Source organism: Zootermopsis nevadensis, unplaced genomic scaffold (assembly GCF_977971745.1).
Source record: "Zootermopsis nevadensis isolate Lab colony 2312 unplaced genomic scaffold, Znev_1.0 Znev_ptg000028l, whole genome shotgun sequence".
NCBI classification, from domain to species: domain Eukaryota; kingdom Metazoa; phylum Arthropoda; class Insecta; order Blattodea; family Termopsidae; genus Zootermopsis; species Zootermopsis nevadensis.
This window is the reverse complement of record NW_028259160.1, coordinates 18,699,175-19,182,047: the sequence shown is the minus strand read 5'-3', so window position 1 is coordinate 19,182,047 and position 482,873 is coordinate 18,699,175. Positions and strand designations below refer to the sequence as shown.

General features: G+C 39.6%; 23 protein-coding genes and 4 long non-coding RNA genes across 91 annotated transcripts; 13 read left to right on the top strand and 14 right to left on the bottom strand.

Moving 5' to 3' along the window:
• The first annotated feature begins 1,964 nt into the window (after positions 1-1,964).
• On the top strand, positions 1,965-6,759 carry LOC110834793 (uncharacterized). Of its 4 annotated transcripts, XM_022074307.2 has the most exons (3): positions 2,377-2,423; positions 3,931-4,271; positions 6,153-6,759. In XM_022074307.2, the coding sequence occupies exons 1-3, from the start codon at positions 2,392-2,394 to the stop codon at positions 6,170-6,172; spliced, it is 393 nt and encodes a 130-aa protein (XP_021929999.1). In that variant the 5' UTR covers positions 2,377-2,391; the 3' UTR covers positions 6,173-6,759. The 4 variants fall into 4 exon arrangements, 3 of the variants coding, with proteins under 3 accessions (XP_087213155.1, XP_021929999.1, XP_021929998.1); XM_087357029.1 differs by lacking the exons at positions 2,377-2,423; positions 6,153-6,759 and adding an exon at positions 1,965-2,347 and having other exon boundaries at positions 3,931-6,143; XM_022074306.2 differs by lacking the exon at positions 6,153-6,759 and having other exon boundaries at positions 3,931-6,143.
• Positions 6,760-16,336: 9,577 nt separating this feature from the next.
• Positions 16,337-27,116, bottom strand: LOC110834792 (uncharacterized). Of its 2 annotated transcripts, XM_022074305.2 has the most exons (4): positions 26,798-27,116; positions 21,420-21,607; positions 19,487-19,756; positions 16,337-18,734 (listed from the first exon to the last, which is right to left on the bottom strand). In XM_022074305.2, exons 3-4 carry the CDS (start codon positions 19,739-19,741, stop codon positions 18,123-18,125), a joined length of 867 nt encoding a protein of 288 aa, XP_021929997.1. In that variant the 5' UTR covers positions 19,742-19,756; positions 21,420-21,607; positions 26,798-27,116; the 3' UTR covers positions 16,337-18,122. The 2 variants fall into 2 exon arrangements, with proteins under 2 accessions (XP_021929997.1, XP_087212975.1); XM_087356849.1 differs by lacking the exon at positions 21,420-21,607 and having other exon boundaries at positions 26,798-27,115.
• A 1,237-nt stretch (positions 27,117-28,353) lies between these two features.
• On the top strand, positions 28,354-31,083 carry LOC147872395 (uncharacterized). Its single transcript, XR_015537454.1, has 2 exons — positions 28,354-28,451; positions 29,546-31,083. It is a non-coding gene; the product is annotated as an uncharacterized LOC147872395 (long non-coding RNA).
• Positions 31,084-34,574: 3,491 nt separating this feature from the next.
• Positions 34,575-37,591, bottom strand: LOC147872394 (uncharacterized). Of its 2 annotated transcripts, none has more exons than XR_015537452.1 (2): positions 37,343-37,591; positions 34,575-34,919 (listed from the first exon to the last, which is right to left on the bottom strand). It is a non-coding gene; the product is annotated as an uncharacterized LOC147872394 (long non-coding RNA). The 2 variants fall into 2 exon arrangements; XR_015537453.1 differs by lacking the exon at positions 37,343-37,591 and adding an exon at positions 35,834-36,488.
• Positions 37,585-41,467, top strand: LOC110834790 (uncharacterized). Its single transcript, XM_087357435.1, has 3 exons — positions 37,585-38,231; positions 39,160-39,382; positions 40,079-41,467. Exons 1-3 carry the CDS (start codon positions 37,688-37,690, stop codon positions 40,221-40,223), a joined length of 912 nt encoding a protein of 303 aa, XP_087213561.1. The 5' UTR covers positions 37,585-37,687; the 3' UTR covers positions 40,224-41,467.
• Positions 41,468-47,236: 5,769 nt separating this feature from the next.
• LOC110834789 (uncharacterized) lies at positions 47,237-50,649 on the top strand. The gene is made up of 2 exons (XM_022074304.2): positions 47,237-47,732; positions 49,506-50,649. The coding sequence occupies exons 1-2, from the start codon at positions 47,514-47,516 to the stop codon at positions 50,199-50,201; spliced, it is 915 nt and encodes a 304-aa protein (XP_021929996.1). The 5' UTR covers positions 47,237-47,513; the 3' UTR covers positions 50,202-50,649.
• Positions 50,650-50,752: 103 nt separating this feature from the next.
• LOC110834788 (kelch-like protein 10) lies at positions 50,753-117,259 on the bottom strand. 30 transcript variants are annotated; one of them, XM_087357425.1, is made up of 17 exons: positions 111,224-111,470; positions 110,495-110,636; positions 108,300-108,439; positions 103,168-103,267; positions 102,566-102,950; positions 94,132-96,337; positions 93,311-93,446; positions 92,187-92,628; positions 70,004-70,191; positions 69,243-69,494; positions 66,483-66,762; positions 65,357-65,590; positions 64,395-64,564; positions 63,863-64,020; positions 63,163-63,321; positions 61,586-61,790; positions 51,959-52,166 (listed from the first exon to the last, which is right to left on the bottom strand). In XM_087357425.1, exons 9-17 carry the CDS (start codon positions 70,186-70,188, stop codon positions 52,085-52,087), a joined length of 1,725 nt encoding a protein of 574 aa, XP_087213551.1. In that variant the 5' UTR covers positions 70,189-70,191; positions 92,187-92,628; positions 93,311-93,446; positions 94,132-96,337; positions 102,566-102,950; positions 103,168-103,267; positions 108,300-108,439; positions 110,495-110,636; positions 111,224-111,470; the 3' UTR covers positions 51,959-52,084. The 30 variants fall into 30 exon arrangements, with proteins under 30 accessions (XP_087213549.1, XP_087213551.1, XP_087213537.1 ...); XM_087357411.1 differs by lacking the exons at positions 51,959-52,166; positions 61,586-61,790 and adding exons at positions 53,863-54,364; positions 109,234-109,383 and having other exon boundaries at positions 111,224-111,486; XM_087357409.1 differs by lacking the exons at positions 51,959-52,166; positions 61,586-61,790 and adding exons at positions 53,863-54,364; positions 109,234-109,372 and having other exon boundaries at positions 111,224-111,486.
• Positions 75,458-85,558, top strand: LOC110837458 (uncharacterized). 3 transcript variants are annotated; one of them, XM_022079581.2, is made up of 5 exons: positions 75,458-75,691; positions 78,193-78,345; positions 83,017-83,771; positions 84,783-84,892; positions 85,087-85,558. In XM_022079581.2, exons 2-5 carry the CDS (start codon positions 78,298-78,300, stop codon positions 85,197-85,199), a joined length of 1,026 nt encoding a protein of 341 aa, XP_021935273.2. In that variant the 5' UTR covers positions 75,458-75,691; positions 78,193-78,297; the 3' UTR covers positions 85,200-85,558. The 3 variants fall into 3 exon arrangements, with proteins under 3 accessions (XP_021935273.2, XP_021935272.2, XP_021935274.2); XM_022079580.2 differs by having other exon boundaries at positions 75,463-75,691; positions 85,065-85,558; XM_022079582.2 differs by lacking the exon at positions 78,193-78,345 and having other exon boundaries at positions 75,482-75,691; positions 85,065-85,558.
• Positions 111,645-123,223, top strand: LOC110840043 (uncharacterized). 2 transcript variants are annotated; one of them, XM_087357432.1, is made up of 10 exons: positions 111,645-111,736; positions 113,548-113,609; positions 114,212-114,268; positions 114,861-114,917; positions 115,408-115,464; positions 115,927-116,089; positions 119,327-119,424; positions 120,083-120,519; positions 122,445-122,519; positions 122,736-123,220. In XM_087357432.1, exons 2-9 carry the CDS (start codon positions 113,564-113,566, stop codon positions 122,508-122,510), a joined length of 981 nt encoding a protein of 326 aa, XP_087213558.1. In that variant the 5' UTR covers positions 111,645-111,736; positions 113,548-113,563; the 3' UTR covers positions 122,511-122,519; positions 122,736-123,220. The 2 variants fall into 2 exon arrangements, with proteins under 2 accessions (XP_087213558.1, XP_087213560.1); XM_087357434.1 differs by lacking the exon at positions 111,645-111,736 and adding an exon at positions 111,783-111,906 and having other exon boundaries at positions 122,736-123,223.
• A 10,819-nt stretch (positions 123,224-134,042) lies between these two features.
• On the top strand, positions 134,043-158,831 carry LOC147872392 (histone-lysine N-methyltransferase SETMAR-like). Of its 6 annotated transcripts, XR_015537426.1 has the most exons (8): positions 134,043-134,771; positions 144,648-144,816; positions 152,513-152,796; positions 152,939-153,120; positions 154,131-154,230; positions 155,107-155,253; positions 156,751-157,003; positions 158,351-158,831. XR_015537426.1 is itself a non-coding variant. In XM_087357206.1 (2 exons), exon 1 carries the CDS (start codon positions 134,126-134,128, stop codon positions 134,753-134,755), a length of 630 nt encoding a protein of 209 aa, XP_087213332.1. In that variant the 5' UTR covers positions 134,043-134,125; the 3' UTR covers positions 134,756-134,771; positions 137,478-137,702. The 6 variants fall into 6 exon arrangements, 1 of the variants encoding a protein (XP_087213332.1); XR_015537424.1 differs by having other exon boundaries at positions 152,939-154,230; XR_015537425.1 differs by having other exon boundaries at positions 152,484-152,796; positions 152,939-154,230.
• Positions 138,432-150,414, bottom strand: LOC147872393 (ribosomal protein S6 kinase alpha-5-like). Of its 2 annotated transcripts, none has more exons than XM_087357187.1 (13): positions 150,225-150,414; positions 147,769-147,905; positions 146,331-146,399; positions 144,708-144,926; positions 144,299-144,414; positions 143,761-143,871; positions 142,969-143,046; positions 142,411-142,517; positions 141,881-142,031; positions 141,214-141,358; positions 140,330-140,525; positions 139,418-139,555; positions 138,432-138,657 (listed from the first exon to the last, which is right to left on the bottom strand). In XM_087357187.1, the coding sequence occupies exons 2-11, from the start codon at positions 147,821-147,823 to the stop codon at positions 140,338-140,340; spliced, it is 1,239 nt and encodes a 412-aa protein (XP_087213313.1). In that variant the 5' UTR covers positions 147,824-147,905; positions 150,225-150,414; the 3' UTR covers positions 138,432-138,657; positions 139,418-139,555; positions 140,330-140,337. The 2 variants fall into 2 exon arrangements, with proteins under 2 accessions (XP_087213313.1, XP_087213314.1); XM_087357188.1 differs by having other exon boundaries at positions 147,769-147,870.
• Positions 158,832-161,312: 2,481 nt separating the features above from the next.
• LOC147872391 (uncharacterized) lies at positions 161,313-173,156 on the bottom strand. Of its 6 annotated transcripts, none has more exons than XM_087357193.1 (10): positions 172,858-172,905; positions 171,360-171,452; positions 170,254-170,415; positions 169,862-170,161; positions 168,364-168,456; positions 167,127-167,165; positions 165,628-165,720; positions 164,391-164,429; positions 162,889-162,984; positions 161,313-161,690 (listed from the first exon to the last, which is right to left on the bottom strand). In XM_087357193.1, the coding sequence occupies exons 4-10, from the start codon at positions 170,087-170,089 to the stop codon at positions 161,379-161,381; spliced, it is 900 nt and encodes a 299-aa protein (XP_087213319.1). In that variant the 5' UTR covers positions 170,090-170,161; positions 170,254-170,415; positions 171,360-171,452; positions 172,858-172,905; the 3' UTR covers positions 161,313-161,378. The 6 variants fall into 6 exon arrangements, with proteins under 6 accessions (XP_087213319.1, XP_087213317.1, XP_087213315.1 ...); XM_087357191.1 differs by having other exon boundaries at positions 170,273-170,415; XM_087357189.1 differs by lacking the exon at positions 170,254-170,415 and having other exon boundaries at positions 172,858-173,141.
• Positions 173,157-175,474: 2,318 nt separating this feature from the next.
• Positions 175,475-185,148, top strand: LOC147872390 (uncharacterized). 2 transcript variants are annotated; one of them, XM_087357207.1, is made up of 5 exons: positions 175,475-177,928; positions 178,929-178,994; positions 179,436-179,694; positions 183,934-184,040; positions 184,972-185,148. In XM_087357207.1, exons 1-3 carry the CDS (start codon positions 177,614-177,616, stop codon positions 179,622-179,624), a joined length of 570 nt encoding a protein of 189 aa, XP_087213333.1. In that variant the 5' UTR covers positions 175,475-177,613; the 3' UTR covers positions 179,625-179,694; positions 183,934-184,040; positions 184,972-185,148. The 2 variants fall into 2 exon arrangements, with proteins under 2 accessions (XP_087213333.1, XP_087213334.1); XM_087357208.1 differs by lacking the exons at positions 183,934-184,040; positions 184,972-185,148 and adding an exon at positions 179,954-180,729.
• Positions 185,099-193,461, top strand: LOC147872389 (uncharacterized). Of its 3 annotated transcripts, none has more exons than XM_087357203.1 (6): positions 185,099-185,234; positions 187,262-187,437; positions 189,005-189,118; positions 189,333-189,413; positions 190,568-190,663; positions 192,215-193,461. In XM_087357203.1, the coding sequence occupies exons 1-6, from the start codon at positions 185,183-185,185 to the stop codon at positions 192,323-192,325; spliced, it is 630 nt and encodes a 209-aa protein (XP_087213329.1). In that variant the 5' UTR covers positions 185,099-185,182; the 3' UTR covers positions 192,326-193,461. The 3 variants fall into 3 exon arrangements, with proteins under 3 accessions (XP_087213329.1, XP_087213330.1, XP_087213331.1); XM_087357204.1 differs by lacking the exon at positions 185,099-185,234 and adding an exon at positions 185,639-185,767; XM_087357205.1 differs by lacking the exon at positions 185,099-185,234 and adding an exon at positions 186,831-186,933.
• Positions 185,233-209,808, bottom strand: LOC147872388 (uncharacterized). Its single transcript, XR_015537429.1, has 3 exons — positions 209,641-209,808; positions 193,659-193,827; positions 185,233-185,319 (listed from the first exon to the last, which is right to left on the bottom strand). It is a non-coding gene; the product is annotated as an uncharacterized LOC147872388 (long non-coding RNA).
• Positions 208,527-270,340, top strand: LOC147872386 (uncharacterized). 5 transcript variants are annotated; one of them, XM_087357201.1, is made up of 6 exons: positions 208,527-208,891; positions 209,202-209,305; positions 261,826-261,970; positions 264,331-264,387; positions 266,162-266,266; positions 269,372-270,340. In XM_087357201.1, exons 3-5 carry the CDS (start codon positions 261,916-261,918, stop codon positions 266,215-266,217), a joined length of 168 nt encoding a protein of 55 aa, XP_087213327.1. In that variant the 5' UTR covers positions 208,527-208,891; positions 209,202-209,305; positions 261,826-261,915; the 3' UTR covers positions 266,218-266,266; positions 269,372-270,340. The 5 variants fall into 5 exon arrangements, with proteins under 5 accessions (XP_087213327.1, XP_087213326.1, XP_087213324.1 ...); XM_087357200.1 differs by having other exon boundaries at positions 261,248-261,970; XM_087357198.1 differs by having other exon boundaries at positions 261,826-264,387.
• LOC110830888 (uncharacterized) lies at positions 227,296-241,473 on the bottom strand. Its single transcript, XM_087357196.1, has 5 exons — positions 239,640-241,473; positions 238,997-239,408; positions 228,719-229,385; positions 228,087-228,490; positions 227,296-227,509 (listed from the first exon to the last, which is right to left on the bottom strand). The coding sequence occupies exons 3-5, from the start codon at positions 228,860-228,862 to the stop codon at positions 227,341-227,343; spliced, it is 717 nt and encodes a 238-aa protein (XP_087213322.1). The 5' UTR covers positions 228,863-229,385; positions 238,997-239,408; positions 239,640-241,473; the 3' UTR covers positions 227,296-227,340.
• Positions 231,763-232,293, bottom strand: LOC147872387 (uncharacterized). The gene is made up of 2 exons (XM_087357033.1): positions 232,123-232,293; positions 231,763-232,062 (listed from the first exon to the last, which is right to left on the bottom strand). The coding sequence occupies exons 1-2, from the start codon at positions 232,291-232,293 to the stop codon at positions 231,763-231,765; spliced, it is 471 nt and encodes a 156-aa protein (XP_087213159.1).
• Positions 270,341-272,958: 2,618 nt separating the features above from the next.
• Positions 272,959-310,248, top strand: LOC147872384 (kelch-like protein 10). 3 transcript variants are annotated; one of them, XM_087356794.1, is made up of 12 exons: positions 272,959-273,132; positions 273,505-273,576; positions 273,668-273,755; positions 299,384-299,571; positions 300,356-300,607; positions 301,948-302,227; positions 304,339-304,575; positions 305,428-305,597; positions 305,889-306,058; positions 306,915-307,073; positions 308,350-308,539; positions 309,984-310,248. In XM_087356794.1, the coding sequence occupies exons 4-12, from the start codon at positions 299,387-299,389 to the stop codon at positions 310,132-310,134; spliced, it is 1,794 nt and encodes a 597-aa protein (XP_087212920.1). In that variant the 5' UTR covers positions 272,959-273,132; positions 273,505-273,576; positions 273,668-273,755; positions 299,384-299,386; the 3' UTR covers positions 310,135-310,248. The 3 variants fall into 3 exon arrangements, with proteins under 3 accessions (XP_087212920.1, XP_087212919.1, XP_087212918.1); XM_087356793.1 differs by lacking the exons at positions 273,505-273,576; positions 273,668-273,755; XM_087356792.1 differs by lacking the exons at positions 272,959-273,132; positions 273,505-273,576; positions 273,668-273,755 and adding an exon at positions 296,575-296,861.
• LOC147872385 (uncharacterized) lies at positions 279,974-286,535 on the bottom strand. The gene is made up of 6 exons (XM_087357181.1): positions 286,068-286,535; positions 285,104-285,273; positions 284,552-284,721; positions 283,852-284,010; positions 282,422-282,629; positions 279,974-281,072 (listed from the first exon to the last, which is right to left on the bottom strand). The coding sequence occupies exons 1-6, from the start codon at positions 286,245-286,247 to the stop codon at positions 280,985-280,987; spliced, it is 975 nt and encodes a 324-aa protein (XP_087213307.1). The 5' UTR covers positions 286,248-286,535; the 3' UTR covers positions 279,974-280,984.
• Positions 310,249-314,558: 4,310 nt separating the features above from the next.
• Positions 314,559-319,065, bottom strand: LOC147872383 (uncharacterized). Its single transcript, XM_087356795.1, has 5 exons — positions 318,220-319,065; positions 316,881-317,103; positions 316,335-316,491; positions 315,086-315,365; positions 314,559-314,864 (listed from the first exon to the last, which is right to left on the bottom strand). Exons 1-5 carry the CDS (start codon positions 318,770-318,772, stop codon positions 314,785-314,787), a joined length of 1,293 nt encoding a protein of 430 aa, XP_087212921.1. The 5' UTR covers positions 318,773-319,065; the 3' UTR covers positions 314,559-314,784.
• Positions 319,066-322,995: 3,930 nt separating this feature from the next.
• On the bottom strand, positions 322,996-339,905 carry LOC110836138 (kelch-like protein 10). Its single transcript, XM_087357281.1, has 10 exons — positions 339,648-339,905; positions 335,220-335,407; positions 332,083-332,334; positions 331,459-331,738; positions 330,397-330,633; positions 329,347-329,516; positions 328,778-328,947; positions 327,402-327,563; positions 326,045-326,249; positions 322,996-324,597 (listed from the first exon to the last, which is right to left on the bottom strand). The coding sequence occupies exons 2-10, from the start codon at positions 335,402-335,404 to the stop codon at positions 324,432-324,434; spliced, it is 1,827 nt and encodes a 608-aa protein (XP_087213407.1). The 5' UTR covers positions 335,405-335,407; positions 339,648-339,905; the 3' UTR covers positions 322,996-324,431.
• Positions 339,906-348,548: 8,643 nt separating this feature from the next.
• On the bottom strand, positions 348,549-363,135 carry LOC110837457 (kelch-like protein 10). Of its 2 annotated transcripts, none has more exons than XM_087357179.1 (10): positions 362,901-363,135; positions 358,304-358,491; positions 356,624-356,728; positions 355,846-356,125; positions 354,768-355,004; positions 353,669-353,838; positions 353,124-353,293; positions 351,723-351,884; positions 350,244-350,430; positions 348,549-348,820 (listed from the first exon to the last, which is right to left on the bottom strand). In XM_087357179.1, the coding sequence occupies exons 2-10, from the start codon at positions 358,486-358,488 to the stop codon at positions 348,637-348,639; spliced, it is 1,680 nt and encodes a 559-aa protein (XP_087213305.1). In that variant the 5' UTR covers positions 358,489-358,491; positions 362,901-363,135; the 3' UTR covers positions 348,549-348,636. The 2 variants fall into 2 exon arrangements, with proteins under 2 accessions (XP_087213305.1, XP_087213306.1); XM_087357180.1 differs by having other exon boundaries at positions 350,290-350,430.
• Positions 363,136-372,550: 9,415 nt separating this feature from the next.
• On the bottom strand, positions 372,551-417,677 carry LOC110840140 (uncharacterized). The gene is made up of 5 exons (XR_015537529.1): positions 417,542-417,677; positions 416,171-416,304; positions 411,966-412,052; positions 410,097-410,280; positions 372,551-396,722 (listed from the first exon to the last, which is right to left on the bottom strand). It is a non-coding gene; the product is annotated as an uncharacterized LOC110840140 (long non-coding RNA).
• Positions 417,678-428,890: 11,213 nt separating this feature from the next.
• On the bottom strand, positions 428,891-433,389 carry LOC110840142 (uncharacterized). Its single transcript, XM_087357159.1, has 5 exons — positions 433,118-433,389; positions 432,820-432,913; positions 431,966-432,103; positions 431,678-431,777; positions 428,891-431,548 (listed from the first exon to the last, which is right to left on the bottom strand). The coding sequence occupies exons 1-4, from the start codon at positions 433,130-433,132 to the stop codon at positions 431,683-431,685; spliced, it is 342 nt and encodes a 113-aa protein (XP_087213285.1). The 5' UTR covers positions 433,133-433,389; the 3' UTR covers positions 428,891-431,548; positions 431,678-431,682.
• Positions 433,390-438,504: 5,115 nt separating this feature from the next.
• Positions 438,505-450,675, top strand: LOC110840141 (eukaryotic translation initiation factor 4 gamma 1-like). 3 transcript variants are annotated; one of them, XM_087357040.1, is made up of 4 exons: positions 438,505-438,643; positions 439,441-439,568; positions 449,192-449,345; positions 450,349-450,675. In XM_087357040.1, exons 3-4 carry the CDS (start codon positions 449,220-449,222, stop codon positions 450,634-450,636), a joined length of 414 nt encoding a protein of 137 aa, XP_087213166.1. In that variant the 5' UTR covers positions 438,505-438,643; positions 439,441-439,568; positions 449,192-449,219; the 3' UTR covers positions 450,637-450,675. The 3 variants fall into 3 exon arrangements, 2 of the variants coding, with proteins under 2 accessions (XP_087213166.1, XP_087213165.1); XM_087357039.1 differs by lacking the exon at positions 438,505-438,643 and adding an exon at positions 438,982-439,174 and having other exon boundaries at positions 439,314-439,568; XR_002546779.2 differs by lacking the exons at positions 438,505-438,643; positions 449,192-449,345; positions 450,349-450,675 and adding an exon at positions 441,733-443,937 and having other exon boundaries at positions 438,977-439,568.
• Positions 450,676-459,972: 9,297 nt separating this feature from the next.
• LOC110838243 (E3 ubiquitin-protein ligase Topors) lies at positions 459,973-475,439 on the top strand. Of its 5 annotated transcripts, none has more exons than XM_022081270.2 (10): positions 459,973-460,008; positions 460,133-460,224; positions 463,066-463,275; positions 463,934-464,100; positions 464,400-464,630; positions 465,252-465,531; positions 465,900-466,088; positions 468,342-468,602; positions 473,860-474,043; positions 474,153-475,439. In XM_022081270.2, exons 3-10 carry the CDS (start codon positions 463,069-463,071, stop codon positions 474,980-474,982), a joined length of 2,349 nt encoding a protein of 782 aa, XP_021936962.1. In that variant the 5' UTR covers positions 459,973-460,008; positions 460,133-460,224; positions 463,066-463,068; the 3' UTR covers positions 474,983-475,439. The 5 variants fall into 5 exon arrangements, with proteins under 5 accessions (XP_021936962.1, XP_021936958.1, XP_021936963.1 ...); XM_022081266.2 differs by having other exon boundaries at positions 459,976-460,051; XM_022081271.2 differs by lacking the exon at positions 459,973-460,008 and having other exon boundaries at positions 460,013-460,224; positions 465,903-466,088.
• The last annotated feature ends 7,434 nt before the right edge of the window (positions 475,440-482,873 follow it).

Here is a 482,873-nt window from a genome sequence, read left to right as displayed (position 1 = left end):
ATTTGTATTCAGAGGTGTGTCGTTACCCAAAGAAAACACATTTTTACTCCTTTTTGAGTAATTTGCCCAGGTTTAAGAAGCACTGGGTTGGAGCTTACACAGACCAGGCCATGAGGACACACTGAAATTAGACCTCGTATTCTTCATATTCTGGTTTGGTTTGCTCTGAACAGTTTCGTAGATGACTATCAACGTTTCGGAGAAACCTATAAGTTCATTTTCAGAACCCAGAAGATCACAGTCTGAATTTTCATCGCTGTGAAAACCTGAAATATCATATACTTCTTCCTTTAACTGCTTCGGGAATCTTTTCCTGGGGACGATCCTATCACAACGCAGATGTCGAGGAAACGTCTAAGAACCGATCAGGATTCCTCCCGCAGTACCATTGTTATAGAGGAGTGTTATTTTATGGGGAAAATGACAGTAGGGAGGGCCGCGATTCGGATTGGCTGGCTCCGGAAAGCAACGTAATGCCTGACACGACAGAGGAAAAGGTCTTCTGGGAGGAGCTCCCGCGAGAACTTCAAATCTCAAAATTATTTTTACTTCTCTTCCTTATCAGTACAAAAGCTAACAGAAATTTCTGAAAATAACCACTTTTGTGAAATATTTGAAGCTTTCACTGCTCGTCCTCGTTGAAGTATAGTCTGTCTCCATCACCAGGGTCGAAGAATTTCTATTTTATTATTCCAGTGAAACCACTGGTAGCTTGGGTCCGCGGAACACAGTTTGCCAACCGCTGGTTCAGACAGTATGCCTGTAAGGGTCACTTTGAGACAGTAGACACATATGACTGAGCCACAGTCAACAAGAGCCTTGAAAATGAGGAAAGAGATGGTCCCCGAAACGTCGGCGATTATTCAACATCTAACACGGCTGATAGCCCGAGAAGACACTTACGTAAGAGGATGTTAAAGAAAAGGCTATAAGCATGACATTTATGGAAATGCTGTGAATTTGGCTCTTCGAAGCCGAAGCTCGTCTGGATACGATCACCTGCATAACATTTAGGAGTACAGTCCGTACCGCAAAGAAAACACATCACTCCACCATTAGAATAATATGAAACCACAAATGTAAAACGTGGAGCTAATGATCGTTGAAGCGTGCGGTACGTATAATTACCACTGGGATTTCGGGTGAAGGTGCGTTCCTTTTGTGCCAAGATGTGTTTGGGTGTTTTGATTCACGAGGATTTAGCCTCAAAGTGGGAGAATTTCTGGTTAATAGGATTTAAAGGATTCTACGTTACATGGAAAACAATCCTGCAGGTAGGATCGATAATTTGTAATTTAATTATAGATCATGCGCATTTGTTTTCTTGTGTTTCCACTTAAACGTTTATATCTTGACGAGCGGGGGGATAATATTAAAATGGACATAAGAATGTGGACTGAATTCATCTTGCTGAGGATAACGGCGCGCTTTTGTGAACACGGTAATGAAGCTTCGGGTTCAATAAAAGGCAGAGTTTTCTCGACTAGCTGAAAATACTTTCATATCCTAATGAAGGAATCTGCTCATTCGGATTAATGTTAAAATTCGAGTCTACAATTTTAATTTTCCTCTGCACTTGCCATCAGTCATAAAGCGCACATTTTGAAACGTTACTTTTCTGACAATTACTTATTTAATGACAGTCTGAACTGCAAAGCTTATTTATTTATTTGTGGTTTATTTAATGCGCTGTTAGTAATTTTTAATTTACTATTTATTATTTTTCTGTTAACCATTTTTTGAGGTTAACTCTAAATTTAGTTTGCACATTTGAGTAGTGTTTACACGGTGAAAATAAGAACTACAGCTGTGACAACTTTAAACTGACAACAATCAACTCATCAACAATCAACTAACATTTTTACGCAGTTATGTGTTGCGCCAGTAACAATGAATATCATATCAACAATGTAAACACCGTCCAAACAGATATCAACACAGAAGTAAACAACAGTATTGTTTGAAACCATGGTAACTGTCAACTGGAAGTCTGTGTAAATGCATATAGAAGTTGCAGACTAGCGACATTGTTACTTCAGAGTGTAACAAAGCTTGGCGAGCGAACGTTTCGCGTGTGTAGTGATCAGTCAGAGCAGAGAAAAGCAAGAGATCAGGATGAACAGAAGAAGCGACGAGTCGGGAAACCACACATTCTCTGAGGTGCTTCAGGCTAACGACCTGAAAAATGTACACGCCAACACTGGTGGCTCCCCTGCGACTTATTCTGTATATTATGATCATAAAGCTGGAACAGTTGACATTCGAATGAAGGTAGCTTCTCAAGAACAGACGGCTACGCGTTTGAAAGATACTTGTGATCACAAGCCGATTACTGGGCTGGGAAAATGTGAGTACTAGTGTTGTGGATGAACCTAGCAGTCAGGAGATGACATGGTTGAGGGTGGAGATGACGTCACACCGATGTAAGTTCGTTTTGCGATCGAGTTCCTGGCACATCACTAACAAATTAACTGATCAGCTGATGTGGTCAACTGGCCTCCCGATAAACTGATTAACTTTTTTGAGGGATTCAGTCTCTGATTAGGCAACGTAAGACCGGGTCAGCATAATCTAAACTTTTACAGACTAACAGACGGACTTAGGTTACTGAAATGGTTCAAAAACTAATATATGACGCAACAGATTGTCAATCAACACTCCTATTAACCCGGCTCTGAGGCTGATTTTAAATCATAGGACCCCATAAAGTTAAAGGAAAATAGACTCCCGATTGTCCATGTTGGTTTGGGAATATATGTTCCCAGATAATCGAAATCCTGGATAATCTCCAAAATTAAATAAAAACACTAAAATCTAACAAATATTTAAGTTTATTTACAGACATGAAATGTCTATATAGTTAAAGATTTACTAGCAAAAGTTTAAAGTTTAATGCTGTGTATACCAACAATTTTTAAAGGATCCCAATGGATAGCAATAACTTTCTTTTGTCGTAAACTAAACGTTTTGGCTACAACTGAATTATACTTCAAATAATGTCAGTGTTACGCTTTCTTTGGGCGAAGTCCATAGGGAGACCGTATTATAGGCTGGTCATATCTGTGCAGTTGATTCAACTCAGGAACAACTGGAGGAATTTGAACGAAACTTGATGTGGAGTTTGGAGTTCGTTTGCGCTATATACGGAAACTCACAATTATACGTTTAAATTTCTTACGAGCGGTGATAAAATGGCGGCTGAGAAAGTCGTGGGGTGGGCTCAGGAGCGGCTGCAGTGGAAATTTGTTTGTTGCAATGGCGACCACTGTTTACTGTTTATGGTGGTTACTGCGGAAACAATGATAAATACAGACGTAAGCGGCGATCGTCCAAGATGTTCGTGTTTGTTAATACTGCATTTTAATTGGAACTGCTTAGGTTAGAACAGGTCAGGATACGTTAGATTTGGCTGTGTTATGTTAAGTGAGGTTAGCTGAGTTAACACGTGTTAGGTTAGGTTTCTTTAGATTCGGTTAGGGAATTTTAAGTTAGGATAGATGTTTAAATACGAATTTTAAATGTTTGAAAGTCGAATGTGAAAATTATAAAATATTAAATTCTGGAGTTAGAAATGTCAAAATTATTTTTTAATATTTTAAATATATGGGGCTTACAACATTTAAAAATTTAGAAACTTTTAATTTTTAATTAATTTTAAGGCTAAAGTAATACCTCTAAATGCACACTGCAAAGAACGCGTGAGGGTGTTATTTCAGAGCTTCTTGCATTTATTTACTTATTTTTTTAAACGATATAAATTTTACAACGAAGTTTCTAAATTGACTTTTAATATTCGTTTAAAGCTATCCTCAACCCGGTTCATCTGCTTTCCGATGATCGGAATTCTTCTGTAAATTTGTCAAAATATGTATCTGTAACCCGTCTTAGATGCGATTTAGAAAAAACTCGGGCATTTATTCTTTCCGACAGTGGCCAGACTCTGGGAGAAGACCGACAGTCCCGCACACCTGCAGTCCAAGACCATTCGGAATGGCAGCCGAGATCAACAATTAGGAGCCTCATTTACAACAGCGCTCGCAAGGACATTGTTTATGAAGCATCTATAAGTGCAGCTCAGCGTGTTGAAAACCCCGCGACTGATATACCAGACGCGCGACCTCAAGAGCGTCCTAACCAAGTAATCCCACAGAAAAAAGTTGCTTCCACATCTGACGTAAGGCGAGTGGACGAATATTCTCAACCCATCACCAGGACGCCCACCACGTTGGAAATTGATGAAGACAGACAACAAACAAACGAAATTAATGACAGTGAGAACACAGACGGCCCTCTTAATTTAAGCAGAAGAAATTCAGAAGTTATGCGACAAAAACTAATTGAACGCGTTTCATCTCTATTTTGAGATACGTATGACAAGGACTTGATGGAAAATGCGATCAGTAATGTGACTGATATAGGACAGAGTTCTCAGGACCGCAATTCACCCTCCTTAGGAGAGCGAGAAGATGACGGTAAAAAAATCCGTCTGAGTCTCGACAACGCCGTGGGTTTTGTATGTAGAGGGTGAGAATTAATAGCCGCTGCTGAAGCCGTGCGGAACTTGCAGCAAATATAAAGGTGTTCTTGTGACAGGTCGACGATGAAATCTAAGTACTCGGTTGTGGAAAATTCTCAAGACGTTATAATTCGTATCCTCACAGCGGTGAGTACGAAGATGGCTGCCTTCTGGATTCTAGATCCTTGTGGTCTGGTAAAAGTTTACTAAAGTTTCAGAAATCCTTGCTGCCTCCATGTGTCTTCGTTTTCCAGATGGAGGAAACAGTCAGTCAAGGGAAAGACCTTAAGGTGGAGACTGACTTGTAAAATTTACTCGTAATGTAACATTCGCGGCGAGCATGTTACATTACACCACAACTGGTGAGGCGTATCGAATGTTCGTTTTGAACGCTCGGCTCGACTGTGCTCATGTGTGCTCCATTCATTTCATTCAATATGTCGGACGTGGAGGTTGTGTTATCTTTGTTTCATTTAATACGCTACTCTTATCTAAAGAACTTGTGAATGCTCGTTACGACGCCGCTCGACTGACTGACTGACTTGTAATGTAACACTCAAAGGGATTCGCGAAAAAACCGACAACACGATGGAGCGCCCGCGAGCGTGAGCAGCTCGCATCGAGCGGCTCCGTTCGCTGTCTTCACTTGTGTAATGCTCGATTTGTAACACGTTACATTACAGGCAAATGTTACAAGTCAATCGCCACCTTTAGAGCCGGGATAGCTCAGTCAGTATAGTGACTAGCTACGGGCTGGACGGCCGGGGTTCGATCCCCGACGGGGGCAGAGGATTTTTCCTCTAGCCTCTGCGTCCAGACCGGCTCTGGGGCCCACCCAGCCTCCTCTACAATGGGTACCCGGGCCCTTTCCCGGGGGTAAAGCCGGCCGGGGCGTGATGCTGACCACTCACCCCCATCTAGTGCCGAGGTCAAGGAAGAGAGGAGCTATACCTCCACTCACCCCAAACGCCTACATGGCGTATAGTGGGACAAACTTTACTTTACTTACTTTACGCTACTCTTATGTAAAGAACTCGTGAATGCTCGTTACGACGCCGCTCGACTGACTGACTGACTGACTTGTAATGTAACACTCAAAGGGATTCGCGAAAAAACCGACAACACGATGGAGCGCCCGCGAGCGTGAGCGGCTCGCATCGAGCGGCTCCGTTCGCTGTCTTCACTTGTGTAATGCTCGATTTGTAACACGTTACATTACAAGCAAATGTTACAAGTCAGTCGCCACCTTCAAGCGAACCAGTCGGTCGTGGGGTCGAGAACGGGCAGTCGCGTGGGAGATAGCGAGAGAGGGGAGGGCGTGCCTCAGCCTGGCGAGTCGGAGACTCCCAGGCACCTTCCCGATCCCAACCCTACACCCACTGATCCGGCCAAGGTTTTGCCTTGCCTGACAGGTTTCTTTATCTGAAAACGGAAGACGCGCGCGGCTTACTCAACGCCCTGATGATAGAGGCAGCAAGGACCTCTGAAACGTCGGCAAACTTCTACCAGACTGCACGGCGCAAGAAACCAAAAGACAGCCAACTTCAGTCTCACCGCCGTGAAAACCTCAACTCCTACAAATTTCAATACAGAGTTTTATTTTTTTTTTTTTTTTTTTTTTTTTTTTTGTCATCAGGGAGGAGATCCTGTGTTTAATGACGTAGAAGCAGGGGACTAAACCTGACGATGGCCATACCGGTTCCAAACATGTTCAAGTGAAATGAGAATAAACAGCGGATGTGAAAATGACGTGCGGAAAAAACCAAGAATTTAAAGTGACGAGTAGAAGAATCTAGAGGAATAGGTGTTGGGGGTATTTTTAAGGCGTCCAACAAGAGAGAGCATAAGTAAGTGAATAATTGTAAAATCTCATTCGTTCAACATTAAAATATCTGTATGATTTGAGGTTTTCGCAGCGGTGAATATGAAGATTTCTGTCTTCTGGGTTGTTGCGCTGTGTAGTCTGGTCGATGTTTACCAACGTTTCAGAGGTCATACTGCCTCCGTCATCAGGGAGATGAATGACGGACGCAGTATGACCTCTGAAACGTTGGTAAACATCGACCAGATTACACAGCGCAGGAACCCAGAAGACAGAATTCTTCAATACAATATCTGATTCCAGGTCTTCATGTTCATAAAACAGACCCTACAAGACAGGTTTTCAATTTAAGAAGAAAATGAACTTATTTTAATTGTATGTGTAAGAATAAATATGACACATTAAATGGCATGGTCCTGCATTAGACTTTATTTATAGCGAAAGGTATCAGAGATTTTTCTCGCTTGCTATGAGGAGCAGATGAGTATCTGTGTTGAACAATGTTTGTTATTGTTAAAGAATGCATCCACGAACAACGAAATCGGCCACGACACTTCACAGTGGTCGCAAGTTGAAAGAGTGGTTGTCGACACCATATTGTTCGGCACCAAAACATTTATGGCGGCGATTTTGAGTTATAAATTTAGAATGGCATGTAAGGAAGCGGTCGTGGCCTGTTTTAAGGTACTGTATTTGTGGGAACTGGTGGTCCTCTTAGTGTTGGTAGCGTGGCTTGGAATGGAGCAAGGCAAGTTCACAAGGATGCTGTCGTCAGCTTAAACTTACTCAGCTGATATGATATTTCTTCCAGGAAGCTACAACCTGTTCCCTAAGACTATACACCATTTATTTCTAAGACTAGGTACTGCATACATTTTACATCTGTGTTGAACATTTCATTCCTAACTCAGGATAGTTCACTTTACACTCTACAACAATTTGGTTACCTAAATTTTGAAAGATTTACTAAAGTACATGTACCAGTCGTCGCCTCGGCGTTTACCTGCAATCAGTAGCCCTATCAGTGTCTCGTTGGCCATGGCTTCAGTGACCTCTTTACTTCTTGAAAGTTTAAGCGGTTCTGTCTCCCACTTTCCTCCTGAACTTTTCATTCGCTTTTCCAATATTTCTGCTGACTGCCTAATGGCTACGTACGCATTTCCGTTAATTGTTTTTGACGTAAATACGTCTATATGGAAGAGTCAGTGTCATTCCGCAAAAAAGTGTGACGAAAAAGTGAAAAGAAAATGTGTAAGATGGTTACCTAGGAAACGTCATCTGTTTATCAACAAATAAACAGCAATGGTTACCTAGGAAACATCTATTTACTCGGCATTGTTATTACCTATAAAACATTACTTTACATTACATTCAGCTACCACAGACCCATCTTAAGCGTAAGTAATTCAAGTTAAATAAGCAATGTCTTAATCAAACTTATCTCAATTGTAAAGCATGTATAAAGGAAATATTTAGAATAAAGCCAATATACAAACTTCCTTTCCGTATAGAAGTATTTACGTTAAATTCTCCGGAACCTTGGTTCTACTGACAACTTTTTCTATCCCCCTTAGAGAAAGGTGAGTTAGCCTTTGCTATTTTCCTCAATGACAGAAAATGACATTTGCACATTAGCACAATTCTTACATCTGCTATACTTAATTCTATGCAACTTAAAATTCAATTCAATTAATTCAATTCAATTCAATTAATTTATTTACGTGAATGCCAACAGCAAGAAGCCAATAACAGGCAAACACTGATAATATATACAATAATAGTGAAATAAAAATTAAAAATATTACACAAACGGATTAACTAAACTTATAAATATACAGTATTAAATATAACTGCCAAGTACAGGCAAACCCAAAATAGAAACAATATTAACACAGAGCAAAAAATGAAGGAATATAAATAAAAACAAATAATCCACGTAGGGAACACTAATATAATTGTAAAACTTTAAAAAATATAAAAAGACAGATAACCAAGCTAGATCATTTCCCTTGTTGAGAACGTTCGCTCAAGGGAGACAATGTTTATGCTAAATACGTCCAAAGATTTACATACGTCATTTGCAGCGATGACGCACCTGGCTGAAGGACTATGCCTTAGTACACTGCTCACACTAAAAGTAGAAAATTCTCTTATTTGCCTCGCCGGCACACGTAAACCAACAGCGTCCATAATGGAATGGCAATTTATTTTGCCCTTAAATACATTAATAAGAAATAACGCATCGAGATGTCGTCGTCTGGAATAAAGTGTTCTAAAATTTAAAGTAGATAGGATCAGTTCATATTTTCGGGGGATATTAAACTGGAAAAATCGGTAATTGCATAAACTGGCAAATTTTCTTTGAATATTTTCTAATTTATTAGAATCTGTCTGTGTAAGATTATTCCAAACGACCGAGGCATACTCAAGCTTTGATCTAATTAAAGCATTATATAAAACAACAAGGCTGTCTAAAGAGGAAAAATTATAAGTAATAAAACGAATAAGCCCTAAGGTCCTTAGTGCCTGGGAATGAACACAATTTACATGACAGTGAAAATACAGTTTACTGTTTAACAAAACACCAAGATCTTTTATACAATTAGTACGCAAGATTAAAAAGTCACTAACAATGTAATTAAAATGGATACTGTTGGTTTTACGTGTGAACGATATAATTTTGGTTTTCTCTATGTTAAGTTCCATATTGTTATCATTACACCACTCATGTACGGAATCGATATCTGCTTGAAGAGCTCTGCAGTCATGCACAGATTTAATATCGTGATATAGTTTCAAGTCATCGGCAAATAAGAGAAATTTAGAATACTTAATTTTGTCGCAAGGGTCGTTAATGAAAATATTAAATAAGAGAGGTCCCAAGGTAGAGCCTTGTGGAACTCCAGATAACACCGCGTAGAAAGAAGAAGACTGTCCTAAAATGCGAACAAAGGCAGATCTGGATGATAAATAACTTTGGAACCACTTGACATAAGGAGAAGATAGTCCAAATTTATTTAGCTTTTTCAAAAGAATAGAATGCGGGACTGAATCAAAGGCCTGCCTAAGATCAAAATACACAGAGTCGATCTGTCCCTGTGAACAAACCGACGGCTGAACATCATTAAGGTAGGTAACTAAATTAGTTACCGTAGATTTTGATTTACAAAAACCATGCTGACTGGGGTGTAATTTGAATTTGAAATAAAAGGAAAGGTGATCATGAACAATGCTTTCAAAAATTTTGGAGAGGTTATTAAGGATCGAAATAGGCCTATAGTTAGATACTAAGGCGCTGTTGCCTTTCTTAAAAATCGGCACAACAGCCGCTCGCTTCCATAACAAAGAAAAGTTCCCACTAGATAAACTAAGGTTGAAAATATGGCGTAAAAGAGGAGTTAAAATCTCAGAACAACCTTTTATGACGAAAGTCGGGATTTCATCGGGTCCGACGCATTTCGTCGAACGGAGACGACTAATTGCCCGCGTAACGTCATCGACAGAGATACGTGGAATATTCAAAACATCAGAATAGGTGAAATCAGAACTAGTCGTAACATTAACGCAAGAAGGGGAGTTAAAAACAGAACGAAAGCGGTCAGCAAAAGCCTCAGCGATTGCCTGGGGTTCCGTGATAAAACTGTCTCCAACTTTAATTTGTGTAATCGACTGGTCTTTCTTTTTGAAATTAGAAATATATTTCCAAAAGTGCTTTGGTTGGGGTTTCAAATTATCTTCAATAGTTTTTAACCAAACCAATCTATCTGATTTAATAGTCAATTTAACTAGTTTACGATAGTGGGAAAAAACGCTATAATGATAATCAGATTTAGATTTTTTGAATTTCTTAAAAGATGCATTCTTCTTTCTAATGTAATAGACAAGAGTTTTGAAAAACCAATGAGGAAATGCAGAATTTCTGGGTTTTACAAGGGGAATAGCTAGGTTGATGGCCTTCGACACAGTAGCCGTGAGATTATTAACTGCAGCATCAACCGAGCTTTCATTAAGAACGCAAGACCAGTCAGAGTTTTCTAGGGTATGGTAAAGTAATAAGTAGTCTCCTTTCCCGTAATTGCGTCGAGGAGTAAGCGAGGTATGTTGATAGTCAAGACTTAGTTTAAGATTAAGGACAAGAGGCGGATGATAGTGGTCAGGAGGGACCAGCGAGTGAGGAGAAAGGGAAATGCTGAGATCGCTGAAGTTTGTAAAGACAAGGTCGAGCAGGGCATTGTTAGGAACGCAGTCGTTGCGCTGATTTAGACCAAGAAAGCACGAGGTGGCTTAAAGAGAATTTCCTTTAATTTTGCTATAGTAATAACAATTAGAGGAAGGGGTGCCGTTTAGCCAGTCAAAATTGGGGACATTAAAATCTCCTAACATGACCACCCGATAGAGATGCGAGTTTAGGTTTACTTCTAAAGTGTTTAGATAATTTTCAATTGCTTTTATATCACAATCCGGTGCAAAGTAATGATTCCCTATAAGTAAACTGTGGTTGTCTCTAACAGGAATTTCAATCCACACACACTCTTCAATCGTTTCCAGATCATACCTTCGTTTAACGCCACGGAAAGACTTTGAAACTGCAGTCAGCACTCCGCCTCCCCGTTTTTTATTGGAGCTTACGTAATCCCTATCGGCACGAAACACGTAATGGGATTCAGGAAAAATATTATAACTTAATATAGAGTCATTAAGCCAGGTTTCCGTAATACAGTAAATTCCGGACGTGCCAGCGAAAACATTGTCAATGAATTTACTGCATTTGGTTCTTAGACCCCTGACATTTTGATAAAATATATCAAAATCACAGTTGTCAAGAACCATACTCAGTGGGAATCCGAGCCGCCCCCAGGCACAGTAGCCACACTGGCCGTAGGCAGAGCATCTGACTCCGTTGACCTGACAGGCGCGCTCGAGGAGTAAACCTGCTCAGAAGTAAGTCTGCCGTAAAAAGGAGCAATAAGGCACCCGTTTGGCCACACACCAGTATTATTAATTAATGGAAACTCGTCCTCGTTCACAGAAACATGAAACGAAGAATAACTGCTAAATTTTGTTTTTAGCCTGGTGCACACCAAGTTCTTAAGGCGTAATTGCTCCTTTAATGAAGCCTCAATATCTGAAGTCGTGACCTCAGGACTAAACCTTGAAACGAACAGGGCCTTAGACCTCTCTTTCTTAGAGATTACGGGCAGAGAGGCAGAGTTTCGAACCCCAATTAAGGGCTGTCTACGCTGTTTTGTTGCGTGGACCACCGGGGTACCTGGGTTGGGCTTCCTTTTACGGTTCACCGTAATAAAGCCCTCGGTGTCTACCTGCGTTGGGGTCTCCGTAGTATGTAAACCCGTGAGTGCGACATCCTTGTAGGACTTAACGCCCACGTCAGCAGCACAGGCCGAAGTAGAGTTGTCGGATGGCTCAGGAACTTTGCGCGACGGAGCGGTTGAAGATCTCTGGCTTGATGATTTTCTTTCCGCAACATGTAAAGGAGCACAGGGAGTACTGCTACTCAACTGCTCCTTCAAATATTCGTTGTCCTTGCGCAGCTGCTGCACATCCTCAGAAAGCTTGAGGACCAACTGGACCAAGTTTTCCACAAGATTGTGCGTGCAAGCTCCATTGAGCCTCACCATCTCCAACTTTTCAGCGAGAGATTCGTAACCCCCAACGTCCGGCAGGATCGGTTCCTTTACAGGAGACGCTACCTTCTTTGCAATCTCCGAGGCAGAGGCAGAACGCAAGATCCTAGGCGGTGTGTTTACACCACTAACGCCTCGAAGTGCCTTTACGCACTTTCTGCACTTGTAGGTGGAAACACCATCAGAAAAGAGGAATGAGTATTCCACCTCGCTCATTTTCAAGCAATTGACATGAAAACGGGAAGCACACGGCCCACAACATCTAATATGCTTTTGCTTTCCGTAGAAAGCCTTCTTGCACACCTCGCAAGTATCCTTGCTAGCCGTCATTGCGGCGGAAGGCAGCAGGTAGTAGATTCCTGTAAAACTGCACCACGTTGTAAATACACAGCACGGAGCACTAGCAAGACACGTCCGCTCACTACGAAGGCCAACTGTATAATCTTTATATTCTTAATTTTACATTGTCTTAATTAAATTGATTCCCTACATTATTATTTATTTAAATACGCCGTCAGTCGATCGGACCTTATAGCGGTGGAATTTACTAGTACCACGAATACAGGCGTATAGACGTCAATGAGGTAAGGCTCCCAGCATTCTTGGCCACGAGTATGGGCACCCTGATGATTGAGGCAGCAAGGGCCTCTGAAACGTCGATAAACTTGTACCAGACTACATGACGCTGCAATCTAAAAGACATGTGCAAACATGCCCTCTGGTAGGGCGTGTGTAATACGAGGTGCGATCGGAAAGTTCCCAGACTGCGCCTATAAAAACCCCTACACTTATCTCAGGTATTAAATTCATCCATCACCCTCGAAGTAGTTCCCCTGGGAGTGAACACAACGATCCCAGCGCCGCTGCCAAGCCTGGAAGCATCCCTGGAAATCTTTCTTTGTCAGCCTGTCAAGCACCATCTGCGATTCTGCCTGAATCTCTTCTATCGTCTCAAATCTCCTTCCCTTTAGCTGAATTTTTATCTTGGGGAAGAGGAAGAAGTCACACGGCGAATAAGGAGGGTGCAGGATGACGGCCATGGTGTTTGAGGCCAACAACTGCCGAAATTTGAGGGCGGTGTGCGCTGGCGCGTTGTCATGATGCGTCGCATGTGGAGTTCTTCCTTTAGAATCAGCTGACAGGTCCCATAGCCTATCCCAACAATGCCGCACAAGTCGTTGATGGTACGACGTCGATCTTCGTGAATGGCCTGCCGAATCTTCGTAACATTTTCGGGCGTTGTGCTCGAAGATGGTCGTCCAGAACGCTCGTCATCATCGACAGAGGTTCGGCCATTTTCAAACGTGAATGCCACACAAACGTTTGTGCACGACCCATTGCGGACTCCCCAAATGCTTGCTTTAGCATTTCATAGGTTTCCGTAGCCGTTTTGGCGAGTCTTTGGCAAAATTTGATGCACACGCCATTCCGAAATCGCAGGAGGGTCGGTGTAATGCACTACCAAAACGCCCGTAACTAAGAAACAAATGCTAATTCGATGATGCCGGCTGGCACACTGATTCACTATGAATGTAGGCCGCACCCCCTAGCGGCAGAAGCTCGTACTACATCCGGTTCGCCCTCTATTGACACAGTCTTTAAACTTTCCGATCGCACCTCGTATATCTGAGGCGATGACAAATTAATCCAGAATATTTAGAACAGAAGGAAGGTCGTGGCGTCCCCTTTGGCGAATTTGTTTCGTCGAACGAAACAGCTGTGATTAAGCCACACATAAAGTGCACTTAAAGTCACTGGGACTATCAGTAATGACGAAGGAGACTATTTACAACAGTTTTGTAGCTCTGTTCATTACTTTAATGCAGATGTCACTTGCATAAACTCCACATTAACGGTTGCATTAAATGCTCTTCACTAATTCAAAACATAATTGTGAATCAGCCCTAGAGCATTGTGTGTTTAATTTTCAATGGACAATGAGACGTTGGAAAGGATATAACGTTCACATTACTCGTGAATCGGGCATTATATGATTTCGCCGTTTTCGAAACGCACATCCGAATGTTTGGAAAATCATAGCATACGTCCATTGTACTTAATTGTCACGTATATTTATATCGATTTGAATAAATATCGAAGTGTGTTTGTGTTAAATGCATAAAACGACATGGATGCACGCGACTTAATTCTCTCGTTTAAATTGTCGCCAGCGGCACAACCAAATATTACATTAACCAGACCTTATTTTCTGCAATTTTAGAGTTAATACTAGTGTAATTATTACGTGATCACTGACATGCCTCGTTCTGGACCATGAACCACAGCTCCACTTCTCCATTTATAAAACATAATATGTAGTATATAAAACACACGCAAGGAACACGATACATCACCGCGGGTGACCGCCAGCACTAACTACGTAGATCACGTCTGTTGACATCAAAGGCACTGCTACAGCACAGCGCGTAATTTTGAAATTAGTTCACAGAGAAAAAACAAGAGAGCGCCTTCGATTCTCTGTTCCCCTTCTCCCAAACTCGAAACTGGAATGCATTACAGTTGAATTTATTTAACAGGTTATTTAAAACCGTAAAACACTACGAAAGTTTTAAACGTTAATTTATCTGCCCTTCTGTTTCTTTAAAAAGAAACTGACTGTTGACAGAAATAATCAGTAATACAGAGCTATAAGTTATATTGCCGATTGAGGTATTCGACGTACTGATATCTCATACAGACTAGTCATGATGTTCCTTAGTATTCTGTTAAAATACACAACTTGTCATACATGGTTTCAAATGAGAGCCACTTCCTAACTTCATCAATTTGTTACTTTGATTTGAGCTTTGTGTAACAAAGGAATCGAAGCATATGTGACACATATGAACAAAAATTAAATTTATAAAAAAAAACCCTAGTGTATAAGCGCGTTAATACAAAATTTCACCAAAATCCGTGTACTGTGTTATAATCTCTTCCATTAACTCTGCCACGATCTAATCTGGATATTTTATCAGGATGATTTTGTGTTGCATGTAAACTGCACATATACAATCAGGGCCGTACTTTGGAACAGGCGCATGTGGCGACAGCCTGGGGCCCCGCAGATATAGGGGGACCCCCAATGAAGTTGATTTTGGTAAAAAGTAAAAAAAAAACACGAATTTTACTACGTAAAAATTACAATGATAAATATCTGGGTCATGCAAAGTTACTTGAGGCCCGGGTGCACGAAGAAATCTGGGTCCCTTATTTTTTTGAGATAAGAAAATATTAAACCGCTCTGCGTTGAGTATTCCAAGTCGGGAGACCGGGCCACGCTAAATATTTCCTTTCGTCTTATTGTGTGCAGGTTTCTATATTTTTGTGGCAACCAATGGCAAAATTATATTATAATTTTTGATTAAAAATATTGAACGTTTCGTGCTTTATCGATCGGGGCCCCGGTGCACCGCACTCAGCTCACCCCCCCCCCCCATTTGCACAGCCCTGATGAACACGGTATCTTTTTTAACAAAAAGAGGATGTGAAATACCAAGTCAAAGACAAATGGGTATGTTTCATAATGACAGTGTTAAACACGAGTAACTGATGCAACGACTGACTTAGTAATGTTGTTAAGAAATCTTTACCTCCTTTCACCAATTCTCCTTTTACCCTTTTGCATTCATTTATTTGTTTTATCATCATTCTTCTCATCTCTCTCCCTTTTTCTTATTTGTTTCATATTGTCCAGTCTTTCCCTCCAAAATATGGTGTTACAGAAGAACACAGAAATTTATAAGCTTCTGTGTTTGTTACTTTTTCAGATATTTTCTGAAAGATCTTCTCCCATTTAAATCGACAAAATGATTAAAGTTTATAAATCCAGACTTTCAGCTTTATCCACCAATGATACAAAACCTGGTTCCAGAGAAGAAAAATGTAATAACGGCCTCTCATAAACGGAGAAAATGTTCACAGTTAAACTTAATACACCACCTAATACAACATTTTACAAAAACATTATTTCATGTTAAAAAGTTCCCAGCATATTTCAGTGTAACAGTATGATTCATCAACAATGAACTCACAAGGATGTGGTAAGATGCCGCTGTGTGCGACATGCATGACTTTGAAGTGATGTTAGAAGTGCATGAGATACTGGACTGACTGACTGACTGACAGGTACCTCGCTGGAAGCTTCATAGTCCAACAGTAGCAAGGGAATGTCTAACAGGGCTGCCTTCGTGGTTATTAGTTACATTCACACCTGCTACTAAAATGATGTTCCTGGCTTGTCACAGAGATGAGAATTTTGTCTTTGTCACAGTGCCTTGTGTTTCGTTCTGGGCCAAAGATTATCCTTGCAATCAGAATTATTTTAACTCAAAGAAGAATAAAAGAGTAGTCTTCGTAACTTAACACCATATATTTAATTTTACAACAATTTATATATACAGGTGAGTCAGAAGTATGTTTACAAACTTCGTGTGCGTGTTCCAGGATCAAAAATAAGAAAAAATATTCCCATGAACATTTGGTCGCAGATGTTTCATTTTCGAAATAATATCCAAAAATAAGTTTCAATGAATTGATTTTATATCAAAGTGAATCCATCTTCCAGCAAAGATTTTCAATTAACGTTTGGGCAGGAATTGTTGGGGACATGCTTCCATCGCGTCTAAGAGGACCTTCATGTCAGCGATTTTTAAGAAGACACTTGTCACGTCTCCTTGAAGATGTACCACTGAATACAAGAAGACAAATATGGTTTATGCACGACAGAGCCCCAGCACACTTCTCCCATCGCGTCAGATATCATCTCAATGAACAGTACACTCAGCGATGGATTAGGCGTGGTGGCCCAGTAGCATGGCCACCGAGGTCACCGGACCTGACTCCATTGGACTTTTATCTGTGGGGTGACTTAAAGTCCGTCGTTTATGCAACACCCATAAAAAATAATGATGACCTATGGGAATGTGTGCAGTTGATTCGAGGAAACCCTGGAGTGTACGAACGAATCCGTCAGTCTTGTGTACGACGTGCTCGTGCATGTGTGGGGAATGGACGAACAACCTTTGAGCATCTGTTATAAAGAAACTTCCCTGTCCTTATACTTGGCAATAAAGGCATACATTGAAAATTATTTTTGACTATTATTTCAAAAATGAAACATTTGCGACCCCATGTTCATAGGATCATTTTTTCTGGAACACGCCCACGAAGTTTGTAAACATACTTCTGACTCACTCTGTATAAAATAACAGCACATGTATAAAATTACGAACTTCCGAGTATGTGTCTGTGAAGACAAGTTGTCAATATCATCACCATCAACATCAGCTCCTGTTGTCCCTCATGGATCATAGGGCATCAACAAAGCACCGCCACCTGGTTCTGCTGACAGCCACTTCATTCCAGCTTTTTCCTTCTTCCAGTGCCTCAGTGTGGACAGATCTTCGCCACGTCTGTCTGGGTCTCCCTCTCTTCCTTCTCCCCTGCGGATTCCAGTCCAAGACCTCTCTCTCAATGGCTTCATTTCCCTTCCTCAGCGTGTGCCCGATCCACTTCCACTTCAGCCGCTTGATCTGCACGGATCCCTCAGTTTCCTCTGTCCTTATCCAGAGTTCTTGGTTGGAAATCACTTCTGGCCAATGGATGTCTAGGATTCTTCACAAACAGCGGTTGACGAATGTCTGCAGCTTGGGGGTAATCGTTTTTATTACTTTCCACGTCTCAGATCCATATAACAGCACGAAAGATGCGGAGTTTGATTCTGGTGGATATTCTGTTGATCTTCCGTACCAGACAAAGCCGCTTTTCGAATTTCTCAGAAGAGAGAAGACAAGTTATAGCCATATAAAATTTAAGAGGATCGTGGAGAAATTTAGGTAGCAGTCATGTACAAACATAGATTATAACAGGTATCATACTTGAATCCTGTGAAGGCTAAAATCGTAAACATCCATCAATACAAATTAAAAAGTTTCTTGGTTCCCTACCAAATTTTTTAAAAGCTGCCCAATTTTCCCCGATTTGAATTTCAAAAATGTTCTGTACAGCTACAAGTAGAAAATACTGGAATCAGTACAATTTTGTGAAACAGTGGCATATGACTTCAAAAATCAAAGTTGAGAATCGATGCTCCTGTTTCAGGAAAAAAGTCCTCGTTGGAAAGCAGATCTTCTGGATCCTAATTATTTATCGAAACATCATAGTTGTCACCAAGATCCCCTGTTTCAGACAACAAATCTGCGTAGGATAACAGACCTTCTGGATCCAGATACTTTAACCAGACATCATCATCAACAAGAGCCTCTGTTTCAGACAACAAACCTGTACCAGGAAACAGATCTTTTAGATCAAGATTCTTTATCAAGAAGTTATCCTCCTCATCCTGAGTTCTAAATTCAGGCACAAATAGAGTTTTTTCAACTTCACAAGTAACTTCCTGCTTTAGCTTGATCTCGGCTTCCGCTTGCAATTTGCACTCTCGATTTAATATGCCAGTTTCTTCATCCAGGTCCTCGAGATCAACATCCCCAAGTGGCGTTCTTCGCGACTGCAGTGATTTGCGTTTTCTGCAGATATTTGTAGTATTTTGAGGTTTCGATTCCGGGTAAGATGACGAGGCTTGTAAATCACAACTAGAAGCAAGAAGTTCCTGCACGGCTTGGCCTGTCTCATCAGCACTGTCTCTGGTACACGATGTCACGCGATTTTTCTCCGGCAGTTCCCTCAACAACACGTTCAGTTGCGGATTGATCTTGAGGCTGGAGACTCCAAGGGGTGATCTTCCAAGTACCTGTAATCAGACACACCGTGGTAAGAAATATGGATTAACCACAGGAAAGCCTACAAAGAAGCGTGCACTTAAAGCTGAATGCCATAGGAACAGTCAGGGACTACGTAAGAAGACTTCACTATTTCCATACATTTCACTTATGTAACCACCAATGTTAATCGATTAGTGCAGTCTACCAGAAGGTTGGGCATGGCAATGGTATGGAAGAGTCAGGAAGTTAGGTTCTCATCTTGAAATTTCTTAGTCTGTGATGCACATAACGTTATTAGGTGGCAAGATTTACGAGAACAAAGTTGCGATCACAGTCATTTTTAGGGGAGTACCGTACTGATCTGACAGTTTTATTCACATGAAACGTGGACCCACTCTTCCTTGCATGCAAAACATTTCAAGTATCTTCCCGTTAAGTGCGGTTTCAAATTAGATTCTTGGAGCTGAATGTGAGTGTTTTCAGTCGGCTCTGCTGTTACGGATTTGGTCCACGTCTCATTACAAGTAGCAACACTATTCAGGGAGAAGATGTCACGTATCTAGACGTAAGAAAGAGATTTTCTGTTCAGTTACATAGGAGCCTGTGTGTCAATTCTACAACAAATGAAACTCATTTTCATGTTTACAACTACCATAATAGCCTGCATAAAGATGATTTAATACATTAAATAGACTTTAAGACATGTCTGTAAATTAAGGAGAATAATACAGAATGTATTTATCTCATTATAAATGTAATTTTATTATTGGAAATAATATACATCTTCATTTGAATGAACCATCTTTCTTGTCTGGGATGTCAACGAAACCGGGCAGAATAAGAATGAATGATTGGTTATCTCTGCAATATAAAGGCGTCTCTCGTTGTCCGGTAATACGTTCCAGGCTGCCAACACTGCATCATCCAACTTCCTCTTCGTTAAATCCGGGTTAAGCCAATGGTGGAGAGTACGAGATCGCTTGCAGAACAGCAATTTCGCGGCCTTCATAACGTCCTCATGCTTGTAGTCTGTCATGTTCCTCTTACAGTACTGCATATTACACACATGTTCAGTCATGTTACAATAAATTAACTGTGCACATGATCATATCTAGGAATATGACCAAACACAGGCTGCTTTAATAGTGAAGTTTATTGTTTCATAAGGAAATATTTGTTCCAAGTGACACAAAATATATTCGAACTGCAAAAATAATGACATTTTACACGATAGCAGAGTGGACTTAAGCGGCTAGTCCTTTCAGTGTCTCTGATATATGTCACTCTGAATATAATGTTGCATGTAGAAATGAGTGCTTTTGTGGGGAAAAAAACATTTTTATTGGTCAGATGTTTTCATAAGTACAGAATCTAAGTATAGCTGACCACAGGAAACCATTGATGAGTGGAATTGCTGCACACAAAATATTAAAATATCTCTGCTGTCAGAGCATAATTACTGGACACATACGTGCGGACAGACTGAAGTGCCAAACACTGCGCGAGTCAAATAAATGTTCACCTGTACACATTTTAAACAAATTAACACTGCTTTGGAAATGTTGGAGGCGACAAACAAAATCAATCATTCACTAAGCCATGCAACTACAAAAAGGCTAAATTTCAAGGAGACGAGAGAAATAAAATAGAAGTAAACACATTATTTAGCTTGTGCTTCATTTATTTATTTCGATGAATAATTGTTAAGCATATAGAATTTCTCTTATGCAGATACAGTTCACTAACATCGTTTGAATTTACCAGATATAATTTTTAAATTCACCATGTCGTTACGAGGGTCCACATAATATTAAGCCACTGTGGGTTTCAGAAAATGTAATGGCCAAACCTAAAACCAAAAACTTCTTTGTCACCAACGACATAAGGCTCTTTGACCATCTGCAAAATATTTATCAAACTGAATTTCAAATATGTCTGGTCTAAATATATATTATGTATCTGATATATAAAAAAAGCATTTCCGGGTCTTATGATCAAAAACATAATTTAACCCCCTTCACTATGAAGCCAGCAGTTATAAGACGATTTCATACTTCTCAGTTGGTTCACTATCATTTAAAACTGGAAAGCAACAAGCTACTAAGGCTACTGTTACTTACTGAAGTTCAAGGAAATCTTTTAGCTTTGACGACAAATCGAACAGACTGGTAGTACATGTACTATCGGGTTTATCAACTAGTTATCGCTACATTTTGTATTTAAGGGCTACATTGCAAACAGTGATTATTTGGAATTCTAAATATTTTTAGACCATCTTCCGGTTAAAAGAGTTACGCAATTAATTCACGAGATTTTTTCGCATTGCTGTAAAAATGGAAATATTTACCATAAATGCAGACAATATTTAAAGCACAACAAACTCTTGGTGAATAAAACGGTTCAATGACAATGCTACCTGTCAGACTCATTCAGCTATTCAAATTGTTAGTGTTCGTGACAGTACAAATAAAATAAGACAATTGAGCGCTGTCAATAACAGACACAACCAGCTGCTATCCTCCCGTAAGGACGAAGGTGGGTGCAGAATTCCTCCGGCATCCAACATTACAGAAGTAAAGTCTTCTAGATTCAACGAGATCTCTCGTATGGCATTATTATCGTGTGAATGTTTAATAATTATATACCAACCCTGACGATACCACAAAAAATTTCAAATGCAATTGCAAATAATAATATTAATATTAATTCACCACCTTGTCGAAGGCAATCTGCCGGGTGAGGAGGCTTGCGTGCTCAAATGACCCTTAGGGCTATGCCGGCCTGAGCTTCGGCTCATGGTAGGGTCACCCAAGCCGGACAGGTCTAAGGAGATGCGCTAGACTAAGAGTGATACCCTGGTCCTCCAGGTTGGGGGTTGGGTGTAGGGCTAACAACCTTTCACCTTTAAAAAAAAATATGTGTTACGAAAAAATCAACCAAGCCTCGGATCAGGACGGACTCTTTGGCACGACCACGGCAATTGAAAAAGGACATGAGATTTGGTACCTGGAACATTAGGAGCCTCTATAGGGCTGGGGCACTGAAATCAGTGTGTAGGGAATTAGGGAATTATAAGTTAGACTTAGTGGCAGTGCAGGAAGTGCGATGGGAGGGGGAGGGCACGATCCCAGTGGACAATTTTACATTTTTCTATGGAAAGGGGAATGACAATCATCAGCTAGGGACGGGTTTTTTTGTTCATAGCAGAATTAGGGCAGCAGTTAAGAGAGTAGAATTTGTTAGTGACAGGTTGTCTTACGTAATTTTGGAAGGACGTTGGTGCGACATCATTGTCCTTAATGTTCATGCCCCAACTGAAGACAAAAGCGATGATATCAAGGATAGCTTTTATGAAGAATTGGAATCAGTATTTGATACATTTGGCAAGTATCACATGAAAATTCTGCTAGGAGATTTCAATGCAAAAATTGGGAGGGAGGATGTCTTCAAACCCACAATAGGCAGCGAGAGTCTCCATGCACTTAGTAATGATAATGGCGTCAGAGCAGTGACCTTCGCTACGTCAAAAGATTTAATTGTAAAAAGTACAAAATTTCCACACCGTGATGTTCATAAATACACTTGGACTTCCCCAGATGGCAGAACACACAATCAAATAGATCATGTTTTAGTAGATAAGAGAAGGCAGACAAATGTAATTGATGTGAGATCATTCAGAGGAGCAGATTGCGACACTGATCATTATCTGGTGGTAGCAAAAGTGAGGGAGCGGCTTTCAGTAAGTAGACGAACTAAACAAAATTTTGACACAGAAAGATTTGATTTGAAAAAATTAAGTGAGGGAGAGGCAAAGGAACAATATCAAGTTGAAATTTCGAATAGGTTTCAAATTTTAGAGACAAATGAGGATAATGAAAGTGTGGACATCAACAGGGAGTGGGAAAATGTCAGAAACTGCATCAAAATTTCAGCAAAAGAGAAACTAGGATACTACAGGAGAAAGCAAAATAAACCGTGGTTTGATGAAGAATGTTCAAAATTAATAGATCGAAGGAAGCAAACAAAATTTCAATGGTTGCAGAACCCAAACAAAACAAATGCTGATAATCTATGTAACGTGAGACGTGAGGCTAGTAGAACCTTTAGGACTAAGAAAAGGGAATACCTGAAGGGCAAAATTGCTGAACTTGAGACAAATAATAAGGAAAAAAACATCAGAGACCTGTACAGAGGCATTAATAACTTTAAGAAAGGATATCAACCCCAGACTAATTTGGTAAAGGATGATAGTGGCAATTTGCTTGCAGATCCAATAAAAATTGTGAATAGGTGGAAAAATTTCTTTAGCGAGCTCTTAAATGTTCATAATACTGGTGATATTAGACAGATTAAAATGCATACAGCTGAACTGTTGGTGCCAGAACCTAGCTTAGATGAAGTGGAACTAGCCATTGGGAAGTTGAAAAGTTATAAATCTCCAGGAATTGATCAGATTCCGGCCGAATTAATTAAAGCAGGTGGCAAAGGGTTGCATATGAGGCTCCATAAGCTTATTCAGTTAATTTGGGATAAGGAAGAGATGCCACATCAATGGAAGGAATCCATAATTATTCCTATTTATAAGAAGGGGGACAAGACTGAGTGTGGTAATTACCGAGGAATATCGCTGCTATCAACCTCATACAAAATTCTATCCAACATTCTTTTGGCAAGATTAACCCCATATGCGAATGAAACTATTGGGGATCATCAGTGTGGGTTCAGACGAAACAGATCAACGATTGATCAGATCTTTTGCATTCGTCAGATACTAGAGAAAAAATGGGAGTTCGGTGGGACTGTACATCAGTTATTTATAGATTTCAAAAAAGCCTATGACTCTGTGAAGAGAGAAGTGCTATATAATATTCTTATTGAATTTGGTATACCAAAGAAGCTAGTGGGTCTAATAAAAATGTGCTTAAATGAAACCTGCAGCAAAATTCGAGTAGGTAAATATGTATCTGAGACATTCCTCATCAAGAACGGTCTAAAACAAGGAGATGCTTTGTCTCCCTTGCTCTTTAACTTTGCGCTAGAATACGCCATCAGGAAGGTCCAAGGTAGGCAGGAGGGTTTGCAATTGAACGGGACACATCAGCTATTGGCATATGCTGATGATGTTAATTTATTGGGGGACGATATAAATACAATAAAGAGGAACGCAGAAGTTTTACTAGAGGCTGGTAGACAAGTGGGGCTGGAAGTAAATTCAGAAAAAACTAAGTACATGTTAGTATCTCGTCATCAGAAGACAGGCGGGCAAAATTATCTTAGGGTAGCTAATAAATCCTTTGAAAGGGTTACAAAGTTCAAATATTTGGGAACAACAATAACAAATCAAAATGATACTTGTGAGGAAGTTAGGAGGAGACTAAATTCCGGAAATGCTTGCTACTTCTCAGTCCAAAATATTTTGTCTTCCCGTCTGATTTCTAAGAACCTGAAAATTAAAGTATACAAAACAATAATCTTGCCTGTTGTTTTGTATGGGTGCGAAACATGGTCTCTCACTCAGAGGGAGGAACACAGATTGCAGGTGTTTGAGAATCGGGTGTTGAGGAGGATATTTGGGCCTAAGAGGGAAGACGATGGGGCGTGGAGAAAACTGCACAATGACGAGCTTAAAAATCTGTACTGCTCCCCCAGTATTGTGAGGGTGATTAAGTCGAGAAGGGTGAGATGGGCGGGACATGTAGCGCGCATGGATGGGACAAGAGGTGTGCACCGGGTACTGGTTGGGAAACCTGAAGGGAAGAGACCGCTGGGGAGACCTAGACGTAGATGGGAGGATAATCTCAGGCGGGATCTATGGGAGATAGGAGTTGAAGGAAACTGGATTTTGTTGGCCCAGGACAGGGTCCGGTGGAGGGCTTTGGTTAATTCGGTGATGAACCTTCGGGTTCGGTAAGCCATTTAGTTAGTTAGTTAGTTAGTTAATAATTAATGGGAAACCCTTACCCCGACCTTTGTTCAAGGGGGAGAGAATTTGATGTCCACCCGCAATAAACAATTTAATTAACAATAAAATGCAGAGAGTGGAGGACAGTATTTAAAATGTCTTAATAATTCGTAGAAGTAATTGGGTTATTCTGGAAGATTTTTCACAGTACAAAACTATCTCGTCTACGACGTACTTCTACAAGCGATTTACAGCTAAGTTCTTTCCACACCAACAACAGCCGATTGTTGATGGCAGTAAACACTAATACAACAATGCCGACGAAAACTGTGACGTAGCAAAAATTGTTTCATCCGTAAAGGAATGGATTGTATCACATTTAATTCAGGCAATTATATTGCACACAAAGTATTATTAAAAACGTTACTTAACCAACAGACAATCCCAGGTTCGCGTTTCTGGAACTCATTCGTCTCCTTTTGTGGTCCACTCTAGTGTTATACAGGGATCTGTTTTGGGTCCTCTACTTTTCAATTTGTTTATTGATGACATATGTCAAGTAATTAATCATTCTAAATGCCTTCTTTTCGCTGATGATATCAAAATTTTTCGTGCCATTAAATCTCCCAACAACTGCAATGAACTTCAAACTGACATTGACTCTGTACAAGGTTGGTGCACTGCTAACTTCATGAAACTCAATATTAGTAAAACTACAGTAATTTCCTTCTCCAGGAAAACCACTACTTTGATCTTTGATTACAAACTTTTTCAGTCCTCTATAACACGTACCGACACCATTAAAGACCTGGGAATATTTATCGACTCCAAGCTCCGATTTCATAACCATGTTGACCACATATTTTCACATTGTATTAAGTTTCTGGGTCTTGTTCGCACATTAACCTTTTCGTTCTCTTCTCTCGATTGCCTGTATATGTTATATGTAACCTTAGTTAGATCCAAGCTCGAGTACGCCTCGGTCGTTTGGAATTCTATTACGACTACTGATGCCAACAAACTGGAACGTATCCAGCAGAAGTTTGCAGCCCTTTGCTACTATCGTTTCCTCCCCCAAGTGCATTACAGCTATGCTGATGCTTTAGAGTTTTTAAAACTCCAGACCCTGCGTAAGAGAAGGCATTCTTGTGATGCACTGTTCCTTGCGCAGGTTTACCGCGGTTTTAAATGCTGTCCTTCCCTTCTGGAAGCTGTCGGTCTCCGCATCCCTGCTCGGAATCTGAGAGATTTTTCTATGTTCAGTACTAGCCCTTTGATCAAAAACAGTCCTTCTGCTAGATGCGCATCAGCTGCTAATGTTGTCTGCAGGGATTTAGACATATTCGAGACGAAAATTGTCACACTTAATCATATTCTATAATAGCATAATTTACTTAATTTATTTAAATTATTTTTACAAATATCATAATATATTTAGCAGCAATTTTCTTGTGTATTTACGTCCTCCGTATCAATGTATTTTATATATTGCTTGTTTTACCTTTTATGCTTTTATTGTGTTTGTGAGTTTATCTCTGTGCTGTATCTGTAATTGGCCAACAGGCTGTTGATACAGCACACAAATAATAAAGAATTGAATTCTTCACAACTCGCTAAAAAGCTTCATGGATCAAGAAGTCTAACGGAGTAGAATTATTTTTCGGAAAATATACCGAATTTATTAACCATCTGATGCCGAAGATCGTCTAAATAACATTGGAGGAATTCAGTCCGTACCGCAAAGAAAACACTACACTCCACCATTGCAAAGAGCAACCGGTTAATGCATTTTAAGGAAATGATCGCTGTTTACCTTGAAAATCATACGAAACCCGAAAATATATAATGAAAATGCAGTGAAGCAAGCAGGTGGTATATATACCATCAAAATTTTAAGGATTTCAACAGTTTCATCAAGAATTTCTGCTACTAACATGACTTGTTATCATCATGATCTACAGTTTTCAATGGAATTCTTTTGTTATACATAAGGGTTCATAAATGTAAATGAGAAGGTGTAAATATCATGAGCAATAATAGTGATAATAATAATAAATAGAAAGCTCTTAACTCACTCCGTGCAAGAGGAAGGGACCTCGACGTTTACCAGCAATATAAATTTTAATCAAAAATAAAATGGATAGAGTGGAGGAGAGTATCACGAATCTAATAACAACTCATATATCTCACCTCATATTTATTCTGAAAGGTTTCTGACAGAACAAAAGTATCTCGTCTACGACGCACTTCTAAAAGCGATTCACACCTCTGTTCTTTCCACACTGACAATTAAACTGCATGTATAATGAATGAGTAGCCGGGCGTTATGGAATGCTCGGCCAATATTGTTGCAGGTGTCGTTTAGAAATTCCAATACTTTTGACGTAAATACGTCTATACGGAAGGGCTATTCGGCAAAAAAGTGAAAGGAAAACGTGTAACGAAAATGTGGAACGAAAATGTGTAAGATCCGTATCAACAACTCTATAACAATTGTTACCTATGGAACGTCGTGTTTACTTGGTATTGTTGTTACCTAGGAAACGTCATCTGTTTATCAACAAATAAACAACAATGGTTACCTTGGAAACCACAGTACATTAGATTACCTTACCTTACATTACATTACCTTACCTTACCTTACCTTACCTTACCTTACCTTACCTTACCTTACCTTACCTTAAATTACATTACATTACAGTTTATTACATTACATTACTTTACATTACATTAATTTTTGACGTAAATACGTCTATATTTTAGGGTCAGTGTCATTCGGCAAAAATGTAACGAAAAAGTGTTGCGAAAAAGGGAAACGAAAAAGTGTAACTTCATTGTTAAATTACCTAGGAAACGTCAAACTTCATTGTTATGTTACCTGGGAAACAAAAAAGTGTAACTTCATTGTTATGTTACCTTGGAAACGTCATCTGTTTATCAACAAATAAACAACAATGGTTACCTACATAGTTACCTTACATTACCTTACCTTACCTTACATTACCTTACCTTACATTACGTTACATTACATTACCTTACATTACATTACCTTACCTTACATTATATTACCTTACCTTACATTAAATTACGTTACATTACATTACGTTACATTACATTACCTTACATTACATTACCTTACCTTACATTATATTACCTTACCTTACATTACATTACCTTACCTTACATTATATTACCTTACCTTACATTACATTACCTTACCTTACATTATATTACCTTACCTTACATTGCATTACGTTACATTACATACCTTACATTACATTACCTTACCTTACATTATATTACCTTACCTTACATTACATTACCTTACCTTACATTATATTACCTTACATTACTTTACATTACATTCAGCTACCACAGACTCATCTTAAGCGTAACTATTTCAAGTTAAATAAACAATGTCTTAATCAAACTTATCTCAAATATAAAGCATGAATGAAGGAAATATTTAGAATAAAGCCAATATATAAACTTCCTTTCCGTATAGACGTATTTACGTCAAATTCTCCGGAACCGTGGTTTTTGACGTAAATACGTCTATATTTTAGGGTCAGTGTCATTTGGCAAAAATGTGTTACGAAAACGTGTTACGAAAAAGGGAAACGAAAAAGTGTAACTTAATTGTTAAGTTACCTAGGAAACGTCAAACGTCATTATTATATTACCTAGGAAACGTCAAACGTCATTGTTATGTTTACTCGGCATTGTTGTGTTACATTACAGCCATCACCAATCCTGAAAGAGATGAGCTGTGAATCGCTTGTAGAAGAAGTGCGTCGTGGAGTAGATAATTTTGTGCTGTTAAAAACGTTTTACAATATCACAGGTACTTATCTTATATAAGAATTATTAGGTAATCTGTTGTTGTGTTAGTCTGTTGCGTCATGCTATGTACAAGATGGATGACATTTAAGCTAAAAGACTCCATAAAACAGAATATATGAGACAGTACAGAAAACGTAAAAACATAGAAGTATTAAATAATGAACCTAAAGTTTCCAAAAGAAATACCAAAAACTAATGCTGAACGTAAAAGGGAATATAGAAATCGCAAGAAGCAATTAGTGCAAGTTAATGCTTCCACTTCATTAGCAAGTGCAAGCGTTCCTACAAGAATCGCACAACCAAGGTATGAAAATGCAACAGAATATTTTCATAAGCATTTTAATGAAAATAGATTTGGATACGCTTGCAATGTATGTGATCGGTTATGGTTTGAAAAAGATTTGAAACAAGTTACTGATAGCCATTTAGATGTATTGAGTATGGAGTTTGTAAATGAAAATGTATCCCAATTTAAGGTATGCACAACATGCTGGCTATCTTTAAATAAGGAGCAAATACCTAAATTGTCTAGGAGTAATGGATTTGTGTATCCACCATACCCCACTGATTTGCCTCCTCTAGATTGCATAAGCGAAAGATTAATATCTCCTAGACTTACATTTATGCAAATCAGGAGGTTAAGACATCAATTGGGTGCATTTGAGATACTGGGACAAGTAATCAATGTTCCAGTTGATGTTAATGATATGGTAACGCTACTACCTAGAGAATTGGACGATGATTACAGTTTCAACGTCCATATAAAGAGAAACTTGATTCACAAATCTACGTATCTGGAAGGAAGTATTAAGAAAGATACAATAAAACGTTGGCTTACTTATTTGATTAATACTCCATTGTACAAACATTACAAGATTACAATTAACGATGCATTTTTCGAAAAACAAGAAACTACTGAATAAGAAAATAAATGGATAGAAGACATAGAATTGTCAAGTGATGTAGAATTGCTGCTAGCTCAACAGCAAACTCTCTTGTGGAATGAGGATAAATACTTGGAAATTGCTCCTGCTCAAAATAAAACACCCTTATCCATCATATAAGATGAACACGCAGAAGAGTTGTCATTTCCAGGCATCTATTTAGGAAGATCGAGGCAATTTAAAGAGCATCATAAGGTAACACCATTCATGATGGCAACCAGCGAAATTCGCCGTAGCGACAGAAGAGATGTAACACCTCAACACATATTATTTATTTATTTATTATTGACTGCAAATGGGTTTTTACCCGGTGGCAGTGACCTACAATAAGACACAACAATACAAAACACACATCCACTAATTAATCACAATACTTTAGAGTAGAATATAAATTCCGCTCTCAGTACATGAAAATTTTATCCCAAAGAACTACAGCCCTGAATCACTTGGAGACTAAGACACTTCACTTTCCTTTTCACCATCTAATCCCCACTTAATAACCCCTTGCTTGTAACTACTTTTCTAAAGGTGCCTAATTTACAGGGGAAAGACTCTAGCACGCCTGGAGGTAATTGGTTCCAGCTTCTTATGGTCCTATTTACAAAGGAATATTTGCCTACATCCGTTCTTTGTTTCCTAGTCCTAATTTTCCGAGTATGATCGTCCCTGCCCAGGTAGCACGGCTTCAGTAATCTATCCTCTATCGTTTTCCAAGCCCGGCCCCCCGTGTATGCTTTGAAAAGGGCGCACATTCGGGCTATCAATCTACGCTGTGCCAACGTTTCCCAACCAGATTCGTTCGTGAAATTTGCAAATTTAGCCGCTCTCTTCTGCACCCGATTTAGGGCTCTTACCTGCCCTTCCCTGTAAGGGTCCCAACACACAGCTCCATATTCAAGTATCGGTCTCACTAGCGACGTATAAGCTAAACGTTTCGTATTGTTATTTCCCTTTTTTAGTATACGCATTACGAAATGGAGAGCCTTCCATGCTTTAATTAGTGTATAATTTACATGATCTGCCCAGCTCAGATCGCTGCGAATAAGTATTCCTAAGTACTTAAAGCTATTTGCCTCTGGAATTAATTGATCCCCAAAAAGTACCTCAGCCTATTATCCTTCACCCTAGAGCCTATACATGGCAATGAAAATAATGCGGTTACGAGTTAGCGAAGGCTTACACAACACTTTCAAATGTATAGGAGAAACAGATAACATTACAAGAAAGATGATTGAAGATAAGGAATTTTTAGAAATATGCGTAGAAAAAGACCTATCGTTTCTAAAGTCCATACCTAATTCTGTACACTACTGGGCTCAGAGGAAGCGAGAAGTTATGGCCACTGAAGATCCTAATTCAATGCCGATAATATTGACAGGAGATTTTAACATTGATTTAAAGAAGGAGGAACATCAAAGCTTTGTCACATTTATGGAAGAAACGTTTGGCTTAATGTTGATGTCAAATCCTCAATGTAGTACTACTAGATTAAAATCTTGTATAGATATGGTGGTTGCACGATATGTCGATACTCTAAAATGTACAAATTTTATAACATATTTCAGCTACCACAGACCCATTTTAAGCGTAACTAATTGAAGTTGAATAATCAATGTATTAATCAAACTTATCTCAATTGTAAAACATGTATAAAGAAAATATTTAGAATAAAGCCAATTTATAAACTTCCTTTCCGTATAGACGTATTTACGTCAAATTCTCCGGAACCATGGTTCCACTGACAACTTTTTCTTACAGCTCTTTTCCGACCACATCAGAGCACTGACTGAGAGATTTGACTCGAGGTTAGCTGGTGTGGGGAACCCCTTAGTCCGGTAACTCGGGAGGCACTCGTGCCGAACGAGGGCTGTCAGAGGTCACCCAAGGGCGACCGAGGGGGACTGATGTTCAAGTCGGCGCAACGACTAGTCCGACTGCTCGGCTGCCCTGACTGGGGTTTTCCGAGCTTTTCCTCAGTTGTAAGGCGATCATGAAGGCCTTCAGACGAGTTAACAGACGCCAAACATTCGCAGAAACAGCTGTTTCTTTTTGTACCAGCCACAGCTCGTTCTGTAAGGGCATTGATTGCTTAATCAATGGCAGGTGAAGGTACATTTACGTTGCCCGCAGCACCAAACACTTTTATGGCACTGGGCTAACAGTGAATAACGTACAACCTGTCTAATTTGCCTATCAGATATGAAATAGAAACAGCATTCCTGCACTGAATACAAATTCAGGCATGCCAACCAATCAATAACTCAGAGAAGCCAATTAAAATGAGTGGAAATATGATACTGACCAGAAACTAAAATCATATTGGGTCATATAAAAAATAAACATTAAAGTAGATACATTGTGTAAAGAAAATGTAAGATAAAAGAATTCATAAAATAACTTACATACACACTTCAATTCCAGTCAAGATTTTAAGTATGTCCAGAACATGACAAAAATTTTCATGGATAGCGTTAGTAACGTGTACAATTTTCAAATGTGTTCTTTGCAACTCTGTGCCCCTTTATCATCCTTGTTTGTTTATCACAAGTAGAAATCTATTATCACAACTAATCAACAGTGAAGACAGTACACTGTACCAGATTATAAATTCCTTTGCTAACAAAGTTAATAAAAAGTACAGATTTTGAACTGATGAAGAGTCTTCCTTGCTTTCCAATACGTGTTCATCAAACTGAGAAACGACTGACATAAAAGTTGTGTATTTTAATGGCATCTGTATTTTATGTCGTGCACCAGTTTTTACTTATGAGCCCTTCAGAAATGATCAAAGCTCAATTTCAGCTTCATATTATATTCAATTAATGGTCAATTCTGCAACAGGCTCAAACAACCTCGCTTGTAATGTTATGACTGGCAGGCTCTGTGAACACAACCTGTGTAAAAACCTACATTCACATCACCTATGGCTAATGACTCACCACGCAACTTACAAAATCATGAAGAGATCTGCTGCAACTACAGTCGATATTATACGCTTATCAGTTTGCAAATCACAGTGCTATTTCAAGCCCACTTAGTTTCCTGTCCATGAGGTACCAGTACAATGCAGTCCCTTCTCTGGAGACAGGAAGAAGGTGACTATTCACATTCTTTCTTTGCCATTGTCTGAGGAAATCATGAAGCCTTGCATACATGTGCTCTGTGCACCTTCATAGCAAAGGGCACAGGAAAAAATAAAACTCAATTAACACTCCTGACACGTGCACACTTCTGTTTGGGTAGAAGGGGAGGGGATAGGCCCCACCACAACCACTCCCACCTACTCCTAAAATAAATCTCTGTGACCTTTGCATTAATCTGTTATCAGTTCTACTCATTTCTAGGCTATTATTAGGGGATCAAGCTGTGAGTCACTAGATGGCGTGTACTTTTACCTTCAAATCAGTCGTGTTTCACTGCTGAGTGAAATAATGATTACATGTAAGCTGGCTATTTCATGACTTAATAATTGTAGTGACAGTCTTCTGTTAATCTAGAGGTGAGGTCATTCAAGGGCAGAGAATGTGGAAAGGAAGTGACTCGGCTCTATTTCAAGTAACTGTACCAGGATTTCCTTGGAAGGACTGAGGAAAACACAAGAACTTCACACAGGATAGTCCCACCTCCAAGATATAACCGTAAACAAACTTTTACTGTTATGGTTAGTCGTGCCAATGGAATCACTGATTTTCAGTGAAGACTCTTGGAAATAAATACAAAGTGAACAATCACATCTCAGAAACAACTCCAAGAGATTCAAATGCTGATTTAAACAAAAAAAACCTCAGTAGTTAATGTTGAAGTTGGCCACTGACATCTATTAGTGTCAAAATTAAAAATGTGTTAAGTTTTATCACCACTGATGCTGGCATGCTACTTACGAAGGGTATCTTCATCTTTTTATTTAAGATCCCACAATAGAGGCTGTATAGTTTGACCCTCAGAACAAAAGGAATTCTCTCAACAAGGTGTCATTACCTGCAGAGCCAAAGCAAAATTAAATTCTGATTCATGTGGTCTAAGCTGCTACCTGTAGAACTGATCCACTTTTTTCAGTCTTAATTCAGGAATCCTATTTTTAACATTCAGGGTCATATGAGTTCTGAATAGGCAATGTTTGTCCAATGCTCAGCTACGGTTAGTTGTGGGCTTTCTTATTCCTCCTTTACCCAGTTTACAGTTCATAAATACTAGAACAAAACTTTAGGATATGTCAAAATGTGGCTAATCCCTTTACTTATGAGCTCCATAAAGTGAAACTGAACTCATATACCAATTTTAAAGTTTCATGCCAGTAGCAAGAGGATTGTCACAAGCAAACAATTCTGTTCTGTAACTGACTGGGGGTGGAGGGAGGGGGGGAGGGGGAGAAGAAAGAAATTAGTTTTATTCAGAACAGTTCTAGACAATATTAAAAACAGAATGATTCCAATCATTCGTTATTTGTACTTTTCCACAGGCTCAGGTATCAATTCACACAGAGTGGTAAATCACACTAAAAATTATATTAACACAAATGTTAGTTCATGTTATCTCTGCTACTCTGCATGTAATAGATATGCTGCACCACAACAAAATTGGCATCAGTGAAAGGAAGGCTTACATCACATATTATACAGAGTGACTGAACATTCACGCAACCCATTCCGACATATGTTTGACTTATCAAAAAATAATACTGAAAACAATGCTGTGTTAAGTGTTGGAAATGTCCACCACATTCAGAGATGCACATATATCGTCACTGAAAACTGAGGGTCGGCAGACTGCTTTCCATCCTGCAAACTACCAGTGCCATGGAAACAGTTCACCAAATGTGATATTGTCAATTATTTTTGGCACCGGAGACTCAGAAAATTTATCCCTAAACACTAAGTTAAGTAAAAACAAGATGCCATTCAGTGTTTGACAATAAATACACATTATATTGTGAAAAACACATTCTTGCATGTCAACTGAAGAAAGAGGATGGATGGACTGGTGCCAGCATATTACAACATACGACCTGCGAGGGCTCTTGTATATTCAGAGTCATAATACACGTTGATTACTTCAGTGATTTTGTACTGAATTTCAACCATCAATAAATATTTTAATATGGCCACATGACTCTTCGATCGCTCTGTACAATCTGCACATATGAAACAAATGAATGCATGTACAAAATTTGAAAAATCCACTTACGACAAGAGGTAATTTATTTAATTCTTAATTTGAACTGCTGGTCTCTCTTATTGTGACAGCAATGACCTTGTGACACATGCCAACATTTACCATCTGTATGCATTCTATCCATCTTGAATTCTTACATTATGATTTATTCTTGTGTAAAGAATTCTCATTACAGACAAAGTAGAAATCAAAGTTGTTCTTCAGATTCTGGTGCCTTGCTGTGCCGCTGTCATGTAAGAAGCCAACTATGTCTCTCCCCATTCCAGGGTACATTTAGCTGTTGCAAAATGCCAGTCATTTTTGGCCACGAGTTCAGTGAGGTGGTGACATCTGTAGGGTGCGATGTCTATCACCTGAAAACAAGGTGACAATGATGCTGTGGATCCAAACAGGTATAAAAATGACCTGGTGGTGTTAGTACAGCAATAATAAACATAAGAAATACGCTTGGTATAAATTTGCGCATGGGGCTGGGCAGAGATTTGTGTGGTGCCAGCTGACCAGGTGCACAAACTACCCAATAACGTCTCACTCCAGCAAGCACATGAAAATATTTCCATATGGAACTAAATATTCTTCAATGCCATCTCCAAAAAACCTACAAATAACATGATTTAATAGTATTCTCATGACCCCCCAATGATGTTTTCCAACAAAAATGTCAAATTTAACTTTTGTTTCTACATTTTCAACAACTAGAATTTGCTTATTTAAAAACAATTTCCATTTTAGCCCATTCCACTACCATCATATAGAGTTGCCTTTTACTTCAGAAGAATGGAGGACATAAGTGAGTAAGCTGGCCTGACAGAGCCACTGTCAAGTTTTGCCTGCATCACTCGCATCGATGTGAGATCTGGGATCCTGATCCTTGGAGGAGGAATCACTGGCAATCTGTGGGCTAGCATCTTACACCTGAAGGGCCATCAAAGGGTAAGTCAGTAAGCCACTGGAAGCACTCAGAAAACTGCTTCAAAAGCTAGGTTTGTATGGCCAGCACTAGGAACGGTATCAGAGAGTAGGTGCAGAGTGATATGTAAGTTCTACCAGACTACAGGACACAACCCAGAAGACAGCCATCTCAGTGAAAAAATCATATCCTATTAGATATGTAAGTTACTGAATTATCTGCAGGTATATGTAGAATCAACTGAGGTTTTATGATGCCATAAATGATAAATACTTGGCACGACAAAAGAAACTGAGGAAAACCATAGTTATGTTAAATGACCAAGATAAAACCATATACTCCCCAAATATAAGTCACCTGTTTTGCTGTTGAGGTACTTTCTCTTCTTAATAGTATTTGATATATTAATAAAGAGTGACTTTGTCAAATGTAAACTGAATCATTTGTGTAAAGGTCAACCTACTTCAAAATCTATAGTGTATCTCTGCATTAAACATGTCTAAAAAGCATTGGTGTGCACTTTACAGTTACTGAGGATAGAAGAGTTAGGTTATAATTGCACATTCGCATTCGTACTACTAACAGATCTATTTGTAAGAAGCCACTCAATTTTCACACGCCCAAGTTACAATAATCCTTCAGTTGCCATCACGACACCAAAATACTGCAAATATTGTGAATTCCCATTTTCCTACTTTCATGATAGCTGCAAGTTTCAAAGACCTATCTGCATGCAAAATGTCAGCAGTCCACAGAGAATGAGGCCAGCGATGCTCCTATCTCACAGGTGTGCAAGATCCCATTTTAACTTTCTTCATGTCAGAAAAAAATGGTGAGGTCTCACAGAAAACGTGTTCATATTACTGATGTGTACAGCTTAACCAGGGGACAGACAAATTAACAGAAACATACAAGCTGCTAATAGTGATTCAAAGAAGAAAACGTTATTTAAGAATCCTAAAAATAGGCAATACATGTTAAAAAAATATGAGTAAAATAACCCAAAACAAACAGAAACCTTCTCACACAATGCACGTTCCACTGTCCACCTGATTTGCTCTCCTGTTCCACCACAATAAGTCCATATGAAATCATTCAATAAAGAATGGCAGCATTATTTGAGATTTAAGGTTGCCATGGAAACAAGCATAAAGAAAGCTGTCTTCCTTGATAGTCTGATAGATGTTGACTGGTATCTCACAGGAGCTTACTGCCTCCGTCATCAGAGTGAGTGACGGAGGCTGTAATCTCATCTGAAATATCAGTGAATATCCACCAGAGTACATAGTATTTCATCCCAGAAGACAATCATCTTCAACCGCAGCATCATTACGCCAGATTAACTTAAAATATGCCGACCAAAGGACCTCACTTGGGGTATGGAACTGGCAAATGACTTCAGTGGCTATGCCCTGCCACATCAACCCAGGAGGAAAACTGTGCATCTTTGGTGCTTCACCCCCCCAAAGAAAAATCGAGGTGCAGTATTATCATTTGATTCAGCCCCACATGCTTATCAGCCGTGAGTCTAGCATCCAGTTTGTGCAGTAATAAACTACTTTTTAGGCACGCCCAAAACAGTGCACCCATTTAGCTTTGCCCTTTCTCATCTATTTCCCTTCATGCAATGAATCTGCTGAATGGATTGTCATGAAAATTTATGTTGGGCAGTTTTAATTCAGCTGTTAACACATTTTGATTAAAATCAGGCAATTTTAATGGACACTTCACACGGAGCCTATAGAAAGAGAGACACCCAGACAACCCTGACATTTCTGGTGCCATTTAAATTCTAATAAACACATAATAAATCGTTACATTATGCATACATTTTCTAATGTGTTTTGTGCTGCAGTGTTTCCCTACCTGATTTACAAGAATGAGCTGAAAATAATTGTTGTTAAAGTCAGCCCTTAAAGATTTTCCAAGATTTTGGGGTACACTGATGCTATGGGCAAGGAACAGATTCATGAGTCCTGGCTAACACATGTGAGTTCCAAGAAACTAACCAAACTAATACCTTCTCTCGCCACCAGACGACTCAGCTTACTTCACATTGTTTAGCGGAACAACAATGTAGACTTTGTTTACATTGTTGTTGGGTGTGATACACGTAAGACGTCAGTTCAGTAGTACGGAAATTTTTTACCGTAATTGTGTTGTTCAAAATTGAAACTGAAGAAAATTGTGGAAAGTGAAACGTCGGTAGATATGTCGAGCTTCATTATTCAAGTAGATCAACAGGCTACCCCAAGAACGAAAAGGAAATTACTTGAAGAAATAGATTCAACTGATAATGCTTGCCTGAAGAGGTTAAACAATGAAGATTATTTGAGCACAGGAAACTGGAGACTTTCAACTGCAGTCGAAGTAGTGAATTTAAATGGACAAACTATCTCTTTAAACACTGCAGCATTTAAATGGATAAAAATACAGATTATTGATATGAATGAGTCTTGTACTTCCAGGAATGAAAATAATACAATAGAAATTACTCTTCAAAATACTGCCAGTATTTTCAAGAAGATTTCTGTGAGTGGTACTTGCATGGATTCTAATTTAGACTTTTCTAAATGTATTAAACTATCGGAACATTCAGTGACAGAATTTAAACATAATGACGATACCGACGACTTCTGCAATAACGATCTTTCGTGGCTTATAAATTTTAAAACTAATGCATTGCCTAACGCAGCTGAAGTCGAACACAGTCACAAAAACAAAGGAGGAAAAGAGGAAGAAACTGCATACCTAGGTATGTGCTACAAATATTTATTCATCGAGTGCGCTTTGTTCTTTGCATTCTGTATTAAATTACCCCACAGTATAATCTCCTTTGGTCAACTGAGATTTTCCTAAATTCCCCAGTTTTATGTGGACTTAATAATTACCGCCTTTCAGTTACACCCAGTGAGATCCAGTTCATAACTTCAATATATATTTCTGAAAATCAATTATGCAAAGGCAGAAACAATATTTATATTAGTTACTATTAATATATGACGGTAAATATTTAATACATTAAATAAATCTATTTTATTCTTATCATAAAATACTAAGGCTTTTGTCTGACCAAACACTTTTTCGACAGTAAGTGAACAAACGTTACGGTTTAGAGAGTAGTATTCCTGCTAAGTACTGTCGAGGTTCATTGTTCGAATCTCGATTGGCAGACTGGGTATTTGTATAAAAATTCTTCGCTGTTTCTTTCAATTTTCTGGATGATTCTTAGAAAAATTCCACTATTTATTCACGTAAATATCCATCCTTCATCTTATTACAGTAACTTGTTCATTTCTGTGAGTGCACACGACAGGTATGGTTGATATTTGTATTTACCTGTTGTTTATTTAACGACGCTGTCAATAGCTCAGAATAGTCTTATTTGTAGAATGATAATGCTAGTTTTTGAATTATTATCAGGAAGGAGAATAGAATTAAGTGGTAGTGGCGTAATTCACCCGAAACTTACCAGGAAAAACTGAGGAAAACCAAGAAAATTTCTCAAGAATCTGTCATGATATGCAGCTCGTGTAGAGAGATATGAACCGCTGACCAGCAGAATTATAACTGAGAATTGCTAACCATTTGACAGCGATATTCAGTAAGTAAGGATATTTGTTTCTATTAATATAATATTAATATAAATGCGCATGTATAAAACGACGTTTCCTTTGTTTAAGATGCTGGAAAAATCCGATACCCAGAAGTTGGCCTGGCATCTTCGTGCATTGGGGCGACAGAGACTTCACCCTCGCGTGATCGGGCGTGTCCTCCAGCTGTTGTGAACGACGAGAATTGTTACTCTGCACTTACGAGACCACCGTTCACATATGCTGAAATGATAGAAAAAGCTCTTTTGGAGAATGGAGAACTTACAGTTTCTCAAATCTACCAATGGATTTCGTAAGTAGCCTGATAGAAATTAAATATGTCTTTTGAAGCAGTTTTTCATTACGTTAGAAAATAAATGAATCCATCACAGAAAACTTCCCTTCACTGAACTGATATTTTAGCTTCATTCAAAATACGCCTTTAAGTGTTGATAGTGTCAGTGGTCCGGAATTAAACACTCCCAAATGTCTCGGTTAGAACGCATTCAAATCACCTACCATCTTTACTGTTTAACTCGTAACAAAAGCCAGACATTAAGCCATTGAGAAACCAAGCCAACAAAGTTCGTTTTGAACGCAATGGTTCTCATCCCGCAGTCTATGTGCAGTAAAATACAACTGAACACCATTCAGTGTGATAGAACATCTGGACTGGTGATTGCAGAATATTCTTCACATCCAGCAAACATTTTGAGCTAAAAATTAATGAGGTTATGGAATAAATGATCAAGGAAAACAAAGTCAGAATGGTTTATGAAAAATTAGCTCTTGTCACAGCTTTTTCCTCAGTTCCATGCTGCAGATTTTTAAATGAAAATATGTATCACACTGCCAAGAAAGTTTCGACTGTCCCTGAGTCTTAAAAATCAGTTCTGTACAAAGAAGCAGAAATATAGCCTACTTAAAGTCTTTTGTAAAACATGTTTAAATCCCTCTGACCGTTTGTGTCAACCTGTATATTAAAATTCTTTTATGCATTTTATTACAGAAAACACTTCACGTACTTCAAAGCCAATGATAACACATGGAAGAATTCGGTCCGACACAATTTAACAACCAAACCAATTTTCTCGAAAGGTGCAAAAGGACCACGTGGAGCTGGTCGCATCTGGACACTTGCGAGTAAAAATTAAAATTTCCAGTAAATCCTGGAAAGAATTTGTAAAAAATTATCTTTTCTTTTGGCATGTTTCTTGATTTTACGTATTGCTAGATAATTTTTTTAGAGGTTTCTTTCATCAACAAGGATAAATTACAACATACAGCTGGGATGAAAAACATGAACTTCGATGATTTTAAGAACTCGTCAACTTTTAAATACACCTGTGAATTGCAATACAAAGAGTTATAAACTTAACAAATAATAACATCTTGAATAAAGTCAATGATATCTCTTGTTTGACAATAATTTTGAACCTAGAGTAACAAAACTATTTGCAATTCAATTGATTTATTTTAGTGTTTGCCAACAGCAAGAAGCCAATATCAGGAAAACACTGATAATACGTACAATAATAATAAAATATTTCACAAACAGATTAACTAAACATATACATGTACAGTATTAAATATAACAGCCAAATACAGGCAAACCCAAAATAGAAACAATATTGTATACAAAGAAAAATAAATGAATATAAATAAACGCAAATAATCCACCTAGGGAACATATATATAAATGTAAAGCGTTAAAGAAATACAAAAAAGCAGATAACGAAGCTAAATCATCTATTAAGAAAACCTATCTAGATCATTTCCCTTATTTAGAACGTGCCCTCAAGGGAGACAACGTTTATGCTAAATACGTCCAAAGATTTACATACGTCATTTGCAGCGATGACGCACCTGACTGAAGGACTATGTCTTAGTGCACTGCTCACTCTAAAAGTAGAAGATTCTCACACTGTCGTATATAAACCCTCTTGCCATATATCAACCCTTCATACATGTAATTGTGTATGACTGTATGTAGTGTTTGTTATTTTTAGTTATTATTAATAGATACCTGTAATCGTCAATACATTGTAAGGGTCAGTAAGCTACAGATGTTACAAGCCAGACTGTGGGGATATTGAACCATAAAAATGATAAGAAGATTGCTATACAAAAATCAGATTATACTAATACCCCACGCGTCTTTAAGTAAGTGTGTCACCCTACGGTAAACCCCCGCACCTGTTGATGAGTATTTTCCCCTCCGGCACAGGACACACTTTTAATCCCCTTTATAAACCACTGTCTGTAAGCACCACGCGGACTACACCGGAATTCACCACCGAACGTTGCGTTCTACTCTGCATCACGCCTAATAGTTTACTGACCCGAGCTATAAACTGGTGTAACTTTGTTTCAATAAACAATTATATATATCTACTGAGTTGCTACAAGTGAGCTTGAATTTCAATTCTTAAGTGTCCAACGCACCCAATCAACAGACTCCCGCTCGGTCTACGCTCCCGTATCCCATCACCATCCTTCGGGATACAACAACACGTATACCAACAGTGTCCATAATGGAATGACAATTTATTTTTCCCTTAAAGACATTAACAAGAAATAACGCATCGAGATGACGTCATCTGGAATAGAGTGTTCTAAGATTTAAAGCAGACAAAATCAATTCATATTTGCGTGGGATATTAAACTGAAAAACCGATAATTGCACAAACTGGCAAAATTCCTTTGAATATTTTCTAATTTATTAGAATCTGTCTGTGTAAGATTATTCCATACGACCGAGGCGTACTCAAACTTTGACCTAATTACAGCATTGTATAAAACAACAAGGCCGTCTAGGGAGGAAAAATTATAAGTAATAAAACGAATAAGCCCTAAGGTCCTTAGTGCCTGGGAATGAACACAATTTACATGACAGTGAAAATATAGTTTACTGTTTAACAAAACACCAAGATCTTTTACACAATTAGTACGCAAGATTAAAAAGTCACTAACAACGTAATTAAAATGGATACTGTTGGTTTTACGTGTGAACGATATAATTTTGGTTTTCTCTATGTTAAGTTCTATATTGTTAACATCGCACCACTGATGTACAGAATCAATATCTGCTTGAAGAGCTCTGCAGTCATCCACAGATTTAATATCACGATATAGTTTCAAGTCATCAGCAAATAAGAGAAATTTAGAATACTTAATTTTGTCACAAATGTCGTTAATAAAATATTAAATAAGAGAGGTCACAAGGTAGAGCCTTGTGGAACTCCAGATAACACCGAGCAAGCAAAAGCAGACTGTCCTAATATGCGAACAAAGGCAGATCTGGATGAAAAATAAGTTTGGAACTACTTGACATAAGGAGAAGATAGTCCAAAATTATTAAGTTTTTTCAAAAGAATAGAATGCGGGACTGAATCAAAGGCCTGCCTAAGATCAAAGTACACAGAGTCGATCTGTTCCTGTGAACAAACCGACGGCTGAACATCGTTTAGGTAGGTAACTAAATTGGTTACCGTAGATTTTGATTTACAAAAACCATGCTGACTGAGGTGTAATTTGAATTTGAAATAAAAAGAAAGGTGACCATGAACAATACTTTCAAAAATTTTGGAGAGGTTATTTAAGATTGAAATAGGCCTATAGTTAGATACTAAGGCGCTGTTGCCTTTCTTAAAAATCGACACAACAGACGCTCGCTTCCATAACAAAGGAAAATTCCCACTAGATAAACTAAGGTTGAAAATATGGCGTAAAAGACGAGTTAAAATCTCAGTACAACCTTTGATAACGAAAGTCGGGATTTCATCGGGTCCGACGCATTTCGTCGAACGGAGACGACTAATTTCCCGCGTAACATAAGTGGAATATTCAAAACATTAGAACAGGCGAAGTCAGAACTAGTCGTAACTTTAACGCAAGAAGACGAGTTAAAAACAGAACGAAAGCGATCTGCAAAGGCCTCTGCGATTGACTGCGGTTCCGTGATAAAACTCTCTCCAACTTTAAATTGTGTAATAGACTGGTCTTTCTTCTTAAATTTAGAAATATATTTCCAGAAGTGCTTTGGATGGGGTTTCAAATTATCTTCAATTCAATATATCTGACTTAATGGTCATTTTAACAAGTTTACGATAATACGAAAAAAACGCTATAATGCTAATCAGACTTAGATTTTTTAAATTTCTTAAGAGACGCATTTTTCTTTCTAATGTAATAGACAAAAGTTTTGGAAAACCAACGAGGATAGATAGAATTTTTGGATTTTGCAAAGGGAACGGCTAGGTTGATAGCCTTGGACACAGTAGCCGTGAGATTATTAGCTGCAGCATCAACATAATTTTAATTAAGAACGCAAGACCAGTCCGAGTTTTCTAGGGTATAATATTAATAATAATATTATTATTATTATTATGATCAATTGTTTAATCTGGGCTGCAAGCATCCAAGTTATGACTGCAACACGCCTGAAGTTTTTGGCTGCTTGTGGACCAATTAAACAATTGATCATAATAATAATAATAATAATAATAAAGCCACTAAACCTGACATCGTTCTCATCGATGCCTCTGGATGCACCATGTATGTCATCCAGTTTTCGGCCCCGGCTGAAACCAACATAGTTGTGAAGGAGGCTGAAAAACGGACCAAGTATCAAGACCTTGTGTTTGAGCTAAGACAGCTGTACCCAGGATTCACTGTCAAATTAATCGTCCTTATAATTGGAGTTCTTGGAGGAGTCAAGTCGTCACTGCTGGCTAACATCAAGCTCATTCCGGAATGCCAGCGTAACGCTGAAGCATTACTCAGCCGGATGCAAAAGGCCGTGCTTTTTGGGTCGCTCCGACTACTACGTGCGCACGACCCCAACTCACTGTAGCCGCCTATCTCGTGGTTCGAGCCGTGACTACAGTTTCACGTGGCCTGCAAGCATCCGAGTTATGACGGCAACACGCCTGAAGTTTTTGGCTGCTTGTGGACCAATTAAACAATTCATAATAATAATAATAATAATAACTAGTCTCCTGTGCAGTAATTGCGTCGAGGCGTAAGCGAAGTTTATTGACAGTCAAGAATTGATTTAAGATTAAGGACAAGAGGCGGATGATAGTGGTCAGGAGGCACCAGCGAGTGAGTAGAAAGAGAAATGCTGAGATCGCTGATGTTAGTAAAGACAAGGTGGAGCAACGCATTCTTTGGAGGAGCGCAGCTGTTGGGCAGATTAAGGCCAAGAAAGCTCGAGGTGGCGTAAAGAGAATTACCTTTAATTTTGTTACAATAGTAAGAATTAGAAGAAGGGGTGCCGTTTAGCCAGTCGTAATCGGGAGCATTAAAATCTCCTAACATGACCACCCGATAGAAATGCGAGTTTAGATTTACTTCTAAAGAGTTTAGATAATTTTCAATTACTTTTATATCGCAATCCGGGGCAAAGTTATGATTCCACGTAAGCAGACTATGGTTTCAACCCCCACATACTCTTCAATCGTTTCCAGATCATGCCTTCGTTTAACGACGCACAACGACTTTGAGAATGCAGTCAGCGCTCCGCCTCCCCGTATTTTATTGGAGCTTAAGTAATCTCTATTGGCACGAAACACGAAATAAGATTCAGGAAAAATATTTTAACTTAATATAGAGTTATTAAGCCAGGTTTCCGTAATGCAGTAAATTCCGGACGTGATAGCGAAAACATTGTCAATGAAGTGACTGCATTTGGTTCTTAGACCCCTGACATTTTGATGAAATATATCAAAATCGCCGTAGTCGAGAGCCATAATCAGTGGGAATCGGAGCCGCCTCCAGGCACAGGAGCCCCACAGCCTGACTCTGTTGACCTGACAGGCGTGCTCGAGGAGTAGAAAGGAGCAATAATGCAACCATTTGGCCACACTCCAGTATTAATGAGTGGAAAGTCATCTTCATTGGCCGAAACGTGAAAAGAGTAATAACTGCTAAATTTTGTTTTAAGCCTGGTGCACACCAAATTCTTAAGGCGTAATTGCTCCTTTAATGAGGTTTCAATATCTAAAGTCGTGATCTCAGGACTAAACAGACACAAATTCATAATTTTCACTAAGGCAGTTCAAAGAAAGAGATGTCTAATTTAGGCCGAAACTTATTTTTCAAGATATTTCTACTGTTATGAAAGACATAATCTCACAAAGCTGTTAATAATAAATGTTTCATAATATTCATTAAAAATATCACAAATAACAATAAACTGAAACTATTTTGTGTATTTATGGCTTGAAAATAATGCTTTCAATAACACATAGTTTCTAGTGTCAAATGTTGAGGATGGTTAATGAATATTTCATTTGGAAGTATATGAACAGAAGCAGTAGTGACGTAATTAAGGAACTAACCTGGCATTTTGCTGCTAGGACTGAGGACAACCACAAGAAACACGTGTGGATAGCCAGTCTGAGGGCTAAAATTTGAAAAGACAAACTCTCAAATATGTAGCAGAAATTCCAACCACTCACCCATTGTATTTAGTATATAACATTTCCGAAGCAAGACTTCGCTAAAACGGGAATTCAATTAAGTTCAGCTAAATATCTGCTGGAGTAAAGAGAAGTTCGATCTCACAGAAGTTGACATAAGATATTTAAAGATTTCTTCCTCTCTGTCTGCACCTGCATGTCGGATACTTAATTCGCAGTTCTTCTGTGTTCGTGTGAATTGAATTGTCTTGTACATTAACTAACACGTCTCAAATTTGTAGAAAGCAAGACGTCACGAGTTCACGTCCAACATCACGACACCAGAAAATCAAGATATTCATAAGGAAGTGCTGCTTTCTATTCCTGAAGAAGGCACTTCAAACTACACATTCCCTAACTTGAGTTTTCAACAGTGGGTCAGTCTCGACCAGAAAACGGAAGACATTCTTAGTAGAATCGAGAAGAATGCAGAAACGACTTCTCCAAGTGAAACAGGTACGCACACACACAAACTCGGGCATCCATGTCCTACGCAGGAACTAGCAATAGTACGTAAGTTTTTCTGAACAGTTTTCATTGGTCGGCATTAAAACATGCTCTTAACGGTTGTAGAACGCTTTCGGAACTGCCGATGGTCATCTTCTGTGTCTACTTGCAGGGGCATGAGGACTTCCAAAATAATTCGAAAGATACATATTTTTTCAGGTTTCCTGAACCAAGTGCCAAAGGTTGTGGCTGAAGAAGAACTCGGCTCCCTTGAGAATGTGACTGGCCTGGACGACATGGACATTTCTCTAATAAGTGACCTAATCTTAGACACACCCGAGAAAACCACGCATGAAAGTAAACTCAGCATGCTTCACTTTTTACTGACGAACTAGACTTCCATCACAATTGGAAAGTGAGAAAGTGAGCAGAAAGTTCTTAAGGGCTAGAGCGCACGAGCGGTTTTTCTGCAGCAGCGGTAAAACTACCGCAAACGCATATTCTAGTTGCCTGTGCACACGGACGGTGAAATAAACGCATTTTCTTTTCAGTTAAGAGCTGTCTTTTATGGACACAGTTGGCGTGTGCTCTAGGCTGATAAGTCGAGGCATGGATCTTTTTGAGACTAGCTGTGCGCGCTTTTTACTAAGAGCAAAGTCAAAGCGTAGAAATAAATTTTGGTTCCCTCCACTTGTAAGTCAAAGATTGTTGAAAGCCGAATTTCATAAGCTGTATGAAGACCTCCGTATGTATCCAAAGATATAATTCAGATACTTCCTTTTTTTGTCAAGTTATGAAGGAACGAGAAAAACGTGGCATTCATTAATTCTTTCTAGACCACCAAGATGGCGAAAATTGTATTGTGCTGGACTGAAAACTATTTTGTAGTTAGTGTGCTTAAGCTAAAAAATTCAATTTGCAAATAAGACTTTAAACCATAACATAAGTTTCAATAATTAGAGAGTTAATCATAGTTACATAGATTTAAGTATTCTTCAGAGTTCAATATATTTTTGACACAATTAATATGCAGTAAATCACACTTGTAAAATAATTGTATAATATTGTTGACGTAAATACGTCTATACGGAAGGGTCATTCGGCAAAAATGTGTAACGAAAATGTGTAAGATCCGTGTCAACAATGTGTAAATATAGACCGACAATGGTCAGCTTGCGTGAATTGTTATGTTACCTAGGAAACGTTATCTGTTTACTCGGCATTGTTGTGTTACATTACCGCCGTCAACAATCCGCTTTCGTTATTGCAGAAAGAGCTGAGCTGAGCTGTGAATCGCTTGTAGAAGAAGTGCATCGTAGTGTAGAAAATTTTGACATTACATTACATTCAGTTACCTTCCTTTCATTGTATTTATTGCTTAAATATAATTTAAATACAGAGACGTATTTACGTCAGATTCTCCGGAACTTGGAACAAGTCTTTCCTTACGAAACAATAAACTTCACTATTAAAGCAGCCTGTGTTTGGCCATATTCCTAGATATGATCATGTGCACAGTTAATTTATTGTAACATGACTGAACATGTGTGTAATATGCAGTACTGTAAGAGGAACATGACAGACTACAAGCATGAGGACGTTATGAAGGCCGCGAAATTGCTGTTCTGCAAGCGATCTCGTACTCTCCACCATTGGCTTTACCCGGATTTAACGAAGAGTAAGTTTAATAAGGCTCTGTCGGCAGCCTGGGGCACATTACCGGACAACGAGAGACACCTTTATATTTCAGAGGTAACCAAACATTCAGTCTTATTCTGCCCGGTTTCTTTGACATCAGAGACCAGAAAGATGGTTCATTCAAATGAAGATGTTTCTTATTTCGAAATATTCATAAAATTACATAAATAATGGGATAAATGCTGGGATACTGGGGATAATGGGAACGACCCGTTCTTCAAGTGCCTGAGCACTGCGGGTCCCAACTTTTCGTTGGCTTGATCTATAGACATTCGGTAGGACTCCTTGGACGAGGGATCGGCCCGTAATGGGATAAATACATTCTGTATTATTGTGCGTTTACGAACTTCGTGTGCTTGTCCGAGGATCAAAAATAAGAAAAAATATTTCCATGAACATTTGGTGCAGATGTTTCATTTTCGAAATAATATCCAAAAATAAGTTTCAATGAATTGATTTTATATCAAAGTGAATCCAGCTTCCAGCAAAGATTTTCAATTAACGTTTGGCCAGGAATTGTTGGGGACATACTCAATGGTCCACACATGCTTCCATCGCGTCTAAGAGGACCTTGGTAACGGCGATTCTTAAGAAGACACTTGCCACGTCTCCTTGAAGATGTACCACTGAATACAAGAAGACAAATGTGGTTTATTTACGACAGAGCCCCAGCACACTTCTCCCATCGCGTCAGATATCATCTCAATGAACATTACACTCAGCGATGGATTAGGCGTGGTGGCCCAGTAGAATGGCCACCGAGGTCACCGGACCTGACTCCATTGGACTTTTATCTGTGGGGTCACTTGAAGTCCGTCGTTTATGCAACATTCATAAAAAATAATGACGACCTATGGGAACTGTGCAGAATGCATGCCAGATGATTCGAGGAAACCCTGGAGTGTACGAGCGAATTGGTCAATCTTGGGTACGTCGTGCTCGTGCATGTGTGGGGAATGGAGGAACAACCTTTGAGCATCTGTTATGAAGAAACATCCCTGTCCTTATACTTGGCAATAAAGGCATACATTGAAAATTATTTTTGACTATTATTTCAAAAATGAAACATTTGCGACCCCATGTTCATAGGAACATTTTTTCTTATTTTTGATCCGGGAACAAGCACACAAAGTATGTAAAAATACACAGAGACGTTTCTTCAATTCTGTTTCAATGTTTTACAATCTTTATGCAGGCTATTATGGTAGTTGCAAACATGAAAATGAGTTTCATTTGTTGTAGAATTGACACACAGGCTCCTATGTAACTGAACAGAAAATCTCTTTCTTACGTCTAGATACGTGACATCTTCTCCCTGAATAGTATTGCTACTTGTAATGAGACGTGGACCAAATCCGTAACAGCAGAGCCGACTGAAAACACTCACATTCAGCTCCAAGAATCTAATTTGAAACCGCACTTAACGGGAAGATACTTGAAATGTTTTGCATGCAAGGAAGAGTGGGTCCACGTTTCATGTGAATAAAACTGTCAGATCAGTACGGTACTCCCCTAAAAATGACTGTGATCGCAACTTTGTTCTCGTAAATCTTGCCACCTAATAACGTTATGTGCATCACAGACTAAGAAATTTCAAGATGAGAACCTAACTTCCTGACTCTTCCATACCATTGCCATGCCCAACCTTCTGGTAGACTGCACTAATCGATTAACATTGGTGGTTACATAAGTGAAATGTATGGAAATAGTGAAGTCTTCTTACGTAGTCCCTGACTGTTCCTATGGCATTCAGCTTTAAGTGAACGCTTCTTTGTAGGCTTTCCTGTGGTTAATCCATATTTCTTACCACGGTGTGTCTGATTACAGGTACTTGGAAGATCACCCCTTGGAGTCTCCAGCCTCAAGATCAATCCGCAGCTGAACGTGTTGTTGAGGGAACTGCCGGAGAAAAATCGCGTGACATCGTGTACCAGAGACAGTGCTGATGAGACAGGCCAAGCCGTGCAGGAACTTCTTGCTTCTAGTTGTGATTTACAAGCCTCGTCATCTTACCCGGAATCGAAACCTCAAAATACTACAAATATCTGCAGAAAACGCAAATCACTGCAGTCGCGAAGAACGCCACTTGGGGATGTTGATCTCGAGGACCAGGATAAAGAGACTGTCGTCTTAAAACGCGCGCGCAAATCGCGAGCGGAAGTCGAAATGAAGCAAAATCAGGAAGGTACTTGTGAAGATGAAAAATCTCTATCTATGACTCAATCAGGACATCAGGATAAGGAGTGTGATTTCTGGAGGAACACATCTGCCCCCGATTATCTGTTCCCTAATCTGTTGCCTGAAACAGTAGCTTCTGATGATATTGGTGAAATTTCGGGAATTGTACGGCATCCAGAAGATCTGCCTACTCACACAAAATTGTTTACTGAAACAGTGATTTTTGATGTCACTTGTGAATTTAGGGGAATACAACAGCTTCCAGAACATCTGCCATCCCACACAGATTTGTTACACGAAACAGCGGCTTTTGTTGAAATTGGTGAATTTTGGGGAATGGCATAGCATGCAGAAGATCTGCCTACTCACACAGATTTGTTTCCTGAAACAGTGACATCGATTCTCGTCTTTGATTTTCGAAGATGTGTGGTACTGTGACACAAAATTTTACTAAATCTAGTATTATCTATTTGTAGGTATACAGAATATTTGGAATTCAAATCAGTATATATTATAGGGAAAATTATACAAAATTGTAAGAAAGTTTATAGGTAACTAATATACTTTATAATTTCCATTGATTGGTGTTTATGAATTTAACCTTTACAGGATCCCAGTATGATATCTGTTTTAATCTTTGACTGTGCATCTGTGCTGTCAAAATTATTGCACGATCCACTTAAATTTTACAACTTGTCTTAATAGACACATATTTGGAAATTTGTAATTTTATCTATGTACTATTCTTGTATGTATGAATTGTTGTGAAATTAAATACATGGAGTTATAAAGACTACCCTTTTATGCATCTGCAAATTAAAATAATTCTGATTGGAAGAATTGTCTTTGGCTCAGAAGGAAACAGAAGGCATTGTGACAAAGACAAAGTTCTCATATCTGCGACAAGCCAGGAACATCATTTTATAAACATATGTAAATGTATCATAATCATAATCATAGTCATTCCCTTGGTACTGTTGGACTATGAAGCTTCCAGCAAGGTACGTGTCAGTCAGTCTGTCTTGTAGTTCATACACTTCTAAAATCACTTCAAGGGCGGATGCTGTTTTTAATACTAATTCCATGAAAAAGAGTCCTTCGTATTTTTATTATATTATTCCATCCTCAGACTCCGATAAACCGGAAGACCTGGCCGACAAGCTTGAGGTCCAGATTCAGCCGGTGGACGACCCGTTGGTCCCGGCTGTTATTGACATGGTTAACTAGGCTTACGAGCATATGAGTATGCCCCCGCAAGTGAACCGAAATTAACCAGTCCCTCGGAGGTCCTTCAGGCCATGAAGTGACTGAAGGTTACCAAGGCTCCGGGCCCCAACGGTATACCGAACAGGGTCCTGAGACATCTTCCATGGCGTGCGATAACCTTTCTCACGAAAGTGTTCAACGCGGTCCTCCGCAGGCAGCACTTCCCCTCGGCATGGAAACACTCTTGCGTGGTGTCCGTACTGAAACCGGGGAAGGACCCCACGGTGCCCTTTTCCAGCAGACCCATCAATCTTCTTGACACGGTCGGCAAGCTCTGTGAGAGGATCCTATTGACTAGGGTCCTACACGAGGTAAACGGACTTGGGCTGCTGTGTGACGAGCAGTTTGGGTTTCGACTCAGACACAGATGGCCTGCCTCGTTGGAAGGGTCAACAGGAACTTTGACGAGAGGCGGCTAACTGGCGCAGTTTTCCTGAACGTGACCAAAGCCTTCGACGCGGTTTGGATCGAAGGCCTCCTCTACAAGCTAACCGTCCTACCTGGTGAAAAACATCTCATCCTATCTTGCGTGCCGTACATTCGAAACGTCCTTCCAGTCGGCCACGTCCACACGTCGTGCCATGCGGGCCGAGTTACGCAGGGCGGACTCGTCTCCCCTGTGCTCTTCAGTCTGTATGTCAACGACATTCCCACACCGTCCCGCCAAGTCGAGTTAGCACAGTACGCGTAGTTTAATGAATAAGTGCGTACATAGGAACCTTCTATTTATTTATTTAGTGTTCTGTCTGACGACAGGTCCATATGAACAGGATCCTTCCATCCTTTTCTCTTCTCGGACTGGGACCTGTTCATATACGTTCTTGGCAGATGATCCAGAAGTGGTTTGCCATTGATTTCTTCTGTGTGTGAATGGAGTAATTGTTGGGATGCCACGGAGAAACCGGGGAAGCCCCCGGAGGAAAACCCCGTGTTGCCTAGACCACGGCCTTGCCCAACACAAGTTATAAATTCGGGCACCGCCGAGAATCGAACCCGAGACCCAATAAGAAGATGTTATATACGGTGCTTCGTGAAAACAGTGCACTGAAACAAAAGACTTCACTCGTCCACGGTCGACTATGTACATGTACTAATACACAACGCAGGAAATCACATGTTTTACTACATTAAATCGTACTATATTCTTCAATTAAGCAGATAGATAATGATTTTAATTTTTATATGAGGCTTTGTTAGACTTGAAGATTTCTGTCTTCTGGGTTATTGCGCTGTGTAGTCTGGTCGATGTTAACCAACGTTTCAGAGGTCATACTGCCTCCGTCATCAGGGCGATGTTAAACTTTTCAATAAAAATACGTTTTAAGTACTACTTAAATTTTCCCGTCATTTTTGACGGGTACTTCTCTATGATATTTTATATTAGGTATCAAACAGAGCTCGCAGAACGCGTACTAAATGTACAAAATTATGCACTATAATTGTGACAGAAATGCGAAGAACAATAGAATGTTTGAAGCACGTATTCAATTTGCACCACGAACATCGAATTAAAGGTTTATTTGCACATTTATCTAGTTCGCAAACTTGGCTTGTTTTGCGCAGACAGAAGCCTCTAGCTCCTCGGAGACTAGTCTTTCGCTGCCTTCTCAGCGCCTAGTCCACACTCTCCGCTGCAATGTACCAGTGAATACCGTGCCACTGCCAGGCGCACTGCCGTCAGATGCGTGCGCGATGGTGCAAATTTAAACTGTACATTCGAACGGATAACAGAGGAAAAGAATTGATAGACACAGACGTATTTATTTGGGACGAAACACCAATGGCACAACGGTATTGTATGGATATACTCGACAGAACTTTGCGAGACTTCACACGTCGGAGGTAAAGTTATGTTGCTCGGTGGAGACTTTAGACAGATTTTACCTGTCTTACGTAATTCAAACAAAACGTCAACATTACATTCAACAATAAAATATTCGCCTTTGTGAAAAACTTTAAGGTCACGTCATTGTCTGAAAACATGCGTGCCACACCTCAGGCTATAAAATGGACTAAGTTCTTACTTGACCTCGGCGAAGGACGCCTCAACGACCATGACGACATGGTAGAAGTGCCTGAAAACATGGTTTGTACGGACGATTTAGTCGAAAAGATTTGCGGAGATATCATAAGAAACAATGACAATTGTATATTTGTTTATCTAAAAAAGGGACGAGAAAATAATCTCATTAAAAACGTTGTCTATGCAGAAATATTGAACGAACAGAGCATGACAGACAAGAGAACAGATGACATTAAACGAAACGAACGAAAGCAACAACTTGAAATGAATCTTGACGAAATTAAAAGTGAAAGAGTAGAACATGTTAAACATGTAAAAGTAACTTATTGGACTATCAAACACAAACAGATCTGTACGGAACGTGTACGGAATGTCAACAACACTACGTATGTGGAACGAAGGAAATTGTTGTTGGTGACCGTCAAAAGTACATGATTTTGGAAATAAATAGATTGACTATAAATGGAGTACGCACATTTGAAATAATGAGAATGAGACAAGACAAACAATTTATGTAAGGAAAATATTGGAAAGTGCGGTTGGAATTTGTAGACTAAACGGTACTGGAAACGACGGACATTTTAAAGCATGGCGACGTTATAACGATGAATGGCTTATCTTCGACGATAATCACATTACGAAATCTAGAAAATTTATCGACAAATGTAAAAGTGTCACACTTTTCTTATTTGAAATCATAGAATAAAAAACGTTACGTCATTTGTTTACTCTTTATTGTTGTGTTGGTATATTGCCTTCAACAATCCCCTTTCGTTATTACTCATAGTACGAGGCGCGTCCTCAAAGTAAGTTTCCCTGGGGCCGTTTACAGAAACAAAACACAATTTCATGGAAATATTTATTGCAACAGATACAGCAAGTGTCCAGCTATTTTTCAACATATTCGCCACCGGAATTGAGACATTTGTCATACCGTGGGACCAACTTTTGAATACCTGTGTCGTAGAAGTCTGCCGCCTGGGATTGGAACCACTGTGTGACAACCATCTCCGCCTCTCTGTCATTCTCAAAACGCTGACGCTGACCGGACAGGAATTTCTTGAGGTGTAGGAAAAGATGGAACTCACTGGGAGCGAGGTCCGGGCTGTAGGGTCAATGATTAAACACCTCCCAGCTGAACTCCTGCAGGAGACTTGCTGTCCGTCGAGCCGTGTGCGGCCTAGCGTTATCACTGACCGCACTTCACAGTCGGCGGGAGCTGGAATAAGAACCTCCATCTTCAACAGCTGCAACGATGCTACTGTGAGAACGCGGGAGGTGCCGTTAGTGCATGCGCCATGCTACGTCATTGCTCTATCACGTACGCACAGTCGCTTCGCGCAATATAAGGTTTGCTAGCTGTGGGACGAGTGGGAAACTTACTTTGAGGACGCGCCTCGTATTTTAACAAAACAATACGTCTCTATCGAATCATACATCGAAGATTTGTAAGGGTGGGGTTGGATGTAGAAAGTTGACTGACCAAGAACAGTTGGCCTCTGAACAGCGACGTAAAGAACTAAAATATCAGATTAGAGAAAGCGCTCCGAAAGGAGCGCGTTGATCTAGTATTACAAAAATTATCCAGTTCATTATGGGAAAATGGAAAATACACTTCAGTGTGTGCTAGTTTCTCAATAAATACCTATTCACTGTGAATCCGTCGTCATAATTTCTTCCAAAATCGTCATTTAGGAAGGTTATAACATGCTCCATGAAAAGCATATAAGAGATTACGAGTAACCAGCTGAGAAATAAGTGAGACTCATAACAGAGAAGATGTAGTAAGGAGATTAACTGAGTTCTTTGAATCTACGTGTTTCGGTACCGCCCGGGCAACGGGTAGGCCAGCATAGGGTGACCAAACGTCCCTTTTTTAACGGGATTGTCCCGTTTTTGAGGGTGAAGTCCCGTTGTCCGGACAAAGGTAAGAAAATGGACGCCAGATAGCCCCGTTTCCTACAGTACTGTTTTGTTTATAACTGATAAAGATTTTTGATTATGGCAATCAAGCAATAGCTGGAGCTCAGATGCGTAGAATGAAAATCATCTTCCTATTTTAATGGACCGTTGCACGTGTTGCTGTCGGCTCTACTTTGATTTGTGAAATTAAATCTGAGCAATAACAGAGCGTTTTGCGTGTCATCTGTGGGAGAACGCCTGCAACTTCAATGGATTTTAACTGGTAAGCGGAAACTAGGACAGTGTGACAGATTGGATTTCAGATAGCAATAAAGGCAGCATCACGCACGCGCATTGGAAAACGCTGCTGGACACCGTTGTTGGAATTCTTTGATCTAGGATTACTGAAATCAAGGGAGCCAAAAATAATTCTGGCCAAAGTAGTTGGATAAAGAAGTAATATAATCCAATGACGTCTGTACTATCTCAAATTACAAATGCTACATTATAAATTCTCGTCTCTAACAACGACTTTCACAGCTGCAACTATTAACCTAAAGGCTAGCCTCTAACAGTGAAGAAAACTTTGACCATCCTTATATTTTAATTTAATTTAAAGAAGCAAACGGTTATTGGAGGCTACAGAAAGTAAAAAATTACAAGTTCCCAAGGGTCCTCTAATGGTTCACGTACACTTCCTTAGTATTCATTTATATATCCCAACATCTACGTCTTGATCTTCCAGGTTTTCGTTTTGCACACATTTCATATATCCCATGCCTGCTACATGCTCAGCCCATCTGACCTTCCTTCATCTGATCGCATTAATAATATTTGTGAACAGTTCAAATTATAATGACACGTTCTTTTAAAAGCAAATAAAACACTAATATGTCACAACCAATCAGCTTTAAGGCCAACAAGAACCACGGAACACAAATTTACGAAGCTTCTAAGGCGTAGACCAGACCTGCATAACTTGAAAGTGTATGTGGGCTCATCACCCTGATAACGGAGGCGGCAAGGGCCTCTGAAACGTCAGTAAACTTCTACCGCACTACGCGGCTCTACAACCCAGAAGACATTCATCTTCCGACTCACAGCCGTGAAAATCTTTAATCTGTCTTTCACCGACATTCAGCTTCGATAAATCGTGGGATGTTTTGCTTCAAAATGTGGACGAATGTTTTATTCCTTGGCTACAGAGAATGTTTCTTGGCGAACAAGGCACAGAAATTTGTCTCTCGTAAATGCAGCCTGGTATTTATTTATTCGTCCATTCTTGCCCTACTTTCAGACCCCAATTTTCCCTTTTTCATAAAATTTATAAAGACAAGGACTCAAATAATTTTTTTTCATTAATAAAACGCAAAGTAATACAAATTGCTAGCACAAAAACAAATACTGCAAACATTGAACCACTTTACGATGTTGACAACATGACATGAGGCCGGGTGGGCCCCAGAGTCGGTCTGGACGCAGAGGCTGCTGGAAGAATCCTCTGCTCCTGTCACAGATCGAACCCCGTTCGTGCAGTCCGTAGCTAATCACTATACTAACTAAGCTGAATATAAGTTACAATAAATGATTAAGAAGGCAGTGTCAAATGCAAAACCCTGCATCAGGCGACCTTCTCAGCATATAAACCGGAACGAATGTCAAATGTTCAGCTCTAGTCTGTCTGTTGGGAACTAAACTCAGGACTGGTTGTCATACCTGCACACATAACATTTGGGAAGCTGCCTTGACGTGCCTCAGACGTTTCGTACAGTGGGAGGAAACAGAAGTAAAATTTGCAGAAGTCATTTTGTGCTTCTGAGGACATCACTGCAGCGGCCGTTGGTTTCAGTGATGACATCCACAGACAAAAGCAATTGGATACATTCGTGGCATTAAACAATAACGAGGCGACGGGAGGTGGAAGGAAACTGCACATTGAGGAGCTCAACTTAATTTTCAATGTTTAATCCTTACACTTACTTTCTTATAGTATGCAACTTTGTCCTAACTTATGCCACAGAAATAGAAAATAAACATGTAGCAATGAAAGTTCTTGCACGAGATCTGTGCACCTCAACGGCACTGAAGATGTCGCCACCGGTCTTCTGGGACGTGACGTCATGTTGACTTGCATGCGTCTACCGATTTTTCGGAGGAAAACACAGTCCAGTTTTAACCCTCAAGACGGAGGCAGTTTAATCCTCCGAAACTTTCGTATTTACCCACAAGTCATCACGGCGTCACAGCTCAGAATTTTTAGACTTTTAATTTTTATTACAGAACAAAAGTTCCTTTCACTTTATTAAAATCAGCGCATTTCCTCCTCAAACAGGACATTCATTGATGACTTTATCTGGGCTGCAACGCAGTGTAGTCTGGTAGAACTTCACCAACGTTTCAGAGGTACCTGTTGTCTCCATCATCAGGACGAGGATTAGAGCCAGAAGACAAATACAACAGAAAAGAAATGCTACGGTCAGAGTCATGGGCCCCAAGAATCGTGTTGAAATGAAGGCAGAACCTTCAGTGGACCAGTGGGGAATGAATCAAACAACGGGTGACAGCAAGGCAGCCACATCCTCGCCAGATGCTGGGAAAGGACACGAAAAGAGAAAGTTGCCCTAATAAGGGTCCATTTCTGTACCATCTCTATCTTACATGTAAAAGCCTGACAATTATTCTGGCAAAGCCGTGTGAATGAACAACGTATATTTTCTGCAGAGGAAAAGATCAACAATTTGGTGAGTTGTCGATGTTGGTCTCCTGAGTAGTAACGTCGTGTGGACTTGTGGATGGATGCCTCGGTCCTGAAGATGGACACAGTATGTTTCTCCGAAACGCTGGTCACTGCCATTACGTCTGCTCTACCTGAGACCCCATGCCCTTGATCTTAACAGACCGTGAAGAACGTATAAACAAGAACTGACGTCACTGTTTGCTGCAGCTTCCGACGGCAGTGACGAAGTTGATGGTGATCTTTCGGGCTCTGACGCCGTGTGGACTGGCCGGCAGATGCCAAAGTTTCGAAGAAGCGTACTGTCTCCATCGTCAGGGCTAAAATAACAATGCTGGAAATCAGACGGATTATATATTGTGTCTATTTCAATCCCGACCGGCCCAATCATTAGGACATCCCTTGATAACTCGATGTGGAGTAACAAAACTGTGTCTTCGTCAGTTCAACCAAAGTCAATATGTTACACGAGTCAAGGTCACTCTGGTTACTTTAGAGAATTTTGATTTCTTAAAGCCCTGTAGCAATTGCATGTACTACCAGCTTTAAAAATCAGCAACTCTCATTTAATCCTCCAAGTGCATTAATGGGTTTTATACGATTCTCGGAATAAACAGGGATTGTTTAAAATATTATAATATAGTTCTAGTAAGACGTATTGCACATAAAACACTGAGGAGTAATACAGGGTGTACATAAAAAAAAATTTACAACTTCAACACTAAATAAAAAAGTTGCCAGTGGAACCACGGTTCCGGAGAATTTGACGTAAATACGTCTATACGGAAAGGAAGTTTATATATTGGCTTTATTCTAAATATTTCCTTTATACCCGCTTTACAATTGAGTAAAGTTTGATTAAGACATTGTTTATTTAACTTGAATTAGTTACGTTTAAGATGGGTCTGTGGTAGCTGAATGTAATTTGCTGTCCCACAATTGGAGGACATTCAACAACATGTCATCTTCCAGCAGGATGGAGCACCATCCCACTGGGGGTTGGCGGTTCGTGGTTACCTTAACGAACAGTTTCCTGATAGGTGGATTGGGAGAGATGGTCCAATACCGTGGCCACCTCGTTCGCCCGACATTACCCCGCTGGATTTTTTCCTTTAGGGTTATGTTAAGAAACTTGTGTACCGAACACAGGTTCCCAACATCGACAAAATGAAGCAAAGGATTGTGGAAGCCACTGCAACTATTAATGCAGAGATTCTTCAACGAACACGGAGGGAAATCGAGTACCGGCTTGATGTGCTACGTGCAACTAAAGGTGCAAATGTAGAGATGTACTGACTTATGTGCATGAAACTTTGAGAGACGCTGTTTAACAAACAACAAACCCCATCCAGTTATCTTGAATCATTAATTTTTTTATCAAGTCTTGAAGTTGTAAAGGTTTTTTATGGACATTCTGTATTTTATTCTTAGAACCATACTATATTTTATTTACAGCTTGGCGTCTTCCTCACCACTCTGCTGATGTCGCCTCACGCCCACTATAAGCTACTATCATCAATGTCATGGTGAACCTGGCTTTCGTCCTCATAAAGTTTATTTATGCCTCATTCGGGGTAATCGTCGTTGAGGTCTCGCATTTCCTCCAGCTCTTATTCTCAGTCGTCTTGTTGGTTCCCTTCAACTGTCAGAGCAGCAAACATTTTCGAAATTCTTCCTCCAGTAACAGATCTTGTGTTTTTTAGACGTAGTCGCCTGCATTCGGAAGATCCTTGACTACACAGGCTGACAGCGCTGTTCTGTGTACATTCATGTTTGAAACCCCGTACCTGAAGTTTGTGAAAAATTAACAGTTAAAATCAGCAAGCGTATACATGAAGATTTCTGTCTTCTGGGTTGTTGCGATGTGTAGTCTGGTCGATGTTAACCAACGTTTCAGAGGTCATACTGCCTCCGTCATCAGGGCGATGAGTATGAAGACTTCTGTCTTCTGGGTTGTTCCGCTGTGTAGTCTGGTCGATGTTAACCAACGTTTCAGAGGTCATACTGCCTCCATCATCAGGGCGATTCTTAGTATGAAGATTTCTGTCTTCTGGGTTGTTGCGCTGTGTAGTCTGGTCGATGTTAACCAACGTTTCGGATGTCATACTGCCTCCGTCATCAGGGTTATTCATCTACCATGCTATACAGCGCAACAACCCAGAAGACAGAAATCTTATCTTACAAGATTATACATTATTTAAAGCTCAAAAGCAATTTCGTCACACATGTAGGACAGAGCCACAGAAAATATATAGGCCCTTCATGACAAAGAAAACTTATCAAGACCTTTATATTCATCCTTAAATATTTTTGTTTTAAATTTACGTTGCCTACGTATAACGAATGCCACTGCTATTACGTACAGAAATTTAACCATTTTCTGCCAAAATATGTTTTTGCGGTTCTAAGATGTCAGCGACTGTGGTGTGGAATAATTATGAACGTGTTGTCTTTGGGACTCCTCGTCTGTGTTTACCTAAAATGTCTTCGACTTTTGATGGGGTTGCTCTGGATTTCGGTGGAAGGGAAGTCAAAGCCTGCTACTTAAACGTTCTGGGTTTTCCCCAGTTAGCCACCAACGAATGTTCCCCCAACATCCTGTACCATACTTCATGAAAACCATCCAATTTGTTCGAGAGATGAAACGAGCTGACGGAAAAATTCCCACGAGGTCCTTAGTTTACTCTCACAAACACAGGAGCCGGGCCAACAGGCAACGCATGTCTTTACATCACGATCTGAGGGATAGGCTAAGACTGTGAAATGTTATGTCCTGTCTGGGCTAGCCACGTTCGGTGTATTTCATTAAGCCGTTACCGTCGCTCACACATTCTGTTGGGGCCAGATGTGGCTCTACGCAGAGACATTCTTAAACAGCTGATAATTGTACGGCCAGCTAGTCATAAAATTACCCGCCTTTTGTGGAAAGCGTAGGTTCATTACGGTGTCACAAGGGACCGCCACCGGTCCAAATTCTGATCCAGACCGTATTTTAGTATGTGTTTTAATATTATCCTCCCACCTAAATACAGGTTACTATGAACTGTGTCGGTAGGATCTAATGGCACATATTTCCATATGTGTTCATAAAAAAATTGCCCTCATATAACAATTTAGTTTGAAAAGTAATTTTTCGTTCAATAGAAAATGTTTCTGGAGAAGAACTGTGCAACGTAACAACAACAACAACAACAACAACCTAAAGCAAGTGAACTTTGTTTGAAGATTTCTGTCTTCTGTGGTGTTGCGCCTAGTAGTGAGGGGATGCTTACTGCCTCCATCATCAGGTGTCACAGGACAACGTGGCGTAACACCACAGAAGTCAGCCATTTTCAGATGAACTCCGATCAACTATAAAGAACTCGATATGGATATGAAATGCTGTTAAATGTGAGACTGCAAGTGACCAAATATCGTGATTAGTATGACGGCATTGAAGTGTTGAGACTCCAGAGAGTATTCCTGATCAAGGAAACTTCGTCTATGAGCTTCTTATTAGTACAGTCATTTTTTACGTCTGCTTAGCATTACTCAGCCATCTGCAGCTTGGATTCAATGACTGAACTTCATCAAAACATTGTCCTGCTCGCTCTCACTGCAACACACAACTCCCATCCACTTTTTGAGTGCGGCTTACTTACAGCCGTGATGATGGAAGCAGCAATCGCCTCCGAAACGTCGAAAAATGTCTAAGAGCCTACAAGGCCAAAGACTCCATAGGACTGGTCACCTCGATCAAATCACTTATTTGTGCTTTGCAAGTTATTGTTTGTGGAAAGATACTAAACTAACAAATAAACAAACCATTCATTTCTCCTGTCGTCGAAACACTCCACGTGGCAAATGTTTTTGTCAATGGAACCACCAACGGCAAAGATGGTGTCGTCAATCACTTCAGCCGCAAAATTGCCACGTCGATTAGACATTTCGGAGATCTGGGTCCACGTGTCTGTTTCTGGGTCGTATTTCTCGCCACTGCTCGTAGGGCATAACATACTACAAAATCCTCCTGCATGTACAAATGCTCTGTATTAGGTCACAGAATATAAATTGAGCTGCCGAACGAAACGTGATCCAAGTTCATTCAGCAGGGCCCCTGCCGCTAAATTATTACTCCCTCAACTGATCAAGGATTTTCTGGCGTTCAATGGAACCAGAATGTTCATTACCATGTTCACAACATCCCATCATTCGACCGTTCTGACGTAAGTTATTATTTTCTAAAATCACTTTTAATATTATCCTCATATTTACGTAGTCTCTTCTCTTCAGGTTTTCTGGTTAAAACTTCGCATTTCTCGTATATTCCATGCGTGCTACACACTCAGCCAACGTCGTCATAAGGTTTTATGCTCCTAAAATATGAAATTCGGTCAAAGTAATGAATGAATCAACGAAACAAAAATGTGTAAAGCCACATGAGTGAAAACCGAGATAAATTCACTCGTTTTTGCAATGTTCATGTTTATAACGGCAACAAAATTAAGAATAAAATGTCTATGATGGAGCACACTTTATCTTCCTTATAGCTCGATTAGTGAACAATGGAATTTATGAAACACGCAAATCACAGTTCTGTAGTTCATTTATGCAGCACGCCATTACAACAAGACCGTCCTGTTGAAAACGTAATTTGTTATATAAAGTTTCAATTAAGGAGCAAGGAATTCTAAGAAACGGCTTAAAATCACGGGCTTTGTGGTGAGGCGGGGCCAGTGTTGCCACAGCGCACGGGATAATTGAAATTTCTCTCCCACACTTAACAAAATACGTGACTACTGAGGCACTATTATTATTATTTAGTGTTCTGTCTGACGACAGGTCCATATGAACAGGATCCTTCCATCCTTTTCTCTTCTCGGACTGGGACCTGTTCATATACGTTCTTGGCAGATGATCTAGAAGTGGCTTGCCATTGCCTTCTTCTGTGTGTGAATGGAGTAATTGTTGGGATGTCACGGAGAAACCGGGGAAGCCCCCGGAGGAAAACTCCGTGTTGCCTAGACCTCGGCCTTGCCCAACACAAGTTATAAATTCGGGAACCGCCGGGAATCGAACCTGAGACCCCAGGATTACAAGGCCAGCATTCTAACCGCTAGACCACCTTGGCGGTACAGTAAAGTACACTATAATAGAAATACAAGAAAGGATTGTGTGTTGTTTTTGTTGTTAGTGAGCTTGTGGAGACACTAACCGAAACCGCGATATATAAATCACATAAGAGGTTAAAAATTTTGACAAACTAATTCCGTAAAAACAGAAGAAAAATACTGCTCACAAAGTCGCTAGTCTTGTAAGTAAACTAGGCAAATATTACAAAACAGCAAATTGCGTAAAAGAAAGAGAAACGAGTATTACTCGACAAAGTTGCAAATTCTTACCTACGGCGTACACTCTGCCGTGGTAGGCGACGCAAGACAGGCCGCTGCGAGTTGCAGACATCGGGGAAATGTTAGTCCACAGGTTCGTCTGTGGGTCGTACACCTCTGCTGAGGCCAAATATTGTTGGCCGCTGTTTCCACCAACGACGTAGATTTTATCTGTAAAGAGAGACCAGCTATATGACACAAATGGTATCATATATTTGAGATGGGCTGAGTAAATGTACCGATCCGTACGTAGTGCAAATGTGGAACAATTTGTAGTTGTGATTGTGCAAAGATTCTGCATTTAATGTCTTAGCAACTGTAAGTAAATCGCTTCCGCTGTTCATTTGTTTCTTTTATTCTATGCTGTGTACTCTAAACATAACAATGTAATTAAAGTAATTAGCCTGTCAAAGGAAATGATTTTATTGGGTGAAAAGAGAAGGATAAAAATGCAACATAAACAACATAAAGTGTGTACGACAGTCAATTGTTCTGTGCTCCGTTCTGTCGCCAACTTCTCACTTCCGATCAGAATTATATTTGAAACGTTGTTCATTGCAGAAAATACGTTCAAGACTTCGATCTAATTCTACAAAATAGTTCCTCTTGGTCTGTTATTGGGTCTTACTGCGCTCTATCACCCGCAGGTGTAACTGGACTCTACCTCTCAGTTCTGATAGCCTCACATTCTGTTTCACGAGATTCGCTTTACCTTTGAGTGCGGTCGCACTTGCGTCGGATCGCTTCGTGTTCATAGAAGCGATCATCGACCACTGGTTCGTCCTGTGGTCGTATCGCTCGGCCGTTTTAAGTCGACAGCCGCCAGCAACGTACACCTGACCCCCGAGCACTGCCACACTGACGAGGCTTCTGAAACGAAGTAAGTGCTACACTTCATGCTCCTCTGACTTTGAAGCTCATTTATTGCTCACACAAATACATTCTCTTTCGCAGAACCTCACTCTGCACTCTTTATTGCTGAATCGTAATTCAAATGAGTTAGCAAGAAAATCTTATTTACCTAAAATCTGGAGAAACTTAGAACGAAATTAGTAACTGGCTTCTATTCGGGTTTTTACGAAGACCAACATTGGTGCAAGTGCACTTAATTGCACTGTACTAAATGCTCCTGTTTGTGAGCGGTACAGGTTATAGCCATTGCACACACATAATTCTTGACTAGCAAAACAACTATCAGCTTTTCAAGGAGGACGGAATTCGTTAGTCTCTGAGTTGTGTCTTACCTCCGGTCATTCATAGGTGCCGCCTCGTGCCATGTCTTCGTAACAGCGTTGAAGCATCGGACTGAACACAAGTTGTCGCTGCCATCAAAACCACCGATGACGTAAATGTTAAATCCGACTACCGCCGTGCCATGGGCGACTCGCGGTCCGGTCGGGTCGTTTTCCTGCATCTACAACAACGACATAATACGAGCATATAATTCTTTTGTTCGTAAGGTCCACTCTTGGTTAAGTTTTTACCTAAGATTCTGGACAACCAAGGGAGCAGAGGTAAAGCCCCCTACAGTGGACGAATATTGTTACACCGTGCTGGCTGGCCCGGCCTACGGACGCCAGAAAAGTTGTGAGAAATTAATGCAAAGCAACGGTGAAATTGTGGCTGATGTTTTCTTGAAGTCTGTGAGTAGCTGATAGCGTATACATTTGATATATGAGGCTTTCACGGTGGTGAAGACAGCGGTTGGTGACGGGGGCTTTAACAACGCGAAGCTGGAGGCAGTACGTTCCTCGGAAACAATGAAATTACGTACCAATTCACACGGCGGTACTACCCAAATAACCAGCATTCTCGCTCCTCAGTACTTACGTAATTTTTTAAAATTGAAAATAACAATGAAGGACAACAATAATTTCGTTTAAGGTCCAAACTCACCAGACAAGTTGTTATAACGTTTCATGTAGGACGATTATAGTAAATGTTGTATTTGGAGAAAAAAATTAGACTCCAAATTGAACACGTGCTTCACATACGAGAAATGTTTATTTTATTTATTTATTCAGTTTAATTCTCGTGCCTGTAACCCATTTAGAGAAACGTTTCACTGCAACGGAAATAAATAAATTAACGCAAAAAAATACTTGTGATGAAATAATAAAACGAATTAAGTGGCAGAAATAAGCAAAGAGGAAAATTTCTTTTCATTCAGACATTATTTAACAAGGATCAGTTGTGTGAAACTCACCTTAAGCCATCGGTCTGCCCGCGTGCTGTATGTTTCAATACAATTGACGATATTTTCTCCAGTGGAATCCCACCCTCCAATAACAAAGAGAATGTCATGAGGGATTCGCGGGATGGCAAACCTTGGAGTCAGAAATTCCCCGTCGTTGGCCAAGATCGTATCTGAGTCGTGCAGCATCTCGTAGATAACGGGTCTGCATGACTCATTTTCCCTCACATATGGATGATGTCTTATCTGTTTAACAGCGCAATGTAAACCTTATAAACGTTTAAGAAAAGAGAGTGTGAATCTTTAGAGATTTCATTAATGACGAACACGGTTTTGGTTGCGAAAACCCACCGAAAACGATTATGGCTTACACAGAAGAAGAAATTTCTTGTTTTAGGTAATGTCGCTCTCACTAGTGTACAGGTTACAGAGAGTAGGGAAAACAATGTTAAAATCGATCTTACGGAATTCAATTGAAAAACATTTCAATTGCAAGATACAGACAGACTTCAGTAAGATCTGTATTTTGAGTTGCATTCAAAAAAATTATATTTATTTATTTATTTATGGGAGAGACCCCATGCGAACTGCTTACTTCGATCGTCTTGAGTTGATAACTTTGATTCATCGTCAAAACTATGTAGTGTGTGACGAAAGTTATGAAAAAATATTTCTACTGTGAATAAAAGGTAAAACGATGAATAATTAGTCTTTTTGAACAATACATGCACATACACACATTAACACGTGTGCATATATATTATACATATGCATAAATGAGTAGGTAAGCAATTATATGGGCCTATTGTTTGTAAAAGAAGCGACGGTATTTAACCGATAACTAAGAAACCAAGGTAACCGAGCATGAAAGCAATTAGATCCTTATGCAAATTTCCAGTTATAGTTGTAAGATTCTAACAAAAATTCAAATGTCAACCATTCTATTAAAATTCATAGGAAACAAAGAATAGACATTCTGTTCAGATGTTCTCGAATTGTTACATGCAGAAGGACGGGCGGATTGACAGATGATGAAGCCAGCAAACGCAGTTATTAATTACGAACGCGTCTGAAAGTGGATTTGGACTTGTGTGCTTTCCCTGCATGTAATCATTTGTGTTTATTGGGTTCCACTGACTTTTTCGAGAAAGAAAGCTTTGTCGAGTAGTCCCAGCCTGACGTTCTTCATGAGCTCTGCGATGTGTCCTTTTCTGTTTTCTGTGTCGTGGTCGATCCACCGGAGTATGCAGTCCCACACAAGTTTCTCGTCCTTGACGTTCAGATTATCCGCCCCGATAATCGCCTGCAGCTCCTCTACTGACATTTCCAGCAGTTCCTCGCTCTGCTGAGACAAATGAGCGAAGTGGCGCGAAACGAAGCGGCGAGCGTGAGATTCAAGGCCGGCGCAAGAGTGACACCTGCGGCAGCGAGAATAAGAACGGGCTCATGAGTTCCTTCGAAATCTCGACTAAGTGAAACACTGCAGCTAGAACTAGATTCTGTAGTGTCTGCACACCACAGAATTTCGCCGCCATCCTTTACCAAAAACCCTTTGAAACCCAGACGAAAGAGAACGTGGAGACGAAGTAGTGACAGACCCTTCATTTAACTGGGGGGGAAGAGGGAAGTTAACGACTATGAGGGTCCCCAGGCAGAGCCGGAATTAACCTTAGGAGGTCGGCATTTGGTAAAATTTTGTTGTTCGCATGGGTAGGGGAAGAAACTTATGGCGGGAATTTGATGTATGAGAGTCATGCAGAGCCAGCCACAACGAAAGAAAGGAATTCGGGAGGAGACCGAGACAATTATAACCCTGCTGCAAGTAGTCATTAACGTTTTACTTGATGAAATCAGTCATTGCCTTGTCTCAAAGATGATGGAAACATCAGTACACAACACAGAACTTTTCACTTGTAAACACACCAACAACAATAATAATAACATGGGGCAACAATTTTTTCCGGTAACATAGACAATTTTCAGTGTGCCTTGCTAATTTTGGGGCGCTTATTTCAAATATGACCTTGAAAAAGACCTAACAAGTAAGATTTTTTTGATACGATAAATTTTACTTTTTCTAGTTTCCGTATACAGTACAAAGTTTAGCCTACTACTAATGTCACTTTTATTGGTTTATTTACAAAGTTTAATCCTTAATCTATTCATCTGGGTTGAGTAGTGAGACAATAAAAATATAGTTGAAAACAAATAATAAATTATTTTTAAAATATTTAAGTGAAATTTTATTGTTTTTCCTTCTTTTGTGCAGTGTAGTGTCTTCCTTCTGCAAAAACCAGCAATAGTCTCCCATCAGAGCTGGGTCTCACCTCCCCTGGTAGCGTTCTTCCATAGTTCGAATATCTTGGTGGAATCTCTCCGCTTGTTCATCACTTACGTCGCCCGAGTTCCTTGGGAAGAAGTCCAGGTGTGAATGAGGAAAATGTATTTTCAATTACATTCTACATCCCAAATTCTTGTAATTTTGCAAAAGATTCTCCACTAAAAGCTGGTAGTTTTCTTCCTTTCGCTTTCCAAGGAAACCTTTCATCACAGATACAAAAGATTTCCAGGCTGCGAGTTCTTTAGCAGAAAGTCTGGTTTCAAAATTTCCATCGTCCAACAGTTTTCTGATCTGAGGCCCGACAAAAATTCCTTCTTTCAATTTTGCATCACTAAGATTCGGAATAATTCCCATCAGATATTTGAATCCTTCTCCTTCCTTTTTCATTCCTTTAACAAAACTTTTGATAAGTCTTAGTTTAATATGAAGTGATAGTAAGAGAACATTTTGTGGGTCAACCAAAGGCTTGAATTTGGTATTACTTTTTCCCGGAATGAATTCATTTCTTCCCGGCCAGTCTTTCGTTTCGTAGTGCCTCTCTGTTGCTCTACAGTCCCTCATTCAGAGGAAACAGCAGTACTTTAGCCAGTAGATTCCACTCCTGTAATCGTGAAGCTAGAAGCTAAGCTTTTTCTTTGGGTAGACCAAGATCTCGGACTAGATCGTTCAGTTCATTTTGCTCAATAAGATGTGGCTCACTGTGAATCTCAGGATTGTATGTAGGATCAGAGACTACAGTTACCCTCTCATCAGAGTTCTCGTCATCGGTATCTGGTACGTTCATCCATTCAGATGGTAGCTTAGGTACTGGTAAATTTTCACCATGTGGAACCAGCCGAAGAGCTGATGGCACTTTTGGATATTCTATCTTACCTTTCTTCTTCTTGGAAAAGCCTCCAGTTTTCGTAAGACAAAAATAACAGTCTTCCAGGTGACCTGTAGGTTCGCGCCAAATCATTGGAACAATGAACTGCATGCACTGGTTGTTCCCTTTTAACCATTCAATCAGGTTATCATAAGATGTGATACAACATACGTGTGGGGCCCACTTCTTGTCCTGAATCACCGACATGACAACCAAAGTAATAATAATATGCAGTTTTGAATGTTTTTGTCATTGAACGGCACTGAGACTTGATAATAAACTGTCCACACACGTAACAAAACTTATCAGGCGCATTAACAAAAGAACGGAAGAAAACTACCAGCAGCTTTGTAAATAAACCCATAGAAATGGCATTACTAGTAGGCTAAACTTTGTACTGTATACGGAAACGAGAAAAAGTAAAAATCTTACGTGTTGGGTGTTTTAAAAGGTCATATTTGAAATCAGCGCCCCAAAATTAGTAAAGAAAACTGAAAATTGTCCATGTTACCGGAAAAAAGTGAAAAATTGTTTCCCTGTTTTATTATAATAAACCACCAACAGCCCTAACCAAGGAGCACATTATCACATTTCCAGTCCAAATTCCCATCTCTGACTCAGCAAGTGACTGGTCTCGGAATAATAAAGTTGATTTTGTAACGAAGAGTAACGTCCTAATGAACATCAATTACCTTGCGAGACGCATGATGCCGATGCAATTACCAAGATTCATCGTGTTCTGGAGGAATTGACAGCAGAGCTGAAGAACGCCTAGCACACACAAGTAGTCGGACGCTACGAGCAGCTGACGCACGTTTCCACAATTAATGTCCACCTTCCTTGTGTAAACGTAGTCCAATATCTGAGCCATGATATCCGAGCTGACTCCGTGCAGGAGAACGTCAGTCTGCTCGTGGGCATGTAGTGTCGTGGTGAAGAGGTTCCTGAAACGTCACGAAGCAGCCGTTAATATACACTCCCTTGACGCGGTCTGAGTTTTAGGAAGTGCTGACAGAAATTCGTAATAGAAAAACATTAATTTATTACTGTTAATAATTAACGTAGTCAAAAAGCAATGAATAATTTTGTTAAATTCTGTTGTGTCATTAATGTATTTCCATTTTCGGTGAATCCTTTTCATACGTTGTGTGCGCACGGACGCACGCACACATAGATCGATATATCGAAGGATTTTAGGTGAGTAGGAAGAAGGCTGTCAGACTTCACGGCGCAACAATCCATAAGCCAGCCACATTCATACTCACTGCCGTGAGAACCTGACATCTCACCACAATGAACAAATCACAACATATAAATAGCCATGTAAGAAATACAGTTTCCTGCAACAAAAGATGATGTCAAATTTCACATTCTAATTGACGTCTGCTATGTCCTGAAGTCCTCTTATGTCCTAATTTCACGCGTTAACAACTACATCGGTAATCAAACAAACCTGAAATATGCGCTACACGTCGACAGAATCACTCTGTGGACAGGAAAAACGCCGCCATCTTCCAACCTCAACACCGCGTCACATAGAACGTTCTCCTCTCTCAACTCATTCAGAGAGACCAATACTTCGGTGCATATGCACCTGCCGTCATGATGAGAACAGCTGCAATGTTTCTTTAACTCCATCTCCTGAAAAACAGTCCAGGTTTTTCTTCATACTGACACGTGTGCACATCAGCTGAGAGTGACTGAGGGGAAACACGGTACTGAGAAGAATACCGGGTCTACAATTTATGAGGCTGCGGTCGTGCTTGCATTGCGTGGTCGGCCGGCGCTGTTGACGTGGGCGGGACTTGTGCGCGTGAGTCACGGGCGAGTCAGTTTCGGTGCCGCTAGTAACAGCGAACTACGAATATTTCTCGTCACTAATACATGTTATTACATTAATTGTTTTTACCTTAAATCACAAAAGATGTTCAAAGTGACTTCCTTGTGCTCGCAGGCGACTTCACATCTCGTTGACATGTTTCGAAATACTCGACGAAGTTCTTCGTGGGAAATTGTCGAATATTTTCTTTAACTGCTTCTGCAGTGTGCGGGTAAATTGTGAACGTTGTGTAAATTTAATAGTTAGACCCTTTTTCTAAGAAATGGCCGATGAAGAAAAGACTTACGGTTTCTTCGTGCAAGACAATGCTACAGCTCACACAGCTGATCGGTCGATGTTAGCATTAAGAGAAGTGTTTGGTGAACAAGTTATCGATCAGTGGCCTCCGCGTTCCCCAGACTTACACCCGTGCGATTTTTACCTGTGGGGAATGCTGAAGAAGAAAGTTTATGTAAACAATCCGCACACTGCAGAACTTAAAGAAAATATTCGGCAATTTCTCAAGAAAGCACGTCAACAGCGCCGGCCGACAACGCAATGCAAGCACGACCGCAGCCTCATAAATTGTAGACCCGGTATTTGGTCCTACCTGAGAACACGTATAATTCCACAAAGTGGATCTTTATAATTGGCATTTTTTCTCAGGTTATAAAATCAAGGATGATGAGATGTAGTACAAACATAAGAGACAAGCAATCCAACGTTTCTGTCGGAAAACCCGAAAGGAAGAGATTATTTCGGAAACCCAAATACTGGTATGATGATAATATTAAAATTGACACTAAGTAAATGCATTTGAGGATACGGACTGACTTCATATGCTTCAAGATATGGTCCAGGTCCGGGGTCTGTAGTAATCTTGGTAATCAAATATCGGCTTCCTTAAAAGCGAAACATTTGATTAAATGCGCTGCTGTTAGATTCTCAAGCAGGACTTGGCTCCGTGGCGTCAGTTTGTTTGCTAGTCATAGAAATGCCTATCGAGATTCAATACGATTTTAGCAATCGCTAAACAGAACCGCGAAGCTCTACATGTGAAAAACAGATGCAATGTCATGTAATACGCCACGTGTTTCATTGTTCACACCAGGTGAAAATTTTGTAGAGTGTGAAGTATCGATGCGATACATTTTTATTAAGATTCTAGGCTACTGAACACGTCTTACCCTTTAAAATTTTAAATTGTTAATTATTTACTAGGACATTATTTTACTATAAATGATGCCGTAAACTAACAGAAGTCAGTCTCGTATTATTTGAAATTGTGTAAGAAGAAATACGAGGTTAATTTTCTTACAATTGTTCATAAGTATCAATGAAAGCATGTAAATATGTTCAAAAATGATAATAACAACAAAATATAGCAACTCTTTGCCTAACTCTTCGTTCAAGGGGGGAGACAACTCGATGTCCACCCGCAATAACAATTTAATTAAAAATAAAATGCATAGAGTGGAGGACAGTATTCAAAATGTCTTAATAATTCGTAAAAGATAAGTACTTGTTATTCTGAAAGATTATAAACAGCACAAAATATCTCTTCTACAGCGCACTTTATCTACAACCGATTCACAGCTCAGTTCTCTCCACACTAACGAAGGCCGATTGTTGACTACAATAAACAACAGAGTAAACAAAGCCGACCAAAACTATAACGTAACAATTATGAATGTTTCTTTGGTAATGGAATGGAGTATTTAACAGTTTATTTTTTCAATTCTACTCCGTACATACTCAGAATGAAAATCAAATGAATTCTTAACAACTCGCTACATATCTTTAACAGAGTTGATGTATGAAAAAATGTAAACTTTTAGAATTATTCTTATGTCTCACTTATAACTATTTTAAAGCCGAAGCTCGTCTAAATATTATTTAACAAATCACCACTGTAATATTCTCAGCCCGTGTACACAAACTAACAACCGCATCTTAAAATAAAAAGCACAGTTGGAAAAACCGGATATAGATGAAACATTTTAGCAAAATCACTGTTGACTAGGTCTGTTGCACACGAATAAAATCAGGAATGCTTATTATTATTATTATTATATCCCATGTATTCACCACTTTATGGGGTATGTACTCCCATGTACCCGAGACAGGCCTTGTCCGTAAGGTACATAGGGCAGCAGCTATTTCCGGGATACATATTGTTTTAGCAAGTGCCACATGTATTATTTAATTTTATTTTACGAAAGCGTCTTTCGGATGATGTATGATGTTCCACAAAATGGCGGGCTTCTGCAGTTCCCTGATGTCGTGTTTGCCCGGGATGTTAGCGAAATATTTCCCGAGTGACCTGGAGAGAGTTCCTGTTGCTCCTTTAATTACTAGGATTATTTTTGCTTGAACCTTTCACATTCTCTGTATTTCTATGAGGAGGTCCTTGTATTTCAAGATCTTCTCCGCTTTCTTCTTAATCACATTCCTGTCAGTCCTTATTGCTATGTCAGTTAAGAGGCAAGTTCCGTTTTTGTTTCTGATTATAATATATGGTTTACTATTTGTGGTGGTTCTATCTGTTCTGACTTGTTGGTTCCACAAAATAGTTATTTGGCTATCTTGACTTGTCTCCACTGTCTTCGGGATGTGTTCATAACAGTTCGTCTCTTCTAGCTTTACCCCAGCGTTCCTGCATAGGTTAAAATGTAACTGAGTACAGACACGATCATGTCGTTGTATATACTGCTCTTTTGCCAGCATGGGGCATCCGGACATAACGTGATCTGTCGTCTCATCAAATTGCTGACATAATCTGCATTTGCTGTCTGTATCTTTTTTTAATATTTTTGTTGCGTAATATTTTGTGTTTAGTGCCTGGTCTTGTGCTGCTATAATCTGGCTTTCAGTTTCCCCTTTCAGATCTCCTCTTGTTAGCCACAGAAACGTGTCTTCTTTGCTTATAAGTTGTCTGTCCAAACTTCGGAGATACTGTCCATGCATTATTTTGTTCTCCCATTTTTTCTTTATACTTTCTTGAATCAATGTCTTAATTTGTTTTCCTTCATTTGTGTCATTGATTTCATCTTCAGAATTTAGCTCTTCTTTGATTTTCGACGCTGTCTTATTTATTGAGTTCATTATTGCTTGAGACCCGTCGTGTAATTTTATGACATTAATACATGGATCCTTCAGATGCTTTATGTTCAAATACTCTGCAATATTAACTATTTCACTTTTGTCTGTTACTTCAATTTGTGCCTGTCCTCTTTACGTAAATTCTGTCTGCGTCCGCCTTCGGGTGATGCATCCCATAAATTGTCAACAGTTTCCTAGTTTTTCTGTCAATTTTCTTCAGTTCTTCCACTCTCCAGTTAATTATTCCAAAAACTGTACCTCAGTACTGGAACTGCTAACGCATTTATGGCAGTGATTTTGTTTCTGGCATTCAGTTCAGATTTCAGTGTCATCCTTAATCTTCCATTATATTCCTTCTTCAGTTTATCTTTCATTTGTTGATGTATGCCGTCTCCTTCCTCAATTCCTAAGTATTTGTATGTTTTCCCTTGTTCAAGCTGTTGTATTTCTGTGTCCATATCAATTAACAGATTTTCTGATTCAGCAAATTTTCCTTTTCTATAAACAACCTTTGCACATTTGTCCAGTCCAAATTTCATTCCAATATCCTTACTGAATATCCTAACTGTGTGGAGTTGTTTCTGAAGTTCTTTATCTGATTTTCATACCAGTTTTAAGTCATCCATGTATATCAGGTGTGAGACTTTTGTTTTAGTCTCATGTTCTTCATATCCTATATTCATTCGGTTGACCTCTTCTGTAAGAGGGAATAAAATGATACAAAATAATAATGGTGAGAGTGAATCACCTTGAAATATTCCACAATTTACTCTGATATATGTTGTTTCAGTTATTTTATCTCCCGTATTTAGTTTCATACTAATTTTCCAGCTATTCATTGCTTTCCTAGTGAAAGATATTATCTTTTCATTAACTCCAATTAGCTCTAAAGATTTAAGTATCCAGCTGTGAGGGACGCTGTCGAATGCCTTTTTGTAGTCAATCCAGGCCATGCACAAGTTCTTCTTCCTGTTTTTACAGTCTTGCAGTATTGTTTTCGATACCAGTAGTTGGTCCTTGCATCCTCTTGATCCTCGGCAGCACAATTATTGTTCCTTTGGCATTAAATTTTGATCTTCAACATACTGCTGCATTCTGCTAGCAATTATTGCTGTAAGTAATTTATATATTGTAGGGAGGCAAGTCACGGGCCTATAATTTTTTGGTAGTTCAGTAATTTCGTTTTTTGGAATAAGATATATTATTCCAAGGGTCAGCCAGTCCGGAACCTGATCTTGATCAATCAGTTCGTTGAACACTTTTGCTAAATGTTGATGTGTCCCAGTGAGGTTCTTCAGCCAAAAATTTGCTATCTGGTCTGCTCCTGGGGCCTTCAAATTCAGAGTTTGTTTCAGAACTGCTGTTACCTCCTGCTCTGTTATTGGTTCCAATTCCATTCTCTGCTTTTGGCAAACTTCATTTTTGACGTAAATACGTCTATGAGGAAGGGTCATTCGGCAAGAATGTGTTGCGAAAAAGTGTTACGAAAATGTGTTACGAAAAAGTGTTACGAAAATGTGTTACGAAAAAGTGTTACGAAAATGTGTTACGAAAAAGTGTAACTGCATTGTTATGTTACCTTGGAAACGTCAATTGTTTACTCGGCATTATTGTTACCAAGGAAACGTCATCTGTTTACTTAGCATTGTTTTTACCTATAAAATATTTCATTACATTACATTCAGCTACTACAGACCCATCTTAAGCGTAACTAATTCAACTTGAATAAGCAATGTCTTAATCAAACTTTACTCAATTGTAAAGCGGGTATAAAGGAAATATTTAGAATAAAGCCAATATATAAACTTCCTTTCCGTATAGACGTATTTACGTCTAATTCTCCGGAACCGTGGTTCCAACGCCAACTTTTTATCCACGTGGCTTCTTCGTTGTGTTTGACATTTGTTTCATATATTGCTTTCCAAAAAATTTCAATTTCTCCTTTATTAGGCGTGGATTTCATATTTATCTTCTTCTGTCTTAAAGATCTGTAGAATTTCTTGCAGTCCGTTCTAAATAGTTTGTTTTGTTGATATTGGGTTTGCGACATGCAACAATTGTAAATCAACAACCTTAGTTTCCGCAGTTAGCAAAGTGAAGCGAAGAGTGTTAGTTCGAAGCTGTTCATTTAAATAGCAAATTCAAGAAGGAATTATATTTCATCCACCCATCAAGTCAGTAGCAGTACACAGTTGTTTCAGAACACTCTCTGCAAGCTTGGTAAGTAATAAAGTACTAGCAACCATTGGTTTGGTATAATTAATAGAAACTGCAACCTGTTCAACACAAGACAAACCAGAAAGGTATAACATTCGTGTTCGGATCATGATTCCTAGTAACAAGACTGGAAGGCCTCAAATCCGTACCGAAACATATTTGCATTCTTAGCGCTCATAGTTTACCTAAAAGATGCACTGTTAAAATACTATCCACATCAGCTTATCAGTGCATAATGCATAAGATATATGGACGTAAGAGAAAATTTTCAATAAAATATTTAACAACGCACTCTAATTATTTAATTAAATTCTTTATTACTATTGTTATTCTGATTATTATTACTAGTAGAGATATTAATAGCAATAGTAAATAAATGGAATTTAACTACAGACTACGTGCATCACGAAAAAATATGCATTGTCACCTTGTACTATTTACCACGAAATAATATTGTATGTAGAATTTGTTGGCATTCTCATGCTCAAAGCAAAACTTAATACAAACGTTCATTCACGTTCCTTGTTTGCAGTAGTTTCTTAGTTATCCTATTCAGGCCGAATAGATACTTCATTATGCAGACACTATTCATTCATTCAGAATCTACAAGAAAGTTTCAAACAATTGCATATTCTTCAAACGTCTATTACGGTATACAGTAAAATCCCTCTAGTTGGACACCCCTATATCCTGGACACCCCTCTATATTGGACAATTTTAATTGGAACCGGCGAATATCCCATAATTTTACATGTCCACAACATCCTATATCTTGGACACCCCTTTTGTTGTAAGTTGGACAGGTTCATGCACTTAACTTCGAAGCTTTTATGGGAAACGTTTACAGTTAGTATTTTGTTGTTTTGAATTTCTAACTGATGAATGCCTTCTACCTGAGGATTAGCTTATGGTTGAGGGTGTGAGACTTTGAACACATCATCGGAATTCAGTGGAAGTGTATAGTTATTCCTCTGTTAAACCCCTCACTGGAGTTTTAACTTTGTCAGTACAATGCTTGCAACTGAATTAAACAGTGTTAACATAAATTGGAACGGTATGCTTTCGCTCATAACCAACAAGGAATGGTTGAAACTTGGACACTTGCGGTTCCACGTTAATGTGTCCAACTTACAGAGGTGTCCAGGAGAGAGGGAAAGGGGAAAATCATCCTTTCAAATTGTGGTGTAATGACAATGTGGTAATTATAGAGTATTATGGAGCCCTTCCCAAAAATAAAATTATTGATAAGAAAAATCAAAAGGGTAAATTAAATTTTTACAAATTTTGTTTTCAGTAAATTAAACTTGCATGGATAAGCTCAAAGGGAAGGACACCAATACTTTACGTTTACCGACAATGTAACCTAGTTAATAAATAATATAAATAATAATATACTTACATACACTAACTCTGTAGGCTTGCTTGAATTAAGAATTAATGATAATAATAATAATCTTTTGAAACCCACTCTCATGGTTGCACATTACACCCCAGCCTCAATGAAATTTTAAATATTCAGAACGTATTTTTTTTAATTGTACTTGTGGCAGTAGCTCAACATATGATGTCACTTATTTCTTGTAAAAAAGTCCGTCACAAAACATTGCTTTTTTGCCTTTATCTTGGAATTTGCCATCCTCTTTCTAATTTTCGCTGCAATCCGAATAAGGTTTCAACCATTCCTTGTTGGTTATGAGCGAAAGCATACCATTGCAATTTCTGTTAACACTGTTTAACTCAGTTGCAAGCACAGAACTGACAAAGTTAAAACTCCAGTGAGGGGTTTAACAAAAGAATAACTATTCACTTTCGCTGCATTCCAATGATGCGTTCAATGTCTCACACTCTCAGGTAGAAGGTATTCATCAGTCAGAAATTCAAAACAACAAAATATTAACTCTAAACGTTTCCCATAACAGAATTGAAACTAAGTGCATGCATGCATGCACCTGTCCAACTTACAACGAAAGGGGTTACCAAGTTCCAGGATAAAGGGGTGTCCAAGATATAGGGTTTTGCAGACATGTAAAATTATAGGATATTCGCTGGTTCCAATTAAAAGTGTCCAATATAGAGGGGTTTTACTGTATTAGGCGGTTGAAATGGGCAGTGAATGTAAGGAGATCTAGTTGAACATGAGAGATCAATGATAAAATCGAACTTAAATAAACAGAAAGTTAGGATGTGAACTGGATTCATCTGGCAAAGAGTGAAAACATTTTGCTTAATTACCTCGAAGGTTGAGACTTTACGGTAAAACAGAGTTGCGAATGAAATATTGGTTCGTTACTCAAAACAACTTTTGCTAGAAAAAATGTTTTGCTCAGATAAATATTTATGTTGTTACGATGGAGATTTTACCACAAATGCACGCGCTATATTTTAAACATGTAACAATAAAGTCTGTCTAAAGAAGCTAAAAGAGAACATATGACATATAATTGTCAACAATCGACAAGAAACGCAACTGTGTCAATAATGGAAATGTTTTTATGCTGTTTTAGTTGTAAACGAACTGCTTTAATTCCCGTGATTATTGTGGCCCGCAACGTGAAGAGTATTTGAAGTCGTTGGCTGTACGATTAAGCATTAATTATCTTCCATCCATTATGAGGAAGTTAACGTTCAGTTTGTGCGGGACATCCTTCAAGCGGCGTGTAAGTAATAAAGAGCGAGCAGCCTTCGACTGCAGTAACACATTTTGTGGAATTAACAGTTCAGGTGTTCGGATACAAACCGTAGAAGACACGGGAATCATTTTAAATGCCCCTCGCCGTGTGGTTTAATTGTCCACGGATTAACACTCGTTTGTCTACAGGTAGAGAGGGACATTTTTAAACCGCGTATTCGTAAGGAAATTCTACATAAAGTTAGTAACGATAATTTAGTCAGAGTACTAAATTCTGTAACTTTAAATACTCTAATTGTCAAAATCACAAATTCCCTCATCGTTATATTCATAAATATATTTGGACATCTGCTGATTGTGTCACACGTAATCAGATCATGTTCTGACAAAAGACAACGCGCTAGTACGTATATTAGATGTCAGATCTTTCAGAGGAGCTGACTGTGATACCGACCATCACCTGGTAGTGGCAAAATTAAGTCAGAGACTTTCAGTCAGTTAACAAGAATGGCAAACGTTTGATTTAGGAAGATCTGATTTAAAAAAAAAACTCAGTGATGCAGAACTTAAGGGAAAGTACCAGGTAGAAATCTCCAATAGATTTGCGGCGAAGTGGAGACTGCTATTGAGAAGTTGAAAAAGTATAGATTCCGGCCAAACTGATCAAGGCAGGAGGCGAAACGTTGCGTCCTGAGATACGCGAACTTATTTACTGTACGTGGATTAAGGTTGAAATGACACAGCAGTGGAAGGAATCTATTATTGTCCCAATTCATAAGAAGAGTGATAAGACTGATCGAAATAATTATCGAGAAATCACCCTCTTGTCGTCTGCCAACAAAAGCTTGTCCAATATTCTTCTGGCGAGGCTAACACCACGTGCCAATGAAAATGTAGATGATCATCACTGTGTGTTCCGTCGTAATAGATCTACAGCTAACCAGATTCCTTACATTCGCCAGATGCTAGAGAAAAGGTGGGAGTACCATTATACTGGGGTCCGCAGTGGCCGCTCGGTCTGAGGCGTGGGCCGTGTGCCGCTGGGACCGTGGGTTCGAATCCCACTCAAGCCATGGATGTCTGTCCGCGTCTTTCTGTGTTGTGCTGTCCTGTGTACAGGTAGAGGCCTTGCGACAGGCCGATCCCTCGTCCAAGGAGCCCTACCAAATGTCCATAGATCAAGCCAAATAAAAGTTCGGACCCGCAGATGCTCAAGGCACTTGAAGCACGGGTCGTTCCCCGTATCCCAGTACCATTATACTCCCACTTCTTCTCTAGTGTCTGGACAATCCAACTATTTATATATAGATTTCAAGAAAGCCTATGATTCAGTTAGAAGAGAAGATGTTTTCATCATTTTGCTTGAATTTGGTTTACCTAAGAGGCTACTCAGGCAAATTAAAACGTGTTTAAGTGCAACCACTAACAAAATTCGTGTAGGTAAACATTTGTCTGGTAAATTTTCTATTCAGAATGGCCTGAAACAGAGAGATGCTCTATCGCTGCTGCTTTTTAATTTTTCCTTAGAATATGTCATCAGGAAAGTTCAAGAATATCAGAGTGGTTTGGAATTGATTGGGACAAATAAGCTGTTGGTCTCTGCTAATGATATTAATCTGTTAGGCGATAACATAAATACTACAAAAGCGACACAGAAACACTCTCAAGGGCTAGTAGGGATCTTGGTCTAGATATAAATGCAGGAAAGACAAAGTACATGATAATGTCTCAGGCATCAGAATTCAGGGCAGAACCAGAATATAAGGACATCTAATAAATCGTTCGAAAATGTGACAAAATTTAAGCCTACTTGGGGACGACACTAACAAATCTGAATGAGATTTATGACGAAAATAACAGCAGATTAAATTCAGGGAATGCTTGCTGTCATTCAGTCTAAGATCTTTTGTCCACCAATATGACATAAAAAATCTGAAGGTTAAAATGAACTATGTCACTTGTGCTGTATGGTGCAAAACTTGGTCTCTCGCTTTCAGGGAGGAACATAGACTGAGTGTCTTTGAGAACAGAGTGTTGAGGAAGATATTTTGACTGAAACGGGAGGGAGAAAAATCACAGAGAAAAATAGCTCTCCTCACCTGATATTGTTAGGATTATTAAATCGACGAGGATGAGGTGGGCGAAACATGTGACACGCATAAGGTTGGGGCTGGGGTTTTACAAGTCATTGGTTGGGAGGCCAGAAGGGATGAGACTGGTAGGAAGACCTCGGTACAGTGGGAGAAAAACGTTAAGATAGAACTTAGGGAGATAGGAATCGATGGATCGAACTAGATGCAGCTGGCTCAGGACTGTCCCATCGCTGGCTTTTGTGAATGGAGTGGTGAACGTTCGGTTTCCTTAAAGAACGTGGGCGATTTATTCTCTGACAAGCGACTTTACAATCGACTTTTCTAAGAATATTCATTTTCGTACGCATTGGTCCACAGACATTCCAACGTTACATAGATTAGTTAGGAAATATATGCACGGCGTAACTATTGTGGCGCGTCAACTCCTATCTGCTTTGTTAGGTTAGGTTTGTTTAGCTTCGGTTGAGAGAGTTTAGTTTAGGAAAGATATTTTTGAATATTGTTTTTAAATGTTGGAACTTCAAATATGGAAATTATAAAATGTTTAATTTGGATTTTAAAATTTCGAATATTTTTGATAATGTAAAATTTTGTGGTTCAGAAAATTAGAATATTTAGGTATGTATAAGTAACTAACACAAGGCAACGAAATTTATCCTACTTCTCAGCCCCAAACGAACCTGAGGGTCATCGCAATTCAATTGACGTACTTACCACCAGTGCCACTGAAATAAACGAGCCTAAATTTTCTGCTACTAAACTATACAGTTGTTTTTACATTTTTGTATATGACGATGTAACATTTTCGATGCCGTGCCTTGTAGTTCCGTTTCAATCGTCAGCGTCAGCGTTTGCAAATGTGTTTATATTGAATTAAATTCATGTAGGGAAGTCCGGGGCAGAACAGGGTATCGGCTTTATTTCGTCTGCAATCTATCGGGACAGGATGAAAAACCATTAGCATACAGCACAGAGTCATGCCATGCCAGTCACAGCCATTTTGTGGTCACATTTTCTGAAATAATCGCCCATGCTGAAATTTGCTCCTACATTTTACAATTTTTTTCTCAACTTCCAGTGAAGGCTAAACCTATTCATTATTCATGTCCACTTTGTTGAATGATGCATGTTACAAGGTGTTTTCTTGAAAGTCTCAAACACAACATTTTTATTTATTTTCATGGTGTAATTTTTGATGGTACAATCCTAATTTGAAAGAGTATACTCGGGGCAGGATGGGGTTCCCAGAAAAGAGGATACAATGACAAGTGCCTGTAAAGTGGCGATGTTTATTCGCAGTCTATTGATTGGTGGATCCGGTATTCGTCTTGCTTGAAATCGGCCCATAACTCATGTGTGGGTGTTGATAGTCACGATGATGAAGAGGTGCGCATGTGTACCGTCTATATTAGGCCTAAGTAGATTTCAAATGTGTAAGTTTCGATATTTTGCATTGTATACTAAATCATTTTTATATCCTACGTCATAATTATTAGATAATCTGTGAAGATTTCTGTCTTCAGGGTTGTTGCGCTGTGTAGTCTAGTCGATGTTTACCAACGTTTCGGAGGTCATACTGCCTCCGTCATCAGGGCAACAACATTCTTCGCCCTGATGATGGAGGCAGTATGACCTCTGAAACGTTGGTAAACATCGACCAGACTAAACGGCGCAACAACCCAGAAGACAGAAATCTTCATGCTAACCGCTGTGAAAACCTCAAATCTTACATAGATAATGTGTGTCTTCTTAAAACTTTTCAAACATATATCAACCATACTCCGTCTTGCCCCAGGTACGGAGCAAAATGGGGCAAGTTACATTCTTGTAAAGACATTAATATTTAAAAAACTGTAACTCTTAGAACTAAACTAATAACTCATTATAAATTTGAAATAGACAATAAATCCACACAAGATTCCTCCGTGTGTTTGTCTTTGTTGTTGTCCCTTCCACATGCCTCCAAATCTAAGTTCCCCGTTCTGCCCTGGGTTCCCTATACACCCTGGCTCCTAGTCCTTGTAGGTGGTGCCTAATGTGTACGAAAGTTGTGCAGGCCTAAACATGCTTTAAGCTTTGTTTTATTTATTTTCTATCGATTTAATTCGTCTGCTGTAAATGTAATTGCTGAGAGAACATCGTCCTTCCAGAGGGCCTTGACTCACAAAAACATCTGTGAAGTTCAGCGTGTAGAGTACTATATAGAATATTAAAATATATCCTGACTCGTCAATTGCAAAGAGTAGTATTATAACAACAAAAAAGTAAACAAATCACCAGCTAATATCAGCGACGCAATATTTTTTATTCATGTGTTTATGCTGGATATCTCTTAATGTGTGATCATTAATTTCGTTAAGTTTCTCCACTTATATGCAGCGAATTTCTGTAAGTTTGCGTCTTATTAATTGCAAATTTTTAATTAATTTTAGAGCGATTTCTTCCGTAAGTTAAGGTTCTCTGTTACTTGTTGGAGAAACAATGGTTTCTTACATAATTCTCTCTGATATCCAAACGGCAGAACGTGCTAACGTAAGAAATGTTTGTGTGTTAAATATTTTTCTCGAGTAGTACAATTATCTGTGATTTGTTGTAATGTTTTGTAGGTGAAACTTGAGAAGCGTGTTCGAGAACTGCAAGAAGAATTAGCCAGGAAGGATGAGAGACTGCGACATTATGAAGAGGAACTGCTGCGTGCAAGGCGGTTTGAAGCTGAAGACGCTGGACCTAGACACAAGGCAATGGAACGAGCTGTAGATTTTAGGGCGAAGGAATGCAACGAAAGGAAACATGAAATGGAATTAGCAGAAATTGTACAGAAATTTAATAACCTGGAGACGAAAATTGATGCATTGATGAAAGCTGGGTCAGAAAGGGAAGAAGAAGTTACGTGGAAAGATCGTAAACTCCGATTATACAAACTGGAGTTGAACAGAAGGGAGAATTTGGAAACTAAAGTACAGGACGTGTTCAGACTTCTGAGGAACAAAGAAAGAGAGTTTAACGACCTGCAATCTCAAGTGACCTTGAAAAATCTATTAATAGAACGACTGGGCGCTGAGTTAAACTCAGCAGCACGTGAACTGACACGACGTAATGAGATAAACATCGAACGTGATAACAAAATTCAAGCTCTGGAGGATCAACTTCGGTATTATAGAATGAAGAGTGACAGAGCTGAAAGAGACAATCAGCCACTTCGGTGTATTACACGGATGTTGAAACAAAATGACGCTTGTAATAGTTATCTGGATTATGAAGCAAAACATCAAGATGGCACGACTAGTGACAAAGTAATATTGATGGAATCCAGTACTATAAATGACAGAAGAGCATCTTCCGCCGTCAGCGATCATATCAGGTAATTAGTTTCTTTTTTACATGATCTTTGTTTCTCCCACCTTGACAGCGCGATTTGTGGTTACTTAATACGAAACTCCGCCCCGGAATATCGCGATGCCTTGTTTCTGAAACATGTTACAAGTATCGTGATATTAGATTTTACACGCAATGGTCAAAAACAACTTAAACACTTGTGCAGAAGACCTAGGAATCCTCGGTCACTTGCCAAAGGCCAGTTAACGCGAAGTGAAGTGTATCCTTGGCATAACGCTTTCGTTCCCATTACGAAATTTTAAGTCGTGAAATATCTCTGAAAATTTGGTAAGATTCCGTTTAGTTTTCAGAGTCGAATGCTGTTGGTCTGTTCTGGTTTCATCGTTTGCATACTGACAGACAAAAGGTGGTTCAGTGAAGTCTGATACTCGGCTCGTTGATTTAAATTGCACTTCAGAGCCCTGCACATGCGGAATATAATTTATTCATCCTTTCTCACTGAGAACACCACTGCTTCGTCACAATTGGTACATTTTATGAATGAAGTAAAATGCAACAAATTAAAGTATCCTGTAACGATGCCGTGGCTACTGACATTCGAAATTTTATTACTGATATAAACATTGTAAATGATTTAAATATTAACCGAATGGAGTGAAGTCATATTTAATTTTTATTTGTTACCATCGTTGGAACTTTGTACGTTTTATCCATTTCCCAACTTCACTTATACTTACATATATGGCCGAGGTCTGTCCACTGATTTCTTATGAAATTTTAAAACTCGTAAGTGTTTCATGTTTCTTCCTGTTTCCTTATTTGTGTGAAATACGCCACACCTGTTTTATCGTTGTTGTTATTATTACATTAATGACAGTCAGCGAAGAGTAAAAATATATTCCCGCTGTGTAATGGAGTACATTCTTTTGTTACGTTATCTGTTCTTATTAGTTTTATGTAAAATGAAAAGCGGTAAACATATCTCCAGGAACTTTGAATTATTTATGTTCATTTCATTCTTCTTTCTTTTTCACAGTGACGAACCAAATGGTCCAAAAGGGGCACAACTGCAACTTAAGAAAACAGATGATAATCTGTCTACTAATACTTTTGCTGCTGGACGTGTGAAAAATTATTCCCTGGCAGGTAAGTGGTCAATTTCATAACCTATTAGTTGTAATGCATTAAACTGCTATGATATGAATTATCTCTTAAATTGTTTGATGATAAAACACAATTCCCACAAGTTAGTGTATTTTAGAATTAGTGCAACCATTACATGAACAAAGGCAATATAATGTGAAGTTGCCATTTGCAGAAACTGCCATTTCTTCTATCAGGGTGTCAAGCAAAGGAAACAGGGAAAGTAAGACAAAAGAGCCTGGAAGACCTTGTGCTGGCAAATCTATTCGCTGGAAGAAGAAAACAAAGAGATGGTTGGTCCAACAGATGAAGAGAGAGCAAAATGTGCAGTCGAAGTGCAGCCAGTCCATCCAAACCAATTAAGAAGTACCACGTGTCCCTTTTACACCATAAGTTTCGCTTTTGAGAACAATCTGCCTAGAATTTTCTGTGTTCCAATGCAAAGTTTGCAAGTACCTTTCTTGATGCCGTTCTATTTTGTAATAGGTACGTAGTTTAGTACACAAGTTTTGATAACATGCATTTCTTGTCAAATTACCTAAATCTGGCTCGCTGTGTTGTATTTATTATAAATTTACTGCTATGTTACAGGATGTTTCTAATGCCATATGTAATTATAATTATCAAGATATTTTACTCAGAATAAATTCATTACCACTAATGAGGTAATTTAATGTTTTTTTTATTAATGTTGTAAAGGCAAAATTTGTTCATATTTTATTTTGTACTCAGTTACTCTGCATATCCTCAATTGATTTGTCAAAGACTGCGCTTCTTTCTCTTTGAATCGTTATTTGAAGGTCAGTCTCTCAGCTGCCCACATAGTCTGCAGAATTATCTTTCATAAAAACCGTGTTTTGCATGCAAACATTAATCAGCCTTTTCAATAATTTATCTCTTTCCCCAATACATAACTGCTTTAATTTTTCTATTACTGTAATTTGTTAATGTTTTTTTTTAATTTAACGCTTGCCTATAATTGGCTATCTGGCACGTTAATAAATTAATTGTCATTACGCGTTCATTGCACGACGTGTAACGAGGCAACGCGTTATGGGCTGGTCGTGTCTGTCTGCAGGTGAGGTCTGGACGGGTGAGGATTGCATTTAGTATCTGAATTCTGTCATCGGGGACAACCTCATAATCATACTTTTACGTTACCGAAAGACAATATGACGGACGAAGAAATCGTACAGAGAACCGAGGGAAGGCCAGTGAAATGCTACGCTCTGGTGCAAAAGTCGGAACAACCAAGATTCAAATTTGTTTACAGTGGTTACCATAGTTCTCTAAGTTAGATTAGGTTTGGTTGATTTAGATTCTGTTAATAAAGTTCAAGTTATGATAAATATCTGAATTTGAATTATAAATAACACATTATAGCATTTGTTGTGGGTGACTTGCCTAAGAGTTTGAGCACCCCTGCTATTTAAATTGCTAATCAAAAACAATGACGCACAATGAAAAAAAAAATTAAATCAGAATCAGGTCAAAGCCCATGTATTAAACTCTCCGGCCCATCCTTCGACACTCGAAGCAAGTTCAGGCTTGTTGCTGACACCAGTCGCACAGAAGCTGTGCAGGTGCGAACTGGCGCATTCAGAAGAACGTAGATGCTTTGTCTCGATCGGTAATTCCCTGTCGAGACGAGCTTTTAAAATTGTCTCGCAAACAGCAGCGATGCCAGTAAGGTTCGAGAGAGGACAGATGATCTAATCTAGCATGCGCTGTGATCGCAACTGCACAGCGTCTGCGCGAACAGCAGCCTAGCTAATAAAATTACATTTTTTCCAGGGCCACGAGGACTGAGGGGGCCTTTATTATGACGAACCTGTTTCACCAACTTTATAGTTTCTTTTTGAAACTCTGCCTCCACTCTACAAAAACTGCCCAATAAACAATTACTGATACAGATTAACTAATATTTGCCATTAACTTCGTAGTGCACGAACACAATAACCAAGCTATGTGACGCTGTTGGACGAGTTATGGTTTGTATAAACAAACAGAAGAGCGATGCTATCGTATAACATATGTTAGGATGTCTGCTAGTTCACAAATTAAACTGAAATATAAAAATTGTAGGACCAAACGCATGAACATGATTGAAATATGTAGCAACAAAAAATGATCTCGCGTCCAGACGGCTCTGGAACCGACCCAGACAGACCACGTTTCACACGCATACAATACAAAAACTTAATTTAGTTTAGTCTTCACGCTCTTTGATTAAAGTATGGTAACATATCATATTCAGCCATTCGCCGAATTAATTCCTTCTGAGATGATTGTCTGCTTCTGATTTCTTAGACGACATTTTCAAACATCACGGCCAAAATTTAATGTCCATCAAGCCATTTAAGACGACACTGACAAATGGCTAAGCTTTCCAGCTGTGACTGCAACATCATTTATACAGCGTAACTTAGGGTTTCTCGTACGAACGATGACAATTTTTATTTTTTCCGCAGGACAGGGGATCGTTAACTCTCGAAAAAGTTTTGGAACACACAATTGGCTGAAAACATTTACATAACTTAAACGTGGATGGATACAATTTTCTGTGACTTTTACATTCTGTTCAGTCTCTCGTGGGTTAATCAAGCTCATATTTAACTTGATACACACGTCGTACATAAAGCTTTATAGACTATATAAGTTTTATAGTTTTATAAATCATGCACCATGCAGGGAATTTCCTTAATCTGTTGATTAAGTGTGCAGGTATATTGAAAACTGAACATTGACTGTCTCTCCAGCTAACTCCATGCAGCCGAGTTCTTCATGACAAATCTACTGGTTGCTCAGCTGGAAAATACATTTCCAAAACACATGGAAACCGAAGTCTCATTTCCCTTTCACAGAATCGCAAATGAATCAAATCCACAGACTCTAGCACAAAGCATCAAGGTCCATTTTCATACTATCGTCATATCAACTACCAGTTCTACTTAGTGGTCTCTTCTTTCTAAAATTTTGTGTGCATTTCTCTTATCCACATGCGCGCTACATGCCCCGTTGTAACCGCTCATCTGACTTTAGTTTAGTTTTAGCTAATTAATTCTGTGTATTTTGTCATCTCTTTAAAAGGCTTTTATATAAATTTATTAAGTTTTGTATTTTACATTAATTACCACACAATTTTTTCAATTTAACAGGTTTCTGCATCACACATCTCAAGATGTTTATTGTATTGATAACTACTTGGGATTTTAGCACCACATGCTTAAAACGGAAGTGGACATCAGCTTCTAAGTGCTAAAAGTAGCCCTTACGCTATGTGTGCAGAAAATATATTTAGGGATTTACTTTATTTTTGATCTCACATCTAAATTATCCTGCTTTTAACTAAATTCTATTTATTACCCCACAAAGAGTTAAATTTTAGAGGAAGAGAGGGAAACCAGATTGTGCGGATGTTGTAAGTCTCTCTCTATTTCATGAGAAAGGGGTGGTTCTTCACGCCAAACCTGGACCCTTAGGCTAATGGAAATTAAGGTTAGCTGATAGCACGTGGGTCAGGATGTTCGCTTCCTATTGTATGAGTACTAGTAGGATTCAACTGGCTACTCCGTGATCTATCTAACACCTCCTCTTTACCAAAAAACTGCCTATTTCTCAGGCTACTTCTACACTTACAAATACGCGCAAAATCTCCATCAATACCCTGGCATTCTCGCCGTAATTCAACTTCGTCAATATATGGGGAACTTCGCCGTAACACATTAGCATCATCAGCTATAACTAACTAGTTGGCTTACCGAACCCGAAGGTTCATCACCGAATTAACCAAAGCCCTCCACCGGACACTGTCCTGGGCCAACAAAATCCAGTCTCCTTCAACTCCTATCTCCCATAGATCACGCCTGAGATTATCCTCACATCTATGTCTAGGTCTCCCTAGAGGTCTCTTCCCTTCAGGTTTCCCAACCAGTACCCGGTGCACACCTCTTGTCCCATCCATGCGCGATACATGACCCGCCCATCTCATTCTCCTCGACTTAATCACCCTGACAATACTGGGGGAGGAGCACAGATTTTTAAGCTCATCATTATGAAATTTTCTCCATGCCCCATCGTCTTCTCTCCTAGGCCCAAATATCCTCCTCAACATCCTATTCTCAAACACCTGCAATCTGTGTTCCTCCCTCTGAGTGAGAGACCATGTTTCGCACCCATACAAAACAACAGGCAAGATTATTGTTTTGTACACTTTAATTCTCAGGTTCTTAGAAATCAGACGGAAAGACAAAATATTTTGAACTGAGAAGTAGCAAGCATTTCCAGAATTTAATCTCCTCCTAACTTCCTCATGAGTGTCATTTTCATTTGTTATTGTTGTTCCCAGATATTTGAACTTTGTAACACTTTCAAATGATTTATTCGCCATAATAAGACTATTCTGCCCTCCTGTCTGCTGACAAGATACTAACATGTAATTAGTATTTATACCGTAACCCAATAGATTAACATCTGCAAGTGCCAATAGCCGATGTGTCCCATTCAATTACAAACCCTCCTGTCTATCTTGGACTTTCCTGATGGCATATTGTAACGCAAACGTTTTAGACTGTTCTTGATGAAGAAAGACTCAGATACATATTTACCTACTCGAATTTTGCTACAGGTTTCATTTAAGCACATATCAGCTATAAAACTACTTAACTCGTCACTACATTCTAAGCTCACAGGGGTATCAGCTGTTCTACTGTTATGTTGGGATGTGCCTTAGTCGAGTGTAACGACCTTGGATGGGTCTGTCTGTGAATTACCTGATTCTGAATGGCCAATGTTATTCTGCCTGCACTGACTATTGCTACATTGCAAGTTACCCCTCACCAGTTCCATCCTCGAGGCTTCTGTCTCGACACCTTGGTTAAAACCAACAGCTCTTTTGACTCCTTGCTTTGCATATTCAATGAATCTCAAATCAAGTTTAAGAACAACACTTGTGTTCTACACAAAATTCACTACCAAATATAACTTCTGACATAAATTCAGGAGAGATGAGGAATATCTCCCCTAACTTAAACTCCAAAAAAGCCCGCTTCTTTATCCGCTTCATCTTTGATCCAAAAGCATTAATGAGCACTAAACTAGAAAGGAGTGAAATCAAGATCTCTACTCCAGCTGCTACTAGTTCATTGTAAACCCGTTAAGATAATAAACTGGCTTGAGCACCTGTATCTATAATGCAATTTCCTACTACATCCCCAAAATAAATATCTACGTGTGGGCAATTGTTCATCATTGAGTCTAAATCCAAACCGTCAGAAAAGTCTGAAAAACTTATATACTCTAACAAGTTAGAATTTTGAATGTCGCTAGGAGCATTGTGGAGACCCTTTACCGGAATACAAGCCGACAGAGGTAGGGTCGTTCTTCTGTCACCTAATGGTTTTTCAACACTGGGAGGGAGGTGACATTATTCTGTCTGTTATTGTCCTGGCTTCGATTAACAAACTCACTTGCAGAAGGGTTCAAATTGTGCTGCTGGCCTTGTTGCGATCTATGACCATGACCATGGGCTGATCTCCAACTGCAGTTGTCATTCCGATTTTAGTGTGGCCGTTGCTGAACATACACTTGCCTAACTTGTTGGCTCTGCGGCTGTGGCTTATTGTTACTGCTGCGATCATTTGCATTTCCGTACGATCTACTGTGGCCCTGATTTTGCGAGGTATCATCTGAGTTTAACCAAAGTTGTCCTTCCCGTATTTCAATCCCTTCAAGACGCTTTAGGAGATCCAAAACGTACTGAAAGCAGGTTAGGTGAATGGTAGCGAAGCTATTTTGGACGTAGATTGGGAAATGAAACTTCACCACGTCTATAAGTTCGTACATCTGGCATCTTACGTTCAAGGTAGTTTACTAAAACTCTATATTTTAGGAAGTGCTCAGACATACGCAGATTGGAGCCTTTCTGATAAATGGAACACTTAACATTGCTTTGTTTACTCGTAGACCAAAAGTTTCTTCTGAAGGCTAATTTGAATTGTTCATAATTTTGAATATGGGGAGTTACAGCAGACAACCAGTCAACTGCTAGCAGATCGGTGATAGATTTGAGCTATAGCGAGCTGGATTCAAACTGGCGCCTCTTTCAGTCTCATGAAGTCATCTAATTGCTTCAAAAAGTACACAGCGTTAACCATATAGCTGTCATGAAATCGTGGGAGGGTCAAGTCAGACGAAGCGATGAAGCTACTAGTGTTGCAGGACTTGAGCTGTTGGCATGCACACACTTGTTTCACTCTGACCCCCACAAGACACGTGGTTGTTACACGATATTGGATTATTTACATTAGCACTATCAATAATGGTACAGGGTGCTGTTTGATTAATTTCACCTTCAAGGGTGTGGGCAGAACCACAAGTAGATTGACCAGCAACTAAGTTTCCATTAGTGGGTGGCAGTAAACCAGTATTGCCAACCACTGCTCATCTCTCTGCAATTTTCACTTTCATTTTGTCCAACCTGGCTTTATATGATTCAAATTGTTTCATCTCATTATTGACATGCTCTCTTCTTTCGCTCTGCCATTTGATGACATCACCCTTTATACTCGATTATACTGCCTTAATATTAGCTTCTAGCTTAGCAAATCTCTCATCAGACCTTTCTTTGTTAATTACTACGTCACAAGTTACCTCGCTAAGTTTCTGATCCACCTCGTGCACGTGTTCTTTAGCTATCTCTTTAGTATTGCCTGTCACTTGTACAATCTGTTCATTAAACTGACTGACCAAGCTATCGAACCCATCCCTTACTCCTGAAAACTCCTTGTCAGCATTAGCTTGACCTGTTTTATATCTGCATGCAGTCTGGCAGTTTTTTACTCAACTTCTGGTTTTTGCATTCAAACTTCGCGATTAGTTTCTCATTTCCTAGCCCTATACTTTCCTTAATATTCTGAATTTTCTCACTCAACTCTCTATTGTCCTTTTCCATTTTCTCGCCCACCTTAGCTTCGCTATTGTTCAAATTACGGAACATATCAGCTATGAAATCGCGCAAGGAATCCGAGCTTTCAAGGGTCATACTTTCAGAACATACAGTCACCTGCTGAAGGTATCCCATACTTTCCATTCCCTGTGCGGTATTTAGAAATTTATTGCTCGGCACGGCAGCCATCTCCAATACTACAGAACTCCAGGCCACCGGCCTCACTAAATCTCTCTATTTGTGCATAAGGCATCTCAGTGTCCGAACCACTATCTTCAATCAATTCTCAATCGAATTCAATAGTCCTATTCCGCAGATGCCTTCCAGCCATAACTCCACGAAGTGACTGACCTGATTTGGCGTAGAAGATCCACGGTTGCGATGCTGTCAATAGGCGTGGTCGTCGTTTCGATGTCCTTGTGACCAGCGTTGGGATGCTGGGGTGCTGTGGTTTGCTCCCCTCGCCCAAGTCACTGACGGCTGCTGATGATCCGTCGGGAGTGGCCTTCCTTCAGTCTTTCGTCTTGGCTGCTGCGAGTCCAGAAGTCGTTGCTGCATCAAAATGCCGTAACCAACTACTCTCAACCTAACAAGCTGCTGCTGGTTGGAACCCCATGGAGCTGTAGTCATCTCAAGGCAGGTTCTCCGCTGCCTCTCTCTCCCAGGGGCATTGTGGGTAGCTCAGGGTGTATGATTGCTGGGTCCTAGCTCGTCAGTGGACGGACTCTGATCTCGGGTCGTGTCGCATCAGCAAATGATAACTCGGACTGATGTTCTTTTGTGGAAGTCACCACTATTTATTAACACACGTTCAACACTGAAGTTACAGATAATGATTGGTGGTAGATGATAAATTTATAAAATATCACAGTCAAGCTGTTAATTACTTGGGTGCTCTAGTGTTATGCCACCGGTTAACCCTCTTGGCAGGACTGACAGGATGGGTGCCATTGGGTGGGGGATTAATACTTCTTACCTTAATGAAACAACATTTTCTCTACTACTAATATACAGAAATACATCTGTCTGAACCAGAACTAGCTCCTTCTTACTTGTCACCACTAAACAAACATTTTGCATTGCTGGGCGCTGCTGGTAGGATATGATGGAAGGATAAGACTTGATGTCTGTAATACAATTTTGACTCTTTGAGTATATGTAAGCACCGCAAATGGCAAATTCACATCCATACATAAGTGCATAGGCACATACATACACACACCCAGACACGTGCTCGAGAATTTTGACAGTGCTACCTCATTATATTTTGTGCTGATAATACAACTACATGAGTAAATAAATAATGAGTTTAAAATCCATTTGCTCATGACCTGTACTAGTTCCACTATAAGTAAAGTGTTTCAATATCAAACACCTTACTGCCTGTCTTTCATGGGCCAGTTCATACCATAACCGTTTAATACCTTGTTTCTTAATAGCAAGCAACAATATATTATATAAGTTAAATCACATACCTGGTAGGGGTTTCAATTGTCCACGCTAATATTTGTTGAGACCCTGTTTGTCAACAGGAGCTGGCACCTCACTCACTGGTGCCATAAGCCTTTGAATCTGTGAGAAGGCCATTCCAAACTGGGGACATTGTTATTTCTGCAAAAGACATAGAAAAAATGCAGTTAACAGATGTTGAACCTCATGCCTAATCATACACCACATGTGTGTATGAACAAAAATAATTCATAATTCCTGGAGATATCCAATGCCTGATTTCATTCTCCATGCAACCTAGAACAGGCAAAAAAACAAAGGATAAAATAATTTACACAGCAAGAAGCTTCATAATTTGTACTCTTTTAAAGATATCAGAGTAATACAAACAATGATAAAACTGGTAGGGTACGCACAATGCAAGAACAGACACAAAGGGAACCATGAAACTCTATTTTATATTTCAAAATTTCATAACAGATCAGTGCAGAGATATGAGCCATATATGTGAGGTTACTGTTGAATGTTTAAAAAGACACTGCGTGATCACTTCTTAAAAGACAGAGACCAAGAACAAGAATGTACTTAGTACTGGCATACCTTCCCTCTCTAACGGCAAGTGACAAAGCAGATGGGTTTAGCTAAAGTACCTGAACTTCTTAACCTGGCATGCACTTAGACATGTAAAATCTAATATCACGCTACTTAGAATATGTTTCAGAAACTACACATCCTGACAGTCATTACGAAAATTTTATTTTCATTTATTACACAATCAGAAATCATGTCTTGTACGATGGACAGAACAAGGAATCTATAAAACTATACACAGAAAACAACTAATCACCTGTTAAGAGTCCTGTGTGTAGGGTTAGCAGGTGATGTTCTGTCCCAGTGTTCAATACATGTGCATTTGTCTGCTGTGTTGTCATCTTTAGGAGCTGCTACCAGTTTCTGGAAAGGACCCTGTGTGTTATCCTCTGTCAGACCACACGCCTACTGCTTGACACCTTTATGTTCATGTTCTGTTTTGGCTATTTCTATAAGCTGTTTCAAACCAGCCTCGCTCTTACGAGGTCTTCGAAAGTCAGGAGCAAACCATCTTTCTCCGCCATTTCAACTTCCCTCTGTAAATCAAATAACTTAATCTCCTCAGATGTAGTTTTGAGGTCATGGTGTTTCTTCACAAGGTCGTCTAATTCCGCTCTCAAATTTTCATTTGTAAGCATCATGCATCTGTTATCTTCTTCCATTTCCTTCCCCCTTTGCCTGCAAGTTCCAAATTTGTACTGTAATTCTACCATGTACAATAACTTTCTTTCGTATTGGTCCAGTGCCCCATCCTTCCTGTTTATCTCATTTTGCTGTTCTGCTACCTTTGCCTTTAAAGATTCTTTCTGTCCTGTTCTGTAATCATGCCTTCTGACTTGTGCCTGTCATTAAGAAGGACTGCCTTCACAACATGAATGGATCTTTTTCAATAGTTGGCCACCCTGATTTCAAGCTTATACAGAGTGGCGCACGAAATTTTACCCGATTGAAAGTTTAAATAAAGGCTTTAATATTTATATAATGGTACATATATATCTATGAACATAAAGAACAATTCATGGAGATTTATCCTATATGGATTACACGCTTAATATGACCACCGTTCTGTTGTGCAACTTCCGAAACACGAACGGTTACATTCATGATAATTGACGGCACATATCCTCCAAAATATCACCATACATTTAAACAATCAAAGCCCTGAGTTGCATGATTGAGGCTGGTTTTTTTGGAAACAGTTTTTCCTTAAGGTAACCCCAAAGGAAAAAGTCGCAGGGGTTTATGTCCGGACTATTGGGTGGCCAGTTCTGCCCACATCCGTGGTGAGCAGGATATCGGTGGGAAATCACACGTGTACCGAAAGTGTCGTGCAGGAAGTCCAAGACAACATTTGCTGTGTGTGGTGTAGCCCAATCTTGCATAAACCACTGAGTATTTAACGGCAAACCAGGCTTCTACTTCATGGCTACTCTGACAGCTTCAATGTTCCGTGGGCTACGCACACTTGCGGCACATCCATGTTTCTTTTCCAACACTGTACCATCCTGTTGAAACTGCTGATAAAGTCTGAATAGTTTTTGGAGCAGGGGCCCACTGCGTACCAAAATGGGCATGAAACCATCTCTGCGTTTCCACAACACTTTTTGCTTCCACAAAAAACAAAACTGAACCGTAAGTCTTCCCTTGTCTGCCACCTTCTGCATAATGGCGGGAAACCGCGACATAATCACCTCGCGTTAGCTAGGTGATGCATATACCACCTAATGGTATCTCCATGAACTACTACACTTACCAACATGACAGAAAACTTCATCCGTAACGTGGTTGCTGATTTATCGTTAAAACAAATTGGTCAGTTGGAATGCGTGGGTATACCACGCATTCCAACTGACTGTCTCTCGCCCAATGTTCTGGAGTTCACAGGTATGGACGACAAAACTACAGCTTGCCGCAGACCAGCCACGGCCACCGGACCACCAGCTAAGTGCAGCATCTATTCCTATGAATAACAACATTTGGTGCAGTGTTGCTTAAAATATTTTTCGTCAAATGTAATAATCATTATTTATTTTATAAATCAAGTTTGAGCCATTTAATTAAATGAATTGATTTCCCTGATGATGACCTTTTAAGGTTGAAATGCGTATGGCAATAGTGTCTTCTTTAGAGTGTTAATAGTTGTTTGTGTGCTTATTTATATTCTAATACACTACACGGTATGCAAAGTTTTAAGATTAAATCTTCTCCGTGCTGCCGTGGAAGACATTCCCTAGTTAAGAGTTCTGGTACTTTATGAGGAATCTGAGCCCTTAACGATTTATTCTGTAACTGGAATTCTTGAATTCTCTTTTCAAGTGTTTCAAACTCTGACTTGTGCTCCTCCTCGTTGAGGGCCATGAATTTCAAATCTTCTTTCGCCTTAAGAAGGTCTTCATGTATGGCAGTATACTCTCTTGTGCCAGTTTTTCTTGTAATTCTACTGCCTCCTTTAGTAGTCATACCTGCAAAACATCAAAACCAGACACAAAAACAAAGTTTTTATTTAAAGAAAGAAAAAAAGTACTAAACTGACTAACTTTACTCACATTACACTTAGTGGCACATAAAAACATACAAACAGCCAATGTTTCTCTAACAAATAACAGAACAATTAAACAAATAGTAACATAAGGCTTTCATATCATTTACGTGCAAAAGAAAATAATTATAATAATGGCCGGTGTCAAAAGCAGGGTATCTTGTAGAAAATTATTTCGTAAACTTAATATACTTCCACTTGCAAGTGAGTTTATACTCTCTTTGCTATCATTTGTGGTGGAAAACATGAATAAATTTAAAAGAAATACAGATGTACATAATTTAAATACAAGACATAAACATGATCTCTATGTGCCAAATAACTTTACTAAATATCAGAAAGGAGTGTACTATACAGGTATCAAGTTGTTTAATAATCTTCCACCAACAATTAAAAGTCTAAATTATGATTTAAAGGTATTCAAGCCTGCATTGAAAGATTACCTCTTCACTCACTCCTTCTATTCTGTAGATGATTTTATTTCTGCTGGAAATGTTTAAGCTTTATATCCATAATCTACGTATATGTAAATCAAGTTTTGTATTTATATTTAAAATTCTGAGGTTTATGTATATTAATTTGTAAAATTATTTTTCATACTTGTAATGCAGAATCTGAAATTTATGTACATTGATATGTGAAATACGTTCTTGTACTTGTGTTGAAAGTTCTGAAGTGTATGTACGAGGGTCGCTCATTAAATAATGCCCCACATTTTTTTCCTCAGAACATATTTATTCAAGACGGCTCAAATTTAGTGACAATATAAATCAATGTTTCCTTTACACATACTATTTTTCCACATAGTCCCCATCAACTTGTACGGTTTTACGCCAGCGTGGAACAAGTGCATGCATGCCTTGCCGGTACCAGCTCTTGTCCTGTGCACGTAGCCATGTCCTCACTGCTTGAATCACGCTCTCGTCATCTTCAAACCTTGTTCCGCGGATAGCATCTTTAAGTGGCCCAAAGAGACGGAAGTCGGAGGGTGCCAGATCTGGACTGTAGGGTGGATGGGGCAGCACCATCCAACCCAATTTGGTGATTTCTTCCCGGGTTCTCAGACTTGTGTGAGGGCGTGCATTGTCGTGCAGGAGCAAAATTTCTGCTGGATGTTTGTGAGGCCGAACTCGTCGGAAACGCTTCTTGAGGGTTTTCAGGGTCCTGATGTACGCGTCTGAATTGATGGTCGCACCTCTTGGCATCACATCCACAAGAATGACCCCATCACTGTCCCAAAAGACAGTCATCATGACTTTTCCGGCGGAGGGAGTTGACTTGAATTTCTTCTTTCTCGGTGATTGAGGATGATGCCACTCCATTGACTGCCTTTTTGTCTCCAGCCCAAAGTGGTGTATCCAGGTTTCGTCACCTGTAATGATCCGGGACAGAAAGACCTCTCCCTCAGCATCAAAACGCTCCAACAATTCAGAAGAAATCGTTTTCCTTTGAATCCTGTGGTCTGCTGTGAGACCTCGTGGAGCCCATCTTGCGCACACCTTTGAATATGCGAGAGCCCGGATAATTGCAATCACACTTCCATTGCTGACTGAAAGCTGTTGGGCCAATTGTCGAGTTGTGATGCGCCGATCCTCACGAATAATGGCATCCGCGCGGTTCAACATGTCTGGAGTGGTGGCTGTGGCAGGACGCCCAGAGCGCGGCAGATCACGGAGCTCGGTTTCTTCACTTCCTGAAGCTTTAACTCTCTTAGCCCAGCGACCAACGGTGCTCCTATCGACTGCACAGCTTCCATACACAGCACACAAACGTTTATGAATGTTCACCACCGTTTCTTTTTCAGCAACAAAGAATTCAATTACAGCTCGTTGCTTGTAACGAGAGTCGTTCACAGACGCCATTTTAACAGTTCACTACAGCTCCGCCATCGGTTGGAATCATTTGAAACTCCGTACACGAACGCGGGAAACATCAAATCTCAAGCATGTAAAAGTACACTTTTCTATCTTCATTATTGGCTGAGAAAAAAAATGTGGGGCATTATTTAATGAGCAACCCTCGTATATTGTATGAAATGACATGTTCTACATCCTTTGGTTGAGTCCTAAGAAGGATCTATGGAATGTAAATAAACTCTACTCTACAAAATAAAGATTTAGTATGGTGCAAAATTACTCATCTTCGTTGCATTACAATCTGGAGAATAAGAATTACACAGAAACCTCTTTTGCCCATTTTGGAAAAAAAATCTGTCCAAGGTCTGACACAATAAACCAATTTCATCTTCACACACTGGCAACTACACCGACTGCCTTTCACAGAATCCAGAGGTTCAATACCATGATCACATGAGCATGCCACTGGAACCCGTCGTGAACCCAATGAATGGCTTCTATATCCTCGTACATTACAATGATAAAAACAGAAATGTTCCAGTCTGAGGCCAGAGAAAGGAACAACTGTCCCCACAACTACAAGAGTAAACAGCATAAATGGCTCCACAAAGTTTGGGGGATGAATGGTTACAGGTGGTAGCCTAGTTCAAAGGAAAAATGTGACAGGGAGATTGATAGACAGGCCCATAATTTATGCACACTAAAGCATAAGGAACACCTAAAATGGCAGAAGTCCCTGTTCTGAAGTGCACCTTGAAGATCAAAGTGAGTGAAGCTGACGTGCCATATTTTCTCATTATCGGCGCTAGGCACAGATGATGTAAGCTTCATGCTCCAGCCCCATTAACCCCACGGAAAGAGACACTGCCTTTTCTAGTGTACATAGCAGACTCCTGACTTGGATCACACCAGGGATGTCAAGCTCACATACTCAAGTCATGGCCTTGCAGGTGGTTATCAATATTTCAGAGGACCACAACAACTCCAACTTCAGATCTGTACCAAGAAGATGGTGGTGATACATCTCTCTGAGATGTTGGTAAAACGTAAAAGAGTACATGACTTCACAATCCATTAGACCACAATTCACATTTCAGCCACTGTGAAAACCTAAGATCTCACAAATTCTAATTTTAAGCAGGTGTGTTAACACTGTTGTTTTAATGTGAACGACACACAAATTTTGTGCTAAGGGACACAGTCACGCACAGACGTCCACGAACATGGTCCTCGAGGATTTCACCATTATCCACACACATATACTGACACTCCTTTTTTTTCAGACTGCACTTTGGCACTTTAAATATTCTTTGTAAAGGCAGAAATGTTGTATGTGGAAGAAGAGAAAAGAGTTTGGATGAAACACTGGTTACAGGACTGTGCAAAAAAGTCACTTTAATTTATTACAAAAATTATAGCAGCATTTCTTAAAGTGTGGTATGTGTGTCACATGTGGGACACAAAATGATTTCAAAGGGTACATGCCAAATAGTAATTATAAAAAACTGTTCCAGAGTTCTGCCTGCTGTCAGATGAACTTTGAATTTCAAGAAACTACTAATAAATTGGTTAATACTCATAAAGGTCATAGGTTTCTGTACATTTTTTTGCTCACCTCATGGCCGCTTGAGAGTTAACCGACTCTGATACATAACTGGGACACGTCTGCAAAATACTTCTGAGAGTGTGCCACTTCTTGTAAGCCTCGTCTACACCTTACAACTGAACTGACAAAGAATTTATTATGGCCTTGCAGTTGGCTACAAAGCTTATCAGCTTGTATAAGTAAATTATGTTTGAAATCCATTTTCACATTCAAGAAAATGTCAAAAAGTGTCTTCAGAAGGTAGTTAAAACAAACACCTTTGTTGGTCGCCATAATATAAAACAACAAACTATAACATGTTAAACCTGACACAAACGGCTAGTTGGTTTTCGTACTGTTACTGTTAAGGTGGCGACTGACAGCATGCTACAATACCACTAACGTTGAATAGCGCCACTATCCAATCAGTGACAGCTGCGTAAGTGACGTCATGTGTGTGACCATTTTTTTTCAGAGCTCCTTGCCATGTGTTGTGTTGGTATTAAAAGTCATAGCTGTTTGTAGGTTGGTATTGAATGTGATTTGTAGGTTATGTGTGGTTCTTGCAGATTGATTTCCACTGCAAATCGCATTTGTGGAGTGACTTTTTTGTACGATATATATTATACATGCTGTATATTTGAAAGACTATTTCCTTCGAGGTATTTAAGCATGATGTAACTCAAACATCATATTCCTTTCAAAATTACGTATTAACGTTATAATTACTACTGAAGATCATTCATAAACAAATATACAGGCTAGGCGAAGAAAAGATTACTCGCACCCAGTTTGGATTTTGAAATGCACTGGGAACAAGGGAGGCACTACTTTTGATCCAAGTATTATTTCAGAGCTGCAGGGATGTTAACTGTGATGTAGATGACTACCAAAATACTTCGATAGAATTCGGCACGATAGGATGGTGGAAGTCCTGAAAAGGACTGATACTGATAGAAAAGATTTGCGTGTTATTGTTAACCTCTGTTGGAACCAAACCGCTAACATCAAGGTGGAAAGTGTCTGTTCAGAAGACATAAGAATAAGGCATGGTGTTCGGCAGGGATGCAATCTATCTCCAATTCTATTCAATCTCTTTTTGGAACACATATTCGAAGAAGCATTGGAAAATGTAAACGGAGAGCGATTAAATAACATTCGGTACGAGGACGATACTGTAGTGTTCGCCGACTCTCTTTAAGGTCTCCAAGAATTGATGGATCATATTGTGAAGGCCAGTACCAACCATGGCTTAGATCTTAACATCCAAAAAACGAAGCTCATGATCATCAGTAAAAATGCTGTATTACCCGGTCAGCTGGTAGTTAATAATACAAAAATGGAAAGATTATCGAAATATACATACTTGGGCAGCACAATTAATGACCAGTGGGATCACTCCTTGGAAATAAAGTGCTGTATCGAAAAAGCCAGAGCCACTTTCAGCAAAATGGGATCAATGTTCAGGAGTCGAGACTTAAACTTAAACACCAAGTTAAGACTACTCAGATGTTATATTCTCTCTGTGCTTTTATACGGTGCTGAATCATGGACGTTGACCGACGCTTTTTCAAAAAAGTTGGAGGCCTTCGAAATGTGGTTGTACCGACATATTCTCATAATTTTCTGAATTGACCGTGTAAGCAACAAAAAAGTTCTCGAGAAACTCTGCAAATACGTCGAGGTTGTTAACAAGATAAAAAGAGAAAGCTGGAATATTTTGGTGATATCATGAGAAATTGTGAAGGATACGGGCTGCTTCAGCTGATAATCCAGGGAAAAGTATTCGGAAAGAGGGGACCTGGCAGGCCAAGAATCTCCTGGCTTCAGAACCTAAAAACTTGGTTCTCGATGTAAACTGGAGGGCTGTTTCAAGTAGCAGCCAATAAAGCTCAAATTGCTATGCTGATCGGCAACATCCGGAACGGATAGGAACTTTAAGAAGAAGCATAATAAACTCTTCTTGGGCTATCAGCAGTGTAAGTTGGTTTAATGAATAAAGCACCAATGATTGGAGAATCAGGGTACCCTGAGGGTGAAGACAAGGAATATTCTCGAAACGCTGGGGTTTTCTTCATTAAGCCACCTTACACGGGTGGTAGCTTGAGAATAATTTATTATACCATGCCATTCAATTGCATGATTAAAACTGTGTCATCAATTTTTCTGTTAGTGTAACCCTACAAGAACCATTTCCTTGTGAATCCACACTCCTATACAAACGTCTCAATACAAAACAAAATGCAATCGGACTCTGTAGGTTTCTGATGATGATGTAATATATGTAAAATTATAATTTTCCACTTTGTTCATCATCAAATTAAAAAATAATAAAACTACAACATTTTGAAGTCTGGATCTTACTTCTGTCTTCAGGTATGAAAGGGGAAGAGGGCAGAAATCCTATCTGTTGGCCCCATAGTTGAGCTAGCCTCAGACCTGGTATATCCTCTTCTCCTTCTTTACACAGAGATGGAAGCAAAATTCAGCTCCCAAAATATTGTAGTTTTATTATATTATGAATCAGATAATAGACAAAGTGCAGCAACACCAACAACCTTCAGACTCTTATCAGATTTTATGTTTTGCATTCTAACCGTTGGATAGCCATGTCGATTCACAAGGAAAACGGTTCTTGTAACTTAAATTAACAAGATATGAAATTTAATGCAGGTGAAAGAAAAGACTGACCTGAATGAATGATACATACCTCTGTCACTCATCAGTTTAGCCACAGCCAATTGCCCTGTCTGGCCTGACATACCTACACACCCAGAGCACACGTCTGCTTCAACTGCTAACACAACACCGAATGCACGAGCCATGATGGACAAGATGACAATGACAGGGCCTGTGGTAAGCCATCCTGTGACATATAGACAATATATTTGTATTTCAGTACTTTAATTTTCCATTATATTTCAAAAGTTTTCGGTCCTCAGTCCTTTTGGTCATTTACACATCAGCTACGTGATATCCGAGGTCTCCACATCAATTAGAGATCTGGTGGTGGTCTTCTGGACTACAACAAACGTGTAGTCTTATAGGTGGTTACTACCATTTCAAAGGTATATACTGCCTCCATCTTCACATTCCTAGAAAACAATGGCAACGTGACTGCATAGTGTCATAAACCAGAAGACCACAATCTGTATATGTAATCTGTCTCCTAACGTTACCACATTTTCTCAAATACCCCATGCATTTCCTTCCAAGAGAGGGAAAATAACACCAAACTTTGCACATAAGGTTTATTTGTAAGAAATTTGGCAACAGAATTCATTAACAGTGCCATCTTAAAGTTCCACATACCCACAAGCCAAGCCAAGCACAATTTCAGTGTACACAGGTACTTTTCGCATCCCTGGAGAAATGAACATGCATGCTGCATCTATACACAAGCCACTTGAAGCTGCAATGAAAGACAGAACAAGTGATGGTTGAATTTTTGAAAGCATTCATTCACACCAACAATGAAAATCAAGTGACTCAACACTTAATCAGTTTTGCATGTTGATAAAAAGTGCATGGGTATTCATGCTGCCTGTATTAACTTGAAAAAAGACTTTTAAGAAGTTGATGGCACAGAGGATGACCACTCATGTGACAGAAACCCTGACCATGTCAAATCAGCTGATGATGGCAGTAGTGGACAACAGTAATTGTAAGTATACTACTTAAGGGGTGTTTGAGCAGCAAGACATTAACATACACCATTTTCTTATTTCAGAATAAATGCAGGAATGTGAAATGGATAGGGGTATTGTCCTCAGCGGTCTGGCTAGTAGTGTGCCACCAGTCCACTAAATTTGGAGGAATATGTGGTTTTCTCTTCTCCATTCCACACAAGCATTACTTTTTGCTTGGAGGTGGCCTTATCAGTTATGCAGCTTACCTGCTACAACATTTGATCATGTTCGCATGCAATAGAGGAGCGGGTAGTTTCATCACTGGACCAGAGTTTCCAGTCTTTTCATTCATGCATGCTTCACAGCGAAGGAAACAGAGAGAATTTGCCCTTTAAACATGGGTAGACTGTGTGGTCCTCACCAAGAAGCACCTCAGTTGAGCTGTGTAATGTGCAAGTACTTTTCCTTTCATGAAAGAGTCTTGTAAAGACAGTAAATTAGTCCCTCTGTTTTAAGAATATTATTTTTGGCATCCTAATACCCTTTGTTACTAAACAGTGAGTTTGTGGAAACTAGACAAAAATGTTATTCAATGTATTTTTTAGAAAAACTATTGTCAAGAAGAACATTCATGGAGAAACTAAAAACATTAAAATATGGGAGACACTGCCAACCTATATAAAACCCTACGAGTGAATATAAGGAAAACAAAATGTACACTGGGAACTTTTGTTTTGCAATATCACTTTTACCCATGGTTAACAGCTTGCAACAATCTAAGAAAATCTGATTTGCTGGCAATGCTTGATTTTTCAAAAAAGTTGAAATGTTTTGAATTTCAGGGGCCTTTAACAAACTTATGACTTATGTGCTTCACGAAAAGAAAAACATGAATCTTCTGCAAAACATTTACATTACACGCTGGGCATTCTTTATTTAAGTCTCCAAAGAAATTATGAGCTTCTGGAGATCCAACTTACATTTAGTAGTTCAGCATATAATAAAAGAGTTTGTAAAAATTGACAAATAATGAAACGAGTGACATGACTTGCCTGCTGCCAGATCAAGAACTACCATTTAGAGGTCATGAATAATCTGAGTTGCCCCTTGACAGAAGTAATTGTACAGAATCTTTCAAACCGCTAGAACATTATGAACCTCTGCTGAATCACCACTGTTTTCAAAGGCACTTCACTGGCCATTCAAAATGATTTGTTAAAAGCCCTCCATGAAGTGTTACTACGTGACATTTCAAGAACCACCTAATATTGGATGGAACTTCTGACTTTCATTTAGCAGCGAGGCATATTCATGACAGTAACAGGTATTAGTGCTCAAATCCTTTCTTTCTGTGTTCACAAATTCTTACATTTTGGTTCATATATTACAGACAGGAGGTCTGGGTATATATTTTATTCACAAAATAAGAGAAATTCAAAGTCACATGCAAAATGAACATGACACACTCTTCTTAATTCTCTGACAAAAACCAGGGAAATCAAGAAGGCAAAACCTGACATAGGAAATTCTGCAGAAGAGAAGTACAGAAAACTTTTCTACAAAATTATTGATAACCAAATCGGCCATCCATCAGCTTGTTTCTGAAGTACAGAAACATGAATTTTGCTGCTACTACATAAGTGAGAAATTTTACATACATAAGTTTAAGGCTACCTTTCCTGCACAGCATATACAAAAGCTGCCCGTGTATTTTTTACATTCTCTTCTTCATTAAAACCTTGAAACTAACAGTATTAACACTGATAAGTCCACAGTCTCATTACCATCATATTTATGATCACTTCACATTCAGGTATGCAAGTAACTCCAAAATTCATCTTTATGCAGGTACAACCACGTTTTCCCAAACTCGGCCATTGTCAATTAACTTCCAAATTAAAATAACTATTTCCTTCCTTTCCTACCATTTTCATAGAAATATTGGAAGCAGCACAGGTAACTTCAAGAGACAATCTGATATACCGAAACTTATCCATTGCTGATTTCAGTGATACCAGTGGTATTTGAAACACTCTTCATGTCCTGAAGAAAACAAACTTCTTGGGCGTTATCCAGAGTCCTCATTGAATTAGAAAGGACTGGAGTCTGTCTCTGTCCTCAGGTAGAACCTACTCTGCTGGAGTGTGTCTGTCTTCTGGATTGTTGCACCATATACAGTGATACAAGTTTACTTAGTTTTCAGGTGTGCTTGCTGCCTCCATCACCAGGGTGACATCTACTCAACTAAACACAGCAACAACACAGAAGAAAAGCATTCTCTTATTTGCCACCATGAGAACTTGAAATATCACTCAATGTTGTGAAAATATAACACAATTGTCTCCAGTTAGCATGATGGGTAATGTCCAAGAAGTTCCTTTATTTTAATAAAATATCATTGTTCTGTTTTCCTTATTCTTATTTGTACCATTATTGAATAAACTAAAGTTATCCTATGAACCACTGAGGAGATCAGTTATCCTGCCTGCATGGAAATCCCATTTTTCTTTTACTGACGTTAAGGACTTCCACGTTTTGGCATCTGCGATGTTAGTAACTATACCACTAGGGTCAGTACGGTGAAACCTTAAGCTGCCAGGCTAAATCCCCAGGGTTTTAAGAGAGTTTTAGACATACAAATGAACTTTTATCTCAGGCTGACAACAATGAACAAGGAATTGGGCAATTTTGTGATATAAGTCTGTGGACAGTAAACAATTTTAAATACAAAGATTGCTGTCTTCAGTGCTGTTGCGCTGTGTGGTCTGGTAGAAGTTCACTGACATTTCAGAAGTCCATGCCGTCTCCATCATCGCCTGATGATGGAGGCAGCAAGGACCTCTGAAACTGGATAAGTGATCTGATTTCCTACCTCCCGTGTGAACTTTCAAGCTACTACATATATAAGTAAGACACAATTTAACAGTCTAAAGGCAGGCCCATGCTTCCTTACAAAAGTACTTTTATGCATTACGCACGGTTTTAAATTTGTAAACATGAATAAATGCTTAAACTTGAGAACTTTCTATTACACTTCACAGAACATGTCAAATGTAGTTTGAAGGGTTGCATCCTGTTGTGTTAATATCCTAGCCCTGAAAAGTCCCATTTTTAAGGCCTCAAATCTGTAAAAGGATGCCCAGAATCTCCGAGGTTCAACACAGACAATCATCTCATCTCAATACAGATGCAATTAGCTTCTCAACTCACTACCAGAGAATGTGGATGGCCACGTGAAGTATGTTCGTCACCTCCGATCTGCTGTGGGACTTGGTCACATGTCCTAAAATAGCCATTAGTATTAATCCACATTTTCTTCAAATGAAGCGACATATTGGCCTCTTTGCTTAACAGGCATGTGGTATAAATAAACATAATTAATGGGAGATACAGACAAGCTATATACTGACAAATATTATTGGAACTTAAGGCAGCTGTATGCATTCAAGCAATAAGTGTTTGTTGCAGAGAGTGTACAAATATAATTTACATCACAGAATGTTCCATAATTTCCAGTAATAATTCCAGCCTCCAATTAACAAACTGTGGAATATATGCATACATGAAACTATCAGTAATCAAAACAATATATGAACAAATGGTACTGTTTCACGAGCCAAGACAGCTCAGTCGTTATAGAGACTGGGCTGGAGGCTGGATGGCTGGGCTAAGAAGGAATTTTTTCTCTTCACAGCAATGTCCAGTCTGGATGTGGGGCCCACCCAACCTCCAAGCCAATCCACTGAATACCAGGGTTTTCTCAGGCTTAAGGCAGCTGCGGCACGTAGTCGCCCACTCGCCTCTCTCTATTGCCAAGGTTAAGAAAGCGTGGAGCTTTACCAAAACCCCCTCCAATATGCCTACATGGCACGTTGCTTACTATAAGCACCGGCAACAACTTCACTTTCACCATTTATTTCCTACAACAATTGAAGCCAATGCAGTGACTTTGTGAGTGCAGCTTCTAGCTATTCTTGTGAATAGCAAAATCCATTCCATCCCCACATTTACCTTTTTCTGCATACCAAGAATAAATTTAGCTTCTCCAAATATTTTGTATGCTCAATGAGGAACATCCACATCAGTTCCCTAATTTACAACTACATGAGGCTGATACGAATCTCTTGTCAAGCAAAATCTCCGGTTACAAATGTCTATAATAGTACGCAGTTATTTACAGACATTTCTACGACAAACATGAATTTGAGTACTGTCTTCAAAATTACTAGGTATGTATGTTCCTGAAAACTGTTCTGAAGGAGGACAAATTTTGGAATCTCTGGTGTGCGTTTCTGACACGATAAAATGGGAATTTCATTACAGCACATGCAACCTATCAAAATCCTGGATTCTAGTTAATCCGTTGATATTCATCTTCCTTTATGTCATAGCAGACTAACGCATCTCCAGCTTTGAAACCGATGGTACCATCTGCCAGCTGAGGACTACATTCAACATCCTTCTTCATTTTTAAAGTGGCACATGGGAGCCAACAGTCATAATAAACTACTGTTCATACATTCTACTACGTATTATGCGGAAAATTTCAGAAGTGCATGAAATGGCATTCAACAGATCTGTTAGACTTTAATATACGGAATGCATGCCTTCACTGCAGAGTATCATCATCCTCTGTGTCAGGTAAAATATGTGTACTCAATTGTAGTTACATGGCACATTATATTTTGTTCTGTTTGAAATTCTCACTGAATATCTACTTACCCAACAGACAACTGAATGTCAGTGCAACAATCAGACTGGCAACCACACGTTCCTTCTTTTAAAAAGTGGCAACAGAGTGAAGTGGGTACTAACCATGATAAACACTTCCCTGTCCTCTTTGTAATTCGTATTTGCTCATTTTCTTCAGAATCCTTCCGTACCTCTGCAACCAGCCACGTGCACCTTGTTCCTTCCATCTGCGGTTTCAAAATCTTGAAGGACATTCGCTGAACCTGGGTAACACAAATGGAGAGCTCACATGAACCACGTCCAAACACACCCAATTCTTAGCTGTGCATCCCAAAAACAAATAAGACAGACTGACCGTGAAACATACTACAGTACAGTCCCTGAGTGATAAGCTTCTTAAGTTCACTCACAATCTCGTGGAGAGCCTTTATAAATACACTCCATCTATCTGTACGCATGAACAACTTAACAACAGGTAAACAGGCACAGAAGAGGAAATCATTTGAATAGTGTTACTACAAAGGAGATGATAAGATCTGCTTTGAATTTGACCAAATGCTGTCAGCCTCTCAAAGAGACTGATGGAGCAGCAGTACAAAGTTTTTGCTCATCTTCATCTCTATTTTCCAAAAGGTTTCCTTCACAAAATTCTCTGTGTATTCAGAATGTGCCAAAAGGAACCAAGCATCTCAAATGTGACTATCCTAAGGGAACACTGACTATCAAGTCCTCTATGAATTCATGCTGCCTCTTGTCCAAAACACATAACTAAGTGATCTATATCCCACCCCCTCTAAACCATTCCCAAATTTGGAATTACTGACCTGCAGCATAAAACATTCCAAGGGTTTTATAACGGGTAACAAAAAGGCCAACATTTTAATTATGACAGCTTACTCTAAGATAGAAAATTAATTCTCCTGTCAACTCACAACAGCAGAAGAATATTAAATCTAGCAAATTAAATTATAATGACTGCAAGAACTAAACTGTTTTTTCATTTAATTTTCAAACAAAACAAGAACTAATGAGTAAATTATCAACTTTTCAACTTTACCTCGTGTGGCCAAGAATTTCATTTATGAGACAGAATGCACACTCTCAAAGTGCAGAATGACAAACATTACACTGGCACAGGGCTTCTGCAATATCACACAGGCTGCAAACCACAGTGACAACCTCAATTTCAGCGCATTCTGAAAATTCACTGCAGAGTAAAATATCAGCAAACAGGACACAAACCTAGGTCCCCGTGAACAACAAAATCGTGTGTTACTGCCAGATTACAAACTTCCTACATTCACAGTGGGAAAGTATAACTTCATGTTTCCTGGTACTTTGCCATAACTTCATGTTTCCTGGTACTTTGTAACAGCAAATCTATTAGAGAACGTGCAGCTGAACTAAATTTATCATGATACCTAAAGTGCACTTTCTTCTTACTCTGCCCTACAGTGATGTAGCACAGAGTATATATGATGTATTCTGAACAAATGATTTAGACTAACCTGAATTATGTGATCCTTGATGGTGGTGGCTCCCAGGTTACACTTCGACCCGTTCCACATATTCTCCCTTCACCGTTGCCTTCTCTCTGTCAATTTCCTTATTGCCCCACGAAACCATTGTTTAGGGGGGGCTCATACCCACTCCCTGACAGCATCATGTAAGGCGTCACTAACGGGGAATCGGTGACCACGCAGGGGATCAGTTCCGACACTCTTTGAATCATTTGCGGAGTTTTTGATGTTCTGGGACGACCACTGCTGGATCCCTTTTTCACTGCTTCGTTGACACATGCGAAGCCTGGCACCCAATTGAACACAGTTGCACGTGCAGTCACTGGGGTTCACCGTGCTCCCACACCCGCCCTATTCCCCCGACCTGGCACCAAGTGACTATGCCCTCTTCCACGAGATGAAGAATCCCCTGCGTGGTCACCGATTCCCCGATAGTGACGCCTTACATCATGCTGTCAGGGAGTGGGTACGAGACACCCCCCCAAACAATGGTTTCGTGGGGCAATACAGAAATTGCCAGAGAGATGATAACGGTGCATCGACCTCCAGGGAGAATATGTGGAACGGGCCAAAGTGTAACCTGGGAGCCACCACCATCAAGGATCACATAATTCAGGTTAGTCTAAATCATTTGTATGCGCCCCTCGTATAATAGAATTAACTTTACTGTCTTACATACTCACAAGTGAGAGAATTTGTAGCCATGTAGACTGATTCCAAAACAAAAGTAGATATACCAACAAATGAAAATGTCTTCTCTCGCCATGTAAAAAAAAAGTGGGGGACTAGAATTATTACCTATGTGAAGTAACTCTGCATCACAAACTTGCCCCAGATCTGCCTTCTTCATGCCTGATGTTCCTTGTGTTGAGATAGTGTGTGTGGATGATCTACGTTCATAAACAACAGGATTCTTCTCATGGACCCTGGCTGAAACTGACTGCCAAAGATGTGATTACAAGTTTTCCATAGGATAACAAAATAAAGTTTAAGCTATGAATGCACAAAATAATGGATTCATATTATGAAGATAGCTGTCTTCTGTGTTGCCCCACCTTGTAGTCTGGTAGATGTCCGCCACCCTCAAATCCTACATAGATTCAAATTATTATTATAAACAGGTGCACTTTTATACCATTTTCTTTCGGTCTAAAGTGAAATCATGTCAAACATTTAGCGAGACACACTGTATGAGACCTAAGAGAAGATGATGTAATATTGCACCTGATAATTGCTACAATAAACAAATTACGTGTACAGCAGGTAATGGTAGTTGACATTCGCCTTGTACCACTTCAAATGGAGATTTGTATGAGAAATAACAGAATAACAACTGAATGCAAGTGAATTGGGAATTAAGTTTCCTAATCAACAAATTAATTAACTTGTAATACCCGCCTGCCAGGTCATGTTTAATTACACTAAAAATACTACAGAAGTAAATAACTTGTTAATTATGATACACCTGGTAACGAACGCGTTAATCAACAGTACTGAAACATGAAACTACAAAAACAGTGAACCAACCTGTTAGGATTCATGAAGCAAATATGATACTGGTCCATGAAATAAATGTTATCACCACTATGATTCTAATTTAGAGAGGTATCTAAAATTAATTTAAAATATATTTTATATAAATTAATTACAAAGATTGGTTTTAATCTAGTTTTTAGCAGTACTAGTGCACTTCCATTTTTACACAGACTCACGTGATGCATAAGAAGCGCTGTGATTGGTGTGATTTCAAAATTGAAGGAAAACAGATGAAAGATCTTTCTTGAAAGACTAAACACACAGATGACGTAATTGTTGTTTTAAGTTTTATCAGCAATATAATTCTAATTTAAGGAAACATATAATATTAATTGAAAATATATTTTATATAAATTACTTACGGAGATTGTTTCATATTGTGTTTTTACTCGTACTACGCACTCATTGGACACAACTCTCACGTGATGCTTTACCATCGCTGTGATTGGTTTCACGTCACAACAGAGTATAACCGCCGACGGACGAAAAATCTTTGGAAGACTCGTGAGTACTCTTTCATTTTCTGATAAATAGTTATAATTTTAAGCACAATTTCCCTTATTACGGTAACAGTAATCATTCAGTTATAAGTGGATAATAAATTAATTGTATAAAAATGGAAAGTTTCGTGTTAGATGCAAATACCAAACATTCTAAGTACTTGGACATTAAAGGTGACATAACTGTTTTAAATTTTACCATCATAATAGTTCCAATTTAAAGAGGCATCCAATATTAACTGAAAACGTGTGAAATGTACTCCGACATAAAATACGTAGAACCAATTATAAGGTATTCACATCCAACCATATCGTCTACATTCACATAAATGAACATCAAGGCCATACAATGTTAATGAAAGTATTTTAGCAGTAAATTAAATCACATTGTAGGCCTGTAAATACGTTCTAAATTTATGTAATTTATATAGTACTGAAATGGAGAAAATGTGCGAGTTTCAAGATAAATATTTTTGTGTACGTCAAAGAATGGTATAACCTCATTGACTGAATTATAATTCGAAGAGGGATTAACTTGTAGGCTTCTAGCACTGATAGTATTGTTATTTTTAAAACGGACGTCATTTCTTTTTAATTTTACATAGTCCCAGGTTTAAATATCCCCTCATACCAGTTATACTGATTGGAGATTTTTTGGTGGTTTCCCTCAGCTCCTCCAAGTAACTGCTAAGACTGTGTCATCTGTCAGAGATTTTAAAAATTTTACAATTTCTGCCCCTTGTCTCCTTATTAGTTTTATTTTCCAGCTTTCTCCTTTATTTGTGGGGCCACAGATTTCTCTAATCATCCTTCTTTCAAATATTCCAAGTGCCTTTATTTCTTCTGAAGTCATTGTCAAGTTTCTGACCCATAACTTAGAACAGATCTTATTAGGTTTTGAATATTACCAATTTAGTTCTTTGGGACAAAGTATAGACCTGAAAAATTTAGTATTTGCACAATAAGTGGTTTGTTGTCATAATTTTAAAATGAAAGTCTTTCCACATTTTATTTCTATTCTCTATGACTGATCCCAACATGTGAAACTTTCAACAACTTCAATGTAATGAGGGCATTTTCAGGTATTCAGAATTTAATTAATTAATTTGTAGATATAATTTTCTTTCCTTAGTTTCCATTGCAGATAATAATTCTTTAAATCCCAAAATATTCCTTGCAACCAGAACAATGTCATCAACATTAGCACAAGTTTGTTTGGATTTGTAAATGACAGTTCCCTATTATTTTTTCTGGTTTTCCATGATTCCAAAAGCTTGCCTGAAATCAATAAGTCACTTTTCCCACTCATCTCAAGTATTTGGTCATGATTTTTCTAATTTGTCAAAATCAACATCAGTACAACCCTCCTATCTCTTTGGTGTGTGTAATTAGTCTTTAAAGAATAATATATGATAGAATTTTGTATGGCATAATTAACAGGGTAATCCCTCTATAATTATTACATTGAAACTCATCCTCTGTCTTAAAAATTGGGCATATCAAACCCACTGTCCATTCTGATGGTATTTTTTCATGGACCCATATTGTAAATATTAATTTGTATATTCTAACAAATAACACTTGACCTCCATGTTTTAATAATTCAATAGAATAGTAATAGAACCTTCACTTCGAGAATTATTTTTAGTGTATTTACCTTCAACTTGTGGTATAATTTAATAATTCTCAGTTAATTTGGTGCCAAGTAGTTATGGTGTTGCCTAGTGAATTCACTAAACTGTCATTTGTATAGATACAGAAAAAAGAATTTAGGCTGAATTCAATCCTTGACTCTGTCCTGTTTGTGTGTTCCAGTGTACCAAGCATAACCATGGAGGAGTTTGATGCCATCATCAATAGTATCCTGGATGACAAAGGTAAGACCTCTCTCTTCCCAAGAAATTAATTTGAAGTGAGTAAGATTTTGACGCGTTTCCTCAGCTGTCATTTTCACATTTTAACTCTGCTGTCTTATAAATAGCAATTATTAAAAATGTTCTATTATTTGGACTCCTCTTTAGGACATTTTGGATTCTTTGACTAATTTGTGCCTTCAGTACAAAAGCTGATCAAAACCAATTAGTTAGTTGCTTTTGGAAAAAAAATATCAGATAATTCAGAAAAATACTGAAATATAAAAACCTTGTCAAGGTCCTTTATCATAACTGATTATTTATAAAGGTTCCTTGTCCACATACCCTTATAAATGATCTAATAGTGAAACCAGGTACTCATTACCATTAACTTATTCATTCTGAAAAATTGAACTAATGGATTACAATTTTCACTAGTTTCATTATACACAGTGTATGTACTTGCAACGTGGGGTACAAATTTAATAATTCGCAGTTAATTTGATGACAATGTGTTATAGTAGCGCCTTGTGATTTCACAAAACAATGTCTTTTTTTAGATACAGAAAAAAGAATGTAGGCTGAATATAATAATCCTTAAATCTGTTCTGTTTTTTGTGTTACAGAAACAACACTAGCAGACGAATTGGATGCATTTGTAAACTGTGTCTTAGGTGACAAAGGTAAGACCCAAAAAAGTAACTTGAAGTGAGTAAAGATTTTGCCATGTTTCCTCTGCTGTCATTTTCACATTTTAACTCAGCTGTCTTATAAACAGCAATTATTAAAAAAATTCTATTATTTGGGCTCCTCTTTAGGACATTTTGGATTCTTTGACTAATTTGTGCCTTCAGTACAAAAGCTGATCAAAACCAATTAGTTAGTTGCTTTTGGAAAAAAAATATCAGATAATTCAGAAAAATACTGAAATATAAAAACCTTGTCAAGGTCCTTTATCATAACTGATTATTTATAAAGGTTCCTTGTCCACATACCCTTATAAATGATCTAATAGTGAAACCTGGTACTCATTACCATTAACTTATTCATTCTGAAAATTTGAACTAATGGATTACCATTTTCACTAGTTTCGTTATATACAGTGTATGTACTTGCAACGTGCGGTACAAAGTTAATAAATCTCAGTTAATTTGATGACAATGTGTTATAGTAGCGCCTTGTGATATCACAAAACAATGTCTTTTTTTAGATACAGAACAGAGAATGTAGGCTGAATATAATAATCCTTAAATCTGTTCTGTTTTTGTGTTACAGAAACAACATTAGCAGATGAATTGGATGCGTTTGTAAACTGCGTCTTTGGTGACAAAGGTAAGACCCAAAGAAGTAACTTGAAGTGAGTAAAGATTTTGCCATGTTTCCTCTGCTGTCATTTTCACATTTTAACTCTGCTGTCTTATAAACAGCAATTATTAAAAATGTTCTATTATTTGGGCTCCTCTTTAGGACATTTTGGATTCTTTGACTAATTTGTGCCTTCAGTACAAAAGCTGATCAAAACCAATTAGTTAGTTGCTTTTGGAAAAAAATTATCAGATAATTCAGAAAAATACTGAAATATAAAAACCTTGTCAAGGTCCTTTATCATAACTGATTATTTATAAAGGTTCCTTGTCCACATACCCTTATAAATGATCTAATAGTGAAACCTGGTACTCATTACCATTAACTTATTCATTCTGATGACAATTTGCTATAGTAGCGCCTTGTGATATCACAAAACAATGTCTTTTTTCAGATACAGAACATAATGTAGGCTGAATATAATAATCCTTAAATCTGTTCTGTTTTTGTGTTACAGAAACAACATTAGCAGATGAATTGGATGCGTTTGTAAACTGCGTCTTTGGTGACAAAGGTAAGACCCAAAAAAGTAACTTGAAGTGAGTAAAGATTTTGCCATGTTTCCTCTGTTATCATTTTCAGAATTTGGTTTTGCTGTCTTATAAACAGCAATTAATCCAAATATTTTATTAATAAAAGGCCTCATCTTTAGCACATTTTGAATTGTTCGACAAATTTGTGCCTGCAGTATAAAAGTTGATCAAAATCAGTCCGTTGGTTTTCAAGTCATAAAATGACAGCATGAGTCAACCTTGTACTCTATTTATCTCTGCAATTTCTGCTAATGTCTACTTGGCAATTTGTGTTGAACTTACTGCCTGAGAAACACTTTTGATTCTGTAAAATATCCATTATAGTTGCTTAAGATGTCTGTAATTCTTCAGAAAAGGAAAGAGTTTGAAAACAGCCATGTTTTTTTATTCTGATTCTTATTGTTTTAAAACTGTGTTATGTATGGATTCCACTATTCTTTCAGAAAATAAAGATGACAACCTGGCAAAGCAGCCACGAAAACTTGCTGCTTTGCAAAACGAAAAAGTTAAAAGACCGCCAAATGGTTTTATAATTTACTCTAATGAATGGAGAAAGAAACTGGCTGCCCTGTTCCCTGATGAAAACAACAACCAAATCAGCGTGAGGTAGGTTGCAATACAAAATGTACTTCAAGACAATTACTTGTTAATAATTTAATGTGAACGACAAATTATCTTCGAAGCCATTCGAATTTAGCGGACCTATTTTTTGAAGTTTCTAATGTACTTTTGTGGTGACAGATGCCAACATTATTTCGCAAAATCTTTTGCTGCCACAGGTAAATTGAAAAGATAATATGAATATAAATTAGTTACATATTTTCATGATTTTATGTTCCATCCAACATGAATTCTTCTAGGGCTACCAGCCATGTAAGATGGTTTACTGGAGTAAACACCGACATTTCGAAGATGGGGAGGATGAACCTTACAAGGAACAGATTTGTATAATAACTGCAATATCGATCCTAACCATGAGTGCCACTTAATTCATTGTTACATTTGTAGTATGATTGATACGCTACAATAACATTCGATGGTGGAGAGCTGCTTCATTCACTTTTGTGAAAGGCACTAAATATTTTCATTTTTTATGAATTATCTTCACTTGCAGAGGCAGTAATGTTGTAAGAAAAAGTTATGCCACTATCAAGGTTCACTTTTCTAAATCCATATACATCAATAAAGAATTTCCTTACATTTATCCTTAAAATCTTCCTGGATATCTCCATTAGGTACTTTTACAAAAGTGTTGGCAGCATATTTGGAGATATCACATAGCCCTCTTCCAAAAAGCCCAGTCACTCACAAAATTCCAAACATTTTATAGAACCTGAAGGTTCAATACCATGTTCATAAGGGTCTGCCAATGGTCCCTGTCCTGAGCCAGATGAATCCAGTTCAAGCTATTCCAAACTCAACTAGATCTTCTGGTTGTCTTTTTCCATTTGGTTTGCCTACAAAAACCTTGTGTCTTTTAAATGGGGGCTACATGCCCTGCCCATCACTTGTGTAACTTTCTCCAGCCTAGATTAGATCCCATTTGGGACCAAATATTTTCCTCAGTCACTCTGTTCTCAAACGCTCAGTCCATGTTCCTGTCTTAGCATTATAGATCAACCTTTGCACTCATAACTACTGGGCAATATCAAGGTTTTGTATATTTTAATAGTACAATTTTAGATAGGCAAAAAGATCCTACTTTTAGGTTATGTTATGGTCCGACGGTCAGCACTGCATCGACGAGATACATTACTATGATCCGTGGCTTCAAGCAGAATGGCCAACATCTGAAATTCTTATCACAGATAAACCATGCAGGGTGTTAAAGTGTTCGGCAGATGGCGCATCTCTTTACTTTTTCAGTAGCTGTTTCACAACAGGAGGTGTGGTCGTATTTCTACGCAGTTTAGTACTTATACTGATAGCTTCGTCACTGTGTTTCCACACCACTAACACAAGACAACGAATATTAACGGGTTGTATATATCGGAAATGAAAGTAGTCAATTCTTATGTATTTTCGTCTGCTAAATTCGAAAATGAGAATAAAAAAAGCTTACTTCGCGTTTTGAAGATATTTTGTACTTTGTAAAATATCACTAATAAATTCGTCCATATGATATGGAAATGCTTAAAAATTTTCACCTAACTTATAGACATTGTCTTTTGGCCTTCTGTATTTTACCTCAGAGGCATCTCTTACCACCGACCAGCAGTAATAAGCTATCATTGATGCACTCCTTTTCCCCTGATAATTCCTTTCAAGGGTAGAAATATCTTGGTGAAATCGTTCGCCATGTTCATCACTAACCGATCAAAGATTATCAGGGGAAAGTCCAAGTGAGAGTGAAGAAAATGCATTTTAAGAGACATATTGCACCCCATTTTACAGTATGCTTTCAACAATTTGTCTACTAATTCCCTGTAGTTTGGCGCCCTGTTGTTTCCAAGAAAATTACAAACAACTGACTAACAATCAGGTTTCTTATTTGGGGACAGCCGAAAATTCCTCCTTTGATTTCAGCTTCACTTAGTTGGGGAAATTTGTGAAAGAGGTACCTAAAGGCTTCTCTATTTCGGTATTATTTTGCTTTGATCTACCAGTGGTTCACGGACAATATTTTCAGTACCTGCTTCCAAGTTGTCGAAGGGGCCACTGTTTAGTTTCACGATGTATATTCCTTGGACGACTGTCACAGAGGAAGCAACAATATTTTGTGTAACCCTGCCTGAAGGCCTAGTATGATAGCCACCACTTATATTTGTCATAATTAACTCTGTTAATTAATTGTTTAATGTTATCGTGTGTCTCTTTCATATGAACCGCCATTGTGCAATAAAACTGCTTTCAAGCTGAATTTTGAGGAATCTATAAGAAACCGCCACTCATTTGGGTTATGTTCTATAAGCAAGGAATCCATAATACCAACTACGTCAACAAAAAATACGAGATCATCTTGCATTACAATTCAGAAAATTGAGCGAAACAGCTTGATAAGAATATCTTCGAAATGCGAAATGAATGCCATCTTCGTGTTTAGCAGCTCAGAATTAGTAAAAATTGGTCAGTTTCATCTCAGATATATTTTGTCTGTTGAACAGTCTAGAATGAATTTTATGGAACTCCCAATTATCAATATATTATAGATGTTTAGGGGGGGAGGGGGCAGAATTCTATTGATATGATTTTTAACGTTGAGTATGATTTCTTTTCAATTTGGTTTAAAGGGACATTATAATAGCAGCAAATTACGTATTATCATTGTTCACAAGTTAACGTTTATAAACATGTCACCGGTGCGAACTTGTAAAATTATATGTGAGATTTCTCGTGTTCAGAAGGCGCATTTAAAAATTTGTTCTTCTCACAGAGAGGGAGGGGGGAGATATTTCGTGGTGACGCCGATAAACTACGAGCCCTAATAACTGAAAAAATATCGACTCACAAACTCGGCACATTAACTTCTATGCTAATTTGCTTTTCATTGCTGGATTAAAAAGTAAAGCTGTCCCACTATACGCCATGTAGGCGCTTGGGGGAGAGTCGGTTATTATAAACTGAACACATGATACATGTACAGAAGTCTAGCCTACAGTAGAGAAATAGAATTTAGGAATCCACCAGGAACAATTCTTTCACTGTAAGAATGCAAAAAGTCCTAAATTGGTAGAGAATTCATAAGGTGAATCTGAAATTCGATATCTCATTCCCATTTGCAGAAAATGTTCTGATCGTTGAGAACAGGCGAAACATTTCGTGCGCTCTGATATGCCACTGCCTTTGCCTTTACCCAGCTGCAACCTGCCTGTGTTCTTACAAGTTACCTTTTTCTATTTGCAGACTTGGCGGAATGTGGAGGGCGATGAAGGTAGAAGACAAAGAAGAATATTTTGCCCTCGCACGCCAGGCAGATTCACAGCACAAGTTGAAATATCCCGGTAAGTAATTAATTCTCTTTTAATGTCCACAAGCAGCAGAAAGCTTCCAAAAAGTGTACCCGAGAATTCTGAGGTACATCAGCGATTCAGATTTATTTGGAATTGACTGCAGTCTTTATTTCTTAGTGGCATATTTTAAGATTTGAGTCGATCAGAGCTGGAGTGACAGAAGTCAACAAAAGTAGAGAAGGCGTATTTTTGTTATATTTCGAGAAATACGTGGTGACTTCAGTGTCATTAGTTTTTGCTTCGTTTTAATAATCGTAATGGAAATGTTAATTCTGTATTATCAGCAGCTTTCACGGCGATTAAGTAGATGCCAACGTTTCGGAGACAGATTCTTTCTCAATCTTCAGGGCTGTAGTGGCTATGCGGGAAACTGGAGAAATTTATATTATACGACGGAAAAACCGGAGACAGTTTCTAAAAAAACGAGTCATGGCACCAGAACCCAAAATGCATCGATATTAAAATGGGAGTACATTAAACATTTAATTTTGCAATCAGATATGATCAAAATACATTGTATTGTTCCTGTCTTTCTGTGATACGTGATTTATGAATGAAACTGATTTTCCTTCTCTGATGTCAAATCACGCGATCAGAAACATCAGTTTACGGAATGCTGTAATCTGAATTTTATTCTTTCCGTGTTTAGAGTACGTCTACAACCCCGAACAGGCACGAGAACAGAAGCGCCTTCGGGACAAGGCCCGCAAAGCCAAATTACGACGGTCAAGACGCCAGTCGAAGAAGCGACGCCTCAAAACGGCGCAGACCACCAGCGCCCGTCTGCTACCTGCCCCTGAACACCAATGGGGAGGAACCACAGGCACACAAGGATTCTTGGAAACCCCTGAAGTAGCCGACATCCACAACACCACGGCGCAGACCAGCAGCGCCCGTCTGCTACCTGCCCCTGAAAACCAATGGGGAGGAACCACAGGCACACAAGGATTCTTGGAAACCCCTGAAGAAGCCGACATCCACCACACCACGGCGCAGACCAACAGCGCCCGTCTGCTACCTGCCCCTGAAAACCAATGGGGAGGAACCCCTGAAGAAGCCGACATCCACCAGTTCTTTGACGATGAGGTTAGTGTCCACTCTGCTTCGGATTACAAGTATTACGCGGGCCCAACACAGATCCCCACGTTTGAATCAATTATCATTTTGAGTTTAGTTCATTATCAAGAAACATTTTCATCCTGTTCGGATAATACATAAAACTGTGAAAAGGTTTCGTGTTGTGTTTGTTCAAAGAAGCCATATTAGTGTTGAATATCAGATTTACCATTTAAAGGCAAACTGTCATTCTAAAATGACATTAACTATCTCGTAAGCCAGTGACAGTCACCGAATGGCTTCACCCATTTGCCCCTTTAAGTTAACTGTACGCACACTTCCCTTAGGTTGCTGTAGTGTTTCGCCTTGATTCGTAAGCACTGTGATGATAAGGGCGAGATTCAGAGCCATAGTCAACATGATAGGAGTAAGACGAAGACGTAGAGATAAGGAAGGGACATTTCACAATTCAAAAAGGAACAGTTATGAAGAAGTCCATCACAAATTATCACCTTCCCATTTAAAAGAAGTGATAATCAAAGCCCAGTCATGTAACAGTTGAAAGAAACTGTATTAATTAAATACTTTTAAAGTAATATTTTTATGGACCAATTTCAAAACATTAACATTTGTAGTTGTATAATTAATAACACATAATTGTTTACAGAACTGGCTTTGAAACGCTCCTCTTGAGCTTCATTTCAATACGTACTTTCACTTTCGAAGTCCCTGTTGAAAAGATGAACTACAAATTGAAGAACTCAGATTTTGAATCGTTTGGTAGCAATCTCAAAGGACGCAAGGAACATTTATTATCCAACGGAATTATCTGGAATGTAAGATAACTAACCCTGAAAATCTAGAAAAGTAAAACTCAGAAGAAAATATTAAGGCACTGCACAGAGTTTTGAACCCCCCCGAGGAGGTGATTGCCATATTACGTTACTGAGGCCACGATCGTCCCAGGCCGGGAGGTGGTACGGCTTGGGGAGGGTAAAGCGGTGAAAAGTCAAAAGAAACTACGTCGACTAATCAAAGTATATTATTTAATGAAAAATATTTAAATATAGGATAAAAAGAATCAAGACACCTTTCAGGGCTCAAACTCCGGCTGGGTATCCAACCCCAGATGCCCAACTCAATCCCCACAAACCCTGACTTGCCTTCCGACTTTCTCCTCGAGTCGTTCTCTCTCCGGCGGACACACACAGACTGTCCTTCTGCCCTGCTGTCTCATCAGGGTCTCGAAGCCGCCGACTCCAAAGAACTTAGAGAGGGGAGATACGCCACTTCGAGCCATGAGGCATGGCTCAGTTTTGAGCAGATTCACGAAAGTGTTTTATTTCAAATATAAATTATCCAAATTAAACTCTTTTAAAGTTTCTGTATCCACATCTAGAAATCCGTATCACAGAATAGAAGAGTCTGGCACGGTGTGAGGTATAAGCTAGTACTTGCCCAATTATCACGCAGAACTAATTACACGCTCACAGTTAATTATCACCACAGGAAACGCCCACCACGAAATTACTGATTTGCCTTTCATCTAGATGTAGTGCCTGGATAGTGCCACGAAGGCATACTAAGAGTCCGAAGTTCTCTTTATAATTTTTATGTTCTTGCATCTGACCTCCGACTCGCACATTTCATGCAGTTCAAAATCGCACGACATAAAAGTTACGACACCAGGTAAGGTTATGACAGGTAGATGAAACAGACGGTCAAACAGAAGTCACACCTAAAACTGCTAAATCAGGTTTAAGCCTGTCATTTATACAAGAGTCCACGTAACTAGAATAAGTCCAGTGTCTTTCAGCATGAGCTACGTCACAAATTCCTTCAAAACGTGCAACCTTAGAGATTGCCTACCACGAGATATTCGCTGCCTGTGTTTCCATACTTGTTACCCGTTATTCCAGTTTCTGTTCTGATCCAAATGTTTATTTCCTTTCCAGATTCCAGAATTGGACGATTTTCAACGCGCATCGTTCATCGCCGAAGTCATGAAAATACCATTTTAGAACAGTGAAGTACTTAAATAGTTAAATTGTTTTCACTTAAATACTTAAATTGTTGTTAGAACATAACTTAAATAATGTATTAGTTAAATTGTTTTTAGTTGGCGTATTATACATTTAAGGATAAAAATAACAAAACATGTTCATAAACTTTCGCTGCATGTGTTTCCATACTTGTTACTTATAATTCCAGTTCCTGTTCTGATCCAATGTTTATTTCCTTTCCAGATTCCAGGGATGGACGGCATTGAACTTCCGTCATTCACTGAAGAAATCGTGATTCTACCCCTTTAGTTACGTAGACTGTAATTATATAGGTTTAGTTAAATTAGTTAAATAGGTAAATTCCTTTAGTTAAGTAGTTAAGTTGTTTTATTTAAATAGTTAAAGTGTCTTTGGTTAAATTGTTTTTAGTTCACATATTATATATTTAAGAATAAAAATTATAAAATATGTTCGTAAACTTTCGCTGCATGTAATTGCATACTTGTTAGCCGTAATTCCAGTTCTGATCTGATCCAAATGTTTATTTCTTTTGCAGACTCCAGAAATGGACGACGCGGTGTTTGCATCGGCCATTTAAGACATCGTGAATCAACCAAATTAGTATAGTTAGGGCAGTTTCAGTTAAATAGTTAAATTGTTTTTATGTAAGACTTGAGGTTCTCACAGCGGTGAGTATGAAGATTTCCGTCTTCTGGGTTGTTGCGCAACAACCCAGAAGACGGAAATCTTCAAATTGTTTTTAGTTTAGCTGTTTATATTTTATATAAATAGTTCAATTGTTTGTGAAAAAGTTAAAATGTATTAGTTTATTTGTTTATATTTTAGTTAAATATTTTAATTGTTTTAGTAAAAAAGTTAAATAGTGTTTCTAATTAAATTGTTTTAGTTTAATTGTTTTAGTAAAAACGTTAAATTGTATTAGTTAAATAGTGTTTTAATTAAATTGTTTTAGTTTAATTGTTTATATATTAGTTAAATAGTTTGTTTTTTGGTAAAAAGTTAAATTGTATTAGTTAAACAGTGTTTTTAATTAAATTGCTTTTAACTGAATTGTTTTTAGTTTAGTTGTTTATATTTTAGATAAATAGTTCAATTGTTTGTGAAAAAGTTAAATTGTATTAGTTAATTAGTGTTTTATTTAAATTGCTTTTAACTGAATTGATTTAGTTTAGTTGTTTATATTTTAGATAAATAGTTTAATTGTTTTAGTAAGAAAGTTAAATTGTAATAGTTAAACTGTGTTTTAATTAAATTGCTTTTAATTGAATTGTTTTTAGTCTAATTGTTTTAGTAATAAAGTTAAATTTTATTAGTTAAACAGTGTTTAAATTAAATTGTTTTTAGTTTAATTGTTTATATATTAGTTAAATAGTTTAATTGTTTTAGTAAGAAAGTTAAATTGTATTAGTTAAACAGTGTTTTAATTGAATTGTTTTTAGTTTAATTGTTTATATTTTAGATAAATAGTTCAATTGTTTTAGTAAAAAAGTTAAATTGTATTAGTTAAATAGTAAAGTAAAGTTAAGTTTGTCCCACTATACGCCATGTAGGCGTTTGGGGGGAGTGGTGGTATAGCTCCTCTCTTCCTTGACCTCGGCACTAGATGGGGGTGAGTGGTCAGCATCACGCCCAGGCCGGCTTTACCGCCGGGAAAGAACCCCGGTACCTATTGTAGAGGAGGCTGGGTGGGCCCCAGAGCCGGTCTGTACGCAGAGGCTAGAGGAAAAATCCTCTGCCCCCGTCGGGGATCGAACCCCGGTCGTCCAGCCCGTAGCTAGTCACTATACTGACTGAGCTATCCCGGCTCATATTAGTTAAATAGTGTTTAGATTAAATTGTTTTTGGTTTAATTTTTTATATTTTACATAAATAGTTTAATTGTTTTAGTAAAAAAGTTAAATTGTATTAGTTAAATAGTGTTTTAATTAAATTGTTTTAGTTTAATTGTTTATATATTAGTTAAATAGTTTAATTGTTTTAATAATAAAGTTAAATTGTATTAGTTAAACAGTGTTTTAATTAAATTGCTTTTAATTGAATTGTTTTTAGTTTAATTTTTTATATTTTGCATAAATAGTTCAATTGTTTTAGTAAAATGTTAAATTGTATTAGTTAAATAGTGTTTTAATTAAATTGTTTTAGTTTAATTGTTTATATATTAGTTAAATATTTTAATTGTTTTAGTAATAAAGTTAAATTGTATTAGTTAAATAGTGTTTTTAATTAAATTGCCTTTAATTAAATTGTTTTTAGTTTCATTGTTTGTATTTTAGTTAAATAGTTTAATTGTCGTAGTAAAAAAGTTAAATTGTATTAGTTGAATAGTGTTTTTCATTAAATTCCTTTTAATTGAATTATTTTTAATTTAGTTGCGTGGTTTTTTGTTCAATAGTTGAATTGTTTCCATTTAAATATGAATTATATATTTAAGAATATTAAATAAAAATCATGTTTATAAACTTTCGTTTTTGTTATTTTAGCAAAGTAATATTTGAACGTGTCGCCATCCGTGGAATAGAGAATAATGTGCTCCCCATTGGACCCAAGGTACGCGGGTTCAAACCCGGCCGAGGTCGATAAAAATCCGTAGCACAACTTCCTCCGGCGCGGAAGAAAAGCGGGCGGTCCCATGACGTAGATTTACGGCGCGGCGTTAAAGAAACTTACGAGCATGAACGAGATGTTTCTTATGCAAAATTCAGCCATTAGCAATAATATTCTGGTGAAGGGGGACATTTTTAGTTCAGACATTCTCAAGATAACAAATGATCGGTGCTACTCGTACTACATGACTGAAACTTCGGACTCTGAATGCATGTTCTTGTAGGAGTTCAAAATCACGCTAAAAGGCTCAAAATTGTGGCCATTTTTTGCTTACGTACGACATGCTTAATTTTGCCCACTTTTTAACAACACATTCTTTCACAGTTGTCTTATTACCAATCATATTTCGTTCTATGCAGGATTGGAGGTTTTGGCGTTTTCAGACAGCAAGAAGCACGAATCTAGAATTTTGTTTACACGTGTCCTGCTATTTCTTTGGATGTCGAAGGTTTTCCTAGCAGCTTAGATAGGCGTGAAGGCAGAAAACGAGTTGATGGTTAAGAAAAGATTTTGGCTGTGATGGTTGTTTGAAACGCCATATCATGCAAATATTGAATGAGAGAAACATGAATAGAACCCGGTTTTGGTACCGTGTAGCATCACGAACGTCATGTACATTTAGAAATGAGTGTATAAATGTCAGAACACATTTGTTATTAAGTTTTGTGATCCGGAATGCGAAATACACTTCTGGGGAATGTGTAACTCATGCCCGTCGTTCGAGTGTCAGTAGGTATTGACTGTTGAAACTTTGCCGACTGTCCAAATTTGTTCAAAAGTTACAATGAAATACTTACTTAGGATATTTAGACGACCCGTTCTTCAGTGCCTTGAGCATCTGCGGGTCCCAACTTTTCGTTAGCTTTGATTTATTAGACAGTTGGTAGGACTCCTTGGACGAGTGATCGGCCTGTCGCAAGGCCTCTACCTGTACACAGGCCAGCACAACACAGAGAGACGCGGACAAACATGAGTGGGATTCGAACCCACGGTCCCAGTGACCAAGTGGCTCAAGGCCCATGCCTCGGACCACGTGGCCACTTATAAATCAACTGGTACGTCTCGGGTCCACAGAGAAACAATGTTTATAGTCGTATTTTGACTAGATTCAATAAGCACTCGTGTACGGTTAGGTATGACAAGGTTGTCCGTTCATAATTGCTAGTTCAATTTTTGGCGATTTCAGAGCCTGAAATACACGAATCTGGAGTTTCTTTCATAGGGATCAAGCGACTTCGTTGTATGTTGGAGGGTTTTCATAGCAGCTTAACATGGCCTTTGGAATTGTTCCCTCCTTGAGAGCCTTAAGTGCGTCTTCATACTGGCTTAAGGAGTTTGTCTTGATGCTAAGTTTTCATAGTGCAGATGCCTTCACATGCCAGTCGATAAAATTAATTATGTGTTGTGACACAATAATATGGAGAATAAATGCAGATTAATTGCCCGACAACTCCTGCAATTCATAATATACTGGCAGGAGTTTCTTAAGTGTGTGTTCTACTCCTAAAATCAAGCCAAGATAAAGCTCCTATAATCAAATGGTCACAAGTGCCTTGTGAGAGGCTGCAGCAATGAAGCATCAGTTCAGAAGTAATATTTGGACAGGAATAACTCGTGATCACATTAAGAGTTGGTGTTTAAACTCTTAGGGTGTCTTATGTATATTTTCAGAGGAATTACCTCAAATGCTGTCGACTGTACCATTGAATATGTGACTAACCGTGAGGTTTACGAGTGGCGAAGCTCCTGTTCATTTTACCTGCAACATGAAGCAGCTTTTGGACACTCATCACACACGTTGATGGATGATATGAACAAAATTGGCTTTGTGGCCTCTGTGGCACGATTTTACACCTACCAACTCCTACCTGAAGGGCGTAATTTTCTTGGAAAGAGTTTCGGCATTTGATTCAGTGGCTGGGACGACAGTGGAACGTATGACTGGAATTTTTCATTGCACTATTCTCAGGAATTCTTGGTGCAACAGAGGTCATTTATGCACGCAATAGAAGAAGTAGCATTTTCAGAATTTTTTGGGGTGGGGGGGCTCTTTGAAAGTTAAAAGTATGCTTAAGTACAAAAATGACTGTGCGTCTAATAAGCTGTTTTACTTATCTCATTTGATTTACTGATGCTTCCAGTTCTCACTAATGAAGTGGTTGCAACCCTGTGTTTATATTAATTTTCTGGCTTCGTTTAAGAATTGAAAACAATCATTATGTTCGATGCACGCAACTAAGAAGTACCTACTATGTAGCTATTTGTAATTATCTGCATATGTATTATACAAAACATTGATCTATTATTATTTTTCAGAAGAATTACGTAATTGCTTTCTGTTACATTTGCCAATTAATTTGTGTCAAAAATGCGTTTAGTTTTTCCTCGATTCAAATATTTTTACAGTACCATTTTATGTACAAACTTTCACATAAAGTACCCGCCTTCACTTTTATGCAGTGGGGTAACTTGCATGAGGCATCTTTATAGATTACAGACTTTTAAAATACTACCTGTTAATACATCCTCTCAGCCAGTCAAGTTGCATTTGAGAAATCACAATTTCCAGACAAAGAGTGGGAGAAATATGCTTCAACTAGTGCCGACAACTAAAAACCAAAGATGTTTATAACAGGAAGAAACAATCAGTATTCTAATACACAGAGTTAAAAGTCTGTCCCTCTATAACCTTAAAATAACGTTTTGTTCTGTGATGTTTCGTTCGGCACAATGTGAGCTCTGGGAACAAATTGGTAAGCTCAAAACTCTATACAGCATCTGTGCGATTAATCATGCCGAGCTCCTACACGACTCTTGTGTCCCGCATGAAACGAGTTCTTCACTGTGTGTGTGGAACACTGCAGAAATGAAGAATTAGTGTAATTTAGTCATTAACAAGATGTGTATTTATGTAAATGTTTAGATTTTGTATGGATTAATGAGTTTTAACTCCATTTAACACATACAAGATATGAATAGCAAATGGAACGAGCTGGGACGGCTCTGTCAGTATAGAGACCAGGCCTGGCTAGACGACTGGAGTTCGATCCCTGATGGGGCCAGAGGATCAGCCATTAGTCTATTTACAAGGCGACAAGTGTCAGTCGTTTTTGTAGACAGGAGGCACCACGAGTAGGCGACTGACTTCACGCCCCCTTTTACAAACATCCATGCCTTGAGTGGGACTCGAACACACGGTCGCAGCGGCCAGGCGCGCGAGGATCATGCCTCAGACCGCGTGGCCATTGCGGCCGGCACAGTTAAAAATATAGTTTATTATTTATTTAGTGTTCTATCTGACGACATATGAACAGGATCCTTCCTTCCTTTTCTCGGACTGGGACCTGTTCATATACGTTCTTGGCAGATGATCCAGAAGTGGTTTGCCATTGCCTTCTTCTGTGTGTGAATGGAGTAATTGTTGGGATGCCACGGAAAAACCGGGGAAGCCCCCGGAGGAAAACTCCGTGTTGCCTAGACCACGGCCTTGCCCAACACAAGTTATAAATTCGGGCACCGCCGGGAATCGAACCCAAGACCAAAATATAGTAACGTAACTAAAATTCCTACACCGCTTATATCGAAGACCGCCATTGGGCACGATTCTGTAACATTTGCTGTCGACTCATATCTGCACAACCCATCGTAATGTTATTCTGTGTCTTGGTCTACCCTGTAAATATTTTCCAAACTTTAACTAATGAAAGAGATATCACAATGCAATGTTTCCCACTAAATTACCCGGTCATTAATTCGACTTTCATGCAATTGATAGAAAGATTTAAGCTCCCCCCACCTCCCGCATCTAATAACACTGAAGCAGCAACCAGAAGTATTAGTGTTAGTTTTACATCTGTCTTCTCATTAGTGAATGTGGTTACACCGAAGCAGACCCAAGTCTTTTGTAACTCGAGACGTAAGCCACGTGGGTGACGCGTGAAGGCTTTGTCCACCAGAGAACGTGAACGATGGTTTCATCGCCTCAAATTCTCACGGGCTTTAAACAAACTCAGCGTCGGTGATGATGAAATCGAGAAATGTCAAGGTCAGGCGAGTGTGAAGTCGATTATCTTCTGGGATGTTGCTCTGTGATAGACGATTGCTGACGTTTCAGGCGATGACTTGATGATGGAGCTAGCAGATATATCTGAAACGTCGGTGAACGTCGGTCAGACTGAACTGCGCATCATCCGAGAAGACAGCTAACTTCCTACGCCTCGTGTTTGGTATTTGACTAAGAGTAATTTGGTTTTTTGGTTGGAGGCTGATCGTCTCAGTTGAGGTCTTCCTCAGTTGCTGCTTCAGATGCTGGGGTAAAATTTAACGAACCTTTATCAACTGCAGTGCACCGATGAGGAATATGGATGTGTTGATGCAGGGTGACATGGAATAGAAATGGCTTGGAAGAAAAAGGTCGTGGCCTATTTTAAGGCATTTTCTCAGAACGTGAATAGCTGATCTAAGAGCTTATTTACGTACAGCCGTGGCGACTAAATAGGGCACAGTGTGTTTGTGAGATTATCCGTGTTTCCATGGTCTTCTTCAGCTGTTGGCTTCCTGATCTGGTCCATGGCAGGGGTTTCGCTGGAGCGTCGTCGACGAACGGGTGGATGAAATGAGTAGAGTTTTGCCCAAACAGGACTTTACTTTGTTTAAATACGTGTAATTAGTGGGGTATGTGCAGGATCAGTCCCCTAGTAGGGCCCGCGGTCGCTTGTGTCTGTCAGAAATGGGGTCACTTTGGCCTAATTGCCTGTTGGTTCGTAGTTGTTAGTAGTTTTATATTTCAGCGCTGTTGATTAACGCGTTTGCTACCGGGTGTCTCCAAATTAAGCTGCTAATTTTGTCTGGTTACAGTAGATAATAATTTTTCTATTTATTCATAGTCCATTAAACGACGCATTTTCAGTAGCTCAGAGTAGCACAAGAACATTCAATCCATTGGTAAATTCTTGTACGTATATTAGAAGAGGAGTGCAATACGGTTCATCCAGGATATTATACTGCGTGCATAAGAAATAAAAATGAACCTTATGGCATGCCGGCCGAGATTGTTGCACGTGACCGTCGCAGATATGCTTTACAAATTCCAATCTTTCGCGCAGGTGTTAGTATTTTATAAGAACACCTGCATTCCATATTTACACATTTTTTTAGTTACAGAAATACAAATTGTATTACTCCAAGTTATAATTTTTTGACATTCCATCATAAATATTAGAAGTCAATAATTAATATTAAATATTTTTTCTGTAAGAAGGAAATCGATTTAAAACTATTGAAAAGAGGCTTGAGGTATATTTTTAAATTTCATTTGCCCTATTTTAAAAACAACGTCGTGTTTTAAAGACGATTTTTAGGGTCCTGGGCGCTGTTGAGCCCATCGCCCTGGGCGAGAGAAAAATGTTTCCTTCCTTCGAATCCCGGCTGAGATGTTTTCTGTTGTTCGGACAGAGATGAATGGCGCTAAGGCAAATTTTGTTTGTTCCTGGGAAGGGATCTCATTGGCTAAGATCACAAACCCGAAAACTGTCCTGAGATCGAGAAGATGAATTTGTAAGAAACTGTCGTATTTGCCCTTAGTAAATACCGCAGAGTCTGCTGGTCACGTGTAAACTCGAGATTGGGGGTTGACGTGTTTCTTCACTCGTTCGCTTACGGCACGTGAAGGAATAACGTGGCGGGATTGTTCATTTTGACCAATGAGCGAACACAGGAAGGTCGGAACTCTGGGAAAAGTGTCCTGAGTTCGATTTCCTTCAAGGGCGGTTCCTTTAGCCCCGAAACTAAGCGAGACAGAACAACGGAGCCAGGATCAGAGGGTTCCCCCCCCTCTCTCTCTCTCTCACTCCCCCGAAGAGGAGATTACGGAAACGAAGGCCTCGACAGTGGGTTCGATTCCCGACAAGGATGGTTTCTGTTGACGGGAACGCAACCGAGATAGAAGAACGACGAGAGGAAATTGCAGGTTCTAAGGTCACAGACACGGATACAGTCCTCGGTTCGAGTCTTTCTCTTAAGGCGTTGGTTTCTGAGGTAATTTTTACGGGCGTATTAAACGATACACGTTTACTGATTAGGCCTATAAGCTACCAGATGCCTCAAAATTAAGGTGCTGATATTTAGTGGTTATAATAAACCATATTTCTTATTTATTCATAGTTTATTTAACTACTCATTTTCAGTAGCTCAGAGTAGCGCAGGAGCATTCAATCCATTGATAAATCCGAGTACATAAATAATGTTATTATTTCGAGAAACAAAAACCAGCTTCATTTTGCATTCCTGTTGATTTACAAGTATGCTACCGGATGTCTCAAAAGTAAAGTGCTGTTCAATTTGTATGTTTACCCTTATTTAAGAAAAGTTGTTGTGGTAATATAATTTACCGCATTCGACCAGCTGCTGAATAAAGGACGTAGTTTGGTGGATAAAAATGAATAGTGTATGAAAATGTGCTCCATTAATAAGTTTTTGTACACTTGAATGTTTTGGAAACACATGACCACCAACTCCCCACACGTGGTTGCAATTTTGTTACATTGGTGTGTACATCTTGCGGTCGGAGAGATGAAGGCGAATTTGAACAAAGTTGCATTATTTTTGTGTTTATTTTCTGATAGGCTTATATTGATGTGACGGATATTGATATATGTAGGCCTACTCAAAATTGCTTTTTGTGTTTGCAATTATCAGCAGACGTATGTGCACAGAATCCTCTCTCTTTCCGTATATTCTGTATTCTATCTTGAGATGTCAAGTGAAGCAACATGTTAAACACATTTAAAAATGAGAATATAAGGAATGCAGGAATAATTCAGATATGAGAAAGACCTGAAGGTTATAAAACAAATACTTCTACAATGGTCAGTTCTTGAGAAAATTATAATTAACATTGCTGGTTGTGTAAATATTTCTAAAAGGTATGAAGTTGAGGCACGCCTCGGTTTTTTTTAAACTGTAAAGGGAAGGCAAATTTATCCCTGGTGCTTAAATAACCACTTAAAAGTTATGATGGCGAAGTGAATGGTGTTGTTTCCACCTCACGATTGCTCAAAGAATCCATGGTGTTTAATTATAAACGTTAAGACAATAATATAAATAGGCACACATACAACTATTAATTAATAGTTGTTTATGTGCTTATTTATATTCTAATGCACTACACGGTATGCAAAATTTTAAGGTTAAGACAACTGTCCTGTGGAGTTTAGTGAAAAACACTGTTTCTTTGAAATTTCAAATGTCTGGGGTTGAGTTGTGTCTACGAAGTTTCTTCAATATGTCCGGTTAAAGAAAGTTGTTATTTGTTTCTAACTCCGTAACAGGAATGAAAAGAATCCCCGAAATAAAGATGACTGTCTTCTATGTTTTGATCTTATGTTGCTGTCCTTGTGTTGTAATGAAGATGATAGTAACATGCCGATAATTCGCGTAATGAAATGTTAGAAAAGCTTATGCCATTTGTTACTAGCATAATGCCTACAGCTTTAGTGCAGGAGCATTAGACAAATGCTTGCATTTGTTATCAACGTTCATTTCCCCCAAGGCTTACAGGCCTAATCATTGAACGTGTGTAGTTAAATACGATAGTAGAAATTATTCCTAGAACCAAAACATCTCAAAGACTCTAAACCAGGACAGAATTGGTGATCTGTGACTTTATTTTCTGTAATTTGTTCACCCAAAAGAACAAATTTGACTTGGCATCGTCCTTTTCGATTTGCCTATGTTCGAAGCTAGAGAGGACAGCCCTGTCAGGTCTCGAACCATAGACGGTTTATCGGTGTTGTGGCCTTCGTTCTGTAATCTCCTCTTCAGAGCAAACAACTTTGACCTTGGCCCCGTTCTTCAGTCGTGCTTATTGTCAGATTCGGAGACAAGTGAACCTGCCCTACCGGAAATCGAACTCCGGCCACTTTCTCTGGAGGTCCGACCTTCCTGTATTTTCTTACTGGCCTCAGAGAATACGCAAGCCACTCTAGGAACAAATCGTGTATATGTATTCTCAGACGGCAAGCGAATAAGCAGGTAAACACACCAGCCCTTTAGTTTCAAACTTACGTAAGGCCATCCGAGTGTCGGCCTCGACAGGTTATTACAATATCTGACAATGTTTATCGCCCCAAAAAATCATCATAGGACGTCGTGTGTCAGGAAGAAGACTCTGGGGCCAATATCTTCAGTGGGACTGAGATTCAGGCCATCTGTTATCTAAATCTATTTCATTCTGAGATTATAGATGCTGTATTTGAGCAGAAGACAATTAGGGCCCAACTCAGTTGCTTCGCTATGTGTTTTACGTTTCTTCAGGATAGATCCCTTCCTTGCTGTCAGTTTATTAGTTTCGTGTTTGATGCAGAGTCAGTATTTGCACGTTTCCGCTACACTTGCAATGTATGTTTTGTTGCTAGGGGCTACGTATTTCGGCAATTACGTAACCATCATCAGGTCTGTTATTGCATCATATATAATATTTGCAACTTAAAATTTTGTTGTTACAGTTATTCCGTTCAATTGAAAAATTAAATATATGTATACATGTGTGTGTGTGTGTGTTTCTTGTGGAAATGTAGGAGAATCAAACAGAAACATAATAAATCATAACGAAATTATATTCCCAGTTCTTGAGTTTTGAAAACAAGAGCGACACAAGTCTACATTGTGACAGGAAGTAGAGTAACAGAATGAGACAAAAATAGAAATTATGTTTCCCATCTCACGCTTCTCCTTTAACGAGAAGAATCAGCCAACCTCAGCTGCAAATACAATGGTTTATACTTTCCTGGCCTTAGTTGTAATATATTTGTCATATACGAGGTCTGTTCAAAATGTATCGGACCTTAATTTTTCCCACGGGAAAAAATGAAGCACGGGTAGTGTCCTTGGGGGGGGGGGGGGGGACCTTCATGCGCATGTGTGAATTTTTTCCTGCCCGCAGAGAGCGTCAGTCAGCCTGTGAGTGAGTGAGTGTAGTGAACGCCCGTCGGATTTTCATTTACCGCGAAATGACGGAACGACTTGAGCAGAGGTGTTGCATCAAATTTTGCCAAAAGCTTGGCGATACCCAAGTGGAAACCTTTCGGAAGATTCAGCAGGCTTTCGGCGACGATGCCATGAGCATCACACGAATTAAGGAGTGGTGCAACCGCTTCCAAGATGGCCGCACGTCGGTGGACAGTGAACCACGTTCCGGTAGGCCCTCAACAAGCCGAAATGACGAGGTCATTGACCAAGTGTGGACTTTGGTCATGCTGGACCGTCGTGTCACCGTCCGAGAACTTGCGGACGAGGTCACCCGTCTCCTTCGTGATGCTGTGCGGCGCAAACGACCGGACCTGTGGGCGGCGGGAACTTGTCAGCTCCATCATGACAAAGCACCCGCCCATTCTTCGCATCTGTTCAGGCTTTCTAGGCCAAACACAACATTCCTCTGGTTCGTCAGGCTCCCGACATGGCTCCTTGTGAAAATGCCGCTGAAAGGGACCCGATTTGAGTCACGAGAAGACATTTTGCAGAACGCGACGGCCCAGCTGTACTCTATTAACAAAGAGGCCTTCCACAAATTTTTCCAACAATGGAGGCACCGCTGGGAGAAGTGTGTGCAGTCCCAAGGAGAGTACTTTGAAGGGGATTAGGGTTTCAGACCTCCAGGTGAGTAATTGTATTTTTCCGGGCCAAAGGCCCGATACGTTTTGAACAGACCTCGTATTTACTGTTGAGGTAACCAATGACTAATTTGATCTTTTCGCCTCATATTATTAATGCGATATGTTGAAGGAAGGTGTAATGGGCATGTAGCACGCATGGGACAAATGAAATGCACGCAGAGTTTTAGTCTCAACGCCTGAGTGGCCCAAGGGCAGATGTTAGTGTATGAATAAGGAAGTGTGATGTAATAGTATGGCTTGGGTTCAATTGACCCTGTGCAGGGACCAGTCGCGACGCCGAGAACTTGTAATTCGTCATTCCGTGTAGCTTACAGTAACCACGAAAGAATCCGATCTGTCGGTCTGTGTCCCTCAAGCCTTGTTTCCGCTCTCCCGTTAAAAGCCCGTGAGAGAAACTGCAAACAGGCAAGTTAGTCTTTGAACGTAAGATTTTGATTCCAAATAAACCCTGCAGCAAAGGAGATAATTTCTGCACAGACTCTATTTATGTGTTTACGAGATTATTATAATGTTTTCGTACGAAAAGTTAAAGCCATCGTGGGAGTTCAAAATATTCAGAAACCGCAAACTTTTGCTTGTAGCGGGCACTGACGAGAAGTGTTGATAGACTGGCGAAGTTGAAACAAGAGTTCCATCATTTGAACTCCTCGCCCCTTGTTGACGGAGTGATGAGACGATGAGATTGGAAGCGAATGCAGAAGGCGCGGAAAACATCTTAGGCAGAAATCGGGAAGGATTGGGGACCACACGTAAGATAAAAAATTAGCAGAGGATAATAATAATATTAATAATAATAATTTAAAAAAATGGAAGTTAATGGAACAGAATGTGTGGTTGTAGACTGTGTGACCAGTGAAAAGTTCAGGATCATAAATATTTTGTTTCTGCAGAAATGCTGGAAATGTCTTGTGTCCGCTGATCGACAAAGGGATTTGTTCCATTGGAATTAGTAAGTCAGTCTGACGCTGCTGAGTGGAGAAAGTGCTCCTGGTCGTGCGAGATGTATGCAATCCGGTGTTGCAGCCACGTGAATTCTTTATACAGCATGCAATGAATTAAATTGGTCTAATCCATCAGGATCTCATAACGCACCAAACTAATGGCGTCTGGCTCAATATGAATTCAAATTTAGATCAGACAAGTAGTGATGTCGTTCCCGTAATTTAATAATTCGCCTTCTGCAATTTCTCTGACGATGCTGTAGAACGTCAGCAAACAACAGAGAATCGTAAAGTGAGTAAATAATTGACCTGTCTGTAGGAAGTAAATATTTTTACCGTAGTCCTTATACGTGACATAAAACAGTGTCGGTCTAATTTTTATTAGTCCTGTATTCTTGCGTTTGAAAAAGTTAATTTACAAGTAATCCGAGGACGAAATGAGATATAAAATACAAAATTAATTTTTGCTGACCTAGAAGTTTACTTTGCTTAAACAATTCACACACGTCGTTTATGAGTGGGCGTTAACCAGAGGCAGAAGAATTTTTAACTGAGACCTTTGTAGCGCGCAGAGCAAAACACAAATTCCGTACACCCCTAAATCTTACATCAGGGCAAACAGATTTCGTCACCAGTGCAATTATATTTGGAACTTCGTATTATTGTTAATGCTAGTAAATTGTTAGAATTATAAGACATGTCCTTACAACGTGAAAGAAATTTAAAGCTGCAGCCACTAAATATTCTGTAATATAAAGCACTGTAATTTATGGCATTTTAACAAAATTTTCGTTTGTAATATAAGTATGATAAAGATTTTAAAGATGACCTTTTTTGGAGAGTCGAAACATGTCGATCTAGATAGAGTTAGTATTGCATAGCCCGGTAATTGTTAATTTTGGTTTGTGCATTCCCGGACAATAATTACATATTCGCTTCGAAAAATAAATTTTGAATTTAAGAAATGTATTGCTCTAGACCAGTGTTGGGCAACCTTTCTTCACTCGCGGCTCCCTAAATATTGTCGAAGAGTCATGGCGGCACATCAACCCCATTTTGCAAATCGCGGGGGAGGTAGATGGTTTATGGCATTGATTGGCCACGACAATTTCTTATAAATCGATCCCAACCGAAAAATGTTCTATTTGATGTTTATAATTACCCATCTTCATTATTACGCCATTAGTTTCAAATAGATTAAAATATATATTTCCTATCGTTTGATCCAAAATGTATTAACCACGTGTAAACATTTGAACTTACAGATAGATCGCAGAAAAATACACAGTGACAATGAAAGTAAATGGGAGGTGCACGTGTTTTGCTCCAAAGTGTTTTTGTTGTTTTCCAATTCCATTTTGTAAATCTTGTCTGTCCCTTGTGTGCCCGATCATAATAAAGTAAAATAAAACTGAGAAAGGGCGGGAAACAAGATTAACAATTATGTGCCTCATTATGGTTTTAATTATAAAATGAGGTGAAAATTTCGCGGCACACAGGTTGCGCATCTCTGCTCTAGACGAGTGATCTTCTCACAGTGGCCGCTTTTAGTGTTTCCAAGATGGAGTTCTTGCCAGGGATGTCATCTGAATACTTACCTGAGAAAAGCTTACAGTTCTATTATTATTTAATACTTTGCCTGCTTTGTTTATTGCTGTTCTATCTTTCGGTGGACTTGGCAACCCTGACTTGCATGAACTTGGCGTTTTAAGGTTTGTACCATTTGTCCGAGTCTCATTTGTTTACAGGAATGCATGTCTTGTGCTGACATCTATTATCATCAGCATCAGCATCATCATTATCCTCACCTCCACTACTCGCACTGATCAACAGTATGTTATCATTTTAATTATATAAATTCTCTGATCTAGTACGTTGTATGATTTAAATTCTTCTAATTTTAATCTAAAAGACTTAATTTAATTGAACTATCATTATAAAGCCTTCATGCATAAAAATTCTCCACAATTATGTAATTTTAGATAAAATCTTTGTTGTTACCATTCTATATATTTTATTCTGTTCTTCTTGTGTGCTGCATCTGTAATTGGCCTTCCAGCTGTTGATACAGCACACCAATGATAAAGAACTTAATTGAATCATAATTACTGTCATCATCATTAATATTATTCTTGTTGCTTTTATTAAATCATCAGCAGCAGCAGCACTGCGGGATTGCATGTCCTCAGGTTGCGGACGTAGGAGAAGGCCTCTAGATAAGGAGGGTATCTCGCGAATACTTAACCTTCTACAAGGGGTGGTACCATAGCTCTTGTTTGAGCACGGGTCAGTCTTTCTCCATCTTAGAAACTCAGCTTATAGTCAAAATGTTTTCAAGGTCTCGGACTAGGAGAGATTATTTGAATTTCCTATATTGTTATCTAATTTTGTAATCCATTTTTACTTTCTTAAAATATTTAGTAGGGACTCCGTGCCACCTAACAAAGACAGTGTTTCTGCAAGTTTACATCCACTTTCTTATTTCCATTTGTGATTCAGAGGATTCAAACTTGGAAATTGACCAGCTCCCTAATAACTTGTCTGCAGATGAGTGGTAACTATTACGTGTTCATTTGACCTTGAGAAAATGACAGCTGACTGCTCTTTCTTAATACCATTCTCACCTCGTAGGAACATAAACATAATAAAAAAACACGTTTATCAAATACAAACATTTATTAACAATTTAATTATGTACACATGTTTCAGTCCCATGGGGCTGGTTTACTTTCTTTCTGTTTCTTGGAACCTTATGGTCTAAAAGACGAGGTGATTGGGGCGAAGTATTTATTCCGTTGCTCGTCTAATCTCCCTTTTGGATCTTTGCTGGAGGTCTGTTACATTTTGAATCGTGAATCTCGTTCTGTTCGAGACGACTCTCGTGTTCTGAGAGAGCTCTTTCATCTTTCTGAACCACTCAGACAGATCCTGCATATGCAAAGAAGATTCAAGTCACATTTACTGGCAACATGAACTCCTTACACTCATCAGTCTACACACAGGACTACGGAATGAACTTGAAAGAACACGTAAGAAACATGGCACTGCAGTCAGCAATGGCAGAAACAACCAAAGTTAACATCAGCGCAGATGGCATTTGAAGGGCACTGACAGGATTTACAAGAATTGACAAACCCAGGAAGAATATAAGAGGAAGACACACAGAAAATGTCACGGTTCGCTGTCCCAAACACATGCAAAAGAGAATGCAGAGAACTCCATTACCAATTTTGCACTTTAAATCGACTGGCGAAAGAAACAGCAGCAATGGGCTCGTCTGTTTTTGTATTCCTTTCTTGTTTCGAGTGGGGAAAAATAGTACAAACTGAAGTGTTATACTCTTAGGGGAAGGAGCAGAAATGCAAAGGGCGTACAACCTATTCGTTCATCCACTTTCCCAACCACCCGGTACCAAGGACTATTTTTTTTTCATGTACAATGCTCAACCACGAGGCCGCATCACTCCCTCCCCCCGTGGATACCCCCTCGCCCATTTTACAATCATCACATCTCCCACTAACCTAACCTAACCTTCTGATGCTTCCGAATCTCCCCAAAATATATTCGCCCTCAATGAAGATGGCAACAACACTGTTTGTCGAAACGTTGGGAAATATTCAACAGTCTACGCTGCTTGCTTCCGTAAACAAAAATTAAGCAATGAAACCAGTAGTCGACTTACACGTACCTGCATCGTTATTCCGTGGCCTGGTCGCGCTGTCATTTGGGAGGTCGACCTCCGGCGTTGGTGGTCGTGGTCTCTTAGTTCGCCTTTCGCTGTCTCCTGAGCTGCTCAACGTCCTCTTTCGTGGCGCAGTCTTTATACCTTTAGGGGAATGAGCAGAAATGCAAAGGTCGTACAACCTCTTCCTTCGAGAACTAGCCACGTAGAATGTTGACGGTTATCGGGCACTTGTCTTGTGAAATTATTTCGCGCGACCTCCATTCCAAGCCACGTGGTTACTAACTCACGACTGCAGCTTCATAGGTAACCACACATGGGGGCCAGAAACTATTATGAAATGCCCAAATTCTAAAGTCCTTCGACGGCAAAATGCCAGGGGTTGAGGGTCAAATGTAGGAAGTAAATTGCCCCATTTTCAATGGAAAATTCTGTGACCCGATGCTACATATCCTTCTCACAGGCCACCCCGTTCACTTAAGTCATCTGCTCTCTTATTTCGTCTTTCCTTCCTTCCAACGCCTTGATCTGTTCCGTCCTGTCCGTGGCCGCTAAACATTTCCTCGTAACCTCCTCTATTGCTTCCCTGGTCACGAAAACCTATTCCTTCATCCACTTTCCTAACCACCCGGTACCAAGGACTATTTTTTTCATGTACAATGCTCAACCACGAGGCAGCATCACTTCCCCCCCCCCCCCCCCCCGTGGATAGCCCCTCGCCCATTTTACAATCATCACATCTCCCATTAACCTAACCTAACCTTCTGATGCTTCCGAATCTCCCCAAAATATATTCGCCCTCAATGAAGATGGCAACAACACTGTTTGTCGAAACGTTGGGAAATATTCAACAGTCTACGCTGCTTGTTTCCGTAAACAAAAATTAATCAATGAAACCAGTAGTCGACTTACACGTACCTGCATCGTTATTCCGTGGCCTGGTCGCGCCTGGTCGCGCTGTCATTTGTGAGGTCGACCACCGGCGTTGGTGGTCGTGGTCTCTTACTTGGCCTCCCGCCATCTTCTGACCTGCTCAGTTTCCTCTTCTGTGACGGAGTCTTCCCGACAGCCGCAGGTGTTGTTTGCGCTGCAGGAATGTCCGTCGTTTGTGTATCTGAAGAGAAATACACGAAATATTCAGTCTGTGTTCGTGTAAGGGACACAGCGATTCTCGACACTTGAACACGTCTGCTCCAGTATATTTTCTGCTGATAAATACTCTAACATTCACTGAAGACTGCAACTACTATTCCATGTTTTAAAAATTAAAGCTGTGCATAATTCTCCCCATGAAGTCGCCTTTCTTGTTACTTCTGAGCAGTTTTATAAACTGAGTCAAGTGAATGTGGGGCAGAAAGCAGTTGTTGGACCACATTTTAACTTGCGTTGACAGAATTCAGCGTGGTACAAGCCTTTATTCTAGCAAATGCTATCACTTTCTTCATTACCCGTGTGCCCCTGAATTTTGTTTATCGTATTCAAATTCAACAAAACGTGATCCTAATTATGCGACCTGAGAGGAGATAAAGCAATTGGGTGGAAAAGGAAACTCACATCATCAGACTTGCCTCTGTACCAAAGTTTCGGAAGAATGTACTGATACCATCTTCAGCGATGGCGATGGAGGCAGTATGTTCCTCCGGAACGCAGAAATTTATTTACGTGTGCACATGGCATTACAACGCAGAGGACCAACGTCAACATGGAGTGTCCTTTTCTGGGCACATTTGAAATCAAACTCGTCTGAAGAAACACGAGTCGCAAAAAGTAGGTTTCTTCTGAAACTAAGTCACGTATCTCACCTGAGCATGAAGTGACACGATCCTGGGATCGAGCAGGGGATGGCGGGAGGTGATTATCCTTGGCGCCGAGGATCATTTCGTCATCGTAAACCGGCTCAAACGGAGCTTTCTTGGCTTTTCGAGCCATATCAGCCCAGTTGATTTTCTGTGGGATGAACACGAGTATTAATGGTGACTGCAGAGTGAAAGTCTGGCTGGCAAGGCTCAACTGGGAGCATCTCATTTGAACAGATGCTTCAGTTGTGCAGACAGAAGGAGGATTCTGAAAACAGTCTTCAGCGTGGCTACAAATTTTGGTCTCTGCTGTAAGTTATTTAGCAATAGTACAGATTGCAGGGAGGGGTGTTTGAGGATGCACCCAAGGTTCTAAGCAAGTTATTTGGAAATCTAAGGCGTGTGGCGAAAGGTTTTTTTTTAAAACGTCATCTGTCAATGATTTATGCATTCGCTTCCTAACTTGTTACTGTGAACTCATGAAGCAACTTCTGTCAGTGTTATGATATTTGTTGCAGACGATGAATTCTGCTCACTTAAGTCTTAAGATAAGTCAAGAGTCTCAAACTGTTTGGATGATACGGGAAACCTTGATTTCCTTAATACAAGTTAACGTGGCCAAGACACAGTCTAGAACTGAAACATTTAGAACAGACACGGAGACAGAACTCACGTTGAAGAACGGGTGCCTCTTAATGTCATCCACTCCGTTCTTGCCTGCACCAAGACGCTTCGTTGGATCTTTACTTAACAATCCTACGACGAAATCTTTCGCCTTAGCGGAAAACTTCGTCGGGATCACCGGATCTTGCGTCAGAATTCGGCTGTAATGGGAGAAAAGAACGCCATTCTTGTATTTGTATATAGAAAACTACATATTAAATATGCATCCATAATTAGTGTGCCTAATTCCCCTCACTTCTATCATAAGAAGCCTCATCAGTGGCTCTTTTACATGGAGATCTCTGAAGCGGGTAACACCACAGACGTTTAAGATGGATCATCTATAAGGACGCACTCAGCTTCTCAACATTTCGAACCCTTTACTGCCCTGACCCTCACAGTCAATTAGGGCCCTGTACAATCGTCAGATTTTACATGGTTTTGGTCACCAGGCGTTTTTTCTGACTGCAATTCATTCCCTGTCCTAAGGTTTATTTAGCACGTGTTTAAAGGAGCTTGGACGTCACACACTGAACTCACTCGTAAAGCTTCATGAAGTTGTCACTCTCATCATCCTCTTCTTCAAATGGTGTGGCTCCTTTTCGCATCTGATACACCATGATGCCAAGACTCCACCAATCAACCGCCTGCAACAGAAACAGGTGAAATCAGTCACTTTTCATTTATAAAGACTTCTACATGTCCACAAGAATTTAAGGGCAACAAAATTTGCGGGATCTATAAGGTGTTGTTAATTTATTGCGTTAATGTTATATATATATATATATATTAATTCTCCATTCTTCTGGCAAATGTGTGTCCGTCAGCACAAAGTTAACTGCACCAAAGACAGACGAAAGCTTCTGACACTTGTAACGTGCACTGACTATTTATCTTTAAATGATGTTATGAGCAGTTGGTAAACACACACAGATTTTGAAATATTTTTTCGTTATTGGCCCTTCCTGGAGGTAGGGGGAGGGCATTGGTTGAAGAACATCTCATCCCGCATGAAATTTGTACTTATGCATCCGTACGCTCACACTGCTACACTGCGACAGCTCCTCATTGTCAGATTGCCATTGCGTAAGAAATTACCTTGGTATGTCCTTCGCCTGTGATCATCTCAGGAGCCATGTAATGGGGAGTGCCACAGAAGGTATATGCACGTTTATTCTGTTGATAGAAACAACATTTTACATAAGTGTGACAGTAATATGAGACACAAAGCAACTAGTAACTAACTTTCTGGTAGTAAGGCTAAAAACTCTTAATATCGCTAATTCCAAAGACCACCACTGGACGCAGTTCTCATCCAGTGCCACTTTCCTCCTGCTCTCAAAATCAATTCTTTTTCTTATATTCCTCTTAACTCTGTCCCCCGATGTTCTTCCTCGTCCTTTGCCTTGGCCCTTTGTAAGGGGTTTGTCTCACCAAGACTTATCCACAAAGTTTCTCATAAAATAACATCTAAATTATTCCTCTCTTTACCTCATACAGCTTTGTTTCCATTAGAGTCTATCTTCTAACACCGGTAATTTCTGTTTATAATGTTTATATTTCTTATGGTAAAAATCCCGAAGGAATTGCGAACAGATTTGCTACAATTAAAATGGTTCTGTGCTTCTGAGTTCAGCTCCTCAATTTCTGAGTGCATCCGATGCATGTTAGTTGCACGTTCCGTTAAATATTGGTACAAGACACACAATCTGATCACGGATGAAGCGATTTTAACAACTGAAATACGTACAACCTTTATGATTCTTGTATTCTGACGTCCGTCAGACAAAGCGTACTGACAGTGGTCCACGCAGCTCCTGCATTGTCGGCCTACGTTTTCCTGTAGCTGGACTAAGCAACAAAAGGGCCTCAGGTGGAAATTAAATTTACCTTCTGACGAGGGTGGAACTTCTTACAGAGGCCGTAATCAGTGATCCTCAAGTGGCCACTGGAGTCTATGAGGATGTTCTCGGGTTTTAGATCGCGGTAGATGACGCCCATCTGGAAAAAACAAAACAAAATTAACAAATTGCTTCTGTTCTGTTGTGTTTCCGTACTTATTGTGGCTGTGAGATGCACACCCAGCAGTTTGCTTTTCTGCTACGCTGTAGCTGCTCTGACTAATTTTATTAAGTTATGACTATGCTCATGAGTCAGGAAGTTTCATGTCACTGGGTCTGAAAGCGGAGGAGGAGGAGGATTAGGGACAGGAACCCTGTGATCTTAACAAATTACCTTTTCTAACACAACTCATAAAAATAATTATTTTTCTACCTAATGATCACAATCGTAATTTCCCAAACTGTTGGCTGTCATTTTCAACCAGACACAGAAATGGGCTATTTGAACGTGCAAACAAACAAACAAACAAACAGACAAATACTGTATTTGTTAGGCAGTTCATTGGCGAGGTCTGCAGTGAGCTTACCTTGTGCAGGTGTTCGATACCGAGGACGATTTCGGCTGTATAGAATTTAACATCGCCCTCTCGAAGTTTACGTTTGTGGAACAGAAGCTTACATAAATCTCCACCTTCCATAAAGTCTGTGAACACATTGAAAATAACAATATTTCCAGACCTCCTTATTTTAACGACCATTACTCTTACTAGATGTCAGCGAATAGTAGTGTATTGCATATTAAATTCGACAAAATGTAAGTGTAAAGGTTGAAGGGTAACATAGTTTAACAAGAAGCAAGGAATTCTTCCCTAATTCGGCTGCGAATTCTGAATCTCTACTAAACGTAGTTACACACTTCAGTTCGTTGCCATTCAGGACCCAAACACCCAGTCGCGGTTCTGTCCCGAACATGAGAGCAGTTCTTCATGTACTCACCCATCACAAGGTGCAGATCAGATTTCGTCCGGAAGGTGTAGTGCGACTTAACCAGGAATGGGCTGTCGCCTACCTCCGCTGACACGCTGCACTCCGTCATCGTGTGCTGGTAAGTTTTTATGTTCTTAGTGAATTCCTTAATTTTCATTGTCTTCATAGCGTATAATTTTCTCTCATTGAATCCTCTACTCTGCTGAACCAAGTGAACCTCCCCGAAACCTGTAAAATTTCATCTGTGTTACTAATTGATGCCCTTTCAACAAACGGTTCTCACGTAAGAAAACAAACTCCTCATACAGATTAGGAGTCAGTACAATTTCTATGCAGCGTCTAAACTTCTTGAGTAAAAAAGAATTTTTCAGTATATTCTGTAGTCAGTTTAGAAAAACACTAGAATCACTTGCAGTAAGTGCGAAAGTTTTTGTAGTTTCTAATTATTGGAGCACATAATTTCAAGTAAGGGATATGAATAGCCCTACTAATTGAGAGTAACATAATAAAACTTTATTTAATCTTATTACAGGTATTCTATAATTAAACTTTTCCTGTTATAATACTTCTGTGCTAAATCTCTTCGAAGGGTTGATTGACCAAGTCACACGAGCTCAATGCCCGAATTCATTACTTTCCACCTTGTTTTGAATCTACCCACAAATAAACTTTTACAGGCCATAGGTTGAAAATTATCTACGTCAGAACAGGCTCTACATAATTCTCAGTTTGAAAATAACTAGATATGTCACTCATCCGTTAAAATGGTGGTGGCGGGACACAAATTAAAATCTCATTGACGTCAGGAACAAGGACCGCGCCACAGAAATGTCCTGTCAGCCTCTACGCGCACATTTCACTCTCGATTGAGTTGCAGTGCCCGGAGGTAGCGGTGAGATGCTCGTCTCCTCATTGTCTGCTGCTTAAGAATTGCGTTTGTGAAAGTCCACGGAGATGGCAAAAGATTCAGTGCGGTTCCGTCGACGTTAAGAATTCTTCTACCCTGTTATGAACTAGACCTAGCGTCACACAGAGGATCAGTAAGGAGACAACGACAACGAGGAAGCATTAGTAACAGCTCCGATTAGCCAATGTACTTTGCTAGGAAGGCGTTCAGTAACTTGTCAGTCATCATAGAAAAACGTAAAAATAAATCAGTTTTGTTGCTGATACATTTCCATTGTCTTACAGAAAGGATAAATAAATCCTGCGTTATTTTAAATTATCTCCCACGACTTATTCTGACTTCTAGAAACAAGGAAATATCGCAGATGATTACGATGCGTTAATTCCATGGTCCTCGGAACTTTGATAGCGACGGGGATCTGAGTGGAGGAAGAAGGTTGTGCTCAGACAGTTGTTAATAATTGCAATTTTTATATAGCGAAATAATTTGTAACTAATGTTCAGTATCTTTAAATATTCTGTAGTCACGTGCCTGTAAAAGTTGTGACTAATTCAAAACTGGGGATGGGCTCCACTTTCCTTGCTCCTGCTGATACTACTACTAATAATAACAATAATAACTTTACTGCTAGTCTCCTGCCAATCTGTCCATGAAAGTTCGGGTAATCAGGTTCGCGTTCTATAAGCAGAAAAATCGGCTCAGAATTAACAGAAACCTGCACTTACCTCCTTCTCCTATCACCTTCAGGGGTTTAAAATCGTCTACAGTGATATCGCCGGTCCGTGGTTGTTTATCTGTAACAGAGCATCAGAATTACAGGTTTAACCGTGAAGCAACTTTTTTTGCACTAATCACTATATTAATCTTACGAGTAAAATAAACCATGATCCTGAAATGTACAAGGTTTCTGTGGGCTGGACACGTAGCACTCACGAGGGTGCCTCGTTCCTCCCAAAACCCTTTAAATTCAACAAGCTATGCCCCTTTGCTGGGAAAGAAGGCGGCGCAACGATTATGTGTGCTAGGTCCGCTCATCAATAGGAGAAGTGGCCTGTCCATCAGGAACGGTGTGCTGCTCCATAAGCAGCTCATCCGTCCCATGATGGGTTACGCATGCCCGATCTGGAGGTCAGCTGCCCGCAGCCACGACCGGAAGCTGCAAGTTCTGCAATCCAAGTGTCTTCGCATTGTTACTAACGCGCCCTGGTACGTTAGTAACAGGCAAATACATGAGGATCTGGGGGTCCCTTTCTTTGCCGACCACATCAGAGCACTGACTGAGAGATTTGACTCGAGGTTAGCTGGTGTGGGGAACCCCTCAGTTCGGCAACTCGGGAGGCACTCGTGCCGAACGAGGGCTGCCAGAGGTCGCCCAAGGGCTACCGAGGGCGACCGATGTTCAGCAGGCCAGCCGAGGCTGTCCCCAAAAGACGGCCAAGTCGGCACAACGAGTGGTTAGACTACTCGGCTACCCTGCCTGAGGTTTTCCGTGCTTTTCCTCAGTTGTAAGGCGAATGCCAGGGTATAATTTAATAGGGGCACGGCACCCCCCGGCTGAAGTGATCTTCCCCCCATGCCGCAGAGGCCTTCAGCCGAAACGGCCCCTCCCTCTCTGGGTTCAAACCCCAGAGATCCAACCAACCAAATTCCTTTGGACAACTTGCCTGACGGGATGACCTCCCATCAGCAGCAACAGATCCCAGTTTGAATGGTCGAGGCTCCCGCCACGACGAAACCCCGTTAGTGTTAGCAAAAGTTCCGTTTTTTATATTAAGACCGTTTACCATTTCCAGCAATGCGCCTTGTGCACAGGAATGCTTTCACCTAGGTAGGGACGATGCTTGCGCTTGCGCAGGACTCCGCCCTTAGATAGCTTTTTGGTTGGCCTTTGCTGACCATAATGTCATTTCCTAGGTGCGCCAACGTACCTCTGGCACGGGGTAAGGATTACTCATACCCCGGGCTGAGGTCCCATTGTCAAAAGCACGTCCCAGGCTCCAGCCTGTCGCTGGCCAGACACAAGCCCGCATAGCATCTACGTTAAGCTACAATCCTAAAATATAAATCTAACAAATTTCCAATATATTATAATTATAACTTTTGATTTAGAAAGGTACTATCAAGAGCAAAACCTAACTTAAGCCCCTTTCTTTGCACACTAACCGGATTGACGGCCGGAAGTCGAGTTCCTGTCCATCTCTGGTTGCTTGTTCGTCATCGAACTCAGAACAGGTTGTCACAATGTCCTTGATGTAATTTCTTCGTCTGTTGACAAAAAAATCGGGATTATCCTCAGGCACCTGTAGTCAAAAAAGATATATCCTGTTACCTTCCATCAGCGCTCTATTAAATCCAACACGAAATTCGGAACACACGAAATACAAATTTATACTACGTACTTTACATTGTTGGAAATAACAGCACTGAAGCATTCTTTACATGCGCCATTTTTGGCGAAGGAAGCTTTATGGCCAACCCTGTGCCCTTATTTTGTAGCATATAGAAGGTAATGATTTCCCCTGGGTTGTATCTCCAGGAATAAGAAAGTTTTATGTATTATTCATCCTTGGACGCAGTAGCGTATATGAATTTTGGACAATCCTGAGCGCTATTTAAAATCTAGGCAATTTTCCGTGGTTTTGTCTCCAAGAGGAACGCTTGTGCGTTTATTTTTTTTTTTTCAGCGACGAGCGTTGCCTTGTACATCCCTTAGCCCAATTTGGGAAATAATTCGATAAACCGGCAATTCTCCCCCCATTGTTCCTCTCCAGTTAGTTATTTGTTTCGCGTTTTTCACGACTCGCTATTTGGGAGAGACGCGTGGCCGACGCTCTCCGTTGCAATGCACCGGTGAATACCGCGCCACTGCCAGGCGCGAATTTTGAATGTACATTCGAATTTTTAGAAATTTTTTTCGCACCCTTGCACAGCGAATCAGCAGCTGAAATTTTGTGTACAATCATTACTAGATGGGCTCTGCAGACGAGCAAAGTTTCAGGTGAGGTTTCGACACGACCAACCGAACCATTCCCTCGTCAGTGCGAGTAAGAGTGTAATAAATTAAGATATTGTAGGTGCGTCATATTGTGATTTATTTAAATAGTATTAAAAATATATTAAAACACAATATATAAAACACAATAAAGATAGTTCTGCATACTCTAAACACATTCTCAATACAGGACATGCTTACAACACAATTGATGAAACAATGGACATATTAAAAATAGTAAAAAAACAAAAGACACAGAGATACATTAGAAAAATATCACATATATCAAACTTATAAACAAAACATATGCCTTAATGATAATAATATTTTACTTAACAACCCCATTTTTAATGCACTCCAGTACCTTGACCTCAACCCTGACAAACCACCTTTCACCCACTAGCACCGCAGTCAATAACCAGCCACGATCCGATACAGTATAACTCCAATCTCTCCTAATACTGCTACGATATTACTTCTTGGGTAAGTTTACATGATTACTTTCAGCTATTTATTTTGTTTTCTATATTCAATTTTCATTAATAGTATTGAAACCTTTACTTCACAGTCCAATATACACAACATTGGCATCACTACGAAATACAATCATATTAGTGACATGTGACACAACAACGGATGAAGATACAATATGAAGGACCTGAACATGATAAGAAAAATGAAAACTAAAAATCATTAAAAATCAGTAAAAATCAGTAATTCAGTTAAAAAGTTAATAACATAACACCTGATGATGGCTATATATAGCCGAAACATGTCGTAAAATGTTCCACATGTAAATTGAGTACTCGATACGGAACGTAAAATGATGTTTTAATCTTTTAATTATCTTATATTGTGATTGACGGCCAATTTTAATATATTTTTAATACTATGTAATAAATTACTTGATTAAGATAAGTAATTTTGACAACAAACCCTCTTTCAGACCACAGACCAATCGTTCAGTTCACTGCTGTTTAACTGGATGGTGTATTCAGACGCCTGAACATTTTTAAACTGCACAGTCCGACTTGTGAGCCTTTACTTTGAACCTTTCGTAAGGTCGTATGATACTCTTTTCTTGGGTTATTAATCGACGGTCTGTTCCCTAGGTAGATTGACTAAACGATTATTAATATTGAATGAAAAACAAATTGAAAACATTAGTGTTCAATGACAAATGTGTAATGATTACATATTTAGTGTTAGAGACTACTATCTAATCTTATGGTAACCGCGATTAAGAATCCTCGAAACTTTTCAGTGACATTTCGGGAACCAGGGGACAAGAAACATTTTGAGAAGCGTTGTATTGCAGTACTCTGTTCCACCGATCGATTTTGTTTGCGTAGGTAATATTTCCCCAACCTGTAGCTCGCGGGCAACGCCTAAGCAATTCCACACGTTTCCTGGCAAACTACGAAAGAGACTTAAGCCACTTCTTTATTCCCAAGTGACTCTGACTTAAGTCCGGAACTCAAATAACTTTGTTGATGATGGCCGACGTGTGTGGTTGCTATCATTTGGATGCTTAAAAATTACACACAAACTCTCAAAATACCACAGACAATTACAAATGCAAAATCAAATAATAATATTAATAATAAATAGGAAACCCTTGTCTCACCCTTTGTGAATAGGAACAGAACTCGATGTCCACAGGAGCAAAATTTTAATCAGAAAATAAATATAAAGAGTGCAGGACACTGTCACGAAATTGTTGATAATTCACAGAAGATAAATACACGAGTTATTTTCAAAGGTTTTCATAAACAATGTAAGCACAAAATTATCTAGACCACAACGCACTTCATCAACAACCGATTCATAAGGCAATCCTTTCCAAAGTAACGAATCCCGATTGGTGACTGCAATATATACCAGTACAACGAAGCTGACGTAACCTATGACGCAACAGTCGGTAAAGGAGTGCAATAAGGTTCATTCAGGCTATTACACTGCGTGCGTAAGAAATAGAAAATGAACCTTATGGCATGCCGGCCGAGATTGTTGCACGTGACCGTCGCAGATATGTTTTACAAATTCCAATCTTTCGCGCAGGTGTTAGTATTTTATAAGAACACCTGCATTCCATATTTACACATTTTTTCTAGTTACACGAATACTAAGAGAATTACTCCAAGTTATAATTTGGTTACATTCCATCATAAATGTAAGAAGTCAATAATTAATATTAAAAGTTTTCTCTGTAAGAAGGAAATCGATTTAAAACTATTGAAAAGAGGCTTGGGGTAAATTTTTAAATTTCATTTGTCCTATTTTAAAAACAACGTCGTGTTTTAAAGACGATTTTTAGGACCTTGGGCGCTGTTGAGCCCATCGCCCTGGGCGAGAGAAAAATGTTTCCTTCCTTCGAATCCCGGCTGAGATGTTTTCTGTTGTTCGGACAGAGATGAATGGCGCTAAGGCAAATTTTGTTTGTTCCTGGGAAGGGATCTCATTGGCTAAGATCACAAACCCAAAAACTGTCCTGAGATAGAGAAGACGAATTTGTAAGAAACTGTCGTATTTGCCTTTAGTAAATACCGCAGAGTCTGCTGGTCACGTGTAAACTCGAGATTGGGGGTTGACGTGTTTCTTCACTCGTTCGCTTACGGCCCGTGAAGGAAAAACGTGGCGTGATTGTTCGTTTTGACCAATGAGCGAACACAGGAAGGTCGGAACTCTGGGAAAAGGGTCCTGAGTTCGATTTCCTTCAAGGGCGGTTCCTTTAGCTCCGAAACTAAGATAGACAGAACAACGGAGCCAGGATCAGAGGGTTCCCCCCCCCTCTCTCTCTCTCACTCCCCCGAAGAGGAGATTACGGAAACGAAGGCCTCGACAGTGGGTTCGATTCCCGACAAGGATGGTTTCTGTTGACGGGAACGCAACCGAGATAGAAGAACGACGAGAGGAAATTGCAGGTTCTAAGGTCACAGACACGGATACAGCCCTCGGTTCGAGCATTTCTCTTAAGGCGTTGGTTTCTGAGGTAATTTTTACGGCGTATTAAACGATACACGTTTACTGATTAGGCCTATAAGCTACCAGATGTCTCAAAATTAAGGTGCTGATATTTTGTGGTTATAATAGACCATATTTCTTATTTATTCATAGTTTATTTAACTACTCATTTTCGGTAGCTCAGAGTAGCGCAGGAGCATTCAATCCATTGATAAATCCGAGTACATAAATAATTTTATTATTTCGAGAAACAAAAACCAGCTTCATTTTGCATTCCTGTTGATTTACAAGTATGCTACCGGATGTCTCAAAAGTAAAGTGCTGTTCAATTTGTATGTTTACCCTTATTTAAGAAAAGTTGTTGTGGTAATATAATTTACCGCATTCGACCGGCGGCTGAATAAAGCATGTAGTTTGGTGGATAAAAATGAATAGTGTATGAAAATGTGCTCCATTAATAAGTTTTTGTACACACGAATGTTTTTAAAGCACTAGACTGACTACCAACTCTCGACAATTGGTTTTTCATCTCAAGCGTGAACCAAGAAACTGGGGGCAGCCGGTCCCAACCTGTTGGTCTACTACGATTGGATGAAATCGATATTTTGGGCGTGCTTTAAGAGGGCACACGAAATGGATCGAACTTTTAGATTATGTTGCGGCAGAGTTTCATTAATCTGAGAGGCGGCTTCAAATGGCGGATGCTAAGTTTGTTATGAATTGTGAATTGCAGAGGGTAAATGTGTAAATGATTTGAGGAACTGCTAAGGAATTTGCCTTCGTCAAGGTGGGGATTGTCTCGTTGCACAAGATTCGAACAGAAAATTGCTTAGATAAAATGTCAGCTTTTTCTTGAGTACTTCGTGTTTTTACTTTCGTTAAGATAGAGAATTTTCTGGTGTTGATTCCGATCTTGCCGCAGATAATTCGTTAATTTGTTCCTGTGCTCAGGCTTCATCTTCACGCTTCGGTCAGCTTGACCCTCGGTTGTCAGGGGATACCAGGCTAGGTGGGCCCCAGAAACAAGACTGGTCACAGAGAGAGGGAGGAACTTTGCCCCGTAGTTTACACAAAACCAGGATCATGATTGACTATGGCCGCCAGATACGGAGTGTTTCCAATACGCATTCGCGGACAGCCGACATGGGGTGACTCTGCGACTTGGGGGTTGGGCGTGGCCTCTAACTGGGACGGATTGTTTGCTACGACTTCAGCTGGACTAAGCGTGATCAAAGGTAAAAGACAAATAACTTTTTCTTGTTCTCATCTGCTCATTAACGTGATGCATGCGATATCATCATTTGTGTATGTTGGCTACGTGAGAATTATGATATTTCTTATGCCCACAGTTTATATGTGCACTATTTTTTTATTCAGCCACAAGAAGGAGCCTCGAGATGACATTTATTCGGTTGAGAACATGTGATTTAATTCTCTATCACTCAACGTTAACTTCTGGGTAAAAAGCAATACTTTGAGAAAGTGGTCAAAGGAACAGCAGGAAACGAGAATAGAACTGTGGGACAATCAGCAGAAGACAGGAGCTCGCCACGAAGGATGTACATGTACTTTTAGATACATTTAGAGACAGGGTTATTTCAAAGTAGAGAATGAATGTAGTGCTGAATTTTGAGTATATTTTTGCCACATGTCAACATATCTTTGGTTTAGATCAGTGGTATTTAACCTGGGGTACGGGAAGACATCTTAGGGGGTATGTGAAATTTAAAATATATATATTATTTTATGAAAAACACTGAATAATCAGTAATGTAATTTATTTTAGATGTAGATTATGTACTATGTATAACTTGAATTATACACCAACAATTTTAATTTGAAGAAAAATTACATCTGAGGGTACGCGAAGAAAAAAGGTTGAATACCGCTGGTTTAGACGACAAGTGTCTTTGAGCAAATGCGTATAAAAGCAGAAATATTTTGCAGCACAATGATATTCTGTCTTATTTTACCTCAATTATGTGACTAGTAGAACAGTTCATGTGTATTGGCCAGGATATCTGTTAACAGTCTGGCAGCCAATTTCTCTAGCTTATTTAGAGTAGGCATATTGTACAGGAATGCCACCTGAGGGCATATCCAGGGGAACATTCGGATTTCCTCCTAGCCTCTCCACCAGCACTAGAATGGATTGCCAATCTTGACCTAAAATTATAATACTGTATTCTAGTATGTTATATTTGTAATGTCCATTGTGTTCTTGTATTTCATGTGTTGTAATATAGCCATAAGATAAATAAATATCTGAGAGGTTCCCGAAGCTGCAACTTCAATATTAATACTTGCATCTGTTAACATTTCTGAGATATGTGACAACAAAAATATCAATTTTTTTTCTAGTTTATGAAAAACATTAAATTTTGTGGTGAGTTTTGATCCAAAATGTACCGTCAAATTGGCAGTAAGGCAAATTTGCTCCAGAATTGTTCTGATAGGTCTAAAGTTTGAGGGTACATTATTGCCATGTTATCTTTGTGAAAATGTGTGCCATTTTTCTTTTGTGTATACTTTCTGAAAATTGATAATATCTGTAAAATGTCGATTCCAGATTATAATGCTTTTCAGCCGAATTGGGAGCTGGATCGTGCACTAATCACATGTACTGTGCCTTGGTAGGAAGTAAAGGAGGGAGGTGGAGGGACGAGAAGGTGAGGAAACAATATACCGTGGTGCAAGATATAGCATTGTTTTCCAGTGAATGGTTATAACACTACTCAAAGTACACCTAAGAACTGGCAACACCACAGTGTGGCTGCCGATGCTTCTACTACGGGGTTTCTTAACAGACTGAGGTCTAGCTACTTATCAGCAGACCTCCTTTGCGAAGATTAATCACTCACAAAGAGCAGACCTTGGCTCAGCTGCCAGTTCCGCTGAAAAACATAATAGTAACTCAGTAGTTGTACGCTACTTTGTTAGAAGCCGCATATTAAGTCTGATAAGCATAATTAATTCTGTCACTGTTTTAACATCCATTTGTTGACAATGTAGCATAACCCAAATGCAAGAATTGGCTTCTCTTTCACAGATGTGTTCTGATTTAGACAGGAAAGATGCCATTGAAATTTTCCTTGGATGTGGCATATTTTGTCAGCACATTATTAGAGAAGGATCCCATAAAACGTATAGGTAAAGGGGAGGTTTGTGTTCTGGAGATCAAGAGGCATATTCTTCTAGTTATAATACTACAAGGTTGCTAAGTATTTTAGTTCTAAACTGAATCTTTTCCCTGTTATGTACTAAGAAAATCAAGCATAGTGAGAGTACACATTTGGAGACTTTTGACATCATTTCTGGCTTATTAAAATGTTTCTGGCATAATGATGTCTTCAAAGTTTCCTCACAGGAGATGCTGTATTGTTAAGTAACTTAAAGCACGGACCATCCAAAAGACTTCAGTTCAAAACGCTTCCACTTTCTCCACAATTGAAGAGTCTTAAACCGAGTTCTTCTCGCTTCGTCGTCCCAGAATTTACAATAAGCATTCTTGTCCATACCATTAATGTTTATGCTTCATCCTACAGGGCATCAGATGGAGAGAGATGTCATAAAACGCTGCCAGCCACCTGTTGATGATGAGGTCATCATTGACACCAGACAGGACCACTTGAGTACGGAGCTCTTCAGACATTCAGAAGTCACTCAGTTGCAGGAGTGTGAAAACTTTCAAGGTCAGAACAATTACTATCTTATGTTTCAGTTAGTTCTGCATAAGAACAGGGTTAATTTCTGGTTGTTCTGCTGTCGTTAGAACAGGAGTTGGAGGCCCAGGGCTTTATGGCCTTGAAAATGATATATTAATTTAGAATGCTGTGGTTGTTCTTACATCTGTCTACTGTTATGTTGTGACTAAGTGAGCCTACTTTTAGTCTGGGATTTTCTTAAAATAACCTGATCTGAGATAATGAAAATGTTAATTTGTTATGACGGTCATAAGAATATATTTCCATTACCAAATGAAGTTTCTGGAAGTGAGCATGATCTATGCTCCAAAAATGTTACTCATTTATTGTGGCAGTGTTACAAACATACAGAGTACAATTTTGAGCACTTTTATACAATAATTTATTTATCGTCTTTACACAAACTTAAAAATGTTGTTAAAATTACTTAAAATTATAACATTTTTCCTTAGATACTAGATCTTGTTACATTTTACATTGACGACATGTTTCGATGTTATCTCATCATCATCAGGTCAATCAATTAAAATCTGTTGCACTTCTTGCTCTGCGTATATTGAATTGTTTTATTTGTTTGATTTTTTAAGTCTCTTCCATTAAATTTGAAGGCTGTGCCCGGATGCTTTAAATCGGGTTGTATGTGATGTGTTGTGTCCGATATTACGGGCACAGCCTTCAAATTTAATGGAAGAGACTTAAAAAATCAAACAAATAAAACAATTCAATATACGCAGAGCAAGAAGTGCAACAGATTTTAATTGATTGACCTGATGATGATGAGATAACATTGAAACATGTCGTCAATGTAAAATGTAACAATATCTAGTATCTAAGAAAAAATGTTATAATTTTAAGTAATTTTAACAACATTTTTAAGTTTGTGTAAAGACGGTAAATAAATTATTGTATTAATGAACACAAACATGACGCAATTAAGATATAAATTTGAGCACTTTGTTTCTTTTTACAGCTGAAAGGGTTGGGGCAAATGTAAGAATGAGTTCTTTGCATCAAAGCAATGACAAGAGTTTACATAATGCAGGTCTGAAATTTGCCTTTCTGAGTTACAGCACCCCTTTTCCAAAATTACTGCTTGGTATGGAAATTTCATAGGAGGTTCTGCAATGACCTGTATGTTTGTGCAGGCAGTAGAATAAGCCATAGATGCCAAATTTTTATTTGTCATAAAGAGGAGGAAAACATTTTCTAGATTATACACATGTATAATATGCTCCATAGAAGACTAAAAAGTTAAGACTTAGGATTCCTATACCTGGCCCCTGCTCTAGCATGGTTCTTATGGGCAGTGATATGAATGCCTTTAACTTGCATGTTCTGATATTTTGTTTATTTATTCATTAGAGCTTTACATATAACCATAGGAACTGAATGGACTTAAGTAAACATTAGTTGATTAGGATGTTAATCTTTCATATTATTGCTTTATAGGGTGTAGGAATGTTGATTTGTCGTCTTGTCTTGCAGACTCTTCCACATGCGGAAGTTGATGCCAGTCCAGTTTGGTCCTCTACTCTTTGGCATGGCACCTGATCACCCTGAATTGACGAATGTGGTAAACGCATTTACCAGTACAGCAGAGAGTCCTCAGCTAAGATTTACAGTGAATGTGACACTGGGTCGGGACATGTAACTGCAGGAACTCAGAGATGCATGTCGTGCCTTTTGTTGGTTGGTGGAGAATCACAGGGCCAGAAAAACATTCAGCCAAAATATTTAGGTATGGCTACTGAGTTGCTGATATCTACAGAATTGTGTGACTGATGAACAGAAAGGCTTCATTTTGGGTGTCACTAGGAAAGCTGTTAGCCTTATTGGCAGGGGCAGATCATAATGGAGGAACCATAATCAGCAGAGGTCCTGGCTACTTTCATCATCTGGGAAATTTGGCATCATCACCCTCATGTTGGAGGCTGCAAGGACCTGTGAAACATTGACAAGTTCTACCAGACTACATGGCACAAGAACTCATCAGTTCATGGCTAGTTCATTAGCTGCCACATTTGGTTTCCAGGGCGTTCATTGCTGTAAATGTTGAAAGTTTTGTCACTCTTCCACTGCTCCTATGAAAAAGCGTAACTTACAAATTTCATCACTTGACCTGTTGGTCTCTCACTGGCTTGCAGCAGTTATTCCTGATAGGTTTTTTTTTTTTTTGGGGGGGGGGGGTGAAAAGTCTGAAACAGTTTACAAAAATAGTCCTCTGTTACACTTCCAACAGTACAAAGTTGTAAGTGTGAAAAAGTATGTTTGTAAAGGAATTTTTGAAAGGTGAAATCATACTAGTACAGTCTCTGGCATCTCGTCAAGTGAGACAGATACCACTAATAGAAGAACTGTTGGGCTCCAAGCATTGAGGCTATTTCGTTCTGAATTTACCAAATAAAAATATGTCTCACATAGACTTTGTAGTGCTCATTGAGTAAACAGGTGTAGTTCATTCAGGTTAGGTTATGGTTCGGTTTATGTCATATTATATTATGTTTCTCCAGTACTGAAAACTTTTGTTGCTAGAGGAGAAACTTTCTCATTGTTTTGAAGCTAGTCAGTGTATAAATTTCAGGCTTAACTGCAGTATTTTCTTCCTTTGTACCTATAAACCATTTTTAAAAATATTTCTAGTATGAATGTGTACATGATTGACGGTCGCATTGTTGGCAGGCATGTGGTGTAGAAGAGACCCACATGGAAATATGGGTGTAGATGGGAGGATAATATTAAAATGGTTCATTCATGAGGACAAAGGGTGTTAGCATTGAATTAACAACAGAAGTACATCAATTCTTGGCAAGTTCATTTTGACATTTTTCATTTATCTCAAACACTAGCAGTCTCTACTGGGAGTTTCACACCATGCAACATCGATATTGCAGGCTCAGTCAGCAGTGGGATCACTGCTTCTTTACATCAGAGAATCTAGTTTTTCTTTTTAAAAAAAGTATGCAATATTCCATGTATAAGCCACACCCCAATTTTGGATGGTTAATTTTTATCAAAAACGTTCTGCTTGTACACACACAAACACTGTATTTACTTGCACTCATTCATTGTGAAATGTCTGTTCCAGGGACATTCCAGTGGTTACGAAGTATATAGCCGACCCCACAATGCACTCAATGCCTGCAGTGACACCATCGCCAAACCAGAAGTGACTGGCTTGTCAGAGTATGGACAGCAAGATTGTCATATTCTCAGCTTGCACACTTGACTTCTCGCCTGATATGAGGTATGTCTCATTCACTACAAATGAGAACTGCATCTGATGCTGCGGTGTCATGGGCTCCTACCTAAAAGTTTTGCCATGAAAATAAGTACATAGCAGTAATGAGGATAAAAGGTCAGAGGACTAATATTCAGGAGCTGACTTAAGTGAAATTCTTATTTTATGTTTCTCTAGGGGTGGGGCAATGAATTTAATGTTAAATGGCAATAATTTAACACCGTATAATAGGGCTGGATGTCCAGAAATTGAACTGAAAATTGTGGAAAGTGTTCACACTTCTGTATTTGAAGCTTGTTTAAAATATATTACATGTTTATCCATGTTAGAGTTTGGTTGTTGTGTGCTAAATCTGCTTAATTTGATTCTGCTGAAGAAACAACTTTGACTCCTTCATACTTAAATGATTATTTTAAATTGATAGTTATTTGCTTATTCATTTATAGTTTTTGTACAATTTTATAGGCTTGATTTATACAAGAGAATTTAAATAAAATTTAAAGTTATTTATATGATGATGAAACTTGATTTTAATAATAAATTTAGTCACAGTGTGGATACATTTCAGTACTTGTTGAAATCAAATTATTTTCTAATCTTTTCCATATCGTCATTAATCCTCCTATTTCTTCTCAGCTACTTGGTGTCAGGAGACGCTGATGGCAAGTGCTACGTATGGGACTGGAATACAACAAAATTGTACAAGAAGTTTAAAAATTGAGGGGATGGAAACTGATGATATATAAACGTTTGCATTTTCAGTACGCTGCCTCTTTGAAAAATATGGATTTGAATGGCTCTGTCACAAAATATTTTGTCCAACATGCACGGAAATAACTGGTACCACTGACGGAAAAAGTCCATGTCTAGTGGTAGGATTCGTCTGTAGTACTGTACCAGTGAATACAGCACTACCGCTAGGCGCGCTGGCCGCGAACCTTTTCAGTTATGCCAATTTTACAATGTACACAGAGTATTCAGAAAACACACAGCAGTTTTGATGTACTATATATTAAATAAATTTCGTCGGGTACAGAAGCGCATGAAGCATGCACAAAAAGTCTGGATGCATAAGTTTAAATGTAATGGCAGTACGAAGGCGGATAGCTGATATTTCAGAAGACACAGAAACTCGGTAAACGTACATCGTGTCAACTGCGCGTTCTCCCTTTGCACACGGTGAAAGATTTTGATTTTGAAGAACTTTCAATGTAAGGGTAGACATGACAAAAGACGAAAGGATGGAATTTCTTGCATGTATATTACTATGTATTCTTCAGAAGCAACATTTTTAACTTTTGTGGGCATAGTAACTGATGACGCTGCTCTATGGCTGTCTGTCAGTGAGAATTGAAGATCTCTTGGCTGCGAGTGTGAAGATGGCTGTCTCATGGGTTTTTACTGGTAGACGTTCGCCGAAAACTTGTACCAGAAGACAGCCATCTTCATGGTGACATTTCTTCGGTGGTGTATGCAAGAGTCCAGCATGAATTAATGCAAAGACATGGTATTTAAAAAGTGATAGTGGAACCACGGTTCCGGAGAATTTGACGTAAATACGTCTTTACGGAAAGGAAGTTTATATATTGGCTTTATTCTAAATATTTCCTTTATACATGCTTTACAATTGAGATAATTTTGATTAAGACATTGCTTATTTAACTTGAATTACTTATGCTTAAGATGGGTCTGTGGTAGCTGAATGTAATGAAATGTAATGTAAGGTAAGGTAATGTAATGAAATGTTTTATAGGTAACAACAATGCCGAGTAAACAGATGATGTTTCCTTGGTAACAAAAATGCCGAGTAAATAGATGTTCCTTAGGTAACTATTATTGTCGATTTGTTGATAAACAGATGAAGTTTCCTAGGTAACCATTGTTGTTTATTTGTTGATAAACAGATGACATTTCCTAGGTAACAAAACAATGAAGTTACACTCTTTCGTTTCCCTTTTTCGTAACACATTTTTGCCGAATGACCCTTCCTCATAGACGTATTTACGTCAAAAAATTGTGACTGCTGTAGTCAGTGTACCTGATTTTTTTAATGCCACGTGACCTAAACCAAAGACATTAAAAGGTGTTCCTTGACTAAATTCGATGGCGGAGTTGTGCCTGCTTTGTTTCATCATTATTAGAAGAGACCAAAGTTTTCCTTATCAAAAAAGGACCAGTCAGTGGCATTGAACGTTCAAATTCATGATGCAGGCAGTTGAATCAGCTAAATACCAAACCTCAAGGGAAATTCCAATTTGTAAGTAAAATGAACAACAATGCCTTGCCCTTCTGGGGGTAATTACAGTTATTTCATTCACAGCTGATTCATAATTCTTGTCACTTTCCAAGCTGCTAGAAAATATTTTATCAATAAACACAAGACGAGTCGTGGTTGGTGTGGTGGATGAACGCACTCAACAATTCCAGCAGCCATGTGCAGTTGTCTGCGTGCGTACACTTCCGTTTCAGCAGAGCATTGTTCTCAACATTTCTGAATATCTGATAGTCATTCAGGAGCATCAAAACAAGATGCTGAACCCATTCTGCAGTTTATACGAAAGGATCTAGGCCCATATCTAAAAATGTGACTGTGGCTTCTTCCTAAAGACAAATATCCGAATCTGTGGCAGGGGGCAGCCAATTGAAAAAGATATATTTGGAAGCACGTTTTTTAACTGGCTGTCTCTCATAAAGCTGAATAAATGTACACGAGGAAACAGCTGACAGAGAAGAAGCGTCAAACCAGAAGTGCAACACTTGGTAGCGGCAATGATGGCACTTTGGGTTTTCATTACAAATAAACACCCCATTTTTATAAAAATAACAATTTTATTAAACATGTTTTAACATACATTAAAAATATTTTAAAAGTAGCTCATTTTCCTTGAAAAGTCTGCTGAACCAAATAACAAAACCATACATAACGTTTTTTTTTGTCTAACACCGCTTGTTGAAACGTCGGCAGGTCCAGCACTGGCTGGTACTTTCGAAGGATCATGCCGCCTGACTCACGGGTCTCATAAGTAAAAGACGGTCGTGGCTCAGTCTGCGGAATCTGTCGTGGCTCAGTCTGCGGAATCTGTCGTGCCTGTTGCAACCCTCGCTTGATATGCATGGTCCGCCAAACATTGTGGTAGATCTCGTCCGACGTCGCATATTCTTCTTCATCCGGCGGGGCTGGCCTTCCCTGTTAAAAGAAAACAATAATTAAAGACTATGGCGAAAGTTAAGTCCTTGTCAGATTTACAAAGTAAATGTTTTATTTAATGCATAATTTACTCAGACATTAAGACGTTACTCTTGGTGGTCCGTGGCCCAGTGGTTAGTGTCCTTGCCACTGGACCTGGACCCACAGTTTGTGGGTTCAAACCTGGTCGAGGGTGATAAAAATCCATAGTACAACATCCTTCGCCCCATGTCTTAGATTTACCAAAGGTAAACCTGCAAGCATGAGAGAATTAATGCTGTTCAGCAAAACTCAGCGGCTGTGTTTCTCACTCACGTGTATCCTGATCCCTATTACATGGCTCTAGCAGACAAAAATCAAGATTGACTAGAAATTGTGCGGAGGCAGTTGGCTGGTCACTCACTACTCACAAATGCACCCTACAAGACTAACAGGGACAAGTTGCCCGAGAATCTGTCCTGGAACGGGTCAATAGGCCCAATCCTTGTAATAGATGATTATTATTATTAAGACATCTGTAGAAAATGCTTGTATTAAAGGTTTTAAAACAGAGTCAACACCCTGTATTTGGTAAGGTGTCGTGACAAAGGAACGCAACAGAAAGCGAGCATTAAAACCGTATGTATTCTGACTGACATACCATTCATTGACTTTATATTGGGTTCACAGCCAAACTTCTGGCACCAAGGTTACCTTGACGTTTTGGGTCACAAGACTCGCATAAAACTAAGCATTTTGAAATTACAGAAGACCCAGTCACACAAGGAAATGTTAATATGCGACGCACATAAGATTTTGAATGTGTTGATGGAAATTTTTGGTGGGCGGGGAGCTTTGGTTCATCCCTACCCCTGCTAGAAAGCTAGGTGTCTTTGAAGTTTTCTGAATGTGCTGTTGACTGCTCTCATACTCCACTCTAACAAAATGTTGACCAACCAGTGGAAGGTGATTGTTGTAGCTTGAACTGGTTTTGAACACATTGGCTAATCATAACCTGTGAAATCGAAAATGGTATGTTTCATCTCCACAAATTGAAACCTTTTCCTAGAGTGGGTGAAGTTACACGCACGAGGGGACTGGTGTTAATTGGCGAACTTCCATGTCGCTCTGCAGCACGGATCACTAAAGACAGAAAGACATGGCCAACACTTAATCGGCTCACTGTCATTATATAATATACTGTGAAATTAATACATACCGACAGCCTGCTGGAATTGACGTCATATGGCCAGATAATGTACCGTAGGATTCCCCACACCACCCGCAATGCGACGAAGACAATTATGGATGTGATCTAGAAACAAAAATAGTTGTGTCACCATGTGCAAATCAAGGAGAACAAAGATACATACTCTTTACCACAATAAGCTCAACATTCACATGGCCAGATAGATGGCCGCACAAATAATTGATAGATGCTTTTCAGCTGACAATGCTGACGGATGGACTGGACGTCTCCGTGAGTTGATTTCTTTATTCTGAGTGGAAAGAATTCCTCATAGGAACTATGGCATAAATGATAATAAGAAGATTGGAAAGGTTTACTCTTTGGAGTACACACAAGTTCTAAAGCCATTTATGCTGTTGGGAACAACATCAAAAAGTTCATATGGACACTAATATATTGTTGCATGAGCAGTTCACATTGACATTTACAAATGGCAGCTAATAATTACTAGCTAAAAGGAGCAACAGACATGACAGATGGCCAAAACATGCCTATGAGGAATTTTCGCTTACACCAAAGAACAAAGAACGCTTTATATACTGAAATAAGTATCAATCTACATAAGCTAGTTTAACATTTAACAAAATGATTTCTTCTTCGCATAATAAAACAAGAATGCATGCAATTGTTTAAAAAGTCAATGTAGAGTGATGAAATACCCTGATAAGAGAGCAATTTTATATCCTTATTGCATTACATGAACTTTCTAATATTGATAGAAGCATTTCAGGGCCTTCATCTATTAAATCTTTGTTCAGGAGAATGAGTCACAGTTGTTTATTTACTAATAACATGTTGAATATCAGCGAACATTCATAAGGGAACACACATCCAGTGCTTCTTTTCCAAGTGACAGAAGTCTGATCGGCTTATACGACAATGTCTTCAAATGTGCCCACAAATTTTGAAGGATGTGGAAGCAAACTCAGTATCATAACAAAGTGTAAAACGGGGAAAATATGCATAACATATTTATTACTACAAACAAGCTGGTTGTGAGACCAGTAAAAGATGTGCATGTAATATCAAACTGATTTATGAAAATTACAGTGAGGAAAAGAATTGGACCGAACAGATTTAGGGTTGTACCCACTAGCAGATATTAGTTTCTGTAATACATAAGGCTTTAGGCGACTTTTTTGAGATCCATTTTGAAATGTTTTTGTAAATTCTTATTATAGATTTCTTTAAATTTCTGTTTTGAAATAAGCTACAATAGAAAATAAGTATATGAAGAATGTGTAAGCCATATTACAAGCACAGGAAAAAGTGTTTCATTCAAATTCATACTTAAAGAGAACCATTTCTTAAGGTAAAGAAAATGAATATGGCCAACTGCTGTACGAAATCCTTGCATATGCTTTTAATAAATCTTTAAAAAAAAATGCAAAAAAATCACCAATTTAAAAAGGACTACGTTATACCGGGTCTCATTAAAACGAAAATTCAGTGGAGGGCAAAATTTTACTTACCTTAACAGCAAACTGCAAACTCCTGATGATTATCCTTCCCTGTGAAAAGAAAACAATAATTAAAGACTATGGCGAAAGTTAAGTCCTTGTCAGATTTACAAAGTAAATGTTTTATTTAATGCATAATTTACTCAGACATTAAGACGTTACCCTTGGTGGTCCGTGGCCCAGTGGTTAGTGTCCTTGCCACTGGACCTGGACCCACAGTTTGCAGGTTCAAACCTGGTCGAGGGTGATAAAAATCCATAGTACAACATCCTTTGCCCCATGTCTTAGATTTACCAAAGGTAAACCTGCAAGCATGAGAGAATTAATGCTGTTCAGCAAAACTCAGCGGCTGTGTTTCTCACTCACGTGTATCCTGATCCCTATTACATGGCTCTAGCAGACAAAAATCAGGATTGACTAGAAATTGTGCGGAGGCAGTTGGCTGGTCACTCACTACTCACAAATGCACCCTACAAGACTAACAGGGACAAGTTGCCCGAGAATCTGTCCTGGAACGGGTCAATAGGCCCAATCCTTGTAATAGATGATTATTATTATTAAGACATCTGTAGAAAATGCTTGTATTAAAGGTTTTAAAACAGAGTCTACACCCGGTATTTGGTAAGGTGTCGTGACAAAGGAACGCAACAGAAAGCGAGCATTAAAACCGTATGTATTCTGACTGACATACCATTCATTGACTTTATATTGGGTTCACAGCCAAACTTCTGGAACCAAGGTTACCTTGATGTTTTGGGTCACAAGACTCGCATAAAACTAAGCATTTTGAAATTACAGAAGACCCAGTCACACAAGGAAATATTAATATGCGACGCACATAAGATTTTTAATGTGTTCATGGAAATTTTTGGTGGGCGGGGAGCTTTGGTTCATCCCTACCCCTGCTAGAAAGCTAGGTGTCTTTGAAGTTTTCTGAATGTGCTGTTGACTGCTCTCATACTCCACTCTAACAAAATGTTGACCAACCAGTGGAAGGTGATTGTTGTAGCTTGAACTGGTTTTGAACACATTGGCTAATCATAACCTGTGAAATCGAAAATGGTATGTTTCATCTCCACAAATTGAAACCTTTTCCTAGAGTGGGTGAAGTTACACGCACGAGGGGACTGGTGTTAATTGGCGAACTTCCATGTCGCTCTGCAGCACGGATCACTAAAGACAGAAAGACATGGCCAACACTTAATCGGCTCACTGTCATTATATAATATACTGTGAAATTAATACTTACCGACAGCCTGCTGGAATTGACATATGGCCAGATAATGTACCGTAGGATTCCCCACACCACCCGCAATGCGACGACGACAATTATGGATGTGATCTAGAAACAAAAATAGTTGTGTCACCATGTGCAAATCAAGGAGAACAAAGATACATACTCTTTACCACAATAAGCTCAACATTCACATGGCCAGATAGATGGCCGCACAAATAATTGATAGATGCTTTTCAGCTGACAATGCTGATGGATGGACTGGACGTCTCCGTGAGTTGATTTCTTTATTCTGAGTGGAAAGAATTCCTCATAGGAACTATGGCATAAATGATAATAGGAAGATTGGAAAGGTTTACTCTTTGGAGTACACACAAGTTCTAAAGCCATTTATGCTGTTGGGAACAACATCAAAAAGTTCATATGGACACTAATATATTGTTGCATGAGCAGTTCACATTGACATTTACAAATGGCAGCTAATAATTACTGGCTAAAAGGAGCAACAGACATGACAGATGGCCAAAACATGCCTATGAGGAATTTTCGCTTACACCAAAGAACAAAGAACGCTTTATATACTGAAATAAGTATCAATCTACATAAGCTAGTTTAACATTTAACAAAATGATTTCTTCTTCGCATAATAAAACAAGAATGCATGCAATTGTTTAAAAATTCAATGTAGAGTGATGAAATACCCTGATAAGAGAGCAATTTTATATCCTTATTGCATTACATGAACTTTCTAATATTGATAGAAGCATTTCAGGGCCTTCATCTATTAAATCTTTGTTCAGGAGAATGAGTCACAGTTGTTTATTTACTAATAACATGTTGAATATCAGCGAACATTCATAAGGGAACACACATCCAGTGCTTCTTTTCCAAGTGACAGAAGTCTGATCGGCTTATACGACAATGTCTTCAAATGTACCCACAAATTGTGAAGGATGTGGAAGCAAACTCAGTATCATAACAAAGTGTAAAACGGGGAAAATATGCATAACATATTTATTACTACAAACAAGCTGGTTGTGAGACCAGTAAAAGATGTGCATGTAATATCAAACTGATTTATGAAAATTACAGTGAGGAAAAGAATTGGACCGAACAGGTTTAGGGTTGTACCCACTAGCAGATATTAGTTTCTGTAATACATAAGGCTTTAGGCGACTTTTTTGAGATCCATTTTGAAATGTTTTTGTAAATTCTTATTATAGATTTCTTTAAATTTCTGTTTTGAAATAAGCTACAATAGAAAATAAGTATATGAAGAATGTGTAAGCCATATTACAAGCACAGGAAAAAGTGTTTCATCCAAATTCATACTTAAAGAGAACCATTTCTTAAGGTAAAGAAAATGAATATGGCCAACTGCTGTACGAAATCCTTGCATATGCTTTTAATAAATCTTTAAAAAAAAATGCAAAAAAATCACCAATTTAAAAAGGACTACGTTATACCGGGTCTCATTAAAACGAAAATTCAGTGGAGGGCAAAATTTTACTTACCTTAACAGCAAACTGCAAACTCCTGACGATTATCCTTCCCTGTGAAAAGAAAACAATAATTAAAGACTATGGCGAAAGTTAAGTCCTTGTCAGATTTACAAAGTAAATGTTTTATTTAATGCATAATTTACTCAGACATTAAGACGTTACTCTTGGTGGTCCGTGGCCCAGTGGTTAGTGTCCTTGCCACTGGACCTGGACCCACAGTTTGCGGGTTCAAACCTGGTCGAGGGTGATAAAAATCCATAGTACAACATCCTTCGCCCCATGTCTTAGATTTACCAAAGGTAAACCTGCAAGCATGAGAGAATTAATGCTGTTCAGCAAAACTCAGCGGCTGTGTTTCTCACTCACGTGTATCCTGATCCCTATTACATGGCTCTAGCAGACAAAAATCAGGATTGACTAGAAATTGTGCGGAGGCAGTTGGCTGGTCACTCACTACTCACAAATGCACCCTACAAGACTAACAGGGACAAGTTGCCCGAGAATCTGTCCTGGAACGGGTCAATAGGCCCAATCCTTGTAATAGATGATTATCATTATTAAGACATCTGTAGAAAATGCTTGTATTAAAGGTTTTAAAACAGAGTCTACACCCTGTATTTGGTAAGGTGTCGTGACAAAGGAACGCAACAGAAAGCGAGCATTAAAACCGTATGTATTCTGACTGACATACCATTCATTGACTTTATATTGGGTTCACAGCCAAACTTCTGGCACCAAGGTTACCTTGACGTTTTGGGTCACAAGACTCGCATAAAACTAAGCATTTTGAAATTACAGAAGACCCAGTCACACAAGGAAATGTTAATATGCGACACACATAAGATTTTGAATGTGTTGATGGAAATTTTTGGTGGGCGGGGAGCTTTGGTTCATCCCTACCCCTGCTAGAAAGCTAGGTGTCTTTGAAGTTTTCTGAATGTGCTGTTGACTGCTCTCATACTCCACTCTAACAAAATGTTGACCAACCAGTGGAAGGTGATTGTTGTAGCTTGAACTGGTTTTGAACACATTGGCTAATCATAACCTGTGAAATCGAAAATGGTATGTTTCATCTCCACAAATTGAAACCTTTTCCTAGAGTGGGTGAAGTTACACGCACGAGGGGACTGGTGTTAATTGGCGAACTTCCATGTCGCTCTGCAGCACGGATCACTAAAGACAGAAAGACATGGCCAACACTTAATCGGCTCACTGTCATTATATAATATACTGTGAAATTAATACATACCGACAGCCTGCTGGAATTGACATATGGCCAGATAATGTACCGTAGGATTCCCCACACCACCCGCAATGCGACGACGACAATTATGGATGTGATCTAGAAACAAAAATAGTTGTGTCACCATGTGCAAATCAAGGAGAACAAAGATACATACTCTTTACCACAATAAGCTCAACGTTCACATGGCCAGATAGATGGCCGCACAAATAATTGATAGATGCTTTTCAGCTGACAATGCTGACGGATGGACTGGACGTCTCTGTGAGTTGATTTCTTTATTCTGAGTGGAAAGAATTCCTCATAGGAACTATGGCATAAATGATAATAGGAAGATTGGAAAGATTTACTCTTTGGAGTACACACAAGTTCTAAAGCCATTTATGCTGTTGGGAACAACATCAAAAAGTTCATATGGACACTAATATATTGTTGCATGAGCAGTTCACATTGACATTTACAAATGGCAGCTAATAATTACTGGCTAAAAGGAGCAACAGACATGACAGATGGCCAAAACATGCCTATGAGGAATTTTCGCTTACACCAAAGAACAAAGAACGCTTTATATACTGAAATAAGTATCAATCTACATAAGCTAGTTTAACATTTAACAAAATGATTTCTTCTTCGCATAATAAAACAAGAATGCATGCAATTGTTTAAAAATTCAATGTAGAGTGATGAAATACCCTGATAAGAGAGCAATTTTATATCCTTATTGCATTACATGAACTTTCTAATATTGATAGAAGCATTTCAGGGCCTTCATCTATTAAATCTTTGTTCAGGAGAATGAGTCACAGTTGTTTATTTACTAATAACATGTTGAATATCAGCGAACATTCATAAGGGAACACACATCCAGTGCTTCTTTTCCAAGTGACAGAAGTCTGATCGGCTTATACGACAATGTCTTCAAATGTACCCACAAATTTTGAAGGATGTGGAAGCAAACTCAGTATCATAACAAAGTGTAAAACGGGGAAAATATGCATAACATATTTATTACTACAAACAAGCTGGTTGTGAGACCAGTAAAAGATGTGCATGTAATATCAAACTGATTTATGAAAATTACAGTGAGGAAAAGAATTGGACCGAACAGGTTTAGGGTTGTACCCACTAGCAGATATTAGTTTCTGTAATACATAAGGCTTTAGGCGACTTTTTTGAGATCCATTTTGAAATGTTTTTGTAAATTCTTATTATAGATTTCTTTAAATTTCTGTTTTGAAATAAGCTACAATAGAAAATAAGTATATGAAGAATGTGTAAGCCATATTACAAGCACAGGAAAAAGTGTTTCATTCAAATTCATACTTAAAGAGAACCATTTCTTAAGGTAAAGAAAATGAATATGGCCAACTGCTGTACGAAATCCTTGCATATGCTTTTAATAAATCTTTAAAAAAAATGCAAAAAAATCACCAATTTAAAAAGGACTACGTTATACCGGGTCTCATTAAAACGAAAATTCAGTGGAGGGCAAAATTTTACTTACCTTAATAGCAAACTGCAAATTCCTGACGATTATCCTTCCATAGTCTTTTGGTATAACCCTGAGCGGGCGGACAGTACTCATTCTGCTGTATGTCGCCTGCAGGCCCAGCACTGGCTGGTACTTTCGAAGGATCATGCCGCCTGACTCACGGGTCTCATAAGTAAAAGACGGTCGTGGCTCAGTCTGCGGTATCTGTCGTGCCTGTTGCAACCCTCGCTTGATATGCATGGTCCGCCAAACATTGTGGTAGATCTCGTCCGACGTCGCATATTCTTCTTCATCCGGCGGGGCTGGCCTTCCCTGTTAAAAGAAAACAATAATTAAAGACTATGGCGAAAGTTAAGTCCTTGTCAGATTTACAAAGTAAATGTTTTATTTAATGCATAATTTACTCAGACATTTAGACGTTACCCTTGGTGGTCCGTGGCCTAGTGGTTAGTGTCCTTGCCACTGGACCTGGACCCACAGTTTGCGGGTTCAAACCTGGTCGAGGGTGATAAAAATCCATAGTACAACATCCTTCGCCCCATGTCTTAGATTTACCAAAGGTAAACCTGCAAGCATGAGAGAATTAATGCTGTTCAGCAAAACTCAGCGGCTGTGTTTCTCACTCACGTGTATCCTGATCCCTATTACATGGCTCTAGCAGACAAAAAACAGGATTGACTAGAAATTGTGCGGAGGCAGTTGGCTGGTCACTCACTACTCACAAATGCACCCTACAAGACTAACAGGGACAAGTTGCCCGAGAATCTGTCCTGGAACGGGTCAATAGGCCCAATCCTTGTAATAGATTATTATTATTATTAAGACATCTGTAGAAAATGCTTGTATTAATGGTTTTAAAACAGAGTCTACAACCTGTATTTGGTAAGGTGTCGTGTCAAAGGAACGCAACAGAAACCGAGCATTAAAACCGTATGTATTCTGACTGACATACCATTCATTGACTTTATATTGGGTTCACAGCCAAACTTCTGGCACCAAGGTTACCTTGATGTTTTGGGTCACAAGACTCGCATAAAACTAAGCATTTTGAAATTACAGAAGACCCAGTCACACAAGGAAATGTTAATATGCGACGCACATAAGATTTTGAATGTGTTGATGGAAATTTTTGGTGGGCGGGGAGCTTTGGTTCATCCCTACCCCTGCTAGAAAGCTAGGTGTCTTTGAAGTTTTCTGAATGTGCTGTTGACTTCTCTCATACTCCACTCTAACAAAATGTTGACCAACCAGTGGAAGGTGATTGTTGTAGCTTGAACTGGTTTTGAACACATTGGCTAATCATATCCTGTGAAATCGAAAATGGTATGTTTCATCTCCACAAATTGAAACCTTTTCCTAGAGTGGGTGAAGTTACACGCACGAGGGGACTGGTGTTAATTGGCGAACTTCCATGTCGCTCTGCAGCACGGATCACTAAAGACAGAAAGACATGGCCAACACTTAATCGGCTCACTGTCATTATATAATATACTGTGAAATTAATACATACCGACAGCCTGCTGGAATTGACATATGGCCAGATAATGTACCGTAGGATTCCCCACACCACCCGCAATGCGACGACGACAATTATGGATGTGATCTAGAAACAAAAATAGTTGTGTCACCATGTGCAAATCAAGGAGAACAAAGATACATACTCTTAACCACAATAAGCTCAACGTTCACATGGCCAGATAGATGGCCGCACAAATAATTGATAGATGCTTTTCAGCTGACAATGCTGACGGATGGACTGGACGTCTCCGTGAGTTGATTTCTTTATTCTGAGTGGAAAGAATTCCTCATAGGAACTATGGCATAAATGATAATAGGAAGATTGGAAAGGTTTACTCTTTGGAGTACACACAAGTTCTAAAGCCATTTATGCTGTTGGGAACAACATCAAAAAGTTCATATGGACACTAATATATTGTTGCATGAGCAGTTCACATTGACATTTACAAATGGCAGCTAATAATTACTGGCTAAAAGGAGCAACAGACATGACAGATGGCCAAAACATGCCTATGAGGAATTTTCGCTTACACCAAAGAACAAAGAACGCTTAATATACTGAAATAAGTATCAATCTACATAAGCTAGTTTAACATTTAACAAAATGATTTCTTCTTCGCATAATAAAACAAGAATGCATGCAATTGTTTAAAAAGTCAATGTAGAGTGATGAAATACCCTGATAAGAGAGCAATTTTATATCCTTATTGCATTACATGAACTTTCTAATATTGATAGAAGCATTTCAGGGCCTTCATCTATTAAATCTTTGTTCAGGAGAATGAGTCACAGTTGTTTATTTACTAATAACATGTTGAATATCAGCGAACATTCATAAGGAAACACACATCCAGTGCTTCTTTTCCAAGTGACAGAAGTCTGATCGGCTTATACGACAATGTCTTCAAATGTACCCACAAATTGTGAAGGATGTGGAAGCAAACTCAGTATCATAACAAAGTGTAAAACGGGGAAAATATGCATAACATATTTATTACTACAAACAAGCTGGTTGTGAGACCAGTAAAAGATGTGCATGTAATATCAAACTGATTTATGAAAATTACAGTGAGGAAAAGAATTGGACCGAACAGGTTTAGGGTTGTACCCACTAGCAGATATTAGTTTCTGTAATACATAAGGCTTTAGGCGACTTTTTTGAGATCCATTTTGAAATGTTTTTGTAAATTCTTATTATAGATTTCTTTAAATTTCTGTTTTGAAATAAGCTACAATAGAAAATAAGTATATGAAGAATGTGTAAGCCATATTACAAGCACAGGAAAAAGTGTTTCATTCAAATTCATACTTAAAGAGAACCATTTCTTAAGGTAAAGAAAATGAATATGGCCAACTGCTGTACGAAATCCTTGCATATGCTTTTAATAAATCTTTAAAAAAAATGCAAAAAAACAACCAATTTAAAAAGGACTACGTTATACCGGGTCTCATTAAAACGAAAATTCAGTGGAGGGCAAAATTTTACTTACCTTAATAGCAAACTGCAAACTCCTGACGATTATCCTTCTATAGTCCCGTGACGGCATAATAATATGGAAAATTGGAACTGTGGATCTTAAGACACAACTGACTTGTCGCTGAGATTAAAATGAAATGACCTGACGTTAACGAACCAAACTTTCGTTCTCATTTGTTATGATTCCAGCGTCAGTGTGCCACATCTTAGAAAATAAAATCACGAACGGCCGAAGATGATAGAATGGTTAACGGTGTGTGCTTATAGTCTTTCACATATTTCGACCTGTTTCAACAGAGTGTTATGTGGTATCTACACCAAACATTATCACACTATTTATATGAATCGTTGTGTGGTTTTTTCAGTATACCGGACGATGGGTAAATTTGTAATTCAGTAATATTTGCGCAGGGTGAGAAAGTTGAGCTGTTGGTAGCTCCGAATTCTCCCTGCTTCAGATCAGCTACCCACGTCCTGACATGTGTTTGGTCATATGTCGCCAATCATGGAAATTTTGTTTTAAACTATACGTCAGTAAATCTCATCGAATAAAAGTGACTGTTATTCTCAGTGCGAGTCTTGTGCATTTAAGTGCGTAGTATTTTGTTATTCGATAAATACTTTTTGAAAAAATTATGTGATTAGTCTATGCATCTTCAAATCTTTGGAGTACAGTTGTACAAGTAATTCATTACGGAATTATCAGTAATTATAAATAAATTCTGTGGTTTCTTCATTTACTTTAGAACAGTGTTTGTACCAACGACAGCGTTCAGTGGGACTTTAGTGAAAGTTAAAGTGCAACCAGTAGATAGTCATTATTCATGAGAATGAAGAAGACTTGTTCCAGATAAGAATTCAAACATGACATTTATAATTCCTGAGACAGACATTTAGTAATATGTGTGGGATAGTTCTGAAATAAATGAATGAGTGATGGTGCATAAAGAAAGACATAATTGGAGAAATAGAAAAACCAGAGTATTGCCCAAAAGCAAGGATGAAGATCTGCCAGGTACCCAACAGTATTGGCATGATCCGAAATGTGCAGGTTATCTACTCTCACTATTGAATTATTTTAGAAAGTTCATTGTAAAGGTGCTTTGGATGCTGATTGTAAGTGAAACCAACAAATATGCTATTCAGAGTAATCTGAATAAACCACTGGATGTCAAGAGTTTCAGAACTTGAGCAGTGGCTGGGAATTATTCTTTGCATGAAAATTGCAAATCTGCCAGATACCAGATTGCATTGGAGCAAGTCATTTAGAATTCCTCTTATGGTGGACTGCGTGTCATGCAACAAAGTTGAAGCAATAAAATGTAATGCGAGTCTGTAGCAGTGTGGCACAAGGGACGTAGCCTACTGGTGATTGCCTATATGAAGTGAGACTTGTTTTGGGTCGTGTGAAATGTAATTTAGTCTGAAATACATATCAACATGTACAGATTTTGGGCTGCTGGATTATGACACTGTGCAGTCTCATAAGTACTATTTGGAGAAACCTGAAGATGGAGGCAGTATGTACTTATGAACTGGTGCTAATGACTTATAAGACTACATAGTTTCATAGTTCAGAAGACCACCATCTGATCTCTCATTGCTGTGAAATTCTCAGGCAGACATGTAGATTACTGAATGGATTAAGAAGCCAAAACAGATTTTAAAAAATCCTTTTGAAATGATGATATGTTGTCTGTATGTCGCAGGATGTCTTGCCATAGACCCTGGCCCTGTCACCTTGTCTACCAGTGTTGCATTAGCAGTCGAATGAAATGGGTGTGAGGGTGTGTCACATGCCATACGGGGCTCGAAGAGAACTAATACAGACTTTTGTAGTTGATCAGGTAATACTTTACATTTTGTTGTTATGAGTGACTGCACGGATTTGTGAAAGAAAGTTAAACTTCTGATGTTTGGAAAATAGTATGATTCAACTTGTTGTAAATCATGATGACAGTAAATATTTTTATCAGCTGCACAAGTAACTGGTCATGGAGGATTGTACTACAGAGTGAATTGGGTACAGTTTCCAGGTTTTGTAACATTTGTATTTCTTTTAAAAGTTCACTTGAAATTTCATCCTCTGATTTATAGACTTTGTTCATAACAAATGTATCGTTATGTACAGCTTCAATCTTTTATGTATGGCATTTATATCTGATTATAGGAAAAATTGTTCCTAAAATGTATTTGTTACTAATCATGGCACACAAAAAATCTTTTGCACTTGGGAGAAAAAGTAAGTATCATGTAATTTTTTCTTCTCTTCTCACAGTCTTCCTCTTGGATGTTTTCCTGTCAGTTTTATGTTGTTTTTATTCCGTTTCAGAAAAACAGACGCAAAGATTACATACTTCTGCCTCATTTACCTGTGATGCTGATTTCATATTAAATGTTTCTTCGTTATTATGAGGACATCTCTGAGATTCAATTTGATCTTCTCATTTGTAATGAAGGTCACAGATTGAAGAATACCACAATCAGAACCTATGTAGTAAGAGATTCACACGCCTTTACTTATTGTGTTCTAATGCCAGCTTCTTCTTTTCTTCCTCAGCCCACATTCTGCTCATTTGGAAGGGTGCTTAGGTGCACACTCTATTCATAGGTAAAAGTTTACTGTATGTTTATATTTTAAATTGGTATTTCCTGTATTTAATTACCACTTTGGGTTACAGTTCAACCAAGTTTTGAATTTTCTGGAATTATAAAGCATATAAAGTCATATCTTTTTAGATACCAATTGGAAATTACTTTAAATTACACAATTTGTAATTATCTGATACTGAATTAATAAGAATTTACTTCATAATAATTCTGATATTTTTGACATTTCCACTTGCTGAATCAGATAGACTGCAAACGTAGAATCCTAACAAAATGATCTACAAGAATTCTATGCCCCTGTCAACCTCACCAATCCTGGTGTGCTTGGTTCAAACACAGGCATGTGTCGTTTTGGCAATGCAAAGTAGACAGGTGAGGAAGGGAGGATTATTTATATACTACAATAAGAATGAGTCATGTTACCTGTGGATAAAGTTACTGGCTTAGAGCCAAATAACCAGGAGGGGAAAAACTTTTTTTCTTCACATTTGTGTCCAAAGTATTTCTTGGATCCATCCAACCTCCAGTTCTATGTGTTACTGGAATATTTTGCTTTGTGATTTTTTGATGCCATCTTTTATTTATTTTGTTTTCTAGAATAATGAAAAGAACCCTTCCTTCTCTGAACTTACATGTGATATCAAAAAATTACAGAATTACAATTGTTATAGTAAGAATGCTGTGATACTTTTAACATGTTCAAAAAGAGCAACACATAAATTTTTGGATAAGTGATTAAGTTACTGATCTTTAATTTAAAGAATTTTGGAATTATTTGAAGAGACCTTATTGTCATCAAGACAGATATTCATCTGCTGATGAAGACAATACAGCTGGGTGAACACAGAGCAACGGAGCTGAACCACTGCACCACTTAGTTTATTCTTTTTCTTCTTTTGGTTTGACATTTTTCTTCTCTGCATTTACAATGTACATAATGGTCTTCTCAGCTGTTGCACCACGTATTCTGGCAGATGTTGACCATTTCCATCATAGAGGTGACAAGACCAATCATCACTCTGATCATGGAGGCTACTCCAAAATGCTGAAGCATCAATATGTACCATTCTGCACAATGCAACATCCTAGATGAAGGCCATCTTCATACGTGCAATTTCATCTTGCCTAAAATTTAAACACCTAGCCTATAATGTGGCCTTAACTTACAGACACAGTTTTTAAAAATGAAATAATAAACAAATCCTTTAACAATATTTACAGAATTTATAGATCAGTTTAGTTGTGCTAAAAGTCTGACTTTCATACTATTCTAAAGACGAAGGTTTGACTCCTGGCAGAGGCAGAGAATTATCCTTTTGTCGTTACATCCAGGCTGACCCTGGATATCATTTAGCCTCCTATAGAATCGATCAGTATCTTATGCTCTTTCCCATGTGGTCAGAGCATAAAGCTGTACCTCCATCCCCTATACGTCACCGTGTGGTGATTAACCTTTTATGTGTCATTCTGGAAAAGGGGTTTAAACCCTGTACATGAGGGCTGCTGGACAGTCTCTAACTCTGGGATTTATGATTTAGTAGTGTTTTATTGCAATACATGGTCAGCTGGGCAGAACGTAAGCCTGGACACAATTCATGAAGGTTACTTAAGAATGAGGACAGCTTTGCTGTTTACTTACATTAACATTACTTTGTGCAGCCACAGCTAGGAAATTGGGGACTGTTAGGATCTACAATGTTTTTTTCTCTTTCTTGTATCATTTCCCAGAAAGTCTGTTTATGCTTTGTCTTTTTTAAGAAATTGATGTTTCTTACACTTTAGGAGATACAAAATGTAGTGTATCTTCTGATTATCTTGAATTCCTTTAACTCCTGTATTCCACAATCTGAATAATTTTGATTTTAGCAGAATTTATATTCTCGGTTCTTTCCCCTGTCCCATAAATTGCATTCCCTTTAACCATCAAGGGATTGTTATCCTTTAATTTCTTGTTTCCATGTAGCATAATCCAGTCAGGAAGGCTAGCAATAGCTGGGGGTTCGTCGTGCTGACCACACGTTGGATGATCGTTCACCTCTGCTTAGGCACATGGACGTGAGGCCAGCAGTCAAGTTAGTCGGCTTTGGCTCTCTGGAGCTGTTACGCCACAGATTTAATTTTTTTTATAAGTGTTTGTTAACTTCCGTCTTGCTAGCTTAATGATGTATCTTGTCTTTTACTATTTATCCTGCTGTTACATTTTCTCTCTCTTCTGTTTCAAATTATGTCGCCTTAACAAACATTTTACTTCACACACTGAGAAATATTCATTATTTATTTCAGGTTTACTTGAAGACACTTTCAGTTGCTCAAACTATACAGCATCAAATGCTACTACGGTTTCTGAAATGGGAAGGATAAATAAGGAAGTCGTCGTGGCTTACTTCAAATACTATCCTGACATACGCCCAGAGGGACTGAACACAACCATAAAGAACTTCAAGATTGTAACTCAGAACTCCCCAAACATAATGGTAACCACTCAACAGCGACAAAAAGTAAAGAATAAAAGGATAAAACTGGAGGAGTTAGCATTTTACAATTATAGATGCACAGAAAAGTGCATTGAGTTTCCCTTTAACATTATATCCATGATTTGTGTTATTTCTCCATACTTATTCATAGCCGAGGGTTCACGTTTTGTTTTGCATATATGCTGATGAAGCAACCATGTAACTAACTGACTAACTTGATGGCTTAGGGAACACGATTCATGACTGTATCAAGGAAAGTCTCCCCCTGTCCTTGTCCTTGGCCATGAAAATCCAATCGTCTTCATCTCCTGTCTCCCATGGATCCTGCCTGATATTATCCTTCCAAGTACGTATCATCGTCACAAACAGTTTCTGCATGTGAACTTTGAAGTCTGCAGCAGCACTGTATGGGTCCATTCACAACCCAAGTGTAAATTTGCTTTGCTGTTCTGATAGCTTTGTTCGTTATTGTACCGTTTAATGGTGACAAAGACATTTTGACTGTAGTCATTTGTCACTCTAGTATGTGAACTGAGGACGCTTCTAGGTTTTCACTTGCTAAAGTTGGTAACTGCCTTTGTCTTGTATTCAGGTGAACAGAGTATTGTGGTTTCTAAAACATGAAGTGTGCAGTTGAGTTTAAGAATTTTTCTCTGTTATTTAATACAGTTTAAGTACTGAATTAAAAGTGTGTTACATATTTATATACTGGTGACATTTCAGGTTTTCATGGCAGCAGGTAAGGAGATTAGTGTCCTCTGATGTTGCACCATGTATTCTGTTCGAAGTTTGACAACATTTCAGATGCACATTCAGCCTCCATCGCTCTGATGATGAAGGCAGCAAGCACCTTTGAAACGTCTATGTACTTGTACCAGGCTACTTGCACAGTGCCCCAGAAGACAGTTATCTTCATATTGTATATTGTTCTCTTAATTAGTTTAGAAAATGTGGTTAAAAGAATTATGAGATTTTACTGACATCTTTTCCTTACTTGCAGTCAGGCGATCGCTTTATTCCGCTGCGTGCTGGCAACAGATGGCGCATGAAGTTTCTCATGAACACAGTAAGTGTTTTTCATTAAGTTATGATTTTTGTGACTTTATAAAAGCAGGTAATTGATGAAGTGAGTATGCTGTGCTGAGGATGAGATCAATTTATGTTCATGACTGTACTTTATCAGATTTGTAAAGGAACCCTTATCCACAGAAATTGGTTTCTTCTTAATTGACTACAATTGCACTGTACAAGAACAAAATCAGATTATCAAATTGAGGACATAAGCAGGGCTGTATGTCCCTCTAATTAATTTACTTTTTCTTCTCTTTGCACATGGAGTGAGTGTATCATACCGTCATTTAAAATTTCTATTTGTGATGTACTTGAATAGCTCACTTCCCATCAGGTCTTTTGTCAATTCCCCATTGTCTATAAGCTTTATGAATTTCTCTTAATGTAAGCAAGTTGTAGAAATGTCAATGAAATTTGTGTCTGTTTTTAAATATAGGAGTATGGCCAGAATGGATTAACTACAAAAGAGGCTCGTGAAAATGGTGAAGGAGGGAGTGAGAGATTGGCATTCTCATGTTTGCTGAAAAACGAAGTTCTTGGCACCAACATTAAAGATGTTAGAGGCCAATGTGATGAGAGAAGTGTTCATTCCAGGATCAAATATCTTTTCCTTGTCACCACTTAGTGCACAAAGCCAAAAGTTGCTTAGGACAGCAATAAAAGCAACACATGAAATATCACACAGACCCTTCAAGGTTAGTCATATTTTGTATTAGTTTTAATGTTCTAAAATCCACAAATGAAGTGTCTGTGCTCACTCCACATCCTGTCTCAGTGTCTGATTCTCCCCTGGTCTCTGATGAAATCTGATTTGGCTGACGTGGCTGTTGTGACTTTGTGATCAGCTGTTCTGCCAACACAAGCCATGAGACGATGATAGTGTTTATTATGAAATAGTTAATTTTCTTCTTTGTATTAAGCACTGGGAGTTTCATGTGCTTATTTTTCTTTAAGGTGTCGGATGCCCCTGACCTCCAAGATGACTTCTACCTCAATCTTATTGACTGGTCTTTAAAACAATCAGTTCTTAATATTTTTCATTATCCGTTAATTTCAACCGCCTGTGTAACCACTTACAGTTATGCCGACAAACACAGTTGCAATACTTATGGTTTCAACAGTTTGAGATCATATTTTTGTTCTCATCTTAGTATCGGTTGGTGAATATAGTGACTCAAAACACAACGTTCATGCCGTCGTGTGTCATGCATTGGAATGACAGAGAAGATTGGGCTGTTTATTTCTCAGTGCTCTGAGTTTTTACCCAGCAATGATATTTTGTGTTGTCTGCTCTTCTGTTGGTTTGCCCCATTCAGTGTTATGGCTTATTTTCAACAATATCAGTAGCTCGGACTACTGTTAGTTTCAAGGTTTTAATGAAGAAGAGGATATAAAAAATACACGGGCATCATTTGTATATGCTGTGCAGGAAAGGTAGCCTTAAACTTATGTATGTGAAATTTCTCACTTATGTAGTAGCAGCAAAATTCATGTTTCTATACTTCAGAAAGAAGCTGATGGATGACCGATTTGGTTATCAATAATTTTGTAGAAAAGTTTTCTGTACTTCTCTTTTGCATAATTTCCTATGTCAGGTTTTGCCTTCTTGATTTCCCTGGTTTTTGTCAGAGAATTAAGAACAGTGTGTCATGTTCATTTTGCATGTGACTTTGAATTTCTCTTATTTTGTGAATAAAATCTATACCCAGTCTGTAATATATGAACCAAAATGTAAGAATTTGTGAACACAGAAGGAAAGGATTCTAACAGTAAGACCTGTTACTATCATGAATGTACCTCTCGACAAAATGAAAGTCAGAAGTTTCATCCAATATTAGGCGGTGCTTGAATTTGTCTTGAAATGTCACCTAGCAACACTTCATGGAGGGCTTTCAAGAAATCATTTTGACTGGCCAGTGAAGTGCCTTTGAAAACAGTGGTGATTCAGCAGAGGATCATAATGTTCTAGCAGTTTGAAAGATTCTGTACAATTATTTCTGTCAAGGGGCAACTCAGATTATTCATGACCTCTAAATGTTAGTTCTTGATCTGGCAGCAGGCAAGTCGTGTCACCCGTTTCAATATCTCTCAGATTTTACAAACTTTTATTAAATGCTGAACTACTAAATGTAAGTTGAATCTCCAGAAGCTCATAATTTCTTTGGAGACTTAAATAAAGAATGACCAGCGTGTAATGTAAATGTTTTGCGGAAGATTCATGTTTTTTTTATTTTCTTTTCTTATCGTGAAGCACATAAGTCATAAGTTTGTTAAAGGACCCTGATATTAAAAACATTTCAACTTTTTTGAAACATCAAGCATTGCCAGCAAATCAGCTTTTCTCAGATTGTTGCAAGCTGGAAACCATGGGTAAAAATGGTATTGCAAAACAAAAGTTCCCAGTGAACATTTTGCTTTCTTTATATTCACTCTTAGGGTTTTATATAGGTTGGTAGTGTCGCCCATATTTTAATGTTTTTAGTTTCTGCATGAATGTTGTTCTTGACAATACTTTTTCTAAAAGATATTGAATAACATTTATATCTAGTTTCCACAAACTCACAAACTTCAAATGGTCTTACACCGTTATAAACATGTAAACTTACATCACTGCATTTGTGTTTATGAAAATTCCAGTTTGTGAGTGATTTTGGTACAATTCACCTCTTCTTCAGTTCATGTTGAGGTCAACCATTTTTATATTTAATAGAAGGGTAAAGACCTTTCTTTTTCTTATATTCACAATATTTTAATATTTTTATTTGCATTATGCAATGCCAGAGCATGTTAATTTGATTTTGTGTATTCAAATAACTTGTGCCTTTAATGTCAGCACGGAATAATTAGTTTGTAGTACCATGATGATGCTGTAAGTGTAAGTGAAATATTTATTAGTGTTGTGATTTTAGATCTTGCGTTTCAAAGTGGCAAGCCAGATAATCATTATTTTATTACGGTCATTAAATTGGACTAATTGTTTATATTTATACACATGCAAGCTGACTCCAGTGAGAATTTGGCAGAACACTGAGCTAGGTTTTGATACTTGTATGATAAAATAAAAAGTAAAAATTGTTTGCATCATCAGAACCTCAAATCCTACATAGAACGAAATATGACTGGTAATAAGACAAACGTGGAGGGGTGTGTTGTTAAACTGTGGGCCGAATTAAGCATGTTGTACATAAGCGAAAAGTGATTAAAATTTTGAGCCTTTTGGGTTGTTTTCAATCTCCTACAAGAACATGTGTTCATAGGCCGAAGTTTCAGTCATGTAGCGTGAGTAGCAGCGATCATTTGTTATCTTGAGAGTGTTGTAACAGGTCCTTCCACACTCGACTCTATGTTTGTTTATTGTAGTCAAACCCAGTGACGTGCGTGGCACTCGGCACTCATACGGTTACAACTTTTAGTACTTATGATAAGTGTGAAAGGTATTTAAGGAATTTCTGATAATGGTTGTGGGTTTAGTCGGTGAGCAAAGGCCTCCGATTCTCAGGCAGTGGTGAGGTAGATGTTTCGCGAAGGATGCAAAATCTTTTGCCTTGGGCACCCAAAGACGACACTGATGAGCTGGGAGATATTCACTTTATTTCCTCTTGAGACACTTTGAAGTATAACCAGTTACAGTTAATGCAAGGCAGCGCGATGATTCACCTGTTTGTATAATAAATTAAAGTACGTGTAGATCGGGTCTGCACGACTTGAAGATCAAAACCTAAGAGAGCCCCATAACTATGCAAACGCTCTATAAATACCCCGGCAATTCATAACTAAACCCACCGAAGGGGGGGTTAGTTTAGTGTCTTACTCAAGATATTAAAATGCAACCAATCCCCCCAAAGGTGGGGTTGGTTGCATTTTAAACACTTAAACAACCCCCCTATGGGGGTTGGTCAAGTGTTTTAACCCCCCATGCTGGGGGAGGGGTTTAGTTTAGTTTCTTACTCAAGATTTTCAAATTATACAGGTATCAAGTTATTTAATAATCTTCCAACAACAATTAAAAGTCTAAATTATGATATAAAGGTATTTAAGCCTGCATTGAAAGATTACCTCTTCACTCACTCTTTCTATTCTGTAGATGCTTTCATCTCTGCTGAAAATTTTAAGCTTTATGTATATCTGTAATCTATATGTAAAGCAAGTTTTGTATTTCTATTTAAAATTTAAAATTCTGAGGTTTGTGTATATTAATTTGTAAAATTATTTTTCATACTTGTATTGCAGAATCTGAAGTTTATGTACACTGATATGTGAAATACGTTCTTGTACTTGTGTTGAAGTTCTGAAGTTTATGTATAATAGAGCGGAGCGCTCCTTTCGGAGCTCCTCGGGTAGTTGGTCAAGTTTTTAAAACGCAACCAAGGGGGTTAGTCAAGTGTTCAAAAAGCTGGTTGTGTAAGAAACTAAACTAACCCTCCTGAATGGAGGGTTAAAACACTTGACCAACCCCTCCTTCGGGAGGGTTGGTCAAGTGTTTAAAAAGCAACCAACCCCCTTTGGGGGGGGGGGGGGGTTAGTTTAGTGTCTCATTCAAGTGTTTTAACCCTTGAGTAAGAAACTAAACTTTACAGGTCTGTTGTGACGAAATGTTATAGTAAAGTGTTTGGCACTCCTGTTTCAAATTGAGGAAGTTCTGTGCTGAAATCTCAGCCTGCATATTTTTGTTTTGCCAAATTCATTGAAGACCTTTCCATAAAAGTCACGAGTTGCCAATAGTACTGGCTGAGCACTCAACTGTACAGGTCTGTTGTGACGAAATGTTATAGTAAAGTGTTTGGCACTCCTGTTTGATATTGAGGAAGTTCTGTGCTGAAATCTCAGCCTGCAAATTTTTGTTTTGCCAAATTCATTGAAGACCTTTCCATAAATAACAGATTACTGTGACATAAATAAATACAAGTGTAAATGTTATTTTCTCTTGGTGGCAGACCATCATATGAAAGCGATGTACCATGTGATTGTCGCGGACATAAATGAATTTCTTGAGGCAGTGAGATGGAGGCTCCCTAAAGAAGATGCAGTGGATATGGGGTTGGTAAGTGTGGAGCTCTTTGCTATCATCATTTGTCAGGGTGTATGGAATAAATATCAAACTTAGTCAAAATTAATACTTTTGAAACAATCAGATGCATACAGCAAGCAATATTTAAATTGCCGTCCTTTTTTATGAGTGCTGTAATTATCAGATTTATTGAAGATTTTTACACCGGTAACAGAGTATTGTCACACAAGCCTGTAAATGTTATTTTCTCCTGGTACTACGGCTCCAAATAATTTGCAATGAATATTAAGGGGCCGAATCATGTGTGATATTTACACCTGCACTTAATTAGACACAAAAGATGTTCTTGAGTACTAGGGAATGATGGAATTGACTGTTGCTTTGGTTATGTGACCTTTTCAAAATCCTTACTTTTGAAATATTTTAATGTAATTATAAAAACAGTAGATAGAAGTAATTGTAACAATTAAAATAAATATTAATATTCAGAGTAAAGAAGCGGCTGTAGGCTAGGTCACAGAAAGGTCTTGGATTCCCATTCATGTGGAAATGGAGAACAGAGAAACATGTCAAGACTGCAATGCAAATCTGTATGTACTTTTGAACTGCTGAACATTAATGTGATATCTGGTACTCGTTGCGGTTCATGAGGTCAGAGGCTACTGTTATTCACTTTGCATATGTTTGTACATAAGTTTCCAACTTAACGTTTCTTTGGGATGCATCTTTTTTTAAAACAGTTGGCGACAAATGCAGGAGCTTTCAAATAATTAATTTATAGTACGAGGCGCGTCCCAAAAGTAAGTTTCGCACTCGTCCCACAGCTAGCAAACCTTATATTGCACGAAGCGACTGTGCGTACGTGATAGAGCAATGACGTAGCATGGCGCATGCACTAACGGCACTTGCCGCGTTCTCACAGTAGCATCGTTGCAGCTGTTGAAGATGGAGTTTCTTATTCCAGCTCCCGCCGACTGTGAAGTGCGGTCAGTGATAACGCTAGGCCGCACACGGCTCGACGGACAGCAAGTCTCCTGCAGGAGTTCAGCTGGGAGGTGTTTAATCATCCACCCTACAGCCCGGACCTCGCTCCCAGTGATTTCCATCTTTTCCTACACCTCAAGAAATTCCTGTCCGGTCAGCATCAGCGTTTTGAGAATGACAGAGAGGCGGAGATGGTTGTCACACAGTGGTTCCAATCCCAGGCGGCAGACTTCTACGACACAGGTATTCAAAAGTTGGTCCCACGGTATGACAAATGTCTCAATTCCGGTGGCGAATATGTTGAAAAATAGCTGGACACTTGCTGTATCTGTTGCAATAAATATTTCCATGAAATTGTGTTTTGTTTCTGTAAACGGAACGGGCCTATTGACCCGTTCCGGGACAGCTATTCAAGCCATGTAAAAGAACCTAACGAGCATGATACGAGATGTTTCATAAGCAAACATTCAGCGGCCATTTCTCATCCAGGTCTCTCCAGATTCCCTACTAGATGGCTCTAGTAGACAAATCAGGATTGAGTAAAAGTTGTGCAGAGGCAGTGGGCTTGTCACTCACTGCTCAATTCCACCCTACAAGACTTGTTCTAAGGACAACTTCGATTTTATTGTTGTAAATGAAGTAACAATAACATTGTTGGCTGTGAATAAATCTCTTGTTTGGATACATTGTCGCTGTTTCCATGGAAAAATATTAGTTTATTGTGTATGAAGTGTATTTGAGAATTTCGTGGTAAATAATGGAGGACTTGGACGTAGGTAAGTGAAATACTTAATTTATAACATTATTTTCAATTTGTCTATTTGTAACCGAGTTCTAAAAACGTTTATTCTGATATAATTGCCTCTGCTAGAAAGTTTATAATCCCTCCTCACGTTAATAATACGTCATATCACTGTTGTGTCTACGCTCATTGTAAAATAATCTCGTGTTTGGAAATATTGTAGCTGAGTTTCCACGAAAATGTGTGTGTTTTATATGTATGATGCTTATGGTTTGTTATTAGATCATTTCGTTTTGTGAATAATGGAGGACTTAGAAATGAGTAGGTGAAAAATGTAATGTTTAAAATTATTTTTAATTTGTTTGTGTGAAACCGAGTTCTAAAAACGTTTATCGGAACGTAAATGTGAAATGAGAAAAACGTGATGAATGTCACTGCAACTGTCTACGAAAATGTCAGAGCTACCTTTAAAAAACCATGAAATTTCGGAATTTAACTTATGACTATCTAGAAACATATGATGCAGACAGTCAATCATTCATTTCTTTCCTTCTGTCTCCAGGCATTATAAACTCTGCTTGAGGATCGTGGATTCAAAGTTATAGGCTAGACTGCAACGATATTGAATGTGACAAAATGCAATACGTTAAAAGTTAATTTCGGAGAATGCTTTCTGTCGTGCATTTCAGGATCTTCTGAGCCCCCACTATGTATGTACAAAAGTAGAAAAAATTACAAAAAGAAATTTAAATCATGAAAGTCAAGAGACCAAGGTATCAAAGAACAGTATGCTGTTTATGTTCAGTGATCCATCAATGGTTAAAGTGAGTGGAAGTTGGAAGAGTTCCTTAAGCGTCACTTTATATCGAAGCATTTTCTTGTGTATTTCAGTGTTTGCTATTCTCCGAAGATTATTAAGGCAGTAAAGTTGAGAGGGGGATGGGCAGGAAATTTATTGGAAGAAGAGAAGTGCGCACGAAATTTTTTGACGTAAATACGTCTATATTTTAGGGTCAGTGTCATTCTGCAAAAAAGTGTGTCGAAAATGTGTAAGATGGTTACCTAGGAAACGTCATCTGTTTATCAACAAATAAACAGCAATGGTTACCTAGGAAACATCTATTTACTCGGCATTGTTGTTACCTATAAAACATTTCATTTCATTACATTACATTCATCTTCCACAGACCCATCTTAAGCGTAAGTAATTCAAGTTGAATAAGCAATGTCTTAATCAAACTTTACTCAATTGTAAAGAATGTATAAAGGAAATATTTAGAATAAAACCAATATATAAACTTCCTTTCCGTATAGGCGTATTTACGTCAAATTCTCCGGATCCGTGGTTCCACTGACAACTTTTTTGGAAATCATGGAGAAAAGAGACAATTTAAGATGGCAGTGTTTTGCGAATACAGTAATGACATGAACGGAATTTCTTGAGCAGACGAGTGTCGGTTTGTCAAGGGAGACCACAATATGAAGTGCGCTTAGATGATCGTATTAATAGTCTAATATTCTGTTGCAGTTATCTTGTTGTTACGAGGCCCAGCACCTGCGATCATTGCGCACAAGGACAAATATGTGGCCTGGCTAATAAACGTTGTGGAGCGAGAATGCACTGCATACCTCCCGAGATGCTTCTGCTCCACTAAAGTAGTTTGGTTCCTGGTCATGATGTTTGTCATCTTATTTGTTTCCAAGGTAGGTACAAGAAGGAACAGATACACAGAAACGGAGGACTTAGTACACTTATGTGGATTTAGGTTGATATGGATATAAAAATTGAAGACTATGTACGTAAGAATGTGAAGTAGACTGATATGACTTCTTAAGATACATTCAGGAGTGAAGCTGACAATCTTCTGGTATTAGTGCCCTCTAACTGACATTTCAGGGGTGCTTACAGCCCTTGTCAACAGGTAGATGGATCAAAATTGATATGTCCATTAACTTCTACCATGTAGGATTTGAGGTTTTTATGGCAGTGGGTCTGAAGATGGCTTTCTTCTGGGGTGTTGCACCTTGTTTTCTGGTAGAAGTTTGCCAACATTTCAGAGATTCTTGCTGTCTCCATCTGAGTGATGATGGTGGTAGGAAGGATCTCTGAAACCTCGGTAAAGTTCTACAATCCAGAAGGCAGCCATCTTCAACTTTTACCACACTACACGTCTGAACAAAACTATCAGGAGTGACAGTGCACTAGACAATTAAGCAATTTGTTAGAGAGTAGATATGTACTATTCTAACCAGAGTGTGACAGTCTGTATATCAAAATAAATAGCACACATATTTTGATGGGGAATATTAATTTTTGTACCACTGATCCGAAATAACGTATGTGCTTAAAGGTGGTGTAGTTTATATGGACTGGTATAAACACATTCTTTAAATATTCTTGATCAATAAATATGTTAAATAAAACAAAATAAATGCTTCAGATACAAATACAAATGTGTACACACACAGTGATCAACAAACCAGCCAATTGCGATTCACCATTTCATTCTGTTTATAAGTATGTGAATGCCCTGTTCTGACACGTTAAGATGCCAGGAGTTGCCAACAGTACTGGCTCACATCTCAACCGTACAAATGTTGTAGTGAAGAGGTTGGCACTCCTGCTTCATATTCAGGAGGTTGTGTGTTCAGATCTCGGCCCAGAGGCTTTTTGTGAGTTTCCTGAGTCCCCCAGGGAAATTTGGGATCGTATGTTACATTATGGAATGACCACTTCCTTCCTTCTACGTCCTTTGTAATTCAGTATTCGGTACCATAGTGTCTTTTGGTGTTATGGAGTCTGATTTGCTGAAAACATCTTTAAGTAATCTATAAGTATATAATAGGTTTGTAATCAGTTGTTTCAAACCATTTTTGTTGAGAAGGGGAGGTCAGGCAAGTGGAGTTTTCATTAGACTGAGTTGACAACATTTGCTGACCTATGTTTATGCTTACTTGCATAATGAATAAAGCAACGTAAGATTTTGTATTATGTTGTTTAGGTAATTCAAATGTATATTTAACAATCTTATTTTAATTTGTTTCTCTCAAAAGGTAATTGTTCCACATAATATGTTTGTGGTTGTAGGGAATAGATACCATATTTTGTCAAATTTAATCCATTCAGAACAGAATGAGATGAATAGTGCAATGCGCACATGGACTTATATTTTTTGTTAGAAATGTAAATGCCAAATTTAATGATGACCTTTCCATAAATAACAGAATACTGTGACGCACAAGTGTAAATGTTATTTTTTCTTGGTGGCAGTTCGTTATACCAGAGATGAACGCGATGTCCCGTATGATTGTCGGGGACATAACTGAGTGTCGTGAAGCAGTGAGATGGAGACCCACTTTAGGAGATCCATTTAATTTGGGATGGGTAAGTGTGGAACTCTTTACTATAATATTTTTGGAGTTATATGAACTAAATATCTTACTTAATCTAAATTAATCCATTCACAGCATAATCAGATGACTAGAGCAAGCAATATTTAAATTGCCTTACATTTTTTGAGCATTGCAAACGTACAATTTAATGAAGATCTTTACACCAGTAACACAAGTCTTTAATTGTAATTTTCTTGTGGTGCTAGGACCTCAACCAGGAAAGTGGCAAAGAAGATGACCTAGGAGAGAGGTTGGAAGGGGATGACCCTTCTGTCGAGGAGGAGTTGGTGAGTTTGTATCCCTCACTGCAGAGATGTACAAACTTTTAAAGTGAGGGCCATATTGAAAAATTAGATGCTCATTGCTGGCAAAATAGAAGCTTTACTAGCCAATTATGTACTAAATATAATTATGTCATTTGCAGTGAAATAACTGTGACATTTATACCAATACTTCTTTAGACACAAGGAATGTGTTCTTGAGTACTGAATAATCGTGACATTCACCATTCATTTATTTAGTTTTGCTTTGATTATGTGAGCCATTCAAAATTCTATCCTTTCGAATACATTAATATAATTATAAAAACAGTAGATAGAATTGATTGTAACAGTCAAAAGAAATGTTAATCCTCAGGAAAAAGAAGAGACTTTAACATTATAATATCAACCAACATGCCCCTCAGTTTCAGTCGCAGACAGATCTTGGATTCAAATTTATGAGGAAATGGAGAATACAGAAACATGTCATGAGTGTAATGTAATTTTATATGGAGTGTGGGCAGTTTTGAACTGCTGACCTTTAATGCGATATTTGGTACTGCTTGTGGTTCACCAGGTCAGAAATATCCACTCTGATATTAGAGGGGGCAGTAGTTTATTCACATTCACGTGTTTGTCCTTATCTTTTCTCCGTAACGTTTGTTTAGAATGCGTTATTCTTTAAAACAGTTGGTCACAAATGTAGGAGAATACAAATAATTCAGTTACATTTATATTTACAGAACTTAGATTATTTTTAGGAAGAGTTTTTAAAATTTCGGAAGAGATTTTAATTTCATTTCTTCCACGCTTTGCAATTCTCCGAGCTCTACTTGAACATTTCTTGACACTGCCTCAAAATCTACTTCAAAGTGTTATGCAAATATCCAAAAAGTGTTTTGTGCTTTCTGAAGTCCTGGAACCTCTTCTCTCAAAGCATCAAATTCACCTCGTACTCACTGGCTAGAACATCCTTGATATCATTATCATATAGGTTTTAGTTACCAAATACCAAATTTCATCAAATTTAATTCACTTGCAACAGAATCAAATGAATAGAGCAAAGCGTACATGTCCTTATGTTTGAAAGTACTGTAAATATCAAATTTAATTAAGATCTTATAAGTCATGTCAGAGTATAGTAACACACGTGTGTAAATGTTGTTTTCTTCTGTTCCTAGCCTTACGTCCAAAAGAAGGAAATGGATGACACGAGACATCGAATCGAATTACAGAAGTCGGCACTTAAAGACAAACGAACAGTAAATCAGTACTTGGTATGTGTAGAACCTTTGCTGGCTACGATGTCCATACTATAACATAAATGACTTATAACTCTTTCACTCCTAGTGACAATGACACCGGTGTTATTTTCTTCAGAACTGTCATAGTTGAAAAATTGTGGATTTTCAAGTACTATTTTAGGAATTCTCTTACTACATAGTAATTTTAACATGGAATGAAATATCTTTTGTTAGATACAGCGCTGTTTTTATAAGTGGCCACAGTGAGATGAATGTGCACTGATGACAGTAGTTAGTTCCTTGTAGTCTGTTTATTAAAGACCATTTGGCAATAGAAAGGAATGAACCGTGGCCAGTATTTGCCAAAGAGTTGTCAGATTTAGGCTGGAGTGAACGCTACTTTCATGGGTTTGAATTCCACTCAGTTTATGCATAATTATGTGTGTGCTTATTTAACAGTGATGAATCTTACTCATTGCCATATACCTCTCAGTGTGTTAATGAGTTAATTCTTTTCTTGACAGTTGAGTCTTAAAACTATTGCAGGTGATTGCAAAGACTCGTCAAAGCCAAGATACTCGTAGGGATTGGTCAGATGAAAAAGAGAGAAAGAAAGTCTGAAATTATTACTAAGTTTTATACTTTTTCTCTGGTTATGTTCACAATCGGTAGCTCTAAGAGTTATGCCTATTAGTTTTACCTTGTCTGTCTTTCTGCATGTAAAAACTCAAGAGCCTCTGAACAGATATTCATAAGATTAAGAGTTTTATTGAAATGTGTCTGCACATTCCAATTTTGTTTGAATGTAGAAAATAACAGAGACTTAACATGACTACTTACGTGTTTCCTGAGTGGAAATTTATGCAGCTTAGAGAAACATTGGGGAATCCTGTGTTATGATATCAACTAACCAACATAACCCTATGCAAAGGTTAATATCCCAAACAGTAGTCTACCAACACTGATGCCACTTGCAAAGTTCACGTTCTGCGGTGCAAATAGAATTGTTCTATGCATACATTTTCTAACTTGTTAATTTCTTCGAGCAGAATATAACAAGATTTCGGTATTCTGCATGCATGATCAAGTGGTTCCACCCATAACAATGTTTGGTAAAGAGTTTAAGAGCTGTGTGAAATGTCCGTTAATCCATCTCTCCAACTTTAAAATGCATTAATCAATCTTATAAATTTTAATTTAAGTTTGAGAAATTGTTATAAATACTCTCATACTCTCTAGTGCTGCAGTCCATCAGAACAAAAAAGCTCTAAATTTCTGAGGTGGGAGCATCTATACCAAAATTCAGTTTTTACGTATGTTTGAAAATATAAGCAACTTTTGTTGTGCCTGTATGGTTATATACACATTTACTATTTGTATTGATACTTACGTACAATTTCTGTCTATTGCATAAGAAATGTGTCATGTGAACAGCAAATTCTTTCTGTATGTCGATTCTCCCAGACAACTCTGTCGTCACTGAACATAGTTGCTAATGTGACATTTTAGAATTGCGTGCATACAGTTCATAACTTGCTAACTTATAGAAACAGAAAAGAACTGTTATGATATTTAATGTTCCAGGCGTTTGCCCAGTTGTCAACAATAATAGAGGAGGATGAATCTTGTGAATCCTCCACGTCAACAATTATCCAGGAGGATGAAAAAGAACATGATGCATATTCTTCTGAATGATCCATGCCAGCAGTGATGCAGAAGGAGCAGGAAGGAGAAAAATAAGAGGATGATCTTGTGAATTCTCTGTGCCAACAATGAATCAGGAGGAGAGGAGGATAAAGTAGAGGAGAATTCATCAGCTTACAAATTCTCCGTATCAGCAATAATAGAGTGTCATTTTGCCTCACCTGATTATCATGCTTGCCAGATCGATTGAGAATGGTAATATAAGGAAGGCTGCTTTCTTCTACACAAATCATTTAAGTATTTCATTTTCCGTGTCCGGCAATTCCCGTTTGGGCATTCCGGTGCTAGCGAGAGTAGTAAGTGACCCCACTAACTCTGCACAATTTATACTCTATCCTGATTTGACAGCCAGAGCCATATAGGAGTGAAACAGGAGACTTGGGTGAGAAATGGCCACTGAATTTTGCTGATGAAACATGAAACATATCATGCTAGCAAGGTTCATTTACATGCCGTAAGTCTACAACATGGGACCACCGGCTTTACTTCCCCTCCAAACGAAGTTGTGCTACAGATTTTTATCATCCTTTAAATCCATCGACCTTGGCCGGGTATGAACCCGCGAACCTTGGGTCCAGTGTCAAGCATGCTAACAACTAGTCCACTGAGGGTAACATTTATGTATTGTAGAGTGAAAATGCCACTTCCTAGGATGTTGTACTGTACAGTCTGATAGATATCTACTGATGTTTCAGAGGTATTGTCTGCCTCAATCCTCAGGCATGTTTCTCTTCAGTGACTCTATCATAAGTGCTAAGGTGGTGAAGAAGATGACTGTCTTTTGGGTTGTAGCACCTTGCAGTCTGGTAGAAGTTTACTAAATTTTCAGAGTTCCCTGCTGCCTGCATAATTAGGGCGATGAGTACACGTCCCCTGATGACAGAGGCAGCAGGAAACCCTGAAACTTTAGTAAACTTCTACCAGACTGCAAGGTGCTACAGCCCAAAAGACAGTCATCTTCGTACTTACTGCCATGAGAACATCAAATCCTGGATGGTGGTAGCCAATTGGTAAATGTTACTGTCCTTATATATTTTTACATCATTTAACTGGTGCTATTAAATTTGTATGAGTTTTTATGTTTTTAAAAGGATTATTTTTTTGGTTTGATGACCTATGTGAAAGGATATCGACTCTTGTTATTGGCGAGGAACTGTTATACAATACTGATTCCATAATATAATAAGTCTTTTGCCATATTTACATCCATTTATTCGCGTTTCAAATAAATTTATCAGTCTTATAAATTTTAATATATATTTGTGAAATTGGTATAAAAATTAGAAGGGATTTGAATAAAATCACCTCCTCCCCATATACTTACATCTGCCACCGAATTGGCACAGCTGATTAGTGAAGTCTCCTGTTGGGTTACAACACTTGTGGGACGTGCAGTTTTGTCAGTTGAGTGAAAACTGTATAGAGAAGCATTTCTCAACCTATGGTACGCGTACCACTGGTGGTACACGAGCCAATGTTGAGTGGTACGTGAACTAAGAAAGAAAATCAAAAGATAATATTAACATAAATAAATTTTGCATGAACGAAATTGGTTAGTGGTACATTTAATGCGTTAAATTAGAATTAGTGGTACGCCAGTGAAAAAGTATGAGAACTCCTCATATAGAGATTATGTTTGTAACATTTTTGCAAGGCGAAAGCTAATTACAAAGATCCATTTCGGCTATGTAAACGTTTTACATTTTATGTAATTTTAATGACAAGGTGTTAATTGAAAGCGGGTGTAATTTACTTGTGACAATCAGTTGCATTTGTTTTAGAAGTGGATGATATTAAGCACTTGCAATTGAATGGGACACATCAGCTATTGGCATATGCTGATGATGTTAATTTATTGGGGGACGATATAAATACAATAAAGAGGAACGCAGAAGTTTTACTAGAGGCTAGTAGACAGGTGGGGCTGGAAGTAAATTCAGAAAAAACTAAGTACATGTTAGTATCTCGTCATCAGAAGACAGGCGGGCAAAATTATCTTAGGGTGGCTAATAAATCCTTTGAAAGGGTTACAAAGTTCAAATATTTGGGAACAACAATAACAAATCAAAATGATACTCATGAGGATGTTAGGAGGAGACTAAATTCCAGAAATGCTTGCTACTTCTCAGTTCAAAATATTTTGTCTTCCCGTCTGATTTCTAAGAACCTGAAAATTAAAGTATACAAAACAATAATCTTGCCTGTTGTTTTGTATGGGTGCGAAACATGGTCTCTCACTCAGAGGGAGGAACACAGATTGCAGGTGTTTGAGAATCGGGTGTTGAGAAGGATATTTGGGCCTAAGAGGGAAGACGATGGGGCGTGGAGAAAACTGCACAATGACGAGCTTAAAAATCTGTACTGCTCTCCCAGTATTGTGAGGGTGATTAAGTCGAGAAGAATGAGATGGGCTGGGCATGTAGCGCGCATGGATGGGACAAGAGGTGTGCACCGGGTACTGGTTGGGAAACCTGAAGGGAAGAGACCGCTGGGGAGACCTAGACGTAGATGGGAGGATAATCTCAGGCGGGATCTATGGGAGATAGGAGTTGAAGGAAACTGGATTTTGTTGGCCCAGGACAGGGTCCGGTGGAGGGCTTTGGTTAATTCGGTGATGAACCTTCGGGTTCGGTAAGCCATCTAGTTAGTTAGTTAGTTGATATTAAGCACACAGATCTCAGATATTCTATTGACTTTTGGGTTGCTATTAGAGCTGCAAGGAGTAAGCATAAGAGATTGATACAATCCTAAAAAAAAGTGTTTGAATTAGCAACGTCAGCTTTGGAAAATAAATTGAATGCTAGGGAGGCACAACCAATATCTTGAAGAGTTATCCAGTTACTATCCTAAGATGTAAAGCAAATTTTTTGGACCCACACTGAAAGATATCAAGAGAATGGCCTTTGATCTCGCCACATAAAATAATATTTCTTATCCATTTTACGTACAACAAGGTAAGGAGTACTGGAAATGGCTGCGAAGATTTATCAGTTGATACCAAAACCAGAGTTCACAGAAGTTTCAAGGCATATTGGCAGCAAGAGTTACTCCAGAGGCTCTAGCAAGTTTTTCCTCTGGTGCTGTGCATAAACTTTAATTCACGTTGTGTATTTAACTGCGATGAGTTGGCCTGACTGGTTCAGCATAAGTTGCCTAAATTCATCTTAGAGAAGGGCATCATCAGCAGAAATGTCTTCTCTTGTTTCTTCCGTCTGTTCTGATATTTCCTAGAAGCAACATGAGATTCAAGCTACTTGATGGTGGTCCTCCAGACTCGATAGCAGTTTGTCACAAGTACGGGTTGATCCAGGTTGGGGGTTGGGGCGTTAGGCTGATGACCTGATACCCGGAAAATATTTCGTTGTCCAGAAACCCGATAATTGGCCTCGGAATAGGTATGAAAGACTACGACGAACTAAGCTACGGAAGAAGGTAGCTCAAGGTAGGAAGAGATGAGGACATATTATTCGGGATGCCAGAGCCTACCAAGTGTGATGTTGATCAGAGTTATTTAAGAACTTGGTAAAATATTTAGATACAGATGACAATAAGATCATTCTAAAAACTACAAGCAAAAACTAACAATACAGTATTTTAAAACAATGAAGTACGTATTTTATAGACAGGCATTGTTCAGGCATCAAGAATGTTACACCTTTACATTGTTAGAAATAACGGCATTGAAGCATTCTTTACATGCGCCATTTTTCGGCGAAGGAAACCTTATGGCCAACCCTGTGCCCCTATTTTGTAGCATATAGAAGGTAATAATTTCTCCTGGGTTGTCTCCCCAGGGATAAGATATTTTTATGTATCCTTGGACGCAGTAGCATATATGAATTTTGGACAATCCTGAGGGCTATTTAAAAACTAGGGAATTTCCCGTGTTATCATTAAGGTAAAGCGAGTAGAGATTGCGCACAATTCGGGAAAAAATCACTAAAAATCGAATGTTTATCTATTTTCGTAAATAAGTGTACACATGTGTTCTTTGGTATGTTAGGCATATTTAATGAACAATATTCCGATTGTTTTTTTCAATTTTTGATAAGATAATGCAGTTTTTTCAGACATTCGATTTTACGCAATCTCTCCTAACCGGGTAGGTGAGATTGCGCAAATGGGTAGGAAAGATGGTTTATGGTTTGAATTACTTATTTCGATCAAACTTTATTAGAAATTGTTATTATAAAATGAATTAGAAGCTTTATTATTACAGAAAATGAATAGTAATGTTATTAAGAAAAGAAATTGTTTTATTATTGCAAAAAATAAATAGATAATTGTATCCGACTGTTTATACTCAAAAGCACACATATTATTCTTCGTAATTTTAGGAAAGTTAAGTCGGCCTATTGTAAGTCAGGAGAAGAAACACACTTAATCAAACAAAAAACTGAATCAAACAACAAACGTACTTAATTACTAATATTAACCCTTTGCGGTCCCTTTTAAATACTACTACAGCTCTCTGCAAGTCTATTTAAATACCACTAAGCTGTATAAATTCAACTACTATTATGAACTGTTTTGATTTTTTTTAACTTGCATAAAACGGAAGACACTTTGCTAAATATGGCAAAATATGTTCTGAGAGGATCACAGTTCCTCTTATTTGAATTCTGACCGTGTGAAACATTTTTCAAGGACTGTACCACTATCGCTAGTGAAATGCGTAATAAGCCGTGCCTATCTGCTCCCTGTCGTTCGGTAGAGAATTAAGCAAATCCAAGTCGGTAGATATGACTTTGGCGACGTCTAAACATCTCTTATTGCATGCAGATATACGATGTCTAAGCATTGGATTTCATAATCTCAGAGCTGTGCTTCGTGTTGCGCCGATTGTGTTCGCAAGATCAAGACCAGTTCAGCACCATAAAAGTGTAACAGAATGCAAAGTGTGAACGATGAAGTCACTACACATGAAGAATGCTTGATAAGAAGACGAAACAATATGCACATGTCAGTGGTGGATTGCTCTATGCGCCAAAAATAATTAAAAAATAGAATGTCTTACTGGGAAAATGGGATAACTGTTTTATAACTTTATCAGATATGAAATACTTTTGTTCTAAGTAAATATGACAGCAACACACCCGATGGTATTCCTTTACTATAAGATGTATGGCAAAACACTTGGTGTGGAATCCTGGCTTCCTTTAGACATGTGTCAGAATAAAATGACTTTTCTCTTCTGCCTCCTTTCACTGTTATCAGGTACACAAAGTCTTACCAGAAAAACTAGCATAGAACTAGTGCAAAGAAGAAATCTTGAATGATAGGCTGACACTGTTTGCCAGCCTCAGTTTGACTCCAGATCACGTAAAATATGCGTAAAGTACGTGGTGGACTAAGTTGGACAGAGATCCCGAAAAGGGTTATATACTCCGGATACCATTCTAATACAAATTCTTGCTACTTATTTCGTCTCTTCTGCCGGATTTCTTTCGACCACAATCAATACACTGTTGGTCACACATGAAGCCATCTACCGCATGAGATGCATTTTATCCAGTCCGATTTTGAAGTCGTAACGGAGTAATGTTCTAAACACACTACGCATTCGTCGCTTCTGTTTTCTCTGACGTGGACTGACAGAAGTTCCATTCCATCGCTGGCTTCGCCAGATGTGGTCGATGGTGTAGGAGAATCATGTTCCAACCTTCTACGGCCTGTACTTTGTTTCTTTCTTGTTAATTTAGATTGCCGAGACCTCACAGTCACTCCTTGTTTCGTCTTATCTTTTGCTGTTTTCTTCTTTTTTAAAGCTGCTTCGTTCTTCTTTCTTTTACGTTCTTGTACTTCTTTCTGAGTGTTCATGTACTCAGGACCAGTAACGTTTGTCGCACTCCGCTTCCTTTTTGCTGTAAACTGTGAGGAAAAGGTGAAATTTGTTTTAAAACTTTTGTTGGTGTCACCTTAGCTTGCGTAGATGTTGACGGCTGACAATTGGGTAAAACGTCTGAGGAGGGAACCGTTGATGTGGTCGGTGTGCATTCAGGAGAGACAGGAATTTGAGCGGATGGAGAAGTCGGAGTTGTGACCGAAGGTCTGCTCGGAGTATGAGGTTGTTCAGTGTTTCCTTGTTGGGCATCTACATCACAGGGTAACAAATAGGCGTGTTCGGGAATTGCATCTATGTTTAGAGGATAAATGCCAGTGGCACGGAAGGCAGAAGCTGCGAGTTGAACGTTAGCGGCGCGAGACCATGCTGAATTTAAAAGTTCGCCGAAATCCTCTCTTGTAGTTCTTCCTATTTCTTTGAAATAGGTTTTGAAGGCTTAAATACAACCCGATACAAAGGCTGTAGATAATGGGTTGTGTGACTTGGCAAGCAAAGGATGATAACATCATTATCTGCGGCGACTTGCAGCATGTCTGGGCTGTTCATATGAGAACTATGGCCATCAAGTATCAGCAAATTTTTACCTAGCGGTTTTCGTGGAATGAAATGTTGAGTCATCCAATCCATAAATAATTTACTACTGATATAAGCGCTCTCTCTCCTCATCTTTATTACTGAACCTGGTGGTGCGCCCCTTTCATATTGAGGTTTTGCGTAAACGCCTTTGAAAATACAGAAAGGGGGTAAAAATTGCCTCTCCGCATTGCAACAAGCCAGAATAGTGATTCGTTATTCAATTGTTGCCCAATCTCGTCGCAGTTCCAGATGCAGCCTGGTTTCCGCAGAAAATCATTTTCGGTCAAAATAGATGTCATAAGACTGAAATAATTCTTAACTTCCTCACGATTCATGCCTTCTGTTCTTGCTCGACTGTTTCTGATGCTTAAATCACGATTTCTCCGCATAAACGATGCGAACCAAACTTTCCCGGCCATCTTCTGTTCGGTATTGAAAGTATCTTTAATATCCAGTTTTTCTGCTAAAGAGTATGCCATAATTCTTATATCGCGTTGTGTTGGCGCGAACCCAAATGCCTGAAGTTTTTTGATGTGATCGGCTAATTTCTTTTCCGAATCGACACATATTTGCGAATCTGAACCCAATGCATGCTTTTCAAAAACATTTCCCTTTAGCCTATTTCTCAAGGTGGATTCAGGAATATTGAATTTTCTATGGTGAAAGAGTCATTTTTATAGCTTCTATAGCTCGTCGCAAATCCTCCTCTGACCAAGATCCTTTATTCGACTTTCTCACATAAACGTTTGGCATTGTGACCTATAAGGAGAAATACCAAAAGAATAATTAGTAATACTCTGCACTAGAAAAACAGCTCCGAAAACAAACTAGGAATTGCATGTATCATTTTATGCTATTTTATTCCTTAACTTATGTAAAATACAGGTAAACGCAGTAGATAAGATGAAAAACACAAAGAACATACTTCATTTTTGTTTGGTTTTGCAATTAATTGGGTGAACAAGTTTATTTTAATCTCTCCTCCCATTGAAACAAATGAAAATCCTGCGCAAACCCAATGGGAAATGCTTTGTGAACAAAGAATTGAGTGACTGGGACGAGTGGGTGAGATAGGCCGCTTTTGTTCATAACACTGCGCCTCATAGTTCTACAAACTTCACAGCCTTTGAGCTCATGTTTGGACGATTAGGAAATTTACCAGGATACGGGTTTTACGCGTGCGAGAATTGAAGGCTAGGTTCCAGAGCGGTTACACATTGGCAAGAAACAAATTGGAGTCATCAAAACTTAGGAGTGAGGAGTCTTACGACAAAACTGTTCACACTCCACAATTTAAGGTTCACGATCTTGTTCTAATGAAGGATTTTTCGGTTAGAGGTGGACGCAGCCGCAAGTTAGAGGCAGCAAGCTCTGGGCCATACAAAATCAAGAGGATAGAGAAGGAAAAGGGCCAAAGGAAATTGGGATGCATACAAATTTACTGAAAACTTTTTATGCGTAATTGCAGATGTGGGCACTTTTAGCAGTTTCCGCACTAAGTGCGATACCGGGACCTGACTCTTGATATTCGAGTAGAGGATATTCCGAGCGCTCCAGGGTTGTACTTTGAACATCAGGCAGAAGCAAGTCTTTACAGCAGCGAATGGAAAGTGGTGACGTATGTAGACACTCGCCAAGAAAGTGAGAATTTGGACATGAGAGAAAAATACATAGCATTAACTTTGGGATTTTGTAAGAAACATGATAGCACCCTTGGGGATGAATGTAACTAGCTGCCGAATGATGATCAATGAAGCAGATAGGAAATTAAGCAAGTATAAGCATTTGCGTGATCTCGTGAACCAGATAACCAGATCAGATAATGTAAATCATAGGCGAAAACGAGGGATAGTAAATTTGATAGGAAGAGCTTCGCACGTCATCTTTGGAGTTTTAGACGACGAAAATGAAGCTTCTTACAATATTAAGATAAGACAACTGGAGATTGAACAGATGGACCTATTAAATTATCCAAGGAACAGATGACTGTAGCGAAGTCTACGCTGAGGTCAGTTAACTACGCGTTACAAGACGTAGCTAGAAATGAAGCTGTATTAGCAAAGGGTCTTATGGCAGTCAGTAACCAGATTGACAAGGAGAAAGGGTGGATCATACACAAGTACACGTGCACATCGCTGCTAGTGGCCTTGAACAAGCACGCCATACCAATAGGGCGTGAATATGACGTCATTATACAAGCGGTCTGAAGGGCATTATTCAACCACATGTCTTGTCGCCTGCTCGGTTGTTAGGGATTTTTAAATCCAGTCAGAGTAACTTGCGGAGGGATTTGCATGTCCCTGTACCCTTGAGCGACGCCCAAACATACCAATTAATTACGATATTAGACACCGAAGTATATTTGATAGTCAGTAAGTTAGTATATGTTGTAAGAGTAACTTTAGTAAGTCGTTGCACGTATAATATCTATAGAGTGTTATCATTTCCCGTCAGGATGAATAAGAACAGTAACAAGTACATATTCATGCAACCAGACAAAGAAGTGCTTGTGGTAGATACCACCAAATAATACGCTGTTAGATTAAGCAAGGAAGAATGATCACATTGTAAAATCATGCAGGAAGTAGAACTTTTCTCTTCAATGAATTCAGTCATCCACAGAAAGTGAAGTGCAAATGTTACAATCTATTCGAGACATTCCAAAGAGTTGCTCACAGCGGATTATTGAACTTACGGAAACATTGTGGATTCCGTTAAAGGGTAACGTGTGGACATTTGTCGCACCCGAGCCAGATCATTGAACTATAATTTGCCGGGATCAGGAGCCGTACGACGTGAAAATCAAGGAGAATGGTAAAATCACATTCTACAAGGACTGTACTGGTTATGAATAGCAAATCTTAACCAGATCTTTCACAGAAGGTTATGCAAATAACACAGATAAAGACGTAATACCACCTTTGACTCTAACCATGGACTGTTGTGAGACCGAAAGCAACAAGCTTATAGATTCCACTTCTATAAGAACGCCCATAAAGAACATACTCGCACACACGGATGAATTAAAGTTAGCCAGCCATAAAGTAGATGAGTTGATACAGGAACAAGAATGGAAACCCACCAATTAAGCATAATCGCGAATGCTGGATCAGTAACGTTAGGCCTACTTATTTGTATATTGCTTCGTTGTTGCTGTGAATCTGTAGGAATTGTTGACTTAGAACTCTTAGAGCATGCAAGGAATATAACCGCGTCACAGCCATAGTTCCAAGCCAAGAATAATGTTCATGCCTCAGGTGATGACTTAAGCAATAAAGATACACGACTAAAATTGGTAACCAGCAGAACAAGTAGGGGGGCTTAAACGTTCCAGGAAATCAGGGTCAGATACGTGCAGCCGTAGAGCAAAGCCCACTAGGAACTAGGAGTAGCAGTCGGGGTACACCTGTAGGGAGGAGATGAGAGGTAACTACGATTGGGCAACAAAATAATAAAATTGTTGCCTCAATCTCCCATACGGAGGGAAGGTACTTGGATATCGGGAACATCGCTTTAAAAATAGGTTAGGTTAGGTTAGGTTAGGATTGTTGTTATCTGTTAGTTCGTTCAGTTATTTATTGCTGTCCACAAGTTAGGTTAATGTGTGTGTGGATAACAATAAATAACTGAACGAACTAACAGATAACAACCCTAACCTAACCTAACCCAACCTAACCTAACCTAACCTGATCTAATCTAACCTAACCTAAACTAATCTAACCTAACCTAACCTAACCTAACCTGATCTAATCTAACCTAACCTAAACTAATGTAACCTAACCTAACCTAACCTAAACTGATCTAATCTAACCTAACCTAACCTGATCTAACCCAACCTAACCTAACCTGATCTAACCTAACGTAACGTAACCTAACCTAACCTGATCTAATCTAACCTAACCTAAACTAATCTGACCTAACCTAACCTGATCTAATCTAACCTAAACTAATCTAATCTAACCTAAACTAATCTAATCTAACCTAACCTAACCTAACTTAACATGACCTGAAGATTTCTGTCTTCTGGGTTGTTGCGCTGTGTAGTCTGGTCGATGTTAACCAACGTTTTAGAGGTCATACTGCCTCCGTCATCAGGGTAAACATCTACCATACTACACAGTGCAACAACCCAGAAGACAGAAATCTTCATACTCACCGCTGTGAAAACCTCAAATCTTACACTAACCTAACCTAACCTATTTTTAAAGCGATGTGTCCCGATAACCCACAAGTACCGGAGGGAAAAAATCTTTATGTTCTATCCCTTATCCCAAGGTTCGCGGCTCGTGTTTCAGCTTAAGCTCCTCCTATGTTGCTTGCAGCATCCCTTACACTCTCAGAACACATGGGTACAAGGGGCGAGAGGGGCTAGTAAATCTGGCAACCTGTCTGGGACTGAAGTTCATTCAGGGTGAACCCCGGACCGCGCTGACTCAGTGTCACCAGTTTCTTAGTAAGTTGACCACCTCCGGCCACGTACATATTTTGATAACCGGGGATGAGACATCGTCATGAGTCTCTCCCAATCTGAACTGAACATCAGATATTTCGAAACTCCCATTATGCTTTCAGCGGATATTGCAATGAAAGTGTCCTCACTTTCGTTAACATAAAGAAATTCTCTGCAGTTTTACTCCATTTGTAATTTATGCATAATTTAGGCTGTTAACCAGGTGCATGCATTTCGTGTACACCCAGTTCTTCTGAGAACTGGATCTTCGTTGGCCTCCTACTTCAGTGGCTGGCTTCGAGCCTATAGCTTCTCACTGTGACAGCTCCTCATATCCTGCGCCTGCGTAGCTGTTTATTTGTTCCTTTGCTGTGCAGTGCGTGTCGGAGCGTCAGCTCCTGGAAGATGTCCGCTCTTTCATCTTTGGAACCTCCTGTTTTCATAAAGTCTGGTATATTCCGTTGCTACATTGGGCCACATTTCCAAAATTTTATTTTCTTGTATTTTGTTGGCTTTCTCCTCCTGAGGCGTCTCTTCGTCGCTTTATTTCTTGTTTCAGCTGAATGTCATTTGTATTGTTTTCTAGTGAAGTTGCTTCGAGTAAAGGTTTCTCGGAATTTCGATGGGTGCTCTCTGGGTAGGATTTTTACATTTCTTAGGACGGTTGATCTTACGTGATAACCGCGTGCATATTTTTGGTTTTCCGTAACAAATTATTGTGGTGAAAAGGATACAAAAATCTGAAGGGATTGCTATGTACCAGGTTGTATGACGTATGTTCTGTTCTTGTGCACGATTTTCATGTGATTGTATCTTCATGTTGATGTCCCGGTGAAGGCGTTCTTTCTAGCCTCGGATGCTGAATGATCTAACTGCGTGACATCTGTGTTGGTTTCTGAACTTCCTCTGAGGTCAATGGATCGATGTGCCGCAGTACCTTAACTGCCATGTTGGTGTGGCCTTGTAGTGCAGGATACAGTTAGAACTCGCTTCCAACTATGGCAAACAGTGGAATTGTGCAACACTCCATTTCCTCGTAATATTTGGCTGCTTGTTTCCCACGTGTTTTTTTCCAAACATTTGAAGTTCACGTGTTGCCCTTGATCACCTAGGCCAGTGGTATTCAACCTGGAGTACGCGTACCCCGGGGGTACCCGAAGACATCTCAGGGGGTACGTGAAATTTAAAAAAATATATTATTTTATGATAAATACTGAATAATCAGTAATGTAATTTATTTAATTTATTTTAGATGTAAATTATGAACTATGTATAACTTGAATTATACACCAACAAATTTGGGAGTACAAAGTTGAAGAATAATTATATCTGGGGGTACGCGAACAAAAAAGTTTGAATACCACTGACCTAGGCTATGTATCCAATCTCGCTGATTTCTGATTAGAACGGGGGAGAAGTGTGAAGGCATTTTTCGACGTCGACACAGAATTCTGGCTTCGTCTTTCTGAAAGAACATGCTGGATTCACAAGTTAAAATCGTGGTACTGAGTACCGCTGAATTTGCGGGGCATATAGCGAAATTATTCCGGCTACACCGCAAGATCAGCTGTAGTCTAGCGCGGATTCTCGTAACTGGGGGTCCTTGCGGTGTGGCCTCTAGTTCGCGTCACGAGCGAGGCGAACTAGAAGGTTCATAGTTTGGATCCCGCATAGTTGTGGTGCTCTGCGTGTGGCTGGGGTCCCCGTCCACTGAGGCTGTGCTGGCCTGAGAATCACTGGCTGACGTGCGTCATCGGTACCCTGAGGTTCCGGTGGTTCGCCGAATTTATTTTTCTTTTGGACAGATTTGGTTCAATGGGTCCCATGACAAATACACCTCATCACCAATTTCAAAGTTAAGCTTTTTGTTATAGTTTCTTTATTTTTTTCATGAGACTTCCGGTTATTTTCCTTCACGACTTCTTCTAAACTAAATTTTAAGTTCTCTAACCTTGTCGCGTGCTCAGAGTTTTGTAATTTCTCTGTCAATTTGGCTTGCAGATCGTTCTGAGTGGCAGATTAGTTTCCCTACCGCGCATCAGATAGAAGTGGCTGTAGCTGGTGGTACTATGGGGCGAGGCTCTAAATACCATCAAGAAAAATGGTACTACTATGTCTCAATTGGTACTTGTTGCATCTATATAGTGTGAAAGACCATCATGGAGGGAACTATGAAAACGTTCCACCATTTCGTTTCCCATTGCATTATACGCTGACGTCTGCACTTTTCTGACTCTCAAAATTTTGCAAGTTTCCTTAAAGGAATTAGATGCAAAGGCACGTCCTTGATCTGTGATTAGGATTGAAATTCATTTCCTCCCTGAGGTTTGTCTGTTCTTCGACCACCGTGGCCATCATTTATTTATTTAGTGTTCTGTCTGACGACAGGTCCATTTGAACAGGATCCTTCCATCCTTTTCTCGGACTGGGACCTGTTCATATACGTTCTTGGCAGATGATTAGATGTGGTTTGCCATTGCCTTCTTCTGTGTGTGAACGGAGTAATTGTTGAGATGCCACGGAGAAACCGGGGAAGTCCCCGGAGGAAAACTCCGTGTTGCCTAGACCACGGCCTTGCCCAACACAAGTTATAAATTCGGGCACCGCCGGGAATTGAACCCGGGGCCCCAGGATTACAAGGCTAGTGCTCTGACCACTAGACTACCGTGGCGGTCACCAGTGGTTAAGACCGATTAATTCCGTGCTGGATGAATAGCGAAGATAGTTTCCGGGATTAACAACAAGGCTTGCCTACCAACCTGACGACGATACACGACTCCGTCCCAGTCTAGAAAGAATTCGCTTTTGTTTGTGAAATGACTTCTTTTCTGTCGTCCACAAAACGGGTCACTGAACTGTGCTTTGAGCACTTCCTGCTTCCTGGGCACGACTTTTGAGCCTGGGGTATGCTCATCAGTAAAATCAAAATCCGCCAACCGCAGACGGCAAAATTATGCAAGAACGTCGGAGCAGCATGGCCTGTTCTTACCAAAAATGTTCGTCTGTTTAGATAGCATCGAAAACACTTGGTGGCCCAGACAAGAGCCGAATATGCTCTCTCAGTCTTATTTAGGCGAACTCTCTGCTAGCGAAGGAAATAGGCTTCTATTCCGCCCTGAATTGCAGCTCCCGCCATCTTGGATGCATCAGTTATAAGTAAGAATGGCAACCGAAAATCTGGGTACGCCAGTACTGGATTTGTACTTAGCTTAAATTTGAGTTCATCGAATGTACTTTGGCATTGGGACTTCCACTCAAATCTTTCTTCTTTCTTAGTTAATTGTGTCAATGGCTTTGCTATCTGAGCAAAATTTGGAATTAACCTCCCGTGAAAAAATGCCATGCCCAGGAATGTTCTAACGCCCTCCACCGTTTTGGGGACTGGATACTCTTTAATTGCCTACTAGCCTTCACCTTGAATATTCCACCGGCCCAAATCTCCTGCGACCACTTTGCCTTCATGCCGTGTAGAAAGACTGCTTCACTGTGTGTACAGTCCACAGATCAGGAGATAAGCCCTGGTAGGAATGCGATATACGCGCATGCGCAAGATTTTGCGGTGAGTGACCTGCTGCTACTAGCCAACCTAAAAGCATTCGTTCCACAACCACTGAAGGAACAACAGACAAAAGGCTTTCATAAGTTCCAATCAGTATAGCTTTAAAATTACCTCGCAGTGCTCGGAGTTAGAAAAGTCAGTTGCTACTTCAGACTCAATATCTTCACGAGAAGTCTCTTCGTCATCGCTACTGTCATTTGGATTGGAAATAATAATTGAGTCTATCACGTCAGCAACAACCCCGTCCCGTTCCCAGTATTTTTGTTCCACATGTTGGCAGTATCCTTCCCAATCCTTTGCAGTCTGTTGTTAAATCCAGCAGCCGCTTCAAAGACAGATCTCCTCTCACGTTGTTCTCGCGAACGTAGTTTTTTACCTTAGACCATGCTAGTTCTATTGCGCTAAGGTCACACATGTATGGAGGCAACCTAACTACAATGTGACCATGGGCGTTTAGTAGCTGATCAATTTTGAAAAAAAAAATCTTTTGATTTCCTTGTCAGTATTAGGTCATACAGTTGGCCCTTTCTCATAGCTGGATCACAGAAAACTCCGTGCCGCTGTAACCATTAGATCATTTCAGATTTAACCGAATATTTTGATGGGGCTTTATCTGCTTGTACACTGTGGTATGGAGCGTTATCAAGTACTGCCACTGAATTGGGGGGCAAATTCTGTAATATTTTCTCCCTAACCCACTTTTCAAAATTTGTACTGCTCATCTGACCATGGTAGTCGCCACGTGCCGAGCCAGCTTTATATATCAGTCCCGCACCTTGAAAGAAACCAGCACGCGATCCAGCGTGAACCATAATCAGTCTTTTTCCAGCATTTCCATCAGAGCATACCCCTTTAACTTTTTGAAAGTTAAATTGCTGTCTACCCAGCTTTCATCTAGGTAGAATATTTGTCTTCCTTCATTGCGAAGCGTCTTAATATTCACTAAATACCTCCCTCGCCAGTTTACTATGTCCGGCCTTTCAATCAAGGTCTTGCGCTTACTTAGACATTTCTTCCACTTAAACCCTAAGTTATGTAAAATATTCCGTAGAGAATCAACACCCCATGGAAAGTCAATTTTTTGTTTAATTATGGGCAGTAGCTTGGGGCAGCTTGGTACTCTCTTCTGCATTGCGTAAAATTCTTGCACAGTCCGCCTTATCACTGACATTCCTATCAGTAGGTCTAGGCCGGTGTTTCCCTGGCGTGTGCAAAGGTGACAGTGTGCCCTTCTCGTCTCTATCTTTTGACTCTCGCCGTACCTTCTTAATTAAAACCTTAGATACACCCGTGTATTTGGCTGCCCTGTCTGTTGCACGGGTCTTGCTTCCTCATCACACAGCTTCACTACGCTGGATATTATTTCTCGCGCTTCCCTGTGAATAGTTTTCCCCTGTTTACGTACACTCGACATGTTTAAATCACCTGTGATTATCATAGAATATTATCACAACACCCACAGGACACAGTACAGATGCTCTCACTACAGGCTAATCTCAACTGCCTGATGTTTTCAGTCTGTGTTGTAGTAGCATAACTCTCTGGCGTGTCACACTTCCCACCAATAGCAGCCCTCTAGTCCATCAGACAGTAAACATTCCCCCCGCACCGCACCAGAAACGACTTCCTTTCTCGTGATCTATGGACAGTAGAATATGTAATGTGTTCGGCAATAGTCGTTCGATTTCGGAATATTTCGTGAGTCGACTTCTCCCCCCCCCCCTTTTCCCCGATCCCAAAAGTGGAATATTCCACTATCGCTTCCGCTGGACTGAGCCTGTCGGTTGGTATATTCAGCGGTGCACGGTTCAGTTCGAAGTTTTCTGTTTCCCATCTGACTCGTGTATTTGTCTTTGCATGTGATTTCTGTTGTCTGATCGATAACATTTTTGGAAGAGCCTAGATGCTTTGAAAAACGTGCCGCAAGTGTTATATAAGCAAGCGATTTAATGTTTCTTGGTGTTAAAAGAAGTCTTTCAGTGTGTTGGCAGCTACAGATTTTTTAACGTTTTTACTTTTGTTGGAAAAAGTTGGAACATTTTGTGGGTGACGTGTTCCTGATACTGCATTTGTGTCATCTCCTTCTATGGTCGGCGGATGCATTTGGAGTATCACACAAAGAAGCAGGTGAGTGACGTAAAACGTAAATTTGTTTAAACCAAGACCGATATGAGCTGCCTCACAAAATGGCTGTTGGTAGTTAGTTTCACGCTGCATCCGTTTAACCTTGAATTTTCTCCTGTACTCACTGCACGCGAGTCCGAGTGTGTAAAAGAACTTGTCTGAACAGGACGGCTGACGGAAAAAAAAATCACTGCTGGAATACGAAAACCGGTCGTCGTAGCTGACTACTGTGCTCCATACTATTATTTGATCGACTCTACACGTTTGACCTTTCACTGCTTTGTACTTATGGGCGCGTTCTTTGTCTGTCTAGAACTGCTCCCTTGGATGTATTCTGAGCCCCTGCTGTGAGAGTTTAACGTAGCGCAGTGACGCACTCATCCATGATTCGACACGAGAAGCAGCGCTGAAGTCTCGGTGAGATCAATAAACACATTTACTTATAAAGACAGTGCATTAGAAAGAGGTGAATTTAGTCATCGCACGAAGAGCTATGTGCATTTGGTTTTGTTTGTGTTGTGAACCGAGGTCAACTTGAGAGCAGTGCATAACGGAGACAGTAGTTATTAAAGTATAATATCCCTTATCACGAACCCTGGGTCCTTTGACCCGGGAGTCGAAATGGCACGATGTAGATGGCCGAGCGGACTGCTATTTATGTTGTTGGTTGAGGGAGGGTAAGGCGTCGTTAAAGAGTGAAAGTTCGAAAAGTAAGTTTAATGAATAAGAGTATAGCTACAGATGATAAGTACCTGTATGGATCAGAAGACGACAGAAGTTGTGGAAAATGTCCCCCGACTCACTCGGCATCAAACACCGAGCTTATGAGGTAAAACTGCGAAGGGAGGGGGGAACTAAATCACCCCCTCATGTGGGTTCTGACCCTTACATTCACAATGGTCTCTTCGTACATGCCAGACACTGCTTTATCTTACTGTTTGGGCAGAAATCGCAACTCTCCCAGGGATAACTTATTATTTGTTGTGTTTGGAAGTGACCACCGGGCGCCAGTCTGTCGCCTGGTGGGATGCCAATACTTGGAGCGGGATCCATAAGCATCTGGGATGCTACAAATAACACAGGGCAACAATTTTTCACTTTTTCCCGGTAACATGGACAATTTTCAGTTTTCTTTACTAATTTTGGGGCGCTCATTTCAAATATGACCTTGAAAAACACCCAACACGTAAGATTTTTACTTTTTCTCGTTTCCGAATACAGTACAAAGTTTAGCCCACTACTAATGTCATGTTTATGGGTTTATTTACAAAGCTGCTGGTAGTTTTCTTCCTTTCGCTTTCCAAGGAAACCTTTCACCACACATACAAAGGATTTCCACGCTGCGAGTTCTTTAGCAGAAAGTCTGGTTTCAAAATTTCCATCGTCCAACAGTTTTCTGATCTGAGGCCCGACAAAAATTCCTTCTTTCAATTTGGCATCACGGCCTTCAAGCTGAACTTTGACGAATCTGTAAATAGTAGACATTCTTATGGATCATAAATGACTCCTATTTCTTTCATAAGACCATTAATGTCATTACAATAGCATGTGCTTAAACGTCAAAACTCACACTTAAAGTGAGGTTATGGGAGACTGCCAGTGTAGCCAACCAGCAAAAAATATCCCTATGGAATCAAGAAATTCACTCATTTGGTAGAAGTTAAGACAAAATAACACAAAAATGGTACGTAATGGAAACTTTTTAAGGTCATATTTGAATTTAGCGCAAAAATACAATATGAAACAAATATTTTCATCCATGTTACTGAAACATTGTTGACAAGTGTAATCAGACTTAGATTTTGTAAATTTCTTAAGAGACGCATTCTTCTTTCTAATGTAATAGACAAAAGTTTTGGAAAACCAACGAGGATAGGTAGAATTTTTGGGTTTTGCAAAGGGAACGGCTAGGTTGATAGCCTTGGACACAGTAGCCGTGAGATTATTAACTGCAGCATCAACAGAATTTTCATTGAGAACGCAAGACCAGTCCTTGTTTACTAGGGCATCATAAGGTAATAAATAGTCTCCTTTGCCGTAATTGCGTCGAGGCGTAAGCGAAGTTTATTGACAGTCAAGAATTGATTTAAGATTAAGGACAAGAGGCGAATGATAGTGGTCAGGAGGCACCAGCGAGTGAGTAGAAAGAGAAATGCTGAGATCGCTGATGTTAGTAAAGACAAGGTCGAGCAATGCATTCTTTGGAGGAGCGCGGCTGTTGGGCAGATTAAGGCCAAGAAAGCTCGAGGTGGCGTAAAGAGAATTACCTTTAATTTTGTTACAATAGTAAGAATTAGAAGAAGGGGTGCCGTTTAGCCAGTCGTAATCGGGAGCATTAAAATCTCCTAACATGACCACCCGATAGAAATGCGAGTTTAGATTTACTTCTAAAGAGTTTAGATAATTTTCAATTACTTTTATATCGCAATCCTGGGCAAAGTTATGATTCCACGTAAGCAGACTATGGTTTCAACCCCCACATACTCTTCAATCGTTTCCAGATCATGCCTTCGTTTAACGACGCACAACGACTTTGAGAATGCAATCAGCGCTCCGCCTCCCCGTTTTTTATTGGAGTTTAAGTAATCTCTATTGGCACGAAACACGAAATAAGATTCAGGAAAAATATTTTAACTTAATATAGAGTCATTAAGCCAGGTTTCCGTAATGCAGTAAATTCCGGACGTTATAGCGAAAACATTGTCAATGAAGTGACTGCATTTGGTTCTTAGACCCCTGACATTTTGATGAAATATATCAAAATCGCAGTAGTCGAGAGCCATAATCAGTGGGAATCTGAGCCGCCTCCAGGCACAGGAGCCCCACAGCCTGACTCTGTTGACCTGACAGGCGTGCTCGAGGAGTAGAATGGAGCAATAAGGCAACCATTTGGCCACACACCAGTATTAATTAGTGGAAAATCATATTCATTGACCGAAACGTGAAAAGAGTAATAACTACTGAATTTTGTTTTAAGCCTGGTGCACACCAAATTCTTAAGGCGTAATTGCTCCTTTAATGAGGTTTCAATATCTAAAGTCGTGATCTCAGGACTAAACCGTGAAACGAACAGGGCCATAGACCTCTCTTTCTTAGAGATTACAGGCAGAGAGGCAGAGTTTCGGACCCCAATTAAGGGCTGCTTAGTCGTTTTGACCGCCGGGGTTCCTTTTGCTGTTCACCGTTATAAAGCCTTCAGAGCCAACCTGCGTTGAAGACTCCTTGGGTTGTAAACCCGTGTCCTTGTAGGATTCAAAGCCCGCTACATCCACCGGTAGGAGTCTGGACAATTGTTCCGCCCGTTTCCGTTCGTCCAATATGGCAACTTTACCCTCCACATAGCCAACCAACTTCCGAAGCTCCTTGTAGGATCGTGGGCGTTCCAAAAATGCCGACTGCGCCAAGATGTTCGGGTGCATGTTCATTACAACACGATCCACTACTTGTTCGGTGGCGGCATACCTCAAAAATTCCGCCGCTTTAATGATCTCATCAATAAATGTTCGTAAAGGGTCGTTGCGCCCTTGGAATCTGCCGACAATTAATTCCCTGACTAACCTCTCCCTAATCACAAATGGGAAGTATTCATCTAGTACCTCAAGCTTGCATTGCTCCCATGAATCTCCTCGCCCGATACACTCCCCCAAAAAGGTCAACATGTTCCCTTTTACTCGGGGCAACAGGCGGACCATAAATGCCCTAACCGAAAGCAGGTGAAGATCGTACACAGCTTTCACCTCTGAAAAAAATTTCCAAATGGCTTTCGGATCGTCAGACTCTAAACACTCCACATTTTTCAATAGTTCTGACAGTATGGAAGAATCATTTTCCGGCAGAGCCACACGAGAGCCCGATTCCTCACCCCGACTAAAAGAACCCTGTCGAGATACCTCATCTTCCACCGAAATGCGTCCGTGTTTCACGAAGTCCTATGCTTGCCCTGTTTAACAAAGACTGACACGCGCTCACGTAACTCACGAATGCCCCATTCGTTACACTGCTGCACCAAAACAGGTCGCGACCAGTGGTAGATCTCCGAGGCAGTACAACGTCTGAAGTACACTGCAATCAAACGCGGTCGTCAAGCGAACCCACGCTCAGAACTGAGATCGTTCCAAGATGGAAAATAATGAACCACGCTCTGCTACCATTTGATCCGCCCTCCACAACCTCTGGGTTCTGGGCCCAGCACGCTTCCACTGCGCTGCTACTTTGCGCGACGAAAGGGTTTAAGATAGAAAGTGCATGAGCACTGGCAGCGATGCTACTCAAATACTGCTTCAAGTATTCGTTGTACATTCAGAGGCCGAATGTTCAGTCGTGTAGTGGAAGTAGCAGCGATCGTTTGTTGTATTGAGAATGTTGAAACGAAAAATGTCCCCCTACACCGGAATATTATTGCTAAAGGTTTCAGTACACACTCGTATATTGTGGTACCAATTTTAAATATTCTCTCTTCCTGGTCTTTTAGAAATGTGTATTTGTGAGTAGTGGGTGACCAGCCCAGTGCCTCCACACAATTTCTGCTCAATCGTGATATTTGACTGCTAGAGCCATCTAGTAGGAATCAGGAGATATGTGGGTGAAAAATGGCCGCTGAATTTTGCTGACGAAACATCCCGTTCATGCTTTTTCGTGCCGTAAATCTACGTAATTGGACCGCCAGCTTTACTTCCCCTCCGAAAGAGAACATGCTCAAGGAAGCCTTCCTCGACGTCAATTCGAGCCGGCATGTCGACGGCGTGGCCCATCATCTGGCTCAAGAGCTTGCACCGCCTGCACTTTGTATGCGTACAGTCTCAGATTTTGTGGATGGTCCAATTGTCTGGCGGCGGTGCGAATGGACTCTCCAGGGCTACGGACAAATGCACCACGCACACGTTCAATGTGCTTTGTGGGCGACTGCCAGCCGCCATAAATTTCCTGTGCCACTCACGAATTGTGGGTCTTGATGGCGGTTCCCTTCCATATTTGGTCCTGAACTTGCGCTGCACCTGCGTATCTGATCTTGTCTCGATAAACCAGGATACACATTGTGCCTCCTCCTCTGGAGTAGCCGTTTCCTGTAATGTTAGATGTCAGTCGAAGTGCAGACACCTGCAATTAACAAAAGTTATGTTATCAATCCGGTGTTTTGCACGTTTTCTCTCGTGGCAAGATTCACCTTTCAATGCAAGCGTTGTTATGCCACCGATCAACCCTCTCGGCAGGACTGATAGGACGGGCGTCACTGGGTGGGGGAGTCGTACATCTGACCCAATAATAAAACACCCATCACTAATCTACTAATATAATTGCATAATAATTAAAATACAACGTCCGAACCAGGACCAACTAGTGCACGTCACCAACCAACGGACAATAATAGGTTCCACTCACCCCAGCTGCAAATCACCGCAGTTTCCTCATTTTTGGCCACCAGTGACACAGATTCCTCCTTCAGTTGTTGCACCAAACAAGAGAAACGACGCGAGATAATCTCGCGCTTATATAGAAATTTTAGGGACGCTTATGATGGTGTGCGCCCTAGGAACCGCCCTGAAATTATCGCCTCTGATTAGCCAAAATTACTCCATGTCCATATATGGAAGACTGTTCCACACGCCATGTCCATATATGGGAGGCACGTGCGTGCGTTGTTTAGTTTACATGGAGACCCTTTTTTTAAAGCTAACGCAGCACGCAGCTGTGGAGTGAACCTTACCACTGCATCGCCATTAAAATTCCGATGGCTACCCCAGCCTTCACACCAAACGTGGGGTAACTACAGTCCAAATTAACCAGTTCAAAAACATGGGGTTCAAGTAAGGGTGAAAAGGGGTTCAGGCACAACAGCGTCCTATCCGGGAGGGCGTTGTAGAAAAGTCCCGTCCCATCCGCATTATAAATGCCCCGCGGCTCATATCCCTCCAGCAGTCTCTCGAGCACAGCTCCGTTCTTTCCATATCCACAGCAGCACTTTCGCCGGCTAACTTCTTGTAAACCATACCATTCCAGTTCTCTTGCAATCCTGAGCCCAATGGCCACGAGACTCGCAGACAGAACACGCAGGGGTCTGGTTCATCTCTAGTGTTCCTTGTTACTTTTCCCGGCTTGTCGTGTACGTGAGAGTTTCTGCGGTAGGCGTGAAGTTAGCTGAACTGACGAATTCACCACGTATCTTTTGTGTGGTAAGGGCAGCCTCCACTTCTTCGCCTAGGAATTCCATTAGCCCGAAAATATCGGCTTCCCTTTTCACTTGAATGATCCAACGTCACCAATTTCGTCGGAGAAGGCGCGGAATATCTTCGGAGCCAACACTCGACCATGTCCGTTAACGTCTTCTCCAAGAGAACGAAGGGCGTGGATGCTGCGATTGCATTCAATGTACGTAGTGTTCAGCGCTCCGTAGTGGCGTGCTGGATGGGCCTTATGTCTTCCAGGTAGTCTAAGTGAGCCTGTATTATTCTGCTCTTGTCACCGTAGCGGGCTATGAGTATTTTCTTCCTTTCTTCATAAGTTTCGCGACTACCAGGTGTTTTGGTTCGTCCTCCAAGTATCCGCGCAGAAGTACGTGTTTATTTATTGTTGATAGTGTGGGATCGATATCGATCGAAGGCTCGAACTGTACCCAGAATCGGGAACATTTTTCAACGTTTCCAGAAAATGGCTCAAGTTTAATTGGCGGTAGTCTGACTTAGCTCGTCGCTGGGATTGGAGCTGTCGCCCTGAGAGATTGCGAATCCGTGAATCCAACACTCGCTGTTGACGATGCAAATTTCCTCTCAGTTGCCCTTGAGGCCTTTCGAATCGCACGTTTGGCTTAGTCGATATATTCCTCACATCTTTCCGCGTCAGCCGTGTACTCACTATCGGATAGTAGGTCGTCAATAGCGTCATCTAAACTGATTAGACGAGTCTGTCCCGTTAATGCTCTCGCAGACGTCAAATGATGTGTCGTACATGTCCGCCTGAATTCGAATGGCTTTGAAGACAATTCGTCGTTCACGAATTCTCTGCACATTAAATTATTAATAAGTAATTGTCCTGAAGTAGATTTTGTAATGCAACTTACCTCACGCTGATCTGTTTGTTACTCTCTTCTGGATGTTTGATAGCCATCATCTTCCTCCATTCATTCGAGAAGACCATGAATTCGTTTGGCGGTCTAGTTACTCTCTGATTCCGCACAACAGCAAGATGCCACTTTGGTGTTTGTTTGCCATGTTTTCCTTTCCTGTTCTGTTGACACTGTTTCTTTGGCTGCACTGGTATTTTCTGCTGGTGGTAAGCCTGGTGCATGTTGAAATCTTGCTGTTGCTGACTATTGCCAATAATGTGGTCTATATTTCCTTTAAGATTAAGCAGCATAAGTACATTGCTTATGAAATTAAATAAATAATTGTTCAGGAAAATGAAAGGTGCGTTTTGTGTGGACGTGGAGTAGTACTGTCACTTTGTTCATGTCGTCTCTTCTGCGCCACTCTCTGCAACAAAACAAATGTCAGTTCCCTGCGATAGTTTGTTCAATTTATACCTTCACTTTTCTTAACGCTTAAATTCATAACTGTCAGGAGTGATTTACAAAGAAAGAAATGGAAGCACACCACACAAATTTAACATACAGGGCAAAAAGCTGTTTTCATCCTTGATGTACATGTACAAGGAATTCCTAAAAAAGAAAAAACAAATCACTCTACCCTTTTGCTACTGACTTGTAAACTAAAATAACAGACACTAATAATAACTGCATCTGTTACTTTCATGCCATTCTTGCATTCTGTGAGCCACCTATTAGGGCACGCCGTAGATTGTGTACCAAATTGTTACCACGAGGGGCGTATATAACCTGAATTATGTGATCCTTGATGTTGGTGGCTCCAAGGTTACACTTCGGCCCGTTCCTAATATTCTCCCTGGAGGTCGATGCACCATTGTCATCTCTCTGGCAATTTCCGTATTGCCTCACGAAACCATTGTTTGGGGGTGTCTCGTACCCACTAATTGTAAGATTTGACTTGTTGTCAAGTTCTGCATTGAGCCAAGTTTCGCTGCGCTTTGACATGAAAGGAAACTGCTATTACCCTTAAGATTTGTCTGACCCTGCTTGTCCCTGGGTTCTATAACCGACATTTATGACTGGTTTCTAAGCTCTCCATATTCTCTATGCGGGGTTCTGGTTGTTTCCTTTACAATACACGATGAATTTGCGAATGGTGTATCGACGACTTACGTTAGGATCTCCCATTCGTATTTTTTCTTTAATGCGTGAATGGCCGTATCTTGGCTCTGGTAGTCGATGTTTTTCAATTCCCGTTTTAGGGACTGGTCTGCACGGAGATTTAGTGGCGGGACCATCAAATCATTTGGCCTTGTTATTTCCTTGATCTCCTGCTTTGGCAGACCTGCTGGGTGTCGACTTAATGCATCTGGGAAATGGTTTTTGGATCCCTTAATATAGCAGATATCCAATTCATATTCCTGCAGTTCCAGGGTCCATCGGGATATCCTATTAGATGTCAGCATACATCTTTGTAGGAATGACAGGGCTTTGTTGTAATAATAATAATACTTTATTTCCTGTAGATCAAAAATACATTGATATAGGATATGTCAATCTATATTATACATTATCAAAATACAATAATGATTATAATATAATCCCATTGGAGATATAGCATTATACACATTAGATTATCCGTAGCCAATATTCGAAAATTCTTCATTAAGATAGTCTTCTAGAGAATAGTAACACCCCTTAATAAGAAAGTTCTTCAATTCCTTCTTAAACTGATTGTTATTTCTTATTTGTTTTATTATGGTAGGCAGTTTGTTATAGAAGAAACAACCTGCTACAGACGGTTTGCTATTATAAAGTTCTAACTCATGTACATATTTATGATAGTCATTATTATTTTTTGTGTTATATGTATGTACTTGTTTGTTTACAGTGCAGACACACTTTTCTTTTGCATATAAAATGGTTTCTTGAATGTATAACGAGTATACTGTTAATATCTTTAAATGCCTAAAACTATCTCTGCACGATTCAATTGGTTTTAAACCTGCTGTGTACCTTACTGCCCTTTTTTGAAGAGTAAAAATTCGTCGAGTGAGTACTTTAGCACTCTGTCCCCATACGACGATTCCGTAAGACAAAAAGGGATAAATCAAACCATAATACAACACTCTTCTTTCATTTAGACTAAGTATTTTAGAGAGTCTATTAATTATAAATAGGTTACTACCACTTATATCTTAATTGCATCATGCTTGTGTTTCAATACAATACTTTTATTTTCCGTCGTTTACACAAGCTTATTGTTAAAATCATATAAAATCATATAAAATTTCACATAAAATTGTTACATTTTAAAATTGACGACATGTTTCGATATACAATCTTATCATCGTCAGGTCTATCAAAATTAAAATTAAAATCTGGTGTATCTGTTGCTCTGCTTATATTGTTTTTGTTTTTACTCGTTTTTACTACATCTCCAGGCTTCTTCGATTTTATTTTTGGAGACGCGCCTGGGTGCCTATATCGGGTTGTGTATGAGGTGCGTGTCCGTTGTTATTGAATGGCAGACAGTAACTCTGCCATTCAATAACAACGGACACGCACCTCATACACAACCCGATATAGGCACCCAGGCGCGTCTCCAAAAATAAAATCGAAGAAGCCTGGAGATGTAGTAAAAACGAGTAAAAACAAAAACAATATAAGCAGAGCAACAGATACACCAGATTTTAATTTTAATTTTGATAGACCTGACGATGATAAGATTGTATATCGAAACATGTCGTCAATTTTAAAATGTAACAATTTTATGTGAAATTTTATATGATTTTATATGATTTTAACAATAAGCTTGTGTAAACGACGGAAAATAAAAGTATTGTAGGTTACTACCAATTCTACTACATATTCTTTCAATGTGTACTTCCCAACTCAGGGTGCAATCAATCACAACTCCCAGGAAGTTGGTATTTTTTACTTTAACTATTTCATATTCTTTATTAAAAAATTTTGATTACTTTCCTCCCTACACTGTTTTGTCCGGAAAAAATATAATGTGTTTTAGTTGTGTTTATAAATAAATTGTTTATCTCAAAATACTGCTCTACCAAGTCCGTATTGAATAAGGTTACCTTATGGAGTTCATTCATATCCCGATCCATATTCAATATTGATGTGTCATCAGCAAACATTAATGTTCTGCCTTGTGTTAGGTGTGCAATATCATTTACATATAAAATAAAAAGTAATGGACCTAGGACAGAACCTTGAGGATCTCCATATCTAACTGGAAGGCTACTTGACAAATATTCTTTCATTTGATTGTTTGCTACATGTGAGACTTTTACTTGTTGAGTTCTATTTGTGAGATAGGATTTAATTAGCTTTGTGGTGTGCCACGAACTCCATATTTGTATAATTTATCCATGAGGATGTTATGTTCAATATAATCAAATGCTTTTGATAAATCTAATATTAAACAATTGCACTTTATTTTATTATTTAGATTTTAAATTATATTTTCAATAATTGCGGCAATTGCATCATTTGAAAATTTATTTTTCCTAAATCCAAACTGAGATTTATTAAGTATATTGTGTTTATCTAAGAAACAAATTAGCTGATTAGCTATTACCTTTTCCAGAACTTTTGAAAGAGCTGGAACAAGAGTAATTGGACGATAATTATTTGCATTTTCTTTCGCCCCTTTTTAGTAAATTGGTTTAACAACTGATGTTTTTAATGTAGATGGGAAGATGCCTTCTCTAATTGATGCATTGATCAGTTCTAGTAGTGGTCTTATCATGTAAGGTACGCATTTATTTAATAAATAGGGAGAGATATCATCAAGTCCTGCTGATTTTTTATTCTCAAAACCCTGAATTAATTTAATCAATTCAGTCTCAGTTATTTCTAATAAGACCAATGAATCTTTTATACTTAGTATATATACTATTACTAGTTTGTGGAGGCATCAAATTTTTATCAAGTATGAGTTTACTAACAGTTTCTAAGAAAGTACTATTAAAAATATTACATATTCTGCTCGGACTTGTAACTGTTTCATTTCCTGCTTGAAGGTTAATATTACAAGTCAATGTATTATTTAAAGAACCTCTTTCTCTATTTACAAATTTCCACAATACTCTAGGAGTGTTGTTTACACTAGTTATAATGTGCTGGATGTAGTTTGCTTTTGCATTTTTTATTACTACATTATATTCCTTTTTATATATTTTATACTTGTCTCTATGTTCCTTAATCTTACTTTGCATGTAAAGATCATATAATTTTTTTAATTTTGTTATAGCTGTAATAACATCATTATTTATCCAAGGAACATTTAAAGTACTTACAATATTTCTTCTAACTTTTGGACAGACTGTATTAAAATAATAGTTAAAAATACTAGGGAAAGAATCCCATTTTTCTCTACATCATTATCACAGAACACTTCAGTCCAAGTTTCATTTTTTATTAAAGACCAAAGGCCTATTACATTGGCTTCTGATACATTCCTGCCCTCTCTATAGCATCTAATTTGTTGTGGTACAGTCATATTAATAGTTACACATTGAGCATAGTGATCTGAGAGTAGGCTGTTTATTACATCAGTGAAATAGCCGTGTGAAGGCAAGTTAGTAATGATTTGGTCTATAATTGTTGCCGTACTTATAGTTACTCGAGTGGGTATATTAATTGTCATAGTCAGATTAAAAGCATTTATAACATCTAGTAACTGTTTGTGGTCAAACCCATCTTCTTGAGTATTTATGTTAAAATCACCTACTATTATAATTTAACAATCTTTCTGTACTAATTGCTCAAGAATACCTGTTAACTGAATGAAAAATTCATGTAATACACCACCTGGTGATCGATATAATGCAATAATTTTTTTTCTCTTTCACCTGTTTGTTCTATACCAGCAGCTTCAAATGTTTTTTCTGTAATCCATTTCACTGTTTTATATTGTAATAAATTCTTAGAGCTATAAATAGCTATCCCACCGCCTTTATGTTCTTTTCTACAGAAGTTGTAGGCTACAGTGTAACCTTCTAATGTACATTGAATTATTTCATCATCTTTAAGACCCTGTTCAGAAATGGCCAGGATGTCTGGTGTGGAAGTTAGGAGGAATGCTGTAAATAGTTCAGTTTTATTTCTGAGATACTGTGCATTTTGATGTATTATTTTAAATTGTTGACTGGATTGAGTTTTTTTAATTTGTAATGACTGCAACCATTGTGGTCCAGTCTTCTTTATTAGTTTCCCTTACTTAAAAAACCTAAGGCTATCACTTCAGAGTTGATTTCTCTATTATTACCTATTATTTTACTTATTTCTTGAGTGACATACTCTTTACCTACTCTATTTAAATGCTGTCCATGCCTTGTATGATAAGCTATAATTATATTGCTGAAGTCCAGCACTTTTATATTTCTAAATCTTTTACATAGCTTGTTTATGTCCATATTTGCTTTTATAATTTCCTTATTGACTACTGATTCTTTTATTAAATCATGCCTAATTGGTATATTAAAAACCACAACATTCGTACTGGTCAGTGCAGCAAGTGTTCTCTCTATAGAATTTATACAATTCTTTGTCTCATTTCTAGCAATGTCATTGGCACCTCCCATAATTACTACATAGTCCTGATGAGAGCCTAATGATGAACAATCTCTTAAACAATTCTTAAATACACCTTTTATCTTAGCACTAGGCCTCACTTCACCATACACCTGAGACATCAACATTGTTTTTACAGAGCGACGTAGATATATCACGACCGTAGCTATCACTGTAGAACATCAGTTTATTTTTATTTTTCAAAGCATTTACCTTTGGGCAAATTGATGCTTTCCTTGATTGCGTGTCGTCAACAACTTCATTTAGTGCACTAAACTTGTTTCTCGTTGGAACTAGAAACGGTTGAGTAGCCTGTTTCCTTCTTTTCTCATTTCCTTTAGCTGCATAACGCAAGCCAATTTCATTCACTTGCTTTACTTGAAAACGCGTATCTTGTATTCTTTCATTCTGTAGAACAGATATTATTTCACGCAAAGACGATATTTCCTCGAACAACTAACTTACGAGGAACGTCGCTATTAAAGAGCTGTGTGGTTAAGTTCTCATTTGTCAAGTCATCGTGTGTTGAACAAAAAACACAGAACCATTCATTATTAGGTATCTTTTCCTCACATACGTTGCTACATTTATCGCAATTGTCACATAATATTCCATTTCTAACTACTTTTTTACACTTGCCACACTTATTACCTATTAAAATGTTACAGCATAATGCATCCATACGCCCACTTTCCGCCATGTGGTCTCTGTCCTATGTGATAACGTTTGTGCACAACCAGAGTTGGTCGTTGATTATACCCAGGTTCTGATAACCAAAATCCAAGTATATCTTCTTCACTAATTTATTCTACTTTTGAAGAAAAGTCAAAGTAGTTTCTTGAATGGAAACACAACGTCGTCAGAGGCCGCTTCACTAGTTGAACACCAAATATCAGCTACAGTTGCAGGTCAAGGATGATAAATTGAAGAGAAATGAAATTCAGTTGCTGCATCCATCAGAACTTCTACTTGTCTGTGTGAACTGTATGCTTCGAACTCTCCAGGGAAAAGTGCGTGGAGCCTTGTCCAAGCGAAATTCGGGAAAGTCAAGAAAGCCTGACCTACTCTATACTTAAACTTCGGACGTGTTGTAGGTGCAGTTAGCTCAATCTTCCTGAGAACCAACAAAAAGCTTATCGACAATATATTTGGAAGCTACGTGCTTGGCCTCCTCCTCTGACGATCCACACCCCATGCCAGTTTCTTGATGTTTCAAGACTTCGTCTTCATCTTGCTTACAGACAACATAGGAAAACGTCAATTGAATAAAAATTTCCTTGGATATTATCCATCGTCTAGTAAATATAAAACGTAAAACGACGTTTCGGAGATGGTACTCTATCTCCGTCTTCAGGTTCCTACACAGTTGGGCCCACTAGATAGAGCTAATCCCTATCTCCGGACAAAGTAAAAAAGTGAAAGTCCCGGAATAAAAAGACATCACCACACCATCCATCCGTGGGACGTAAAAGAATAGAAAGTAGAAATCAAAATTCATTAAACACGATTAAGCGGGGAAAAAAAGAAGAAAAAACCTCACAAAAGGTGGGAATAAATACGCATGAATATTAATTCGAAAATCGATGCACAACTTGGACTTCTTCAGAGATGACAGGTGTCCAAATAGGAGATAAATCCAAACTAGGCTGGCTGATAGGATTGGCAAGTAGTGCCATGTGTGCCGCCTCCTTGTATTTTCTGTAGACGGTATTGGGTTCTATTAATAACACCCTGGCTCCATCCCAACAGACATGATCTTCTTCGTACGCATGTTAGGCCAATCTGGATTTCTCCAGCAGGCCCTGTCTGAAAATATATTTGTGTTCCTTTAAGCGTACCTTCAGAGTTCTGATGGTTTCGCCGATATACCATCTACCGCAATCACACGGGATTCCATACACACACTGCCTAGTCTGTCTCTCGACTGTTCTGGGTCTCATGGACATCAATAAACCACGGAGAGTGTGTCCGGTTTTAAAGATTGTCCTGATATTGTAACGGTTCCCAATTTCTGAGACACCTCTGACATATGGGATAACCGCCGTACCCAGAGGCGTTCTGTCAGGAGAAGGCCGGATGTTTTTTTCTTCGGACTTAATAACAGATTCAATTAACTGTCGGGGATACCCATTCAGAGATAAATCATGTTTGATGTTCTGGATTTCTCTGTTAAAATTGTTTTTATCTGGACATGCTCTATTGACCAGACTGTAAACCACTCCCCTTTTAACGTGGAGTGGGTGATTAGATTTGAAATTTAAATATCGACCAGTATGTGTGGGTTTCCTATAAACATCCGTAAGTAAACTAAAACCATTTTTCATGACTAAAACATCCAGGAACGGAATAGTACCATTGTTTTCCATCTCTATGGTGAATTGTATTGACGATCTGAGACTGTTAAGATGGTGAAAGAATTCCTGCAATCTCGCTGGACCATGCGGCCAAACCACAAATGTATCATCCACATATCTCAACCAAGTGGCTGGTTTGTGATCAGTTGTGTCTAAAGCCAAAGTTTCAAAATACTCCATATAAATATTACTAACGACTGGCGACAACGAATTCCCCATCGCCATTCCCTCCTTTTGTTGATAGAATTTTTCTTCAAATTGAAAGTAGGTAGTGGTCAAACATATCTCTAACAGTTCCTATCAGCCAGCCTAGTTTGGATTTATCTCCTATTTGGATACCTGTCATCTCTGAAGAAGTCGGGTTGGGCATCGAGTTTCGAATTAATATTCATGTGTATTTATTCCCACCTTTTGTGAGTTTTTGATTTTTTTGGCTTTATCGTGTTTAATGAATTTTGATTTCTACATACCATTCTTTTACGTCCCACGGATGGATGGTGTGGTGATGTCTTTTTATTCCGGGACTTTCACTTTTTTACTTTGTTCGGAGATAGGGATTAGCTCTATCTAGTGGGCCCAACTGTGTAGGAACCTGAGGACGGAGATAGAGTCCCATCTCCGAAACGTCGTTTTACGTTTTATATTTACTAGACGATGGATAATATCCAAGGAAATTTTTATTCAATTGACTCTTCACCATCGTCAAGAAGTTTTAGATTTGATATAGGAAAACGTGTAAGAACGTTCATGAGTAAGTCCACCCACATAGGCTGGAGCGGGCCACAGTCGTTACTTAGACGACTCCAGTGCCATACTGGCGTAGTTTGCGCTTTTGTCAGGCTTCTCGTGGGAACCAACACACAGCTTCCGTTCTACCACTAATACTTGCACTTCCTTCTTAGTTTCAAGGCTCTAGATCCACCAGATGCCTTTCAGTTGTTCAGAGTTTGTTGTCCATTTTCCCATGGGTAGCCTAATTTGCGTCATCATCGCGGTAAGTTCATGAAAGAGCATAATGGCCCCATTGTCGTCCTCGGCACCCGCTGCGAAGTTGTCCCTGAACGTGCTACTGTCTACGAGGACCGCAACCCTGGGGAACGTGGTCTTGTGCATGTTGGGGAGTTCCCTCAGCGGCGCTGACAGTATAAAGGGGCTTGAGGTCAAACCAAACGGGAGACGACTGAAAAGATACGTCGCTACTTCATCAGTCGTGTTGTGGTTTCCCTCAGTGTCTAGTGTTACATTGTACCAGAAGAATCTTGTCAGATCCCTGTCCTTGGTGTCTAAGACCTGGTTGATATTGCCGATAAGTGCCACTGGATATAGCTAGAATCGTAGGAGGAGTTTTGGTCCCATCTCCAGCACCTCATTGAGTGAGGGTTCGTTGTCTTCGTGCGAGGACGCGTCGAACACAATTCTCTATTTAATGTTCCCATGTTTCTCCTTGTCCACAGCTTGATGAGGCAGGTAAAATGTATCTGGATTCCCTTCCGTTAAGGCTATTTCCACTTGCCCCTTCTGGACGTAGTCCAGCATCTGAGCGTAATATAGCTTCTGCAAAGACCCATTCTTTTGTAATCTCTTTTGCAACGAAGCGAACCGCTTCTCGGCGATTATTGGACAAAATGATGTTCTGTTTCTTGGGGAGGGAGACTACTCTTCGGTGATCTTCTGTGCGATACGAGTCGTGGAATTCTTGCAGAAGTGCAAAGTTCTTAGCGCACAGCCTTCTCTTCTGGTTAGCTGTTATGCCTATAGCCTCAAGCTCCCAGAAGTATCTAAAGGCGTCATCAGGGGTGTAAGAATGTCTGGTCCAAGTTGATGTAGATCACCGCCGTTGAATTCACTGTGGTGCCCGATAGGTTACCACTCAAAATCCAACCCAACTTAGACGGGAGTAGTACCATTGAAGTGGATATTTGTATCGGTAAACTGTCCTTCACAATTTTCCAATAATGATCACCTCCGATCAGAATCTTGATTGGCAGGTCTTCTTCCGGATCCGCTAATTGTACCTTAAGCGTGTGCGCCAGCATCTTGACGTCATGAGGGACAGCTCGTTGAGTGGTAAACGAGTGAGGGCTCCCTATGGTTTATACAAAATCCGACTTTTGAGAAAACCGGTTTTCGAATTGCAGTATTTCCAAAAAAAACGGTTTTAGAATGTTTACATAAAAATTAAAACAGTAAGAAATATTTATATTTATTTTGAAATTGTTCAGTTTGTTTAATTTGTATGGAACTACAAAAATATGACAAAATAAAATATACTCCGTACAAAACCAAATAAAAACTAAAATCCGCACAAAATATAAATTTTTATTTCATTTAGTATTTTTTTTTCAGGAAATATGATTTCAAAAAACATAAAATGTCCACTGAACGATTACTTAATCTTGTTCTTATTCTAGATACAAAATTGCCTGAAATAGAAAATACTCTCTCACTGGCTACTGAACTTGGTGTTATCGTTTTCAGAGCATCAAATAATAAATCTATTTTCTTTGTTCTTTTATTGGTTGCCTCAAATACCGAAAACTTGACCTTCAGTGTCTTCCGATTTGAAATTAATTCTTCAGGTTCCTCAAGAAACGTATGAATTGATTTTTCCATGGCTTCTTTTAGAGCATTGCCCTGATTAATAGTCTCTCAGTCTCCGATATATTCATCATCGGAATCTGTTTCCATAAAGAAATTGGATATATTCTAGACAATATTTTTCCAGATAACTTAATAATATCGAGTTTCGAAGCTAGTGGAGATACACTAGTTTTCTTTGTTGAAATGTTTTGTGGATTTTGCAAATATAGCAAATGGGATACCAATCCAAGTTGTCTTCTTCCTTGAATTCGTACTTCTAAAACATTTAATAATTTGGAACTAATTTCAATCTTTAAATTTTTTAGTTCATTTAACAGAAATCTTTAAATATTAATTCTAGTATCTAAAACCGGTTTTTTTAAAATTTAAAAAGCGGTTTTCGAATTTTACAAATTTATCAAAAAACCCGGTTTTTAAAAACTGACAAACCCTAGTGCTTTCGAACGCGATAACACATGTAGTGGAATTCGTCCAAATTCCTCGTAGGTCGAGTCGAACAAGTCTGCGCTGGCTCGGGATGGCAGTAGATTCAAATGCACAAATCGCCATGTCTCTGTGATGTACAGTGAAACCTCGATGCATCGTTTTTGGTGGGGGTGGGAAATAAAAACGATGAATACGGGAAAACGATAGTTGCGGGAAAGCATTAGAAATTTAAAAGAAACTGGATGTTGGCCTTTGCTCCCTGGACTGACAGTGCTACCAACAATGAAGTAGAAAAGAAAAAACTCATCTTGCCCATCCCCCCCCCCCCCCCAGAGGACTATGTTGGCAAACCTCACGGGGATCGAATGTAGATCAAAGAAGTAATGATTGCCTTGAACTCAAAGTCTACCTTTATTATGTATTTTTACATGTAACTCCTAAAGAATAGCAATGTCCTTGGCTGTGTGCGCACGGTCTTGCGTCTCTCGGATACCGATGGTCTCTAGGTCCCAGAAACGTCGTAGGGTGTCGTCGGACATCTCGATGTCGTTGAGTGAAATGTGATGTACCATGGTCTGGTTGACAGTATTTCCAGGTCGGATCCCACTAAGGATCCAACAGAAAAGTGTTTGAAGCAGTACAAGCGAAGGTGACACTCTGATTGGCTGATCTAATTTTGCTACCTTCCAATAGTGGTCCGTGCCTAGGCAGATTCTCTGATCTGTCCTTCCCAGCTTGCGAGTGTAGGCCAAAATAATAACATCTGCTGCGACAGTCGAATGAGATGAGTAAGTGTTATTGCTCTCGAAGGCGGTGACTGAAATGTTTGCCTCTGTTGGGAGTCTCGTGACGTCACTGGGCCCGGATTTAGTGGACGTTGATTCAAACGTCGTGACTGCCAAATTTCTGGTATCAGTGACGTTCAGCTGCAGTAACTCCACCAAAGACTCGTTGATAAAACTAGACTGGCTTCAGGTTTTAGTTCAGGGATGGCGTGCGTTGGTCTTTTAGCTTTGAATCCTCAACACCGGTGCTATGTTTATAATCATTGACTTGCGTACATTGATCATACATGTCCGCTGAATTGAAATGGCTTTGAAGACAATTTGTCGTTCACGAATGCTCTGCACATTAAATTATTAACAAGTAATTGTCCTGACGTAGATTTTGTAATGCAACTTACCTCACGCTGATTTGAGTGTTGCTGTCTGCAGGGTACAGGGCAGCCAGTTTATTTCTCCATTCATTTGAGAAGACCATGAATGCGTTTGGCGGTCTAGGGACTCTCTGATTCCGCACAACAGCAAGATGACACTTTGGTGTTTGTTTGCCATGTTTTCCTTTCCTGTTCTGTTGACACTGTTTCTTTGGCTGCACTGGTATTTTCTGCTGGTGGTAAGCCTGGTGCATGTTGGAATCTTGCTGTTGCCGACTATTGCCAATAATGAGGTCTATATTTTCTTTAAGATTAAGCAGCATAAGTACATTGCTTATGAAATTAAATAAATAATTGTTCAGGAAAATGAAAGGTGTACGTGGAGTAGTACTGTCACTTTGTTCATGTCGTCTCTTCTGCGCCACTCTCTGCTACAAAACAAATATCGGTTCCTTGCGATAGTTTGTTCAATCTATACCTTCACTTTTCTTAACGCTTAAATTCATAACTGTCAGGACTGATTTACAAAGGTCTGAGCGTTATCCGTGTAGATGGTGTGCGGGAGGCAAGAAGGTCTATGCCACCACGCACCAAGTGATTCCAACTGGTCCGCTGAGACACCTCTCGACAAATGATCTAGATTTTGTAATGCAACTTACCTCACGCTGATTTGATTGTTGCTGTCTGCAGGGCAACCAGTTTATTTCTCCATTCGTTTGAGAAGACCATGAATGCGTTTGGCGGTCTAGGGACTCTCTGATTCCACACAACAGCAAGATGACACTTTGGTGTTTGTTTGCCATGTTTTCCTTTCCTGTTCTGTTGACAATGTTTCTTTGGCTGCACTGGTATTTTCTGCTGGTGGTAAGCCTGGTGCATGTTGGAATCTTGCTTTTGCTGACTATTACCAATAATGTGGTCTATATTTCCTGGAAGAATATTGGAATCCATACATAGCACAGTTTTAAAACTATAGGAATCAGAATATGGTCAACAGTACATGGCTATTTCCAAACGTTTTTCTTTTCTGAAGAATTACAGACATCTTTAGCAACTATAATGGATATTTTACAGGATCGAAAGCGTTACTCAGGCAGCAAGTTGAACATAAATTGCAAAGTAGACATTATTATGTTTGAACTTTACTTAACGTCATCTAAACTGATTAGGCGACCCAAGGTAGCTTGGAGTCTGTCCCGGTAGTGCTCTCGCAGACGTCAAATGATGTGTCGTCCGTGAAACTCCATTTCTTTGACAAAGCGCGTGGTGTTCGTCCTTTCTCTTGTACGTTTAGGCCTCAAGCCTGGTAGAGTTTCTACAGCATTACTGTGGGAAAATTCGAAAAATGCTGGACACTGCAGTCACTGGCATCATGGGGCTAGTTCAGCGGGAAAATTTTCATATCCAGCATATTGGTTGAATCACTGGGGGACCTTGAAAATGGGCCTGTTAAATAGTAAGAAATAGTATATAAACAGAGCCAATGAGATGGACCCAAAATGTTTGGGAATTTAGTAATAAAAATAAGGTTTTAGAAGGTGAAGTAATGAAGAAAATGGCGCAATGAACATGAGTTGTCTGTGTCTAAGTACCATAACATGAAGGCATATTGTTGACCACAGTGCAAGGTGGATGTGAGTGGTCAGCCTTTTTACCCCCAGGTAAAAAACTGTTATGAAACCCAGAATGTTACGTCTTATAGTTATGTTCGTACCAGTAGAGTTTCCACAGTATTACTGTGAGAGAATTCGACAAATGCTTGTATTCATTATCAATAATTTTTGCCTAAAATTTATCACAGGCCTTCATTCGATGCGTAACATTATACATAATTGAAAACATTATTCATAAAACCAACATCTTCACTGAGACTCGAACCCTGGATAGTTTTTCTCGGTTCTATTCTTTGTGTTCGTAATCTCCTCTTCTGAGCTACAGGAAACGTCCTCAACGGGACTCAAACTCAGGACACTTTCTCCAGAATTTTGATCGTCCTGTGTCCTCGTCCTGGTCTCAAGAAACAAGCATTCAAGTTTGGCAAAAATAGGTTTTTCTCTTCTTAAGCAAAAAGCGAACATGTGACTCATAAAATGTTTTGGCTAGGTTAGCCTGTTTGAAAACCGATATGGAAATGAGCGAATAACGTTAAAACGGATCTTGGAAAAGCATTTTGTGAGTATGGGTGGTGGCTGGAACTGGCGAAAGATCGTGTCCAATAGCAGGCTTTGACATTAACGATGCCGATCCTTCGCATTTTGCTACCAGAGTTGAAAGCAATAAGAAAGTGTCCCAAGAATGCACACACTCTGTTCCGCCACGTTATTTTGTTACACTTGATACTGGCATCTAATGGAATGCACTAATACAAAGTGACGCATGTGTGTCATAATTGTAATATATCAGTGCAAAATGCCGTTACAATTCTTTGTGTCATTTCTAGCAATGTCATTGGCAACTCCCATAATTACTACATAGTCCTGATGAGAGCCTAATGATGAACAATCTCTTAAACAATTCTTAAATACACCTTTTATCTTAGCACTATGCCTCACTTCACCATACACTGAGACATCAATATTGTTTTTACAGAGCGACGTAGATATATCACGACCGTAGCTATCACTGTTGAACATCAGTTTATTTTTATTTTTCAAAGCATTTACCTTTGGGCAAATTGATGCTTTCCTTGATTGCGTGTCGTCAACAACTTCATTTAGTGCACTAAACTTGTTTCTCGTTGGAACTAGAAACGGTTGAGTAGCCTGTTTTCTTCTTTTCTCATTTCCTTTAGCTGCGTAACGCAAGCCAATTTCATTCACTTGCTTTACTTGAAAACGCGTATCTTGTATTCTTTCATTCTGTAGAACAGATATTATTTCACGCAAAGACGAAATTTCCTCGAAAAACTAACTTACGAGGATCATCGCTATTAAAGAGCTGTGTGGTTAAGTTTTCATTTACCAAGTCGTCGTGTGATGGGCAAAAACACAGAACCATTCATTATTAGGTATCTTTTCCTCACATACATTTATTAAAATGATACCATTTATCGCAATTGTCACATAATATTCCATTTCTAACTACTTTTTTACACTTGCCACACTTATTACCTATTAAAATGTTCCAGCATAATGCATCCATACGCCCACTTTCCGCCATGTGGTCTCTGTCCTATGTGATAACGTTTGTGCACAACCAGAGTTGGTCGTTGATTATACCCAGGTTCTGATAACCAAAATCCAAGTATATCTTCTTCACTAATTTATTCTACTTTTGAAGAAAAGTCAAAGTAGTTTCTTGAATAGAAACACAACGTCGTCAGAGGCCGCTTCACTAGTTGAACACCAAAGATCAGCTACAGTTGCAAGACAAGGATGATAAATTGAAGAGAAATGAAATTCAGTTGCTGCATCCATCAGAACTTCTACTTGTCTGTGTGAACTGTATGCTTCGAACTCTCCAGGGAAGAGTGCGTGGAGCCTTGTCCAAGCGAAATTCGGGAAAGTCAAGAAAGCCTGACCTACTCTATACTTAAACTTCGGACGTGTTGTAGGTGCAGTTAGCTCAATCTTCCTGAGAACCAACAAAAAGCTTATCGACAATAGTTTCAAGGCACTAGATCCAACAGATGCCTTTCAGTTGTTGAGAGTTTGTTGCCCATTTTCCCATGGGTAGCCTAATTTGTCTCATCATCGCGGTAAGTTCATGAAAGAGCGTTATTACCCCATTGTCGTCCTCGGCCCCCGCTGTCTACGAGGGCCGCAGGCCTGGGGAACGTGGTCTTGTTCATGTTGGCGAGTTCCCTCAGCGGCGCTGACAGTAGAATGATGCTTGAGGTCAAACCAAACGGGAGACGACTGAAAAGATACGTCGCTACTTCATCAGTCGTGTTGTGGTTTCCCTCAGTGTCTAGTGTTACATTGTACCAGAAGAATCTTGTCAGATCCCTGTCCTTGGTGTCTAAGACCTGGTTGATATCGCCGATAAGTGCCACTGGATATAGCTAGAATCGTAGGAGGACTGCAAATATCTCAGGGAGGAGGTTTTGTCCCATCTCCAGCACCTCATTGAGGGAGTGTTCGTTGTCTTCGTGCGAGGACGCGTCGAACACAATTCTCCATTTAATGTTCCCATGTTTCTCCTTGTCCACAGCTTGATGAGCCAGATAAAATGTATCTGGATTCCCTTCCGTTAAGGCTATTTCCACTTGCCCCTTCTGGACGTCGTCCAGCATCTGAGCGTAATATAGCTTCTGCAAAGACTCATTCTTTTGTTATCTCTTTTGTAACGAAGCGAACCGCTTCTCGGCGATTATTGGACAAAATGATGTTCTGTTTCTTGGGGAGGGAGACTACTCTTCGGTGATCTTCTGTGCGATACGAGTCGTGAAATTCTGTTTAGCTGTTTTGCCTATATTATCAAGTGCCCAAAAGTATCTAAACGCGTCATCAGGGGGGTAAGAATGTTTGGTCCAAGTTGATGTAGTTCACCACCGTTGAATTCACTGTGATGCCCGATCGGTTACCGCTCAATATCCAACCCAACCTAGACGGGAGTAGTACCGTTGAAGTGGATATTTGTATCGGTGAACTGTCCTTCACAATTTTATAACATTAATCACCTCTGATCAGAACCTGAATTGGCAGGTCTTCTTCCGGATCTGCTAATTATAACTTACGCGTATGCACCAGCATCTTGACGTCATGAGGGACAGCTGGTTGTCGGTTAAACGAGTGAGTGCTCTCGAGCGCGGTAATTCATGTAGTGGAATTCGTCCAAATTCCTCGTAGGTCGAGTCGAACAAGTCTGCGCTGGCTCGGGATGGCAGTAGATTCAAATGCACTAATCGCCATGTCTCTGTGATGTACAGTGAAACCTCGATGCGTCGTTTTTGGTGGGGGTGGAAAATAAAAACGATGAATACTGGAAAGCGTTAAAAATTAAAAAAAACACGAATGTTTCACTGTTAAAGTTACTTCTTTTTACCATAAGATATTGTAAATGCGTCATATTGTGATTATATATTATTAAAATATTTATTAAAACCTTTTGCCGTCAATCACAAATATAATATTGTTAAAAGATTAAAACATCATTTAACGTTTCCTATCGAGTACTCGATTACATTGGAAACTTACACGACTAGTTTCGGCTATAATTTAGCCATCAACGGGTGTTATGTAGTTTAAACTTATTACATGAATTACTGATTGTTATTGTTTTTTATGATTTATATTCTTCATTTTTCTGATGATGTTCTGGTCCTTTGTATTTTTCTTCGTTGGTTGTATTATCACAGGTCACTATTAGGTTTCTATTTCTTATTTGTAGTGACGTCAATATTTTGTGTATGACTGTGAAGTAAAGTTTCAATTTTATCAATGACAATTGAAAATAGAAATATAGAAAACAAAATAAATAAATAGTAAAAATAAATCATGTTAACTTACCCAAGAAGTAATATCGTTTTCTTATGTAAGAGAACGGAGATGTACAGGACTGAATTGGATCGTGGCTGGTTACCGACTGCGGTGCTAGTGGGTGAAAGGTGGTTTGTCAGGGTTGAGGTCAAGGTACTGAAGTGCTTTAAATATGGGGTTGTTAAGTTCAATACTATTATCATTAAGGCATAGTTTTTGTTTATAATTTTGATATATGTAATATTTTTCTATTGTGTCCCTGTGTGTTTTGTTTTTTATTATTTTCAGTATGTCCATTGTTTCATTGATTGTGTTATAAGCATGTCCTGTATTGAGAATATGTTTAGAGTATGCGGAACTATCTTTATTGTGTTTTATGGCTGCTATGTGTTCTTTGTATCTTTGTGTGAAGGTGCGACCTGTTTGACCTATGTATATTAGGGGGCAAATAAGTCTTTAATGGACAAGTGGATTGTCGAAACTTTACGTATTAGGCCAAACAGAGCCCTTTCCACGTTCAAAATATTTTCCTCGTCACGTTCACTAATATGCCAATGCAGCATGTGCTTCGGCGAAACTCGGCACTGCTTCGGGCTCGCATTCGTCCTCTTCCTCACCGCTCCCCCCCAACCCTTCACGATCATCAAACAACTCATCAATCGGGTCGACTCCACATGTGGCAAGCTCGCTGTCTACTGCCGCGTAATCACCAAATTTAACCACGTCTTTCAAGGCGCCAAATCGATTCCAGTCTTCGTGAAAGCCATCATGCTCATCCACACTGACGTTAGAGTCTGCTTCTGCGCGAAGTTCACACCCGTAGCCACCTTTGCGAAAACAATTCAGAACAGTTGGTTGGGAGACATGCCGCCAAGCTGCCACTGTGAAATGAATTGCTTGTAGCACGTCAATTTTCATGTTGACATCCTTCCCAGCATCCATTGCACATACAGCTGTTTGAAAAAGGCGCTTTCTATACAACTGCTTAAAAGGCTTGATGATGCCCAAATCAAGCGGTTGCAAGACGCTCGTGCAATTTGCACGACTTTCACATTTCGTAGAATGTCGTGTCCTTCGGATGAGCGACACAATTATCTACAAACAGCAAAATCTTTCTGCGTTGTGCGCCCATGGAGGCATCCACAGAACTTAAAAACGCCGTAAAGATGTCTGTGGTCATCCATGCCTTTTTGTTGGCGTGATATTTCATCGGAAGTTTTTTTATGTTCTCGAAACAACGCGGTTTTAGTGATTTTCCAACTACAATCGGACCCCGTTTGCCACTACCGTCACTGTTAACAAACAGAAGACCTGTAATCCGGTGTTTTGCACGTTTTCCCCCTTGGCAAGATTCACCTTTCAATGCCAGCGTCCTATCCGGGAAGGCGTTGTAGAAAAGTCCCGTCCAATCCGCATTATAAATGCCCCGCGGCTCATATCCCTCCAGCAGTCTCTCGAGCACAGCTCCGTTCTTTCCATATCTACAGCAGCACTTTCGCCGGCTAACTTCTTGTAAACCATACCATACCAGTTCTCTTGCAATCCTGAGCCCAATGGCCACGAGACTCGCAGAACACGCAGCAGGGGTCTGGTTCATTTCTAGTGTTCCTTGTTACTTTTCCCGGCTTGTCGTGTACGTGAGAGTTTCTGCGGTAGGCGTGAAGTTAGCTGAACTGACAAACTCACCACGTATCTTTTGTGTGATAAGGGCAGCCTCCACTTCTTCGAGAAGGAATTCCATTAACCTGAAAATATCGGCTTCGGACTGGCCTTAACTTTTCACTTGAATGATCCAACGTCGAGAAGTTTCGTCCGGGAAGGCGCGGAGTATCTTCGGAGCCAACACTCGACCATGTCCGTTAACGTCTTCTCCAAGTGAACGAAGGGCGTGGATGCTGCGATTGCATTCAATGTACGTAGTGTTCAGCGCTCCGTAGTGGCGTACTGGATGGGCCTTATGTCTTCCAGGTAGTCTAAGTGAGCCTGTATTATTCTGTTCTTGTCACCGTAGTGGGCTATGAGTATTTTCTTCCTTTCTTCATAAGTTTCGCGACTACCAGCTGTTTTGGTTCGTCCTCCAAGTATCCGCGCAGAAATACGTGTTTATTTATTGTTGATAGTGTGGGATCGATGTCGATCGAAGACACGAACTGTTCCCAGAATCGGGAACATTTTTCAACGTTTCCAGAAAATGGCTCAAGTTTAATTGGCGGTAGTCTGACTTAGCTCGTCGCTGGGATTGAAGGTGTCGCCCTGAGAGAATGCGAATCCGTGAATCCAACACTCGCTGTTGGCGATGCAAAAGTTTCCTCTCAGTTGCCCTTGAGGTCTTTCGAATCGCACGTTTGGCTTAGTCGATATATTCCTCATATCTTTCCGCGTCAGCCGGGTACTCACTATCGGATAGTAGGTCGTGAATATCGTCATCTAAACTGATTAGACGAGTCTGTCCCGTTAATGCTCTCGCAGACGTCAAATGATGTGTCGTACATGTCCGCCTGAATTCGAATGGCTTTGAAGACAATTTGTCGTTCAGGAATTCTCTGCACATTAAATTATTAACAAGTAATTGGCCTGAAGTAGATTTTGTAATGCAACTTACCTCACGCTGATCTGTTTGTTACTCTCTTCTGGATGTTTGATATCCATCTTCTTCCTCCATTCATTCGAGAAGACCATGAATGCGTTTGGCGGTCTAGGGACTCTCTGATTCCGCACAACAGCAAGATGACACTTTGGTGTTTGTTTGCCATGTTTTCCTTTCCTGTTCTGTTGACACTGTTTCTTTGGCTGCACTGGTATTTTGTGCTTGTGGTAATCCTGGTGCATGTTGCAATCTTGCTGTTGCCGACTATTTCCAATAATGTAGTCTATATTTCCTTTACGATTAAGCAGCATAAGTACATTGCTTATGAAATTAAATAAATAATTGTTCAGGGAAATGAAAGGTGCGTTTTGTGTGGACGTGGAGTAGTACTGTCACTTTGTTCATGTCGTCTCTTCTGCGCTACTCTCTGCAACAAAACAAATGTCAGTTCCCTGCGATAGTTTTTTCAATCTATACGTTCACTTTTCTTAACGCTTAAATTCATAACTGTCAGGAGTGATTTACAAAGGTCTGAGCGTTATCCGTGTAGATGGTGTGCGGGAGGCAAGAAGGTCCATGCCACCACGCACCAAGTGATTCCAACTGGTCCGCTAAGACACCTCTCGACAAATGATCTGCTGGGTTGTCCTGTCCGGGACAATGTTTTCATTGGCTTGGAATGGTGTACGTTTGTATTTCTGGCCACGATTACAGACGAAGGTCTTCCATTTATTTGCCTTGCTGTGGATCCAGCCTAATGCTACCATAGCATCAGTTCATACGATTTCTAGAAGCTCCAGACGTGGAAGACTTACTTCCTTAACGGGTGCTAATCTGTTCTTACTGCAGACCAAACGACCATGACGTTATTTTTTTCCGGAAGATATAGGGTACAGTACCGCTCCGTAGGCTCTCTCAGATGCATCACAAAATATGTGAACTTGGACGTTGCTCTTCCCTGAAGTCGCAACCCGTCGTGGGATCTGTATGCTTGATAGGTGTAGTAAGGTGGATATCTAAGAGTGCCATCGCGCTCCAAGTTCGTGGGGAAAATCCCGTCCCATCCTATTCCTCTGCACCACGTGTCCTGGAATAGTAGTTTTCCAATGATGGATGCCGGTGACAGCAAACCAAGTGGGTCATAGAATCTCAGTGGCTCGAAGGAGTTGTCTCTTTGTTGCTGGTCCGTCCAGCAGCTTATCAGTGATGTCTCGAGGATCCACCTCCGTGATGCCACCGACGATGACCTGTTGAGGTCGAAACGCGTACGGCAACAGTACCTTATTATAGTGTTAATAGCCGTTGGCCAACCTACCAACTCAACTTCATCGTCCAAGTCTGCAGTCCGGTTGGCCGAGTAGGTGTTGATAATATTAAGGACAGGCGCCTGACTCTTGCAGGATCTCACCCATCCCTGGAAGGCTTTCAAACTGTCATGTCCTCCACTTCGGATCAGTAACTCCTTAGCAGCATAGGCAAGATTTATATAATGACGTGATGCTGCGGACTTCATATCACGGATATAACCGAAGTAGGGTTTACCGTGAACAAGTCTCGTGGCTGCGCGGTATGCTTCGAACTTTCCAGGGAAAAGTGCGTAGAGCCTTGTCCAAGCGAAATTCGGGAAAGTCAAGAAAGCCTGACCTACTCTATACTTAAACTTCGGACGTGTTGTAGGTGCAGTTAGCTCAATCTTCCTGAGAACCAACAAAACGCTTATCGACAATAGTTTCAAGGCTCTAGGTCCACCAGATGCCTTTCAGTTGTTCAGAGTTTGTTGCCCATTTTCCCATGGTTAGCCTAATTTGTCTCATCATCGCGGTAAGTTCATGAATGAGCGTAATTGCCCCATTGTCGTCCTCGGCCCCCGCTGTCTACGAGAGCCGCAGCCTTGGGGAACGTGGTCTTGTGCATGTTGTCGAGTTCCCTCAGCGGCGCTGACAGTATAAAGGGGCTTGAGGTCAAACCAAACGGGAGACTACTGAAACGATACGTCGCTACTTCATCAGTCGTGTTGTGGTTTCCCTCATTGTCTAGTGTTACATTGTATCAGAAGAATCTTGTCAGATCCCTGTCCTTGGTGTCTAAGACCTGGTTGATATTGCCGATAAGTGCCACTGGATATAGCCAGAATCGTAGGAGGAGTTTTGGTCCCATCTCCAGCACCTCATTGAGTGAGGGTTCGTTGTCTTCGTGCGAGGACGCGTCGAACACAATTCTCCATGTAATGTTCCCATGTTTCTCCTTGTCCACAGCTTGATGAGGCAGGTAAAATGTATCTGGATTCCCTTCCGTTTGAGTTTTTCGCTGTTCTCGGTCATACTGAGGAGTCGTTGGAAGAATATATGAATCCTTCGTTAAATCGTCGTTAGATGGTGCTATAAATCTGATGGTGATGGAGTTTTCCCTTTGGCTAATACTAGATGGCTACGTGTAAAGAAGGAACGAGATCGAATGGCTGTTTATAACACAACCAGTCTTGTAGATTCAAGGCCGAGATGCGGCAATTCAATCCTTGTTTCTTTCATTGGAACCACATTCATAGTCGAATGTACTATCCCATATTTCACTTTTCTAACAATGCCACGTTGCCGCACAATCGTAAAATGTCCCGGGTTTCGGCAGCAAAATGTCGTGGATTGAAGTGACGTCGCCATTTTGTCATTAAACAGACACGTTTTATTAAACAGAATCATGGGTTGAGAAAAGAAAGATGGATCAGGTTTTAGTTCAGAGATGACGTGCGTTGGTCTTTTAGCTTTGAATCCTCAACACCGGTGCTATGTTTATAATCATTGACTTGCGTACATTGATCATACATGTCCGCTGAATTGAAATGGCTTTGAAGACAATTTGTCGTTCACGAATGCTCTGCACATTAAATTATTAACAAGTAATTGTCCTGAAGTAGATTTTGTAATGCAACTTACCTCACGCTGATTTGAGTGTTGCTGTCTGCAGGGTACAGGGCAGCCAGTTTATTTCTCCATTCATTTGAGAAGACCATGAATGCGTTTGGCGGTCTAGGGACTCTCTGATTCCGCACAACAGCAAGATGACACTTTGGTGTTTGTTTGCCATGTTTTCCTTTCCTGTTCTGTTGACACTGTTTCTTTGGCTGCACTGGTATTTTGTGCTTCTGGTAATCCTGGTGCATGTTGCAATCTTGCTGTTGCCGACTATTTCCAATAATGTAGTCTATATTTCCTTTACGATTAAGCAGCATAAGTACATTGCTTATGAAATTAAATAAATAATTGTTCAGGAAAATGAAAGGTGCGTTTTGTGTGGACGTGGAGTAGTACTGTCACTTTGTTCTTATCGTCTCTTCTGCGCCACTCTCTGCAACAAAACAAATGTCAGTTCCCTGCGATAGTTTGTTCAATCTATACCTTCACTTTTCTTAACGCTTAAATTCATAACTGTCAGGAGTGATTTACAAAGGTCTGAGCGTTATCCGTGTAGATGGGGTGCGGGAGGCAAGAAGGTCCATGCCACCACGCACCAAGTGATTCCAACTGGTCCGCTAAGACACCTCTCGACAAATGATCTAGATTTTGTAGTGCAACTTACCACACGCTGATTTGAGTGTTGCTGTCTGCAGGGTACAGGGCAGCCAGTTTATTTCTCCATTCGTTTGAGAAGACCATGAATGCGTTTGGCGGTCTAGGGACTCTCTGATTCCACACAACAGCAAGATGACACTTTGGTGTTTGTTTGCCATGTTTTCCTTTTCTGTTCTGTTGACAATGTTTCTTTGGCTGCACTGGTATTTCTGCTGGTGGTAAGCCTGGTGCATGTTGGAATCTTGCTGTTGCTGACTATTACCAATAATGTGGTCTATATTTCCTGGAAGAATATTGGAATCCATACATAGCACAGTTTTAAAACTATAGGAATCAGAATATGGTCAACAGTACATGGCTATTTCCAAACGTTTTTCTTTTCTGAAGAATTACAGACATCTTTAGCAACTATAATGGATATTTTACAGGATCGAAAGCGTTACTCAGGCAGCAAGTTGAACATAAATTTCAAAGTAGACATTATTATGTTTGAACTTTACTTAACGTCATCTAAACTGATTAGACGACCCAAGGTAGCTTGGAGTCTGTCCCGGTAGTGCTCTCGCAGACGTCAAATGATGTGTCGTCCGTGAAACTCCATTTCTTTGACAAAGCGCGTGGTGTTCGTCCTTTCTCTTGTACGTTTAGGCCTCAAGCCTGGTAGAGTTTCCACAGCATTACTGTGGGAAAATTCGAAAAATGCTGGACACTGCAGTCACTGGCATCATGGGGCTAGTTCAGCGGGAAAATTTTCATATCCAGCATATTGGTTGAATCACTGGGGGACCTTGAAAATGGGCCTGTTAAATAGTAAGAAATAGTATATAAACAGAGCCAATGAGATGGACCCAAAATGTTTGGGAATTTAGTAATAAAAATAAGGTTTTAGAAGGTGAAGTAATGAAGAAAATGGCGCAATGAACATGAGTTGTCTGTGTCTAAGTACCATAACATGAAGGCATATTGTTGACCACAGTGCAAGGTGGATGTGAGTGGTCAGCCTTTTTACCCCCAGGTAAAAAACTGTTATGAAACCCAGAATGTTACGTCTTATAGTTATGTTCGTACCAGTAGAGTTTCCACAGTATTACTGTGAGAGAATTCGACAAATGCTTGTATTCATTATCAATAATTTTTGCTGAAAATTTATCACAGGCCTTCATTCGATGCGTAACATTATACATAATTGAAAACATTATTCATAAAACCAACATCTTCACTGAGACTCGAACCCTGGATAGTTTTTCTCGGTTCTATTCTTTGTGTTCGTAATCTCCTCTTCTGAGCTACAGGAAACGTCCTCAACGGGACTCAAACTCAGGACACTTTCTCCAGAATTTTGATCGTCCTGTGTCCTCGTCCTGGTCTCAAGAAACAAGCATTCAAGTTTGGCAAAAATAGGTTTTTCTCTTCTTAAGCAAAAAGCGAACATGTGACTCATAAAATGTTTTGGCTAGGTTAGCCTGTTTGAAAACCGATATGGAAATGAGCGAATAACGTTAAAACGGATCTTAGAAAAGCATTTTGTGAGTATGGGTGGTGGCTGGAACTGGCGAAAGATCGTGTCCAATAGCAGGCTTTGACATTAACCATGCCGATCCTTCGCATTTTGCTACCAGAGTTGAACGCAATAAGAAAGTGTCCCAAGAATGCACACACACTGTTCCGCCACGTTATTTTGTTACACTTGATACTGGCATCTAATGGAATGCACTAATACAAAGTGACGCATGTGTGTCATAATTGTAATATATCAGTGCAAAATGCCGTTACAATTCTTTGTGTCATTTCTAGCAATGTCATTGGCAACTCCCATAATTACTACATAGTCCTGATGAGAGCCTAATGATGAATAATCTCTTAAACAATTCTTAAATACACCTTTTATCTTAGCACTATGCCTCACTTCACCATACACTGAGACATCAATATTGTTTTTACAGAGCGACGTAGATATATCACGACCGTAGCTATCACTGTTGAACATCAGTTTATTTTTATTTTTCAAAGCATTTACCTTTGGGCAAATTGATGCTTTCCTTGATTGCGTGTCGTCAACAACTTCATTTAGTGCACTAAACTTGTTTCTCGTTGGAACTAGAAACGGTTGAGTAGCCTGTTTTCTTCTTTTCTCATTTCCTTTAGCTGCATAACGCAAGCCAATTTCATTCACTTGCTTTACTTGAAAACGCGTATCTTGTATTATTTCATTCTGTAGAACAGATATTATTTCACGCAAAGACGATATTTCCTCGAACAACTAACTTAACAAGGAACGTCGCTATTAAAGAGCTGTGTGGTTAAGTTCTCATTTATCAAGTCGTCGTGTGATGGGCAAAAACACAGAACCATTCATTATTAGGTATCTTTTCCTCACATACGTTGCTACATTTATCGCAATTGTCACATAATATTCCATTTCTAACTACTTTTTTACACCTGCCACACTTATTACCTATTAAAATGTTACAGCATAATGCATCCATACGCCCACTTTCCGCCATGTGGTCTCTGTCCTATGTGATAACGTTTGTGCACAACCAGAGTTGGTCATTGATTATACCCAGGTTCTGATAACCAAAATCCAAGTATATCTTCTTCACTAATTTATTCTACTTTTGAAGAAAAGTCAAAGTAGTTTCTTGAATGGAAACACAACGTCGTCAGAGGCCGCTTCACTAGTTGAACACCAAAGATCAGCTACAGTTGCAAGACAAGGATGATAAATTGAAGAGAAATGAAATTCAGTTGCTGCATTCATCAGAACTTCTACTTGTCTGTGTGAACTGTATGCTTCGAACTCTCCAGGGAAAAGAGCGTGGAGCCTTGTCCAAGCGAAATTCGGGAAAGTCAAGAAAGCCTGACCTACTCTATACTTAAACTTCGGACGTGTTGTAGGTGCAGTTAGCTCAATCTTCCTGAGAACCAACAAAAAGCTTATCGACAATAGTTTCAAGGCACTAGATCCAACAGATGCCTTTCAGTTGTTGAGAATTTGTTGCCCATTTTCCCATGGGTAGCCCAATTTGTCTCATCATCGCGGTAAGTTCATGAAAGAGCGTTATTGCCCCATTGTCGTCCTCGGCCCCCGCTGTCTAGGAGGGCCGCAGGCCTGGGGAACGTGGTCTTGTTCATGTTGGCGAGTTCCCTCAGCGGCGCTGACAGTAGAATGATGCTTGAGGTCAAACCAAACGGGAGACGACTGAAAAGATACGTCGCTACTTCATCAGTCGTGTTGTGGTTTCCCTCATTGTGTAGTGTTACATTGTACCAGAAGAATCTAGTCAGATCCCTGTCCTTGGTGTCTAAGACCTGGTTGATATCGCCGATAAGTGCCACTGGATATAGCTAGAATCGTAGGAGAACTGCAAATATCTCAGGGAGGAAGTTTTGTCCCATCTCCAGCACCTCATTGAGAGAGGGTTCGTTGTCTTCGTGCGAGGACGCGTCGAACACAATTCTCCATTTAATGTTCCCATGTTTCTCCTTGTCCACAGCTTGATGAGCCAGATAAAATGTATCTGGATTCCCTTCCGTTAAGGCTATTTCCACTTGCCCCTTCTGGACGTCGTCCAGCATCTGAGCGTAATATAGCTTCTGCAAAGACTCATTCTTTTGTAATCTCTTTTGTAACGAAGCGAACCGCTTCTCGGCGATTATTGGACAAAATGATGTTCTGTTTCTTGGGGAGGGAGGCTACTCTTCGGTGATCTTCTGTGCGATACGAGTTGTGGAATTCTTGCAGAAGTGCAAAGTTCTTAGCGCACAGCCTTCTCTTCTGGTTAGCTGTTATGCCTATAGCCTCAAGCTCCCAGATGTATCTAAAGGCGTCATCAGGGGTGTAAGAATGTTTGGTCCAAGTTGATGTAGTTCACCACCGTTGAATTCACTGTGATGCCCGATCGGTTACCGCTCAATATCCAACCCAACTTAGACGGGAGTAGTACCACTGAAGCGGATGTTCGTATCGGTGAACTGTCCTTCACAATTTTCCAATAATGATCACCTCCGATCAGAATCTTGATTGGCAGGTCTTCTTGCGGATCTGCTAATTGTAACTTACGCGTATGCACCAGCATCTTGACGTCATGAGGGACAGCTGGTTGTCGGTTAAAAGAGTGAGTGCTCTCGAGCGCGGTAACACATGTAGTGGAATTCGTCCAAATTCCTCGTAGGTCGAGTCGAACAAGTCTGCGCTGGCTCGGGATGGCAGTAGATTCAAATGCACTAATCGCCATGTCTCTGTGATGTACAGTGAAACCTCGATGCGTCGTTTTTGGTGGGGGTGGAAAATAAAAACGATGAATACTGGAAAGCGTTAAAAATTAAAAAAAAACACGAATGTTTCTCTGTTAAAGTTACTTCTTTTTACCATAAGATATTGTAAATGCGTCATATTGTGATTATATATTATTAAAATATTTATTAAAAACTTTTGCCGTCAATCACAAATATAATATTGTTAAAAGATTAAAACATCATTTAACGTTTCCTATCGAGTACTCGATTACATTGGAAACTTACACGACTAGTTTCGGCTATAATTTAGCCATCAACGGGTGTTATGTAGTTTAAACTTATTACATGAATTACTGATTGTTATTGTTTTTTATGATTTATATTCTTCATTTTTCTGATGATGTTCTGGTCCTTTGTATTTTTCTTCGTTGGTTGTATTATCACAGGTCACTATTAGGTTTCTATTTCTTATTTGTAGTGACGTCAATATTTTGTGTATGACTGTGAAGTAAAGTTTCAATTTTATCAATGACAATTGAAAATAGAAATATAGAAAACAAAATAAATAAATAGTAAAAATAAATCATGTTAACTTACCCAAGAAGTAATATCGTATTCGTATGTAAGAGAACGGAGATGTACAGGACTGAATTGGATCGTGGCTGGTTACCGACTGCGGTGCTAGTGGGTGAAAGGTGGTTTGTCAGGGTTGAGGTCAAGGTACTGAAGTGCTTTAAATATGGGGTTGTTAAGTTCAATACTATTATCATTAAGGCATAATTTTTGTTTATAATTTTGATATATGTAATATTTTTCTATTGTGTCCCTGTGTCTTTTGTTTTTTATTATTTTCAGTATGTCCATTGTTTCATTGATTGTGTTATAAGCATGTCCTGTATTGAGAATATGTTTAGAGTATGCGGAACTATCTTTATTGTGTTTTATGGCTGCTATGTGTTCTTTGTATCTTTGTGTGAAGGTGCGACCTGTTTGACCTATGTATATTAGGGGGCAAATAAGTCTTTAATGGACAAGTGGATTGTCGAAACTTTACGTTTTAGGCCAAACAGAGCCCTTTCCACGTTCAAAATATTTTCCTCGTCACGTTCACTAATATGCCAATGCAGCATGTGCTTCGGCGAAACTCGGCACTGCTTCGGGCTCGCATTCGTCTTCTTCCTCCCCGCTCCCCCCCAACCCTTCGCGATCTTCAAACAACTCATCTATCGGGTCGACTCCACATGTGGCAAGCTCGCTGTCTACTGCCGCGTAATCACCAAATTTAACCACGTCTTTCAAGGCGCCAAATCGATTCCAGTCTTCGTGAAAGCCATCATGCTCATCCACACTGACGTTAGAGTCTGCTTCTGCGCGAAGTTCACACCCGTAGCCACCTTTGCGAAAACAATTCAGAACAGTTGGTTGGGAGACATGCCGCCAAGCTGCCACTGTGAAATGAATTGCTTGTAGCACGTCAATTTTCATGTTGACATCCTTCCCAGCATCCATTGCACATACAGCTGTTTGCAAAAGGCGCTTTCTATACAACTGCTTAAAAGGCTTGATGATGCCCAAATCAAGCGGTTGCAAGACGCTCGTGCAATTTGCACGACTTTCACATTTCGTAGAATGTCGTGTCCTTCGGATGAGCGACACAATTATCTACAAACAGCAAAATCTTTCTGCCTTGTGCGCCCATGGAGGCATCCAGAGAACTTAAAAACGCCGTAAAGATGTCTGTGGTCATCCATGCCTTTTTGTTGGCGTGATATTTCACTGGAAGTTTTTTTATGTTTTTGAAACAACGCGGTTTTAGTGATTTTCCAACTACAATCGAACCCCGTTTGCCACTACCGTCACTGTTAACAAACAGAAGACCTGTAATCCGGTGTTTTGCACGTTTTCCCCCGTGGCAAGATTCACCTTTCAATGCCAGCGTCCTATCCAGGAGGGCGTTGTAGAAAAGTCCCGTCCCATCCGCATTATACGTAAGTGTCCTGCGGCTCATATCCCCACTGCAGTGTTGGCAGTCTCTCGAGCCACAGCTCCGTTCTCTCCATATCTACAGCAGCACTTTCGCCGGCTAACTTCTTGTAAACCATACCATATCAGTTCTCTTGCAATCCTGAGCCCAATGGCCACGAGACTCGCAGACAGAACACGCAGCAGGGGTCTGGTTCATTTCTAGTGTTCCTTGTTACTTTTCCCGGCTTGTCGTGTACGTGATAGTTTCTGCGGTAGGCTGAACTGACGAACTCACCACGTATATTTAGTGTGATAAGGGCAGCCTCCACTTCTTCGAGAAGGAATTCCATTAACCTGAAAATATCGGCTTCGGACTGGCCTTAACTTTTCACTTGAATGATCCAACGTCGACCAGTTTCGTCGGGGAAGGCGCGGAGTATCTTCGGAATACACACTCGACCATATCCGTTAACGTCTTCTCCAAGTGAACGAAGGGCGTGAATGCGGCGATTGCATTCAATGTACGTAGTGTTCGGCGCTTACGTAGCGGCGTACTGGATGGGCCTCATGTCTTCCAGGTAGTCTAAGTGAGCCTGTATTATTCTGTTCTTGTCACCGTAGTGGGCTATGAGTATTTTCTTCGTTTCTTCATTTGTTTTTGCGACTACCAGGTGTTTTGGTTCGTCCTCCAAGTATCCGCGCAGAAATACGTGTTTATTTATTGTTGATAGTGTGGGATCGATGTCGATCGAAGACTCGAACTGTTCCCAGAATCGGGAACATTTTTCAACGTTTCCAGAAAATGGCTCGAGTTTAATTGGCGGTAGTCTGACTTAGCTCGTCGCTGGGATTGGAGCTGTCGCCCTGAGAGATTGCGAATCCGTGAATCCAACACTCGCTGTTGGCGATGCAAGTTTCCTCTCAGTTGCCCTTGAGGTCTTTCGAATCGCACGTTTGGCTTAGTCGATATATTCCTCACATCTTTCCACGTCGGCCGGGTACTCACTATCGGATAGTAGGTCGTGAATATCGTCATCTAAACTGATTAGACGAGTCTGTCCCGTTAATGCTCTCGCAGACGTCAAATGATGTGTCGAACATGTCCGCCTGAATTCGAATGGCTTTGAAGACAATTTGTCGTTCACGAATTTTCTGCACATTAAATTATTAACAAGTAATTGTCCCGAAGCAGATTTTGTAATGCAACTTACCTCACGCTGATTTGATTGTTGCTGTCTGCATGTTACAGGGCAGCCAGTTTATTTCTCCATTCATTGGAGAAGAGCATGAATGCGTTTGGCGGTCTAGGGACTCTCTGATTCCGCACAACAGCAAGATGACACTCTGGTGTTTGTTTGCCATGTTTTCCTCTCCTGTTCTGTTGACAATGTTTGTTTGGCTGCACTGGTATTTTCTGCTGGTGGTAAGCCTGGTGCATGTTGGAATGTTGCTGTTGCTGACTATTGCCAATAATGAGGTCTATATTTCCTGGAAGATTGAGCAGCATAGGTACATTGCTTATGAAAATAAATAAATAATTGTTCAGGAAAATGAAAGGTGCGTTTTGTGTGGACGTGGAGTAGTACCGTCACTTTGTTCATGTCGTCTCTTCTGCGCCACTCTCTGCAACAAAACAAATGTCAGTTCCCTGCGATAGTTTGTTCAATCTATACCTTCACTTTTCTTAACGCTTAAATTCATAACTGTCAGGAGTGATTTACAAAGGTCTGAGCGTTATCCGTGTAGATGGTTTGCGGGAGGCAAGAAGGTCCATGCCACCACGCACCAAGTGATTCCAACTGGTCCGCTGAGACACCTCTCGACAAATGATCTTCTGGGTTATCCCGTCCGGGTCAATGTCTTCATTGGCTTGCAGTGGTGTACGTTTGTATTTCTGGCCACGATTACAGACGAAGGTCTTCCATTTATTTGCCTTGCTGTGGATCCAGCCTAATGCTACCATAGCATCAGTTCATACGATTGCTAGAAGCTGCAGCCGTGGAAGACTTACTTCCTTAACGGGTGCTAATCTGTTCGTACTGCAGACCAAACGACCATGACGTTATTATTTTTCGGAGGATATAAGGTACAGTACCGCTCCGTAGGCTCTCTCAGATGCATCACAAGATATGTGAACTTAGACGTTGCTCTTCCCTGAAGTCGCAACCCGTCGTGGGATCTGTATGCTTGATAGGTGTAGTAAGGTGGATATCTAAGAGTGCCATCGCTCTCCAAGTTCGTGGGGAAAATCCCGTCCCATCCTATTCCTCTGCACCACGTGTCCTGGAACAGTAAGTTTTCCAATGATGGATGCCGGTGACAGCAAACCAAGTGGGTCATAGAATCTCAGTGGCTCGAAGGAGTTGTCTCTTTGTTGCTGGTCCGTCCAGCAGCTTATCAGTGATGTCTCGAGGATCCACCTCCCTGATGCCACCGACGATGACCTGTTGAGGTCGAAACGCGTACGGCAACAGTGCCTTATTATAGTGTTAATAGCTGTTGGCTAACCTACCAACTCAACTTCATCGTCCAAGTCTGCAGTCCGGTTGGCCAAGTAGGTGTTGATCATATTAAGGACAGCCGCCTGACACTTGCAGGATCTCACCCATCCCTGGAAGGCTTTCAAACTGTCATGTCCTCCACTTCGGATCAGTAACTCCTTAGCAGCATAGGCAAGATTTATATAATGACGTGATGCTGCGGACTTCATATCACGGATATAACCGAAGTAGGGTTTACCGTCAACAAGTCTCGTGGCTGCGCGGTATGCTTCGAACTCTCGAAGGAAAAGTGCGTGGAGCCTTGTCCAAGCGAAATTCTGAAAAGGCAAGAAAGCCTGACCTACTCTATACTTAAACTTCGGACGTGTTGTAGGTGCAGTTAGCTCAATCTTCCTGAGAACCAACAAAAAGCTTATCGACAATAGATTTGGCAGCTACGTGCTTGGCCTCCTCCTCTGACGATCCACACTCCATGCCAGTTTCTTGATGTTTTAAGCCTTCGTCTTCATCTTGCTTACAGACAACAAAGGAAAACGTGTAAGAACGTTCATGAGTAAGTCCACCCTCATAGGCTGGAGCGGGCCACAGTCGATACTTAGACGACTCCAGTACCATACTGGCGTTGTTTGCGCTTTTGTCAGGCTTCTCGTGGGAACGAACACACAGCTTCCATTCTACCACTAATACTTGCACTTCCTTCTTAGTTTCAAGGCTCTAGATCCACCAGATGCCTTTCAGTTGTTCAGAGTTTGTTGTCCATTTTCCCATGGGTAGCCTAATTTGTCTCATCATCGCGGTAAGTTCCTGAAAGAGCGTAATTGCCGCATTGTCGTCCCCGGCCCCAGCTGCGAAGTTTTCCCTGAACGTGCTACTGTGTACGAGGGCCGCAGCCCTGGGGAACGTGGTCTTGTTTATGTTGGCGAGTTCCCTCAGCGGCGCTGACAGTAGAAAGGGGAATGAGGTCAAAGCAAACGGGAGACGACTGAAAAGATACGTCGCTACTTCATCAGTCGTGTTGTGGTTTCCCTCATTGTCTAGTGTTACATTGTACCAGAAGAATCTTGTCAGATCCCTGTCCTTGGTGTCTAAGACCTGGTTGATATTGCCGATAAGTGCCACTAGATATAGCCAGAATCGTAGGAGGAGTTTTGGTCCCATCTCCAGCACCTCATTGAGTGAGGGTTCGTTGTCTTCGTGCGAGGACGCGTCGAACACAATTCTCCATTTAATGTTCCCATGTTTCTCCTTGTCCACAGCTTGATGAGGCAGGTAAAATGTATCTGGATTCCCTTCCGTTTGAGTTGTTCGCTGTTCTCGGTCATACTGATGGAGTCGTTGGAAGAAAATCTGAATCCTTCGTTAAATCGTCGTTTGATGGTGCTATAAATCTGATGGTGATGGAGTATTCCCTTTGGCTAATACTAGATGGCTGCGTGTAAAGAAGGAACGAGATCGAATGGCTGTTATAACACAACCAGTCTTGTAGGTTCAAGGCCGAGATACGGCAATTCAATCCTTGTTTCTTTCATTTGAGCCACATTCATAGTCGAATGTACTATCCCATATTTCACTTTTCTAACAATGCCACGTTGCCGCACAATCGTAAAATGTCCCGGGTTTCGGCAGCAAAATGTCGTGGATTGAAGTGACGTCGCCATTTTGTCATTAAACAGACACGTTTTATTAAACAGAATCATGGGTATAGAAAAGAAAGATGGATCAGGTTTTAGTTCAGAGATGACGTGCGTTGGTCTTTTAGCTTTGAATCCTCAACACCGGTGCTATGTTTATAATCATTGACTTGCGTACATTGATCATACATGTCCGCTGAATTCGAATGGCTTTGAAGACAATTCGTCGTTCACGAATTCTCTGCACATTAAATTATTAATAAGTAATTGTCCTGAAGTAGATTTTGTAATGCAACTTACCTCACGCTGATCTGTTTGTTACTCTCTTCTGGATGTTTGATAGCCATCTTCTTCCTCCATTCATTCGAGAAGAGCATGAATGCGTTTGGCGGTCTAGGGATTCTCTGATTCCGCACAACAGCAAGATGACACTCTGGTGTTTGTTTGCCATGTTTCCTTTCCTCTCCTCTCCTCTTCTGTTGACAATGTTTCTTTGGCTGCACTGGTATTTTCTGCTGGTGGTAATCCTGGTGCATGTTGGAATCTTGCTGTTGCTGACTATTGCCAGTAATGTGGTCTATATTTCCTGGAAGAATATTGGAATCCATAAATAACACAGTTTTTAAACTATAAGAATCACTACAGATTTGCGACGATCTAATCTTTGCAGCGTGTTGCCAAGGTGGGATCAGGTACGATGAAGAAATCTCGTTGGATAGGACGAGCCATGAGACTCTTATCACGGGATTACTGGTTTTAATTAAGGGTCGCCTCAGCTGTGTCACTTTAGGTATTTATTTTCAGGTGTTTGTTGTGGATTCGCTCCTTCACAGGATACTGATGGATGATATAGATACCAAATTGTTTACTACGATGGGCGTATATAAATGATTTAGACTAACCTGAATTATGTGATCCTTGATGTTGGTGGCTCCAAGGTTACACTTCGGCCCGTTCCACATATTGTCCCTGGAGTTCGATGCTCCGTTGCCATCTATCTGGCAATTTTCTTATTGCCTCACTAAACCATTGTTTGAATCATGTAAGGCGTCACTATCGGGGAATTGAACACAGTTGCACGTGCAGCCACTGGGGTTCACCGTGCTTTCACACCTGCCCAATTCCCCCGAACTGGCACCAAGTTACTATGCCCTCTTCCGTGAGATGAAGGATCCCCTGCGTGTCCACCGATTACCCGATAGTGTGTATATCCGGAAATATTTAGGCGGTTCCCGCATGCATCTTTCCGACGGGTTTGACGCCGAGTGCTTAATGCATCGCTAACTTCAGGATGCGAACCGTGACTGGATTTCAGAATCGCCGAGCTACTCCCCACTATCTCACTATCATTGCAATGCTGGGCTAGAGCATGCGATCCATCCTCTGGATCTCCAAAAATCCAGACGTTGATATAAACAGCATCAATGTACCGAATCCTGAATTTCCGGTTAGCCGAGTGGATCTGAGCTACGACGACGTAAGAGTAAATAAAGAAGTATGTGATAGGCAGGGGGAGAAAGCCCCTTTTATTGATGAAGTTCTTGGCGACTATGTTTGTATTAAAAATGACAGGGCAGTGTACCCCGACATATTAAGTTGTAATATGATTTTTAATCTAGGCAGCGCGTTGAATCGGCTGTTGTGTATAGAAAATGAGTAAGTGGTGCACGGTCTGCAGGACCTGCAGATCAGAACTTTGCTACCAGAAAGAACGCAATAGAAAGTGTCCCAAGAATGCATACACTTTGTTCCGCCATGTTATTTTGTTTCACTTCATAGTGGCATCTAATAGAATGCACTAATACAAAGCAACGCATGTGAGTCATAATTGTAATATATCACTGCAAAATGCCGTTACTCTGCCTGTATTTTTATATCGCCTTATTAACTGCCAAAGTATGCACGCATTTCTTTTTCGGGACACTCGGTATGCAATGGGTGAGACGTTGTCTCCGATACAACGCCATATTACCCAAAATATTAAAGAATTTCCCCTCCTCCAATCATTACGAGGTTCTTCAATTTAGTCTCACCGTCCTTGTCCACAACAATTAATTCCCAAGAACCCTGGAACTCCGGCAAAAACGTACCTGGGGTGTTGAATGTAGACGGTGGAGCTGGGTTACAGTCTGCAGGGAACAGTCTCTTCACGCAGCCAATCTGGGTGCACAGCTTCTATATCAAAGCCCGAGAAGTGGCTATGGTTTGGATTTCGCTCCTGGCGTTGAACGTGATAAACTGTATTCAAATTTGATCTAACTCTGCCTTCTAAACTACCTCTAAATTCACGCGGATAATAATTATTACACAAATCGTCACAACTTTCAAACTCTGGGTCCATAAAGCTACAGATTCTGCGTCTGTTTTCCATTGGTATATGAAGATTATTTGCGTATATTATTTCAGACTAATTATATTATCCAAATACATAAAAATAAAGAAGTTGCTCGCAATATAAGTAAATACGAAGCACAATATACGAATGTATTTATAAAGCCCAATTAAGTCTCCCACTCGGAGGCGCTAAACAACCGGAACAACTCCAGGCCAGTACGCAGAGCACCTTGCTCTCAAGCTATGTCGGAACAGACTTCCCACTTTCCAATACGCCAAGACGGCAGAGTTCTTCCCAGGATTTTGTTTTCTCTGTCCTGTTGCTGAATAATTCAGACCGCATATCCCAGATAGCTGGACGGGCCTCAATTCAGTATCGAATGTCTCCATAGCGTACATACACTCCGGTAACGCGCAGTACAGCAACTGACCTGACCTGACTGGTCTGCCGGCTGCGGTGAGGTAGTGGGTGGGGGGCTAGGATTGGCGTGGCGGACGCGAGTGGCTGCGTTTCCGCGGGATAAACGGTGGTCGAACGCAGCCACAAGCAGCGAGACACGGCCACTACCGTAGCGTGTGGCCCGGAAGGGCTGTGTCTGCGCTGAGTCTATTAAAACTGCATACAAAATACATACCGCAGCTTGTGGCAGCCACCGGTGGCGGTGGCTAGTGGCTCCGTTTGCGTCCCACCTTAGTGTCAAAACCAAGACTTCCGGGAACCGAAGGTCCTCGCACGCCTATATCTTAAACAGTCAGGTAGATGCCATGAAATGGAAGTATCCATCCGCATTGTTTCGTGGTTGGTGGAATAATTTAAATTTAAGTGAGAATAACTTTTCTCTGATTGGCCGGTTCGATACCCGAGGTCAACTGTGACAGTTTACGTCGCGTCACTTATGACTACTTTTGCATAAATTCGATTAATAGTGGTCCGACCTCCTGAGGATGAAATACTGCAATGGTCTGTCCAAGTATCAAGTAACAAGAAGTTTGTGCTGCCTCGGCATCTGCTGACTCAGGAACCAAAATCTATAGAGAGGCACTTTCTACTGGTATGAAATCAAAGGTTTGCGCTGCTGATTCTAATGATTTCACCACAGTTACTTACAAAAAGAAGCTTGCTTCTGGAACTCCTTTGATCAATGCTGTGAACCAACGGCGCCAGCCTCTGATTGGTGTGAGAACGTCTGCTTCTCTCCCTGTTGGTTCTCGCTTCAGTCCTGAGGTTTCGGCTGTTGGTATTGAGAAATCTTTAAAGGATCAGTTAAGTCTTAAAGGATTGGTTTGTACCAGACTGAAAAACAAATTCAATGCAAATGCATCCTTTCATGTATCAGTTAATGAAGATTAATTTCCTCTCATTAACAATACTGGGGTATGGCCTAATGGATGCCTTATTACTACGTTTTATGGCAGACTTACTGCAGAACAAGTGTTCTCCTCCAGTACACCTATCTCTTCAGAGATGACAGTACCTCCAACTGCTTCAACGTCCAACAGCAATATTTTGGCGAATGACGTCAGTATTTGTGAGTCGCATGGGGGAAGCGCTAATAGATCTTGACTTTTAACCAATCCGCATCGTTTGCCATGTCCTTTGACAGGTGCACCGATTCCTTTGGAATTTTTTATCAAAATGCCAGGGGTTTGCGTACTAAATGTACCAGTCTTTTCGGCAATGTTTGTCTCCAAAATTATATGTCTTACTGAGACATGGCTTAACGATTCTTATTGTAATCGCAATGTTTCCCGATAATTATTTTGTTTTCCGTGCAGACAGAGCTTACGCGGATTCAAATTTAACTGGTGGTGGTGGTGTTTTGATTGCAGTTCGCCGTTATTTTTCTGGTTGTAAACGTAGGTACGACCTTGAACTTACGTATCAATGTGTTTGGATAGAAATTTCTATTCCCGATGGTTTTAATTTACTTGTTGGTAAACATTATTTTCCGCCCAATATGGATATCAAAATTATTGAAAATTACTATAGTTCTTTGGAAGCTAAGCTTAACACTCAAAACTTCCGCGTAATTCTATTTGGTGACTTTAATGTACCTGGCTATGACTGGGTTCGTGGGTGTCACCATGGTAACTCACATTATTATACCAAATTTAGAGGTGAGGTAATTTATAATGCTGCAAGTTATTTTGGACTTTCTCAGTACAATCTTACCGTACAAAACAAGAATTTACGTGATCTTATATTTACTAATTTTACTGATATTAATGTTTCTTACTCTGATTATGACTGGGTTGAACCTGATACCTTCCATCCTTCCGTGGTTGTTGATCTTAGTATATATTTTTCTTCTTATTCGCAGCCTCCACGTTCATTTCGTAATTATGCTCGTGGGGATTATGTATTGTTATATAATTTCTTATTTTCCTATGGCTGGACTTGTGTTTATAATCAGACTTCTGTTGACTGTGCCGTTAATAAGCTCAACTCAGTTGTTACTGAAGCTTTAAATCTTGCTATACCCTATAAGTGTTCTAGGAAGTCCAAGTTTCCATGTTGGTTTTCTAGTAGTACTTTAAAATACTATACTCGTAAAAAGTATGTATTTTCGTCGGCACAGATATCCATTATTCTTATTTTTCATTTTTTCGAAAACTTGTTAAAGTTATTATTAAGTCTGATAGACAGCGGTGGTTAAAATCTGTTGATAACAGTTTAAAAACTCATCCCCATCATTTTTGGAAACACGTTTCTAATTTTGAAAGGAAGGATAACTCTTTTATCCAACTTAAAGTTGATAATCAGTTTATCACTGATTCTAAACTAATTGCAGATTCCTTTGCTTATCATTTTAAATAAGTTTTTAATGCTAATTGTCCTTCTGTTTCGACTACATCTGGCTTTTTACCCACCGTTTCTATTTCTGCCTTAGAAGTATGTATGGCTATTAAGCGCCTTAGACCTTCCAAGTGTGTTGGACTGGATGAAATTCCATCATTTATTATTAAGGGTTGTTCGGATATATTTATTCCTTTATTAACACATATTTTTAATCTAGGCGTATCTTCTGCGACTTTTCCATCATTGTGGAAACAAACTGCTGTTGTACATATATTTAAAAAAAAGGAGACAGCACTTGTGTTAGCAATTATAGACCCATTTCTATTCTTAACAATTTTTCCAAAATATTTGAATTTGTTATTTATGATCACTTATCTTATTTTTTTTTAAATACAGACTTAATCCTGCCCAGCATGGGTCTAGATAATTTAATTCTACTTCAACTAATTTGGTTACTTACTTAAACTCTATTATGCCCATTGTTAGCACACAAGGTCAAATTGATTCTATATACTTTGACTTTAGTAGTGCCTTTGACATGGTTCCCCATAACATTCTTCTTCACAAGCTCGCCAACTTATTTTGTTGATTGGATTTGTAGTTATCTTACCAAGAGACATTCCTTTGTACGTATATCGGAAAGCTTTCGTTTCTATGTTAAGTTAGGACTGCCTCAAGGTTCCACCTTAGGCCCCTTACTTTTTAACATATTTATTAATGATATTTCCGACTCTCTTTCCAATTCCAGTTATCTGTTGTTTGCTGACGATTTAAAGATATATCGTAATATTAGAAACGTTGTTGATTGTAAGCTGTTACAGCATGATGTTCATTCTGTGAAAAATTGCTGGCATAAAAATGGTATGAAGCTTAATTTAGGTAAAACCACGATTATATCTTTTACTCGTAAAACAAACAGCTTATATTTCAATTACAAATTATTATTACTTAGGCATATTTTTAGCTCATTTACTTGTTAATTACTATGCAATAATTGAATTGAATTGAAATATTATTATTATTATTATTGTACATTTATATATTTAGTTGATTTGTTTCTTTTTGTATCTGTAACGTTTTACTTTTATTATTATTATATTTTATTCTGTACTTTTGTCAATGTTTGGCTGTTATTGGCCTTAGTTGGCTGTTGTCAAGCACTTAAATAAATGAATTGAATTATTTTTTAAGAGTTACAGATATACGAAGCTTAAGTAATAAGATATGATGTGTTGATGTATCTGAAAATGGTTGTGTAGAAGGAGTGAGGTTCCGGTAACATCAGTGTAACAGAGAATATGCGAATTGTGAATAACAGACAGTGTTGTGTTTCAAGTGACACTAAAAATAAAAATGTCTAATACTACGGAACAGCATTAGATGCGTGCTAATGAGTGGTTGGTTTATGGATCGGATTTTCTGTCAGAGTCTAAAGTAAGTCGTAAAAGGTACTTCTATTACACTAATGTAATGTCAAATAATTTTAATTTAAGGTCACATTATGGAGGCAAGAGCCCCAAAAATATTTTGGGAATTGGCTTATGTATATAGGATAAGAAACAAATCTTCAATATACAGGATACACCGAAATGCCCGTAATTTGAAATTATCGCGGTTTTTATGTTTGGTTTGGACAATAAATGTTTTCATTTGATTCTCTGTACTGTTTTTACATAACGGCTGTAAATTTGTTCAAAAACAATATCGAAGATGGCCAAAACGACACTTTCAACCGTCTAAGATGCGATAAAACGTTACAAGGAAAATGGGAACAATGAGAGTAGGGCAGGACGAGGACGAAAACCTTCCGCAGTTACAAAGAGGAACATCCAGGAGGTACGATCTCAATCCGGTACAGTCAATGCGAAAGATGGCAAAGAACCTTGGTATTAGCGAACAATCAGTTCGAAGAATCACAAAAAAGAAGCTTAAACTCCGTTCTTACAAACTCGGAATTGGTCATCACCTCACGAATGCAATGGCGACGAATCGACTCAAAAAGCCAAGAAACCTCGCAGGTTGCTCGTAAGTTCTCGCTATCGCTCGGTTCTTTTTACGAGCAAAAAGATTTTCATCATCCAGTCGCTCCACAATCGACAACACCATCGTCAGTTGGTGCCAGTAGGCTCAGGCAACTCGCCGAAATGTGTTTTGAGGTATCGCGACCATTTTCCGGCCTCTGTGATGGCCTGGGCCGGCATCAGATCCTCTGGTAAGACGCCGATGGTCTTTGTGGACAGCGGCGTCAAAATCAACGCCGCCGTGTACCAACAACGAATCTTAAGAGATGAATTGGAGCCGTGGGCACGCAGGCATTTCGGAAACAAACACCGGATCCTTCAACAGGACTGGGCTTCCGCAAGCAGCGAAATCTTCAATCAGACTCTGCAAAGAGCTGTTTCCGCAGATTTTGGACAAAGACGTTTCGCCCTCTAACTCTCCTGATCTGAACGCTATGGACATCGCAGTTTGGTCAATTCTGGAGCAAAATCTCCTCTTCAGGATACGCTACCGTGGATCAGCTGAAACGGGCGCTGCACAAAGCCCGGGGCTGAAATAACCGCCGAAGAGTGTGCGAGCCTCGTCGATCATTTCATGAAACGTCTTGATGCTTGTATTAAATTTGAAGGTGGCCATTTTGAACATGTTTTGCAACCGTTTGTTTAAATAAAAAAGTTTGGTTTGAATTCGTTGCTTATTCGTGGAGTTATGATCTCGTAACTATTCCGGGTATTTTTTGGCGCACCTGTATTTGTAGCTCTGTAAAATGGTCTTATTTACACATGGTCTGTTTTATGAAATATCTGCATAGGGGTGACTGATTTTGAGGAAATAAATTGTAATAAGTACACTGAATTTTGCAGAATCCAAGACACAGTGGTCATCTCAAGTCATAAAGTTGTATCAAGATTGAAGGTGGCCATTTTGAATATTTAAGTAAAAACATAGTTTATTTATGTATGTGCTCATGAAGATATATGTAAGGACAGACATGAAAAGTAATTAATTTAAATAAATTGTAAAAAAAAACATTGGTATGCATTTTCATGTCAACATCTTGTCAGTGCACCTGCAATGACCCTTTCTACTGATCCGTACGTGATTTACAACATATTTCATACACGTACTAGTCACATTCCTTGCATAAATGAAACCATTTTAATCCAACCTCCTTTTGAGTAATTCTGCCATATTGTTTACAGTATTATTAGGTCTTCCAGTGAAAGAGACCAAATTTGGTAGATTTTTTTTAAAAATTGTCATTAGAGTGCTCAAACTAACAGTAATATTTGAATGAAATCTGAAGCTGATCACACAAAGCTTGTTTGAATTGTAAATAGGCTTGAAGAATAACATAACATGTAGCCTAATTTAGGAAGAGGCCATACACAAGTTCACTTTATTGTAAAATTGCCTTCCTAGTATTGTGATGTCCTGGTGTTCTGGGTATTGTGGCTGCCATGAATTCACCGATTCTCTGAGCACCACAGAGTTTACAGCGACAACAACTGCACGTTTAATGAACACTGGATGAGAAAGGATGTAGAAGGAAGCGGTCGTGTCCTAATTTAAGGAAACGTCTCCTCAGTTACTTGGAGGATCTGAGGGAAACCACAAAAACTCTTCAATCAGTAGAACTGGTATCGGGGGATATTTAAACCTGGGAACATGTAAAATGTAAAAGGAGTGACTTTCGTTTTACAATTAACAACACTATTAGCGCTAGAAGTCTACAAGTTAATCCCTCTTCAAATAATGATTCAATAATTGGGGTTATACCATTCTTTGATGTAAATAAAAAAATATTTCTCTTAAAAACTCGCACGTTTTTTCCATTTCAGTACTATATAAGTGACATTAATTTAGAATGTATTTTACAGGCCTACAATATGTTTTAATTTACTGCTAAAATACTTTCAATAACATTGTATGGCCTTGGTATTTATTTATATTCATGTAGACGGTATGATTGGATGTGAATACTTTATATATTTGGTTCTGCGTATTTTATGTTGGAGTACATTTCAAAGGTTTTCAGTTAATATTAGATGCCTCTTTAAATTAGAATTACTGTGATGATAAAATTAAAACAACAGTTACGTCATCTCCATGTACAGACTTTCAAGAAAGATCTTTCATCTGTTTTCCTTCAAATTTGACATCACGCCGATAAAAATTATATGTTCAATTAATTTTATATGTCACTTTAAATTAAAATCATTGTGGTGTTAAAATTTATTTCATGGACCATTACCATATTTGCTTCATGAAGATGAGCACGTAATGCTGTTAGTTCAGTGTTTTTGTAGTTTCATATTTAAGTACTGTTGATTAACACGTTTGCTACCAGATGTCTCTTAATTAAGCTGCCGATTTTGTGTGGTCATAGTAGACCATGATTTTTTTATTTATTCATAGTTTATTTAAAGACGCATTGTAGTAGCTCAGAGTAGCAAACGAACATTCAATTCATTGATAAATTCTTGTAGGCAAATAATTTTATTTTTTGAAAGCACGTGACTGGCTTCATATTACATTATTAATTAACACGTATGCCACCAGATGTCGCCAAAGTAAATAACCAAATTCAAGAAAAGTTTTGTGGTAATAAAATTTACTGCATTCAACCGGCGGCTGAATAAAGCACGTTGTTTGGTAGATAAAAATAAATTGTGTATGAAAATGTTCCTCTTTGACAAGGTCTTGTACACATGAATTTACCCGCAGGTCATTTTTCTATGCAAACATTAAGTATTGTATAGATATATAAAAAATCGAATCGGTAATCTGTTTGGTGGTCATTCTGTTGGGGTTTATATTAGCGCTTTGAAGCCTGTGCCTAGCCGCTGGTCAAATGGACCGCAGCGTGAGAGAGGGGCTGCAAGTATGACAAAACGCCGAAATAAAGCCGCCACATATGAAATAAAGGTAAGGGGTCGGGACATGAGGCTGACTGGCTGAGACGACGTGACCCTATAGAGGACCCGTTTTTTTCCTGTGATTTATGGTGAGAAGTAAATTTGTTTATTGGTGTTTGCATTTGAGCCAATGTAAAGTCTGGAATTCCACATTCACTTTGGCGCCAGAGACACATGCACGTCTTTGTGTCAGCTGCCCCTTAGTCTTGTAAATAAAACTGTAATAATTCTCTCCAATATCAAATTTCGCGATAATGTGTTCAGCCGTTACAGGTGTAAAGACGAGCGGAGCGATTTTAATAGGCGTTCTGCAGAGATGCGAACTCACCAAATGTTCGCTCAGAGGTAAGTCACAATACTTTGTAGACTGGATTTCGATTTTAGTTTTCCTTGAACAGTGAAAGAGACGCAGTTGTTCTCAGAAAATAGGAGGTCGGGGTCTTGGTTTATCTTCTTCCACAGTTTTATACTGCACAGTGGAATTCAGAGACCTTGAACTGTAGTATCTTGACTGCAGTTGTCTGTGAAGTAAAGTGAGGTTATGTGTTGTTACAGATTCCTGAAGCTAATTTTCATAATGCCCTTTGGAATAAAATCACAATGCCTTCAGTGCCAAGAAACTTGTTGTTTGTGAAAAATTAATTAGGAATGTAATCTGTGCAATAACTGTTGTAATCTGAATGAGATGAATGACAGTAATAGGAGCCAGTGAACTCTTGTGAAATTGACACTAAGTATAATTGCAGACCAAAAATTTCTACCAGGAAGAGTGCAAATAATACAAGAAACTACAGAATGAAATCAAATCCCTTTGCTTTACCAAAACCCGTTTACTGTAAACGAGAGGAAATAAGTTATTTTCAAGAGAACTGCCAGTTATGCACTTCTGTAGTACTGTTGGAGGTCCGCAGTGGCCGCGCGGTCTGAGGTGTGGGCCTTGTGCCGCTTGGTCGCTAAGACCGTGGGTTCGAATCCCACTCAAGCCATGGATGTCTGTCTGCCTTTTTCTGTGTCGTTCTGTCCTGTGTACAGGCAGAGGCCTTGCGACTGGCCGATCCCTCGTCCAAGGAGTCGTACCAAATATCCATAGATCAAGCCAACCAAAAGTAGTTCCCAGTACCCAGTAGTACTGTTAGTGTAATTAAGCAAGTCCTGGCAGCCAGGTATTATAAGTTAATTAATTTATGTATTAGTAAACTTACTTCCCACGTTTCTGGAGTTCACAGGTACGGACAACGCAGCCACAGTTCGCCGCAGACCATCTACGGCTACCGAACCATCCGATCAATAGCTAAATGCATAGTTCTACTCTGTGAATAACAACATCTAGTGCAGTAACGTTTGAAATAACTTTTGTAAAACACCTTATTTATTTCTAAATCCAGTTTTAACCATTTGGTTAAATGAATTGATTTCCCAGATGCCACTGATGATGATCACTTGAGGTCGAAATGCTTATGGCAATAGTGTCTTTTTTATAGTGTTAATAGTTGTTTGTTACTTATTTGATATTACTTACCAATTCACTTGAGTTCTGTTATTATTCTGTTAAATGTTACGTTGTGAATATTGTATTGCTGTGAGTGTTCCTCACAAAACACATTAGCAGGCCACAGACTGCGAATCCCTGGACTTTGATTTCATTCAAAGTTGCTTTAATCAAAATTAGAGTAAGAAATGAAATATAACTTACATGAAACCAATATCGATATGTTCATGTCCCGTTGTTTCCATTGTGTTATTCACATATTATAAGGTTTATTCTGTTATCCTATGGGAAACTTGTAATCATATTTTTTGGCAGTTACTTTGAGCCAGAGTCCATGAGAAGAATCCTGTTGTTTATGAACGTAGATCATCCGCACACATTATCTCAGCACAAGGAACATCAGCCATGAAGAAGGCAGCAGATCTGGGGCAATTTGGTGATGCGGAGTTGCTTCACATGGGTAATAATTCCAATCCTTCTCTTTTTTACGTGGTTTGTTTATGTACAGCCAGCAGACATGCTACTGAGCAATAACACCGTATCACTTGTCTTGTATTCCAACTTCTCACTCATTTGACATTGTCATTCCTCTGTGATTGATGAGAGTGTGATGTGTTGATGTGTGGCAAGGTCTGATCTAACAGTGAAATGATCCATTGTCATTTAAGATGCCACCAATTTAGTCTAAAATACATTCACATGTCAGAGATTGGACATTGTTAAAAACTTTTATGAATTTAAGATGAGAGAAGCAGAAACGAAAATTAATTAAGTGACTGTCAAAATTCTATAATTAATTACAGGAAATACAAACAAGTGTCCTAGCAATGGAGATATCCAGAAGGTTCCTTAGAAGGATTATAAAATGAGCAGAACATAAGGAAGAAAGGAAAATCATTTGTTTCTTATAGTCCACTTCATAAACACAGTGTAAGATTGACATTATTATGAGATTTATTTTTTATTGTACTGTTATTTATTGTAATTTTGGTTCTAAGAAGTGGGCCAGCATTTCTTAAAAATAAATAAGGAACCTGCCCACTATTAACGTGACAAAATAGTTCTAACAGTTCTTTTTATTTTAACACTTTCATTCACAATAGACTGTTTTGTACACCTTGTAAGAGGATAAGAGAAGAAGAAGAAGAAGAAGAATAGAAATGAAAATTAAGAAAGTGATAATGAGAGTCGAGCTTCAGCTTCAGCCATATCAATTAACTTGGTTCATGCATATAATAAAAGGTGACCAATGTGAACTTCAGACGCTGATAATGGTTATACAGTGTGTTATTAGCACCTTGAAGTACAATGTTTTCTAGAAGCTGAGAGTATGCACAAATATTCATGGAATTAACCTTATGCTTTTAGATTAAGGAGCTTATATGACCCTTCCCATTCCCCAGTATATTTGTAGCTACTCTTCATGTCTTACCACATAGGATGGGCCATGCCATGGTGACAAGGGATTCAACTCATATGTGGAAAATACCTTTTAAGTAGCAAGCTATCTTCTGCGTTGTAATGCCACATAATCTGGCAGAAGATTAGAGACGTCTGAGAGGTGATCACTGCCTCCATCATCATGGAGATTATAATGGAGGCAGCACGCACCTCTGAAACATCAGTAAACTTTTACCAGACTGCATGGCAAAGGCAACCAGAAGACACCATCCTCATACTCATAGCTGTGAGAACCTGAAATCATGCCTTAGTAAATCTGTGCCTGTAATGTGAATTGCAGTGTGTCAGGTCCGCTGATGGACTCTAACTTAGGCTCTGCTGAATATTCACACTCCATTACAACAGAGACAGTTGCTTAATTTTCACGAGCCTAGTCTATTTTTGACGTGAAAACGTCTTTAAAATCGATGCCGGGTGTGGGGAGGCAATCGCGCCCAAATGAGCGACAGTTTCTGTCGAAGTAATTTCAAACTTCAATAACTCGGCTAAAAATAGACATAACGTCGCCATCTTAGTCTCGTTTTAAAGAGAAAGGATGCACGTTTGTGCCAGTACCGCTCCGATATTCGTGGCGGCCGGACGTGGCGACCTGCGCACGCGCAAAATGAACCCACGATTTTCGACTTTCCGGATTCGACACGTGTCCATAAACGGGATCATATCTCAGAGACTAATTATCCAATCCCAGTGAACCAAGTGTTGTTTTGAAGAGGAGTGTATATGTAACAACACTTCCTGACCCCCAAGTGTGTATCTCAAAAACTCAAAAAGATATGAGGCTGTGAATTTGAAAAAGTTTCAAAATTTCCCGATTTTCTTAAAATGTCGCGATATATGAGGGAAAAGTACAACCAGAATTACAAAAATCGGGCACGAATGTGTGGAGCACAAAATTCCAAAGAAAATGACACCGAAAACGCCGGTCCCGGACCCAAAACCAACGCGCAGTACTGCCGCGAATATAGGCAACGTAAGCGCGCTCGGACAACTCAGGCGGCATATGGGTCAAGTATTGATGTGGATTTCGTTGCTGATGAGATGGAGAGTGCAATGGAGGTCGACCCAGACCCATCGGACCCACTTGGCATACCCAATATGTCGACGGGGGCCAAAAATTGGACTTGTACCGGGGCCGACAACTACTTTAAAAAAACATTCTTAGACAACGACTTTGGCCATAAATGTGACATTTGTTTAATTTCAATATACTACACACGATTGACGTTTTTTACAGCGAAGATATGATTTTATCAGCTTGTTTCCAGAGATATATAATTTCTTTACAAACACAGCAGTAAAGGCGTTTCAGTGCAAATGAATGTGCTTGCTTACATGTGACTTTCATAATTGGTTTCACAGAATATTTCTTTCGAGTCACCTCCTCTGGAAGAAATCCACCAGGAGCGCCCAATCACAGTAAGTGACAACATGAAAGCTACATGAATTTCTCAGTAGTTTGTATCTGATATATTCATTGCAAATTATAAAGTTAAGGAAGAGCTTTTTAATTTTTGCCTTGCACAATAAGTGATAGCTTGTTACTTATCCTTGAAATGGGCCAATGTCACTCAAATACAAAAATACATCGGAATCTGTCTGCGTAGACTACATTTTTTTTTGTAAATGTATATAAAAATGCTAACTGCTTGATCATAATATTTGGTAACAGAGCTTTTGAATAACTAAATGCTAGAATTCATTCTTCTACTGCACAGATGTCAGATCGATTCAGCAGCATGCAAATGTTTCAAATATCATTATTTCGTTCCAACCATAATGATACAGAAAAATACAGTTCAAAAGTTTTGTTAAATGTCGCTCATATTTTAGTACCAGTGCAGTGCTACCATAAATGCAGTATTTGTGCTGTCCCTCGATGTGAAATAAAGTCACTCTCCAGCACGTGTTCATCAAGAAACAGCCCTTTCTGCAGTTGATATTGTAATGTCTCGTAATACTTTTCTATGAAGTGGACGACTGGAAACTACTGCAGTGACACAATAGAGAATCTTAACTAGTTAGTTCCTCAGGAGATTGAATATTTTGTAATGACTAATAAGTTCGTAGCAACTAAATTAGATGCGTAGTTTCGACAGTAGGGCAATACGAAGTACAACTGTGTTAGCTTTGAACCGTGAAGAATCATCCCATCTTACGAAATTATAATTTTTAGTTTACCATTTAGTATTCTCTATCAAAATTTTTTGAGGTTAATTTAAAATTTAGTTCATACAATAAGAAGTACAGCTGTGACAACTCTAAACTGACAACAATCAACTCATCAACAATCAACTAACATTTTTACGCAGTTATGTGTTGCGCCAGTAACAATGAATATCATATCAACAATATAAACACCGTCCAAATAGATATCATCACAGAAGTAAGCAACAGTATTGTTTGAAACCATTGTAACTGTCAACTGGAAATCTGTGTAAATGCATATAGAAGTTGCAGACTAGCGACATTGTTACTTCAGAGTGTAACAAAGCTTGGCGAGCGAACGTTTCGCGTGTGTAGTGATCAGTCAGAGCAGAGAAAAGCAAGAGATCAGGATGAACAGAAGATGCGGTCTGGTGCACCGATCCCATTTCTCATCTCTGCCAAGCGTGCTACAAGAGCCATTCATGCCACCTTTGATTTCTTCAAAGTAAGAGAGGGTCTGCATTATCTAAACGTTTACAGACTAACAGACGTACTGATGTAAAAAGAGAAGCTTTCGCGGCAACTGAAGTTGATGAAAGACTCTCGAATTACAAGCCACGTCAGGTGATTGAATGGTGAATGAACCACATCTTCTGCTCTCATCCTCAGGCCCTGAGGATGAGAGCAGAGAATTCGATCGAAACGTTGGCAGAAGATATTGTTTATTCTCCATTCAGCCACCTGACGCTGATTGTAACCCGATAGTCTTTTATTAACGAACTTACTGTTTATGGTGGTTACTACGGAACTTCAAATACAAATTTCAAAATTTAGAAATCGTTAAATTTTAATTGTGTTTCGTGAGTAAATGCTGATGTATTACCTGTAAACATGCGCTGCAAGGAACGCTCGAGGGCGTTATTTATGAGATCCTTGTATATATTACTTTCTTTCTAAACATTCTAAATTTACAACGCAGTTTCTAAATCGATTTTTAGTATTCCACAATTACCACTCACGACCGATTTGATCCTCTTGTCAACAGATCACTCAATTGGTCCTTTCCTGAAGACCCGACACAAAGATCAGACGAGACCTTGAAATTTAAGTATGGTGGCGTGGTTGAGGGTGGATATGACGTCACAACGAGGTAAGTTCATTTTGCGATCATGTGCCTGGCACATCTCTGACAAATTAAGTGACCAGCTCATGTGGATATTTGGCTACCGATAAACGGGTTAACTGACTTGTTGGGCGATTCATTTTCTCATTAGACAACGAAGTCACTCATTTAATGACGCTCTAAGAATTAATTGATTAGCCGTTTCTTGGGTAATGCTGATATGCTGAGACAGCTTAGGATAGAACAGGTCAGGACACGTTAGTTTTGGCTGTGTTATTTTAAGTGAGGTTCGTTGTGCTTAAATGAAACCTGCAGCAAAATTCGAGTAGGTAAATATGTATCTGAGACATTCCTCATCAAGAACGGTCTAAAACAAGGAGATGCTTTGTCTCCCTTGCTCTTTAACTTTGCGCTAGAATACGCCATCAGGAAGGTCCAAGGTAGGCAGGAGGGTTTGCAATTGAACGGGACACATCAGCTATTGGCATATGCTGATGATGTTAATTTATTGGGGGACGATATAAATACAATAAAGAGGAACGCAGAAGTTTTACTAGAGGCTGGTAGACAAGTGGGGCTGGAAGTAAATTCAGAAAAAACTAAGTACATGTTAGTATCTCGTCATCAGAAGACAGGCGGGCAAAATTATCTTAGGGTAGCTAATAAATCCTTTGAAAGGGTTACAAAGTTCAAATATTTGGGAACAACAATAACAAATCAAAATGATACTTGTGAGGAAGTTAGGAGGAGACTAAATTCCGGAAATGCTTGCTACTTCTCAGTCCAAAATATTTTGTCTTCCCGTCTGATTTCTAAGAACCTGAAAATTAAAGTATACAAAACAATAATCTTGCCTGTTGTTTTGTATGGGTGCGAAACATGGTCTCTCACTCAGAGGGAGGAACACAGATTGCAGGTGTTTGAGAATCGGGTGTTGAGGAGGATATTTGGGCCTAAGAGGGAAGACGATGGGGCGTGGAGAAAACTGCACAATGACGAGCTTAAAAATCTGTACTGCTCCCCCAGTATTGTGAGGGTGATTAAGTCGAGAAGAGTGAGATGGGCGGGGCATGTAGCGCGCATGGATGGGACAAGAGGTGTGCACCGGGTACTGGTTGGGAAACCTGAAGGGAAGAGACCGCTGGGGAGACCTAGACGTAGATGGGAGGATAATCTCAGGCGGGATCTATGGGAGATAGGAGTTGAAGGAAACTGGATTTTGTTGGCCCAGGACAGGGTCCGGTGGAGGGCTTTGGTTAATTCGGTGATGAACCTTCGGGTTCGGTAAGCCATCTAGTTAGTTAGTTAGTTCGTTGGGTTAAGACGTGTTAGGTTAGGTTTATTAGGATTCGGATGTGGAATTTAAAGGAAGGATAAGTAAAGTAAAGTAAAGAATCCCTCTACATGCCTATGCAGGCACTTGTGGGGAGCGGATGTATAGCTCCTCTCTTCCTTGACCTCGGCACTAGATAGGGTGAGTGGTCAGCATCACGCCCCGGCTGTGCTTTATCCCCGGGAAAGAACCCCGGTACCCATTGGACAGGAGGCTGTGTGGGCCCCATTGCCGGTCCGGACTCAGAGGCCCCCGACGGGGATCGAACCCCAATCGCCCAGCCCATAGCTAGTCACTATACTAACTGAGCTATCCCGGCTAATTTAAAGGAAGGATAGATAATTTGAATACAAATTCTAAATTTTAGGAACTTGATTGTGGGAGTTATAAAATGTTAAAATCTGGTGTTTGAAATTTCGATAGTATTTTTAAACAATTTAAATCTGTGGGTGTTTAAAAATTTAGAAATTGTTAAATTTTAATTAATTATAATTTTGTTTCGTAGGAAAAGGCTTATGTAATACCAGTAAATGCACGCTGCAAGGAATGCGCGAGGGCGTTAATTATGAGATCCTTGTATATACAGTAAAACACCTCTAGTTGGACACCCCTCTATATTGGACACTTTTAATTGGAACCGGCGTATATCCTATAATTTTACATGTCCACAACACCCTATATCCTGGAACTTGTTCACCCCTTTTGTTGTAAGTTGGACAGGTGCATGCACGCACTTACCTTCAAAGCTTTTATGGGAAACATTTACAGTTAGTATTTTGTTGTTTTGAATTTCCGACTGATGAATGCCTTCTACCTGAGGATTAGCTTATGGTTGAGGGTGTGAGACTTTGAACATATCATTGGAATGCAGTGAAAGTGTATAGTTATTTCTCTGTTAAACCCTTCACTGGACTACAGTACGTATTGCTGGTACAGTTTTAACTTAGTCAGTACAGTATAATCCCACTATAACGCGGGTCGCGGGGGATAGGGGTAAACCCGCGTTATTGATAGACTATCGCCATTTAAGAGTATACATACTTATTTGACTATGCTAGGATTGATTTTTACGGAAAAAGTAATAAATAATTAATTTGGCTTACGTTTTAATATAATTTTGAGTTCTGTGTGAAGGATAATTGATGAACTTTTTCTTCTTTTTTTGCTGCACTGTGGGGGACATGAGGTACCCCCGTTATATCTGGAACCGCGGTATAGCAAAATGCGTTATAGAGGGGTTGTACTGTACTGTGCTTGCAACTGAGTTAAACAGTGTTAACAGAAATTACAGTAGTTAGATTATGTAAGTAAATAGATTACATTGTCGGTAAACGTAAAGTATCAGTGCCCTTCCCTTTGAGCTTATCCTTGCAAGTTTAATTTACTCAAAACAAAATTTGTAAAAATTTAATTTACCCTTTTGATTTTTCTTATCAATAATTTCCTTTTTTGGAAGGGTTCCATAATACTCAACAATTACCACATTGTCATTACACCACAATTTAAAAGCATGAGTTTCTCCTTTCTCTCTATCCTGGACATCTCTGTAAGTTGGACACATTATCGTGGAACCGCAAGTGTCCAAGTTAGAGAGGTTTTACTGTATTAATTTTCTTCTAAACGTTCTAACTTTTAAAATGCAGTTTCTAAATCGGTTTGAAGCTGATTGACCCGGTTCACCCGCCTTCGGATGATCGGTAGTCTGCTCTAATGTGTCAAATTATTCATCTTTAACCCGTCTTAGATGCGAGTTCAAAAAGAAAGAAAAAAGACACTTTAGCATTTATCCTTTCGGACAGGGGCCCTACTCTGGGAGAAGACCGACAGTCTCGCACAACGGCAGTCAGCGACGCTTCGGAATGGCAGACGAGCGCAGATAATGCGACTCGCAGCAGCACCCGAGAGGAGATTCCAAGCTGCGACGAGATCACTCCGCTAGAATGTGAGACAACTAGGTCTACACGCACTGAACCTGAGTCACGCGAGAACTCCGATATCAGGGAAACTGGAAAAACCGTGGACGATTCCCATGTCACTTCAGAGGAAATAGAATATCAGCTATCAGACCATACCGAAGTTCTTATTCTGGAACTCAGTAATGCATTGCTAGCACACTGCGAGGATATACAATTGTGCCCCAGACTGAAAAATCTGTTTACTTTGCCGTCTGCAACACGGTTCCTTTACGAAAGAAAACAAGAACATTTCGAACAAAAAGAAACACAGTCATAAATGTTCACATGAAAAATGCTCACACAAAAAATACGCACATACAAAAGTTCTCACATTCACAATACTAGCAAGTAATACACGCTTAATAAAGCGTTGTGTGCGTGCTAGGGAAGTGAATTTCAAACATACTATACATACTGACCTAACCCACCATTGGCTCTCGTTGGCCAATTTTTTTTTTAAACTAAAATTAATGTGGGAATTATACTATGTGCGTATTTCTCTGCGTGAGCATTTTTCCGTGTGGGTATTTTTCATGTGAGCATTAATGACAGTGGGTGTTTTTGAGCGGAATTTTAGTGTGGGCTTACTTCATTTGAGCACGTATGTGGTCACCGTTAAATACACCAAGGCCTTATAATACATTACAAAATTTAATTAAAGGTATTGTCAGAAAACCAATTTCTTATTATAGCATGGTATTAAATTTGAATTATTGCAGCAGTACAGTAAAATCAAGAAGTATGAAGTGTAATCAAAAATTTTGTTCAAGTGTATTGTGCATATGTGTAAATATAACTTATGAGAAAAAGGAATTAGCGTTCTTAAATCAAATCTAAATCACTACAATAAACGCAGTTCTAACATCAATTAAAGTGCTTATAATATTGGCAACTTCTGCTCTATTTTTGGAAATGAAAATCATGCTGTTATAAACGTAATGACTTTGCACGTAGAGTGGAACGCCCATTTTAAAATCAAGTATGAACAACACAATAAAGTGTTTTTTACCCACTGACATATTTATGATAACCCGTTTTAAAACAGTTTAGATTCGAATGGCAGAGGCGGTTCGGAATTTTGGACAAAAAATAACTTTTATTAAAATTTTATAAGTTCTTATGGTGGCAACTATGAAGTTATTTTCCGTTCTTGCGCCGTGTATTCTGTTATAAAGTCAGTGACGGTTCGGAGATGCTAATCTATCTCAATCTTTCCTAACCTAACCTAAACTAAGAAAATATAACACAACATACATAATCTAACCCAAATTAACCCAACCCACGCCAGCCTAGCTTCCGCACAAGCGCATCACTAAAGTCACCTCTCCCAGCAATACCTAAAACAATAAAAATAACTGAAAATAATAATTTACTTCTGCGCATGCTTACACGTTCCACTGCACATGCGCGTCACTAACCTCACCTGACCTGACCTAACCTAACTTAATCCTACATAATCAAATTCCACTCAATTTGCTCCATAGCAGTTGATCATTGAGCATGGAGGCAGGAAGTACCGGTAAAACGTCGGTGAACTTCAACCAGGCCTCAAGACCTCATTATTGTCACTGGTTTTGTTGTTATCCTAAGCGAATTATTATGGCTAATGGGCCCACTGCCCGAGCCCAGATGATACGTGAGTGAATGAGTGGATTTGGAGCAAAGGTGGAATGATACTGACCACGGAAAAGCTGTCCCAGTCACAGCCACATATAATTTTACAATTAAATTTAAGCACAGTTTAGACAGACAACTCCTCTCAGAAAAAGGAACAGGTTACAAGGATTTAATTAAACTACACTCGTAATTGAAATATTTCTGGATATAAAAAAACAATTAACAGAAGTGTAGTGTAATACCTCTTCTGTTAATAGCTGTCAACAACAGAGGTTGACTATGCGTTATGGAATCTGTTATTCATTAGATCTGCAAATAACATGTTTGCATCAAGAATATATTGACGTGTGTCAACAACAAGGGCTGTGGCCTGAGAAAACAAATTTAAACCCCATATGTTCCATAGTAGAGCTCACTATTTGTCATACTGTACGTTTTGTGCAGCATTAACATATTAAGACACGAAGTAGGACCATGTTCTGTGCAGAAGTTGGTAGTACGTTGCACCTCTTGCTACAGACCAGCCGTACCGATGTTTTAAATATAGAGGTTAGAGCGTGATCCTTCTGACGGACGTGTATGTGGACTCTCGTTGCCTCCTTCAAGCACAAGACTATAAAATATATAACTTTATTACAGGTTTTACAACCTTGCACAGCAAAATTTGAAGATACGTAATTTTGTACGAACGTAATAGTATGAACAACTTTAGTAAGTATGATAGATAAATTTACTTGCAGAACTACGAGTTTCGGCCTTAAGTTATGTATATTACGTAGTTAGTCTATGCTTTAAATTAAACGAGAAAGAGAAACACGCTCCCCAGTGCAAAGTCCGATTTAAACGATGCCAAAACAACAGAAAGAAAAATAGTTCAATCCTGAACGATACATCACATGCATCTTTCGGTAAGTTACAAAGAAATTATTGTGGCCCAGAGCCACTTCTTTACAAGGAACTATTATTATTATTATTAGCAGCTTGTGTCTTGCACAATTTGATAATTGAAAAAGAGGGAGTGGAACGCCATTTGAAAGATATGACTTTCTTCCCAGCTAAGCTGGACTAAACGCTATCAAATATGAAAGACAAATAACTTGTTCTTACGCTCATCTGCATTTTAACGTGATGCATGCAATATTAACATTTGTGTATGTTGGCTAATATGATCCGTGAGAATTATATTTTTCATAATATCATTTTTTTAATTAACCAGAAGAAGGGGCCTACAGATGACATTAGTTCGGATGGGAACATGTGATTTAATGCTCTTTTACTAAACTTCTGGGTCGAAATAATACTGGGGGATATTGGGAGCGACCCGTTCTTCAAGTGCCTGAGCACTGCGGGTCCCAACTTTTCGTTAGCTTTGATTTGTTAGACAGTTGGTAAGACTCCTTGGACGAGGGATCGGCCCTTCGCTAGGCCTCTACCTGCACACAAGACAGCACAACACGGAAAAATGCGGACAAACATCCATGGCTTGAGTGGGATTCAAACCCACGGTCCCAGCGACCAAGCGGCACAAGGCGCACGCCTCAGACTACTTTGAGAAAGTGGCCAAAGGAACAGCAGGGAACGAGAATTGAACGGCTGGACCAGCTGCAGAGACAATCAGCTGGCGATAGGAGCTCGCCACGAAGCTACTATCCGCCTTAAAAATATTAGTTTTAATAAATCGGTGTAGCAGTGTGCATTCTCCTACCCGGCAGTCAGTTTATTGGTCAATTCTTTCTTTCTTTCTGCGCAGTCGCAGGCACCCCCCCTGCTCCCCCCTTTAATAGTGACGTAACTTCTTCATTTCTTCAAGGGATTCTGAGCTTCGAGTGTTGTGTTGTTGTCAGTTGTGACTTGCCTGTTTATTGTCGTGTGAGGAAAAGTGAATTTGCGGTTCGATCCGTCTCTCTCTGTGAGTCCGCTGTTTCGTGAAATGCTGGGTTTTAATTGTCTGCATATACAAGTAACTTGTTCAAAGAATTGATGCTTACGTGAGTAAGACACATTTTTCATTAATGCTTAAATTTTTCTGGAATACCGTAAGGTATATGTATTGAACCTGGTCGCCTTTTAACAGTTGTGACATTTTAATTGTCTGAAACGCACTTGTTCATTGGTGGGAATCGGAAGATGATGATTTTGTGACGATTTTTAAACTTACTGATTTCCAACCGATCTTATATTGGCGTCCCAAGACAGGAAACATACCACGAGGAAGACGTCAGAGGGTTAATTACACTTTTAAATTGTCGTCTGTGTGTCCTTCATCATCTGCATTACAGCTAAATTTATTGTTTTATAGCATAGAAAAACATTACCCAAATTAATTTCCTTTTGAATAAAATGTTTTTTCATACGCGCAGCAGGTGATAAGTATCTTCTATACAGCCTGCCACGTGTAACGTATTCTTTTCAACAGAACCAGTTACTGAAATGTAAGTTCTAAGGTCAAGAATTTCTTCTTTCACGATTGAAACTGTTATTTAAAAGTTTCCTAGTGAAAATATAGAGGATCTTATATTTCAGATAAAACATATGGATCCGTCCGCTTTACCCCCGTCACACGCCCTATTTGATCAAACGCCCCATTTTCCAAGTTGATTTAATCGAACCGGTAAGTCAAAGTCAGTGACGCAACTTCTGTTCACACCAGTTTCGTATTTATAAAGATCGCTTAATAACTGATGATAGTAATTTACGTTAATAAGCTAATTTGGCCGCCATGTTTTCCAAATAATTTGAATTTGGCGGAAATAAGAACTAGACAAACGCGGATGGGGAGAAGTTCTTAAACGCTTTACTCATTCTGTGGCGACTATAATTCTTATAATAAACAGGTTGATTACATTTAGCGCCAAATTTATCTACACATTTTAATATTTAATTAATGGAGAATTTTGGTGATTACAATCGCAGTTTTTATACGATGTTATGACGACTCTGTTTGAATTGGTTAAAGTAAGTGTCGAGGGACACACATAAAAAGATTAGTTCTTACGAAAAGTTGCAAATGCGCCGAACAGCTCTTTAATGTCTGTCCCTCTTTATCAATTGTGAGATTTGGCCATTTTCATTAAAACGTGTCCCCACATTTCAGTTGTGGTTAAGTGCGGACAATTATATCAGGTCCCTTGCTTTTCTCCGCGCATTTTCAACGCAACTTGAATAATATTTCTCGAAGCGAAAGTTGTCTCGGACAACGAAGGCAGAAGAGACTGGAATGTACGAGTCTCGTGGTTTTAGAGGCAATTGAGCTAAATTTATTAACTTGCTTTACTTTATGCTAACCGACCGTTGTCTGACAGCGAAGTTTGGTAGATAGTTGGTTCAATTTCAGGTAGTCGTGGGAATTGCGAATTCCACTGTTTTAAACAGAGTCCTGAGTGACGAGCCATCCCGTTCTTCATCATGAGTCAGATTTAGTTTCTCAGCTAATTTAACTGCGTAGAAAATCAAAATTTGTTGAGACACGTATTTTCCTCCTGTATTTCAGAAAACAAAAGAACTTCATTTGAGAGACGTATTAAGAATCTACCACCAAGAATAGGAACATTGTTGCTTTCAGTTTGAATAGTTCTTCCATTCTGTAGTCCGTTTCATATAACGTCCAGGCTTGCATATAAAATCGATTGTAACTATCGATAGAAAGTGGAAATGTAATAGGCACAAGAGGCCAATGCAAACATCGTCGATGATAGTCGCAAGGCGCATGAGTAATCAGGGTTTCGACACACGGACGGACGAACGAACACGAAAAATCCATTAGTCTGTGGCTTTTAGATTATGCCCTTCTTGCAAGGGAATTCGAAGTTACACGTCATCACCCAAAGGGAGAAAGCAAGGGAAGGCAGGAGACAAATGGAGAAAAAGTCACAATGAGGAACTTATTATATATATTTTAATTTTAAAAATAGTTGTATTAAGACGATTAAGTCAATGCTGCTGAAATGGTTAGGTCATCTAGCATGCATGAGCAAGGAGAGATATTTGTACAGCGTTTTGGTGTGAAAACTGAAGGGGCGAGGTAACTCGGAAGCCTTGGAATATATATGAATATAATATTAAAATGGATCTTACAGGAATAGAATGTGGACTGGATTTATCCGGCTGAAAACTATAATCCAATTGGGGTTTTTACGTATAAGGAGTTATATTTGACCAGCTGAGCGATCATTTGCTTGTTAAGATCCCTGATGCATGTAATTAGTTTACATGATCACCACCACCATCATCATCATCAGTGTCGCGGATTAAGACTGTTCCTTCGTTTTGTCTGACGTCCTTTGACTTTTCCCTCCCTTCGGCTTGCGCTGACAGAAGATCCTGGGTGTCGCGTTCTCAGGCGTTCTTTGCGAGCGTACGACCCACTTCTTTTGTGAGGCTTTTAACGTAGTATTTATATAGGCATACCTCGCTTTATTGCGCTTCGCAGATATTGCGTTTTTACAAACTGATGGTTTGTGGCAACCCTGCGTCGAGCAAGTCTATCGGCGCCATTTTTCCAACAGCGTGTGCCCACTTCGTGTCTCTGTCACATTTTGGTAATTCTCGCATTGTTTTTTAAGACATAATGCTATTGCACGCTTAATAGACTACAGTATAGTGCAAACACAACTTTTATATGCACTGGGAAACCAAAAAATTTGTGACTCGCTTTATTGCGGTGGTCTGGAACCGAACCCGCAATATCTCCGAGGTATGCCTGTCTTCCTAATTCTCGTTTCTCCTCTTTCGTCTTTAAATACTCGCGTGCAGTTACTTACAACAGATGTAATCATGTCATGATTAAACATTAATGATCTTTTTCCTTCAATCATGATATCAGCTTCTGATTTAAGCCTCGTAACTTAGAACTCGTACAATGAAAACGGATAGAACAGGAGGCGGAAGGAATTTTTGAGTAGGCCTTGGCTTCCGAAATAAGAGATGTAATACCTAATGGAGGACGTAAGCCATCGTTTATTTATGCCATAAATAAGGCAGTCATAATTTTTGGCGCCTGCCGGCTTTTTCGTTTTATTCCCATGTAATTTTTCTTTGGCCGAAATCCAAGGAGCGAAGTCCTTGAGAATCTAACAGTGCGCTCCACTAGTGAAAAACAGTTCCCTGCATCTTATGGAATGCGACGTTTCGTTACCATGTTCGCTGCATCCTGCCGTCGTCCAATTCTTGAGCCACATCGATTTAGTCAACGTACTCACACATTATTTGATGCTGTTAATATTATTCTGCCATCTACCCCTTGGTCTTTCTACTGTTCTCTTACCACATTGCTTTTCTTATACAGACAAAGAAGCTTGTAATTAATGGATGTGTCCGTGTTGGCACATCCGCCCCGCATTCAGAATGTTTGAACCAATTAATCGACTTTCGTGAAACTTACGCGCGTCTGTGTGTGCCTTGGAAGGTGTGCCGCTGGTCCCAACATAGAATGGACAGAGTATAATCTCGCGGCTATTGAATTGCCTCGCATTCTCTTATTTATTCGGCTCATTTTGGCTGACGAGGTGGACGATTGTCGGTCGTTTCTGCGAGCAGGTGAGGAAAATTGTAAGCCAGAATGTCACGTCGATCAGCAGTCGAAAGGTCCGATAAGTTTTTACAGGGAACGAACCTCGGCCGTGTGCCACGTCCGCTATTCTTGTATCCCTTATCCCAGGTTTCGCGGCTCGTGTTTGCCTTCGGTCTGGAACACGGGTGGCAGAGCGGTTTGCCTCAAGGTTGGCGATGCGTCGATATCTCGCAGTGCGTGGGAGGGTTGATCGTGCAAACCTCGAACAGACTGACAACTGACTCACATCTGAACGTAGAATGTTTGTTACAGGAGATGTAGGATGCTGGGGGCAGCGATTCGGACAAAGTTGACAACTAATTAGATTCTGTTCAATGCAAAAATTGAATCCGCCAGATGTCAGTCAAGACCTGCTTATATACATCGTTAAACACAAGCTCCTCCGCCTTCAGCATCCCTCACAAATCATGAATCTCGTGTGCATATGGAAGGGTTTTGTGTAGCTGGCAACGCTGCCGGTGGCACACCTTCATGAGCTTTGCTTAAACTTTAGCTCTTTCCACATTTTATCGCTTTAACTCGTCCTTAACCTCCAGAAACATTTCCCTTCGTATGGGAGATTGACGGAATGGTTTTATTATCTTGTTGCCCAATCGTAGCTCCTTCTCGTCTCTTTTCTGCTGAGGCTTCTAGTCGCTCGTGGGCTCAGCTCTGTGGCTGTTGGTGGCCGGATGACCTTAATTCTCTGGATCTAACTGTCCAACTGGTGACCAGTTTTAATCGAAAACCCCTGCTGCTTATGCCATCATCTGAAGTATGAACATTGATTACTATCTTGGGTTTATAAATTATGGCTGTGCACCAGATTCAACTCCATAATTCTGCAACATTTACAGCAACAACAAACCAATACACAAATAAGGATTCCTAATATTAATGCCAGTATGCTTAATTGGTAAGTTTTATCAGCTTTCCTAACTCGTCTTCTTTATGGCTAGCTAGCTTGAATTCGTCGGTGTGTGTTAAGTACTTTCTCTATGTGCGTTGCTATGGGAATTGCATCTGCTCTAAGCTCGTCGCAGAATTCCGTTGTTAAAGTTTAAGGCTGCATTAACCTCCTTGTGTGTGTTTTGACATTCCATTCTGTAGAAGACCTGATCAACACTTGTGATCCATAACCTGTATAGTATTTGTGAAATTAATTTTGCCATTGTCTTTAATTTTCAAGGCAAAAGGCTTTTGGTTCTGATATATTGTAGTTAAGTGGTCAAGTTAAGGGGCAACTTAGTCCACGCGTTACCCTTGGATGGAAACCACAATGTTTCTCCAAGTTCGATGCCTCATTAGTTGAATGACTTATGTGAAGTGGAAAGTTCTGTTTACATACCCAGCTGGTTTCCCGTGCCATTTTACGATGCACCAAAAATCTTCTTTACTTAATCTAACATCACAAGCACTTCTTTATCTGGTTGGATGGATTTATGTTTGCTAATCTCTTAATCACTCAGACTGGAAATGGTAAAACTCTACGTACGTTACAGGTGTAACGGCTTACTAATGGTACTCTCACAACATATACTTGCTTACGTGCTATCAGATACAACTCTGTATCTTGTACTTTAATTAATTGACATGGATAAGCGTCGATCAGTGGTACTGGGACATGCAAATCTCGCGGAAGGTCTCTCAGGTCTCAATTAAACGGACAGGTGACAAGACACGTGGCTGGATGATGTCCTTCTGAGCATTTACATCGTATTCCTCTCTTACTTCTGTCAGTGTGCGTTCCAACTGAATGGTACGTTCATTCAAAACAACTAACAGTGAAACGTACGTATACTTCTGTTTGATTACTCCATTCTCCTCAACATGAATACTAATCGGTTCCAAACCCTTTCGCTAACACAGCTTCGTTCGTGGCGGCAACATGGAATGTGTAATTAACTGACCTCAACGTAGATTTGACTACAGGCATCTGCTCCTTAGACAGCTTAATAAGATCTGCCTGTTCTAACACTAGCTGACTAATTTTATCATTGTAAAAATCTCTGATTGTCATCGTCGAAAACTCCAACCAATGCATGGGATACCTTTCGTATCAGATTTAGTATTTCTCACCTCTGCCTGTGGATTGTCTCATCTGCTCTAGTTATCTGATTTACAAGATCACGCTTATGCTTCAGCATGGTCATTTTCGTGTCTGCCTCATTAATCGTTGTTCGATAATCAGTCACATTCACCCAAAGCTTACCATCACACCTATCACAATATCCCAGAGTTAATTCAGTGTCCTTATCTGTCAATTGAAATTCTCGCTCGCGCTCTTGCTGTATATTTACATACGTCATCACCTTCCATTTGCTGCTGTCTTGCGTCTTGCATCTGCCCGATGTTCAGAGTAAAGTTCTGGAGCCTTCGGAACATTCTGTACGCCAGTGACGCGCAACCGATGTGCCGCGAAATGCTCACCTCATATTGCCTCGTCTTCAGTTTCACCGCGTATCGAACTTATTTGCTCAACAGAGCAGGCACAAGTGTCACACTGACTATCAAGTGAATGTAAACGTCCTACTTATTCACACTTATTACCTTTTTGAAGTTAAATTATTACCATATAATATACAAATAATTCTTTGCTCTCCTCTCTAAGATTTAAATACTCAACAAAGTTCATTGTGATTTGAGCTCGTAAAACGTTTTAAGGCTTTTATAGACAATAGTGTAATTTATCCCCAAATTTTTATAAATGTAATGTCTTGTATCTGCGGTCGCATTCCTCAATACTTCAGTTAAATACTGTTACACTATGTAGATGTTCTCTTAATTTTATTTCGACTGTAAATGGAAACCACATAGCTATTAAATGGATTATTGATTTTCATAATAGTTAATTATTTATGTCTAGGTTTATTTTACTGGATTACTGGGAACTACCAATTCTTCAAGTGCATGAGCAATGCGGGTCCCAACTTTTCGTTGGCTTGATCTATGGACATTCCGTAGGACTCCTTGGACGAGGGATCGGCCCTTCGCTAGGCCTCTACTGTACACAGGAAAGCACAACACAGAAAAACGCTGACAAACATCCATGGCTTGAGTGGGATTCGAACCCACGGTCCCAGCGACCAAGCGGCAGAAGGCCCACGCGGCCACTGCGGTCCCCCAGTTTTATTTTAGATTAATATTTTCTCTTCTTACATCCGCTGTTTGTAAATGACGGTCACATTCCATAAAAATATTCCACATGCAGTGGGATCTTTGGGTCGAAGGACAATGATTTGAATACTGTGAAATAATTACACATAATCTATACGTAAAAATATGAATGACTATCTTTAATTTTAAATGACTACACATACATAGGAAATATTATATTTTAATTTATTCAAATAATGAATATATTTAAAACAAACAACATAATAATAAGTATGGATAATCATGAACTTGAAATGGAAAAGTTTTCGGTTGGGTTGTCATAAACCATCTATCACCCCCCACAACATACAAAATGGGGTTGGTGTGCCGCCATGACTCTTCGAAAATTTTCAGTGTGCCGCGAGTGTAGAAAGGTTGCGCTACGATGTCGAGGCAATCGTAACCCGGTATTGCACACAGAGCAGTAAACGCCAGAGCCCATATCTGCAGTTGCACATGAAAAGGTTGCAATAAGTTGGCTTGCACCTTCATTTCTTTTAATCGTTTTGCTTCCAGTATTACATTAGGGTCGTCTATTCTCTTAATTCTATCTTTTCATTACCCTGAGACAGTTTGTTCTGCTGGCATTTCGCCCTATTACAGTCTTCTGTGTCGTTCTTTATTCCCTCCCAGGAGACCGACTACCGTATTCTACGACAGGTCCGATTCATGCATTTCTTGTATAATGTAAATCCGAAACGTGGGCAACTGCACAGATTCCAACTTCAATGTGCGTCTGCATCGGAGCTGCTGCAGTAGCGACTGTACCCGCCGAGTGGCCACGAGGGAGAGCGACTTTTTAAATACACGTCGGTAAGGACGCGAGGTGCCTCGAGAAGACTGAATTGTCTCCTTCAGGCTATTCTAATCTACCGCCGGGAACTTACTTCAGATTCAGTGGCAAGCCCTCAGGTGTCAACGTACAAATGACACACCGAAACAATTAGCCATCGCACAGGATGAAGTGAACTTCAGTGAAGTTCCTTTTGTCTTGAACACGTAAGAAGGCGCTTCCTCAATGGTAATCGTCGGCGATGTCATAGTTTTTCTGTCTTCCCAGTCGTCTTCGACTGTCAGAGCATCCAACAACGTCCAGCACTCTGCCATTCCTTATACAGCAACCGATCCCTGTGTTTTTAAATGTAGTCGCAGGCATTGGGAAGTCCCTTGACCACACAGGCCGACATCCCATTTCTATATGTAGTCATGTTCGCAACCTCGCACCTGCAGTTTGAGAAAAATTAAGAGTGAAAAGAAGCAAGGTTATACGTCATGTAAACCCGAAAATAATTAAGCCCCTCATGGGAAAAAGAATTATTGAGACCTTCATATTCACCCTTAATTATTTTTCTTTTAAATTACTCTTACGTATAATAACAACCATTTTCTTCAGAAATGTGTTTTTGTGGTTCTAAGATGTCTTTGAAATGTGGTGTTGCAGAAGATTACTATCAATACACTGAACTGCCCGTCAAACTAACATCTCTATATTGAATGAGCTTAGAATAGCGTATCGCTGGTCTTCCAAGATCTATGACCGAATCCTGCGATATTTTAGGTGCATTATGCGAAGAGAAAGTGGCCTAGAAGAACTGGTCGTGGAAGGCAAAGTCCAGGGTTAAAGGTCACGAGGAAGATTCCCGGCAAGATGGATCGATCAAGTGAGCGTGCTCACTGGAAATCCGCTCAGAGACGCCACTACAAAAGCACTGGACAGGGAAGAATGGCGGATCCCGCAATTCGAGGTCACGACGAATAATTCCGAAGCCATTATCTTTGGATTGCGGCAGAAGGGACATGGAAGCCCGACACTTAAACCTTCTAGATTTTTCCCAGTCAACCTCCAACTGAAATTCCCCCAGCACGACTTTTGTGTCTACTTCCCGTACTCGTATCGCCACCGGCCCAGATTCTGATCCAGACCGCATTTCATGATCCGTTTTAATAGTATCCTCCCATCGAAACATACCTTAGTACCAATTGCGTCGGTGGGTTCTAATCTGTATGATCATAACAAATTGCCCTCTTTTAACAATTAAATTAGAAAATTAATTGTTCGTCCAACAGAAAACATTCCTGGAGAGGGACTTTCGGCGTAACAAGAGTAAGAAAAGGGATTAAAACAAATACAAAGAACTTGGGATGGATGCAAAATGTCGCTAAATCTCAGGCCTGCAAGTGGCCAAATACCGAGATTATTACGGCGGCGTCGATGTGCCGAGCGCCGAAAGTGTGTCCATGATCAAAGAAACTTCGTCTGTGGTCTTATTATCGACACAGTTATTGTTTACGTCCGCTTAGCATTACTCAGCCATCTGCAGCTTGGATTTAATGACCGAACGCGATCGAAACATTGTTCTGCCCGCTCTCACTGCAACACACAACCCCCGAGCACGTTTCGCGGGCGACTTATAAAGCCGAGATGATTCAAGCAGCAAGCGCCTCTGAAACGTCGGAAAATTTCTAAGAGCCCACAAGGCCAAAACAATCCATAGGACTGGACACCTTGATCGAAACTCATTCATGCTTCACAAGTTATAGTTTGTGAAAAGATCCTAAATAAACAAACAAACCATTCATTTCTGCTGACGTCGAAACACTCCACTCGGCAAGTGCTGATTTCGTTAATGAAACCACCGATGGCGTAGATGGTGTCGTCAATCACTTGAAGCGCGAAGTCACGACGTGGAATAAGCAGGTGGGAGATCTCGGTCCACGTGTCCGTTTCTGGGTCGTAATACTCGCCACTGCTCGTAGCGCGAGAACCTTGGATATATCCTCCTGCGGGTACAAATGTTCTGTGTTAAGTCTGCCGAACGAAACGTGTTCCAAGTCCTTGACGATAATTATGACTCCCTCAAATGTTGAAGAAATTTCTAGCCTTTAATGGAACCAGAATGTTCATTACCATGTTCGCAAAATCCCATCATTCGACCGTTCTGACGTACGTTATTATTTTCTAAAATCACTTTTAATATTATCCTCATATTTACGTAGTCTCTTCTCTTCAGGTTTTCTGGTTAAAACTTCGCATTTCTTGTATATTCCATGCGTGCTACACACTCAGCCAACGTCGTCATATGGTTTTATGCTCCCAAAATATGAAATTCGGTCAAAGTAATGAATGAATCAACGAAACAAAAATGTGTAAAGCCACATGAGTGAGAACCGAGATAAATTCACTCGTTTTTGCAATGTTCATGTTTATAACGGCTACAAAATGAAGAATAAAATGTCTATGATGGAGCACACTTTATCTTCCTTATAGCTCGATTAGTGAACAATGGAATTTATGAAACACGCAAATCACAGTTCTGTAGTTCATTTATGCAGCACGCCATTACAAGAAGATTGTCCTGAACTATGCAGTGTCTCGGAAGTCACCGAACTCAAGTTTAATGCCATGTTCAATGTGCATATTGGATTATAGTTACGTATTAAGCTTATAATTACACAGTCGAAACATGCGTTGAAAGAATTCCGAACACACGCGTAAACAACGGAATCCGTTTCAACACGTTCCCAGGCAATCTGACGACTGACGAGTGACTCCGTCGAATTTCCAAAATTATTTTGTACCTCAGCCATTGCCACGCCCGTTAACTGCTACATACGACTATGTCCGAAAACACTGTTCAACAATAAACACCTTGCATTGTTGAAAACGTAATTTGTTGCACAAACCGCCGAATAAATAGCACGGAATTCAAAGAAACCGCTTCAAACAACGCGGGCTCTGTAGGGAGACGAGGAGACGAGGCCAGTGTTGCCACGCACGGCAAAATGAAATTTACCTCCCACGCTTAACAAAATACGTGACTATTGAGGCACACTATAATAGAAATACAAGAAAAGATTGTGTGTTGCTGTATTTAGTGGTCTTTGTGGAGAAAGTTGTCGAAACCGCGATACACAAATCATATAATAAGAGGTTAAAATTGTTGACAAATTAATTCCGTAAATGAAGGAGAAAGATATTGCTTGCAAAGTCGAAAATTCTTACCTACGGCGTACACACGGCCGTGGTAGGCGACGCAAGACAGGCCGCTGCGTGTGGCAGACATCGGGGAAATGTTAGTCCACAGGTTCGTCTGTGGGTCGTACACCTCTGCTGAGGCCAAATATTGTTGGCCGCTGTTTCCACCAACGACGTAGATTTTATCTGTAAAGAGAGACCAGCTATATGACACAAATGGTATCATATATTTGAGATGGGCTGAGTAAATGTACCGATCCGTACGTAGTGCAAATGTGGGACAATTTGTAGTTGTGATTGCGCAAAGATTCTGCATTTAATGTCTTAGCAACTGTAAGTAAATCGCTTCCGGTGTTCATTTGTTTCTTTTATTCTATGCTGTGTGCTCTAAACATAACGATGTAATTAAAGTAATTAGCCTGTCGAAGGAAATGATTTTATTCGGTGAAAAGAGAAGGATAAGAATGCAACATAAACAACATGAAGTGTGTACGACAGGCAATTGTTCTGTGCTCCGTTCTGTCGCCAACTTCTCACTTCCGATCAGAATTATATTTGAAACGTTGTTCATTGCAGAAAATACGTTCAAGACTTCGATCTAATTCTATAAAATAGTTCCTCTTGGTCCGTTATTGGGTCTTACTGCGCTCTATCACCCGCAGGTGTAACTGGACTCTACCTCTCAGTTCTGATAGCCTCGCATTCTGTTTCACGAGATTCGCGTTACCTTTGAGTGCGGTCGCACTTGCGTCGGATCGATTCGTGTTCATAGAAGCGATCATCGACCACTGGTTCGTCCTGTAGTCGTATCGCTCGGCCGTTTTAAGTCGACCCTTGTCAGTGTAGCCACCAGCAACGTACACCTGACCCCCGAGCACTGCCACACTGAGGTAGCCTCTGAAACCAAAGAGTACAGACGTTGATATGCTTCACTCTCCTCTGACTTTGAAGCTCATTTATTGCTCACACAAATACATTCTCTTTCGCAGAACCTCACTCTGCACTCTTTATTGCTGAATCGTAATTCAAATGAGTTAGCAAGAAAATCTTATTTATCTAAAACCTGGAGAAACTAAGAACGAAATTAGTAACTGGCTTCTATTCGGGTTTTTACGAAGACCAACATTGGTGCAAGTGTACTTAATTGCACTGTACCGAATGCTCCTGTTTGTGAGCGGTACAGGTTATAGCCATTGCACACACATAATTCTTGACTAGCAGAACAACTATCAGCTTTTCAAGGAGGACGGAATTCGTTAGTCTCTGAGTTGTGTCTTACCTCCGGTCATTCATCGGCCCCACCTCGTGCCATGTCTTCGTAACTGCGTTGAAACGGCGGACTGAGCTCAAGAATTGCACGCCGTCAGAACCACCGATGACGTAAATGTTAAATCCGACTACCGCCGTGCCATGTTTGCCTCGCGGTCCGGTCGGGTCGTTTTCCTGCATCTACAACAACGACATAATACGGGCATATAATTCTTTTGTTCGTGAGGTCCACTCTTGGTTAAGTTTTTACCTACGATTCTGGACAACCAAGGGAGCAGAGGTAAAGCCCCCTACAGTGGACGAATATTGTTACACCGTGCTGGCTGCCCCGGCCTACGGACGCCAGAAACGTCGTGAGAAATTAATGCAAAGCAACGGTGAAATTGTGGCTAATGTTTTCTTGAAGTCTGTGAGTAGCTGATAGCGTATACATTTGATACATGAGGCTTTCACGGTGGTGAAGACAGCGGTTGGTGACGAGGGCTTTAACAACACGAAGCTAAAGGCAGTACGTTCCTCGGAAACAATGAAATTACGTACCAATTCACACGGCGGTACTACCCAAAAAACCAGCATTCTCGGTCCTCAGTACTTACGTAATTTTTTAAAATTGAAAATAACAATGATGGACAACAATAATTTCGTTTAAGGTCCAAACTCACCAGACAAGTTGTTATAACGTTTCATGTAGGACGATTGTAGTAAATGTTGTATTTGGAGAAACAAAATTTATTTCGTGGACTCCAATTTGAAAACATTTCACATACGAGAAACTTTTATTTAATTTATTTATTCGATTTAATTCCCGTGCCTGTAACTTATTTAAAAAAAATTCCAATGAAATGGAAATAAATTAAGGCGAAAAAATTGGCAAAGAGAGTTCGAATACTTGTAATGAAATAAGAAAAAACAATTAAGTGGCGGAAATAAGCAAAGAGACATTATTCAACAAGGAGCAGTTGTGTGGAGCTCACCTTAATCCATCGGTCTGCCCGCGTGTCGTATGTTTCCATGGTATCAGCGGTCCACCCTCCAATAACAAAGAGAATGTCATGAGGGATTCGCGGGATGGCAAACCTTGGAGTCAGATATTCCCTGTCGTTCGCCAAGTTCGTTTCTAAGTCGTGCAAAAACTTCTGCATCTCTTCGATCATGGGTCTGCATGACTCATTTTCCCTCACATATGGATGATGTCTTACCTGTTTAACAGCGCAATGTAAACCTTATAAACGTTTAAGAAAAGAGAGTGTGAATCTTTAGAGATTTCATTAATGACGAAAACGGTTTTGGTTGCGAAAACCCACCGAAAACGATTATGGCTTACACAGAAGAAGAAATTTCTTGTTTTACGTAATGTCGCTCTCACTAGTGTACAGGTTACAGAGAGTAGGGAAAACAATGTTAAAATCGATCTTACGGAATTCAATTGAAAAACATTTCAATTGCAAAATACAAACAGACTTTAGTAAGATCTGTATTTTGAGTTGCATTCAAAAAAATTATATTTATTTATTTATTTATGGGGGAGACCCCATGCGAACTGCTTACTTCGATCGTCTTTAGTTGATAACTTTGATTCAACGTCAAAATGGTGTAGCGTGGAACGAAATTTATAAAAACTTAGTTCTACAGTGAATAAAAGGTAAAAGGATGAATAAATAGTTCTTTGGAATAATACATGCACACACACTAACACGTGTGCATATATATATATATATATATATATATATATATATATATATATATATGGATGCTACCCAAACGTTCAGGGAATTAGCCCATAAAGAAAATTGCTTATCATAACTCCAAGTTTCCACCGACTCCTTCGAAGTAGTCTCCTTGTGCATAAATGCAGCAATCCCAGCGTTTTGTCCATGATTCCATGCATCCCTGGAAGTCTTCAAGTGTGAGCGTTTTAAACACCTAATGCGATTCTGCCTGGATCTCCTCAGTTGTGTCAAAACGACGGCCTTTCAATCAAAATTTAATTTTGGGGAACAGGAAAAAATCGCAGGAGCGAGGTCAGGCGAATAGGGTGGGTGGGAAATCACTGACGTGTTTTTGGAAGCCAAAAACTGCCGAACAACGAGCGATGTGTGGGCGGGCGCGTTGTCGTGGTGGAGAACCCAGCTGTTATTCTCCAACTTTTCCAGACGTTTGCGCCTAATGCTCTCCCGTAGCCGCTTCAAATCTTCACAATAAAACTTCCCGTTGACAGTTTGACCTGGGGGGACAAATTCCTTGTGGACAATGCCTTGGATGTCAAAGAAAAAGATCAACATGGACTTCACATTTTTGCGAACTTGACGTGCTTTTTGGCCGCGGTGAATTGGGCGACGACTGCTGCGTAGTCTCAGGGTCATGACTCATCACCGGTTATGACCTTGGAGATGAAGTTGGGGTCATCTCTGGCTTCATCTTTGAGTTCAGTGCGGACATCGACGCGATGCTCTTTTTGGTCGTTGCTCAGCAGTCTCGGCACAAATTTTGCATCAGTGCGTCTCATGTTCAAATCGTCTGACAAGATGCGTTGCACGGACCCGTATGATATTCCTACGATCGCACAAACATCACGGATTGTTCGTCCACGATCTGCAACCATAGCCTCTCGCACTTTCCCGTTGTTTTCCGGTGTTGTGCTTGTCGATGGTCGTCCTGAACGCTCATCGTCGTCGACAGGGAGTGATTTTTTCTGTCAGGTTTGTCTCCCTTAGCTGGCCAGTCCCAATTTGTAAGCGTCGGGAACTCGCTTGTTTGTCCTTGCAACACAGCCGTAAAAACGTTGCCTGGGATTCATGACTTGGACGTGCATGCATCGGACTTGGTAGGAATGAATGGCATTTCCCGAGTTTTAATGGTACATATCTGCCAGAAGGATATGTACTCTCGAGGCCACATACTAACCCTTTGGCTCCCACAAAAGTATTACTCTGTTATCATTTGGTCCCATTCCATCCTAAATGTAAAAAGTCAATTTTTAGTATTAAATGTTTTCTCTATAAGGAAATTTAAAAATAATGAGAAGAGGTTTGAAAAAAAATTGTAATTTTATTTTCCTTTATTTAAAAATAACGTCGTGTTTTTATGCTTGATTAATTTTAAAGACCAATTTTTAGGGGCCCGGGCGCTGTTCATCCCACCTCACCTGCGCAAGGGAAAATGTTTCCGGGGGGGGGGGGGGGGGCATGTGGCCAGCGGGACTAATGTTGTGCAGTCTGGTATAGACAATGGCAGTGTATTTGCCTCTGAACTTGGCCGATCTCTCTTTTCAAGGAAGGTTTGTGCGTCTGAAATCCTAATCTCATTTTCTTTCTAATTCCTGTCACAACTGAAACTTAAATCGCTCCTTATTTTTAAATTGTAACAAACCGAGTCATGGCGGTATAACCATCCATGGAGGGTGGGGAAAATGCCACATCTTAACGCCTGTCTAGGGGCTATAGGGCAGCAACCCTGCTACTGGACTTGCCCTGCGACTGGCTGGTAACCAATGCAGGGGACTTCCAATTGATTGCTCGAAAATCTCATGAAGAAATGCGGACGGATTTTACTTACGACGACGGTGATTAAGGGCTGAAAAGTTGCAATGTGGAATGTTCGGGGTGTTACTAACAAAGAAGATAATTTAGAATTGGAAATGGAAAGTAGCAAAATAGATATCGCAAAAAGATATATAAAGGCCCAAAAGAATTAAGAAAGTTTATAATGATTAACTCGGGGGTGCCAGAGGAAAACTGGGTATCATCAAGAGTTGCAATATTTGTTAGAAAAGATCTGAAAAATTGAGTGCTGAATTACGAATGGTTTTCCCCAAGAATTGTAGAAATCGGAATAAAATTTTGACATAAACTGTGTCAGTTATTTGTATTTCATGCGGCATTGGAAGGAAAAGATTTAGAAACAGCAGAATTTTACACCGAAATTCAAGAAGTGATTAAAGGCGATTTTAATGAAATATTTGCAAACCAATCTGTTTGTGGATGCACTGGCACAGAAGGAGAACCAATCATAAATAATAAGAGGAGATTACTAATGGACTTCTGTCTCTTCAACAATTTGAAGACAACAAATTCCTTCTTCAGACACAAGAAAAGAACACAATATACGTGGGAAGCAAGAGGGCTAAAGTCTGTAATAGATTATAGTACGGTTAATGAAAAACTGAAACGAAACAGAACAGACTGTGGAGTTTTCAGAGGAAGTGAAATTGACGGTGACCACTCTTTGGTTTAAGGTAGATTTAAATTCTGTCGATACTCTCAATCATCGTAAATTTACAATTCAGATGCTCATATAATACCATTTATTTTGTACCAGAAAATAAGCCATCAAGAATGCAGCGTAGAGCAGCAAACAGTGAATATTTGTTCTATAGAATGGTTATCTAATTCTTTACAAACCTTTCAATCCTTCAAGAGTTATCTGAGGTTATAAAAACCAAAAACAGTAATTTTAAAGCCAACCAGCAAATTAAAACAAATATCTCAACATACATCACAGGTTGTACATTGCACTGATTGACAAGTTCGTATTTTGAAATCAGAGCCTCCAAAATCTATTTGTTCTGCCAACAATCAGTTCCCGATAAACAACTTAAAAAATAAGCCGACGTTTCTACTTTTTGTCGAAATAGTGGCAGGGGGGCTTGCTTGTAACAAGACTGTTGGAAAACATTAAAATTGGATCAAGGTTTTAATACATTTCTTGTTTTCAAGAACACATCGCATCTTTATTTAAATCACAAACACAATTAACGGATGCAGAAATTCTTCGTTGAGATGTTGTGTGACCCCACTGAGAATTTTTGCCTGCTGTCCTTTATCACGAAGAAAGTATGTCATTATACACCGTGTTTCAAAAGTAGCTTTACAACTTTGAAGGAGAATATAAATTTATTTAACGGACGTGCGTAATATTTTTAAATGCACAAATTTAGCCAAACTCATCGAGTTTCATGCACATAAACTGTACCCCCTCATTACCTGGGACCAACCAACCAACCAACCAAAAAGCTAACTGAGGGCGGAGTCCTGTGCAAGCGCAAGCGTCGTCCCTTCCTAGGTGACACCATTCCTGCGCACGAGGCGCATTGCTGGAAATGATACACGGTCTTAAACTAAAATACGGAAATTATGCTAACGCTAACGGGGTTTCGTCGTGGCGGGAGCCTCGACCATTCAAACTGGGATCTGTTGCTGCTGATGGGAGGTTATCCTGTCAGGCAAGTTGTCGAAGGAATTTGGTTGGTTGGGTCTCTGGGGTATGAACCCAGAGAGGGAGGGGCCGTTTCGGCTGAAGGCCTCTGCGGCATGGGGGGAAGATCACTTCAGCTGATGGCCTCCATGATCGGGGGGAAGGGTGGCGGGCCGTGCCCCTATTAAGTTATACCCTGGCATTCGACTTACAACTGAGGAAAGCACGGAAAACCTCAGTCAGGGTAGCCGAGTAGTCTAACCACTCGTTGTGCTGACTTGGCCGTCTTTTGGGGATGGCTTCGGCTGGCCTGCTGAACATCAGTCGCCCTCGGTTGCCCTTGGGTGAACTCTGGCAGCCCTCATTCGGCACGAGTGTCTTCCGAGTTGCCGAACTAAGGGGTTCCCCACACCAGCTAACCTCGAGTCAAACCTCTCAGTTAGTGCTCTGATGTGGTCGGCAAAGAAAGGGACCCCCAGATCCTCATGTATTTGCCTGTTACTAACGTACCAGGGCGCGTTAGTAACAATTCGAAGACACTTGGATTGCAGAACTTGCAGCTTCTGGACGTGGCTGTGGGCAGCTGACCTCCAGATCGGGCATGCGTAATCCATTATGGGACGGATGAGCTGCTTATAGAGTAGTACACCGTTCCTGATTGACAGGCCACTTCTCCTATTGATAAGCGGGCCTAGCACACCTAATCGTTGCGCTGCCTTCTTTCCCACTTGGTTGACGTGCGCCGACCAAGTAAGCCCGGCGTCAAGGGTGACCCCCAGATACTGCGCTGTTTTGACCCATTGGATCGGCTGTCCGAGGAACTGCACTGCTCGGGGCTGTTGGATGTGTCTTCTCGCGGAAATGAAGAGAACCGCGGTGCTCTTCGAGACGTTGATAGCAATCCTCCAGGCCCTGAGCCAGAGCTCAAGTCTACTGAGGTAGGTCTCCAGATACCTGACGAGAAGCGTTGGGCTACGGGACGTGACTACTAGAGCCGTGTCGTCCGCGTATTGTGCTAACTCGACGTGGCGGGACGGTGTGGGTATGTCGTTGACATACAGACTGAAGAGCACAGGGGAGAGAAGTCCGCCCTGCACGACTCCAGCCCGCATGGCACGACACGTGGACGTGGCCGACTGGAACGACGTCTGGAATGTCCGGTCAGCGAGGTAGGAAGAGATGGTTTTCACCAAGTACGACGGGAAGTTGAGGACGGTCAGTTTGTATAGGAGGCCTTGGACCCAGACTGTGTCGAAGGCTTTGGCTACGTCCAGGAAAACCGCGCCGGTTAGCCGCTTCTCATCAAGGTTTCTGTTAACCCTTTCGGCGAGGCGAGCCAGCTGTAACGACGTGCTGTGTCTGCGTCGAAACCCAAACTGCTCGTCGCGCAGCAGCCCGCGTTCGCCGACCTCGTGTAGGACCCTCGTTAGGAGGATCTTCTCGCAGAGCTTGCCGAACGTGTCGAGAAGACTGATGGGTCTATAGGAAGAAGGTAGCGTGGGGTCCTTCCCCGGTTTCAGTATGGACACCACACGAGCGTGTTTCCATGCCGAGGGGAAGTGCTGCCTGCGGAGGACCGCGTTGAACACTTTCGTGAGAAAGGTTATCGCACGCCGTGGGAGATGTCTCAGGACCCTGTTCGGTATACCGTTGGGGCCCGGAGCCTTGCCAACCTTGAGTCCCTTGATGGCCTGGGCGCCCTCCGAGGGACTGGTTAATTTCGGTTCACTTGCGGGGGCATACTCGTATGTTCGCATGGCCTCGTTAATCATGTCAATTGCAGCCGGGTCCGACGGGTTGTCTACCGGCTGGAACTGGACCTCAAGGTTGTCGACCAGGGCTTCTGCCTTCTCGGGGTTGGAGAGAGCCAGTCCTCCCGGCACTAGCAAGGGGGCCGACGGAGTGGGGACTCGCATCACCCGCTTGGTCATCTTCCAAAGCGACTGGTCCTCACAGTCCAAGGATTCGAGCGTATCGCTCCACTGTTCGTTCCGCTACTCGTTGAGACGATAGGTCACCGACCTCTGGAGTCGATTGACCTGGGTCTTAAGAGCGGGGTCCCTCCTGACCTGCCACCGCCTCCTCAGCCGGTTCTTCAGGCGTATTTCATCCCGAATACTAGCGGGCAGAAGCGGTCGCCTGTCAACGCGGGGTCGAAGCTTGGGAGCGGACGCTGCTGTGGCTTCCAGGATAGCACTGGTCAGCTCCTCGACGCACTTGTCGATTGCCTCCTCGTCGTTTACCACGGGGTTCCCCGGGAGTCTGCTTTCGAGGCAAGCCTGGAATGCCGCCCAGTCCATTCTCGCGAAGTCCGGGCGATCAGGCAGGTTTTGAAAGGACGATCGGCACGTGGTGCGATGAGGACGGGCAGGTGATCTGACCTGAGTGCGGAGCAGACAGTCAGGTGCACCGGTAGGACGAAGTCCTTGATGAGGACAATATCAAGGACGTCGGGGGTTGCGTTGTGTGTGTAAGGAGCCGTGGTTGGGGAGTCCGGCCCGTAGATCAAGCAGGAATTTCTGTTGGCGTAATCACGCAGGAGCGAGCCCCTAGCAGAGATCAGCCTAGAATTCCAGTCCGTGTGCTTCGCGTTGAGGTCACCAGGCAATAGGACAGGTCCGACTCAATCCAGGGCCGGGTGGGTGCGAGGTATGCCGCCACGAGCTTGACTTTCCTGGTTGCCAGCACCAGGTGAATGGCGGTTGCTTCCAGTTGCTGCAGACCCGAGACCGGCACAGGGTAATACCCCTGCGGACAAGGATCGCTGTGCCGCCCCCAGCGTCGGGCGGTCCGTACGGTGGCAAACGTAGTTCGCAAACCTCTAGGTCCGACCCGACGTGAGGTGCGTCTCGTTCAGGAGGCAAACATCGACTCCGTAGTCACCGAGGAACTGCTCCAGCTCCAGCTTCCTGCCGCGAACACCGTCGGCATTCCACTAAGCCAGCCGCAAGGCCTTACCACCGTGACCTCTAGGCCGTGCAGTCATTGTCGGCCATGAAGAGGAGAACGGTTTGGAGGAGGGCTCGCGGACGAGACCCCCCGGGTGGGAGGGAGTGGATCGCGGCGAGGAGACGGCGTGTCAACTCGATGCAGACCCGTGGCGAGAGGGTCTCCAGGACATCTGAGATGTCCTGGAGCGGTGACTGACCCTTGGGTGGGGTGGGGTCAGTCTTCTTGGGAGCAGGTGCAGGTGCAGTGGAATTTGCCACCGGCACCACAGGACGAGCGGGCTTGGCACGGCCGCTCTTGGGGACAGCCTGCCGGTCAGTCCGTGCAGTGGCGCCAGATGGCGTTGGGGCGGGGTTATTCATAGCCGCAGCCTTGACGACGCGGCTACCACGGACCACGTGGTTCCACCCAGGGCCCAATTTCTCCTGTTCGAGAGAAGGCTTAGCTGGCGCCGATTTGGGTGCTGGCAGGCGCGTGGAGACGCCGCCCTTTCGGCCGCGATCTCCTTTCGCACGCTGTGCAGCGGCCGCCTTGGCTTCCTTCCACTTACTGCAACCTCTATAGTTCGCAGTGTGGTTGCCCCCGCAGCTGCAGCACTTAAGCTGCTGCTTGGGGGTGGCACACGACCCGGATGGGTGAGCGTCCCCGCAGGCCACGCACCTGGGTGCATAACCGCAGTTCCGCTGCGTGTGCCCGAAGCGTTGGCACCGCTTACGCTGCATGGGCCCCTTCGGTGCGACGTACGTTTCCACCGTGACCCGCAAACCGCAGATCTCGGTAAGGGAACGCACTTTCGCCACGTCGGGGTCCCGTGCTACCGACACAATGAAGTGTGGCGTAAGGGGACGGTCACCGTCCTGGTCCATGGCCCGGCGCCTCGATCGCAGTTGCAGGACACCCTGCACAGCAATGTGCATGGCGGCCAGCTCCCAGCGTATCTCGGCCTCGGGCATGCGCACGCCCAGGTTTTTTTTATCACCAGGCGCACGCACCGATCCTCGGGGAGGGAGAATGTGTGAAAACTCACACCCTCGCCCTCACCGAGGGACTGCAGGACCCTGACGGTGGCCCGGAACGCGTCGGCGGTCTCAGGCACAAGAGTCACGAGGTCTCCCTTCATCTGTGCCACGATCCCGCAGGCCGACTCCGCGCGAATCCTATGCAGGAAGCCGCGTACGTCCTTCACCCCAGAGACGTACACCGGGGTTTTGTTACAGCGCTCCCTCGGAGCCGTTTTGTCCACTTGAGCGTGGGAAGAAGCGGCGTCAGATGACACGCCAGTGAGCGGCCCGGATAGGTCCCCGGAAGCCCGGGGAGACCTGCGCCCAAGTGCCTCCTCCATCGAGGAAGCGGGTCCCGGCTGGGAGTCGGGTCCCTTGGCTGAGGGCTTCACTGTCCCGCTTGGCGGTTTAAGCGCGGCAGGGTGAGCGGGGAGAGGTCCGCGGGACGACTTCACGTCCCTCACTTCTTTAACCTCTTGCGAGGCCCCGGCTTCAGTGGGGAGCGGTGCCGAGGAATCCACCCCAGCAGTCGCCCCTTTAACCGGTCGCCCGGCCACTACCCCGGTGTACGCCGCGCTGACCTCAGCATAGCTGCCGAGTTGCCGGCCACACGAGGTGGCTTGTTCGCCCGTGGAAGCGGTGGTGGAGGTTGCTGCCGCCGCCGGGCCATCGGGCCGATGAACTTTTGCCGGTGCCGGCAGAGGAGTGGACCCGGCTCCGGACAGTGGCCCGGGCACCGGGCGCCTAGATGCGGGTTCCGACCAACCGCCCGAGTTGGACAAGTCCAACTCGTTGGCTTTGCTCTTGCCGGCGTTGGCTCGAGTAGGCCCTCCGGCCACGGCTGTTGCTGCTGTAGTTGCTGCTGCTGCTGCTGACCGCTGCCTCTTCTTTTCCGCGGCGATGGCGTCCATGAGCTGCTTCCGGACCTGCTGGAGCAGCTCAGGGAGGTGGGCCTTTAGAAAGGCCAGCTCGTTTCCTTCCATGAAGAGTAGAGATCAGTCAATCCGAGAGCAGAGATCAGTTCGCTATCGCCAATCTCCTATCTCTCTGCATTACCTGGGAGAAACGCGCGAGTACCTCAACAACCGTTTCCTAGGTCGGTGGATTGGTCCGGCCGCACCAATAGCATGGCCACCTCGTTCCCCGGATCTAACACCTAATACGGGGTTCGGTCGTGGCAGGAGCCTTGACCATTGAAACTAGGGTTTTTGCTGCTGATTGGAGGTTATGTCGTCAGGCAACTTGTCCAGAAAATTTTAGTTGGTTCGTTCCCTGGGGTTTGAACCCAGAGAGGGAGTGGCCGTTTCGGCTGAACGCCTCTGCAGCTTGGGGGGGGAGGAATCACTTCAGCTGAAGGCCTCCATGATTGCCTTACAACTGAGGAGAAGTACGGTAAACACCAGTCAGTGTAGCCGAGGAGTCAGACTACTCGTTGCGCTGACTTGGGCGTCTTTTGGGGACAGCCTCGGCTGGCCTGCTGAACATCGGTCCCCCTCGGCTGGCCTGCTGAACATCGGTCCCCCTCGGTTGGCCTTGGGTGACCTTTGACAGCCATCGTTCGGCACGAGTGCCTCCCGAGTTGCCGGACTAAGGGGTTCTCCACACCAGCTAACTTCAAGTCAAATCTCTCAGTCAGTGCTCTGATGTGGTCGGCAAAGAAAGGGATCCCCAAATCCTCGTGAATTTGCCTGTTACTAACGTACCAGGGCGCGTTAGTAGCAATGCGAAGGCACTTGGATTGTAACACTTGCAGCTTCCAGACGTGGCTGCGGGCAGCTGACCTCCAGATCGGGCATGCGTAACCCATCATGGGACGGATGAGCTGCTTGTAGCGTAGCACACCGTTCCCGATGAACAGGCCACTTTTCCTATTAAGGAGCGGGCCTAGCACGCTCAATCGTTTCACCGCCCTCTTTCCCACCTTGTTGACGTGCGTCGACCAGGTAAGCCCATTATCAAGTGTAACCCCCAGATACTGCGTTGTTTTGACCCATTGTATAGCTTGTCTGAGAAACTGCACAACAATGCCGAGTAAACAAATGTATTTAAATTATATTTAGGCAATAAATACAATGCAAGGAAGGGGGTTAAAACACTTGAGTAAGATTTTGAAACGCAATCAACCCCCCCAGAAGGGGGGTTGGTCAAGTGTTTTAACCCCCTTCCTTTCATTGTATGCCGCGTAAACAGATGACGTTTCCTAGGTAACATCAATGCCGAGTAAACCCGTCTTCTTTACACTTTTTTGCCGAATGACCTTGATAAAAGAAAGGAGCGCTTTGCTCTAGTGCCTGGATGAACCGTATTGCACTCCATTCCGTTACCTAAGAAACTAATTGTTATGTCATCTGTTTATTCGGCGTTGTTATGGTTCGCTATTGCCGTAAACAATCCGCTTTCGACAGTGCGGAAAGAGCTGAGCTGTGCATCGCTTGTAGAAGAAGTGTGTTTTGACTAGATAATTTTGTGCTGTTAAAAACTTTTTAGAATAACACAATTAATTATCTTACATAAGAATTATTAAAAATTCTGTGATACTGCCCTCCAATCTCTCCTTTTTATTTCTGATTCAATTTATCATTGCTGTTGGACATTGAGGTCTCTTACAGTTGAACAAAGTTTCAGGTGAGGGATTCCTATTTATTATTGTTGTTTATCGCATTTAATATTTTTATATGCATTTGTGAACTCTTGTAAGAGAATTAGGTTTGTCTTCTTTCTAACAAAATTTCAAGTAATATTACATTGACTTCTGTTTGTTCACGGCATCATTGATAGTAAAATAATATTCCGGTAGGCATTTAACATTTTACAATTTTACAGGAATAAAACGTGTTTCGTAGCCCAGAATCTTAATAAAAATATGTGGATGTTCAGAAGTGGGATATATATTCTGAGTAATAATTCTAACACTTTACATCTCTGGATACATCGACAATATTAAAGCGTTTTAGGGAATTGCGAAGAATTTTTATTTCGGTTTTATAAGCCTAATTATCGATTACTCTCCCTCTCATTATCTTCCTAAAACAGCGGATTAAATCCGGGGAACTCTTGCTATCATTGAGTGCAAATTCTTTTGTCCTCACGCCTGATATCAAAAGAAAATTAAGATTAAAATAAACCAGAGTATAATTTTGCCAGTTATGATATATGGGTGCGAAACTTGGTCTTCACTTTGATGGAGGAACATAGATTGAGGGTCTTTGAGAGCAGAGTATTAAGGAAGATATTTGGACCTAAAAGAGATGGAGCCAGATCATTAAGAAAATATCATAATGATGAGCATCACGGCCTGTAATCCTATGCTGATATTGTTAGGATGATTAAATCGAAGGAGGATAATTTGGGCAGGTCATGCAGCACGCATGGGGGAAGGGAAGCGTGTTTACAAGGTATTAGTCGGTAGGCCTGAAGGGAGGAGACCGCTGGGAATACCTAGGCATAGGTGAGAAGATAACATTAAGATATACCTTAGGGAGACAGGAATCGATGGATCGAACTTGATGCAGCTTGCTCAAGATAGAGTCCGGTGGCGGACTTTTTTGAACACTGTGATGAACCCTCTAGTTCAGTAAGGAAAATGGACTATTTTTTGACAAGCCGAGTACCACTCGACTTTCCATAGAATATCTTGCACTTTCCAGTATGTGGGTGGCGTGATGTAGGCCTCATCCACGCATTCGGTAGAACAGTGCTTCTCAAACTCGGGTAAATTACCCAAAAAAAGTAAAAGTGGTTTTTCTTTGGGTAACGACACACGTCGGAATACACATTAAAATTTACCGTAAAAGTGTAGAAGAATTACTCTGAAGAAAGCCATCAGTCATTGTGCTCCGATGCTCTAAAACAGTCTAACAAGTATTTATTTGCTACTTACATCCATTTCCTCCCAATTTTGCAGACGTAGAATATAAGATGAAGCAGTGGCTTTGTATTCATTAGCTGGGATCTGGGTGATACAATATTTTCATGGTGAATAATTACCAAATTTTTATGGCTGCTAAAATATTTAAAGATGTTTAAAATAAAGACATTGCAGCAAACATATTGCTTGCTTCCTATTTTTTACCGAACTCTCTTCACGTGTCACATGTTTTCTGTGCAGTTAGTGTTTTGCCTACATTAGGTAAAAAGGACTTTCAGATAAGCGGTTTTGGGTACTGAAGGAAAAAGTTTGGGAAGCAGTGCGGTAGAACAATGTACAGCTTTTGTGACTGTTCACAACTGTAATTCTCGCGTTCATTTGATAATTTTAAATGACGTATTGTGCTTGTAGTGTATATGAATGTGTAACATAGGAAGGAAATCATCAATCATATAAGCTCTTAAGCACTTTTAGTTCCACAGAGAGAGAAGAACTCGAAAATTTTTATGTCTATGAAAAGGCGTTGTCTTCTTTTCCAAAATTTATTTGTTAACTGTCTGTTTCTACATCAAACATCACATAATTTCTATGGCATATCTTTTTCGTAATTTCTTAAATCGGTTCATCGGAAATGGAGCATCTGAAGTTTTAGAGATTACATTGCTATTTTATACTTAACGTCTACGTAATTTACTTATAAGAAGAATTAACCTGCTGTCAGCAATGAAAAACACGCGGCATGACTTAATATTGCCTATGTAAGTCACATTTAGAGCGCTGTCATTTTGTATTGAATCTCAACAGAAATTTCTATAACTAAGAATCAAACTGATTCTGTGGGCTTAAGTCCTGCTTGAGAATGTAATAGTATCCCAAATGATCAAATGTCTCGCCTTTCATGAAAAATGAAGTTTCATTCCCGTGTTTACAAGACGACGCCTCTAAACCAAATCCTCAAGCCACATCTTCATTCCCCACGTCTCAAAGATCCATTTTAATAATATCCGAGCAATACATAGGACTATCAAGTGGCCTCTTCCTTTCAAGTTTTCCGATTAAAATGTCGTATTTCTTTTCTCTGCCACGTGTACTACATGCCCCGCCCATCTCATCACCCTTTATCTGATCAGCCTACAATTAATTATTTAGTTAATAGAACTATAAAGCTCTGTATTATACATTTTTCACCATTATATTGTCAGTACCGTGTTCCACCTCAGTCACTCTCAGTTGATGTGCACACGTGTCAGTATGAAGAAAAACCTGGACTGTTTTTCAGGAGATGGAGTTAAATGAACATTGCAGCTGTTCTCATCATGACGGCAGGTGCATATGCACCGAAGTATTGGTCTCTCTGAATGAGTTGAGAGAGGAGAACGAATTATGTGACGCGGTGTTGAGGTTGGAAGATGGCGGCGTTTTTCCTGTCCACAGAGTGATTCTCTCGATTTGTAGCAGATATTTCAGGTTTGTTTATTTACCGATGTGGTTGATTATCATGTGAAATAAGGACATGACAGACGTCAGTTAGTATGTAAAATGTTATATCGTCTTTGTTGCAGAAAACTGTATTTTTACCTTTTGTAATTTCTTTATGGTCATGAAATCTCACGGCGGTGAGTAAGAAGACTAATGTCTTCTGGACGTTGCGTCGTAGAAACTGAGTGATATTTCAGACGTATTTACCGTCTTTTTTGTTGATGATGGAGGCAGGAAACTTCTCTGAAACGTCCAATAATTTCTACGAGACAACACGACGCAACTTACAAGAAGACGGGTGTGCTTTTTGTATTAATTTGTAAGTGTGGTTGTACCAAGGTGACAGTCAATCAAACTGGAGGGAGAAATAGAATCCATTTAAAAAAGGTCTTGGTTTTAATACATAAAGACGATCGACAACGTCCAGAAGCAAGTTGGTAATGCACCTTCGTCACGTCATTGTCCGGAACACTGAAAGCTGCTGTGTGTTGCTCTGTCTGAAATGTAATAAATTGTAACAAAAAAACTTCGCGAGAAATGTTTCATTGTTAAGAGAGAATCGTTCGTGGGCTCATTACGAAAAGATTTGGTGTTGGCCTCAATTTTCTGGTGGGATTTCTTAATTTTCATTGCCAAGTGGCGCTAGAACGTTGACAAAATTATACTTTTTCTATTAACTACGTTAGTTGTAAAATCCTAAAATTTACATGCGTGACTTGTAATTTTCTGCTCGCCGTTTCTCCAAATCGCCGACTGCTTCGTGACGTTTCAGGAAACTTTTCACGACAACATTGCACACCAGTGAGGAGACTGATATTCTCCTGCACGGAATTAGCTCGGACGTGATGACCCAGATACTGGAATGTGTTTATTTGCGGGAGGTGAGCATCCACTGCGACAACGTGTGGCAGCTGCTCGCTGCGTCTGAATACTTGTGTATTCCGTACGTTACTGAACTCTGCTGCGACTTCCTCAAGAACACCATGGACCTCGACAACTGTATCGGCATCTTGCGATTCGCAAGGTAATTGACGTTCATTTGTCATTTGCTGTGACGCGAGTCTTCGTTGCTGCAGCGAAGAGCTCCACTCAGAGAGCAGCCAAGTGCCAGGTCAGAGATTAAAGCCTCTGGCTGAGTACTGGTCAAATTATAAAGGGTTGTAGGTCAGAGCTGTTGGCTGGTTATTATTATGCTTCTGATTTAAGCATTCCTATTTAACTGCATATGTTTTGATCGTCATTATGACTAGCAGATGACTAATTCCATCATGTAGAACGTGAATCACGACCTATTCCTCTCGAATTCCTTTCCTTCTATCTATCTTTCTCTGCGGCATTTCTTAATTCTTACATAATCCTCCCAATATAAAAACCAACATTCAACCCACATCTTTCTGCATACAGTAAAACTTCTTGTAACCGAGCCTCGATTATCCGATTCCCACATTAAGCGACAGAATTTCAACCAGGTCGGTTTTGATCGGTTTCCACCGGCGGAATTCTTTAAAGCGATGTCCATTTGATACAGTTCGTTGATCTAACCTCAAACCCAGATTTTGCTGATTATTATGAACACTTCAAGGCATTTAGAGAATTGGTTATTATAGGGCAAAGTCAAAAAAACCCAGCTGGTTCCCATGGAAGCCGAACTCCTACTCCTTCTTGTTCAGGACAACACAGCAAGCAAATGAACTGACATCGGCAGAATCACACCAGAACCGCCACTTCATGCGATGGACAGAATGACTAATACATTCCCTATTTCAATACAGAAACTTCCTCTAACAGCGCTCACGAGTGACTTTTGCCGTCGGCTTGTGCGTGCGAAACTCCCGCGTTACCCGCTGACGAGGAAAATCTGTATTGAATCTCTACTTATTTTTTTAAATCCATGACCACGTTCCCCTCTCCCTCGCTCATTCGACTTATCGGCTTATCCGACCGATGGTCCCCCCATATAATCCGGTTAAACGAGGTTTCACTGGATTAACACAACGTCGTATCGCGAAGGTTAATGCCAGAATTCTAAATTCTACACTTCTCTTCTCACTGCCTTATTTACTTGTGTACACCGTGCTTTTGTTTCAACCTTAAACTTTATCACGAAGACGAGCGGACATTGCCTGGGAACATTCAGAGCCGAAAACTTCCCATTTTGCCCCGGTTAAACGAAGCGTCTCTCGTTCTTGCCTCTCCATTTGTCTCTTCTCAGTCTCACTCAATCTAGCTTCAAAGGGCTGAGATAAAACTCCAGGCGAAATACTGTGGTGTGCAAATGCTTGAGAATTCAGTTCTTGCTGCAGTGTTTCAATGTGTCAGAGTTCGAAGGAGATCGATTATGAACCGGCTCTTATGCTGTCGCAGGTTACACTCCTTCGCCGACCTCGAGAATCACTCTCGTCGCTTCGTTCTGCGCCACTTCGTGAAAGTGTCTCAGCAGAGCGAAGAACTTTTGGAACTGCCTGTAGAGGAACTACAAGCGATAATCGAGTCCGAGGAACTGAACGTGAAGAACGAGGAAGTTGTGTGGGAGTGCATTCTCTGGTGGATTAACCATGACGTGGACAACAGGAAAGGCCACATCGTGGGCCTTTTGAAGGGCGTCAGACTGGGATTACTTGACGCAAAGTTTTTCAAGGAGGAGGTCAGTATGCCCCTGAAATCTTGGATGTTTATGGGAAGTGAAACCCGCATTTAAATTCCCTTTTCACACGTGTTCGTAAGTAAATAATTAATGCAAATCGTGAGCCTTTTCCTTCGTCACATGAAAGCCGGTCTGTCTGTCCGCAGTTCCAGCTCGAGAACGTCTAAATGGATGTTCATTGAATTTAATACTGATGGGCTTTAACAGAATCTGTTGACACATTCCTATTCTGGTTAAAACCTTACAATAACAACGTGAAAATTACATAATGATTTGAATGCCTTATTCCGCGCAAAATTTGCTGCTTAAGAAATCCCCAGATTACCTTAGATTCCATGGTTACAGTAACTACCTGTGAAATACAGCTTGTAACACGCTGGCATAGTATGTGTGTATGTGTAAAATAAATATTTGATTCGTCCTTTTATGCAGGTTTGTGGTTGGAGTCAATAATCGTATTTTATTCATCTTTTGTAAGTGTCCGTTAGTTTGACAGTCCGTCTGCCCCACAATCTTTGAATAAAGTCTCAGCGTTTATTAGGATCCATTACGTGTTTCAGTTCAACTACAGAATTCCACCGTTAACTACATTCAAATGTCCACTCAGCTCGAATAGAAAAATCCTCCAACAGATAAATCACGTCTTCTGGCGTAGCGTTCTACTTAACCAAAGATCCTACTGCCATAAGAAGCGTGTCTTAGCTGCTATAATAATTTCACGCATCTCCGACGATATATATAGTCAACCCGAGATCACTTAGGAGAATAATCTTCAGCTGATTGACCACATAGGGACAATAGATATCCGAACAGTGCAGCAAGAAAGCTTCGTTCTACATCCAAGAGTAAATTACTCGAAGGGTTTCAAACTCATAGACAGTTTTAACATTCTAATATTTTAACCGTCATATCACGAAGCAACCATACAACTTAAGATATTCTTTCTTCCATTTCAGCACGTGCTTTAAGAAGAGAGAAAAAATGTTTCTACTCTAGGTCAAATGTCCTGTGTTTCAGCCACTCACCTTTTACGTGAAATAATCGCACGGATCCATGAAAATGTTACCTGCTTCAAATGTCTTTACAATTTAGCATTATATCTACTAGTTTCGAACACTTAAAGAAAACCACCTGATGACGACCAATTAAGGTCGAAACATGCAATGGATCTTAATAGACATTGAGCCCATATTCACACGCTGTTGTGTTGACGGACCTTCAACACAAATATCAACATGCAGCAGGTTGCCTCCCTCGAAACTCGAAGCAATTATTTGTCATAATTTTCTTTCGATGCTACGTAATTTTGACGATTGAAAGTTATCGAATCAAAAAGAATGTGGTGTTCGCAGCGTGCGTCTCGTACTGGATAGACGAGAAATAAATTACAATTTTTGAATCTATCTCAAAATGCAACACTTACTGCAGTAATTAACTTTGTTGAAACACATTTCAGTACATTTCTGTAGGGTCGATTTAACTTTGTTTTCGCTTCTCTCCACAACCTGTGCATTTGCTAAGAGCGTCGTTACATAAATCAAATAAGTGATAGTGGAACCACGGTTCCGAAGAATTTGACGTAAATACGTCTATACGGAAAGGAAGTTTATATATTGGCTTTATTCTAAATATTTCCTTTATACCCGCTTTACAATTGAGTAAAGTTTGATTAAGACATTGCTTATTCAACTTGAATTAGTTACGCTTAAAATGGGTCTGTGTTAGCTGAATGTAATGTAATGTAAAGTAAGGTAAGGTAAGGTAAGGTAATGTAAGGTAATATAATGAAATGTTTTACAGGTAAAAACAATGCTAAGTAAACAGATGACGTTTCCTTGGTAACAATAATGCTTAGTAAACAATTGACGTTTCCAAGGTAACATAACAATGCAGTTACACTTTTTCGTTCCACTTTTTGCCGAATGACACTGACACTAAAATATAGACGTATTTACGTCAAAAACATATTATCCTTTATATACCTTAGTCTATTATGTGAGTTTCCAATCAAATTATGCGTAAATTTCTTGTCTCCTCTGCAATGGAACATGCTATGATTCATGCCATTCCTTCGTAAATGTTCATAAGGTCCACATTGAACTGTTCGACAGGTATCGAAGCACCCGTACGTGACAGAAAATGAGGCGTGCAGACCCGTAATCTTGGAGACGAACGCGTTTCTGCACGACTCAGAAATGATGACGAAGGAAGACAAAGAATCAATGACAAGAACAATTGCCAAACCACGAATCCCACAGGACATTCTGTTTGCTATTGGTGGGCTTCGTGAAGATAGGCGGACAGATTTTATTGAAACTTACGACATACGAGCAAACCGGTGGAGTGTGGTGAGTTTCACGCATCCCTGCTTTTATCGTGCCTTGTTAAATGACGCCTCCAAGATATAACTAACTTTTCTATTTTTTTGCTTATTTCTACCAAGTAATTGCTTATTTACGCTAACTCACAAACCTCTTTTATTTCCATGGCAGTGAACACATTTTTTACGAGAAGCTCCAATTAAATTAATTAAAAAGAATAAATGAATAGATTAAATGTCGTGTCTTATGTAAAATGTAACTTCTAATAGGAATCCACGAAAGGTATGAAGTTTGCCTTAAATACAATTTAAAATTGGCGTCCTACATCAACTGTCATGGCAAACTGTCTGCTGATTTTACACATGAAACCAAATCATCATTGATGATCAGTGTGGATTTCAACGTAATAAATGAAGTACTGATCACTGACGATGTTTGCCATCTGCGTGGTAACGCCGCATGAATAGAAGTCACACTGATTGGTGTTGGTTGGGGATCTTACTGCCTACAGCTTTGCGTCGAAAACCCAAAACAACAACATCTGGCTTTACCATCATACAAACCTGAAATGTCAGCTGTTGATCACAAATCTTACATTTGTCTATCGTACTTGACGAGAGCACTGGTAATGTTGAAGTTTCTATTCGTGTCTTCCTCTTTCCTCCGCCCCCCATAATTCGACCATTGCTCCGAGTTCACTTCTCACGGTCTTTGTCGAGCGCGGTAGGCCCGGTCACCGTTCACGGTGTAGCAATTTCGGTCCGCTGTTGTGGGTTGTACCTCTGCTCCGGTGGTTGCTTGGACTCTAATGTAAGGACTTCATATTAGTAGACCTTGTGACCCAAAGAAACATAAAGCCATGACCTGTCGTTCTTGCAGATGGAGCAGGTCGACTCGATCGGTCCGCGAGGCTTCCATGGCACGGTGGTAGTCGGTTTCGACATTTACGTCATCGGTGGTTATGACGGCGAGGAAGTCTTAAGCTCATGTCGCTGCTTCAACGCTGTTACGAAGACGTGGCGCGAGGTGGCGCCTATGCATAAACAAAGGTAAGATGCAGTTCGCTAACTAACGAATTCCTTCGAGCAGAGTATTTCTACAAAAGCTGATAGTCGCTCTGTTAGTCAAGATATAAATGTGGGCAGTGGATTTAAAATTGTACCACTCACATACAGGAGCATCGTACAAGGTGTGAATTGGTTTTAGGACTTTTGTGACAATGTTGGTCTAACGAATACGATTTGCTTGTTAATTCATTTGAATTATGATTTATGCGAGAGGAATTGCATCTGAATCAGCAATAAATGAGCATAGCAAAGCGTGTATTTTTATCGTTTCAGAAGCAATTTAAGTGTGGCTGTTCTGCGAGGTGAAGTGTACGCCATGGGCGGTTGCGATGGTCGTCTAGATCACAAAACGGCGGAACGATACGAATGCAAGACAAACCAGTGGTCGTGGATCGCTTCTATGAACTCGCAGCGATGCAATGCAAGTGCGGCTGTACTGAATGGTACATAAATGCTGTGAAACACTAATGTGTGAATCAGTGCAAAAGGCGAGGCGTCTGTCTGTCTGTCTGCATGTAACAACGCAAGAAAGTTTAAAGGAATCGTAGGATTTGAGGTTCTCACGGTGGCTGTCGTTTGACTTCTACCGACGTTTCAGAGGAACGTTTTGCTTTCATCATAAAGACATTCCTCTTCGCTCTTGAACTTAGTTTCCTTCACTCCATTGTCCCATACTCTTCTAATATCCGTTTCTTTTATTCGTGCTACGTACTACGTTATTTCACAGACTGCAACGGCTTGAAGTTCTGAGTGCGTGATTTTTCTTCTGATCTTGTAAGCTGTCACTTTGCATCGTCTTCTGTCTTTTTATTGTACACTAGGAGTGAATGCAAACAACTATCAAACTATCAAACTGACTCTTATGTAATACAGATTTAATATATTTTTGAGACAGTTTATAATCTCATGTAAATAGCACATTATATTATAAATGTAGAGCACCGCTTGGCAGCTTCTACCGTACATCTCTTGTACCAAATTTAATAAAATTCGTTTCACAGAAGATGTAACATACCATCATTTACATTATGCATTAATTTAGGCACTTTATGCTGTTTGTATTAAATATTTATCAGTTAAACTCGTTTTCTTTGACACGCTGACTGTCTGCATTCGAAACAAAGAAACAGATGAACAGAGACAGCCGTGTTCATTCAGTTCCTGTGACACGAAGAGGGACATTAAATACAATATCATTAAGAGATTTACAAATTTAAGTATGGATTGTCTCGGTGTAATGGCTTTGCCTATATCAAATATATGTACATTTTATGTCATATAGCTTATTTGTTTCTACAGACAAAATATACATCGCTGGTGCATCTAATGGTTACGATTCTCTTATCTCGGTGGAAGTTTATGACCCGGACACCAACCGATGGACGTATGTCGCCCCAATGCATTCTGAACGTGCCGGCCATTCTTGTATCGTCTTCCGCGGCAGTTTGTACGTCCTAGGTGAGAACTCTCGACATTCTGTGATGCTCCTCTATCCTTCAAACAGAACTTGCTGTTGTGAAATGTTTTCCTGGTTTCCTTTGAGTGACTGAGATTTTATGAACAGAATTTTTCTCCGGTCATTACAGAGTTAGTATGTCAGTATTTTTAACCCCGATTCGTGGTTTCGGTTACATTCTCCCGAAATACCACTAACTAACTAGTAACAGATAATCTCTCGTGGTATCTCAACTAATGCATGCCCCATTGGTCACAAAGTCCAAATTTTAAAGGTAAATATTTTGTTCTTGTAGCAAGGATATTTCAGTTTGCCATGCTGTTATCCACAGCAAGCCGGTGGTTTAAACCGGCTTCTTCATACTCTTTGCTTTTCGTCAATTGCTTGTGTAATGCCGTTTTGAACAGTGCAGCTTATTGTAATTGTTGAACTCCATTTTCGTACGCAGTTGCATGAAGCAGTAAACAGACGTCAGGTGCATTTTCCTGTTCCTACTGGGAAAATTAATGGCGTCTCTCTACACAGAGTGCCTACGAATGTAGTGAGACTGGTTACGTTGTGTTTACATCAGGGTTCAGGGCGCTTAAATCATAAGTTTCAGCTGCGTAATTACAACCTTAATATTAATTACGATCTAATATGTAAATCAGACGTGACATTAAGCTTTTGTTTGTGCGAATTTTGGGACGCTGTAGTTTAGAACAATTCTGTTTCTACTGTACCGTGAATAAACTCCAGGAGACATGTGAAGTAAATGCTTCATAAATTCCCTTGTTCACTAATCGAGCTACAAGTTAGAAAATAATATTGTAGATATTTGATCCTTAACTTCGTTCCTGGTACTAATACAAACACTGCAAAAGGGAATAAATTTACTTTTCTGTATTTCATCCATTCCTTACCTTTATTAAATTACAAATTTTAAGAGCATAAATTCCGTTGGGTAAGACGGGTGGAGTGTGAAGCATTGAAGTTACGAGAAATACATACATCTAGAAATTTCTAATTGGTAATCTTGAAGGTAAGATACCACTTGTGATACATAGGCGTAAAAGGAAGGATAATATTAAAACGTATTTGAGGAAGTACAGTATGTATGTATGTACCGACTTTTGTGAATAAGGTAATGAATATTAAGACACCATAAAGGCCAAATACTTAGTGGTCAGGTGACAGAGTAATAAATATCAAGAAGGGCCTGCTGAATGGGGTTAGAGTAAGTTTCGTTTGGCAGATTTGTTTGTATATAATGTGACATATTACGGAATATGTGTGCAGGAGGACACAACAGAACATCATGCCAGCTCAGTACCGAAAAGTATGACCCTGCAGAAGACACGTGGACCGAGATCCGTGACATGAACGTCCCAGGCACAAACTTCAACGCAGAAGTGATCGACGACATGCTATTTTTCATTGGTGGTTGTTATGACGGTGTCGAAATTTACAATGACGTAAAAAATAAATGGTTTGTTTCTTGGTTTGTTTCTTCAGGACTATATAATCACAAACTCTTACTTTCTAAAAGCACTAGGATGTGAATCATTTTCGGTCAACATGACCGCGATCTTGCGGGTGCTGCACCGTGTAGTGTCGTGGAAACTGACCGACGTTTCAGAGGTTCTAACTGCTTATTCAGGGCATTGAATGCAGCACGCGGAAAAGGTGTTGAATGAAAACAGGCTGGGCAATGTTACGGTCAAGTTGGATCGTTAAAGCAGAGAGCAAATGACTAGGTAATGCTAATTAGACATCAACTGTAAATGTATTATTTAGAGCTCTTATTAGAGCAAGTGTCTTTCATCATTGTTACTCTCTTTGGGAGGACGTTTCTGGTGTTGAGCTCATCATCATAGCCATAATCATCAAAATATTAGGCCGGTTTGAGATCTAATGGCACATATCCATCTCACATTCCCATTTTTTGATGGAAGTTTCTTTGAAAATGTCTGTCTCTTGGCGTGTTTCTCAATGCAGTCTTGTGCCATCTCATGATGGAGTCAGTAAGCATCTCCACAAACATTCCAGAAGACAGCTTTCTTCATACTTGTCTGTGCAACAGAGAAATCGCACAGATATTCATTTGTTTTTGGTTTTTGCCTCTTTTACGTCCAACAGAACCTCTCCAGAACTATTGTTGACAGGACAGACAAAGAAAAACTAAATTTTGAAAACAAATTGCTAAAAGGGGAAAATACTGATATGGCCGCAATTCTCAAACAAAACACGCGTCTCTCTCCAAATAATGTGAGATTGAAGTGTTATTCTGACCGGGGGTAATAGCTTAATTAAGTATACCAAGCATAGCTAGCGCAGAACATAATTCATTTGACAACATTTTAAAATATTCATAATCTGTCCCTCCATTTCGATGTAATAAAATGTATTATGTTATAATAGCATGTTGGCCGGTGTTCTATGTGTATATGAGTAAAAGAAAGATCACGTGGGAATCGTGCACTAAAGTGTCATTGGGGGAATTTTTCTTAATGTTGTCTGGAAACAAAATAAAAGCTACGAAATTTCGGTGGAAGCCTGTGCTCTTAGCTTTAAGCAGTTTTCCATTCTACCCAAAGACAGAGTCAGCTCATCAGGCATGGACTTTCTTACGTCAACACATTTCAGTTTAGAACCTCAAAAGAAAAGTATATACATTTTTAAGAAAATATTTAATTTCTTTAAATAATTGCACTGACATTCAAATTACATTTCTTTTAAATTTATATTAAGTAAATTATTTGTTGTAGAAGACGCATCTCTTCATGAGTTACCTCATCTAATGTAGAGCTACATATTTTCTATAACTGTTTTCGCGAAATGAGATAAAAATTGTCTGGAGTGCAGGTAATACTGATGGATGATGATGATGATGATGATGGGTTTGTTTTCACTTTTAATATTTAAAATTGCAGGTACATGGCGGCGGACATGAATGTTTATAGATTCGGGATGTCGACTTGTGTCATCATGAACCTACCGAATGCAAGCGATTATGCCTACAAACACGAGGAGAAATTGATGGAGGAGAATAGTGAAAAAGTTTTGGATTGGGAAAATCAGTAGTTTACAGTTGATTACAACCACGACAAACACATTTATTATAATTACTTTCCTTAAAAAATAATGAAGATAACTGGGATTTTATGGAGGAAAATAAAGAGTAAAAAGGAAAAATTATTTCTCTTCGTTATTTTCTGCTCAATAAGTTTTATTGAAATTAATTATTTTAATGACGTTTAATTTTATCCAAAATATTTCTCTCCATTAACACATAGCCGTTTCTCCTCTTGCGTCTATAAATACTCGCGTGCAGTTAATTACAACAGATGTAATCATTTCATGATTAAACATTAATGATCTTTTTCCTTCAATCATGATATCAGCTTCTGATTTAAGCCTCGTAACTGAGAACTCGTGAAATGAAAACGGATAGAACAGGAGGCGGAAGGAATTTTTGAGTAGGCCTTGGCTTCCGAAATAAGAGATGTAATACCTAATGGAGGACGTAAGCCATCGTTTATTTATGCCATAAATAAGGCAGTCATAATTTTTGGCGCCTGCCGGCTTTTTCGTTTTATTCCCATGTAATTTTTCTTTGGCCGAAATCCAAGGAGCAGAGTCCTTGAGAATCTAACAGTGCGCTCCACTACTGAAAAACAGTTCCCTGCATCTTATGGAACGCGACGTTTCGTTACCGTGTTCGCTGCATCCTGCCGTCGTCCAATTCTTGAGTCACATCGATTTAGTCAACGTACTCACACATTATTTGATGCTGTTAATATTATTCTGCCATCTACCCCTTGGTCTTTCTACTGTTCTCTTACCACATTGCTTTTCTTATACAGACAAAGAAGCTTGTAATTAATGGATGTGTCCGTGTTGGCACATCCGCCCCGCATTCAGAATGTTTGAACCAATTAATCGACTTTCGTGAAACTTACGTGCGTCTGTGTGTGCCTTGGAAGGTGTGCCGCTGGTCCCAACATAGAATGGACAGAGTATAATCTCGCGGCTATTGAATTGCTTCGCATTCTCTTATTTATTCGGCTCATTTTGGCTGACGAGGTGGACGATTGTCGGTCGTTTCTGCGAGCAGGTGAGGAAAATTGTAAACCAGAACGTCGCGTCGATCAGCAGTCGAAAGGTCCGATAAGTTTTTACAGGGAACGAATCTCGGCCTTGTGCCACGCCCCCAATTAACAAGCGTGACAATTTATTTCATCCGCATTAAGTTCGCTCGACTCACGTCTTCAGGCGATTGGCTGACGGCATTATACTCGCAATGAGAGCCAGTGGTCTGATACGGCTAGAAGCAGATTGCGGTATAATATTAAAATGGACCGTAAATAAATATGAAGTCTTCCGTGGAATCATCTGGCACAGAACTTGGCGTGTGGCGGGCGTTAGCGAACACGATAACGAGACTTCGATTCGGTAATAGATGGGAAATTGTTTGACAAGAACGGCGAAACAGTAGACCTGATTACTTGCTGCAATACCGATGGAGGAAACGTGGCACCGCACTGCACTTCCTTAAAAGCAAAGAGGAGAAGATTGAGTCTGCCGATTGACGCCGACAGGTTCCAACGTGACAGTGGCCGGCCTCTTCGTACGAAGATTTGATCTTGCATAAGGAACATTTTAAAAAGTTGTCAGTGGAACCATGGTTCCGGAGAATTTGACGTAAATACGTCTATACGGAAAGGAAGTTTATATATTGGCTTTATTCCAAATATTTCCTTTATACATGCTTTAAAATTGAGTAACGTTTGATTAAGACATTGCTTATTTAACTTGAATTAGTAAGGCTTCAGATGGGTCTGTGATAGATGAATGTAATGTAAAGTAATGTAAGGTAAGGTAAGGTAAGGTAAGGTAATATAATGTAATGTAAGGTAATGTAAGGTAAGGTAATGTAAGGTAAGGTAATGTAATGTAGTCTTATGACGTATCTGTGCACGTATAAACACCAAGGTAATGTAAGGTAAGGTAAGGTAATGTAATGTAAGGTAAGGTAAGGTAATGTAATGTAAGGTAAGGTAATGTAAGGTAACTAGGTAACTATATAACTCAGAAATCTTCAAACTAATGCATCGCCCTGATGATGGAGTCAGTATGACCTCTGAGACGTTGGTTAACATCCACCAGACTACACAGCGCAACAACCCAGAAGAGAGAAATCTTCATCACCCTGATGATGGAGGCAGTATGACCTCTGAAACGTTGGTAAACATCTACCATACTATACAGCACAACAACCCAGAAGACAGAAATCTTCAAACTAATGCATCGCCCTGATGATGGAGGCAGTATGACCTCTGAGACGTTGGTTAACATAGACCAGACTACACAGCGCAACAACCCAGAAGACAGAAATCTTCATACCCATCGCCCTGATGATGGAGGCAGTATGACCTCTGAAACGTTGGTTAACATCCACCAGACTACACAGCGCAACAACCCAGAAGAGAGAAATCTTCATCGCCCTGATGATGGAGGCAGTATGACCTCTGAAACGTTGGTAAACATCTACCATACTATACAGCACAACAACCCAGAAGACAGAAATCTTCAAACTAATGCATCGCCCTGATGATGGAGGCAGTATGACCTCTGAGACGTTGGTTAACATCGACCAGACTACACAGCGCAACAACCCAGAAGACAGAAATCTTCATACCCATCGCCCTGATGATGGAGGCAGTATGACCTCTGAAACGTTGGTAAACATCTACCAGACTACACAGCGCAACAACCCAGAAGACAGAAATCTTCATACTCACCGCTGTGTAAACCTCAAATCTTACAATAGCCGTTTAGTTTCGGAATATTTCGTGAGTTGACCATCAAGAATGAAAGTCGAACTTTCCTCTCGCATCGACTGGGTTATGCCAGTTCGTGGGTTCGACGCTTGGGACTGTTGCCCTGTTTTAGTGCAATGTTTTGTCATTTCCCATCTGACAGAGCTCGTGTCCGTGTTTACATGTGCGAAGTGTTTCAACGAGTGGTTTCTCTTGTCTGATCATTAATATTTCTGGAGGATCTCTGATGCTTTATTAAACGTGCCCCAGGTGTTACATAAGCAAGCGATTTTAAATTTCTTGGTGTCAAAAATGTCTTTCAGTGTGTTCGCTGCTACAGATTTTTAACGTCTTCACTTTTTATTTGGGAAAAGTTGGACTCTGGAATTATTTGGAATATCACGCGACGAAAAATGTAAGTGACATAAATCTCTACCTGTACCTGAACCATCAACTCAAAACAGCCGCACCAAAATACCGTTACTACTGTCCACAGACCAGGAGAAAAGTCGTTTCTGGTGCGGTGCAGGGGGAATGTTACTTATCAGCTAGACTAGAGGGCTGCTATTGGTGGAAAGTGTGACACGTCAGAGTTTTACGCTACTACACGCAGACTGAAAACATCAAGCAGTTGAGAGTAGCGTGTAGTGAGTATTGTATTCTGTGGGTGTTGCGATAATATTCTAGATTAAATCGCTGTGCTGCTGTGAGGTAATTAAAGCTGTACCCATTTGAACACATGAAAACCTGTTGTCTGGTGTTCGTTCAGTGGTTGTGGAAAGAATGCTTTTAGGATGGGTCGTCACTCGCCGCGAAATTTTGCGCATGCGCGTATATCGCATTCCTAGTAGGGCTTTTCTCCTGGTCTGTGGACTGTAGTAAGTTTCACGCTTTGTCCGCTTAACCCTGAATATTCTCCTGAAATCTCTGTTCGCGAGTCTGAGTGACTCCAAGAGCTGCTCCGTTCTTGACGGAGAACAGAGAAACCAGTTTTTTTCCGGATTAGAAACGCCGGTCGTCCAATCCGTAGCCGGTCACTGCGCCGACTACTAGGCTTCTAAGCGGTACATACTATTAATAATATATGATAAGATGTAAATTTTAAAATTAGTTTCATACTTAGAAGGAAAGAAAACTTGTAATTCATTTCGATTTTACATATTTATCATGTGGTTTGGATTGCATAGCTTTTGCTGCATTTCATCTGAAATCTTCCTCAAGTGCACGACGTAGGGTGTATGGATTAAATTCAGCCTCCAGCAGGTTCTATAAAAACAGAATCCTGACTTCGATTCTCTCTACACCGACATTTTAAATTTAACTGTATCCCTGGCAACGACGCGGTTGAACTTCGAAGTAAATTTCACTCGTTTTCTGGCAAAGTATGAGAGAAAACTGCCAAATGACCGTATCGTAAATCCTTGTAGTCAGGGTAGGTTGTTCTTTGCCTGTATTAAAATACGTTTTTCGACGATTGTGGACGTGTCTTATAACGAGGATATTTTCTAGTTACATACTACATTTTGTTGTATGTAATGTCTTGAAAATACGCAGGTGTATATATACAGGGTGAGTCAAAAGTATGTTTACAATTTTCGTGTGCGTCTTACAGGATCAAAAATAAGAAAAAATGTTCCTATGAACATGGGGTCGCAAATGTTTCATTTTTGAAATAATAGCCAAAAATAAGTTTCAATGTATGCCTTTATTGCCAAGTATAAGGACAGGGAAGTTTCTTTATAACAGATGCTCAAGGGTTGTTCCTCCATTCTCCACACATGCACGAGCACGACGTACATACACAAGGCTGACGGATTCGCTCGTACACTCCAGGGTTTCCTCGAATCATCTGGCTTGCATTCTGCACAGTTGCCATAGGTTACTTTCATCCGTGGTTTTCTTAGGTTGCTTATCAGAGAACTGTCCATGTCATGTCCTCAAGCGGCCTGAGTTCTTCTTCAGCCACTTCCATCGGCACTGGTTTCAGGGAATCTGAAACAAATTTTCTCCTTGGAATCATTTCGTAAGTTCTCATACTCCAAAAAGTAGACACAGAAGATGACCATCGGCAGTTCCTATAGTGTTCTAGAACCATTAAGATCATGTGTTAATGGTGACCAATAAAAACTGTTGAGAAATGTAAGAACACTTCCTAGTCCCTACGTAGGACATTTTGTCAAAGTTTCGGCGTGTGCGTGCGTGTGCATTCGTACCTATTTCAATTGGAAATGTCGTCTCTGCTTGAGGCGTCAGGTCTTGTACCTCAGCATTCTTCTTGATTCGACTTAGAATCTCTTCCGTTGACTGCTCGAGACTGACCAACTGCTCATAATTGAAGTCAGGGAAAGGGTAGCTTGAAGTGCCTTCTTCAGGAATAGAAAGCAGCACTTCCCTAGGAAGATCTTCATTTTCCTCTTTTTCTATATTACCTGTGACTCTGTCCACTTCATCTGGTGTCGTGATGTTGGACATGAAACTTTGACGTCTTGTTTCCTATATATTTTAGAAGTGTCAGTTAATGTACAAGACATTTCAATTCACGTGAACACACAAGAAATGCGAATTAAGTATCCGACATGCAGGTGAAGACAGAGAGGAAGAAATCTTTAAATATCTTGTGTCAAATTCTGTGAGATCGAACTTCTCTTTACTGCAGCAGATATTTAGCTGAACTTAATTGAATTCCCGTTTTAGCGAAGTCTTGCTTCGGAAATGATATACACTAAATACAATGGGAGAGTGGTTGGAATTTCTGCTACATATTTGAGAGTTTCTCCTTTCAAATTTTAGCCCTCAGACTTGCTATCCACACGTGTTTCTTGTGGTTGTCGTCAGTTCTACTGTCAATACTGCTGCTGTTCATATACTTCCAAATGAAATATTCATTAACCATCCCCAACATTTGACACTACAAACTACGTGTTATTGAAAGCATTATTTTCAAGCCATAAATACACAAAATAGTTTCAGTTTATTGTTATTTGTGATATTTTTAATGAATCTTATGAAACATTTATTATTAACAGCCTTGTGAGATGTATGTGCTTTCGTAACAGTAGAAATATCTGGAAAAATAAGTTTCGGCCTAAATTAGATATCTCTTTCTTTGAACTGCCTTAGTGAAAATTATGAATTTGTTCTTGTGTGACTTATTAATCTGATATTAAAAACAATTTTGTTACTCTAGGTTCTGATAACGCAAAATCAAAAAATTATTATCAAACAAGAGATATCATTAACATTATTTAAGATGTTATTATGTGTTACGTTTATAACTCTTTGTATTGCAATTCACAGGTGTATTTAAAAGTTGACGAGTTCTTAAAATCATCGAAGTTCATGTTTTTCATCCCAGCTGTATGTTGTAATTTATCCTTGTTGATGAAAGAAACCTTAAAGAAGTTTGTTATCTGCCCACATGCAACACGTTAAAACAAAAGATAATTTTTGATAAATTCTTACCAGGGTTGACTGGAAATTTTCATTTTTACTCGCAAGTGTCCAGAGGCGACTACGTGGTCCTTTTGCACCCTTCAAGAAACGTGGGTTGGTTGTTAAGGTGTGTCGGACAGAATTCTTCCATGTGTTATCATTTGGTTTGTAAAACGGGAAATTGTCTCTGTAACAAAATGCATAAAACAATTCTAAATACATGTTGACACAAATTGTCGGAGGGATTTTAAAATATTTAAAAAACAAATGGTACTTTTCTGCTTCTTGCTACGGAACTGATTTTCAAGACTCGGAGACAGTCGAAACTTCCTCGGCTCTGTGATAGATATTTTCACTTAAATATCTACAGCATGAACTGAAGGTAAATCTGTGATAAGAACTCAGTAGTCATGAGACATTGCGCCAGCTGAAACCGACAACACTTAATGAATTATTAAGAATGAAGCTTAAATAATCAGTTAAGTGATGGGAAGTGTTCTGTGATGCATGCGTGTATTTTCTAGCGTAATGCAAACTGCGTCAAAAGAGACATTTAATTTCCATCAGGCTACTTACGATATCCATTGGTAGATTCCAGATACTGTGAGTTCTCCCTTCTTCAGAATAGCTTGTTTTATCATTTCGGCGTATGTGAACGGTGGACTCGTAAGCTCAGAGTATCGATTCTCGCGGCTTACAACAGCTGAAGATAGCGTCCGACCACGCCAGGCTGAAGTCTCTGTCTTTTCAGTGCAAGACGGTGCCAAGCCGACGTCTGGGCGTTCGATTTTGCCAGCACCTTAAAACAAAGAAACGTCATTATACTCTAGCTGCATATCTTGACAGTTTCATGAGAAATGTTCATAGTTTTCCTCAGTTCTCTCTGGCAAATTCCAGTTGAATTACGCCACTACCACTTAATTCTATGCCCTTTCCTAATCATCATTGAAAAACCACCATTATCATTCTACAGCATAGACTCTTCTAAGCTACTGACAGCGTCGTTAAATAAACAACAGGTAAATACAAATAGCAACCATACCTGTCGTGTGCACTCACAGAAATGAACAAGTTACGGTAATCAGACAAAGGAAGGATATTTACGTAAATCGATAGCGGAATTTTGCTAACAATCATCCGAAAAACCGAAAGAAACAACGAAGAATATTCATACAAATACACAGTCTGCCAGTTGAGATTCAAACACTGAACCTCAAGAGGACTTAGAAGGAATACCAACCCTCTCCGAAGTAACGTTTCTACACTTCCTGTCGGAAAGTGTTTGCTCAGACGAAAGCCTTAGTATTTTACGATAAGTATTAAATATTTTATTTCATGTACAACACATGTAGTGCCACGGTGGTCTAGCGGTTAGAACGCTGGCCTTGTAATCCTGGGGTCTCGGGTTGGATTCCCAGCGGTGCCCGAATTTATAACTTGTGTTGGGCAAGGCCGTGGTCTAGGCAACACGGAGTTTTCTTCCGGGGGCTTCCCCGGTTTCTCCGTGGCATCCCAACAATTACTCCATTCACACACAGAAGAAGGCAATGGCAAACCACTTCTGGATCATCTGCCAAGAACGTATATGAACAGGTCCCAGTCCGAGAAAAGGATGGAAGGATCCTGTTCATATAGACCTGTCGTCAGACAGAACACTAAAAAAAAAAATGTTGCACTTCTTCCGTTATATATTATTAATAACTAATATTAATACTGTTTCTGTCTTTGCGTAAAGAATTTGCAGAAATGTATAATGAAGTTATGAGCTGGTCCTCACTGGGTGCAATCGGAAGGCGGTAATTATTTTGCCGTCATAAAACCGGGAAATATAGGAAAATCTTATTTGAACAAAGGAGACTCTGCCCTATAGGAAAACTTAACACAGAACGCAAAGAACAAATCGCACTCCACATACCTGTACCTGCAGTTTCGTCCTCTTTTCCTCCTCCGCTTTTGTGGCCGCCCACGACTTCAGCTGCGTTAGACGATGCGTCATTTTTAAAATTTATAAGCCACGAAAGATCATTATCACTGAAGTCACCGGTGTCATTTTTGTGTTGAAATTCTGCCACTGAATGTTGCGTTAGTGCAATGGATTCAGGAAAGTCTAAATTGGAATCTATGCAAGTATCAGAAAGCTGCTTTAAAATACTGTCGATATCCAGAAGAGAAATTTCAATTCCTCCATTTTCATTTCTGAGAGTACAAGACTCGTTGGTGTCAATGTCCTGTGTTGCCACCCATTGCAAATCTGCAGTGTTCAAAAGAAAAGTTTGTCCATTTGAAGCCACTACTTCGATTGTGGTTGGAAGGCCACAGTTTTCTGTGCTCACACAATCTTCGTTCTTCGACTTCTTCGCAAGCGTTGAATTCATTTCTTCAAATAATTTCCTTTTCGTCCCTGGGCCAGTCAGTTGATTTGCTTGAGTACTGAAGCTCGATGTATTTACCGACGTTTTGGTGATCATTATTTTCTTCAGTAACACGTTCGATCAACACAATTACTATAAAAATCTTCTGTACTTCTGAACCTTTTTTCAAGATTAAGTGACCTCGATGTCCGCCGGCAATAAACAGTTCAATCAAAATTAAAATGGTGAGAGTGGAGGGCAATATCACAAATTGCTTTATAATTCTTATGTACGATAAGTACTTGAGTAATTTTGAAATGTTTTTAACAGCACAAAATTATCTAGTTCACGAAGCACTTCATCCACAAGCGATTCACAGCTCTGTTCTTTACACACTAACAAAAGCCGATTGTTGACGGCAATATATACTATTGAAATACAACAATGACGAGTAAACAGATTACGAAACAATTAGTTTCTTAGGTAACGGAATGGAGTTCAATGCGGTTCATTCAGGCTATTATACTGCATGCGTAAGGCATTCAAACTATCCATCAATCAGAGACCAATATTCAGATTTCACGCTGTCCCTCCCCGGCAGTTGTACTACTTTTATTAGTATAAAGTAAGGCTTATATCAAGCAGTATTCGTCGAGACGAGTATCTGTGATGCCAACACTAACAAGCAAGCTGTGCACTGTGTTCATCGTATGTGGATATTGTCTGTGTTTCTGTCACTAAAAGTTACGAAAGTCACTAAAAAGCATTAATACGAAGTCAGTAAAGTACTTCTGAGAATTGTAAAAGAGTATCAGATTAGGTACTGGTTCTAGTTGAATATTTTTGACGTAAATACATCTATATTTTAGGGTCAGTGTCATTCGGCAAAAATGTGTTACGAAAAGTGTTACGAAAAAGTGTTACGATAAAGTGTTACGAAAAGTGTTACGAAAAAGTGTTACGATAAAGTGTTACAAAAAAGGGAAACGAAAAAGTGTAACTTCATTGTTATGTTACCTAGGAAACGTAAAACTTCATTGTTATGTTACCTGGGAAACGTCATCTGTTTATCAACAAATAAACAACAATGGTTACTTCGGAAACCACAGTACATTAGATTACCTTACATTACATTACATTACTTTACATTACATTCAGCTACCACAGACCCATCTTAAGCGTAACTAATTAAAGTTGAATAAGCAATGTCTTAATCAAACTTTACTCAATTGTAAAACATGTATAAAGGAAATATTTAGAATAAAGCCAATATATAAACTTCCTTTCCGTAAAGACGTATTTACGTCAAATTCTCCGGAACCGTGGTTCCACTGACAACTTTTTCGGGCAACTTGACATCAGGGCCTTTTCATAAAGGTGTGCTTTATGCTACTACGAAATTTTGCAGACTGGAGGAACAAAATGCCTGGCCATGTCATAAATATGCCCTGTACGATATTCTACGCACCTAAATTGGACAAATCATATTGATAAACTGATAAGGAAAATTTCATCTGACGCAGATTGTCAGTTGTCAAATTGCAATACAGATCACACGCGTTCAAGGTTCAGAAACCTACATTTAAATAAGAGTCTTCTGGTAGCAACCAAAAAGAAATCAACACTTGTACGTGAATACGTGCTGGACATAACCTCATTTTAATGCACTGTCTTTATAAGAAAGTGTCTATATTGATCTCATCGAGACTTCAGCGCTGCTTCTCGTATCGAATCATGTTTGTTTGCATCACAGCGTTAAGTCAAATCGTGCTCCTAACCCAACTCTCACAGCAGGGGCTCAGAATACATCCAACGGAGCAGTTCTTCTAGACAGACATAACGATCCCAAAAGCACAAAGCATTAAACAATAATGACGAACGTGTAGAGCAGCCTGTCCAGACTTTTTGTTGTGCGGACAACTTTGGCAAAATTTGATCTGCACGCCGGCAACATGAACTCTAGTATATAAAACGTGGAAAGTATAAGTGTATATATATATATATATATATATATATATATATATATATATATATATATATATATATACTTTTATCTGCGTATTTTCAAGACATTGTGTACAATAAAAATATACTGACAATAATGTGAAAAATTTAGTAAAAAAATTCAATTCTCAACCTAGGCTAAGGTGTGTTAATTTTTAGCACATTTCTACTAACTCAATTAGCAATGTTATATAAGTCTTGTGACCGCTCATCAATCCCTTTATTGGTTTAGGTTAAACCTGTACTCGTAATGAATCCAACTTTTCGTGCTAGGTCACAAAGCTTGTTATTATCCACTCATTGTCGTGTTTTTGTCGGACTGAACGTGGACCCGCGCCAAGTGGGAGTTGTTATTACATTTCCTTTTGCGGCAGATATTGAAATATTGATTGTCCGACCGTAAGCATGTTTACGGTGTAAAAGGAGTTTTGCCGACTGTTGAAACACAACAATTTGTGAGCTTGGGAGAGGTGCAGTGATTTGTAAGAAGATTGTGAATTAATAAAGTGGATGATTTATTTGCTACGAACTGGGCGTAAACTCAACTGAGATGAGTCGTTGCCTACCGACAAACTGAGCTAATCAAATATCCCTGACAAATCCCGAAGACCCAACTTATCCCACCAGGTATACACGGTCCGGGATGGAATGCAGTGTGTGACCAACCAAAACTTAGCGGACGCTGTGATCTACCGGTCCGTGGAAGCGATCGGTTACAGTGTTTTTTGGCGCGACAACGAGGGGCACGACTTCGGGACTCGTAGCAGCCGATAGGAAGAATTGAAGGAAGGCCACTTCGGACGGATCGACAGCAGTCGTGAGTGACTTGGGCGAGGGGAGCAAACCACAGCGTCCCAGCATCCCGACGCTGGTCACAAGGACATCGAAACGACGACCACGCCTATTGACAGCATCGCAGCTGTGGATCATCTTCTACGCCGAATCAGGTCAGTCACATCGTGAAGTTATGGCTGGAAGGCAGCTGCGGAATAGGACTGTTGAATTCGATTGAGAATTGATTGAAGATAGTGGTTCGGACACTGAGATCAATAAATTTGTAAATAACGCACAGGAGATGGAAAGTATGGGAGGCCTTCAGCAGGTGACTGTGTGTGGGTTGTATCAATGTTTTTAAATATTTCAATTTAAAATTCATGATCATTTGTACAATTTATACTTGTCTGTGTAAATCTGTCCTACATACGAGTGTACGGGTTTTTATAGGCGCAGTGTGGAAATTTTCCGATCGCACCTCGTATAACAACTTGTTTGTGTCTTCCACTTTGGCCAAGACGAGGACCTATAGATTGACAACGTGAGACTGTTTACTCTAGATTTTCTGGTTATTAAAGATAGCAAAACTTCATTGCCATATTAACAAAGTAATATCTTCATATATAATCACCAAAGTTTATGAAGACATTATAATATACAGATACAATATAAGCCCTCTGAAAATGTGGTAAAAATTAAATGTTTCAAAATAACAAAAACAAATTAAAATCACATCCATGAATAAATTAAGAGAAACTTACATCTGTTCAAAATTATTTTCTTTTATTTTCTACTGTCTGGAGACAAAAAATACAAGTATCTATAATTTTATTTGTCAATGTCAGTCTCCCAGGCAGAAATGCCGCAAGTGTTCCTTTGAAACATTGGTAACCATCTACAAGACCACAAGTTATAAATATCTGGAAGATCACTTTTGACATCTTGACCGCCATCACAACTTAAGATCTCAGTTTTACCCGTTTCCTTCCAAGGGTGTGAAATCTGATATTTGAGAACAAGGTTCTGTAGTAAATCTTTGGATCTAAGAGAGGGACAGCAACAGGATTCTGGAGAAAACTGAATTGTGAAAATTTTCATAATTTCTAATCTCCATCAGTTGTTATTTGGATGATCAAATCAATGAGGATACGATGGCTGGAGTGTGTAAAATACACGGAGTATATGAGAAATGCATGACGTCGAGGGTGGGAATGTCATTGAATTTAGACTTGTACCTCAGCCCTTCGCACAAATCAACCACAAATTTTGTCTCTCCACCTTAAGCAAGTAACATCTAAAGCACTTAGAGAGCATTTGACGCAAGCAAAGACATTTCCAGTACAAACGTGTGATTAAAACTGATTCTTACATCTTGATAGTTGTAAAACATAACTGTAATTACCTCCGCCGAGAGTATTTAATCTTGTTTTGAACTTGTAATGAGACTTGATGTGATGTCGCAATAATGTATTATTGTTAGAAAACAAAAGTCAGTATTTTTATAAATATAAATGTATGTCATATTGTACTTTATTAATAAGTTTTGAAATTCCTTTGGAAAATGTAACGAAATTCATGGAGCAAATTTATTCTTGATTAACCAGTACTATGGTCAGACAAATATAAAACTCTGTAATATAATAAGTTAGGGAGTTGTTAGCCCTTCTTAAACCTTTCGTTAGAAGACTACCCCTTATCGGCTGTTGTCCGTATTCTCAGGATGTGAAACACCATTGTGACAAAGGCCACACTCAACATGGTTTTGGAAAATGAGAACAGTACTTAACTAATGTTTAGTTACGTAGTAATAACTTTCTGCTAATGAAGATCGCTCGCCTCCATAATGACATTGAGTCAAGGTGATACTGATTGTTTTAAAGAGTTTACATTCTTAAAACTCAGTGTTAACAGAAAGGAAAGCCTGCATTAACAATCACAATGTGTAATTATGGGTTTTGTAGATTCTCAGAACAAAAAGAGATAACTTCCCTACATGGCATTAACCAGCCGATCATTGTTATGGACATTCGTTAGACGATAACATTTGAAAGTACAAATGTGCATATCTATTTCTCTGATTATGCAGTCTTGTTACATACTGGGCTCGGGCGGGAATAAATAATGTGTTACGTTAACAACGTCTGAGGTAATGGTTCTTTATTGTGCGGTATTGCCCGAGTGCCAGGCAGTGTGTCGGCATAAAGATTTTTGAGCCCTGGCGTATGATCTGTTAAGCTGATACAGAATTTGACTGCATCTCGGAAACATGCTATGAGTACCCCATTTCATTACAGATGTCACATTTTCTTTTACTCTTTATGTGTCTAAACTAAATTGAAGTTCATATTTTTGTGTATTTTGTGATAATATTCTGTACTTATACATCAAGTACTTAAGAGTATCGTATTAAATACCATGAATAAATAAATACATCTGTTAACTGAAAGGATCGTCTTTGTCTATACGGCATTTGTTAAGGGCGTAATTCCTCAGAAAGATGACAGAATTTCCCGGTATATCGGGGCAACTCAGCCAAATGCACTTTCGCAATTTTTTTAAAATCACACGTAGATAAGAAATTAATACAAAATTGACGTGTGTTGCCTTTGTAATGAAGTTTCTGTAAACGATGTTCATGAAGCAACAAAATTTCATTTTCCCTTAAGGTGACGCATTTCCCCCCACTTACCCTAATACAATGAAGGCGCTTTCGTAACTCGAAAATTGAAACCTCAAATGGATTTAGTACAAGACACAAAGTCAAACTGCTATGTGTTCATGGATAATATTATTTTGGATACATTGAAACGCCTTTAAAATAATTTAGTGTCAATAAGACTTCTTGAGCAGAAAATAACGAGGACAAATAATTTTTCGTTCTTTGCTGCATAAAATAATTCTCTTTATTTCCCTTCTTTGCTATTGCATAAAATCCCACTATTATTCACTATTTTCTAGAGGAACGTAATCAAAAATAATGTGTTCGTAGAAGCTGTAATCAATGGCTTGCTTCCGCCGAGTTTCCCAAAGCCAACATTTTCTTACGTTTCTCCTCCATCAATTTGTCCCTGTGTTTGTAGGCGTAATCTTTTGCATTCGGTAGGTTCTTGACGACAGATATCGACATCCCGTATCTGCAAACATTGCATTTTGTCGCCTGGTACCTGCAATTTGAGATATCAAAAGTGAAAACAAACACTTTTTCAACATCCATCAGTATTTTCTACACTCAAGACAACTTTATCACATTTCGCGGACACAGTTACAGAAAATATGTAGCTCCACATAAGATGAGGTAACTCATGAAGAAATGCGTCTTCTGCCATAAATAATTTACTTAATAAAAGTTTAACAGGAATTTAAATTGAATGCCAGTGCCATTATTTAAAGAAATTAGCCATTTTCTTAAAAACATATATACTTTTCTTTTGAGGTTCTAAACTGAAATGTGTTGACGTAAGAAATTCCATGCCTGATGGGCTAGCTCTCTCTTTCGGCAAAATGGAAAACTGCTTAAAGCTAAGCGCACAGGCTTCCACCGAAATATCGTTGCTTGTATTTTGTTTCCAGACAACCTTAAGAAAATTCCCCCAATGGGACTTTAGTGCACGATTTCCACGTGATCTTTCTTTTACTCATATACACAAAGAACACCGGCCAACATGCTGTTATAACATAATACATTTTATTACATCGAAATGGAGGGAGAGATTATGACTATTTTACAATGTTGTCAAATGAATTATGTTCTGCGCTAGCTGTGTTTGCTATACTTCATTAAGCCATTACCCCCGGTCAGAATAACACTTCAATCTCACATTCTTTGGAGAGAGACGCGTGTTTTGTTTGAGAATTGCTCCCATAATAATATTTCCCCCTTTTAACAATTTGTTTTCAAAATTTAGTTTTTTTTTTTTTTTTTTTTTTTTTTGTCTGTCCTGCCAACAATAGTTCTGAAGAGGTTCTGTTGGACGTAAAAGAGGCAAAAACCAAAAGTAAATGAATTTCTGTGAGATTTCTGGCTCTTGCACAGACAAGTGTGAAGAAAACTGTCTTCTGGGATGTTTGTGGGGCTGCTTACTGACTCCATCATCAGATGGCACAAGACTGCATTGTGAAACACGCCAAGAGACAGCCATTTGCAAACAAACTTCCATCCAAATAAGGAAACGCGAGACGGATAGGCCTAACATTTTTTATGAAAGTCGATGATAATCGCGATGCTGAGGTGCTGAACGCAAGAAACGTCCAGCCCAAGAGAATACTCCTGATCAAAGAAACTTGCTCTAAGAGCTCTAAATAATGCATTTACAGTTGACGTCTGATTAGCATTACCTAGTCATTTGCTCTCTGCTTCAATGATTCAACTTGACCGCCACATTGCCCTGCCTGTTTTCATTCAACCCCTCCCCCCCCCCACTCATTTTCTCCACGCCGCATTCAATGCCCTGAGTAAGCAGTTAGAACCTCTGAAACGTCGGTCAGTTTCTACGATACTACATGGTGCAGCATCCACAAGATCTCGGTTATCTTGACCGGAACTGATTCACTCCCTAGTGGTTTTCAAAAGTAACAGTTTGTGATGATACTGTGCTGAACAAAGAAACAAACCATTCATTTTTCTTGTCATCGAAACATCTGGCACTGAAGTTAGTGTCCACGTCTTGATCTTCACCGATGACAAACATCATATCGTCGATCACTTCTGCTTCTGAGTAGCCACGTGAGACGCACTTATCAGGCATCTCGGTCCACGTGTCTTTTTCTGGGTCATACTTTTCGGTGCTGAGATTGTCTCGCGCATTATAACATCCTCCTGCACATACACATATTCTGTATTAAGACAAAGTATATAAAGAAAGCTGATAAACGAAACTTATTCTAACACCATTCATTACTCTCTCACCTGGCCACAAAATGTGTGGTCTTATTCACAAAAATCGGTGGTTGAAACCTTCCCACATAATGTAGTTACTCAAAAATCTCTTAATATTATCCTTCCCTTCATGTCTATACATATCATAACTGTCATCCTTCCATCAAGATTACTAATTAGAAATTTCTAGATGTATATATTTCTCGTAACTTCAATGCTTCACACTCCGTCTGTCTTACCCAACGGAATTTATGCTCTTAAAATTTGTAATTTAATAAACGTAAGGAATGGATGAAATACAGAAAAGTAAATTCATTCCCTTTTGCAGTGTTTGTATTAGTACCAGGAACGAAGTTAAGGATCAAATATCTACAATATTATTTTTGTACTTGTGAACAAGGGAGTTTATGAAGCATTTACTTCACATGTCTTCTGGAGTTTATTTACGGTACAGTAGAAACAGAATTGTTCTAAAGTACAGCGTCCCAAAATTCGCACGAACAGAAGTTTAATGTCACGTCTAATTTATATATTAGATCACAATTAATATTAAGGTTATAATTACGCAGCTGAAACTTATCATAAAAAGCGCCCCGAACCCTGATGTAAACACAACGTAACCAGTCCCACTACATTCGTAGGCAATCTGTGTAGAGAGACGCCATTCTCTTTTACAGTAGGAACAGGAAATTGCACCTGACGTCTGTTTACTGCTTCATGCAACTGCATACAAAAATAGAGTTCAACAATAAACACAAACAATTGACGAAAAGGAAAGAATACGAAGGAACCGGTTCAAACCACCGGCTTGTTGTGGATAACAGCACGGACAACGTAAATATCCTTGCCACTGGAACAAAATATTTACCTTTAAAATCTGGACTTTTTGACAAATGGGGCATGCGTTAGTTGAGATCCCACAAGAGATTATCTGTTGTTGATAATATATTCGAAACCACGAATCGTGGTTAAGAAAATACTGACAAACTCATAAAGTCTGAAGCACTCAAAGAAAACTAGGAAAACATTGCACAATAGTAAGTTCTATAAGTAGGATACAGGAACATTACTCATTATATCTAGAAATCTTACCTAGGACGTACAGACTGCCGTGGAAGACGACACAAGAATTACCTACACGTTCAAAACGCAATTTCGCAACGAACGTCCATTGGTTGGTGACTGGGTCATACACTTCCACAGTGTTCAAATAATTATAAAATTTAGAATATCCACCAGCGACGTATATTTTGTCTGCAAAAACAAATTACATGTGTGACACAAACTGTATACATATTTGACGTAGGCAGAGGCATTATACTGCTCCATGTAGAGCACAAATATGGGAAAATATGTACTTAAATTTGTTAATCTATTAATGATATTGTATTTAATGTCCGCCTTCGTGTCATAGCAACTGTACGGACACGGCTGTCTCTATTCATTTGTTTCTTTCTTTTCAACTTTATGCATTTCAATGAATTTAGACAATTGGCGTGAGAAAGGAAACGAGATTAATGGATGAAAACAAACTGATATAATTTAATATAAACAGCATAAAATGCCTAAATTAATGCATAATGAAAATGATGGTAAGTTACATCTTCTGTAAAACGAATTTTATTAAATTCGGTACCAGAGATGTACGGTAAAAGCTGCTTGGCGGTGCTCTATATTTTTAACATAATGTGCTATATTCATCAGATAATTAACTGTGTCAAAAACATTGTACATCTGTATATCTGTGCCCGAATTTATAACTTGTGTTGGGCAAGGCCGTGGTCTAGGAAATACGGAGTTTTCCTCCGGGGGCTTCCCCGGTTTCTCCGTGGCATCCCAACAATTACTATATTCACACACAGAAGAAGGCAATGGCAAACTACTTCTGGATCATCTGCCAAGAACGTATATGAGAAAAGGATGGAAGGATTCTGTTCATATGGACCTGTCGTCAGACAGAACACTAAATAAATAAATAAATTACATGGAAGGCAGAAGACGATGTACAGGGATAGCTTACAAGAGCAGAAGAAACCATCACGCACTCAGAACGTCAAGTCGTTGGAGTCTGTGAAATAACGTAGTACGTAGCACGGATGAAATAAATGGATAATAAAAGGAAACCGGACAATGGGAAACTAAGTTCAAGAGCGAGGAGGAAGGAGAGAGAATATTATGACATATGAAATTACGAAATAAATCACGCCCCTCACATTTAAAGGAGTCTTTCTACTAGTTTACAGATGTTCCAGATATGTTTGCTGCCTTGATGAAAAAGGCATAAGTTTCTCTGAAACGTCGGTAGACCTCTACCAGAGTACATGGCGCTACAAGCCAAACGACAGCCACCATGAGACCCTCAAATCCCACAATTCCTTCAACCGTTCTTGCGTTGTTAGACGCCGAGAGACAGACGCCTCGCCTTCTACACTAATTCACACAGCAATCTTTCACAGGCTCTCCGTTACCATTTAGCACAGCTGCACTTGCGTTCCACCGCTGCGAGTTCATAGGAGCGATCCACGACCACTCGTTCGTCTTGCGGTCATATCTTTCCGCCGTTTCCTGTCCCTCATAATGAACATACCCACCCATGGCGTACACCATCTCTCCCAGAACTGCCACATTTAAGCAGGCTCTGAAACGAAAAAAGTACAGACTTTGTTAAGATTCGTGTTCCTCTGATGTTGATGCTCATTAATTGCTGACACAGATACATTTCCTTTCGCAGAATACAGTTCTTCTTGCTTCGTCATTGTTAAATGAAAATCCAAATGAATTAAGAAGCTAATAATATTCTTAAAATTTGGAGAAAATGCGAACGAAGTTTGTGATTAACTTCCATTTGGCTTTGACCGACGACCAACATTGTCGCAAATGCCCTCGTACCCATCCACACTTTGTATGAAGCTCGTGTATGTGAGTGGTAAAGTTAGAGCCCCTGTCCACATATATATTTTGACTAACACAGCGACTATCAGCTTTTGAAGCAGGACTCTGCTCGAAGGAGTTCGTTAGTTAGCGAACTGCATCTTACCTGCATTTATGCATAGGCGCCAACTCGAGCCACGTCTTCGTAACAGCGTTGAAGCTGTGACATGAGCTTAAGGCTTTCTCGCCTTCGTAACCACCGATGACGTAAATGTTGAAACCTATTACCGCCGTGCGATGGCAAGTTCGCGGACCGATCGAGTCAACGCCCTCAACCTGCAAGAACAACAGGTCATGGCTTATTGTTTCTTTGGGTCACAAGGTCTACTAATGTGAAGTCCTTACATTAGAGTAGAAGCAAACACCGGAGCAGAGGTACAAACCCAACAGCGGCCGAAATTGCTACACCGTGCTCGGTGACCGGGCCTACCTTGAGAAATGAACTTGGAGCAATAGTGGAATTATGGGAGGCGGAGGAAAGAGGAAGTCACGAATAGAAACTTCAACATTATCAGAGTTCTCGTCAAGTCTACGAGTTACTGAAGGTCACTTCAGTCTCTCTCTCTCTTAGGATTTGTGATCAACAGCTCACATTTCAGGTTCGTATGATGGTAAGGCCAGATGATGGTGTTTTGGGTTTTATCGACGCAAAGCTGTAGGCAGTAAGATCCCCAACCAACACCAATCAGTGTGACTTCTATTCATGCGGCGTTACCACGCAGATGGCAAACATCGTCAGTGATCAGTACTTCATTTATTACGTTGAAATCCACACTGATCATCAATGATGATTTGGTTTCGTGTTTAAAATCAGCAGACAGTTTGCCATGACAGTTGATGTAGGACGCCAATTTTAAATTGTATTTAAGGCAAACTTCATACCTTTCGTAGATTCCTATTAGAAGTTAAATTTTACATAAGACACGACAATTAATCTATTCATTTATTCTTTTTAATTAATTTAATTGGAGCTTCTCTTAAAAAGTCTTCACTGCAATGGAAATAAACGAACACGAAAAAAAGGCAAAGAGGTGCTTGTGAGTAAGCTTAAATATGCAATTAGTTGGTAGAAATAAGTAGACAATAGAAAAGCTAGTTCTTTCTCGTAGGCGTCATTTAACAAGGCACGGTAAGAGTAAAAATGTGTGCAACTCACCACACTCCATCGGTCTGCTCGAATGTCATAAGTTTCAATCAGATCTGTCGGGCTTCTGTCACAAAACCCACCAATAGCAAACAGAAAATCCTGTGGGATTCGCGGTTGGGCAATCCTTGGTGTCACGAATTCCTTGTCTTCCTCCGTCATCATTTGCAAGTCGCGTAGGAAGGCTTTCGTCTCTAAAATCACGGGATTGCAAGCCTCAATCTCCGTCACGTACGGGTGTTTTAATACCTTTTGAACAGTTCAATGTGGACCTTATGAACATTTAGGAAAGGATGGCAAGAATCATAGCATGTACCATTGCAGAGGAGACAAGAAATTCACGCAAAATTTGTTTGGAAACTCACCGAAATAGACTAAGGTATATATAAGAGTCATGTTCTTTGGTTTATGTAACGACGCTCTTAACAAATGTACAGTTTGCGGAGAGAAGCAAAAACAAAGTTAAATCGACCTTAGAGAAATGTATTGATATGTTTCTCGGCTGATAGTTACATACTTCAGTAAGATTTGTCTTTTGAATTACATACAAAAATATGACTTATTTCTAGTCTCACCCGTGCAAGATGCGCGCTGTAATCACCACATTTTATTTGATTCTATGACTTCAATTAATCGTCAAAACTATGGAGAACCGAAAGAAAATTATGACGAATAGTTGCTTCGAGTTTCAATGGAGGCAACCTGTTGCATGTTCGTTGTTAGGGTGATGATCCATTAACACAACAATGTGTGATTATGGGCTCGATGTCTATAAAGATCTATTACATGTTTCAACATTAATTGGTCATCTTCAGGTGGTTCTTTGTGTAATTTTTCCAATGTTATTGTAAGATTTTAACCAGAATTGGAATGTGTCAACAGATTCTGTTAAAGCACATCAGTATTAAATTCAATGAACATTCGTGAAGACGTTCTCCAGTTTGAATTGCAGACTGACAGTCGAAGGAAAAGGCTCACGATTTGCAACAATTAGTTACGAACGCGTGTGAAAACGGAATTGAATATGCGGGTTTCACTTCCCATAAACATCCACGATTTCAGGGGCATACTGACCTTCTCACGGAAGAAATCTTTGTCAAGTAGTCCTAGTCTGACGCCCTTCAAAAGGCCCACGATGTGGCCTTTCCTGTTGTACGGGTCGTGGTTGATCCACCGGAGAATGCACTCCCACACAACTTTCTCGTTCTTCACGTTCAGTTCCTCGGACTCGATTATCGCTTGTAGCTCCTCTACAGGCAGTTCCAAAAGTTCTTCGCTTTTCTGAGACACTTTCACGAAGTGGCGCAGAACGAAGCGACAAGCGTGAGTCTCAAGTCCCGCGCAGAAGTAACACCTGCAAAACCAGCGTAAGAGCCAACTCAGAATCGATCTTCATCGAACTCCGACACATTGAACCACTGCAGCAAGAACTGAATTCTCAAGTGTTTCCACACCACAGTATTTCGCCTCCAATTTTTACCTTAAACTTTTGATCAAAACATATGCAGTTAAATCAGAATGTTTAAATCAAAAGCACGTTAATAATAACCTGCCAATAGACCAGATCAACAACGCATTAGACTTTGTCCTGTCCTCAGTCAGAGGCTTTAATCTCTGACCCGGCACTTGGCTTCTCCTTGAGTGAAGCTCTTCGCCACAGCAACGTATACTCGCAAATGACAAATAAACGTCAATTACCTTGCGAAACGCAAGATGCCGATACAGTTGTGGACGTCCAGCGTGTTCTTGAGGAAGTCGCAGCAGAGCTCAGCAACGGCTGGTAACCACAAATAGTCAGCCGTCACAAGCAGCTGACGCGCGTTGGCGCAGTGGATGTCCACCTTACACAAATAAACATAATCCAGAACCTGCATCATCAGGTCCGAGCTAATTCCGTGCAGGAGAATGTCAGTTTTCTCACTAGTGTTCAGTGTTGAGGTGAAGAGGTTCCTGAAACGCCACGAAGAAGTCGTCGATTTGGAGAAACGGCGAGCAGAAATTTACAAGTCATGCACATAAAATTTAAGTTTTGTAACTTACTCGCCAAAGAAAAGTTTCCTTTTGTTAATATGGTGGATGGATTTTTATGGTGAATTGCATGAGGAGTCTGAACAGAATATAATTTACAATTCAGATGCTCACATAATACCATTTATGTCAGTATCAGAAAATAATTCATCAAGAATAAAGCAGCAAACAGTTAATATTTGTTCTACAAGTTGTTATCTGCTTCCTTAGAAACCATTCAATCCTTCAAGAGATATCTGGGGTTATATCAACCAAAAACAGTAATTTTAAAGCCAACCAGCAAATTAAAACAAATATCTCAACATACATCACAGGCTGTACATTGCACTGATTGACCAGCTCGTAATTTGTAATCAGAGCCTCCAAAATCCATTTGTTCTGACAAAAAATCAGTTCCCAAAAAACAACTTAAAAAATAAGCCGACGTTTTTACGTCTTATCGAAATAGTGGAAGGGGGGCACAGCTTGTAACACGACTTTTGGAAAACTTAAACAAAGGTTCATGGTTTTAATTCATTTCTCGTTTATCAAGAACACATCGCATCTTTATTTAAAACACAAGCACAATTAACGTATGCACAAATTCTTCGTGGGGATGTTGTGTGACTATTGGAAATATTTGGTTGCTGTGCTTTAATATGAAGAACGTGTGTCATTACATAACAATGCTGTGCAACTCCCGGTTCAAAATCTGCTTCTTTAGAATGTAAGTGAATTCCAATTCTAGCGCCACTTGATAAGGAAAAACAAGAAATTCCTCCAGAATGAAGTAAAGATGCAGGTGGAAGGGGTGAAGACAGACGCCCAAAGACAAGATGCAGCAACATCTGACAGCGGGAAGGCTAAAAATATTCTAATCCGTCAAAAGAAGAAGGCGTTACGATCACCAAATTTTGTAACGAGCCTACGAACGATTCTCTCTTAACAACTAAAAAATGTCTTACAAAGTTTTTTGTCAAACAGAACAACACACAGCAGATATCAATGTACCGGACAATGCCGTGACAAAGGTGTATTACCAACTTCCTCTTGGACTTTGTCGGTCGTCTTTGTACATTATTACCAAGGTGATTTGGAAATGGATTAAATTTCTCTCTCCATATACTTTGACTCTCACCTTGGTACAACTGCACTTAAAAATTAGCGCAAAAAACAATGGGTTTCTGGGATGTTGCGTCGTGTACTCTCGTAGAAATTATCGGACGTTTCAGAGGTGACTACTGCCCCTGTTATCAAGGAAAGAAGGCAGTAAGTACATCTGAAACACCACCTGGTTTCAACGCCGCAACGTCCAGAAGAAATTAATCTTCTTAATCACCGCCATGAGATTTCATGGCCATAAACAAATTACCAAAGATAAAAATACTGCTTTCTGCAACAAAGAGGATATAACATGTCACATTCTACGAGGGTCGCTCATTAAGTAATGCCCCACATTTTTTTTCTCAGAACATATTTATTCAAGATGGCTCAAATTTAGTGACAATATAAATCAATGTTTCCTTTACACATACTATTTTTCCACATAGTCCCCATCAACTTGTACGGTTTTACGCCAGCGTGGAACAAGTGCATGCATGCCTTGCCGGTACCAGCTCTTGTCCTGTGCACGTAGCCATGTCCTCACTGCTTGAATCACGCTCTCGTCATCTTCAAATCTTGTTCCGCGGATAGCATCTTTAAGTGGCCCAAAGAGATGGAAGTCGGAGGGTGCCAGATCTGGACTGTAGGGTGGATGGGGTAGCACCGTCCAACCCAATTTGGTGATTTCTTCCCGGGTTCTCAGACTTGTGTGAGGGCGTGCATTGTCGTGCAGGAGCAAAATTTCTGCTGGATGCTTGTGAGGCCGAACTCGTCGAAAACGCTTCTTGAGGGTTTTCAGGGTCCTGATGTACGCGTCTGAATTGATGGTCGCACCTCTTGGCATCACATCCACAAGAATGACCCCATCACTGTCCCAAAAGACAGTCATCATGACTTTTCCGGCGGAGGGAGTTGTCTTGAATTTCTTCTTTCTCGGTGATTGAGGATGATGCCACTCCATTGACTGCCTTTTTGTCTCTGGCTCAAAGTGGTGTATCCAGGTTTCGTCACCTGTAATGATCCGGGACAGAAAGACCTCTCCTTCAGCATCAAAACGCTCCAACAATTCAGAAGAAATCGTTTTCCTTTGAATCCTGTGGTCTGCTGTGAGACTTCGTGGAACCCATCTTGCGCACACCTTCGAATATGCGAGAGCCTGGATAATTGCAATCACACTTCCATTGCTGACTGAAAGCTGTTGGGCCAATTGTCGAGTTGTGATGCGCCGATCCTCACGAATAATGGCATCCGCGCGGTTCAACATGTCTGGAGTGGTGGCTGTGACAGGACGCCCAGAGCGCGGCAGATCACGGAGCTCGGTTTCTTCACTTCCTGAAGCTTTAACTCTCTTAGCCCAGCGACCAACGGTGCTCCTATCGACTGCACAGCTTCCATACACAGCACACAAACGTTTATGAATGTTCACCACCGTTTCTTTTTCAGCAACAAGGAATTCAATTACAGCTCGTTGCTTGTAACGAGAGTCGTTCACAGACGCCATTTTAACAGTTCACTACAGCTCCGCTATCGGTTGGAATCATTTGAAACTCCGTACACGAACGCGGGAAACATCAAATCTCAAGCATGTAAAAGTACACTTTTCTATCTTCATTATTGGCTGAGAAAAAAAATGTGGGGCATTACTTAATGAGCGACCCTCGTAATTAACGTCTGTCATGTCCTTATTTCACATGTTAATCAACTACGTCGGTAAATAAACAAACCTGAAATATCTGCTACACGTCGAGAGAATCACTCTGTGGACAGGAAAAACGCCGCCATCTTCCAACCTCAACACCGCGTCACATAGAAGGTTCTCCTCTCTCAACTCATTCAGAGAGATCAATTTTTCGGTGAATATGCACCTGCCGTCATGATAAGAACAGCTGCAATGTTCGCTTAACTCCATCTCCTGAAAAACAGTCCAGGTTTTTCTTCATACTGACACGTGTGCACATCAACTGAGGGTGAATGTGAGGGAACACGTTACTGAGAAGAAAATTTGATTCTTCGACAATGTAACTAATAAGATAATGGTGAGAAATGCATAATATGGATCTTTATAGTTCTATTAAATAAATAATAAATTGCAAGCTGATCAGATTATGGGTGATGAGATCGGCGGGGCATGTAGTACACATGACAGAGAAAACAAAAGCGATATTTTAATCGCAAAACCTGAAAGCAAGAGGCCACTTGAGATTCCTATGTTTTGGTGGGATAATATTAAAATGAAACTTAGAGAATTGGGGAATGACGGTGTGGCTTGAGGATATTTTTAGAGGTGTCGTCTTGTAAGCACAGGAATGCATCTTCATTTTTCATAAAATACGAGAGTTTTGATCAACTGGGCTACTATTAGATTCTCAAGCAGGACTTAGGCTCCATAGAGTCAGTTTGTTTCTTAGTTATAGAAATGCCCGTTGACTTTCAATGCAATATTAAGTCATGTCGCGTGTTTGTTATTACTCACATCAGGTTAATCTTCTTATAAGTAAATTACGTAGACGTTAAGTATAAAATAGCAATGTAATCTCTAAAACTTTAGATGCTCCATTTCCGATGAACCGATTTAAAAAATTACGAAAAGAATATGCCATAGAAATTATGTGACATTTGATGCAGAACCAGACATTTAAGAATAAATTTTGGAAAAAGAATGCTACGCCTTTTCATATGCATAAAATTTTCGAGTTCTTCTCTCTCTGTGGAACTAAAAGTGCTTCAGAGCTTATAAGATTGATGATTTCCTTCCTATGTTACACATCTATATAAACTACAAGCACAATACGTAATTTGAATTCATCAAATGAACACGAGAATTTCAGTTAGGAACACTCGTAAAAGTTGCACGTTATTCTATTGCATACATAGATTAGGTCTACACAACTCTACCCACACGTTGTAAAGTGAACGGCATTCTTTGAAAATTCGATTTTATACAGGGCTTTTCAAAAAAGAGCCCACTTTCTTTACTGAAGCAAAAGGCTGATCACCATGTTCACAAAATCCAACCACCGGACTCTATCCTAAGCCAGCTGCATCCAGTTCGATCCATCGATTCCTGTCTGCCTAAGATGCATCTTAATTTTATCCTCCCATCTATGCCTAGGTATTATCCTACCTTCAGGACCCCAAAACCAATACCTTGTAAACACCCCTCTCCCATGCGTGCCGCATGACCCACCCATCTCAGGAGTCCGTAATTATTCCTATTCATAAGAAGGGGGACAAGACTGAGTGTGGTAATTACCCAGGAATTTCGCTCCCATCAACCTCATACAAAATTATATCAAACATTTACTTGGCAAGATTAACTCCATATGCGAATGAAATTATTGGGGATCATCAGCGTGGGTTCAGACGAAACAGATCAACGATTGATCAGATCTTTTACATACGTCAGATGGTAGAGAAAAAATGGGAATTCGGTGGGACTGTACATCAATTATTTATAGATTTCAAAAAAGCCTATGACTCTGTGAAGAGAGAAGTGTTATATAATATTCTTATTGAATTCGGTATACCAAAGAAGTTAGTGAGTCTAATAAAAATGTGCTTAAATGAAACCTGTAGCAAAATTCGAGTAGGTAAATATGTATCTGAGAAATTCTTCATCAAGAACGGTCTAAAACAAGGAGATGCTTTGTCTCCTTAGCTCTTTAACTTTGGGCTAGAATATGCTATCAGGAAAGACCAGGATAGAGAGGAGGGTTTGCAATTGAATGGGACACATCAGCTATTGGCATATGCTGATGATGTTAATTTATTGGGGGACGATATGAATAAAATAAAAGGAATGCAGAAGATTACTAGAGGCTAGTAGACAGGTGGGGCTAGAAGTAAATTCAGAAAAAACTAAGTACATGTTAGTATCTCGTCGTCAGCAGACAGGGGTAAAATTATCTTAGGGTAGCTAATAAGTCCTTTGAAAGGGTTACAATTTTCAAATATCTGGGAACAACAATAACAAATCAAAATGACACTCATGAGGAAGTTAGGAGGAGATTAAATTCTGGAAATGCTTGCTACTTCTCATTTCAAAATGTTTTGTCTTCCCGTCTGATTTCTAAGAACCTGAAAATTAAAGTATACAAAACAGTAATCTTGCCTGTTGTTTTGTAAGGGTGCGAAACATGATCTCTCACTCAGAGGGAGAAACACAGATTGCAGGTGTTTGAGAATAGGATGTTGAGGAGGATATTTGGGCCTAAGAGGGAAGACGATGGTGCGTGGAGAAAACTGCATAATGATGAGCTTAAAAATCTGTACTTCTGCCCCCAGTATTGTGAGGGTGATTAAGTCGAGAAGAATGAGATGGGCTGGGCATGTAGCGCGCATGGATGGGACAAGATGTTTGCACCGGGTATTGGTTGGGAAGCCTGAGAGGAAGAGACCTCTGGGGAGACCTAGACGTAGATGGGAGGATAATCTCAGGCGTTATCTATGGGAGATAGGAGTTGAAGGAGACTGGATTTTGTTAGCCCAGGACAGTGTCCAGTGGAGGGCTTTGCTTAATTCGGTAATGAACCTTCGGGTTCGGTAAGTTATCCCCTCATCAGTCTGTTCTCAAAGACCCTCAATCTATGTTCCTCCCTCAAAGTAAGAGACCAAGTTTCGCACTCAAACAGCACAACTGGCAGAATTACGGTTTGGTTCACTTTAATCTTTAGTCTTCTTTTGATATGAGACAGAAGGACAAAGATTTTGGCTGAATGACAGCAAGCATTACCTGGATTTAATCTGCTGTTGTTTCCGTCATAAATGTCATTCAGACTTGTTAGTGTCGTCCCCTATTACATAAATTTTGTCACATTTTTGAACGACTGATTGCGTGTCTTTGTATTCTGGTTCTGTCATGAATTCTGATGCCGAGACATTATCATGCACTTTGTCTTTCTGCATTTATTTCTAGACCAACATCCCTTCCAGCCCGTAAGTGTGTTTCTGCGTTGGCTCTTATAGTATTTATATCATCGGCTAACAGATTAATATCATCAGCAGAGACCATCAGCTTGTGTCCCTCTCAGTATGAAATCGCCATGAGTTTCTTGTACCTTTAATGGCATGTTCTAAGGCAAAATTTAAAAGCAGTGGCGATAGAGAATGTCCCTGTTTCAAGACATTCTGAATAGGAAATATATCGGACAAATGTTTACCTTCCACTTTTTCTTTAGCATTTGGCGAATTAGAACATCTGATCAGTTGCACATCTATTATGACGGAACACACTCTGATAATCTAATAATAATTAATTCCATTGGGATATGGAGTCACGTCTCCAGAAGAATTTTGGATACAATTTTGTAGGGAGATAATAAGAGGGAGATTCCTCGATAATTAGGCTTACAAAACCGAAATATAAATTCTTCACAGTTCCCTAAAATGCTTTAAAAATGTCGATTTATCAAGAAGTGTAAAGTATCAGAATTATTATTCAGAATATATACAACACTCTTTAACATCAATGTATGTTTTATTAAGATTCTGGGCTACCAACCACGTTTCATCCCTTCAAAATTGTAAAATGTTAATTGTTTTCTGGAATATTATGATGATGTGAACAAACAGAAGTCAATCTAATATTATTTAAAATTGTGTTAGAAAGAAGAGAAACCTGATTTCCTCACAGAAGTTCGTAAATGTAAATGAAGACATGTTAATATAATTATCAATATTAATTATATTCAATTAAATTATGTTATTGTTTCCCAACAGCAAGAAGCCAATGATAGGCAAACACTGATAATACGTACAATAATAATGAAAGTTGACACACAAACTGGTAACTAAACATATATATGTACAATATTAAATATAACAGCCAAATACAGACAAACCCAAAATAGAAACAATATTATACACAAAGAAAAATAAATGAATATAAATAAAAGAAAATAATCCACCTACGGAAATCTAATATAAATGTAAAACGCTAATGAAATAAAAAAGCAAACTAGATCATTTATTAAGAAAACCTATCTAGATCATTTCCTTTCTCGAGAATGTGGCCTCAAAGGAGACAATGTTTATGTTAAATACGTCCAAAGATTTACATAAATCATTTGCAGCGATGACGCACCTGGCTGAAGGACTATGTCCTAACTCACTGTTCACACTAAAAAGTAATAATAAAAATGGGAAACCCTTACCTCTTCCTTTCTTCAAGAGGAAAAGAACTGGATGTCCACCGGAAAGAAAGAACAATTGAATCAAAAGTAATATGGAGAGAGCTGAGGACAGTATCACAAATTCCTTACTTCGTATTAGAAATGTACTTGGGTTATTCTGAAAGGTTTTTAACAAAAAATTAACTGGTCTACGACGCACTTTTTCTACGAGCGATTCAAAGCTAAGTTATTTCCACAATAGAGAAAGCCGTTTCTTGACGGCAATATACACTAATGAAATGCAATTAAGCCCAGTAAATAATTGACGTAACAATTAGTTTCTTAGGTAAAAGAATTGAGAGCATTAATTCAATTCGATTCATTTATTTATTTGAGTCCATAACAACAGCCATAAAAGCCAATAACAGGCAAGCACTAACAACAATACAAACATTACAATACAAAAGCAAACAATGAACTGAATATATAAATGTATAATATTAATTATGATAATAATTCAAATCGTTTATTGCAAAATAATTAACAAGTAATTGAGCTATATAATATGCATAAATAAATTAATAATTAAATTAAAATCAGTTCAATTTTGAACAAACATACAAAATAAAATGTTATACTAATTGAACATTAAAAAGAATTTTGTTTAAAAAGCTGACTGACATTAGTAAGCAAAACAGGATCTTTGTTAGAGATGTCGATGCTCCTACAGACTGCATTGGTAGCAGAAACACATCTGGCAGAGGGACTGGCCTTGAAATTACGTTGTACAGTAAAGGTAGAGTAGTCTCTGATAGACCTAGTGGGTATGCAGAGACTAACTGTATCAAAAACAGATGAGTAACTAATTTCGCCTTTAAAAACATTAACGAGGGAAAGCGCATCCAAAAGCCTCCTCCTTAAATCCAACGATAAAAAATTGACAGTGGAACCACGGTTCCGGAGAATCTGACGTAAATACGTCTCTGTATTTAAATTATATTTAAGCAATAAATACAATGAAAGGAAAGTAACTGAATGTAATGTAATGTAAGGAAATATAATGTCAAAATTATCTAGTCTACGACGCACTTCTTCTACAAGCGATTTACAGCTCAGCTCAGCTCTTTCCGCAAAAACGTAAGCGAGTTTTTGACGGCAGTAATGTAACACAACAATACAGAGTAAACAGATGAAGTTTCCTAGGTAACATAACAATTCACGCAATCTGACCATTGTTGTCTGTCTATATTTACACATTGTTGATATGGATTTACACGTTTTCCTAGGTAACAACAATTCCGATTAAACACGACGTTCCATAGGTAACCATTGTTGTCGATTTGTTGACACGGATCTTACACATTTTCGTTCCACATTTTCCTTTCGTTCTTTTGCCGAATGACCCTTCCGTATAGACGTATGTACCTTAAAAAATTAATCGGACTAATATAACATCATATCTATAGTCACAAACGCCATTAAAGAATGTAGTGTAACGTAGAGCTACAAATTTCCTATGATTCCTTTCCAGGTTAAAGGAGTCAATATTAGTAATAGAGTTCCAAGCATCGGATGCATACTCAATTTTAGAATGGACTAAGGTCTGCACAAAACCAAAAGGCTATCGATAGTGGAGGAGGAAGAAGTAATGTGCTTTATCAAACCTAGAATTTTTAAGCTTTGAGGGAATATATAGTTTATATGCTTGAGAAAATAAGGCTTACTGTCCAACAGAACACCAAGATCTTTAACACAATGGAAGCGTTCCACCAGGTTGTTACGCAATTTGAAATAAAGGTAAATACTATTTGTTTTTCGGGTGAATGATGCAACAGTCGTTTTACTTAAATTAAGTTGCATCCCATTAACAAGACACCAATTTTGCACTGAATGGATATCGTGCTACTACTGTGTGCAGTCAACAACATCGCTAATCCTACGAAATATCTCTAAGTCATTAACAAATAAAAGGCACTTATGGATTCGCAAATATCATTAATAAATATATTAAAATGTAAGCGGCCTAGGGTAGAATAATAATATTAATAACAATTCAATTCATTTATTAGAGGGCTTGGAAAAAGCCAAGTGAGGCCAATAACAGCCAAGCACTAACAATAAATATAACAATACAAAAACAAGCAAACAATGAACTAAATATATAAACGTGCAAGATAATAATGATAATATATCAATTCATTAATTTATTACAAAATAATTAACAGTATATGAGCTAAACAATATGCCTAAAAGTGAAACATTAAAATACAAAAAACAAACAAACAAATAAACTAATTATATAAATGTACATAAATTCAACTCATTTATTGCTAATAATCAACAAGCAAATCAGCTGAATAATATGCCTAAGCATAAAATAATTAAATTAAAATCAGTTAAATATAAACAATACATACAAAATGAAACTTTAATTACAAAAAGAAAATTGGCTAAATAAAATGCCTAAGCAAAATATTCTCCTTGTTAAAAATGTCGATGCGCTGACAGAGTGCATTGGCAGGAGAAACACACCTAATCAAGGGACTGGCCATGAAACTGCGATGAACGAAAAACGTGCAGTAGTCTCTAATGGATCTGGGGGGAATGCGCAAACAAACTGACTCAAAAACGGATGGGCAGCAAATTTTGCCTTTGAAAGTATTAATAAGAAAGAGAACATCAAGATGGCTCCTCCTTAGGTGAAGTGAAAGGAAATTTAACATAACTAAAACGTCTTCATAATTATAGTCACCTAGGCCATTAAAAAATCTGCATAAAGCTGCAAATTTTCTTTAAATTCTTTCAAGTTTTGTAGAATCAGTGGAAGTAATGGAATTCCAAATAACAGTTCCATACTCCACTTTAGACCGAACAAGACTATTGTACATAACCAATAAGCTATCTAAAGTAGGTGTACTATACCTAATAAAACCTAGCATTCTAATAATAATAATAAGAAAATGAAGAAGAAATTTGGACTGGACAAATGTGCAAAGATTGTGCATAGAAAAGGAACATTTGCTGAATCAGAAAATCTGTTAATTGATATGGACACAGAAATACAACAGCTTGAACAAGGAGAAACATACAAATACTTAGGAATTGAGGAAGGAGACGGCATACATCAACAAATGAAAGATAAACTGAAGAAGGAATATAATGGAAGATTAAGGATGACACTGAAATCTGAACTGAATGCCAGAAACAAAATCACTGCCATAAATGCGTTAGCAGTTCCAGTACTGAGGTACAGTTTTGGAATAATTAACTGGAGAGTGGAAGAACTGAAGAAAATTGACAGAAAAACTAGGAAACTGTTGACAATTTATGGGATGCATCACCCGAAGGCGGACGCAGACAGAATTTACGTAAAGAGGACAGGCACAAATTGAAGTAACAGACAAAAGTGAAATAGTTAATATTGCAGAGTATTTGCACATAAAGCATCAGAAGGATCCATGTATTAATGTCATAAAATTACACAACGGGTCTCAAGCAATAATGAACTCAATAAATAAGACAGCGTCGAAAATCAAAGAAGAGCTAAATTCTGAAGATGAAATCAATGACACAAATGAAGGAAAACAAATTAAGACATTGATTCAAGAAAGTATAAAGAAAAAATGGGAGAACAAAATAATGCATGGACAGTATCTCCGAAGTTTGGACAGACAACTTATAAGCAAAGAAGACACGTTTCTGTGGCTAACAAGAGGAGATCTGAAAGGGGAAACTGAAAGCCAGATTATAGCAGCACAAGACCAGGCACTAAACACAAAATATTACGCAACAAAAATATTAAAAAAAGATACAGACAGCAAATGCAGATTATGTCAGCAATTTGATGAGACGACAGATCACGTTGTGTCCGGATGCCCCGTGCTGGCAAAAGAGCAGTATATACAACGACATGATCGTGGTTGTACTCAGTTACATTTTAACATATGCAGGAACGCTGGGGTAAAGCTAGAAGAGACGAACTGGTGTGAACACATCCCGAAGACAGTGGAGACAAGTCAAGATAACCAAATAACTATTTTGTGGAACCAAGTCAGAACAGATAGAATCACCACAAATAATGAACCAGATATTATAATCAGAAACAAAAACGGAACTTGCCTCTTAATTGACATAGCAATAAAGACTGACAGGAATGTGATTAAGAAGAAAGCGGAGAAGATCTTGAAATACAAGGACCTTCTCATTGAAATACAGAGAATGTGGAAGGTTCAAGCAAAAGTAATTCCAATTGTTATAGGAGCGACAGGAACTCTCTCCAGGTCACTCGGGAAATATTTCGCTAACATCCCGGGCAAACACGACATCAGGGAAGTGCAGAAGCCCGCCATTTTGTGGAACATCATACATCATAAGAAAGACGCTTTCATAAAATAAAATTATATAATACATGTGGCACTTGCTAAAAACAATATGGATCCCGGAAATAGCTGCTGTCCTATGTACCTTACGTACATGTCCTGTCTCGGGTACATGGAAGTACATACTCCATAAAGTGGTGAATAGATGAGATAATAATAATCAGCGTCCTCGTGGCGTGCCCTGGACACATTTTGTACTGACAGATGCTGCCGTCTGTGCGTCGGGCCAACCACCCGGCACGCAGTTTAAACTGGTTTCTAAAAAGAATCGCAGTAAAGTCACTTCCAGCCGGCCTGTTTCGGATGTGGGCCCTAGAGGCGCTCGGAGTGGCAGAAACCGTGGGGCCGTCTCCATGGTGTTGACAGACGACCTACGGCGTGGCCTTCTTGCGTGTCACGCCACTAGTGATCCTTCGCGGAGAGGGTACATGGAACGGGTGCATTCCCTTCGGTGCGAGATGCATCCTGAACACTCCGGTCTCTCACAACAAAACCTGCGAGACTATGTCAACCATCTTTCGAAGGATAGTATCAAGACCTTGTGTTTGATCTAAGGCAGCTGTATCCAGGGTTTACTGTCAAATTAGTCCTCCTTATAATCGGAGTTCTTGGAGGAGTCAAGTCGTCACTGCTGGCTAACATCAAGCTCATTCCGGCATGCCAGCGTAATGCTTAAGCATTACTCAGCCGGATGCAAAAGGCCGTGGTTCTTCGGTCGCTCCGACTACTACGTGCGCACGACCCCAACTCACTGTAGCCGCCTATCTCGTAGTTCGAGCCGTGACTACAGTTTCACGTGGCCTGCAAGCATCCGAGTCATGACGGCAACACGCCCGAAGTTTTTGGCTGTTTGTGGACCAACCAAACTATTGATCATAATAATAACAATAATAATAATAATAATAATCCGTGGTGTAACAGCCCTCTGAGAGCCAAAGCCGACTAGCTGGCTGCTGGCCTCACGTTCACATGCCTAAGCAGAGGTGAACGATCATCCAACCAGATACAGGTTGACGTGTGGTCAGCACGACGAACCCACAGCCATTGCTAATTTTCATGACCGGATTACGCTACCCATTGTAGCTCCCCAATTTCCTCATGATGCTGGGTTTTCACCGACTCCATACACCGGTCGAAACTCTCAAGACAAAATTCTTTCCCCGAAACTCGAACCAGCGTGCATTCCGTATCACCGGTCCGAAGCATGATAAAGGAAAGAGGCAATTAACACGAATAATTCAAACCCAATAGCTGCACCGGCCGAACGTCTTAACATTTCCAGCGAGGACCAGTCCGGGATCATAGAGGCCCAGGGAAACTTGTCGCGTCTGCTGAAAGAACAACAGTTAAATGTATTATTAAGTAGCTGGAACACTTTACATCGAGGCCGGGGAGTTGCAGAACGTATACCTATGGGATCCAAGTGAACAGTGAGTCAACGATTAGAACACAATCAAGGCAGATACCATTTTCTTTGCGTGCAGCTGTAAGAAAGGAAATAAACCAGATGATCTCTGATGGTATTATCGAAGTTTCCAGTTTCCCTCACGTCAACCCTTTAGTTATAGTCAGTCGAGAAGGGAACCTGCCCAGAATATGTTTGGATGCGAGGAAGGTAAATGAAATAACTATTGCGGAACTGAGGAACTAATTCAAAGATTCCATGGGGCTAAGTTCATGCCCAGATTAGACCTGACGTCAGCGCTTTTGCAAATTGAATTGGATGAAGGGTGTCGGAAATAAACAGCATTTGTCTTCGAGTCAAAGCAATATCAGTTCAAGAGAGTACCTTGTGGGCTCAGAAACAGCTTATGTGTTTAGTGAGGGCGTTTCGCATCATATTTGGCGGAACAACCACACATTTCTTGGTGAATTATGTAGACGAGTTACTAATTTACTCGAGGAACTGTTGTATCCCGAAGGATGGTGATGGGATACGGGAGCGTAGACTGAGCGGAAGTCTGTTGATTGGGTGCGTTGGACGCTTAAGAATTAAAATTCAAGCTCACTTGTAGCAACTCAGTAGATATATATAATTGTTTATTGAAACAAAGTTACACCAGTTTATAGCTCGGTTCAGTAAACTATTAGGCGTGATGCAGAGTAGAACGCAACGTTCGGTGGTGAATTCCGGTGTAGTCCGCGTGGTGCTTACAGACAGTGGTTTATAAAGGGGACAAAAGTGTGTCCTGTGCCGGAGGGGCAAATACTCATCAACAGGTGCGGGGGTTTACCGTAGGGTGACACACTTTCTTAGAGACGCGTGGGGTATTAGTATAATCGGATTTTTGTATAGCAATCTTCTTATCATTTTTATGGTTCAATATCCCCACAGTCTGGCTTGTAACATCTATAGCTTACTGACCCTTACAATATGTTGATGATTACAGGTATCTATTAATAATAACTAAAAATAACAAACACTACATACAGTCATACACAATTACATGTATGAAGGGTTTATATATGGCAAGAGGGTCCATATGCGACAGAACTACCGAGATCACCTCGAGCATTTGGATACTGTATTATCAAATTTAATTAAAGTAGGCTTCACCATCAATATGACAAAATGCAAGTTCGGGTAGCGCAAGGCCAAATTTCAAGATCACATAATAAATGAGCACGGCGTCAGGCCAGAACCTGAAAGGATGTCAAAGATGCTAAACTACCCCGCCCCCAAAAACCACAAGGATCTAAAGGGAAACCGATGGAAGTGGGATGAGCATAAACAGGCCGCGTTTGATAACTTGAGACTGCAATTTGCTTACAGCATCCAATTAATGCATCCTGATCAGGGTAATCCATTTTTAGAGTTTACTGACGCGGGTAGCAATGACATCATGGTTATCCTTACCCAAGCCAACATGATGGAAGTCAGAGGATCATTTTCAAGCCCCCCAGAGTCTTATCTGCAAAGGAATGGACGTGAGGGGTAGCAAGAATGAAGTGGTATGGACACTTGAAGCGAATGAGAGAAGGGCGGATAGCTCGACAAATATTGGATATGAGAGAGACTGACACAAGACCAAGGGGAAAACCACGAAGAAGGTAGGAGGAGCAGATAAACGACGAGTGATGGAGTGAGGTGCCCAGTGGCAGTTGGAGAAAGAAGAGTGGTGGAGGGAGAGGAAGAGATGGAGGAGCTTTACCAAGCGGACCTGGGCCCAGGCTGGAAACAGCAATGGATGATGATGATTAATCATATTGTATTGTTTTAATAAGTTTTGAAATTCCTTTGGAAGATGTAACGAAATTCATGGAGCAAACTTATTCTTGAGAAACTTGTACTCCGGTCAGACAAATACACAGCTTTGTAATACAATAAGTTAGGAAGTTGTTAGCCCCCTTCTTCATCCCTTTGTTAGAAGACTACGACCTATCGACTGTTGTCCATATTCTCAAGACGTGAAACACCATGGTGACAATGGGAACATTCGACATTTTGGAAAATGAGAGCAGTACTTAACTAATGTTTACTTACAGAGCAATAAATTTCTGCATCTGAAGATCGCTCGAATTCATAATGACATTAAGTCAAGGTGATACTGATTGCTTTAAAGAGTTTACATTTTCAAAATCCACTGTTAACAGAGAGGAAAGCCTGCATTAACAAATACAATGTGTAAATATGGGTTTTGTAGATTTTCAGAATAAACAGCGATAAGTTCCCTACATGGAATTAACCAGCTGATCATTGTTATGGACATGCTTTAGACGATAACATTTGAAAGTACAAATGTGCATGTCTATTTTTCTGAATATGCAGTCTTGTAACATACTGGGCTCGGGTGGGAATAAATAATGTGTTACGTTAACAACGTCTGAGGTAATGGGTCTTTATTGTGCGGTATTGCCTGAGTACCAGGCAGTGTGGCGGCATAAAGATTTTTGAGACCTGGCGTATGATCTGTTAAGCTGATACAGAATTTGACTTCGGTTCGGAAACACGCTATGAGTACCCCATTTCATTACAGATGTCACATTTTCTTTTATTCTTTATTATCTAAACTAAATTGAAGTTCATATTTTTGTGTACTTTGTGATAATATTCTGTACTTATACATCAAGTACTTAACAGTACCGTATAAAATATCATGAATAAATAAATACATCTGTTAACTGAAAGGATCGTCTTTGTCTATATGTCAGTTGTTAAGGGCGTACTTCCCCAGAAAGATTACAGAATTTCCCGGTATATCGGGGCAACTCAGCCAAACGTACTTTTGCAAAAAAAAAATTAAATCACACGTAGATCAGAAATAAATACAAAATTCACGTGTGTTGCCTTCGTAATGAAGTTTCTGTAAACGATGTTCATGAAGCAACAACATTTCATTTTCCCTTAAGGTGGCGCGATTACCCCCACTTCCCCTAATAAAACGAAGACGCTTTCGTAACTCGCAACATGTCGCCTCAAATGGATTTAGTGCAAGACACAAAGTCAAATTGCTATGTGTTCATGGATAATAATATTTTGGATACAATAAAACGTCTTTAAAATAATTTAGTGTTAACAAGACATTTTGAGTAGAAAGTAAACAGGAGAATTATTATTTCCGTCTTTGCCGCAAAAGATATTTCTGTTTATTTCTCTTCTTGGTTATTACATCAAATCCCCGTTTTCTTCATTATTTTCTTGAAGAACTTAATTAAAATTGACGTTGTAATAAAATGCTTGCTGCCACTGGGTTTCCTAAGCCAACAATTTTCTTACGTTTCCCCTTCACCAATTTGTCCCTGTGTTTGTAGACGTAATCTTTTGCATTCGGTAGGTTCTTCACGACACAAATTGACATCCCGTATCTGCAAACATTGCATTTTGTCGCCTGGTACCTGCAATTTGAGATATTAAAAATGAAAATAAAACCTTTTTCATCATTCATTAGTATTTTCTACACTCAAGACAATTTTTATTACAGTTCGCGGACTCAGTTACAGATAATATGTAGCTCTACATGAGATGAGGTAAGTCATGAAGAGATGCGTCTTCAACCACAAATAATTTACTTAATATAAATTTAACAGAAAAGTAATTTGAATGTCATTGCCATTACAAATACATATACTTTGTCTTTTGAACTTCTAAAATGAAATGTCTTGGCGTAAGAATGTCCATGCCTGATGGGCTGGCTCTCTCTTTCGTTCGAATGGAAAACTGCTTGAAGCTGCAGGCACAGGCTTCCACAAATAAATCGTTGCTTGTATTTTGTTTCCAGACAACCTTAACAAAAATTCCCCCAATGAGACTTCGGTGCACGATTCCCACGTGATCTTTCTTTTACTCATATACACAAAGAACACCGGCCAACATGCTATTATATCATAATATATTTTATTACATCGAAATTGAGGGAGAGGTTATGAATATTTTAAAACGTTGTCAAATGAATTATGTTCTGCGCTAGATATGTTTGCTATACTTCAGAATAACACTTCAATCACACATTCTTTGGAGAGAGACGCGTGTTTTGTTTGAGAACTGCGCCCATAACAGTATCTCCCCCTTTTAACAATTTGTTTTCAAAATTTAGTGGGTTTTTTCGTTGTTTTTTTTCGTTTTTTTCCCCCTGTCCTGCCAACAGTAGTTCTGAAAAGGTTCTGTTGGACGTAAAAGAGGCAAAAACCAAAAACAAATTAATTTCTGTGTGATTTCTCTGTTGCACAGACGAGTGTGAAGAAAGCAGTCTTCTGGGATGTTTGTGGAGCTGCTTACTGACTCCATCATGAGATGGCACAAGACTGCATTGAGAAATACGCCAAGAGACAGCCATTTTCAAATAAACTTCCATCAAAAAATGGGAATGTGAGACGGATGGGCGTTGTTAGATGTGAAACTAGCCTAACACTTTGATGAATGGTGATGCTGATGTGCTGAACGCCAGAAACGTCCTGCCCAAGAGAGTACTCCTGATCAAACAAACTTACCCTAAGAGCTCTTATTAATGCAGCCACAGTTAACGTCTGATTAGCATTACCTAGTCATTTGCTCTCTGCTTTAACAATTTAATTTGACCGCAACATTGCCCAGCCTGCTTTCATTCAACACCCTCCTCTCATCCATTTTTCGCGTGCTGCATTCAATGCCCTGAATAAGCAGTTAGAACCTCTGAAACGTCGGTCAGTTTCCACGACACTACACGGTGCAGCACCCGCAAGATCGCGGTCATGTTAACCGGAAATGATTCACATCCCAGTGCTTTTAGAAAGTAAGAGTTTGTGATTATAAAGTCCTGAAGAAACAAACCAAGAAACAAACCATTTTCTTTCCTCTTCATTGTAAATTTCGATAACGCCATACCAACCACAAATGACAATGTGCGTGTCGATCATTTCTACGTTGAACTCTGTGCCTGGGAAGATCCGGTAAGGGATCTCGGTCCACGTGTCTTCTGCAGGGTCATACTTTTCGGTACTGAGCTGGCATGATATCCTCCTGTATCCTCCTACACACACACACACACACTCTTTCCGTAATATATCACAGTATATAAAAAAACTGCCAAATCAAACTTATTCTAACCCCTTCTTGATATTTATTACTCTCTCACCTGGAAACGAAATGTTTGGCCTTTATCATGCCTTAAGATTATTATCCTTCCTTTTATGCTTATATATCACGAGTGTTATCTTACCTTCAAGATTACACAATTAGAACTTTCTAGATGTATGTATATCTCGTAACTTCAATGCTTCACACTCCGTCCGTCTTACCCAACGGAATTTATGCTCTTAAAATTTGTAATTTAATAAACGTAAGAAATGGATGAAACACAGAAAAGTAAATTCATTCCCTTTTGCAGTGTTTGTATTAGTACAGGAACGACGTTAAGGATCAAATATCTACTATATTATTTTTGTACTTGTGAACAAGGGAGTTTATGAAGCCTTTACTTCACATGTCTTCTGGAGTTTATTTACGGTACAGTAGAAACAGAATTGTTCTAAAGTACAGCGTCCCAAAATTCGCACAAACAAAAGCTTAATGTCACGTCTAATTTACATATTAGATCACAATTAATATTAAGGTTATAATTACGCAGCTGAAACTTATCATAAAAAGCGCCCCGAACCCTGATGTAAACACAACGTAACCAGTCTCAATACATTCGTAGGCACTCTGTGCAGAGTAACGCCATTAACTTTTCCAGTAGGAACAGGAAATTGCACCTGATATCTGTTTACTGCTTGATGCAACTGCGTACGAAAATAGAGTTCAACAATAAACACAAACAATTGACGAAAAGGAAAGAATACGAAGGAACCGGTTCAAACCACCGGCTTGTTGTGGATAATAGAATGGTGAACTGAAATTTCCTTTCCACTGTAAAAAAGAAACCGCCATGTTGGTCTAGCGGTTAGAACACTAGCCTTGTTATCCTGGGGTCCCGGGTTCAATTCCCGGCGGTGCCCGAATTTATAACTTGTGTTGGGCAAGGCCGTGGTCTAGGCATCATGGAGTTTTCCTCCGGGGGCTTCCCCGGTTTCTCCGTGGCATCCCAACAATTACTCCACTCACACACAGAAGAAGGAAATGGCAAACCACTTCTAATCATCTGCCAAGAACGTATATGAACAGGTCCCAGTCCGAGAAAAGGATCGAAGGATCCTGTTCATAATATATGAACCTGTCATCAGACAGAACACTAATAATAAAGTAATAAGAACGAAATATTTACCTTTAAAACTGGGACTGTGTGACAAATGGGACATCACTCAGGATATTCAGAATTCTTACCTAGGACGTACAGACTGCCGTGGAAGACGACACAACAATGACCTTGACGTGCAGAACGCAATTTCGCAACAAGCGTCCATTGGTTGGTGACTGGGTCATACATTTCCACCGAGTCTAAAATAGCCCACCACGTTGCACATCCACCAGCGACGTATATTTTGTCTGTTAAAACAAATTACATGTGTGACACAAGCTGTATACAGGTTTGACGTAGGCAGAGGCATTATACTGCTCCACGCAGAGCACAAACATGGGAGAATATGTACTTAAATTTGTTAATCTATTAATGATATTGTATTTAATGTCCGCCTTCGTGTCATAGCAACTGTACGGACACGGCTGTCTCTATTCATTTGTTTCTTTCTTTTCAACTTTATGCATTTCAATGAATTTAGACAATTAGCGTGAGAAAGGAAACGAGATTAATGGATGAATAAAAAAAAGATAGAACTTGATATAAACAGCATAAAATGTCTAAATTAATGCACTATGAAAATGATGGTAAGTTATATCTTCTGTAAAACGAATTTTATTAAATTCGGTACCAGAGTTGTACGGTACAAGCTGCTTGGCGGTGCTCTATATTTTTAACATAATGTGCTACATTCATCAGATAATTAACTGTTTCAAAAACATTATATATCTGTATATCGGTGCCCGAATTTATAACTTGTGTTGGGCAAGGCCGTGGTCTAGGAAATACGGAGTTTTCCTCCGGGGGCTTCCCCGGTTTCTCCGTGGCATCCCAACAATTACTATATTCACACACAGAAGAAGGCAATGGCAAACCACTTCTGGATCATCTGCCAAGAACGTATATGAACAGGTCCCAGTCCGAGAAAAGGATGGAAGCATCCTGTTCATATGGACTTGTCGTCAGACAGAACACTAAATAAATAAATAAATTACATGGAAGGCAGAAGACGATGTACAGGGATAGCTTACAAGAGCAGAAGAAACCATCACGCACTCAGAACGTCAAGTCGTTTGAGTCTGTGAAATAACGTTGTACATAGCACGGATGAAAGAAATGGATAATAAAAGAAAGTGGGACAATGAAACAAGGTAAAGTAAGTTCAAGAGCGAAGAGGAAAGAGAGAGAATATTATGACATATGAAATTACGAAATAAATCACGCCTCTCATTTTTAAAGGGTTATTTCTACTAGTTTACAGATGTTTCAGATATGCTTGCTGTCTTGATGATGATGGCATAAAGTTTCTCTGAAACGTCGGTGGACTTCTACCTGAGTACACGACGCTACAACCCAAACAACAGCCTCCATGAGACCCTCAAATCCTGCAATTCCTTCAACCGTTCTTGCGTTGTTAGACGCCGGGAGACAGACGCCTCGCCTTCTACACTAATTCACACAGTAATCTTTCACAGGTTCTCCGTTACCATTTAGCACAGCCGCACTTGTGTTCCACCGCTGCGAGTTCATAGGAGCGATAAAAGACCACTGGTTCGTCCTGTAGTCGTATCGCTCCGCCGTTTCGTGTTGCTGACCATAAACACAACCACCCATGGCGTAAACCATCTCTCCCAGAACTGCCACAGCTAAGTTGCGTCTGAAAAGAAAAAAGTTCAGACTTTGCTATGCTTCGTGCTTTTCTGGCATTCATGTTCATTTTTTGCTGATACAGACACATTTCCTCTCTTAGAAAACAGTTGTTCGTTCGTCATTGTTAAATAAAAATCCAAATGAATTAAGAAGCTAACAATATTCTTGAAACTTCGAGAAAATGCGAACGATGGATTTGACCGACGACCAACATTGTAGCAAATGTCTTCCTACCAATCCACACTTTGAATGAAGCTCGTGTATGTGGGTGGTAAAGTTAGAGCCCCTGTCCACATATATATTTTGACTAACACAGCGACTATCAGCTTTTGAAGTAGGACTCTGCTCGAAGGAGTTTGTTAGTTAGCGAACTGCATTTTACCTGCGTTCATGCATAGGCGCCACCTCGCGCCACGTCTTCGTAACAGCGTTGAAGCACAAACATGAGCATAATACTTCCCGGCCGTCGCAACCACCGATGACGTAAATGTCGAAACCGACTACTGCCGCGCCATGGTCGGCTCGCGGACCGATCGAGTCAACGCCCTCAACCTGCAAGAACGACAGGTTATGGCTTTATGTTTCTTTGGGTCACAAGGTCTACTAAGGTGAAGTCCTTACATTAGAGTCCAAGCAACTAAAGGAGCAGAGGTACAAACCCCTAAGAGCTGACCTAAATTGCTACACCGTGCTGGGTTACCGGGCCTACCACACTCGACAAAGACCGTGAGAAATGAATTTGGAGCAATGGTCGAATTATGGGGGGCGGAGGAAAGAGAAAGAAACAACAACATTATCAGAGTTCTCTTCAAGTCTACGAGTTACTGAAGGACACTTCATTCTCTCTCTCTCTCTCTCTCTCTCTCTCTCTCTCACTGCTAACAGAGAAATGTAGAATTTCTGATCAACAGCTCACATTTCAGTTTCGTGTGTTGGTGAAGTCAGATGATGGTGTTTTGGGTTTCATCGACGCAAAGCTGGAGGCAGTACGTCCCTCAATCCAAACCAAAAAGTGTGCCATAAAATTCACGTGCGTTACCACCCAGAAAGCGAACATCAACAGTGATCAGTAATTCATTTATTACGTTGAAATCCACACTGATCATCAATGATGATTTCGTTTCGTGTTCAAAATCAGCAAACAGGTTGCCATGACAGTTGATGTAGGAAGCTAATTTTACATTGTATTTAAGGCAAACTTCACACTTTTCGTTGATTTCTATTAGAACTTACATTTTACATAAGACACAACAATTAATCTATTCATTTATTCTTTTTAATTAATTTAATTGGAGCTTCTCTTAAAATAGTGCTCACTGCCTTGGAAATAAACGAACACGAAAAAGAGGCAAAGAGGTGCTTGTGAGTAAGCTTAAATATGCAATTAGTTGGTAGAAATAAGCAGACAATAGAAAAGCTAGTTCTTTCTCGTAGGCGTCATTTAACAAGGCACGGTAAGAGTAGAAATGTGTACAACTCACCACACTCCATCGTTCTGCTTGTATGTCAAAAGTTTCAATCACATCCGTCGGCCTTCCGTCATGAAACCCACCAATAGCAAACAGAAAATCCTGTGGGATTCGCGGTTGGGCAATCCTTGGTGTCATGAATTCCTTGTCTTCTTCCTTCGTCATTTGCACGTCGCGTAGGAACGCGCTTGCCTCCAAGATCACGGGATTGCACGCCTCATTTTCCGTCACGTACGGGTGCTTCGATACCTGTTGAACAGTTCAATGTGGACCTTATAAATATATAGGAATGGATGGCATGAATCATATCATGTTCCATTGCAGAGGAGACAAGAAATTCACGCATACTTTGATTGGGAACTCGCCAACATGGACTGTGGTATATACAAAAAATTTGTTTTTTGGTTTTGTGTAACGACGCTTTTAGAAAATGTACAGTTTTTTGAGTGAAGCGAAAACAAAGTTAAATCAACCTTTAGAGAAATTAATTGAAATGTTTTTCATCTGAACGTTAAATACTTCAGTAAGATTTGTCTTTTGAATTACATTCAAAAATAAACTTATTTCTCGTCTCTCCCATGCAAGATGCACGCCGTAATCACCACATTATATTTGATTCGATGACTTCAATTAATCGTCAAAATTATGGAGAACCGAAAGAAAATTATGACGAATAGTTGCTTCGAGTTTCAATGGAGGCAACCTGCTGCATCTTCGTGGTTAGGGTGATGGCCATTAACACAACAATGTGTGTTTATAGGCTCGATGTTTATAAAGATCTATTGCATGTTTCGACCTTAATTGGTCATTTTCAGGTGGCTCTTTTGTGTTATTCCCCCAAAGTAATTGTAAGATTTTAACCAGAATTGGAATGTGTCAACAGATTCTGTTAAAGCTCATCAGTATTATATTCAATGAATATTCGTGAAGACGTTCTTCAGTTTGAACTGTAAACAGACGGACGGGCTTACACGGGTCGAAGTAAAACGCTCACGATTTGTAATAATTAGTTACGAACGCGTGTGAAAACGGAATTGAATATGCGGGCTTCCCTACACATAAACATCCACGATTTCAGGGGCATATTGACCTTCTCACGGAAGAAATCTTTGTCAAGTAGTCCTAGTCTGACGCCCTTCAAAAGGCCCACGATGTGGCCTTTCCTGTTGTACGGGTCGTGGTTGATCCACCGGAGAATGCACTCCCACACAACTTTCTCGTTCTTCACGTTCAGTTCCTCGGACTCGATTATCGCTTGTAGCTCCTCTACAGGCAGTTCCAAAAGTTCTTCGCTTTTCTGAGACACTTTCACGAAGTGGCGCAGAACGAAGCGACAAGCGTGAGTCTCAAGTCCCGCGCAGAAGTAACACCTGCAAAACCAGCGTAAGAGCCAACTCAGAATCGATCTTCATCGAACTCCGACACATTGAACCACTGCAGCAAGAACTGAATTCTCAAGTGTTTCCACACCACAGTATTTCGCCTCCAATTTTTACCTTAAACTTTTGATCAAAACATATGCAGTTAAATCAGAATGTTTAAATCAAAAGCACGTTAATAATAACCTGCCAATAGACCAGATCAACAACGCATTAGACTTTGTCCTGTCCTCAGTCAGAGGCTTTAATCTCTGACCCGGCACTTGACTGCTCTCTGAGTGAAGCTCTTCGCTCCAGAACGAAGCCTTGCGTCACATCAAATGACAAATGTACGTCAATTACCTTGCGAATCGCAAGATGCCGATACAGTTGTCGAGGTCCAGCGTGTCCTTGAGGAAGTCGCAGCAGAGCTCAGTAACGGCCGGTAACCACAAATAGTCAGCCGTCACAAGCAGCTGACGCGCATTGGCGCAGTGGATGTCCACTTACCGCAAATAAACATAATCCAGAATCTGCGTCATCATGTCCGAGTTAATTCCGTGCAGGACAATGTCAGTCTTCTCAATGGTGTTAAGTGTTGGGGAGAAGAGGTTCCTGAAACGTCACGAAGCAGTCGTCGATTTGGAGAAACGGCGAGCAGAAATTTACAAGTCATGCACATAAAATTTAAGTTTTGTAACTTACTCGCCAAAGAAAATTTTCCTTTAGTTAATATGGTGGATGAATTTTTATGGTGAATTGCATGAGGATTCTGAACAGAATATAATTTACAATTCAGATGCTCACATAATAACATTTATGTCAGTACCAGAAAATAATTCATCAAGAATAAAGCAGCAAACAGTTAATATTTGTTCTACAAGTTGTTATCTGCTTCCTTAGAAACCATTCAATCCTTCAAGAGATATCTGGGGTTATATCAACCAAAAACAGTAATTTTAAAGCCAACCAGCAAATTAAAACAAATATCTCAACATACATCACAGGCTGCACATTGCACTGATTGACCAGCTCGTAATTTGTAATCAGAGCCTCCAAAATCCATTTGTTCTGACAAAAAATCAGTTCCCGAAAAACAACTTAAAAAATAAGCCGATGTTTTTACGTCTTAACAAAATAGTGGAAGAAGGGCACAGCTTGTAACAAGACTTTTGGAAAACTTAAACAAAGGTTCATGGTTTTAATTTATTTCTCGTTTATCGAGAAAACATTAGATATCTCTTTAAAACACAAGCACAATTAACGTATGCACAAATTCTTCGTGGGGATGTTGTGTGACTATTGAAAATAATTGGTTGCTGTGCTTTAATATGAAGAACGTGTGTCATTACATAACAATGCTGTGCACCTCCCGGTTCAAAATCTGGATCTTCAGAATGTAAGTGAATTCCAATTCTAGCGCCACTTGATAAGGAAAAACAAGAAATTCCTCCAGAAAACGGAGGCCAAGAATTTGATTGAAGGAAGTAAAGACGCAGGTGGAAGGGGTGAAGACAGACGCCCAAAGACAAGATGCAGCCACATCCGACGGCGGAAAGACTAAAAGCATCCTAATCCGCCAAAAGAAGAAGGCGTTAAGGTCACCAAATTTTGTAACGAGCCTACGAACGATTCTCTCTTAACAACTAAAAAATTTCTCACGAAGTTTTTTGTCTAGCAGAACAACACAGAGCAGCTTTCAATGTACCGGACAATGGCGTGACAAAGGTCTGTTATCAACTTCCTCTTGGAATTTGTCGGTCGCCTTTGTACATTAATAGCAAGGTGATTTGGAAATGGATTACATTTCTCTCTCCATATACCTTGACTCTCACCTTGGTATAAAAATTAGAGCAAAAAAAACAATGGACATATATGACCGTCTTCCGGGATGTTGCGTCGTGTACTCTCGTAGAAATTATCGGACGTTTCAGAAGTGCCTACTGCATCTGTTATTAAGGAAAGAAGGCAGTAAGTACGTCTGAAACACCACCTGATTTCAACGCCGCAACGTCCAAAAGAAATTAATCTTCTTACTCACCGTCGTGAGATTTCATGGCCATAAACAAATTACCAAAGATAAAAATACTGTTTTCTGCAACAAAGAGAATTCATTATTTTACATACTAATTGACGTCTGTCATGTCCTTATTTCACATTTTAATCAACTACGTCGGTAGATAAACAAACCTGAAATATCTGCTATGCATCGAGAGAATCACTCTGTGGACAAGAAAAACGCCGCCATCTTCCAACCTCAACACCGCGTCACATAGAAGGTTCTCCTCTCTCAACTCATTCAGAGAGATCAATTTTTCGGTGCATATGCACCTACCGTCATGATGAGAACAGCTGCAATGTTCATTTAACTCCATCTCCTGAAAAACAGTCCAGGTTTTTCTTCATACTGACACGTGTGCACATCAACTGAGGGTGAATGTGAGGGAACACGTTACTGAGAAGAAAATTTGGTTCTGCGAGAGGGTAACTTACAACAGAATGAAGAAAAATGCATAATACGGAGCTTTATAGTTCTATTCACTAAATAATTAATTACAGGCTGATCAGATAAAGGGTGTTGAGATGGGCGGGGCATGTAGTACACGTGGCAGAGAAAAGAAATGCGACACTTTAATCGAAAGACCTGGAACGAAAAGATAACTTTAGATTCCTATGTATTTCTGGGATAATATTAAAATGGAACTTTGAGACTTGGGGAATGAAGATATGGTTTGAGGATATTTTTAGAGGCGTCGTCTTGTAAGCACGGGAATGCAACTTCATTTTTCATAAAAGGCGAGAGTTTTGATCAACTTGGCTACTATTAGATTCTCAACCAGGACTTAGGCTCCATAGAGTCAGTTTGTTTCTTAGTTATAGAAATGTCGGTTGACTTTCAATAAAAAATGACAAAGCTCTAAATTTGACTTACATAGGCAATATTAAGTCATGCCGCGTGTTTGTTGTTACTCACATAAAGTTAAATATTCTTATAAGTAAATTGCGAAGACACTAAGTACAAAATAGCAATGTAATCTCTAAAGTCTTAGATGCACCATTTCCGGTGAAATGATGTAAGAAATTACGAAAAAAATATGCCATAGAAATTATGTGACCTCTGATGCAGAACCAGACATTAAAATATAATTTTTTTAAGAAAAAGTCTACTCCTTTTCATAAGCATGAAATTTTCGAGTTCTTCTTTCTCTGTAGAACTAAAAGTGCTTAAGAGCTTATATGATTGATGATTTCCTTCCTATGTTACACATTTATATACACTACATGCACAATAAGCAATTTAAATTTATCAAATGAACTTGAGAATTTCAGTTGGGAGCATTCGTAAAAGCTCCACGTTATTCTATTGCATGCGTAGATTAGACCTACATAACTCTACCCACACGCTGTAAAGTGCAGGGCATTTTTTGAAAACTCGATTTTATACTAGACTTTTCAAAAAATAGAACACTATCTTTCCTAAAGCATAAGGTTCATCACCGTGTTTACAAAAACCAACCACCAGACTCTATCCTAAGCCAGCTGCATCCAGTTCGATCCATCGATTCCTGTCTGCCTAAGATGCATCTTAATTTTATCCTCCCATCTATGCCTAGGTATTATCCTACCTTCAGGCCCAAAAAAACCAATACTTTGTAAACTCCCCTCCCCCATGCGTGCCGCATGACCCACCCATCTCATCCTCCTTGATTAAATTACCCTAACAACATCAGGTGAGGATTACCAGCCGTGAAGCTCATCATTATTGCAATTTTCTCCGCGATCCGCCTTCCTCCATTTTAGGTCCAAATATCCTCCTCAACCCACAAAAATGAAAGGAATCCATAATTATTCCTATTCATAAGAAGGGGGACTAGATTGAGTGTGGTAATTACCCAGGAATTTCGCTCCCATCAACCTCATACAAAATTCTATCAAACATTCTTTTGGCAAGATTAACCCCATATGCGAATAAAATTATTGGGGATCATCAGTGTGGGTTCAGACGAAACAGATCAACGATTGATCAGTTCTTTTGAATTCGTCAGATGGTAGAGAAAAAATGGGAGTTCGGTGGGACCGTACATCAGTTATTTATAGATTTCAAAAAAGCCTATGACTCTGTGAAGAGAGAAGTGTTATATAATATTCTTATTGAATTTGGTATACCAAAGAAGCTAGTGGGTCTAATAAAAATGTGCTTAAATGAAACCTGTAGCAAAATTCGAGTAGGTAAATATGTATCTGAGACATTCTTCATCAAGAACGGTCTAAAACAAGGAGATGCTTTGTCTCCCTTGCTCTTTAACTTTGCGCTAGAATATGCTATCAGGAAAGTCCAAGATAGGTAGGAGGGTTTGCAATTGAATGGGACACATCAGCTATTGGCATATGCTGATGATGTTAATTTATTGGGGGACGATATGAATACAATAAAGAGGAATGCATAAGTTTTACTAGAGGCTAGTAGACAGGTGGGGCTAGAAGTAAATTCAGAAAAAACTAAGGACGTGTTAGTATCTCGTCATCAGAAGACAGGCGGGCAAAATTATCTTAGGGTGGCTAATAAATCCTTTGAAAGGGTTACAAAGTTCAAATATTTGGGAACAACAATAACAAATCAAAATGATACTCGTGAGGAAGTTAGGAGGAGACTAAATTCCGGAAATGCTTGCTACTTCTCAGTTCAAAATATTTTGTCTTCCCATTTGATTTCTAAGAACATGAAAATTAAAATATACAAAATAATAATTTTTCCTGTTGTTTGTATGGGTGTGAAACATGGTCTCTCACTCAGAGAGAGGAACACAGATTCCAGGTATTTGAGAATAGGATGTTGAGGAGGATATTTGTTCCTAGGAGAAAAGACGATGGGGTCTGGAGAAAACTGCATAATGATGAGCTTAAAAATCTGTACTGGCAGAATTACGCTTTGGTTCACTTTAATCTTTAGTCTTCTTTTGATATGAGACAGAAGGACAAAGATTTTGGCTGAATGACAGCAAGCATTACCTGGATTTAATCTGCTGTTGTTTTCGTCATAAATGTCATTCAGACTTGTTAGTGTCGTCCCCAATTACATAAATTGTGTCACATTTTCGAACGACTGATTGCGTGTCTTTGTATTCTGGTTCTGTCCTGAATTCTGATGCCGAGACATGATTATATGCTTTGTGTGTGTCTGCGTTGGATTTTATAGTATTTATATTATCGGCCAACAGATTAATATCATCAGCAGAGACCATCAGCTTGTGTCCCTCTCAGTATGAAATCGCCATGAGTTTCTTGTACCTTTAATGGCATGTTCTAAGGCAAAATGTAAAAGCAGTGGCGATAGAGAATGTCCCTGTTTCAAGACATTCTGAATAGGAAATATATCGGACAAATGCTTATCTCCAACTTTTTCTCTAGCATTTGGCGAATTAGAACATCTGATCAGTTGCACATCTATTACGATGGAACACTCTGATAATCCCCAATAATTCCACTGGAATATGGAGTCACGTCTGCAGAAGAATTTTGGATACAATTTTGTAGGGAGATAATAAGAGGGAGATTCCTCGATAATTAGGCTTACAAAACCGAAATATAAATTCTTCACAGTTCCTTACATCGCTTTAAAAATGTCGATGTATCAAGAAATGTAAAGTGTCAGAATTATTATTCAGAATATATACAACACTTCCTAACATTCACATATTTTTATTAAGATTCTGGGCTACTAAACACGTTTCATGCCTTCAAAATTTTAAAATTTTAATTTCTTACCGGAATATTTTGAAGATGTTAATAAACAGAAGTCAATCTGATATTAATTGAAATTGTGTTAGAAAGAAGAGCAGTCTGATTTTCTTACAGAATCTCGTAGATGTATATGAAGACATGCAAGTGTAATTATCAATAGTTGAGCCATGCCTCATGGCTCGAAGTGGCATATCTCCCCCTCTTGACGTTCTTTGGAGCCGCTGGCTTCGAGGCCCTGATGAGCCAGCAAGGCGGACATTCTGTATGTGTCCGCCGGGCAGAGAACGACTCGAAGAGAGAGAGCTTCGAGACAGATAGTCTAATTTTTGGGTTGTTTTGACGTTACTGGTCGTGACCCCGACCGGAGCCTGAGCCTTGGAGGTTTGAGGGATTTGTATCAGTTTGTTCTCCTTTTGAATTTATATATATACATTTTTAATACATGTTGGTAAATTGGGAGTACTTTCATTTTGTATTTTGGTTAACCCCTGTCATAATCCTATGACCGTACCAACTCCCGGCCTCTGGGATAATTTTTATCTCTTCACGGTCGCCAGTTGGGCGCATAGTAACTAAATTCAATTAAATTATTTAATTGTTTGCCAACAGCAAGAAGCCAATGACAGGCAAACACTGATAATACATACAATAATAGTGAAATAATAATAAAAAATAGTACACAAACAGATTAACTAAACGTATACATGTACAATATTAAGTATTACAGCTAAATACAGGCAAACCCAAAATAGAAACAATATTATACACAAAGAAGAATAAATGAATATAAATAAACGCAAATAATCCACCTAGGAAAAAAATATATTAATGTAAAACGCTGAAGAATTACAAGGAATTAATAACCAAACTAAATCATCCATCAAGAAAACCTATCTAGATCATTTCCTTTATTGAGAATGTGGCCTTAAAGAAGACAATGTTTATGCTAAATACGTCCAAAGATTTACATACGTCATTTGCAGCGATGACAAACCTGACTGAAGGACTATGTCCTGGCTCACTGCTCACTCTCAAAGTAACTTACCTCTTCCTTTGTTCAAGAGGAAAAGAATTGGATGTCCACCGGAAAGAAAGAACAATTGAATCAAAAGTTAAATGGAGAGAGTTGAGGACAGTATCACAAATTCCTTGACTCGTATAAGAAATGTTCTTGGGTAATTCTGAAAAGTTTTTAACAGCACAAAATTATCTGTTCTACGACGCATTTCTTCTACAAGCGATTCACAGTTCAGTTCTTTCCACAATAGAGAAAGCCGATTGTAGACGGCAATATACACTAATGAAACGCAACAATGCTGAATAAACAAATGACGTAACAATTAGGTGCATTACGTTTTATATGGCATGTAAAACAAATGAAAAAGATCCTTATGGCATGCTCAGTCAATATTGTTGCAGGCGTGGTTTATAAGTACCAATAACTCCTCTTACATTCTAATGCACGCAGGAGTTCATATAAAAGCTGACCATTGTCGGTCCATATTTACACATTGTTGGCAGGTGAAATAAAAATACAAACAGAATTACTCTAAGTTATAATTTGGTCACATTCCATTTGACCAAATATAAAGACGATTTTTGAGGGGTCCAGGAGCATTTGAGCCCATCGCCCCTGGAGGACAGAAAAATGTTTCCTTCCTTCGAATCCCGGCAAAGATGTTTTCTGTTGTTTGGATTGTAGGCAATAGGAAAGAATGGCGCTAAGGCAAATGATTTGATTGACTAAGGTCACAAACCCAAAAACGTGTCCTGAGGTCAAGAAGATGAATTTGAAAGAAACTGTAGTATTTGCCCTTAGTAAATTCTGCGGAATCTATTGGTCATGTGAAAACTCCAGATTGGGGGTTGACGTGTTCCTTCACTCGTTCGCTTACAGCCCGTGAAGGAAAAACGTGGCGTGATTATGCATTTTGATCAATGAGCGAACACAGGAAGTTGAGAACTCTGGGAAAAGCGTCTTGAGTTCGATTTCCAGCAAGGGTGGTTCTTTTGACTCCGAATCTAAGCGAGACAGAACAACGGCGCCAGGATCAGATTTTTTTGCTTCGAAGAGGAGATTACAGAAACATAGGCTTCAACACTAATAAACTGTCCTGGGTTCAAGTCCTGAAAAGGATTGTTTCAGTTCTGGTTGAAAGTGGATTTAAATTCTGTCGACACATTCTCAATCATCGGAAGTACAAACAAACAAGGCAAATTCATAAGGAGCATAAACATCTAAAACTTCATCTGTTCGAAGAAGAAAGTGCGAGAATTTTACATAAGAATAGATTAATGAATAAACTGAAAGCAGCCACTGGAAGTATCGAAGAGGATTGGATGAGCGTAAATCAAGCGACACTTTAAGCTGCTTCTGAAAATCTCGGTTATAAACCAACAAAAGAGAAAAAATGTTTAAGAACATTTAAAGACTATCTAAAAGAAATCACTGACGAAAAGATACAAGCTTACAGAATGTATTTGCAAACTAAATTAATACAAGAAACCAGTGGCGGATTGTGAGTCCGGGCAGTGGTAGTGCTGCGCAAGGGGAAAACTCAGAATAGTTTTTCAACACATAAGAACATAAATAAATGAAAAGTAAATTTACATCAGGAGAAAATCCATACGTTCTCGATGATGTTTTAACTATTTGTAAGTCCGGAAGAGGGCGGCCATGAGTTTTTACATCACTCTTTTCACACAAAGAACAATTTAGAAAAAGTAATTTCCTGTAACTATGATACAGTTCCTTTGTTCATTGTCATTATCAGAACAAAAAAATTGATAGGCAGTGTCGGACACTGCCGCAGTTATTTTCGTGAAAACGTCAATCGTGTATAGTATATTGAAATTAAACAAAATTTTTGTTTTGAATCGTTTAATTCATTTGCAACTTACATGTATTGAATACAGGGTAGTGGTATGAGAAGTAGGATACATATGTCTTTGAAATTATTTCAATTTCATCTATCGAACTATACCTTTCTATTACATATGAAGAAAGAAAAATTCATAAATGATCTTTTATATTATTTTTTCTTAACGAAAATATTAGTTAATAATTAATAGTTTAACTTAGGGATACTGTAAATATAATCATTTTTATAAATGATTATTTCTTAATTGGTACACATCCATACTTGACCCAGGCTCGTCAGATGCCGCCTGAGTTGTCTGAGCGCGCTTACGTTGCCTATATTCGCAGCAGTACTGCGCGTTGGTTTTGGGTCCGGGCCCGGCGGTTTCGGTGTCATTCTCTTTGGAATTTTGTGCTCTACGCATTCGTGCCCGATTTTTGTACTTTGCCCTCATATATCGCGACATTTTAAGAAAATCGGAAAATTTTCAAACTTTTTCAAATTCACAGCCTCGTATCTTTTTGAGTTTTTGAGATACACACTTGGAGGTCAGGACGAGTTGTAACATATACACTCCTCTTCAAAACAACACTTGGTTCACTTGGATCGGATATTTAGTCTCTGAGATATGATCAGGAACGTATGAGATTGATTCGCGGGAGGGGGTCGGGGATTGGAGCAGTCGACTAACGAAATATGCCGAACGACTATTGCCGAAACAATTGCCTTTGCAAAACGTGAAAAAGCAAAGCAGTCTCGCCACACGGCCGGACGGTCTTTTGGGGAGAGAAGTGATATCAGGACCGTACTTAAACTTCTCGGGGCCCGAGGCGATAAACTCTTGCGGGGCCCCCTTTAAAGATACAAAAAGAAACTTGCATATATAAATAAAATCACAAAAACCAATTACTTTTACCGATCTGTTTAAACACAAAAAATTGTAAGATTGCGAAATAAGAAGAACAATACTTAACTAAACTCTGTGTCGCAAGAGCCATACGGTTCTAGAAGGTCATCACGTGGTCAGCGCATCGACTCCCATCGCTGTGTTTCTGGCTTTCGTGACCAGCGTTCGCTACCCTTTCACAAGAAGCTCCTCATTTCACATCCTCTTTTTGTAAAAAAATACCGTCTTTATGAGGGTTGTTGCAAATGGGGGTGGGGGGTTTGCGCTGAGTGCAGAGCACCGGGGCCCCAATCGATAAAGCACAAAGTTTAATATTTTTAATCAGAAAAAACAATACAGTTTTGTCATTGGTTGCCACAGAAATATAGAAATCTGCACATAATAAGACGACAGGAAATATTTGGCGTGGCCCGGTCTCCAGGCTTGGTTTTCTCATTGCGGGGCGGTTTAACATTTTCATCTCAAAAAAGTAAGGGGTCCCGATTTCGTCTTGCACCCGGGCCTCAAGTAACTTTGCATGACCCAGATATTTATCATTGTAATTTTTACGTAGTAAAATTCGTGTTTCTTTTACTTTTTCTCAAAATTAAATTTATTGGGGCCTCCAATAAATGCGGGCCCCAGGCTGGCGCCTCATGTGCCTGTGCCTAAGTACGGCCCTGAGAACAATGAATTTTTCTGTTTGTCCGTCTGTCGAAACTCTGAACTACAAACTGGCTTTGGTTGGAATGACCGTCCCCTGGTAATAGTGAACTAACACCATGACCAACTGCTCTAACGGGCTGAACAATCAATATGGATCATTTTTACTTCATTTTCATAATGACAACGAGTGGTTTCCCCATTAAATAACAAGCAAATAACTTCATCACTTGAAACGGAGTCTGCTGTTATGCGCAAACTTGAACTCCACGAAAATGGCAGATTCCGGGCTTATCCAAATTCGCATAGGCTGATGATGTTAATTTATTGGGGGACGATATGAATAAAATTAAAGGAATGCAGAAGATTACTAGAGGCTAGTAGACAGGTGGGGCTAGAAGTAAATTCAGAAAAAACTAAGTACATGTTAGTATCTTGTCAGCAGCAGACAGGCGGGCAAAATTATCTTAGGGTAGCTAATAAGTCCTTTGAAAGGGTTACAAAGTTCAAATATCTGGGAACAACAATAACAAATGAAAATGACACTCATGAGGAAGTTAGGAGGAGATTAAATTCTGGAAATGCTTCTCAGTTCAAAATGTTTTGTCTTCCCGTCTGATGTCTAAGAACCTGAAAATTAAAGTATACAAAACAATAATCTTACCTGTTGTTTTGTATGGGTGTGAAACATGGTCTCTCACTCAGAGGGAGAAACACAGGTGCAGGTGTTTGAGAATAGGATGTTGAGGAGGATATTTTGGCCTAGGAGAGAAGACGATGGGGCATGGAGAAAATTTCATAATGATGAGCTTAAAAATCTGTGCTCCTCCCCCAGTATTGTGAGGGTGATTAAGTCGAGAAGAATGAGATGGGCAGGACATGTAGCACGCATGGATGGGACGAGAGGTGTGCACCGGGTATTTTTTGGGAAGCCTGAGGGAAAGAGACCGATAGGGAGACCTTGACGTATATGGGAGGATAATCTCAGGCGGGATCTATGGGAGATAGGAGTTGAAGGAGAATGGATTTTGTTGGCCCAGGACAGGGTCTGGTGGAGGGCTTTGGTTAATACGGTGATGAACCTTCGGTTTTGGTAAGTTATCTAGTTAGTTAGTTAGCAGTTGTGCCCTTTCAACTTCTTCAGCTCATAATTTGTGTATATTTACTACCTAACGACTACTACTGCCCAGTTAAAGATAACCTAAGCCTATTCGTTATAGTCTGGAAAATGATGCAAGATGGCGTGGGTAGAATTTCAGTTTGTCACGGTGTGAAGCTTAGTAAAACTGATGAGAACATTATAAATCTAATTCAAATACATTCTCATAAATGCCAAACTAAATTTATAGTAAATAAAGAAACAATGTCTCAAAGTCCTTTCCTTAAAAACGGAAACACAAAAATTAATTTCTACAACGTCCATCCGGTCATGAAAACTAGCAATGTCTGGGGGTTAGTCGTGCTGCCGACACGTCACTCTATATCTGGTTGGATGATCGTTCACCTCTGCTTAGGCATGTGAACGTGAGGCCAGCAGCCAGCTAGTCGGCTTTGGCTCTCAGAGGGCTGTTACGCCACAGATTATATTACAGCGTCCATCCCAGAAGTTTCCGGCTCTACTTAATATTTCACAGTACAGTTAAATTCGCGACAAATAAATTACTGCACTCAGTGAATGAAATTTTTCGCCTTATTAACGTGAAAGTTAATTCTGATCATTGTTTTACTAATTGTATTTTCCAGTAATTTAAAAATAATTTTATTTGGTGAAACTCAGCTCACTTCCCTGCACAAACCCTTATATAAAAATTCAATTGAAAGTAAATACTTAAACATGATCGAAAGCACCATTCTTGATATGCAGACAATTAAAACCCAGCATTTCACAAAACAGCGGATTCACAGAGAGAGACGGATCGAACCGCAAATTCACTTTTCGTTACACGACAATCAATAACCAAATTCACAATTGACAAGAAAACACAGCACTGGAAGCTCAGAATCCCCTGAAGAAATTACGTCACTATTAAAGGGGTAGCAGGGGGGACTCCTGCGACTGCGCAGAAAGAAAGAAAGAATTGACCAATAAACTGACTGCCGGGTAGGAGAATGCACACTGCTACACCGATTTAGTAAAACTAATATTTTCAAGGCGGATAGTAGCTTCATGGCGAGCTCCTGTCTTCTGCTGATTGTCCCACAGTTCGATTCTCGTTCCCTGCTGTTCCTTTGACCACTTTCTCAAGGTAGTCTGAGGTGTGGGCCCTGTGCCATTTGATCGCTGGGACCGTGGGTTCTAATCCCACTCAAGCCATGGATGTTTGTCCGCGTTTTTCTGTGTTGTGCTGTCCTGTGTACAGTAGAGGCCTTGCGAAGGGCTGATCCCTAATCCAAGGAGTCCTACCGAATGTCCATAGATCAAGCTAACGAAAAGTTGGGACAGGCAGTGCTCAGGCACTTGAAGAACGGGTCGCTCCCAATATCCCCCAGTATTACTTCGACCCAGAAGTTAACGTTTAGTAAAAGAGCATTAAATCACATGTTCCCATCCGCACTAATGTCACCTCTAGGCCCCTTCTTCTGGTTAATTAAAACAAAAAACAAAAAAAATTAAATTATGTAAAATATAATTCTCACGGATCATATTAGCCAACATACACAAATGTTAATATTGCATGCATCACGTTAAAAATCAGATGAGCATAAGAACAAGTTATTTGTCTTTTATATTTGATAGCGTTTAGTTCAGCTTAGCTGGGAAGAAAGTCATATCTTTCAAATGGCGTTCCACTCCCTCTTTTTCAACTATCACATTGTGCAAGACACAAGCTGCTATCACAATTTTGTCAGCTGCACTTTCAGTGGTTTCTATGACTTTTGAAAATACATTGGAACAAAAACTGTCTCAGCATACCTCCATGTAAGCACAAGTCGTTCTTCCTGGAATTTCCATGAGAGTTTTTCCATTTGTTCTGCATCTTTTCGCATGTCACACTCAAAACTTAATCAATTGTTTCAATTTCCATTCTTAAATATTTGAAAAATCCACTAGGATAATGTCTTAACTTCTTATAAAATGGTGATATTCTCCTAAATTATTTCTGTCAACATTGACTGGATTCACTTGATACTCCCACAGTGATAATTTTTTTGTATCAAAAACGATTTAGAAGCACAGCTATCCAGTAATTCCTCATCGTCACTGCCACTACTTGAATACATAGTTTTTACAGTCACGTCTAGTCGTCAGCTACTAGTCTCTGAAATAAGTCAGCTGGAATGATAAGGCTAAAACCAGAGTCACTGTGCACGCCCTCGGTTTCTGCTATGCTACCTTCCCGGCTACCAGCGACCTTCTAGACTCCGTCTTGTACGTATCCTTAAAGTTATAAGGCACGCCCAACATTTCCGAACAATTTATTATTCTCACAATCAGCAATTGTTAGCCCCACACCATACTTACAAGTCAGAGAATCACCCCATGTCGGCTGTCCGCGAATGTTTATTCTAAACACTCAGTATCTGGCGGCCCTTAACAAGCGATCAGAGGTGTCATAGTCGATCGCGATCCTGGTTTTGTGTGGACTACGGGGTAAAGTTCACTCCCTCTGCGTTCAGTGTTTCTGGGGCCCACCTAGCCTGGTATCCCCTAACCACCTAGGGTCAAGCTGGCCGAAGCTTGAAGATGAAGCTTAAGCACAGGAACAATTATCACATCAACGATGTGAAAATACCTCTAAATGCATATTGCAGAAATGTATGAGGATATTGTGTGTACTTGGGTACAGAATACACTTGCTGAGCTTGTTGTATTTACATCTGTGTAGAAATGCTACAGTTATGTTTAAACAAAATATCTACTGCAATGAAATTCCCTCGCTGTTGCAATTTTGCAGACCATTTCGTACAGTATTAAAATGTTTCAGTTGAAGAGCCTCCTAAACACCAGGAATTGGAAAGCTTGTGTTCCGAAAAAGACGAGATTATCCAGAGACAGGCTGTGCAAATCAAGGAGTTGAAAGAGGTTGTTTGCGGACTATAGGTTTGGCCATATTATGTAGGATTTGAGGTTTTCACAGCAATCTTCTTTTGGCAACATTAATAACAGAATTTTAGTTATAATATTAGTGCAAGTCTTTTTAGAATTCTATATATTCTCCATATATACATTTCATTCCACTTACCTTCGATACACAGTGAGGCAACTGGAAAACGGGACTGGTGTTATGAGACATGAACTGGTGCTGCCATCTACCAGAAGTGAATATGAATCCAAAGAGGGGTTGTTCCTAGAGTGCTACACTGAAGGTCGTCATACATTGCCGCCATTTGAGAACGTAGTGTGAGTTGAAGTAGACGTCTCTCTTGCGTGTTTGGTGAAGCACGAATGGAACAAAGAGCGAACATCAAATTTTCTGTTCGGCTGGGCAAAAGTTCCACGGAAACGTTTCTAATGATGAAGCAAGTGTACGGAGACAATTGTCTCTCTCGTACACGTGTTTTTGAGTGGCATAACCGTTTCCGCCATGGAAGAGAACATCCTTGCCCAACAAAAAAGATTCAAACGCCAGAGTTGATTGTAAAGGTGCGGGAAATAATCACCAACGACCGATGTGCAACGCTTCGAATGATTTCAGAGGATCTGTGCGTTAATAAGGAAACCATTCGACAAATAATAACTCAGAATTTGAAAAAAGGTAAGGTCTGTGCGCGGTTTGTTCCACATTCATTAACAGACGATCAACAACAGCTCCGAGTTGAACACTGCAGCGAACTCATTGAGGCCACTGAAAACAAATCCAACTTCCTGAATTCGAGCATCAGTCCCGTTTTCCAGTTGACGCAGTGTGCATTTGTTCTGTATGAGTTGCAGACGAATCTGTGCTTCTGAAGGATAAGAATATAGTGTCACGTTTTGTTAAGTGGTTCAAGGTGGAGTGGGGTTTAATCTTGAAAAATATATCAGATTCAGAGGCAAGTAAAACACACTAACTGCGGCGTAACAAGAATTCCCCAGACGTAACCTGCTTTTAATTTTGTAAAGAACACAAATTTCATTTGACAGTCATCTCCAAATATCTGAAACTTGAGATTTGCTTTTGTATTTTATTTCTGTTCTGCATCATCGTGATTAAATACGTAGATATGCTTTGTTCTCTGTATTTACTTCAGTCCATTTCAGGTACCCATCTTATTTTGTAAGTTATGGCTGACAATAAATTTTTAGTTCATGTATCAGAAACCAATACATGAAGAATTAAGAATTTCATTATAGGTGGAAGAATTATGATTTAGAAATCACAGTTTCATCACTGTTCCATTTTAATGATTAAATGACCAGTCTTCTTGTTCTTCTCTGTACAGTTCCTCCTCCTTTATATGTAACTCATCCATGAACTAGATCTCTGTTCCACATCGAATATATAGGCAGCATGTTCTTCCAAAAAAAAAGGTTCATTAATAGTTACAGGACTACGTGGCATCATAATCCAGATTTCCATGAAAATCTCAAACCCAAGGTACTCATTTTTCTCACAGTTCTTGCAAGCACGTACTTCTGTTTCCATTGCATGCTACACTCATATTGATGGAGATTTATATGTCGTAGGTCATGATTAGTAACTGTGAATATTTAATATCACACGACGGCTTTAAATGGTCATGTTTATCATAGCCGTGTTTTGGTATGCAACTAGTAATTACCATTGTAGGTTATTCTTTGTACAGTGAGAGATGAGGTGCTGGAAATGGAAAACCCCGTGCACTTTAGGGCATTAAGATTCAGAAATTGTTGGGATTACTTGTCGAGAGATACACTGTTCAAAGAAAATATGCCCTAGACATTACAATCTAGGTGCATTTATAGCTGTGTTGAAATGCTGCACATACTTAACACAGAGTCGTCGTCGGTGAACTAGTGGTTAGCGTGCTCGCCACTGGACCCAAGGTTCGCGGGTTCAATCCCGGCCGAGGTCGATGGATTTTTAAGGGTGATAAAAATCCGTAGCACAACTGCCTTCGAAGGGGAAGTGAAGCCGGCGGTCCCATGTCATAGATTAAAAGCACGTAAAAGAACTTTACGAGCATAATACGAAATGTTCCGTAAGCAAAATTCAGTGGCCATTTCTCACCCAAGTCTCCTGATTAACTGCTAGATGGCTTGTGCAGAGTCCGTGGGCTGGTCACTCACTACTCATAAATGCGCACCTCAAGACCAAGAAACCTCTGACAAAGGAAGAGGCGAAAACCCACAATCGGGTTGTAGAACCAAGAAACAACAACAAATTTAACACAGATTTTCTTGTTTATTAAAATACACTTACAATATGGATTTTACATACCATTTCATACAATCATAAAATGTTACAGACGAGGAGGTTTGTACAAAGAATGCATCACAGAACAAGCTCATAGAGAGGGATCAGGCGTCCATCTGCCGGCGAACAAAAAAGATTGAGCTGCTAGATGGAGTGATTTCAAAGCTCAACATTCAGAGTATGCACGCTTTAATTCTATTTATGTATTAAAATGAAGCTCACAGAATATATAAATCTTTCAGTTACAATGTTAGTGCATATGTGTTTTGTATTCTAGACGTTATTCTTGGTACCTTCTATTATTTTTACCTTAAATTTTAGGGTTTTTTTTCTGAGTTGGAGACGAATCTTTGCTTCTGAACAAGAAAAGCGTATACCATCATGTTTTGTTACAAAGTTTTAAGTTAATGTGGGTAATTGTGTAGCAGATGGAAACATTTTCTGAATGGCATGGTAGCAAGCAAAATGCAACCTGCTCGTAATTTCTTGAAGAGCGCAAATTAAAACTATCCCTTGACATCAAACCCACATTGAAGTACAGCTATGTACCATTACACAAAGCTGCTTGTTTCACTGAATAGCCTCACATTAGGAATTTAACAGATAATTTAATACACTCATAAAATGTTACCGAACAAGCAGTCGTTGCGAAAATAAGTTGCCTGTCCTGTGATCTCAGGGCCCTGAAAGCTGCTCACCAGGCTAACGGAATGTAAGAAGATGTCTCAGAAAATATCAGAACAGAATGAAGAAATCTGCGGACTCAAAAACACAAAATATGTATGCTTTAATTCTATTTATAAATTAAGGTAAAGAGTGCAGACTATAAATTAACTCAATATGAAATTCCATATATTACAACGTTGGTGCATGTCTTTTTAGAAGTCAAGATACTCTCATTAGCACTCTGTTCCAGTTACCTTTGGTATTAGTTACTGTCTGAGTTAGAGATGAAGTTTTGCTTCTAAAATAATTATTATATATATTTTGAAGAACTTTGGGTTTCCGGGATGGACTGTGTCATATGCTGAAAATTATCCAGCATCTTAGTAAGTACTTGACGTGTTCAATAATTTTCATTGTTCGGCGCACCTCATCCCCAAAGGTCATGAGATTTCCCGTTAAAGCACTAGGTCTGTAGACTGTTCTACACTTTGATGAGGACAGAATTATTATTGTGTTACACAGATATTGCCAAGATTGATTAACACTGACCATCACAGTACTATTGTTAGCATTCATATTCAGTAGGCCCTAATTTGAAATATTTTCCCAGAACTCTTTATAGAGCGCCCGATGAACTATTATTCTGAAGATTATTCTTCTAAGATCTTTATTACACGGATCTTAAAATGTATAGCGAGTGTAATATGCCTCGGATAGATGCAGATTCACATCGACTATTCGAAGAGGTTCCAACCTTAGGAGTAGCTGCAGATATGGTGATGGCAGAAGACGAGCCACGTGTCAATTTCGACGTCGGAATTCCAGAAGGATCGAGGGTCACCGGTAATTTATCCGGTAGATTTCATTCCATTGGACCAAGACGTACAGAAATTAGGCAAAGATTGGCAGGTTACGGTATAACACCAAATGCCTTCCCAGAATTTGTTTCGAATACTAGATTCCATCTTAGATATCTAAAAAGTATTTCGGATATTATAAGTCAATTTGAGACCTTTCGCATAGAAAAGGTTACATTCAAGAATTTGACTCAAGCAATCATCACAAGGCCAACAAATGATCCCCCAGTTTATCTCTGGATAACTCCGTATGGAGAACCTGATAAACTAGAATCAGTAAGATTATACTTTTAAGGTCTTTATTACACGGATCTTAAAATGTACAGCGAGTGTAATTTACCAGACGTCAAGTTTGAGAACTTCGCAGTGGCCAGGAGCTGCCTGCAGAGTAAATTAGCACCAATAGGTGCAATTATTAAAAAACTTGCCTTTCAACAAGATCAAAACGGCAAAGGCCTGTGGAGAGTGCAGCTCTCATCAACAGGACAATTTCCTAATCCTCCGGTCATGAAAACTAGCAATGGCTGGGGGTTCGTCGTGCTGACCACACGTCACCCTGTATCTGGTTGGATGATCGTTCACCTCTGCTTAGGCATGTGAACATGAGGCCACCAGCCAGCTAGTCGGCTTTGGCTCTCAGAGGCCTGTTACGCCACGGATTATTATAGGCTGTCTCACTAAGACTACATTTAAGGATAAAAATAACAAAACATGTTCATAAACTTTCGCTGCATGTGTTTCCATACTTGTTACCCGTTATTCCAGTTCCTATTCTGATCCAAATATTTATTTCCTTTCCAGATTCCAGAAATGGACGATGTTCAACTCGCATCGGTCATCGACGAAATCATGACAATACCATTTGAGAATAGTGAAGTACTTAAATAGTTAAATTGTTTTCACTTCAATACTTAAATTGTTAGAACATAAGTTAAATAATGTATTAGTTAAATTGTTTTTAGTTCGCGTATTATACATTTAAGGATAAAAATAACAAAACAAGTTCATAAACTTTCGCTGCACGTGTTTCCATACTTGTTACTCATAATTCCAGTTCCTGTTCTCATCCAATGTTTATTTCCTTTCCAGATCCCAGGGATAGACGACATTGAATTTCCGTCCTTCACTGAAGAAATAATGAATCTGCCCATTTAGTTACGTAGTTTGTTATTAAAAGGTTAAATAGATTTAGTTAAATTAGTTAATTACTTAAATTCCTTTAGTTAAGTAGTTTTATTTAAATAGTTAAAGTGTCTTTAGTTAAATTGTTTTTAGTTCAGATATTATATATTTAAGAATAAAAATTATAAAATATGTTCATAAACTTTCGCTGCATGTAATCTGCCGCAAACCGCATGTGGCTAGCTCAATTTGTCTGCGCGCCACAATTTTTCAAAATCCCAAAGGGAATTTGTGGACACACTGTATCATATATTTAGGAATAAGAATAAAAAAATGTTCATAAATTTTTGCAGCATGTGTTACCACACTTGTACTCATAATTCCAGTTCCTATTCGGATCCATTAGTTTACTTCCTTTTCAGATTCCTGACCAAACATCCAATCCCAGTGAAATAAACGACCCGGATATTGAAGCCATTATAAAAGACCTATTTCATGTCCTCAAGGAGGTTCACCCATTAACAGTCCTGAATTTTCCTTGCTTAGTAATGAAAACTACGTCCACTATCTTGTGGGCAGGAACTCAGTACTGATACTGTACCAGACCAAGTTTGGAGTTCGGATCCCGAACTGATTGCGCCTTGAGATCGAAGTTAAACTGGACAATTGGTAATTAATCCCGTTTATTAAAGAAAGGGGTGCATTTAAGATGAGTGGACCTTACTCCACCTAAATTAATTTTATATTTTGGCAACCTTTTCAAGTTACCTTGGGACAGCATCCTTCTGGACCTATTGTCTGGTGGATATGTAACATCTACAATGGGTTTGCAGTTGCAGAAGATTGTTTCCTTCCCAGAATTTTTATCCTTTGCAGATGTTAAACGTACATCTCTAGAAAGATCCCACAAGGTAGGACTCAAGTCAGTGGAATTGGAATGCAGTTTTCTGTGGGACCCCAATGTCACAGGGATGACAATGTGGAGAAGGAATTCAATCTCAACTGTTGAAACTTCAGAATTCTGGAACTAGGGAGAAAACAGCGCTCCTGCTACGCTTTGGGCAGTGGGGCACTTGGCTCGCTTTCTTCAGTGCAAACAAACGTGTTGTATGCGCAAGTAAAATTTAGCCGGTACAGGTAGGACTCGGTTTACGCCTCTCATAGATCACGACTGGGGGTGATACTGACTGTTTTTTTTTCGATTACCGGGGTGTTGTGCATCATGAGTACGCACCACTAGGCCAAACTGTTAATAAGGAGTACTACCAAGAAGTCCTCCGTCATCTTCGTGATGCAGTTCGGAGCAAGAGACCGGAGCTGTGGGACGCACGCAACTGGCAGCTGCATCATGACAACGCCCGAGCTCATTCATCACACCTGATCCAGGGTTTCCTGGCCAAGCACGGCATCCCGCAGGTTCGCCAGGCTCCCTACTCTCCTGACATGGCTCCTTGTGATTTCTGTCTTTTCCCGAGAATGAAGACACAGCTAAAAGGCTCCCGTTTTGACAGCCGCGAGGACATCATACAGAACGCGACGGCGCAGCTGCACACCATTCCAAAACAAGCCTTCCAGAATTGCTTCCAGCGATGGAAGGCCCGCTGGGCTAAGTGTGTGGAGTCACAAGGGGCCTACTTTGAAGGGGATTAGGCATTGTAACCCCCCCCCCCCGGCCCAAGGTCGGATACAAATTTTTACTTAGTAAACATTTTGGTTGAAATGCCTAGTTGGCTATGGATGGCAGTAGAGTGCGTAATGAGCCCAGTGCTCAAGTAAGAGAAGGAGAGAAGAAGGAAGATGATATCCAAAGGTTTACAACCCGAGGAGGATTCTTTAGAGGACGCGGAGGTCCGAAGGCAAGAGGACAAGGACCAGCTCCTGTGGCTCCACCACTACCACGTCCACCACCGGGAGCTAGACCAGTGGCTAAGGACTTGGCAACAACATCAACACCTTTACGAAACGACCCAATGTGGATTGATTTCGAGGAGCACGGTTTTTCAGGATTAACACCATATCGAGGCGAGAATACATTCTCAGCAACATATGAGGGGTTTATTCCTGTTGTGGAGCGAGAGTATGATTTGATAGGTTCAGTGGATCGAAATTTCACAAAATTCGTTTCACGCGCAATGTGGACATATTACAACACACAGCATTTATATGCTCGTCTAATTGCGATCAAACGCCATGAAGGGATGGCAACCTATCCAGAGGAGCGATATGCAGATTCTTTTCGCTCATGCATTGAGGAGTACTTAAGATCGGTCGGATGTACCAAAGAAATACAAATTAATGACACCTGCGTGGCCAAATGAACAGGGCCATTTTGGAAAGATAAGCGCTAATACACATTGGTGCTATGAGAGCTTAGTAGCTCCAAGGATATTGACCACGCGTATACGTCATGATCTCGAGAAGACGCTCAACCCGCAGGCTGACGCGACTTGGGATGTTGATGAGGACTTACGACCAGATGAGGGAGGCAGAGGCCTTACCACGGCCAATCTTTTAGGATGGACCAGATCGACAACGATGACGACTGAGCAACTTAGCGCAGTTCAAGGAGTTGGGATAACACCGGAGGAGTTCCCAGTTGATAACAACCAGTTTCAGATGTGTCGACCCTTATTCGAGCTGATTGCTGATAAGGTGAGAATGCTTACACGGCATCTAAAACTAGGAGCAAGTTTTCATGAGAGCTCTGACGGGTCAGTGACCCAAACCTTATTACAACGAAGAGATGAGAGAATCGCAACAGACAATACGTTGAGTATGAGATGTCGGTTCGGAGTGGCAGTCAACACGACAAGAGGATTGCCATTGGTGCACTCCTTTGTAGCTTTAGAGTGCGAAAGGAGATAAAAGGAGAAGGAGGTGATAGAACATCACCGTGGCCATCCTGACTTCGGAAACTATCAACACGTACCTGACGCTTGGATCCTTACACGCAATACCATCGTTGTCCATGGGAATGTGGAACAATGGAATCTGGAGGAATTCAGATCGGTATTCACGGGTAAGGATGATATTAGAACATCCTGGCGACGGAGAGGGTTAGATCAACCAAGGACTGAGAGCAGTCCATTGAACATCAGATATACACACTGAACCGTTCCTTGGTTCAGGGCTTCGAACGACCTCTGTGGCCCGGCATTTGAACTGTGTTTGGTCGGCCACGAGAGGTTGATGGACCATCAAGAAACCGCTCCAGTTATAAATTCTCTGTGTCCTGTTGTGTCTTCGCAAACCAATTAGCTGTAACCTTTCCCCTCTCCTGTCTCCTGCTCTAAGGACTTGTGATCTGGACTGGCTTTGGTCCTTTCTCTTTCTCCGGTCAGCCATCACAGGAACCACACGTGTAGTGAAGTATGTCTGGATTCGAAATTGGGGAGGTGGGAGTCTATCTTGATCCAAATTCAGTGTTGTACATTTTCTTGTGGTAGCTGATTGAAAAACGAGCGACTGTACATATGTTTTTTTTTTTTGTATTTGTGAGTTGAAAGGGAATTGTAAGTATGGAATGAAAGGGGTCGGGTGTGGCCCAGTGTCTGTGTGTGAGTGTATCATCTTGATAGGTAGACTAGTACAGTATTTGTTATATCATAGCCAGTATTCATATATATTATTCTTTAATGGAAAGTGTATTTTTGTTGTTGATTGCATTACTTGTGCTTGGCATGAAACAGGTGGAATCGGACACCTGTTGAGAGGCTAGCACCAAGTGATTATATTCGGGGAAGCACCCAGTTTGATCACGAGCCACTGCGTACTTAATCGCGTGATCCAAAGCCTAGCCCTGTGAGGCTAGTGGCTTTCTTTGTCTCGGGAGGCGTGTTGACGCTGAGGCAAAAGTGTTGTGTGAAGTTGGTGTCTAATTAGCGACCATAAAGGAGCTTGGTCATTCATTAAGTAGAGTGGAGTTTCTGGGTTCTTGAAGTGGAGGGAACCAGAACGTGGACCGTGCTTTGGGGCAAATAGGGTTCGGTTGAAGTTTGTTGGCACGCTCATATGTGTTATCACATAGGCGGTGTATCTTCAACATAGTCGTCGTCGCTGTCGTGTAAGAGATGGGGAGTGGACGCACTCCAAACTTATGTGTATTGGATATGTATTATTGTATTTTTTTTTCTGAGTTGCTGTTGTGATGAAGGGAAGGTGGTTGAGAGCTAATAATTGAAGTTATTAGTTGCGGCCGGACTGGCGGCTGGGGGAAAGTCGGGTAACTAAGCAAGTGCCCGCAAACCTACACATTTTGAGGGGGGCCTTAATTAATAATTCTGCATCAAAGGGAAATGTTTTCCCATTACAGTGTATTGGGTGTGGTAGCCACTGATGTGTGGAACTACCTCGGTTTTGTGTGTGAACTTGAATGTGTTTTCTCTGAAAGATTGGTTTGTATTCTTTGTTCAATATTATAGTTTTGTCATTTCACCTTGTTTAAATTCATATTGATTTGATTGATGAAGTGTTTATGTTCAACTGCCTACAATTTCAATGTTCCTTGGTTTCCCCAATAATATCTCGGGGCTTAGAATACGCAGACAACCGAGTCAGCAAGTATAGGTGGACCGGACGAGCTGCGAGTCGAGTCAGAGCAGAGCAGCTGACGGTTCAACACATGTATGTGTGTGCGGTGCGACTATATTCCGCTAAACAAATGAACTACGGCCTAAAACTTATATAATTAAACAAAATACGAAATATAAAATGCGACGACAAAAGGCAAATTACATTAACCAAGGACTAAGAACTGCAAGTAATCTGACAAACATGCACTGGTGTCTAGACAACAGGACGCCGAATGGTTAAGTCTGATTGGTCCTACACCTACCTTTGACGGACACTCCTACTCTACAGTCCCTTTGACAAGTGCCTCCTTTCTTTCCCTCCTAGTTTCTCTCAGTTTTTCTAGGTGTTTATGGTTGTGGTCCATCTTGCAGTCTTTACTTATTAATATTTTCAAATATATACCACCATGCCCCAAAACGTGTCTTTATCAAGTGCGTCTGGACAAGAGACTAAATCATTGACAATCGAAGACGAAATGGGAGTTTCTCGGCGAATGGAGAAAGGTGAAACTCGGTCAGATGTGTGTCGTGCCGTCAATTTAGCACAATCAACTGTAGCAACTATAATGAAAAATGCTGAGAACACAAAGCAATCTTCCCAATCAGCGGTCAATATTGGTGCGAGACCCTCCTACAACACCTATTCCCGGAATAAAACATTCGAAAAATAGAAAATCTGTTGTGGATTGACGACATGACCCAGTGTCATGTTCCTCTAACACAAGGATGGCTCTAATGATTTTACTGCTTGTAGAGGATCGTTTTTTAGATTTAAGAACAGAACAAAAATCCATGTTAAAATGTCAGGAGAAACAGTTAATGTTGATAATACAGCCGCAAATGAAATTTCAATTTACATTAAAAAACTCTTCGATGAAGAAAATCTTACCCCAGACTTAGTTTTTAATGTAGACGAAACGTGCCTCTACTGGAAAAAGCCGCCCAACCATACCTTCACTGCTCGTGAAGAACGTTCCGCCCCTGGGTTCAAGGCAGCCAAGGACCGTTTGACTTTGTTGTTGGGTGGCAATGCTTCAGGAACATTCAGAGTAAAAGTTTTTTACTTTACCATTCAGAAACACCATGTGCTATGAAGTGAATACTTAAAACACAGCTTCCTGTCTTCCGGCGTTCCAACAAAAAGGCCTGGGTTACGCAGAAAACTTTCAGTGACTGGTACACGTCGTATTTTTGCCCAGCGGTAAAGGAATTATGTACGGAAAATAGATTTCCCCACAAGGTTTTGCTGCTGCTGGACAATGCCCCTGGTCACCCTCCAGATATGAGTGATCTAAATACCAATGGCCTAGCGGTCAAGATTATCTTCCATCCACCAAACACAACCTCACTTTTACAACCCATGGACCAAGGAGCAATGTCTACCTTCAAGATATATTACTTACGGACAACACTCAAGGGAATTTCTGAGCTATTCAAGTGGCCGACAATGTCACGTTGAGAGACTGGAAGTCATACGACATCATGAAAGGGATCTCCAACATTTCAGCGGCATGGAGTGAAGTGTCATATTCATGTATGGATGGCGTCAGGCGCAAGCATTGGCCACACTGCATTCCAGATTCGCAAGAGAACACTACCCGTGCGTCAATAACAGACAATGTGACAGAGACAGCAAAGGAAACAGGACTAGATTGTGTAGTTATGCTCAACTTACTGCCTGAGAAACACTTTTGATCCTGTAAAATATCCATTAGAGTTGCTTAAGATGTCTGTAATTCTTCAGGAAAGAAAAAAGTGTGGAATGAGCCATGCTTTTCTACACTGCTAACCATATTCTGATTCTTATTGTTTTAAAACTGTGTTATGTATGGATTCCACTATTCTTTCAGGAAATAAATATGACAACCTGCACCAGAAAATACCAGTGCAGGGAAAGAAGCAACGAAAACTTGGGAACAAAACACTAAAGTCTCATCTTGCTGCTGTGCAAAATCAGAAAGTCAAAAGACCGCCCATGGATTCATAATTTACTCCAATGAATGGCGTAAGAGACTGGCACTTCAGTACCCTCATGAAAACAACAATAACATCAGTGTGAGGTAAGTTGCAATACAAAATCTACTTCAGAACAATTACTTGTTAATAATTCAATGTGCACAGCATTCGTGAACGACAAATTGTCTTCAAAGCCATTCGAATTCAGAGGACTTGTAAGATCAATGTTCATAAGGTAATGGCGTCGGTGCGAACATGCAAAATTATAATTAAGCGCAGATGATAAATTATGAACCCTAGTAATTTAAAAAAATGTTGACTCTTGTAAAATTCGACTCACAAACTCAGCACATTAACTTGAAGGCTACTTTTATTGCTGGATTATAACTGAACACATGATATAAAGGACATAAGTCTAGCCGGCAGCAGAGTCCGCCCGGAACTATTATATCGCTGTAAAATTGCAAAGAAACCAAAAATTGTCAGAGAATGCATGAGGGGAATTCGATGTTGAATATCTTATTTTCATTTGCTGAAAATGTTCTGATCGTCGAGAATAGGTGAAACATTTCGTGCGCCCTCATACGCCACTGCCTTTGCCTTTACCCAACTGCAACCCCTGGATTTTCGTCCTCCGGTTCCTCCTACAACCTGCCTTCTATTTGCAGACTTGGCGGAATGTGGAAGGCAATGAAGAAAGACGAAAAAAGAAGAATAATTCGCCCTAGCACGCCAGGCGAACGCAGAGCACAAGTTGAAATATCCCGGTAAGTAATTCATTCTTTTAATGTCAATAAGCAGCAGCTCTCTTATACGTAAGACAGCTTCGAAAAATGTACCCGAGAATTCTCGGCCACGTGACTAGTAACGGCGGAGTTTCTACTGATCGTCGGTGGACAGAGGCGATCTCAAGATACTCAGCGCCTAAAAACCAAAAGCTGTCGTGCTAATTCTTAGGTGTCTGCAACTACCATCACAGGTTTAAAATAAATTATGCAAGTTATGTGGCGCCGTTGCTCCATCTCTCGAGACAGGGAAACGAGTGGGAAAGGTCAGGAGAAAGAATAAACGATTTAGCAAGGCATAAAGAGAGGGTGGGAATACAAAAGGGACATAGTGACGAAAAGAGATTTCAAGAATGAGGTAAATCCAGCTGCTTACGTAAACCATTTCCATGATCTGTTCGCCAGGAATGCGGAAGGGCGATTGGTATACGCGAGCCAATTGCTGGGCTCCCAACACGTAGAGGAGCTGGACACTGACTTTACGACAGAGGAAATCAGGCAGAGTATACCAAAAATTAAAAATGGGAAAGCCACTGGCGTCGATGGGATACCAGTCGAGATGTGCAAAATTTTTGCACCGTGGGATGAACAGAAACTGTAACGAATTTGTGTAATAAAATTAAGAATGGGAAAGATTTCCCTGCGGAGTGGAGAGTTGCAGTTATCAGCCCAATCTACAAAGGGAAGGGTACGGTGAGTGAGCCCGATAGTTACAGAGGCATTTAAGCAAAATATTTTCCAGCGCCTTGGCTGGTAGGCTGAGAGACTGGCTAGCAGGTAATAAGATTCTATCAAGGTACCAAGCTGGGTTCGTAAGAGGTAAAATAACCGCAGATAACATCTTTATTATCAAAACCTCAATAAACAGGAGAAGCTTGGAGAGCTGCTGCCAACCAATCCTACAAATAGGATTGTTTACAAATGAAGAAGACTCTAGCAGATAGTTCCTACAGCCAGAACAAATAAAATATACGCAATTCTGAAGAGACGTGCGGAAAAGGGAGCGGTTATAGATCAAGCCACACGGTAGGATAGCACCTACCTGATGATTCAACGTTTGCTTTATCTAAAACCCTTTGTTACAGACATGGCCGATCAAAATGTAACACGAAGTCAAAGACAATGGACACAAGTCACCTACATGACGTACATTCGGACTCAATCACTCTGATGATGAAGGCAGCATGCACCTTTGAAACGTCTGTGGGTGGACTTGTACCAGGGCACAGTGCCCCAGAATAGTTATCTTCATAATGTATATCGTTCTCTTAGTAAGTTCAGAATATGTGGTTAAAGGAATTGTGAGATTTTCCTGACATCTTTTCCTTACATGCAGTCAGTCGATCGCTTTATTCCGCTGCGCTCTGGCAACAGATGGCAGATGAAGTTTGAGATTAACACAGGAAGTGTTTTTCATTAAGTTATGATTTTTGTGACTTTATAAGAGGTAGTGGATTGATGACGTTAGCATGCCATGCTGAGGATGAGATCAATTTATGTTCAAGACGGTACTTTTCCAGATATGTAAATGAATCCTTAACATCATAAATTGGTTTCTTGTTATGGACTACAACTGCACAGAAAACATCTAAAGGAAAGGTCCTCAGGCGTAAAGCACTTTTTTCTGAGGAAAAATTTGTTCAAGAACCAACTTTGATGGAAGACAAGGTGCGTTGGGCGATGATTCGAGCAACAGGAAAGCAGCAAGTGCGGACGATCTGCCAACAGAACTCCTGAAAGCAGCAGGTGACGAAGCCCTGAAAGCCATGACGGCTCTCCGTAAGAGAATATGGGAAGACATTACATGGCCTAAAGAATGGAAGAAGTTCATCTTTATCTCAATACTAAACAAAGGCAATCTTAAGGACTATGCAGTTTCCTGCACTATCGCGTTAATACCACATGCAAGTAAAATCCTGCTGAAGATTCTGCAAAAGAGATTCGAACTATGTATGGAGAGAGAAATGACAGCGGAACTAGAGACCAGATCTCTAACATTAGAAGAACTATGGACTAGGTGAGAGAACATCGTAAAGATATCTGTATGTATAGGACAGAATTCTAGCCTACAGCAGAAAAGTAGAATTTACGAGCCCGCCCGGAACTATTCATTCACTGTAAAATCGCAACGCATCCAAAATTGGTCGCGAATGCATGAGGTGAATTCGAAATTGGATATCTTATTTCCATCCGCTAAAAATGTTCTGATCGACGCGAACGGGTGAAACATTTCGTGAGCTGTCATACGCCACTGTCTTTCCTTTTAACCAGCTGCAACCCTTGGACGTTCGTCCTCCGGTTCCTCCTACAACACCTGCCTGTGTCTTACAAGTTTTGCTTTTCTATTTGCAGACTTGGCGTTATGTGGAGAGCAATGGAGAGAGACCAGAAAGAGGAATATTTTGATTGCGCACGCCAGACGGATACAGAGCATAAAAAGAAATATCCCGGTAAATAATTAATTACGTTCTAATGTCAATGAGCAGCAGCTCTCTTATACGTCTGAAAGCTTTCGAAAAATGTACCCGAGAATTCTGAGAAACATCAGCGATTCTGATTTATTTGGGATTAACTGCTAGCGATTTTAAGTAAGAGATCTCTTCCTGAGTCTTTCTTTATTCATTAGTACTACATTTTATGATTTGAGTAGATCACAGCTGGTGTAGCGTAAGTCAACAAAACTACAGAAGGCGAATCGTTTTGTTATATTTCGAGCTGACTTCCTACGAAGTCTAAACTGCACCAAAATCCAGAATATAATCATCATCCACAGTCACACCGTCGTGAAAGCCTCCCAAAGTCTTGTGGCTGTGTTTCAGTTAAAGTGACTTCAACCTCGATACTGAAGCAGATTATACCTGGAAGACCTCAATGTAAAGTCACACCGCCGAGAAATACGCGGGAACTTCAGTGTCTTTAATATTTGCTTCGTTTTAATAATCGTAATGTAAACATTCATTTTGTATTATCAGAGGTTTTCATGGCGACTAAGCATATGCCAACGTCTCGGAAAAAAGATACTTTCTGAATCTTCAGGTTTGAAGTGGCTATGCGGGGAACTGGAGAAAATACTGAAGACAGTTTCTCCGAAAGGTTTTCATCTACTTACGAGCCACGACACCAAAACCCATGCATAAAAAACTCATCGAGATGTTATAATATGAAAATAGGAGTAAATTAAATATTTAATTTTGCAATTGCACATGATCAAAAGACGTTGTAATGTTCCCGTCTTTCTGCATTACATGATTCATAAATGTCGCCGATTTTCCTTCTCTGGTGTCAAATCACGCGATCAGAAAAAAACCTTTAAGGAATACTGTGACCTGAATACCATTTTTTCCGAAAGAAAAAGCTTCTTCGGAAGCAGGCGCGTGAGAAAAATTGCGGCGATCAAGAACTGCGGACGCCGAGACGCGTTGCAACGCCGCATCGACCGACCACGTGGCTCACAAACGGGACGCCGAGGCAACGACAAGATTTGAGACTCACTGGGATAGAACCTACCCGATGATTCAACGCTTGCTTGATCTAAAACCCCTTCTTGTAGACATGGACAATGGACACAAGTCACCTACATGACGTACATTCGGCCTCAATCACTCTGATGATGAAGGCAGCATGCACCTTTGAAAAGTCTGTGGGTGGACTTGTACCAGGGCAAAGTGCCCCAGAATAGTTATCTTCATAATGTATATCGTTCTCTTAGTAAGTTCAGAATATGTGGTTAAAGGAATTGTGAGATTTTCCTGACATCTTTTCCTTACATGCAGTCAGTCGATCGCTTTATTCCGCTGCGCTTTGGCAACAGATGGCAGATGAAGTTTGAGATAAACACAGGAAGCGTGTGCCATGGATAACCGTAATCAAGTGGTTACGACTAAGGAACTATTTGTTTCTACTAAACGTGCCCTGTCGACCATGCGCAGTTGTTTCCCCCACTCCTTTACCTTTCCCTTGTGCTCCTTCAGACGGTGTGTCCTGACTCGGAGACCACTTCTGTACAGGGTTTCACCCGAAACTATTTACAAATTCCGTCTCGGCTTGTCTTTCTAAATTATACTAGTTCAGTTCGATTATATTATTTGTGTTTGTCTTTATTGTGGCCTTTTGGCTCTGTGTTCTATTTGGTTATTTTTCATTTTTACCGATCCACGCAGATCATAATTAAAGATCTCTTTACTGGCCCAAGTATTTTTCATTAAGTTATGATTTTTGTTACTTAAAAGAGGTAGTGGATAGATGAAGTCAGCAAGGTATGTTCGTACGTTTGAGCATACCTCCCGCGCATCATCGAAACGATCCGTTTGCGCATGCGCGGTGGATTCCTCTATCCACTGATTCGTCACAGACGCCATTTCGTGAGAGTAGTGTCAGATAATATTATTCCGTGAGCGTTAAACATGTTTAAGAAAATTGAACGGCCCGCAGACCGTGAAATAAGGTCTGTTATTCGTTTTCTTAACGCTAGGAATGTGCGGCCGGTTGATATTCATCGCCACATTTCTGAAATTTATGGTGAAAATGCGATGAGTGACGGTATGGTTAGGAAATGGGTTCACAAGTTCAATGAAGGACGTGAAAACGTTCATGATGACAACTCGATGCGTAAGGTCGACGAAAATTTCGTGAGGACAAACGGTTCTGCTCTCTCCTTGCATTTTCCTAGAATTTCAAGGCCTGCTCTTTATGAAAATTGTGTTCGCGTTGGGTGCCCAAAATGCTCACAGAGGAGCACAAAAACGCAGTTCTGCAAGTGCTTTGACATTTTTGACACGTTATCACGAGGAGGGAGATGAAATGTTTTGCCATATTGTGAGTGATATGTATTCCATTATTCTTTAGCCTCAACATTTCATTTGAAACAAATATAACTACGCCATTAAACAACACCACTCTCCTAGATTTACATTTCACATCAACAGGAAAGAGCTTTCCTTCAATAAGTCGCTTGATTTGCCACATATTAGATCGAAATAGTTCCCAGCCAAATTCTTCAAATAAGACAACTCCGAGTTCAAATAAATCACTCCCAAAAAAGCTCCCACTGACGGGAAACGATTTCCAAGTGACATACGAAACTGGACTCCATGGCACAATTATCAAGAAATATTTGGTAATTTTGAAAATTGGCCATTATTCATAGAGCGTATATTACTTTGTAGCAGCATTTACTTATGGAAATGGTAGTGATTATTTTCCACAGGAACGGGTAGCCCGGCTACTCTGTGGACAGTGTTTCCTTTAGGCAACAAACTTGCTGCGATACCTGTATAAGCCATCGTAGTGACTTTCTTTTGTCGTCCTACTAACAAATGGTACAATGTTTTACCGCATCCTCCTGGACCATCAATGCAGAAGTACGGGTTTTTCGACAGTTGTCTTTCCGTCTATATGATTAAGTATTATGCCAACCATTTCCTTTTGTTTCTCGTTCAATGATTTGTACATTTCTTCGCCAATTCCAATGTGTTCCTCAACAGTTAATTCTTTGTTATTTACTGTCTGTAATTTTTTAATTACCTGAGGCAGTATTGGAAAGTCTTTCAAACTTTCCCTTCAATAATTAACAATTCATTAATATTAGCATGAGCTTTGTCACGTGCGTCAGAGTCAGAAAGTTTATCTTGTTTTTTTAAAGTCTTGCGCCATTATATCGATGAAATCATTGAAAAGCTCTTCGGGGTGCAATGGTTGACAATGGATTAGAATCTGAACATACGAAACACGTAGCTGATAAGGCATTTGGTAGATCGCACCTTCTTGCATGCAACGTTTCCATTCAGCGTCATCTTCGATCAGTCCACGTGCTAAACAGGCTTCTGTGAATGTTTGGTAAGTGACAGTGTCGTAAGTCTTTAAGTCCTCATAGTTTTCTGCGCCTTTCACATTCATCAAAAGAACACGTAGATGGAATGTTTCTTCATCTCTAGGGCTTACACTGTAAACGCGTCCGATTGTGTGTTTACCATCTCTTCGTGGAAGCCATGACTTCTGTTTCTTCAAGTTCGTCTTTTGTTCGTATTCAACAGTGGACGCTCCTTTTTCTTCATCATCATCATTGGTACCTTTCATTCCTGCTCTCCACATATAGTGCTTTGGAATTTCGAAATAATAATACTTTCGTGAGTTTGTTCAATTCGAAATATTCAAGGAGCATTGTTGAACCGTCAATTGCTTTTCGAATGTCTTCGTATGTTGCTTTTTCTTCAAATTCGACGGTTTGTTCGTTCGGCAAATGCGCAGGTAGACGTATGATTGCATGACTGCGTTTGTGCATTTCATTTTCAACAATGCGATGTGCTGCTTCTGGAGCAGTGATCATGCGACTGTCTTGGTAGTTGGTGATCTCGTCGTAGTGAAGCTCATCTCCTTCGATGATTGTATAGTTGGTCAAATCACCACCTTTAAAAGCATATTTGAATAGGTACTTTACTGAAGTAATCGATGATACAGACTCAACATTGATGTGACAGTTTAATTCCTGCATCAAATACGGACAGTATGGAACAACGTCTTGATTTGTTGCGACAAATCCATTTTTTGCGGAGTAAGTGCATCCATTATTTTGTCGTTTGTAGATTGGATAACCGTCTTCGACGATTATTGTGCAAGGAGAAAACTGTTTCGGAAAACCTTTAGTACACTCATTTCCCTTCATGCAACGCGGACTACATTGATGAATCATGTTACGCGTAACAATGTCGTAAAGATTTGGTTCTGTTTCGGGGTCTGGTAGTTCAGCGCAAATGAATTTGTCAACATCTTCATCAGTCTTAATTTTTGATCCTTCTTGGAGGTTTAAAAGGATATGTGCATGCGAAGTCCTGGTTTGAAGGTACAATCAGTGATGAACCTTGTCGATCAGCTAGGAATTGGTTGAAATATATTACTAAATAAGATAATGAAGCATACTTCAATTGTTCAGTTGATAAAGTATCGTTCCACTGCCCGTTGTGGTTTTGGGCTCGAAAGACGGCAACATTTAGCTTCACGGACTCGTTTGTGGTTCAGTGACTTGGGTCTCCCACATCACACCTGAATCAAAACAGCAGTCCACGCAGTGGAAGCATACCGCGACTCCAAATTCCCAAACGTTTAAGCAGACAATTTCAACCAGAAAAATCAAGCGCACCGTATTCTGGGACAGGAAAGGTGTTCTATTGGTGGAATTCATGCCGCCAGGCACAACAATCAACTCTAATGTTTACTGCGAAACTTTGAAGAAACTGACGCGTGCAACTCAGAACAAAAGGCCCGGGATGCCGAGTGCTGGCATTCTTTTGCTTCATGACAACGCTCGACCGCACGCTGCTGCTCAGACTCAAAACCTTATCACGTCATTTGGTTGGGAACAAATGGACAGCCCCGACTTGGCGCCAAGCGACTTTCACCTCTTCCTACACTTGAAGAAATTCCTGGCCGGCCAACATTTTGTTGACGACGACGGAGTGAAAGAGGCAGTGCAGCAGTGGCTGACATCGCAAGCGGCCGCGTTCGACGAGGGTATAGAAAAGCTTGTGCCCCGTTACGATAAGTGCCTCAATAATAGGTACCTATGTCAAAATGTAGCCTAAGAAACGTAGACTCGCCCGAGGCACGTGGGAGAGTAGGCAACCCGGCAACGTAGAACTTAGAAGAAAAGAATTCGCCACCCGCAGACCTGGATACGGATCGTCGAGGTTCCGAGGAGGGGAGGTCGACGATATGTTGGACGAGGACCGAACTGCGGACGCTGAGACGCGTGGCAACGCCGCAATACCGACCACATGGCTCACAGACCGGACGACGAGGGTACAAGGTTTGAGACCCCCTACATTTGTTTACTGCTACAGGAATGTCAGGAAGAAATTCCTTGATGATGATAATAATATAGGAAAAGCGCACAGATGTGCATAAGGAAGTTTTCCGGTATCTAGTTCGTCCTAATCCTTGATGGATTTGGTTCTGTTTTTACATTTTGTTAGGTGGTATCTGTCGACTGACAACCAAAACATACACTGGTTTAAAAATTGTATTGCTATTATTAGAATAGGGTTAGTAAATCAGACTATGCATCCTGCCCAACATAAGGTACACATCCACAATCCACTCAATCATCTCCTACAAACCTTTCTTCTCTGATTGTAATGTTGTTCAATCTTAGAGTATTATACTTATCATAAATGATTTTACTTACAGCGAAAACAATTTCCATCACCCACACCCAAACGAGGACAAAAAACCCTAGAAAGAAACCCACAGCACAGCCCCAGGAAAGCCCGGACCCCATCTCCATTACCCCAACTACTGCCACCGGCCCGACCCCAGGCACCAGTCAGACCATGGAAATAGAAAGTCAACAGTCCCCCGCCGGACCCAGCGGTATACCACAGCAAGGCCCCACAGACATGGCTCCACCCACAGGAGGCCCAACCGGAGGACTCCCAGGAGCCGGAAATGGACTCCCAGACGGCCAAGGACCAGCTGGAGGTGCCGCAGACGATGAACAAATTTATATAGGACCCATTGACATGTCCTTAATAACCTTCCGGGGTTTTATGGACACACGGGAGAGAATTCAACAATTAGCTGTAGAAAACCCCCTGACAGTTGGAATAGTCAGACTTGAAAACGAAAGCTTGATTAAGAGAGTTGAGCGGGAAAATGCAAAATTAAACAAAGAAATTTCAGAGAAATTACATTCGGAATCTGTAAGATTTTCTTTTGAAATCAAACAGGTTGGAGAAGATAATGAAGGGGAGTTAAGAGCTGCTAAACAGAATATGCAGGAACTGTCGAATGACCTATATAATAAGTTAGACCAGCACATTGGTGAGAAGAAATAACCAGTAGGGTTATCCAAAATGAGCAACATCTGGGACAAGGGCTAGCAAAATTAACTGATGAAGTTCAGGTTCTTAGAAATGACTTGGTGAAAGAACAAAAGAAACTATGGGGAGGTCTGTCCACTGATTTCTTATGAAATTTTCAAACTCATAAGTGTTTCATGGTTCTCCCTGTTTCCTTATTTGTGTGAAATACGCCACACCTGCTGCTGGACGTGTAAAAAATTATTCCCTGGCAGGTAAGTGGTCAATTTCATAACCTATTAGTTGTAATGCATTAAACTGCTATGACATGAATTATCTCTTAAAAGACATTGTTTGACAATAAAACACAATTCCCACAAGTTAGTGTATTTTAGAATTAGTGCAACCATTACATGAACAAAGGCAATATAATGTGAAGTTGCCATTTGCAGAAACTGCCGTTTCTTCTATCGGGGTGTCAAGCAAAGAAAACAGGGAAAGTAAGACAAAAGAGCCTGGAAGACCTTGTGCTGGCAAATCTACTCGCTGGAAGAGGAAAACAAAGAGATGGTTGGTCCAACAGATGAAGAGAGAGCAAAATGTGCAGTCGAAGTGCAGCCAGTCCATCCAAACCAATTAAGAAGTACCACGTGTCCCTTTTACACCATAAGTTTCGCTTTTGAGAACAATCTGCCTAGAATTTTCTGTGTTCCAATGCAAAGTTTGCAAGTACCTTTCTTGATGCCGTTCTATTTTGTAATAGGTACGTAGTTTAGTACACAAGTTTTAATAACATGCATTTGTTCTCCTGTCTTCTTGTCAAATTACCTAAATCTGGCTCGCTGTGTTGTATTTATTATAAATTTACTGCTATGTTACAGGATGTTTCTAATGCCATATGTAATTATAATTATCAAGATATTTTACTCAGAATAAATTCATTACCACTAATAAGGTAATTTAATGTTTTTTATTAATGTTGTAAAGTCAAAATTTGTTCATATTTTATTTTGTACTCAGTTACTCTGCATATCCTCAATTGATTTGTCAAAGACTGCGCTTCTTTCTCTTTGAATCGTTATTTGAAGGTCAGTCTCTCAGCTGCCAACATAGTCTGCAGAATTATCTTTCATAAAAACCGTGTTTTGCATGCAAACATTAATCAGCCTTTTCAATAATTTATCTCTTTCCCCAATACATAACTGCTTTAATTTTTCTATTACTGTAATTTGTTAATGTTTTTTTTTTAATTTAACGCTTGCCTATAATTGGCTATCTGGCACGTTAATAAATTAATTGTCATTACGCGTTCATTGCACGACGTGTAACGAGGCAACGCGTTATGGGCTGGTCGTGTCTGTCTGCAGGTGAGGTCTGGACGGGTGAGGATTGCATTTAGTATCTGAATTCTGTCATCGGGGACAACCTCATAATCGTACTTTTAAATACTTTTACGATACCAAAAGACAATATGACGGACGAAGAAATCGTACAGAGAACCGAGGGAAGGCCAGTGAAATGCTATGCTCTGGTGGCAAAAGTCGGAACAACCAAGATTCAAATTTGTTTACAGTGGTTACCATAGTTCTCTAAGTTAGATTAGGTTTGGTTGATTTAGATTCTGTTAATAAAGTTCAAGTTATGATAAATATCTGAATTTGAATTATAAATAGCACATTATAGCATTCGTTGTGGGTGACTTGCCTAAGAGTTTGAGCACCCCTGCTATTTAAATTGCTACTCAAAAACAATGACAAAAAAACTAAATCAGAATCAGGTCAAAGCCCATGTATTAAACTCTCCGGCCCATCCTTCGACACTCGAACCAAGTTCACGCTTGTTGCTGACACCAGTCGCACAGAAGCTGTGCAGGTGCGAACTGGCGCATTCAGAAGAACGTAGATGCTTTGTCTCGATCGGTAATTCCCTGTCGAGACGAGCTTTTAAAATTGTCTCGCAAACAGCAGCGATGCCAGTAAGGTTCGAGAGAGGACAGATGATCTAATCGCGCATGCGCTGTGATCGCAATTGCACAGCGTCTGGGCGAGCAGCAGCCTAGCTAATAAAATTACATTTTTTCCAGGGCCACGAGGACTGAGGGGGCCTTTATAATGAGGAACCTGTTTCTTTTTGAAACTCTGCCTCCACTCTACAAGAACTACCCAATAAACAATTACTGATACAGATTAACTAATATTTGCCATTAACTTCGTAGTGCACGAACACAATAACCAAGCTATGTGACACTGTTGGACGAGTTATGGTTTGTATAAACAAACAGAAGAGCGATGCTATAACATATGTTAGGATGTCTGCTAGTTCACAAATTAAACTGAAATATAAAAATTGTAGGACCAAACGCATGAACATGATTGAAATATGTAGCAACAAAAAATGATCTCGCGTCCAGACGGCTCTGGAACCCACCCAGACAGACCACGTTTCACACGCATACAATACAAAAACTTAATTTAGTTTAGTCTTCACGCTCTTTGATTAAAGTATGGTAACATATCATATTCAGCCATTCGCCGAATTAATTCCTTCTGAGATTTCTTAGACGACATTTTCAAACATCACGGCCAAAATTTAATGTCCATCAAGCCATTTAAGACGACACTGACAAATGGCCAAGCTTTCCAGCTGTGACTGCAACATCATTTATACAGCGTAACTTAGGGTTTCCCGTACGAACGATGACAATTTTACAAAAGAGTTAAGGACAGTAAGTTTGAGAAGTTGAACCTTGAGATTAAACGTTTAAAGGGTAAATTGTCAGAACCTACTTCCATTGTTTGCAATGCAAATTTGTCAGGATCAGCTGATAGCAACGCAGCCAGTCAAAGCAGTTCCCACAGCGAGCCTGCCGAAAACTTGGGTAGTCAAGTGTCAAGGTCCAATGATATTTCTGCAAATACAGATGATGAGAATGTACCTGTGAGTCGTGATAGCATGAATGTTCGCCCTTACAATGCACATAACTACGTAAGTACCGCTGATCCGTCCCTACCCATGTTTGAAGACAGGGATAAAATTAATGCCATTTACCATTTGAACCAGTTAGAGGAATTTATGAAGTTGAAGGGCGTACCCGAGTCATTACAATTGGCTATTGCATTCAAGTCAATATCAGACCCTGTTGCTAAACAGTGGATGTCAGCTGTGTCTCATACCTTAAATTACTATGAGCAGTTTAAAGTCGCTTTCACTAAAACTTTCTGGTCCAAGATGACACAGAGCCGAGTGAAATGTTCAATATACCAAGATAAGTACGAAAAGCAATCAAATCTCTCCATGTCAGGGCACCTAATTGAATATGCTGTTTTGGCCTCATATCTGGGAATGAGTGATGCTGAATTTATTGATGCAATAAAGTTACACTACCCAGTGAACATACAGAGGTGTCTGGTGGGTTCCCTTGGCTACCGTGCAGGAAACCATAGACGTTTTGAAGCACCTTGAGATGCTAGAGGTAAATGAAGCAAGTAGTAAGACAAACATAAGGGCTAATAATCACCAGAAATATAATCCCGATAACAGGCAGAACCAAAATCATTACGTGAGAGAGACGTATTATGACAAGAGGCAGAATTACGTCTAGTCTACTACAATTCCAGAATTTAACTGAAATCATCTTCTTGCGACTAGAGCCAAGTAATGTCTGCATAATTCTCAAGCAAATAAATACTTTTAATTATTCAGCAATAGCGGCAGCCCCTAGTTGTCGGCAGTTACATGCCGTAAACACCCCTGAAGATATTCAAGTGCCTATCTAGGAGCCAAGCTCCTATCACTGAGCGGCTGTACAGTGTTGCTACTCGAGGTCAGACTACTGAAACAAAGGCTGGCCGATTTGGTGCAGATAACCAAGAACAGGTCGGGTACTAGTCCGTATTTCCCCAGAAAGAGTTAGGAGTTATTATCAGCATTACGGTATCTGTTGCATCGTTGATCACATAGTTCACATATACATTCGGGTCCTGGTTCCACGTTTTCCTGTGATTTTACGTCTTTCAGACTTAGGTTGGGCCATGCGATTTCGATTCCATAGGTTAGCAGTGGGACAATTTTAGCTTCGAATAGTCTTACAGTCCTTCTCGAAGGCAATCTGCCGGGTGAGGAGGCTTGCGTGCTCAAATGACCCTTAGGGCTATGCCGGCCGGAGCTTCGGTTCATGGTACGGCCACCCAAGCCGGACAGGTCTAAGGAGATGTGCTAGACTAAGAGTGATACCCTGGTCCTCCAGGTTGGGGGTTGGGTGTAGGGCTAACAACCTTTCACCTTTAAAAAAAATATGTGTTACGAAAAAATCAACCAAGCCTCGGATCAGGACGGACTCTTTGGCACGACCACGGTAATTGAAAAAGGACATGAGATTTGGTACCTGGAACATTAGGAGCCTCTATAGGGCTGAATTTTCTCGGCCACGTGACTAGTAACGGCGGAGTTTCTACTGATCGTCGGTGGACAGAGGTGATCTCAAGATACGCGGCGCCTAAAAACCAAAAGCTGTCGTGCTAATTCTTAGGTGTCTGCAACTACCATCACAGGTTTAAAATAAATTATGTGGCGCCGTTGCTCCATCTCTTGAGACAGGGAAACGAGTGGGAAAGGTCGGGAGACCTACAGAATGCGTTTGAGGGGCTTCGAGCTAAATTCGCGGGAAACATAGTCACTTCACCGACAACAGACTTTGCCATCTTCTTACTATAAAAATTTCTGATTCCTCGTTGTCTTCAAGAAATGACGTCATCAAACAGCGTTATCCATAGCCGAGTCACCTTTAAATGTTCATTCCTCAGGAATGGTAAGAGTAAGGGTAATGTAATCTATATGTAAAATGATCAGTACATAAAGACCTTTAAGAATCTGTAATGTATTTTGTTGTAATTATAATTGTTTATATACTTATTGTAATTTTAATGAACCAATGTGTGCAATTTTCAATGCATCTGGCGGCGTTAAGCGCCCGCCTCTCGAAAACCGTAACAGATGGATCTGGACATATTGCGTACGAAATACGTATTACCTCTTGAGCTTTCCATATCTGTTTTCACATTTTACATATCACAAATGGTTTAGGTTCTACAAACATTTATTTAGCGCAATCCACTCGCGTCATTTCTTTACTTGGCAACTTGAGTTCATTTTCTTCCCTACAGGAGGCAGAACAGTCACGACTTTAACGCCTCTCTCAAAAGGAGCTCCGCCCATGAAATACACAAGAATATATAGGCTATCATATGCCGAGTAAACAAATAATAACGCTTCACTACGCGTGAAATTGTACCAACTATCGAACATTTGAAACTCGAGAATGCCAATGGATCAGACTGTTTCTTGATTTCCTCACTAAACATGTTGCATTCAGCTACTGCGTTCGTTGAAAGTCTAAAAGAAATGATATTAAATGAATACGAGGGCGACAACAATGGTGCACAACTGATCTCCGAGATTGCAAACGCATACAGTCAACCTCAAAACTTACATAATGTCATTTCAATACGACAAAAACTTAAAGAACATTTCAGAAGAGGTTTTCAAAGTGTGTCCGAAACAATTTACAACATTTTCGAGGAATTACCAATTGAAATGCAAAACATGTTTCACTATCAGACGGTGAATAAAAAAACATGTAGAAATGGTCATCAAGTTGAAGAACGTTATATAAACCAAATATTGTTAATGAAATTACCACAAACGAACGTGATAAACTTCAGAGACTTATTGGAGTATCAAACACAAACAGATCTGTACGGAACGTGTAGGGAATGTCAACAACACTACATACGTGGAACGACAGATATTGTTGTTGGTGACCGTCAAAAGTACATGATTTTAGAAATAAATAGATTAACTCTAAATGGAGTACGCACATTTCAAATAATGAGAATTACACAAAACAACCAATTAATGTATGGAAAACATTGGAAATTGCAAAGTGCGGTCGAATTTGTGGACATTAACGGTACTGGAAACGACGGACATTTCAAGGCATGGCGACGTTACAACGATGAATGGCTTATCTTCGACGATAATCACTGTGCCAGTCCAGGTCCGTGGTTCAATTCCCGAACGGACTGAAACTTGAGATGAGGGGTAAACCAGGCTTTGGCATACTAATCTGGTTTATATGAATGAAGGAGGTGTGATTAGATGATACTTGGTACACCTCGCTTCATCAATATTTGAGTGATTTTTCTAAGTTTTGGCTTTGTCCAATGTATCACATTGGGAAAGAGTGGCGCCATCCTGGCGTGTGAAAGTCTCTTCCCCCGACATTCGGTTTAGTGACCGTTGGTTTGGGGCGCCCTAGTAGGTGTGAAGTGACGATTGCCAGATAACCGCTGCTCCACTACGACTCGGACCAATGAAATTTGAATGTGGCTCTTCGGCACGTTTCCGACGTCATAAGTGACTTTTTGGGGGACGAATCGGATTGTCATATTCAATTCAAAATTCAAGAACAGTTACGTTGCGGGAATATAAAAAGCGAGGTTGCGTTGGGGCTCGCTCTCTAAAAGTTCGGTTCTTCAAGGCAAGCAGACAGTTTCTCCTCGATTCATCATATTTCAAGTACAAAATACAACAGCCGAATCATCGCGCTGCCCAAAAATCAGAAGAATAACTTATTGAAAGGAATTAAAAGGTGAAATATTTCCAAGGTGACTTCGGTGTGGTCTGCAGTTGATCATCCCCACAGATTTCATGTCCTCGGCTCACGGCCGCTCCAACTATCACAGTCCCCGTATAATCCCTGAGAGTCGGACAATCTTGCTCGCCGACAAACCCTACACCAATTATTATTCCTTATATCCTTCCGCTTTATATCAAGCTGTAACCGCAAGCAAACCGGGCACGCTACTGGGTTTGATCCCGGGGCAACCAGAGTAAGAAGAAAAACAGTCAGCGGAAGGGCGGTTGCAGCAAGTGGCGCATAAACGTGGGGCTTGAATGGAGAAGCCGATATCGTCACACCCTCAAGGTTAAAGTGAAATCACCTGAAGTAATACATCGCCAGAGGCACGTTGAGGAGTAGGCAACCCGCAAAGCAGAACTTCGATCCGGTGAACGAGGCCCGAACTGCGGACGTCGAGAAACGTGGCGACGCCGCATTGACCATCCACTCGGACGTGCTCACAGACGGGACACCTAGGCTACTGCAAGGTTTGAGACCTGCTATATCTGAGTGCTGCTGCAAAAGGTTAGTAACAAATTCCTTTAAAATAGCGAGCCGTTCCCTCCGAAGCAAAAGACAGGCTGACTGCGGCGAAGTGAGTGAAATTACACAAATTTGTCTGAGGATTTCGGAGAGGAGGACGAGATGACGCCAGGCGCGCAAAACGAAGGCGAAAAACCTTCAGAAGTGACTGTAATTCCTAGTACAGCCGGTCCCAGTAGGAACATGAAACAAACGATCAGTCAGGTCCCACCGGCAGAATTATTGAGCATGATTTGGCAGGCCATACAGAAAAACGAGGAAAGTAGGTTAGAAGGTGATAGAAGGATAGACGAACGTTTTAGAAACCTGCGAAAGGAGTTGTCGAAAGAGTTCAGGTCTGAAATAGATAGGTCGAGCAAGCAGCTTCTTACAAAGATGAGAGATGAAATCAGTGAGTTCAAGAAGTCTGTGGCTACCCTGCGGCAAGATACTCGGCAACAAATTAAGAGAGTGAACGAGAAATTAGTTGACGTAAGCAAGGGTATGTATGAAAGATTAACAAATGTAACAGAGAGCATGAATGAGAATGTGAGTGAGAGGTTAACATCACACATGTCGGAGGTAGAAAGTAACACTAGGGACATAGTGGTTAGAGAACTTTCAAATTTTAAAGAAAGAGTTACTGAGGAGAACCTAAATTTCATGCAAGGGAGAGCAGACATACTTACTACAAACAACGATTCAAAATTAGGTGAAATGTCGTCCCGACTTGAGAAGCTTCAAGAAAGATTAGATACAGCTAGTTGTAATCGAAATATTGGTCAGTCAGCTGTAGAGAACCTATGGAAGCAAGGAAGGTCATCTTTAAAAATAAATGTGAAAGGAGCTTCACTTGAACAAAAGAACTCTGGCAGTCGAGATAAGCTAGTTCGAGAATCAGACGATGCACCGAGCACCTCTAAATTCCGAAGAGATGATGACGGAGACGAATCCAGTTCTAATGACGGAGACGAATCCAGTTCTAGAGACGGAGACAAATCCAGTTCTAGTGAATGCCCCTCAATTGTACCAACATGTGGTACGATCCATCGTCGGCTGTGTCGAGTTTACGGCGAGCAGTCGAAACAATGGATGCACACTCAATCACCGAACAAGCCCAAAAAATTCAAACAAACATTTTCGAACAAAAAAATTATGGCTACAGTGTTTTGGGACCGCAAAGGAATTTTGCTTACAGAATTCATGGAACCAGGGACGACAATAACATCACAGGTTTATTGTGAAACGTTGATAAAGCTTAGGAGATCAATCCAGAATAAAGGACGTGGGATGCTCACGAAGGGGACTGTTCTTCTGCACGACAATGCGCGGCCCCACACCGCCGCTCGCACAAAGACTCTACTCGACCAGTTCAAGTGGGAGATTTTCGACCATCCCCCTTACAGACCTGACTTGGCGCCGAGTGATTACCATCTTTTCCTAAAAATGAAGGTCTGGCTGGCTACTCAGCACTTTGAAAGTAATGAGGAACTCATGGATGGAGTCAACAACTGGCTGGGCACCTTGGCGGTACCGTTCTTCAAAGAGGGAATAGATAAGCTGGTGTCACGATACGACAAGTGTCTGAATGTGGGTGGCGACTATGTTGAGAAGTAATGTATGTATGTTTGTAACTTTTGTATATAATAATTTTTTTTTCACTGTATTTTGTTTTTCTTTCCTACTCGATCGGAGGTTAATTTTTGAATTGCCCTCGTATAATTGAAAAAATATTTTATATCTTAATTGCGTCATGTTTGTGTTTTATTGATACCATATACAACGAACGCATAAACAAAATATTGCATTAAATGACAGCAACATCTACGTAAACAACCCAATATTTAATGCTTTACAGTTCATCGACCCAACCCCCTAAACAACTTTCACTCAATATATATAGCCATACGCGACACACACATCTCAGTTGCAGTTTACCGTCTCTTAATATCGGACACACAACACATCAATTACAACCCGGTATGTTTTACTACATTTTATTATGATTCATTTACATTTTATTACGTTGTATTACGTATTAACTCTTTAAATTATCATATTTCCTATGTCAATATCCAAAATCACGACTTGAAAATTAATTTTACAGATATAAAACATCCAAGTACAACCTCCAAATCAAAAGGAAGAGACAAAAAACTTAAAATTAAACAAATTAAAATAATCAATAAACGCAACGCAAAATGTACAACAGTTTTTAAAATATATTAAAATTGATAGACCTGATGATGATGTGATACACATTGAAACATGTCATCGATACAAAAAAAAAATGTAACAAGATGCAGCGTCTACTGAGAATGTTATAATTTTAAATAATTTTAAACAACATTATTATAAGTTTGTGTATAGACGGAAAATAAAAATATTGTATGAAAAAATATACATGAAAGATTTCATGTGCCACTCATCCTTGGAGGTTCGTCTGAACCCAAGAGGTAATTTTATTGTTGGGAGGAATGTCAGTGGCAAGACTGCAATAATTGCTGCTCTTGTACTTGGTTTGGGAGGTAACCCAAGAGCTATTAAGAGACACACCACTTTGCAAGAATTTATAAAGAAGGGTAAAGACACTGCGACCATTGAGATAACCCTGAAGAATACTGGTCACCTTAATTACGAGAGAGAACAATATGGTGACCATATAATTGTAAGGAGATGCTTCAATGCAACTGGTCGCAGCACATATGAAATAAAGTCAGAAGAAGGTGAATTCATTTCCAGGAAAGAAGAAGAACTTGACAAAATTGTTTCTGCATTCAACATATAACTTGACAATTCTGTAACAATTCTGAATCGGGAAGATGTCCGGGAATTCCTAAACAGTGCAAGACGCCTTGGCTTTTCTAAAAAAACTGGAGACAATGGAGCAAGCGGATACAGACAAGGGAAGGTGAAATATGGGCTTATCGCCGCACGGGACTAATCAGAACCAGTCACCCAACTACCGCCAAAACAATAACAAATTCCAACGCAACAACCATTACGTTAGGAACGTGCGTTACCAAGGGAACCCACATCGCGAAAGGAATGGGACATACCAGCCTAATTATGCTCCTCGGGGACCGTATATGTCAGACGGAGACGCTGGCCCGAGTTCGCGCACAACCAGTCGGGATGAATCAAACCCAAATCAACTAAACCCACGAGCGCCCACTTTCGACAACGAGGCAGGGCAGAGGCATGACCACGAACAAAACAACGGCCGAAATCATTCGGAAAACGATCGCAGGATGATGTAGAGGGCCGGACATTATCCAATTATCAGGGTAGGAACCCAGGTCCGAAACTGAGTCCGAGGCTAGGAGATGAAAATTTGGGAGTGTGTGACGTGAATCACGCAAGTGAGAAATTCAATGTGGAATTCGTAGGAGACGCCGATAACGTCACTGTATATTACATTAATGAGGGAAATCTTCAAGGTTGTCCTCACGTAAAGATACAGATAGGAAGTAGAGAAATAGTTGTTCTGATTGACAGCGGAGCAGAAGTTAGCGTGATGTCTGAAGACCTGTTTAACTCTTTGACGGAAAGTGGCTTAAAGTTCCTGTTTATTCCTGCAGCAAATTGTGTGAGGTCATCCGCATGGCAATCAAAATCAAAACGAATCAGAAAACAAGCTTGGATTGAATTCGGATTAGGGCGTGACATATATGAGCTGAACTTCATGATAGCGCCACAGTTGATGACAGATGCAATATTGGGGGCTAATTTTTTGGTTGAGTACCAGGTAATAATGGATTTTGCTAATAGGAGTTTTTCAACGAAGAAAGGAGATATTGTAACCAGACACAATTTCTTTTTCAATGCGATGGCAGGGGGAGGACGAGAAAGTAGGTCGGTATCGAACCCGGATAGCTTAGCAGATTTTCCACAGCCGCTGCAAACGTTAGATCAAGACCGATCTCGACTAGGCTTGAATGTTGTAGGCACTGACCTTCGAGATCCTGATATTCCTGAGGGCTGAGGCGACGTATTAGTGGTTGTTTTGATAAATCGTACGATGCGCACGGGGAGGTAAACCCTTTGTTGCTTGGAGTTCGTCGTGAAGACGTGAATGTTGAAGATAGTGGGGTGCGGTTCCCCGGCACTTTAAATATTAGTAGAGTTTACGAGAATCCTGAGGAAGGATCAGATGCTGTAGTCCAGCATTATAATTGTTATAAGACTTCGAAGGATGGCTCGGCGCTTCAGGAATACAACCACGATTCGGATATAGAGCAGGGCGATGCTAGATCTGTTTCAGTCCAAGAACTGCGTGCAAAGGTGAGAGAAGCTGTAGGTCTGTGTGAGAACGAAAGGGAGAGGTTGTTTAGGATGCTCCTAAAGTACAAGAATTCTTTTTCTACACGGCCGGGAAAGTGTTCACTGAAGTAGTATCGTTTCGACGTCACGAGCCCGGAACCAATAGCGGGTAGTAGTAGACCCATTCCGTTTTCAGTAAGAGCTGAAGTACGAGCTCAGATAATCAAACCGAATGAGGTTCACGATAAAAGACGTCATCGACCTCCGACATAGCATGTGGGAACCAAGGAATAAAGATTTGTGACCGAAGACCATACGCGAGATCCACAAGGAATCTTAATGGATGTTAAATGAAATTGGTTACACGACACCTCTTCTGAAATACGAAAGAGAAAAAACACTGACAGCCCAAGAGTGCGACACTTCAATAATTGTAAATTTTAAATAAATGTTTTTACATTATTAAGGTGGTTGTTTGGATTTCTCTCTTCTGTTTGCTGCCACGTGGTTTTAAATAGTTAGTTCTTGTTAAATTGTTTCTAATTAAATATGAATTATATATTTAAGAATATTAAATAATAAACATGTTCATAAACTTTCCTGTTCCTGCTAAGTAGTTTTGAGATAATCTCCTAAAAACCGACAACATTCCACGACAGTCACGTGAGCATTGGTCACTCTTCATGGTGAGTCATTTCCCTTCAACCTGGAAAATCAGCAAGGACCGAACTCTTTAAGAAGGTTTGTTTTGGTTCCCTCTCCACTCGCTCAAGAGGGTTTTCCCATTTCGATGTCCAGCATGGACAGGAGTGGAATGGCAGGAGGGTAAGACGTAAAGCAGTGCTTCCCAAACTTGGGTAAATTACCCAAAAAGGGGTAAAAGTGGTTTTTCCTTGGGTAAGGACACACCTCGGAAGGAAAACATTCGGGAAGCAGTGACGCAAAGGCAAGATAAAATGCAAAAATAAGCATACAAACAAACTGGCACTAGTGCCAAACGCGTTTTGACCTCAAGAGGTCATCATCAATATGTAACAGATCATTCAGTCAGTCGAGTCATCTGAAGAGACATTAGAGCATGTAACATGGATAGTGTCCATGTTTCTGTGTGTGTATGTGCGCTAAACAGAGTGATCTCAAGAATCATTAATGTATGTAATAGTGTTTTTACTATAATGGGTGTAATACGTCGTTTCATTCTCAGGGTACTCTGTGGAGACATAATTACATACACAGCATCCGTACCACGTCATTTCTGCTTCGAGTTTCTGAACAAATGTGGAATATACGCTCTTGAAAACATTTCTATGGTTCAATATTATGTAAACAGCACCCACTGAAGGGCTATCATGTCTGAATTCTTTGAGACAATGAAAAGACCTATCAGATAGGAAGGGGCTCCTATCAAACCGAATGAGGTTCATCATAAAAGACGTCATCGACCTCCGACATAGCATGTGGGAACCAAGGAATAAAGATCTGAGATCAAAGACCATAAGCGAGATCCACAAGGAATCTTAATGGATGTTAAATGAAATTGGTTACACGACACCTCTTCTGAAATACAAAAGAGAAAAAACACTGACAGCCCAAGAGTGCAACACTTCAACAATTGTAAATTTTAAATAAATGTTTTTACATTATTAAGGTGGTTGTTTGGATTTCTCACTTCTGTTTGCTGCCACATGGTTTTAAATAGTTAAATTGTTTAGTTCTTGTTAAATTGTTTCTAATTAAATATGAATTATATATTTAAGAATATTAAATAATAAACAAGTTTGTAAACTTTCCTGTTCCTGCTAAGTAGTTTTGAGATAATCTCCTAAAAACCGACAACATTCCACGACAGTCACGTGAAGTGAAGTCGTTCTTTTATGAGCATAATATTAGTAAACGTGATGAGGAAAACATTTTTAACGTGGAAAGGGCTCTGTTTGGCCTAAAACGTAAAGTTTCGACAAACCAGTTGTCCATTAAAGACTTTTTTGGTAAAAAGAAGTAACTTTGAAAGAGAAACATTCAGATTTCTTTTTAAAATTTTTAATGCTTTCCCACAACTATCGTTTTCCCGTATTCGGACACCTTCTATTATTCGTAACAGAACTATATAATTCATGGTTGACTAATGGATATTTTCCAAGAATGTGGAAAAAAATCAATAATAATGCCCATCATTAAACCAGGCAAAGAAAATAGTAAGGAAATGTCAAAATACAGACCGATTAGTCTGCTAAATGTTGCTGGCAAAGTGTTGGAGAAATTACTTATTGACAGAATCTTTCACCACAAATAATTTGATGAATAGTAATCAATATGGATTTACCCCTCAAGTGGGAACAATAGACACAGTTTCAGCAGTTAAAAACTTCATTGAGAAAAATCTAAACAAAAAGAACAGTGTTGCCCTAGTGAGTCTTGACCTAAGAGGAGTGTTCGACGTGGCCTGGTGGCCAAGTATCCTCCTTAATTTGAAAGAGCTTAAATGCCCAAAGAATTTGTATGAGTTCGCACAACATTATTTTAACCACAGATCTGCAACATTCTCAGTCAATACATACGAAGTTACGAAACAGGTTGGCAAAGGTTGCCCGCAAGGCTCCTATAGCGGACCTGGCTTCTGGAACATAATGTATAACTCACTCCACAACCTGAACTTTTCAGAACACTCTCTGGTCGTTGCATTTGCTGATGATTTAATAATTCTATCAAATGGCGCGAGCGATACGGAAGCAGAAAATTATGCCAATGCAGATGTTAGAAGAATAGAAATATGGGCAAAACATAACAAAGTACAATTTAATGATAGCAAGTCTATGACCATGCTGATTACAAAGAAAAGGAAATCTGCAAATAAACAAATCAATATTTACATAAACTATAAACAAATTAAACAAGTCAATGAAATAAAATACCTGGGAATACATTTGAATAGCAAATTCAATTTTGACAAGCATATAGAGAGTATAACAGAAAAGACTATTCAACTTATACACATGCTGACGAGAGCAGCAAAGCTGCAGTGGGGTTTAGGCCACAAAGCTTAGACAACAATATACTACGGAGCTATTATACCTATGCTGACATATGGAGCTCCTGTTTGGGAAGAAGGCATACAGAAAGAGATAAACTACAGAGAGCACAAAGGCTGGTTAATATTAAAATAGCAAAAGCCTACAGAACGCAATCATATGAAGCCTCATGTGCCGTTGCCGGGGTTAAGCCTATCTGCATTACTATCGAAGAAGCAGTGCAGATATATAAAACTACACACGGACTGAAAGATGACTCTACCGAGTACGAAGCACCGTTAAACAAGAAGGAACGGCCTCATCCTGTGGAGAGAATAACTCTTGATGAAGTGAAGGACTTAAATAAATACACTGTGGAAATCTATACAGATGGAAGTAAACACCAGGGAATGGTGGGTGCTGCTGCTATCTTCAAAAATGGAGAACTAATTCATAGCTTTAAAACGAAGTTACACGGTCACTGCTCAAACAATCAAACAGAACAAATCGGAATTCTAGAGCCTTTGGATGCAGTAACAACTTTAAGGGAAATCAGCATTGAGGAAAGAATAGTAGCGGTGTACACAGATACTAAAAGACAACTTGTAATATTATTAAATAAACAAAGGGGGAAGGGAGTAAAAAGTGGCAAAATGAGTGGAACGTCACCAATAAAGGAGCAGGATAAAATGCAAAAATAAGCATACAAACTGTTTACACTATAAATGACACTAGTGCCAAATGCGTTTCGACCTCAAGAGGTCATCAGTGGCAAAAAGGGGGAATTAATTCATATAATATAATCAAAAAACGCTTCACAAGCATAGATGACGCAACCACTGCTTGCTGCAGACCAGCAACGGCCACCAGACCAGTGAACTAATTGCTAAGTACAGAATACAATACACCAACTCGTGTGAAACCAACATCTAGTGAAGTGTTACTTAATATGGTTTTGTAAAGAACTCATCTTTATGATCTGTTTGAAACCATATTTTATTGATTATATTATATGAATTAATTCCCCATTTTTGCCACTGATGATGACCTCTTCAGGTTGAAACGTGTTTGGCACTAGTGTCATTTATAGTGTAAACAGTTTGTTTGTATGCTTATTTTTATATTCCAATACACTACACGGTATGCAAAGTTTTAAGATTAGATAAAATGTGCTAAGTTTGTTTTTTGTTCACGCATTGAGCGTGCTGAAAACCATGAGCTAACTTGTTTGTGTTGTTGTTTGACCACTATTCTGCAGTAGCAACTGTTTCATATTTATAAATTGTGGGTTCAATTAATAAAAAAAGAGCCACCATGTCTGGTAAGAGAAGTGTATTAAAAACAAATGGAAGTGAATGTTAAACTAAAAACTTACGTAGGTCTATTACATTAGAAGATGGACACAATTTGTAGAATAGATGGTAGTGATACCTGTCCTAATGTGTGTAGAACAGGGGTCCACAACGCGGAGGTTATACTGAATAATGAAGGCCGTTCAACCATGAACATTATACAATCAAAGCACAGATCTCAACTAACTGATGCTCATCTTGACGATTGCGAGCAGCAACATCATCCTACACTCCCAAATTTGAAAAACTGGCCGATGAAATGCAGTGCCAAACATCACACTAGCTTCCCACTTGAGTAATAATAATTGTACTTATAAAATTACGTATTTTTGATTGCACGGTATCTTGTATCATTAAACGCCATGTTGTTTTGTGTATTATTTGTCCAGAGAAAAGAAAATTTGGCTTTGTTAATTGGTTGGTGCCCGCCACGATCTCATAAACTCTCATATGTGCCCGTAATCACAAAAAGGTTGGGGACCACCAGTGTAGAAGAATGAAATTGCCTCCTTCGAAAGTGACTACCATAATGAAAAATTTAGATAAAATAAAAGAGTCAATGCAACAGGCTACGAAGGTAAATGCAACGCAAGTGAGTTATAGCAGAAGAAAACATTTAGAAAAAATGGAGAAATTACTGTCCCTATGGGTGGATGACATGAATCAGAAAAACATTCGCTTGACTCAAACTGCTATCACGGGTAAGGCAAAGTCAATTTTTGAGGACCTTAAGATAAAAGAGGATGGATAGTAGAGACATTCTTAGGAAGCAAGCTGCTTTATGTAATTCAAATCTCGCACTAAATGTCACAGTGTGAAAATAAGTGGCGTAGCATTAAGTGCAGGTGCAGCATATCAGGCCATTGCGGAGGAGGGCGATTATCCTCCTGATCTCATCTGCCTGCCTGACACAGAAGAATCACTTTTCAAAGTTTTATTCTGAACAGCCACTGTAGTTGATTTGGAACTTCATCTCACCCACTAGAACATTTCATTGTGCTTTCTCCTTGAAACCTGGCTTAAAAGTGATGATCAGTTGGGTATCTGCATACAGATTATCGCGTCAGCATGGATGCGATAACACATTCCAGTCGCTGATCAGTTGTAAGTTGAGAGACATTTGTTACGCGTAATTAAAGTATGATAGCTTCCAAAAATTTAGTGTGTACTTAGAATGAATTACTATAGAACACATGTCTAGTTAAGTGATGATAAAACAGAAGCTAAGGGAAGTTATTCTAGTGGTGCCCAGTGAGCAGCACTTGCGCCCTGAGGAAGGCCAATTCCTCACCATTACAGCCCTGATGAAACTGACCACGACCTCCGTATTTCGGACTTGACTCTACCCAATTCTATACTCATGCCATAGGACCATTGTTACTAAAAGACCTTACTGATGGCGGCAGCATGAACATGACGATAATATTAATGCTAGGTCGGTCACATTTCTTGAATTCTTTTATGCATATATATAAATCTCGAATATTTCCGTTTCTATAATTAGATTCGAGTTCATGCTTTGTCTTTAGGTAACTGATTTTCTTCTTCCTAAATGTTCAACTGTTTTCACATGTTAGATTTTGCAGATTGTCTCCACTGATTTCCCTTGGGTTTTGCAAACAATGTAATTTATCCTGCTTTCATTTGTCTGTTATTTTGAGCACTTATCATTACTCTGCTTTAGTTTGTAATGATCAATCTCCAGGTCTAAAGTTCATCTGAGCTCAAAAAATAACGTCTTTGGAAAATAAGCAGTGTACAACATTAAAGGTTTCAGTAAACATTGGATATGTACCTGTTATCCTAATAAGCAGCTGCTAAAATTTTTTTTATCATGTCGCTTCACAACCACTCGACCCCTAAGACTCATTTGCACTGCCCTCCCCCTGACCACGGGTTGAGTCGCTAGGTCTTGTGAGCTGGATATATCAAGTTTTTATGAAGCAAGAAAACTGTAATACAGCTTGTGATTAGAGGTAAATTTAGGGAGATTAGTTGTAAATATTGAGATATGATGGTCACAGACAGAAGAATGTTACTGAGAAAAAAGGGGCTAGGAAATTTATGCACAGGACACTGAAGTTGGTATATGGCTATAAGAGGTTAATGCTTAAGGGAAGTCGGTGCACGAATTTTCGTAGGCCAATATATTGGCGTACTTTCTGCATGAATATGGACAGAGTTAATACTGTGAAACCCAAATTGCATTGTCATGGCTTGTAATTTTTCAAATAATTAAAATGAGATTAGTTATATTTCACAGATTATAGGGTGCTCTGATGGAAAAGTATTTCAAGTTATCAGCCCAGTACTAGTACAAATTTTTTCATGATGCTCAGCAGTATCAGATTGAATTTCCATTTCATTCTTGGAACAAGATTACAAAAATAAGTTCAACAATTTCTATTAAAAAAGAGAAATCCACCAAAAAAGAATGTCCATTTTTACAGCCCAAACAGGACTGACCATAAATATATCCCTGTATGTAATGCAGAAACACACGAAGAAGTTAAAAGAAATACAGTTGAACTTATAGTTCAGAAATACCATAATCATGAAAAGAGCAAGAACTAGGCACACAGATGTGCATAACAATTAGCACATGACACTAGCAGTGCACCTGGCCCCATTGGATAGCTCATTGCTCCTCAGTTATTCTATTCTGTCCCCACTGCCAAGTCAAAATGAAGCTTTCGAATTTCTCAAAAGACATTCACCCTGATGATAGCAACATAAGCATCTGCCGAAACATTGGAAGACCTTTAACATTCTACACTGCTTACTCCTTAAGGCAAAGTTACACATTGTAAAGTCCAGTTACAGCTTACTGTGATGGAGAATCCACGGAAAAGCTGAGGGTTCCTGCAAGCACTTTCAGGAGAGGCGTTGAAGACGATTCTTCTTCACCAATCTGATGTTTTCATCCATTCAGAACACTGACCTTTGTTGTTGGTTCCATGGCCCTCTGCAGTCTTCTGAACCGATGACATGTCACCTCCTTCATGATTCCCTGTCTTCCTGTCATTCCTAATGGATTTTCTACTCCTGCCACCGTGTTGAACACCCATCCTGCTGGCGTCGAAAGCATCCTCAGGATGATGTTCAGAAATCACAAGGATTGGTAACTGTCGGTACATACAGAGGATACTAATAACAAATTCTGAATAACATTCCTTTTTGGGCAAAATACACACTAATTATTATTATTATTTTAACACAAGAATTTTGTATAAAGTAAGCTAGAAGTGTATGAGGATGTCGTAAATACCTGGACAACTTATGGCACTAGTGATGGAAGACAGCACCAGATAATTCATGCACAGTTTTATGAATGAGAATACTCAAACTTGCATTAAGAAATTCGCAGTGTGGACAAAATATCTGAATGCAAGTGTTCACAGTCATTATTTATGAGTAAATAAACTACATTTATTTCAAATTGTACCTTAATTCACAAAACTTTAACTTAATTATGTAACTTGAAACACGAAATTCTGTGAACAGATAAACCAATTCTATATGCAAAATTTCCAGAGCAAAGGCTGAGAGACACTGAGAAAATATTGAGTGCCAAAATGATAAAATAAACCTAGCTAGTGAGCACCTTTACAGGGGAGTTAGTGCATTTATGAGTGCAGGTACTCACATCAGATATCTGTCCCTCACGCCAGTTCATAGCCCGTCTTATATATGCATCGTAACATTGTATGGAAGATCAATATTAAAATCTCATTTTTACTAAATGTGTCTCAATACTACAGTGAAGAAATCTCAGTCCAGACAACACCTACACCCATTCAGATTGTTCCTGGTTTTCCTCAATTAGTTAATTAAAAAGACAGAATACTATCTTAAGTGATGCAAAATGTTCTTCCTTGCACACCATTTACAGTGCATCTATCACTGATCAGCTTATCACAAGACGCCATATAATCCGAGTTATTGATATTGTTGAAAATAAGCCATAACACTGAATGGGGCAAACCAACAGAAGAGCAGGCAACACAAAATAATATTGCTGGGTGAAAATTCAGAGCACTGAGAAATCAATAGCCCACTCTACTCTGTCATTCTAGCGCATGACGCACGACTGTACAAACATTGTGTTTTGAGTCACTATATTCACCAATCGATACTAAGATGAGAACAAAAATATCATTTGAGACTGCTGAAACCATGCGTATTGCAACTGCATATCTGTAAGTAGTTAAACAGGTGGCTTAAATTAACAGAGAATGAAAAATATCAAGAACTGATGGTTTTAAGAGAATAAAACTAATGAAAAGTCACAGAAATTTTTATGATAATTGGAACAAACAAATGAAAGGCCACTGAAACAGTCAAGATGTCCTTGGAAGGACATTTGAAACAGTAAGGGAATGGAATAATGCTTCATATTTGTAAATGTGAGATTACAGGCCGCAGTACACTTTTATGCAACACCGCAAAGGCACATTAGTTTGAACTGATGTACAGAAATTAGAGGAACAGAGTTTCTCTATGTGAAATTTGAAGTTCTCACAGCATTTTGAAGATGGTGATGCCATATTTTTGGAGAAAATGCCGTGCGAACTTGTAGGGTGATACAAGCTTCTAAGAAGCATTTACTCTCTCCATCATCAGGGCTGATGATGTAGACAGTAAGTTTCTCTTAAGTGTAAGCACCTACTTGCACATTTGCTTGGCGTCACAATCTAGAGTACCAACATCAAAACAGAGTTCCACTGTCGGGACAGAAATTAAATTGTAGAAATGTTGGTTAACAACTGATGTAAGTAGGTTGCTTCTAAAATTAAATAACATATCTCACCTGGTTTTTGAATGGTGCAGCATGAGCTTCACGTTTAATTGCAGAAGCCAATGGGTGACTTGATTACTGCATCATGAAATTCACATTCTGTACACAAAAGAGAAAAAAAACATCAGTCAGTTCCTTGCAGTAGTTTGTTCTACGAACACCGTCACACTTCTTATGGGGTGTTTGCACTATAACAGCAACTCAAGTGTAAAGAAACTTTTCTTGCACTTGGCATTTCTCATTCAACAGAAATATCCAGTTCCTTCCAGTCATCACAACTTGACTTTGCTGCAACCTGCTGTTAAGTCATTTAACTAGAGTCATTTTCTACTAACTACTAGTCACACCTTGACTTCAGTTGACGGATGCTTGTTTAACTGTGGCCATTTCACCTGCTTCAATAGGAAATGTTGATCTGGAATATAATTTAATGATGATCTCAGCAACCAAGAGTTGGTTCTGTGAGACTACCAGGAAATTTCAAGTCTGGTGTGACCTGTTTAGGTTGAGTTTCAATTGCATCAGTGTGAACACTCCTTAAATACCAAACACCAATTTCAAGTAACTTTCAAGCAAGAAGATGGAGCAGAAGAATCAAACAAAATATACGTGGCAACACAGCTGTTCCCTGGTTTTTTATTCAATCCATTAGTTTACTGTAGTTTCTGACAATACATAATAAGACTTTGGGTAAACTGCTCGACTTCTTCCAAGTTCCATCTGAATTGCACATTCTCCCAGTGAGGGAAGGTTTGCAGAATTACATTTATCAGTGCAGTGGAGTGACTCTCCACATGGCTGGTTAATATTTTTGTTATGAGTAATGCCAAATTATTATTGCAATACTTTTATAGGATTAATGTAGAAGACAAGTCAGGAAACCAGGAACTGGCCCATTATCACAGTATACCACCGTAGTTAACAGAACTAGAACATCGGTTACTGCTGACATCCACAAGACACACTGGGCCAGTGGAACTACTTTATACCAGCAAACACTAAGCATAAATTACAATAATAAAAGTTTAACACTCCATGTAAAGCTGGTCCCAAGTTTTATTTTAGCATTGATAAACGAGAAACATCAGAGCTACATTACGCATGGCAACAGTAGATTTTATACAATCCACAGACCACTATATATTTTAAATTATTGATTTTAACTGTGTAATATTTGATTTTAATATTTCTACATTTTGCATTACTGTTATTATTGAGAAGGGAGGCAACTGCCTGTCTGGAAATGTGTCTAGAAAGCTGATAGCACAGCCCACAAATAATGCGGAACAATGGACAATAATAATCTAGTGTCTGAGTGAACCAAACATCTCTGAAATGAGTGTGTCCCAGTGTCATTTTGCCCACCATAAATCATAGAACAGCCTTGGGTTTCAACCCGGGCTCCCACATTGAGAACTCCACGACTAACCACCTGAGCTATGGCATGACCCAAGAAGCTGTGGAGTTTGTCTAAGGTCAGTTGATGAATACAGCCTGCCATGATGGAATTATGCTTTTGGGAATAAATTCAAGGTTGCAAATATGATGTAAGTGCATCTTCAATATAGGGTGAGGCAGAATTGATTAGACGATTTGAAATTCGCGTCAAATACATATGCCGGTAGATAGCGCGCCGATTGTTGCGGCTGTGTCTAGAGCAGTTCAAAGCCTATTAGTTGCCATGGAGCGTTGGTCGTGTGATTTTCGTGTATTTGCTGTGGAGCTTTTTTTTAAAAATAATGATTCAGATGAAGCCCATTTTCATCTAAGCAGGTATGTTAATAAGCAGAATTTCAGGTACTGGGCAGAAGAAAACCCACGCTTACTGCATCAATCACCTTTGCATAGCCAGAAGGTCACAGTGTGGCGTGGACTCAGTTCATTTGGCATTTTAGGACCATACTTTTTAGAAGACAACAACGGACATGTAGTTATGGTAACTGCTGAGAGTTATGTGGCCATGCTTAACGAATTTCTTCTGCCAGAACTATGCCGAAGCCACAATGACATACGCTTAGTATGGTTTCAACAAGATGGCGCGACATCTCGATGCAAACAGTTCGAGAAATGTTCCCAGGACGTGTTATCTCGAGATATGGTGATGTCGCTTGGCCTCCACTCTCGCCAGATTTAACCCCGTGTGACTACTTCTTATGGGGATATTTAAAGCACAATTTCTACGAGTATCACCCTCAAACCATCGACAGGTTGAAGGAAGCCATCAGGACTACCATTCTGCAAATTCCAGTGGAAATGCTGAGAAAGACAACAAACTCTCTCAGGCGACGGACAGAGGATTGTTTGCAGAACAATGGAGTTCATCTGACTGATGTTGTCTTTAACCCGTCAGCTGGGGGGTTTAAATGCCGCAGTCGAGCTCGTACAGTGTTTTTTTTTTTGATGTCCATTTAAATTTTGCTCTAAAACTTTTTTTATCATAACTTTTAAACTATATGAGACATAATAATGAAATTTCACTGAAATCCTTTTAAAGAGTAGTTATCACATGGCACGCTTTTCTACAGACTTCACAAATCTGTAAGTGTTTATTATATTAACTGAAAATAAATTACTCATTGCACAAATTTAAATTGTCTAATGTATTCTGCCACACCCTGTATTAATCTGTAAATGTAATATATTTAAAATCACATATATTTGTTCACTGATATATATTACTGTAACAAACAAGCAAAATTACACTTGCCCACATATAATCCATTCCATAATAATAATTTTTGGTAGAGCCTCAAATTGGTTATATATGGTCAAAGCCTGTAGCCATTTATCTAATAAGTAGCTTGTCAGTTTCTTGCCTATTTTTAAAACACAAGTAATAAAATATCATTGTGTGAGACAAAAATATAAAGGACCATTCCATAACTATATAATTTGCAATGCATATATCACATACAAGCTTCAGAACTAATGGAGGTTGTTATCACTGTGGCTGGGCACTGCTTGTGGATTTCGTCCAGAGAAGGTGACAAATGAGAAACATTGCAATAAGTATTACAGAAGTAACATGTAAGTAGGCAAATTAATACGTACAGAAATGTTCTTACTGCACTGTTTAAAAGATAAGACAAATGTTATGTCTCTGGAAACATGATGGTAACATTGTACCTTCACTGTAAAACAAAGACTAAGTTCATGAAAATTAAACAACTCTGCGTTGTGTTCGACTCTGAATGTTCAATACAGCCTATCTCAGTGTCCATCATCAAACCTCATTCACCTCAGCATAATCCACATTATCAACATTAATTTATTAACATATAATTTCAGGTCTTCACAATAATGAGTATGAATATGAGTTTCCTGTGGTTTGTTGTGCCATGTAGTCTGGTAGAAGTTTAACCACATTTCAGAGGTGCTTCCAGCCTCCATCATAATCTACCTGATGATGGAGGTTGCAGGCACCTCTGAAACATCTGTAATAATCTACCTCATGACAGCATTACAACCCACACGAGAGCTACCTTCTTAAAAAGTATGTTTAAACAATTTCAACATATGAAGTGGCCCGTCCCCTGCGAAATGGGAGGACATCCAGACGTTGAATACCTGCAGATATATTGAGGGGCATGTATGTTACAAAATGTTAGACGTGATTAGTTTCTGGACCAGATGAGCAAATTCTTAGCTCCTAGAAAAGACTGTACTTCAAGATGTGAACAACCCATTATGTTACTGATATCAGTCTGCAGTTCACAGTCATGACCATTATTTTGCTAGTACCTGCCATTTATATGCATTAAGCAAGTTAAAGAATAAGGCAGTGTGAATGTTGAATCATACCAGAGTTACAGTGTACAAACATCAGCCAAGGCCTAATCAGAACAGCAACATTTACATTATTATGTAACTTGAAGGCAACATGGCCCTCAGGTTCAGCACTTTTTCTTAAAGTAATAGAATGTCCAGAAATAAACTTTATTCTCATGCAACACATACTAAAATTTATATCTTAATTTATATCTTAATAAATGAATGTATTGATAAGCCTGAAGATGATGTGGTAAACATCGAAACATGTCGTCAAAAATCAAAAGCGCTGGAAAGATGTAATATTATACGACACAGCAAGCGCCATAAAATATAAAATATAACATAATGCAATTTATATTGTAAATGTTATAAAATTTTAAACAACATTATTTTAAAATAAATATATGTATTGACATACTAAAATGTTGCAAAGCACTTGGGCTCACCTTGAAAGTGAGACTGTGTGCCCGGTAACCGATGGTGAGCATCCACGCCAAACTGGTCTTCATCATCATCGACAATGTTGTCATGGAGAAACAGGAATTACTGCCTTTGCCCTGAAATCATCCCACGTGGTGTCCTGTAGTACAAATCACAAGATTTAATGGTATGGAATGGAGTGCTTAGAGCAGACTGTAGCCTGGCAAAGCAGACACGAGAGCACCTGAGTTTAAAAGACCTTCCAATCGTCAACAGAGTATGTACAAGTCATCAAATGACGTCTTTTGTGTGAATATAAATTGTGGTGCTCTCTAAGAGTTCTGCAATGTCACATTTGCTGGGAGGGAAGTTTCAAGTTGTCTGGTCATGCATTGAGAGGTTTCTTCTGAAATTCTGACCTCCCTGCAAGTTTTGCAGTTTCTTCCTAAGTCTCTTAATGTAATTCTACTGTGTAACTAATGCCAGTGTTTCCAGAATTATTACACATGAGATGTTTCATTAGGAGCCATTCCTAGAGGGGCAGAGGGCCTGGGTAAAGCAGTCTATGTGGGTCCGTTCCATAAGATCGGCATCTGTAATAAGTTTTACTTTACTTAAACTGTGCATGTATTCCTGTCTCTATCCTATGATTACAATTAAACCAATATGCTCTGTGTTTATTTTCTATCTATAGGGTGCTTAATTTCTCACTCAGCATGAAATATATCATGCTTCATAATGTCAAAATGTGGGGTCCTGAACACTCACCCCACCCTACGGACAGCCCACTGCTGGGAATGCAAACCACTTTTTATTTATTTACTGAAGTTCAAAAAAATAATATCTAGAAACATTACTGAAAGCCTTAAAACTGCGCGCTGGGTTTTCTTATAAATACGGAAGGGTCCCAGTTATCTGAAATTCCATTTTATCAATGTGCCATCGCAGAATGAATACACTTCCTGACCAAGCCCCTTCTACATTTTGTGAAACTAGTTTCTTCAGAGTGACTTCATTATTTGTTTTGGAAAGAATATGGCATTATCAGTGCCACCCTCTTCTTTTTCTTCAGTCTTCTGAATTATTTGACATTTTAAATTATCTGATCATCCTTCTGACCTGTTCAGATTTGATAATCTCACTACTAGATGGCTCTAGCAGTCAAATCAGGATTGAGTAGAAATTGTGCAGAGGCAGTGGGCTGGTCACTCGCTACTCACAAATGCATCCTTCAAAGACAAGGAAAACCTCCAAAAAGGAGGCAGCAAAGACCCACAACTGGGTTGTAGAACCAAGATAGAAGAAGAATCAGGACTATAATGTATTAGTTCCATATACAAGGCAGTTTAGAACTTAAACAATTATATTTTATGGTAAAAAAGTGTGAAAAAACTTACAGTGTTGAATGGATGACTCTTCATTTTCCTCTGCCCTTGTTCTTCCATCATCCGAATGTATTTGGGTGTCACTCGCAATGAGATTTGGCACTCCTGGTAGGAAGTGTTCAAGCACAATCACATCTGCTAACAGAATTAGACTGCAAAAGAAGATATAATTCATATCTCTCCCATCACAAAAATACATCTCAAATTACATTCCAAAGAGTGTTTCTCATTTCTGTCACTTTTATGATAAATGGCAATTTTAATTTAGGTCCCCAAAGAAGCAAATATTGTTCTTAGTGTTCTTCGCTTTGGGAACCATTTCCTTCCCTGTCCCTCACAATGTTAATTCCCAGTATAACCACAATTACTTATTTCCTTTCAGCCATCAGGTACTTTTCTGCCCGCATTTTGTTTTCTTCCTTGAAGTTAACTCTCCACATGTAAATGCACCTAATTCACTGGCATTAAAACAGACAACAACCCTTCAGCGCAGGCATTTAAATACCGCTGTTGTGCTTGTCCTGCGGTAATATTTTTTGAATGCCCATTTAAATTTTGCTCTAAAATACTTTATTTATCATAACTTTTGAACTATATGAGATAAAATTATGAATTTTTCACTGAAATCCTCTTAAAAGATGGTTTTATAATCTTACCTTATAACATGAGCACCCTGTGTATGAGCAATGGAAGCAAGTGGATTAGAAGTTGAGTTTTGTATGGTAGTTCTTGAAACATCCATCTAAACACAACCCTGCCTCACATTCACTACACCAATAAGTAGAATCTCTCCTCTTTCCGTGTTTTGTACACAACACACATTTTCTTTGAGGTCTTGCCTTCTTTCCTGTGGCAGGAATATGCTCCGGGAAATGTCGTTCTGAGAGTCTATTAGGTGGCGGCTCAACTGACGGATGGCCGTATACAAGACGAGGAACACCAGAACCGTGTTTTTCCACGAGGCCTTCTGCAAATAAACGTCTGAATTTTAGGGAGTCTATGTTTTTGTTATTTGCATTGCATTATGTGTTGCTACATTGAGTAGTCTCTTGAATAATTTCACGTACCACTTTGTTTCTCTCTTTCGTTCCAGCAAGTACGGCTGTAGCATTTGATCCTTCAGATCCACTCCTAGCATGTTTCTGTTGTAGTCCCGAACAACCACAGGCTTTGTTTCTTCTCGCTTTGCTTTGTTTACAGTCACACACACATCATCTTTGTGGTATGTAGATATCATGGTGACTCACTTTTTATCTTGCCACGCGAGAACTGCCACATCTCCAGAGTGTTGACCACACTGCTCTCCTTTCTTCAATTTCTTATTCTTCACTGCAGGAGGGACATTTTTCCAGTTAGCACGTAAAGTTCCAACACAGTTTGTTTTTTTGGACTTTATGAAACGAGCCAAATCTGGTGGATATATAAAAATTGTCCATCCACACTGTGTGTCCACGACCAAGAAGAGTTTCTAACAGTTTTACTACAATTGCTGCAGTTTTGTTTGTTTCTGCAGTCACAAACTGATTCGATAGTTCCATGCCTCGTCCAGTATAAACGAGAAAAGACCAAACATAGCCAGAGCTAGACTCGCAGAGTTCATACGTTTTGATACCAAATTTGGTAGCCTTGAGGGGTATGTATTGTCTGAAAGACAAATGACCTTTCCATAGAGTCAAGGACTCGTCTATCGAAATGTTCTGGTTCAGAAGATACAGATTTTGGAACTTGTTATTTAGGTGCTGAATGACTGGATAAATTTTGAAAAGTTTGGGAGGTCCTTGATATTCATTTTGCTTACTGTCATCTGCAAAAAGCATAAATTTGTTTATTACCTCTAGTCTTTCCAGAGGTAAAGTTTCAGAAAAAAACGGAGTGAACAGCAGCCAGTTCTTTGCATAGTAAGATCTAAGTGTAGGCTTTTGTACAATGCCCATCACCATAAATACAGCTAAAACCACGTACATTTCGTCCACTGTAACATCTTCCCACTTCCTAATCCTATAGCGAAATGTGAGAGGATTGGCACTTTTCGATATTTCCTGCTGAGCATACCTGTTGGTTTCATCTACAATGAGCTGTACAAGAGCTATATCAAAAATGTTTTCGAATGAACTCACGACATCCAGTCCAGCAGTGTCGAACTGGTTACCATATACATTACAAAATGTTTCTCGTGAAGCAGGAAATGAGTCAATATTTTCCCACACAAACTTACTGGACACCCCTCCCAATCCTACTTGTAGCATTTCTTCCTGTCTTTCGTCACTGCCATTATCATTCTCACTATCACTAATCATGTGAGTTCCAGGAGTCACAAACTGTGTTTAATCAATGTCAAATACACTATTATCGTCCGAACTATATTCACTTGTAATTTCATCTTCTAAAACTTCATTTAAAACTTGTATTTGCTCAAGCTCCGTGAGCGCACGACTTGTTGAAGGGCGAGCCATGATAACTATGAGGTCACGCATTTATATTTAGACTGGCAGGCACAGCTGGAGGAAATGCAACGTTGCTGCTACATGAACAGAGTGAGCATTCTTTTCACAACAGGCCAGTGCAAACCTCATTGCCCAGGTGTTATTCGTTCCATACTTATGGGCTGTAGAAATTAGGCTTACAGCCGGACGTAGTGTGTACGTCAAACCGCAGATGGGAAGTTAAATGCCAGACGTACATCTACGTCAAACCACAGAAAGTTACAAATTGTTAAAAAAACTTGCTGTTCACAGGGAACATGGATATCCAATCTGCTTCCAAATGCTGAGACTCACTCAAATATCATCTGGTGGTTGATTTCTCTGCTTCAAAAGGCATAGCTCATGACAGTATCTCATGCGTCAAAACCGCACGGCTCCACCAATCAGATACCTGCAACAATTCAAATTGGGACAATGGCTGAAATCAGTCATTTTCATTTCTTCACACCTTCCCTCACAGACACTCACAATGGCCTCCAGAAACAGAAAAATTAAGAATATAAGCAAAGAGAGTCGCTTATTTCTTGCATCCGATTTTAACTTAAACTTTGCTAAGAACAAACAGTTGCTTTCTTCATAAATCAAGATAACATAGGTATTGTAGCCAGACATAATCTATGCTGTGTTTTCTATGGTTTTCCTTGTAGATTTCTTGTTCCTAACTTAAAAGTCACTTCATTTTTTTTTTCAATTAATATTACAAACTCATTCTGTATTTACATTTGTCATTGATGACTTCAGCAAATGTGTCCACATTATTAACAAATATATTGAAAACCTGATCCCAGATTCTTCAATATGGACGGACAGACAGCCAACAGGAGTATTTTTGTGAATTTCAGTTGTTGACATGCCTATGATTGATGAGTCTGGTATGTACTTATTTCACTGCTGCAAGCTTAATTACACTTGTTATCAGAAGAAATTGTTGCAAATTTTGTCGTCTAGTTTAGTAGAAGAGGTGAATGTCACACTATAATAATAATAATCCGTGGAGTAACAGCCCTCTGAGAGCCAAAGCCAACTAGCTGGCTGCTGGCCTCACATTCACATGCCTAAGCAGAGGTGAACGATCATCCAACCAGATATAGGATGACGTGTGGTCAGCACAACAAACCCCCAGCCATTGGTAGTTTTCATGACCAGATTACGCTACCCATTGTAGCTCTCCAATTTCCTCACGATGCTGGGTTGGCACCGGTCGAAAATCCCATGAGAAATTTCTTTCCCCGAGGCTCGAAACAGAATGTCACACTATATTTAACATTTAATTTTCAGTCTGTGTCTTGGATGTTAATAACTTCCTTTATGTTTTGAAGAATAATGGAGCCAACATAAACAATTATAGCAAATTTTTCTTGCAACAGCAGACAAACAGATGAAATAAGAAGTGTTATTGAGCACTTCAGTGTATCTCCAGTGCTTGTGTTTTAAAATCTACTTTCTTACAAACATGCATTAGCTATTCCACCAGATACCAGGCAGGTGACTGCACCAGACTCAGAAACCACTGGTGGTTCAGTTACATGAAACTATAAATTATTATTTTTACATCCTCCTGGAATGGAATAATTACCATGCTGTGCCCTGTCCCCTCATTGCTTCTGGGACCAAATACTGTGGTGTATCCCAGCAGGACTATGTTAGTTTATCCTGCTGACAAAATATGATATTACACGAGTTACATGGGACAGGACTTGAGCAAGAGATGCTACTCACTAGCTGCAGTACTGATGATTGCTAACACTTAAGATTGCCACAGGAAGCAGCACAGAGCCAGTTCAGTTTATCACCTACCCTCACAATCTGTATCTGTATCATCGAGCTTAATGTGTATTCCTGCCTGTCTCCTCCTTGGTCATAGTCATTATGTCCTTGAAAGCATTCATGAAGCTGAACATTGTCACTGAGGATCTTGAACTACGCCCCCTGTACTCAATCATGAATCATTCATAACATTACGCACAGGATTAGTTATAAAATATCAGGGTAATAATTAAGAATTGGTAACACTTCGCTTCTGCCAGACCACTGTTCAGCAAAGACGCTTAAGAACGCGGTCAGCCACCACAAAAAACATTTTTTGATTACCTTTATTTTTTTGCTTTATGAACATTTATTTATAATGTCTCAATCTTAGACATATTCTTCATGAAGACAACATAGAGAATTTTGTAATAATTTCTGCTCTACGTTTGATTATTTGACGAAGGTCTGCAAAACAAATAACGCGGAATTCCACCGAACAAAGAAATTCTGCCATGTGCCTGGGGTAAAACCCAACCTATACAAATCCCATGAAGATAAAGCCGAAGTTTTTACTTAACAGATGCATTTATTCATTCACAGTATTTTGTATGGTAATTTTAAGTACTTTAATGTAAAACTACAAATATTATACTATGAGCTTTCATTTATTACGTACAAAAAATATGATAGCTCAAATCACGTGGGGAACTCACAGCATGTTACCCAGATAAAATTACCCACAGAATCTGCTTGATAGAGCATAAGCAGGGGCTAAAACAAGACTATGCCGCCATACTGCCTGGTAACTGGACAATGCAGCACCAGAAAGTGTCATTACCTCAGCCGTGGCTAACGTCACACATTTATTCCCGCCTGAGCCCTGTATGTTACAATACTGTAGATTCAGAAGTATAGACATACATATTTGTACTTTCAAAAGTTATCATTTATATTAATAATAACGAACACTAAGTTACACTTACCATGCAATCTGTTAAAACTCAGAAGACATGCGCCTATAACGCAAAATATCGTTTATTCACTATTCAGACACCTGACGCGGCTTGTAACCCGAGTCTTGCATCAACTGTAGACTGTTTGCGTGTCGTCACCACAGATGTCAATGCGATCAGTGCGCGCTCAATTCAAATCGTTTGAAAGATAATCAGGGTGGCAACATTGCCTCAGGTGGTGTGATCCCCCACCCCACCACACTACTCACACTAACACTACAGAAATTTTCTACGGGAGAAACAACATGTCCGAATGCACCTTTAACACACAGGCATAATTACAACAAATCAGACTAAACCAACATGGACCAACTGGCGACCCACGAAAGTATTTGTTATTTTGTGAATAGTTATTGCAAACCCATTTCTTCTAAGTTGATATTCCATCACTCATAAAAGAATATTCTGCCAGTGCTCTCACTAAAGCTATTGACTTTAAAAGCATATAATGTACGTTCTACTGGTACAAATTGATATTGTATCTGATACAAGCTATTAAAGTAGCAGAGTTCAAATAATTTGTGAAAAATTTCCAGGTAAAAATTGTGACAGATATAAGCTGTTGCAGAAGCAAATTTAAAATAATATACATATCTATAGTACTTTGTGCACATTTGAATACAATTTATATTTCAGCATATGCAATAGTAATTTGTCATTTCTGAATAAGTATTATTAAAGATAATGACAATGCAAAAACAGTGACAGAAGGGATTTCTTGGCCCTTTGGGTCAAACAGGAAAACTATTCTGGCCCAAGTGAGGAAAAAAGTTGGACCACCCTGCACTAAACCATACAATTTGCCCAATGAACAACAGTGTTTATTATAATCAAGGAGGCACCTACACCTCAAATGGCTTTCTCCTTGGCGACCTGTCGAGTTCGTGGCCGTACAACTTTAAAGCAATGTCTTTAAATGTTTCTGTATATAGGCCAATGTGTATACATTGTTTAAATATATTACAGAAATTTACAAGTTGCCGTATTTATTTATATTGTTCAGCGGCATTAAGTACATTCTCACTTGATTGATAATCACGATGGTCAGTCAGAATGAATAACTGTCTCGGGTTTGATTCCTGGCGGTGCTCGAATTTATAACTTGTGTTGGGCAAGACCTTGGTCTAGGCAACACGGAGTTTTCCTCCGGGGGCTTCCCCGGTTTCTCCGCGGCATTCCAACAATTACTCCATTCACACACAGAAGAAGGCAATGGCAAACCACTTCTGGATCATCTGCCAAGAACGAATATGAACAGGTCCCAGTCCGAGAAAAGGATGGAAGGATCCTGTTCATATGTACCTGTCGTCAGACAGAACACTGAATAGAAAACAAGCATTTCACATAAGATTGGAACCTACGGTGAAATATTGGTAATATTAATTTCTCCATCCAACTACTTACAACTGGGTTATTTCAACTTGGCTACTTCCAACACATGCAACCTGTAGTTTGCCAGCTAATTGCAAGTTCATTTGTTTCTCACTCACGTAATAATCCTGAGTGAATTATGTTATCCATCACGGTTCAAACCAAGGAACATGCATTTATAATTTTGAACCCTGACCTTTTCCAGTTTGCCATCCCCTTTAAGCGATTGCGACAATTCCCTTTTCTTGAAAAACGTGCGATAAAAAGTGACTTCTCTGCTATCCGACATGTGAGATATTTTAAAGGACGGGAAGCAGAAACTTCTTTTTACAGGTGACAATGCTCAAAATTCTTAGCCAGGACAGAAGCATATGAAATGCCGAAAAACCTATGACCCATCATGAAAATTTTACGCTCATGTAAATATGGTGCCTGGTTTATGTGCTGGCCAGCTTAATCATGCAGATGTTTAACGATGTTTTGTTATAAGGCGACAGCTGAAACGCGAAAGCAACGCAGAACATGGACCGCACGTAATACAGGAAAATGTCCCTCACTCTACACTAGATTTCAATTCCTCAGTCTCTTGTTAGGGGCAACACTGAACCAATCCCTAGAAAGAAGGTACAGCTGCAAAAGATAATTAAAATAAACTTTTAACAACGCAGACAAATTTAGCCGAAGGCTTGGTACTGCACACTGTCATGAAAACCTTTTTTCACAAATGTAATTACATTGCCATGTGGTTCAACCAAGTGGCCATTGTTGATTCTGTCTGCTTCAACAGCCAAAAATTTGCGAGAAGAGAATTCCTAGCTTTAAAACAATATGGGGTAAGAAAAGTTTTATTTAAACATCATTAGAATACAGACATTATCTTATCCAAGCGGCGACCTTCTAAGGAACTTGGAGCAGTAATGTCGGTTGAAAGAGAGAGTATTTATTCACGGATGAAGTGTTACATTACATTACATTACGAAAACACAGACCTACAAGAGGAACACCAAATGTATGAAATCCACTGTTGGACTTACAAGATGGCGCAACAGTGGATATCCACATTCTGCATTTGCGTGACGATAGAAAAAAATTTGATTAAGATGATGACAAGATGATGCAACCTCATTTGCAATGGATGGAAAGTGAAAAAACACACAGGTGACAGGTGGCTAAAGACGGAATGGGACTCCCCACATAAACGAGGACTTCTTCTACTGTAAATGAAGTTTAGAACTTTTCAAAGCAGGGACAAACATTGACATACCCCACACAAAAACTGTGACTAGGATGATAATGATATGATAAAACTTACATTAAAAGGGGTGTCCAAGTTGGGACGGTCAGTTCACCAGTGACACACGTGGCAGAGGACAGAATGCGGCACCTTGCATCTACAAGGACTCAAATCCATAGGGCATTTTCATGTTAATCACTCAGAACTTGTGCACTGCTGTGTGAATTTGAGGTGCAATCAGTTTATGATATATTCTGGATGTGAAAATGTCAAAGTTGCAAAATGTCACTGACATAAAATGTTGCCAACAACGATTCATCAGGTTCACAGAGAAGATCCCCAGATTGTAATACCATGCTAAAATGACATCCTAGATTCAACGAGGAAAGAAACCGTTCACGGAAAATGACTGTGCTGAAAGACATTTAACTCCTCTTATGCGCCCCCCCCCCCAATAAAAAAGAGAAAATTAACCAGTTGGGCAACCAATATGTAAAAAAAACTGCTGTGCTTACTTCCACTCATGAATCCATCCTGTCTTACTTTCAGTCTGGTAGCCTCTCTATAATCCTTGTTAGGTGTTCTCTCGCAAGTTGCTTGATGCCATTGGTGCATACTGCGGTGACCAGCAAAATCAATGCTTCTGCCATAAACATTTTCCGGAGTCTTATTATGTGACTCGGATGCACTGCTCAGTGTTGATTACTCCTTCTTGATTACCACGTTTTTGTAATCAATTTCACTTTGTTTATTTTTGTCTTCTTTCACTCTTCTTTTCTCCTTATGTGATTTCATTTCTTCCTTTAAATATTTCACTACATGAACTAGTGTCACCACTCTCACCATTCTTCATTTTCCTGTTCTTTGATTTGCTTCTTCAAGAGTTTGTCAAGTTTCCTAAAAACAAAGAAAATAATTTAATATAACTTTCACAGAAAGTATATGAAATTTATATATAAAGTTTCTTTTAATACTGTACAAAAATTGTGGCAAAACATCAGAACAAAGTGGAAAGTAAACTGTACAACTTAACAGCATTCTGCACATTGTAACCAAAGAGTCATTCCATGGCTGCTATAACTCAAGTACAACAGCAAAATACTGTGCCCAGTATCACACACAGTTTGAGGACACAGGCTGTTCCTCACTTGGATACTTGTATCTCCAAGACTAGTAAGAGTATGTCTACAAAATCTGGTTCATATGTAATGCATAAAAGAACACACTTAATTGTATAATCAACTATCTCATTTCCAGAACTGTTCAAATATATTAAAAAGTACACTTTGTAAATCTGTAAAAGAATAGCAGAGCCCAGGGCAGAATGGAGAACTTAATCTTCTGAGGCAATAACAAAGACAAAAACACATGGAGAAACCTCTTGTAGAATTATTGTCTATTTGAAATTTATAACGAGGTATTAATTTAGTTGTAAGAGTTACAGTTTTTTAAAAATATTAGTTTTTTTACAATAATGTAACTTTCCCCATTTTGCCCCGTGCCCGGGACAAGACGTGATATGATTCATATACGTTTGAAAAAGTTGTAAGAAGACACAGATTGTGTAACAATTATGACGTAGGATATAAAAATGTTAAAATATACAATGTAAATTGTAAAAATAGTCTCCAGAAATGTCCAAACTTTACACATTTTAATTCTACTTAGGCCTAAATCAGATTGCACACGTGTGCACCTCTTCATCATAAACACTATCAACAACTGCACATGAGTTATGGGCCCATTTCAAGCAAGACGAACACCGGATCCACCCTTCAATAGACTGCGAATAAACATCGCCACAATACAGGCACTCGTCATCTTGATCGTTTTCTCTACTTTCAATAAGGGCAAAACGGGTTACCCCGTCCTGCACCGAGTATGCTTTTTCAGGTTAGGATTGTCCCATCAAAAATTACACCATGAAAATAAATAAAAATGTTGTGTTTGAGACTTTCAAGAAAACACTTTGTACTATGCAACATTCAACAAAGTGGATATGAATAATCAATAGGTCTTACCTTCACTGGAAGTTGAGAAAAGTTTCTAAAATGTAGGAGAAAAATAAACCACGGGCTATTAAAACAAAAACTGTAACCGTAAAATGGCGCTGACTGAATAACGTGATCTTTACTGTATGCTAATAAAATTTCACCTGGTCCCGATAGATGGCAACGCATTTCAGGCGAAATGAAGTCGATACCACGTATTGCGCCGTGGCCCCGTCCAGCCAACGGTTCCCCGTCATAAAACATCTAGTTATGTAACAAATTTTTAGTAAACAATAACTCTATTAAAATGTGAAGAGTTAACAGTCGCTGTCTTCCTCACATACCTTGAACATTCCTGTTAATTTTTTCCAACCCGTCTCAGACGTGCACATTCGAAAGAAAAATTTCTGTATGAAGCCAGGAAAGACTCAGAGGACAGGATGACAAATATAAATTTCTTCCCATGGTCGATAATACTTGTGGTTCTCGTCTTTTGTACGTACATTAACGGTGCATGGCCCAATTTGACATTATGAAGATGTTGCATTGGGAGCGATGAGTAACTGCCTGTATAATGGTAATAAGGACTTTGAACATAACAAGCACATTTTATGCTTTGCAGAAGATTTAGTATGTCAAGACACTGGATAGTAAAATGAGAGACATATTGTACTTAAAATATGCAGCTGTTTAACAATACAAGAAAAATAAAAATGTTACCAATTGTGTAAATCATAACAAAGTTGGAATTGCTGCAGAGTGGTAATTCTTTGCTGTCAACCAAGGCAAAAGACCTTGTAATGCTGTACGTAGAAAGCAGTCCCGCTACATCCATATACGTCTCTTGGGGGGAGACGGGGTAGAGCTAGTACTCATACTTGACCTCGGCACTAGATGATGGTGAATAGTCAGCATCATGCCCTGGTTACTCTTTAACTCCAGGACAGGAAATCAGGTACCCATTGGATAGGAGGCTGGGTGGGCCCCAGAGATGGTCTGGACGCAGAGGCTAGAGGAAAAGTCCTCTGCCCCCTTCGTGGATCAAACCCTAGTCGTCCAGCTCGTAGCTAGCCACTATACTGACTCAGATATCCCAGTAGGTGGCACAACATAATGGCAGGCAGCCAGAGAAAGCCCCCAGTGTCCTAATGACAAGCAAATACTGACAGCCAGACTGCTATGAATTTGCACAAAAAGACATGAATGCAATAAAACACATGAGTCTTGATAGATGTCACGTAAACAGGGCTACAGGAACATTTCAGTAATTGCACATTAGTATAGCCTCCATGGAAAGCCACAGAAGAGCATTACTGAAGAAACTGATGGTCACTAGATGATTAAATGCTAGCACATTCGTGCAACTATTAAGAAAATTCTATATAAGCCATAATACTCTTACCTAAGTAGCCTTCGTTTCTGCTTCATTGATAATGACTTCAGGAATTCTACTTCAGACATTTCTGATTCCTCATCTACATCTTCACTTGGAATAAGGTCTTCCAAAGAAACACCACATGCTCTTGTAGCAACTTTATTTTAGTCATGTAATGTCAACACAATAATAATCTGGATGCATCAGGATTATTTATTACACATGTACTGATGCTTTTATCCCGGAATGAATATCTGTCACAATCATATCAGCTTACATTTCTCCAGTGCATTTTATTGCACTGAGATGTTGAGTTTCTTAATCTACAGAGCTTAGGTTTCTTGCTCCGCGCTAATTCAAAATGTGCTAAAATTCACAAAACTCAGAACAAGCTATTAACAAAACATTTTAATTGCTTATCTTACCAGATTTCTAGAGAATCTTGTCTACTGTGGAATACTAAGAGGACTCCTTGCCATAGCAAGACTGTCCTCTCTCATTTGTTGGGCAACAATCATTCGATCCAATGAATCACCTGCCTGGTCAGAACTTCATGCCTGATTATACATTGGGCATTCCTTATCCGCAAACTGAAACAGTCTTAATTGTCCCAGCAATACAGACACAAGCTTCCTTATTACATACTGCAATATACCTCTCTAACCTATTTCTCTCTTACACAAGCAAGCTGTTCTTTCGATAGTCTACAAAACAGTTCAAACAGACTCCAACACCACACTATTCACAACACTTCATTGCGTCCCTCACACACACTCAGAGCACAGCAATTTTTTCTGATCAAGCCTTCTACACAACAGCATTCCTACAATGGCCAATTTGTTTCCTAAATTTATTTTACCAGACTAATGGGCTGAGATGGCAAGCCTGGCAAAGTTTAGACCAGAACATCAAAAACTGCAGTAATTTTTTTTGCTCATATCTACTGGTATGACAGGTGACTCTGTAACTGTCTCAGTATTCAGACATCTGCATTATAAATTTCACTGTGGAAGAAATTGTTTCATAGATGGCTCTTCTACAGAATTACAGATGTCTTGGCCTGACAGACACCATCCTCAAAGCTCTGGAAGGCCATGGTATGGATACTCTTATCATCAGTGAAATGCAGAAACTTACAAATCAACTCTAGACACCATCTTGTAATGACATTGCCATAGCATATTGCAAGTAACCCAGTATAATAGACAGTTCCTCCTCAATCATAAACTTTCATGACCTAACAATTGATCTACACAGAATCAGGTGTCCCACTCAATGATGTCTCCTCACATGATCAGCCACGTGAGTTGTGATCAAAACTCAATTCTCATGAGCAAGACTTTGCTGAAATAGGTTGCAATGAGAACTTCACATCTTATACAGGTAACACACCAATCCCAAAAATATTCAACACAATGACTGGCTTATATTACAGTCATTATGGCAAGGTCCACAATGATCAGTCTGAAGATCACTGCCATATCCATTACATCAGTTTTCTGAAATCCAAAATCACCTGTGAAAATCATCAACATTTATCTTATCATTCTAATCAGTGTTATGATCATCCAGCACACAAATCTCCATTTGGTCAACAATTTCATCTTTGCCATTATCATTTTCTGAATCTACTACCAGTCCATTACTCAAAATCGTGACAGACAGAGAATCAGGTATGGACAGGCCCTTATTGTTCTTTCCTAATTCCAGAGCATAAAGAACACCAAACAAGCAGTCATTATGGAGGACCCCAAAGTGGTGTGATGGTCACACACCATGTGGTCAGGTGTTAGCGAGGATGGACATAGGTAGGATTGACGAATGGCGCAAGTTATAGAGTTGGTGCTGCTGTTACTGGCCCTCAGTGGCATCCTGTGTACCTTGGAGACGCTAGGCTATTACTGTAACTTCCTACCATCGTGTTGTCAAACTGCATCTCGCGGCCCTGGTTGACTGAGTGTGATACCAACAAAGCATAGCACCGCTAGAGGTCTCTCTGCTGTTCCATTCATCATTTTCTATTATGTGACAAATCTCACCTATGAACAAAGACCTGCACTTACAAGTAGCCTCCAGCAGCTGTCATGATAAGATGGATGTAGTAACACACCACTATTTTGCCATCGCAGCTGGACAGATTCTGCAAGAATGATAAAATTCTGTTCTGATGGGTTTCTATCAATGCTGTTTCACTGGGCCAGTCCCTGGGGCAGAATATTCTGCAGGGCACCTTTCCTCATGGAAGTTCTTCTGGGACAAGCCAGTTCAGTACGTAGGTTTATGTTGCTTGCCCAAAGTATAAAGGTTCAGAGGATACCAAAGATCTGGGTCAGCTGGTGATGCAACACAGCACCCATTCAAGTAATTCCTGTGGTTTGTGCCCAAGAACTGAATGTGATTCTCTAAATGCCAACATTCAGCCAGGAATGGCAGGTGACCTCCTGCTTCCCACTCCATCATAAACTGAATCTTTGGAGGAATTCTCTTTAGGTGGAAGAGAAAGTTGTGGAGATCCACTGGATCATGATGTCAGACAACAAAGGTATCGCCCACAAACCCACAAACCTTAACCAACACCAGCTGTGCCTCAGAATGTGATGTATATTTGTTGGCTATGATGTGGGATAGTTGATGGCTCCATGCCCACTCCATCTTCCTGCTCATAGAACCAATCATCAAACAGAAAGTAGATCAAAATGAGTGCTGGTTGACTCATTGCATATTTCCTCGAGAGCAGAGATACAGAACCACATCATCGCTGACCACTGGTGAGCTGTGGGACTGAGTGGAGTGACCGAAGGTCCTGCATGGTGTCAACACCCAAGAGCAACATCAACAATAACAAGATCAAACCCTAGTATCAGATAATCTCTCATAATGAACAGACACTCTGACATCACAGAGTGCCATAATACTAAGCCTGCCTCCTTACCTGTATTAATGTGACCCCATTTTGACACTTGATGCACCACACATCGCAAACCTGGATGCCAAATGGGTGACCCCTGATTTCTGAATCACCTTTGCAGTAACTGAGAAACGGAGAATATTTAACATATTATCAAAAACATCTTCCCACAGGTTAGTTTTCTAAATGAAGAAGAACCGTCAGGGTTCTTCTTCAGAGCATGGGCAACCCGGCTCTTTGATCTATGATCTACAGTCAAGGTAATTTTGTACTTAATTTAAGCTGCAAATATGTTAGTCTTCCACTTCTTACCTCTCCCATAGTTTAAAGTCCGTAACATCTGCAAATTGTATGGTTTTTTAGGTAGACATGAGCTATGTCCTATGATGTGCAGCAGCTTTTCTGTTGGAACCGAGTGTGAGAGGTAAGTGGAGCTTAGTATCTTGAATGCTGAAATTTAATCAAAATCATGTGTTGACTTCCGTTTCAATAACATTTTAACATTTATAATCGGGGCTATGTTCATACAGTTTTATGAAGGAATAAGCTGACAGCAAGAAGGGGGTTAAAATACTAAATCAAATTTCTGAAACTACTGGTGTATTTCCATACTCTTTAAGTGGAGCTGGGCATGAGACAGTGGGAAGGAAGAGACTTGTGAAAAATTCTGAACTGGATATGACTGATCTCATACTCAGGACATTTGGCAGTCATGCATGTTCAGTGGCCTTTGCCGTGATCATTGCTTCTCTGTAAATTGGCCAATCTCAATGTGAAAAATCCTCTTAAAGGTAAGGATATATCCAGAGCTTAATAAGCATTAGAGCATGTAAACTAATGGGAGTGGAGATATGGCTTCACACATTCTTCACCACATTGACACCAGATGGTGTGAGTGGACATTACGCACAAGACTCGGTGGAGTACAGAATTGGTCTGGCCAAAGTGGCAAAGAGGAGGATATATAACTTTGCTGCCAAAAATTGCATCGTGGTTGTCCAGTATGTAGTCTATTCACTGTAGTGAGTAAACACTTTCAGGACAAACATAGATTTCAGAGAACTGCTCATGAGCAGCAATTTCTTTTAACTCTTAAGGAGTTCCTACCATCAAAAGAAAACAGTCTTTTACAGTAAATGTCATAACTTAGAAATGTAGGCTCATACCTGAATTACTTAGGCTCCAATGGGAATATGTGACTTCCAATTGGCTGTATAATGTAGTAGCATAAGTTTCTAATCCTGGAGTGTAACCGGCAGCCTGTAGCAAGGCATTTAAATCCTACATTCTTGTACAGCATATGTTAATGTCTGCAGTATATAGTAATATCTATAAAACTTTCTAGGACTATCCAAGCTTACAAAAACAGCAGCTTCTTAAAAAGTCTTGCAAACATAACCTCTCTTTCATTTATATCCCCCACATTTTAAATGCATTCTTTTGAAATAAAACTTTGTCACTTACAGAATCATCACTCATAAATCTGGGCTCTTGTTACCACCATCATTGCACTATATTAACATTCACCTTTGAAGCAATTGTACATTTTGTGTGATGCAAACCCAATCGTGTTTCCCCACACTCTAGTCACAGAATGTCAACCTAATAAAAAGTTCATGTACTGTTGCATCAGCACTAGCTAATACCCATGTTGAAGCTCTCTTCTATATTTTATACCAATTCAATTAGTCAACTGAATAATAAATTGCTCAATTAAACAAGCCATTAATTCAGCACAAACATCTAGTAAACCAATTCAGTATTAATTGTGTTTGTAAAGCAATTGACAAGGTTATGTACTATAGACTACGCTCTAAATTTATACCAACTACAAATTGGTCCCAGAACAGTTTCATTTCAAGTGCCAGCCACTCAGAAGAACACAATATTTTGTAAACTGGTTGTTTCCATCCTCAGGTTAAAAGAGACAGTATTGACAATTTTTACCCACTGCTTCTGTCTCTGCTGTTGAAATCAGCAGGGACATTCAGCCCCTTAGAGGTTCCAAATGTGCTTGACTGGATGGAGTTCCACCATTAATAATTAAGGTTTGTTTTGACAATTTAATGTTATTCTTATCTTTTATATCTAATCTCAGTTTAACAAATATGTCATTTGTCTTTGCGGAAACAAACTGCTCTTGTTTCAGTGTTCAAAAATGGCAACTGTACCATTGTTACTATTTACAGACCTATTCCTATCCTTACCAATGTTTCTAAAATATTTCAACTTAACATTCATGATCATTTGTACAATTTCTACTTCTCTGTGTAAATCTGTCGTACATGTACCAACTTGTTTGTCTTTTCCACTTTGGCCAAGACGAGAACCAACATATTGACAACTTGAGACTGTTTAGTCTAGATTTTCTGGTTATTAAAGATATCAAACCTTCATTGCCATATCAACAAAATAATACCTTCAATATAATCACCAAAATTATGAGAACAATATAATATACAGATACGACAAAACCCTCTGAAAACGAATTAAAATTTGAATGTTTCATTATAACAATAACAAATTGAAATCACATCCATGAATAAATTAAGAGAAACTTACATCTGTTCAGAATAATTTTCTTTTATTTTCTCCTGTCTAGAGGCATAAAGATTAAAATACAAGTATCTAAAATTTTATTATTCAATGGCAGTCTCCCAGGCTGAAATGCTGCACGTTTTCCTCTGAAACATTGGTAACCATCTACAAGACCACCAGTTATTAATATCTGGAAAATCACTTTTGACATCTCGGCCACCATCACAACTTAAGATCTCAGTTTTACTAATTTCATTGCATGGATAGGAAATCTGATATTTGAGAACAAGGTTCTGTCGTAAATCTTTGGATCTAAGAGAGGGACAGCAACAGGATTCTGGAGAAAACTGAATTAAGAAAACTTTCATAATTTCTTTTCTCCATCAATTGTTATTAGGATGATTAAATCAATGAGGATACGATGGCTGGGATACGTAGAATGCATGGAAGATAAGTGGAGTGGATGATGTCGAGTGTGGGAATGTTACTGAACACAGATGTATAGATACAATTGAAAAATAATGAGAATACTTGACTACACTATATTTCGATCCGCAGATTACAAATTCGTCTGTAATACACACAATATGCTCAAAATATGTACCTCTCACAGACTGAATTTCAAATCTGATGCTTTTATGTTTATCGCCGGTCTACAATGTGCCCAATGTATAAGATGAAAACGTCGTTACCAGTGCAGGTATCTTACGTGTTTGGAGGGTATGACCAGAGATCAACTAATACCGTAATACATGTGTATGACAGCCTTTCCCTATTTGCTTGTTGCAGGTTATACAGCATTCAGCGCAAAAATAATTTATACATCGCTTAAAAAAAAGAGTAAAGCTGTCCCTATATGTGCCATGTAGGGCTCTAGCAAAATATAAATCACTTAATACTTTTTTCTACCTATGGACCTACGGAAAATCGATACTGTGGGCAATGGGCCAGTGTACAGCTGAAACAATAAAATTATCCCAGGTGACCACTGCAAATACAAGTTAAATTCAGCGGGACGCAGTAGCTAATAAACATACCTACACATTATGAAATATTGTTACACAATGATTATTTTACCAAAATGCAAGAATTTGGGTGTTTTATTACTCTGACAACAGAAGCAACGTGAAGATAAAATTTCACTAATGTTTACAAGAGTATATATTTGATGTAGGAGAAATATCTAAAAATATGCACAATGCCCCATACTAAACAGTAAAGTCCTAATTAAACAACATATATCACCCTATAACATCATAACCAAGATTTTGGTGCTATATTCACATTTGCAGATGTATGTACATAAATGAGTAATTTGTCACCTTCTGATTGAACTTATTACATCTTAAATAGTATCTTTGAATTCCTTCTGTATCTAACATCTAAACTAACAAAAACTAGTCTTGTTAGACACAATACTCCAAAATCAGCTTCACTGCTGCATCAACTGAAAAGGTTATGCAGCGTCAATGAAAGACTGCCAATTCTTAAAAAATGGTGCTTTGCATTAAACACCAAATGAATGTGGCACATTAATGGGCTGAGGATGAGAAAAAATAAGAACTAGTACTAGGGAAGGATTCAAGTCAGATACCTGTCATATATGAAGCAGATGCCATGTGATGCAAAGATTAGTGCTGAACAGTGAAGGAAACGGCTCCAAGATTGCAAAATATCACAGCAAAACAATGGTTGATATCTACTGCTTATAGATGAGAACTTGAATTCCATCTTTATTGGGTTTGAATTTTTATTGCCACCAATATGTATCTAGGTATAGCAGATTTAATTAATTTATACAATTACAAAGAATGGGTAGTGTATTCCAGACTCCATTTTGGAGTACACATATTGTCAAAATACATTCCTTGCAACTTTCAATATTTCACCAGCCTTGATGGTCATCATTATTGCAGATACAAAACTATTACATACTGACAGAGACAATGACTACAGACCCAATAGAGCTCCCAGGGAAATACTCAGCACACACTCTAGCACAACAGAGAAACGAGGGAAGATCCTACGGGGGAATATCTTGCTATACCGATCCTAAGTTAGGCCAGGTGACCCTCAGACACAGCGATGATAACTACATCTTAGTTAAAACAGACACTGTAAACATCCTAGTCATGTATTTCAAACTCCATACAGACGTAGAAACAATAATAGCAACAATAATGAGCGCGACATCACTAATATATCCTGAAGATCCAGTAATAATAGCAGGAGATTTCAACTGCCAAATAGATAAGACCACGCAAAGGAGCAAACTGCTAGTCGAAGCTCTCGAAGAAGAAGGCTTTAGGCTAATAAGCAATGCAGAGCAAAAAACATATCTCGCACCCAATGGAAGCAGCATGATAGATATCATATTCTGCAGAGGAAATAACATGCGTGTAAGACAATGAACAGTGGACTAGTTGTCTAGCCTAGCGCCACTCAGAAAACACGTCCCAGTCATCACCACCTTCGACATGCTGACTAATGCAATGTCAGTCCATCAGAAAAGAGCCACAAAAGTATCAAGAAAGCTTGATTTGCATGTCCTAGCAGAAGCAAGAGAGGAAATGGAGTCAACTCAACTAGCCATACAGAGCAGTGTTACGAAAGCAACTCAACAGATACAACAGCTACTCCAGTCCACAATAATCCCTGTCAAGAAAAGACAAGCAAAGCCATGGTTCAATGCACTGTTACAGAAAAAGACGGATTACTCTACAAGCCTTACACTAAGCAAAACTCTCAGGACTCTCCCAAGACTTAGAGACATACTCGATGGGAAGGAACCAGTACAAAATCCTTCTTAAGGATAAAAGGAACACTTATATGGAAAATGAAGAACTGAAACTAGCAGCAGCAGCCGTCACTGACCTTTTTGTGGCGCTGAGAGAAAGGAAAGTACCAATACCGCCCACCATCCACATGGAGACTTGGTAAACACACTTTACAGACATTCTGAAGCCGACTGGAGAAAATTGAGCCTATCCCACACTGCCACCATCAATAACAAGGACATACAGACCAATCTCCACAAAAGAGATTACTGAAACAGTAGCAGGTCTCAAAAGAAACAAGGCAGCTGGGCCAGATGATATCTTCAATGAGCACATCATAGTCTCCTGTCCGCTACTCATAGAAACTTGGGAAGTCCTCTTCAACCACTGCCTGAAACTTGGTGAGCTGCCAGATCCCTGGATGTCTCGAATATCAAAATGATATACAAAGGCAAGGGTGCCACTGACGGCCCCAACTCATGCAGGGGAATAGCACTAGAAAATAGCTCATTCAAACTGCTGACAACCATACTAACGAAAATAATCACGAAGATAGCTGATCCACAAATCCCTCAACAGCAGTTGGGTTTAGAAGAGGCCGCTCCTGCTTACAAGCAATAGAAAACCTGCTAAACGATATCAAGGAGGCTCTTCGAACCCCAAGTACTACACAATTTTCATTGACTAAACAACAGTGTGAACAGACAGATACTTGCTGGAAAAGATAGGACTGGATAAAAGCACATCCATCCTAATCCATAACATCCTGACCCACAACCTGGTAAGAATCGACGACACCGTAACGATATCAAAAGAAATCGTATAAACCAAAGAGGTATTACAAGGGAATCCACTAAGCCCACTCTTATTCAACATCCCCACGGCCGACATCACGAAAGTATGTCTACCCGCAACGCCGCTATATATCTATGCTGACGATATGGACCTAGGCTCGACGAATAAAAGTGACTTGCAGGAAACATTCAACCGACTAGTAACCTGGGCAGAACAAAACAGGTTACAAATCAACCAAGAAAGGACAGTACAGATGGTATTCAGGAGAGGAGGAAGGAAGACAGCGGAAGACACAGTCTACTTCAAACAGGAAACATTGAAAGTCACTAATGCATTTAAGTACCTGGGAGTAACACTGCAGACTACAACGAAGTCCTACGGATCCACATTAAGGGGAGAGCCATCGTAGCTACCAAAGGGATGCTCGAAATAAAAAATCTAAGACAATTTAGCCTTGAAACCGCTGTAAGACTATTCGAAGCTAAAATTGTCCCACTGCTAACCTATGGAATTGAAGTTGCATGGCCCAACCTAAGTCTGAAAGACGTAAAATCACTGGAAAACGTCAAGGCACGATTCGTGAAAATTACTCTTGGAATTTCAAAATACGCGCCATCAAGACTGGCCAACGAGCTAGCGAAGGAAACGTTCGAGATGGAATATCTACGTAACAGACTGCTGCTGCCATCTACGGAGAGGATATAGGAAGTGAAAATGGGAGAATATATGGTGGATTTCTACACCACAATCGCGATGACCGACCGGGCATGAACAGGACCGAACCAACCATTGCGTCACGCAATAACAGAGGCTGGTAGTTCACGGCTACCCCCACAAGATTTGTAAAACGAAACTCTACCACGAACCAGGAACCGAATATGTAAGTGAACTATATGATCAACGATGCGACAGATACCACATAACAAAATGTAAAAACAAAACCAGATCAATCAATGAATGAAAACGATTAGGACGTACTAAATACAGGAAAACTTTCTTATGCACACCTGTGCGCTTTTCCTATATTATTATTATTGTTCGTCACAAATTATGATTCGTGAATTGTATTGGAAAGTAGCTTCAAATAATCCTACTGATATTTCTTCATAGTTCTATTTAAACGCGGCCAATGGTATGAGACTCCGTTTGCTGTCAGCGATTATGTTTCTGTCTTTTAGTGCACAGATAACTGATTTTCGAAGCTGGAGTTGAATGTTTCATGTTAACCAACATTTCGGCAAACAAAGCAGTTGCCTCTTCGAGGTGGACCATGTGGTACATAGGTTACAAGAGTAGTTTTGTTTGGGAGGTGGTATCTTTTCGACTGTTACACATTGTGATGTTTATTAAACACAAAGGAATTGTAGGGAAGGTTCCGAAGTGATCTTCATTGTGCGAAAACATTTAGTTGGTATTAAAATTTGAACAACTTTTTTGTTTTTAACGCTCTGACGTTAAACCCCGCCTCGATTGTTATGCACTTTATATTTGTTTGAGAAATAGTATTGTGTTTTATAGTGTTATTTCATGTAACCCTTTTTATGTAACAGGCACACATCTAAATAAGTTGTGTGTCAAATGACAGAATGTCTATGTGAGGGGCCCATGAAGACTGGGGTGGCTGCCCCATCCTAAGAACGGTACTGGACACACATAAACATACACCAATATTTTCAGAACCCCCCCAAGACAGGGTCTAGGAAACTCCCACACCCAGCAGCAAACCAGAGACTTTGTCAACATTCGGGCTTTCAAGCGGAATTTCTCATTTCAGTATCTCCTAGAGCAGCGTTTCTCAACTTGTGGTACGTGAACTAAGTAAGAAGTCAAAAGATATAAATACATTTTCCCTGAACTCATTTGGTTAGTGGTACATGAAGTGTGTTGAATTAGAATTAGTGGTATGCTGGTGAAAAAGAGTCAGAACCCCTGGCCTAGAGAACATCTGAGTAATGCCCCTGCAATTCTTGTAGCATCCATACTAGAGAGTCCTCCATGTTATCTCTGATAACTTCCTTGGTCTTCCTAGTCATGGATAAGTCTTTCAATCACACAGGCATCTTATTTTGGAACACTAGAGGAATAATTCCAAACAATTGTAGTTTTAAATAATTTATAAATTGGTAATATACCCACAGCACTCATCAATGAAACATGCTTTAAATCTGCCACAGATTTGAGTGCCCCAACCGATGTAGGTGAGAATGAAGTAAATACCTTTGACGTGAATGTCCTGGTAAGCAAATAATGATGTGCGCATGCATATCCTTCCTGAGTCGAGAACATTGGTCTTTGGTACAAAGATATTTCTGACATGTCAGTAATTGAATTTGTATCCAAGGAAAGGACAACTTTTCTGATGATTCTGTTATGTCTTCCCACTCTTTGTTTATTTGTTTAAATCTTGTCAGTCAAATCACAATAAAATTCCTATTAAATATTAAAATATTACTAAAATTAACATTTAAATATTTAAAATGATGTTCTCTATCGAAATGTTCGATTTACATTAGAACATCACTTTTTACACGACATGTTTCAGTTCTAGAAGAACCATCTTCAGGTGTATAAAATTATATAAACTTAAATATAATTTCTTAAATGCAACTTTTAGTCAGATGTTTATCAGATTTCAAATGATGTTTTCTTCCCACTCTTATTGAGGTGCGAGTTATTGAAGCTTAGTTCTTATAGAGATTGCTTTCATAGGGATATTTAACCATATAGTCTGGTATAAATTGATTAACATTTCTGAGGTGCTTACTGCCTCTGAAACTTCAGTGAATTTCTACCAGACTACATGATGCAACACTCAGGAAGGTAGCAAACTTCTTTATTTATCTCCATGACAGCCTGATATCTCATTTTGCTTCTTATGGTTCAAAGTAGGCTATGTAGTGCTGTGTTAAATAAAGAAAGATATTACTCACTTCAGCAAAGATCTTAGTGACAGAATGATCAGAGAAACATGTAGTGACATGATTTTGCAGTTAAGCTAACATACAGAAGTAAAGAGTGAGGAACAGAATTGTTATTTTCTTATATTCTTGAGGTCTGAAGGTTTTAAAACCCTGTCACAGTTGCATGGCACATATAAGAAACTGTGAACTGTGACTGCTTATTCACATTGCAACAAAAATTATGCACTTCAAATGTTTTAAGCCTGAAATAAATTATTGACAGCTTTATACAGCCTACCAAAAACCCTACTGCAACCCTGAAGATGGAGGCAACATGCTCTTCTGAAATGACCAAAGTGGCACAACATTGCAGGGTGCAACATGACGAGATCACAAAATAAAAATGTAATGGCTTTAAGTTATCCTTTATGTAGAACATATATTAGTCACAATGCTGGAATTATGAATTCAGATACCATTTTAATATAGCTGTTCAAAGTGACTTCCTTGTGCTTGCAGGTAAGCTTCACATCTCGTTGACATGTTTCGAAATAATCGACGAAGCTCTTCTTGGGATATTGCCAAAATCAATTGTCATATATTTTCTTTAAGTTCTGCAGTGTGCAGGTTGTTTACATAAACTTTGTTCTTCAGCATGCCCCACAGGTAAAAATCACACGGGTTGAAGTCTGGGGAACGCGGAGGCCACTGATCGATAACTTGTTCACTAAACACTTCTCTTAATGCTAACATCGACCGATCAGCTGTGTGAGCTGTAGCATTGTCTTGCACGAAGAAACCGTAAGTCTTTTCTTCATCGGCCATTTCTTAGAAAAAGGGTCTAACTATTAAATTTACACAACGTTCACAATTTACCCGCACACTGCAGAAGCAGTTAAAGAAAATATTCGACAATTTCCCACGAAGAGCTTCGTCGAGTATTTCGAAACATGTTAACGAGATGTGAAGTTGCCTGCGAGCACAAGGCAGTCACTTTGAACATCTTTTGTGATTTAAAGTAAGAACAATTAATGTAATAACATGTATTAGTGACGAGAAATATTCGTAGTTCGCTGTTACTAGCGGCACCGAAACTGACTCGCCCGTGACTCACGCGCACAAGTCCCGCCGACGTCAACAGAGCGCCGGCCGACCACGTAATGCAAGCACTACCGCAGCCTCATAAATTGTAGACCCGGTATTATAAACCTGTAAGTATTGTTAGCTCTGTACATTATTACTGTTCATGAATACAACTGGAACCATCAAATGTGAGTTAAATGTTAATATAATTTCACTCCTGTTTATAGAAAATCTGTTCGGGTTAAAATATTTCATACAGAAGGCATCATTCTAACATTGCGCATAAAAAATTATTTAAAACTTACTTACTAAATTCTTACGCTTATTTTGTTCGACAAATGTGCATTATTAGTGTTCATACTTTCAAATGTAACCGCCTGTATCTCTATGTACGCCTTTCTGGCATGGCGTACATCCCACAGTTTTACACTGTATAGCAGATTAAGCAAATGCCCTCGATACAAAATACGGGACATTCGAGTGTTTGAGGTGCTTAAAAATAAATGCGCAGGGAGCATAAGAACAAATAAATTTATTAATATACAATAACAGATTTTAAATATACATTATTGCCTACATCTTTACAAATTAATATGGAAAAATATACTTGATTTTAATAAATGCCACACATATCTAATAATATTTGTGGCGGTGTCATCAGGCCGGTCGTTGGAAATTTATTGTTGTCAATTGTTGGATATGAATACCTTATAAAACAACTTGTCTTTATCAGTGCATTTCCCCCACTGTTTCTGTGTGAAAACAGCGCACTCCTTTACTTCGAACATTTTTCGCACATCGTCCTGAAAAGAGTTTGCTGTTTTATTACACGCGGAAAAAACGACTCGGCCATCCCGTCTTCTAATTGAAACTGTATATTTGTAGCTGGGTATGTTCCGTAGGCCCGCGTGGCAAAGACGAATGTAAACATTATTCTGCTTAATTCTGGTCGTCATGAAGAACGTCTCGCCTAAAACGAACATGGCTTCGTGACGATCGCAACTATTTGGGTCGTTACAATTAATAACTGCACTCAGCGTCGCTGTTTCTCGTGTCTTGTCACTTGGTAGGTAATGAATTTTTCGGATGTGGGTCTTGACCTTGCTCAAATTGTCCTTCCAGGGGCATTCTACACTCGCGATAGAAGAGAAAGGGCATTTAATCGGACGGTGACCGCACTCTCCTTCGTGTGTCCTTGCATCCTGCGGATAAAATGTCTTTCTGCATCCTCTTTTTGAGTGTTGGCACGGAAACCTCATTTTTCTAACCAAATTTTCTGCAAGTAGGTTCCTGGCTTTTGAAAATTGGAACCTGCAGAATGGACAGGTCAGAAGTTTCTCTCTGCAGCTGGAACAAGTACTGTGCCCGTTCACGCACATGGCGATTGGTGTTAGCATGTACTCCGTACACACTGGACACTCCACCTCCTTTAGCAGTTCTTTGAAGCCGGGAGCCATTACTGGATTTTAACGTCCAGACCTTGAAGAAAGAAAGACATTGTAGCAGTAATATGGGGGATAGTGTGAATGACATCTTCGGATTAAAAGAGTTACGAAATTAATTCACGAGTTTTTTTCGAATTGCTGTAGAAATTGAACTATTTACCATAAATGCAGACAGTATTTGGAGCACAACAACAATGTTTAACAATTGCATACAAATCCTCACGATGTCACAGAAAATTACAAATAAAAATTCAATAGCCAGAAGGCAAATTACAGTTACAGCACGCGAGACGAACAATCAAGATGAAAAGGTAACAACAAGGAGATTATCAAACAACACACGAGTGCATAGGACGTTAATGCACAAAGAAAAATTGCTACTGAATGCATCAGATGTTTGTAATAATAATTTAAATAAATAAAGTAAAATAGATTTTCGTAGAATGTGATTACGAGAAGCCATCTTCCTTACAAACACATGCACGCCCCAGCAGACAACATCAGCAGTTGATGAGCGTCTAGCGAAGGGAATGTTTTTAATCGAAGGAGTGCGACTGAACATAGAAGAATCTCTCAGATTCCGAGCAGGAATGCGGACACCGACAGCTTCCAGAAGGGAAGAACAAGCATTTAAAACCGCGGTAAACTTTCGTAAGAGACAGCACATCACTGCAATAACCCTTCTCACAATTGTAAATGATAACCTGTAAATGTAATGAGCAATAATATTAAATAGGAAAACCTTGGCTCACCTTTGTGAATAGCAGGAGATCTCGATGTCCGCAGGCAGTAAAAGTTGAATTATAAATTAAATATTAATCGAACGAGTGCGGGACACTGTCACAAAATTGTTACTAAATCAGAAAGGTTTTTGCTAATAATTCAGCACAAACGTATCTATAAGCACTTTATAGACAACCTCTTCACAGCACAATTCGTTCCAGAATGACGAATGCCGATTGTTGCCTACTATTTATACCAACACAACAAAGCAGACGTAACAAATGACGCAACAGTCAGTAGAGGGAGTGCAATACGGTTCATTCTAGCGTGCATAAGGACTGAGAAATGAACCTTATGGCATGCCAGCCGAGATTGTTGCACGTGTTCGTATTTTATAACAACACCAGCGTTTCATATTTACACATTCTTTGTAGTTACAGAAATACAAATTGGATTACTCCAAGTTATAATTTGTAAGAAATCAAAAATTAATATTAAATATTTTCTATGATAATGGAAATTAATTTAAAAGTAATGAAACGAGGCTTGAAGTAAATTTTGCAGTTTAATTTGCCCTTGTTTAAAAATAACGTCGTGTTTTTTATACTTTTTCAATTTTAAAGACAATTTTTGAGGGGCCCGGACGCTGTTGAACCCATCGCCCCTGCGACAGGGAAAATGTTTCCTTCCTTCGAATCCCGATTATTCATTTTGAATAGTGAAAGAACGCAGGAAGGTAAGAACTCTGGGAAAAGTGTCCTGAGTTCGATTTCTTTCAAGGGCGGTTCCTTTGGCTCCGAAACTAAGCGAGACAGAAGAAGGGATCAGAGTTTTTTGCTTCGAAGAGGAGATTTCGGAAACGAAGGCCTCGACACTGAGTTCGAGACCCGACAAAGATGATTTCTGTTGACGGGAAAGCACCCACGAGAAGAAATCGACGCCAAGGCAAAATTCTTTCGTTTCGGAGAGGAAATTACGGGGTCTAAGGTCACGGATACGAAAACAGGGTAATTTTACGGGCGTATTAAACGACGCACGTTCAATGATGAGGCCCATAAGCTACCGGGTGTTTCCGAATTAATCTGCTGACTTTGTGTGGTTATAGAAGCCTTGATTTTTTATTTATTCATGGTTTATTTAACGACGCAAGTTTTTACCCCCAAGGCTTCCTTCACTGTTTTGAGGCATTTGCGGACATTAGCCACGAGGGCTGAGATACACGTAGTTTGATGGGTATATATGAGCTGCCAATACACTGTACAAGGTTGCACAAAATGTGTCCAAAATTGGAATGTGCAGTTCAAAATTATTCCGCCATACACACACATGACAGCAGCACTGTTGTATTTCCTGGTGGATCCCAATGAAGTCTGTGGGCCAGACGCTGGTAAGACTGGGAAATACTTCAGAAACTTCTGATACACACGGGCTGATAAATATATCAGAACTCAAACAGCTCACAAAATGCATTTGATAAAACTACCTACAAATCTGTGCACTGTAACTGTCACAGAAGTGTGGAACATCTTAGGTTGATCTAAGTCCTATGCTTCTTGGTTCCTATTTAGTATTTATTGGGTGTGTGATTTATCAAGTCCTTCACAGCCTTACAAGCGCCTTTTGACCTGACCAACTGGACCATTCCCTTGTACGACATTTAGAAGCACAAGCAACTTGCTTTGGTCTCTGGAGTGTCAGCGTGCACATTCTATCCCTAAATATCGTTTCAAGATTAAACTTCCTAATTCTAGGCAAAACTTCACTGATTATACGCTCAAAAGAATCTGGGAGTCTAAAATGTCAAATTTCGGAAACTGGGAGTAAAGTAGATCCTAATGCTGATTCACTTTATTGATAGAGCTACCAAAACCGGTTGAACTTCTTTATTTCCCCGGGAGATGGCTCAACGAGTATGAAAGCTCCTCTGTTCATAGTACCAAGAGTACTCAATAGAGTGCATCCGCTACCGCACAATAATATTGATTTTAGTTGGACAGGTTTCGCCTGCGTGAAAGAACGCTGTATGGAACACAGATTTTAAGATCACAAATGAAATGAGGCAGTGAAATTTATTTTACGCATTACTTTTACGAGGTGAATACGGACCTGTCCCTCTGATCCAGTAACCAAATCAGCCAACATCTCTTCATTAAATGTGGCGTGAACAGAGTGCACTGCAAGCCTTTTTAAGGAGTAATTAGATTTGTGTCAGCCCAGCGGAATTCGGCGTACTAATTCACAATGTTCTTTATTAAAATTGCTAAAGAAAAGAGATTCTGGAACGAACTGTGGATTAATATAAGACACAAAATACAACTATAAAATTGTCAAGTCCAAATTGTAGGCATATATGAAAAATATAATACCCACCTATCATATATTAGCCAACATAGACATATGCTTATTTTGCATGCATCGCGTTAAAGAGCAAATGAGCATGAGAACAAGTCATTTGTCTTTTATCTCTGAGTGCGCTTAGTCCAGCTTAGGTCGTTGCAAATATTCCGTCCCAGTCAGAGGACACGCACAAAACGTCGGAACAGTTTCTTATTCTCACGGTCGGCAATTGTTAGCCCCACGACAACCCACAAGTCCGAGAATCACCCCTTGTCGGCTGTCCGCAAATGCTTATCCGAAACACTCCGTATCTGACGGCCATAGTCGATCGTGATGCTGGTTTTGTGTGGGCTGCGGGGCGAAGTTCCCGCCCTCTCTCTGCGTTCAGTCTGTTTCTGGGGCTCACCTAGCCTGGTATCCCGTGACCACCGAGGGTCAAGCAGGCCGAAGCGTGAAGAAGACGCTTGAGCACAGGAACAATTATCGCATCAACGAATTATCTGAGACAGAACCAGAATATACGCCACAAAATTCTCCAACTTAACGAAAGTAAAACCACGAAGTACTCAAGACAAAGCTGACAGGTTATCCAAGCGATATTCAGTTCGAATCTCGTTCAAAGACACAATCCCCACCTTGTGGAAGGCAAAATCCTTAGCAGTTCCTAAAATCCATTTACACATTCGCCCTGTCCCATTCACAATTCATAACAAACTTAGCATCCGCCATTCGAAGCCGCCTGTGAGATTAATGAAACTCTGTGGCACCATAATCTAAAAAAAAAATAGATTCAATTCCTGTCCCCTCTTAAAACACGCCCAAAATATCGGCTTCATCCAATCGCAGTAAACTAACATGTTGGCACCGGCTAACCCCAGCTTCCTGGTTCTTCTCAGTTACTTTAAAGCATGCACAGAATGTACTCCCGCGGTTTATCTTTCATAACCATCCTGTCATATTTAAATAATGGATACACAACATTATCAGTTGATAGAGCGTTGAAGGAACAACAATAAACACTACCTTACAAGTCATGATGTACGCCTTCTAACTGGTTTACCCATCAAACTACGTGTATCTCAGCCCTCGTGGCCAATGTCCGCAGTCAAGGAGGCCGTTGGGGTAAAAACTTCGAAGTCATCCCTCTGTAGGCCTTATCTCCGCCTGGACCACCTTCAGGGCTCTGACGTCACCCCAGAGAACAGCCTAATTTCTCGATTTCGCACGTACAGTTCACGCTTGAGGCGAAAAATCCAATTGTCGGGAGTTGGTAGACAGTCCAGTGCTTCAAAAACATTCGTGTGCACAAGAACTTGTCATTGGGGCACATTTTCATACACCTTTTATTCTTAGCCACCAAACTACGTGCTTTATTCATCAGCCGGTCGAATGCGGTAAATTATATTACCACAAAAACTTTTCCGATATTTGGGTAACCCTAAAAGTTGTACAGCACTTTACTTTTGAGACATCTGGTGGCATCCGTTTTAGTCGACAGTAATACAGAACGAAGCCAGTTTTGTGCTTCCAAACAATAAAATAGGATTTATCAATGGATTTAATGCTCGGAGCTTCTGAAAGTGCGTCGTTAAATAAACTATGAATAAATAAAAAATCATAGACTCCTATAACCACACAAAATCACCAGATTAATTCGGAAACTCCCGGTAGCTTATGGGCCTCATCATTAAACGTGCGTCGTTTAATACGCCCGTAAAATTACCCCGTAATTGAATCACTCTTAGTCTTAGACCTGTCCAGAATGGGTGACCCTACTAGGAGCCGAAGCCCGTGCCCGCATAGCCCTAAGGGTCATTTGAGTACGCAAGCCTCCTCACCAAGCAAAATGTATGGGCCTTTGACAAGGTGGTGATACCTTCGAGGGGGTTTTCTTTCTAATATTCCCCTGAAATTTGCGAAGAATTTAGAATATTTAAAATAAATGTCTCCAAGAAGATGTTTTCTGTGTTGTTCCATAATGTGTCAAAATGAGGCAGAAATATCTACGTATGCTTCACAATTCTGCTGCTTATCTCATCATAAAGTCCACACTTCGTCTTCTTTTTGTTTCATGAAGATGTATGTATCCTGCCAGGGCACTGATGGATTAACTCTGTATATAATCAGAGGACTGAAGGTTAAAGTCCTGCTCCACTTAAAATATCCATAGGCTTTTAATATGTCACACAACCCCTTTGAGGAATTGCATGTATCGCAATTGGAACAGTTGAACAATCTCTTGTTTATTGCTTTCCCATACGTGTGATACAACATCTTGCTCTGCTGTGCTTGTTCACACAGTTCAGTCAGATCTCACCTTGCCCCTGTGTGGATTGCGCCCCATGTCAGTTACGGTTTCTTACCATCAAAACACTGTGACGTTCCTGCTCAATTAAATGATTCACAGCACTACAACTCCGTATTTTTCCAGTATGTAAATTGTTACGTAAGTCCGGAGGGGAAAATAATTTGTACTCTGTAGAGTTTGTGACACCCTCGTTGTGTGAAGTTGTCATCGTTAACTTTAACGTCACGCAAGGAACCAGAAGAACAGAGGAAGCTAAAAACAAATTATATGTATTTTGTTAGGAACAAAACCTGTGAAAATTAATGGAACCGCAAAACATGTAAATTACATTGAAATGTGCGTTGCAGTAATGTAATTATTTAATTTGAAGTTTTTAATACTCTGTCTGAACTCTTTTAACAGCTTTTTCCAGGGTCGCCTTGAGAAACCACGCAAAAGAAATTATATTTCACATCAGAAATATATATCACACACAAGAGATTGAATAAATGAAATTAATTTAAAAAAGTTATTATTTTAAGGTACAAATGTTTCTGTATCTTGCAGAGACGAACTACTTCGCTCGTGTTCTTTTTTTGGATTTTTACTATTGTCTTAACTCAACCCATTGAAATATTTTTTGTACATTACAGATTTGTTGGCGAGCTCTTCAAATTAGGGATGCTGACAGCGAGCATAATGCAGCGATGCATTAAGCGTGTTCTTGTGGAAGGAGACGAGCAGTCGTTGGAGTGTCTGTGCAAACTGCTCACGACAGTGGGGGCTGATTTAGAGAGAAAAAACCAAGTATGTTTGTGTTAATTTTCAAATAGTTTTAGTTTGCAGTTTTCTTACAGTTTAATTTATTGCCCTCCTTTGAGTTCTACGGAGACCCCAGGCATATATGTAAGGTATGACACAAAAAAGCAGTGTGTGGTAGTGTTTGTTCTCTTTCAGTGTCTGGTTTCTGTCTCGTAACATGCAAGTAGTTCGTAATTGTTACGCGTTCTTGGCACGAATTGTATAACGAGAAGGCATTATGGGCTGGTCATGTCTGTCCGGTCAATTTAACTTGACAGACTTGGATGAAATTTGATATGGAGTTTGTGCTTTTTGCACGACCTCGCTCACGTCATATTTTGAATATCCTACTACAGGTGGTAAGATGGTGATGGACAAGCAGTTTTGTGAGTTAGAAAATTTGATGTTGCAATCTGGTGGCCAACATGGGAACTACTGCGGAAGATGGATTTAATACTTGTAAATGCACATCATAAAGAATACATAAAGATATTATGCGTATTCTGATATTAAATACCTTTCCGAGATTGCCTACGAGATTCTGAAAGTGTTTCTGTGTGATGAATGATCACCATGACATGTTCTTCTGCATTTCTTTGTACTCCTCCTACCTGGGTCACGCTCATAGGATTAAAATAAAATGCCTGATGCTGTAGTGTCAGCTTGTCCCTGTCTAGCGCAAAGGAAATCTTGCTCAGTATTGGGTTAGACTTGAATGTTTCCTCCCGTCACCTCTGCTGGCTCATGTCAGAATTCACTCACTGTCACAGCACGAGCAAGCAGTACCATGCCTAGGCTCAGCCACCAAAAATCTCTGTTTAAGTGTTCGTGTAGATGAGACGCACATTTACATTTAGTTAGTGACGGTAACCTTCAGAGCTCCCTTTAAATTTACACGTGCCTTCCCGCACAGCATGTGCTATGTGGACTTGATGAGTTTTCTAGTTTCATGTGTCGGCTCTTAAGCGTAAGGAGTGAAATGTGACTTGAATTTTCTGTGTTCTTGCAGGACCTGTCCGAGTGCTTCAGCAAAATGAAGGAGCTTTCCCAGAAGAAGGGACTGCTTTCAAGTCGTATCAGGTTCATGCTGCAAGACGTCGTAGACCTCCGGAAAGACAACTGGGTCCCGAGAAGGACTGCATCAACCCCCAAAACAATGGCCCAGATCCAGGTTGAACAAGAGGAGGGAGATTATATTACGAGTTTTAAACAAAATTTCCCTCCCAAAACCTCACACCTAAGAGAGGGCGTGGCTTATAAAACACCAACCCCATTTTGTACAAAAGCGAAAAGTTAAATTGTATTAGTTAAATAGTGATTTTATTTAAATTGTTTTGAGTTTAATTGATTATATTTTAGTTAAATACCTTAATTGTTTTAGCGAAAAAGTTAAATTGTATTACATAAATAGTGTTTTTAATTAAATTGTTTTTAGTTTAATTGTTAGATTTTTTAAATAGTTGAATTGTTCCAATTAAATATGAATTGTATATTAAAGAATATTAAATAAAAAGCATGTTTCTTCCTGCCTGCCTTCTTAAAAAAGCTTCCTCTATTTGCTGTATGAATGTGAACAGAATGTTTCCTGCTCCTTCTACATACGAAGTTACATTACTCTCTTTTAATATTCCTTGGTGTCTCCCTAGCGACTTCCTCTCTTCAGGTTTCAAGACCTCAACTTCACGCGAATTTCCCGCTGCTCGTTTACGTACCAGAAGTCGCGTTTTATTAGGGATAAGAGAGGTGAAGGCGAAGGACGTCCACATGAATGATACACGGTCTCCATCTTCGGGGCATCATATTCGGAACTTTCGTGGTGACGCAAATGGCCCCTTTGTCACGGGGACTGGGTAAAGTCTGGCTTCTTTAATGGACCTTCCAGTAATTACGCTTTCCCGAAATTATAAGAATTAGATAAAGCGCGTACAAAATGAAGTCACAAATAGTTCTTGTGCCTACACATGACTACGAGTTTCATCCACCGGACCATTTTAATGGCGTCTGGTAACTGTGATTCTGCCGAATGTTCTCGATGGAAAACTTGGTTTAATATGAACAAGTTAAATGAAATTCCTGCTTTACACACGCCTGTCCATCTGCGTGTCAGCATCTTTACCCTCTAGGACCCCTAGACGGATTTTGATGAAATGATGTACGAACGTCCCTACATTGCATGCCACCCAGAATTTACATGTTTGTCGCTTAATCGATAATAAGAACGTGGCGAAACTAGCGCTCATAAATATTTTGACTGGGTGGCGGATGGAAAATTAGGATATTTCACAGAGATAAGAAGCATATAAGTGCCACAAATTTAAGTGATATTTTCAAAATAATTTTCTCTAAATTAATTAGGCGCAATTTAAAATATACAGAAGAAAACATTCCCTTAGGAGGATTTAGCGAAAGCATTCAGATGGAAGTATGCTTCCATCTTGCATGCTCAAGAAGTTCAATAATCTTCTTTCCACATAATTTGAAAATTTGTTGGGGATGAACACAAATAAGAAAGATCATTTTTCTCCCTATCCATGTTTCATTTTTTATAACTTTAAATTAAATTAAATTTAAATACTACATAGCACTGAACATTTCTTTCTTCTCTTGTTATTTCCCTTCCTAGTTAATCGTTAACATTGAGACCATGTAAACACGGCAATGAATCTTCGGAATCCATAAAGTTCAGGAAATTTCATGGCTATATGAGATTCCTGTGCTGTAAATTGTGGAGAGAGTCTTATAATTCCTTGTCACATTAATATTCTTATTAGTGTCAATCTATAGGTCCTCGTCTTGGTGAAAGTGGGAGACACGAACAAGTTGGTACATGTAGGACATATTCGCACAGAAAAGTAGAAATTGTACAAATGATTTTTAATGTCAAATTGAAATATTTTAGAAATATTGATAAGGATAGGAATAGGTCTGTAATTACTAACACTGGTACAGTTGCCATTTTTGAATACTGGAACAAGAGGAGTTTGTTTCTGCAAAGATGGAAATAACATTACTTAAACTGAGATTAGATATAAAAGTTAACAAGAATGTAAAAGTATCAGAACAACCCTTAATTATGAATGATGGAACTCCATCCATTCCAGCACGCTTGGAATATCTAAGGAGCTTTATGGCCCTGCTGATTTAAACAGAAGAGACAGAAAGAGTGGGTAGAAAATATCAATAGTGTCTCTTTTTAATTGAGGATGGAAACAGATCCAGTTTACAAAATATTGTGCTCTTTTGAATAACAGATAATAGATAAAGTCCAAGAAATTAACAGTCCCAATTTTTGACTGCTGGACACATTCAATGTGAGCAAAATTATGCCAAAAAGGAGGTGTCTTCTCTCATAACTGTTCAGTCATGTAACTCAGCATTGTGCTACTAAATGGATGACATCAGAAGCTTAAAGCCTTGAGAACTATGTCAACAGCTTCATCAGTGTTGCCAATCACATGCATGCACAAAGCTTATAGCACAATATGTTGAGGGATTCAAAGTTAAAAGAACTAAAGCCTGCAAGGAATATACAGTTTTTTAAACTGACTGGTATGTTTTAATGATGCTGCATAGTTTCTTGAAGACATTTATGATAAATGATGAAGAACAATGGCAAAAGTGTGAAGAATGAATGACTCAAAGTGAGAAATGATTTTTAAGGCATAAAATACTGCCAGATCAGCTTAATCTATGAATTGTATGAAAGTTATAGACTAGTTAGAGGAAGGTGTTTATTCTTATATTATATCCCTGAGACTGACGCAGCCAGTGTTTATCAGTCTTTATTTTGCTACCTGAATTCAAATGTTGAAGAATCAGAATTTCCAAATCAATGTCCATTGAACAAACCTACTAATGTGAGAAAGGCAAAGGCTGTTACAACCAGCAGGATCTGATGTCCAGAGCAGTAAGATCCTGATTATGGAGGTAGCAAGTACCTCTGAAGCGTTGGTAAACTTCTGCCAGACGGTATGGTGCAGTAACTCAGAAGACAGCAATCTTTGAGGGTGGGTCAGGTGTTACCTAGAAGTTTCCATTTTGTCCTTTAGGTAATGGTTGTGCATTGGTGTCATTTTGCACATCCATTTCATGTTATGGGATAAGTGTGTGCATGTAGGGGGGAGCACCTAGAGAGAGAAAATAATAGAGTTAATACTACCTAATAAAAACTGGGTAAGATGATTTACTGGCATGCACTGATCAAAATTCTAGGTCAGATTTGAATCAGTGTTAAAGCTTGGCATCATGCATTAGTTGTGTTCCATTTGATTTTTATATACACTTTTTTTTACATTTTATAAAAAATTTTATATGTGTTACAGTACATAGAAGAATCACAGATTTATATTTCAGGGGTAAATTATAAGACACGAAATTCAGACATAATATACAATATTGAGGTTAAAGGTGATTATTCTGAAATGTGCAGGTTGCTACAAAAGTACTGAAATATGATGAAACAGAGACAGCACCACATCTCCCCTTATGTGAACAGTGAATAATTTAAATGAAAACTAGCAACTCCATAATCAGAAGATTTGAGGTTTTTAGGGTGGTGAATCTGAAGATGGCTGTCTTCTGGGTTGTTATTTCTGTCTGGGGGTGAAACAGATTAATCATTATCTCCAATTGTTAGTTCATGATCTGGCTTCAGGCAAGTCATGTCACCCATTTCAAAATTTCTCAGTTTTTTGCTAACTCTTTTATTATATTCTGAACTACTAAATGTAAGTTGAATCTCCAGAACCTCATCATTTATTTGGTGACTGAAATAAAGAAGGAACAGTGTGTACTGTAAATATTTTGCTGAAGTTTTTCTTTTAAAGTGTGTATATTATAAGTTTAAGGCCTCTGAAATCCAAAACATTTCTACATTTTTTGAACATCAATAATGGCCAGCAAATCAATTTTTTTTCAGATTGTTGCAAGCTGTTAACCATGGGTAAAAATTATATTCCAAAAAAAAATTACTGGTGTACATAGCTTTGTTTTCCTTACGTATGCTCTTAGTGTTGTATATAGGTGGACAGTGTCCCCATATTTTAATACTTTATGTTTTTCCATGACTGTTCTTCTTGGCAATAGTTTTTGTGAAAAACATTGAATAACATTTTTATCTACTGAAACAAAAACTATACAGATGCAAAAAGTAATATTTGTAGAACAAAGGAACTAATTTACCATCATTACAAAAATCTTGCATGAAAGGAAAAGTACCTGAACAGTACACAGCTGAACTGAAGTATGGCATGGTGAGGACCATACAGTCTAGGTATGTTTAAAAGGCAAATTCTCTGTTTCTTTTGTTGAGAAGCATGCATGAATGTACAGACTGGAATCTCTAGTCAAGTGATGAAACTATATACACCTTTAGTGCTGGCAAACGTGATCAAGTGGTGTAGCAGGTAAGCTGCATAATTGATAAGCTGGGAGCTACTGTGTTAGAATAATCATTGACATCACCAGTATTTTATAAAATTAAATTTTTTTCATAATTTAACGTAATTCACACACATGTACATTTTTATCATCATAACAGAAATTTTCAGGATTCTACATTGGATGTTAGTAATGTTATTGGCAGTTCTATGGTCTACACTGTTGACATGTCTGGAATGATGGTGAAGTTTCGAAATGTGACATTGTTGTTACCTTCCTTCTCACTTGCACTGAAAACTGATAGTTTGTTCAGCCTTTAATATTTTATTGCTGTGGGAACCAAGAGCAGTATGAAAGGACCTATGATTAAAATAGACAGAAATTACATGTAATGATGATCAGACTAAAAGGAAATGAGTAAAATAAGAATTACAGCATCAAATTCATTCTGTATTTATTTATTATTTTTTATAAATTTACAACCTTTAAGTTTTGTGTCAATTTACAACAATTGAAAAGTTTTAAATATGAATTGGATGATTATACTGATTACAGAATCCATCCTTATTGTGCTACTAACTCAATCACAGTCTTAGGTTGTGTGTCACTGATAATAATACTTTATTTCCTGTAGATCAAAAATACATTGATATAGGATATGTCAATCTATGTTATACATTATCAAAATACAATAATGATTATGATATAAACCCATTGGAGATATAGCATTATACACGTTAGATTATCAGTAGCCAATATTCTAAAATTCTTCATTAAGATAGTCTTCTAGAGAATAGTAACACCCCTTAATAAGAAAGTCCTTCAATTCCTTCTTAAACTGATTGTTATTTCTTATTTGTTTTATTATGGTAGGCAGTTTGTTATAGAAGAAACAACCTGCTACTGATGGTTTACTATTATAAAGTTCTAACTTATGTACATATTTATGATAGTCATTATTATTTCTTGTGTTATATGTATGTACTTGTTTGTTTACAGTGCAGACACACTTTTCTTTTGCATATAAAATGGTTTCTTGAATGTATAACGAGTATACTATTAATATCTTTAAATGCCTAAAACTATCTCTGCACGATTCAATTGGCTTTAAACCTGCTGTGTACCTTACTGCCCTTTTTTGAAGAGTAAAAGTTCGTCGAGTGAGTACTTTAGCACTCTGTCCCCATACGACGATTCCGTAAGACAAAAAGGGATAAATAAAACCATAATACAACATTCTTCTTTCATTTAGACTAAGTATTTTAGAGAGTCTATTAATTATAAATAGGTACTACACATTCTTTCAATGTGTACTTCCCAACTCAGGGTGCAATCAATCACAACTCCCAGGAAGTTAGTACTTTTTACTTTAATTATTTCCCTGTTCTTTATTAAAATTTTTTGATTACTTTCCTCCCTACATTGTTTTGTCCGGAAAAAGTAATGTGTTTTAGTTGTGTTTATAAATAAATTTTTTATCTCAAAATACTGCTCTACCAAGTCCGTATTGAATAAGATTACCTTATGGAGTTCATTCATATCCCGACCCATATTCAATATTGATGTGTCATCAGCATACATTAATGTTCTGCCTTGTGTTAGATGTGCAATATCATTTACATATAAAATAAAAAGTAATGGACCTAGGACAGAACCTTGAGGAACTCCATATCTAACTGGAAGGCTACTTGACAAGTATTCTTTCATTTGATTGTTTGCTACATGTGAGACTTTTACTTGTTGTGTTTTGTTTGTGAGATAGGATTTAATTAGCTTTGTGGTGTGCCACGAACTCCATATTGGTATAATTTATCCATGAGGATGTTATGTTCAATACAATCAAATGCTTTTGATAAATCTAATAGTACATAATTGCATTTTATTTTATTATTCAGATTTTCAATTATATTTTCAATGATTGCAGCAATTGCATCATTTGAAGATTTATTTTTCCTAAATCCAAACTGAGATTTATTAAGTATATTGTGTTTATCTAAGAAAGAAATTAGCTGATTAGCTATTAACTTTTCCAGAACCTTTGAAAGAGTTGGAACAAGAGTAATTAACTAACTAACTAGATGGCTTACCAAACCCGAAGGTTCATCACCGAATTAACCAAAGCCCTCCACTGGACCCTGTCCTGGGATAACAAAATCCAGTTTCCTTCAACTCCTATCTCCCATAGATCCCGCCTGAGATTATCATCCCATCTACGTCTACGTCTCCCCAGCGGTCTCTTCCCTTCAGGTTTCCCAACCAGTACCCGGTGCACACCTCTTGTCCCATCCATGCGCGCTACATGCCCAGCCCATCTCATTCTTCTTGACTTAATCACCCTCACAATACTGGGGGAGGAGTACAGATTTTTAAGCTCATCATTATGCAGTTTTCTCCACGCCCCATCGTCTTCCCTCTTAGGCCCAAATATCCTCCTCAACATCCTGTTCTCAAACACCTGCAATCTGTGTTCCTCCCTCTGAGTGAGAGACCATGTTTCGCACCCATACAAAACAACAGGCAAGATTATTCTTTTGTATACTTTAATTTTCAGGTTCTTAGAAATCAGACGGAAAGACAAAATATTTTGAACTGAGAAGTAGCAAGCATTTCCAGAATTTAATCTCCTCCTAACTTCCTCATGAGTGTCATTTTCATTTGTTATTGTTGTTCCCAGATATTTGAACTTTGTAACCCTTTCAAAGGACTTATTAGCTACCTTAAGATAATTTTGCCCGCCTGTCTTCTGATGACGAGATACTAACCTGTACTTAGTTTTTTCTGAATTTACTTCTAGCCCCACCTGTCTACTAGCCTCTAGTAAAACTTCTGCGTTCCTCTTTATTGTATTCATATCGTCCCCCAATAAATTAACATCATCAGCATATGATAATAGCTGATGTGTTCCATTCAATTGCAAACCCTCCTGCCTATCTTGGACTTTCCTGATAGCATATTCTAGCACAAAGTTAAAGAGCAAGGGAGACAAAGCATCTCCTTGTTTTAGACCGTTCTTGATGAAGAATGTCTCAGATACATATTTACCTACTCGAATTTTGCTACAGGTTTCATTTAAGCACATTTTTATTAGACTCACTAGCTTCTTTGGTATACCAAATTCAATAAGAATATTATATAGCACTTCTCTCTTCACAGAGTCATAGGCTTTTTTGAAATCTATAAATAATTGATGTACGGTCCCACCGAACTCCCATTTTTTCTCTAGTGTCTGACGAATGCAAAAGATCTGATCAATCGTTGATCTGTTTCGTCTGAAACCACACTGATGATCCCCAATAATTTCATTCGCATATGGGGTTAATCTTGCCAAAAGAATGTTTGATAGAATTTTGTATGAGGTTGACAGCAGTGAAATTCCTCGGTAATTACCACACTCAGTCTTGTGCCCCTTCTTATGAATAGAAATAATTATGGATTCCTTCCATTGCTGTGGCATCTCTTCCCTATCCCAAATTAACTGAATAAGCTTATGGATCCTCATATGCAACCCTTTGCCACCTGCTTTAATTAATTCGGCTGGAATCTGATCAATTCCTGGAGATTTATAACTTTTCAATTTCCCAATGGCTAGTTCCACTTCATCTAAGTTAGGTTCTGGCACCAACAGTTCAGCTGTATGCATTTTAATCTGTCTAATATCACCAGTCTCATGAAAATTTAAGAGCTCGCTAAAGAAATTAATTGGACGATAATTATTTGCATCTTCTTTCCGCCCTTTTTTGTAAATTGGTTTAACAACTGATTTTTTTAATGTAGATGGGAATATGCCTTCTCTAACTGATGCATTGATCAAGTCTAACAGTGGTCTTATCATGTAAGGTACACATTTCTTTAGTAAATAGGGAGAAATGTCATCAAGTCCTGCTGATTTTTTATTCTCCAAACTCTGAATTACTGTAATCAATTCAGTCTCTGTTATTTCTAATAAGAAACATTTAAAGCACTTACTGTATTTCTTCTAACTTTTGGACAGGCTATATTAAAATAATAGTTAAAAATACTAGAGAATGAATCCCATTTTTTCTCCACATCATTATCCCAGAACACTTCAGTCCAAGTTTCATTTTGTATTAAAGAGCAAAGGCCTAGAACATTGGTTTCTGATACATTCCTTCCCTCTCTATAGCATCTAATTTGTTGTCGTATAGTCAGTCTATAATACACATACTGTATAGTAACAGCAATAAAATGTAAAATATCTCATAAGTATTTTTAAGTGCAAATTTACTGCATGTATGTACTGTCAAATATAACATGGTCCTCTGAAAAATACTCATATCTTTGTTAATGTATTTAATTGACTCTTAACAGGAGTGTTTTTGGACCTTTTATTGTGGTTTAAAGGAACATGGTAGTTACAAGTTACCGGTATTGAAATAACACTAGCTAGGGTTATAATTTTTGTAGTAGCTTATAGTTTAATAAATAGGGTGGGGTGGTATGGACTGAAATCATCTGGCTCAGGATGGGGACTAGTGGTGGCTTCTTGTGAACACGGTAATGAACCTTCTGGTTGCATAAAATGTTGGGAATTGACTTAGATCCGTGGAGTAAGAAAGATGTTTTCAAACGTCTTTGCCACGGTGAGCGTTAGAAGACGAATCAGATCACTTTAACACGTGTATAATCTTCAGTTGTTTATGTTTTTTTTCTTTCCGTGACGAGACAACACCGCAGTATGGAACAATTCGAAACTTTCATATGAGGGTCTGTTAAAGCCAGAAACCATAAAAGTAAATGAGCGCATTGTTTGTAATATCTTTCAGATCAGGCTAAAACTTCAAATGGGATATTTAAGCATGTGTTTATATATTTTGTCGTTATATCGATCAACAATTCAGTCAGAGTAGATTGTATTTAATATTTTCGGGTATTGTAGAAGACTAGAGCAGAATAAAATGTGTTGATTAAAACGCAACTAACCCCCCCCCCCCCGAGGGGGCGTTGGTCAAGTGTTTTAACCCCCCATTCTGGGGGGGGGGGGGTAGTTTCTTACTCAAGATTTTAAAACGCAATCCAACCATTCATTTTATAAACTACGAAATTCTGTATTTCCTTCACGAAATTGTTGTACCGTGTTGTCACTTGTATTCTGGATACCTTATATTTTCCGGAGGAATTGCGTTTGGCATGGTAACTGAAAAAGAGGAAACACAGAGAATTTGTAAGCATTGATTGCTCATGGAAAAGAAAACGTTACTTACTTGTCTTGTATGTGTAGCCCATTACCTGTGCTTTATGCTAAATACGAGTAGTTTATGTTCCAGTAGTGGTGTGTAATGATTAGTCTGTTCATGGTATCACGTAAATTGAATGTAAGAGCCTGCTTGGCAGGGCGCCGTTAGTTGGGATGGTGCACAAGGAATGTATTTTATTCTTGGGATTTATTTTTACAGGTTATGACCCAGTTAAACAATGATTGATCGTGCACATTGACGGTTTATATATTGTAGATAAAAGAAGGAAAATTTTGTGGAACAAACAAAAGGCAAGTATAATTTTAATCACTTAAAATCTCTAATTATTCGGAAATTAAGCACTTGCACTTTTGTTTCGTTGAGTAATAACATTTTAGTTAATGCAATAAAGGAAATGTGTAAAATGTACTCGTTTGCACCGCATGCAGATTTTTATTAAACAGATGAACCATCAAGCTTCATATGTGAATTGGTTTAATCAGTGTGTTTAGTATAATTTTATAGTGTGTTTTGTTTTATGCACCAACAATTTGAGTACGTGAGCCCCTGGACATTTAAGGTTATATTTGGATCATTTTATTGAAAGGATTTGTGTCATGACTTAAAGTGTACGATTACTGGTGTTTGGTTGGGAAGATGGTAGCATTTTGATAATTTAATTTAAAAAAATAAAATTTTTGTTAGAATGATTGTAAAACATGGGGCACCCACACGGGTGAGTAATAATGCCATCTTCTTTGCTTATGAGAAGTACATTTTTACAATTCACAAGCTTTGCTGTAGAAGCATATTGGAAAAGGTGCAGTGTGAATAATGCAGAATTACTGAGATGTGGTAACATATTCAACGTGGTGCCCGTTCTCAAAATGTACAATCATGCTTGTTATTATTACTGTGGTTGATAAAGAAGGTTGAGTTAGCTGTCTTTTGGCTTTTAGTGCTTTGTAGTCTGATAGTTTACCAATAATGAGCCATCACCCTGATGTTAGAGGCAGCAAGGACCTATGGAACATTGGTAACTTTCTACCAGACTACATGGTGCTACAACCCAGAAGACAGCAGTCTTTGAACTCACTGCCATGAAAACCTCAAGTCCTAACTAGGTCAGGCTAGTTTATGTTGGTATTTTTGTGACAGAGTAGGATATAGATTACAAAGCTCTTCAGAAATAACAAAACCATACATGGTCAGAGGTCAGGCAAGCCCTATTCAGGGAGGACCATTATGGGATCAGAATTCAATTTTGAATGTGGTGTGAGGGATTTTTAACTGTATTCTGCCCTTAACCTTCTTTCTGTCCAGGGTGGTGGGTTGATGCCCTATTTGTATTTTTGTCAAGAAGTAAAACAAGATTTCTGTCTTCTGGGTTTTTGCTCTGTGTAGTCTGGTCGATGTTTACCAACGTTTCAGAGGTCATACTGCCTCCGTCATCAGGGCGATGAGTATGCCAATTGGGTGGGTGGGGCTAGGTTTATAGTAAAACAAATTTGCGAAGATCATGTTATGAACTAATTATGTAATTTGATGCAAAAGTACCTTCTTTAGAATAAACCATTGTTATAACAGTTTGTGGAAATTAAGTTTTGCTTTGCACCATATTGTTAATTTATTACTTGTACATTATTGTGATTGGTGGTGAAAGCAATAGGTATTTGAGAAATTTGTTCATCACATACTCATCTTTCATAGGTTTTATTTAAAATTTAAAGTAACCATGTAGTAGGACTCTGCATGTTGTTGATGCAGCTGATCACCCAAGAAGATGTTATTGAAGTATTGTTAGACCTAATAATTGTCAACTTTGTGGTCTAAATGCCTCCATAAATGAAACTATGTATTATGATTTGTTCATCAGGACAAGTTGAATTGTCTGCATTCATGTTCTGTCTTGAGTAGACTGAAGTGTAGTGTGGTTGTTAAATGATTAATGGAACTTGAGAGATAATTTCCATTGATTAGATGTCTGTGTGTTGCAAAATATGCACAGTAGAGTCCCAGTTATCAGACCTGAACTGGACTGAAGGATGGTCAAATAATGAAGAAATATCATGTAATACAGAAGACTAATGTAAATATTAATATCAACACAATTTACAGTATTCTTAAATTATGAAAAAAATACAGTACAGCATACAATTAAAAAATCTCACAAACAAAAATTGTATTTAGTGGTGTGTGATGGGGGAGTATAATCCATTCCGCTACACATTGAGTCAGCTGTTAATAAAATGGAATGTTCCGACATGGCACATCAGATAAAATGGATTGAATATTGGTTAATTAAAGGTCAGATAATCAGGACTCTGCTGTATATGTAACTTTTACCCTGTTTTTTAACATCATGCTTTATCAGGCTGTCGTATGTTGCACCTTTTCCATCTTTTTTGTGCTCTATTATTTTGTAATTTCTTCAGATTTATTTCTGTTTTTGGACATCTTCTAATTTCTACCAGACTGCTCTTAATAATCTATCTCTGAGTTTGGATTTTCTCTTCCTTTTTTAGTGTCCACCCATGTCTCTATTTCATATGAAAGTATTGGTGTTGTTAAAATTATATTAAATTTAAATTTTCTCATCTTTCCTTTATCATGTAGTGTCCTTTCCATTTACCTACTTATAGCTTGAAGCTGATGGCCAAATTGGTAATAATCAAGCGAGCAATTAATTCCAGACTGGTTGATTTCACATGGATCAAATCCTGTCATTTAGTATCTTTAATCTTATTAATTGTGGTTTGTTTGATCATTTCAGTCTCATTTATTTCTCTGTCCTTGTTTCCTAAAGAGACCAACAGGATGATGAATCAGTATTGTATGGATTTGTACATATTTTGAATCCTTCAGAAAGTAATCTTTGTGGAATGCAGAATGCATGGGTGACAAGGAATTTTTTTCTTTAAAGTTTTAAGAAAGAGGCCATGTGAAACATTAAGTAAAACAAAAATTGAATGGTTTATAGTTTCTGAATTGGACTTAGGTTGTTTGTTAGTGTCTTATAGTGGCTTTTGTCATGATAAGGTTGATGATCAGCTGAAACACTGTTTACTGCTTATCATGTTAACCTGTATCATGGTGTTGTGTTTGGTGCATAGGATAAACTTGAGTATTTTATTTATTTTGTAATTTTGAAGGTTATGGAGCTAGGTAGATGCCCATCACCTGACGCTGGGGCAGAATGTAGCCCCACAGTTGAAAGGGAAAAGTCCCCAAGTCCATCGATTGAGCGAGGTGCCTCACCAGAACCAAACTGTGCTATCTGTCTGGGGAAGTCACGGAACAAATGTTTTACTGACAGTTGCTTGCATCAGTTCTGTTTCAACTGTCTGCTTGAATGGTCAAAGGTAAGGCATTCAGACCAACTGGCGTAGGACTGTTAGATGTTAATACTGTAAAGAAATGCTATGAACCTTTGATAATAAGCCCTTATAATTGAAATGGGATTACCTACATTCTAAAGTAACAGTAATGTGACAGTACTGATTTGGAAAGGCAAGCAAGTTTTGTGCATATTGGCAAACCACTGCAGAAGGCAACTTTTTTGGTGAATTTGGGAAGCTCAGAAACCTGTAGTCGAAGATTACAATTGGTGCATGAGCTACATTGAAAAGGAGAACAGAGTATTCAGTCAGTCCTCAGGAGTTTACCCGTGTGTGCAGTATGTACCCGTTGGTGGCAATAATATTTCATAGTATGACTCACTTCAATATATTTTTCCTTTGTCAGCACAATTTTGTATCTTTGTTTTATAACATTTATACTATTCCTTTCCATATTTATTTTTAAATTATAATTTATGTTGGACAGATTGATTTTCTGACTTTTTGAGAAGAGTGTTACATACTATTTTACAAATTTGACACCTCGTTTAATGCTAACTATACAATGCATAAATGTGATTGTGACATTTTAGGTCTTCACACCAGCAAGTATGAATGACTGTCTTCTGAGCTGTTATGCTGTGTAGTCTGGTAGAAGTTTGCTGAAATTTTTGTATTGCAGGTTAAGCCAGAGTGCCCTCTCTGCAAGCAAAGCTTTAAGTCTATAATCCATAATGTCCGTTCCAATGAGGACTATGACCAGTATCACCTGCATCCTGCAGCAGAGAACCCATACCCATGGGTGAACATGATCAATATTGACATGGTGCAGCAGCCGTTCCGATACAGGTACATATGCCGTATTATGTCAGACAGGTGGACACGTAACATACACAAAGGAAAAAGAATTTTGCTTGAAAAATCTGAGTGAAGTGACTAACTGAGAGACATAGGCATAGATGTGAGGTTAATATTGGCATGGCTGTGTAAGAAATAGTAGGCTGTGATTGATGTGAATTGAGTGGAACTGCTTCGGATACAGTCCAGTATTGGGCTTTTGTGGTTACAGTAATAAAGCATTAGGGTCCATGAGAGCAGCTGTGATGGCTGATGTGTGTGTGTGTATCTCTTTCTCTTTCTCTGTACAGAACTACTTTTACCCCCAACCGTCGGTTGGAAAGGGTACTGGAACATCTGGATCAGCGGGATCTGCGGCACAGGATGGAACCTGGTGATGTTTTGCCGGCCCAGAGAACCTTTCGTCGCCGACGTGGACTGGTTCCAAATGAGTTCAGGATGAATGTTTACAATCAGAATCTGTGGCTGACCACACTGCCCAGTGTGGGCCTCCCCAGGGATCTATCTCCTCAGAACTTTAGGTGTGTGTTTATGATACCTAACATGGCACTTGGCAGAGTCAGTATGTTATTATGTTACTGGGTGAAAGTTCTGTCTTGAGGAAATCTGAGTATGAGTACAGTGGTGGCACAGATGATAGATATCCTTCTGTGGGAGAAGAAAGGTTGGAAAGTGGTGTACGACTAGACATTTATAAATCTGTTTGGATAAAATGTGATCATAGCAATTGGCCAAAAAGGTAGAAACATGCAGAATTTCACAATTGCATTTTTATAACAGTGGCTCATATTTCAGCTTTTCTTGCTCAATATCCATATCCTTGCTTTTATAACCACTCCATAGGCATTGTAAACAAAATGTAACTTCCTTTCCTTTCAGAAGATAGATTATATCTGAAACACAATGTAAAGCTTCAGCTGTCAGGGGATGAACCCAGTCAGATAGGTGCTGTGAAGGACAGGAAAGGGGTCTGTAAGATAGAATTTCTCTGAAAATAAACATTCACATATTCTGAATTACCATGGAAGGGTTATGTGGACTGATACTGCCCTAGACCATAATGTGTGGGTGGGATTTCAAAGGTAATGGAGCACATCTGGTCCTTCTGTGCATTTTGTTTAAATGTGATTGTGTCATTGCAGGAATCATCCTGAGGAGGTGCATCGTTTAATCCCGTGGCTGAACAGAGAGCTTCAGGTAATCTTACGAAGCCCTGGGTTGTCTGCACGTGTTTTGAACCTTGTAATCAGTCAGCTGCCCCATAACCACATGCTGTCAGAAGAGTTCCGACTCCCACTGTCTACCTTCCTCAGGCATCACTGTGACCACTTTATTCATGAGTTCACTTCTTTTGCTGGCTCGTCTTATGACATGGTTGGCTTCGATGAAAATGCTCATTACACAGTGCCTAACAACTTTGGGGTTTGTGTCAGTTATATTATAAGTCAGTAGTATATTTTATTTCCTATTTTTGAATAAGCAGCCTGAATGTGTGTTCTGTTTTGTCTAAAAATTGAGGATAATCATTAAATTTTTATGAACTACAATGTGAAAGGAGAAGAATGTTTTAGTTCCTGTACAATATGAGAATGTCATGCTCTCATGTATCTGCATGTTTTGTTTCTGTAACTACTTGTCAGATTTCAGTGGAATGTTGTAGTAAGAGTCAGTGCTAAAACATGTAAGTTAGAATTCATTTAGGTCTAGAGTGGCCCAATACAGACCTTAGTTAATATGAAATTTATGTAAATAAGTTGTCATAATGCAGCTCATCGTGATTTATGTTGTAGCAGGATATGGTGCATGAAGTTCTATCTGACAGCTCTGACAGTGATGTGGTAATTCTACCATCACATGAGAGCCATTCCCCATCCAGATCTCACAGGAGGAGGACTTCCACAGCACCTCAAGGCTCAAACAGGAGGAGGACTTCCCCAGCACATCAGGGCTCAAGATCTCCTGTAGCTGGTCCTTCCAGGGTATGATTACTGCCAACAGCAGTTTCTGCTACCACCACCTCACTTTAAATTAGCAATATTTTTAAAGTTGAACTTTGCTCTCTTAGTTAGGGGTACAGAACTGTACTCTTACATATGATAAAGAACAGGCACATTTCATATCATTGCACTAGAGGGTGGCAGAAAGTTACATCCACAATTTTTAATGTGAAATTTCATAATTTTTTTCTTAGCAATTTTGATGAAAAATAAGAATCGAAGTATTTTAATTTCTGAACTTTGTGTTATTGTATCATGAAAAGTATTTCTATTGCAAAAAACTACCAATATTCTTCTTGTACTATTAAAAAGTAAAGTAAAGTCCCACTATATGCCATGTAGGTGCTTGGGGGGGGATATAGGAGGTATAGCTCCTACTGTTTCTGAACCTTGGCATTAGGTAGGAGTGAGTGGTCAGTGTCATGCCCTGGCCCACGATTTACCCCTGGGAAAGGACCCCGATACCCATTTGACAGGAGGCTCAGTAGGCCCCATAGCCAGTCTTAATGCTGTTGGGGATTGAACCCTGGTCATCCAGTCTGTAGTCAGCCACTATACTAACTGAGCTACCCTGGCTCATTGGCATTTGTTATTTCTCTGAAAATTACATCACTGCTAAGTCATAACATTCATTGTTACTTTTAGCCACAGAAGAAAGGCTGTATACGAAAAAACAAAATTTTTTCTGCGTTATCATTGCCATAATTGCAACCGAATTCTTTATGATTCTCTACACTAATTGGTATTAACGAGTTAATTAATATTAACCCATTGCTTTTGAGAATGTACAAGGTTCAACCCATAATCTTCCTTCTGGATGTGATGAAAAATATTGTTTTTGTTTGTTTGTAGACAGAACCTTTTTGAGATGGTAGCTAATGAAACAAACAAATATGATGCTTTTTTGCAATCAGGTGTAAATAATTCCAACTGGAAAGAAACAAATGCAGAAGAGTTTGAAGCTTATATTGGAATCTTGATATTTATGGGAATCATTGATCTTCTACGTAACATGAGAGGAGTGGAATTCAGTGATCAGTAGTGTGAATACTGTGGTATGGGGGTGTTCATCTAAAAACTGGTAGAAATTTGTGTTTTATTTTATAATCAATGTATATATTGTGAATTGTTTTGTTTTATATGACATGACAAGTAGACCATCTTGTACAGCTCATGGCAACAGGCAGCTGGCCTATTAGAAATATATAGTGCAGCACCTCATTGGAACTTACACGATAGGTAATCATATAGGCAGGAAGAGAAGTTTGCCAATGGGGACAGTATCATCGAGGTTGCTCCACTGCTTGGAAAAATTTATGGGGTGGGCAAAGGTTTATGGATTGTGTGTACTAAAATAAGAATTATGGGTACCTTCAGGACATGGGAAGAAACATCCTGCAAGTGCAAACAATATGACCTTCCACTCTGCTGCATAGGATGCTTTTTGGACTGCCATTAGGAAACAGGCATTGAGGTTCAAAATTGATACACAACTTGGGGTTAAGTGCCAAAACAGAGTCTTATAAGCATGCTGAGATAATAAGCAGATACCAAGATATGTAAGATTTTCCAAATGTGTGTTAATTTTATGTGACACTTATTTAATAGTTCAAAGACCATTTAAAAAACGTGTCCTACAGGCTCAGAATGAATGAGGATGGCATAGGGTTAATGCTATTGGTAGTCTTCATTTTAGTTATCTAATTGTCTGCTAAGTAATAATGACATTTGTGTCTTTCTTCCCTGTTACAGTTCTAAGTTTGTTTATTAAGTGTATGAACATCATTACCATAATTTGCAGAAGTAATAATTTTTCCATACTATATGTACCCACGTAATTAAACAAAGACAATTGATTTTTTATTATGTTTCAAGTGCCATGCAAGCTATCACACACATCCAACTTAGAAGTGTTTTCTTGCTGTAGAAACACTTTGCTTTTCTCCAGTATATGTGATACAATTGCCAAAAAATATTCACAGATAAAAGTATCTTCTCTGTTTACAGTCTTTGAATCTTGTGGCAAAATTGAAGAGCCACATAGTATAAAAATGTAACAATATATGGGGTTGCAGCACAAACCATCTGAGCAACAAGTATGCTTATGGTTCACACTGAAAGGATTAAAAGAAGGCAGTGAATTCGTTAAGTTTCATGAAGATCTATTAATCTAGAGCAATGACAGTACATACAAGTAGAGATATGAAGTCTGCACACAGTTGTGTTTGCTTACAGAATGTGCTTCCTGTAGACCAGGCAAGTGACAGTGATATCAATAATTTGAGCAGTTCCCATAGTGACACGTCTCTCCCTAGTATCCTGCAGCATCTTCCCACAAGCAGTGGTCATGAAGAGGATCAGCCATCACAGTTGAATGAGGATTGTAACTCAGATGACTGTGTCATTGTGGGCTGTGTGAAGCCTCGTCATGAGAGGACACCCGAAGTCATTACGTTGCTATCGTCTGACCCAGAGGCAGATGAAGGTGAAGTGATGGTAAGTCCAGTAATGTTTGCATGCTGTGTGCTGCCAAATGTACATACACAAATTGCATTATTCTCTTTTACTTCCTCACCTAAAAATAGTTGAAATGAACAGAAGAGGAGCAAGTGGGTTTGGTTACCATATTGAGAATGCCACTGCTTTCATTATAACTGGTTTTAATCATTTTGAGGCCAATGAGCTAATGAACAGATTCTGCTAGTCCTGGCCATTCCTTAGATCAGGGGTGGCCAACCCGCGGGCCGCATGTGGCCCGCCTTGAACATTTTTCCGGCCCGCGAGATTCATCACACTTTTACAAAATATATTATTATTATCATTATTATTATATTATCTATGTTTACATGTAAGAATAATAGTAAACACAATAATAATAACTCATTATGTTTCAATTTTTTACTCCAAAAAAATGTCTATAGTGTATCTAAATCTAATATGGGGATATATAATTTTATATGTGGCCCGCGGAGTTATGATGCATTTCCAAAGTGGCCCGAAAGATCATTTGGGTTGGCCACCCCTGCCTTAGATAGTGGTTTTTGGTTGCATTTAATTGAAACATACCATATTTGCACAAGTTAAATGTAGAAGAGTTTTGTAGATTAACCCTGAGTTGAGTACAGCAGACCAATACATCCTACACAGAATGTTAGTAATACTGCCGTCTTAGGGTGACTGATTGTTATGATAGTGCTCTGAAAGATGAAAGTCTGATCTAAGTAAGATTTGAGGTTCTCACAGCACTGAATATGAAGATGGCTGGGTTTTAGCACCATGTAGTCTGGTAGAAGTTTACCACTGCCTCCATCATCAATGTGGTGAGTAAGCTGCACATGTCGAATTAGTTTGAGAAAAATGGAACCAGCAATCAAGGCAGAGCCTTGGCCAGATTAGTGGGGATGTAGGGTCAGGATCGGTTGAAGGCCTGAGAGCCAGTAGGAGATGAGGTCATGCCACAGCCTGGTCAGCAGGAGGGGGACAAACATGCAAGAGAGAATGATCTGAGAAAGCAGCCCTTATAGGGGCCTCTTGGGGTCCCGCGGGTGGATGTGATGAGGAGGACCAGGAATGAAGGAAATATACAGGGAGAAATGAACAGAATAATATGAGAGATTGGAGAGTGCAAGTAAGGATGAGCCAGGGAGGTTGTATCCTGAAAAGGACAGTGTAGTGGCCTAATGGCCAGTCATTGACTGGTAATGCTACGAGGGTGAGTCAAATGAAAACTAAAAAAAAAAATTAAATTTAATTTATTGAATGAAAGCGGTACACAACTATATCATTTTTCTACACAGTCTCCATTTTATTCAATACAGGCCCTCCAGCGTTTACAAAGTGTATGGATTCCTCTAGAAAAAAAATCTTGTGGTTGTCTGCGCAACCACTCATGTACCGCCTGCTGTACCTCTTCATCAGAACGGAACTTCTTTCCTCCTATCGCCTCTTTGAGTGTCCCAAACATGTGGTAATCACTTGGGGCTAGGTCTGGTGAGTATGGCGGATGTGGAAGACACTCAAAGTGCAAGTCTTGGATTGTTGCACGGGCAGTATGGGGCCGAGCATTGTCATGTTGCAAAAGGACACCTCTAGTCAAAAGTCCACGTCGCTTTGATCTGACTGCAGGTCGAAGATGATTCTTCAAGAAATCTGAATATGAGGCAGTGGTGATAGTGTTCCCCCGAGGCGTGTATTGCTCCAAGAGTACGCCTTGTTTGTCCCAAAAGAGAATCAGCATAATCTTCCCTGCAAATGGCTGCGTCCGGAACTTCTTGGGTTTTGGTGATGAGGAATGACGCCATTCCTTGCTCGTTCTCTTTGTTTCCGGTTGGTGGTAGTGCACCCAAGTTTCATCGCCAGTAACGATTCTCGAAAGGAAGCCATCACCTTCTGCTTCAAGGTGCCACAGAAGTTCTTCACAGGCGTCAACACGTTGTTGGTTCAATTCTGGAGTCAGCTACTGTGGCACCCACCTTGCAGACACTTTGTGAAACTGGAGCACATCATGAATGACATGGTGTGCTGATCTGTGACTCATGTTAAGAATTTCGGCTATTTCATCCACCGACACTCGGCGATTCTCCATCAGTAGGGCTTCAACTGCTGCAATAGACTCAGGGGTCACAACTCTGTGCACCTGACCCGGGTGAGGAGCGTCTGCTACAGACGTCACACCATTTCTGAATTTCCTACCCCACTCGTACACTTGCTGCTGTGACGAGCATGCATCACCATACTGAACCTTCATCCGTAGATGAACTTCAATCGGTTTCACACCTTCACTGATCAAAAAACAAATTACAGAATGCTGTTCTTCTTTCGTGCATGTAACTAGTGGAGCAGCCATCTTCAATCTGGCACTGTGATGGCATTCTGTTTGTCTGCATTATACTGCCACCTATAGGATACTCTTTATAGCATTGGTAACATGTCTGCCAACTTATAGGACAATGGCGCGATATTTCGAATTTTTATCTCAGTTTTACGGTTTTCATTTGACTCACCCTCATATATCATATGCTTCTTATATCCTTTGGAACAGTAGATGAGGGTCTTCTATGACCAGCTCAGGCAAAGGCCATCCTTCTTGTTCAGATGTAGCTAAATCTGAATGGCCTCCTTGATTATCTGGTACATGTATCTAGATTTGGCAGAGAGGGTGGTGGTCTGTAGTTAAATGTGGAGGACCAAGTTGGTGTGTTCAGCCATGGCAAATTTATCTGGATGTGGCACTGGTATTCCTTGACTGATCTTGCTGGAAGAGTTGGTTTGCCCATGTAAATGACCATGCTCGCAGGGCATGCTGTACGGAGGCTGAAGGAAAGGGGATATTTTTAGGAGAATGCCCATAGACATGATGTGCCTGAACAGCAGCCTGCTGATGCTGTAGAAGGTTATGTTCACATGCCCGTTTGTTGGAAGGATGGTAGTGGGATTTGGAATTGAGGTGGGTAGATTTTTGATAAACCTTATGGCCCACTGAGCCATCAGTTTGGATATCAAGGAAGGGAAGATGGCCATCCCTTTCATTCTCTGTGGTAAACTGAATATTCTCATGGACACTGTTCAGGTGGTCAAAGAACTCCAACAGCTTGCCTGAGCCGTGGGGCAGATGATGAACGTGTCATCCATGTAGTAAAATCAGCAGAGGGGCTTGTGGGTTGCTCCCTCCAGAGCTGTTTTTTCATAGTTCTCCATGAAGAAGTTGGCAGTGACAGGGTATAGTGGTGAACCCATGGCCATACCCTCAGTCTGCTTGTAGAATTGCCATCACCTGTTGGTTCTCAGGCGATCCTGACTCTACTCCCCACTGGTCCGAGCCTTGACTGTCTGGTTCCTTTATCTCAAACTGATGCCACACACATGGCGTATCCATTACCCTGATGATGGAGGCAGCAAAGACCTGTGAAAGGTTGGTAAACTTCTACCAGACTACAAGGCACTACAACCCAGAAGACAGCCATCTTCTGATCTTTCTGCTTATTTTTCTCAGTTACTAATTGTGGCATTTCATTTTAAATCTCTGCCTTTTGTTGGATAATGACTTATTCAGATTATTTTGTAACTGCTTACCAGGATTGTTGTTCTTGTTTCTTCATTGCTTGAAGCACAAACACATCATTGTGAGTGGTTGCTTTCATGTCTTAAATTGCAAGGCTCTTTTCATACTTCAGTTAGTTTGCCGTTTGGCATTGAGTGATAGCAAGATTATTTGTGCTTTCAAAGCAGCAAAGAGTGTAAAGTTGAGGCAATCTAGAACATTGTTTATTAGAATCAGACCGTGAGATTTATAACAGTGGATCATATTCAGTGAGTGAATGATGATATTTAGTTTAATTAATTTATTAATGTGCCTGAAAATAGCAAGAAAACCAAATATTGACAAGCAGTGAAAAGGAGACAAGATATGAAAAACAGTTGATAAGTCTTCTATATTCCACACAGTCTGTACTGGTTTTAACACACACACACACACCCACCCACCCCATTTTGCAGTAGAGGATGTAGGACTTACAGAGGGCTAGGTATGTAAGATGAAAGAATATCTTTTCTTATCTTTTTTAGGTACAGGGTAATTTAATAAGTGCTGGTCAGTGTTATAGGCTGTGACTGCTTGTTTAATCTTTATCTTCTGGTTGTTTGCATCCACTGCTTCTGTATTGTGCTTGGTAGTCATTAGTACATCTTCCATGCCTTTCCAGTGCAATGCCATCACTGTTTCCCTTTGGAAAGCCACTGCTTTCCCTTTTTAGACTTTTCTTGTCATTGTAGGTGGAGGTATATTTCTTAATCATTATGTCTGTATTATTCATATCTGTTGTATGTGAAACCAGAATATCTGTTAAGTATGGGAATGTATAAAATCTGTCAGCAATTTCACAATTATCCCTGCTCCAGAAGAGTTTTAGCAGCAGCATCACAGTTTGTGAAAGGACACTGGAAGGTGTTTGAATTGCTTGTATGTTTGGTGCCGCTCCTGACATTTTTAAATTTGTACAACATGTATGTTTTTAATCCAGATTGGCTTTCTGTAGTGGCATGTATGGTGCCTAACTAAGCCTTCCCTTGTAGAGCAGCAGAGTATCATCCTACATTTTATTCAATTTGGGTTTATGTGGTTTTCTGGATTTTAGTTTCATTGCAGGGACAATGCAAGTGTTGTTTTAGTTATGGGAAGATGGGAATATAAACAATTGGATTTCATGACCATTTGATCCAGCAGCACATCTTTATTGTGTATTTCAGTTTTTATATGACTGGCTACGGACTGGACGACTGGGGTTCGATCCCCGACGAGGGCAGAGGATTTTTCCTCTAGCCTCTGTGTCCAGACCAGTTCTGGGGCCCACCCAGCCTCCTATCCAATGTGTACCGGGGTCCTTTCCCGGGGGTAAAGCGCAGCCGGGTTGTGATGCTGACCACTGACCCCATCTAGTGCCAAGGTCAAGAATGAGTAGGATCTATGTTTCCTCTCCCCTCAAGCACCTACATGGCATATAGTGGGACAGTTTTCCTTTTATAACATATATATATAGCAGTGACAATGTTGATCAAAGTCAGGTAGGTATTATGAAACAGAATATGTCTGTGACAACCAGATTCTCCTCTTCTTATTTTTTATGCTGGTTTTCAATTTGAAAGCTTCTGTTTTGTTTACGCCAGTAACGGGTCAATTGGAACAACCCACTTACCATCCTAGTCTTAACAGATCTTAATATATGGTTATTACATTTGGTTTTATGTTTTGGTTCAGGAGTTGGCCCAGATGACGTGCACAGGCTCCAGTGACCGCAGTTACAGTCATGCATTTTCCACATCAGCAAGCTGTCCAGAATCATCAGGATCGGAATACAACCCAGTCTTCGTTCGTAAATCTCAGAAGAAGAAGAAGAAAGCTCAGCACAAGAGGAAATCTGGCAATACAGCAAAGTCTAAGGGTAAAGCTGGTTTCATGGTTATGATAACTTTTCTGTTGCTTTAGTTTATTACTTTTGTGCTAAATGGAGTTAGTATATCCACTTACTTGTGACTTTGTGTTTGTTGAAGGTCATAAAGCCAGGAAAACTACAGCATCTGCAAAAAAACATGTTCTTAGCAACCAAGATCATTCTAACATTGACTCTGATTCATTGGTGTACTCATGTAATGGCAAAAATTCCAATCGGCAACAGAGCGCATTGTCATCATCAACTTGTACCGCTTCCAGTAGTGATAGTTGCAGCTCCAGCATTAGCAGCAACCCCACTTACATCTCCCGGTCCTTGCACAGCAGCCATAAACGGCGCAGAAGCAGACATTCATCTCATAGGAACAAGAAGGAATCGTGGAAAATACAGGTAAACAAGCCAGATACAAAGCAGGAGTACGACTACTCAGGCAAGAACTACGATACACCTTCTACCTCTTCTGAGGTCAACAGCAGCATTAACAGTTTTGACAGGCGACCTAAGCTGCGTAGCATTGTGATCTCGCGGGCTGCAAATGGTGATGGCAAATACCCAGAGTCTTCTGGTGGCAGTAGCCATGACAGACGGCAGAAAAGTTTGACCAAGAAAAGTCAGTCTCAGAGATGGAACATAGTATTGAAGAAGGTAAAAGATGATTCAAGTGCAGAACCTTCTACATCTGGTAGCAGTCACCACCACAAAGATCGTTCATATGTGTCTCAGTCTGCTCACAGGTATGATGGAAGTGGTAGGTACTCCAGTAAGTCAGGCAGAAATGCTAGACAGAAGCACAACAAGAAAGATGAGAAAGACAATAAGCAGAAGAAGAGGATAGACTCAGATTCATCTGTGGGGAGGGAGGAACATGTGCTGAAACCAAAAAAACGAAAGAGGATCTTGTCTTTGTTTACTGACTCTTCAGATGACTAAGGTTGATGCACTGTTTTATATGTAGCTATAGTTTAAATAAATTTATCATTCCCAAAAGTCAATTGAGGAGTGAAACAAGTTCCTCGAGTGAGTGAATATTTAGTTTAAAGGTTCACAGTTATTGTGTTTTGAAACTTCATTGTGTGCCTGTACAATGTGGAACTATACATAAGACACAAAATTGTCGCATGTTGACAGGGAAGTTTATTATGCATTTTTCAGGCATCCATTCATCACATCACGTGCCATTGTGACTGGTAACTGGATTCATACACCACTGGCTGTAATTCAGTGCTTGTACTCTAAGTATAAATAATCGTTCACTGGGGGATTAAATTCCAGATCACTGTTGTTTTCTGACAGTGTTTTCTGCTGAGGGATTTAAATTGTAACTTTACATTTATAACTTTTACCCAGAAAGGCACAAATTTCTAATAAATGACTATTTTCAATTAAACTGGTAAAATATTTACTTATTATAGGGAAAACCCTTGCACCTTGGGCTGTATTTTTTGAGATGGCTGGAAGTACTGATCTATGGAGTTTTCATGTTGTATGTACTAAGCACCAAAATGCAACTTAGCAAATTCACTATCTTTGCAATTTTTTGAAAGGTATAATGAAAAACTGAAAGTGGTTTTAAAAAAATTATTTACAAATGGCCCAAGATACAAAGTACTTGTGTACCATAGGTCGGTACATAATATATATGTTTGGCCAGTAGGTAATATTGCTTAAAATGTGCTGGAAAGGACAACTGAATGCATAAAACATAATGAATGCAAAACACTTATAATTTTATTTTATTTATTCTCGAAACTTAACGAGCCTTTTAATATTTTGTTCTTTTTCATGATAGAAAAGTAACATAATATCCCAAAATATTTCCAATTAAACCAAAACTTCCAACATTCTTATTACAGACTGGACAACAGTTGGACAAAAGAGATAAAGAAAGAAATATAAATCACAAGGAACTGCAACAAAGAAGAGTAACAGCAAATAGAACAAAAATTTTAATACAAGTCCTGAAAAAGGAGCAGGAAATGTTATGCCACCACTTCTGCCTTCCATGGGCTCTATTAGGAATGCTCAAACATCCTTAATCTCTGTCTCGAAAATGTCATCTGTTAAAATGCTCTTCACCCTTGTGTCCTTCCATCATGGATGTGATGACACCAGCTTTCTTTGTAGCTAATATCTCACATAAAGTCGTTGGGACATGTAGTGTACATTGGAGAGATGAGAAATGCATACAAAATTTCAGTCATAAATCTGAATGGAGGAAATTGCTTGGAAGAATGAACATACATTAATACAATTAAAATGATTGACTGTACTGAAGATATTGCCATGTGCTGGGATCTTGCGAGCACAGTAATTATACTTCAGGTTCCATAAAAGGAGGGGAATTTCTTTTCAAGTTGTATTATTGTCACCTTCTAAAAGGGGTCTTTGTATTGCAGCATCCTACTGTTAGCTTTCCTTTCATTTCTCTCAGATCATGTGTGGTTAGTCCAATCTACTTTGAAATGTGATAGATTTTCATGAAACCCAGTATGTGCTTTATGCCAATAATACCCTGATCCCATAATTTTTCAGTCTCCTGTGAAAATGACAATGCAGGTGCACAAACTTTTGAGGTGGGAGTGATGCTGGCATCACTTAATGTAAGGTCATGAAATGATTAATTGTAACATACTATTAAAATGTGTAGTGTTTGGGGGGGGGGGGTAATTTTTTCATAAACTTTAAAATGACAATATATGGCCATGTGAGAATTCACTTTAGCTGTGATTGATAAAAAATTGGAGGGAGGGGGCATATGGAATTTTGTATGGAAACAAGTCGTAAACATTTATTTCACAATTTGTATAAAAAATTGACAGTGGAACCACGGTTCCGGAGAATCTGACGTAAATACGTCTCTGTATTTAAATTATATTTAAGCAATAAATACAATGAAAGGAAGGTAGCTGAATGTAATGTAATGTAATTAAATGTAATGTCAACATTATCTACACTACGACGCACTTCTACAAGCGATTCACAGCTCAGCTCTTTCTGCAATAACGAAAGCGGATTGTTGATGGCAATAATGTAACACAACAATGCCGAGTAAACACGACGTTCCCTAGGTAGCCATTGTTGTCGATTTGTTGATATGGATCGTACACATTTTCGTTACACGTTTTCCTTTCACTTTTTTGCCGAATGACCCTTCCGTATAGACACATTTACGTCAAAATTCTTGAAAGTGTAATTTATGTAGTCAAGGTGAATCTGTCCATTTTGCTTATGTTGCTAGCTTGTGAGTAGAAAGCAAACAAACAAACCAAAGACATAAGCAGCATAGGAAATGAGACAGTGTGCTAAAAAGTACTGCTGGGAAATAATGGTAAGAGTACAGACAGTACATACTTCCTTATCTGCTACCCCTGTGATCCCCTTGCCTTTTACTTCTCATGGATCTTGAGAACACAGATTTGCTTCGACCACATTAAGGATTAAGGATCGGATGTTAAATACGGTGGAGTTAGTGATATCACATAAGACAGTGGTCATTGGCGTCATATTGTTCTGAATGTCTATGCCTTGTCTGAGGATGAGTGATGATGTAAAAGGGCAGATTTTAGGAAAAACTAGTGTGCATTTGATCAGTTTCCTCTATATCACACAAAAATCTTGAAACTTTTATGAGGCACTGGAGTGTGAATTTGATTAATTGTATATCACATAAAAATGTAGTCAGGAAATTTCAGTGCAGAGGTAGTGGGAAGATATTTTCAAACAGAGAATTGGGATCAAGAATCAGCATGAAACTGGTAATGGTAATTGGGTCAGAGTAGTTAACTTTGCCACGTCCGAAATCTATAGGTCAGGAGAACAATTTTCCGACATAAAATTCATAACTACATTTGGACTCTTGCAGATTGGAAGACATATTGATCATATCTTGACAGAAGACAGTAGTACACACCTTGCATCTGAGCTTCTAAAAGGTCTGATACTGATCACTGTTTGACTATTACAAAGGTTATGGAGAGACACGAGGGAGGTAAGCAAAATCTCAAGAAGTTAAAGAACAGTATCAGTTCATAATCTCAAGCAGGCTTGCAGCTCTGGAAAACTTTGATGGTAATGATGACTACGGCTTAGAAAAGCTGAGAAGGACGTCTTGCATAAATCGGTTGAGTGAATTCTAGTGAGGTAGTTTCCAAATCTTTAAATTTATTATAATTGAAATCACCTTAAATGCCTTACATGTACTTTTTTAAGTGGTCTCGCTAATCAATTTTTCCAGAACCTCGCGACTGGCTCCTCCACCACTGCTGGCAAGCTGCAACTGTGATTAGATTTTATATTTGCGTCAGTGGCATGGCGTCATTGAAGACACTTCACTGGGCTCTGTTGCTAGAAATTTCGTACGAAAAATATGGTTTTATAGTAAACAAAATGATATGTGGTCTTCAACCGATTAATCGATTACAAAATGTTTATGAGATTTAATCAAGTTTATTCGTAGCGTCTTCCTTAAACTACAGAAATTAAAACTTCCTCATTGTTTTTCACCATGTTGTCGTACAACAATAACAATGTGATTTACCAACTGCAATACCAATCGACAGCTGCAGCATTCTGCCCTGGGGCTGAGTTCCTGCGCATGTATAAAGTCGATAATTCTCTCAGAAAATAGAACAGGTTTTACTGCAAAGCGATATTGCTTGCGCGTTCAGCAACATCGCGTACTCGCTGGCGACAATAATTAACAAAACATTTTTCTACTTTTGTTGCTCGCGCACTCCTGGTCGTACCGTGCTGCACTGGTGTCTTAAAGCGCAAGTGATGTGTTGTCTTTTGTCCTATTCTTCTTACTTCATTCGTGACAAATTAAAGAAGGAAGGTAATTTTAATACTATAACAAAAAAAGTCCAATATGAAATTTACTGTATTTATAATTTTATAGCGCGGCGTGTCTGTCTGGTATAGGTGAATTGATGTATTTTATTCAGGGATGGAGCCGTAGGGTTTCGTCGCCGATAGTTCGCATCAGTCTTTAAACAAAGTGTCGTAGCACTGCCTAAGTATTTGCATTACCTATCAGTCAGTTATAATATTTATGTTTATAAAATAAACAAGGAGGGTGTGAACGATAAGACGTGATGGCATGATCTTTAGTTGCGTAACACTCAAAGAAACAAGGAACGTTCGGCATCAGGAATGTAGCTCTAAGTGCAAGAATACCACTTCATGTTCCATAACGATTGACCGATGGGAAATTTCTGGCAAATTTCAAATTTTTAAGTATTTTAGTAACTTGTTATCACTGAACTACTTATTCTGAGCCCTACGATGTATTTGCGAATTGGTACAACGTGATTAAGCTAGGCACCCTGGGCGACCGCACAATTCTCCCACCCTTAAGCCCGTTACGCGCCATGTAGGCTATCAGGGGGAGAGGTATTATAGTTCCTACTCATTCTTAACCTCTGCACTAGATGAGGGTGAGTGGTCAGTGTCACTCCACGACTGCGCTTTGCCCTCGGGGAATGGACCCCCGGTACCCATTGGACAAGAGGCTGGGTGGGCCCCAGAGCCGGTTTGGATGGATGGGCTAAAAGAAAATCCTCTGCCTCTGTCAGGAATGGAAGCCCGACCTGTGTTTCTCATCTCTTCAAAGCGTGCTATAGTGCCCTGCCCATTTTCCCCTTCTCGACGTGGTTATCCTAATATTGTGTGGTACAGAGCACTTGTTTTTAAGGTCAACATGTGATTTATACTCTTGAAAGACAAAGGAAAACTTAAAATAAATCATTATTTTGGCGTAACTAGGCATATGAAATGTAGCGTATATGGTGTCATACTGCAAACACACCAGCTAGGCGTGGTATATAGTAGTGATATTAAAATTCTCAGAACTTTAAAATGCACCATAGCTGCGCTGGGTGTTTTAAGCAAAAAGCCAGTTCTTCCGAATAATTTAAATTGTTATTGTTCTTATAATGACACAGGGCAACAAATAGGATGCATTTAAATGTTTACGAAAGTTATAATAACTATGTTTTGTGTGAATTAACTTTTGCCTGGACGAGATGCTTCATAATCATTTTCTTAAATTTCACTCTAAAATATGTCATTATTAAAGTCCAAGGTACCAGCTAATACGATAATTGTCTATAAACAAAGACAGACACATCAAATTACAATATGCATTTATGTTTAGTCAAATTACAATATGCATTTATGTTTAGTCGTCGGAATACCAAATATGGCATTATTAATAGTGAGATAAGTCTTGCCAGGAAAACTAGGACAGAACTATTGCAAAGAAGAAGGCTTGAATGATATGCTGACACTGTTTGGCAGCCTCAGTTTGACTCCAGATCACGTAAAAAATTTGTAAAATACGTGGCGGACTCAGTCCGACAGAGACCGCAAATGGTTAATTACCTGCATCTTTTGTTTCAAATCAAAATACAACATGAGGCCTAATGCGGAAGTGGGAAGGTTATCATGAATGCTAAGTGGAGATGGAATCAGTCTTCATGTATTTGGTAGTTCTTTCCTGCACACCCGTCTGGAGAGAATAAGGAAAACCACAATAACATTTGGCCAGTTACATTCTGGAACTCTGCTGAGATTCGAACCGAGTACCCCTACACAAGCCCGTGCTTTAATTAAATTATTATTAATCTGCACATTGCATTTAATTCGTAATGACTAGAAGCAAAATTCATCAAACAATTATGAATATACTTATTACACTGATATACAATTTTTTAAAACAAATTCCTTATGCATGACACGTCTTTCTGGACTGTTTTTGTGTTGTTTACAGAATCTTCAGAATATTTCCATCACCCTCAGTTAAAAAGAAATACGTAATTAAAAAAACAATTTTTATTCATATATGAATCAAATATTACAATAATAATTATGTATTTATTTTAAAATTTTGTAGCCGATGTGTCACGTTTGTAATTGGTCTCAGGCACATCCCTGATAATACTCCAGCAGTAATCTGACAGCATTTTAACACTCCACTTCCTTTGGCACAGTTTTTCCATAACAGCAATGTCTTGGTGAAAACGCTCTCCATGTTCGTTACTAACTGCACCGAGATTTTTCGGGAATAAATCCAGATGTGAGTGTAAGAAGTGAATCTTTCGGGACATGTTCCACCCCATTGCTTCATATGACTGGTGGAGTATTTCCACAATTTCCTGTTCGTTGTCTGTTTTATTGTTTCCCAAAAAAATTGCTACAAACATCTTTGAATGCTGTTCAAGCACCTTGTTCAACTTCATTCAAAATAGAGTGAAAAGTTTTTATCTGTTGTAAGTTTCATTATTTGTGACCAACAAAAATCCCATCTTTTATCTTTTCCTCGCTCAAGCGGGGGAATGTTTGCTGCAGATGTAAAAAAAGCAGGGCCTTCAACATTTTTCACTAAACCAGGTTTTATATGGAGTGGTGGTAAAAATGCTTTCGCAGTATCAACTAAGGGATCGTGAACATTTCTTCCGCCTGAGGTCAGTTTCTGACGATTTTTCCAATGTTCACCGAGCAGTGCTTGTTCTTGTGTCGGCTATCCAATTTAAAAATAAAACAGCAGATAGAACATATAAATTTGAAGTTATGTGTTTTATTTTTTAATGTCACTCAGTTAAACTAAAACATAAAACACCAAAAACAGTCAAATAAGATTCAAAGGAATGAAGAAGATAATTCTTCAAACACTAGCTATTGGCATAATTAGAAACGGTTTTTTGAAAATGTTTAAACATCTGTGGGCGATGGTAAAATTCTGTTTTTAAATTTATTATCGGTAATGAAAAACACATTGAAATCATGTATCATACATTAGGAAACAAAAATTGTGTACATCCGTGTTCTCTCTATACTCCCAATACGGTTTTAAACTCGTCCTCGAATGAGAAATTCACCTCAATTGAATTTATTTGGCTTGTGATAAGAGAACAATCAACTGAGAAATTACTTACGAAACAACAATCAAATGTAGACTATTTTGTCTTCCCTACAACTTGAAATTCCTAGCTCCTGTCCTATTTAACCGTGCGCCGTATTTTTCAGTAGGAAGCTTCATTAGACTTGTTACAATCCATTATTTTCCACCATTGGACATGACACGATCACACAATCTAACCAAATGCGAAGACTTTTTGACAAATAACTAATAACATTGTAACGGTGCGATTTGTGGATAGGTTTAGTCCTACTAATGTTGGTAGCGTTGCTTGGAATGGAGCAAGGCAAGTTCACAAAGGATGCTGTCGTCAGTTTAAACTTACCCAGGTGATATGATATTTCTTCCAGGAAGCTACAGATTGTTAGCTAAGACTACATCATTTATTTCTAAGACTAGGTACTACATACATTTTACATCTGTGTTGAACATTTCATTCCTAACTCAGGCTAGTTCACTTTACACTCTACAACAATTTGGTTATATAAATTTTGAAAGATTTACTAAAGTACATGTACCAGTCGTCGCCTCGGCGTTTACCTGCAATCAGTAGCCCGACCAGTGTCCCGTTGACCATGGCTTCAGTGACCTCTTTACTTCTTGAAAGTTTCGACGGTTCTGTCTCCAACTTTCCTCCTGAACTTTTCATTCGCGTTTCCAATATTTTTGCTGACTGCCTAATGGCTACGTACGCATTTCCGTTAATTGTTTTTTCTATCCCCCTTAGAGAAAGGTGAGCTAGCCTTTGCTATTTCCCACAGTTCCAGAAAATTACATTTACACATTTATACATTTTAAGCACAATTCATATATCTGCTATACTTAATGCTATGCAACTTAAAATCTCTACATTCCTAATTTGACGATGTGTTAACTAAAATTAATTCGCTACAACAATTTTTA

Excerpts from the sequence above, each read along its gene's own strand:
- LOC110840043 (XM_087357434.1), top strand. The coding sequence starts at position 113,564 with ATGGAGGAGTTTGATGCCATCATCAATAGTATCCTGGATGACAAAG. Across the intron at positions 114,269-114,860 it reads CTGTGTCTTAGGTGACAAAG|AAACAACATTAGCAGATGAA; the intron begins GTAAGACCCAAA and ends TTTGTGTTACAG. Across the intron at positions 114,918-115,407 it reads CTGCGTCTTTGGTGACAAAG|AAACAACATTAGCAGATGAA; the intron begins GTAAGACCCAAA and ends TTTGTGTTACAG.
- LOC110840142 (XM_087357159.1), bottom strand. Across the intron at positions 432,104-432,819 it reads TTGGAGCCTAAGTAATTCAG|CATTCAAGATACTAAGCTCC; the intron begins GTATGAGCCTAC and ends ATTAAATTTCAG. Across the intron at positions 431,778-431,965 it reads GACTTTAAACTATGGGAGAG|TTACTGCAAAGGTGATTCAG; the intron begins GTAAGAAGTGGA and ends TCCGTTTCTCAG.
- LOC110834792 (XM_022074305.2), bottom strand. The coding sequence starts at position 19,741 with ATGACAGACTACAAGCATGAGGACGTTATGAAGGCCGCGAAATTGCTG. Across the intron at positions 18,735-19,486 it reads TGGTTCATTCAAATGAAGAT|GTACTTGGAAGATCACCCCT; the intron begins GTATATTATTTC and ends GTCTGATTACAG.
- LOC110840141 (XM_087357040.1), top strand. The coding sequence starts at position 449,220 with ATGCTGACAGCGAGCATAATGCAGCGATGCATTAAGCGTGTTCTTGTG. Across the intron at positions 449,346-450,348 it reads ATTTAGAGAGAAAAAACCAA|GACCTGTCCGAGTGCTTCAG; the intron begins GTATGTTTGTGT and ends GTGTTCTTGCAG.
- LOC110834790 (XM_087357435.1), top strand. The coding sequence starts at position 37,688 with ATGTCGAGCTTCATTATTCAAGTAGATCAACAGGCTACCCCAAGAACG. Across the intron at positions 38,232-39,159 it reads GGAAGAAACTGCATACCTAG|ATGCTGGAAAAATCCGATAC; the intron begins GTATGTGCTACA and ends CCTTTGTTTAAG. Across the intron at positions 39,383-40,078 it reads CAAATCTACCAATGGATTTC|AAAACACTTCACGTACTTCA; the intron begins GTAAGTAGCCTG and ends ATTTTATTACAG.
- LOC110836138 (XM_087357281.1), bottom strand. The coding sequence starts at position 335,404 with ATGGAGTTAAGCGAACATTGCAGCTGTTCTTATCATGACGGCAGGTGC. Across the intron at positions 330,634-331,458 it reads AAGATTTCTTCCGTGAGAAG|GTATTAAAACACCCGTACGT; the intron begins GTCAGTATGCCC and ends ACTGTTCAAAAG. Across the intron at positions 326,250-327,401 it reads CGGCAGTCTGTACGTCCTAG|GAGGATGTTATAATGCGCGA; the intron begins GTAAGATTTCTA and ends GTGTATGTGCAG.
- LOC110834788 (XM_087357412.1), bottom strand. The coding sequence starts at position 70,188 with ATGGAGTTAAAGAAACATTGCAGCTGTTCTCATCATGACGGCAGGTGC. Across the intron at positions 69,495-70,003 it reads ACGTGTAGCGCATATTTCAG|GAACCTCTTCACCACGACAC; the intron begins GTTTGTTTGATT and ends GTGACGTTTCAG. Across the intron at positions 64,565-65,356 it reads GGGCAGACCGATGGCTTAAG|ATGCAGGAAAACGACCCGAC; the intron begins GTGAGTTTCACA and ends TCGTTGTTGTAG.
- LOC147872386 (XM_087357198.1), top strand. The coding sequence starts at position 264,290 with ATGTGCTTGCTTACATGTGACTTTCATAATTGGTTTCACAGAATATTT. Across the intron at positions 264,388-266,161 it reads ACCAGGAGCGCCCAATCACA|ATCACTCAATTGGTCCTTTC; the intron begins GTAAGTGACAAC and ends TCTTGTCAACAG. Across the intron at positions 266,267-269,371 it reads GGATATGACGTCACAACGAG|GGGCCCTACTCTGGGAGAAG; the intron begins GTAAGTTCATTT and ends CCTTTCGGACAG.
- LOC147872384 (XM_087356793.1), top strand. The coding sequence starts at position 299,387 with ATGGAGTTAAATGAACATTGCAGCTGTTCTCATCATGACGGCAGGTGC. Across the intron at positions 299,572-300,355 it reads ATTTGTAGCAGATATTTCAG|GAAACTTTTCACGACAACAT; the intron begins GTTTGTTTATTT and ends GTGACGTTTCAG. Across the intron at positions 306,059-306,914 it reads AAGTGCGGCTGTACTGAATG|ACAAAATATACATCGCTGGT; the intron begins GTACATAAATGC and ends TTGTTTCTACAG.
- LOC147872393 (XM_087357187.1), bottom strand. The coding sequence starts at position 147,823 with ATGACGAACAAGCAACCAGAGATGGACAGGAACTCGACTTCCGGCCGT. Across the intron at positions 143,047-143,760 it reads AGTTCCACCCTCGTCAGAAG|AATAAACGTGCATATACCTT; the intron begins GTAAATTTAATT and ends TTCTATCAACAG. Across the intron at positions 140,526-141,213 it reads TCGTGTCACTTCATGCTCAG|ATACACAAACGACGGACATT; the intron begins GTGAGATACGTG and ends ATTTCTCTTCAG.
- LOC147872383 (XM_087356795.1), bottom strand. The coding sequence starts at position 318,772 with ATGATCACCAAAACGTCGGTAAATACATCGAGCTTCAGTACTCAAGCA. Across the intron at positions 315,366-316,334 it reads AAAATTTCCAGTCAACCCTG|GAAACAAGACGTCAAAGTTT; the intron begins GTAAGAATTTAT and ends TAAAATATATAG. Across the intron at positions 314,865-315,085 it reads GACATTTCCAATTGAAATAG|ATTCCCTGAAACCAGTGCCG; the intron begins GTACGAATGCAC and ends AATTTGTTTCAG.
- LOC147872391 (XM_087357189.1), bottom strand. The coding sequence starts at position 172,914 with ATGCCGTCACGGGACTATAGAAGGATAATCGTCAGGAGTTTGCAGTTT. Across the intron at positions 171,453-172,857 it reads GTTTGCAGTTTGCTATTAAG|ATCACATCCATAATTGTCGT; the intron begins GTAAGTAAAATT and ends TTTTGTTTCTAG. Across the intron at positions 168,457-169,861 it reads ATTTGCAGTTTGCTATTAAG|ATCACATCCATAATTGTCGT; the intron begins GTAAGTAAAATT and ends TTTTGTTTCTAG.
- LOC110838243 (XM_022081270.2), top strand. The coding sequence starts at position 463,069 with ATGGAGCTAGGTAGATGCCCATCACCTGACGCTGGGGCAGAATGTAGC. Across the intron at positions 463,276-463,933 it reads GTCTGCTTGAATGGTCAAAG|GTTAAGCCAGAGTGCCCTCT; the intron begins GTAAGGCATTCA and ends TTTGTATTGCAG. Across the intron at positions 468,603-473,859 it reads CAGATGAAGGTGAAGTGATG|GAGTTGGCCCAGATGACGTG; the intron begins GTAAGTCCAGTA and ends GTTTTGGTTCAG.
- LOC110830888 (XM_087357196.1), bottom strand. The coding sequence starts at position 228,862 with ATGGCAAACAAACACCAAAGTGTCATCTTGCTGTTGTGTGGAATCAGA. Across the intron at positions 228,491-228,718 it reads AACAATCAAATCAGCGTGAG|CAGAGAGTGGCGCAGAAGAG; the intron begins GTAAGTTGCATT and ends TTTGTTTTGTAG. Across the intron at positions 227,510-228,086 it reads AACACTCAAATCAGCGTGAG|TGGGATCCGACCTGGAAATA; the intron begins GTAAGTTGCATT and ends TTGGATCCTTAG.
- LOC147872390 (XM_087357207.1), top strand. The coding sequence starts at position 177,614 with ATGATGTATCTTGTCTTTTACTATTTATCCTGCTGTTACATTTTCTCT. Across the intron at positions 177,929-178,928 it reads AGAACTCCCCAAACATAATG|TCAGGCGATCGCTTTATTCC; the intron begins GTAACCACTCAA and ends CCTTACTTGCAG. Across the intron at positions 178,995-179,435 it reads TGAAGTTTCTCATGAACACA|GAGTATGGCCAGAATGGATT; the intron begins GTAAGTGTTTTT and ends TTTTAAATATAG.
- LOC147872392 (XM_087357206.1), top strand. The coding sequence starts at position 134,126 with ATGACGGAACGACTTGAGCAGAGGTGTTGCATCAAATTTTGCCAAAAG.
- LOC147872387 (XM_087357033.1), bottom strand. The coding sequence starts at position 232,293 with ATGCTGGACGACGTCCAGAAGGGGCAAGTGGAAATAGCCTTAACGGAA. Across the intron at positions 232,063-232,122 it reads ACGAACACTCCCTCAATGAG|CTATATCCAGTGGCACTTAT; the intron begins GTGCTGGAGATG and ends CTACGATTCTAG.
- LOC147872389 (XM_087357203.1), top strand. The coding sequence starts at position 185,183 with ATGGTTGTCACACAGTGGTTCCAATCCCAGGCGGCAGACTTCTACGAC. Across the intron at positions 185,235-187,261 it reads GGCAGACTTCTACGACACAG|TTATCTTGTTGTTACGAGGC; the intron begins GTATTCAAAAGT and ends ATTCTGTTGCAG. Across the intron at positions 190,664-192,214 it reads GAACAGTAAATCAGTACTTG|GCGTTTGCCCAGTTGTCAAC; the intron begins GTATGTGTAGAA and ends TTAATGTTCCAG.
- LOC110834793 (XM_022074306.2), top strand. The coding sequence starts at position 2,392 with ATGGTTGAGGGTGGAGATGACGTCACACCGAT. Across the intron at positions 2,424-3,930 it reads GGAGATGACGTCACACCGAT|TGGCCAGACTCTGGGAGAAG; the intron begins GTAAGTTCGTTT and ends TCTTTCCGACAG.
- LOC110837458 (XM_022079580.2), top strand. The coding sequence starts at position 78,298 with ATGAGGAAGTTAACGTTCAGTTTGTGCGGGACATCCTTCAAGCGGCGT. Across the intron at positions 78,346-83,016 it reads GGACATCCTTCAAGCGGCGT|GTGAAACTTGAGAAGCGTGT; the intron begins GTAAGTAATAAA and ends AATGTTTTGTAG. Across the intron at positions 84,893-85,064 it reads GAAAAATTATTCCCTGGCAG|AAACTGCCATTTCTTCTATC; the intron begins GTAAGTGGTCAA and ends TGCCATTTGCAG.
- LOC110834789 (XM_022074304.2), top strand. The coding sequence starts at position 47,514 with ATGACTGAACATGTGTGTAATATGCAGTACTGTAAGAGGAACATGACA. Across the intron at positions 47,733-49,505 it reads GACACCTTTATATTTCAGAG|GTACTTGGAAGATCACCCCT; the intron begins GTAACCAAACAT and ends GTCTGATTACAG.
- LOC147872385 (XM_087357181.1), bottom strand. The coding sequence starts at position 286,247 with ATGATCGAAGAGATGCAGAAGTTTTTGCACGACTTAGAAACGAACTTG. Across the intron at positions 284,722-285,103 it reads GGGCCGATGAATGACCGGAG|AGGCTACCTCAGTGTGGCAG; the intron begins GTAAGACACAAC and ends CTTTGGTTTCAG. Across the intron at positions 284,011-284,551 it reads AAGTGCGACCGCACTCAAAG|ATAAAATCTACGTCGTTGGT; the intron begins GTAACGCGAATC and ends CTCTCTTTACAG.
- LOC110837457 (XM_087357179.1), bottom strand. The coding sequence starts at position 358,488 with ATGGAGTTAAATGAACATTGCAGCTGTTCTCATCATGACGGTAGGTGC. Across the intron at positions 355,005-355,845 it reads AAGATTTCTTCCGTGAGAAG|GTATCGAAGCACCCGTACGT; the intron begins GTCAATATGCCC and ends ACTGTTCAACAG. Across the intron at positions 353,294-353,668 it reads GCGCCTATGCATGAACGCAG|ACGCAACTTAGCTGTGGCAG; the intron begins GTAAAATGCAGT and ends TTTTCTTTTCAG.